A 557,847-nucleotide genomic window follows, 5' to 3' on the forward strand; every position below is an offset into this window, starting at 1 on the left:
AGAATCCCAGGGAGGGGGGAGCCTGGTGGACTGCCGTCTATGGGGTCACACAGAGTCGGACATGACTGATGCGACTTAGCAGCAGCAGCAGCAGCAACTTGCTAATATTTTGTTAAGGATTTTTCTATCTGTGTTCATGGGGGAAGTTGGTCTGTAATTTTCTTTTTGGTAACATCTTTTGTTAGTTTTTGTATCCAGGTTAATCTGGCCTCATAAAACAAGTTTGAAAGTATTCTTTTCTCCTCTATTTTCTAACAGAGAACACTTGACATAAATGTTTAATAGACTTAACCGCTAAAACTAGCCATGTCTAAAATTTCTTTTGTGAGGTTTTGCTAGCCAGTTCTATAGCCCCCTCAAAAGACAGGGTTCTTGAGGTGTGCCAGTATTGATATGTTGTATTTTTCAAGGAATTTGTCCATTTCATCAGTTTCAAAAATTTATTGATATGAAATCAGTCTTAATATTTTCTTATTATCCTTTGAATGTCTGTAGGATTCATAATGATAGCCCCTGTTTTATTTCTGATATTGGTCATTTGTGTCTTCTGTCTTTCTCTCTCAATTTTATCCTCTCAATCTCTATCATTCTAAATAGCTGTTTATCAATTTTATTAATCTTTCCAAAGAATCAACTTTTGGGTTCGCTAATTTTTCTATTTTTTGTTTCCTACTTCATTGATTTGAGGTCTTTATTATTTCCTTCTGCCTATTTACTTTGAGTTCACTTTGCACTTATCTAGCTTCCTAAGGTTGAACATGTGGCCACTGTTTTTATTCCATTCGTCTTTTATGATATAAACATTTAAAGCTATAAGTTTACCCCATTCAATGCTTTGGCTGCATCCCCCAGATTTTATATGTTCTATTTTTGTTATGATTTAGTAAAAAATGTTTTCTAATGTCCCCTGTAATTTCTTCAAGTTATGGGTAATTTACAAGTGAGATTTCCAGATATTTGGCTATTTTTTAAGATAGCTTGATGTTGCTGATTTCCAGTTTAGATCCATTATGGTCAGAAAGCAGATTCTGCTTGCAGATACACATATTATAAACATGTAGATGTTATCTATATGACAACTGTAGCATAAAGTAGGGCTTCCCTGGTGGCTCTGTGGTAAAGAATCTACCTGCCAATGCAGGAGACATGGGTTTGATCCCTGGGTCTGAGAGACCCCCCTGGAGAAGGAAATGGGAACCCACTCCAGTATTCTTGCCTGGAAAATCCCATGGACAGAGGAGCTTGGCAGGCTACAGTCCATGGGGTTGCAGAAGAGTCAGACATGACTTAGTGACTGAACAACACCAGCATAAAGTAAGGGGCTCAGGAGAGAGTAAATTGTTCTCAGTTCAGTTCAGTTGCTCAGTCATGTCTGACTCTTTGTGACCCCATGAACCGCAGCTCGCCAGGCCTCCCTGTCCATCACCAACTCCTGGAGTCCACACAAACCCATGTCCATTGAGTCGGTGACGCCATCCAACCATCTCATCCTCTGTCATCCCCTTTTCCTCCTGCCCTCAATCTTTCCCAGGGTCTTTTCAAATGAGTTAGCTCTTCCCATCAGGTAGCCAAAGTATTGGAGTTTCAGCTTCAACATCAGTCCTACCAGTGAACACCCAGGACTGATCTCCTTTAGGATGGACTCGTTGGATCTCCTTGCAGTCCAAGGGACTCTCAAGAGTCTTCTCCAACATCACAGTTCAAAAGCATCAATTCTTCTGCTCTCAGCTTTCTTTATAGTCCAACTCTCACATCTATACATGACCACTGGAAAAACCATAGCCTTGACTAGAGTGTCTAATTTCTTACATTTTATGAGAAGCATTAAAACATTAATTCTAAGTGGACTGTAAAAAATTAAGAATGCACAGTACATTTTCATCCCAAGAACAGCCACTAAAAGTTCATTTTAAAAAGTATGGCTAAATAGTCAATAAATAAATTAAAATGGAATTCTTACGTATAGCTAATAAATGTGAGTAGTCAGGAAGAGAGGATCAGAAGAGCAAAATACAGAAGGGACCAATAATAAATAAATAGTAAAATGGTGGAACTACATATTAATCACTATCTTAATATTAATGACATTAAATGTATATTAATATTATGTATAATAATTACATTAAATAATGTATTGGGTTGGCCAAAAAGTTTGTTCAATTTCTTCCATAAGATGGTATGGAAAAATCTGGAATGAACTTTTTGGCCAATCTGATTTTTTTTTTTCATCTTTGATTTTCAGCAGTTTGAGTATAATAAGCTCAGATGTGATTTTTCTCTGTATTATTCTGTATAAGGTCAGCTAAGCTTCCTGAGTCTGTAATTTTTTTTTTTTTAATGTTTATTTGGCTGCACTGAGTTTTAGATGTGGAATACGGGATCTAGTTCCCTCACCAGTGATTGAACCCAGGCCCCCTGCATTGGGAGTGTGAAGTTTTAGCCAATGGACCACCAGAGAAGCCCCCTCAACCCCAGTTTTCTTTAATATATATAGGTACAATTCACTTCCAGGCTACATAATCCAAGTTTTGTGACATTTGTAACAGCAAACCTCTTGTAGGGCAGCTGGGGGACATGAAAACTTCCTTCTGATTTTTTGTTAACCCTGTAGAGCTCCTTCACCCCTGCCAGATGTTCAGTGGTGTGTCAGGGAAGGTTGGAGAGGTAAATCCAGAGGGCGAGGCTGACATCATCAGTTTGTGCGATACACAGTGCTAACCACCTGTCAATGTCCTTCTCTACCACAAATCCAAAACTGAGATGCGTTCAACCAAATGACCACATGACCACATGACCAAATGACCACAGTTCTACCCTCGCTGCCACAGGAGGCTTCAAAAGCACTCTAATTAAATTGCTAATGGAGCTGCTCTGTCACTGGCCATCACTGGCCAGTTTCAACATCACCCAATTTGCAAAGTTTAAGACATGCTTATGATTATTTTTCAGTGTTCATCTCTCTTGGACACTTGATGGAGAAACTCAAACTGAGAGGTTTATAAGTACGCTCAATTTTGCCAGCTTAATAGACAATGACACCCTATTTTGAAATGTCTCCAAAGACCCAGATAATGATCAATTTTAACTGAAATTATGAATTTCAGTTAGCTGGGAAGTCCCTTCCCTGATGTGACCAGGAAGAACTAGGTGTGTTTTGTCAGATCTCATGACCAGTCTGGGCTGCTCACTGAGTCTGTAATTTTATGTGTCTTACCAAATATGGGGAAGCTTCAGACATTTTTTCTGCATCGTTTTTTTTTATTCATTTCTTCTCAGATTTCATTAACACATGTGTTAGACCTGTTAATATTATCCTATAGACACTTATGCTGGGAGGGATTAGGGGCAGGAGGAGAAGGGGACGACAGAGGATGAGATGGCTGGATGGCATCACTGACTCAATGGATGTGAGTCTCAGTGAACTCTGGGAGTTGGTGATGGACAGGGAGGCCTGGCGTGCTGCTTTTCATGGGGTCACAAAGAGTCGGACACGACTGATCTGATCTGATCTGATCTGACAGACACTTATGTCTCTGTTCATTTTTTTCTAGTCTTTTTTGCCTCTGTGTTCTTCATATTGAACAATTCCTATTAATCTGTAGTCAGTTCACTGATTCTTTCTGCTGTTGTCTCTAAAATGCTTTTAAGCCCGACCAATGGATTTTTCAGTTTTAGAATTTCCATTTGGTTCTTTATTAAAATTTCCATTTCTCTGCTGATAGTTTCTCTTTGTTCAATCACTCTGAATACATCTTTCTTTACATCCTTGAATATAGTTATAATAGTTCTTTGAAAACTCTTATCTGCTCATTGTAAGATGTAGTACATCTTGGGGTCAGTCTTCACTGATTGCCTTTTCTCTTGAGGTGAATCCCATTTTCCTATTTCTTCATGTACCTAGTAACACTGGATGGTGGCGTAGATATTGTAAGTGATATTTGGTGAGACTGATTTCTACTTTGGCTTTGAAAAGTATTCTTCTAGAGGAGGTAGTGATTCTGGCTCCAACTCTGTCTTCTCCACTGTGGTGAGCAACAGCAGATCTCTGTCCAGTTCTTTCAGCCTTAACTGGGGTGCACAGAGTCTGCCATATATAGTATAGTATAGTTCAAGGGTTAGCAGACCATATCATCCTTCCTGAAATACTCAAGGCTGCTAGGTGACCGAGAAGACTCATACCATGAATAGAAAGTGACTGAGCAATGCACCCAAATTTTGTGTTTTCTGGATAAGTACAATTTCTTAATTTCCAACTTTTTAATTTTGCTAAGCAAGGACATTAAAAAACAAAACAAAATCTATCCATATTATCACTATCATTTCACAAGAAAGGAAAGGGATTTTTAACACCAAAAAAAGTAGAAAAAGAAATATTTAAAAAAAAGAAATATATTTTAAACTGAATGTATTCTGTGTTAGTAAAAATTCACCACATTGCATTACTTTTCTCCCTTGATGACTTGATGAAAATTCCATCCCAGCTGGGTTCCCAACCTAGGAAGGGAAGCTGAGAATTTTTGTGATGAAAGTACTAAGGATCTCAATGTTTGCCAAAACCATTGCTTTAAAGGAAGTTTTAAAACAGAAAAATCAGGACAGTGTTTCCCAAACTTCAATCATGTGAAAATACCATCACAAATATTGCCATGGCTGCATTCACCTGCTTTATTTACTTTCAATGTGTCATTTGTTTACTTAAGTTTATTTTAAAATGAAAGTCTTACATGAACACCATAAATGGAAAGCCATATCCCTTGCCATAAAATCAAGAAAACACAAAATGCTGGAAGGCCCTCAGTCTGCCACCCCTCTGTTGAAAGGGGAGATTAGCAGAGATTAGGGGTTCAAGTCATACATGCACCAGAATGAAACTTTCTGTTTGATTTAAATTTAAGGACAAAAGAATTGAAAAGAAAAATTTCCTCTTTGTGTAATTAAATGTCGTTCAATGCCATGTCCACGTACCGTCTAAAATCACTTCCTGGTGAACTTATGGATGGGGGAAGGGATAGTTAGGGAGTTTGGGATCAGCATGTACACACTGCTATATTTAAAATGGATAACCAACAAGATTCTTCTATATAGCACAGAGAACCCTGTTCAATGTTATATGGCAGCCTGGATGGGGTTTGCCAGAGAATGGGTACATGTATATGTATGGTTAAGTCCCTTTGCTTAGTTCCACCTGAAACTATCACAGCATTGTTAATTGGCTATATTCCAATATAAAATAAAAAGCTAAAAAACAAGGAAGTGTATAAAGGGGAATGGAACTTCAATTATTTATTATATTATATAATTATGTTACATATATTGGACTTCCCTCATAGCTCAGTTGGTAAAGAATCCACCTGCAATGCCCAGAGACCCTGGTTCGATTCCTGGGTCGGGAAGATCTGCTGGCGAAGGGATAGGCTACTCACTCTAGTATTCTTGCCTTTTCCTTGTGGCTCAGTTGGTAAAGAATCTGCCTGCAATGCTGGAGACCTGGGTTCAATCTCTTGGTTGGGGAGATTCCCTGGAGAAGGGAAAGGCTACCCATTCCAGTATTCTGGCCTGGAGAATTCCATGGACTAGAGTCCATAGGGTCGCAAAGAGTTGGACACGACTGAGCAACTTTCACTTTTCACATTATATATATTATAATTATATATTATATATAAAAATATTATATATCATATCAAAGCCTTCTTTGAAAGAGATATTATAATGAGATGAGAGTTATTTCATAAAAAATTTAAAATACATATAGAAAAGTTGCAATAGTACAAGAAACTCCTTCCCCCAGTATTGAAAAATAAAATAAAATCATCTCTTATGCCAAATAATAATATCTTGGTAGATAGTCTATTGAATCAGAGGCATTATCACACTGTAATTAAGAGCATTGGCTAAATTAAAAAAAGAAAATTCAGCAGAGGTTTGGGCAGTTTGGAGCTCCCTTCTCCTGCTCTCTCCTTTTGAGATAACCCCTCTCATTGGCTTTCCTGGTGGCTCAGAGGATAAAGCATCTGCCTGCAATGCAGGAGACCTGGGTTCGACCCCTGGGTCAGGAAGATCCCCTGGAGAAGGAACTGGCAACCCACTCCAGTATTCTTGCCTGGAGAATCCCATGGACGGAGGAGCCTGATAGGCTACAATCCACCAGGTCACAAAGAGTCGGACAACTGGCAACCCACTCCAGTATTCTTGCCTGGAGAATCCCATGGATGGAGGAGCCTGATAGGCTACAATCCACCAGGTCGCAAAGAGTCGGACACGACTGAGCGACTTCACTTTCACTTTGTTTTCTCTCCTTTACAGCTGCTGTATCCTCTGAGTCTTCAAAACAGTTCAATTATACTTCTACTACCAAATATCAATGAGCCCTATTACATGGATGTTATTTATTAATAAGCAATTGAAACTGTTGGTATATATTGTAGTTACTTATGGAAAAATTTGAGCTTTTATTTAACAGCAATCTGCCTGTAGTTTAATCCATTTCACATACATGCATAATTTGTGACTCTATCCTTAAATATGAAAGCTCTATTTTAATACACTTTTTAAAATATTTAATATTCTATATAAAATTATATCATGACATTTCTGTTTCCTAATATTTGTATTCTTGATCAGTGGCAGAGAGCAAAATATTTGCCATCTCTTTGATTCTTCTAATAACAAAGTCCATAACTATTCATGACTCCTTTATAAACAGCTGCTTCTCATAGACAAACAACTGCTGCATAACAGGTAAATCAATGTATGCTTGCATCCACCAGAAAGAAGCTGATAGATGAAATAAAACTGTGGGTACAGAGCAAGAGTGCAAAGCTGCAAATATGGTAGCTGAGCTTGTTGATTTAGGAGAAAATTAAAGTCATTTATGCCTATTAAATTATGCTTCCTTGTAATTTTATCTATTATAATTGTTTCAACTTTATTTCACTTTTTAAGAAAACCAGCTTGACGCTGTATAGAAAGAAAAAAGAAGTGAAAGTCGCTCAGTTGTGTCCAACTCTTTGGGACCCCATGGACTATAGTCCATGGAATTCTCCAGGCCAGAATACTGGAGTGGGTAACTTTTCCCTCTCCAGGGGATCTTCCCAACCCAGGGATCAAACCCAGGTCTCCCACATTGCAGGCGGATTCTTTACCAGCTGAGCCACAAGGGAAGCCCAAGAATACTGGAGTGGGTAGCCTATCCCTTCTCCAGGGGATCTTCCTGACCCAGGAATTGAACCAGGATCTCCTGCATTGAAGGCGGATCCTGCATTGCAGACGGATTCTTAACCAACTGAACTATCAGGGAAGCACTTCAGGGAAACTTCCCTGTCAGGGAAGCATAACAGGGAAACTGTTAAGCAGCAGTTGGTTGTTTATAACGGTGTATGATCCACCTGAATTTTAACTGCCTCACAGGATGCAGACTGGAGCCAGACCTGTGGCAAAGAGCCATAAAACTGAGAAACCCAGTGCTATTCCCTTCTAAATATTGACTCAACTCAATGTCTGCCTTCTTCTTATTACTCTCTATAGCACTTAGGTACTGGTTGTTTCTGTTTTTTTGTCCAGAGTTTATCATGGGAAAATTGATCCAATCGAGTTATCCCCCTATTGTCAGATCTAAAATCACTAGCATTTTGGGCCCATTAAAGAGACAGATCAGCTGGACAGTCTCCTGAGGTGCTGCTCTCTAAGGAATGTTGAAGCATCACAGGAATAAATCAGAAATATGGTAGAAGAATGAAATAATGCCATGTGCAGCCATATGAATGGACCTGGAGATTATCATATTAAGTGAAATAAGCCAGGCAGAGAAAGACCAATATCACATATCACTTATGCGTGGAATCTTAAAAACTGATACAGGTGAACTTATTCACAAAACAGAAATAGGCTCACAGACATAGAAAACCAACTACGGTTACCAAAGAGAACAGTGGGGGTTGGAGGGGGAGAGATAAATTAGGAGTTTAGGATTAACATACATATACAACTATGTATAAAATAGGGCTTCCCAGGTGGTTCAGTGGTAAAGAATCTGCCTGCCAATACAGGAGATGTGATTTGATCCTTGGGTCAGGAAGATCCCCTAGAGAAAGAACTGGCAACCCACTCCAGTAATTCTAGCCTGGGAAATCCCATGGACAGAGGAGCCTAGTGGGCTGTAGTCCGTGGGGTCGTGAAAGAGTTGGATACGACTTAGCAACTAAACAACAATATATAAAATAGGTAATCATGGACCTACAGTATAGCCCAGGGAGCTATACTTAATATTTTGTAATAACCAATAATGGAAAAGAATCTAAAAAATATATATATATGTGTAACTAAATCATTTTTCTGTAGAAATTAGCACAATGTTATAAATTAACTATACTTCAATTTTTAAAAAAAACTGAAAAAAAAGAAATATGGTGACAATTTGCTCAAGTTTCCTCAGGTTACTCCTTCCATAATAGATGAAATACAAATTGTTTCTTCTGTTGCTTAAGTAAACACAGTTCTCAAATAGACACTGGAGAACTTAAAAAGTTCATTGATTCAGACATGACTCTAGGTCAATACATCTCTAAGTCATTCTTTTAAAAGTTGTATAATACTCCGTGGTCACCATAATATATCAATTCTTTTCTACTGATGAAATTCAAAGTAAGTTATTTTTCTTCATCTTTTGTCTGTTGATTTTGTTTATAGTTTCTTTTGATACATAAAAATGCGTTTACTTTTAAGAGGTAATGTATGACTGTTATTTTCAGGTATTCAATCACTCAGTCGTGTCTGACTCTGTGACCACATGGACTGAAGTCCTCCAGGCTCCTTTGTCCACGGGATTTCCCAGGCAAGAATACTGGAGTGAGTTGCCATTTCCTCCTCCAGGAGATCTTTTGGACGCAGAGATTGAACCCACATCTCCTGCATTGGCAGGCAGATTCTTTACCACAGAGCCATCTGGGAAGCCCATTATTTTCAGGTGGCTACTCTTAGTTTCGGCATTTTATCTTTTCCTTCAGAAACTCTTCTTTACGATCTTATAAATAATTCCTCACATTTGTATCTAATATTTTTATTTTTCACATTTAGATTTTTAATCCATCTGGAGTTTATTTTTGCATGTGATGTGGGGTAGAAGTGTAACCATGTTTTCTTCCAGATGGATCGTCAGTTCTGCCAGCACCATATATTAAGTAAACCATCTTTCCCCTCTAAACAAAATGTCATCTTTATTTATATTAAGTCCCCACTTGAATTTGTTTCTGGACTCTTTATTATGTTCCACTTGTCTTATTCATTCTTATGCTATGTATGGTTTTATTATAATAGTATTACAATAAATTTTATTATCTTGTATGTAACGTAGGAATTGTGTTTAGTTAGTAGCATAGATACAAATAACAGAAGCTTAACCAAGAAATAAGTTTATTTCTTTCATGTAGAAGAAGTCTGGTACCCTAGGCTAGGGTTGGCATGGTAGCACCATGTTCGTTAAGAATCCAATCTCCTTCTATTGCTCTGCTCAGCCATCCTTTAGCATCGACTTTCACGCTGAGGATTGCCTCATGTTCCAAGATGGCTACTGAAACTCCAGCTGCTGCTGCTGCTAAGTCACTTCAGTCGTGTCCGACTCTGTGCGACCCCATAGACGGCACCCCACCAGGCTCTCCCGTCCCTGGGATTCTCCAGGCAAGAACACTCGAGTGGGTTGCCATTTCCTTCTCCAGAAACTCCATCTATATATCCCTTATCCCAGTTATGAAGCAAGCAGAGCAGGGAAGGGCAAAAAAGTACATGCAGCTGTCCAACATCCCTTTTAGGAAGTTTCTGGAAGTCCCATCTAACAAGTTTATTTATATCCGTATCTGAAAGTGAAGCATTTTAGTCTTTTAGTAGCTGGATATTAATCCTAGCTAGTCTCAGCCCTCTCCCCTCCCATATCCTTTTCAATTTTTTAAAAATTGTTCTCAGACATTTATGTTTCTTAGTTAATACTTTATTTTTTAGAACAGTTTTAGATTTACAGAAAAATTAGGGATATGGTGCAGAGACTTTGCATCTACCCTCTTCCCATATACTCTCTCACCCTCCCACCACACACACTCACACACACACACACAGAATCTGTTATTAACATCATGCATTAATATGGTACATTTGGTAACAACTGACGAACCAGTATTGATAGTGCTACTATTAACTGAAGTACAGAGCTTGCATTAAGGTTCTCTGTTGCACATCTGTGAGTTTTGGTAAATGCATAGGGCCATGTGTCCACCATTACAATATCACATAGTTACCATACTAGAAATTTACTGTGCTCCATTTATTCATCCCACTCCCAATGCCTCTGAACTCATGCTAATCACTTGCCTTTTTACAGTCTCTATAGTTGCCTTTTTCCAAATGTCATGCAGTACATAGCCCTTTCAGCTTCTTTAACAATAATACACATTTAACTTTCCATCACGTCTCTTTGTGGTTGAGAACTATTTCTTTTTATCACTAAGTAATATTATATTGTATTATACGGATATATCACAGTTTATCCATTCACATATTAAAGGACGTCTTGGTTGCTTCCAGTCTTTAGCAATTATGATTTAAACTACTATAAATGTTTGTGTGTAGGTTTTTATCTGGACATAAGCTCAATTCATTTGGGGAAATATTAATACCTAAGAGCACAACTGTATGGCAAGATTATATTCGGCTTTGTGAGAAACTGCCCAACTGTCTCCTACGTACCAGTTTGCATTCCTATCAGCAGTGAATGAGAGTTCCTGTTGCCCCGCATCCTCTCTGATATTTAGTATTGTCAGTGCTTTGAATTCTAGCTATTCTCACAGTTTTGTAATTTCATTGTTGTTTTAATTTACAGCTCTCTAATGATATAGGTTGAAGATCATGGCATCTGGTCCTATCACTTCATGGGAAATAGATGGGGAAACAGTGGAAACAGTATCAGACTCTTTTTTTTTGCGGGGGGGAGCGCTCCAAAATCACTGCAGATGGTGACTGCAGCCATGAAACTAAAAGACGCTTACTCCTTGGAAGAAAAGTTATGACCAACTTAGATAGCATATTGAAAAGCAGAGACACTACTTTGCCAACAAAGGTCCATCTAGTCAAGGCTATGGTTTTTCCAGTGGCCATGTATGGATGTGAGAGTCGGACTGTGAAGAAAGCTGAGCGCCGAAGAATTGATGCTTTTGAACTGTGGTGTTGGAGAAGACTCTTGAGAGTCCCTTGGACTGCAAGGAGATCCGACCAGTCCATTCTGAAGGAGATCAGCCCTGGGATTTCTTTGGAAGGAATGATGCTAAAGCTGAAACTCCAGTACTTTGGCCACCTCATGTGAAGAGTTGACTCATTGGAAAAGACTCTGATGCTGGGAGGGATTGGGGGCAGGAGGAGAAGGGAACAACAGAGGACGAGATGGCTGGATGGCATCACCGACTCAGTGGACGTGAGTCTGAGTGATCTCCGGGAGTTGGTGATGGACAGGGAGGCCTGGCGTGCTGCGATTCATGGGGTCGCAGACAGTCGGACACGACTAAGTGACTGAACTGAACTGAATGATATAGGTATGATGTTCAGTATCACTTCATATGTTTGTCATCTGTGTGGAGTGTCTGTTCAGATCTTTTGCCCATTTTTTCAATCAGGTTGTTTTCTTATTGTTGAGTTTTAAGAGTTGTTTTTGTATTTTATATTTTGTATACAAGTCTTTTATCAGATACGTGTTTGAAAACATTTCCTCTCAACCTGTACCTTGTCTTTCTATTCTCTGAAATGTCTTTTGTAAATTTTTTTTATTTTAATAAAGACTGTTTAATCAATTTTTTCTTTTGTGTTTTATGCTTTTAGTGTTGTATTGAAAAAGTAATAGCTAATCCTGTGGGGACCTAGATTCTCCCCTATATTATTGCCTAGAAATTTTAGTTTTTTTGGTTTACAGCTATGTCTGTGATTCATTTTGAGTTAATTTCTGTGAAATGTGTTAGATCTGTGTCTAAATTCATTTTCTTGCGTATGAAGGTCCAATTTTCCATCACAATTTGTTGAAAAGACTGTCCTTTCTCCGTTGAATTGCCTGTTCCCCTTTGTCAAAGATCAATTGACTATATTTGTGTCAGTCTATGTTTGGACTATCAACTCTGTTCTATTGATCTATTTGTCTATTCTTTTGTCAATACCACCTCATCTTGATTCTTGTAACATTAAAGTAAGTCTTGTCAGTTCTCCAACTTTGGTCTTTTTTCAGCACTGAACTGCCTATTCTCAGTCTTGTGCTTTTCTACATAAACTTTAAAATAAATCTGTTGCTATCCACACACACACACACACACACACACAGACTTGCTGGGATTTTGACTGGGATTAAATTGAATCTATAAATCAGTTTAGGAAGAATTGATATCTTAACAGTATTGAGTCTTCCTATTCATGAACATGAAACATTTCTCCATTTTTTAAGCTCTTCTTTGATTTCTTTCCTGGTAGCTCAACTGGTAAAGAATCTGCCTGCAATGCAGGATACCCCAGTTCTATCCCTGGATCAGGAAAATCCCCTGGAGAAGGGATAGGCTACCCATTCCAGATACTCTTGGGCTTCCCAGGTGGCTCAGACAGTAAAGAATCCACCTGCATGTGGGAGACCTGTGTTCAATCCCTGGGTTGGGAAGATCTCCTGGAGGAGGGCATGGCAACCCATTCCAGTATTCTTGCCTGAAGAATTCTATGGACAGAGGAGTCTGGTGGGCTACAGTCCATGGAGTCACAAAGAGTCGGACACGACTGAGAGACTCACTTTCACTTGATTTCTTTCATCAAGTTTTGTAGTTTTCCTCATGTAGATTATGTATATTTTTGTTAGGTTTACATCTAAGAATTTCTCTTTCTTTCAGTGCTAAGGTAAATGATACTGTGTTTTTCATTTCAAATTCCAATTGTTCATTGCTATATATAGGAAAGCAATGGACCTTTTATCTTGGAATCTTGCTATTATTATAGCTTATTAGTTCTAGGAGTTTTTGTGTCAATTCTTTGGGACTTTCTACATAGACAAGCATGTCATCTGTGAGCAAAAGCAGTTTTATTTCTTCCTTACCAATCTGTATACCTTTTACTTCCTTTTATTATCTTTTTGTATTATCTAGGAGTTCCAGTAAAATATTTAATAAGAGTGGTAAGAGGGAACATCTTTGCTTTGTTCCTAGTCATAGGGGAAAAACATCTATTTTCTCATCATTAGAGTGATGCTAGCTTGAGAATTCCCTGGCAATTCAGTGGTTAGAACTCTGCACTCTAACTTCTGTGGTCCCAGATTCAATCCCTGGTCTGGGTACTGAGATCCTGCAAGCCACATAGCAGGGCCAAAAAAAGAGAAAATGCTGTAAATTTTTGTAGATGTTCTTTATTAACTTGAGAAAGTTCTCTTCTGGTCTTAGTTTTCTGAGGGTTTTTATAATGAATGAGAATTAGATTTTGTCAAATGCTGTTCCTTCACCTACTGACATAGTCATACGTTTTTTTCTTTTTAGCCTGTTGATGTGATGTGTTACATTAATTGATTTTTTTAATGTTGAGCCAGGCTGGTATGCTTGGAATAAATCCCACTGTGTTGTGATGTATAATTTTGTATACATTGTTGAGTTTGATTTGCTAATATCTTGTTGAGGACTTTTACATCTACATTAATAAGAGATATTGGTTCATAGTTTTCTTATATTTATCTGGCTTTGGCATTAGGGTTATGCTGGAATCTTACAATGAGTTAAGATGTGTCCCCTCTACTTCTATTTTCTGGAGGAGATTATATAGAATGGGTATCATTTATTTTTTAAATGTTTGGCAGAGTTCGCCAGAGAACCCACATGGGTCTGGTGTTTTCTGTTTTGGAAGGTTACTAGTTATCGATCCAATTTCTTTAATAGCTATAGGTCTGTTTATATTAGCTACTTCTCCTTGTATGAATTTTTGTAGTTTCTGTCTTTCAATGCATTTGTCTATTTCATCTAAGGTAGCAAATTTGTGGGTACCAAGTTTGTTCTTTTTTAATAATATCCTTTTATTCTTTCAATGTCTAGTAGAGATGACTCCTTTTCCATTTCTGATATTCATTTTTTGTGTCTTCTCTAGCTTTTTTTTTAAAACTTGACCTGGCAAGAGGTTTATCATTTTTATTGATTTTTTTCAAAAGACAGGATTTTTTTTTCCCATTAATTTTTCTCTATTGCTTTTCTGTCTTCAAGGGCATTAATGTTTGCTTTTACATTTTTTCTTTCTTTCTGGTTGCTTTAGGCTAACATTTCTTTACTTCCTCTAATTTTATAAGGTGGAATATCTTGCTTCTTTTCTAATATATACATATAATGCTATAATTTGCCTTTAAGCCCTCTTTTTGCTACAACTCACAAATTTTGGTAAGATGTATTTTTGTTTTCATTTAGTTCAGCATGTTTTTAAAATTTCTCTTGACATTTCTTTTTTAACCCAGGCATTACTTAGAAGTACATTATTTAATCTCCAAATATATTGGAATTTTCCAATCCAATTTTTTCCAATCCAAATTTTCCTGTCTCTCTGTACTGATTTCTAGCTTAAATCCACTGTGGACTGAGGGCATACTTCTATATGATTTCTATTTTTTTTTAATTTGTTAAAATGTATTTTATGGCCCAGAAATATAGTTTTATATGAACTTTCCAATCCCTTGGTCCTGTTTATTTATTTATTAGAGGAAACAAGATTGGCAAAATGTTAACATTTGTTAGGTCTGTGATTGTGAAAATCTCCATCATGGAAAGATTTCTAAAATTACTTTAAAAACATAACAAATTTTCTGATACATAGTCAGGGATAAAACATTGGGATAAGCCATCATCATCATCATCAAACAAGATGATTGTGGGTCTTTGTGTCTCCTCCATCTTCAGATTCTTCCTCTCAGACAGGCTGTCCTTTTTTCTTTTGACCATGCTGCATGACTTTCAGGATCTTAGTTCCCTGACCAGGGATTGAACCCTAACCCTTGGTAGTGAAAGTGTACTGAATTGCCAGGGAATTTCGGTTCTTTCCCATTATTATTTAAACATGTCTGTCTCCCTCTCTCTTCCCCTTCACAGTTTAGTCATATTTGACTTTCTTGATTGATAACTTTCAGTGTCTTTGACGTTTGTGCCATGACTTGCCTAATCAAAAGCTCCATTTCTGTTTAGATTTTCTGCAGGTGCTTTGCATCCCTCTCCTTCTGGGATTTCCATTGGCTTAGGGTCACTTCATTTTTCAAGGCTGCCCATCCTTCTGGCAAAAGTCCCTCTACAATCAGCAATCCAATCTTATAATATATATTATATAGAAATACAGCATATTATTTAAAATCTTATACATATATTTTTCACATTCCTAGTTTTTCACTCTAAGAAATTCTCAGCCACTAGAAAATTCTACATACACTCATTGAAATTTCCTCCTGATTTTGTAATTTCCGTCCTCAAATTGTTCAAGCGCCCAAGTAGCTGGGCAGGAAAGGGCCCCAGTTCTACTGTCTGTAGGACCCAGCAGGGCCTCCGCAGACCTTCTAACATGGACACTTCCCCTTGGGGCCCTGTCGTCTCCTCAGCTGCAAAGTCAGCCTCCAGCAGCAACCTCACCCCGCTTCGCTGGACCACAGCTTTGCTCAACTACCTACACCTCCTTCCTGGCTCTTGACACAGTTCACTCTTCTCTGCTTCTCACTCACTGTTCCTCTGCCTGCTTCCTTGCTCCACTGAAACCCCTCCTATCCCTTCCTCAGAAGGCAGGGAAGAGAACTCTGCCTCACCAGCTCCTTTTTCCTTTATTCCTTTGACACTGTCCACACAGACTTCCCTCTTCCCTCCCACATTCTCACGATTCTCTTCCAGTCTGTTGCTGTTGTTGTTTTACCTTTTAATATAAAACAAGTACATACTTAGCAGCAGACATTTGGTAAGCCCTGGTTAAATTAAGATTCCTGGGGGCTTGATCTTCCAGGATATTGACTGTTGGCTGGGATTGGCTTAAAGGCCCAAGAAAAGGATTTGAAAACTCCATTCCATCTACTTAAGTGTTCCACTTTCACCAGAAAAATATTTTCTTAAGGGCAAAAGTGAGAATTGTGAGCCTGGTATTGACTAAGATCCTTTTGAGGTCCATGCATTATTCCTCCTGTGTTATGTTTATCAAAATAGATTAAAATTTAGGAAACTATAGCAACATAATAAATTTTAATTTCAGAAAAATTTAAAACATGACTAAGTCAAAAGTGAAAATAAAAACGGTCTGTAATGCCATCAACCAGCAACAGCATTTGTTTTCCTGATGCCCATGTGGAACACAGGCTTACAACCCCTCATCTATGATTCAGAAGGTAAAACCTTTTTGCTTTTGTTCTTTACGTTTGCGGCAAATCTGGCTGTGCAGCCTAATCCAAACGGAAGTAGTGCTGTTTACAGTCTTTACTTATCCCAATTAGTATGAAGAGTCATGCTTCACTGCAGAAAGATTAACGGGTCTGGTTGCTGCCTCAAACAGACTGAATGTGTTCTATAATTGAGCACCTTTGTAAAATCTGAAAAACTCTAAATTCCAAAACACCCCCAGAGGTCAGAATTATGGACCTGAATACTAGAAAGAAATGATGCTAGTATAATAGTTGTCATGATGTATGGCGTCTACAAGTTCCAGGTACTCCTCAGCCCATTACATATATTAATTAAATTCTTATAGCACCCCCACAAGGCAGGTACTGTTATCTTCACATGAGAAGAGGATATATTGTACCTACTGTTTTATCGCTTGCTCTCTGCACTTAATATGCCTTGAACATCTTTCATTTGAGTGACTATTGATCAGAAGCCTTGTCTTTAGTGACTGCATTGTGTCCCATTGTGTGGCCATGCCGTCCCTTAGCTAGCCCTCTGGCGTTGGACATTTAGGTTGTTTTCACACCCTTTCTCTTTGATGCATTTCTCCATGAGATCTTTCTCTAGAGATCAGTCGGTTGCTCCTCTCACACCTTTGACTTTGAGGAAAGCACGTGACACTACTCATTGGCTCCTTGAAAGGAAACCCTTCGTGCTTCTTGAACATCTCCTATGATACATATATATTTTTTATCCTAGCAGGAACATGGTCACATCTCTATATGCCCTTATCGGATTTCCCAGTGTTTGGAGAATCCATTCTGCCATTATTGGGTCAGGATCTGAAATGATGTGACTCTCACTTCATGAAACACGGCCTCTTCTGTTTTCTGCCCTTAACTCCTTGCGGTTCCACCAGTCTACTTCCTTCTTCATCTGACTTAGTTTCAGAGGGTCAACATGTCATCTAGATGACATCTGATTCTTACTCCTTAACCCTAAATATTTAGTCAAATAGGTCCTTTTGGGGATGTCTTTTAACCTTGATTCTTTTCCCAGATTTGGCACTAAAAGCTTATTTTGCATTTGGATTTGTTTCCTGTGGCTGCTGTGATAAATTACCCCAATCTGAGGAGCTTAAAACAACAGAAATTCATCCTTACAGTTCAGGAGATCAAAAGTCCAAAATCAAGGTTTGAGCAGGGTCTGAAGTCTAGGTGTTCTCAGAGTCGAGACCCCTTGAAGGGCTGGAGGACAATCCTGCCTCTTCCGTCTCCTGGTGGTTCCAGGAGTTGCATGTAGGCTGCGTAACCCAGATCTCCATCTCCATCTTCACATGGATTTTTGTCCCTTTGTCTCTCTTCCACATCTCTCGTGAGGACACTTGAGATTGGATTTAGGGTCCACTGGGTAATTCAGGATGATCTCACCTTGACATCACATCTGCATACACCTTTTTGCCCAAGTAGGTCACACTCACAGGTTTCAGGGGCCATGACGTGGGCATACCTTTCAGGGGCACCATTGAATCCATGACAGCACCACTCTTCCCAAATCTAGGGATTGATTTTTCTCCCTTCACACTTTCTGAGTGGAATCTCTTGCCCTTCTTGTTCCCATCCAAGGTAGCCCATCCCCCTCAGAGATGTTTCACTCCTGGAGCTTATGATGGTTAAACAATGGTCAGGAGAAAAATGGTTCCTTTGTTCGGCTAATCTACAAAAGAATCCCAAACCAGTTCTCTCACATACATTAAATATATTTTCTTTGCCAAACTAAGTGTTGCTGTTTATGCTAAATCTATGGACAATTTTTTTTCTTTACTGTAAGGACCAAAGGTTACATTCCAAGGAGGAGAAAATTTTTTCTTGAGTGTCTGCAATATATTAAGTGCTGTTACCTTACCTTGTTTAACTCTCATAACAACCCTGAGACTTGCAGACCATTTTCTCTGCTTTAGAGAATCGAAAACTGAGGCTCAGAAAGGTTAAATAACTTGTTAAAAATCACACAGTAACTAGCAGGACTCAGCTCTGTCAAACCCAGTGGCCCTTAGATCTCTTCTCTACACCAAACTGCCTTTTGAGTTTTTATAGATAAGTGCAGCACCGAGACAGTAAATGCCTCAGAGGTCACTAATGATAGTGACAGGACCAGAAGCTTGACTCAACTGCCAGTTCGTTGTTCTTTCCATCACACCACACTGTCCCCGTAGAAGAGAGGTTACCATTTGAACTGGCAGAAGGACACGCACCCTGATTGAGCTCAGAAAGTGCCTGAACTTTGATAGGTGAGCCTGATTCTATTCTGTCTCCACTGCTGGGTGACAGATGCTCCTGGACCAGTCATTTGGCACCTTTGAAGTTCAGCTTCCTCCTCTGTAAAATGGCATGATAATGAAACTCACCTCCCCACATTGCTGAGAGGATTAGAGAATGCATCCTAATGTATAGGGAGTGAAGGTGTTCCCCAAATGGTAGCTGTGACAACTCTGAATATTGCAATCCAATGTCTCTTTAAAATTAAAGATTTTTTTAAATTATATAAGAAAAAGAAATTCATGCTTATAGTAAAGAGTATAAAGTAAAACCTCTCCACTCCCCAAAGATCCTAGCACTTGTCTGTGGAGGTAGGTATTGTTAACAGTATTTTCAGTATGATTCCACAAATTTTTTTGTGCATTTGTAAGTATATATTCACCGACTCAATGGACATGGGTTTGGGTAGACTCCAGCAGTTGGTGATGAACAGGGAGGCCAGGTGTGCTGTGGTGCATGGGGTCACAAAGAGTCAGACACAACTGAGCGACTGAACTGAACTGAACTGAAGTATATATTCATTCATTGCACAAATAGGTTCATACAAATTCACAGCTTGCTGCTACTGCTGCTGCTAAGTCGCTTCAGTCATGTCCAACTCTGTGTGACCCCATAGATGGCAGCCCAACAGGCTCCCCCGTCCCTGGGACTCTCCAGGCAAGAACACTGGAGTGGGTTGCCATTGCCTTCTCCAATGCCTGAAAGTGAAGTCGCTCAGTCGTGTCCGACTCTCAGCGACCCCATGGACTGCAGCCTACCAGGCTCCTCCATCCGTTGGATTCTCTAAGCAAGGGTACTGGAGTGGGTTGCCATTGTACTTTTTACTAAATCATTGCTCCAGGTGTGTTCTCAGGAAGCAGACTCTGAGACAGACTTTAGGGTGCCAAATGCTTACTAGGAAGTGCTCTTGGAAGTAACATCTGTGGAAAGGAAGGAAGGCAGGAGCAAGAGTGGACAGAAGAAGTCAAGATCTTGGACAGCCTTGGACTTCCCTCATGGTCCAGTGGTTAAGAATCCACCTCCCAGTGCAGGGGACAGAGATTTGATCCCTTCTCTGGGAAGATTCCACCTGCCGCAGGGTAACTAAGCCAATGTCCCACAACTACTGAGCCCCAGAGCTGCAGCTACTGAGCCCGCATGCTGCAACTACGGAAGCCCAAGCACCTTGAAGCCCCTGCTCTGCAACAAGAGAAGCCATCACAATAAGAAGCCCACGCACCACAACTAGAGAAAGCCCACATGTAGCAACAAAGACCCAGGCCAGTCAAAAAATAAAGTATTAAAGAAAAAAAAAAAAGATTTTGGATAGCCTCAGCCAACCAGTTAACTCAGTTAACTGGAGCTCCAGAGTTAACCAGACCATCAGAATTGCCCCATGCCTTGTTGGTCCCGAAGACCTGGGCTTCAGCAACCTCTGCACCCCCACTATCAGCGGGCCAGCCTGGGAAGGCACGCCCTGGGACAAGGCAACTCTCTGCAGCTGAGGCCATCTGCGCCGGAGTGACAGCTAAGCTGCTGCTGCAGTTGGACAAGTCCTTCTGATTGGGTGTCCATCAGTGCATTCCGTGCCCACTTAACATCTCAGTAACACTGAGATGACTTAGCAAGACACAGCCTGCAGCTGCCCAAAATGCCAGAAAAACTCGGATGAAATAATGGTACACAACCACCACGGCCTATTTGTCTAACGACTGGAAGACCTATGTCCTGCAGGCCTAGTGACTGAAGCTGCTTGGGGCTGTGTAAACTGAGAATTAGCTTTATGTGAGTTTTTACTGTCTGGGGACAGTCACTTTACCTTGTCTTCCCCTTTCGACAGCAGAACTTTTGGTTCCTCTTTGGCTGGGAATATGGTGAAGGGTTGGGGGAGGGGATGCAATTAAGCAAGCACATTTCTCTGACAGCGAAAAAAAGAAAGAGGCTGAGGATTCCCATTCTATAAAAAACAAGCACAAAGGGTCATTCACGTACATGACAGTGGGCCCTTTCTATTGACTTCCTCTTCCCCTGTAGTATTTATCTTTGTCCAGCACTTGCTGAATCAAGTCCCAAGGTGAGAATCTGGAGTCACTGCCACATTGTCTGAGAAGATAGATGCCCAGGCAGTGCCCACCAATGGGGCTACTGTGCAACTCAGCATACCCACACTGTGACCCCACACCTTCCCCGCCCTTCCCTCTTCTTTCCTCCATCAAATTTAGGCATCCGCTTATCCACAGAATGTCAAGGATTGGGAAAGGGTAGAGTAGACTCCATCCTGGGCATGGAGACCTGCTTGAAAGCAAGAATTAGGCTCTAATCAATATTGTGCGTGTGTGTGCTGTGTGCTTAGTAGCAGCCGACTCTTTGCTACTCCATGGACTATAACCCACCAGGCTCCTCTGTCCATGAAAATTTTCAGGCAAGAATACTGGAGTGGATTTCCATTTCTTTCTCCATTAATCAATATTACTGATGGGAATATAGCATTTCAAACCATTTTGAAAGCAGTTTGGCAGCTTCTTATAAAGTTAAACACCACAGGAGCCAGTCATTCCAGCCACAGATAAAGGAAAACCCACGTTCACATGCAGATTTGTACACGAATGCGTGCGTGTGTGCTCAGTTGTGTCTGCCTCTTTGTGACCTCACGGACTGTAGCCCTCCAGGCTCCTCTGTCCATGGGATTTCCCAGACAAGAATACTAAAGTGGATTGCCATTCCTAGTCCAGGGGTTCTTCCTGACCCAGGGATCAAACCTAAGTCTCCTGCATTGCAGGCAGATTTTTACTGCTGAGCCGCCGGGGAAACCTTCACATGAATGTTTATAGCAGCTTTATTTATAATAGCTCAAGCTGGAGACAATCCAAATGTTAATCAGATAAAATTATAGAATATTAATCATCAGTAAGAAGGAATAAACTATTCCTTTTTAAAAGGAGATACACAAAACTATAAAAGGATATACACAAAGCATGAATGAACCTCAGAAACATGCTGAATGAAAGAGGTCAGACATAGGGGTACATACTGTACGACTCCGTTTATGTGAAACTCTAAGAAATCAAGTTAATCTATATCGACAGAAAGCAATCCGTAGATGCCTGGGGTTAAAGGTAGAAGGAAACTGATGATAGGAGGACATAAGAAAAATGATGGCAATATTTTATATCTCAACTATGGTGGTGATTTCATGGGTATATAAATTTGTCAAAATCCATTAAACTGTGTACTTTAAATAAATGGATTTCATTGTATGCAAATTATTCCTCCAAAAGTTGATTGAAAAACAAAGTATGTAGGCAAATATTTTAAAGAAAAATATAAAAGCAAATGAAACCAAGAAGTTTTAATTTTCCAGCTATTTTAACATATTGTAATTTATATTAAAACTGTGAGACAGATAATAGAAAAGTTGTTAATATAAATCATTCTATTCATAAGGGAGTATAACTCCAAGACCACCTCAATAAGCACTAAATAAATATTTAATACGAGTTAAAACTCACATTCCAGATACAAAAACACAAGTAGAAACTAGTAATAGCAAACTTCCTTGACCGGATAAAGATTATTCATCTGACGAAGAAAATATTTCAATTACAAGTGCCATTGCATTGGAGGATCTTTCTAAAGGCATCACTGGGACTCATCCTAGGAGAACCATATACATATACATCCTAGGAAATGTGAGGGAAGAATGAGGAAGCATATTTGGTTAACATAATGATCGGGGTGGGGGGGGTATGATAATGTAAACATTGGGTAGGAACCCCAGATACTAGATATTTGCAATACAAGAACAGTTCTACAGATCAAAAAACTGCTCCACATTCCACACAACTTTCTCATGTCCTGCTACTTTGTTTCATACATCTGTATATATAAACACAAGGCATTTTTTTCAAGGACTTAACATATAATGAGGAGCTTCTCTGGTGGCTCAATGGTAAAGAATCTGCCTGCCAATGCAGGAGATGCAGGTTCGATCCTTGAGTTGGGAAGATCCCTTGGAGAAGGAAATGGCAACCTACTGCAGTATTCTTGCCTGGGAAATCCCACAGACAGAGGAGCCTGGTGGGCTACAGTCCATGGGGTTGCAAAGAGTTGGACACGACTTAGTGCCTAAACAACAACAACATGTAATGAAAATTTTCCAGGAATAAAACTATAACATAATTTGATGGAGTATTATACTTTCGTGTTTTTTTTTTTCAAGTTTTTCTGAGTTGTTGACTATTTAGAAAAACCTTGTCACCACTATACAGAACACACAGAGAAGTCGCTCAGTAGTGTCCAACTCTTTGCGACCCCATGGATTGTAGCCCACCAGGCTCCTTGGTCCATGGGATTTTCCAGGCATGAATACTGGAGTGGGTTGCTGTTTCCTGTCACCACTATAGGTATCTGAATATGCCATGTCTGTGTTTATACAAATGTGCAATTGTCACATTCCCAGTAATAAGGTTCATAGATAGAGGCATCTGCAACTTTGTTATGACTGTTGGTGTATTTGTGTGCCAAACTTTTACGTATTGAAATACTACTATCTTATTATAAACTAATTATCCTTTCTTTCTCCTTTACATTATGACATATATTGATGTTTAGAAATCATGAGATTAGTACCCATGAATTCAGATGTTTACTAATTTCAGATTAGTAAAGATGTTGTTGCATAATTTTTGTTACAAGTATGATGGAATAGAGAACCATCGTTCTGGTGTAACAAGCAGAGTGAGGGAAAATATAGGAAAAGAAAAATAGAAGCTGTTTGTCAGAGATATAATTGTATTCTTAGAAAACCCAAGAGTCAACTAAAATCTATTAGGATTGGTGAGAGATTACAGATAACTGTAAAGGGTCTTATTACTGCAATACAATGAATATGCAATGGTTTTGTTTTTCTTGATAAATATCAACTGTGCTTTGCAAGCCCCACTCCCCACCTTAACCTGACACTAGCAGGGACAGGACAGAGGGTGGTGATGAAGATTAAGAGTTGTCCATGAGTGTCTCTTCTGCTACATGCAATGATTTCACTCTGAGAAATGGTTATTTCCTATGGAGGTACAGAGAGGAACTGTTGAGTAGGGGGAGAGTGAGGCTCACATTCTCAATAATGGACAGCCTGCATGGAGGGCTTTGCCCCTGGTTATTCCTCTATTGAGTCCTTTCCCATTCTTGTTAAAGAGAGGGAGCAGGGAGGAAAAGGAAAGGATAAAGTAAAATTTTAAAAAGAAAGTAAAAGAAGAATATTAAAACAAGGAAGAAAAGGGGGTACATACACTTAGAAAAAAAGATATGATACCAAATGTTAAAGTACTTGGTTCATTTGGAGGGTGGAGGAGGTTGGAAGGGTATCAGATGACTTTCACTTCATGCAATTCTATATTATAAAAACTTTACAATATGAACCAGCAACTCTACTCTTGGGTGTCTTCTCAAGACAAATGAAGGCGAATGTCCGAACAAAAAAAATCCACACGTGTTCAGGCAGCATTGTTTATAATTCCCCAGAAGGAAGTCACACAGAGAAACACAAATATCATGTGATACTGCTAATATGTGGAAACTAAAAAAAAAAAATGGTGCAAATGGACTTATTTACAAAACGAATTGCAATGAACCTATTTATGAAACAATGAATCTTATTTCATTTCAATGACAATGAAAACAATTGTCATGGATATAGAAAACAAGCTTATAGTTACCAAGGAGGGAAGTAGGAAAGGGATAAATTGGGAGACTGGGATTGACATATACATATTCCTAATATAAAATAAATAACTAATAAGAACCTACTGTATAGCACAGGGAACTGTGCTACTCAGTACTCCATGATGACCTATATGGAATAGAATCTAAACAAGAGTGGATATATATAGGGCTTCCCAGATGGCATAGTGGTAAAAAACCCACCTGTCAATGCACGAGATGTAAGGATGTAAGAGATTCAACTTCAATCCCTGGGTGGGGAAGATCCCCTAGAGAAGCGCATGCCACACCACTCCAGTATTCTTGCCTGGAGAATCCCATGGATAGAGAAGCATGGTGGGCTATAATCCATAGCGTCACACAGAGTCAGACACAACTGAAGCAACTTAACACAGCACACACATATGTATACATACAACTGATTCACTTTGCTGCACAGCAGAATTTAGCACAAGCTTAAAAATCAACAGGACTTCAATAATAATTAATTTTTTAAAATATAATAGCCAAAAAGTAGAAAAAAACCAAATGTCCATCAACTGATGAGTAAATAAATAAAATGTATTATATCCTTTATAGTAGATTACTGTTAGTCAATAAAAATAAATGAAATATTGACATGTGTTGCAATACAAATGATCTCTGAAAGCCAGTCACATATTATATGATTCCATTTATATGGAAAGTTCAGAATATGACAGAAAGTAGATTGGTCTTGCCCAGGTTGGGGGAAATGGAGGGCAGGGTGGGAAGCGACAGCTAAGGGATATGAGGTTTCTTTGGGGGATAATAAAAATGTTCTAAAACTGATTGTGGAGCTAAAAGCCATTAAACAGGTCAACTGTATGACATCCAAATTATATCTCAATAAAATTTTAATAAAAACTTTACAAAGGATATGTACTATTTTATACTAATAAAAATTAGTGATTTTATCTGCTAAATGTACATATTATTAATATTATATAGATTTGTTATATATTAAATATTCACCCCCCAAATATCCAAAATTTTATAATAGGATTCTGTCTTGAGTCCCCTGGATAATTACTTTTATAAGTAGGAAGGTTATCTAACAAAAGCAAGAAGGAATATAATACATTACTGGCAAAAAGAAAAGAAAAAGAAAATCAACATACAGCAGTGAACAAAGATGAGAGTCTGGAAATAGACTCAGCTAAACATAAAGACATTATATGATACTGTAAGCTTTTTAAAATTCCTGGGTGAGGACTCTTTCTTTAATGAATTAATTCAGTTCAGTTCAGTCACTCAGTCATGTCCGACTCTTTGCGACCCCATGGACTGCAGCACACCAGGCCTCCCTGTCGATCACCAGCTCCCAGAGTTTACTCAAATTCATATCCATTGAGTCAGTGATGCCATCCAACCACCTCATCTTCTGTCGTCCCCTTCTCCTCCCATCTTCAATCTTTCCCAGCATCCAGGTTTTTTCAAATGAGTCAGCTCTTCACATCAGGTGGCCAAAGTATTGGAGTTTCAGCTTCAACATCAGTCCTTCCAGTGAATATTCAGGACTGATTTCCTTTAGGACTGACTGGTTGGATCTCCTTGCAGTCCAGGGACTCTCAAGAGTCTTCTCCAACACCACAGGTCAAAAGCGTCAATTCTTTGGTGTTCAGCTTTCTTTCTAGTCCAACTCTCACATCCATACATGACTACTGGAAAAACCATAGCCTTGATTAGACAGACCTTTGTTGGCAAAATAACGTCTCTGTGTTTTAATACGCTGTCAAGGTTGGTCATATCTTTTCTCCCAAGGAGTAAGCGTCTTTTAATTTCATGGCTGCAGTCACCATCTGCAGTCATTTTGGAGCCCCCCAAAATAAAGTGTGACACTGTTTCCACTGCTTCTCCATTTATTTGCCATGAAGTGATGGGACTGAATGCCATGATCTTAGTTTTATGAATGTTGAGCTTTAAGCCAATGTTTTCACTCTCTTCTTTCACTTTCATCAAGAGGCTCTTTAGTTCTTCTTCACTTTCTGCCATAAGGGTGGTGTCATCTGCATGTCTGGGGTTATTGATAGTTCTCCCAGCAATCTTGATTCCAGCTTGTGCTTCCCCCAGCCCAGGGTTTCTCATGATATACTCTGAATATAAGTTAAATCAGCAGGGTGACAATATACAGCCTTGACGTACTCCTTTTCCTATTTGGAACCAGTCTGTTGTTCCATGTCCAGTTCTAACTGTTGCTTCCTGACCTGCATACAGATTTCTCAAGAGGCAGGTCAGGTGGTCTGGCATTCCCATCTCTTTCAGAATTTTCCACAATTTCTTGTGATCCACACAGTCAAAGGCTTTGGCCTATTCTTTAATGAATAGTGCTAGAATAATCAGTAATTGAGGGATGAAATTAAGTCGGACCCATATCTTACAACACACTGCAAAAAGATACTCCAGATCAATTGAAGTGTTAAATTTAATAATCATATTAAACAAACCAAAAGAGAAATGAGAATGGAGTATTCATTAGCTCTTTGAAGGACTAGTAACTTTCTCAACTCAAAATGCAATTAGAAAAAAAGTATCACTAAACCCAGATATTCAAATGCCTAATTTTTTTCATTTTTAAGTCTTGACAAGTAAACAAAATTAAGATTAAAAAGCCATTACATTTATTTATATGCTTTTTTGTTGTTCAGTTGCTCAGTTGTGTTGGACTGTTTGTGACCCATGTACTGTAGCACGCCAGGCTTCCCTGTCCTTCACCATCTCCCAGAGATTGCTCAGATTTATGTCCATTGAGTCAGTAATGCCATCCAACCATCTTATCTCCTGTCTTGTATTCTTTCCAAGACCCCTGCTCAACATCACTGCATGAACCCTTTCTCCTTCCTTCAGCTATGCGCTTTTCACAGATTTGCTTCTCACAACACAAGCAGTGCCTCTCTGAAATGAACCTCTCCTCTGACTCACTGTGAATCCCCCCTCCCTTTTATTAATAAAACAACATATTCTTGTTTCATTTTTAAAATGACACAGTTAACTAAGAAGCAAAAATAAGTTAATTATAATATTTGATGCTAGCTCTCTGGTATAATGTCATATTTCTAATGGGGGTAGAAAATAATACACAGCCATAAAATTATGCATTATTTTTTATCCTGTGAACGTGCATGTCTGTGTGAAGATACACATGTGTGTATGTCTGAAGATATTCATTATTAGTAACATCTATAATGGCAAAAAAAATTGTACTTTTCAAATGTACAGTAACACAATAAGCATTACATTGTAAGCCTGACCCCTCTCAAAGACTGATTGGAGTAAGGACAGATGCCTGACACAATCCATCAACCAGCCAGTGACCTATCATTTGTGTGACATGGTTTAAAAAAAAAAAGATAAACTGAGCCTATTAAGAGTCTCTCTTTTTTACATCAAGCAACATCTATTGCCCACTGAGTTTAGGGCTTAGAGGTGAAACGTTATCTAGACCAGTGGTTCTCTAATTTTAATGTGCCTGACAATCACCCAAAGAGCTTGTTAAAATACAGACTGCAGAGCTTGCAATTGGCTAGGTCTGGATTGGGGCACAAGGATTGGTATTTCTAACAAGCTTCAAGAAATTCTGATGCTGGTGGACCAAGGACCACTGATGAAGACATTGCCAAAGTGGAACTATTTTTGGACAATGGACAAGCATGTGTGCAGAAGGGAGGAGGATGGAGAAGACCACAGAGAGAAGCGGAGACCAGACGTGGTTCCTGACTACTTTCCAATTCCCATGAGCGCAGCTGTACTTGAGTTCCTGGTTTTAGATTCTATTGGACCTTTCTGTAATCCTTATATTAAAGTTCCTTTCACTTCACTGGAGTCTCCTTGCAACCTGAAAGCTTCTCTAGAACACAGTTGAAAGAATTTTGTGTCCTTCCATAGAGACAAAGTGCATTATCCCTAACTATTCCAAACCACTTTCTATGTTACCAAGGTAAAAGGTTGGTATGCATCTTTTCATATCTTTCTCTAAGCTCCATATTTACATATATGCAAGGGCTTTACTATTTTTTTTCACAGAAATTAAATTATTTTGAGCTAGGATTCCAATTCTGCTCCTATAATATAGATCAACATATCTGTGGCTTAAACAAGATGGGAATTTGCTTCTCTTTTGAGTATCAGGCCCAAGGTGGGTAGTCCAAAACTGGTGAGGTGGTTCTGTTCTGGGAAGTCAACTTGGAATCCAAGCTTCTTACATCTTTCAACTCCACCATCCTTGGGGGTTGTTTCAACCATATTTTCCAAGGTGGTTCACACCATGTCTGTATTCCAGGCAACAGGAAGGGGAAAGGGTGGTGGTCCTTTCCTTTTAAGAACAGATTCTCAAAGAAGGAAAGATCACTTCTAATCATTCTCCTTTGGCCATAATTTAAAACCAACTAACTGCAAAGGAGGCTTAGAAAGACAGTATTTAGCTGATCAAGCATGCCTGGTTAAAATTTAGAGATTCTGTTACCAAAGGAAAAGAAGGGGGAAGAAGGGATCTTGGGCATTGGGGGGGACATTTAATCATCTCTACCACACAGACTGGTGGCTCAGATGGTAAAGAATCCACCTGCAATGCAGGAGACCCAAGTTCTATCCCTGGGTCAGGAAGATTCCCCTGGAGAAGGGAATGGCTATCCACTCGATATTCTTTCCTGGAGAAATCTGTGGACAGAGGAGCCTGGCGGGCTATAGTCCATGGGGTAACAAAGAGTCAGACATCACTGACAGAATAACACTTTCACTTTCCCCATGCAGACTATAGACAGTGCTCAACTGAAGCGACTTAGCATGCATGCACTGCAACATGTTTATTTCATGATGAACTTTCAAGTCAATAAATTTATATCCAATTTGCTTTAATAGCAGCCAACCTAATATCTCATTGTACAGTTATAATGTACTATCTTCAATACTCCTGTATTGGTGAGTCAAGTCCACCTTTCTATACCCAAAAAGTTTCTTTAGTGAACATGCTTGTTGATAGATTCCTGGCTTCCTACAACTTTTGTTTCTGAGGATGAATTGCCCAAAATGAGTCAAAGGATGTGTGAAATTTTATGGGTAGCCATTCCCTTCTCCAGGGATCATTCTGATCCAGGGATCAAACCCAGGTCTTTTGCATTGCAGGTAGATTCTTTACTGTCTTGAGCCACTAGGGAAGCCCTTTAATCTTAATGTATATTGACAAATTACTCCCCCCAAATGATGTAATGCTAAGTTGTACATTCATCAGCAATAAATGAGAGTCCTCATTCCGTCATGTTATCATTAATGATCTTATTTTTTGCCCTTGTCACTTAAATTTGAATTTCTCTGAGTATAAGTGAGGTTGAGGCTATTTAAATCATCCTCTTTATTGATGATTTTAATTTCCTCTTCTGTGTATTCCTGATTTACCTATGTATCTGTTAGGATCCCAGCAGGAAACCGAATTCATCTGGGATGGTTCAAATGAAGGAGTTGTAATGAAGGCCTTACTAACAGAGCTGAGGGCAGAACTAAGAGGGTAAATAAAAGATGAAGAGCTGGTGAGACACCCAGAAATGAAATGGAGGGGATCTGTTGCTTCCTCCCAAAGCCATAAGGACAAGACAAGGAACTAGTGTTACCCACTAAGCCCAGTGAGTACTTACCATGAAGGAAAAGATGTCCTGTAGGAGCTCCTGGGGTGGAAGCATTTCACTCATGCCAGAAACATATCACCAGAAAGGAGAAACATCCTGACTTTTTTCTCTTTCAGCCCTTAAATCTCTTACTGGTTTTGCCCATTGGTCAAACCTAATGAACTAGACAGCCAGCAAGGATCCCCAGTGATGCAGATCCACAGAGCATCCTCTCAGGGCGGAGAACAGATCTGAGGACCAGACAGCAAGGCCAGCACAGCATCCTTTTTCTACTGGGCGTGTGTTCACTCCCTATCAACTGATGTTGTTGTTGCTTAGTCGCTAAGTCGTGTCTGACTCTTTGCGACCCCAGGGACCGTAGCCTGCCAGGCTCCTCTGTCCACAGGATTTCCCAGGCAAGAATACTGGAGGGGGTTGCCATTTCCTTTTACAGGAGATCTTCCCAACCCAGGGATCGAACTCACATCTCAATTCTTTACCAAGAATGGTAAAGTGGCAGGCAGATTCTTTACCACTGAGCCACCCAGGAACTTGTCAAACACTAGGGATATTAATCCTTTGTCTATAATATGTGTGCAAATGATTTCCCCCATCCATCACCATCTATTAACTCTTGTCTATAGTTTATTTTTTCATAGAAACCATTTTTATAGGCTTGGATTCTATTTTGCTTAACAGAGTCTCTACCATCATCCACAAGGTTTGATAAATTGTCTTCTATGCTATTTTCAAAAGTTTTCTTTTTCTGACTCTTGCATCTTTACTTGCTTTGAATTTACTTTAGTATAGAGCATGAAGTAGAGAGTCTCTTTGTTTTCTCCAGATGAAGGGTCAATTATACTAGCCATAATCATACTTTCTCCACTGATATAAAATAACAACTTTGCTATATTAGCTTGGAATATACACTTTAAATTCGTTTCTGAGCTTCCTGTACGATTCCATTACTGGTTTGAGTCAGTGGTGTGCTGGGGTAGTAAGGAATGAAAGCAAATAAGAACATGTAAGAAAGAACCAAGGTCTGCAAAGTGAGAGAATGGCCAAGAAATTCATGAAAAAATCTTTTGAGTAGACTTGACATACTAAAAGCTAAAATTTTCTATAATGCTGTTCTTTTCATCAGAGTATGGTGTATTCCCAAATGAGTACATAAAAACAGTTAAAAGTGTAGTTGTATTCTAGTACTTTATCTTATCTTCCACATTTCATCTGTGTAACCCAAAGGTCCACCTCTTGATTATCTCAAATTTACCTGCTTTCTGCAGGTACTTTTCTTGTTTTTTGCCTCTCCCTAGCTGCCTCTTGCACTCCTGTTTCATGGTTCTTCCTAGAACAATTTTATGGGCCACTTTTTCTCATCCTTTTGTCTGTTTTTCTTTCTCTGATCTTAGTCTTCATCTCCACCAGCCTCTACCCACTCCTCCCCTTCCCCCTTCCCTTGTCCCAGGAAATTAAAAATTCATATTTATTTATTGTAAAGCACAACACTATATTACTTATCTCACTCTAATCCAGGCCACCATGAAGTTCTAGATGACTACAACCATGAGGGTCTACCAAAGTATTTGGCAAAGCAAGATATCTCACATTCTGAAGATTTCTGTCTCCAGCTTAAAAAATGTTTTTTTATTCTAATTTATTTTTCTTAATTTTTGGTTGTGCTGGGTCTTCATTGTAGCAAGCAGGTTCTTCATTTCAGTGCTCAGGCTTTCTCTAGTTGTGGCACTCTGGCTTACTTGCCCTTCATCACCTGGGGTCCTAGTTCCCCGACTAGGCATGGAACCCATGTCCCCTAGATTCTTAACCACTGGACCATCAAGGAAGTCTCAGTCTCCAGCTCTTTAGACGGACAGCTTTTCTTCCTGCTCCATATGCATGGTTCTCACAGAGCTGTAATCACAATTTTTGTGCGTAAGAATTTGTGTTCTACTTTCATTTGATGAAGTAACATCATTTGTATATGCATACAAATTTGTGTTCTACTTTTTAATTTGATTTTTCAAAAGTAGTCTTCTCATCATGAGTCTTATCTTTAAAATCTGTATCGTTCCATCATGTAGAAATGACATAATCGACACCCATTTCTCTAGTGTTGACATCGAAGATATTTCCTCTTTTTTGCTTGGTAAAATTTGTAATAAAACATTTTTAAACAATTGAACTCCTCTTCCTATCAAATTATTTTCTCAAAGCAAACCCCTGGGAATATGTGAAATGCGGAATGGGAAGTTTACATGTTTATTACCCTCAGTGTATACTGTTAAATTTTTACACCATACAAGCCTACCAATTTACAATGCCATGAGTTATGAAAATTTCTCCATAGCCTCATTTATGTCAGATTTTGTTTTCAAAAAAGTCAAGTTTATTGATGCAAGTTACACATAGTGATAATTTCCATTTTCATGTTCATGATTTCCAGCACTGTTGAAAAGTGTACCACTTATTTAAAACTTTTGCTCTCTCTTCTGTATGTTATCTATGTCCTTGTCCAGTTGTAACTGACTTCCTGATACTCTCATTCACACACAGTTGTTAATACTTCATATCTGCTGGAACTGTTTCCTCTGATCTTTTCTATTTTGTACTTAGATCTTCTTCACTTTTACTATGTCCTAATCATTCAACTTTTTCCACATTATTTATTCATTTATCTATGTTAGGAGGTAGAAAAGGATAGTTAAAAGTGTGTAAATTTAAATTCCACCATTCCTGTTCTTGCTCTGCCACTGTGAGTGACTGGACAGATTACTTAGTCTCTCAAATACCTCTTCCCATCTACAAGGACCAGATACCACTTGCAATGGCACTGAGCTCATAGAGTCTTATGAGCCTTAGAGGAGATAATGCAAAAAAAAAAATGTTTACTGCATAGCAATTAATTAAAGTAGTTCATCACTTTTACTATCATAATCTTTTTATTCCTTCAATAGCTCAAAAACTGGTTGTTCTCCCCTAGTTGTGATAAATGACCAACTCTTTTTTATTAGTTTTCTTTTTAATCTCAACAGTTTATATATAGCCTGTGTTCATGTGTATATGATGGGTGAATAAGAACCAGGAGAAGGAAGTGTAATCTAAGCACTTGGCCACATCCATCAGGGATTCTAACGGGGCAGTCACGAGGGTAATGGGGGCATTCCCATGGGAAAGTGGGGCTTACACATAAAGTCAAAGAGGTTAGTTAGTAAATAGGTTGTCCAGAGTAACACCTGCCAGTGAACAGGAGCCAGAATGGCAGGCAAGGAGCCACAGATGGTAATGTACTTATAAACCCAAATGGATAACGGCTCAGCATCTGACAAATGAAGAAGTGTAGCACCAACACGGTGTGAGCTGATGCCCACAGGCACAGTGAAGTTGGCCAATATTTAGCCAGTATGCATCACAGTGGTGTTCAGTGACACACTGGTATACATTCGTTCTGCTAGAATGCATACTTCTGGAAGGGTGCCAGCTCACTAACGGAGGAAAATTACAACCATCAGGAAAGCAGGAAGCCCCTGGCTCCATCGCTACAATGAACTCCATGAGCCTCTCAGCTGTTCTTTAGGAAAATTAAAACTGAGCCCCTTTCCCCAGCTCCAGGCCAGGTTGTGCTGCCTCCTGGATCCAGGTGAGCAGCACTCAGAGCCCAATGCCATCTGCACTGTTTCAGCAGCTGCTGGGCCAGCTCTAAGTACAGTATTGCCAGCATTTTCCCACTCTAACATATTGTGCATTAGAAATTATCCATTGTGACAGCCTCCAGCCACACCAAGATGCATGTCCGGGCATCCAGGTTATCTCCTTATATGCAAACTACTATTTTTATTAGCATTCCATTTAAACATTTGAAGTGATCTGCCTCTAACCTCATTTTGCCCATAAGCCCTATTATTCGTACAGTTCAGTTTTGCAGAAAACAAGATTTTTCAGAGGAATGCAAAAGTGTTGGGCCCCTGTGTACATGAATGTCCTCGTATTCTCCTGGTCTTGCCTTCAACCCCAGCTATTGTTCAGGGACACGATTCCACGTTGGCTTCAGCCTGCCTCCTTGGCCATGCCTCGGCCCAAGTATGCACTGCCCATCTCCCCTGACTCCCGAAGTGCTTCTCCAATGTGCTGGTATGGGATGCCTACATGAGCATACTTGATACTTGCTTGTGTACAACCCAGAGGTGCAAAGTGCATTATGACCCTTTGGGGCAACCAACCCTCTGCCAATGCTTAATGGGAGTCAATGGATGAAGATTTAAAAACACTTCTCCGTTGGCTGGTCAGTTGCAGGCACATTCAGAAGTTCCTGTTGAAATCAGGACACAGTTGCCCACAGCAGTGACCAGTGCAACTGGCTTGACTTTCCCTCCTTGCCCAGCCAGTCTCCCTAGTCCCTCACTCCTGCTCTCTGGAATCACCTTTCAGAGTAACCACCTGCATACATGTCCTTAGTCTCAGAATTTTCTTTCTAGGGAAACTAAGGCAGTACATGAAAGTGAAAACAGCTTTACTCAACAGTTCATCAATAATCACTGCCCAGTGCTTCCAAGGGCCTTTGCCATCCCTTCCTCAGGAACCCCTGGATCTTTCCGTGATGGTCCACCTACAGGAGTGATGTCTGGCAGAGCCAGGGGCTGCCAGCCTCCCACTCCAACACTGAAACAGCATCTATTCTGATGGTTGTACTTCTATCAAATCAGTGTTAAGTATTTTAGAATCACCCTGCCAGTGAGATATGGGTATAGATGAATGGCAATCAAGTCCCTATGTTCAACGAAGTGGGGACTGTTCATAAAAGCAAGGTTAGAACACTAGGTAATTTAGACTACATGTCCACTAAGGATGAACAGAAAAACCTGGGTACAATGTTAAAAGTAACAAACAGCTTAGTAAGAAAGTAAAAAATTATGAAGCCACTGAATTGGCTCACAAAAAAAGATCTTCACAAACCAGATAATCACAAGGATGTGATCACTCACACTCACCAAGAGCCAGACATCTTGGAATGTGAAATCAAGTGGGCCTTAGAAAGCATCACTACGAACAAAGCTGGTGGAGGTGATGGAATTCCAGTTGAGCTATTTCAAATCCTAAAAGATGATGCTGTGAAAGTGCTGCACTCAATATGCCAGCAAATTTGGAAAACTCAGCAGTGGCCACTGGACTGGAAAAGGTCAGTTTTCATTCCAATCCCAAAGAAAGGCAATCTCAAAGAATGCTCAAACTACCGCATGATTGCACTCATCTCACACGCTAGAAAAGTGATGCTCAAAATTCTCCAAGCCAGGCTTCAGCAATACGTGAACTGTGAACTTCCAGATCTTCAAGCTGGTTTTAGAAAAGGCAGAGGAACCAGAGATCAAATTGCCAACATCCACTGGATCATGGAAAAAGCAAGAGAGTTCCAGAAAAACATCTCTTTCTGCTTTATTGACTATGCCAAAGCCTTTGACTGTGTGGATCATAATAAATTGTGGAAAATTCTGAAAGAGATGGGAATACCAGACCACCTGACCTGCCTCTTGAGAAACCTGTATGCAGGTCAGGAAGCAACAGTCAGAACTGGACATGGAACAACAGACTGGTTCCAAATAGGAAAAGGAGTACGTCAAGGCTGTATATTGTCACCCTGCTTATTTAACTTCTATGCAGAGTACATCATGAGAAACGCTGGGCTGGAAGAAGCACAAGCTGGAATCAAGATTGCTGGGAGAAATATCAATAACCTCAGATATGCAGGTGACACCACCATTATGGCAGAAAGTGAAGAGGAACTAAAAAGCCTCTTGATGAAAGGGAAAGTGGAGAGCGAAAAAGATGGCTTAAAGCTCAACATTCAGAAAACGAAGATCATGGCATCTGGTCCTATCACTTCATGGCAAATAGATGGGGAAACAGTGGGAACAGTGGCTGACTTTATTTTTTGGGCTCCAAAATCACTGCAGATGGTGATTGCAGCCATGAAATTAAAAGACGCTTACTCCTTGGAAGGAAAGTTATGACCAACCTAGATATATATTGAAAAGCAGAGACATTGCCAACAAAGGTCCGTCTAATCAAGGCTATGGTTTTTCCAGTGGTCATGTATGGATGTGAGAGTTGGACTATAAAGAAAGCTGAGCGCCAAAGAATTGATGCTTTTGAACTGTGGTGTTGGAGAAGACTCTTGAGAGTCCCTTGGACTGCAAGGAGATCCAACCAGTCCATCCTAAAGGAGATCAGTCCTGGGTATTCATTGGAAGGACTGATGTTGAAGCTGAAACTCCAATACTTTGGCCACCTGATGGGAAGAGCTGACTCATTTGAAAAGACCCTGATGCTGGGAAAGATTGAGGGCAGGAGGAGAAGGGGACAATAGAGGATGAGATGGCTGAATGGCATCACTGACTCAATGGGCATGGGTTTGGGTGGACCCCGGGAGTTGATGATGGACAGGGAGGCCTGGAGTGCTGTGGTTCATGGGGTCGCAAAGAGTCGGACAAGACTGAGCGACTGAACTGGAACTGGAACTAGCTCACTCTCTATGCCTCTGTGTTCAGAGTTCAGAAGCTCAACGAATAGGGGCAGAAAAAGGAAAACAACACAATTCCCTTCCATGCCTCTTCTTCTTCCCTGACTTGTTTTGTTGTTAACAAGTTTAAAATTCAATATAATCTCACTGGATATAAAATAAATAAATAGACACCCTTTTATTTAGAAAAGAAAGAGATGAAGAAACAGTGACATTTCTGCCAAAGAAGTGAAGACTGAATAGGCTTCTTTGCCTTGTGAGCTAGTGCTGCTTAAAATTATACTCTATACGAAGTTTTGAAGCAAAAAGAAGAAATTAAAGAGACCATCTAATATAATAAATATTGCATATATAAACAGGTTTATGTAATCCTATTTGCATTTTCTCTGTAACACTTGAGTGCAAGAAATATCACATTTTTTTATTTTTTACAATCATATTAAAACTAACTTAATCCCTCAAACCCTCTCATGATTGGTCGAAATTCACCCTTCCCAATTTGGAAGACCTCCCCCAGTGGGCTTATCAGTACTACCAAAGACTTTTCCCTGTCTGTATCACAGATCACAGCCCAGACAACTGTGGTCTAATCAAGAATGACCCACTTCCACAGGTAATATCCATTATCTCCCAAATAAACTTAACTGTAGTCCCAAAAGTTGCCCAAGTAGCTACATTTATCTATTTATCTGTGTCATTTATCTATTGCTGTACCTATCACAGAACATCCCCAAAAGTAATGGCTTAGAACAACCATTGTATTGTTCGTGTTTCCTATCCTTTCACGGCTGAGTATGATGTTAGCTGTGAATTTTCCATATTTCGACTTTATTATGTCAAAGTACTTTCCTTCCATTCCCACACTCCTAGTTTGTTGAAAGTTTTTTTTTTTTTTTTTTTTTACCATGAAACGGTATTGAATTTTATCAAATGCTTTTTCTGTATCTATTGAGATGACCATGTGATTTTTATCCTTTATTATATTTAATGTAGTGTATCATATATTAATTTATTTTCATATGTTGAACCATTCTTGCATCTCATCCTTGCTTCCCACTTGGTCATGGTGTACGAGCTGTTAGATTCAGTGTGCTAATATTTTGTTGAGGATTTTTACATCTATAGTTATCAGAGCTATTGGCCTATAGTTTTCTAGTGGTATCTTTGTGTGGCTTTGGTATCAAAGTAAAACTGACCTTGTAAAATGAGTTTAGAAGTGTTCCCTCCCCATACCATCCCTCTGGGTCGTCCCAGTGCACCAGCCCCAAGCATCCCTTATGCATCGAACCTGGACTGGCGAGGGAGGGGAGGGAGGAGGGAGGAGGGTTCAGGATGGGGAACGCATGTATACCTGTGGAGGATTCATTTCGATATTTGGCAAAACCAGTACAATATTGTAAAGTTTAAAAATAAAATAAAATTTAAAAAAAAAGGAAAAAAAAAGAATATATAATTGGGTGATTAAAAAAAAAAAAAAGTGTTCCCTCTTCTAGTCTGTGGAAGGGATTGAGAACAACTGGTGTTAATTCTTCTTTAAGCACTTGGTAGGATTCATCGGAGAAGGCAATAGCAACCCACTCCAGTACTATTGCCTGGAAAATCCCACGGATGGAGGAGCCTGGTGGGCTGCAGTCCGTGGGGTCGCTGGGAGTCGGACGCAACTGAGCGACTTCACTTTCACTTTTCACTTTCATGCATTAGAGAAGGAAATGGCAACCCACTCCAGTGTTCTTGCCTGGAGAATCCCAGGGATGGCGGAACCTGGCGGGCTGCGGTCTCTAGGGTCGCACAGAGTCGGATATGACTGAAGCGACTTAGCAGCAGCAGCAGGATTCATCAGTGAAATCATCTGATATTGGACTTTTCTCTGTTGGGAGGATTTTAGCTACTAATGCAATCTCTATGCTTCTTATAGACCTATTCAGATTTCCTGTTTCTTCATGATTCAGTTTTGTATGTTTCTAGGAATGTATCCATTGCTACTAGGTTATCCACTTTGTTACAATTGTTCGTAGTAGTCTCTTATGATCTTTTCATTTCTGTGGCATCAGTTGTAACTTCTCCCCTTTCATTTCTTATTTTATTTATTTGAATCTTCCGTCTCTCCTTATTGGCCTAGCTAAGGGTTTGACAATTTTTACTTCCTTTTTTAAAAAACCAACTCTTGGTTTCACTGATTTTTTTTCTAAAATGGTATGTGCATTTTAAACTTAAGTAGTTTGGGTGAGCTTGTTTTCCAAGAGGATTAGGGCAATTTCTACTCTGTCTGGAAAAGGCAGGGGGTGATATGGTTCTCTATCTGGAAGAAATTTAAGTTGGAACCTTGCTTTGCACTATAACAATAAATTCCATAGAAATTAAAGATGCAAATTAAAAAAGAACAATTAAAATAGGAGAAAATAAAAGATAACATTCGTTTAACCTTACAATGGAGTTGGTCCTTTTAAGAAAGACTGAAAACTTAGACATCATAAAAAGAAAATTTATGGATTCAACCACATTAACATTTAAAACACCATAAACAAAGCCCAAAGATAATTGAAGAGACTGGGAAAGAAACTGGTAAGATACAAAAAAGTGTAAACTTTACTATGAATAATTCTTTCCAATTAATAAGAACAAAATATGTAAATAAGCAAACTGAAAAATGGACAAAGACTAGGAACAAAAATTTTAAAAAAGAGGACTATAAATAGTCAATTTATGAAATGTTCATCCTCAGAGGTAATACAAGAAAGACACACTCAGCCACCGCACTTGCCGTCTGAGATGGCCCACACTGTTTGTGGAGTGTGCTTCTCTCTGAATAAATGCACTTCTTACCCCCAAAAATAGCAAGACACACTCTTATACCTAGTCATCACTATAGCCTGTAAGATGGGGAAAATGGAAAATATTGCTAATGTCTAATGCTGTTGAGTAATAGACGCTCTTGGTCACTCTGACAAAGAAATCATTTTAAGTAATCAATTAGGCAATTGTACTTTCACACCTTACTTTTTTTTTTTTTGGTTCATTGACTGTATTTCCAAGCAAATGGTATTAATTATATCACCAGCTGCTGAATGAAGGCGTGAAACCACACAAATCAGAAGCAGTAGCACTAGAAGCCTGCTCATAGTAATAAGTGACAGAAGTGAAGCTCCTTCTTCCACTTTGCAAAATTTTAATGCAGTTTTCACAATTCAAGAAAAAAATAGCAAGAAAAAATTAATGTTCTCATATTCTTTGCTGATTCTGCTGCTTGTTTTGGAACCTAATTATGCAGTCTATATTGCATTTCACTTCTGCCAAATGAATCTTATAACTAAGCACTCTCTAATAACATGAACTCTCATTTCAAAATAAAGCCTTTCATTTTATTTCCTTCTTTATTTGCAAGTAAGAAAAGAGGAAGTATCACAGGAAACTTTAGGAGGAGATTTTGATTCACATAAAGAAAGAAGGCAACACAGTCCAGAAAGGAAACACAGATCCACCAGGTTGTCCTACGGTGCAGACCAGAACAGTGTCAGCTAAAGGAGGCAAGACCTCAAAAACCAGAAAGGATGTCCATGTGTGTCAGTCGCCACTGGACTTTGTTACAGATCATTCCTAAGAGGTTTTGCCCTTTTGTCCAGCTACTTCTCCGAGGTCACAGATCTCGCAGAAGAGCGGTCTGGTGGAGGCTGACCACTAGGTGGCACTGTGCACTGTTGGGTGAACCATCCCCTTCCCAGCTGAGACAGGGCTCCCATTCCTACAGATAAGATCTCAGGCCTGCTGGTACTGCTGCTAAGTCGCTTCAGTCGTGTCCGACTTTGTGCGACCCCATAGACGGCACCCACCAGGCTCCCTCATCCCTGGGATTCTCCAGGCAGGAACACTGGAGTGTGTTGCCATTTCCTTCTTAGGCCTACCAAATCACAACTCTCCTTCAAAATCCATAAACTCAGTTAACTTTAAGAACCATATCATTTTTATCAGAAAAGAAAGAATTTTGGTTTGTGGCATGGAAGGGACTTCCACTCTAAATACTTTTTGGAGTAAGTTTTGCAGCCATGAAATTAAAAGACGCTTACTCCTTGGAAGGAAAGTTATGTCCAACCTAGATAGCATATTCAAAAGCAGAGACATTACTTTGCCAACAAAGGTTCGTCTAGTCAAGGCTATGGTTTTTCTTGTGGTCATGTATGGATGTGAGAGTCGGACTGTGAAGAAAGCTGAGCGCCGAAGAATTGATGCTTTTGAACTGTGGTGTTGGAGAAGACTCTTGAGAGTCCCTTGGACTGCAAGGAGATCCAACCAGTCCATTCTGAAGGAGATTAGCCCTGGGATTTCTTTGGAAGGAATGATACTAAAGCTGAAACTCCAGTACTTTGGCCACCTCATGTGAAGAGCTGACTCATTGGAAAAGACTCTGATGCTGGGAGGGATTGGGGGCAAGAGGAGAAGGGGACGACAGAGGATGAGATGGCTGGATGGCATCACTGACTCGATGGACGTGAGTCTGAGTGAACTCCGGGAGTTGGTGATGGACAGGGAGGCCTGGCGTGCTGCGATTCATGGAGTAGCAAAGAGTCGGACACGACTGAGTGACTGATCTGATCTGATCTGATCTTCCCTAGTTAGTGAATGTAACTAATGAGCCTGCGCTCTGGATCCCAAGAGCCTCAACTACTGAGCCCACGTGCCATGACTACTGAAGCCTGTGCACCCTGGAGCCTGTACTCTGCAACAGGAGAAGCCACTGCAACGGAAAAGCCCACGCACTGCCGCGAGTAGCCCCCATCTTTGCAATTAGAGAAAGTCCAAGTACAGCAATGAACACCCAGCACAGACAAAAATAAATAAATATTAAAAAAAAAACTGAAAAAGAAATAAAAGGGGGACCTAAACCTACCAGACCTTAAAGCATGCAATAAAGCCACTATAATTAAAGCAATTGGTACAAATAGCTTGACAGCAGAGTTGAACAGAAATTCCAGAAAGAAATTCTAGTAGATATGAAAACTTTTTTGTATACAACAAAAGTGGCATCTGAAATCACTGGGATAAATAAATGATATGAGGAAATCCAGGAACCTTTTGGAAAAATAAAATTCCATACCTCATTGATGGATGAGAAAAAACTTCAACCCAATCAAATATCTAAATGAGAAAAAGAAACACTTTACCTACTAGAAAAAAAATATGGTTATATTTCTTTTTAACCTAAGTATGGGAGAAAGCTATCAAACTGATTTAAGATCCAAGAATAATAAAAGAAAAGATTGATAAATTCAACTACATAAAATAAACTTTTGAATGGGAAAAAAAAAAAAAAAAAGAACACCATAAACAAAGTAAAAGGATAATTGATTAACTGGGAGAAAATATTTGCAACATGCATTACAGATAAAGGACTCAACTCTTAAATTGAGGAATAAAGGACCAAAAACTTGATTAAAAAAAAAAACCAGAGGGAGAAAGATATGAACTGATACTTCACAAAAAGATCTACAAATGGTCTTTAAAGTATGCAAAGATGTTCAGGCTCACTTATAATTAGGGAAGTGCAAATTGAAGCTACAATGATATATCATTTGTCACCTATTAGATTGGGAAAATGTGGGGGGAAATGTGAAATGACAGCACATTCTGTTGATAAGGCTGTGGGGAAACTGGTACTCTCACACATCACGGATAGAAATCAAAATTGGTGCAATCCTTTTACAGGGGAACTTGCCAATATCTGACAAAATACATATGTACTTACCTTTTGTCCTAGCAATGCCACTCTAGGAATCTACCCTGAATTTACACCTCCATCAATATGAAAAGGTTGTTCATTGCAGTATTGTTTGCAATTGCAAGAGATTGGAAACAACCTAAATTCCCCCACATAAGCGAGTGTTTGAATAAATTATGGCATATTCACACAGTGAAGTACTTTGCTACTGTAAAAAGAATGAGGAAGAACTGATATAAAGTGATTTCCAGGATATTTCACTAAATGAAATAAGCAAAATGCAAAGGAGCATTTCCTGAGAAACATTTTTATCATGGTGACATGAAGACCTCTGAGGAACTTCCTATAAAACAATCATAACTTGTAAAAATTAGCCAAAACATACAAACGCATTTAAACCCTCTGAAAATCACCCTAAGGTCACCTTTATATATTCCACCTTCCTTGGGAAGGATTTGCCAAGCAAAAGCGCAATGAAAAGTCTCACCACTGAGGCACTGAATAGATCTGATTACATAAAAAATTTAAATCATATATGTCAAAAGGATATTAAAACCATAACATTATTTTAAAAATAAAGATAAACAACCAAATGTGAAAACAATTTGCTATGTAGAAATAAATGCAATGTGGAAATAAAAACCTATTCAAATGAGGACTCAGAGCTTTACTGAGCAAAGAAGTCATCACCACCACATGTTTTTGGCAGAGATTCAAAGTGTCTCGGGAGTGGGGAAAGCCTTATGGTGAAAAAATAAAAAGCTTAAGGTGTGCTTTGATGAGACTTTCGGCACAGAGAAGCTGGAGGCAGACTAACCAGAAGCAGGGTATCTTACGAGATTCGTTTGGGGAGTATATTTGGCTTTCTCTGGTTGGTCCTGAGTTGGAAATTGGGGAGAAGAAACAAACAGGAAAAAGGAAAACTAATAGTCCTTGTTCAACTCTTGATGGTCCTGGGTCACTTTCTACAGAAGTTCTGGTTTGGTGGCCTGGACTGGCCACTACAGAGGATGTAAAACAGAATTCTATTGTCATACCTGGCCTGGCTATTGTCTATTTTTTGTTTGTTTGTTTTATTGTCTATTTGTATACTCAGTCTCTCAGTAGTTATGGTGTATAATAGGAGAAGCTTATAAAATAGGAATAAGAAAAATTTAGAAGTCCTCAAAGATTAAATGGTCAAAATACACAAAAATACAATTTAATCTAAATTTGGAATTAGAATTAACAAATTCAGTAGGTTCAAATCATAGTTAAGTTTGAAATCTGATTGATTGTCAATGCTCAAGATAAAAGAGAGGCAGATGATTCAATTCTATTATTCCCTGTTATGAGTGTATGTCATGGGCAATGCAGACCCTTGTTCAGATGGTCTTATAAAGTGGGTTAGGATGACTTTGTCTTCAAGAAACAAATGGCGGAATAAATTATGACCCACAGAGAAACACTGATGAAGAGTCAGAGAAACTGATAGTATCAGCTACAGAAGATACTGTTAATATTTATGGATGAGTTAAGATGGTGTTTTCAAACTATGGGTTATGATCCATTAGTGGGTGTTAAGATCACTTTACAGGGTATCTGCATTTTTTAAAAAATTAATGGTAGAGAAAGAAATATTGGGTTTTTTTTGCATTAGCAGTTAACTTTTAGAACCCAAATTTTGGGTAAAATGTGACTTCAGTGTAAACATTAAAATAATTCAACCTCACAATAGAAGTAAATAGAGATAATTCAAGATACTGTTTGTCTAAATGCTACTACATCAAATTGAAAACTTCTGTGCATCAAAGGATACATTCAACAGAGTTACCTACAGATGGGGAGAAAATATTTGTAAATCATACTGCTGATAAGCTCTTAGTATCCAGAATATAAACAGAACTCCTATAACTCGACATCAGCAACACCAAAACAGAAAATCCAATATTAAAAATGGGAAAAGGACTTGAACAGACATTTCTCCAAAGATGATATACAAACTGTCAACAAGCATATAAAAAACACTCAACATCACTAATCATTAGAGAAATGCAACTCAAAATCACTCCCCCCACCAAAAAAAAAAAAAAAAAAGACCCCGAAATTAACAAGCATTGGCAGGAATGTGAAGAAACTGTTGTACTTTGTGTACCTTGTTATTAACCTCTCAAAACTTTTAAATGATAATGAAACAAGAGGAAACTGGGCAAGGCACAATCTTTAAAAGAATGACATAGCCCAAGGACATGATATAAACTGATTAGAACAGAGTCGGTCCACGATGGCGGACAAATCAACTTCCACTAGACCTGAGCCTTAGTAAACTGCTCATTGTAACACGTCAGCAAGCTAAATGACATACCCACAGGCACCATGGCGGTTTCAAGGCTGACCATAAAATTCAAAAAGTGGGCAGTACCACAATTCCTAGAAATCCCCACCCCTTCCCTGAAATAGCTGGAAAACGCTTCCCACTCATTCAGTTTAGTTCAGTTCAGTCGCTCAGTCCTGTCCTACTCTTTGCGACCCCATGAATCGCAGCACACCAGGCCTCCCTGTCCATCACCATCTTCCGGAGTTCACTGAAACTCATGTCCATTGAGTTGGTGATGCCATCCAGCCATCTCATCCTCTGTCGTCCCCTTCTCCTCCCCTCCTCCTGCCCCCAATCCCTCCCAGCATCAGACTCTTTTTTTTAAATTTCTTTCTTTTATTTTTTAACTTTACAATATTGTATTGGTTTTGCCACATACCAACATGAATCCACCACAGGTATACACATGCTCCCCATCCTGAACCCTCCTCCCTCCCCACACCATCCCTCTGGGTCGTCCCAGTGCACCAGCCCCAAGTATCCAGTATCGTTCATCGAACCTGGACTGGCGACTCATTTTATGTATGATATTATACATGTTTCAATGCCATTCTCCCAAATCATCCCACCCACAGAGTCCAAAAGACTGTTCTACACAACAGTGTCTCTTTTGCTGTCTTGTATACAGGGTTATTGTTGCCATCTTTCTAAATTCCATATATACCAGCATCAGACTCTTTTCCAATGAATCAACTCTTCTCATGAGGTGGCCAAAGTATTGGAGTTTCAGCTTTAGCATCAGTCCCTCCAGTGAACACCCAGGACTGATCTCCTTTAGGATGGACTGGCTGGATATCCTTGCAGTCCAAGGGACTCTCAAGAGTCTTCTCCAACACCACAGTTCAAAAGCATCAATTCTTCGGCGCTCAGCTTTCTTCACAGTCCGACTCTCACATCCATACATGACCACTGGAAATACCATAGCCTTGACTAGACGGACCTTTGTTGGCAAAGTAATGTCTCTGCTTTTGAATATGTATCTAGGTTGGTCATAACTTTCCTTCTAAGGAGTAAGCGTCTTTTAATTTCATGGCTACAATCACCATCTGCAGTGATTGTGGAGCCCCAAAAAATAAAGTCTAACACTGTTTCCACTGTTTCCCCATCTATTTGTCATGAAGTGATGGGACTGAATGCCATGATCTTAGTTTTCTGAATGTTGAGCTTTAAGCCAACTTTTTCACTCTCCTCTTTCACCTTCATCAAGAGGCTTTTTAGTTCTTCACTTTCTGCCATGGGGGTGGTGTCACCTGTATATCTGAGGTTATTGATATTTCTCCTGGCAATCTTGATTCCAGCTTGTGTTTCTTCCAGCCCAGCGTTTCTCATGATGTACTCTGAATATAAGTTAAATAAGCAGGGTGACAATATACAGCCTTGATGTATTCCTCTTCCTATTTGGAACCAGTCTGTTCCATGTCCAGTTCTAACTGTTGCTTCCTGACCTGCATACAGGTTTCTCAAGAGGCAGGTCAGGTGGTCTGGTATTCCCATCTCTTTCAGAATTTTCCACAGTTGTGATCCACACAGTCAAAGGCTTTGGCACAGTCAATAAAGCAGAAATAGATATTTTTCTGGAACTCTCTTGCTTTTGCCATGATCCAGTGGATGTTGGCAATTTGATCTCTGGTTCCTCTGCCTTTTCTAAAACCAGCTTGAACATCTGGTTCAAGCCCACTCATTAGCCTATGAGACTTTTTGTTGTTCAGTCACTGTCAAGTCCAGCTCTTTGTGACCCCAAGGACTGCAGAAGGCCAGGCTTCCCTGGTCTTCACTATCTCTCAGGGTCTTTTCCAATGAATAGGCTCTTCACATCAGGTGGCCAAAATAGTGGAGTTTCAGCTTTAGCATCAATCCTTCCAATGAATATTCAGGGTTGATTTCCTTTAGGATTGACTGATTTGATCTCTTTGCTGTCCAGGGGACTCTCAAGAGTCTCCTCCCACACCCCAAAACCTGACAATCCCTGTCCTGGGCCACTGTCACTTTTTGAGATGGCCCACAGTCCTTGTCTGTGGAGTTTGTTTCTCTCTAAATAAATCCACTCCTTACCTATCTCTTTGCCTCTCAGTGAATTTTTTCTGTGATGAGATATTAAGAACCTGAGCTTCATTAAGTCCTGAAGCCAAGTGTGTCCTTCTCAGTTAAAAGACCAGGTATTCAAGTCTCAGTCTGGGTTTTGGCTGGGTTCGAGTCATGGCACATGAGTTTAAATCCCAATCTGAGTTACACAGTTTCACTAATGTTAAATGTTGGTGAGAGTTTAATGAAGAGTAATCTCACCACCATTGCTGGTAGAAGCATCTCTTACCAGAAAGCAGCTTGGCAGCATCTTTCAAGAGACTTTAACACCCATCAGGAGTTTAACTCAACTTATTAATTAATGAGAAAACAGTAAGTTATAATCAGTTCCAAAGAGAATTCAAAGAATCCCGCAGGAATAGGTCAATCAGGAATACTTTAAAGAATTTACAAATAGATAACAAAGCTACTTGGGAATTTTGGAGTCCTTTGTCCCTCCACCCAACAGAAATCATTTGCATATCTATGGACCAGAGTCCTTTGTCTTGTTACTGGTTAGCAGAGACTTGGGACAAACAGGACATTAAGTCATCATTTTTTCTTTTCCCTTTCTCCCCCCATGTCAAAGTCTTATGACTTTTCCTGACAGTTGAACCAATCAGAATATAAAATTAAATATTTAGCATTGTCTCAAGGAGAAAAAAATTTTTTTAGTCAAGAAGGACAATTTATTGTTAAGTTTAAGAGAAATACTTCTAAAAGAACATACTAGAAATACTTCTAAGTACTAGAAATACTTACAAAAGAACATTCCTTTTCTTCTGTTAAAGTATAAAACATGGAAGCCAAACTTGAAAATTTCCTGAGCCATGTAAGAAAAACTAAATCATGAACATAAGTGAAATGTAGGTTATTTCTTGTAAATGTCTTGGATAATCATAATAGAAACTTAAGTCATCTTCCTCAAAGTGGTATAAAATAATTACTTTTAACCAATCCCCTACCATCTGGAAACTCCCTGATTGCAGTAACCAATCAAGGCAAAGCTTAAGGTACTTCCTCATTTTCACTTTATAAAGCATCCTGTAAGGTCATGCTTCTGAGCTTTTTTGTGTGTGTCAGCTTTCATTTATTTTATTTTTTAATTTTAATTGGAGGCTAATCATTTTACAGCTTCTGAGCTTCATATCAGTTTTGTATTTGAAAGCTCCTGGTTTGCAAACTGTTGTTATACGCACAATAAACTTATCAAATACTATCTTATTGATCTGGTGGTTTTAATTTTACTATTTATGGATTTTTGACAGTTCTTAATCTATCTTTTGGAGAAGGCAATGGCACCCCACTCCAGTACTCTTGCCTGGAAAATCCCATGGATGGAGGAGCCTGGTAGGCTACAGTCCATGGGGTCGCTAAGAGTCAGACACGACTAAGCGACTTCACTTTCACTTTTCACTTTCATGCATTGGAGAAGGAAATGGCAACCCACTCCAGTGTTCTTGCCTGGAGAATCCCAGGGACGGAGGAGCCTGGTGGGCTGCCATCTGTGGGGTCGCACAGGGTCGGACACGACTGAAGTGACTTAGCGTAGTGTAGCGTAATCTATCTTTACCTCTATGATTTGATCTCATGTAATCATATCCACTAGAATGATAAGACTTATACACTTGTAATCTCCTATTATAAATACCAGTGATGGACCCCAGGTATGTTGGTTGGTAGAGTCCACCTTAGAAATTCATCCTGAACTTGCAGTGTCTTTACAAAGAAGTTCAGTATCCTTGGCAGCACCTACAACAGTGAGATTCTGAAAAGTCAATGCTCAATTGTGCTAATTTCACATGTTAGCAAGGTAATGCTCAAAATCCTTCAGGCTAGGCTTCAACAGTACATGAACTGAGAACTTCTAGATGTACAAGCTGGATTTAGAAAAGGCAGAGGAATCAGAGATCAAATTGCCAACATCCGTTGGATCATAGAAAAAGCAAGAGAGTTCTAGAAAAACATCTACTTTTGTTTCATTGACTACACTAAAGCCTTTGACTGTGTGGATCACAACAAACTGTGGAAAATTCTTAAAGAGACTGGAATACCAGACCACCTTACCTGCCTCCTGAGAAACTTGTACGTAAGTCAAGAAAACAATAGTTAGAACTGGGCATGGAACAATGGAGTGGTTCAAAATTGGGAAAGGAGTATGTCAAGGCTGTGTATTGTCACCCTGCTTATTTAACTTATATGCAGAGTACATCATGTGAAATGCCAGGCTGAAGGAATCACAAGCTGGAATCAAGATTGCCGGGAGAAATATCAACAACCTCAGATATGCAGATGATACTACCTTAATGGCAGAAAAGGAAGAGGAACTAAAGAGCCTCTTGATTAAAGTGAAAGAGGAGAGTGAAAAAGCTGGCTTCAGACTCTACATTTAAAAAACTAAGATCATGGCATCTGGTCCCATGACTTAATAGTAAACAGATGGGGGAAAATGGAAACAGGGGAAGATTTTATTTTCTTGGCTCCAAAACCCCTGCAGATGGTGACTGCAGCCATGAAATTAAAAGATGCTTGCTCTTTGGAAGAAAAGATATGACCAACCTAGACAGTGTGTTAAAAAACAGAGACATCACTTTGCTGACAAAGGTCTGAATAGTCAAAGCTGTGGTTTTTTCCAGCAGTCATGTGTGGATGTGAGAGTTGGACTATAAAGAAGGCTGAGCACTGAAGAACTGATGTTTTTGAACTGTGGTGCTGAAGAAGACTCTTGGGAGTCCCTTGGACAGCAAGGAGATCACACTAGTAAATCCTGGAGGAAATCAACCCTGAATATTCACTGGAAGGATTGATGCTGAAGCAGAAGCTTCAATACTTTGGCCACCTGATGCGAAGAGCCGACTCACTGGAAAAGACCTTGATGCTGGGAAAGGTTGAGGGCAGGAGGAGAAGGGGGACAACAGAGGATGAGATGGTTGGATGGCATCATCGACTCAATGAACATGAGTTTGAGAAAAGCTCTGGAAGTCAGTGATGGACAGGGAAGCCTGGCGTGCTGCAGTCCATGGAAGTTGCAAAGAGTTGGACACAACTTAGCAACTGAACAAAAACAGTGTTCAGAAAACACCTAGAGATATAGGTGGTCCGGTATGGGAGAACCGCTTTCTCATTTATTGGCCTCAGGGTTCCTATCAGGTAGCCAAGCCTCCCTCAAGAGACAGCAATTCTTATCAGGAAAGAAAAACAAAGTAGCGATAAAAGATGAGAATTAGAGAATCACAGGCAGACATAAAGTTCTTAAGTCTTGGTGATCATTTTCATCTATGACTGGACTTTAATTGACCTACCATCAGACAAATAGCACTGTAAAATAGTTTCTTTTCTTGGATTTATGAGATTCTGCTGTTGTTTGCATTATTTACATAGTAAAGATTCTTCTTCAAAACACTCTCAGTTTGTCTCAGGGACAACCAAAGGAAACGAGTTTCTCTGACTGGCCCACCCTTCAACAATTTTGAATGTAAAGAAGGACAATGTGTTCCTCTGGCACAATAGTTGTCAGCTTCTATGACTTTAAGGATCTACTGTATTTATAAACCTTGTCCCCCCAAATATATATATGCTCAGAATAATTACATATACTCTTGGCAAGCATACCCCTAAAGTCCATTCATGAATCTCCTAGGGGTTCATAGATCCCAGGGTTAAGAACTCCTGATCTAATGACAGCTTTGGAAGTTGATCCAGGGGGATTTCCTGGTGAGAAGCAGGAGTGACCCAACTTCCTCTGGATTATTCCCTTCCTTCCCATTACCCGGTCCCGCTACATACCCTCTCCTCACCCTTGGTCCACTGTTTCCTGGTCTAGAGAGCACCGGGCCTCATTTACCTTTCTATTCCCCTCCCCTAAAACCTCTAAGGCTTTCTGCCTTCCTCCTTCGGACTTCCATTCTAGTCTGCACTTATGGCCAAGATTGGGAGGTATGGAATAAAAAGAGTTTATTTATTTTAAAAATATACAACATGGATGAACCTTGAAGACATCAAGTGAAATAAGCCAGACACAAAATGACAAATGTTGTACAGTTTCACTTGTATGGGGTACTTAGAATAGTCAAATTCATAGAGGCAGAAAATAGAATGGTAGTTATTCGGGACTGGGGAAGGGGAGAATAGGAAGTTATATTTTAACGTGTTTAGAGTTTCATTTTGGGATGATGTGAAATTTGTGGAGATGAATAGGGGTGATGAGTACTCAATAATGTGAATGTACTTAATGCCATTGAACAGTATACTTAAAAGTGGTTCAAATGGTAAATTTTATGTTATGTATATTTTACCATAATAAATAAAAACGGTGCACATTTACTAAAATAGTCTTCTTTAGTGTGATAGGTGTTTGATTAAAGAGGTAAATAGGGGAACAAGATAAGACACACAAGCTCAAAGAGCTCATAGTCTAGCTGGAAGATAATCCATATATCAGAAGATTGAAATAATACTTTGCTGCTCACTACAGATTGGAAGAACTGTCCCTGACACTTTCTTATTTCAGGTCTGTGAGATTGGCAAGGGCAGGACTATCACCATCCCTCCCACACCACATCTTTACCCTTCTTCTAGTCCAAGATCAATCATTGATAGGATGGCCAACTAAGTTCAACTTTATAAACGACTGCTGAAAATTTTTTTTCAGATATTTACATTTCTGAGCAAAAGTGAATGCATGAGCAACGATAACCTGAGATTTCCCACTGCTACCCCAGTTCCTTATTGAAAAGACCCTGATGCTGGGAAAGATTGAAGGTAGGAGGAGAAGGGGACAACAGAGGATGAGACGGTTGGATGGCATCACTGACTCAATTGAGCACGGTCTGGGAGATGCTGAAGGACAAGGAAGCCTGGCATGCTTCCTGGAAGTCCATGTGGTTGCAAAGAGTGGGACATGACTGACTGAGTGAACTTCGAGCCAAGCCTGTTGACTTTTACTGAGTCTGAAAGATGCTTTTCAATAACTTGTTTAACAAGTTGTTTGTGATTGTTTGGACTGCATCAGCTCTTGCAATTCCTTGGGATGTAAAATATATAAATATATATCTTTTCTAACTCAGTCTTTATTGACTCTTTCACCTTGGTATCACCAGTGCCTCAGGTGGAAGGGAAGTGTACCTTATGCATGTCATGAACCCTAGAGCACCCTTCTCAGAGAGAGGATAAATCCAGTTACAGAACCTATATGGCAGTTGGGAGGGGTGGAAAAGGAGCACAGTAAGTACAGAGACTGAGGAGGATGTTGGAGAAAGTTCTTCAGCAACAGGGCAAGGTGGTACTGAAGAGAGAAAACACAAAATTGTAGTCAGCTAATGTCCTAGAGCCAGTTGCTCAGCCACTCACAGAGTGAACTTTTTTATATCTAAAATGAGAGTCTTAACAATACCTACTCAATGATCTGTCAAGAGCATCAAATAAGAATCTGTATATGAAAGTTCTTTGTAAAGTCCAAAAAACTACTTTAAGATTAGCTTGGTGTTCATTTATATGTGCTTTTGTATGTACATATTTCATGAGAGTAATGGGATTTCAGATGATCTTTGTAGAATGGGTAGGAGTTAAATTGCCAGAGAAGAGATGAATTAGTATGTGGGGGGAAATGGTAATGCTATGATAAAGAGCAATTAACCCAAACAAAACACAATTAAAAGAGTAATATGAGAGGCACTCTTTCTAAAATAATGATACCTAGAAAGTGAAGAGGAACTAAAAAGCCTCTTGATGAAAGTGGAGAGTGAAAAAGTTGGCTTAAAGCTCAACATTCAGAAAACAAAGATCATGGCATCTGGCCCCATCACTTCATGGGAAATAGATGGGGAAACAGTGGAAACAGTGTCAGACTTTATTTTTGGGGGCTCCAAAATCACTGCAGATGGTGACTGCAGCCATGAAATTAAAAGATGCTTACTCCTTGGAAGGAAAGTTATGTCCAACCTAGATAGCATATTGAAAAGCAGAGACATTACTTTGCCAACAAAGGTCCGTCTAGTCAAGGCTATGGTTTTTCCTGTGGTCATGTATGGATGTGAGAGTTGGACTGTGAAGAAAGCTGAGCGCCGAAGAATTGATGCTTTTGAACTGTGGTGTTGGAGAAGACTCTTGAGAGTCCCTTGGACTGCAAGGAGGTCCAACCAGTCCATTCTGAAGGAGATCAGCCCTGGGATTTCTTTGGAAGGAATGATACTAAAGCTGAAACCCCAGTACTTTGGCCACCTCATGCAAAGAGTTGACTCATTGGAAAAGACTCTGATGCTGGGAGGGATTGGGGGCAGGAGGAGAAGGGGACGACAGAGGATGAGATGGCTGGATGGCATCACTGACTCAATGGACGTGAGTCTGAGTGAATTCCGGGAGTTGGTGATGGACAGGGAGGCCTGGCGTGCTGCGATTCATGGGGTCACTAAGAGTCGGACACGACTGAGCAACTGAACTGAACTGAACTGAGTATTAATATTATCATTACCTACTGCTTCAAAAATCCTTCCTAATGCAGTAAGATATGAAATAGAAATGAGAGGAATGAACAACAAAAGGAGGAAACCAAAATTATTTGTAGGAACTTCCCTAGTCGTCCAGTGGCTAAGACTCCACGCTCCCAATGCAAGGGGGGCCCAGGTTCAATCCCTGGTCAGGGAACTAGATCCCATGAGCCACAGCTAAGAGTTCTCATGCCAAAACAAAGAACTGGTGCAGCCAAATAAGTAAGTAAAAATAAATGTGTATTAGAAAAAAATGTATTTTTTAAAAATCATTATTTGTAAATCATGCAGTTTCAGTGCTAGAAAACTAAAAAGAATTGATCAAGAGTTTTGAAATTAATAAATGTGTTAGCTAAGATAACTAGAAAGAAATTAATATGTAAAGAAGCAATAGGGAATCCCCTGGCAGTGCAGTCTACTCTGCACTTTCACTTCCAAGGGTGTGGGTAGGGCACAGTTTCAGCCCCTAATCCAGAAACAAAGATCCTGTATCCTGCGGCCAAAAAATAAAAATAAAATTTTTTTAACATTTCTCTAACCAGCTGGAAAAGATTCGTGAAATTATTTTCCAAGCCAGGTCTTTTCACTGTCCTGCCCTTCCTTCCCACCCCATTGCCACTGCCCTGAGGACAGCCTCATGCATTACATATATTCATGTTAATTAGGATCAATGAAATTAAAAATTTATCCTAAAGATTCTGTGTTAACCATGTGGGTGGATCAGGATTCTCTAATAAGACAAGTGTTTATGAGAGGCCCTTCATGTAATGCTTTTGTTGTTTTTATTAAGGCTTATCTCCCTTTCAGTTTCTCTTGGGTCTTGCTTTCCTTTAGTCCCTCCAATAACTGTTTGCTGTGAAATATAATAACTTGTAGACTTTTGTGATAAGCTGGCAATAAATGCCAGTGTCTGTCTGTACATGGAAGAAATGGTTACTCCTTTCTTGTCTCCACCCATTTATCATCTAGACAAAGGCTGTGGGGAGGGTTAGCAGAATTATATACTCACAGCCTCCCTCAGCCAGAACATTCCTCTCCCAATCTATCTGCCTTGTCCACCAACACCTGCTGAGGATTTTATGGCCACAGTCTGACTGCCTGCAGCACTCTGCAGTTAGATGGGTAAGCACACTCAAGTCCTTGGTCTGAAGAAATTTACCCTCTCTGGCCCCAAGGGGACTTTGGCCCTGATTTTAGTTCGAAGTTGAAGAATGTTGAAGGGGCTAGGCTGTGACTGGAAGGGCTGAGTAGCTAGATCAGAATGTAGCTGCTAAGTCATTTCAGTCGTGTCTGACTCTGTGCGACCCCACAGACGGCAGCCCACCAGGCTCCCCCGTCCCTGGGATTCTCCAGGCAAGAACACTGGAGTGAGCTGCCATTGCCTTCTCCGAGATCAGAATGTAGAAGAGTGTGAAAAATGCCCATTTCTTCACTGCTACCTGGGTCTTCTTCCTGGGCTAAATTTGGTACCAGGAAAGGCACATGGATCTCACTGAGGGTTAGTGAGGAACGTGATTCCTCTTTCTTAGCTTAGACTTTGTACTTTGATGCTGAGCACTGTGAGACCAGGCAATGGAGTGAGTAGGGAATGTTACCAGACTTGGTGGTAAAACTATGTCACTAGTATTAACTAAAATCCCAGTTAGACTTCACTAGTCTTTTCCAACTAATGTCCTTTTTCTGCTTCAGCATCCAATCCAGGATAGCACATTGCACTTGGGGCTAACGTGCTTTTGACTACTGTATAAACCTTCTTAAATGACCATTTCTAGCTCTATTCCTGTACTTTCTTCTAAGACTTTCTATCAAATGTAGAGGACCCAAAATTCTAAAATGGTCAAGTTTAATAAAACTGTCTCAGAATTTCTCATAAACATTTGTTGAAGTGAAATTTCCAGAACATAAGTGTAACAAGAGGTTGTTATTTTAAAGAAAAGAAGGTTTCTACAGTCAAATGAGTTAAAGAAGTGCTAAATGCCAATTCCCTTCTTGAAGAGGCAAAATTTCTATCAACATGATAAAATCTCTGCAAAGTCCCGCAACAAATAAACCAATTTTATCTGATTTGACAGAACTTTAGTCAAATTTTAGTCATTTGTGTACCACCTTCACAGTCTTTGCCATACCTACAATTTATACTGTTATTGATTTAATCTTTTCCTTTAAATCCACTCACATTTTAAAAGGAACATTCTAAAGCACTTCTATATCATTATTACAAATGGAAAATTAGGATCATTTGCCAAAATTAATTAGAAAAAAAAATGTTAATTTCAACCAAGTGAAAGTGAAAGTAGCTCGGTTGCGTCCAACTCTTTGTGACCTCATGGAGTTCCAGAGGAGCCCTCCTGTCCACGGATATTCTGTCCAAGAATACTGGAGTGGGTTGCCATTCCCTCCTCCAGGGAATCTTCCTGACCCAGGGATGGAATCCGGGTCTATTGCATTGCAGGCAGGTTCTTTACCATCTGAGCCACCAGGGAAGCCTCCTGAAGTCAACTCATCTAACTCCAGTGGTTCACATGACAGTTTGGGAAATACTGGTTAACAGAACTGCTTTTTCTCTATCCCCTGTTAACATCCTAGGGAGATACTTTGGGAAATTATGATCTAGTTGTTCTATCTCCAAGACCCAGAAGATCAGAAAACATGCACAGGAAGCTAGTGGTAAAGCCCAGATTAAAACTCGAGTGGTCCCCTTACAACCCTTCTCAAGCTCTGAGTTTCAGATGTTTCCTGGGCATGGCCAAAAGAGGTTCCTTGGAGGGTCAATGTTTGTAACACAAGAAATCCTGATTCTACGTGATCAGGTTGTGATCACACATTTGGGGTTTTAAACAGATTTCCAAACCCAGGTCTAAAAGCTCCCTGTTTTACTCCACGTTTCCTACAGGGAGAGAACTTGGATCTGATTCTTTGTCAAAGTAAACAGGTACAAAGTGTTTTCTGATTCCCAACTACGCCCAACCAACTCTCATTCATAGACCAGGTACCTGCACTTTGAACAGTTCTTCCCAAAGTCATGTTATTTTAAAATTTAATTGTGTTTGAGCAGAAGGGTGTGGCAAGAGGGGAAGCTACTGTTAATCAGTAACAGAGAATGGCAGATAAACAAGGTGCTTTCGGCTGGGCCAGGCACTGTTTGGTCCTCAGTTCTCCCTAAAGTGGCCCCTGAAATGTGAGTACTCGATTCAACTCAGAGTGTTCTCGGCTGTCTTCTCATCCCAAGGGGCTAGACCACAGGCGCTCCTCTCTCTTTCTCCACTTGGCCAGTTGCTCAATGCTATGAGTGGATTTGACAACTAATGCTCACTAATCCTACCCCAGCTGGTTTCCAACATTCAGACCAGACATGAGTGCCATTGGACTTGATAGCCTTTTCTCATTCGTAATATTAGACACCTAAAATAATCCAGTCTGTGCTGTGTAATGAGTAATAATAGGTAAGTATTGCTCTTAGCCCTTACCCTTACAGAGCTCTTGTTTTTGTGTTAGTTACTCCTGGTACATTATCCCACTTTCCCAGCTGGTGCTAGTGGTACAGAACCCTTGCCAATGCAGGAAACATAAGCGACTTGGGTTTAATCCCTGGGTTGGGAAGATTCCCTGGAAAAGGATATGGCAACCCATTCCAATATTCTGGACTGGAGAATCCCATGGTCAGAGGAGGCTGGTGGGCTACAGTCCAAAGGATTGCAAAGAGTAAGACATGACTGAAGCAACTTAGCATGCCTGTACATTATTCCACTTAATCCTAGGATAATTCTGTAAGGAAGATATTCTTTTTCCCATTTTAAGATTAAGTAAACTAGGGCTTAGACAACTTAAATACCTTTCCAAATTTTCTGTAATTAACACATGTCAAATATGAGATTTGAACCCAGGCATATACTTAACAGCAAAGCATATACTCTTAGCCCCTACCCTCCCTTGCCTTGGGAGAAGGGATGGTTTTTACCCTCAAGGAGTTCACATATTTATGATAGCTATTTTGAAGTCTTTTAAAAATCTCTGCCATCTCTGGATATGTTTCTATTTTTTGTCTGTCTCTCTTAGGGGTTTATCATATTCTCCTCTTTCTCATAACATGCAGAGTTTATTGAATGTTGTACATTACAGATGTTACGTTGTAGAGCAGCTGAATATTGTTGTCTCCCTTTAAAAAATGTACACTATTTTTTTTCCTGAAAATAAGTTAATTTACTTGGGATTAGTTTGATTTGATCACAACTTTTTTTTTTAACCCTTTTAGAGACCCTTTATCCTACAGGTGAAAAAGCCCTGTGCCTAAGGCATGTGTTTAAGAAATCCAATCTTAAGGCCTGAGTTTACATTAAGGTAAGGTTCTCTGATCAGAACTCTAACTACTCTGCCAGCATGCTGCGACCCAAGGGTCTCTGTTCTCACAACCCACTGGTAGCTGCTTTCTTGCAGGCCTTCTGGATGCTTTCCTGTGTACACGCAGTTTGGCATTCAAACGAAGACTCGATTTCCAATAAGGGAATCCTTTTGCATATTTTTGAACTACCTTTTAAATGCAGATCTCTCCTGTCTTCTACTTGCCTCACAAATTATAGCCTCCACAATGGTCTGGAATTCTGATTCCTGCCTCCTCAGCTCTGCAAGATCTCTGTGGTCCGTTTTGGCTCTACTTCCCTGCACCACAATTTGGAAAGTGTGCCCAGACAGTTGGGTTGAATATGGCTCTCACCTCATATATTTCTATTTCCTTGAAAGTCACACATAAGCACTGCTTGTTGGTCAGTACCTAAAAACAGTTGTTTCAGGCATTTTGCCAATTTTATAGTTGTATATGATGGGAGAGTAAGTCTAATATCTGTTGCTCCATTATAGTCCGACCTGGAAAACTTGTACATTTCTTTTTTTTGTTCAATCTGACTATCTCTGAATTTTAACTGGAATTTTAGTCTGATTACATTTATTGCGCTTATTGATCCATCTATTTTTTTTCTGTTGTCTACCTTTTGGTTGAATATGTTTTATTTTTTCAATTATTTTCTTTCCTCAGTTTTTTCCTTTAAAAATCATGAAAGTAGTTTTGTTTGTATTTTTTTAATTTCAGTTCACTTCTCTACAAGTTTTTAAGGTCTACATTTTATTTCCATTCTTTTACTAGTTATTCTCGAAAAGTAGACCCAGGTTCAATCCCTGGGTCAGGAAGATCCGCTGGAGAAGGAAATGGCAATCCACTCCAGTACTATTGCCTGGAAAATCCCATGGACAGAGGAGCCTGGTAGGCTGCAGTCCATGGGGTCGCAAAGAGTCGGACACGACTGAGCGACTTCACTTACTTACTTACTTACTTATAGTTCATATCTGCTCCTCTGCTGAACAGTACAAAGTCTTTAGAAGACCTCTAAATGCTCCACTCTTAATTCATAATTGTTTTCCACTATTTTCACTGAGTCCTTTAAAAAACACACGAATTGTATAACAGCTTAACTTCATATAAATAATGTTTATTTAGGTTTACCTGGGCTTCCCTGGTGGCTCAGACAGTAAAGAATCTGCCTGCAATGCGGGAGACATGGGTTTGATCATTGAGTCGGGAAGATCCCCTGGAAAAGGGAATGGCAACCCACTCAGTTATTCTTGCCTGGGAAATCCCATAGACAGAGGAGCCTGGTGGGCTCCATGGGGTCGCAAGGAGTCGGACACGACTGAGCAACTAACACTTTCACTTTTCACTTGCTCATTGTTACCCTTTGGATCTCAGGTCTTTGTACTGAGACAATCTTTCTTCTTCCTGAAGTCATTTTTTAGAAGCTCTTTTGGTGAAGGTCCACTGGGGCAGATTCCCTCAGATAACAATCTCAACATAGTGTACTCTGCCCTCATACTGTTAAAGAACAGAAATTTGACTCAGTTTGAAGGCATAATTGGTTTCATTAGATGATTCATGAATTAAGCAGCATCCCATTCAGCATGTAGAAAAGCATTGTTAGGAGATGTACAAAATGGAAGGTTTTCAGAGACAGAAAGAGGTGGGACAAGGATTTAAAAGAGTGGATTACTTCAGACAAGGTTAGGGGGAGGCAGGAAATCTTAGGCAGATTACCTGCCTAGTGCTGACCAGGAAATTCCATACTGCTTGGTTTAAAAGGCTGCTCCTGGGAGAGGGTGAAACTACAATTAGAATAGGTTATAAGTCTTAATCTATACGCTGAGCACATCATGAGAAATTTGAGGCTGAATTGAGTTACAAGCTGGGATCAAGATAGGCAGGAGAAACATCAACAAACTTAGATATTCGGATGATACCACCACAATGGCAGGAAGCAAAGAGGAACTAAAGAGCCTCTTGATGAGGGTGAAGGAGAGTGAAAAAAGCCAGCTTAAAACTAAATATTTTAAAAAACCTCAGAATGGCTGCCATCCAAAAGTCTACAAATAATAAATGCTGGAGAGGGTGTGGAGAAAAGGGAACCCTCTTACACTGTTGGTGGGAATGCAAACTAGTACAGCCACTATGGAGAACAGTGTGGAGATTCCTTAAAAAACTGGAAATAGAACTGCCTTATGATCCAGCAATCCCACTGCTGGGCATACACACTGAGGAAACCAGAAGGGAAAGAGACACGTGTACCCCAATGTTCATCGCAGCACTGTTTATAATAGCCAGGACATGGAAGCAACCTAGATGTCCATCAGCAGATGAATGGATAAGAAAGCTGTGGTACATATACACAATGGAGTATTACTCAGCCATTAAAAAGAATACATTTGAATCAGTTCTAATGAGGTGGATGAAACTGGAGCCTATTATACAGAGTGAAGTAAGCCAGAAGGAAAAACATAAATACAGTATACTAATGCATATATATGGAATTTAGAAAGATGGTAACAATAACCCTTTGTACGAGACAGCAAAAGAGACACTGATGTATAGAACAGTCTTATGGACTCTGTGGGAGAGGGAGAGGGTGGGAAGATTTGGGAGAATGACATTGAAACATGTAAAATATCATGTAAGAAACGAGTTGCCAGTCCAGGTTCGATGCACGATACTGGATGCTTGGGGCTAGTGCACTGGAACAACCCAGAGGGATGGTATGGGGAGGGAGGAGGGAGGAGGGTTCAGGATGGGGAACACACGTATACCTGTGGTGGATTCATTTCGATATTTGGCAAAACTAATACAATTATGTAAAGTTTAAAAATAAAATAAAATTAAAAAAACAAAAAACCATAAACTAAGATCATGGCATCCAGCTCCATGGCAAATAGAGGGGAAAAGGTGGAAGTAGTGATAGGTTTCCTCTTTTGGGGCTCTAAAATCACTGCAGATGGTGACTGCAGCCATGAAATCAGAAGATGTTTGCTTCTTGGCAGGAAAGCTATGACAAACCTAGACAGTGTGTTTAAAAGCGGAGACATTACTCTGCCAACAAAGGTCCGTAAGTCAAGGCAATGATCTTCCTAGTGGTCACATAGGGTTGTGAGAGCTGGACTATAAAGAAGGTGGAGTGCAGAAGAATTGATGCCTTTGAACTGTTGTGCTGGACAAGACTCCTGAGAGTCCCTTGGACAGCAAGGAGATCAAACCAGTCAATCAAATCAACCCTGAACACTCATTAGAAGGACTGATACTGAAGTTGAAACTCCAGTATTTTGATTATCTGATGTGAACAGCGGACCTGTTGGAAAAGCCCCTGATGCTGGGAAAGATTGAGGGCAGAAGGAGAAGAGGGTGTCAGAGGATGAGATGGCTGGATGGCACCATTGAGGCAATGGATATGACCTTGGGCAAACTTCAAGAGATGGTGAGGGACAGAGAGGCCTGGCATACTGCAGTTCACAGGGTCACAGAGAGTCAGATATGACTGGGAAACTGAGCAGCATTAAGTCTTGAGGTTTAGCACAGGTGACTCCATTTTGGGCTTGTAGTTTCTTTTGTTGAACATAATTTGGAATGAACAGTTAATTCTAGGTTGACAATTATGTTCTTTTGGCACACTGAAGATATTATCAAAAAATGTTTTCTAACCGGAGTTGTGAAATCTGCAGTCAAATTATCATTTATAGATAATTTTTTTTCTCTTAAGCTGTTTTAAAATATTTTAACCTTTGTGTTCTAGAGTTTTAAATAAAGTGTCTAGGTCCAGATTTCTTTATATCAAGCTTGCTATAAATCATGTTTTGGATATTTATGGATTTACAGCCTTCATCAGAATTGAAAAATTATTATCCATTAACTCATCAAATATTTATTTCATTCTCATCAATTTATCTCCTAGAACTCCATAAACTAAGTTTATTATTTTCTTTGTCTCCCAATCACACTTTAATAATCCATCTCCTTGTTTTCCTGTATTACCTCTGGGTAATTTATTTAGCTCCAACTTTCACTGTATTTTTTTCATTCATGTCTAAGCTGCTATTTAATCCATGGCTTTCTGAAGTTTTAAAATGTCAACAATTATATTTTTTATTTTCAAATATATTATTTATTTTTATTTCATAAATTTCCAGTCTCTTGTTTCTTGATCAGTTTTGTAATTTCATTTTAAACTTTCTTCCAGTATTTTATACAAAGTTATTTTATATTTTGATTTTGTAATTCCAATATTTGAAGACCACAGAGGTCCAAATCTGTTTTGTTTTTTTTCTGGGTCATGATCATAGTAGCTTTTTTTCTCATGTTTATTAATCTCTGATTGTCCAATCATATGTATTTATCTTTGGGGATCCTACAGGCCTAAACTGGGGTTTTTTTGATGCTTCTACTACAAGCAAACAGGACTACTGAAACCATTTACCTCAGATTGAGACTTGAACCCATACACTGTGAATTGAACCCAGCCAGTACTCTTGCCTGGAAAATCCCATGGACGGAGGAGCCTGGTAGGCTACAGTCCATGGGGTCACTAAGAGTCGGACACGACTGAGCGACTTCACTTTCACTTTTCACTTTCATGCATTGGAGAAGGAAATGGAACCCACTTCAGTGTTCTTGCCTGGAGAATCCCAGGGACGGGGGAGCCTGGTGGGCTGCTGTCTATGGGGTCACGCAGAGTCGGACATGCCTGAAGTGACTTAGCAGCAGCAGCAGCAGCAGCAAAACCCTTGCTACCTGGCTTCAGGACCTAATGGAGTTCAGGTTCTTAATGTCTCATCGCATAAAGAATTCAGTGAGAGACAAAGTGATAGGTAAGAAATGGGTTTATTCAAATTCAGAGTGTGAGCCATTGCAGAGGGTGAATCTGGCGACCCTGAAATGTGGCATGGTTATAAACTAATGAGTGGGAGGATTATTTCAACTATTTTGAGGAAGGGATGGAGATTTCCAGGAATTGGGCCACCACCCACCCCTTGGTCTTTTGACAGTGCCTTGGAATTGTCATGGTGCCTCTGGTGTGTCATTTAGCTTGCTGATTGAGGATCAAGGTCTAGTTGAAGCTGACTTGTCTGCCATCTTGGACCCAGTTGATTCTAACTGGCTTATGTTGTGTCCTTGGGCTGTCATTCTTTCAAAAGTCGTGCCCTTCCCCCTTCCCTCCTGTTACACTACCATCTTGGGATAGTACTTAAGCTTTTTTTTTTTTCTTATTTAAGAATCTCAGTTTCAAGAAGTGTATTTGGAACTAGTCCAGGTTTGGTCTCTGATCAGTTGACATACTGATACACCATATATATGTGTGTGTGAAAGTGTGAAAGTGTTGTTTGTTCAGTCGTGTATGACTCTTTGCAACCCCATAGAGTATAGCCTGTTAGGCTCCTATGTCCATGGAATTCTCCAGGCAAGAATACTGGATTGGGTTGCCATTCCCTTCTCCAGGGGATCTTCCAGACTCAGGGATCAAACCCGGGTCTCCTGCATTACAGGCAGATTCTTTATCATCTGAGGCTCCAGGGAAGCCATATATGTGTGTATGGCTTATATTTATGACAACCCACTCCAGTATTCTTGCCTGGGGAATCCCATGAACAGAGGAGCCTGACAGGCTACAGTCCATACGGTTGCAAAAAGTTGGACATGACTGAAGCGACTTAGCACAGAACAGAACACACACACACACACACACACACACACACACACACACACATATATACACTTTACCAAGGATAAATGTAGATATATACAACACCAATCTCCTGGCACCTTGCTACTCACATTCCCATTCTGGTTTTGAAACCCTGTAACAGATTGGGACTTGAACCTGTGGTCTTTTAACTGAGATCACACACCTGGTCTCAGGACTTAATGAAGTCAGGTTCTTGATGTCTCATTGCAGAAGAATTTAGTGAGAGACAAAGTGATAATCACCTTTATTGTCAGCCTTGAAACTGTCATGGTGCAGTGGGTGTGCCATGAAGCTTGCTGATGTGTTACCATGAGCATATACTGAGACTCAAGGTCTAGAGGAAGTCCATGAAAAGCTTAGTTTTTAGAAGCACATTATTTAAAAAATGTCTTATTCTAACGTTTATATCCACTTGGACTTTGTGATAGAAATTTTGAAGTTAAGTGTTTATAGCTACATTGACAATTGCTTGATTTATTTTCCAGATAAAGTTATGAGGTTGGGAAAGACTTTTGATGAAAAAAAAAATCAAGTGATTAAAAAAAAAATTAAAAAGTCTACTGGAAGTCAACTAGTCTGCCATTTTAGACCTATTTGGTTCTAATCAATTTATGTCATGTCCTCAGGGTTTATCATTCTTTTGAAGGTTGTGCCCTGCCCCCTTCCCTCCTGTTACAGTTTCAGGATACATTTTACTAGGGGTTACTTGAAGAATTTCTTTATTTATTGAAAGTCCTGTAATACCTTAAAAAAAAATTAACCTCTTCCAGAATCTCCTTGCTTTGGAGTAACAGGTTTTTTATAGTATCTACCTTCCCATATTCACAGGGCTTCCCTGGTAGCTTGGTGGGTAAAGAATCCGCCTGCAATGCAGGAGACCTGGGTTTGATCCCTGGATTGGGAAGATACCCTGGAGATGGAATTGGCAGCCCACTCCAGTATTCTTGCCTGGAAAACTCTATGGACAGAGGAGCCTGGTGGGCTACAGTTCGTGAGGTTGCAAAGAGTCGGATACAACTGAGTGACAAACACTTTTCCATATTGACAGAAGTCAAAGTCCTGAAAACGGCTGCATGTTTTTGTTTTTTGTTTTTTGTTTTAATTATGTGCCTTTGGGGATAGTAACAGTGTTAGGTAGGTAGAATAGGGAAAAGGAGTCCAAAATGGCAGTGGCTAAAAGACAAGGAAGGGCAAAAGAAGGTCTGAGGACCAGAGTGAAGACTTCAGGCAGAACAAACAGCACTCCTGGCTAAGCCCAATTTGCACAGGGCAGGCCCAGGTGGAGGAAAAAACATATAAAAGGAGGAGCCAAAGCACCTTCTCACAGACTCTCCCGCATGTCTGCGCTCTTTCTCTCTCTCTCTCCCTCTCCCCCCCGCCCCCACACACTCCTCCACTCTCTTCTCTTTGAGTCTTGGATTCTCCTGCTATCTTCTAAATAAAATGGAGCTGTAACACTAATTTGCCTAAGAGCTGTAGCACGGTTTGTCCAAGACCCGAGAGATGTGATGCGCCGAGGGCTTTAATGTCCGTTGCTCCAAATCTTTGTTGTGATGAGACAAAGAACCGAGGAACATACACTCGCGTGACATCTATGGTGCCGTGACTCAGATTTAACCTGGCTGAAACAAGCTCTGCGTGGAAGAGGCCAAGCATAGCGGGAGACCAACTCAGCGAAGCTCCCGCGCTAAGTGGAAGGCGAAGAAACCCAGCGCAGGGGAAGGCCCATTGTGCTGGAAACCGGGACAGTGAAAAACAAACTCAGCAGAAAGCTCACGTGGCCCAGTCTCAGATTCCACAAGACCTCCGGTTAAGGTAAGAGGTCCTCGCTCCTATGGCTGGAGGGACCTTTACAATCACTCATTTCTTGTTTCCTCGAACCTCCCGCAAACAGGCGGGCGGCAGGGGCACAACTGAGGGACTCTGGAGAGGCTACTCCTCAGCATGTCCCAAAGGCACTATCTGCTGAGCCCCAGTAGCTGTTACCCAAGCTGGTGGGGGTTCTTCTGTCCTTTCTCTTCTCTGTGCCAAAGATCAGACCAATGAAACCGTGAGCACCGGTCAGATATTTAGCAAATTTTCCAGCGGGCTTTGAAGGGGATTCCTTGGCATGTTTTTCCCACTGCTTTTTCCTCCTGTCCTTCAGCTCTCTCCCAGGACTCAAGCCCGGCCAAAACTAATGAAACTCAGGCTGTGATGCAAGAATTCATTGAGAGACAAAGTATTAAGAGGTGGATTTGTTAGGATCCAGAGAGAAGCCACCCTTCAGGGTGTGAACCATTGCCAAGGGCAAGGGCTGGGGCCATGGTATTAGGCCGGGCTAGGTTTTGTGAGGGGATGGAATTCATATGCTAATGAGTGAGAGGATCATCCCAGCCATTGGGGAACCACCCACTCCTCCCTCTTTTGACCTTGTGCCTTGGAGCTGTCCTGCCACCTCTGGGTGTGTCTGTTGGCTTATAGATTGGGGATTAAGGTTTACTTGAATTTGACTTGTCATCTTGGACCCAATTGATTTTAATTGGTTTACATTACACCCTTATGCTATGTCATTCTTTCAAAGGTTGTGCTCTGCCCCCTTCCCTCCTGTTTCATGCTCTTTTCCTGAGCCCCATCCAGACCCACAAGGCTGCCTCTACAATCTTCTGGAGAGACAACCAGAAAATAGCTGGCCTTGGGAGGGAAATACTCTATAATATCCAACCCCTAATCCTACCCAATACTGGTCACACTGGAGATCTTGGGGACGCCCAAACTCCAGTCCAGGGGATCCCAGGAGGTCATCACGCCTTGACCTGCCTAGGGATCAGTCTTAGAAAGGTTGTCACGCCTCAACCTGTTCGGGGACCCTCTAGTCCCAGGGGTCCCAGGAGGTCGTCACGCCTCGACCTGCCCAGGGACCCAATTCTTGTGAGGCGGTCATGCCTCGAGCTGCCCGGGGATTCGATCTCTAGGAGGCTGTCACGCCTCAGCCTGCCTGGGGATGTGCATCCTGACCCAGGGATGCCTGGCTCTCAGGTTGCAACAGTTCTGGGTAGGATGAACTTACATCATATCTATTCCCGCCCACGGTGAGCAAACTAGCAATGAGTTACAAACCTCTTAATTCTACCCAGCATTGGTCACATTGGAGATCTTGGGGATGCCCAAACTCCAGTCCAGGGGGTCCCAGGAGATCATCACGCCTTGACCTGCCTAGGGATTGGTCTTCAAAAGGTTGTGAGGTGTAAAAAAACTGCTCCATGAAATCATTTCAAGATTTGGTCTGCCCAGGTCATTACAAAGTAACAGTGGGACATCATTTACTTCTAAGGTCACCCAAGGAGTCTCAAAAGCATTGGGCATTACTTATTATCTCCATTGTGCCTGGAGGCCTCAATCTTCAGGAAAAGTAGAAAGAGCCAATCAATTCTTAAAATCAGCCATAAAAAAGATAATCCAGGAGACCGCCCTGGGATGGAAGGAGGCTTTACCAATAGCTCTCCTCTGCACCCCCACTGCCCCTAAGGAACAGGTTGGTCTTAGTCCTTATGAGATGCTATATGGGAGACCTTTTGTTTATGTCAATGCCCTCTTCCTAGATCCAGAGGTTCAGACCCTCCAGTCTTATACCATGGCCACTGGGCAATTCCAACAGGATATATGCTTGTGGGGTATGAACCAGGACCCAAAAGATTCTAAAGAGTCACCACTATATGCTCCAGGGACTCAAGTCCTAATTAAAGTCTGGAAAGATGGGTCCCCAAAGGCTCAACTCCAGCCCACATGGAAGGGCCCCTACCCTGTAATACTTTCTACCCCCACAGCAGTCAAGGTACCAGGACATGACTCCTGGATTCACTACTCATGAGTCAAGCCATGGAAGAAAACAGGACACTCGATACACCTGTGAGCCCCTGGGAGATCTCAGATACCTATTCAGGACTACCAAATGTTAGGTAGGTAGAATAGGGAAAAGGAGTTCAAAATGGCGGTGGCTAAAAGACAAGGAAGGGCAAAGGAAGGTCTGAGGACCAGAGTGAAGACTTCAGGCAAAACAAACAGCACTCCTGGCTAAGCCCAATTTACATAGGGCAGGCCCAGGTGGAGGAAAAAACATATAAAAGGAGGAGCCAAAGCGCTTTCTCACGGACTCTGCGCCGAGGGCTTTAATGTCCGTTGCTCCAAATCTTTGTTGTGACGAGACAAAGAACCAAGGAACATACACTCGTGTGACAACAGTAAATAATGTAAAATATGCATCTGAACATTGATGATATATAATCAACAGTAAAATCACAATAAACAAGGTAAAGTATGCATCTGAGTAGTTTTTCTAGATATAAATTTGAAAAGAAAGCACAGCACGGTATCCACCAGTAACAGGGGAGTGAAACTACAATGTGTAGGAGTTGAGGGCCTTGGAGGGAGGGAGGAATGACACTGAGGATCTGTAGATATATTTACCCTGGAGATATTTACTGATTATAGCTGTAGGCTAAGCATCCAGGAATTGATGCTTTTGAACTGTGGTGTTGGAGAAGACTCTTGAGAATCCCCTGGACTTCAAGGAGATCAAACAAGAAAATCGTAAAGATCTAAAGAAAATCAGTCCTGAATATTCATTGGAAGGACTGATGCTGAAGCTGAAGCTCCAATAAATACTTTGGCCACCTGATGCAAAGACCTGACTCATTGGAAAAGACCCTGATTCTGGGAAAGACTGAAGGCAGGAGGAGAGGGGGATGACAGATGATGAGATAATTGGATGGCATCACCGACTCAATGGACATGAGTTTGAGCAAGCTCTGGGAGTTGGTGATGGATGGGAAAACCTGGTGTGCTGCAGTTCATGGGGTTGTAAAGAGTCAGACACGACTGAGTGACTGAACTGAACTGAAGCATCTAGGGTTGGCCCTGGGACAGGGGTCTTAGGGCAGGGAACAAGTAAATCAGCAGAGATGTTGGTATATATGTAGGGCCAAAGGAGACAACACTTCACAGGTCACTGCCTTCTCATGGCAAAGGGGCCTGCATAAGTCAATGAAGCTATGAGCCATGCCGTGCAGGGCCACTCAAGACAGATGGGTCATAGCAGAGAGTGCTGGAGGAAGGAATGGCAAACCACCCCAGTATACTTGCTGTGAGAATCTCATGAACTATATAAAAGGCCAAAAAGATATGACACCAAAAGATGAGTCCCCCAGGTCTGAAGGTCTTTCCAGTGGTCACACATGGTTGTGAGAGTTGGATCATAAAGGCAGAACACCAAAGAATTGATGCCCTCGAACTGTGGTGCTGGAAAAGACTCCTGAAAATCCCTTGGACAGCAAAGAAATCAAACCAGTCAATCTTAAGGGATATCAACCCTGAATATTCGCTGGAAGGACTAATGCTAAAGCTGAAACTCCACTCTTTTGGTCATTTGATGCCAACAGACAACTCACTGGAAAAGTCCCCGATGCTGAGAAAGATTGAGGGCAGAAGGAGAAGAGGGCATCAGAGGATGAGATGGCTGGATGGCATTACTGATGCAATGAACATGAAATTGGGCAAACTCCAGGAGATGGTGAGGGACAGGGAGGACTGGTGGCGCTGGAGTTCATAGGATCATAAAGAGTCGGACACGACTGGGCGACTGAACAAGAACATTTCAGGAGTCAAATGGAGATATCTAGTCTCCACATCCCCTTAAGATATGTGCCAAATTTTAAAGTTGCTTGGTGTAGGAGACTGAATACCAGAAGCTGAAAACCTTTTAGTGCTTAGTCGCTCAGTCATGTCTGACTCTTTGTGACTCCATGGACTGTAGTCTGCCAGGCTCCTCTGTCCATGGGGATTCTCCAGGCAAGAATCCTGGAGTGGGTTGCCATGCCCTCCTCAAAACCCTTTAAGTCAGAACTTAATCTGTAGAAAACCTCAGAGAAAACAAACTCTTGTTTCTCATTAAAGCTCTGGAAGGTCTTCCCTAGGAAAGAATAAATCAGAGATAGGCTGAGTCTAAGTAAAACTGTAATCTATTTTCACTGTACCCTCCCTACTGTCAACACTCAGTCCCAGACTGAAATGAGATGATTAGCCACCTCCTCTATCAGACCAACAAATGAAAGGATGAATCCTCTATGATGCAAGATAACGTCATTAGAGCACAATATGGTCATGGTCCTTTATACACAATATCTAGCAACAATTTCTGGTCATGTGAAACCAAAACCATAAGATAAGTGGACAAATCATATTTATAATTAATGACTTCGATGCTTTTTCAAGGTATCTCCTTCTTAATTCAATAACTTGTTGTTGTTCAGTGTTGTCTTGTTCAACTCTTTGAGACCCCATGGTGTCACTTTGCTACTACATGAAAGGAAAGTGAAAGTCACTCAGTCGTGTCTGACTCTTTGTGACCCCATGCACTGTAGCCCGCCAGGCTCCTCTGTCCGTGGAGTTTTGCAGGCAAGAATACTGAAGTGGCTTGCCATTCCCCTCTTGGGATCTTCCCAGCCCAGGGATCAAACCCAGGTCTCTTGCACTGCAGGCAGATTCTTTACCATCTTAGCCACCAGGGAAGCTTGCTACTATCTAATTTCATCAAGTAGACTCAATAATTAAGTAAACAGAAAATAAGCAAAAATAGAGCAGACTTCAGCAACACTATGAAACTATTTGACTCCATCCATCCCAGCTTCAGAATATACCTTCTTCTCAGGAGCACACTGAACATTTACTGAGACTAATCATATTCTGGGCCATAAAACATGTCTCAATAAATTTAAAGGGCTGAAATCATACAACATGTTCTTGGGCTACTATAGAATTAAGTTGGAAATCAACAGAAAGGTCTACAGAAAAACTAATTTTTGAAAACCAAATAACATGCTTCTAAATAACCCATGGTCAAAGAAATCAAAAGAGAATTTAGAAAACACTTTGAACTTAATCAAAATGAAAATACAACATAATAATCTTTGTGGGAAAACCTCCACAACTATAAGATAATAAATTTCTGTGGTTTAAGATACCTGCTGCTGCTGCTAAGTCGCTCAGTCGTGTCCGACTCTGTGCGACCCCACAGACGGCAGCCCACCAGGCTCCGCCATCCCTGGGATTCTCCAGGCAAGAACACTGGAGTGGGTTGCTATTTCCTTCTCCAATGCATGAAAGTGAAAAGTGAAAGGGAAGTTGCTCAGTCGTGTCCGACTCTTAGCGACCCCACCAGACTTCTCCATCCATGGGATTTTCCAGGCAAGAATACTGGAGTGGGGTGCCATTGCCTTCTCCGTAAGCTACCTAGTCTTATGGTATTTTGTTATGGCAAACCTAGCAAATTAATAACAAGCCCTAAACTGGAAATAACCCAAATGTCCATGCCATGCCATGCTGCTCAGTCATTTCTGACTCCTTATGACCCTATGGACTGTAGCCTGCCAGGCTCCTCTGTCCACAGAATTTTCCAGGGAAGAATAGTGGAGTGGGCTGCCAATTCCTGCTCCAGGGGATCTTCCTGACCCAGGGATCAAACCCATATGTCTCGCATCTTCTGCACTGGCAGGTAGATTCTTTACCACTGCACCACTTGGGAAGCCCCAACCCGAATGTTCATCAACAGATAAATGACTAAACAAATTTGGCAAATTTCGTCTTAATAAAGTGATTAGGGTTAGCATCACCCCATGATAAATCACGCCAGTCTCATTTGCGCCTGACATGATGCCTTGAGAAGAACACCCCATCTCTCTGGACGGCCTCTCTAAGTCCCAGAGTCCCCAGTCCCATAGTCCCTCATGAGAACACATCAGGTGAACCCAAACCAAAGGATATTCTACAAAATACCTGACCAGAACTCTTCAATTTCAAGGTCATGAAGAGCAAGTAAAGACTCAGTAACTGTCACAAACTAGAGACAATGATTAATTGCACTGTAACATCTTTGACTGGACCCTGAACAGAAAAAGGACATTAGTGGAAAAACAGTCTGTAGTTTAGTTAATACTATTACTTTAATGTTCATTTCTTAGCTTTGACAAATGTACCATGGTCATGCTAATGTTAAACTTTGTAAACTGGGTGAAGGGTATTTTCTTTGCAACTTTTATGTAAATCTAAAATTATTTCAAAACAAAAAGTTTAGATGTATGTAACTACATTTAACAGATTTCATTGTTTAACTGAAAATCAAATACTTTGGAATAAATCTAATGGAAGATATGTGAAACTTTCACTGAAAACTACACAGTATTATAGATAGCAATTTTTAAAGACTCAGACAAATAGGATATATCATGTTCATGGATTGGAAGATTCAATATTGTTAAAATATTAATGTCCTCAAATTGATCTGCTGATTCAATGCAATCCTAATCAGAACCCCAGCAGAGCTTGTGTGTGTGTGTGTGTGTGCAAATCAACAACAGATCCTAAAATTCAGATAGACCACAAAAGGGCTAAGAATACCCAAGGTGATCCTGAAGAACAAAAAATGGTACCAGGCAACTTATACTATCTGCCATCAAGACTATTACAAAGGTACAGCAACTAACACACTACAAGGAAAGACAAATTGATCAGTGGAATGTAACTGAAAGACCAGAAACCAATCCATACATGTATGGTCACCTGATTTACGACAAAGATAACACTACAGTGAGGAAAAGATAATATTTCAGTAAATAGTGTTTAGGCAATTGGGTAACAACACGGAAAAAAACATATCTTGATCACTACTTCATTCTACACACAAAAATCAATTCCAACCAGATTTCAGATCTACTTGTGAAAGATGAAACAAAATTCTTAGAAGAGGACATCTTCTTCTCCTTGAAGTAGGCAAAACTTTTAAAAACACTACACGAAAGCACTAACCAAAAATTTAAAAATTGATATATTGGACTATATGAAAATTAACAGCTCAAAATAAAATACCATTATGAAAATGAAAAAACAATGCACAGAATGGGGTAAAATATTCAAAATACATATATTCTACAAAAGACTCATATTCAGAATATATAAAGAACTATATGTAAAAAACAACTTTATAAGTAAAAGATACATAAAGAAATACAAAGACAACCTAACAGAAAAACAGCAAAAGATGAATAGGTATATTACCCCAAAATGGGCAGAAATGGCCACTAAATACTATGTGAAAAAGTGCTCAATGTTGTTAGTTATCTCCAGAATGGCTACAGTGAAAAAGTGAAAAATGCCAGATGTTGGAGCATCCAAAACACTTCTATACTAATGGTGAGAATGTGAATTAATGCAATTATTTTGGGGAAACTATTTGGCAATACCTACTAAAACTAAACATACTCTATAAACCAGCAATTCCACTCATATAGGTATATACCCAATAGAATTGGAGACAGATGTACACTAAAAGATATGTACCAGAATATTCACTGGAATGTGATTTGTAATAGTAAAATACTGGAAACTATCCAAAGGCCCCAAACGGTAAACACATAAAATTTAATACATTCACACAATGAACAGTACTTACCAATGAGAATGAATGGACCACAAATCCATGTAGAAATATAGATAAAGCTCACAATATTCAGCAAAAGACCCTTCATCCCAAAATACATACTGTATACTTACAACTTTTTAAATTTAAGAACAAGTAAAACTAGTCTTGGTGCTAGAAGTTGGGATAATCATTTTCTTTTTAAGAAAGGATATGTAGGGACTGGGCCCAAGCTAGTGTTCAGTTTGTGAAATCAACACACCATGGACTTCTACTGATGGAAGAAACAATCCCAGAATTTCAATATTTTGAGAACAACATTTGTTCACAGTATGTATTCATTGAAAGTTAGGAGAGTGGTTCAGCTCATTAGAATTACTCAGGGACCCAAGCTGACAGAGCTGCTACTTAGAATGTTTCTGGTTGTCATCCCACAAAGAAAAAAAGTGCCGGGAGGGTGTTGCATCAACACTCAAATGACCCAGCCTACAATCACATGTAACACTTCTGCTCACAATTAGCTCATTGACTAAAAGGAGTCCCACGGTCCCACTCAACCACAAGGGGACAGGACATGCAGTGCTACCGTGTCCAGAAGAGGAGAGAACCTGAAAAACGTAAACATACTGTGCCATGTTGTCAGCCAATATTCTTCTGGAACACAATTTCTGGTAGCTACATGGTACTAGCTACAGGCAATCTCATTACATACACGACCAATTCCTTTTGTTGAATATTAATTTGGTTCTATTTGTTTCCGCTAATATTGAATACATCAATTTTGCTCTTTTGTCCACTGTCTTGCTTAAGAGTCTTCAGATGGGCTCAAATTTCTGCCCTTTTGAGCACCTTGTGAGGATACAGTGTTTTGGTGGTACAGTTCAGTTCAGTCGCTCAGTTGTGTCTGACTCTTTGCGACCCATGGATTTGGTGGTGCAACACCTGCTAACTGGATATAGAAGGTTTGTTTCACAATTCCTTTGCTTTGAAATGTATTTTGTTAAGTTTTATTACTGTTAATTATTTTGGGTTTCCCTATTGGTGTTACTGATTTAGACGGTTTTTAGCCAAGAGGTAGCCATACATTTCTCATATATACCTCCTAGAACACTTCTAGTGCCTTAAACTTTGAATATGTTACACTGTCAAATGAAAACCAAATATTAATTACTATAATATTACATCATATTGAAATGAATAGGTTCAAACAAAACTGAGTTTATCTTACTTGATATCAGATCAGATCAGATCAGATCAGTTGCTCAGTTGTGTCCGACTCTTTGCGACCCCATGAATTGCAGCACACCAGGCCTCCCTGTCCATCACCAACTCCCAGAGTTCACTGAGACTCACGTCCATCGAGTCAGTGATGCCATCCAGCCATCTCATCCTCTGTCGTCCCCTTCTCCTCCTGCCCCCAATCCCTCCCAGCATCAGAGTCTTTTCCAATGAGTCCACTCTTCACATGAGGTGGCCAAAGTACTGGAGTTTCAGCTTTAGCATCATTCCTTCCAAAGAAATCCCAGGGCTGATTGATCTCCTTCAGAATGGACTGGTTGGATATCCTTGCAGTCCAAGGGACTCCCAAGAGTCTTCTCCAACACCACAGTTCAAAAGCATCAATTTTTCAGCGCTCAGCCTTCTTCACAGTCCAACTCTCACATCCATACATGACCACTGGAAAAACCATAGCCTTGACTAGACGGACCTGTGTTGGCAAAGTAATGTCTCTGCTTTTGAATATGCCATCTAGGTTGGTCATAACTTTCCTTCCAAGGAGTAAGCGTCTTTTAATTTCATGGCTGCAGTCACCATCTGCAGTGATTTTGGAGCCCAGAAAAATAAAGTCTGACACTGTTTCCACTGTTTCCCCATCTATTTCCCATGAAGTGGTGGGACTGGATGCCATGATCTTCGTTTTCTGAATGTTGAGCTTTAAGCCAACTTTTTCACTCTCCACTTTCACTTTCATCAAGAGGCTTTTGAGTTCCTCTTCACTTTCTGCCATAAGGGTGGTGTCATCTGCATATCTGAGGTTATTGATACTTCTCCCGGCAATCTTGATTCCAGCTTGTGTTTCTTCCGGTCCAGCGTTTCTCATGATGTACTCTGCGTATAAGTTAAATAAACAGGGTGACAATATACAGCCTTGACGTACTCCTTTTCCTATTTGGAACCAGTCTGTTGTTCCATGTCCAGTTCTAACTGTTGCTTCCTGATCTGCATACAGGTTTCTCAAGAGGCAGATCAGGTGGTCTGGTATTCCCATCTCTTTCAGAATTTTCCACAGTTTATTGTGACCCACACAGTCAAAGGCTTTGGCATAGTCAATAAAGCAGAAATAGATGCTTTTCTGGAACTCTCTTGCTTTTTCTATGATCCAGTGGATGTTGGCAATTTGATCTCTGGTTCCTCTGCCTTTTCTAAAACCAGCTTGAACATCAGGAAGTTCACGGTTCACGTATTGCTGAAGCCTGGCTTGGAGAATTTTGAGCATTACTTTACTAGCGTGTGAGATGAGTGCAGTTGTGCGGTAGTTTGAGCATTCTTTGGCATTGCCTTTCTTTGGGATTGGAATGAAAACTGACCTTTTCCAGTCCTGTGGCCACTGCTGAGTTTTCCAAATTTGCTGGCATATTGAGTGCAGCACTTTCACAGCATCATCTTTCAGGATTTGGAATAGCTCCACTGGAATTCCATCACCTCCACTAGCTTTGTTCGTAGTGATGCTTTCTAAGGCCCACTTGACTTCACATTCCAGGATGTCTGGCTCTAGGTCAGTGATCACACCATCGTGATTATCTGGGTCGTGAAGATCTTTTTTGTACAGTTCTTCTGTGTATTCTTGCCATCTCTTCTTAATGTACCATAGTCCATATTACTGCAATTTTGCAATTCTATTTTATATGCCTTGGTGTTTTGTTAAAATCAACAAATACAAAATTATTTGTTTGAAACTTTCAGGTATTTGACAGTGATGTAATCCTAATAAGTTAGACAACTTAAACTCTAAAGAAAACTTTGGAATACCTAATCCAACTTTCTTTTATCAATGCAGAAAACAAGGGCCAGAGAATTCAGTGACTGTTGAAGGTCATAAAGCAAATCAATGCCGAAAGAGATATTCAACAAATTTCAAAGGTATAATCACGTCTTTGATCCTCAAATTTCTGAAAGGATTATAGATCAAAGAACTGACCAGTAGAGTTTTCCAGAATTAATAGTGTCAGACAATATGAAAGAGCATTCGTGCAGCAACATCTTTTTCTGTTTAGAAGACCTAGAGTGTATTGGCATCGTTAATGCTGCTTCTAGGAGAGTATCTGTCAAGAAGAATCTGACTGAGAGAATAAAAGCTTCAGAGAGATGTACAGAGTAATTTCTGAGAAGAGCTGTAAGGGGGAAATTTTTTGTGCTAAGGTGACATCAACTGCAAGCAACTTGTGGAAATTGTTTTCTTTTTTAAAGAATAAATGTGAGAAAAAGATTGAGATGTCATTCATCAATTTAGTGTACTTATTCTCTTTCTTCTGAATATGAAATGTCATCCGTCCCATGAATAGATGAACTGTTCTTTGTTTTATGTTTCACTGCACCTACCCTACTTCAAGTCTTCCATACGGTGTGCCTGGGAATTTGTTACTTCTTTCAGTTGATCTGGGGAGAACTGTTATTGGATCAATAAGACAATGCTTGAGAAGAAATCATAGATCTGTGTTTCAGGCAAAATAATAAGAGTCATAGCATATGCAACCATAGAAGTCATTCAGCATAACACAGGTTTTAGTGATAAACATAAGTGCTCAAACTTTTGAAAAGGCATTTCAGGGAGGAATCCTAAATAAAAGAATAGTGATAGAAATTTATTTTTGAAAAAGAGTGGAAATTGGTTAGTAGAATTATTAGATATATTCTAATGCTTTTGTCATTTTTCAAAAATAACTGCTATTAGTCAGCTCAAGAACTTCAACGCTCTGATGACACAGAAATTCCATAAAATGATGTAAAGACTTCAAAGAGTTAGTGGATAAGTATTTGTTAAATGTCAATAGCACAATGTTTAATTTATAGCAACTAGGTAAAAGGGAAGTTTGACAACTCTCTTTTAATACATACAAAAAGCCAGGCTAGCATTTACCTTGATCTGTGATGTACCACAGTGGAAAAAATAAGGATGAAATTATTGAATCTCAAGTTTAAATTGCTTCATCTATCTGTTTTGTGTGAATTTTGAGTAAGGTTGTTATTGTTCAGTCACTAAGTCGCGTCCAGCTCTTTGTGACCCATGAATGCCAGGCTTCCCTGTCCTTCGCCATCTCCCGGAGTTTGCTCAAACTCATGTCCGTTGAGTTTGTGATGCCATCCAACCATTTCCTCCTGTCACCCCCTTCTCCTCTTGCCCTTAATCTTTCCCAGCATCAGAATCTTTTCCAATGAGTTGGCTCTTCACATCAGCGGCCAAAGTATTGGAGTTTCAGCTTAGTATCGGTCCTTCCAATGAATATTCAGGGTTGATTTCCTTTAGGATTGACTGGTTTGATCTTGCTGTCCAAGGACTCTGCAGAGTCTTCTCCAGCACCACATTTTGAAAGCATCAGTTCTTTGGTGTTTAGCTTTCTTTATGGCTCAGCTCTCACATCAGTGTTTTGTTTCCCCTGTTTCTAAATAAGACAAAAAAAAAAAAAATACAGGGAACTATAGTCAGTATCTTGTAAAAACCTGTAATGGAAAATAATTTTAAAAATAATACAAGTGTATATGTATAACTGAATCACCTTGCTGTACACCTGAATCATTGCAAGTCAACTATACTTCAATAAAATATATATATTTAAAAAATACTTAACTTGTAGAATTATTTTAAGTATTAAATGAAATAAGGCAGGTAAAGTGCTTAGCTCAGGACTTAGCTTAGAGTCCTCACTCAATAAATTTTGAGGACTATTAGTCTTCTATCATTATAATAACATAGCTCCCTTCATTATTCCACAAATTCATGTAAGTTACTCTGATTTTTTTTATCTTAAGTTGATAGGTACTTAAGATCTCTGAATTGTCTTTTTGCAGTAATAATTACTGTATTCCTACAAGGAACATAAGTAAGAGTCATCCACAATGAAGTACTCTTTTTTTGGCCCCACCGTACAGCATTTGGGATCTTAGTTTCCTGACCAGGGACAGAACCCGTGTCCCCTGCAGTGGAAGCACAGAGTCTTAACCACTAGACTGCCAGGGAAATCTTGAAACTACTCTTTTTGATAATCTAGTTTTATATCATATATATCAATCACATTATGAGGCTTCCCTGGTGGCTCAGTAGCAAAGAATCCACCTGCAATGCAGGAGACACAAGAGGTGTGGGTTTGGTCCCTGGGTTGGGAAGATCCCTGGAGAAGGAAACATCAATCCACGCCAGTTCTTCCTGGAAAATCCCATGGATAGAGGAGCCTGGTGGATTACAGTTCTTGCCTGAAGAATCCCATGGACAGAGGAGCCTGGTGAACTACATTCCATTGGGTCGCAAAGAGACACGACCGAAGCAACTAATCACGCACACAGTCTATTTCAGAGATGATTCCAAGAAACATCAATATGGAGTGGGGAAGTGAAACAAGAATAAGGAACCAATTAAGGATACATTCTTAAATTCCTACTGTGGGTAACTGAAATAAATCTCTCTGGGGAAGTCTAAGACAGTGCCTCAGATGAACCACCTGAAAGATGAGATAGGGAGCTGGAGTACTTATACATAAGCCCTTTAATCATTGGTTGAGAGCTGTTCAGAGTTCAGGGGAAGGATTAATTTCCCAGACTTCTGCTTGCACTGTCCATCGGCAGAGCAGGCTCCAGGAGCCAGAGAACGCCCTCAGATACAGAAATGCAGGTGCTGGTAAATGGAAGTCTTGAGCAGATTTATACCAAAATGATAAGGTTAAATGGAAATTTAAGTTTCTGAAGTATTTTCCCAAATGACAATAGAATTGACTAAGATATAAGCAGTTTCAAGAGGATGTAGGGATAAACCTTAAATATCTTCAGCATTGTTTTTTACTTATTTTAAGGAGTGAATGAACCCTTTTTCCCCCTTAAGCCCTTGGGATCACATCTTATGTGAGCAGATATAAATTCTATGCTCAGCTCTATCTATCTGTTCTGCCTTCCATCCTTGAAGTTGATTTAAATAAACCTCTAATGACTCTGGCATCTGCATCTTCAGACCCATGAAAATGACCTGGTCTGGGAGTTATTCGCATCACCTCTATTCACAGTTCATTGACCAAAACAAGTCATCCAATTGCTTGGGTAGCTGGTATATAGCAGGCTCTGAATAACCAATCTTTCAAAAAATTAAATGAAAACAAACTAGAATGGTTAAATGATTGTCATTTGGGAAAATACTTCAGAAACTTAAATTTCCATTTAACCTTAGTGGCTTCACCACGCATGCCCACATTCTGAGAGCCAGAATGGAGCAGCATTACCCGGTGTAGCAGGTAGTCCTTTAATGCCCCACTCCTATGCCCTTGAACCTTATCATTTTGGTATAAATCTGCTCAAGACTTCCATTTACCAGCACCTGCATTTCTGTATCTGAGGGCGTTCTCTGGCTCCTGGAGCCTGCTCTGCCGATGGACAGTGCAAGCAGAAGTCTGGGAAATTAATCCTTCCCCTGAACTCTGAACAGCTCTCAACCAATGATTAAAGGGCTTATGTATAAGTACTCCAGCTCCCTATCTCATCTTTCAGGTGGTTCATCTGAGGCACTGTCTTAGACTTCCCCAGAGAGATTTATTTCAGTTACCCACAGTAGGAATTTAAGAATGTATCCTTAATTGGTTCCTTATTCTTGTTTCACTTCCCCACTCCATATTGATGTTTCTTGGAATCATCTCTGAAATAGACTGTGTGCGTGATTAGTTGCTTCGGTCGTGTCTCTTTGCGACCCAATGGAATGTAGTTCACCAGGCTCCTCTGTCCATGGGATTCTTCAGGCAAGAACACTGGAGTGGGTTGCCATGTCCTCCTCCAGGGGATCTTCCCCGACCCAGGGATCGAATCTGCATCTCGTCTTTTGTGTTGGCAGCCAGGTTGTTTACTACTAGCACCATCTGGGAAGCCCCCTGAAATAGACTACTTGAATTTAAATTCTTGTCCCAGGCTTTAAGACCCTGGCTCATGGGATCTACACAGATCTACCGGTATGGCCAGATAACTCAGGGTAGCTGCACCCATTCACACTCTCACCTAAGGGCTCCTATTTCTCAACAACACCGACAACTTTTAGATTCATCCCATAGTTTCATAGTTTTATTTTGTGTTTCTGTGATTACTAGGGAAACCTGGTATTTCTTCATACACCTGTGGGCCATATGGTGTTCATACCTTTGGATTTCCCATTTAAGCTCTTTTCCATTTCCCATTGGGTTACCTATATTTGATTTGAAATATTTCCCTGTATATTTTAGACATCAATCCTTTAGATGTTGCAAACATCTTCTCCCAGTCTGTCAAGTATCTGTTAAATTCGTGGAATAAGCCTGTATATATGATGTCCTTTGTAGACTGTTAATTCTGATGTATTATAGATATATAATGTCTTTGGCAGGTCTGATTTACAAAGTTATCCCCACACCAAAGCCACACAGACGTTATTCTCCAAGATCTCCCTCTTCCTATGCTGCTGCTGCTAAGTCACTTCAGTTGTGTCCAACTCTATGTGACCCCATAGATGGCAGCCCACCAGGCTCCCCTGTCCCTGGGATTCTCCAGGCAAGAACACTGGAGTGGGTTGCCATTTCCTTCTCCAATGCATGAAAGTGAAAAGTGAAAGTGAAGTTGCTCAGTCCTGTCTGACCCTCAGCGAACCCATGGACTGCAGCCTTCCAGGCTCCTCTGTTCATGGGATTTTCCAGGCAGGAGTACTGGAGTGGGGTACCACAGTAGTGCTAGCACCACCCTAGCAGAGTGAATCTCTCCTTGTCACACCTCAGATAGTCTGGAAGCAGAAGGTAAGGTGGACTTTGGGACGCAAAAGTTTTATTAAAGATTAGCATCTGTGAAAGGGAAGGAAACAGAACTGGCCAGAGAAAGTAATTGCAGGTTGATAAAGCAAGTTGATAATCACAGGCTGATACAGGTTTATAATGCCACAGGCAATCCAGTGAAGCACTCTGGAACAAACACTATGAATCGACAGAGTGTCCTGCATCAGGCTGAAATGGCCAGTCTTTTAGAGTCCACTTGCCCTCAGTCACCATCCTGGCAGCCCTGGAAGGATGTGACCTTGGGCAAGACAGTTCCCAGCAGGTGAGGCTGACCCTGAAGCAGCTGAGAGCTGGAGGCTGTATAGTGGCTGCCCTCCCAGCAGCTGGGCAGTGAGTTCTTCTTCAAAGGAGGATCTATGCTCCACATCTCCACATCTAACAGACTTTAAAAAAAATCGACATCATAATTATACATAGATCTTCTTCATTCTTCTTTATAAATTTGGGAAGATTTCTTTGTGCTCCTTCTGGAATTTTGGTTGGAATGGTAAAGAATGTATGCCATTCAATGTGGGGAGAGTAGTGTACCAAGGACATGACATTTGGTTGGTAGCCAGATAGATGAAGCTCTGGATAAGGAGTGGCAGAGGCAGCAGGCCAGAAAGGCAGCCAGTATAGTCAGGGGATTGTTAAATACAGAGGGGATCAAGCAAATAATTATACATATATTGAAGTCGATATATATATTAAAAAAAATGGGAACCTAGTTTCACTGTCAAAGGGGGGATTTACAAATCTAGAGCAGGAAAACGCTTACAAGTACTCAGAGATGCTGGACTGGAATCTACTGCATCAGTACAAACTCACAATTTTAAAATATATTTAGTGATAGATGTAGAAATAGATATTTCTTAGCTCTTACAGCTTGAAAGAACCTAGATGCCAGGATACCTCTATAGCAGGAAACACACTGAGAACCCAGATCTTGATTTCTGATTCCAGAGTGGAGGCAGGGAAAATACAAAATGAACCTATAACAGCTGAGTTGAATCAGAAAGTAAGGAAGTTTTTATAGAATGATGGGGATATGCCATCAGGACAAAACGTCAGCCTAAGGGGACTCCCACTGGCCAAATATGGGGCCTTTGAGCAAGAAAACAAATAACTAGAGCAAAACATTACAACCCACTGAATGAGACAGGAATCTATGAATCCATTTGGAAATAAATAAGTAAATGAATGAATGAATAAATAGAAAGGAAAACTCTTCTTTACATTAGAATGTTAGCTAGCAAATACAGAAGAAATGGTGGAGTAAGAAAATCATCATTTGATCATCATTGTGATAAGTGATTCAGGCAGGAATTAATGGATGTTAAGACTGGTAGGTGAAGTGAGGAACAGAATATTAGCATAATCTCAGAATATCTCTTTGCAAAACATTTACCATGTATAAAGGGAATAATGTGGTTTTTATGGTAGAGAAGATCACTTGACCAGATGAGTAAAGCTCTTATCACAGTTGATATCATGACATCATGAGTCCCCAGAAAGGTGTAAAGAAAAGTGCTGCCTCATTTCTGTGGTTCTCTTGTCAAATGTATGGCCTGAGTCTAGTCATGAGAAACCACAAGGGATCTAGTTGAGGGTCATCCTATGGAATGAAAAGCCTGTTCTTTTTAAAACTGTCAAGGTCATGAAAAGTAAGGCAAGACTGAGAAATTGTTCCAGATTCAAGGAGACTAAAATACATGACAATTAAATTCAACATAATTTCCTGCATGGGATTTTGGATCAGAAAAGGAAAAAACATATTGTTGGCACAGAGAGTGACATTTTAATGGAGTTTGTGTTGTATCAATGTTGCTTTCCTGACTTGGAAGGTTATGCAATGGTTATGAAGGACAGCACCTTTGCTTCGTGGATATACACATTGGATGTTTAGGGCTGACAGGGTATCAAGCCTATAGATTTCTATAAGATTGTTCCGAAAAAGACTCAACCAAAACAAGACCATATATAAAGATACAGAGAGAAAGAGAGAGAAAGCAGATATGGCAAGATATCAACAATTAAGGAATCTAAATAAAAAGGATATGGGAGTTCTTACAACTTCTATTTAACTTCAGATTATTTCAAAATCAGTTCAGTTCAGTCGCTCAGTCGTGTCCGACTCTTTGCAACCCCATGGACTGCAGCACACCAGGCCTCCCTGTCCATCACCAATTCTTGGAGTTTACTCAAACTCATGTCATTGAGTCGGTGATGCCATCTAACCATCTCATCCTCTATTGTCCCCTTCTCCTCCTGCCTTCAGTCTTTCCCAGCATCAGGGTCTTTTCCAGTGAGTCAGGTCTTTGCATCAGGTGGCCGAAGTATTGGAATTTCAACATCAGTCCTTCCAATGAACATTGAGGACTAATTTCCTTTAGGATGGACTGGTTGGATCTCCTTGCAGTCCAAGAGACTCTCAAGAGTCTTCTTCAACACCACAGTTCAAAAACATCAATTCTTCAGCCCTCAGCGTTCTTTATAGTCCAACTCTTACATCCATACATGACTACTGGAAAAACCACAGCCTTGACTAGATGGACCTTTGTTGACAAAGTAATGTCTCTGCTTTTTAATATGCTGTCTAGGTTGGTCATAGTCAATAAAGCAGAAATACGTGTTTTTCTGGAACTCTCTTGCTTTTTCCATGATCCAGCAGATGTTGGCAATTTGATCTCTGGTTCCTCTGCCTTTTCTAAAACCAGCTTGAACATCTGGAGATTCATGGTTCACGTATTGTTGAAGCCTGGCTTGGAGAATTTTGAGCATTACTTTACTAGAGTGTGAGATGAGTGCAATTGTGCGGTAGTTTGAGCATTCATTGGCATTGCCTTTCTTTGGGATTGGAATGAAAACTGACCTTTTCCAGTCCTGTGGCCACTGTTGAGTTTTTCAAATTTGCTGGCATATGGACTGCAGCACTTTGACAGCATCATCTTTCAGGATTTGAAATAGCTCAACTGGAATTCCATCACCTCCACTAGCTTTGTTCGTAGTGATGCTTTCTAAGGCCCACTTGACTTCACATTCCAGGATGTCTGGCTCTAGGTCAGTGATCACACCATCGTGATTATCTGGGTCGTGAAGATCTTTTTTGTACAGTTCTTCTGTGTATTCTTGTCACCTCTTCTTAATATCTTCTGCTTCTTTTAGGTCCATACCATTTCTGTCCTTTGTCGAGCCCATCTTTGCATGAAATGTTCCCTTGGTATCTCTAATTTTCTTGAAGAGATCTCTAGTCTTTCCCATTCTGTTGTTTTCCTCTATTTCTTTGCATTGATCGCTGTGTGGATCACAATAAACTGTGGAAAATTCTGAAAGAGATGGGAATACCAGACCACCTGATCTGCCTCTTGAGAAATCTATATGCAGGTCAGGAAGCAACAGTTAGAACTGGACATGGAACAACAGACTGGTTCCAAATAGGAAAAGGAGTACATCAAGGCTGTATATTGTCACCCTGCTTATTTAACTTATATGCGGAGTACATCATGAGAAACGCTGGACTGGAAGAAGCACAAGCTGGAATCAAGATTGCCAGGAGAAATATCAATAGCCTCAGATATGCTGATGACACCACCCTTATGGCACAAAATGAAGAGGAACTAAAAAGCCTGTTGATGAAAGTGAAAGAGGAGAGTGAAAAAGTTGGCTTAAAACTCAACATTCAGAAAACTAAGATTATGGCATCTGGTCCCATTACTTCATGGGGAATATATGGGGAAACAGTGGAAACAGTGACTGACTTTACTTTTTGGGGGGCTCCAAAATCACTGCAGATGGTGATTACAGCCGTGAAATTAAAAGACGCTTACTCCTTAGAAGGAAAGTTATGACCAACCTAGATAGCATACTAAAAAGCAGAGACAGTACTTTGCCAACAAAGGTCTGTCTAGTCAAGGCTGTGGTTTTTCCAGTAGTCATGTATGGATGTGAGAACTGGACTGTGAAGAAAGCTGAGCGCCAAAGAATTGATGCTTTTGTACTGTGGTGTTGGAGAAGACTCTTGAGAGTCTCTTGGACTGCAAGGAGATCCAACCAGTCCATCCTAAAGGAAATTAGTCCTCAATGTTCATTGGAAGGACTGATGCTGAAGCTGAAACTCCAATACTTTGGCCACCTCATGTAAAGAGTTCATTGGAAAAGACCCTGATGCTGGGAGGGATTGGGGGCAGGAGGAAAAGGGGACGACAGAGATGAGATGGCTGGATGGCATCACCGACTCAATGGACATGAGTTTAGGTAAATTCTGGGAGTTGGTGATGGACAGGGAGGCCTGGCGTGCTGTGATTTATGGGGTCGCAAAGAGTCGGACACAACTGAGCAACTGAACTGAACAGAAGGCTGGTCATAACTTTTCTTCCAAGGAGTAAGCATCTTTTTATTTCATGGATGCAGTCACCATCTGCAGTGATTTTGGAGCCCAAGAAAATTAAGTCTGACACTGTTTCTCCATCTATTTGCCATAAAGTGATGGGACCAGATGCCATGATCTTCGTTTTCTGAATGCTGAGCTTTAAGCCAACTTTTTCACTCTCCTCTTTCGCTTTCATCAAGAGGCTCTTTAGTTCTTCACTTTCTGACATAACGGTGTGTCATCTGCATATCTGAGGTAATTGATATTTCTCCAAGCAAAATACATATTTTTATTTATTTATGGTCATGCTGTACAACTTGTGGGATCCTAGCTCCCTGACCAGGGATCGAACCCAGATTCAAGCAGTGAAAGCACCAAGCTCTAACAGCTGGACCACCAGGGAATTCCCATACATATTCATATATAAAATAAACATAAAAACATAAGTCTGTACGAAAGTTTGTGCACAAATATTCATAGGAGCATTATCTATAATACCTCCAAAGTGAAAACAATAAAAATATCCATCAACTGGAATGGATAGAAAAAAATAGTATAGCCATAGGATGAAATATTATTTGGCAATAAAAAGGAAATAGATACTGATAACTGTTCCATCATGAATGAACCTTGAAAATACTATGTTCAGTCAAAGCAACCAGTCACAGAATACCACAATTTGTATGAGTCCATTTATGTGAAATATCTACAGTAAGAAAATCCATAGAGACAGAAAGTAAATTAGTTGTTGCCAAGGGTTGGGGGGGGACTGAGGAGTAACTGTTACTCATTTGTGCTTCCAACTTCATACCTCAAATTACAGAATCTGTATCTCATATTTGAGTTGATCTCTGAAGTCTCTAGGATTCTCTTAAATTTGTACGTCAGGCTCTTAAAGAGATTGTGTTGTGAAAGTAATAGCCTTGACTTGATGATTTTTAAACAACTTATATGGGGTAACTGGAAAATATATTAATTATTAACTCATTTTAGAGTTGCATGTTGTTCATTTATTTGAAACTTTGAAACATACTTCCAGAAACCACAGAAACTTGGTTAAAAGCTACAGAAGACAAATCCACCACCTAGCGGTGAAGACAGGAAGTTTCAGGTGGGCGATACAAGGTGTCTTGCCACCACACGTTCTAGACGGCTGTCCACAGCTCTTTTATCTTGCATTTGTCTTGTCCCCTCATGACTCAGAATAGTTTCATGTACACAGAATACGTCCTGAGGTAATAGTTTGTTCATGTTCTGTTGACGTACTTTGAAGTCAATGAAGTATTCTGGACTTTCGAGAATTGTGGGAAAATCAATGGTTTTAAACTTGGGGGTGCTGAAAGTACCTTTCTACTCATACATTTCAAACCCCTCCTCCTCAAGAGGCCCGCCCAGTCCAGCTCTTTGGACACACCACTCCACAAGTGCCTGGTTCAGAGAATCAGGACCAAAGCCTTTGAAAAGGTAAAAATCAATACACCAATGGGATCCTTGAAGTCAAGTATTTAACGACTTTGTGTTACCTTCTACAGTAATTAAAATCAAGTCTTCAAACTTAAATTTAAATATCTAAAAGTAGGAATGCACCATCCTTAATCTTAAACTGCAAAGGTAGGGAAGAGGCCCGAATCCTAGGGTACTGGGCCTATTGGTAAAGGGGATCTTTACTGTTTTTCCTTTTGGTTTTGCATTCTGCTCCCCCTCCTCCTGCCCCTGCACTTTTCTTTCCCTTTTCATCTTTTTTCTCTTTCTCCCTAATTAACAGTTCAGCAATTAAGATCAGCACTGCCTTTAAGTGGCATAGGTTGTGCGCTCAACAGGGTGCTTTAATTATTCCAGGTTTTCACCTGAAAATCCCCTTTGCCATCGAAAATATTTCTCTTCGAGTCCTTTCCTTAAATATTAAGCCATTTCCCAACACTCTGCTTTAATTATCGTTAAGTCTTCTTTCGAAATAGTCTCACTTTAGCACAATTTTTAAAAATCCCTTCCATACAACACAGGAGAGATTCTGAATACGCCAACTTTAGAATTTTGCCTGTGATCTGCCTTGCTGATAGTTTTCAAAATTTAGGACGGTCGATTTCCATTTTTTTACTGGGTTTACGAATGCCGTCTGCTTTTCAATAACCTAATAAAATGCATGCTTCTCACCTTTGGAAACTTTTGGGCTCAGTGCCTCCACGGGCATCCGGGCATTTATTCTTAACTCAGCTTCTTAGGCTCCTCGGAGGGAACAGTTTCGACCTAGAAGTTCAGAGAAGCAGTTACACAGAACTTGCAACAGTTGGTGTCGGGCCACAGACAGGTTGAAAATGATAAACAGGGATGATTTAAGAAACAAAAAGCACCGGGAAGGGAAAAGCAGGGACAGCCGTGGCCTTGGGGGACAGCGCGGCTGCGGCGAGAGGCCCGTGGGGCCGAGCTCCGGACGTGGGAAGCCGGAGACGGCCGAGAAGCAAGCACCGCAGAAACTGCCGCGCGGCGCTGTGTGCGGGAAGGGCGCGCGCCCAAGCCGCCCCCGGGTCCACGTCGGGGCCACCGCGAGGTGAGGCCGGCCCTGCCCCCGCGCCGCCCCCGGCGGGAGGCGCGACGCCCGGGCCGCGGGTGCGTGCGCGGCCCCGGGCGACGCGGCTGGGCGTGCGCGGGGCCGCGGCGGAGGCAGGGCCGGGCGGGCGGCAGAAGATGGCGAGGGTGTGTAGGCGGCAGCAATGCTCCGTTGAGAGACGCGGCTTTCGGCAAGAACTGGACTCGTGGCGCCACAAGCTCATTCACTGTGTAGGTGAGACCCTCTCCCGGCAGCCTTCGGCCCTTGGGCCGCCCGGCTGCCGGCCGCCCCGGAGGAGGGAAGCAGGGAGGGAGCCGGGACAGAGCAATTGCTGCTCCGGCCCGCCCGCCCTCTTTGGCTTGGGCGTCCCCCTCCCCCACCCCCCGGAGTGCGGGCGCGCGCGACCTCCGGGCGGGCTCTCCCGGCTCGGGCCCGAGCGCGCGCTCCGGCCCCTCCCCTTCGCGCGCCCTTCCCGGGGCGGGCTCTCGGGCGGGAGCGCGTGCCCCTCCTATCCTCTCTCTCCCTCCCTCCCTCCATCCCTGCCCGGCGGCCCGGCGCCGCCGCCGGCTTATTGTGGAGACTCGCCCCGCGCCGCTGCCACTGGAGCGGGAGCGGCGCAGCCGCTGGTCCCGCAAAGCCGACCGCTGGAGCCGGGGGCGTGCTGGGCCGCGGCTCGGCCTCCTGCTCCGCTCTGGCCGGCGCCTTCCGCGTCCCACGCAGCCCCTCCCCCACGCGCGGCAGCGGCGCGCGCCCCTGTCCCCGCGTGCACGGGCGGCGGGCGGGCGGGCGCCCGGCGCTCGGGCGTGTGCGAAGCGTGAGGTGGAGATGGGGGCGGAGGGAACCGGAGCTGTCACAGGCCCCGGGTCCGCCTGACCGAGCCAAGTGGGGTGTCATGGCCGCGGGGGGCAGCGGCTGCACTTCCTCTGCGGGCGGCGGCGGCGGCAGCGGCCGGGGAGTTAATCCTCGACGCTCGGGTCGGTGTGTGTGTGTATTTCTGTTTGGTGTGTGCGCAGCGGGTGGAAGGGGGATGGAACCGGGTGCGACCGGGAAACCCGAGCAGTGGTCTTGTCCGCTCCTGGGAGATTTTCCGCAGCCGCCGCTTGGCCGAGCGCCTTGTCCGCCGCCCGCCTCCCGGACCTTGGGCCGCCTCGGGTGGCTTTTTCCCCGCGGGCAGAGGGAACGTGGACGGGGTCGCCCCGGGAGGGGCCGGGCGGCGGAGCAGCGCCTCTCACACTGTGTGTTTTGTCTGTTTTTCTCTCCCAAGGTCCCGTTTCCCTCTGTGCGGCGGCCGGCGGGACCATAAGGGCTTAACTCATATATTTAACCCCCCTCCAAAAAGTAAGTGGCCCGTGTGGTGTCTCCGCTCCGCCCGCCGCCCCCTAGCCCCAGTGCGTCCAGTGTCTGACTCTCCTGTCCCCCAGCATTGTTATTTCCCCATCTTTGCTTCGGTGCTGCTGATGTGTGGGGAAATGCTGTCTCGTCGTTCTCCGTCCCCCACGCCCAGTCCTCGGGGAGACCCAGAATTCGAACCCCCCACCCCTCCCCACCCCACCGTGAGGAATAATCTTGGTCTTCCCAACAGAATCTAGGAGATTCTATCCGTTCGCTTGGGCCCCTCATCCCCTCCTTCCCGACAGGGTTTCGTTGGAAGGAATTATGCAAATCCTGCTTTCTGGTGTCCATTCAGCGGCAATTTCATGCGGTGAGAAGTTCTCTTTGTTGTGCGAGGGGGAGAACAGACACTGATTTAATAGACATATCTGTTGGGGGGAAGGGTAGAGGGGGGTGTGGAGAAGCTCAGTTTGGAAGAATTACAGCACTTGGTTAGCTCAGTGTCTTTGTGTTTGAGCTTTCTGGCTTGACAGGAGGGTATGCCCTTTACAACGTCCCGCAAGGGATATTTTCTGTAATAGATTGAAAAACAAAACTGAAACTTTAAACAAGTGAAAAATAAGGTAACTTTTAGTTAGAGAACATAAACCTTTCCATATTTACGGCGTTTCATTATGAAAATGTATGTGAATTTTGTTTAGGATTTAGACTGTAATCAAAATTAATATAGGCAACAATGCTCTAAGGTATCTGGTATCACTTTGGTTGTCCACAGGTTAAAAGTGACATTTTAAAACATACTTTTGTGAGTAGTAACGGTATAAATCCATTTTTTGGCGTAATTTGTGTTGTGGCTATATTTTAAAATTTCCTTCCTACTAATCCAAGCTCTGTCCTTCAGGAATCAGCCTTTTGGTTATCAGTTATCATTTACTCTGCTCTGTCTCTGCTGGTTTTATTCTTTGAAGTCTGTCTTACATTTCCTAAAATGTAACATCAGCTTTAGCACTTTTAAAATAATGTATTATTTGTAACTGTCATATGAGAGACCTTATAAGGCATGTAGAGGTTTTGAGAAACATGAAATTAATGAGTTTTCAGAATTGTGAGTTAATACAGAATCCTTATATTATTTTGAAGAATTTTTAGTCCTTTTATTTCTTTCACTTTTTTAATGACTTTTTTTCAGAGGGACTTTTTAGTTTTTAAAAGATAATGAAATTGATAATTATAACCGTATAGATTTCTTCAATTACTGTTGCTTTGGTTTAGATGGTTGTTTATCTTATTGTTTGCTTAGAGTTCTTCCCTCTTGTTTCAGGGCCCCCCCCCACTTTTTTTATCAGTCATTGCTTAGTCTTAGTGGTGAGTTACTGCTGCTTGACAAAGTGTTTTTATTTTTCTCCCTAATAAAATCCTTGTGTAAATACCTGAGTTGAATATCAAATTTTAGATTCATTTTTTGAGGGAGGATTTTAATCTGGTTATCAGTTTCCTTAAAAGCATTTTTTTAACTCTAAATCTCCACTTTCAAGGTAGTAAAGTTCAGGAGATTATAGAGTCCAGAGTGCAGATCAGTATTTTAATCTGAGGAGTAATACATAGTTGATAGTATCCCAATTAAAATCAGTTGGGTCTCATATTTTCTCTTTTATTGTATGTAATTTTGTTCTTTAAGAAGACAGTTCTATGTAAACTGTAGCGTTAACTTTCTACATGCAAGAGAGGTGGCAGTGATCTTTATTTATATACAGTCCCAAAGGCAACTCTGTCACTAGCAAATGTAATAATTCCTCTTTTATTTTAATGGGATTGGTTCTGAACAGTTAATCCTCTATTTGATTCTCTTGACTGGTTATCTTAATACTTTAGGGTCATTGCTTTCTAAATGATATTTAATTTATAGCAGTCTTTGGATTACAAGTGAATTCTCACTCATTTCCAAAATTTAATACTCCCCCCCACCTTTTTTTTGGGAAAGAGGTGAGGGTCATGACTGTGGAGGTGGAAGTGGAGGTGTTGGTGTTTCCGTTATAAGTTTTAGTTGAATTGGAGTTAGCAGGTTCAGACAGTGATGATGATCAAGATGGATATTTGGTAGCCAGTTGATTATTGAGTCCTCAGGGACTAGAAAGAGCTTCCATTCTGGGAAGATCAAGGTTCTCTGTGCTGCGTGATATGATGTAACTTATTGCTTGGCTGTTCCTCATCCTTGCTATATTCTCAAAAAACTCTTCCCAATGTAGGGAAAGTTGTGATGATTTCAGCTGAGTTCTAGCTTGCTGGAAAAAGGATAGCTGGATGAGTCTCTGACTAACAGAGTTATTTTAAATTGCTCCGATTGCCTCAAATGTGCTTATAGCTGGAGCAGTTATAGGAAGCATCTGAATAATGCCATTTTTTTAGCCTCATGGAGTTACACAGAATGGCATGGAATCTCTTCTAGAGTGAAAATTAGGTATTTAATGTCTGTGAGGACTTGCCACTTCTGAGTACTTGCCTAATTGCTTAGCTGCTTGTACTAGTGCTGTTTTTAGGAGCAGAAGGCAGTTAGTTGAGTACAAACTTTATTTAAATATTTATTAAGCATATGTCTTGTATATCAGGCACTGTGAGGAAACAAAGATATTGGGGAAGTTGCCTTAACCTTGAACAACTATTTAAAATATAGTGTATACAGTGCAAGGCAAAATGTGCCGTAGGATAGATGCAAGCAAGTTCTGGGGGCATTTAGAAGTGAAAAAAAATGGCCTGAGATGATGAAGGAAGGCTTCATGAAGAAGGTGGTGGATTTTTGCTTCATTTTGATGAAAATGGAAAAGGCGTTCCTGTCATGTGAAACAAGCAGAAATATAAAAGGACAAGAATGAGTTACCTGTTTAAACTTCAGTCCATGTTTCATGTAGGGGGTGTATAGGTTATAGGTTTGCAGAGATAAATTGTTGAATTTTCTAGTACAGGTTAAAAAGTGGTCTCATTGTTAGGCTAGTTGGGGTGTGCAACACACCTCTCTGCTTAGCTCAGGGGAGGATTGTTTCCTTTAAGGATTCCATTGTAAAACTCTACAATAATATTAGTTGTTTTTTAACTCAGCTTGGCAGAGACAATATTGTCATTCACAGTCATTCTAAGTAAGCTCACTCATTTGGAAGCTGTACTTTGCACAAAACTCATTTTTGGCTTTCCCTAAAATCAGTGGCATATTCATTCTTAAAGTACACTTAGTATTGGCAAATTTTCATCTTTTAGAGGTTGTATTTGGTATTTGGAAACAATAAAAGAATATTTTCTGTAGCAAATAAAGGTATATATCAAATAATGAGATTTTTTTTTTCCTCTGCTTTGCAGACTGGCTCAGAACGCTCAGCAGAGAGGCTTTGGTGTGCTTCTGAACTTCTCTTTTGATTCTTATTTCCTTTGTGTCCACCCTTCTGCTGAATGGAATCTGGGTATTGGGTAGATGTGAATAAACATAGCTGTTACTTTTTGTAGTTTCAAGTTAAAGACTTGTTAGTCACTACCCTCCAAATTATCTTTACTTCATTTCCAAATACTTTAAAAAATCTTGTTCATGTTTCTTACACTTGGATATTGTTTTTGGAATAATCCCAGTGTGAACCGTTCGTTAACTTTATTGACTCTTGTTTGCAGGAAGTATCCCAAGTCCAGTGGTCCATACCCTGAGTTTAATTTTTTTGTTTTTAAAATTGAGATATGTACTTATGTACTGTAAAAATTCACTCTTAATGTATACAGATCAGTAGTTTCTAGTTTTTTGAGAAGGTTGTGCACATATCACTATCTAATTGTCTTAATACTTTCATATCCAAAAAAAGAAACTGAAACTCTATACTGGTTACAAGTCATTTCGCATTTCTACTATGATCCAGTCCTTGGCAATCTATTTGCCTGTTCTAGACAATTCATATAAATGTAGTATTATAACATGACCTTTTTGTGTCTGGCTTCTTGTTTTCAGAATGCATCCGTGTAGTAGCATCCATCAGCACTTCATCGCTTTTTACAGTTAAATATTATTGCATTGTATGAACATACTATATTTTGTATATCCATCAGTTGTGAGACAGTTGTTTCTACTTTTTGCCTCTTATGAATAAGCTGCTGTGAACGTTAGCAACATTATTTGTGTGGTCATTTGTTTTCACTTCTTTTCCGTATGTACTTCAGAGTGAACTTGCTGGGTCATATACGTAACTGTTGTAACTTTGAGGAAGTGCCAAACTGCTTTCTTAAGCAATTGAAGTATTTTACATTCCCATCAGTAATGGAGGATGATTTCAGTTTCTCCATAATCTTGCCAACATTTGTTACTGTCTTTTTGGTTACAGTCATCCTAGTGGGTGGGTATTCAGTGGTATCTCTTTGTGGTTTTGATTTGTGTTTCCCTAATGACAGTTGATGTTGAATGTCTTTTCATGTGCTTGTTGGCCATTTGTATATTTTCTTTGGAGAAATGTCTGTTCAGATCCTTGTTCAGTTGCTCAGTTGTGTCTGGCTCTTTGCTATCACATGGACTGTAGCCTGCCAGGCTCCTCGGTCTGTGGAGTTTTCCAGGCAAGAATACTGAAATGGCTTGCCATTCCCCTCTCTTCGGGATCTTCCCAGCTCAGGGATCAAACCCATGTCTCTTGCATTGCAGGCAGATTCTTTACCATCTTAGCCACCAGGGAAGCTTGCTAATGTCTAATTTCATATAATTAAGTAAACAGAAAATAAGCAAAAATTTAGCAGACTTCAGCAACACTATCAATCTGTTTGACTCCATCCATCCCAACTTCAGAATATACCTTCTTCTCAGGAGCACACTGAACATTTACTGAGACTAATCATATTCTGGGCCATAAAACATGTCTCAATAAATTTAAAGGGCTGAAATCATACAACATGTTCTTGGGCTACTATAGAATTAAGTTGGAAATCAACAACAGAAAGGTCTATAGAAAAGCTAATTTTTGAAAACCAAATAACGTGCTTCTAAATAACCCATGGTCAAAGAAATTGAAAGGGAATTTAGAAAACACTTTGAACTTAATCAAAATGAAAATATAGCATAATAATCTTTGTGGGCAAACCTCCACAACTATAAGATAATAAGTTTCTGTCGTTTAAGCCACCTAGTCTTGTGGTATTTTGTTATGGCAAACCTAGCAAACTAATAACAAGCCCCAAATTGGAAATAACCTGAATGTCCATGCCGTGCCATGCTACTCTCCAGGCAAGAACACTGGAGTGGGTTGCCAATTTCTGCTTCAGGGGATCTTCCCGGCCCAGGGATCAAACATGAGTCTCCTGCATTGGCAGGCAGATTCTTTTTACCACTGAGCCACCAAGTTGAGTTATTTGTCTTTATATTGTTGAGTTGTAAGGGTATATTCTGGATACGAGACCCATATCAGTATATGGTTTGCAAACTTTTTTTTCTCATCGGACCCTCAATTTGATAATTAGAAGATAATCTGCAGCATACCTTATGAGGCAAATAAAGAATATGGTAGCAATGATCAGAATGAACCAGAGTTTCTCAGGAAAATCTTCCTTAAACATCCTCTTCTAGGAACTATTAAAGTTGTTCTTTGATGTTTTGTATAATGCAGATATACTTTGCTATCCAGATCATCTATGTTTTTGCCTTTTTTAGTGAGGGTTCATATTTCAAGTTCAGATAATGTGGTAAACCATGTTATTTGAATCTGTTGCGTGCCTGAGTTTTGGATAGTACATAACCAAGCTTTGGGTGGAGAAGGCTATCTTTTCTCTGTATAGACATCTTGTCTGACTCTGTTCTATGTCTAGTGTTCATAGTGTTACTGTCTTATATCTGCCTCGCACATTTTATATACTTTTTTTTAGAAAACTTCTACTTTATATTATTATCTTAATTTAGAAACTTAAAGTGCTAAAGATGGGCATTAAAAAACTTGGTCAGTTGGGAAACTGAGTGATAACTTTCGAGTAATAAGGGGGATTTCCCTTAACGTAAATGCTTCCCTCTTATCCACAGAAATAATTTTATGATATTTTAATTTTTGAAATAGTTAACCTAACTTCCCAGGTAAAAGTAAAACACAGAACTGAACTTTTTCATAGGCAAAATTTTTAACTTAATTTGCTTCAATTGCTGTATGAAATTATATAGTAGTTTTCTACCTCTGTTAATGGTAATACACATCATGACTGACTTTTTGGGTTAGAAGATGTGAACACCAATATTATTTCCCATGAGAATTATTATTGGAAAGACTGCTGTATGATGAGCATTTTCAGTCTCAATATTAAGATAGTCTGTTGACTATTGTTTGGTTTTATGATTAGTGTATTTTATCATTATTAATAAATGATTATTATATACTTTTTATTAGTTGACTTTTTAGAGATTTCCAGAGGGTACAGTCATGTTTTTCCTCTCCTAAACTCCCCATGTAAAGGGGAAGAACAACTAATTTTAAAAGGGTCCACAGGTTGTGTCTTGCTTGGTAAAAGAAAACCCCACATCTGAAAATGTGAATTTACTGTAAAAAATGTTATTTCGTGTTACAGCGTAATTCATGTAGGCTCAGAAGAGGAAAGACAACAGAGGATAGCCAGGTGAGCCTTTCACATGGACCAGCTTAGTTCACAGGGCAATTTGAAGTTTGTAACAAAACCCTTATGTTAACAGGGTGTGGGTACCTGGCCTTTTCTTCTGTTGATATCTTTCCCACAGACCTCAGATGGGGACAGAGTGGTGAACAGGGTAAAGACGATTGAGGTCAAGATTCAGGATTCTTAGATTTTAGTCAAGTGCTTCTTCAGTTCTAACTTTTTGACTGTGGCTTAGACTTGGTACTTGTCAGTAAGTGTTTCAGAATGTGTGATGGAAGGGGAAGTTCCTGAGTAGTAGATAATTGCTGAGACGAGGAAGGAGCAATTTGACAGGTTATTAAATGTACACTATTTTGGTAATTCAAGCATCACCTGTCTTTAAGGTAAATGAGAGAAATTCCCATCAAAATAAAATGGAAAGCTCCTTGCCTTCACTAAGAATAAAAAGCAAGAGGAACTTAAATGTTTGTGAATATGTGCCCATGTTGAAATGCGGCTTTTTAATTGCATGATTAATGATACAAATACTTACTAATCTCGTCATATGTGTTAAGTGAATTTTCATTCAGCTAGTAAGGAAGACGACAAAGTTTATCTTGTATAAATGGGCATTGATTTAACTTATTTGATCCAATAAAATAACTGATTAGGGTGGGCTAAGAAGTCCATAAATCTTTGGGAGTAGTTATTGAAAAAACCTTTAAGCTGGTGATTTTTCCATGAGTGTTTAATGTAATTAACATATCTTTTAAAATGGTTTAGTTAATACATGCCCTGTGTTCAGTGACCAGTGTGTTAAAATTTTCCTTATCGTTTACCTATTGGAAACCTTACATTTATCTTCAGTGATATTTTTATAATACTGAATATGTTAGATACCCTATCTAGATCGTGTTTTTATTCTGGAAAGAGAATACATCAGGGTGAAAACAATGAGATAATATGGATTAGTTTTCTAACAATTTTTTTAGAGGTACTGAAATTTTGCTGTATACCTTTTTCAAAAGAAAAGCAGGTATGATTAAAGTGGGTAGGGCTGTGTTCCGTGTCAGACTTGTACAATCAATGTTTATGTATACATACGTATATTTTTTATGGATAGCTTTTTACTGTGCAGTATTTACTGAAATAGATTTTGGCATGTTAAAATAGAGATATATAGAGAGTCAGATCCATATAGCCTCTTGATAGCCGTTTTAAGACCCATGGCTTATGGCTACCAGTGTACATACATTCTTATCTAAAAGATAACAGTTCCCTTTGACCCCTTCTCCTTAGACAAAGAACTTCCGTTTAATTTTTATATAACATATACAAATCAAAGACTGTTATATTTTATTGGTGATAGACAAGGGTGAATTCATAAATAAAGATAAGAGCAACTAGAATTTTCCACATTAAGTGAGAATAAGTAGGAATTATCAGTAGCTGTAAACCTGTGTGGGATTTCATTTTTCTAAAAATACTTAGCCCACATAAATGACAGTCCAACTTGAACAAGATTGTTAAACTATTAAGAAGATTGAATTATCCATAGCTTTTGATTTTTTTTTAAAAGCAAGAGAATGTAAATTAATGGAGAATTCTGATATAATAACACTGATAAAAAGTAAGCTGATATTGTGGCAAAGACAAGGAACCAGAGATGTTCATGACCCAGACAATTTTTGCTATTTTTTTTTTCCTTTTCCTGAGGACTTAAACTTTATTTAGGAAAAAGTGAGAGGTTCATTTTTGTTAATTGATTAGTAAATTTTATGTATTTATGAAACTACTCGATAGGACTTATTTCTTAAAACTATATGGAAATGTCTGGGGCTTCCCAGATAACTCAGTGAGTAAAGAATCTGCCTGCAATGTAGGAGAGGCAGGAGATGTGGGTTCGATCCCTGGATCAGGAAGATCCCCTGGAGGAGGGCATGGCAACCCACTCCAGTATTCTTGCCTGGAGAATCCCATGGACAGAGGGTCCTGGTGGGCTATAGTTCATAGCATTGCAAACAGTTGAACACGACTGTAGTGACCGAGCATGCATGCATGCAAGTAATATCTAACATTTTGTTAGATATTCTTTAGATATGAGAAATCTGTATACAGGTCAAGAAGCAACAGTTAGAACTGGACATGGAACAGCAGACTGGTTCCAAATCTGGAAAGGAGTACGTCAAGGCTGTATATCGTCACCCTGCTTATTTAACTTGTATGCAGAGTACATCATGCAGAATGCTAGGCTGGATGAAGCATAAGCTGGAATCAAGATTGCCAGGAGAAATATCAATAACCTCAGATATGCAGATGACACCACCCGTATGGCAGAAAATGAAGAACTAAAGAGCCTCTCAATGAAAGTGAAAGAGGAGAGTGAAAAAGTTGGCTTAAAGCTCAACATTCAGAAAACAAAGATCATGGCATCTGGTCCCATCACTTCATGGGAAATAGAGGGGGAAACAGTGGAAACAGTGTCAGACTTTATTTTTCTGGGCTCCAAAATCACCGCAGATGGTGACTGCAGCCATGAAATTAAAAGACGCTTACTCCTTGGAAGGAAAGTTATGACCAACCAAGACAGCTGATTAAAAAGCAGAGACATTACTTTGCCAACAAAGGTCCATCTAGTCAAGGCTATGGTTTTTCCAGTAGTTATGTATGGATGTGAGAGTTGGACTCTAAAGAAAGCTGAGCGCCAAAGAATTGATGCTTTTGAACTGTGGTGTTGGGAAGACTCTTGAGAGTCCCTTGGACTGCGTGGAGTTCCATCCAGTCCATCCTAGAGGAAATCAGTCCTGAATATTCATTGGAAGGACTGATGCTGAGGCTGAAATTCCAATACTTTGGCCACCTGATGCAAAGAACTGACTCTTCCAATATTGATTGGAAAAGACCCTGATGGTGGGAAAGGTTGAAGGTGGGAGGAGAAGGGGACAACAGATTAGATGGTTGGATGGCATCACTGACTTGATGGACATGAGTTTGAGTAGGCTTTGGGAGTTGGTGATGGACAGGGAAGCCTGGCATGCTGCAGTCCATGGGGTCACAAAGAATCGGACACAACTGAGGGACTGAAATGAACTGAGATTTTTTATCGAGAGAAAATCAGCTGATTTGAAGAATATGAGTATGTATCCAGTTAGAAGCAGAAAAGATAAAAAGTAAAGGCTATATGAAGAAACAGAAGGATCTGTTGTTAAATCATGCTGCCACTGATGTCTAGTTTCTGTGACTTGAGAAGTATAAGCAGTGATAGTAATGATATTGTTGCTGTTATATATAATTGGATTATGAAATAAGCTGCATTCTATAAAACTTGATGTTAAAAGGATAGTTGCTCTCAGATGACAGAATAGGAATTTCAAGTGTTTGATACAATAATGTAGCCTAGGATTCTGCCAAGAACGTTCTTTTAGAAGTGAGTAACTTGCTTTTGCATGATGTAGCTTTTCATTCAGTTTTCTTCCCTACTCTATATATCTTCATTTTCTTACACACATTTTTTTCCTTTCTTTTTGTGCACATAACATAAATCTATTTATGTTTGGAATACATCAAATGAGAAGTAAACTGAACTAATTAAAAAAAAATATGTGTGTGTATTTTAGTCTCAGGAAACAGACATCTTCAGAAGCCCATGGAGATAAGAATGACTTTAGAAGTAGAAAAATGTTGGTCATAGTTAAGGGAATGAAATTAACTAGACAGAGATTAGTGATAAATATATTCATTGAGCTTTATTTTTTCAGTGACTTTTCTATTTGCATCATTGTTAATTAAGTTCATAAAAATTTTATTTAGAGGTACTGCAAGGAAATAGTTTTGTGTCTTCTCTGGCTTTTATCTATTTATGAATTTTAAAAGTCGAATGATTCTTTAAATTCTTTAGTGCTTTACAATTTTCAAAAGTTTCACATACATAATTTCATATAATCCCATGGTAGCTTTTTAAAATTCCCCTAGTCGTATATTCTCTCTCTGCTCTCTCCACTGAAAACTGCTAGTTTGTTCTCTTTATCTGTGAATCTGCTTCTACCTTGTTGTATTTCTTAGTTTGCTGTATTTTTAGATTCCGCATATAAGTGGTATCATATGATATTTGTATTTCTCTGTCTGACTTATTTCACTTAGCATAATGCTCTCCAAGTCCATCCGTGTTACTGCAAATGACGACATATCATTCTTTTTTATGGCTGAGTAATATTCTTTTGTAGATGTATACTGCATCTTCTTTATCCATTTATTTGGTGATGGACTGTTTTTTTACACCAGGTTACTTGGAGAAGGAAATGGCAACCCACTCCAGTGTTCTTGCCTGGAGAATCCCAGGGACGGGGGAGCGTGGTGGGCTGCCGTCTATGGGGTCGCACAGAGTCGGACACGACTGAAGCGACTTAGCAGCATATGAAGACTATTTGAACTTTTAATAGATAAGACACATAATGTTAAAAAAATAACTTTGGGGATAAATTTAAATGCATTTCAAATATTATCCATATCTAGTTAACCCTTTAAAGATTGTATCTTGATAAATAGAAGAGATAATTAAATGTGCTCTTCATTCAGAAGTTTAATTCCTCTCAGTTCTCCAACTGTTAACCACATTCACAGGCCCATTTTGAAAATACTTGGATATAATAAGAATAACAGGCCCATTTTGGAAACATATATTAAAGCAATACTAAAACATGGCTTTGAGTCAGAGTCAGGCAGACTTGGGTACAAATTTATCTTCACACTTTACCAGCCACGAGATGAGAGAAATTTCAGTTTATTTCTGTAGTAAATACTGTGTAGGAAGGTTGCGACGATTGAGAAGGAGGCAAAGAGCTTTGTCTTTGCTTAATAAATAATAGATGGCCTTAAAATAAACTTTCTGATCCATAAGATTTGTGCTTTGGATATATTCTGAAAATAATACAGTTTAATTTCTTTTAAATATTTTTTGCAATAGAGAGCAGTGATCTCTCTGGATTGATCTCTCTGGATTTTAAGTTGCACTGTGTTTGGTCTCTCCAAAACGTTTGCATATTTACAATTTCTCTGTAATGGTAGTAACGTGTGTTATTAACATTACATCTATTGGTATATCCTACAGGATAGAATAGCAAAAACATTTTCAGTTTTTGGTTTTTGCCAACTAAGAGAGCCTCTACATGTTTTCTTCCTAAGTTAAAAAAACACAAAATATTGTATTAGGTTAAACAGTAGTTGCATCTTGGTCAGTGGAATGGAGTGGGTAAAACCTCATGTCAAGAGCACTGGATTCTGGCATAAGTATGACTACGACTGTATGATTTTTAAGCAAATGCATCACTTAATCTCTCTGTATCTTGGTTTCCTTATTTGTAAAATGAGAAGGTCTTGGAGAACCTAATTATAGTATTTTAAGAAAAATTACTGTGTTGATTTTTACTGTTGAATAGTGTGGAGACAGTTGACATGAAATCCATTAGGAAATAGAATATTCACATTGTGTATAGCAGGGTAAGAGAGCTAAGCTAAATTATGTACTCAAACCTGTTTGTCTTATGAAATGGTAAATAATGTACTCAAAGATGTTTGTCTTTGTACTGTTTAAGGACAAAGCAAGATGTGTAAGGAATGGGCAATAGCTCCTAAAACTCATGCAAAATAATATTGGTAACTTTTCGTACTAAGAATATTAGCTAAACACAAGGTGAGAGAAACTTGGCTTCATTTAGCTAATAATAGCTATAATCTGCATTTCATATAAAATAATGTAAATGAATTTTCTTTTGTTTATTGTTTTATTTTTTTAAGACTTTGCCCGTTTCTCTCACCCACCACCCTACCCTCTACTCCACCTCCACTCTTCACAATCTCCAGTCTTTTCTCTCTGCGAGCTTGGTTAGTTGTCTGTTTGCTTGTTTGTTCAATTATTTCAAATCTAACAGAGCTTATAGGGTATTTTTCTTTCTTGACTTATTTCATGTAGCATGATGCCATGAGTCCATCCATGTTTTCACAAATGGCAAGATTTCATTCTTTTTTTTATTATTATAATTGATTTTTGGCTGCACCAAGTCTTGGTTGCACATGGCTTTCTCTAGCTGTGGAGCGCAGGGTCTGCTCTCTAGTTGAGGGCCATGGGCCTCTTCTTGCAGAGGCTTCCCTTACTGTGGAGCACAGGCTCTAGGGCATGCAGGCTTCAGTAGTTGCGGCTTGAGGGTTCAATGGTTGCAGCTCATGGGCATAATTTTTTTGCCTTTTTGTGTGGCTGTGGGATCTTAGTTCCCTGACCAGGGATCAAACCTGGGTCCTCAGCTGTGAAAGCACAGAGTCCTACTCATTGGACTACCAGGGAATTTCTGACATACATCTTTTTGAATTAGCATTTTTATTTTCTTTGAAAAATACCCAGAAGTGGAATTGCTGGATCATATGGTAATTCTCTTTTTAAATTTTTTGAGGAACCTTCATACTGTTTTCCACAGTGGCTGCACCAGTTTACTTTCTTAGCAGTGGTACAGAAGGGCTCCTTTTTTTTTTTTTTTTTAGCATCCTTACTGACGTCTGTTTTTTCTTGTCTTTTTGCTAGTAGCCCTTCTGACAGATGTGGGGGTGCTATCTTATTGTGATTTTGATTTGCCTTTCCCTGGTGCTTAATGGTATAGAACATCTTTTGATGTCCAGCTGGCCATCTGTAATGTCTCGTTTGGAAAGATGTCTATTCATATCTTCTGCCCATTCTTTAATCAAATTGTGGGGATTTGTTATTGGGTTTTTTTGCTTTTGAGTTGTATGCATTCCTTATAAATTTTGCTTGTTAGCTCTTATCAGATATATTATTTGAAAATATTTTCTCCCATCTGTTGATCTATGTTTCTACTCTTATACCAGTACCGTACTGTTTTAATTGCTCTAGCTTTGTACTATAACTAGAAATCAGGAAATGTGATGCCTCCAGCTTTGTTCTTCCTCAAGATTGCTATGGCTCTTCGGGGTCTTTTTTGATTCAAATTTAGGATTGTTTGTTTTATGCCTGTGAAAAATACTATTGGAACTTTTACAAGGGATTGCATTGAATCTGTATGTTGCTGATTTCTCTTCCATAGAGTTTATCATTAGTGTATATAAACAGCAGATTTTTGTGTATTGATTTTGTATCCTGCAACTTTACTGAATTTGTTTATTCTAACAGTCTTTTGATAGGAGTCTTTAGGGTTTTCAGTATCATGTCATCTGCAAATGGTGACAGTTTTACTTCCTCCTTTGCTATTTGGATGCCTTTTATTGCTTTTTCTTGCCTAATTTCTCTAGAACTTCTGTGTTGAATAAAAGTGATGAGAGTGGGCATCCTTGTCTTGTTTCTGATCTTAGAAGCTTTCACCTTTCCCTTGTTGAGTATGATATTACCTTTGGGCTTGTCGTATATGGTCTCTTTTATGTTGAAGTACATTTCAACTATACTTGTTTTTTTTTGTTTGTTTTTTTATTATAAATGGGTGTTAGATTTTGTCAGATGATATTTTCTGCATTTGTTGAGACGATCAGTTCAGTCAGTTCAGTTGCTCAGACGTGTCCAACTCTTTGCGACCCCATGCACGCTGGGCTTCCCTGTCCAACACCAACTCCCAGAGCTGGTGTTGGACAGTTGAAATGATCATATGATTTTTATCCTTCATTTTGCTAATACTGGTGTATCACATTAACTGATTGGTAGATGATGAACCATCTTTGTATCCCTGGAATAAATCCCACTTGATCATGGTGTGTATTTTTATATATTGTTGTATTTTAATGTATTGTTGAATTCATTCTGACATTTCATTGAGGATTTTTGCATCCTGTTCATCAGAAATATTGGCCTGTAATTTCTTTCCTTGTGGAGTTCTTGTTTGCTTTTCATATCAGAATACTAGTTTTACAAGATGAGTTTGGCAGAGTTCCCTCCTCTTCTGTTTTTGACATTTCAGAAGGACTGTTACTTATTCTTTGAATGTTTGGTAGAATTTGCTTGTGAAGGTATCTGGTCCTAAACTTTTGTTGTTGAAAGTTTTTTTTTTTTTTAATTACTGATTCAGTTACCTTGTAGTATCCAGTCTGTGCAGATTTTACTTTTCATTGCGGTTTCATTGTTGGTAGGTTACACTTTTCTTGGGATTTATCTGTCTTTTATAGGTTGTCCAATTTGTTGGTATATAGTAGTTCATAGTAGTCTCTTAGAATCCTTTGTATTTCTGTAGTATTAGTTGTAATATCTCCGCTTTGATTTCTAATTTTATTTATTTGAGTCCTCTCTTTCTTTTGGTGTGTCTAGCTAGAGGTTTGTCAATTTTGAAAGATTACCTTTTGATCCACCTGTTGGTTTTGTTGATCTTTTTTGTTGTCTTTTTAGTCTGTATTTAACTTACTTCTCCTGTAATCTTTCTTATTTCCTTTCTTCTGCTTGTTTTGAGCTTTGTTCTTTTTCTAGTTCTTGCATGTCAAGTTGGATGTCGTGAGAGTTTTGTTTTTTGACATTGTCATTTATTGCTATGAACTTCCCTCTTGAAACTGCTTTTATAGCCAGTCATTGTAATCTTAGTGTTTATTTTTTTGTTTGTTTTTCAGCCTTCTTGATAACTTTGTAAGTAATTAATCCACTATTTCTAATGTATATTTACCTTTTCAGTGAGGTTTATTCTTTCATGTGTGTTCTTGTTACTAATTAGCAGCCTTTCTTTTCAGCTTAAAAAAGTCCCTTTAACGTTTCTTCTAGAGCCAGTTTAGTGGTGATGAAGAATTTAACTGTTACTTGTCTGGAAAATTCTTTCTCTCTCCTTCAGTCTGAATAATAACTTTTCTGGGTAGAGTATTATTAATTGGAGGTTTTTTTCTTTTAGCACTTCGAATATATTGTTCCACTCCCTTCTGGCATGTAAAGTTTTTGCTGAAACATCTGCTGATAGGCTTATCGAGGTTTCCTTTTATGTAACAAGTTGTTTTTGTCTTGCTGCTTTTAATAGTCTCTCTCTTGGCATTTTAGTTATAATGTGTCTTGGTGTGGGTCTTTTTAGACTCCTTGCTTGGAAGTCTCTGGCCTTTCTAGATCTGGATGTTTGTTTCCTTCCCTGTTAAGGAAGTTTTCGGCCTTTATTTTTTTCAAATAAGGCTTTTACCCATCTCTGTTCTTTTTCTGGGGTCTGTATGATGTGAATATTAGTCCATTTAATGCTATCCCATAAATTCTTTAAGCTATTTTCACTTTTTTTCATTCTTTTCTCTTTTTGTTGCTCTGATTGGGTGAATTCCACTATCTTGTCTTTGAGTTAACTGATCTTTTATTCTGCTTCATTTAATGTGCTTTTGAACTCTTCTAGTATATTTTTCACTTCCGTTATTATGCTTTTCAGCTCCATGACTTCTATTTGTTATGCTTATATTTTTCATCTCTGTTGAAGTTCTCCCTGTGTTCATATATTCTTCCCAGTTCAGTGAACATCTTTATGACCATTAACTTAATTTTTTACCAGGTAAATTACTTATCTCTGATTCATTAAAGTTTTTTTTTTTAATACATATTTTAGCTTCTTTTTTCATATAATCAACTCTGGATTGTCTAGGTAGCTTGACTGAATTTGTTTCATGTCTGGGGATGAGTTGACCGATGTAGGTTGACATAAGTTAGGATGACAACAGTAACTAGACTGTTCACCTTTCTTATTAGTCTTTAGCAGGCCACTTTGGATCTGTTGTGGCATGGCAGAAGTACACAAAGCAGGCAGAAATAATGAAGCAATTTTAAAAGCCCCTGGTGATGTACTTTCTGCTAGTATATTCATGGGCTAAGACAGATCACGTGATTGAGCCTAGGGAGATAGGAGAAGAGAATTATAAATGTACATAGCATAGGGCCTAGATACATGAAGGGGTGAATAATTGGGTCCATTGGCAATCTACCTTAGGAAACATCAGTTTGACTTCTTCATGTAAGTGTTCATGATGGTAGATATTCATCAAGCACACAGTATATAGTTAACATGTTTCATTTAATCTGTATAGTCAACCTGCAAATAGTGTGATAGCTTTTTTTTTTTTTTTAACCTTGAAGAACAGAGAATTAGAATGGTTAAATAATAAATGTGATGAAACTGGTAATTTGAATCTGGGAGTATCTGACTTCAGAGCCTGTAGGCTTTTAGATAATTGTAATCATGAAAAGCCTCTTGATGAAAGTGAAAGTGGAGAGTGAAAAAGTTGGCTTAAAGCTCAACATTCAGAAAACGAAGATCATGGCATCTGGTCCCATCACTTCATGGGAAATAGATGGGGAAACAGTGGAAACAGTGTCAGACCTTATTTTTGGGGGCTCGAAAATCACTGCAGATGGTGACTGCAGCCATGAAATTAAAAGACGCTTACTCCTCGGAAGGAAAGTTATGACCAACCTAGATAGCATATTGAAAAGCAGAGACATTACTTTGCCAACAAAGGTCTGTCTAGTCGAGGCTCTGGTTTTTCGAGTGGTCATGTATGGATGTGAGAGTTGGACTGTGAAGAAGGCTGAGTGCCGAAGAATTGATGCTTTTGAACTGTGGTGTTGGAGAAGACTCTTGAGAGTCCCTTGGACTGCAAGGAGGTCCAACCAGTCCATTCTGAAGGAGATCAGCCCTGGGATTTCTTTGGAAGGAATGATGCTAAAGCTGAAACTCCAGTACTTTGGCCACCACCTCATGCGAAGAGTTGACTCACTGGAAAAGACTCTGATGCTGGGAGGGATTGGGGGCAGGAGGAGAAGGGGACGACAGAGGATGAGATGGCTGGATGGCATCACTGATTCGATGGACGTGAGTCTGAGTGAACTCCGGGAGTTGGTGATGGACAGGGAGGCCTGGCGTGCTGCGATTCACGGGGTCACAAAGAGTCAGACACGACTGAGTGACTGAACTGAATTGAACTGAACTGAATCATGTAAATTAGATTTTTAGTTTTTCCCCTCAGTTTTTTCTCCCTTATTTTGGTGAATAAGGATGTATTTGTTTTATCAAGTATTTTATATTGCATATCTTGTTTTTGTCCTCTCAGAATCTTTTCCTTTCTCTTTTGGCAGCAGTACCTTGGCTTACCTTTAGGGAGCCACTTCTAACAAATATTTTTGAGTTCAGTGAGGTTTGGATGAATCTGATTCACTCACTTCTGTGACTTATGCCTGGCTGTTGGTCACAGTGAGTGGGGGATCAGCCTTGAGACTGGCTGGTGGCATTCTTGGGAAAGATCTCTTTTTCTCTGGGGCAGCTAAGCTACTAGCTTATGAGCAGGAAGCAGCTACCATGAGGGGATATCCTGCCTGCAAGTGAAATGGTGTGCTTCTGTGCAAGACAGACACAGCGATGGATGGGGAGAGAAATACATATTTGCATTTGGATCCAACTGTTCATGAAGGGAGTTCTAAAAACCTTACTTGAGAGTTAATACCTATCTTTTTTTGCTCAGAGCTATTTAGTTTGGGTTTTTATCCAAAAAAGTCCTTACTAAAGTAACACTTTTTTTTTTAAGTTCTAGAAACACTATATTTTTCTAAGGGGAACAGATATTAGTAGCTTGCTATGGGTAAGCAAATTAAAAGCTAGATTCTCTGGCCCTATGGAAATGGGGAGAGATGACTTGACTGGGAAGATGCGGTACAGAAAGAAACATAACAAAATCTAGCATGGGGAGGATTTAGTGAGTTGAGAAAATAGACTCACTACTATAAGGCGTTCACTCCTTTCATTCTTTCTTAGTGAATCTTTTAGTAACCTTCTTGAGTACCAAGTACAGTATTAATATAGAGTGCCCATCTGGGTGTTAAAAAGTTCCTTTTATTTTGCATTTTTGGCTTTTTCTATTTTATATTTTTCACTAAGAAACAGCATTATAATTATTGGTTCATGATACCAGGTCAGCCCGCAAACATGATTGAAGTAGACTGAAGGACTTAAGTAATCTTGAAATAAAAAGAACAGACATCTGTTTCCAACACCATCTCCTATACCTTATTTGAAAATTTTGAGATCTTAAATTCCAATATACCATAATCCCTGCGTGTTTTTACATCTGTTATCACATGTAATTTAATCTTCATAATAACTTCAATAGGTGGGTATTATTTTAATTTTACAAGTGGAAAAACAACTGTGCAGGTTGATGCTACAACAGATTTACGCTGCCCAGCCTTAGCTGGACTCAGCACTGGGAATTGTTTTGTGTGTTCTCGGTCAGTTTCTGTAGTTGAATCACCATGGTTCTCTTTTAGCCCCTGTGCACTCTGGTTTCTCACTCAGCTAATGATAGTGTGACCTACAGAGCAATGAAGTTTGAGGCTGTGAATGTGAATGTTTCCCCAACATTCTCCTCACTCCTAGAACTACTCGGGAAACTCGAGAAAAATACCTATCTAAAGCTTTGTTTCAAAATATTGACTTTGAATGAGATAACTATAGCATTTGAAAATGTGGGGTCCTGCCTCAGATTTGCTGAATCATAGTCTTCTTAGATGGGGCATAGGAATCTATTTTTAACAGGTATCTCAAGTGAGTCTTCTTGTACTCACTGGAGTTGAAAAACCACGGGCATTTAGAATAAAGTTACTATAAGGAGCATGTAAGATCCTTATTAATTATCCCAGTCTGCTTAACCTTTCTGTGTATATGCTACCCAGTCCTTGCTCTCTGATTTCTCAAGTCCTCTGACCATAAAATACAGGCCACTGTTTTTCTAGTGTGCAAACACTGTACTACTTTATTTACCTTCTTATCTTTCTGTCTCTAATTCTGCTTCTTCTGGCTTGCAAAACTCTTGAAGTCAGCAACCATGTCACATTTCTCTTTGTATTTTAAGTACTTGGCAAGTGACTGGCACATAGTGGATGCCCAGTAAATATTTGTGGAAAGGTAGAAAACTACTTTGAATTAATACAATGAAATTGAGGAGGAGATAGTGTTCTTTTGAAGTGACTCGAATTATTTAAGGAAAAACAAAATTAGTTTGAGAAAGAAGGAGTGCAGACATTTTGAACACAATTTATGGTACCTTCAATAGCTTTAACACAGTGATTTCTAAGGGTAGTTGGATGGGTCAAGAACCACTTTATTACTAGCTGCTGCTGCTGCTGCTAAGTCACTTCAGTCATGTCTGACTCTGTGCGACCCCACAGACGGCAGCCCACGAGGCTCCCCCGTCCCTGGGATTCTCCAGGCAAGAACACTGGAGTGGGTTGCATTTCCTTCCCCAATGCATGAAAGTGAAAAGTGAAAGTGAAGTCGCTCAGTCGTGTCCGACCCTCAGCGACCCCATGGACTACAGCCCACCAGGCCCTCCGTCCATGGGATTTTCCAGGCAAGAGTACTGGAGTGGGGTGCCATTGCCTTCTCCTACTAGAGACTAATTTTCTGTGCATGTGAATTTTGTGGCAACACAAGTACGACCCAGCAGGTGAAACATTATTTCTGTATTTTGTCTTGTTTCACTTCAAAATGTAATCTTTTCCTTTGTATTCAGAATGTATGTATGTATTTGAATTTTCTGAAGTATCAGCAAAAGTAATAGGAAAGGGCTGGGCATTTTCCAGAGACAAATGGGTAAAAGTTGGAGGTGTCAAACAGGTAGACTAGAAGAGTATTTAGAGTAAAAAATACTTGTTTTCTTTTTTTTTTTTTTTTTTTCAAAAAGTCCAGAAACATTTTTTTTTTTTTTTAATAATGTGTGTGTTTGACACAGTTTGCTTGAGATAGAAACAAATGAATCATGAACAATGATAGCCATATTAAAAGGCAGGACTATCATGAATGTTCTCGAAGTGGTGATATGGCAAGAAAGAGATATTTCAGTATGACTTTGTTCCACTCTGGCCAGCATATAGTGATGGTGGACATGGGGAGTGTCTTTGGATAGGAAAAGATTTTGTGAATGCTTTATTTTTAAATATTGATACTTAGGTTTTTATAACTCTGAGAGTTCCTTAATATTGTTTATATTTTGCTGTGAGGAGTTCACAGAGTCATACTTTAACAAGCATGAATGAATTTGTTTATAACATTTAGATTTAAAAACCCTCATGGCAGATGGTATGATGGACAGAGAATGGACATGAATATAAGCTATTCTTTGTCTACTGGCTCTTCCAGTCTGTTTGACAAGTTTGAGAAAATGACTGAAAAAAGTGAGGCCTTGTTTTCAATTGTATGGCAGTATTTTGCCAGTAACTATCAGAGCTCGTTTCTGTTGCAAGTTCAGAAACCCAGTTCAAATTAATCAAAGTCAAAAAGGTCATTAAAAAAAAAAAGTCATTTTTTAGGATTATAAACAGGACATTAACAGAGCAAAGCTAAAGCTAGGTTCTGATATGACTGGATCCAGAAGTCTTAAATCATCAGAAATATCTCCTTGTCTCCATCTCTAAGCATTTCTTTCTTCTTTGGCTTCCTTTTTGGGCAGGTATGGTAAAGATAATCAATGGCAAGTTTAGAGTTAAATAGTTACAAAAATCCGCATCGTCTCTTTCTGTATGCTGCTGCTGCTAAGTCGCTTCAGTCGTGTCCGACTCTGTGTGACCCCATTGACTGCAGCCCACCAGGCTCCACCGTCCTTGGGATTTTCCAGGCAAGAACACTGGAGTGGGTTGCCATTTCCTTCTCCAATGCATGAAAGGGAAAAGTGAAAGGGAAGTTACTGAGTCCTGTCTGACTCTTTGCGACCCCATGGACTGCAGCCCACCAGGCTTCTCCGTCCATGGGAGTTTCCAGGCAAGAGTACTGGAGTGGGGTGCCATTGGCTTCTCCACTCTTTCTGTATAGCACTAGCCAAATTGGGAGGATGGAAGGATTTATGGCCAGGCTTGGGTTATGTGGCCTATCCCTGAACCAGTCACTGAGGCCCGTGCCGTGGAGTGTGATTCTCTGACCCAACCAGTGACAGATCCCTGACTTTGGAAAGAGGCTTTAATTTAGCCCTGCCTTACGGCTTGAAGGAGAAGACAGTGACAGCCCACTCTAGTACTCTTGCCTGGAAAGTCCCATGGATGGAGGAGCCTGGTAGGCTGCAGTCCATGGGGTCACGAAGAGTTGGATGTGACTGAGCGACTTCACTTTCACTTTTGACTTTCATACATTGGAGAAGGAAATGGCAACCCACTCCAGTGTTCTTGCCTGGAGAATCCCAGGGATTGCGGAGCCTGGTGGGCTGCCGTCTATGGGGTCGCACAGAGTCAGACACTATGGAAGTGACTTAGCAGCAGCAGCAGCAGCATGGCTTGAAGAAGGAGCAGATTGACTCTTAAAAGAAACTTGGATGCTATTATCTAAGAAAGGGAAATGGATACTGGTTATTAAGCAAAATCTGTAAATATTCCACACATAATTCTAGGTGGTCTACTTTTGAAGAAATTGACTTATTTGGACCATGTTATGAGTTGAATTGTATCTCCCAGAAAGATATAAGTCCTAACTCCTAGTGTCTGTGAATGTGCCTTTATTTGGAAATAACAGTGTTTGCAGTTGTAATCAAGTTAAGAAGAGCTCATTCTAGATTAGGGTGAGCCCTAATCCAGTAACTGGTGTTCTAGTAGGAAGAGGGAAATTTGGATACAGACAGGGAAGTTGACCACGTGAAGACAGAGGCACAGGTTGGAGTTACAAGCCAAGGAACACCATGGGATTTCTGGCAACCACCGGACTCTGCAGAGGCAAGGAAGAATTCATCCTTAGAGCTTTTGGAGGGAACTTAGACCTGCCAACACCTTCTAGTCTCCAGAACTATGAGGGAGTACATTTCAACTATTTTAAGCCACCTCAGATCAGATCAGTCGCTCAGTCGTGTCGGACTCTTTGGGACCCCATGAATCGCAGCACGCCAGGCCTCCCTGTCCGTCACCAACTCCCGGAGTTCACTCAGACTCACGTCCATCGAGTCAGTGATGCCATCCAGCCATCTCATCCTCTGTTGTCCCCTTCTCCTCCTGCCCCCAATCCCTCGCAGCATCAGGGTCTTTTCCAGTGAGTCAACTCTTCGCATGAGGTGGTGGCCAAAGTACTGGGGTTTCAGCTTTAGCATCATTCCTTCCAAAGAAATCCCAGGGCTGATCTCCTTCAGAATGGACTGGTTGGATCTCCTCGCAGTCCAAGGGACTCTCAAGAGTCTTCTCCAACACCACAGTTCAAAAGCATCAATTCCTCGGCGCTCAGCCTTCTTCACAGTCCAACTCTCACATCCATACATGACCACAGGAAAAACCATAGCCTTCACTAGACGAACCTTTGTTGGCAAAATAATGTCTCTGCTTTTGAATATGCTGTCTAGGTTGGTCATAACTTTCCTTCGGAGGAGTAAGCATCTTTTACTTTCATAGCTGCAGTCACCATCTGCACTGATTTTGGAGCCCAGAAAAATAAGGTCTGACACTGTTTCCACTGTTTCCCCATCTATTTCCCATGAAGTGATGGGACTGGACACCATGATCTTTATTTTCTGAATGTTGAGCTTTAAGCCAACTTTTTCACTCTCCTTTTTCACTTTCATCAAGAGGCTGTTTAGTTCCTCTTCACTTTCTGCCATAAGGGTGGTGTCATCTGCATATCTGAGGTTATTGATATTTCTCCCGGCAGTCTTGATTCCAGCTTGTGTTTCTTCCAGTCCAGCGTTTCTCATGATGTACTCTGCATATAAGTTAAATAAGCAGGGTGACAATATACAGCCTTGACAAACTCCTTTTCCTATTTGGAACCAGTCTGTTGTTCCATGTCCAATTCTAACTGTTGCTTCCTGACCTGCATATAGATTTCTCAAGAGGCAGGTCAGGTGGTCTGGTATTCCTATCTCTTTCAGAATTTTCCACAGTTTATTGTGAGCCACACAGTCAAAAGCTTTGGCATAGTCAGTAAAGCAGAAATAGATGTTTTTCTGGAACTCTCTTGCTTTTTCCATGATCCAGCGGGTGTTGGCAATTTGATCTCTGGTTCCTCTGCCTTTTCTAAAACCAGCTTGAACATCAGGAAGTTCACAGTTCACGTATTGCTGAAGCCTGGCTTGGAGAATTTTGAGCATTACTTTACTAGCGTGTGAGATGAGTGCAATTGTGCGGTAGTTTGAGCATGCTTTGGCATTGCCTTTCTTTGGGATTGGAATGAAAACTGACCTTTTGCAGTCCTGTGGCCACTGCTGAGTTTTCCAAATTTGCTGGCATATTGAGTGCAGCACTTTGACAGCATCATCTTTCAGGATTTGGAATAGCTCAACTGGAATTCCATCACTTCCACTAGCTTTGTTCGTAGTGATGCTTTCTAAGGCCCACTTGACTTCACATTCCAGGATGTCTGGCTCTAGGTCAGTGATCACACCATCGTGATTATCTTGGTCGTGAAGATCTTTTTTGTACAGTTCTTCTGTGTATTCTTGCCATCTCTTCTTAATATCTTCTGCTTCTGTTAGGTCCATACCATTTCTGTCCTTTACTGAGCCCATCTTTGCATGAAATGTTCCTTTCGTATCTCTGATTTTCTTGAAGAGATCCCTAGTCTTTCTCATTCTGTTGTTTTCCTCTATTTCTTTGCACTGATCGCTGAAGAAGGCTTTCTTATCTCTTCTTGCTATTCTTTGGAACTCTGCATTCAGATGTTTATATCTTTCCTTTCCTCCTTTGCTTTTCGCTTCTCTTCTTTTCACAGCTATTTGTAAGGCCTCCCCAGACAGCCATGTTGCTTTTTTGCATTTCTTTTCCATGGGGATGGTCTTGATCCCTGTCTCCTGTACAGTGTCACGAACCTCATTCCATAGTTCATCAGGCACTCTATCTATCAGATCTAGGCCCTTAAATCTATTTCTCACTTCCACTGTATAATCATAAGGGATTTGATTTAGGTCATACCTGAATGGTCTAGTGGTTTTCCCTGCTTTCTTCAATTTAAGTCTGAATTTGGCAATAAGGAGTTCATGGTCTGAGCCACAGTCAGCTCCTGGTCTTGTTTTTGCTGACTGTATAGAGCTTCTCCATCTTTGGCTGCAAAGAATATAATCAATCTGATTTCGGTGTTGACCATCTGGTGATGTCCATGTGTAGAGTCTTCTCTTGTGTTGTTGGAAGAGGGTGTTTGTTATGACCAGTGCATTTTCTTGGCAAAACTCTATTAGTCTTTGCCCTGCTTCATTCCGTATTCCAAGGCCAAATTTGCCTGTTACTCCAGGTGTTTCTTGACTTCTGCTTTTGCATTCCAGTCCCCTATAATGAAAAGGACATCTGTTTTGGGTGTTAGTTCTAAAAGGTCGTGTAGGTCTTCATAGAACCATTCAACTTCAGCTTCTTCCGCGTTACTGGTTGGGGCATAGACTTGGATTACTGTGATATTGAATGGTTTGCCTTGAAAACGAACAGAGATCATTCTGTCGTTTTGGAGATTGCATCCAAGTAGTGCATTTCGGACTCTTTTGTTGACCATGATGGCCACTCCATTTCTTCTGAGGGATTCCTGCCCGCAGTAGTAGATATAATGGTCATCTGAGTTAAATTCACCCATTCCAGTCCATTTCAGTTCGCTGATTCCTAGAATGTCAACATTCACTCGCGCCATCTCTTGTTTGACCACTTCCAATTTGCCTTGATTCATGGACCTGACATTCCAGGTTCCTATGCAAAATTGCTCTTTACAGCATCAGACCTTACTTCTATCACCAGTCACATCCACAGCTGGGTATTGTTTTTGCTTTGGCTCCATCCCTTCATTCTTTCTGGAGTTATTTCTCCACTGATCTCAGTAGCATATTGGGCACCTACTGACCTGGGGAGTTCCTCTTTCAGTATCCTATCATTTTGCCTTTTCATACTGTTCATGGGGTTCTCAAGGCAAGAATACTGAAGTGGTTTGCCATTCCCTTCTCCAGTGGACCACATTCTGTCAGATCTCTCCACCATGACCCGCCCGTCTTGGGTTGCCCCACAGGCATGGCTTAGTTTCATTGAGTTAGACAAGGCTGTGGTCCTAGTGTGATTAGATTGACTAGTTTTCTGTGAGTGTGGTTTCAGTGTGTTTGCCCTCTGATGCCCTCTTGCAACACCTACCATCTTACTTGGGTTTCTCTTACCTTGGGCGTGGGGTATCTCTTCACGGCTGCTCCAGCAAAGCGCAGCCGCTGCTCCTTACCTTGGACGAGGGGTATCTCCTCACCGCCACCCTTCCTGACCTTCAACGTGGGATAGCTCCTCTAGGCCCTCCTGTGCCCGGGCAGCCACGGCTCCTTGTTTTGTGGTCATTGGTTTAAGCCAATGGTTTAAAGCCTCACTTTAAAGCCACTTTAAAGTGGCTTGGTTTAAGCTACCTAGTTTGTGGTGATGTTATAGCAACTCTAGGAAAACTAATACAGACTGTATTTGCTACATATAAAATTTTTTATTTAGCTCATCCTCTTAAAATGCTGATCATAGTTTTCCCAGTAAATGTCTTTTACATTAAAATGGACTTTATGGTGATTTGGGATATCCCTGGAATTTATGGGATTGGCATTTTAAAGTATGTATTAATAATTTTATTGTGACATGATACTTTGTGATTGATTGTATTTATTGAACTCTGCATTTTTCAGAGTCTAGTTATAATATGGTTTAAGCCATGATCCTTGTTGATGAATAACTAAATGGTTATTTTGGTGCTTTTTGACTCCCAAATAGCCCAATGCCATGTGACAACCAGTAGCAGAAATAATTAAAGTGAAAAACCATGTTCCTGTGTCCATATGTTCCTGTGTCCATATGTTCCTGTGTCCATATGTTCCAGTAGCCTAAATAAGATAGAATATGTCTAGGGCAACTGCCTATTGAAGTGGTAACCTTAAGCAAACTTTAAGAGTATCTTTTGCAGTATTTCTGGGCTCTTATTCAATTTTTGCGGAGACAGTACCTTCAGGGTTTGGTTAAACTTTGAAAAAAATATGGCCTTATGAATATCCTCCTATCTTCTAATATAAGGAAGTTGGATATTCTCTTTGGGTACTGTAGTTCTTACTCAAAACCTTTGTGGTATGAAAATTCATTTTTAAGGAACATAAAGGAATTGATTGGAAAAATAGTTGGAGGAACCTGGTTAAACACTTCTAAATGTATATTCCTCCCTATATTCACTAAAATAAAATAGAAGTAATAAATAAATTGTACTATTTTACATTATATATAAGCACAGTACAGTTTTCATTATGAATATTTTTGAAGTGTTGTGTAAATTTTTAAGGTTAATAATTTCTCAAATAGAGTGTAACAATGAGAAGTTTTGCCTCCACTCATTTCCCGTGGTTTCTAGTTTTACTTTTTTCTGTAACCATTTTTATGGTGTGTTCTTTTAGTGTTTTTGTGTAAAAATGAAAACAGATGTTAGTATTTTTCTTTTTTCCCCTTGTCTTAGCTGTAATGATACATACAGAATACCTTCTTTGATACCTTGCTTTTTTCACGTAATGTGTCTCGGCTGTCTTTCCATATCAGTATTTAAAGAGCACTCTCATTCTTCTTCGCAGCTTCATTGTATTCCATTGTGTGGATGTGTACTATAATGTAGTAAACTAGGTGGTGGTTAAGCATTTGAATTTTCACTTTTCACTAACTATGCTGCAGTGAAGAATGTTGAATGTGTACTGTCACTGCGGAACTCTTCACAATGGCCAAGACATGGCTGGGTGAATGGATAAAGAATATGCGGTACATACATACAGTGGAATATTACTCAGCCATTTAAAAAACTGGCATGTACCTAACAGAAGCAGAAGATATTAAGACGAGATGGCAAGAATACACAGAAGAACTGTGTAGGATACACTCCCAGATATGGTATTACTGAGTTAAAGGTAAAATGTATTTGTAATTTTGCTAGATATTGCCAACTTGCCCTCTACACAGGTAATATAATTTTGTATTCTATCCATCATTGTAGGAGAGTGCTGTTAGGAGAATGTCTGTATCCCCACAACTGTACCAATATAGTATTGTATTTGACTTGTGGATTTTTGCAAATCTGATAGCTAAGAAATATTCTCAGTGTAGTTTTCATTAGCCTTGTCTGATCCTCTTATTTTTAAGGCATTTGCATTTATATTTGATCTTGAATCACCTCTTGCAGTGATGGTTGTGATACATTGCCATGGTGAAAGTAGTAATAATATTTTAACAGGAGAGGAAAAGGAGGTGATGATTGTTATTAGAAAAAAGACTTCTGGATCCTCTCCCTTCAACTCATGAATTTTTATATAATTGAAGATTGGTTCTGAAAGTTCAAATGCTTTGCTCTTCCCGCTTTAGGAAGCCTACAGTGTGTGATTGGCACATCAGAGCCATTCAGGTTTTTCTGAGCATTCCTTTTGTATGCTTTCAAGAAAACATAGATTGTTGTCATGCAGTCTCTTTAACCTACTTCACAGGATTGTAGAAAATTGTTCAAATCTTGCTGGAGGTCTGGACTTGTATTCACTCTGGGTGTTTGCAAAGCAGACTCTTATCTAGTTGGTGTAAGTTGCTTTCTCTAAATGTTTTTGCTTTCATTTAGTGAGTTCTACAGAATGCTAGATGCCTTCTTTTATGGTGCTGTTTGTCTCCAGCTTGCCTATTTTATCTGTTGTTTTTGGCACTTTCATTCTTTCAGAGTCAGCATTCTGTTTACTGAATGTCGGGAGAACAGTTTTGAGCTTTTTGGTAATCATGTCACTGATGAACTCTGAACTGAAACCCATTTCCCTAAGCAGTTATGTTTCTGTAGCTAATAAATACTGTCTTGGCATTCGTTTATGAATATTATTATTTAATTTCTTAAAATCTGATATCTAACAAATTATAGGAGAAGTATATAATAGAGCATACAACAGATTAAGGGTAATATGAATAAATGTGCTCAGTTATGAAGGGAACAACAGGCAGAATAAGGGTAGAAACTGATGACTCACAAAACAATCCTGTATTCTAAGAACCAAGTTGATAAGAAAGTAGATACTCAGTGATTCATAGATACTGATTCAAAATGTCGTCTGTCAAATAAAGGTATATTGACTTACAATGGACCTCTCAAGTAAGGACAACCTCTTTGCTTTGGGAGCAGTCTTTGTTTAGATGGTTGAATTGCATTTTTAATTTATTCATTGAGTTAAATGTTCTGTGAACATTTATGCTAACTACTAAGCACAATGCTAGATGGAGGGATACAGTGGTGTACATAGGAGACTGTTCTTGTTCACATGTAACTTAGAGTCTGTTGGCAGAAATAGAGCTGTTAATCAATAAGAAACCTGTAACTAACTGCCCAGTGAGAAAAGAGCTCTGCAAGGAGACACTGTTCTCACTGTATGTGTAATTGTGTTCGTGGAGGGGGACAGATTGAAGAAATAGAAATTCAGAAGAATTTCCAAGAAACTTTTATTTAAGAAGTGAAAAATGAATGAGTTAACTAATTGGGGGAAGGAAGAGGAGAAGAGTAGCAGGTTGAGAGAATTCTTTCAGACAGGGTATCAGAGGATGTTTTCAGAAGACAAAAAGAAAATAGACCATGGTTTCCATGTTAGGATTCTGATTTATATAAACATATTTCCTTTTCACCACTTGGTGACACTTAAACGTGCTTTGTGTGTATGTGGGCTTAATGGCTCAGTGATGTCTAACTCTTTGCAACCCCATGGACTATAGTCCACCAGACTGCTTTGTTCATGGGATTCTCTAGGCAAGAATACTGGAGTTGGGTAGCCATTCCCTTCTCCAGGAGATCTTCCTGACTCAGGAATTGAACCCCAACCCCATGCATGAACTAGGCTGAATTTTGGTTGTGGAGTATTCTTTGACTGTTTTTTTTTTAATTAGAGAAACTGGGGCCTTCCTTGGTGGTGCAGTGGTTAAGAATCCACTTGCAGTGCAGGGGACACAGGTTCCGTGCCTTTTGGGGAACTAAGATTCCACATGCTGAGGGGTAACTAAGCCTGCACGCCGCTACTACTGAGTCCGTGTGCCACAGCCCGAGAGCGTGTGTGCTGCAATGATGAGATCCCATTGGACGCAGGAAGATCCTGTGTGCTGCAACTGAGACCCACCCCCACCAAATAAATAATAAATAATTTTAGAGAAACTGGAAAGGGGGGTGGGCACTGGATGTGAGGAGGAAAATATGTTGTGTACTCAGGCACTGAATATTTCTGTAAATGGACAGTTGTACAGTCACTTCCCTTAGAGAAGCTTGAAGGCATTACTGACTTGGCACGTATTCTTGTCTTACCGTTTTCTCTTTCCAAGTTCAAATAGGAGTGATTTTTTTTTAAACCACCATTTTTATTGAGAGATAATTAAAATGCACAGTTCTAAGTTTTGACAGTTGTGTATACCCACTGTGACCTCCTCCAAAACAAGACCAAGAACTTCCTGAGAAGTTTACTTCTGTCCTTTTCTGGCCAGTTGTTCACCACCATAATAACTGATTCCTATCACATTAATTAGTTTGCCTACATCCTAGATTTCATATAAAAGAATCATATAGTATGTATTCTTTTGTGTCTGGCTTCTTTTGCTTAAGCAGATATTTGTGTGTGTGATAGTCATTCCTTTTTAAAGTGAATTTATTGAGATATAACTCATGTAGCAAATAATTCACCTGTTTACTGTGTACAAGTCAATGATTTTTAGTGTATTAATAGAGTTGTGTAACGATTATCACATTCAGATTTTAGAGCATTTTTGTCGCTGCAAGGGGTATCATTATATTCAGTTTACAGAATAGAACCCATACGCATTTAGCAGTCATTCCTTGTCTTGTCCCCTATCTTTTTAATCCTGCAGCCATAGACTGTTACTTATTTACTGTGTCTCTGTAGATTTGCGTATTCCAGACATTATTAGTTCATTTTTTATTGCTAAGTGGTATTCCATTGTATAGACTTACCAAATTTATCTGTTTCATTGCTGATGGACATTTGGGTTTTATTTCCAGTTTGGGGTTACTATAAATAAAGCTACTCCATAAGCACTTTTGTTTAAGTGTTTTTGTTTCTGTTGAGTGAATCTCTAAGGGGATTGTCATGATAGTTGGTTCATTGCTGGACTATGAAATGACTCCCTGCAGGCATAGGCAGGGAAGAATAACTGCTTTTAGGATATATAACTTAAAAAAACAACAGTAGCAGCAACCAAATTCAATAACTTTCAAAAGTCACAATACCTGCCATTTCATAGAGTTCAAGATAGAATCATGGTTCTCTCAAGTCACTTCCTCCCCCAAGATGGGGGTTTTATTGTCGCTTTTGATAGTCTTTAATGGACCCAAGAAAGCTGAGTGCCGAAGAATTGATGCTTTTGAACTGTGGTGCTGGAGAAGACACTTGAGAGTCCCTTGGACTGCAAGGAGATCCAACCAGTCAATCCTAAAGGAGACCAGTCCTGGGTGTTCATTGGAAGAACTGATGCTAAAGCTGAAACTCCAGTACTTTGGTCACCTCATGCGAAGAGTTGACTCATTGGAAAAGACCCTGATGCTGGGAGGGATTGGTGGCAGGAGGAGAAGGGGATGACAGAGGATGAGATGGCTGGATGGCATCACTGACTCGATGGACATGAGTTTGAGTAAACTCTGGGAGTTGGTGATGGACAGGGAGGCCTGGCATGCTGTGATTCATGGGGTCGCAAAGAGTCAGACATGACTGAGCGACTGAACTGAACTGAATGGACCCAAGTAGTCTATGCCACACAGAATCCGACCTTCTCACCAGTTCAGTTCAGTCGCTCAGTCGTGTCCAACTCTTTGCAACCCCATGAATCACAGCATGCCAGGCCTCCCTGTCCATCACCAACTTTCGGAGTTCACCCAAACTTACATTCATCGAGTCGATAATACCATCCAGCCATCTCATCCTCTGTCGTCCCCTTCTCCTCCTGCCCCCAATCCCTCCCAGCATCAGCGTCTTTTCCAATGAACTCTTCACATGAGGTGGCCAAAGTGTTGGAGTTTCAGCTTCAGCATCAGTCCTTCCAGTGAATACCCAGGACTGATCTCCTTTAGGATGGACCGGTTGGATCTCCTTGCAGTCCAGGGGACTCTCAAGTCTTCTCCAACACCACAATTCAAAAGCATCGATTCTTTGGCGCTCAGCTTTCTTCACAGTTCAACTCTCACATCCATACATGACTACTGGAAAAACCATAGCCTTGACTAGACGGACCTTTGTTGGCAAAGTACTGTCTCTGCTTTTTAATATGCTATCTAGGTTGGTTATAACTTTCCTTCCAAAGAGCAAGCATCTTTTAATTTCATGGCAGCAATCACCATCTGCAGTGATTTTGGAGCCTCCAAAAAAGTAAAGTCAGTCACTGTTTCCACTGTTTCCCCATATATTCCCCATGAAGTGATGGGACCAGATGCCATAATCTTAGTTTTCTGAATGTTTAGTTTTAAGCCAACTTTTTCACTCTCGTCTTTCACTTTCATCAAGAGGCTTTTTAGTTCCTCTTCACTTTCTGCCATAAGGGTGGTGTCATCTGCATATCTGAGGTTATTGATATTTCTCCTGGCAATCTTGATTCCAGCTTGTGCTTCTTCCAGCCCAGCATTTCTCATGATGTACTCTGCATATAAGTTAAATAAGCAGGGTGACAATATACAGCCTTGACATACTCCTTTTCCTATTTGGAACCAGTCTGTTATTCCTTGTCCAGTTCTAACTGTTGCTTCCTGACCTGCATATAGATTTCTCAAGAGGCAGATCAGGTGGTCTGGTATTCCCATCTCTCTCAGAATTTTCCACAGTTTATTATGATCCACACAGTCAAAGGCTTAGGCATAGTCAGTAAAGCAGAAATAGATGGTTTTTTTTGGAACTCTCTTCCTTTTTCTATGATCCAGCAGATGTTGGCACATGTGAAATAAGAACTTCCCCTAAACTTGTCCTGTCATTTGCCCTCCAAAAGTGGTCTCAGAGTCTGTAGCTAACTCACATTCTGCGTCTGAAAGTCCAGATAGCTGGAATTCAGTGTGAACGCTGTTGTTCAGACACATGTGGCTTACATCGTAACTTCAGTGTCAGTACACTGAACTTGTCTGAACAAGTTTTGTTAAACCTGCAGAAATTTAAAAAACAGTGGGACAGTGTACCATCAGCATCAGCAGCCATAATTTAGGTATTGTTACATCATGGAGTCTTTAGAAAACCAGCCTTTTGGTTGACTGGGAGACGTTCATGAGCTTTCGTGAACCTCTCTTGCTTGTGGAAAAGACAGCATGGGGCATTTCATGACCCTGAAGGAATTTTGTTGGAAATTTACTGAGTTGTGAGTCTTTACTAAAACGGAAAACTTTCCAGATAGAATATTTGTTGCTAAGCATATCTGTATTTCCCATGTGATAAAACTGTTAGGCAGTTGGTCCCTTTTAGTAGCGATTAGTATGCTGACATCTCAAATCTTGCAAGAGGCTTGCCAATTTTCCTCACTTTATAAAAGTTTTTATCACTTCTATATACTCCATCATTGAAGAATCTTTTTGATTCTTGCCTGTCTGTATTGCATCCAATCTTTGACTCACACTGCCAATGTAATTTTTCTGAAACATGCCATTATCCTGTCAGAAATCCTTCAGTGGGTCCCCATCTTCTTCAGGATAAAATCCAGACTTTTATAACGTGGCTTTCCAGGAGCATTTTAACCTACTGCTTACAATTTTACCTGATTTATCTCCATATCCCAATAATCAACATGGTAATAGCTAACATTTATATAGTACTTACTTTATATGCCAAGCTCTGGCCTAGGCCATCATAATAAACTATCTGTAATTCTGCAAATAGATCACATACTCCCATTTCATACCTTTTGCTCACTCTGTACCCTGGAGTACTATTTTCCAGTCTTCATCTGTATAATAATGCCTACTTGTTCTTTCACATTCCATTCAGACATCACTTCTTAGAAGCTCAATTCCAAAATTCATTTTCTTCATCCCACCTCCACTCCTCACCTCTTAAAATTGTTCTGAGATGCCTGGGCAATGCATGTATAGTATCTAGAATTGAGCAGAACACAGTTTTTCCTCCCTGTGCTACATCTTCTTTTTAGTGAGTATGGTTCGGTAAGAGTGACTTGCCCTAGTTTAAGGTCAGAGAGAACAAGATTTATGACTATTCATAATCAACATCACCTTCTCAAAATCTGTGTTTGAAAACACCTGGGTCCAGAGGCAAAATTCTTAGTCTGATAATATAGTAAGATAGTCCTTGCCTTTGAAGATCCCAGATTCTAGTGGGAATAGACAGACTTACAAATGGCTAATTATATGTAGCTAGATCAGAGATTTAAACATTAAAAGAAAAAAAGCCATAAAAGAATTAGAAGAAGCCTAGGCAACTTTTTTCTGTCATTGAATTTGGAAAGGCTGAAGGATCTAAGCTGTGAACTATAAAGGAAATGATTGCTTTATTTAAAAATGAAGTATTTTACATGATAAAAAAATTCCATAAAATAAAGCAAATAGAAGAGTAAGATTGTAGCTTTTGTTAATACATAACCTCTAACCTCTGCCATATATTAAAATGAACTTGTAGCATTCAGAAAGCAAAAAGGATTAACAACCCACTAGAAAAATGGATGAGAAAATGAATAGAGAAGAAAATGAAAATGATATCACAGAGAAGTCAGAGACATCAGTAAACATGAAAATTGTTCAAGATTAATTCTAATTGTGGAATTGCAAATTAATTTATTTAAAAAATAATTTTATTTATTTATTTATTTTTGGCTGTGCTGGGTCTTTGTTGCTGCACAGGCTTCTCTCCGGTTGTGGCACGCGGGCGCTCCTCTCTGGTTGGGGGCTTCTCGTTGCTGTAGCTTCCCTTGTGGCACATGGGCTCTAGGATGCATGGGCTTCAGTAGTTGTGGCTCTGGGGCTCTTGAGTACAAGCTCTATAGTTTGTGGCGCATAAACTTAATTCCTCTGTGACATATAGAATCTTTCTGGAACACGTCTCCTGCATTGGCAGGTGGATTCTTTACAACTGAGCCACCAGGGAAGCCCATGAATTGCAAATTAAAATCTTTTGACTATCATGTTGAGGTAAGTTGTGTCAAAAGTTCACAAAGCCATCTTAAAGCTCATACTGGACTAAGATGAAAAACTTGAATATAAGGAAAAAGTAAGGACTGCAATAGATTGAACCGTATTAAATAAGTAAAATTGCAGGAGTTCATAATGATATTTTTAAAATAAAAAAGCAAAAATAACTATTGATCACGTTTGGATATTTCAAAGGTGTCAACTCATTATTAAGAAAATTTATACATAGAAAGAAGCATGTATTTTGTTGCAAAGTGTATTTCAGAGTAACCAAAGAGTCAATAGCGAAAAGCTCTTTATAAGTTCAGTTAATAAATGAGGATGGTATGAAAGTGTTAGAAAAGTCACCATTTTGTGCCCATAATACAATAATAGGTCTGGACAGATTATTGGTGGATGCTAAAAGTATAGGTAAAGGTGTTAGGTAACTAATGGTGGGTGCAAGGTAATATTCTAAAGTCACTGATCAATCTTAGCATGACTAAAAGTAGGAAAGACGTTATATGTCTCTTGATTAGATAATATTGGAAAGGCACAGGACTTCTTGTGAAGTATTCTACCCTAAAAAAATTAACCTGAATCTAATCATACAAAGTAACAGAGAACAGATCATCTAAGGTTTATTAGGTTGTTGTGAGGACTTTGGCTTTCTCACGTGGGGTGAGATATGGTGCGAATAGCCAGTTTCCCCCATAGCTCACTTAGTACTTCGAGTAAAGTTTGGCTGCATTTTATACAGTCAAACCTGATTTTATTTTCTTTATTTTTTACAGCAGTTTAAGGTTCACAGTGAAATAGAGGGGAAGATAGAACTTTGGCTTTTACTATTAATAGTAAAGTCAGGTGCATTTCAGGCTTTTGAGCAGAATGATCTGGCTTAGTCTTAACAAACTACCTGACTGCTATGTTGAAAGTAGGCTGGGAGAAGGGGGAGCAGGAGTATTAGCACAGATGCCAAGTTGCGAGATTTTGTGTTAGTCCAGGTGAGATGTGAAGGTTGCCTGTACTGCATACTAGTAGAGGAAGGGAGAAGTGCTTATAACTGTAAATATATTAAGTTGGCAGAAGATTGGTTAGGATTAGTAGAGACGGCATGATTTCTGATTTAATGAGGGGCATGAGAGAAAGATAAGGAGGACCATAGAGGTTTTGGTTCAAGCAATTCAAAGTGCATTATTACCTTTAGAAGGGGATGACAGAGGATGAGATGGTTGGATGGCATCACAGACGCAATGGACATGAGTTTGAGCAAGCTCTGGGAGTTCGTGATAGACAGGGAAACCTGGTGTGCTGCAGCCCATGGGGTCGCAGAGAGTCAGACATGACTGAGTGACTGAACTGAACTGGACATTTAACCAGGGTGGGAAAGACTGTGAGAGCAGATTTGGAAGAGAAGATAAAGAATTCAGTTTTGAGTATCTTCCTCTTAATAACTATTCATTGTGAATATAGTACTGCCGAATATTAAGAACCAAGAATGTGAGACAGTTGCTGTGAGAAGGCCTTTCATTGTCAGTTTCACATTACTCCTTAACTGTGAGTTCTCACTCATAAGCTTGATATTGTTTCTGTATTTTTTTGTTTTGTTTTTCCATTTAAAATTTATGTATATAAAACCTACTTTGTGCCAGGTACTATTCTCTCAAATTCCTCAAGTACTAATTTTTTTTTTTTAATTCTCATAAAAACCTTGTGAGGTAACTGTATTGCTTGTTTTACAGATGAGGCACTGAAAAATTAAGGAACTTGCCAGAGGTCACACAACTAGAAAAGGTAGAGTTATATCTCATACTCTTAAGTCCTAGGTTTGGTTCCAGAGTAAATGTGAGTCAAATAAAGTGAGCCTGTGAGGCTGCAAAACAAGCATGCATGCTCAGTTGTGTCTGACTCTTCGTGACCCCGTGGACGCAGCCTGCCAGGGTCCTATGTCCATGGAATTTTTCCAGGCAAGAATACTGCAGCGTCTTGCCATTTCCTTCTCCAGGGATCATCCAGACCCAGGGATCAAACCTGCATTTCCTGCATTGGCAGGCAGATTCTTTACCACAGTGCCACCTGGGAAGCGACTTGAGGCTGCAAATGCTGGTACAAAAAGCCCTAGAAATTACGTCTCAAGGTGCTTTTAACCGAGGCAGGCTTTTACGTGAATCCTTTTAACATCAAAAAAATTTATTTATTTGGCTGCATCAGGTCTTAGTTGTGGCCCTAAGGACTTTTGTTGTATTATTCAGGATCTTTCGTTGTGGCATGTGGACTCTAGTTGCGGCTTGCAGGCTCAGTGGTTGTAGCATGAGGGCTTAGTTGCTCCATGATATATGGGATCTTAGTTCCTCAACCAGGGATCAAACCTGTGTCACCTGCATTGCAAGGTGGATTGTTTACCACGGGACCACCAGGGAAATTCCTATGTGAGACCTTCTCGAATGTAATGGTTATCTAAGTAGGAAAATATCAATACTGCATTCTTATCCATTCCTTAACATAATAAAGGCCGTATATGACAGTCTCACAGCTAACATCATACTCACGAAGGAAAAGCTGGAAGCATTTCTTTTAAGATCAGAAACAAGACAGGGATGCGCATTCTCACCACTTTTATTCCGTATGTATTGGAAGTTGTTGCCACAGCAGTTAGACGAGAAAAGGAAAAGAACTTCAAGTTGGAAAGAAGTAAAACTGTCACTGTTTGCAGATGGTATGGTACTATACATAGAAAATCCTAAAGATGCCACCAAAAAGGCACTAGAGCTCATCTATGAATTTGGAAAGTTGCAAGATACAAAATTAACATACAGAAATCTGTTGCATTCCTATACAATAACAATGAAATGTCAGAAAGAGAAATTAATGAAACAATCCTATTAACCAGTCACATCAAAAAGAATAAAATAAACCTCTCCCTAAAGAGGTGAAAGACAGGTGCTTGAAAAACAGTGACACTGTTGAAAGAAATTGAAGATGAGACAGATGGAAGGATACACCATATTAATGGGTTGGAAGAATTAGAGTTGTTAAAATGGCTGTACTACCCAAGGCAGTCTACAGTTTCAGTGCAATCTCCATCAAAATACCAAAGATATTTTTCACAGAAATGAAACAAAATAATTTAAAATTTTGTATGGAAACAGAAAAGATTGCAAATATAACAATCTTGAGAAAGAAGAGCAACACCGAAGGAATCATGCTCCCTGACTTCAGACTGTATTACAAAGCTGCAGTAATCAAACAGTATGATAAACAGTCCGACACAAAAACGGACACGTAGACCTATGGAACAAAATGGAGAGCCCAGAAATAAATCCACGCACCTTTAGTCAGTTAATCTATTGGCAGTGGAAGCAAGAATATGCAGTGTAAAAAGTCTCTTCAGTAAGTGGTGCTGGGAAAGCTGGACAGCTCCAGTGTAAAAAGAATGAAATTAGAATAGTCTCTAAACCATACATAGACCCCAAATGGATTAAAGACCTAAATGTAAGGCTGGAAACCATAGCATTCCTAGAAGAAAACACAGGCAGAACTTTCTTTGACATAATTCATAGCAGTATGTGTGTGTGTGTGTATAATTCTGATTTGTCTCCTAAGTCAAGGAAACAAAAGCAAAAATAAAAAATTTCCCTGGTGGCTCAGGTGGTAAAGAATCTGCCTGCACTCTTGGAGACCCAGTTTTGATTCCTGGGTTGAGAAGATCCCACGCAGAAGGGCTTGGTTACCCACACCAGTATTCTTGCCTGGAGAATTCCGTGGGCAGAGAAGCCTGGCAGGCTATACAGCCTATGGGGTCACAAAGTTGGACACAACTAACACTTTCAAATGAGACTTAATTAAACTTGAAAGCTCTTTTCCACGGCAAAAAGACCATTGACAAAACAAAAAGACAGCCTATTGAATGGGAGAAAATATTTGCAGATGATGAACCAATAAGGTTTATATCCAAAATATATAAACAGCTCATACAACTCAACATCAAAAAAATTGTGATTTAAAAATGGGCAGAAGACCAGAATAGACAGTTTTCCAAAGAAAACATACAGATTATTTCCAAAAGACAATGAAAAGATGTTCAACATTGTTAATCATTCAGTTCAGTTCAGTTCAGTCACTCAGTCATGTCCGACTCTCTGCGACCCCATGAATCACAGCATGCCAGGCCTCCCTGTCCATCACCATCTCCCGGAGTTCACTCAGAATCATGTCCATTGAATCAGTGATACCATCCAGCCATCTCATCCTCTTGTCCCCTTCTCCTCCTGCCCCCAATCCCTCCCAGCATCAGAGTCTTTTCCAATGAGTCAACTCTTCTCATGAGGTGGCCAAAGTACTGGAGTTTCAGCTTTAGCATCATTCCTCCCAAAGAAATCCCAGGGCTGATCTCCTTCAGAATGGACTGGTTGGATCTCCTTGCAGTCCAAGGGACTCTCAAGAGTCTTCTCCAGCACCACAGTTCAAAAGCATCAATTCTTCGGCGCTCAGCCTTCTTCACAGTCCAACTCTCACATCCATACATGACCACAAGAAAAACCATAGCCTTGACTAGACGGACCTTTGTTGGCAAAGTAATGTCTCTGCTTTTGAATATGCTATCTAGGTTGGTCATAACTTTCCTTCCAAGGAGTAAGCGTCTTTTAATTTCATGGCTGCAGTCACCATCTGCACTGATTTTGGAGCACCCAAAAATAAAGTCTGATACTGTTTCCACTGTTCCCCCATCTGTTTGCCATGAAGTGATGGGACTGAATGCCATGATCTTCGTTTTCTGAATGTTGAGCTTTAAGCCAACTTTTTCACTCTCCACTTTCACTTTCATCAAGAGGCTTTTTAGTTCCTCTTCACTTTCTGCCATAAGGGTGGTGTCATCTGCATATCTGAGATTATTGATACTTCTCCCGGCAGTCTTGATTCCAGCTTGTGCTTCTTCCAGTCCAGCGTTTCTCATGATTTACTCTGCATAAAAGTTAAATAAGCAGGGTGACAATATACAGCCTTGACGTACTCCTTTTCCTATTTGGAACCAGTCTGTTGTTCCATGTCCAGTTTTAACTGTTGCTTCCTGACCTATACACAGATTTCTCAAGAGGCAGGTCAGGTGGTCTGGTATTCCCATCTCTTTCAGAATTTTCCACAGTTTATTGTGATCCACACAGTCAAAGGCTTTGGCATAGTCAATAACGCAGAAATAGATGTTTTTCTGGAACTCTCTTGCTTTTTGCATGATCCAGTGGATGTTGGCAATTTGATCTTTGGTTCCTCTGCCTTTTCTAAAACCAGCTTGAACATCAGGAAGTTCACAGTTCACGTATTGCTGAAGCCTGGCTTGGAGAATTTTGAGCATCACTTTACTAGCATGTGAGATGAGTGCAATTATGCAGTTAATCATTAGAGAAATGTAAATCAAAGCCATAGTGAAATATTACCTCACAACTGTCAGAATGGCTGTCATCAAAAAGACCACAAATAAAAAATGTTGCTAAAGATTTGAAAAAAGGGAACCCTTATACACTATTGGTGGGAAGATAAATTGGTGTAGCCACTATGGAAAACAATATGGAGGTTTCTCAAAAAACTAAGACTGGAATTACTATGTGACCAAGCAGTTCCACTCCTGGGTGTATTAATCTGGAAAAAAAGAAAATGCTAATTCAAAAAGACACACTCACTCTGATGTTCATAGTAGCATTATTTACAGTTGCCAAGATATGGAAGCAACCTAAGTTGTGTTCGTCAACAAATGAATGAATAGAAAATATGTGTATGTGTGTACACACAATGGAATACTAATCAGCCATTAAAAAACAAGTTTTGCTATTTGCAACAATATGGATGGACTCAGAAGGTATGCTAAGTGAAGTAAGAGAAATACAAATACCATATGATGTCACTTATATCTGTTAATGTATTTAACAGAAAAGAAACACTCAAAAATAACTAATTGGTAGTTACAAGTGGGAAGAGAGAAGGGGGCAGGGGCAAGATAGGGGTAGGGAATTAAGAACAAACTAGTATGTATAAAAATAAAGCTACAAGGAGGTATAGTATGGCGCAAGGAATATAGTCAGAATTTTATAATAAATACAAATAGAATGTAACCTTTAAAAATTATGAATCACTATTTTATACACCTGAAACATATAGTATTATACATCAACTAACTACACCTCGGAGAAGGCAATGACACCCCGCTCCAGTACTCTTGCCTGGAAAATCCCATGGACGGAGGAGCCTGGTGGGCTGCAGTCCATGGGGTTGCTGAGGGTCAGACACGACTGAGCAACTTCCCTTTCACTTTTCACTTTCATGCATTGGAGAAGGAAATGGCAACCCACTCCAGTGTTCTTGCCTGGAGAATCCCAGGGACGGTAGAGCCTAGTGGGCTGCCGTCTATGGGGTCACACAGAGTCGGACACGACTGAAGCGACTTAGCAGCAGCAGCAGCTACACCTCAGTTTTTAAAAAAGAAAAATGTACTGCATCTTTGTGGTTTGTTTACGTGACACCTCTGGCATGTTGCAAGTTTGTTTCGGGATTTGTGAACTGATGTTATTCCGTGTGCTCCATATATTCTCCTATTTAATATTGCGTCAGTTGCTTGACTGATTAATGGTGAAAATCCTTAAGGAGTTGGCTGGCCTATTTGCACTGTTATTGGTTTTACCCCTTTTTTCTTTTTTGGCTGCATCATGAGGCTTGCAGGATCTAAGTTCCCTGACCAGGGGTTGAGCCTGGGCCCCTGAAGTGAAAGCTCCGAGTCCTAACCACTGGACCACCATGGAGTTCCTTTGTTTACTCCTTTTGGCTCAGACCTCCATTGCCCCAAAAGGCAGTGTAGCTTTTTAGTTCAGATTTCTTTTTAATAGTCACAGTGACCTTTACAGCTGTCAGTTTGAAATGATATAATTTTGCAAAGTGGTTTATATTATTTGTTTTTCCTTGAGGGTTCATCCGTTTCTACAAGGGGATGATGATGGTACTGGCCCTTTTAGGTTAATGCTCCTCTAAGGACCACATAATAAGTATAAAATAGTAATAATACCTGTTTCAGAATTGTTGGGAAGATTACATAAAATAATGAGTGTCAAGTTTTAGAATACAGCCTTACTGTTAGCTGGCATTATAATTTTGTAATATGTGATATAAAATGATAAAGATGTTTATATATTGCATTTATGAACATGGTATATAGCAAATATCAAGCCTGCTCCTCTTTTGGGATGTGAAGCAATAGTAATTTAAGAATATTAGCCAGTATTTTTGGTATTGTGATATTTTATAGATTTTTATAGTGGGACTATCCTCTTAAAAACGATTAAGTCTGTTGCCTGCTAAACTTAACCACATTTTGGTGTTTGTAATTCAGTATTTCTCAAGATATTTCTCTCTTCTTTGGAGAGCACTAATTTAGTTATTTTTTATTTGATAATAGCTTCCTTTTAAGGGAGTTTTAATACCCTAGAAACTGTTCTCAAACCTTTTTGGTCTTGAGACCCCTTAAAAATTATTGAGCTATTTGAAGAGCTATTCTGTTAATAATTTGTTTGAAAATAACAATCATCAACCTATTATATGTTAACACTTTAGTGAAAATTGTAGTTTTCCAAAACAAAATAGTTAAGTGGGAAGAGGGGCATTGTTTTTACATATTGCAAAATTCTTTGAAGTCTATGCTAATAGAAGATAACTGGATCCTTATCTACTTTTTCATTCAGTTACTGTGTTTGTTATTTTGGTTGAAGTTTTTGAAGAAAGTCTAGCCTCACACAGGAATATTATCAGAAAAGGGAGAAATATGTTAATAGTCTTTCAGATAACTGGATATTTTTCTTGGATACAGCACCAAAACTTCATGAGTAATGTTTCTTTTTTTCTTTTAATTAATAAACTATTTTTTAGAGCAGTTTTAGGTTCACAGCAAACTGTGAAAAGTATTGTGTTCTCATGTATGCATAAACTCCCCACTGTCAACATATGGAATCCCAGTGGTACATTTATCACAATTGATGAGCCTACATTGACCCATCACTACCGCCCAAAGTCCATAGTTTACATTAGTGTCCACTCTTGGTGGTGTACATTCTGTGGGTTTTGACACGTGTATCCACCATTGCAGTATCATGCAGAATAGTTTCACTGCCCTAAAAATCTCTTGTGTTCTGCATGTTAATCCTCCCCTGCCCCCATTTCATCCCAGTCTTTGCAGCCCCTGAGTACTCTCTTCCTGGCTTGTCGTGGCCTGGCTTCTCACTGTGGTCTTCTATGGCCCTTTCTCTATTCAAATGAAAGTGGGGAGCGCTCTCTGGTATCTGTTCTTCTTTATTTTTATTTTCTTTTGATTGAAGTATAGTTGAGTTAACACTGTTTCAGGTATACAGCAAAGTGATTCATTATGTGTGTGTGTATATGTATATGTATTTTTTTTCAGATCTTTTTCCATTTGGGTTATTACAAGATATGTAATACCCTGTGTTACATAATAGATCCTGGTTTGTTTATTTCTTTGGTTTATGTTTTTAGTTATTAAATATTATAATTGTATAATATTGAGAAATATAGAACAAAATACAATTATTGGAAGATAATTGCTCTACAATATTGTGTTGGCCTCTGCCACACATCAACACAAATCAGCCACAGGTATACATAGGTCCCCTCCCTCCTGAACCCCGCTCCCATCTCCCACCCCATCCCACCCTTCTGGGTTGTCACAGAACACTAGATTGAGCTCCCTGTATCGTAGTGTGTATCTGTTTTATTTGATTCATAGAAATCTTTTAACTTTGATGAAGTTTAGTATTTGAAAGTTTTGTTGCTTGTGCTGTTGGTGTGTAAGAATCCGTTGCTACATCTAAAGTCACAACATTTTACCCCTGTTTTTTTTTAAGAGTTTGTTTTTCCCTTATGTTTAGATCTTTGATACATTTTGGGTTAATTTTTTTATGTGGCGTGAGGTCAGAAATCCAACTTAACCTTTTGCGTGTGGCTATTCAGTTGTCCCAGCATCATTTTTTATTTATTTATTTTTTAATTGAAGGATAATTGCTTTGCAGAGTTTTGTTGCTTTCTGTCAAACAGTATCATTTGTTGAAAAGGCAGTTCTTTCCCCACTGAATAGTGTTGACAGTCTTGATAAAAATCAGTTGACCACTGATGTATGGGTTTACTTCTGGATTCTCAGTTCTGTTGGCCTGTATGCCTATCCTTGTGTCAGTGCCACACTCTTTTTAGAAATTCATTTATATATTCATTTATTTTTACCTGCGCTGGGTCTTCGTTGCGCAGGCTTCCCCTAGTTGCGGCAAGTGAAGGCCACTCTTTGTTGCGGTGCGTGGGCTTCTCATTGTGGCGGCTTCTCCTGTTGTGGAGCACAGACTTCTAGGGTGTGCAGGCCTCAGTAGTCACAGCACACAAGCTTCGTAATCGTTCTGACCGTATGAAATTTTCCCAGACAGGGACTGTACCCATGTCCTCTGCATGAGCAGGCAGAGTCTTAGCCACTGCATCACCAGGGAAGTCTAGTACTGCCCTCTGATTATTGTGGCTTGTAATAATTTTTGAAATCAGGGTATGGAACTCCTTCAGCTTCGTTCAGCTGTCTTCAAAACATGATTGTTCTGGCTGTTTGGGCTCCCTTGCAATTCCATATGAATTTTAGGGTTAGTCTTTTCATTTCTGCCAAAAAGAAATTTTGCTAGGGATTGCATTGAACATGTACTTCAATTGGGGGAGTATTGACATCTTAACAATATTAAGTATTCTGATCTAGGAACATAAGATGTTTTCCCATTTATTTAGGTCTTTAATTTCTTTCAGCATTGTTTTGCACTTTTTACTATGCAGGTCTGCCACCTCCTTAGTTAAATTTATTCCTAAGTATTTTACTCACTTTGTTACTATTGTAAATGGAATTGTTTCCTTCACTTCAGATTATCCATTGCTAGTGTATAGATGTGGAGAAGGCAATGGCACCCCACTCCAGTACCTTTGCCTAGAAAATCCCATGGATGGAGGAGCCTGGTAGGCTGCAGTCCATGGGGTCGCTAGAGTCGGACACGACTGAGCGACTTCACTTTCACTTTTCACTTTCATGCATTGGAGAAGGAAATGGCAACCCACTCCAGTGTTCTTGCCTGGAGAATCCCAGGGACAGGAAGCCTGGTTGGCTGCTATCTATGAGGTTGCACAGAGTCGGACACAACTGAAGAGACGCAGCAGCAGCAGTGTATAGATGTGCATTGCAAAAGTATAGAAATAGAAACAAATTTTGCATGGTTCTTATATCTGGCAACCTTGATGAATTTGTTTATTAGGTCTAATAGTTTTTCTTTAGGATTTCCTATGTATAAGATCATGATATCTCTGAGGAGAGGTAGTTCTTTCTTTTCAATCTGGATGCCTTTTATTTCTTTTTCTCTTACCAGTTGCCCTGGCTAGAACTTCCAGTGTCCAACAGAGTGAATATCCTTATCTTGTTCCTCTTCTTAGTGGGAAGCTTTAAATCTTTCACCACTGAGTATGTTAGTCCTGAATTTTTCATAGATGCTCACAGTCAGGTTGTAGAGGCTTCTTTCTGTTCCTAGATTCTTGAGTGTTTTTATCATGAAAGGGTGTTGGAAGGGGTCAAATGCCTTTTTTGTGTCAGTTGAGATGATTGTATTATTTTTTCCCATTTCACTCTATTAATATGTGTTTGATTTTTTTCAGTTGATTTGATTTTTTATGTTGAACCACCCTTGCATTTCTGGGGTAAATCCATGGTGCATAGTCCTCTTAATACACTCCTGAATTTGGTTTGCTAATTTTTTTTTGAGGATTCTTGCATCTATATTCATAAGGAGATTGATCTGTAGTTGTCTTGATGTTTTTGTCTTTGGCAGGGTAAAACCAGCCTCATGTAATGAGTCAGGGAAGTACTCATTCCTTTATTTTTTAGAAGAGTTCGAGAAGAACTGATGGTATTTTTATTTTTTCTTTAAATGTCTGGCAGAATTCATCAGTGGAACCATGTGACCCTTGACTTTTCTTTGTCAGAAGTTTTAAAAATCATTAAAAATCACTTTTTATATCCTTACTTTTATTAAGTCTTTTTTTTTTTTTTTGAGTAGTTTATTTCTAAGAATTTGTCCATTTCATCTGTGTTATCTACTTACTGGCATACTCTTGTTCATTTTATTTTTTTGTACTACTTTCTATTTCTGTAAAGTCAGTAGTGATGCTTTCATTTCTGGTTTTGGTAAATTGAGTCTTCTTTGACTTCTTGGTCAGTCTGTCTAAATGTTTGTCGTTATCGTTAATCTTTTCAAAGAGGTTTTAGTTTCTCTGATTTTTTCCTCTATTTTTCTGTTCTCTTGCTTCAAAAACTCTTTACCTACATCTTTATTTTTTCCTTTCTTCTGCTTCATTATCATTTTGGTTCTTCTTTTTCTAGTTCCTTAAGGGTAGTAGGTTAGGTTATTGATTAGTGATAATTCTTTTTTTAATGTAAGCTATGAAATTTCCTCTGAACACTGCTTTTGCTGCATCTTATATATTTTCGTATGTTGGGTTTATTTTCTTATTATTATTCTCAAAGTATTTTCTAATTTTCTTTCTTTCTTTTTATTTTGGCCACACTGTGTGAGTTGCAGGATCTTGGTTCCTTGACCAGGGATCAAACCTATGCCCCCTGCAAGGAAAGTGTGGGGTCCTAACCACTGGACCACCAGGGAATTCCTTACGGATGTCTAACTTACCTCTCTTAGTTGTTTCATCTATTACTGAAAGTAGTGTTGAAGTCTACAGCTATTACTTTTCTTCCCTTCCACTCTGTCAGTTTTACTTCATATTTTGGGGGACTCTGTTGTTAGGTGCTTATAAATTTTTAATCATTGAGTCTTTTTTTTTTTTTTTTTAATAGTGGTGTAGTTGATGTAGGGACTTCCTAGGTGATCCAGTGGTAAAGAACCACCCTCCCAATGTAGGAGACCATCCCTGAGTGGGAAATGCAGGTTCAATCCCTGAGTCAGGAAGATCCCTGGGAGGAGGAAATGGCAGCCCACTCCAGTATTCTTGTTGTTGTGGAGTGGCTAAGATGTGTCTGACTCTTTGCAACCCCATGGACTGCAGCATGCCAGGCTTGCCTGTCCTTCACTATCTCCCGGAGTTTGCTCGGACTCACGTCCATTGTGTTGATGATGCCATCCAACCATATCATTATCACCCTCTTCTCTTCCTGTCCTCAGTCTTTCCCAGCATCAGGGTCTTTTCCAGTGAGTCAGCTCTTTGCACCTAGTGGCCAGAGTATTGGAATTTTGAACAGTATTCTTACCTGGAAAATTCCACAGACAGGAGCCTGGTGCGCTGTAGTCCATAGCATCACAGAGAGTTGGACAGCTGAGTGGCTAAGCACCCACACAGTCGATACACTTTATTATATAATAGAGGTTAAGGTGTACAACATAGTAATTCATAGTTTTTAAAAGTTACATTTCATTTATAGTTACTGTTAAATCTTCTTGGTAGATTGACTTACAGTGTCCTTTGTCTACTGTAACAAGTTTTATCTTAACATCTATTTTGTCTGATGTTAGTACATTCACCCCATTTTTCTTTCATTTGCTGTTCTCATGGGCTTTTTCTTTCATTTTTAACTTCTTCATGTCTTTGAATCTAATGTTGAGTTTCTTATACATAGCATATAGTTGGATCATGGATTTTTTTTTTAATCCATTCTGCCTTTTATTGGAGAGTATAATCCATTTACATATGATGTAATGACTGATAAGTAAGGATCTTTGCCATTTTGCTATTTGTTTTCTCACATATCCCATGTTACGGAACTGTTAGGTCTTCCTTACTGCCTTTTTATATCATATAACTATTTTCTGGTGTACTATTTTGATTCCTTTTCCACTTTTACTATGCAATTTTTAGTTATTTTCTTAGTGTCTGTCTTGGGGATATGTAGTTAACATCTTAATAATGACTTAGTTTCAATAGTATTACAAAATACTTGGCTCATATGTAGCTGTGTCCCTCAACTTTAGATTGTTATTGTACTGTCAAAAATTTCATCTTTATACATTGTATGCTCATCAACATAAACTTACGATTATTTTTGTATGTAGCTATCTTTTAATCACATAAGGTTAAAAAGAAATTACAAACCAAAACGCAACCTTCTTCCTTCCTTCCTTTATCAAACATTTTATATGTGCTAAGTTGCTTCCATCATGTCCGACTCTTTGTGACCCTGTGGACTGTAGCCCACCAGGCTCCTCTGTCCATGGGATTCTCCAGCCCACTGGAGTGGGTTGCCGTGTCCTTCGCCAGGGGATCATCCCGACCCAGAGATCGAACACATATCTCTTAGGTCTGCTGCATTGGCAGGCAGTTTCTTTACCACTGGTGCCACCTGAGAAGTTCATTTTATGATAAAGTGCTTTGTTTATGCTTTCAGATACTGTTCTAAATAGTTTGCAGATATTATCTTAATTTTTTGAGGTAAAAACAATTTTATAGCCCAGGAAGATGAGGCATAAAGAAGACAAATTTCCCAAGGCCATAGAAGCGTTATAATACATAGTCAGAAATCTAAACCCAGGTAATCTGACTCCAGAATCCATGTTCTTAACTACCAGTCTCTCACTTCCTAGAGTACTAGTATTCCTTCTATTACATTACAGCATGGAGTGTAAAATTCAACTGGGTACATAAAACAGATGCACTCATGTTGAAAATTCAGGATAGATAAAGCAAAGAGTACTGGGAGTCAGTTGGGAGGAAGACCTATGTCGTTGAAAACCAAGCAGGATCACGACTTGAAATTTGAGAGAAGGACACTTTAGGCAAAGGAGCAGGATGAGGCAAGGGATCAGACAAGCAAAAGCAAGGTGAATTTGAGAAACAGAATACTTTTGGGTTGAGTGTGCTTGAAGAACATTGGGAAAGTATATTGAAAAGGTCCACTTTGGGAAGAATTTAAAAGCTAGACTTCAGAGTTTGAAATTTACTCTACATGCATTAGATAATCACTGAACACTTTTGAGCAGAGAGAAACTATTAAGAATTTACTTTACATGTACGTATATATGTGAATCTGAAGGCTAGCTCAAAATTTAGTGTCATTTTAAAATTTCTAAAATATGGTGAAGCTTATTTCAGTGGGGTCCAGAGTAAAGTTTGATCTTTTGTACTGCTGTACATTAAAGTGTGTTGGAGATGTGTTATAAAGTGATGATTTTTTAAATTTGCAAATTAGATATGTTTAAGTAAATGTGTTTGATTATATCAAAAGGGAGATGCTTCCTTTCAGAATCATCTCTTGTGTGAGAGGTGGGGTGGTGTAATGTGCATTTAATTACATGCCATGTACAGTCGTTCAGGTCAGCACTGTTTTTTGAGTCCTTCTGAAACCAGTGTGTTTGCCAAGTACTGAAAGTATAACCATAAATAAGACTTAATCATAATTTTTCAGTCTCTTTTTCTTCCTAACTGGTGAACATTGGAATGCTCTAGTACTCATTCTTCTTCCTTCCTTTCCTTTTTCTTTTGTTTATATTCTTTACCATTATAGTTTATTACAAGATATTGAATATAGTTCCCTTGCTGTACAGTAAGACCTTGTTTATTTTATATATATTAGTATGTATCTGCTAATCCCAAACTCCTAAGTTATCTCTCCCTCACCCCCTTTCCACTTTGGTAATCATGAGTTTGTTTTCAGTGTCTATGAGCCTATTTCTGTTCTGTAAATAAGTTCATTTGTTTTTCTTCTTTTAGATTTCACATATAAGCAATGTCATGTACTTGTCTTTGTCTTACTTAATATGATCTCTAGGTCCAACCATGTTGCTGCAAGTTTCATTGTTGTTTTTTTTTTCTAAAGCAAATAGAACTCGGTATTATTTATTGTTTGCAGCGTATGGGATTTTAGTTCCCTGACCAGGGATTAAACCTGTGCCCTCTGAAGTGGAAGTGCGAAGTCCTAACCACTGGACCACAAGGGAATTCCCCAAATTTCATTCTTTTTTGTGACTGAGTAGATCCATCTAGTCAGAGCTATGGTTCCCCAGTAGTCACGTACGGATGTGAGAGTTGGACTTTAAAGAAAGCAAACCAATGAAGAATTGATGCTTTTGAACTGTGGTGTTGGAGAAGACTCTTGAAAGTCCCTTGGACTGCAAGGAGATCCAACCAGTCCATCCTAAGGGAAATCAGTCCTGAATATTCATTGGAAGGACTGATGCTGAAGCTGAAACTCCAATACTTCGTCCACCTGATGTGAAGAGCTGACTCATTGGAAAAGACCCTGATGCTGGGAAAGATTGAAGGCGGGAGGAGAAAAGGACGACAGAGGATGAGATGGTTGGATGGCATCACCGACCCAGTGGATATGAGTTTGAGTAAACTCCGGGAGTTGATGATGGACAGGGAGGCCTGGCGTGCTGCAGTCCATGGGGTTGCAAAGGGCAGGCACCACTGAGCAACTGAACTGAACTGATAGATATATCTGATATGTATATCTTCTTTGTTCATTCATCTTTTAATGAACATTTAGGTTGCTCCCATGTCTTGGCTGTTGTAAATAGCGCTGCTGTGAACATTGGGGAGTGCATGTATCATCTTGAATTAGCATTTTATCCAGATGGATGTTAGGAGTCCGATTGCTTGATATATGGCAACTAGAGTTTTTACAGGAATCTCCATACTGTTTTCCTATCATAGTGGCTGCATCAATTTACACTCCCATCAACTACTGTAGGAGGATACTCTTTTCTCCACAACCTCATCAGCATTTATTACTTGTGAACTTTCTGATGATGGCCATTCTGATCAGGGTGAGGTGATGCTTCATTGTAGGTTTTATTTACATTTCTCTAATAAATAGTGATGGTAAGCATCATTTCATGTGCTTATTGGCCATCTGTATGTCTTTTCTGGAGAAATGTCTGTTTATGTCTTCTGCCCATTTTTTGATTGGGTTTCTTTTCCTTTTTAAATACCCTCATTGAGTGGATAAGATCTTGTTCGTGCATGCCAAGTCACTTTGCTCATGTCTGACTCTTCAGCGCTATGGACTGTAGCCCACCAGGCTCTGTCCATGGGATTCTCGAGGCAAGAATACTGGAGTGGGTTGCCATGCCCTTCTCCAGATCATTCCAACCCAGGGATCAAACCTATATCTCTTACGTCTCCTTAATTGGCAGGTGGGTTCTTTAGCACTTACACCACCTGGGAAGCCCAGATATGATCTCATGTATTTCTAAAGCTTTAAGTTCTGTCTGTACTTAGATGATTTCCAGTTTTATATCCTGATCCCATTGTCTCCTATTTCAAACTCACTCATCCAGTTGTTTCCTGCACACACCCACTTTGATTTCCAAGAGACAAGTTAGATTTAACGTGTCCAAAACTGAACTAAATTTCTCTATTCCACTTGTTTCTCCTCCAGTCTTCTCTTAGAAAGTTACATTACCATTTACCCAGTTCTCAGACCAAATAAAGCCTAAGTGTCCTCTCCCTCATTCTGCTAGTGCATCATCAAAGCAAGTTGGTTTAATCCTCAGGTTATACTCTGTATCCTTTCACTGATTTCTGCCTCCACCACTGCCACTCTGGTTGTCACCATTATTTCTTGCGAAGGCTGTTGTAATAGTCTCATTATAATACTTTACTCATTATCAGTTATCTGTGCAGCCACCTGGTGAACTTAAACAATATAAATCTGGTCATATTACTTCTGTCACTACCAGATATAAAATTAGTGAATTTCTGTTAAATTCAGATCCCAATCCTCTCACGTAGCCTCTGTGATCCTGCCTCTAGATATCTGTCTTGTCTCCTGCTTTCTTACTTTGCTCAGACCACACCAATTTTCTTGCTGTTTCTCAGATATACCATACTTCGTACCCTTCACTGCTTCAGTGCTGTTCCCCTTATCTAGAACGTTCCTTTGTCTTGAATATCTAGATGACTTGCTCACTCAGTTCATTCAGTGCTCAAAAATTCAGCCTCTTAAGAGTCTTTTCCGGACCTAAGAATTCTCCACCCTACTCAGTTTTTCCTCCGCATTTCTCAGTGTTACCAGTAATGGTTTTTCAGAGTTTAGTTATTGCCCACCCCCACCCCCACCACCAGTCTGCTATATCCTTCGACCAGTTCTTCTCTTACTTATCTTTACCTCATTATTATTCATTGTCATTGTCATCATTATTTATATATTTTTATCTCCTCTGCCAGAATTAGAGTTCCAGATAGGAACTTTTGTCTGTGGTGTTCACAGCTGCATCAGTAGTGACTGACTCATAGTATGTGCTCAATAAATATAAGTAAATAAATATCTATAGTTCAACAAGGACAAGAGCCTCAGAAACAACAGAACTTTAAAAAAAAAATTACTGAACTCTCAAACAATAGTTTTAGTATCTTTGAGAAAATATGTAATGCCAGGGCTATTATGAATTCAGTAATGCTTTTTAAAGAAATAATGCATTTTGTTCACAGCAAAAAATGCATTTAGAAAAGTAGCGGCTGTATGTGCAAGCACATTTTTATTTAATTTGCAGACAGTGCTCATGTGGATGTACTGACCTTCTAATGACTGAGTTCCTCTAAGGAATTGTGGCCCACAGATTGTGAACTCCTGATGTAATTGACTCATTCCTAATCAACTTCAGATTTGCATTTAAATGGCTTCTTTTTAGCATAATTACTGTACCCAAGACAGTTTGATATAACAGAAAAAATGAACCAAAACTGCCCTTGAATTTCCAAAGAACTAAATCCAACTGACCTAGTTACTTTCTACCTTTGCAATTTTGGCTACTTAACATCATGGAGTCTCATTTATGGCATAATATATGTAAATATAATTATATGGAATTATTTGGGTAATGTTCCAGCTTACTCGAGTTGTATTTTCCCTCCTTAATGTACTAATACCACTGTTTTTCAGGACTTCATCTCTCTCGATTTATTTCTGTCTTTGCTGTGATTACAGCTTTGCACACAAAAGTGTGCCTGTCATCTCTGTTCATGGGCTGGCAAAGCAAGCCTTAATTAATGTCTGGTTTTAGTTCATAGGTATAGGAACCTTTTTCCATTTGATATCGGTTGCTCTTCTGTTTCATTTATTTCTGTTTCTTTAGGTCTTCAACATGCTAGACTCACAAAATGAGTCATTTTAAAATATTAAACCCATGAGGTAAATAGAAGGGTATATTTGTATTTATCCAACTAACACTTACTGACTGCAGTTTGGGAACAGGCAGGCTGATGTTAAGAAAAAGAAGAATAGGTTCCTGATCTTTGCTCAAAAATCTAGTAGGTAAAATCCACCCTGCCCCCCAATTTTTTTTTTTTTTAACTGAAGTATAGTTTTCTAGCAGTGCGACTTCAGCACTGATGGATATGTTCCTAACTTTGCTTGAGATTTTGGACTGAAATAAAGGATGCCTTAAAACTAACTAGATTACGGGTTGCAGGGGAACATTCTGGGCAGAAGGCTTGCTGTGCTTTAAAGGCATGGAAGCACTGACATGTGTGTAATGACTGATAAATCAGTCTGGCCAGAGCATAGAATATGTAGAAAGAAAGTGGCAGGGCAGACAGAAAAGTGGTTTGGAACTAGACAGACCCTCAGTGATCTTGCATGCCAGCCAGGAATTTGAAGTCTTCAGTATTGTCAGTGGAAAGCTATCAGAGATTTTTAAAACTGAGAAAAGATGGGAGAGGTTTGATGGCAGTGTGAAGGATGGTTTTTGGTAGATTTGGTGATGTAGGGAATGTTTTAAGTAGTCAGATGAACTAAAAATTAAGAGATGTCATTAGTATGTTGGGTGAAGAAGTGAAAAGCCTGGACTTCATAGAGTCACTGGCTTGGTTTTAAACCGAGGGTCCGTGTCTTTGTAGTTAAATGAAAAAAAAAAAAAAATAGCTGCTTTGATTTTCTATTTTCTTACATATATTAGGTAATAGCAATAATACCTGTTTTACAGTGTTCCCCTGATGATGTTATCATTTTAAAATATCACATATATTGAGCTTGTACAGACAAAGTAGAACGGTGGCTGGCGAGACTGGGAGTAGAAGCAAGCAGTTGCTCTTCCACTACGTAGTACACAGCTCCAGTTCTCTTCTTCAGCAAAATGAAAGAAGTCCTGGAGATGGGTGATGGTGCCAACAGTGTAAGAGTTTATGCAATAGTAAATGTAAAAATGATTAAAATTATAAATTTTATATTATGTATATTTTGCCACTGCTTTCAAAATGATAAGGGGAAATACTATCAATCATATGCCAGTAATTTTTAAATTAAAGAAAAATATGACTTCCCAAAAACTGACTCAAGAAATAAAAAGCTTGAATAGTTCTATAACTATTAAATAAACTTAATAGTTAAAACAAAGAGAATAACCCCAGAATGCTTTACATGTGAGTTCCCCCCTACTTTTTTTAAGGAAGAAAGCTTCCAACTTTTCTGTCACCTCCTCCAGAAAGTAGGAAAAAAGGAAATATATCTCAGTTCTTTCTAGAAGGATATTTGTCAAACCAGGCATATAAGAAAGAAAATCATAGGTCAGTTTCACTCATGAAATAGATTAGCCCTTTAGTAATAGAAAAATTCTTCACTTTTTTGTTATATGCTTTTTTTTCTTTTTTTAAATTCTTCCTGGACTGTTGTGTTAGTTTCACGTGTACAGCAAAGTAGATCAGTTATACGTATCCATATATCCACTCTTTTTTAAAAATTATTTTTCCATGTAGGCCATTACCGAGTATTGAGTAGAGTTCCCTGTTGTACAGTAGGTTCTTACTAGTTATCTATGTTTTATTCTTTTATCCTTGAATAATTCTTTTCCTGATTGTTACTGCCATCTCTATTGCTTTCTTCTTATCTTCTTACACTTTTCTCACAGCTGAGCCTCCCTCTTTGGGGTAACATACCTGTGTCACTCTGAGTCTGTTACGAACTGCATGCTACCGGGCCCTGTTGTTCAGTCACTCAGTCATGTCCCACTCTTCAGCAGCCCCATGGTTCACCAGGCTCCTCTGTCTATGGGATTTCCCAGGCAAGAATACTGGAGGGGCTTGCCATTCGCTTCTCCAGATCTTCCCAACCCAGGGATCGAACTTGTGTCTGCTGCATTGGAAGGCAGATTCTTTACCAGAGACAGGGAAGCTCCTGCTATGCCTTGTCACTTTTTTCTCTTTTGCTTAGTTAATTTAATTGATTAATATTTATTGTAATATTTACGTTTGATATTTTTCCTGAAATTGTTTTTTTTGTTTCTTGTTTAGCATGCTTACTTTTTGTTTAGTTTTAAATTTTACTTCCTTTTGTAGTTGTTTTTTGTTGTTGTTTATTTCCTCCGGTGATTGGAAATTCTTCAGCCTTATCCATACATTCTAAAGTAAATTTATGTTAAACCTACATTTTCTTATTAACATCAAAGAGTAATGACTATTATAAATTATTCCCTCATCCTGCATGCACACTTCATCTAAGCATACTTTATTTACTCTTCTTCACCTAAGATTTTTTGAAATAGTTTGGGATGTTATTCCTAAATCATTAATTTTAAAAATTATATTGTGTTTATTTAAAGAATTCTTTATCTCTTGTATTAAACTGAATCGCCTCATATTAGTAACAAGTGTTTATACTTAACTGTTAGTTTTGCTGGTACATTGCTTGCCATTATTTGTTTTTAACTTTTTATTTTGTATTGGGATATAGCCGATTAACAAACAGTGTTGCGAGTTTCAGGTGAACAGCAAAGGAACTCAGCCATACACTGTTATTTTTTATATAAAGTGTTTGTCATTTTTAGGAGGTCTTTGTTCTGAATTTTTTTATTTTAGCTCAACTACTTTAACTGTTACTAGTACCCAAGTAAATGGATGTCTTACTTTTTAAATCAGAGCATATCTAGTATTTTTATTTTATCCATATCTGTGAATAATAGATTGGCTTTAAACATTTTTTTTTTAACCTTCAGAATTTTGTAAACATAGCTCCATTGGCTTTTAGCATTTACTTTTACTGATGAAATGACTGTCATTCTGAATCTCTTTCCTCTTATTTTGTGTAAATTAAGTAAAAATTTCCCCTAATTTTGGAGCTTTACTTTTATTTTTGAAATTCAGATATTCTGCTGGGAGAGTTACATGTATCAATATGCTTTTTTCCCCCTGAGTATTCTGCCCAGGACTTCTCAAAACACATTAACTATGGAGATGCATAACAGTATTCAACATCAGGAAGTTTTCTTTTTGTTCTTGTCTTCCCCCTTCATCCCACCCCATTTCTTAAATTTAATTTTTGAAAATTTTTAGTATTTGCTCTTTCTTGTTCTGGAAATCCTCTTTCACAGATACTGAATGTCCTGGCCTCCTCCTCATCTCTAATCTTTTTCACATGATTTCTTTGACTTCAGATTTACTATGCATTATGGGGAGCCTGGTGGGCTTCTGTCTATGGGGTCGCACAGAGTCGGACACGACTGAAGTGACTTAGCAGCAGCAGCAGCAGCATGAGGACATTTCTTGAATTTTTTAAAATCGCTAATTGGTTGTATATTTTTCTATTTAATACTTTATTTGATTATTTTGGCAGTTTGGGTTTTCTTTTTTTCTCTTCCCCAAATACATATTCTGCACTCCTTTTCTAGAGCAGCTTGCTTTTTGTTTTAAATGCCGTTTTTCCCTGGCTTCAATAGAAACACTATTTGTTAATTTTTTTCAACCTCTAGTATTTTTCTTCGTTAATTCTGTTTCAGTTTGGGCTGTTAGTCTTGACTAGGTTATTGTTTGTCTTTAGTGTGTGTCTTATCAGGTTCTTTCATCAGTTTTTGTGCTGGGTGATTCTCAGGATGGTGAGTGAGCCAGCAGATGTGCTCCTCACAGATGTGGGCTGGGAGCAGGTGCTCAGGGAAAGAGGAAGAAGTCTTAATGCGTGTAATTGTCCAGCAGGGGCGGATTGCCTAGAGTAATGAGAAGACAGCCTTGTTTTGGCTCTTTACCTGTAGAAGTTCATCCAGACTGCTTTGGTTGTATGATAGATACCTTAAAGTAGCTGAAACATTGATTAAAAAGGGTTTAATTACCTCTGTTCCTTTGGATTGAGTATAAAAGATTGTGTAATCTGGTGCTTTTTAATTATTCATTTTGGTGCTTACTTTTAAAGAAGGTAAGTGTGGTATTCCCAAGTTAAAACCCTGAGTTTTAAGCAAAAAACTCCAGATACTATCAGTCTCTTTTTTGTGTGTTTTAAGATACTCGCTGATGATTGTTACCAACAAGCACCTTTGAACTGATATTTTATAAAATAATGATACCATATTGAAGATTGAGCTCTTTTTTTTTTTTTTTTTTTTTTAATACCAGGCACCAAGCTTTGTAAGAGCTTGGAGACCTTGATGTGAAAATTGTCTCTCAGACTGATAATCACTGTACTGTTCTCTCAGGAAAGGTTCCCAAGACACGTGAACCATTTTTTCATTCCATCTATGATATTTTTCTTATTTCAGAACTACAGGCTGTTGCTTACTTCAGTTGTCTGTGTATTTGATACATTCCTCTCATTACTTTTCATAATCTGCTTTTCCCATTTTGGTTAGAAATAGAGTAGAGATATGATTTAGATTGAAGAGGGTAATATGTGAGAAATTTTAATCTTCTGTCTTTTGTTTTTGAGAGGTAGGTTATTAAAATCAAACTGAAAACCAGAGAGCCCTAGTATAAGAGGAACATTCTGGGAAACAGGAAGGCCTTCCTTCCTAGCCTTCTTGGCATATTAAATCTCCTTGAGGACCTAAACATATGGAAAGAAAAACAGAAGCTGGGTTTAGATAGCCTATGACAACTCTTATGTTACAGAATACTTTCATAGACAGTGCTTTGCATGTAATATTAATAGAAGAGAGAAAACATAGGGCAATTAACATTTATTTAAAAGACAGGGAGTGATAATGTGAATTCTGAGGATGAGAAAACTGGAAACCCAGTCTCCTTGAGGGCGGGTACCATGTCTGTTCATCATTGCCTACCTATTCAGTGCCTGTCACTGTCCCTGATAGGTGGTAGGCTTTTGGTTAATGTATGTTAGATAAGCAAATATCTATTTGTTGAATAAGCTGAAGAATGCCTTGACGGAGATAATATATTTGGGCAGAAGTGAAATGAAAAGGCTTCAGAAAATATGAGGACATAGAAATGGTAGATGATTGAACACGTTAGAATACCAGCCTGGTTGGAGCTGGGATAGTGAGCAGGGAAGTTTTGAGAAATAAGGCTGTCAGTGGTAGGTTAGGGTCAAATTATTAATTATAAATGGTTTTGATTGCTAGACTTAGGAATTTGGGATTTGTTTTTAAAAACAAAGTGTGGTTTTGCTGAACAGTTGGTCACATTGTTAGAGCAGTGTTTTAGGAAGACGATCTGAAGACACAGTGATTGTCTTGAGGTTGCAGTGAGAAGAGATTGGAGACCAGCTTTCATTCCAGTTGCAATGTTGGATGGGGATTCTTTGGCCAGTAGTCATGCTCAATAAAATTATTAATATTTCTTTACATGTAATATGTTACATACAGGTGAGTTTTAAGTCCTGGTGATTGAACATAATGACATAGCTGTCTTTTTCATTATGTATTTAATTTTCCTTGGCATTTTGTTGTTGATCTTCATGGCTTTTCTATGAGATCATGGTATAAATTTTGAATACATTTATTCTTTTCTTATTTGCCTTTTGTTAATGTCAAGCATAGCGCATGAGACATTCCTTGTTGCTATGCAACTGCTAAATTCAATATTTAATATTAATAAAACTGAGTGGCATTAAATTCAGTTAAGCAGAGTAGGCAAAATATGACTTAACGGTATCTGATCAGTATCTGTGTGGTTTAATGTATTGTTGCAGACAAGATCAAGACTTGTTTACAGTTGCTGTTTTGATCAAAATTAATTGTGGTTAAATCTTTGCTTTTATGACCAGATTTTTTTTCTTGTTTATTTTTGGTCTTTCCCTTTTCCTGTTCTTTGATAATGTGATTCAGTTTTTGTTAGTGTTTTTGTGTTATTGATGTTATTACTATTCTTTCTAATTCTGTTATCTTTTGTAATTTTTAAAATTTTACCTACCAAGGCTTTTATTTGATTTTTTTCTTTCTTAGTATTATTTTTTGCTATATTTACATTTTCCCTTTGAAGAATTTATGCTAAGCATACACATTTGGAATTTGTTATTATTTCATATAAATCCAGGTGAAAGCATATTAGATTTGCTCTTCAGAATAAGAGCCACCCATAATCCCCTTTAGTTATTTGCAGTGTGTACTTGGTACTTGCCAGATATTGAAACACTTTCATTAATATTTGTGAAGTTAGAAATCCATTTTGGGAGTAAGAGGGCTCTAGAGGCAGGCTACAGGATTTTTTTTTTTCTTTGTAAGCTAGTGTTGAAAATATCTAGTTTGCAGACCCAGGATAGGCAGTACTTAGCATTTCCTTCTCATTCCCTCACCACCACCTTCCCACCCTCAAAAACCTTAGCCCAACACTTTATCCTCCCTAGTGTAGAGAAAAGAGGACATAGTAATTTAGTGAACAGAGTTTTAATTATAGTAGGCAAATAATAAACCGGGTAGATATTTTCCATTTGTTTGAATGGGTAGTTTGGTTTTGTTAATGTCCTTGGAATAATTTTGATGGGAAGAACAAAAGAGAGTTGAAAAACAATTGATTGTTAATAATAAATGAAAAACCTAGAATCTAGAAATCATGAAAATAGTATAGGAAAGTCAAGTAACTACAGTGTAGATGGTACAAACTCTAGGGTTTACCCTATGGAATATGATGACTTAATATTAAGGACAGAGGAATCCTTTACAGTACAGTGTTACTCTTATAAGGAGATAAGATACTGTTTCTTGGGACCATCTTTCTTACCCGCTTACTTTCCAAACTCTTTCTGGTGATTGTATTTGTGGTTAGGAAACGTCCCTGTTTGTGGGCCTCATGTGCCCACCAGGCTATAGGATTTTAAATTAGTGGTTCCCTCACTTTTGAACATGGGGGTACTTTTTAACAATTAAAAAAAAATTGTAAACCCTTAGGTGATAATCAGATTATGTGACAAAATGCATAGTGGCCCAAACTACAAGGAATTCAGTCAAACTTACATATTTTTTTAATTACAGTAATATTTCTGTACATTTGAAATGTGGACATTGAATGCACAAGACCATTTCTTTCTTTCTTAAGGTCATGCTTAAAGGACATTTATTTATAGGCCTCTTGTTTTACTTAACTTGAGCTCCAAATGAGGTCATGATACATAGAGTTTGGAAACTGCTTTACTAACCCATTATTTGTTGTGTTGTATGAAGGTACAGTTGGCTTCTCTTTTGCATTTTCCTCCTTACTCTTAATATAGAAGACAGCAAGGTGACAAAGATATTTTTTAACTTGTTTTTCATTGAGTTAATCAGTGGTATTTGAGGTAATATATTAGAAAAGTTTATTTTTGTTTTCATTTTCTAAACATCTGTGTATAGGTATCTTTGAATTCTCTTTGTCTCTCTTTTTGTGTATAATCAGTGGTTCATAAATAGACCCAGTAGTTACTGTGGCAGTGTGAACTAATGACAAAAGTCTTTTTCTTTTTGTGATACAAATGTTGTTTTCAGTGAGGCTTTTCCTTCTTAAAAAACTGTTAGATTGAATAATCTATTAACTCAGTTCAGATTCAGAACGCTGTTTAGATTAACCCAGAACACTGAAAATTTTGAAGCAGTTTGACTCATTTGGAAAGGTGCCTCTTAAAATGAAGTTTGAAAGTTTATGTAAAGAGGTATTTGGAATTTTGTAAGATGGTAAGAGACCTCATGAATTTACATTCCTTCATTGGTTATTTCTACTGTTGTTTTGTATTGTCCTTGAATGGGTTGTGAATTTGTATTGAGTGTTAATCACTGACGAAAATGCAAATACTCCTTTTAGATTCGTCATTGACACTCTCCTCAGCATCCTTTCAATAATAATCTGGAGGTCCTGAGAATGGAAAGAAAGCACCATCATTTTTTCATGCAACTAGGTTAAAATTACTGTAGGGAATATTATTGTAATAATGAATTTTTTTCATCCTTTCAGGGTTTGAAAGTATTCTTGAAGGGCTGTTTGGACCTGCATTATTAAAAGATCTCAGTTTATTTAAAGGTATTCAAAATCTTTCTTTGGTATTTCAAATTCTTCCTGGTGACATAAATGATATCTTGGTGACTTAAGCCCCAGTCTCCTTCTCCTTTTTATTCACAGTTTTATGTGGGATGACGCTATACCCATGTAAGCATCTTTTTGTATGTAGTTATCTGTGATAATGCAAATATACTTATGAATAAAGTATATTAACTAGTGAACAATTATTGCAGATAAGGAGCCTGTATTTTTGGTGTAGTTAAACCAGATAATATTTTTGAAATTAGTTCTCATTTGTTTCCTGAAAAATCCTCTTTTGTGTCTATTAATTTGTTATTCCTACTGTTTTTGCAGACTGTGAACCTGAAAGCATTTCTGATTGGACTTTTGATGAAAATTGTCTGTTCTGTTGCTTGAGAAGAGATAAAGTAAAGGTAACCAAGAAACTTGTGAAACTTGTCTAGAGTGGTATTTTGTAGATTTTATTTTCCCAAAACTTGGTTACTTTGTTGGAGAATTTGTAGGAGTACAGGTTCCATGTTCATTTATAAAGGATTTGATAATAACTCGGTTTAGCGATTTAGACGGTTTCTATTCTGTTTAGTCTGTTGAGAAATCTATATCCCAACATGCAATGCCCTATTTATGTAGTTCACTAGACAGAATAATTAACTAGGTCTCAAACTGTTGTGTTATTTTAAATATGAAATGTAATTCATGTAGTGGGAGTCATTTATACAGTAACAAGCACCTAGATCAAGTAGTTATTAATTCATGTAGACTTAACGATGGACTGTGGTTTATGCCGTCTTATGTTTCTTTCATAATACTTGAGCATGGATGCTGTTTATATTCAGGTGTAGAAACTGGCTGTACCTTAGGGTTTCTCTTGTTTTATTGCTTTGTGTTAAACATAAAAAGAATTTTGGTTTAGACATTAAAGTTGTTGGAAATTATTTATAATTTTACAGTCTTATGTTTCTTTTCATGGTATTTCTGTTCCATGGAAATGTTTAAAACATTTTTAATTCCTTCCTTTTCCTTGTACACTTCTGACTTCAAATCATTGACGAAGTTGTATCAGTTCTTCTTTGTATTGAATATCATTCTTTTTCTCTTTTCACAGTCATCACCGTAGTTCAGACCATTAGCATTTTTCTGGGCTACTGAAATAATGATTCCTCTCTCTCAGTTTTTGTCAGTGTGTTAAACACTGGTACATGGTTAAACCCTTCTCCTCCCTGCCTTCCCGTAACCCTCACTCTTCGAGTAGTATGGAAATGTTAACCCACACTCAGTCTCTGGTGACTTTACAGTTGTCTTTGGGATTCATTAGCCTAATGCTCAGAGTCTCAGTGCCCTCCCAGTTTGGTCCACTTCTCTTACCAATACTACTAGTCTTCTACGCAAAATTGGTCTGATCATTTATAGTAAACGACGTACTTTTACCATTTGGACTAGGCCATTGCACTTGTTCTTTAAAGCTTGAAATTCTGCTTGCTCTTAGTCTTACCTTAACTCTCCTTTCTTACAAATGGTATACCTCTGCTCTTAGTGCTGTTTCAACACTTCACACTGTTGTAGTAAATATTACACCAATTATTTGTCAATTAATATTCTGCTTTCTGTTATTAATCCTTTTCTGTGTTTGAGTCTTGTGTTCCTGACTACATTGTCAACTTGTGAAGACCACGGACCATGACTTATGCTATTTTGTACCCTTGCATATAGCCATTCTACCATTATTTACTATTGTTGGCAGGTTGCTTTAAATCAAAGCTAATTTAAGAGCATTTTAATGTTCTTCTTTTATGGCATCTTTTTCTTGCTTAAGTACATGAAAAAATTATTGCTGTGACTATCCAGGATGGTCTGTTTTTATTGAGTTAATGAGTAAAGTGTTTTGAAATTTATTGCAGTTTGGAAAAGACCGGAAAATTAAGCAGCTACCAATGAAGTTTAAGTTCATCATTTTAAACTGTGTGTCTTTGTGTGTACATTCATATATGTTGTGACCAATTATTGAGCAAGTTATTTAATAGGCATTTTGGCAGTACAGAAGGAGCCAATGATTGATTACCTTTTTTTTCAGAAGAGGATGGGAGGAAAGCTCTTCTGTGGTCAATAATAGAGTACAGTATATTCTTGTAATATGATTGAGTTTCCCATTGCTATATGAGGATAAAATATTTCATGAATATTTTTAGAAGAAAATACAGAAATAGCAAGGCATGGAACCATGTAGCATTTAACCATGTAGCAGCTATTCTTACTGTTTGTAGTTCTATAATTTTTAGTTAGTATTCTAGTTAGAAAGAATATTTGTTTGAAAGGCCAGCTAGATCTGGGAAAGGTAGTCTTCTCCATTAGACTTTTCACTACCTGTCTTTGGCATTTGTTTTTATCAGAGACAGCCATAGTGTCTGTGTCTTTGAACATAGAGCCTAGAAAACATAACTTGTCAGATACATAGCTTTAGTTGTGTTAGATTGAAAGTGATTGTGTTGAAACTCTTCCAGACATTTGTGCATCTTATCTGAGAAGGAGTAGATCTGAAAGTTAATTATACCTACGTTGGGTTGAGACTTGGCTGAGTTTGGTGGTGGTGGTTTAGTCGCTAAGTCGTGTCCGACTCTTGTAACCCCATGGGCTGTAGCCTGCCAGGCTCCTCTGTCCATGGAATTTTCCATGCAAGAATACTGGAATGGATTGCCATTTCCTTCTCCAGGAGTATCTTCCCGACTCAGGAATCGAACCCAGGTCTCCTGCATTGAAGGCAGATTCTTTACCGACTGAGCTTTGAGGGAAGCCCGAAAGATTCCAAAAATGAAAGAAGTACGGGAGAGAGTGGTTAACAGCCAAGAGGTGGCAGCATAGAGCACAGTATTGGAATTTTGATTTGAGGTTGGCATGGTGAGATGCCAGGTAATATTTGAAAAAGCTGTTAGAAATACTAGTCTCATATTTAAGAATGAGATGCAGGTTATTCCTAATTGTTTTTAGTTAATTTGATTTTCATTGGATACTATTAGAATGGATAAAATAAATACATTATTTACATTTACTTTCAAAAACACCTGCCCTTTCTTGGTGACTCAGTTGGTCAAAGAATCTATCTGCCTGCAGTGCAAGAGATCTGGGTTTGATCCCTGGGTCTGTCAGGGAAATCCCCTGGAGAAGGGAAAGGCAACCCACTGTAGTGTTCTTGCCTGGAGAATTCCAGGGACAGAGGAACATGGTGGGGTACTGACTATGAGGTTGCAAAGAGTCGGACACAACTGAGCAACTAACACTTTAAAAATATCTAGTGAAAAATATGAAGTTGCCTTTTTGGAAAATATAACAGGAACTTACCTAGAAATTAGTAAAATGATTGTTCATCTACACTTCAGTAGTTAGAAAATATATTTTGTATGGGAAAGACAAGTAACTATTTTTGAGCACCTACTATGTGCCAGTTACTTTGATTTGCTCCCATTTAATTCTCACAGCAACATCCCTATAAAGTTAGTTATAAAGCTGGTTAAAGCCATCCCAGTTTTACAGATAAAGAAATGGCAAGGATCAGTCTGAGTTAGGGCAGAGTCGCATAGCTGGGATTGGATCCATGTTTTTAGAGTACGTGGATTTTGATTACAAAGCTAGAAACATGAATATGGAAAATGGTAGAGTAAGAATTAAGTGGTATTTGAAATTACTCAGTTTGGAAGAGGAAGAGAATAAGAGTGTAAAGGGGCATGAGTATATTTGAAATAGCCAGTCTCAGTTGTGCTAGGAGTCCATTAACAAGTGAGTGTCTACCTGCCTGCCTTACTTGGCTTCTCCCTTCTTTCCTTCCTTTCCTGTTTGTTGGGCATGTAGTATATACTCTAAAATGTGTACTAAATGAATAAGAAGTCAGTGTACATAATGAAGTTGGAGAATTATAATATTATAGCTAACTGTTTTGACTGCTTACATACACCAAGTATATACACGAAAAGCTTTCTGTGTACTATACACTTATGAGGCTTTTATACTTTTTCTTAGCTTCTTTTTGAAATAATTTTAGATATATAAAACACTTGCAAAAATAATAAATTCCTCTATACCTAGGTTTCCCAAATGATAATGTCTTATGTAACCACAATACAATGATAAAAATCAGGAGATAAACACTGATAAAGTACTGTAATCTGCATATCTTTCAGAATTCACCAGTTACCCCAGTAGAGTCATGTTTCTGGTCCAGGAGTCAATCTCGGACCACACTTTGTTATATGGCTGTCATGTCTGCTTTGTCTCCTTTAGTCTAATAGTTCTGTTTTTCTTTGCCTTTCATGATGTTGACACTTTTGAAGAATGCTAGCAAATTGATTTGTCTCATGGTTCCTCAGTTTGTCTGATGGTCCTTATAATTGAATTCAGGTTATGCAAGAATTGCACAGAATTGACGGGGTGTCATCCTTAGTGCACCATATCAGGAAACACTTGGTGATGTTTAATTTGATCACTTGGTTAAGACTGTGTCTGCCAAGTTTCCTATACTGTAGGGTTTCTGCTTTTTTCCCTTTTGTGCTTGATAGGTATCTTGTGGAGACATACTTTGAGATTTTGTAAATATTTTTTTCTCATCATAATTTTAGCATCAATTGATTAATCTTGTCTGAAAAAAAATACTAGCATGATGTTTACCAAATGATGCTTCCCTAGTTCTATTATTTCTTCAAACTCTGTTTGTTGAAATCTTACTGTAAGGAAGATGTTTCCCTTCTCTATTTATGTTTTTGTTGTTTACCTGTCAGTATTGACTCATGAATTCTTATTTTGTTCTTTGGATTATAATTTATTGCAATCATTATTTATTTTGTAGTTTGAGTTGTTTTACATTTGTCCATTGAAAGCCCATTCTGGTTGGCTTTTCATCTTTTTTTTTTTGTTTATCATGTTTCTATCAATCTTTACCTTTTTGCCCCGAAAACTGTTCCACACTTACCTTTGCTTTCTCTATCAGAACCTTGGATTTTGCCAAGGAATCCTCATTTCTTTTTTTTTTTCTCTTAAACACCAAAAACATTTTGCTTTGGGGTATAGCCAATTAACAGTGTTTTGACAGTTTCAGGTGACCAGTGAAGAGACTCAGCCATAAATATACATGTATCCTGATGCTGGGAAAGATTAGGGGCGGGAGGAGAAGGGGACAACAGAGGATGAGATGGTTGGATGGCATCACCGACTTGATGGACATGAGTTTGGGTAGACTTCAGGAGTTGGTAATGGACAGGGAGGCCTGGCGTGATGCGGTCCATGGGGTCGCAAAGAGTCGGACACGACTGAGCAACTGAACTGATCCATTCTTCCTTGTTTTTTTACTTTGGAAAATTGTATAAGATAGCAAAACACTAGGTATACTCATTGTACTAGAACATCATTGCTTCTAGACCTCCTTAGTTGTCTGAGCTACAAAATATGTGTGTTAATACTTAAATATATGTACACATACACCTGTATTTCTATGTCAGAAGCTATCTTGTGATGCTGTTATTAATTGTAGGATTGTGTTGATAGCATGAAGAGCTGATCCAATAGTAGTGAAGGAGTACTGGAGAGAGGGAAAGAATTAAAAATTACTTTCAGTATTTCATATCCTTAAAAATGGACTAATTTTAAGCGATGAATCAGTGTATGATAATGGATATTCTTGTACTTGGCTGAGATGGAGATAGCTGTTGTAAAGAGTTATGGATGTTTTAATAACTAAGGATAATGCAAGATGGGATTTTGTATACACATATGAATTGTTTATGCTCTTTAAGTTTATTATAAGGCTATTATTAGTAAGTTCAGTATTTGACAATCATGTTAGGAGAATGTTCTAAGAAGTTAGGACTTGTGGTACATTTTTGAAGAATATATAGGTCTGGATAGACAGACACAGGAGAGGCATAGAATTTATTTTTGTAAGTAACCAGCAATAAGATTGGAGTAAGTCAAGAAGATCCCCTGGAGAAGGAAATGGCACCCACTCCAGTATTCTTGCCTGGAAAATCCTATGGATGGAGGAAGCTGGCGGGCTACAGTCCATGGGGTCACAAAGAGGCGGACTAGACTGAGCGACTTCACGTTCACTTTTCACTTTCAAGATTCTCTCTCTTTCGGTGCCCGTCTGTTCTCAGGAATCATGTAACTAGATACTTTTCATGCCTATTATTAGCCTGTCATGTTGTGTTTACTTTGAACATTTCGTCATTTCCTCTTTTGTGAGTATGCACTAATTAGAAGTTTTAGAGATATCCTTCTTACATTTTAATTTTTATTTCAATTTTAGCACATTGAAATTTATAGTAAGAGCAGATGCTAAATCTAAGTTATTATTTTCTGATTGTATTCTACAGCATGTATTTATGCTGAATGTATCAGTTTGGGCATATTCAACACTGCTGATAAAGACTTGTCTGTCATCTTGTCCTAGAGAACCACAACTCAATAAGTATTCACAGTACCTATTATGTAAATGGAACTGTGGAAGAAAAATGTATGAATATAGTGCTTGTCTGTTAGGACTGAGAAAGAAGAAGCAAATCTGAGAAGTTTAAGAGTTATTTACGTAGGAGACTTAAATAAATACAGGATAAGTTGAATGAATACCAGACATTAGTACATGATTAATTACTTATGAAGTTAAGTGTACAAATCTAAATTGCAAGACCTAACCTTGTTGTATTTCCAGAGGCTTTTATATATATTATTTTAAAAGATTAAGGAAAACCACTTGACACGGTGAATCAATGCTCATCCAAGATTCAGTATCAAAGAGTTTTTTTTCTGGCGGGCAGGAGGGTGATTTGTGTGTATGCATGTGTGTGTGTGTGTTGTGTTTTCTTAATATATACTCCCAGTCTGTGGACTTTTTTCCCCTAAGACAAACATAGAGATTCAGAGAAATCATTAATTGGAGATCAGTTCTATCCAATATTATGTGGTTAGAATTAAGCAGATACACTAGTTATTTGGCAAATTTGATAAAAGTCTGATTCTTGGTAAACCAGAGTATACCAGAGAAGTAAAAAATGGATCCCTCCTTGCATATGGAATATTGGTGGCTAATGAAATTAAAGGAGATTTAAATCCTCCAACCTGCTTTGTTGCTGTTGCTTAGTCGCTTCAGTCATGTCCGACTCTGTGTGACCCTGTGGATTGTACCCAGCCAGGCTTCTCTGTCCATGGGATTTTCCAGGCAAGAATACTGGAGTGGGTTGCCATTTCCTCCTCCAGGGGATCTTCCCAACCCAGGGATCAAACCCTGGTCTCCTGCATTGCAGGCAGATTCTTTACCACTGAGACACCAGGGAATACTGACAACCTGCTTGCCCAGAACCAGAGCTCTGTCATTGAGAGTAAAGTTCCCTGCTTCATTCTCATGTAATGTTTAAAAGGTAGTAGTTAGCAAAAGAAAATAGTTTTAAAAACTATACATGTCTAACGGAAGAAAAACTAACAGCAAGTTCTGATTATAGATCCTGGTGAATTAAATAAAATAGTAGTAAAAGATGCTTACTCCTTGGAAGGAAAGTTATGACCAACCTAGATGGCATATTCAAAAGCAGAGACATTACTTTGCCAACAAAGGTCCGTCTAGTCAAGGCTGTGGTTTTTCCAGTGGTCATGTATGGATGTGAGAGTTGGACTGTGAAGAAAGCTGAGCGCCGAAGAATTGATGCTTTTGAACTGTGGTGTCAGAGAAGACTCTTGAGAGTCCCTTGGATTGCAAGGAGATCCAACCAGTCCATTCTAAAGGAGATCAGTCCTGGGTGTTCTTTGGAAGGAATGATGCTAAAGCTGAAACTCCAGTACTTTGGCCACCTCATGTGAAGAGTTGACTCATTGGAAAAGACTCTGATGCTGGGAGGGATTGGGGGCAGGAGGAGAAGGGGACGACAGAGGATGAGATGGCTGGATGGCATCACTGACTCTATGGACGTGAGTTTGAGTGAACTCCGGGAGTTGGTGATGGACAGGGAGGCCTGGAGTGCTTTGATTTATGGGGTCGCAGAGAGTCGGACATGACTGAGCGACTGAACTGAACTGAATAGTCATTTGCTACTACTTGCACTTTAGGCTTAATTTCCATGTACAATAATAACAATTAGATATACTGATAAGAATCATTTGTGGTACATTTATTGGACATTTTTAATACTGTATTTAACTCTTGATATGTAGGCAGGCTTCAAACTTCGTCATTTTCCTATTCTTTAACCTATTGGTCTGCTTAACAAAATTGAAAATAATGTTGAAAGTGAAAGTCACTCAGTTGTGTCCAACTCTTTGTGGCTCCATGCTCTATTCAGTCCATGAAATTCTCGTGGCCAGAATACTGAAGTGGGTAGCCATTCCCTTCTCCAGGGGATCTTCCCAACCCAGGTCTCCCACATTGTCGGTGGATTCTTAAGCAGCTGAGCCACCAGAGAAGCCCGAAGATAACATTGACATACAGTAAACATTGTATTAAGCCCAACAATTCATATTTAGTTAATGTAAAAAGCAGTAATTTACACAAAATAAGAAGCTTTCTTTTTAGATAACTGACCTTAAAAAATATAGGCATGTAAAATGGTGGAGTCCTTTTCCCTAAGACTTGATGGCATTTAAAATAATAAGCATAGGAGAGTGGCATTTGAATCAATGAGTTGCATCTTGTCAGCTCTTATTAGCTTATTGCTTGAAATGTCAGTAAGCCATTGGTAGTGGACATGGCTGTAGCTGTAGCTCCATGTTCTACTTGCATAGGTCTTTTAAAAATAATTATTACAAAACCTGCATGCATACATATGCTTTTAATTCATAGATTTACTATGTGGTATGGATTTTTTTTTAACACTATTTAAATTTGGAGAAAGTGAAGAGGAACTAAAAAGCCTCTTGATGAAAGTGAAAGAGGAGACTGAAAAAGTTGGCTTAAAGCTCAACATTCAGTAAACGAAGATCATGGCATCTGGCCCCATCACTTCATGGCAAATAGATGGGGAAGCAGTGGAAATAGTCTCAGACTTTTATTTTTTGGGGCTCCAGAATCACTGCAGATGGTGACTGCAGCCATGAAATTAAAAGATGCTTACTCCTTGGAAGAAAAGTTATGACCAACATAGATAGCATATTCAAAAGCAGAGACATTACTTTGCCAACAAAGGTCCGTCTAGTCAAGGCTATGGTTTTTCCTGTGGTCATGTATGGATGTGAGAGTTGGACTGTGAAGAAAGCTGAGCGCCGAAGTATAGATGCCTTTGAGCTGTGGTGTTGGAGAAGACTCTTGAGAGTCCCTTGGACTGCAAGGAGATCTAACCAGTCCATTCTGAAGATCAGTCCTGGGTGTTCTTTGGAAGGACTGATGCTAAAGCTGAAACTCCAATACTTTGGCCACCTCATGCGAAAAGTTGACTCATTAGAAAAGACTCTGATCCTAGGGGGATTGGGGGCAGGAGGAAAAGGGGACAACAGAGGATGAGATGGCTGGATGGCATCACCAACTCGATGGATGTGAGTTTGAGTGAACTCCGGAGTTGGTGATATACAGGGAGGCCTGGCGTGCTGCGATTCATGGGGTTGCAAAGAGTCGGACACGACTGAGCGACTGAACTGAACTGAAATTCCCACGCTGTAATGAACCCCATTACAGCATGGGAATGGTCTTGAATTTTGACAGGAACAGCTCTAAAATGTTACCCCATCAGTTTTGTATCACACTTCTTAAGTCTAGGCCTTCTTAACCTTTCCCAAGTGAAACTTGTTATTTTTTCTTTCATTACTTTTCCTAAGATGTTGTGTCTTGAAAATAAGCAGCTATGTAAGTGATCTCCCCCATTCTTACTCCCCCCAGGCAAACTCAAAGGTGACAAACTTTAGAGTTAGAAAAGAAACTTTAAGAAATGTTAAATCTTTATTTTTTGTTTAAAGTTTAACTTTATTAACTATTTATTGCCCTGACAACTAACTACCATGCTCATACAATTTTGTTGCTTCATTTATTCAGTAATGTCCTTGCTGTTTCAGGGATCAGTAGAGCTACTTTTATATAGTTCTTAGAGAACTTTAATATTCTGTCAGGGATCAGAAAATCCAGCCCACAGTCTGTTTTTGTAATGCCTACAAGCTTAAGGAAGTAGTTTTGGAGGGGGAAGAATGAGGTGTTACAGAGACTGTATGTGACTTGCAAAGCCTCAAGTATTTACTCTCTGGCCCTTGACAAAACATTTTATTCCATTTTGAGTATCTTCCATCAGGTTGTTGGAATTAAGAGAATGCTGAAATTTATTAATTTCCGTATCCTATTTACTGCTCTCTGTGTTTTTCTTCCTCTGTGTATCAGAGCAACAACACAAGCAAATATAATTTAATGGCAAGAGAGCTAGGATTATAGAGAAGAGAGTAGGAGAGAAACAAGGAAGACTTGGCTTGTGGAAGGAAAGTAGAGTTCAACATTTGTCCACCTGACTTTTTTAAACTTTTAACTTTCAATAATTGCACATTTATAAAAAAGGTAAAAGAATGGCACGAAAATTTTCATGTGCCCTTTACCTAGATTGCCACTTACTTTGCCATATTTGCCTTGTTAATTCATTGTTCATCTTTCTCTTTCACAAATATTGCATATCACACACACCCGCATCTTCCTGAACCATGTGAAAGTAAGTTGTAGACATCATATCCCTCATATCCCTTTCCTCCTAAGTATTTTCATGTTTATTTTTCTATTTCCTAAGACTAAGGATATCCACTTACTTAACTACACAGTACAGTTACCAAAAGTCAGGAAAGTTAGCTTAGATATATTGTCTAATCTATGAATCTCATTTAATTTTTCCCAGTTGTCCCAGTGACTTAATAGTTTTTTACCCACTCCTTTAACCCAAAATCCAATTTAAGATTATTCATTGAATTTGAGATTCATTACTCTTTAGTCTCTTTTGATCTAGAATGGTTCCTCAGCCTTTTATTTCTGTATTTTTAATGACATTTATGTTTTTGAAGAGTGTAGGTCATTCATTTTGTAGAATGTCTCTTAATTTAGGTTTTCGATAGTTCCTTCATTATTAAATTCAGGTCATGATCTTTTATCAGGAATATCCAGTGATATCCTTATGAGTCCATCACATCATGAAATACACACAGTGTCAGTTTAGTAAGTGATTTTAACTTTGACAAGGTTTATGCCCATTGGGTTTCTCCACTGAAATGTTAACTGTTTTCCCCCTTATAATTAATAAGTAATTTGTACATAGATACTTTGAGTGACTGTAATAGTTTTTCCTCACCAAACTTTCATCATTTCAGTTTTAGTATTGATGGTAGTTTTTTGCTGGATTAAGTTATTTTTCCAGTGATTTGAAAATAGTGATCTTTCTGACTCCATTATTTCTTCTATTAATAAATTGTTTAATTGGCTTTAAAAGCTGGCTTAAAACTCAACATTCAAAAAACTAAGATCGTGGCATCCAGTCCTGTCACCTCATGGCACATAGATGGAAAAAGTGGAAACAGTAACAAATTTTATTTTCTTGGGCTCCAAAATCACTACAGACGGTGACTGCAGCCACGAAATTAAGATGCTTACTCTTTAGAAGAGAAGCTATGACAAACCTAGACAGCATATTAAAAAAGCAGAAATGTCACTTTGCCAACAAAAGTCTCTATAGTCAAAGCTATGGTTTTTCTAGTACCAATGTGAGCGCCAAAAAATTGATGCTTTCAAACTGTGGTGCTGGAGAAGACTCTTGAGAGTCCCTTGGACTGCAAGATCAAACCAGTCAATCCTAAAGGAAATCAACCTTGAATATTCATTGGAAGGATTGATGCTGAAGCAGAAGCTCCAATACTTTGACCACTTGATGCAAAGAGCTAACTCATTGGTAAAAACACTGACGCTGGGAAAGATTGAGGACAGAAGGAAAAGATGGCAACAGAGGATAAAATGGTTGGATGGCATCACCAACTTAATGGACGAATTTGAGTAAACTCCAGGAGAGAGTGCTGGACAGGGAAGCCTGGTGTGCTGCAGTTCAAGGGTTGCAAAGAGTTGGACACTGCTTGGCGACTGAACGACAGCACTGAGGAAGAGTTTTCTCTTCCCTCTGCCAGTGTGGAGTCAAGATTCTCTCTCTATTGAGTAGGTTATCATGTAGTGTCCTAAATCTGGTTAGTCAGGGCCTCTTCAAGCTAACCTCCCATGTCTTTTTGACATGTCCCCGTCATTTTTTGATCTTTTTTATTTACTGTCTAGTACAGGATATTTGGTCTTTTCTGTGTTCCAAAACTGGTTTCTGTTTTTGTAGGGGAAATCTGGTTTCTTTGGTGAGGAATTGTTAATGCATATACCTACTTTTTAGTCCAAATAATATAGCTTTATTGGCAAAGACCAAATGTTGTGCAATAATCAGCCTTATCTTCATTTATATCTAAGGATATAGAAAAAAGTATCAAAATGCCACCATTTCGTGGCCGTTGACATACCCAGTCAGAATACTATGCAAAGAAGTGGATGGCAAGTAAAAGATACTGTTTTTTTTTAACCTCCAAATATGCTTGCTTGAAGAGAAAGATACGTGCGTGAGTTTTTGGAAATGTGTCACATTTCTTTATGACTCTGAAAATGTAAGTAAAGGTCATTTCTTTGATTTCATGTGGTAGTTCAGGAGTCACAATTCAGTGATACATTCAGTATCTAGCATTTTTAATACCCTGAATCTATTTGGAATGATTTTTATTGAGGTAATATTTATACATAATGAAATAAAAATTCATTTTAGAGTACAGATAATGCATTTCAATATGTGTATACAATTGATAACTGCCATCACAGTCAAGGTACAAGACAGTTTAGTTTCTTCACCTTAAAATGTTTCCTCCTGCCCTTTTGTAATCAATCACTTTATTGGACCCACAGACCCCAGCAATCTTTATAATTTTATCTTTTCTAGAATTTTATGTTTTAGGAATTATAGGTATATAGTCTTTTATTTTTTACTTCTTTCATTTAGCATAACTTTTAAATATTTATTCCTGATTTTGTATATGACGTTTCGTTTCTTTTTATTGCTAAGTAAGTCTCTGTGGGTGTGAATATGCTACTATTTATCCATTTTTTCTTTTTAAGTAGAATTTGAATTGTTTTCAGATGTTGGCTATTAGGCTTATTCACATGTAAGTCTTTGGGCATATATTTTCATTTCTCAGGGATTCAATACCTAGAATTGGAATTGCTGGGTAATATTGTAATTGCACATTTAACCTTATACTGTCATGTATTTCACCAAAGTGACTGTGTTTCTATCAGCAGTGTATGGGAATTCCACTGTTGCACATTTTGCCAACATTTTTATATAATTGGTCTTTTAAACTTTACCTATTCTGGTAGGTCTGTAGTGGTACCTCATTGTGATTTTCATTTTCATTTCCCTGGTGACTAGTGTGTTGAGCGTCTTTCTTTGTACATACCTCTGTGAAACACAGTATAAATTTCTTGCTTTTTAAAAATACTTGCTAAGCTGTAATAGTTCTTTATATATCCTGTGTAAAACCTCTCATCAGTTTTTTCTCTTAAAACTCAGGATTTTATGTCCTTTTCAAGAAATGTTTGCCTAATCCATTGTCAAGCACAAGGAAATTTCATGTTTTCTTCTGAAAGTTTAGTGATGTTAACTCTTACATTTGGATTTATTATTCATTTCTGGTTAATTTTTGTATATGTTGTATGAGGTAAGTATTGAGGTGTATTGTATTCTGTAAGGTAATCCAGTTCCAGCATCATTTGTTGAAAAGACTTCCTCCCCCGCTCCAGACGGAATTATTTTGGCGTCTTTAGGTCAGTTGATAATGCACCATGTAGGCGTGTTTTGAACTCTGTCCTGTGCCATTGAACTGTATGTGTGTGTCCTTACACCAGTACTACAGTATCGTTATTGCTCTATCTTTATATCTTGAAATCAAGTAGTACGAATCCCATTTATTTTCTTTTTCAAACTTGCTCTAGATCCTATATGTTTTTAACTTACCAATTCTTAAAAAAGACCTATTAAGATTTTATTAGGGTTGTGCCGAATCTGTGGATCAGTGTGGAGAGAATTAGCAGTATTAAACCTTTCAATTTATGATTATGGTTTATCTCATTTTTATGCACATCATGTGTTATTTCCCTTAGCAGTGTTTTGTAGTGTCAGTTTAGCATGAAGAAATTTATTTAGCGTTTCTAGTAGTACAGAAAGATAGTACTTTTTAGTTGTAGAGAAATGTTATAGAGTAAACCTATTTGGAAACATCTTTTAGATGTTTATTTCTTTGTCATTCCCCCAAATGTAATAAAGATAAAAATAAATTATATGGATTACATATTTTTAGATAACCAGAAGCTTAATACAGAATTTGAGGGCTTTTCTGTTGAAGAAGATCCCAGCCCATTCAGTGTATCTTTTTCCTGCTTTTGGTGATGAGTCATAAGACCACAACGTGCTGACAGCTCGCCACAGCTCCCTTAAAAGGAGTTTCCTTAAAAGGATGCTGGAAAAGTGACATAAACTGGTGAGGCTACCAGAGAACATAGCAACTGAAATTGATGACATAGTTTTCCCTGAAAGCTGTATACAAAATTAAGTTTTACATGCACATACACACACGTTGTTCATTTTCCCAACACTAGCACTTAGAAAATAAACATTTCATAATACTAAAATGTAAAATAATAAATATGTGGGAACTACATGAGTTAACAACAGAATTTTCAGTTCAGTTCAGTTGCTCAGTCGTGTCTGCTCTTTGCGACCCCATGGACTGCAGCATACCAGGCCTCCCTTTCCTTCACCATCTCCCAGAGCTTGCTCAAATTCATGTCCATCAAGTTGGTGATGCCATCCAACCATCTCATCCTCTGTCGTCCCCTTCTTTTCCTGCTTTCAATCTTCCCAGCATCAGGGTCTTTTCCAAGGAGTCAGTTCTTTGCATCAGGTGACCAAAGGATTGGAGCTTCAGTTTCAGCGTCAGTCCGTCCAGTGAATATTCAGGACTGATTTCCTTTAGGATTGACTGGTTTGATCTCCTGTAGTCCAGTAGAATTTTGAGATCCATTAAATTTTAAGATAAATGTAAAGCAGTTCCTGAGAAAGACGACTGGATATCTTTAAGGATGTTGCTTTTTCCTGAATTACTTTCTAAATATAGTGCTAATCAGATCAAAACGTCTTCTTTGGAGAACAAGTGGTAGTGGGAACAGAATTGACTGAGTAATTTTAAATGCAGTCTGATGGAATAAAGGTTGAATAGCCAGGACATTTCGGAAAATATAAGTGACAAATGGAATTTGCCTTCCCAAATACAAAGACTTACTATAAATATGTAATAGTTTTTAAAGTGTGAACTAATGATGCCTTTTTACAGGTCCTTATTAAGGAGAGAGCTTTTAAAAAACGTGACTACTCCCTACCCCAGAGTTACAGAATCGAAAGCTCTGGGAGTATGTTCTAGGCATGTATGCTTTCAAGAAGCTCGTAGTAGATTCTGGTAGGACAGAATTACCTCTGACTGTGAACCAACCAGTCTGCGTAGACTAATTCTTGAATTCTGAAGGAAGCAACTCATAGGTGATATAAATTCCAGTTCTGATGTCGTTTTATTCCTATTTAGTTCTGGGCCAAGAATTTGTTTGGTAAGGAATGATAATAAATGCAAAGAACACTGGTTTTTTTGTTTATAGTATGTCATATCATTTTATTGTTTTTGCCACACAATACATAATGTTTCCTTTTAGAATTCATGTATGAGGGAGGGGACATCACATGAATTAACTTCCTATCTCCTGACTATTGTATTAGCTTTTTCAGCTCTGTGTCATAGAAACATTTTTGTTCTCATTGGTTCATTTAATTTTGGTATGCTTAGCTACAATGAGGGAGGATGAACTACATTTTGTTTATACGTCGTTGCTGTAAATTTTTAACTTCATGGCCAGATGCACTTGAAAAAAATACATGATATTGTGCTGTATTTTTCATCTTTGGTTGTAATATGGTTAAGATTGTTTTAATTAAAACAACTATTTTGTGAAAATTATTTTAAAAGGACATATAAACTTGGAAAATAGTTATCTTAAGGGCATAAAGCAAATGGAGAATCATTTGTTCCAAAAAAAAATCTATTTAATCTTTGTAAGAACAAGAGTCTAAGACATTTGAGCTATGACCCACTCCTACTTACTTCCCTGACCTCAGTTTGAGAGAAGCTGTACTCTGAACAGGAGAGAAAAACTGTGGGCATTTTTTATTCATTCGGGATTCTTATTGCAGAAACTTTCATCCAGACAGATCAAGTAAAAGGGCCCAGGGCCCCCTTTCCTCACTCAGCCTTTATTGTGAGTGGAAGTCTACTGTAAACATAGCAGGCTAAGAATACTAGGCCTCAGTTGCTGGGCCAGGCCTCATCCAAGAAGGGCAAGTTATCTGGCACCCCCACTCACAGAGCACAGATGTCACTCTGAGAGAAGTGAGTCACTCTCCCAGCCCCCAGTTCCTGTGCAGAGTGTCAGAAAGGTTATTCCTAAGGGAGAGGGGGGCCTTAAGAATAGAGACCTCTGTAGCTCTCCTAAGAAGACTAACTTTATTTGAAACAGAGCTTGCAACAAGATGTTGAAAATTATGATCTTTGTGGCGAACAGTTAAAAGGAGGCTGGTAGTTCCTTGTGCTAATAGCAACAAGTGAAATGGCAAACAAGTTAGAAGTTTAAAGAGAGAACCAGAAAAACAGCAAGAAAGTGCCCTCCTGGGATTGGAACAGGCCTCAAAGACTGGCAACACCCTGCCCCTGCAACAAGGCTCCACTTTTCTTGGATCAGACTGAGGTGCAGTTATTCTGCAGGGTGTGGCAAAAATAGTAGGACAGTTAGTAAAGACTGTTATCTGGGTTGGGAAACCACTATAGGCAGACCAACCAGAAGCTTACAAAGGAGAGATTCAAGAAAAAAACTGCCAAAGGGAGCCAATCTAAACCCATAGTTATTCCTGGTGGACAGAGACTGCACGCTCAAGACAGCATCCTCTGAGAAGTGGTATCAGAGGCTACACACTGCTGGGGAATTAAAGATAAAGATGGACATTTTGAGAAAACAAGAAAAGGGTCAATCTATAACTATATTCTCTCCTAACAGTAGACCCCCAGAATGCATGAAGCAAAATGCTATGGAATTGAAGGGAGAAATAGACAATTCAACAGTAATAGATGGACACATTAGTAGTCCACTTTCAATAATGGATAGAGTAGGCAGAAGATCAACAAACATGGAGGACTTGAACAACACTATGAATCAACTAAATTTAGTAGATATCTACAGAACACTCCACCAAACAAGAGCAAAATACTCATTCTTCTCAAGTGCACACAAAACATTCTCTAGGAGAGACTATATGCTGGGCCATAAAAAAAAATTTTTTTTAAAGAATTGCAATTATACAAAGTATGTTTTCCAGTCACAGTGGAATGAAATTGGAAATCAGTTACAGAGTAATGTAAGGAATTCACAAATCTGTGGAAATTAAAGCACTTCTAAGTAACCAGTGGATCACAGAAGAAATCACAAAGGAGTAGAGAATAGTTTGAGATAAATAAAAGCAAAACCAAAACATACCAAAACTTATGAGATATAGCTGTCAGTACTTAGAAGGTAATTTATAGCTACGAATGCCTACGTTAAATGAAAAAGCTTTCAAATCATTATTCTAACTGTCCACTTTGGGACTAGAAAAAGAAGAGCAAATTAAACCGTAAGTAAGCAGAAATAAGGGCATGAGTAGAGCAGAAATAAATAGTAAAATAGAGAATATCGTCATAACTAAAAGTTGGTTCTATGAAAATGTCAATAGTTGAGAAAACCCTTATTTAATGCCAATCAGAGTAAAAAGAAGATTCAAATTACTAAATCACAAGTGATACAGGGGAAATCGCCACTGACCTTAGAGCAATAAAAAGGATTATAAGAGGAGTACAATTGATAATATGTATGCCAAAAGATTAGATAATTTAGATAAAATAGGTACATGCTTACAGAGACACAGACTACTAAAACTGGCACGAGAAGAAATAGAAAATCTGATCAGATATATGTTGCAGATTGAATTGTGTCCGCCTTCCTCCAAAAAAGATAATGTTGAAGTTCTAATCCCTGGTACCTGTGAGTGTTAGTTGCTCAGTCGTGTCCAACTCTTTGTGACTCCATGGAGTATATAGCCCACCAGGCTCCTCTATCCATGAAATTCTCCAGGCAGAAATACTGGAGTGGGAAGCTATTCCCTTCTCCAAGGCATCTTCCTGACCCATGGAGTGAACCTGGGTTTCCTGTATTGCAGGTGGATCCTTTACCATCTGAGCAACCAGGGAAGCCTTAACACATTTGGAAATGAGGTCTTTGCAGATGTAATGAAGTCAAGATGAAGTTTTAGTGGATTCAGTTGGGCCATAAATCCAATGACTGATACGCTTATAAAGAGAGTTGGAAAGACAGATGCACATAACATAGGGAAGAAGGCAATGTAAAGATGGAGGAAGAAATTGGAGTTATGCTGTCACAAGCCAGGAAACACCAAGGATTGCTAGAAACTAACAGAAGCTAGAAAGAGGCAAGAAAGGACTCTCTTCTTGAGCCTTCAGAAGGAGCAGGCCCTGGAGACACCTTGATTTTAGACTTCTAGACTCCAGAACTCTGAGACAAGTACTTTTCTACTGTTTTTAGGCCACCCAGTTTGTGATAGTAGTTACATTAATAATGTGTATAATTAATAATATGTGTGTTAGTCGCTCGGTCGTGTTTGAATCTTGGCAACCCCTAGCCCTCTAGGCTCTTTTGTCCGTGGGATTCTTCAGGTAAGAATACTGGAGTGGGTTGCCATTCCCTTCTCCAGGGGATCTTCCCAACCCAAGGATTGATTCCCGCATTGCAGGCAGATTCTTTACCATCTGAGCTACCAGGGAAGCCCATATTAATAGTAGCCCTAGAAAATTAGTATGACCCAGAACAAGTAGAGATTGAAATAGTGATTTTAAAATATTCAGGAAAAAAAAGCATATGGTTAGTTCACTGATAATTTCTACCAGATAGTTTTTTTAAAGAATACCAATTCTTGCAAACTTGTCTAAGATATAAAGAAGGAACATTTCTTTATTCTGTGAGGCCAGTATTATTTGAAAACCAAAACCAGGCAAAGACATCACACAAAAAGAAAACTGCAGACCAGTATCACTAGTGTGTAAAACTACACACTAGTATAATCACAAAAAATCCTTAACCAAATATTAGCAAACCAAACCTAACAATGTATAAAAACTGTTATACACCACCATTAAGTGAGATTTGTCTTAGGAATGCAAGGTTGGTATAACACCACGAAATCAATTAATTTGTAATACAGTGTGTTAATAAAATAAGTGACAGTAATCACATGGTCATCTCAGTAGATGCCTCCCAAATCCAATACCTATTCATCATAAAAATGCCCTGCAAACTGAAATAGCAGGGCACTTCATCAGCCTGACCTACAGAAATGTACAGCTAATCTTATCTGTGTTGTTGGTTAGTCACTAGGTCATATCTGACACTTTTGCAACCCTATGGACTGTAGCCTGCCAGGCTCCTCTATCCATGATTTCCCAGGCAAGAATACTGGAGTGGGTTGTTGCCATTTCCTTTCCAAGAGGATCTTCCTGATCTAGGGATTGAACCCACATCTCTTTCATTGGCAGACAAATTCTTTACAACCGAGCCACCAGGGAAGCACAGCTCACATGATACCTAATAGTAAAAGACTGAACAGTTTCCCCCTAAAATCAGGTAACCGCTTCTCTGTTCGGTGTTTTACAACAGGTTCTAGCTTTGGAAGTTAAGTGATAAAAAGAAACGAAAATTATCCCGATTATTAAAGAGGAAATAAAAGTGTGTTTGCAAATGACATGATATTATATGTAGAAAATCCTAAGGAATCTATAAAACACTATTAGACTTAATCAGAATCAGCAGAGTTGCAGAATACAGCATTTTTTTTTTAATAGCTGAATTTCTATATATTATCAGTGAACAATCTAAACATGAAATTAAGAAAATTCCATTTACAATAGCATTAAAAATAAAATATTAGAAATAAATTTTAACAAAAAGTGTAAGACTCATACACTCTAAATGATAAAATATTGTTGAAAGAAATTAAAGAAGATGATGTTCATGGATAGGAAGTCTCAATATTGTGAAGATGGCATTTCGCCCCAAATGATCTGCATGTTCCCTGTCAAGACCCTAGCTGGTTTCTTTGCAGGAATTGCCAAGTTAATGATAAATTCATATGAAGATCCAAGGCACTCTGAATAGCCAAAACGATCTTAGAACCAATTGACAGGTCTTGCACTTCCCAGTTTGAAAGCTTACTACAAAACTGTAATGATAAACATAGTGTGTACTGGCATAAGGACAGATATATAGAGATTGATGGTACAGAATTGAGATGCAGAAGTAAACTTTATTGCTGGTGATTTTTCACAAAGGAAGTTGGACCCCTTCCTTACACCATACAGAAAAATTTAGGCGAAATGGATTTTAGACCCAAAAGTAAGTCCTAAAATGGTAAAGCGACCCCATGGAGTAGCCCGCCAGGCCCCTCCATTCTATGGAGAACGTCCACGGAATTCTCCAGGCAAGAGTACTAGAGTGGGTAGCCATTCCCTTCTCCAAGGGATCTTCCCAACCCAGGGAATGAACCCGTGTCTCCCACGTTGCAGGCAGATTATTTACTGTCTGAGCCACCAGGGAAGCCCTTTTAGAAGAAAACATAGGAGTAAATCTTCACAGCCTTGGGTTAATCACTAGTTTTTTTTAGATACAATAGCAAAAGCACAAATAGCCAAAAAGAAAGAAGACAAATTGGGATTCATTAAAATTAAAAAAGTTTTGTACTGCTAAAATAGTATCAGTGAAGTGTCAGGAAGGTGCACGGATGGGAGAAAATATTTGCAAATTACGTATCTGATAATGAACTTGTATCCAGAATATCAAGAATTCTTACAGCTCAGCAATAAAAAGATAAATGTGGTGGTGGTTTAGTTGCTAAGTCACGTCCAACTCTTTGCAATCCCGTGGACTGTAACCCTCCAGGCTCCTCTGTCCATGGCATTTCCCAGGCAAGAATACTGGAGTGGGTTGCCATTTCCTTCTCCAGGGGATCTTCCTGATCCAAGGATCAAACCCACAGACCTGTGTCTTTTACATTGCAGGCAGATTCTTTACCCCTGAGCCACCAGAGAAACCCCAAAAGATAAACAGCCCAATTGAAAACCAAGCAAACTGTATGAGTATATATTTCTCTGAAGGAGATACTTGAATGGCCAGTGGGCTTCCCTGGTGCATCAGATAGTAAAGAGTCCACCTGCAGTGCCGGAGACCCAGGTTCCATCCCCGGATGGGGAACATCCCTCGGAGAGGGTGTGGCAATGCACTCCAGTATTCTTGCCTGGAGAATTCCATAGACTGAAGCCTGGTGGGAGGCTTCTGGGAGTCACATAGAGTCGGAGACGAGTAAGTGACTATCACTTTCATATTCAAGCAAACAAAAAGATGTTTAACACCGATAGTCATTAGGAAAATAAATGCAAGTCTAAATCATGAGATATCACTTGTTACGTATTAGGATGTGTGTAATCAAAAAATTACAAATATCCATGAGTATGTGGAGTGGAAACCCTCATTACTGTTAGAAATGTCAAGTGGTGCACAACTTCAGAACATGGTTTGACACTTCCTGATAGTTACCATGTGATCCAGAAATTCCACTCCTACCAAGAGAAATTAAAATATATATCCACACAAAATTTGTACACAGATATTAAAAGCAGCATTATTCATATCACAGTAGGCAAAAAGTAGAAACAACATAAAAGTTCATCAGCTGATGAATGGTTAAAATGTTTAACCTTACAGTGGAATGTTATTTGGCAGTAAAAGGAAGTAGATATTGATACCTGCTACAACTTGAATGAACCTTGAAAACATTATTCTAGGAAAAAGAAGTCAGTCACCAAAACCCAAATATTGTCTAATTGTGTGAAATTTCCAGAACAGATAAGTCTTATAGAAAATAATATAGTGGTTGACTAAGGTTGGGAAAATGGGGAGTGACTCTTACTGGATATAGGGATTCCTTTGGGGGTATAAAAATGTTCTAAAGTTAGATTATGGTGATGGTTCTGCATTTCTATGGATATACTAAAACATTGGATTTTACTTTAAATGAGTGAATTGTATGGTGTGTGAATTACAAACCATGAAACTATTTACAAAACAAAATGAATAGACATGACTGCAATTATTATGAACCAACTAAAAAGTATATTTCAGAGTACAAATTGATAAAATTTGTAAATGTTTGATTCAAGAAAGGACATGTAGCTGTTGCCTTACTGAATGCTAGATTAGTTGCTCTGTGTTGATTTAGGTAGAAAGTAGCCTGAATGCTACGTTAAACATAAAGTGTAGATAATTCTGTTCAAAGTCAACTTTACTGACTAAATATAGGGCTAAGGACACTTAAATAGTTATGCCATGTAATGTCTGATTTTTAAAAATCAATAAACAGTGAATGGCATTGAAGTGTAATAATGCAAATAAGGATTTTATCAAACTCTCTAATACCTGTTCTTGATACATTTTAAATGTTAAATTTGTATCAAAATTAGATTGTGATTCATTTCTAAAAGTTACTGTCTTAATAATTTCCTTCATCCATAGAAGAGAATGTTGGCAAAGAGAACTGTAATAAAGGTTTTTATAATGATTTGTAACACTTAAAATATTTTAAGAAATTTTAAACTAATATGGCAAACATACAGTGTCTTACGGAAAATGTTAAGGAATCATTGTTTTAGTTTGAGTGTGCAGGAGAGTTCTTCATAGTGAACTATTTGCTTACGATGTATAATGTCCTTCCAAAAAACATATTTTGAATTGGACTGTTGACACAGTTGAGTCACGGGGAAATCATGGAAAGTAGATGGCATATATCATTGGGTGTGTTTAAAATTTTTGAGGAAATCACTTGTGAATTGTAGTGTGCCTTGAACGTTTACTTCCTTTTCATTGTGCCAAGGTATGTCACATTTTCTTTTAGTATTTAGAGCACTTTAAAGTTTTTCATGATACAACTAAGTGCATGTGTTGATGCATTGCAGTGAAGTAAATTATAGGCACTTGAACTCAAAATATGTACTTTGTTTTTCTTTATACTGTTTTTCTGTCATCATAATTTACTATTTATTTATTAACTGCAAAGGTGGAAGTAAGTGCAAAGCACTGTCAGCCTAGACCAGTTCTGCCATCTGAGAGCATATTCTGAGAGTCATCTAGAATGGCATTTTGAAACTTTGATCAGGACCCACATTTTTATATTACAAACATATTCAAGCATATATATACATATATATAATGTTGAAATGTTTACCCTTAAGATAGCGAAGTATTTAACTCTTATAATACAATGCATTCAATTTTTTTTCCTAGTGCTAGTTTTGACCCATTAATTTCACAGCCCACTAACGATTTGAAAGCTACCATTTGTAAAATAGTACTCTAGGGACAGAATTATTAAGTCAAGTACTTTATTTTTGAGTTTCTGTCCTAATGGCCCTTAAAAAAATGTTTTGTGTCTGGAGAAAACCCGTTATACTGGTAGGGCGAACATGATTCTCAAATGAGATTTGGTGTTTAAGATACCTTTTCGTGTGAGTTGGGTTGTCTGTAAACTGTTGCTAAAATATAACAAGAACCGATGTATGTGAATGCTCAAAGAAATTTTCTCTTTTTTAATTATAGTTTAATTGGAGTTAACCTATAAATTTAAGCAAAATTCATACTCAAAAAACACCCCAAATAATCTTTTATATTCATTTTGCTTTTATACTTTTGTGGCGATAAATACTATCCTGACTTGAAGTTCTAAAATATTTTAATTGTATTAAACTGATTTATCTGTTATTAACATTTGTGTTTGATTTTGGATCTCTGCTTTTGATATTGAATGGGGAAGGATTTTTGTGCAAACATTTCATCAAATATTTTTGCAGGGACACTTAGTCGGTCTGGATGAGCCAGCTTCGGGAGCTGGGCAAGAAGCTCTGCTTAAACAAGAGCAAGCAAAAATCATTCGATTCGAGAGACAAGCAGAAGAGTTCCTCAATGCAGTCTTTTGTAGAAAAGGTTGGTTCCAGTGAAGAATGACATTTAGTATCTGCTTGTCTTATTTTAGTCTCCTTAATTTCAATGTCAGTTTTTAAAAGAGTTTAATTTAAACACATTTTTCTTTATTGATAGTATACTTTATAATTTTCTATATTCCTTTGGTCAAGGGTAAATTGGAATGGGTGATGCAGCCCTCTCCCTCCTTTTTGCTATGCAGTGATGGTACCGTGTAAGATTTAGTAGTTAAATAATTCTTAAAATTATTATGAATGTGTGAAAATTGTAAGGTCTTAGTAGTTCTGTATTTTGTTAGACAAATTTTCTTACCTAAGCAGTCACTGTTGGGAGTTCCTTGATAGTCTAGTGGTTAGGATTCCAGGCTTCCATTGCCGTGGCCCAGGTTCATTCCCTAGTCAGAGAACTAAGAATCCCACAAGCTCACAATATGGCCAAAAAAAAAAAAAATGAAGTCACTATTTTAGTCACTGATAACCATAAAACTGTATAGAATTTTAATAATTCCTCATTGAAATTTCATTTGGAGGAAAAAGTTTTATCTTAAAATTAGATCTGCAAACTTTTTTTTCTCCTTGATACAGCCTTGTTTTACTAAAAATTTTAAGTACTAAAATTAAAGAAAGAAATTCTTTCTAGATGAATTTGTTTTCCTTATTTATGCCATCTCTCTAGTTCCACAATGGTGATTACTATGATAGGCTTGAAAGTTTTTTTTATTTAATCTTCAGCAGACTCAATTATTCCATTTTCTTTAATATTTCTCCATGTGCTCTGGTTTACACCTCTCATTCCTTTAAAAGTGGCCTTCTCTCTTCCAGAATTTGAGGAGTAATGTTTGTCTATACACTGGTTATAAGTCTGATAAGTGCAGATTCCAACGGGTTGGTTACATACACTTGGAGACTAGCTGAGCTTCTGTTTAATGTGATTGATATTTTCAAAAGGGAGTATGAAGTAAAGCAACATACGAAATTAAGGAGTACAGAAGGGTTTTGTTTTTCAGAGGCACTTTTTTCCCTTCTTTTTCCATCAGATCTCCAGATAAAATTAAATCTTTTACTACATCCTCACTTCCTTTAATATCCTCTAGTACCCTCTGACCTCAAGCTCCCAACCAAAGGCCTCCGTGCTCACCATTTCATTTCCATAAAATACCCTGATTCCAAAGTTGTGTTCAAAACGTTAGTTTTATGAACATTTGAGTGTTTTATTAAAGTAACTCACATTTAAAGTATAAATGACTGATAGATCAGTTGTGAGTTTATTTAACTAAATAAAATATCTTTCCAGCTTCTCTGCTGTTCCTCTCCTTTAGGAAGTGCACTGGGTCATGGGTCTAATGCTTGTAGGAAATGTCATTAACTGAAAAGAGGAACTCCTCTTCCTAATTTACATGGAGGAACCAACCACTTTTAATCCACTCTGCTTAGGGGGAGTTAGTGAGGTTAATCACAAGCAGATTCTTGAAGAGATTTCTAGCCTGCTTCTCTACTAGTCCCATCTCTTTGTTGTATAGGAATAATGTAGGTTAAAGTTCTTGTAAGTGTTTTTATCCAAAAATTAAATTTAGGGGTACATACCCTTTAGAGGAGAAATTCTTACCTTGGAATAGGTCTTAAGAGATGAGAATCCTCTGAAATTGTAGAATTGTTTGTATATTTGTCTGTATACTGGCATATGATGCTTAGAAAAAAATACTGCTTTGCAGTTGGAAGTTTCCCCTTTATGTGCTAATATTGTTACTTTTAGATTTTTTATTAATCCTCTTGGGTGTGTCTAAAGATGGGCATTAGTAGGCTTCAAATTGATATCAAAAAATGTTCCAGAGATGTAACAGGCAATTTAATCTGAGAATATTTTGTTTTTAATAAATAAGATATTTGGATTTAGTCATTTGTTTCCAGAGTATTACAAATTGTTTGAATAATTGAGTATGAACAGGTTATCTGTAGCTAGGTAGGAACATTAGTTGCAAATAAAAGTAGGTTTTTGTGGTATGGACTCTATGTAATAAATTCCAATTTAAGGATGGTACAGCTGTCATAATCATTTCTTTTCATCTGGCTTTGTCACTTGTCTCTCAAAATTTGACACTTTCCTAAAAGTTAGATTTGCATTTTAAAAACATAACAGGTGGCTATGATGTAGCATTCAGTGTTTTCTGTAGTTTTAACTTTGACCTGATACGTTGTTTTTATTTGACTCAGTTGTGCATGTTTCCCTGAGGATGGCTAGGTTTATAGATGTTGTGTTTTAAGTAAATTAAAGAATGAAATGCTTCAAGAAATTTTCAAGAGACATAGCAGGAAATGATCTTTGATCATAAACACGAACTGTTTCATGAATATAGTAGTTCTTCAACAGAGGGGCAAAATATGCTGCAGACATTTAAAGATCAAAAGTAGCTATTTATGGTTTTTATCCTAAAATCTTTGACTCTTTGCAAGTCTCTTTAATATTTATTAATCTAGTTAAACGCAGAAATATCTCATAAATTCATTTTGCTTCCTGTTTGGAAGCTTTCTTTTATTTTCCAGCTTTTCAGATGATAAAAAGATACAGTAACATCTTAAAACTTAAAATTATATACATTCAGAGGATTTTATGATATGGAAAGAAAAAAAGTTAAATGACTCTCTACTTAATAAGAAATCCTAATAAGAAAACCCAGAGAAGAGAGGTTGAACAAAGCAATACATGGCTAAAATGTCATTAAACCATTTAAGGAACCCCTGTCAGTGATTGTAATAACTTCTGAACTTAATTACCTAGTTGAATACGTTTATTCTTTAACCATCTAGCATACCCATAGTCTCTTTTATAGAGAGGAAACTTAAGATTGAAAATACTTTATAGTAGAACAGAAATGTTATTATTGATAGAACAAACCTTATTAAACTCCAGAGAATTAAATATTCTGACTTTAGGATATGACTATCTTCTGATATTGAATATTGTCCTCCTTCAGGAAAAAAATTTGTTCTTGGGAGTCCTGTTTGATTTGAATGATGTGTTTGGTTTTTAGATTTTAGTGATAAATTAATAGCAATTAGTCAGTTTTTCTGACTAATCAAGGTTTCTTATAGCTCCAAAATAACTATGGGTAAAGTAACTGACCTTCTGTGGTTAATCTTTAAAAGAGTAAGGAAACTCAGGTTTTCTGAGACCCATCTTCTAAAGCCTAGGAAGTGTAGGAAGGAAGTATAAAATATGGGTGGAATGTTTTAATCAAGGGTCTATCACTAGCCATCTGTACAAAATTGAACATGCCATTTACTCTTTAGATCACATTTATCTCATTTGTTGCTTTTTTTTTTAAGAACTGTTTGTTGACTGATTTGATAGTGATCCATTCATTAGTCAACTAAATACAAATGCATACTTTATACCAAGATCAGGTGCTGAGAGTACAGGAGTAAACAAACATTATCTCTGCTTTTCTCAAACAACGTTTAATCTCCCTGATAGTGTGTTAATGACAGAGACGTGATGATAATATATTTATGCAAAATGTTTTCCCTTTTATTTTACTTTCAGGGTCCCTTCCAGTCCTGAGGGTTTTATAAGTTGGTGAATTCATATGGTCTTTATTTTAAAATTAACATTGATTAGAAATTGATAACTTAGATGTTTATTACTTCCTCTTCTACTGTGTTCAGTGGTTGGTAGAGCATAAAGAACTTATCGAAAGTAAGTTGGTCTTAAAATTTTGAGGTTTGGCATTTAAACTCCTAGCCTAGAGATTCTAGAAGTGTAGTCCCCAGGCCAGCAGCATCTAGAAACTTGTTAGAAACACCAATTCCTGAGCTTACTCTAGAACTGCTAAATCAGTAACTCTGGAGAAATGACCCAGCAATCTCTTTTTACAAACCCTCAAAGTGGTTGTGATGAGTATTAAAATGTGACATCTGTTGCCCTGGCCTATCATGAATCTTAAGTACCTCCTTTTATAATGTTGATATGCCTGCAGTCTTTAAGCAGAAAGTGTTCATTCTTCAGTAATATAGGAAGATAATGGTTGAAGGATCTAGGGGAAACCAGATGTGATCCATAGGTGGTAAAGAAGGGAGTAATTTCATTGAAAAGGGGTTTGGGGATTTCTATATCAGGTAAGTGATTCTTACCCATATGATATACTATTTGTTATCCCTTTATTTGACTTCATATTCGGGGGTGGGGGTGGTATGTAGAAATAATTTTATTAAAATTTTATTTTTAAAAATCAACTTTTATAAGCCTGCAGATTAAAAATATAGCTCTAAGAGGGAATACTATTTTTAGGATATTGCATTTTAAGAAAGAAAAATAAAATGAAATTTTGTTTGCTTGAAAGCTGTCTCTTTTTAGTACATTGTCCCACTTTAAAAGTAAATAAATCTTTGTTTACAGACAGTCCCTGGGTCTCCGACCCCAATATTCCCCTAGTGGCCCGTGAGATCATGCAGCGAATGATCCAACAATTTGCTGCTGAATATACCTCAAAAAATAGCTCTACTCAGGACCCCAGCCAGCCCAATAGCACAAAGAACCAAAGCCTGCCGAAAGCATCTCCAGTCACCACCTCTCCCACGGCTGCAACTGCTCAGAACCCTGTGCTCAGCAAACTTCTCATGGCTGACCAAGACTCACCTCTGGACCTTACTGTCAGAAAGTCTCAGTCAGAACCTAGCGAACAAGGTATGGTTTGATGTCAAGATCTCCTCTGTCCAATAGAATACTTTTAGTTTGGGGAGAAAAAATGGTATTGGCATGTAGGGCATCACTAATGTGATTTTTAAATTATTCTGGACTCTGCAGTGATAGAGAAGAAGTATAAATTGGCTACCTTACCCATCAGTAGTTCATAGTCATGATTGATGTACCACCTGGGAAAGTTAAGTGCTTATATTGTTACTTGATATTTATATGAGTATTGCATACTTTCCAAAGCATTGTCATATCCATTGTTTTTAAAATCCTTTTGAAAAATTAACTTCCCCCCCCTTCCCATCAATGTTTAGGATTAGCACCTACCTGAGAAATAAATACATCTTGTTAGGTAGGAGTTACATTCTGCATGTGAGATCATGAGGCAAAAATATATATTACTTGCATTTTTAAAAAACTCAGGGGATTAGAAATATTGAGAAGATAGTGGAAACACTTGGGTTGTTAAAATATATTCAGCATTTTATAAATACACATACATACACTGTATTATGAACTAGTTAGAATATTTTCAAAAGGTGTCTATTGGTGAGGGTGCTAATTAAGTTAAGAGATTGAGAGGGTATCAGTTTTGCAGAGCAGCTATTTCTTGAGTCTTTGAAAAGGTACTCTCTTAAGTATATTATATCTTTGTTGCTTTGTGATCTCATTTTACCTTTAATTTCACAAAGATGAAGTAATCATTTCAATTTGGCCACTATTTGAACCGCTACAAGTTATAGATTAGTGATATCTGTATTACTGAGATTTTATTGCCATAGAAGTCTCATAAAAGTGTGAATTTATTGGTGAGAAATAGATTTATTTTGAAAAGTAAGTTTAATTCATGTAGGAATCTCTTTGAAAGAACTTTATTTTGCTCATTTTAAGTAATTTATGAAGTAATGACATTTAATGGGCTGGCTTTAGTTGCTTCTTAAAGAATATTTTTTTGAATAGCTTTCCTTTGCCTTCTTTCTCTTTCTGTGAGTGAACAGCAGTCAAAATCTCTTAAGATTTCCCAGCAGGAGACCTTCTAGACCTCCTTTGGTTACCATGTTGTTTATAAAGTTATTCTTTTCCGTTTTATAGAGAATTGTTTTCTTTACCACAGATTGGTAGTTTTCATTAACAGTCTATTTGCTCTAAAGGTTGCATTTCAAACTTCGGGTTTATAATAGGAGAATGATGGCATAGAGGTTGTGTCTAAAATATTAATAATGGAGATTAACATGCAAAGATACACATTAGTCTAATTTAACTTCTTATGGCAAGTGTTATACTTGAAAGGTATGTTGTGTTGACAGCAAGAGAAATTCGAGCTAGATGATAGGATTATAGTATATCAACTTCAAATGAAACATTTCTAAAATTATTTTTCCTAACAAATTTTAATGTATTTTCAACTTAAATCACAATTTTTCAGTGATAGATTTGAAGTATGTTACCTATAATATGATTAGACTGTGAAAATAATACTGTCTTTGAAGCAGTGCATTTTCTTGTTAGGAATCTAATTGGATTAGATCTCTAATGGAATACTTGGTTCTACAAGATTTCAGTTATGTTTTTAGAAATATTAGTGGCTCTAAGAGACAACACAGTGTCCTTACTTTGTATGAGTTGAGGGCTTTTTTAGTTTATAAACTGAGTTGCATATTTATTTCTAACTACCTGAAATAGGGAGTTACAGTGTCCTCGGACAGAAGTCCCAAGAGGGTTCTGTATTGGCGTGGTCTTTAATATAACCAGATAGCAGGCCTCTCTGCCTACCAACTGAAAATCAGAGGCATTGAGTGTTCCAATTTCGAACAGAACAGCAGCTTTAAAAGTTATTCAGACTATGAGTTTTCTTTTCTAGACATGTCTACAGGGGGAAAAATGGCTTTTGGATAGAGTTAAAGTTTTCTATTTTATGTTCTAATAACATGAATTTGTGATTTTTATAGTAAAAGAAAGAAATGATTATTCCCCCAAGGCTCCCATCAGTATCAAGGCCGTGTCATTCTTCTTTCTTTCCTTAAACTTTGCCATCAATTTATAGTAGCTTATTAATTGAAAAACCTTGCCTTTGTAAATATGAGCAAGTAAATTTTGAATCTCTGCTGATTTTCCCTGAAAGTTTGAATCCAAATATACAGACTTTTGCAGATATGTCCAAATAGTAATTTGGATATATGCAAATTATAAACAGTTAACAACTGATTCATCTTACATATTATCTTATACAGTATATATGTTTACTATAACCATATAAATTTGTTTTTAAAATGAGTTTTGCATTTAAATTTTTTCTAAATCTAACTTTTATGTACCCCTGATACTTCAGGTAGCCTTAGCTCTTGAGAAATTTGGTTTTATAATTTGTATGACATTATCTCATTAATCTTATATACTTAGATCAAGGTAATTAAAAAAAATGACATCTCATAGTTCCATCACAGAGCCTCATATGATGTAAACTGCTGTTTCTAATATCTCACTGTATCTTAACATCTTTAGTGTTATGCTTTAACTTTTCTTTTGTCCTATTAATAAAATGTTTAACTCTTGGAGATGGTAGACACAACAGACTTTGATAAACTTATGTCTCTTTGGAAGAAAAAATATCCTGATTCTATTAATGAATTGGTTTTGTAACTGAAAACGTACGGCTAGTTTTATCTGTTTAGTTGAGTAAGCCTACTGCTTTGACACTTTTAGCCTATTCAGTTCACCTTGCTCCCAGTTTTTAATATTCTCAGGTGTTTCTTTGTGTCTCTGCAGACGGTGTACTTGATCTGTCCACTAAGAAAAGTCCGTGTGCTGGCAGCACTTCCCTGAGCCATTCTCCAGGCTGCTCCAGTACTCAAGGGAACGGGTAAGGGAAAATATTTGTGGCCTTCCACAGTTTTACAGGGGACAGTTTATCAAAGATTGATGCCAGTCTCCCTTGTATGTTTTAAAACAGTCCATTAGAGTAACACTCCTATGGTGGGTTACAGTCCATGGGGTCACAAAGAGTCGGACACAACTAAGCGACTAACACTTACAGGTGGACCGTTAGTAAAATTACTTTTAGTCTGTCAATCAAGTAAAGGCACAATCTATGAAATCTAGAATTGGCAAGTATAGTCAATTTTGCCCGTTTAGTACAAATAATAAATAATTAGGAATATGGCAAGAATGTCTTTGGGTTTTTTGTTGTTGAGTGTTGAGGAATATGAACCCAACCTAAATAATTCCAGAGTTCACATGTAAAGGCAGTGTTTTGTATGCTGAAGTTGTTGAATGAAAGTTGGGTTCCAGTCTTTAACTTGGTGTTGCTAACGGAGTATAGGGGCTATTCGTTTTTTCCTTGCTTGGTTTGGTTTGGTTTGGTTTATTGATTTGAACTGCAATTTTAACTCTTGTGTGGCAGTTCAGAAAATAATTGTGTGTATTTTTTGTTTTTGATTAGATAAGACTGGTTGTCGGTGTTGATAGATAACCATCTTAAGCTTCCAAGACATTATTACATGATCAGTTTTGAGAACTATTACCAGACTAAAGAGGATTTTCTAACCACCCAATTTTATAGTGTAAGAATTATCTAATTCTCTCTGTATGTGTACATAGTAGCCATTTTTAAAAGTCATATATTAAGATGCTTAGATGCCATATTGGGACGGCATTTCATAAAACTGTGTTGTGACCAAAAATGAGCTTCATCTAGATATGAAACATAGTTAATTATTTAGGTTTATTTAACTCTTAGAATGTCAACATGGGGAAGATACTTAGATATCAAAGGAGTAAGTAGGCACTAAATGGACTAACCTTCTCCAGCTTACTCTTAATTACCTTCAAATCGAAGGATTCCTTTACTGACTTCTAAAATGCTCCCTTTATTTTCTCTAAAATTCCATCATCTTCCTTTTTCTCTCCTCCTTTATTCAGTCTAAAAGTAACAGTAATTTAATTCATTTTGCATAGTTTACTAATCATTTTTTTTCTTAAGCCCTTTTTTCACTATAGTTCATACTATATATATAAGTCATCATGGTCCCAAATCATTTGGTTCCATTTATGTATCAAAAAGCTTGAGTTGTGTAAACAAGGACACGTGTAGAAGCCTAAGTGCTGTTTGCATAAATACATCCCTTGTATAAGATTTTCTTTAAACTTGGCCACCAGATCTGTGTACTGTATGGTTGAAATTGCTGTGTTTGTCCCTCTGAATGGAAAGCAAATGCACTCATTGTGGTAGAGTTTTCTGGAAGACGAAAGCACCAAACAGTACTACCCACCTTTTAGTTGAATTGTCATCCATATTATATTATTTACTGGTGACAGCAGAGTCCCTGTAGACTTTCGGAAAACATAGCTGATTTACCATTATTTCTGCAAAGTTCTGCTTTTGTGCCTAGTTAATGTAATTATTCCCCTTGGGCATGCTTTAGCAGTTACCAGTTTTATCACTGATAAATCCTTCTCTACTGTAAAAATGAAAACCTTATGAATTAACTTTATGTCAGTTGTTGATTTTTTTAAAGCATTATTTGAAAGTATCCCACTTAAAATTTCAAGATCAATGCTTGGTATTTTAAGAAGAAGGTTTCCTTCAACTAAAGAAAATGCTAAAAAATTGTTTCTATAACTCTGACAATAATTACTTTGAATAGAACTTAAGGAACAAAGTTTTTGGGAAAATAAAGGGCAATTTCTTTAAAGCTTGGATTATTTCAAATGGAAAACTGAGTGGTATTTGTGTATCTGCAACAAATAGTGTTTTAAATGAAGAAATGTGGTAAGTTATAATTTGATGGGTAAAAATTTCATTGCCTTGGTTTGGGGTTCCCCCCCTACCGTGGGGCTGGTAGCCATTTTTTTTTTCCCAAGCAAAATAAGAAATGTCATTTGGAGTTGCCTGATTTTTGATAAGAACATCAACTTGTTTGTGGGAATAAATGAGCAGTTATCTGTGGGTTCCACCAATGTAAATTGTTCATTTTATAGCTGATTGTCATGAATGTTGAATATGTTGCATTAAAATAAATAATTTGGCTTACTCTTTTATTACTGTACTTGTTTAGTGGTAACGTCACGTTGGTAACACAATTCTTTGTAGTATGGAGACTTGATGATTACTTTGTAATTAGTAATTAAGGTGCTATTTTCAGACAGTTGCGCGAAACTTTTTCTCCGAATATTTGTGAACCCAACCAGAGACTAGCTGACAGGTTTAATTTTTCTTTGCCCAAAAGCTCCTGGTTTTTTTTCTTTTTCTTTTTTTGTTTTTTGCTTTTGTTTTTGTTTTTTGTGAACAAGTTTAAAACTAACTGCTGAGACCATTTTTTTTTTTTAATTTTAGAGAAAATAAATAAATAACACAAAGTGATGTTACCCAAGCAAGGCGTTCTAATAAAGGAGTGGTCCCCTCACCCATCCCTCCCTACCTGTGCAAGTCCTGCTCACATCAGTTTCCTTCCATCCAATTAGGCGACCTGGGAGACCCAGCCAGTACCGCCCAGACGGACTTCGGAGTGGTGATGGGGTACCTCCAAGAAGCTTACAGGATGGAACCAGGGAAGGTTTTGGACACTCCACATCACTCAAAGTTCCACTGGCTCGATCCCTGCAGATTAGTGAAGAACTACTGAGCAGAAACCAATTGTCCACAGCTGCCAGCCTTGGGCCGTCTGGATTACAGAATCATGGACAGCACTTAATATTATCCAGGGAAGCCTCTTGGGCAAAACCACATTATGAGTTCAACCTCAGCCGTATGAAGTTCAGGGGAAATGGTGCACTCAACAACATCAGTGACCTTCCTTTTCTTGCAGAAAACTCTGCCTTTCCAAAAATGGCACTTCAAGCAAAACAAGATGGGAAAAAGGATGTGAGCCATTCATCTCCTGTAGATTTAAAGATACCACAAGTTCGAGGAATGGATCTTTCTTGGGAATCTCGCACTGGTGATCAGTACAGCTATAGCTCTTTGGTAATGGGTTCACAAACGGAGAGCGCGCTTAGTAAGAAATTAAGGGCTATTCTTCCAAAACAAAATAGAAAAAGCATGTTAGATGCTGGACCCGATTCTTGGGGCTCAGATGCTGAGCAGTCTACCTCTGGACAGCCATATCCCACATCGGATCAAGAAGGAGATCCTGGCTCCAAGCAGCCTCGGAAGAAAAGAGGGCGTTACAGACAGTACAACAGTGAGATACTGGAGGAAGCGATCTCAGTGGTTATGAGTGGAAAAATGAGTGTTTCCAAAGCTCAGAGTATTTATGGGATTCCCCACAGTACACTGGAGTACAAAGTAAAGGAGAGGCTGGGCACTTTGAAAAACCCTCCAAAGAAAAAGATGAAGTTAATGAGGTCGGAGGGGCCAGATGTTTCTGTAAAGATTGAATTAGATCCCCAGGGAGAGGCAGCACAAAGTGCAAATGAATCAAAAAATGAGTAGGAATACTGTAGAGTGCCAATTACTGTACACACTGGGTGAGCACTGCTGCGTGGTTCAGCTGTCGTGGCTGCGCCTAACTTCATTTCTGTGACACTTGTTTCTTTGCAGACTTTGCATTGACCTGTGTGTACAGAGATGAAGGGTGCATTCTGAATGTTGCATATTTTAAATTTTTCATGTGCAGTATGGCTCGAGATATTGTTTGGCCTTTTTGCATGTTTCTCTACAAAAGAGAATTGAGTTACCTCACAGAGAACAGATACATGGAAGTGGACTCCTTGCCTGTAGAGCCTGCATGCTTTTCTTTCTTTTTTTTCCTTAAGTTATATTTGCCTTTATTTAAAAAGAAAAGAAAAAAGCCCCCTTTTAGAAACCACCTGTCGTTTTGGGAGCTTTATCACTGCAAATTGGAAAGCCATCTTATAAAATTATTCACATTTTTTTCTTCAGAGATTCAACTAATGTAAGGGTTAAACTAAAGAAACTAAGGACAATGAACCTTTGAATTTAAGAAATTTGACTGTTCAATGATAAATAATTCTTTGGATCAATTAACATTTTTATGGTTTCCCTTCTCACTGTTAAGTTTACTTAACAAATTAGCAGTCTGTTTAGTGCTCACCCAGAGGGGAAGGAGGTGGAAAGTGTGCACACACTGCCTTCAGAAGCGCTTCGGTCAATTACGGTGTAACACTACCTTTGCTGTGATTTCAGTTGGGGTTTTCTAAGGGTAGGATTTGGTCTCACCCAACAAGTGAGGATATAGCCTTATCTCATGGAGGACGAGCTCCCTTCTTACTCAGGAGCAGTCAGGGTACAGTACATAAAACAATAGAGGATGCCTCATTTTAGCAAACTAAGTTTCTTTGTATTCTTAAATCTTTTTACAGATTTGATCATGTGCTAACTAACGACTGAATGTCAGTTGCAGCAACTATTTTAAAATTTTTAAGATCTGTTTGTTGGGGGGATGGGAGAAATAGGGGGGAAATGTGTGTGAGTAATTATAATAATGCAAAAGTGGTATCTAGATTTTACAGCCTCAGTAATCTGCTCAAATATCCACACAAGTGAAGAATCTGTGTTTGTGGTGAGAGAAAAAAAACACAAACCCAAGGTAACCTAATGTGATTTAGGTTGCTTTCACTTCTAACAATAATTCAATCAGAAATCAAGCTCCTTAGCAATTCTTTTTTAACTAATTCAAATACTAGTACAAGGTGGGCAGGGATTTTTAGTTTTTAATTTAATTTGTTGTTTTGAACTTTTTTTGGCATCCTACATACTATCCCTTTCTCAACTTTTCTGCTATTTAGCCAATTTTTATGGTTGTTTAGCACACCGTTAGCACAGGACCTTTCAGATTATGTTCTGTATAAGCACTCCTTAAAGAACGTCTAAGCTTTTTTTTTTGAGATGGGCTTTTAAAGTCACACTGATAAGGCTTGTGACATTTATTTTCTACAGTTTCTTCTGCAAGAATAACAGGTAAATAAAGCCCATGAAATTTAATTTTGCATCATGACCAAATTGAAATTACTCTTTCTTCAAAACAAAATCTACCATACATGACCCTATATTCTTACCTACTGAAAAAGGTGATCAGGCCCTTCTAAATGCTTAACCAAAAACAAACCCCAAAAAGTCATTGGATTTTTTTTGGTGAAATAAAATCAAACTGGGAGCGTTAAGTTGAGGTTAATGATTTCTGATGGATACTAACAGTTTGAGGAGTAGGTCCAGACATTCCCAAGGCGTAAATTCTTGCCTGGAAACTTTGGAGCAGTTAATTAGGTTAACGATAGTTTTTCCTTGGCACCCTTTGTGTTCAAAGGTTAGGCACACCATTGCTGTTACTAAAATACACACATTCTTGGCATAGCCTGGGCTTGGGTTCCTCTTTTGGTTTGGTTATTATGTGTAGCAGTTTGATCGGTGGATGACTGAGCCTGTTTCCTCTTAGTTTGCTAGTCTTCTCAGCAGAAAAAGCAGTTTGGGTTCAGAGCAGTGTATGACTCTGCAGTATTTTCTAGCCTAGCTAGAAGTTGCAATAAAAATACTTAATGAAATATATGGTTTTCATCTGCAGTTGAAGGAAGTAGTAGAAGTTTTGCTAAAAGCAAAGGACTAAGCTTATGAAGGAACGCCTCCTTTGTTCCACACTCGATTTGTCACACACAATTAATTGTAACCATGGTGCCTTTTTGCATGATGTTTAGGGGCATTCTATAGCCCAGCATTGCTGCAGAAAGGTCCTTTGAGCAATTAATTTGTGCTTCTTTTTAATCCCCTCAGAAAGGCATCAATAAGGCCCATTAAAAAATCTGGCCCTAAAAGTTCAACTTTTGTAGAGTTTTACTGTTCAGAGAGGTTTTAATCCCATGTGGTAGTCTCTAAAGTGACGTATGAGTTGAGTTATGTAAATTTTGTCATTGTAGTGTAATGGAGTGATCATTTTACTAACATAAATATTTTCTATGTGTGTTTCAGTGGATGACAATCGAGCAGCAGAAGAATGGTGTGCCTACCCTTTAATGCTGCAGTTTAAATAAGAGAACTTGTATTGTGTCATTTCAGATTGTAGGCTGAGAGTTGTAAATAGTGAAAATTTGAGTACTTCTATTATTTGTTTTGGTTAGAAAGTGAATTTAAAAAACAAACCAAACTCTAAACTTTCTCAGATTAAAAGTCCTGAGACCTGAAGATTGTAATATTCATGTCTGTGAAGCTTTTAAACATTACACTTGAGATCAGTCATGACTTGATATTCAGGTAAATTTTCTTTTCCAAGAAGCTTTTGAATAAGCATATTTCCTCCAAAGGTCGGTTGGTCTCTCTCTCTTTTTCCTTTTGAGTGTAGATTATTTTAAAGCACTAATTGCATTACATTGGTAACTGCAATATAAAATAGCCATTATTGTTTTGTGAAGCATGGTTGAAATTAGATAGTGGTCCCTTTTAAATTTCATGAGCCTCTCAAAAAAAAAAACTTTAAAAAAAATACAGAAAGCTGCTGAATATTTCAAAAGATATATATTTTACCTTATTGTAGGTTTTGTAAAGTTAGTTTGTAATATTCAGGTGCACTTTTAATGTTAAATTTTGTGTTCAGAGTTCCATTATACCACGTGTTCCTTGGATGTGGCTCGTCACATGGCTGGCTCTCAGTCTTGGTGCCGCAGTGATCCCGTAATATTTGATTTCCCTCTTGATTTGCCACTATTCTGTATTGGCACTTTCAGTGTAGATATTCTAGTTTGGGGACATCCTCATAAATGTGTAATAGCGATTGGTCCATTCGCATGCTTAATTTCTGCTAATCAGAGTTTTGCATGGCCCAAACAACAGTTGACCATTTTTATGGTATGGGAAGGTATAGTTCACAACTATCTTTGTCACAAAAGCCTTTTCTCCTTTCATTTTCCAGTAGGCAGATGATGGCATTACTTCAACTGTATATTATTCAGACTAATGTTAGAAAGAGAGAGTGTATTTAAAATCAATTCCTACATTTTTTATGAGAAAACATAGATATAGAGTAGATAAGCTATGGCACTATAAAGTCAAAAAACACTAATTCTGTGGAAGGATTTCTAGGTGGTATTTTTATCATTAGCATTCTCACTTCTGAAACAGAGTCATCAAGCTTGACAGTAATGTGTTTATCACTTGTTCAGAAGGCTTACAAGTGACTGAACTATGTTTGTGATGAGCTATACACTTTTTTTCTGTTCCCCAAATACCATGAAGGACAAGGTCTCTCTTTCAGGAAAAATAATTTATATTTGTGTATAATACTTTTTAATGTTAAGTTTGTTGTTATTCTGAAGTTTAGATGTTGCTTGACAAACCTTTGCTGCAGCAGATCATGGATATGAGTAAGGCTTTGTGTGATAATAGGGGTCCTTATGTGAAGTTAATTACTGTTCAGTTCTGGTGAGCAAGCTCAACAAGTGTAAAGTGTATATTAGCTTTATTTGGTACACTTTTACTTTACAATATTGAAGTGCTTTTAGAACTCTGGTTATCTTATATAAACCATTACCTCAATCAATTGGCATTTCCATTCCCCAGCATTTTACCTGAGCTATTTATAAGATGAGCTATATGGGATCAGATAGTAAAATAGTAAGGCACAATGAGAAGTTTAGTTCCGAATTTTCTGGAGAGAACTCTAAATTAGACTAAAAATGACTACCTGCAAAGGCTCATACCATAACTACCTTTTATCATTAGGCAGTACGTAGCAGCCTTGGAGCTGCTAGTGAGCTGCGTGTTCTCCCCCTGCCCCAAGTAAGCACATGGTGCGAGGCTTGGCTAAGCCTTTGTGACTCTTTATTATTTCATTGACCCATAATAGTGACGCTTGGATTCAGTCAGTTATTTTTATAAAACAAATTATTGAGTCAGCCCAGTGTCAGAACCTGAAATTATTTTGAGTAGTTACAGCTGATATGACAGCTCAGTGTCATTTTCTAAGAGCTGTTATCTCTGTAGGTTTAGTTTTGAAACGACACATCTTTCTTTTGTAATTATTCTTTGTTTAAATGCCAGAGTTTGTTTTTATGTGACCCACCCTTTTCTATGTATTCAGGTTGCTGTCGTTGGTGATGGAATATGGCAATAGACTGAATTGCTCTACTTAGTCTTTTATAGGAGACATTAAAAGTTATAGGTTAAATTTTGACCTTCATGAAGATAGCAAAGATTGTTTTCCTTGTTACTTTCCATTATAATTAGGTCTTCATTAATACTATGGTCAGGCCAGTGTTATCAAACTTAATGGCTTTAACCAAACAGCCCATTTGGAAACTTGATTAAGCTATATAAGGATTTTTTTTAATCTAATTGCTTTCAAGCACTACTGAAAAGGAAAAAAGTATAATCGTGGTACAAGGAATGCAGACCTCCAAAGTCGTCTTAGTTTTTTTCTGGATACATTCTGTCCTTGAGACTTGAGTAGGATTTGTGAACATGGTGACTGAAGGGAAAATAGAGGAAATTCTTTTCATATTCTCTGTCTCTCATTCCCAAATAAACTCGCAGTTGCTTTTTAAAGAAGCAGACATTGGCCCTGTAGCTGTGTGCCCTAAGTGTTATGAAGGAGATTGGAAGAGGGAGTTGGGAAGTAGGGTGGGGGGAAGTAAGTAAAGCTGAAGGAAGGATTCCGCCCTATAACTAAATAACTAACTAAAACTGAGTCGCAGGATAGGGCACATGGGACAGTTGGGCCGCCTTCATTTGATAGTCAGAAAAATCTTCTAGATTATTTGAAAAGTGAGAATCAAGACAAATAAATGTTGGCTTGACAGATAACAAAATTTGAGTTAATTCTGCAACTATTGGGGGGGTAATTTTAAGGTTTCCAGTTCACGTAGAGCTATATCAAAAGCCGAAAAGCAAGCACTTTTAGTTAATCGTAGATTTATCGGATGTAGCAAATATTATAATCATAATATTTAATCTTTACTGTTTGAATATGAAAATAAACTCTTTACCCCATCTTGAACTGTCACTGAGCAGGTTCAAGATGGTGTTTTCAACACTGGAAATGACCCTACACACATACCAAAAAAATCTAAAGCAGTTAAGACATATTTTAAGATCCATACCTCTTAGACTTTTTAGATTTGTCTTGGGAAAGAATTTATGAACCTGTAACCAGTATTAGTGCAGTCTTGGGTTCCTTGTTCTGCATAATTGCACCCTTTCTCAGGTATGTCCTGAAAACATAAATTTTAAAATAATCTCTTTAGAGATTAGATTCTCAGTGGATAGTGTGTAAGGGGACTGGGGTGGGGGGGCGGCGGGAGGGTTGGACACAGGACACTGACACAGTAGAGCAGGGATTTTTAACATACAATCGCCAAATAGAATTTCAATCCGGAATATTTTACCCCCTCAGAAGAAGTTGAATAACATTCTGTTATTTGGTGACTACTCGGTGCTACACTCCTAAAAGTCTTTTCTTTCAATCCAGGTGACTTTTCCCTGCTTGGTGGAAGGGTATATAGTTAACTTTACTGTCACTTAGGAAAGCACTTGTCTGAAATGTTTAAAGTACTAGAAAAGGGATAATTCAGCACTTTTTCTGTTACAACACTAAAGTCTTAATTTATCTTCAGAGTCTTAGGTACTGTAAGTTTTAGGGTGATTATTTAAAAATATAAAGCATATTACATACTATGGGATCAGATCACATTTACACAAATAATTCTTGTCTTAATTTTTAAAAAGACAATAACATTTTGTACCTTTCAAGCAATTCCAAGTGACTGCCTCATTTTCCCCATTTCATTAAGCATTTCAGGCTGAGAATTTGGAATTTGAGAGGAGGTGAGGGGGAAATTCCCCAAAATGAAAAATTGTGTCAGACAGTTTTAGAAAAATAAATCACTAGGAAAATGGGTAGGGATTCTCTCTCCCTTTAAGTCTTCAGGGAATGAGCAGTATTTAGAATCTTTGGCTGAAATTCAAGCCTTTTTACTGTGTAAATTTTTAATATTAATTCACTGACATGCTTTTTACATCAGAGGACTGAAAATGGATCTTAATGTTTTTAAGTTGTGGAAGGGTATATTTCTAAAATGAGGGGGGGATAATTAACTAGGTTAGTATACCAGCATTAGTAAGTTTAAGGAATTTTAGTATGTAATAGCAAAGTGTTTGATTAAAAGTCTAATCCTATATTGCTAGTCGAAATTAGTTACATTCTGATCTAGGAAAGATATAGTCATTGGATATTGATATGCTGTGCTGTCAGAAAACCAGACTAAGATAGAAACCTTTATCTGACTCCCACATGTTGCTTGTTCTGATGGGATGTATACTTTACAGCAGCTTATTGCTGCTTTGAGAAGAAATGTATAAACTATACATTTGGAGTGTTTGCATATAATTCTTTATAACCTCCACTTTAAACTGTCAGACATTGGTATTTTATCAGTCCACACTGGTAAATAAAGCTAATGTTCTTAGGAATCCAACTTGTACACACTGTTTAAAAACCCTCAGGGACAGTTTACACACTATTCTCACTCAATTCAGGTACTTTGATGCTATTCTTAAACCTAACAGTGACTTGTATTTTTCTGTTTTGCTTTTATTTTGACGTGCTGGTAGCACATCCTTGATGAATGTCAACTTAAAAAACTCAGTTCAGGTATCCAGGTATAACTCAGCCAAACAGATTTTAAAGCTGCATATAACTCTCCAGCACACGGTGCCTCACACTCTTATAGTGGCATTCTATATATTCAGTTATTACTACTGAGCAGATAATATGGGGGTTCCTGTTAACAGTGTATTTAAAAAAACAAAACGTGCATAAATGTATAGCCAGCACATGCAACACACATATACACAGTTCAACTATATATTTTTAAATGCCACTAATAGCCAGCACAATTAAAGGACATTCCTTGCTGCCTCTGTAAAATACGACAGATGCAGTTCTTCCTCAATGTGGCTCTTGCTTCTTCACCATACTACTACTAAATTCAAGCACTGGTCCTTGGGTGTCTGACCTCTACATTCTAGTTTATGCAATGTCTTTAGAGAATTCTGTGCACTGGCCACTGTGATGGAACCATTGGGCCAGGAGTGCTCTGAGTTTATTAGTAGTGATTCTGCCAAAGTTGGTGTTGTAACATGAGTATGTAAATGTCAAAAAATTAGCAGAGGTCTAGGACTATATATCAGCAGACAATTTTGTCAGTATATTTTGTAGCCTAGAAGCCCTCAATGACAAGTTTCTGATGTGAAGTTCTAATTTCAGCTTTAGCCTTTCCATCTTTTAATGTTAAGACTTGTCTGCTAGAGATCTTTATTCTTTAAAACTACTTTTGTTTTCTGCAGTACTATCTGTGGTTAACAAAACAGATTATTCCTCTGCTTTAATATTTGATATCTTACATCTAAAAGGCATTCTCCATATATAAAATCTAAAACCTTTGAAGATACAGAAAACGGCATCTTTCAGATTTCTAGAAGTTTGAGTGTCATGCAACAAAACAGGAACCCCCTTTACTCTTATGGACCTCATTTCAATATACTGTTTACAGTTTGACGGAATTGTATAATTTAATATTTCTCTTGTACTGTAGTTTATATTTATTTACAGATTTTTTTGTACGGTGTGATTTGAACTTTTTGTTCCTTGCTATGATCAATGTTTATGTAGTAGAGCACTTACGATCACAAATTAAGTTCTTTGGTTTGATTGCACTACATTAAATTTTTTTAATGCAGTTCTGATTTTTGACTGGACTAAAATAAGCTGTGTCTTAATGTATGTGATGAGTACTTAAAATTTTAATCCATGTGGTCCCCCCCTTTTTTTTTGCATTGTATGTCAGACGCGCTAGTTCTTCCGTGCATGTGTAAGAGTTAATGGTTCCATTGTATTATTTGACCATGACATTTTGGAGAAACATTCCCAGCTGTAATGTTGTGTATGGTAGTTCTCACTGGATGCTAGACTTTTCAAAACCACTATTCTTCTAATAAATTTTGTTGTGAAAACTGTTTTAAAAGCTTGGTTTCTACTTCTTAAGGGTATAATGCTCTTAAAAAAATCCACAAAGGGGGTAAGATTTCGAGGTGCACTATAAATGCACGTGGTAATCAAAGTTTGTATTTTTTTTTTTTCCTTGGTGATAATTTATTTCCATGAAATCTCTTAGATAACCAGAAATTGCTGCTTCAGTATTTGGATTTGGTACTGCCTTGGAACTGTCTTTACTAATTTGATACTCCCCTACCTCAGTTCTCTGAATTGGATTATTCACTGTTTTCAGCTCAACAAAGTATATTGATAATTTTCATAATACCTGCTTGCTGAACTTAATTTTTCATAATTTTATTATAGTAAAACTCTAATCTGGGATTACTTGCCAAGAATAATGATTGACGCATTTTTGTTTGCTCTGAAAGCACTGTCAGTCAATTAAGGTTATTTTAGCAGTTCTGATTCTTGGGAGAATGCTGGTATTTCCTTTTATCAGCATGTATGTTGTTCAGCATTAACTTTGTGGTTTTAGAAACTAGGGATATAAAAAAGTTTTTTATTACAGAATGATTTCCATTGTCAGATGGTTAAAGAACAGCTGAATTATAGTGATAAAGATAGAAATGATACACCAAATGTTTTAGAAAGCTGCTTTTTCAAGCTTGTGATACTCATGTAGTATAAGCTGGTTGAAGTGATTTTCAGTCACTTCTAATGGCATTTTATATTTTTTGTTACTGTTGGTCTAGGTTATCTTTTAGTTAAGATTTGTCTCATTTCTTTGGCTGCCTCGCTAGCACTTTTCTGCCTTCTGGCTTGATGTTTATAAAACTGGAAACTTTGCTGGCACTACAGGCTTGTTCGTTGGCTTCACGTGGCCCACTTACTCAGTTACGTCATGTGTCTGTAGAATGGTTTTCTGAAAACCTAAGTATTATTTCTTTGTACAAAACTGTGGCTACATGTTTCTTGTCATTATCCATTTTTAACTGGTGACCAGGTCAGTTGTGGTAGGATTTTAATCTGGCATCTCATCAGTGAACTTATCCTAGTGATCCTATCTTCGTGTTGATAGCTCTTCAATTATGACCTGATTTTTAAAAAGGACTTATTTCTTCTAACCCAAAATTTTCTCCTCTGATTTTGCTGATACTTTGGAATTAATTCAAGAACTCTTAGGAATCAGAAATCACATGAGGGAAATGATGTGCAAAATGGTCTCTGCTCTCTGACTTGTGGAGTTATTTTTTCCTCAAGGACTGTGAATTTCTCTCCCCAGACACTTGTATTCAAATGTAAAAACATAACCCAAGTCATAAGATGTTAGATTTTGTATCTGAAATGAGTGAAAATCCTTTTCTTGGCAATGTATAAAGTCACATAAGAGATAGCTGTTCTTATACTCGATTATCACTTTGTCATTATTTGCTTCTAAGTGGTAAGCATTTAATAGAGAATTTTATTCATCATATTCACCTTTTAAGTTGGATGTTTTGCTGTTTAGGGAGAAATGGTAGTGTTGGTATCAAACTGTGTTTGTAACTAGAGTAGACAGGCTTGTTTTCAGAGGTTAGTGGAAAAGAAGTGTTCTCAAAACATTTTTTATTTTGTTTATTGTTTTTTTCTCAAAAAATACTTTGTTTACTTATTTATTGGGCACATGGCACGTGGAATCTTAGTTCCACAACCAGGGATCGAACCCTTGCCCCCCTGCAGTGGGAGCTGAGTCTTAACCACTGGACCACCAGGGAAGTCCCCTGGAAACATTTTAAAAGATACATGAATATGTAATGAGTGCTTTAAGTCATAATTTGGTTAGAGTTCAGCTTGGAAAGTAAGCGAAAGTGTATTAAAATCTATAGGTATGAAATCTTTATAGGCATGTTGTTGACTGGTAGTTTTAAAATATTAATTGCACTGTTCGTGCCAGTTTTATTTGATCAGCAGTATGGAGTGATATGGAATTATTTGGTAATATAAATTCTTGCAATTTGGTATACTAGAAAGATCACTTGCTTTTTCATCTGCAAAGTGAGAATGCTGTCCTGAATGCCTTTTACGCCCTATTTAAAACTCTGTGCCCATTAAAACTGCAATTTTCTGTTGAATGTGAGGCAGATACACCAATTGTATCTGTTCAAATATTGAGTAATACAGTAGCAACCCTTTATTGAATACTAGGGTCTTATAAACCTTAGGTCTTATCTTTGCAATTGCAGCATTTTCAAAAAGGAAAAAAGAATAGGTCTGAATATCATTTTAGATGGCTTTTATTTAAAATAAGTCCATTTTGTTACATTTTTGTTATAAACTATGAATGTGATGATCTTTTTGCAAAAATTAACTTAAGCAGTTACTTTTTATTCTGATTAATTTTAAAGTATTGATATGTTCATAATTTTTGTTTCTATTGCGTGCAGGCTAGTTCTGCTTTGAATGTTAGAGTGCAAAGAGCTCTTTGGCTCATTGGATGCAATTTGTTTCAATCAAAATCAGTCTTTTAACAGTACAGATGCCTGAATCCGTTTATAAGAGTGAGACAAACATGTTATATATTTTCAAATTGTAACACAGGAGGTTTTTTTTGGGAGGTGTTGCATTTTTTAAGTTCATTTATTCAGCAAATCTTTTTTTTCCTAATTCTGTCAAAAGACATAAAATTAGTTTTAACCATTTTTAAGTGTATAATTTAGTAGTGTTGTGTATATTCACATTGCTGTGACCACAGGAGGTATTTTATTAACCCACTGATTAAACACTGTTGGTTCCACCCTAATCTTTTATTTTTAAAATGAAAAACATGGAACTTGGGGTCTTTTGGGGACTTGTCCACTCTCCTAACATATAGTGAGTTGCCCTTAACATGATTGCAAACCATTATACTTATCTTTATACCACTTTGGCACCCTTAACCTAGAATTAAAGTGAAGGATTTTATAATTTCCTTTTAGATTCACTTTTAACTAATTAAATCAGCTATTAATTTAGTTTCATTGTTGAATAAATAAATTACATTGCTTTTTATGAGGAGAATTTAATCTGTATTATGAAATTGCCAGTAAAGAAATGTGAGGTATTTAAAACTTCTTTGTTAAATAGAAATTAGCATTGTTGACTCTGTGATGGAAGAGGTGAATCTTGAAGAGTAGGTAGAGCATAGAAGAGTGGAGAATACTTCAAGTTTAAGAGAGAGAATTTGATGAGCCTGGCTTAAAATCCTAGCCTTTGTACTTTCTTAGAACATGGTCTTGAACAGTTACTGAGCCTTTCTGAACCTCAGTTTTCATTTGAGTAATAGGGGTTTATACCACCCACCTCAGAGATCTGCTTTGAGGCTTAAATAAAATTCTGTATGTACAATACTTAGCACTATGCCAGGCTTTTTGCAAGTGCTCAAAAAATGAGAGTTAGAGAAATCACCTCGTAGTTAATTTAGTGTGAGGGGTAAAAAGAGTGAGAAAATCAGTTTGAAAATTGTGGAGGAAGTTGTTTACATTAATTAAAACTTTGAATGTGAGGCAGGTGAGTTTGTATTAGACCAGGACGTTGTCTAGCCAATCTTGTTTTAACTCTTAACTTGTTTTAACTTTAATCAGAGACATAGAAATGGTAGAACTACAGTTGAAACACGAAATGCTGCTTTTCTGATTGCTTTGTCCTATTTCAGAGAAATGTTATCAAACTACCAATGATTTTTTGTTTGTTTTCAAAGATTAAATAGAATAAAAGTTGTTTGGAAAGTAGATGTTTAAAAAGTATAAAGTTACATAGAATTTATCTTCCTTTCCATTATATGTAGTTTTTTTTTTATTTTCAAGGTTGAAATTTGACATGCTTTGAATTTGCAGATTTTTCTTTTTTTGTGGTGGTAGTTTGAAAAACACAGTGTAAGAGCTAGGTGGGATGGTGAAGATGTGTGTGTGCTTGTGTGTTTAATCATCAGACCTTTAGTTTTCCTATAAAAGAATTTGGGGAGTATACTGCCTTTTTAATGAGATTCTAATTACACTCTTGCTGAATGGGAGTTCTGTGCATTTCAAACATATCCTAGCTAGCACAGTTTGGAAGTGTTCATTTCAGTGTCTGTTAAAATGACTTGAGACGTTTTCCCCAGGAGAAACCTAGTAGTGTAATTTTAGCTAGATAGAAATGGACTAAGAAGAAAATAATCAGGATAGCAGATTCTTGTGAGGTGCTAGGAATTGGTGAGTCTGTGTAAACCAGCTTTTCAAACTTTAATCAACTGGTTATAGCTTACTAGTAAATTATAAGATCAGGGAGTTCTAAACATTTTAAAAATACATTAAAAAGAAGAAAAGCCAATCAGAGAACATAGCATAATACACATTAAATACTGTTTTGTTGAATCTTATATGTTACCATACACATCCAAACTAGAACATATGTATTGAGTCATTTATTTCTTGTTCTTGGCTTCAGTCAGAAAGTCTGCTGCTAAGTCGCTTCACTCGTGTCTGACTCTGTGCGACCCCATAGATGTCAGCCCACCAGGCTCCGCCATCCCTGGGATTCTCCAGGCAAGAACACTGGAGTGGGTTGCCATTTCCTTCTCCATCAGAAAGTCTAATTCTTCTTAAAGCCATTATGTAAACCGTACCTTTCCATCCTTTTTTTTTCTCCTTTTGGTACTAGCAATCTCTGTGCCTCCAGGTAGGAGCCTATCCTCTTGCTGTCTGGCATTCAAAATTCCCTTCCATTCCCTGCCTTGTCAATTAGATTTGAACTCATTTTCTTTGAAAACTTTTTCTTTTCCTTCCTGATTGTCAAAATGTTTCCTCTTCCCTTTTTAGTTCCTTTGAAAAAGGAAGGAAGGAAAAAGGCCTTTGAAAAAGGTCTTAGGAAAACTATTTTCACTACATAGTAATTTATTCAGTTAGTTTATTCATCACTTACGCCTGAGATGAGCTAAGCCCCAGTTTGTAGGCAGTGAAACCACCATGTTAAAAGGCCAAAGTCCTGGACCTGTAGACAGATCCACAGTCTGCTGGAAGATGTGGCCATGTCAGCTGCCGTGCCACATGAATGCTGTTTATGAAAGACAAACTGTGAGAGTAGAGTTAGAAATAACACAGCACGGGGAGAAGGTGCTAAAGGAGAATGGACTGTGAGCAGTGGGAAGTTGACTGAAATTTTATGCAGAAAAGGTGACAGGATCAGATTTGGGCTTTAAGAAGACAGCAGTTCTGGGTGATGTACAGCAAACTCTAAAATGAGGAGATTTAGTTGCAGGGAGCTTACAGTGTAGAGTTTTCCAAAGGAGGTCGAATCAGTATAGATGAAGTGGATTGTATATTGGAAGCAAGAGAAGTAACAAAACTAGGGATAAACATTGGGATAGTGTTAAGTACCTAAGTTGAGTACACGTGTGTGCATGTGCATATATGTTTGCTTATATTTTGTCTCCCAGCCTTCCTAAACAAAACCTTGAATACACAGATGATTCTGCATAGTTCCCCTCACTCCAGTGTAGCTCCAACAGTAGCCTTGAGTGTTTCTGGAGAAACATGGGGTAAGGGATATTTATAAAGCACTATTTATTCCAAGAGCACACTCCAGAGAATGGTAGCTGAGAATAGTTTTCTTATTATACTTTAAATTCTAAAATGTATATACCTCCTCTAGCAGTCATGAAGTGAACAAATAAGAAATAACACTAAAGTTTGTATAAGATACCTTAGGAATCATTTTAAATCTTAAATCCTTTTACATTTTGCAAAGTTGTCTATATCCTTTACATAATTGGTTAATACTTAGGAGTGCCATCATTGTGTCAATTTTAAGTGATTTATTGTATGACACCAAAAGTAGAACTTGCCACTTTTAAGGATTATACCACAGGTTTATATGGTTTCAGGCATGGAGACAAAGAACTGCAAGAGAACATGAGAAAAGTTAAGATACAGACGATCCCATAAAAATCACAAAAATACTAGATACCTGCTTATTTGGATATTTATGTAATCTGCTACTTCCTCTCTTCCTTTCACTCAAAAAGAAACTGGGAATATATGTTGAAAACTTAGCACTTTATTTCTTCAGAGGGAAAAGCATTTGTGCGGCAGGACTCTGTCGTGTCCTTTTGCTTTCTGTGTGTGTCAGCTCCCCATGCCTCCTCTAGTCTTCCCTCTGCATACACGCTGCCCTGCGAGGTGATCGTTTGGGGATTTGTTAGAGGTTATTGGTGTTAAAAAGAAATACATTCCAACAGTACTGGAAATCTTGTCTAGACTGACTCCTCTCAGTTCCACTCCAGGGAAACCGTACAGGGTTCTCGGTCACTGTTGGGTCTTGACAGATGTATCTTTCCCCTCACCCGCCTTGAACAGAGCGTCGTGACACAGTGCCTTTTCTCTCACTCGGGGAGTGAGCATCTCTCTATTCTGCCTAAACAATGGTATTTTTTTAGTCTGTCATCGTCCTAGTCATTTTAAGGGAGTTGAAGAGCAATGTCCCCCACAGAACAACATAGATTGTAATCCCCTACCTGACAGATACAAAGACAAAAAAAAAGAGAGCAATAGGCCAGACTTGCTGACTTGTCATAAGCTCTCATGTATCCTGACCTAAAATGTCAAGTATGCCGTTCAGATCAGATCTCTCTTTAATCTGGTTTCAGTAACCCCGTGAGTCTAGGGACAGACACTTTCAGTTCAAATCAGCCCTGAGCAGAGATCTGTCTTCTTCGTCTGTAATTACTGTATTATTTTCTGAAGTCTATTTTAAAGTGTCTTCTAAGAATTTGTAGTTACAATACTCATTAATAATTTAGATTTGTGTTCTCATCAAATGAGTATTTAGATATATCATTTAGGGATATTTCTTCCCCTATGTCCAGAAACTATCATTTTTAAAATGCCATCTAGTCCAAAGTCCCCTGTCTTTCACTGCCACTGAACCCCTCCCTTCTTTTGTTTATATTAATTAACAAAAATTGGAGAAGGAAATGGCACCCCACTCCAGTATTCTTGCCTGGAGGATCCCATGGATGGAGGAGCCTGGTGGGCTACAGTCCACGGGGTCGCAAAGAGTCGGACACGACTGAGCAACTTCACTTCACTCACTAACAAAAGTAGTGTATTTAGTAATATATTTAGTCTTGCATGCAGAGCCTTAACTAGGACTATAGAAACAAAAATCAATATGGTGGAGGGGGATGGCGGATAAAAATTTTTCAGAAGTAAGTAATTTGGTAGAACTGTTTATTGTGTGAGCCTGTTACATTTCTAGAGAGGAGACGGAGGTATTGGACTGTTGCGGCTAATGACACCTTGTTCTGGCTTCTGACTCACCAGTGTAACTTTCTGATCATATTTTGGCTTCCCATGTACATTTGCCTCTAGGGTGAAATATGTTAAAGAGTGAACATGAGGATCTCCTTGATAATTATATTTTGTATTGTAATAAAGTTGACAGTCTAGCTGAATTTACAGGACATAAAAGATATATAAGCCTTAAACTGTTCCTATTAATATCATATATGTACCCCAAATAATAGCCTTTTATTAAACCCTGAGATACAGAAAAACTAGCAAACTATCCAGTAACCACTCTCTGAATCACTTCTTTTCCCTAGTTTACAGTATTCATAATGTTTTGAGCCTCTGTTCTGCCCTGTTTTTAGTAAACTTGGTTAAGAACACAGTAAACTTAGCTGTCAGAACGGGATTGCATGTTTTGTTTTAAATCAGTAGTTCTCAACTATTCGTCCACTCCACACCTGAGCAAGATGCCGTGTTGCCATCAGCAAGAGTGACTCTCTGAGTACTCCTACAGGGTGAAGAGACACAGATACATCTTGGATTTGACCCCTCACCCAACACACACACCATCCCCCACCATTCTGATCTCTCTTTAACACCAATTTTGAAATCATTTTCTGTCTAAATCCATCTAAATTCTAAGTCCAAATTTAGATAATTAGGATTTCAGTTCAGTCGCTCAGTTGTGTCCGACTCTGCAGGGCGCCAGGCCTCCCTGTCCATCACCAACTCCCAGAGTCCACTCAAACTCATGTCCATTGAGTCAGTGATGCCATCCAACCATCTCATCCTCTGTCGTCCCTGTCTCCTCCCGCCTTCAATCTTTGCCAGCATCAGGGTCTTTTCAAGTGAGTCAGCTCTTCTCATCAGGTGGCTAAAGTATTGGAGTTTCAGCGTCAACATCAGTCCTTCTAATGAATATTCAGGACTGATCTCCTTTAGGATGGACTGGTTGGATCTCCTTGCAGTCCAAGGGACTCTCAAGAGTCTTCTCCAACACCACAGGTCAAAAGCATCAATTCTTCGGTGCTCAGCTTTCTTCATAGTCCAACTCTCACATCCATAAGTGATTACTGGAAAAACCATAACCTTGACTAGACGGACCTTCGTTGGCTAAGTAATGTCTCTGCTTTTTAATATGCTGTCTAGGCTGGTCATAACTTTCCTTCCAAGGAGTAAATGTCTTTTACTTTCATAGGATTTCACCCACCTGGAAATCAGGTATTAAGCTGCCTCATTTTAAGAGGCCACTTTCTGTGACCTTAAGAACTTTATTTCTCACTTACCACTTTTACTGTTTCTTGCTTCAGTTCAGTCGCTTAGTCATGTCCGACTCTTTGCAACCCCAAGGACTGCAGCACACCAGGCTTATTAATTACCCTTTTACTTTTTCTCGTAGTTCAGTTCTGGGAAAGAAAATTTGATTGTTCAGTAGTTTATACATACAACTGTACATGGCCTTTTGAATAGTGAAAAACACCTCCGTACTCCATGCTTATCTTCACTACACACAGAAGCACACACAATTTTGTCATAAACCTTAGTGTATCCCCGTATCCAGGTATGGAAGATACACAGTGTGAAATAGCCAGAGGTAGATGCACTTCCCAGTAAAGGATGAATACTTGTAAGCAGACTTATCCAGGCCCTTGAACATCCTTATATTTTCAGTGCTTAAAGAACTAAAAGTAAAGAATTAGGAAACATAATTTCAGACTATGGTCTGGCAAAAATTACAACTCTTTAAGCAGGGCTAGCAGTGCATTTTGGTGTTCTCTTGTATTTAAAGAAAAATCGAGCCAACTTTATTTACAGCTCTTGACTGTTTGGTCACTCAGTCTAAACTGTTGTCTCAAGCTTTCTCTCCCCTTCTGGTTTCCTGGGATTATCTTTTTCTCCTTTTAAGATTAGTTCTCATCCAGACATCATTCATTCTCCCTTTTGGTCTTTTTTCAGTCAAAAAGGACATATTTTGGTCATCAATGATGTTGCCTTTGCCATTGGTAGTTCTAGAGCAGATACTGAGAGACTACCTGAATCCCTCAGTTCCACATTCTAGACTCTTAAAATTGTCATTTCAGCTCTCTGCCACATCTCTTGTTTATTTGACCTTTTACCCTAAGAGAACCTAGGCCTGGACCATCCACCATTTATATTAACCGCTGGAATGTTATCCTTTGTAAATTTAAGTGTGGTGGTATTGACAAAGTAGGCAAATTCAGCTCTGTCTAATCTCTGATCTAGAAAAATATCATTGAGTAAATCATTAAAGATAAGATTGTGAAACAACACATCATTCTTAAACTGTGCGTTTCAAGGTTTTTATGAATATTATCTTATCCTTCTGCCACGCCCTTAAGAATTAGGCATTGAATTGGGCATAAAAAGACAAAGTGTTCAAGGTCACACAGGCCATTTCTCAGTAAGTAGAGAAACTCAGTGCTAATCCCGGTAGTTGTGCTCTTCTATAGCCCTCCTTTCCATTTACCAGTCCCTAGGATCTCACTGCTCTTTCGTGGTAGTGGTGAAGTGTTTCTGACTGATGAAAAATTGATTTAACTATTAGTGTCCTGTTGTTGAACAGAAGAAATGTGAAGTCAAGCAAGTGATTTCAAAATCTGTGATGACTTACTGTTATTTTAAAACTCTAATATAATATAGTCAGATGTGATGGGCATAGTATGATGTCAGCTATAATCACTGAACTAATAATAAAACATAGTGCTTCTGCTTAGGTCGGGTTTGCATGAGTAGTCTGTAGGACAGAAACTCAGCCCTCTCTGATTTCCTTATTTACTCTTTAAAAAGTAATCAGGGCAGATGCTGTATTTAGGCTCTATTGAAGGCCTGAGACTATGGGAAGAATTGAATAGAAGCAAAGGTAGAGACCAGCTATTTAAAATTCAGGCAAAGCTGGCCAGCATACATTTCTTTAAAATATGAAAAAAGAATAATAGAATTAAACTTCAGAAAGTTGATGTTAGTTTTTAAAACAAAATAGTTGAGAGATATGAAAAGAAAACTAAACATAGATTTTATTGAAGAAGTTTCCAGAGAAAGTCAAATAAGGTAGGAAGCTGGGTAATTTAGCAGCACAGTCAAAAGTAATTTTATTACTATAGTTGTAAAGTTAGGTATTATAACAGGGCCCATTCAATGACACTTGGACAAAAGTTGGTATTAATGTGAAGGTTCTCAGATTCAGGTGAAGCTCCTGGTGGGCACATACCTGTGTGTCCCTGGTTGCCTACCAGACAGATTCAGAATCTTACAAACATTTCAGCTCAGTGCGTACAGAACAGAACTCTTCAGACACATAAAGCCTTACAGTCAGCAGTTGCCAGCTTTGTTGTCTGTGTTCCTATCTCAGTAAACGGTGCTGCTCACAATGAAAACCCAGGAAGCATCCTTGATGCTCCCTTTCCCTCCCCTTCTTTTTTTGCTAAGAGAAAACAGAAAAACATGAAATGTTACCCCTACCTACACGCAAGTACTTTACATCTTCTTGGAAAGCTAAGACAAAGACAAGACTAAGTCAGTAACAGATACAAATTGTGGGGTAAATGCACAAGACCCCTATCATTGCCAAAGAATTTTACAAACCACTGTAGCTTCAAATTTCAGGAAAGGATACAGTCACTCTAGGATGATAGTTTTGAGGTGGCCAAGGATCCCTCCTGCTTCCTCTGGTGACCTGTGGTTTACCAGTACATTGTCCCTGATCCTTTTTACCAGGAAGGCACACACAAAATGACCCTTTGTTGATGTCTCTTCCTCACAAGCAAGGTTGCCATTTACAGTTTTAATGTTTGCTCATCTCCTGAGCATCCCAAACCACTGTTGTAAATGCCTTTTAGGGTTGGGATGGTCTGTGTCCACCTCACTGATGCTGTTTTTCAGCCTCCACATGCTGTACTGCATTGTTCCAGGTTAGAGTTAAGTGGGTACTAACCATGTGTCTCCAGTATGCCTTCGTTGTGAAGACACCACTTCCACCTGCCATAGTGCTGAGACAGCTACCACCACCAGGTGGCTGGTTGTCTACTTTGTCCCTGAGGACTAGCCACATTGCCATGGTCATTGCTTCAGAGCTGATTTGGAAGATCTTACATCAGTCAGGGGTAAATAAAATATTAAATCACTGTTAAACTATTGAGACATGTGGGATAGCAGGAGATTCAAGTTTCACAACCATAAAGGAAGTTAAGTATCATCTGTAGATTAATCGTTATTCAGTTTTTTATTCTCTCTGAGCATCGCTTTAGAAGAAAGTGCCTCCTCAGTTTTTCTTGAGAGCACTCTGTTCTTTTATTGGGAACACACTCCTTGATTTTAAGAATCTCAAGGCATGTTGTTAACTCCGAACACAGATCCTGCTTCCAGAGCACTGCCACAGGCTTGAAACAGTTCCAGAAGATTTTCACAGACTTTACCATTTATCTCCTCATTCTTTTCTACAATAAGATGCCAAGATATTTCTTAATCCTTCTCATAGATCTTTGTCAACTTTTCCCCCCCTTTCTTGTATTGCTAAAATGTACTTAGGATATATTATTTGATGCATTGAAAAGGCTGTTAATATCCCACTTATTTGTAGCTACGTGTCTCAGAAATATCAGGAACACATCCAAGAGCCAAAAACAGAAATAAAGGATTCTGAGCAGTTGAAGTTGTCAAGAAATCTATGTGGTTTACTTACAAAACTCTTCCTCTAGCCTTCATTCAGAGCTTGTTTGTTTTCACGTAAGGTACCAGTCTAGCACTTGAGATTTGGATTCTCAGCTAGTGAGCAGAAGTATTCAACTAAAGGTAAAAACGAGACGCTAAACATAGCTGATCTTTGGAAGCCAGGCAGAAAAAAGATTTTTAATAAAATACAGACTGCCACCTGACTTTTTTTGTATTTAAGCAGTAGATTTACCTGCTTGAGTGGCTCCCAGAGCTATCAATATATTTCAGTTCAGCATAATAAAAATAATAGCCAAGCTTCAATATTAGTGTACATGGTAATGACCCTTGAGTCATTAAGAAAGAATAAATTATGTTCAGAGGAAGAGACCATTTTTTAAAGACTTCCACCAAAAATACTTAAAATTTTTAATGTTTTTTGCTTGAAGGATAAACTTTGATTGTCTAGAAAATCCACTTTGTGGGGTTGTAAGAAAGTATTAATGTACATTTCTGGTCTCTGAGTTATTTTCACTGAAGCATGTTTAATGTGATTGGCTAACAATAATGGTAACTGGTATTTGTATAAACTTTGTAGGTTTTCTTTTGCAACTGTCTTAAGTGGTCGATGGGGCAGGTGCTCTACTAAGATCTAAAATGGTTCAGCGTTTTGGCCAAAGTCACACAACTGGTAACGGGTAGACTGCTGTCCAGTGTCTCCCAGACTGTGTCCTATAACACGTAGTAACAGCAGTTAGTAGCACTAGGTGGACCTGGACACCAGGTACCTCCTGGGGAGTCCTTCAGCAGGGACCTCCTGACTTCCCCGTGAGCTGCAAAGTCTGCAGCTTGCAGGAGGAGTTTGTTAAGTCCTCGTGTATATCTCATTGAGTCTGAGAGTTGAAAATGATTTTGTAGTCACTTACCCAAGGGTGTCACAGGTGTCTCCCCTGCTCTAAAGGAAGAGAGGAGCTTATGTTTTCATTGAGTAGACGCTCCTACACTATTGAATAAAAAGCATATGGGCCCTGAGAAGCAGTTTTGAACAGAGAATAAAACATAAGTAACATTGATGAATTTCATAATGTAAAAATGGCTCTTTGGAGAATGATCATACTGATTTCTTCTTTCTCTTTGTCTGTCTAGTGAGAACTCAGCAGAGGCAATAGCAGTACATTCTAATCATCAGTCGAAGTCCCCACTGGAGAAGTTTATGGTCAAATTGTGCACACATCATCAGAAGCAGTTCATTCGTGTTCTGAACGATCTGTACACTGAGTCTCAGCCCAGCTCTGAGGACCTGCAGTCTTCTGATTCTGGAGCCATGGACGCTTCCACCTGCGATGCTGGCTGTGCCCAGCTAGGCACCAGACATGCAGAAAAGGATGCTCTGTGTCTCAACATGAAGTCTTCTACTTCTGTAGACTTGTCCATAGACTCTGGAGGCTCTCATAGCCCTCCACATTTGACAGAGCAGGCCCTAAAGGAGCCTCTGCCTGAGACAAATTCTGTAGATGGACGAGAGAAGACTCTGACTATTGTCCAAAAAGATTCCTCTGAACTTCCAACCACTAAACCTAATTCAATGGATAATTCCACTCTGGGATACCTCACTGCACCGAATTCTTCCTCATTAAACTTCCACCGCATCTCTAAGAACCTGGAGGGGCAGACCACTGAACAGGAGCAAGACACAGATGTGAAAATATGTGAAGATGGTAAAGACCATGTGCAGAGCGCAGCTTTAGTAGAAAATCTAATTGCAGTAAAAGCGGCAGCTGAAAATAATGAGGAGAGCAACAGCTGTATTGTTTCTCAAAGAAATTCATTCAAAGCTTTATCAGAAGAGGCTTGGGACTCAGGGTTTATGGGGAATTCACCTAGAACTGCTGACAAAGAGAATGCTTTACAGTGTAGCTCAAAAACACCTTTACGCCAGGACTTAGAGGCATGTGAACAAGATTCAAGGCCAAAGCAAGAGAACCATCTTCACTCCCTAGGAAGAAATAAAATGGGTTACCATTTACAGCCCAGTGATAAGAGCCAGTTTGATCATTCCAAAGATGGTTGGTTAGCCCCCAGCCCCATGCCACCTGTACACAAAGCATCGAATGGACACTCACGAACCAAGATGATACCCACCTCCATTAAGACAGCTCGGAAAAGTAAAAGAGCATCAGGGTTGAGGATAAATGATTATGATAACCAGTGTGATGTCGTTTATATCAGCCAGCCAATAACAGAATGCCACTTTGAGAATCAAAGATCGATATTATCTTCTCGGAAAACAGCCAGGAAGAGTACTCGAGGATACTTTTTCAATGGCGATTGTTGTGAGCTGCCAACCGTTCGCACGCTGGCCAAGAATTTACACTCCCAAGAAAAAGCAAGCTGCTCAACTGTGGCATCAGAGGCAGTGGTCACTCCCAAGCAGACCCTTGTCACGTCAGCACCTCAACCTACAGTAGAAGTAGAGCATCCCAGAGAAGACAAGCCTGAAGAACCTAGTAAAGAAACAACCCCTCTCACGGAAGGAGACAGAGATGCATCACCTGAAAAGGAATCTCAAGAGCCAGAGGTTTGCCTCGTGACGAATAATGCAAACCCAAGTGGCTCCCCCACATCAAAAGAAACAGCAGCCTCCAGCCCAGTGTGGCCCCTCCTTGCTCATCTTCCTGAAGAGGACCCACCAGAAGGCAGCTCCATGGTCTCAGCTCCCACAGGAAGTGAGATGTCTTCCCCTGAACGAGACCAGCAGCCAGCTGAAGTGCTGAGTACAGAGGAGATGAGTGTACCCCGAGACTGTCCCCTACTTCCCTCCGCAGACAGCATTTCTGAGGGAGGCAGTGACGATGTTGCCCCCAGACCTGTTTCCCCTCCTGAAACAGCAGAGAGAGAGGAAAGCCCTCTGTGTTCAGAAAGTCAAAGTGCCTCCGCGGGCTTGGATCCTCCCATGAGCCCAGGAAAGGCCGAGGAAGAGCCAAGTGTCGCTACTGAGGCTGAGACCGAAGACGCTCAAGAGCTAGATACCGACCCACTCTCAAAGGAAAGCAGCACTTTGACAAATGAAAACCCCAGTGAGATTGAGGAAAGTGAGGCAGCAGGTGGTACAGAAAAACTAGAGGGAGAGGACGGTGATGTAAAACATCCTTCAGAGAAAGATGCATGCGATCAAAACACCGAGTCACCTGAAGAAAATCTGGACAAGAAGAAAAAAGGTAGAAAATTCCCGGAGGCCTCTGATAGGTGTCTGCGAAGTCAACTTGCAGATTCTTCCTCTGCCGAGAGGTGCCTAAAAAATCAAAGTTCAGATTCTTCCTCTCCTAGTGCTGATGTCAAGGTTTCTAAAAGTTCTGGTACAAAACGCTCTAAAAAAGAAGGGTACCCTGTTGGGACAACACCCGAGAGCTTCCCTACTGAAGGCTGCCATACAAAAGCTCTAGAAGACACTGAAAACCCAGTTGTCAACGAAAAGACCCCTGAGAAAGACGCTGAGCAGGAGGTTGAAGTGGGTGGGGTGATCACCAGGCAGACTTTGAAAAACATGCTGGTGAAAGAAGTCAAGGGGGAAGAAGGAAGTATTTTCCCCAGCAGTGATCCCTTAGCCACAGTTGGCCAGACCCTGCCTGGAGAGAAACTGGAAATCTATGTTCAGTCTAAATTAGGTGAGAACAGTACTCAAGAGCCCTCTGAAAGCATTCCTTGTACTTTCCCAGAACAATCACAGGGGAAGCCAGGACCTGTTCCTGCAAAGGAGACGGAGGAGGCCGTGAATGAAACAGACAGTGCCGACAGCCAGCATAAAGATGGCGATAGTGATGACGTGCCGTCTAGCACGCTGGGATCATCAAGTAGTGGAAATGACGACACTGCAGTGCCCCCAAAATGGGCCCCACGGCTTACAAGACTGACCTCCTCCACCTACAACCTAAGACACACTCATTCTTTGGACTCTTTGGATACTATAAAAGTGACTTCCGAAAAGGAAGCAGCACAAGGAAGCCCAATCCCAAAGGAAAATGCAGCTTCCGAGAGTGGAGATCCCGTAGATGAGGGTGATGTGGACACCGTGATGGACGAGCAGCCCAAGTTTGTGGAATGGTGTGCTGAGGAGGAGAACCAAGAGCTCATTGCCAACTTCAACGCCCAGTACATGAAAGTTCAGAAGGGCTGGATCCAGCTGGAGAAAGAAGCCCAGCCAACGCCAAGGGCAAGGAACAAGTCTGATAAGCTGAAGGAGATTTGGAAAAGCAAGAAAAGGTCACGGAAATGTCGGGGTTCACTGGAGGTTCAGAAGTTTTCTCCTGTTCAGATGCTGTTTATGACAAACTTTAAATTGTCTAATGTTTGTAAGTGGTTCTTAGAGACAACTGAAACCCGGTCTCTCGTCATTGTGAAGAAGGTCAATACTCGTCTTCCAGGTGACATCCCACCCGTCAAGCACCCTCTTCAGAAGTACCCTCCTTCCAGCCTGTACCCCAGTTCACTACAGGCCGAACGCTTGAAAAAACACTTGAAGAAATTTCCCGGAGCTACTCCTGCCAAGAACAATTGGAAAACACAGAAGCTCTGGGCTAAATTTCGAGAGAATCCCGACCAGGTGGAGCCAGAGGATGGCAGTGACGTGAGCCTCAGCTCCAGTCCTGAAGAGAGTGTAGAGGAGGCCAAGGAAGGTAGAAGCAGCCATCCTCCCACCAGCTCACCGACCCCAGCCAGTACCCGCATCCTTAGGAAGTACTCCAACATTCGAGGAAAGCTCAGAGCCCAGCAGCGTTTGATCAGGAACGAGAAACTCGAAAGCCCAGTTGGTCCGGCTGTGGAAAGCAAACAGAGTTGCAAGAGTGTGTGCATCAACCCTCTGATGTCCCCCAAGCTCGCCCTGCAAGTCGGTGCAGATGGGTTTCCCATTAAACCCAAGAGCCCCGATGCAACGAAGGCAAGGAAAGGGAAGCAGGTGCCTGAGGTCTTGCCAAAAGCCGAGGTTCAGAATAAACGCAGGAGGACAGAAGGCGGCAGCACTCAGGACAGGAAGGACAAAGGGCCTGCGGTGAGGGCCAGCAGAGAAAGGCATGTTGATGGGTCCACCAGAATCTCCGCTGCCAAGAAGCCAGCCGCAAGGGACAGAAGCAGCCAGCTGCCCAAAAAGACATCTTCAAAAGAGAATAAAGTGAAGATCCCTAAAAAATCACCTGGGAAGAGCTGCCCGCCCTCCAGGAAAGAAAAAGAGAATGCAAACAAAAGACCTACCCAGTCCTCTGCCTCGGATCCCGTGACAAAATCTGCAAAGCAAAAAGGGGCAGGTGAGTCCTCTTCCAGGCCACAGAAAGCCACAAATAGAAAGCAGAGCAGTGGAAAGACTCGGGCCAGACCCTCAACAAAAACCCCAGAGAACAGTGCGGCCCAGAGAAAGCGAAAGCGGAAGGCAAAGCTGGACTCTTCGCACAGCAAACGAAGGCGGTTGGATGCAAAGTGATTCGCAGGGCAGGAGCCAGAGCTAAAACTGTTCTATTAGAAGCAACCTTTATTTTGCATTAACTAAATCTGCTTTTATAAGCTTATCAAGCCTTTCAAATCTGCAGTTAATGGAGAACACCACAATTTAAGATGTCAGAAAGTGCGTCTCAGATGGAGAAGGGAACTTGCAGAGTCTTTCTCTGAGGCTGAGTAAGGGAAGTTATATATTATATTCTGGTTGTTCCTTGGGTTTTAAACTTGGAACCAAGCAGTTTTAGTTTTTAAAAGTACAGTGCCTTATTTATCCTTTTTGTTTTTAAATTTACAAAAGCTAAAAAGCTGATCTATGTGATTAAAGGCTTGTATTTTATACTTGACGCACAAGCACTTGTACTGTAGCCAAGAAGACCACCATCACGCACATAAACGTAGCTTTTCAGCAGCCACCCTGCAGTGTCAGTACACGAACAGATGCTCCTCTTTGCAAACCCCCGCAGTGAGCTTCCCTCTGTCTTGTTTGTCTAAACGATATTTGAAAGCTGAACCAAATCACTTTTACAGTATGTGGAGAATGCAGAGGGAATTTATAATTATTATAAAAGATTAACACTTCTGTTACCCCTTTTTAAAAATTCGTATTCGTTGTTGGTCACTCATCTCTGATGTTTTGTCATTTGAGGGAATATATTCTAAATTCTGTGCCCATGGGACAAAAGGTTGTCACAAGGTGTTAATATTGATATATGAGGTCTGAAAATTACTCACATCCCCCAAACTGTTTGCATTACTGATTCTTCCCATCCTTTTCATTTTTGATCTTGCACGCTTGCTAGCACACTAATGAGGTTTTCATCCTACTTTGGGAGAAAAAAAAAAAAAAGCTAATGTCTTTTTGCTGTAATTTGACAATTGGGATAAGAGTGACCGTTCTAAGTATTTTTCTTGTCTTGAGTACTTCTGTATTCAAAGAAAGCCAAAATGTTGTTTTCAGTAATAGGAAAGTTTAAAAGAGTGTGTGTGTGTTTGGGGGTATTTGCATGTGGTTGTAAAGCCACAAATGTCTCCCATTCCCCCAGTTAAATTCTTCTCCATGCAGTGTGATAGGCTCTTCATGAGCTGAGTAATTAGCATAGGCCAGATGGCTTAAATGTAGCCTAGGGTCTCTATGAGCATCCCCCAAATTACTATGGCACCAGACTCAGAATTATAAAAAGGTCAGAGCAGCCTTTCAGTTGGAGAAAGTAGCACCAACATCTCATTGTGTGCCCACACACACCCCAGTACCCGGAGCTGATGCTCAACTGGTATTCCAGTGTGAAATGTACATGTTTAGAGTAGATGCCCTTTCTGATGGATTAACATCATACTAGTAGTTAATGCTTATAGAATCACAATGGCCTCTATCACGTCGGGCTCTGTTCCATGGCTCAGAAGCGAGAGCTGCAATATTTGTGACTGATGTTGTTTGAGACCTGAAATGAGTGTACTGGCTTTACCTTGGTGCCTATAGCATCGCTCCATTATAACACAGTGTGTACTCGGCGTCTCCATTGGGCCGCTCTGCCAATAAGTCTTGGTCGCTAAAGCTTCAGCCAGCTTCTCTGACATGCTCTGTCCCCAAAATAGGCTCGTATGGACAGCTGCTATTCCGTCCTTTTTATTAAAAGATTTTCCATCCCTATTGCTTGAAATCTGTTTGGATAAACCCAGATGTACCTGTTTTCATGCATTAGTTCATTCAGATCATGATAAAACAAGTTTTCTACCCATTCTGTTAAAGTTTTGCTGTATATAATGAAAACTTCTGGGATAGGATTAGGAAGCAGTGTTTGATTCATGGGAAACTGAGCATGGTGTTGATTTTTGCAGATAGTGAAGCTTACTATCTTCAAAGAAGCCTTCCGCGCCCCGCCCCCCCCCCCGCCCGCCCAGTATCTCCTCTATCCCATGAGTCTTTTTTTCTTTTTTGTATCTTTGACCTTGGCCATTCCAGAGCTACCTATATTAATGAAACTGCTGAGTGTGTGTGTGTTGGCAACCTTCCTCAGCATTAAGTTGCACAGAAGCATTAACGTGTTTTAAGTAGGTTCATTTAATCTATGTAAGTGGTTTTAAAGTTTTTTAGAAAATCTTTTCATAGAGCCGTCACTGGATATTGTTTTTGTGGTGACTTTAACAGTGGAGGTTTGCCCACATCAGGTGTGCTGACCCCTGTACGTACGTTCAGGGTGCCCCGTAGCTGCATACAGACTACCTTGTAAGGGTGCGTGGGTTAGGTTAGGGAGAGATGCCAGGCTGGAGGTAGGTGGCACTTTTCCAGTTGCAGGTTATAATCCATTCCATTCCTTTTCTTATTTCTTCTTCATTTTTAAAAGCTTATCACTTCAAGATCATAGCCTTCTCTCCCATTCTAGACAGCATTGGAGAAAAGATATCAATGTGCATCTATTTATTTTATATACCTACCAATGCAATGGCTCATCTTTAAAATCAACTTACACTTTATAACAGACTACATTTAAATAGACTGGGATTCTACATAAGTAAGACACTTAAAAGTTTAGAATAATATTTGTTGAATCTCACTTTTGCTGATTCAGTTAACTTTACTAATAGAAGAAAGGAAAAAAGTAGACTTGAGGTCCAACTCTGGAAGGCCCATTTACACTTGCAGCAGATGCTGGCAAGCCTGTCTCTCAGACATTTCCAAGCCTAGACTTGGTTCTGACTCAAGACTCCCCTTGATCTCCCCTCCTTGCCAGACCTCCTTCCTGTAGCCATCGTCCCAGTGTGGCTTGCACCGGATGCAAAGGCAGTCTGTCCCACCTTCTGGATTCCAAATTTAAAAGGAATTCAGCTCCTGGGCCTGTACTCAGAGAAGTGACTTTTGGAGCTGACGTTGATGATCAGAGAACATCAGTATTCGCTGTGAGCTTCTGGGGGAGCTGGAAGACGCCTGGAAAGCAGTCACTAAAGCTCCACCATAGCTCCCCAGAGCTGGCCCTCTTTAGGAGGCCCTTTTCCATCTCCCATTTTCTACCCTCTGAGGCTCCCCGAGTTTGGAGGAACCACCTGGAATCTGTGCCCTTGGTCAGGGTCCAGAACCTCACCCCTGGCACTGGCGCAGACATGTTAACGGTCTTGTAGCACAGCAGGAAGGCCATGGACCTTTGTTCTGCTTGTGAGGCTACGTATAGACAAATGTTAGTCACGTCTATTAACCTGAAGTTGCTAGTCCCTTGGCTCCCTTTGGTAGGCCAGTTCTGTTGTATCTGCATTTCATTAAAGACTTCTACACAAGCCTTATTTTAAAAATAATCTTGGGCCATGGGTTTCATGCCTCCTTGTTCCTGTGTAGTATAGATGGAAGAGGTGTAGTTGGTCATCACTTCATAAACGTGGTTCTTCTAATGGGGTCCTCTGTGCGTCATGAGACTGGGCAGGTAAATTCCTCACAGTTCAGATAGGTCATCAGTAAACATCACTTCATGACAGTCATTTTGAAGTTTGGACTCTTCTCCCTTGGGATGAATTCTGTAGTGAAGACTGGAGCTGTCACTGTCATTTGTGGGCAGCGTGCCTGTTGAGCAGTGGGCCTAAGAGCCAAGAAGGAAAGGCCAACGTGCCACGTGAGGCAAGCTGGAGATGCTGTAGTGTCACCATCGGTGAGTCTGGTATCTGGTCACTTTCCCTGGGACAGAACTGGAATTTCCCCAGGTGCTGGCAAAGGGTACCCCAGCCGCCTGCTCCTTATGGTTTCAGGTCAGCCCATGCAGGCTCTCATTTGGCCTATAGATGATCCTTCACTGCTCTGCAAACTGTGGGCTGGTCATGCTTTTGTAAATAAAAGTGTATTGGAACACAGCCCTACCCATTCATTTAGGTATTATCAATGGCTGTATATATTTACAGCAGAGTTGAGTGTCTGTAGCAGAGACCACATGGACCACAAAGCCTAAAATAGTTACTCCTTGGATCTTTGAGAAAAAGTTTGTTGACCCATGCTTGAGAGAAGAATCTTTTTTCAGGGGGCGGGAGGGGAGGGGAACTTCGCTGGTTTATCTTCTCCTTTCTCCTGCCTCTTCTTTCTGTCCTCTTCTCCTTCCTCCTTATCTTACCTCAATTTTGTTCCTTTTATATCTTTATTTTTTTTCTTGCTACGAAAGAGACATGTTGCCACTGCACATCAAGTACCATCTCCTGAAACCTGAACTGCCTTAGCCTCACATCCTGTTAGAATCTCCCATCACCTTTAGCCTCTAGAGTCAGAATCCGTGAGCAAATAGGAATTGGAGTTGTAAAAGCATGTGGCCTGGGCCTCTCCTTTCATTCCGCTTTTATCATAGACTTGACTCTGGCTTCACTTCTTGTTTATTACTAATCAAGTAAGCCAAGATTTTCTTTCTTTCAAAGTTAGTTCAGACTTCGTTAGGTGGATGTTCAGTTTTCTGAACCTTACGTTTAGGTATGAAAAGCCTTTTCACAAAGGGAAAAAAAAAGTCCAATCACAAACCCAAATTGTTGTTTATTATAGTTCTGGCCAGCTTCTAGGAAAATGTATTGACGTTGATATTTTTTTCAGTCACACACTCTTCTTTCAAAATAACTATATTAAAAGCAAGCCAACAACTGAAAAACAGAAGCTTGAAGTGCTTTAGAAAGAATAATAGAAAATTGGAGCATATTATAACCTGAATGTGACTGAGAAGTTATGGATGATATCTTTAGGTTAAATCCAGTTAACTTCCAAGGAGTTGTCTTCTCCCTCCCCAAAACTCAAGGATCCGTTTCTCTGCTTTTTATCAAAATGAAGGATTGATAAAATTTTGTCAGTGGCTCTGAAACAATGACTGTTTCGTATGTTTTGAAACAGATAATTATCATTTGAATTGTTTACTATGAGTTTTTATCTTCTTATGGCTTGATATCCACTGAAATACTGAAATTTTTCCAAGTATGAAGTCATGTCTGTGTCAGGCATCCACAAGGCAGTCCTCACATCCCAGCATTGTGTACTTTGCCCCAGGCTTGCTCCCAAGTCCTTTTCAGGGAAAAAAGAACAAAAAGATTACTGTAGTTAAAACTAGCAGGATTTTGGGAAGCCTGTTGAGACAGCCTTTGATATAGCTCATCCCTTGAAACATGAGAGCCAACTGCTGTCATCTACAGTGCATGGGCTGGAAGACAAAAAGGTCTGACCTCCTTCCCTTAAAGATGTTAAGTCATGCGGAGGCAAAACCCCAGAGCCCTCTGATGCTGCTCCCAGCTCAGGCCTCGCCATGCTGTACTGAGGACCCAGGGAATCACCTGGGGCACTTCGCAGGCATCCTTGCTCATGCTTTTTTGCCTCTGGTTTGAGCTAAAGCTGGCTCTTCCTTGCAATGCCTTCCCTTTGATCCTTTTCCCAGAGCCCCGGTGGTTTATGTCAGTGCTCAGAGGGGCCGGCAAGCTCGGTGACAGAGGCTCTTTCACCTGCGTGGGACCATTCCATTTAACACGAAGTGCTCTGTAGGCAAGCCACATGGAAGTAGCTTTTTTCTCATTAAAAAGCTACTCATTTTTGGCTCATTAAAAAAGATCCAACTTGCCCATGGTTGTATAATCCGCCAGAGATTGGAGGAATGCATTAAACAAGGTATAATGGGTTATGTTTTAAAGAAAAAGAGACCCATTTTTTTGTGTGGGTTGTAATGGGTTATGTTTTAAAGAAAAAAAGACCCATTTTTAGACCCACTACAAGTGGTCCACATAGCCTAAAATATAAACTACTTAATACCTGACCCTTTGCAGAAAAGGTTTACGGATCCTTGCCCAACCCTTGCAGTGCGTCATTCAGGATCAAATTGTGTGGTCAGTTAGGCACAAATACATGTTTTTCATGGCGTCCAGCACTGCAGCATTCCTTTCCTTTTAGATTTTACCGTTCCTGGCCCGTTGATCTTAGCACGCAGCTGCTATCCCACATTATTCCTAAATAATGTTCGTGTATTAAAGAACACATCTCCCTTTGTGGATTGAATATTTGTTGAATTGTGGACATTCAATCTGATCTACCAGAATACCAAGTTTAAAGTGAAAAGTACAAAGTCTTAAACTAAAAGTACTACGATTGTCCTCATGTTTATGAGTTAAGGTGAACTTGACTCTCATGGAACGACATTCCTCGACAGCAGTGCTCAGCACACACGGATTTACTTATGAACTCCAGAGCCTAGAACACACCCCTCCCCGCAGGTACGGGGCGTGCTGGTTCCACCCCAGAAACCATACAGTGCATTTGTGTACAGTATGTTGGCGAGTTCATCACTTCCCAAGCTTCGGTCGTCACTTGTGGACATACATGGCTGGTCTTTGCCTGTTTGAACCTCATTCCAGATTCCCCATTCTCAACTATCTTAAAAATACCAGCATGTCAATGGCACCTTGTCAGCACACCAGCAGCTTTAGACCGAAGTTCAGGGCTCTCCAGCCCGGCCAGCGAAACCCACTCCTGCCTGGTCAGGCCTAGCTCACCTCATTTTAAGGCCCCACCTTTGGCATCTTGCCTCTTCCCTCTCCTTCTGCCCCCAGCCCTCTTCCAGGAGGCACCTTCTCTAGGAAGCCACCTACCTTTCGAGTGCTTCGCTGAACATGTGTATGTCATATTAGAAGCATTTCATGACTATTTTTCTTCTCATGTTTAGCCATTGGGTCCAAATGCTATTCAGCTTATCAACTTTCTCACTCAAGTTGTTTTCTGTAATCTACACTTCATGTCATCTTATAGCAAACGCTGTAGAATCTGGGAGCTAGTTTGTGGAAGAGATGCTGTACAAACTAGATTTGCATAATTTTGTATATTTATACTACAGGTAGGGATGAGTTAGAGCCCTATAGCTTAAGGTTGTTAGTTTCACCAGTGATTTCTTCATTCTTAGCTCTAGGAGAGTGTGTGACTGATTTCAAATACATATATATAATACATATTTATACACACCACTGTGAAATTTATTTCACTGTGTAAATAGTGGTATTTTCCTGTTCAAATGCTTCTATAGAAAGTATTTATTTTAACAAACAAAAACTGTCAAAAGGGCTTTCCAAAAAAGTGTTCTTTCTAGAAAACCCATCCTCCCCAGCTCCCTTGCTCAGCCACTGAACCCCCAAACTACATCATGAAGGCAAAAGGGTGAAACCTTGAAGCCCTCACTGTATTGGGGCAGACACAACTGCATGGGGAACCTGAGCACATTCCCCACTGTCACCCCATCCCAGAACATAGTGGGTCTCCCACGATGGGGTCAGCTGTGCCAGCCGTGGCATCGGGACTTGTCTCAAGCCACCCACTCCTTATATACGGAGTTGGCCCATTCTACTGTACATTTCAACAGCCTGTGCAGGGAGACGAACCTTCGTTGTAACCCCAAGGAAATCCAAACCTATGCCTGTGGGATATGGAGAGACCACTGGTTGCCTAAAGAAAGCATTAAGATGTATTTTAGTCTTTGTCACCTTCAGGAAAGACACCTGTTCCCACTCTCTTAAACCAGGGGAGCTAAGCTTGTTTCCTCCCGCACCTTGACAGCGCTGAGCACCTTAGCTCACAGCCGTCGCCGCCTCCTCCCCCACCCCCTATCTGTCTCACAAGCCTCCGCACAGATGTGGGTCAGCCCCACCTATAACCGATGGTACAGGATGAGGCCGTCTGCTCTAAGATGTATGCAGCGTTACTTCTCAGGAGTCCTGATCTGCAATTCAGTCCCCGTAGATGTAACAGAACCGATGCTTTCCCATCGTGTTCCTCTTCCCTGTGCCCCATTCCTGGGCACCCCTGTCTGAGCCACAATTCTCTTTCTGTCCAGCTGGCTGGCTGGCCTGAGAACTGTAGCTCCATGCCTGCAGAGAGCTTGGGACTGGACACACAGGGATTCGTGTCATCCATTTGAACCATAATTTGCCTATTTCCTTATGGCCTCCCTTTGTCTTTTCTAAACAAATGAGGAAGACACTTGAACAGTAATGCTGGAGAATGTTTTTTCTAAGATACTGTTTGTAAGCAAATCTGATTTTAAGATGAAATGTGAATGGGTAACTAGGTGCCAGGGAATTTAGCACTGAACTAGACAGTTGAATCTTTTTTAACCTTTGCAGGAAAAAGTAAACTTTGCTCTCATCTAAATGTTCACAAGAAATAATGTTGTAAATAGTTTTTTAAAAGATATTTATTACATGTGCTGTATACAGATTCATGTTCTGAGTGATGTTGGTTTGCATTGTAGTATTGTAGAAGAATATATTTTGAGCAGTGGACTTCCTTTCATAACACAGTACACACGTGGAGAAAGAACGAAAATGAGCAGGTTGAGAGCTGTTTGGGGCGTTTGATCTGTAATGTGACATCAAATCCAAGCTTTAAGTGCCCCCTCTTCTCATCTGGTTATGGTATATATTATATATATATATACACACATGTATGTACGATAAACTGGTCAGTGGTCAGTCCCCAGAGCAGATTTCCAGGTGTTCTTTCTGATGTGTTGCCCGTAAGCAATAAGACTCTAGGTAATAACATTTATTCCGGGCTCTGCGTTAGCCCTTGTCTCAGAGGATAGGGTGGGGGGGTAGAACAGCTCTTGCTAAGACCTCTTGCCTTTGCTGGAGAGGTTGCTGTACTTGAATTTTTGCTTCTGTTTGTCTGCACGCTCCTTCACATTATACACTGCTAGCAATGGATGAGAAATCTGCCAGGACCAGACACCTCAAAAATTGGACGTAGAGACTGAAAAATTACCAATTTTACGTGAATTTTTAGGGTTTACAGAATCTAGTTGAGGCAAAGCTCGTTTGGTTATAGCATAAATGTAAGAACTTTTTGCATTAAAAATGTAAATGGTCAATACAAAGTCCCTTGACTGTATATCTGACCTACCTTTAAGAGCTAGCCCATTTCCTATATTCCTCTGTGCCTGGGTTTGAGATGTCCAAAGCCCCAGTGCATGTCTGGGGTTAAACCCATTTAGGTTCATGCAAAGAGGGCAGTTGCTTCTCCAAGTATCCCAGCGTGTCCAGTCCAACAGGTTTCTAAGCTGTTTAGCAACCTCTCCTTGTGACCGTCCTGAACTTTATGAAAAATACCCCACACCCAGATAACCATGAATAGAATAATGTAGTTTTTTAGGCTTTTTGGAATATGTCTTCTCTTTTGTATTTATGATGGTGTTTGGAATTTTTCACTAGTGTTTTTTTAGATCAAAGTGGGTGCATTAGGATAAAACTTTCCATTGCTGCGCCTGAAAGCAAGCAAGAGGAAAGAAATGGACCTATGTGTGTCATTGGGAAGGTGACTACTTCTTGTGGTGGGGGGAGGGGGGAGGGAGCATGGTAGATTATGTGGGGGTAAAATAGAATTCCGGCCTGAGGCTCCCCGAGTCTTATTACCTTGTAATAAATAATCCCTTTATTAGCCTCACTTAATCTCAATAGAAGCCTGCTGTTTACCCTCAGGGAACAAGTAGTTTTCAAAATTGAGCTCCTCCAAGGTCATTGGCCAATGCCTGCGTGCAGGCACGGGTCGTCTTTGTGAACTCATGGCATTATTTTCCCATATGCATTACGATAGTATGAAATTCAACCCCAACCTGTATGAAAAGCACAGCCCAGGGTCCTCCTTTCAGGCTAGAGTTAATGCCTTTGCGAGGCCAGAGCGTCTTAGGAGGCCCATGCAATTTAACTGAAGCTCAGGTGCCGTGTTGGGTTTTTTTTCTTTTTAGGCCACAACCTTCAGAATGAGTTTAGGGCAGGGCTGCTGATCCAGCTGTGGATCCAGGGAGCTCTCAGATGAATCTCTGCCGTTCCTGTAAAGGTCTTTCTGGTTCTTCCCAGTGTTGTCCTTGCCGAGGTCAGTCTCGTAGCTGTCCAGGTGTGCTGTCTCGTGAGTTGTAGCCAGCGATCCAGATGCCCAAGGACAGTCTCCAGAGGGCCTCGCTCCTTCCCGGTACCATGTGTGTGCTCCTGACCTGTGTGAAGATGGTCTTGTCAAAAGTAGTGACATGAGAAATCCTGCAAATGGTAACCCGGTGATCAGCATGTTTCCCTTGGGCCTGGATTTCCACTATGTTAGTGAGTGTAGGAAAATACTGTGTCTGTTATGGATGAAAATTCAATGTATGCTGTGAATTTGTTGGTTTGAAACATTGAAAATTTTTCATTAGACAATGTTTACATACCTCACCTGAAGAACCTTTGAGAGTGTATATATGAAATTTAAAATATATTAAGTTGCTTTAAAAACAATATGTATAGCTATAAAAGTTGGAGTTATTTTAACTTTGAATATGTACCAAGTCTCAAATATTGAAATCTTGTGGACTCTGTGCTTCTGTGTTCTGCTTTCCTTTTAGACTGTGTAGGAAACTGTGTTCTTGTTACTGGTAAAGGGGCCCTCAGTGAAATCCAAGCTTGGAAGAATTTCCTAGGTTGTTTCAGATTTTCTTGTTTGGTTTTGAGGGATGGGGTATGGAGCTGGAGGCTGTGTGGGAGGGATTTCTCTAACATTGACATCTATTCCATGAGCTTTTCCTAGGCGCTTATTTTATTGCAGTGTATTAAACTTCTTTGATATTAAAATGTGTTTGTGTAGTTCCTGGAGAGGGTGCAGAACACACGGAAACCCAGTGTTCAACTCGTAGTCTGTGGCAAATTTGTTAAGTTGCCAGAGGGAACTGAAAAGCAATACTTCCTGGGACATCTTTCATGGTCCAGTGGTTAAGACTTCTGCTTTCCAATGCAGGGAGTGCAGATTTGATCCCTGGTCGGGAAGCTGAGATCCCACATGCCTCACAAGCAAGAAACCAAAACATAGAGTAGAAACAATATTGTAACAAATTCAATAAAGATTATAAAAATGATCCACATTAAGAAAATCTTTAAACAAACAACTCCAGAATACTTAATATGACTTTGGCCTGATATTGGGCCACCGATATTGGGACTTAAATCTGTTTGCTAGATCTGTGGCCATTTTGTGAGTTTTGCCCAACTTCAAGGAATAGGAAACCCAATGAAGGGCCCTTGGGAATTCCCACGGCAGAACTGGGAAGGCACTAGTGGTTCATCTTGAGGTCCAGGGAGCACCTGACCTCGTTGCTGAATCTAAGGGGTGAAGTACACAGCATCCCAGTTCCCTAGCCCATGCTGGGTTGTGGCAGAAAGGTGGCAGGAAATCCTTCCATCTACTCGCCTCATGACCTGTTCCATTATGTTCTTTCAACTCTCCTGCGTGCATGCTAAGTTGCTTCAGTCTTGTCCATCCCTGTGCGACCCTATGAACCATGGCCTGCCAGGTTCCTCTGTCTGTGGGATTCTCCAGGCAAGAACACTGGAGTGGGTTGTGATGCCATCCTGCAGGGGATCTTCCCAACCCAGAGACTGAACCCACATCTCTTACCATCTCCTGCATTGGTAGGTGGGTTATTTACCACTAGGGCCACCTGGGAAGTCCTTCAACTCTCCTGGAGATGGGCATATTGATGGATCCAGTAGGCCAGTGATTCATGGAATCAACCATGATTTTATTAACAGGTTCATCTGACAGTGGCCATTGACATGCAGAACCCAGCAGAAATAATCCGGCAGCTGGCAGTCAGCCTGGAGACTTACCTTGTTCAAGATTAGAACTTTCTGTTGTTAAAATAGTTCTCTTTTCCTCCAGTATTCATCCTGTGGTAGAAGAACTGAAGTCTGACCTGAGAGGTGCAGACTGGCTTGGGATAAGGGGTCATCTCTAACTCTGAGGGCTCAGGACATAGGGAGATTCATTATCACCAACAGCAGGGAAACTCAGCAACTCTGGGGCTTCCCTAGTGGCTCAGTTGGTAAAGAATCTGCCTGCAATGCAGGAGACCCAGGTTCAGTCCCTGGGTTGGGAAGATCCCCTGGAGAAGGGAATGGCAACCCACTCCAGTATTCTTGCCCGGTGAATTCCATGGACAGAGGAGCCTGGTGGGCTACTGTCCATGGGGTTGCAAAGAGTCAGACTTGAAAGCCTGGGCATTCCTTTGACTGCCTCCACGCTCCAACCAAGCACTATTGTGCCCATTCCTCTAGCTGGGCTGTGAAATCTGCCACTGGAACTCAGAGGTTGTGGACTGGTGACTGACAGTTGTGTTTTACTTAGCCCAGTGTTTAAAAAACAACATCTAAAAACTTAGTGTTTACATAAAAGTTGATTCCTGGCTTCTCTTTTTTAAAAAAAGATCATGAAGACATGACAATGAGCGCATGGTAGGATCCGCTGAAGCTGGGTAGCTTGGAAAGCGTGCCTTTCAGGTCATTACAATCTCCGTCAGTTACCGTTTGCCCCTTGCTCTTTATAGGAGGGAACCAGGTCCCTGTCCTGCTGCTGTAGCAGAAGTGGCAGTACAGTTGATGGGCCGGGGGCTCAGGTAACCTGCCGGCCTCTCCAAACTCTGGAGCTGGCAATGCTATTTGAACACACTTTATCCCCTGAACCTGGTTCATTTCCTTCGAAATCCTTGATTACTTTGAAGGTACTGCAGCTACCATCACCACCCACTTCCAGGGTGACAGTGTGCTGTTTCTGTGTGCCTTATATGAACATCACCATGAATAGGAGATTGGTTTATGCATCAGGGGAGGGCCAGCCGGAGGGAGGGAGGGGCCCTGGACAAGGGAGGGGCCTTGTCCAGCCTGACTGCCTGACTCTGCAGGCCCAGTTGGCAGGGCCTATCTTCCCCTAGACACGCAGGTCACACATCCTACATAGTGCAATTCTGTGGTCTGAAATCATAGTAGAACCACTGTGGAAGAACATTTGCCTCCTTTATCCACCGATGCCTAAGAACCACTGTTCTGGCGCCTGGCAGGTCAGCCTTATGGGACAGTTTGAGAGGTCACACTGCTCGAATCTGTTGCCCTGATGCTCTGAAACCTTCAGAGCCAGGTTAAATATGGGTGTGACTCAGTACACAATCTTAACAGAATGTGGGTGTGACACTTGAAGAGAAGATAGGATGGATAGTGTCCCCAGATTCACGCGTGCTGTGTCGTGTTGGGCCCTGTTCTCCAGGGAGCTGTGACCAAGCCACCCCCCAGACCTCCCCTTCCTTCTTCATGACAGACCTTCTCTGCCACTTCAGGCAGACCAGAGTTACAAGGGCAGATGCCCCACGTGTGCTGCCTCTGGGCTCCATCCCTCCATTGTGGCTGGTGGGTGGGCAGCCCAGAAACTTGCCTGTGTGAGAGTGTGTGTCAGCAGCCCCGGCCTCACCCGTGATGCAGAAAAAGACATCAACAAGGCAGAACCCGTGTGAATCCATGTCATGTTCACATGAAGACAACAGACAATATCCAACATGTTCTAAAACAGCTTCTCAGGAAAGGGCAGGTGGCTCCCCATGGGCTTGTTCTAAACCAGTCTCCTTAAAAGAGTGATCAAAACAAGACTACAGAAACACCCCCCACCCCAAAACAGAACATCACAACTACATAGCATCTGAGAATCAAAACAAGACACTGGATGTTGACTTTAACATATAAAAATACTGTAACAAAATGAAATACAAATATATATTAGAATCTGTTAAGTATTCTGTATAAAGAGATACTTTCATGGTTAGGCTAACAGCAGGCAAAGAGGAGATAAAGTCCAGCCTTTTCCGTTTCTGACACCTGCAGGGGGAGCCCAGGCCACTGCCGCCTACATCACTGACCAAAAGCAGCAACACCCATGGGACTGGTCCTGCTTGTGTCTCTTCAGTGGAATCAGCCGATGGCAACATCAGAGTGAATTGGAGATCTTTACCAAAAGGGTGACAAGGCTTGGAAACAATTTCTCAGGTGATTTCGCAGGAGCTTTCTCCCAGGACTCAGTGGGCCCAAATGCAAATAGGCAAGATGCGTGGTGGTCCAGCTTCTTAGCAACTTTTGAGTTGGTGGTTCAGTTGATAAAAAGTTGATCCTGGGGCACACAGGTCTCTTGGGCCCCCTTGCTGTACTCACTCTGTGATGGATCCCAATCTTCCAGCTCAACAGAGGGTGAGAGTGGAGCTGGGCTGGGGTGTGGGGTGTGGTGGAGGGTTGGATGGGGACAGTGGCCAGCTCACAGAGTGCTCCCTAACACTCCATCCTCTGCTCTCCCAACCCCAGGACTGCAGGACTCCTGGCAGCCAGCACCTATCTGCAGATGTCCTTTCTACCTTCTGCAGAGTGAAGAGGTCCTGCCTGTCAGTGCCCCTCAAGCCCAGGGAGTGGCTTCTGCAAGTCAGCAGGCAATGGTGGTGGCTAGGGGAAGGTATGTGTCTCAGGGTTGGTGGGTTCCAAGGAAAGGGGCAAGTTAGCTACTCTTGAGCTTTCATGCTGACCCAGCCTGGTGCTGGCTGCTGTCCAGGGTCCCACAGTGGCGCAGAAAGTCTAGGTAAGACAGGGATACTATGCAATCTTAGGAGAGGCCCAGGCTGCTGCCTATGGGTGTGAAGGGCACTGTGGCCTTGTTCAGCATTTCGAGAAAATAGAGCCTGGCCCCTTTTGAGGGGCAGATCCAGCCATGAGGACACCTCCCCAGGTAGGCAGTGTGGGCAGGGTTCTTTTCCCATTGCAGGGCTCCCAGGACACAAACTCACTGGCCTGAGTCCCAGGGGAGTGGAATGTGCCAAGTTCAGTCAGTTGTAGGAGGCCCTGGAATACCCAATATCAAGGACTTTGCCCACTGCCCATGGGCACAAGGTCCACCTCAACACAACCCCCTAACCCTGCATTCTGTTTGCAGATAGAAGGAGCCAGGAAAGGGACATGCTCCCCCTCCTTGCCCATCAGGGGCCCCCAGGGGCACACACTCTTGGAGAGACACTGGGATGGGAGAGCATGACCTATCCTCCTTCCAGCCAGCTTGCTGTTGAGGTGAAAAGACCATCTTTCCTCATCTTCATTATGCACGGAAGAGAAACATTTGTAGTCACACGGCCATTTATTCGATGGCTCTTCAGATACTGAGTCCTTCCGTGCAAACACCTAGAGTGAGCAGCTCTGGCCGGGGCCGGGGTCTGTGGGTTGGAGCCCTCACTCTGCTCAGCTCTCTTCCCAGGCATCCTGGTCACTCCTATGAGGCTCAGTTCACGTCCGTCTGTGAGGGCAGAACACCCACGGTCCCCAGCCCCGGGTAGGCACATAAATACTTGGCTGATGTGATTAATGAAAATAGATCTTCCAACTCCTCCAGTTTCTCTCCTGGAGCCACAGTGGAAGGGTCTACCTTGTCGCTCAGTCATCCCACCTTCCCATCAGCTGAGCAGACTGAGGCCCATGGGGAAGAAGTTTGCCTGGAGTGACAGAGCCCACAGAGGTTTCCTGATGTCTGAGCCACTGCTCCCAACAGGTCAGCAGCACAAGGAGCTCTGAGCCCAGTTTACACGGGAGGAGACCTCTCCCTGGACCTGCAGCCTGGCCCAATACCCCTATGCCCCCAGGGACCCCTGCCAAGGGCTAGCCAGCAGCTGGTGGCTGGGGAAGCCCAGGACCAATGCCTCCTTGGTGGCTAATGTCTGGAGGTGGTGATGTTTATTCAGCTGGAACCAAGAACCCCTCTGTCCTCTTTGGTGGGGTCCCCACCCTAAGCAATCCCAGCGGTCATTTTCCTCCACACGAGCACCCTCCTTGAAATTGTTAAGTCATTCCATAACTTTAGGATTCAGAGGTCTGGTCCTAAGATCTACCGCCACCCCCAGGCCCGTTCCCAAGCAAGCTGTGGCTTCCATTCAGCCCCGGGGGGCAGGGGTTGGTCCCATCCTGGCCAGCAGGAGGGCGCTCTTCCCCTCCGCACCCCGGCCTACCACCGGCAGACGCGCAGCAAAAGCTAAGAGCTAGGCCGGCTGCCCCAGGGGAGGTTGGGAGTACTTCAGGGTTATCTGCAGTGGGCAAGAGGGCTTCTGGGGCCTGCCCGGGCCACAGGCGAGAGGGGACGTCTGGTTTGGGAAGGGGCAGTCCCTTCCTGAGACCCAGGAAGCAGGCAAAGAGGAGGTGTCACCATTCTGCACTTCTTGGCCTGACCTCACGCACACATTCATTCAACAAATATTTATTAAGCGCCTATTTGTGCAAGGCACTTCCGGAGAGGGCGGACTGAAGCCCCGGCCACGCCCACCCGCCCCGCCCCGCCCCGCCCTGCCCTGCCAGTTGCGGCGCCCTCTGCTTTAGAAAGGTGGTTCTGGCCCGACCCGCCACCAGAAGGCGGGGTGCCTAGGCGTCTCCGTGGTGATGGCCAGCACCCCGGCCCAGATACAGGCCACTCAGTCTCTGCTGCGGCCGCGCCCCCTCTCCCGCCCTCTCCCCTCCCCGTGCACTCCAGGCGCTACGCGCAGAGGGCACAGCCACACTTGGTGGGCTTCTCCACCTCCTCGGCAAAAGAGGTCCCGTCGCTGCACTCAAAGGTGAACTTCCTCCGCTTCAGCCGCAGGCCCTGGCAGCAGCCCTGGCCCGGACATGAGCCCCGGCACTCTACCCACGACAGCGGGCGCGTGGTCCGGCAGATGGCATAGCCCCTCTGGACCTGGTGAAAGTCCCGGACAGGGTCCCCCCGGCATTCGGACTCTGGATGGGACAGACACCAAGAGAAAGCCTCAGGGCACACCCGAGGGCCGGCTCTGCCCTGGGGAGGCAGAAGGAAGATGAGGAGGAAAAACGAGCAGGAGTTGGGGACAGCATCCTTGGACACAGCCCTCCAGCTCTCAGACCCCACCTCCATCCCCACATCCTCCCTGCCCGGCATGCACATGCACATGCCTCCTCCTGGGCCCACAGTGAGGTCAGCGGAAAGGAAGAATATTCTAGCTGCCAAGAGCCTCCAGGACAGATTGGGCTGCGCCAGTAAGGTGGGCTCAAGAAGGGGCTAGAAGCCTGGGAGGCAATGATGTCAGAGACGGAATTGGAGCCAGAGGGTCTGGCATAGGGGACCTAAAGGGGCCTGAGTTCTGGATTTCTCAGGCTCCTCCCTACCCACTTCAGTGGAAGCCCCTTGGCCATCTTGGTCATGTGGGCCAGAAAGGCCTGGGAAGGAGTCCCCAACTCTCAGACCTCCTGCTGCTCTCTAGGTCCCAAGGTGATGGGCTAAGATGCTATTACCCTGGTGGTCTCTTCGGTAAGGAGAGACCCCAGCCAGAAGGGGCACCGAACCCAGATAAAGGGGCTGCAATGCAAGCTGGGCCAGGGAGAGATAGAGCATTGGTCTGGGAGTAGGGCTCAGAGCCCAGAAGGTTGGGGGCAAAGATGCTATTACCCTGATGGTCTCTTCGGTAAGGAGAGACCCCAGCCAGAAGGGGCACTGAGCCCAGATAAAGGGGCTGCAACGCAAGTTGGGCCAGGGAGAGATAGAGCACTGGTCTGGGAGTGGGGCTCAGAGCCCAGAAGGTTGGGGGCACTACTGCCCACAAGGAGGGGAGAGGGGCACAGAGGGGCCACTGAGGTTGGGAAAAAGAAAAGTCAAGTCGCTAAAGCCAGCTGTGGGGAGGGACCCTGGAGAGGGCATGTCAGGAGGGGGGCCCCTGACCTTGCTCACACAGCTCGCCCGAAAAGCCGGGGTCACACACACAGTGTGTCCCCTTGGTGGCTGAGGCCTGGCAGTGGCCATGCAGGCACCGCAGGCCCTCACAGGGGTCTGCAGGTGCCCCGGCCTGGTTGCACAGGGCCCCCGAGTACCCATCCTGGCACTGGCAGCTGTAGGAAAGAGCATCCAGAGGCACGCACTTCCCGTGGACACACCTAGGGGGACAGAGAAGAGGCGCTGTGAGGATAGGCCGCAGCCAGTCCAAGCCCGCCCCAGGGGAGCCCTCCCCACGCCCCACCAGCCCTGCAGCCCTGGGCTTCATGGGATGTTATTCTGTTCCCAAAACTGAAACAAAGGGAGCAAAATATCCTTCTGTGTTTGTCCCTAGGGTCCTTTGCCTGTTAATAAAAACTGAAAACCAAGAAATATTAATAAAACCCTGTGTTAGGCTACATGTTCCAATCTGGGGGTTTAAATGTATAGTCCTTCCTTACCATGGGGGCTTCCCTGGTGGCTCAGACAGTAAAGAATCTGCCTGCAATGCAGGAGACCTGGGTTCGATCCCTGGGGTCAGGAAGATCCCCTGGAGAAGGGAATGGCAACCCACTCCAGTGTTCTTGCCTGGAGAATTCCATGGACAGAGGAGCCTGGTGGGCCCCAGTCCATGGGGTCGCAAAGAGTCGGACACAAGTGAGTAACTAACACTTCCTCACCATGGGGAAGTGGAACTTTCGGGGGAGGGAAGGGAACCCACAGGTGGGTAGGGCTCACTTGTGGCCATGGCAGGGGCCGTCGGCTGGCTGGTCACAGTGCAGGCCCCCCCAGCCGGCCTCGCAGTGGCACACGGGCCCCGGGGTGGCATTGGGCTGACAGATGCCGTGCAGGCAGTAGAGTTTCCGGCAGGGCTCGCAGCCTGGCACCACGCCTGGCTTCATCCGTGTCTTGGTGAAGTCCTGCAACTCATTGTTGATGTACAGGTTTCGGATGCAGCCATGGAAGCTGGTGCCATTCAGGATCTGCCACAGGCGGAAGGCAGCCGAATTCACATCCACCGGCATCCCTGGGATGGAGGGGAGGGGTCAGAGCTGGGCCGCGCTGGGCTCAGACCATGCCCAGCACCCCACCCTGAGGTCTGCTAGGCATCTCTACAGTGTTCCCTAGTGCCCTCAGCATCTGTCCCCCAGTCTCTGCAACCCAGAGCCAATGTTTCTTTTGCCACCTTAGAGGGGCCAGACTCCCTTCCCAGGAGAAATGGAAAAGCTCTTTTCCTTATGATCAGCTGACAAGAGATGCTCTGGGTGCCTGAGCCTGGCCACCCTCATCCAAGGCTCCTGCCCAGAAGCTCAGCGTTTACCTCCCAGCAGCGAAGGACTTGGGCCTCGAACTCATGTGTACAGCACTTTGTCACCCACTTTCGTGGTCATCACTGCACAGCAACCCTCTGACTTCAGAGCTGCTGAAACCCCTTTGATTTCCATGCTCAGTGAAATTGCACCACTAGTAAACAGCAGAGCTGGGATTAGCATCCAAGACCCCATCCCTCATACCTGTCCAGAGTCTCAGCAAGGCCCTGCACAGCACTGAGATGGCCCCGCTGCAGCTAGAAACCTGTCTCGTCTAGACCTAGAAACGTTCTCAGGTGCTGGGTGGGGTCATCTACCTGCGAAGCCTGTAAGCCCCTTTGGGAGGTCCCCAGCTGATGCAAGGAGTCTACGCGTGGAACTCCCAAGGGCCCTGAGAATGGACCCTGAATGACCAACAAGCCCCCTTCTGGCCTAAAAGCAAGAGGAAAGGTGGCTGCCATGCAAAAGGTGGCTGGGAAAGGCCAAGCCCCCTCCCAGGCCAGGCTTCAGGTCCAACCCACACTTCCATCCTTCTGGTCAGTCTGGGTGGGCAGCGAGCAGAGTGGGCTCCAGGCAAGGAGGACAATCCACCTGCAGCTTGGCCATTCACTAGGATCTCCCCACCCCCACTGCCACCTTGGAATGTCCTCCACAGGACAGTCCTGATCCTGGCAAGCCTCAGGCCAGAGGGCAAGAGAGGCCCCACCTGGAATAACCACCACACAATGGGGAGGCCCAGGGAAGGCCGGCTGCAGCTCCAGCCAGGCCTGCAGGTCCTCACCTCCCACATAGAGGGGGGCGTCGCTGTTCAGGGTGTAGTGTTTGCCGAAGTTGTCCATGGTCATGGGGCTGCCGCCATCGATGGAGAGATTAACCATCTGGTCAAAGGTGACCAGCTCAACTGTGTGGAACTGCCCATCGTTGATCGTCTCAGTGCTGGAAGAAGATGAGGTGTCCCCACCCAACGGAATGGCCTTCAGTTTGACCCATCCCTCCCCAGTCACTTCCCTAGAAAGGCCACTGGTCCAGCACCTGCTTCCCAAGAAACCAAATCTCTGAGAGGAAGGACTGTGGAAACTCAGTGGCCTCTGACCTGGTCCCTTATGTTCCCCTTCGGGGGACTCTCTTGGGAAAGCTGAGGAGTTTGGGGCAGGGGTTTCCAATTAATCAGCCTTCCCTCCCCACTATGGAGCCCCCGGTGAGGTGGTGGTGAGATGGGGAAGCTTGGGACCACAGCTCAGGCCCCAGATCCTCAGACCCAGTGTGGGACTGGACCCAGTGGTTTGAATGCCATTTCCACTTGAGCAGCCCAGATCTCTGGGGATCCTGATAAGCACCTGCTCTTGGCCCAGAAGACCTCTCTGTGGCAGCAACACCCCCGCCTCCCCAGCCCTTGAGGACAGCTGGTGGGCAGGAGGAAGCACTACCTGTAGATGGCGGAGCTGGGGTAGCTGCCCGGGTCATAACTGACACGCACGTGGCCCTGGTAGAGCTCCACCGCAATGTGGTCGTTGTCCCCATTGTACAGCAGGATTCCATTGTCTTCTGCCGTGGAGACCTATGGCAATGGCACTTTCTCTCCCACCCCACCCCACACAGCAGCAGCACAGGCTGGCGGGTGGGGCAGAAGGAGGACCCACCATTAAAAGAGAAATGCGGGCGGAACTGTCCTCCCCTGCCTGAGTGACATAGCCTTCAGCGGGTGCTGACCCAGGCTGGGGTCCTCTCTCCCACTCCCCGTTCCCCCAACCCCACTAGAACCCCATCCACTGCCAGTCGGCCATGGCCAGGCAGGGGAGGACAGATGGGCCAGCTGAGGCCTGGAAACTCTGCGCTGGGGGTATATAAGAGCTTGGGACCACCTGCCCAGAGAGAACAGTTAGGGTATCCTGTTCTGTGTGCCTCAGGAAGCTGCCTTGGGACCCGGATGGAACCTATAGAAAGGACAAATTCAGAAAGACTCTCAAATAGCTAGAACAACCGTGGAAGCAAGCACTCATCACTGGAGCCATGCAAGCAAAAGCTGGAGTTGTGCCTTGGGAGAGAGATTCTGCTGTGATGATGCTGTAGGAGCCACGATGGTTTTTTCCTGCTCTGTCCCTCTTCTTGGAAAGATGCTGTCCCCCTGGTTTGTAGAGCTGACACATGGGCCAGTCTGGTCCAATCATAGTACCCTGTCCCCGCTGGACTCAGTGATTGGTCCAGGGATGGGCAAGTAGCCTGAGACAGGCCAATCAGCGATCTTCCCTGAGGTTGCTGACTGTGGTCCAACTCGAGTTGGCAGAGGAGAGCCAGCAGCGGGACAGCAGGCTAAACCAAGCCTCTCCAAGGATGTGCCCGAGGCAATGGCTGGGCCGGGTTTCCATGAGCTTTATTTTGTTGAGCAGTTAAGTTAGCTGTGGTCTTGCTAGTGGACGATGCGAGTGGACAGGATTTTGCAGAGGAGATCATGGGATGGAGAGCAGAGTGAGCATGTTTGAGAGGCTAAAAGGTTATGAGAAAAAGGAAAGCGAAGAGGACAAATGAAAGAGAGAAGAAAGACATGGAGGTTGGGATGTGTGTGTATGTTTAGTCGCTCAGTCGTGTCCAACTCTGCGACACCATGGACTGTAGCATGGCAGTAGGGACAGGGAATGGAATCTGGGGGAAAGAGATGACTAAAGAGGGCTTTAATTTTTTTATCATGTGATATGCAATACTCTCCCTGCCCCAAGAAATGTTTAGCAAACAACGCTGTGGAAGTGGGACTTGCTTTTCTTTCCCTCAACATAATGATGTTCTGAGTGGAATTTAAGACATGGAATGGCAAAATAAGGGAACACAGGGCTAGCTGTGGCCAGATTCCAGCCACATGGAGAAAGCCTGTCTGCAGCCTTGGAGGCTGAAGCTGAGGAGTCATTGAAACAAGAGATGGTGGGAGGGGATCCGCCTAAGTTTGATTTTCTGGATCCAGTCACCCATGAGACTACCCCCACCCCTGCCCTTCTCTAAGACTGGTTTTGTGACCCAATAACCTTTCCAACTGTGCTTAAACTAGTTCAAGCTGAGATCTTGGTACCCACATCCATAGAATTTTGGCTAACAGAGTCCTCCCCACTGTCTTGATGATGCTCTGACCTGAGACCAGGGTCCCCTGTTGTTCTCTGACCACCCTCTATGACCGGGTGCCCTGGGCACGCACCTGCAGCGTGATGTTGGCCCGTGGCCAGTTCTGCAGGTCTGTGAACTGCAGGTAGGTGTCCCGATCCACGAAGTTAACACTCAGCAGCTTCTCACATTCAGGGCCGCCAAAGCCTGGGAGGCACTGGCACACGGGCCCGTTGCCCTGGTCCACACAGTTGGCCCCATTCTGGCACTCAGTCCCTTCACAGGGGCTCCTGGGGCCAGGTGGTCTGGGAGGGGTCTCACAGAGCTGACCACTGAGAGGGAAAGGACTCGGGTCAGAGAGGGCAGGAGCAAGGAGGCATCTTCCTTTCCCACAGTGCTGGAGAGAAACTCACTAAACATCTTGGGACACTTGCTTTAAAGCGATGGAAGATGCTCCTAATTGAACACCCCCTGTGAGAACTAAGAGCCAAGAGGATGCTGAGAAATGAGGGGAGAAACAAGTGTGGCCCCTGGACCAGCAGCATCAACATCACCTGAGCACTTGTCAGGGATGGAAAGCCTATTGCATCTGGCTTTCAACAAGATCCCAGGTGACTTGTGTGCATATTGGCTTGAAGAAGCACTCAGTGCTCACATTAGCAAACTCTGGTAGCAGGTTTTACTATACCCACTTTGCAGAAAAGAAAACTGAGACTTAAGACACAAACAAAAGAGAGAAGACTCTGTAGCATCAAATATGCACAATAGCAAAAAAATAAAAGTAGAAACAACTCAAATGTCTATCAACAATGAATGGATAAACGAATGTGGTATATCCATACAGTGGAATAGTATTCAGCCATAAAAAGGAATGACATTCTGATACATGATTCCATATGGAGAACCTCGAAAACATGATGCTAAGTGAAAGTCAATCACAAAGGACCACAGATTGTTGATTCCATTTATATGAAATATTCGGAATAAACAAATCTATGCACACAGACATTAGTAGGTTGGTGGTTGCCTAAAGGTGAGATGGAAGAGGGCTGTGGTAACAGATAAGTGTGGAGTTTCTTCGGGGTAATGAAAATCTCCTAAAATTGATTGTGGCAATGGATGCCTAACTCGGAGATTACACAAAAAAGCCACTGAATTCTACACTTTAACTGGGTGAATTATATGGTATATAAGTTATATCTCAATAAAACTGTTTTTTAAAAGAAGATACAAGCAGAACATGGGAGGTGGGTGACCAGAAGAAAGGCAGGTGCCCTTCCCTCCCAACCTCTCAGAGAGGCCAAGATGCAAAAGTAAGTGATCTTTAATGGCCTTTAATGTCTTCAGGGATTCACTGGGCAGGTAAGTGATGGAGCGCTGCCCAGTCATCTGTGCCCACCTCCTGCTCCCTCCGTCAGTCAGGGCAGGCACCCTCTGCCTGTGCTCTGAGCCACTCAGTAACTCTCCCCAGGCCACACAGATGGTGACTGGCACAGTGACAGTTAACTCTCCCAGGCTCTGCCGTTACTCTTGCCTGGGGGCTCCTGCCAGCGCCCGAGCTGACGGCTAGGAGACGTCAGTCACTCTTGGCCTCCAGAGGCCGCTCACCTGTAGCCCTGAGTACAGAGGCAGGAGTAGCCGTTGGCTTCGTCCACGCACTGGGCCCCGTTCTGGCAGCGGTGGTCCCTGCAGTCATCCTGCTTCTCGGTGCAGTTGCCACCTGCGTAGCCTGGCGCACACTCGCACCTGGGTGGGCACAGGTGACGGGCATCAGCCCACACGCAGCCCGGACCTCAGCCGGGAGTCTGGGGCCCCAGGGCTGTACACATGACAGAGAGCCTCACGGTCCTGTGGGCCTGTGGAGTCCCCCAGCAGGCCACACAGAGCCCTAGATGTCAAGATGCCACCATCCATCACGGGACCCTTTACTAGTACAGGATAAGAGCCTGAGGGGGCTGCAGGCAGGATGGGGGTGCTCTGGGCTGGGAGAGTGGACACCCCATGGCTGGAGGAGATAGACACGTGTGGAGCACCCACCCTCAGCACCAACAGCACATCCAAGGTCAACCTTCAGCCCCTCCTCAACCTGCCCAGCAGCCTGTCTCCTGCCCCCCAGTGCACGGCTCTGAGTCACATACGGCTCATCCATCCCCCTCCCCCAGCCTCCCAGCTGCACAGGCCCAGCCTCCTGGGCCTCAGTCGGGCTAGTGCTCTCCTCCCCATGACCTTCTGGCTCCAGGCCAGTTCCCAGCTTCCCAGCTCACACTGTGGCTCACTCCTCTCCTGAGTCAGTTCACATGTGCCAACTATTTGCCTATCAAATAGAGAGTGTGCCCTCCACCCTCTTCAAACACGACCTTGCCTGATGCTCCCCATCCTGCTTCCCCCATAACAAGTCGCTCCATGGTCATACCTGTCTCCACGGGCAGCAATCTGCACCCTGCTACACTTCTCTGCCTTCACGCCTGTTGACTCTGGAATACCCTCCCCTCTCTCCCTGCCTCGATCCAGCCAGGCCAATAGCTCATCTCCTCCAGGAACCACCAGTAAGCAACCCTTGCCAGAAACCCTTCCAAACTACAGACTCCACAGCTCAACTGCACAACCTGGCAAGTAAGTGCGCCTGTGTGATTTTTAAAAATCTCATTTCCAGTGTTTTTCAAGCAGTAAGAAATACCTTTTACCCAGTAAACACACACACACTCCTCTGAAACCAGTTTTATGCCACAATACACTCCTTACTATATAAAAGGGTATGATGTCTGATATTTTCTATTTTTTTTTAGGTTAATCTTGGTCCACCCAACTGATTATAGTCTATTACTGAGTGGGTCTTGAGCCGCAGTCTGAAAAGTGTGACGGTAGCTATGTACACAACCAATTCGATGAATGAATGCATACTGAATACTTGGTAGGTTCCAGGTACAACGCCAGGCATAGCTGAGTGCCTGGCAGTTCCCACCTTCCTCCAAGACAGGAGGTTGAGTAAATATGCACTGTATACCAACTGAGTGCTCCGTCTCTGTGTTGTGAAGGACTGTCTCAGCAGTATCTGACTGACAGTGTGCAGTCCTGCTTCAGTCCACCCTCTGAGGTCCAGTCTCTCTGAGGAGCAGGCATGCCACTTGCTCTGCCATTGCTTCTTGGTCTGCTCTGCCAAGCCCACCTGCTGGCTCCACCAGGAGTGCAGCATCTGTCCACTATCTGGATAGAGGCTCCTGTGCAGCCCCTTGATCTAATATCTGGGCCTCAGTGTCCCCCAGCTCTCACTTCCTGCCCATGAGGCTCTGGCAGCTCCTACTTGGCTAAGTCCCTGGGGGACTCCACCCCCTACCCTGGCCCGAGTGGCTGGGGTTTGGTCCCTCAGCCACAGACCTGAAGAAGCCCTACCACCATGCTGCCCTGACAGGTGGAACAGGGTCCCAGAATTGAGACCTGTTGCAAAACTGCAGATGGGAGCAACATCTGAAAAACCCATGATCCTCACATTGCAGTCTGCCGGTGACAAGTACTTCTACATAGGCCAGTAACGATGATGGTGACAACAGGCAAGGACCCCTATCCAACCCTCCTGAGGCCAGACAGGTTTTGAAATTTGGGACTTTTTGGATTTGGGAATGGTAATACAATGTTTCATTAGTGTCAGTCGCTCAGTCGTGTCTGACTCTTTGTGACCCCATGGACTGTAGCCCACCAGGCTCCTCTGTCTGTGGAATTCTCCAGGCAAGAACACTAGAGTGGGTTGCCATTCCCTTCTCCAGGGGATCTTCCTGACCCAGGAATTGAACTCCGGTCTCCTGCATTGCAGACGGGTTTTTTTTTTCTTTTTACCATCTGAGCCACCAGGGAAGCCCCAGTACAGTGTCTATAACTGTGTATTATGAAACATGCCAGTTGAATCTGGGGTGGCCCCTTAATTAAACATGCTCACATTCTACTGCAAATGCTACACATATTCCCTCTACATGGGATGAATGGTGACTGTAAGCAGCCTCCTATCAGTGCAGGTTTTAAAGCAAATACATTGATTGGATCAATTTTGCTATCAAACGGACATTTGGTTTTCAGAGTTTTGTGCATTTTGCAATTGGCAATGAGAAATTGTGGATCTTGTCTAGTTCTTTATTGAGTACTTTTCAAATGTCAGACATGGAGGTAAGTGCTTTCCATGCACTTGCTTATGTAATCCTTCCAACCACCCCAGGAGGAAGCTACTGGTGCACCCAGTTTGCAGATGAGAAAACTGAGACTCCGAGTGGTCAAGCCACCCATTCCAGGCCGTGATGTAAACTCAGGTCTGTCGGATCATAAATACCAGCACCCTGCCCCTGGCTCTGACTGTACAGCTGAAACCAACCCACCTGACAGGTAAGGAAACAGGCTGGGGAGGGCAGAGGGGAGGTGACGTGGTGGCCCATGCCCTTCCCTGGCCCCAGAAATGGGCAACACTGACCTGGGCCCATCGGGGGTGCCCACACACTGGGCCTCATGCTGACATGGGTTCAAATCTGGAGCGCAGAAGTCCACCAGCAGCTCACAGGCCCTTCCTGGGGAAAAGATGGGGGGAGCAGGAGAGAAGCTGCCCCCTGAGTTCCACCAGGTGGCCAGCCCAGCAGAAAGCTCCTGCAGGCACTGAGGCAGGGCCCCAGCCTTCTGCCCATAGGACCAGGCCTCAGGGCACTGGGCCTCCGCTCCCCTTGACCCCTGAGCCCTGCCACGCTTACCCGAGTACTGCAGGGGGCACTGGCAGGTGTAGCTGCCCACGCCGTCCACACAGGTGCCCCCATTGGCACAGGAGTGCTCCACACAGTCGTCCGTGTCTACCCCGCAGGTCGGCCCTTCAAAGCCGGTGGGGCAGGAGCACCTGTGGGGAGCAGGGAGAGGTGGGTGGGCCCACAGCCAGGGTGACAGCCTTCCTGAGGCACTGGTGTAAGCCTGTGGCCAGTAGTCAAGAGTATCAACCCAGAGTTTCGGTCCCTACTCTGGATCAGGCCCTTGTTAGGTGCTGAGGGTCAGAGGTGACCAAGACCAGCCCTGTGCTCATGAGATCACTCAGTCTAGTGGGGGTGATGACAGGGAGACTGGCGACCAAAGGAGAGACTGAGGACCAGGATGGTGCAAAACTGATGCTGGAGAAGGTGGACAAAGGGGCAGAGGTCACCTAGCTCCTCCCTGGGGGGAGTGGTCAGGGCAGGCTTCCTGGAGGAGGTGGTGAGTTAGCTAAGGACTCTGACAGGGGAGAACAGGAAGGAGAGGGAAGGCAGTGGGGGTAAAAGCCTTGGGGAGAGAGAGCCTTACAGTCCACCCCCAGTTTATATAGTTCAGGACTTGAGGAGCACATTTTTCAGGGATGGGGTAAGAAGAGGGCTGGGGGGTAAGCAGGAGTCCTGGATATCAGTCATCTTCAAACTGGGGTACACTCCCCCCCTGGGGCAACTGTGATTTTCCAAAGGATTTGCGGGTCACAGAGGGCTGAGCAATTAATTTCCACAGCTTCAAGTTCTGCACGAACTCCTCCCTTAACTGACCTGCCCCAGAGCTCCTGAAAGGTGCACAGGTACCTATCCCGGCCTGAGTCAAGGTGGGCCATGCCTGGGGCCTAAGATCCTCTGGTGCCAAATAAAGGGACAGTTAGGGATACTGATGTTTCCAAAATGAAGGAACAAATGCTTTTGCAAGTCAAGAGGTTTCCAGTTCTGTGCATTAAAAAGTAATTGAAGGAAGACCTCATGGAACTATGAGCAGATAGAGCATTAAAAATAATTTTTGATGACCGATCACTCTGGGTTTTTGATGTATTAACTTGGAAGGGTTTCAAGTAACTGAGAGACATGACTATAATAAAACTCTTAATCCCACTGGTTTATTTATGTGAACGAACATTCTCAGCATTTATAGCCATATATATATAGAGAGAGAGAGAGCGGGGGCTGCTATATATGTATTTTAAAAAGGAGTAGATTGGCTGCTAAGCCCTCTGATATTCCATAATATTCATGTCTGGACATAGGAACCAATTAGGAGGAGAAAAGGAAGCCCATCCATACACAAAGCTCCATCTATCTCATTAAGAGATATAGTCTAATAAAATGTTACTTTTATGTGTAATAATTATCAATCAAATTTTGGAAAACAGTTATGTTGTTCTAATCAACTGTATATTATTGATCATTATAATGATAATGCAAAAGAAACTTTCATCAGAGGTTTATGGGGACAAGAAAGAAGTGAAAAAATTTTCCATTTAAACTTATATACCCATGTTGGGGCAGGAAGGTATGACAGGGTGCTGAAGAAAAGCCTCTCTAACATGAAAACATATTACAGTAGAAGAAAAAGTCAGGGAGGGTGGCGGTGAGGGGAATAAAATAGAAATACTAGTTTGAGAAGAAACACAAATGACATGAGACGTTGCAGCTTGCTCAAGAGGAGCTCCTTCGTGTGATTTTAAAGTCACATGTATGCCTGTGGCGGATTCATTTTCATATTTGGCAAAACTAATACAATTATGTAAAGTTTAAAAATAAAATAAAATTTAAAAGAAAAAAAAAGAGATGGGCAGTCACAGAATATAAAAAAAATAAATAAATAAAGTGATTTTTCACTGAAGAATGAGAAAAGAGTGATTTAAAGGATGATAGCTTTATTTTTAAGTGTTAATAATGTGTGCAGTATCCTGGAAATGACCTTCTTTGCAATGAAAAATTAAATTTACCATGAAAAATTTTAGCTGTCACTTAAGAATGCGTGAAGCAGTTTGTAATTTAAAAAAAATCTGTTTGGGGGAGCAGGTATGTGAACAAAAAGGTGTGAAGCCTGTTTCAGGGTGTGTCCTGGAATTTCATTCCCCCTGCAAGATTGCACGGGACACCAGAGAGGTCTGAAGCGGGTTAAGGGGATCTCAGCTAAGTCCCCTCCAGTAGGGCTGGGGATGGATAACAGAGGAGACCCTTGTAAGTCTCAGGGTTGCGAGGTAACTCAGGGAGGCACCCCCTTTCTACCAAAAGAACCCTTCCCACAGCTCCCCACAGTCTGTAGGAATGCCAAGTGTGAGGGGCTACCCTCACAGCTGCACCCCTCCTCCATAGACATGCCCCCAGTAGCCTAGCCAATGAGGTGGGGGCTTTGATGGAGCTTCTGCCAAGCCCAGAGGAGGTCAGAGCCTATTGTAAGGATGCTGTTTCCAAGGCGACACCTGCCACGAGGTCATTTAGTGTTTTCATTTTTACATCTGGTAATTTGGGTTTGCAGAGACAGGCTGACCATTCCTGCCAGTGGACTTGACATCATTTTCTGAAGAGTCAGTTTGCTCAGCTGGCAAATTACTTTCAGCAACTAAATTCTGTGTGCTTCTTAGAAAAACTCTGGGTACAGGAGAACTCTGGGAAGATGGGGGGCTCGAGAGACTCTGGAGGAGCAGGGTGAGTGGGGGGCTCGCGTGGCGATGTCAGCACTGGGAGGACTTGCAGGATGAGCTGTGGAGGATCTGGGTGAGGTCCAGCCCTTCACTGAGCAGTGGGGAACCTGTGCCCATGGTGCGCGCAGAGTGACCCACGAGCTGGTGGGGGAGACCCCGGAGGGTGGGACCAGGACTTGCTCCCACCTGTGGGCAGGCTTCCCCAGCCCTTCCGGGGGGCTCAGGTGGAGGTATGGTCCTGAGGAGCTGGCTCAGGGCCCTCCCTTCAGACACCGTTGGCCCAACAAGCAGGTGTTTGGCTTCAGCTGGAGGTTAATAGAAATGATAGGAGTTTAAAATGTCCCCAACTGCCTCTTGGCACTGCCAGTGCATATGCCCTAGGTAACAGTTCCCAGTGCCATTGGAGGACTTGCCTGGCACCTGGCAAGAGCAGGGAGAAGCCTGGAGCAGGAGCTCTAAGCCCAACCCCGACCCAGCCTGCTGGGTGACCTGGTCATCCCCCAGAGTCTCTGTGCTTCCACTGTCTGTGAGCGTCGGGGGCTTGGCCTGTGGGGGCGAGGGGATGGTGTGTGGAGAGGCCTCTGGCTGTGATCTGGAGTGAATGACTGCTCCCCCTGAGCCTGTCCCCCCATCTCCCAGACTGCAAGGGCCCTGGGCCATCCCATTCAGAGGAAGAAGGCTCCGAGGTCGGACCCATCAACACCCTGCCCACCAGGGTCTAGCCCCGGACAAGTAACTCACGTGAAGCCAGCATCCTCGCCCTCCTGTGAGCGGCAGGTCCCACCATTTCCACAGGGGCTGCTGGAACAGCTGTCCAGGGACACCTCACAGTCTCGGCCCTGGGGAGGAAGACAGTGATTGAGGGGGGGCACCCCAGGGAGACCCAGGGGCCAATGAGTCAGCAGAGCCAGCCAGCCCCCTCAGCAACTCAGCCTTCCTGTCCCGGGAGTTACTTGTGTACTCATGCACGTGTCAGGTCATGATGACACACTCACTTGGGCTCCTGCTCTGAGCCAGGAGCCGCCCTGGCCCCTGTGGGCTGACCAACAGGACAGCCCCAAGCCTGCCATACCGCGCCCTCGAGCAGACCCCCAGCCTCCGACTTCAGCCCGCACGCACCTTGTAGCCGCTGGGGCAGGCACACCTGTACCCCACAAGGGGGTCATTGCGGCAGGTACCCTGGTTCTGGCATGGGCTGGACAAGCAGGGGTCACACTTGGCCTGGACAGTCAGGGTGGGGGTACCTAAGGCAAAGGGGAGCGTTAGTGCAGTGGGGAGGCAGGGGAACAGGGCTGGGCAGAACCCCACGCCCCGGCCCCGGCATCCTGGCATGCAGGGACGCATGGTGGGAGCCCTCTCCCCAAGGTTCTTGCCTCTCCCTGTATTTCCTCTGGATCACGCTCACCCTCCCTCACATCCACCTCTCCAGACTCCGGACCCTCCTCTGTAAAAACAGAGTTAAAAACCCCCCTCATGGGGCTGGAAGGACTAAATGAGATAATCCCAAAAAAGTGTTTCGCAGGCGGGTGTTGGATAGTAAGGAGCTCCCACGTGGCGGGCAGAGCAGGGGCATCGGTGTGAGAATGTCATGGTCACGATCATAGAAATCAGCTGAGGTTTTCTCCATCCCCTCATACCCTTCCACAGCAACCACCTCAGCCCAGTCACTTGCTGGCCTGGACAGCAAAGGTGGCCACTCCAGCAGAGAAGAGATCTGGCTCTGAGAGGAGGCCACGCTTAGGAGGAAAAATGTCCATCGCCTAGAACTTGTTTCTCTCCAAGGCTGAACAGGGAAAGACCCTTTCCTGTCTCCTCTCTGGCCGCAGGCATGACCTTCTCCAGCCCCTTCAGGACTCACTGGTGGTGAAGGGCTTGAAGGTGGGTGAGGAGCCAGCAGCCAGAGCTGGGCCCCTATGAAGAGCATGAGGACCTCACAAGAATAAATAGTAAGACCAGCCAGTTAAGTTAGGTTTCCACTTCAGAGGGGCTTCCCTCATAGCTCCATTGGTAAAGAATCTGCCTGCAGTGCAGGAGACCCTGGTTTGATCCCTGGGTCGGGAAGATCCCCTGGAGAAGGGATAGGCTACCTACACCAGTATTGTTGGGCTTCCCTTGTGGCTCAGCTGGTAAAGAATCCACCTGCAATGCAGGAGACCTGGGTTCGATCCCTGGGTTGGGAAGATCCCCTGGAGAAGGGAAAAGCTACCCACTCCAGTATCCTGGCCTGGAGAATTCCATGGACTGTATACTCAAAGGGGTCGCAAAGAGTTGGACACGACTGAGCAACTTTCATTCACTCACTCACTCTATTTCAGACTCTTTCTAGAAGTAGAGAAACATTAGTTCCACTGAAAATGCATGAGTTTGACTAGAAGGAGAAACACTTTCTGGTAATAACTGCAGGGGAATCCTCATGGGTTACAGGTGGGGCTCTGTTTCTTGATCCAGGTGCTAGATACCTCAGACAGTCAGTTTAGTCGCTCAATCGTGTCTGACTCTTTGTGACCCCATGGACTGCAGCACACCAGGCTTCCTTGTCAATCACCAGTTCCCAGAGCCTACTCAAACTCATGTCCATCATGTCGGTGATGCCATCCAACCATCTTATCCTCTGTCGTCCCCTTCTCCTCCTGCCTTCAATCTTTCCCAGAATCAGGGTCTTTTCCAATGAGTTGGTTCTTTGCATCAGGTGGCCAAAGTATTGGAGTTTCAGCTTTGGCATCAATCCTTCCAATGAATATTCAGGACTGATTTCCTTTAGGATGGACTGGTTGGATCTCCTTGCAGTCCAAGGGACTCTGAAGAGTCTTCTCCAACACCACAGTTCAAAAGCATCAATTCTTTGGCGCTCAGCTTTCTTTATAGTCCAACTCTCACATCCATATGTGACTACTGGAAAAACCATAGCTTTGACTATACGGATCTTTGTTGGTAAAGTAATGTCTCTGCTTTTTAATATACCGTCTAGATTGGTCATAGCTTTTCTTCCAAGGAGCAAGCATCTTTTAATTTCATGGCGGCAGTCACCATCTGCAGTGGTTCTGGAGCCCAAAAAATAAAGTCTGTCACTGTTTCCATTGTTTCCCCATCTATTTGCCATGAAGTGATGGGACTGGATGCCATGATCTTAGTTTTCTGAATGTTGAGTTTTAAGCCAACTTTTTCACTCTCCTCTTTCACTTTCATCAAGAGGCTCTTTAGTTCTTCTTTGCTTTCTGCCATAAGGGTGGTATCATCTGTGTATCTGAGGTTGTTGGTATTTCTCTCAGCAATCTTGATTCCAGCCTGTGCTTCATCCAGCCCAGCATTTCGCATGATGTACTCTGCATATAAGTTAAATAAGCAGGGTGACAATATACAGCCTTGACATACTCCTTTTCCGATTTGGAACCAGTCTGTTGTTCCATGTCCAGTTCTAACTCTTACTTCTTGACCTGGATGGGTTCAATTTGTGAAAATTCACTGAGCCTTTCATTAACTATCTGTGTAATTTTCTGTTATGCATGTTGTATTCCAATAAAAAATTTTTTAAAGGAGATTTCTTTTTATATATTATTTATTTACTTTTGGCTCTGTTTTGTCTTCATTGCTACACGGGTTTTTCTCTTATTGCGGCAAGTGAGGGCTACTCTTCCTTGCTGTGTTCAGGCTTCTCGCTGCAGTGGCTTCTCTTGCTGTGGCGCAGGCTCCCGGGCATGCAGGCTTCAGGAGCTGCGGCACGTGGGCTCCGTGCTTGTGGCCCCAGGGCACAGGCTCAGTGGTTGTGGTGCGCGGGCTTAGCTGCTTCGTGCCACGTGGGATCTTCCCAGATCAAGGATCAAACCTGTGTCTCCTACATTCGCAGCTGGATTATTTACTGCTGAGCCACCAGGGAAGCCCCCAGTTAAATTTAAACACACACACACACACACAAACCTCTCATCAGTACCAGTCCCAGACCATTAAATAAATACTGAGCAAATATTTCAACATAAATTGGCCTGCTCCCCACAGCTGCCAGCCAAGCCGCAGACCGGACCCTTCTGAAGTGTTGCTGCTGTGATAGCATCCTGCATGCAGGGTGGCCTGGGGCTTCCTTATTAACCTCTGGCTGTCAGTTTCATTTCTACTGGTGGTCTGTGAGCTTGTGGAGGGCAGGAGCCGTGCCCCACGGCCTCCAGTGCCCTTCTGCAGCTGTACCCCTGCATACAAGCCAAGCCTGGGGCAGCCACTCAGCCACTGCCTTCTGCTCGGCAGGGTTCCCTTGGCCTTCAGTCAATCAGTCAATCAATCCCCGAGCCCGTGTTTACAAATGCCCAGGGTGAGGTGCCTCCAATCACACCAGGCCCTGGATTTCTAGAGATGTCAGGAGGGTAGCAGCTGGGTTCAGTGCCCAGGGGTTTAAGCTAATTGCTGAGCACAATTCCTACCAAAGGGAGGCCTGAGTGCCTGTACTGCTGGGAGGCTTGGAGCTTCCAGAAACACTGCTGCTATTTTTATTTTCCTTACATAACCCAAGGGAGGGATTAGAGCCCTTACGGCCTGAGATCTTCCGCCTGGCTTTTTTTATTTTTTTGCTTGTTGTATGTCAGGACAAGAGGGCAGTCATGCTAATAAGCAGCAGGGGCCACATTCCTGCCATCTGTCCCCCACCCAGCCAGTCACCACAGGGACACAGAAGTGACGGGAAGGTCCTGCCAGGTTGATGGGGAAGCAGGAAGTGGGGGGATGCAACCCCGTACCCGCCATCCCTTCTTGCACTCCTGGGCTCACCTTGGCATTCAAACTTCTTGGCAGGCGTGGTGAGGAGCAGTTTGCCTTCCATGTCCGGGGGCCCGGCACAGCGGGCAATGCCCGGTTCCTTGTAGCCTGTCTTCACCCAGCTGGACAACCAGCGCAGGTGGCAGTCACAGTACAGGGGGTTGGCACCGATGGCCCTGGGTTAGAGAGGAGAGAGGAGCAGACATTACAGCTTCATGGAGTCCTTCACCCATTGGGTACCAGGTATCAGACATTATGCCCGGAGCTGGCAAAACCCTAAAAATCCCCATTCAGTGAGCACTAACCATGTAGCCAGGACAGATTTAAGTACTTTGCACCTGTTATCTCGCTTAGTCCTCATCACACCTTACTAACCCCGTTTTACATGTTGAAACTGAAACTCAGAAGGTGAAGACACTTGCCCAAGATGCACAGAGAAAGGGGGGAGGTAGGATCTGAACTCAGGCTGTTGAGGCCGGAGCCTCTGTCGGCACCGCCTCCAGGGTGTACCAGGGAGAGAGGAACCAGCATTTGCTGCTGTGATGAACCAGCTTCTCCCACGTTAGCGCATCTAGTCCTCTCATCAGCCCCACAGTATAAGCTTTCTCTTCTCCATCTCAAAGATGTGGGAACTGAGCCTCACGTGGAATAAGTCATTTTCCTGCAGTCACACAATCAGTGAAGCACAGCCCCCTGATCCAGACCTAGAGCTGTCTGACTTGAGAGCCTATGTTATTTTTAAAAATATTAATTAAATAATTATTTGACTGCGTGAGGTCTTAGTTGCAGCACTTGGAATCTAGATCCCTGACAAGGGATGGAACCCCGGCCCCCGGCATGGAGAGCAGAGTGTTAGTCACTGGACCACCAGGGAAGCCCCCTCTTTTTTTTATAAGCCTATCCTCTTTAATTTTTCTCTTCATTTTCAATTAAACAAGAAGTGCATAAGCATATTCTCATTGTAAATCATTTTCAGACATGGCGCACAACAGTCTCACTTTAAACGGCATTGTGAATGTCCTCAATACCACTAAATTGTATTCATTAAAATGGTTAATTTTATATTCCTTGAATTTCACCTTGATTTTTTTAAAAGGCACATTCCTGTGTGACTGATGGGAATGCAAGATGGTAGAATTCCAACAGAGGGGTATTGCCTGATACCTAGCTAGCTAGCAATACAGTTGCCTTTTGACCCAGTAACTCTGTTTCTGGCACATCTCACAGATCTGTGCCTGCATAAGTGTGTAAAGGCATCTGTGCAACAGTATTGATCTCAGCATTGTTTGTAATAGACGGGAAGCCTCCCGTGTTCGTCAGTGGGGGAGTGGTTACATAAACTACAATACATCCTCATTACAAAAAAGTCCACTGTCCCTGCCAACCACAGGACCCATGGTCACAAGGTCATCATACTCCATGGGTAGCCTTCCAATCCTTTCCCATATTTACACATACGGTCGGTTCTTCATGAGAGAGAGATTATATCCATCCAGCACACACAGTCACTGAGCAGCCTGCTTCTTGTCACTAAACAGCATGCCTTGGAGACCTCTTCAGGTCAGCTATATGGATCCACCTCATTTTATCAAACTGCTTAAGAGCATCCCAAAGAACGGACACTTCATAGCTTTCACTGCCAGACACTCCAGTTGTTTCCAGCAGCAGTGAACACTTTGTCCATGCCTCTCTGCAAGGAGAGGCCATTTCTCTAGAACAGATGCCTAGAAGGGGGTTCATGTCGCAGAGGAAGGGCACGTAAAATGGTCACAGTGAAGTGAAAGTGAAAGTCGCTCAGTGGTGTCCCACTCCTCGGGACCCCATGGACTACACAGTCCATGGAATTCTCCAGGCCAGAATACTGGAGTGGGTGGCCTTTTCCTTCTCCAGGGCATCTTCCCAACCCAGGAATCAAATCCAGGTCTCCTGCATTGCAGGCAGATTTTTTACCAGCTGAGCCATAAGGGAAGCCCAAGAATACTGGAGTGGGTAGCTTATCCCTTCTCCAGGGGATCCTCCCACCCCAGGAATTGAACCAGGGTCTCCTGCATTGCAGGCAGATTCTTTACCAACTGAGCTAACAGGGAAGCCCAAAATGTTCACAGCCAGCCTCCAAAAAAGGTTGTAACGACTTACACTTGCCGGCAGGGTGAGGGGTGTGCCCGCTCCCTCGCATCCCCACACTGATACTGACACGGGGCACTGCCAACTTCTTAGGCTTTGGCCAGGCTGGTGGGCAAGCTCATAACCCTCTGACTAAACCACAGTGAGAGATTCAGAGATGAACAAGACATGGATTTGGGGGAACAAAGGTTGCCAGTGGTCTTTGAGCCAGCAAACAGAAAAACCAGAGCCTCGTATCTGAAGCTCATTTATATCGACATTATTGTGAAAACATAAGGCTATATACTGTTCAGGAGAATGAGCACATCTATTAAGCACCAAATGGATGCATTGTCGTTTTCCACCCGTGTCTGGGCAACACAGAGGAAGCGGCTCCCCTGGCGATGCGTGGGGTCTGATAAAAGCAGCAGTGACTCTGAGCAGGAATTCCCCCAAATAGCACAGCTGATGACGGCCCTTCCTATAAAGCAGGCTCAACAGTCTTGGACTCTGGCCCCTGGCGCAGCTGCTCACTGCCCGGGTGACCTTGAGCGGCTCACTTAACATCTCTGGGGCTCACTTTATGATTCGATAAAGAGCCTGCAATCTGGAAGGGGGAGAAAGACAAGCACATCGAGCCTGAAATGGGTGCCGAGGGAATAATGCAGCTTGGAAAAAGAAAGCCAGTTCAGCTTTGACGTGTATTTCACTTTTTCTGTTCTGATTTGCTGACAGCATCCATCCTGGCTAATAGGACAAGGCAACACCTTCCTCTTTTCCCTGAACACTGCCAGGGCTTCTCAGAGGTAGAGGAAGTTCAGACACTTCGATTTTCTGAAGCTCCATTGCGTTAAGAAAATAATAATAAAGACTTAGAAAAATAACAGGACTACAAAACAGTGGTATATTTAAAACATCTATATTCACCAGACTGATATTTTTAATATAGTATGAGGTAATGTAATTATGCTATTCAAAAGATAAATATAGAATTTATTGAAAGTATTTTTGCACCACACTGCAGGAGTGTGTTCTGCTAATGAGCCATGAGGAAGTAGAGAGTTTATTCTGAAGGGCTTCTTCTCTCAGTCTTGTAACTCATTTAGAGAAAAAGTCCAAAAGACTAAATCTAAAGCTGTTGTGAATGTGGAGGCCGTTGACACATCTTAGGATGTCACAATTCCCAATTCCTGCATAAATCCTCCCCATAAATGGCAACAAAGTCATGCCCTTTTCAATTCTTCATATATATTATATAATATATATGTATATTATTCTCAATTTTTATATATATTATTCTCTATATTTATATATATTATTCTCTATTTTATATATATATACACAATATAGAGATAATAAAAGCTACCAAAGTCACATACAAAGCTATTGAAAATTAGGCATTCTGGCTTGACCAACACGTTTTACTTGTTGCTATACAGAGCAGATGGTGAGCGACTCCTGATTTCAACATTTCAAGCTTTTATTTCTCCAAACACTATTTTTTTTTTTTTCTGACTACTTTATTAGTTCGAGTAGTTCACTTTCACCTGGAGTCCATTTTTCCCAATAAAATGACTGTGAACTCCCAGGGCGTGGACAGCCACAGGCCCTGCTGAGACCAGTGGGGGGAACAGCCAGGCCACTCATCAATCCAAAAGGACTGTGGAGTCAAGTCCATCCCCCGACAAAAGCATAAACAACCCTGTGCTGTTGATCTTTGGTTTAACTTGGAAATAGTTGAAATAGTAGCTATTTCATCTGTTTGTGCCAAGGCCCGCTGGGCTTCTTCTATTAACATAACCAAGACAGAAATAGACCTCCTATGACAGAGGTGCCAACCATAGAGTTTAGCATAGACTAAACTTTCAAAATCTCTTCACCTGAGCTAGTCCTCCTCCCAGGAAATTTCTTCATGTGCATCCCTGCCTCCTTCTACTGGGATGAAGCTCCATGAGAGCAGCTGTCACCAACCCCACATGGCACCTGAACCAGCAGAACCCCCCCCCCCGTTTGCCGGATGAACCCCTGCCTACAAGCGGGAGAAAAGCACAAACCTCAGTATGAAAGCAAAAGAAACTAAAAAATAAAGGAATCATCTACCACTCCATAAATGTAACTAATTTAATTTTCATCTATTCCTTATATATATATATATATATACACACACACATCACTGAAATCAGAGTATACCATCTTCTTTATTCTGTGTTTTCATTAAATAATAAAGTACAGTATCATAAATACTATAACTAACTACTTGTTATTTTGTCATATGGGCATCCCATGATTTACCTAATCATTTCATATTCACTTTCCACAATGAATTTTTAATGAACTCAGAAGTCTAGTGTTCCCGCAGGTATCAGATTAGGGGCAACAAAATGCCAGATTATAGACATGAAGGATGACATTGGGGAGCCTTGCCACAGGATTTGGCACATAGCGAATATTGGCTGATGGACGGATGGATGGATAGACAAATGCAGGAAAGATGAGTTAACTGTAAATATCCAAGTGGACAGCAGCAGAGATGTGCGGGCAGTGACGAGCGCTCGTAACCATGACAGCCTGATTATGGTATGTAGTTAGAACGCTCGTGGACATGAGAAATAACCTGTGTACAGGCAAGGAAAGAACCCGAAGAGCTGAATGAACTGAGATCCTGCTGCAAGCTGATGGCAAGACAAACACCTAACACCACATCCTGGTTCCTACTCTAAGTTCAAGGGGGTTAACTATGGTGGACCTCACCCCCACACACCCTCAGCCCACCCACCCGCCTTGTGTGTTGCCAGTGAAGAGGAGAGGCCCAGGTCAGAGTCACACTAAGAACAGAGGGCACCTCTGGGAGCCAGGAACACTGGATGCTAACTCTTGGGCAAACCCTGACTTGGGACAGACCCATGGGCACCTCCTTCCCTTCACACGGCCTGTGGTCTTTGTGAAGCCCAGAAAGAATGCAGTGAGTCTGTGCTATCCGTTTCCCATTCCTTGACCCCTTGTACTTGCTCACTTGCAGCTTCTCATGCAGAAGAAATAACAGCTACATGTGTGCACATGCACACATATTCCACTAGCATTAGATGGGCACACGCCTGAACACAAACATACGTACACTTCTCAGGCTGCTGCCGACTCCCATTTGAAACCCTGGGTATAGAGGGAAGAATGTACTGACAAGGTTGCTTCATAATAATGGAAAATTTCTTCCACATAGATGCTATTTTAGGGAGAAATAGGGCAACCAATAAACATATCTAATTGGTAGTGCTAACACCCTGTTCTGCAATTACCACTTCCACTGAGCTCTACCAATTCCACTGAGCTCTACTTACTGTTTTGTGTTTTTTTTCTAACAAGTTAGATCTGGATCTGGCTTCTAGCCTGATATCACTGTTTTCCTAACGTCTGAATTTATAGATAGGCATGGGCTCAAATCTGGCTTTGCAGCTTCAGGTTTTTGTTCACACAAAACATATGTTGTCTTCCTCTTGAATCCCCCTTCCACCTCCCTCCTCACCCCATCCCTCCAGTTGTCACAAAGCACTGGCATTGGGTGTCTTGCATCATATATCAAACTCCCACTGGCTATCTATTTTACATATGGTCATGTGTATGTATTACAAAGCAGAGACATTACTTTGCCAATAAAGAAAGGTCCATCTAGTCAAGGCTATGGTTTTTCCAGAGGTCATGTATGGATGTGAGAGTTGAACTCTAAAGAAAGCCGAGCACTGAAGAATTGATGCTTTTGAACTGTGGTGTTGGAGAAGAGTTTTGAGAGTCCCTTGGACTGCAAGGAGATCCAACCAGTCCATCCTAAAGGAAATCAGTCCCAGGTGTTCATTGGAAGGACTGATGCTGAAGCTGAAACTCCAATACTTTGGCCACCTCATGTGAAGAGCTGACTCATCTGAAAAGACCCTGATGCTGGGAAAGATTGAAGGTGGGAGGAGGAGGGGATGACAAAGGATGAGATGGTTGGATGGCATCACCGATTCAATGGACAGGAGTTTGGGTAAACTCCTGGAGTCAATGATGGATAGGGAGGCCTGGTGTGCTGCAATCCATGGGGTTGCAAAGAATCGGACACGACTGAGCGAATGAACTGAACTGAACTGATGTTTCAATGCTATTCTCTCAAAGATTGTTTGAATCAGTAAATTTCAGTTGAAAATGGAATTGAGAATTTGATATATCATTGCAAAATACATATTTTGTTCTTTCTCTACCCACAAATATGTTACAATGTCTGAATGTTCTTTTTCAACAGGAGAGAGGGGACGTATGTACACCTACAGCCGATTCATATTGATGAATGCAAAACCCATCACAGTATTGTAAAGTAATTACCCTCCAATTAAAATAAATAACCTTTAAAGAGGGAAAAAAATGTTGTTTATTTCCCTTTGGAAAAGCAAAGCCTCTAGATTTTGAGCTGAGGGCAAGATCAGAACATCCTTGGGCATGATTCAGTTTTCACAGCGAAGGAGGAGAGGTAAAGCCCAAGCAAAAGAGATGGGCTTCCCAGGTGATGCTAGCAGTAAAGAACCAGCCTGCCAAAGCAGGAGACAAGAGATACAGTTTGATCCCTGGGTCGGAAGATCCCTTGGAGGACAGCATGGCAACCCGCTCCACTATTCTTGCCTGGAAAATCCCATGGACAGAGGAGCTCGGCAGGTTACAGTCCATAGAGTCACACAGAGTCGGACTTGACTAAAGCGACTTAGCACGCACACACGCAAGCAGACAACACACACGAAGGCGGAAGAGGTGGGCCAGATGCTTGAAAAGGCCTTTCCTGGCCAGGGGGAGAGCTGGAGCAGACGGTCAGCACAGCCCAGGGGTAAGCAAGGGAGAGGACAGCAGCAGGGGCCCAGAGCAGCAGCAGGCCTGGCCCATCAAAGACACACACGTGAACTCTCTAGAGAGAAGCATTACCTATGTAGGCCCTCAGAATTCCTAACATCAGCAAACAATGAGCTCACAACCAAAAATTGCTAAACTTAGATACAATCAAGGCCCTGTGAGTGGCAGTCATCAAGAAGAATGAACAACACGACCCCTGCCTGGTCTTCGTCCAGAGCCACTGTCTCCAGCCAGGCTCCCTCCTGACTCTTCCCATCCCATCCAGCTTCCATATGTCACCATGGCTTTCCAGGAGTTTTCACAACTTAATTCTTCCTTGATTCGCTTCTATCTACAGAACAAAACTCAAACTCCTCAGCATAGAGACCTTTTACAACAGAATGGCAGTGTCCGTTTCTACACTCCTGTCTTCCTACCCCAAATTTCTTACCTAACACAACTCCCTATATCCACATATTACACACACAGTAAGCGTGTGTGTGTGTGTTCATTCAGTCATGTCTGATTCTTGGTGATTCTATGGACTGTAGCTCACCAGGCTCCTCTGTCCATGGGATTCTCCAGGCAACAATACTGGAGTGGGTTGCCATGCCCTCCTCCAGGGGATCTTCCCAACCCAATAACTGAACCTGCATCTCCTACACTGCAGGTGGATTCTTCACCCCCACTGAGCCACCTGGGAAGCACACTGGACAGTATAGCCTCCCTGAATATTTCATTCACTTTCTTGCCTCCATGCCTTTGCACAAGCTATTCCCTCTTCCTAGAATGTCCTTCCCTATCTTCTCCAAATTTGCCTCCAAAAGGCAAATTCCTAGTGTCTTTTCAAAGGCAGTAAAGGTAGCACCTCCTCTCTGAAGGTCATCTGACTTGCCCAGAGTTAGTCACTGCTTTCTTTGAATTTGTTTTGTAATATCCCAGATGGTCACAGAAGGCAGCAACCTTTGTTAGTAAATTCTTCAGCATTTGACTCACTGTAGTTCCTCGGGACATATTTATTGAGGCAATAAAGAATAAATAAAGAGCTTTGGAATCAGACACACCTACGTTCAATTCCTGTCTCTGTCATTCCCTAGCTTTATGACCTAGGGAATCTGTTTGACTGAACCTGGGACTATAAAATGGATATAATAAACCCTGCCACAGAGGACAGAACCTCTTACCCATTCCACTCCCATGGCAGACATCACTAATTAATCACTGCACTCTGCCCACCAAGTCCTAGAATCTTCAGTGTGGATTCAAGGCAGCCCCTGTCTTATTTATGAAGCTGGCTCATGGCACAAGAGCTACTTCCCATGTGGAAGTAAAGTCTTGTCCCAACCAAACTCACAATGTGTGGCACTTATTACTATTTTATTTCCTCGAGTCTAAGATTGTTAGATGCCTGCTATGGGAAAAGTAGAGAAATGTTACCATATTCAGTTCAGTTCAGTTTGGTCACTCAGTCGTGTCCGACTCTTTGAGACCCCATGAATCACAGCACGCCAGGCCTCCCTGTCCATCACCAACTCCCGGAGTTCACTCAAACTCATGTCCATCAAGTCGGTGATGCCATCCAGCTATCCCATCCTCTGTTGTCCTCTTCTCCTCCTGTCCCCAATCCCTCCCAGCATCAGGGTCTTTTCCAGTGAGTCAACTCTTCACATGAGGTGGCCAAAGTATTGGAGTTTCAGCTTCAGCATCAGTCCTTCCAATGAACACCCAGGAGTAACAGGCAAATTTGGCTTTGGAGGACAGAATGAAGCAGGGCAAAGACTAATAGAGTTTTGCCAAGAGAACACACTGGTCATAGCAAACACCCTCTTCCAACAACACAAGAGAAGACTCTACACATGGACATCACCAGATGGTCAACACTGAAATCAGATTGATTATATTCTTTGCAGCCAAAGATGGAGAAGCTCTACACAGTCAGCAAAAACAAGACCGGGAGCTGACTGTGGCTCAGATCATGAACTTCTTATTGCCAAATTCAGACTTAAATTGAAGAAAGTAGGGAAAACCACTAGACCATTCAGGTATGACCTAAATCAATCCCTTATGATTATACAGTGGAAGTGAGAAATAGATTCAAGGGACTAGATCTGATAGACAGAGTGCCTGATGAACTATGGGCGGAGGTTCATGACATTGTACAGGAGACAGGGATCAAGACCATCCCCATGGAAAAAGAAATGCAAAAAAGCAAAATGGCTGTCTGGGGAGGGCTTACAAATAGCTGTGAAAAGAAGAAAAGCAAAGGAGAAAAGGAAGGATATAAGCATCTGAATGCAGAGTTCCAAAGAATAGCAAGGAGAGATAAGAAAGCCTTCCTCAGGAATCAATGCAAAGAAATAGAGGAAAACAACAGAATGGGAAAGACCAGAGATCTCTTCAAGAAAAGTAGAGATACCACGGGAACATTTCATGCAAAGATGGGCTCGATAAAGGACAGAAATGGTATGGACCTAACAGAAGCAGAAGATATTAAGAAGAAGTGGCAAGAATACACAGAACTGTACAAAAAAGATCTTCATGACCCAGATAATCATGATGGTGTGATCACTCACCTAGAGCCAGACATCCTGGAATGTGAAGTCAAGTGGGCCTTAGAAAGCATCACTACCAACAAAGCTAGTGGAGGTGATGGAATTACAGTGGAGCTATTTCAAATCCTAAAAGATGATGCTGTGAAAGTGCTGCACTCAATATGCCAGCAAATTTGGAAAACTCAGCAGTGGCCACAGGACTGGAAAAGGTCAGTTTTCATTCCAGTCCCAAAGAAAGGCAGTCTCAAAGAATGCTCAAACTACTGCACAATTGCATTCATCTCACACGCTAGTAAAGTAATGCCCCAAATTCTCCCAGCCAGGCTTCAGCAGTACGTGAACCGTGAACTTCCAGATGTTCAAGCTGGTTTTAGAAAAGGCAGAGGAACCAGAGATCAAATTGCCAACATCCGCTGGATCACGCAAAAAGCAAGAGAGTTCCAGAAAAACATCTATTTCTGCTTTATTGACTATGCCAAAGCCTTTGACTGTATGGATCCCAATAAATTGTGGAAAATTCTGAAAGAGCTGGGAGTACCAGACCACCTGACCTGCCTCTTGAGAAACCTATATGCAGGTCAGGAAGCAACAGTTAGAACTGGACATGGAACAACAGACTGGTTCCAAATAGGAAAAGGAGTACGTCAAGGCTGTATATTGTCACCCTGCTTATTTGACTTATATGCAGAGTACATCATGAGAAACACTGGGCTGGAAGAAGCACAAGCTGGAATCAAGATTGCCAGGAGGAAAATCAATAACCTCAGATATGCAGATGACACCACCCTTACGGCAGAAAGTGAAGAGGAACTAAACAGCCTCTTGATGAAAGTGAAAGAGGAGAATGAAAAAGTTGGCTTAAAGCTCGACATTCAGAAAACTAAGATCATGGCATCTGGTGCCATCACTTCATGGGAAATAGATGGGGAAACAGTGGAAACAGTGTCAGACTATTTCTGGGGGCTCCAAAATCACCACAGATGGTGATTGCAGCCATGAAATTAAAAGACGCTTACTCCTTGGCAGGAAAGTTATGACCAACCTAGACAGTATATTCAAAAGCAGAGATATTACTTTCCCAACAAAGGTCTGTCTAGTCAAGGCTATGGTTTTTCCAGTGGTCATGTATGGATGTGAGAGTTGGACTGTGAAGAAAGCTGAGTGCCGAAGAATTGATGCTTTTGAACTGTGGTATTGGAGAAGACTCTTGAGAGTCCCTTGGACTGCAAGGAGATCCAACCAGTCCATCCTAAAGGAGATCAGTTCTGGGTGTTCACTAAGTACCCACAGATCATCTGTAAGATACACTCTGATCTCAGAGACTGAAATGCGGAAATGATGAGTCTTAGAGCTGAGAAAATCCAGGGAGGTTGTTGAGTGAATGAACTTCAAGCAGAGATGCTGGGGACCCCAAAAAGCTCTCTGATCTGGATTTGCCTGCCTACTTGGGCCCTGGCTGCTTGGCTGTGAGGCAGAGAGCATGAGCATGTGGTGATGCCCAGGGTCCCAGCTGCAACCGTCTGGCCGAACATGATCTCGACCTATAGATGAGAGGATAGGAAAGGACGCATTTGCTCTGTGCCTGGCCCCACCTTCAGAATTAGGATGACCCTAATTAATCGTAATTCATGGCCCACTGCTTTTATACGCCCTCATTTTTAAATTATAGTAAAATACCTATCACATAAAATTTGCCATTTTGACCATTTTAAGTGTACATCTCAGTGGCATCAATTACACTCACAATATTGTGTAACCATCACCACTATCTGGAGAAGGAAATGGCAACCCACTCCAGTATTTCATGGACAGGGGGATTTCATGAACAGGGACGATTTCATGGACAGGGGGAATTTCATGGACAGGGGGGATTTCATGGACAGGGAAGATTTCATGGACAGGGGGGATTTCATGGACAGGGGGGATTTCATGGACAGGGGGATTTCATGGACAGGGAAGATTTCATGGACAGGGAGGAATTCATGGACAGGGGAGCCCGGTGGGCTACGGTCCGTGGGATCGCAAAGAGTCGGACACGACTGAGTACACAGCACCACTATCTGGTTCCAAAACCTTTTTATCACCTTGAACAGAAACTCTTTACCCATTAAACACAAATTGCCTTTTCCTCTTCCTCCTGGCTCCTGGCAACCACCATTCTTCATTCTGTAGCTACAAATTTAACTAGTCTGGGTCCCTCATTTCAGTGGAATCACACAATATTTGTCCTTTTATGTCTTAGCTATTTCACATATTTTAAAGGTCTGCTCACGTGTCAGAACTTCATTCCTTTTTATGGCTGAATAATATCCCACTGTACCATATTTTTTTATCCATTCATCTGTCTGTGGATACTTGGGTTGTTTCTGCTGTATAGTTATTGTGTGAATAATACTAAACAGGGTGTACAGGTATCTGTTTGAGTCTTTGCTTTCAGTTCTTTGGGATTCATACTTAGGAGTAGAATTGCTGGGTTATATGGTACTACATTCAGCCTTCTGAGGAACTGAGCATACTGCTTTTTAAGAATGCTCTTGGTGTTGCCAGCTAAATGGTTTTAGAAGCCCTTCTGCATCCAATGAAAGTGAAAGTTGCTCAGTTGGATCCGCCTGCAATGCGGGAGACCTGGGTTCGATCCCTCAGTTGGGAAGATCCCTGGAGTAGAGAACAGCTACCCACTCCAGTATTCTGGGCTGGAGAATTCCGTGGACTGTATAGTCCATGGGGTCACAAAGAGTCGGACACGACTGAGCGACTTTCACTTTCATTTACATTTCATTTCAGCATCCAGTTATACCAATTACACTCCTTGGGGGTACTAAATTTCCAGAGCTTCTCACCTACCATGTGAAGTCAGAGGCACAATACTGGCATTGTGCTTCAGAGAACAGGCTTTGAGACTGAAGACTCAGCCCCTACTGTTGCCCTACGCAACGTTGGGTGAGCGTGTCAAATTTCTGGACCTGCCTCCTCATGTGGAAGATGGGAATAATGGTAGCTGTGTTGTAGGAGTGCTGGGGGGTTGCATTAGCTGATGGAGGTGCCGTGCTCGGCAGTCAACACAAGGTCATGACTACTTTTATTATTGCTCATGAGGAACTGTTCTCAATCCCATCTGAATGTGTAAGAGTCTGAAACAGGAAGCATTTGAAGCTCACGAGCTAAATTAAAAGTAATAATCTCAAGAGGCGACATCTTTCTTGGAATCCAAGTTCCATTTAAATACAAAGAGGTGCTGAGGAGACTGGGTCAGAGTTACTTACAGGTGAGACAGGGAAGTCACGTCTGCAAAGATGCCCTCTTGGAGGGTGGAGATGTCATTGCCATGCAGGGACCTGAAGAGAGAAGAGGCCGTCAGGACTCAGACTGAGGCAGACTCAGGAACTGATGGAGATACTCTCTCTGCTGAGAGGGGCGTGTTTGAGGGAGAGGGTCCCTGAGTGAGAGATCCTGCTAGGATGGCCACAGGCAAGGAGAGGCTAGCACAGACTCTGTGACTATCACAGACCCCACTTGTGCTATCACAACTAACCCACGCACCATGCCTGTTCACAGGACAAATGGACACGCACCCTCCCTAACTCAGCCAGGGAGCCTGAGGGGTACAGGCTTCTTCCCGATAGGGAAGCTACTGGTGAGACCCTAGTTGAGGGTATAGAATGCCCCCCTGCCCCAGGTGGCTGCCAGAGGACTTAGGGCAAGGATACTCCAGAGGTGTGCTGTGAGCACAGGCCACACCTCGCAGTGGGAATTCTTTAGAGCAGGTTCAACATTCACCGTTTGACAGGAAACTCACATGCCAGCGAGGGGCTACCTTATCTTGAATGCCTAGGAACTTGCCCCTACACGTATATGCCAAACACAACTTGGGGCCGGCAGTAGCCCCTGGTTGCTGGATTCTCTGAGACAGAAGACTAAGCCCCTACTGTCTCTGCAACTTTGGATGAGCATTCCCCAAAGTTTCCCATGTATTCCTGGGCCTCCGCTAGGGACCCAAATGAGAGAAGACTGGCCTTCCACTTTGGGCACAGTTGGTCCTGCTGGGGCCCTGGACACGGGGACCTTCCTGCCCAGCAGCGGGGTGAAGAGGGACGTGGGGACATTCCTGTCCACCAGGGGATGAGGAGGCCCCTCGTGGGGCAGAGTTCCCCGGAGGAATGGAGAACGGGAAGACTCACAGCAGGCGCAGGGAGCGAAGCCCCTGGAAGGCCAGAGGAGGGATACACTGCAGGGAGTTGTAGCTGAGGATCCTGGGGGAAGGAAAAGAGAGGAGGGTGGGGCAAAGGGAGGGAGGAAGGGGGAAGAGTTATTAAGGGGTGCACTTCCGGTGCTGACGCAGATGGTCACCATCTTGACTGTGGTGATGATTCCATGGGCATGAACATAAATCAAAATGTGTCAACTTTTACACTTTAAGGATATACTATTAGATATTAATAATACTTCACTAGAGCTATTTTTAAAATAATAACAAGAGAAATGAGACATTTTTATCACAGGAAAGGGTTATTCCTCCTTACAGCTGCCAGGATCGCCTAGCCCAGGATTTCTCAGCCTCAGCACTGTTGACCATTCCTTGTTGGGTGGGAGGGGGGCTGCCCTGTGTGTGCTGTAGGGGTGCTGAGCAGCATCTCTGGCCTCTGACGATGAAATGCCAGGGGTTCCCCCTGCCCTCCGCCAGCTGTGACAGCCAGAAGTTCTCAACTATTCCCAAGTGCTCCCTGGTGGGCAGAGCCGCCCCTGGTTGAGAGTCACTGCCACAGGCCATGGCAGCTTCACACACAGGCTCATAAAGAAAAAAAATTGCCTGCTAATCCAGTTCCACAAGGATCAAGCCATTACTGACGGTGCACCCTGCGGGGAATTCAGAAAGGAGAAAGAAAATATTCTGTGCATTGAATATACTGGCCTTTAGAGAGTTAACATGCAAATCTAAGGAAAAAAATTCAAATGACCCCAGACTCTTGCATCCTCGCATAGGCAGAAAAGCACTAAAGTCATTCACCTGAGATATTTTCTTTGTGATTAGCAGTAACCTTTTGATGTGTGACTACATGTTTTTCTCATAAAAATGTTCCTCTGTATCCTGGCTCCTCCCTTACCTCTTCAGAGCAGTTCCTCAGACCTATCTGAGAGGCTGTCTCCAGGCTTAACTCAACTTTTATGTTATGTATTTTTCTTTCAGTCAATAGGCTCATGAAGACTTTGAAGTGGGAACCCAGGGCAGGAAAGTGCAGTGTTCCATGGCCTCAGGCCCACATTTTGTTCCTGGGGGCCTGCCTGGGTCAGGAACCTGTCTTTTGGGATACTGGCTCTGCTATTTGACCACAGTAGGACCTAAGGGAAAGTTCTTAAGTTCTTGGCACATCATCTGTAAAATGAGGTGTTGGGAAGGTGAACAAAATACAATTCTTAAGCAGGCAAATATAAGCGATGCTTATTACTACTTTCCAACCAATTGCTTGGAATATAAGTAAAGCAATCATTAAAATATCTTAGAACATAGGCACAAAAATGTTCAGAGTCACCATTCACAACAGTCCAAACTGGAAACAATCCAAATATCCATCAATAGTAGAATGGATGAGCAAAATGTGGCATATTCCTACAAAGGAATACTGTATAGCAACGAAAATGAAGAGACCACAGCTTCACACAGACACAATGGAAAATAAAAGAAGACAGACATAAAAGACTATATATCCTATATGATTCAATTTATATAAGGCTCAAAAATGGGCAAAATTAAACTTCACTGTGTAGAAATACATATGTAGATGGCACTATAAAGACCAAGGAAGAGATCATTGTACAAGTCTGAGTAGGGACTGCCTCAGGAAGGCACAGGGGAATTCTTGGGGTGCTAGCTGTGTTCTAGTTTTTGCCTTAGGTATTTATACATGTGCTAGTTTTATGACTATTTGTTAAACTATATGTTTATGTTTTTCGCAGTTTTCCATATATATGCTGCATTTCACAATAAAAAGAATGTTTCTGAAAAGTCTTTTTGGCTGGCAGGCCCTGGCACCCTCCCTGGAGGCTGAGGAAGCTATGTGGGGACACCTGCTCATGACCGAGGCTTGGGGAGAATCCCAGTAACCATGAGCCCTCCCTCCTCCCGGCGGGACTCACAGAGTGGTCAGCTGGCTCATGTTGGTAAAGGACGAATTGCTTAAAGAACTGATCTTGTTGTTACTCAGGTCCCTGGAAAAGACAGAAGAAAAAAAAAAGTATCATCATTTAGAAAGAAAGGATTCCTCCCCTTCCCCACTCTGGCCACAGCCATCCCCCAGCCAGGTGGGCAAGTGGCTCTGACCACTGGCAGGTGGGAGCTGATGGAAGAGGCATTTGGTTCACAACCAGTTACAGCTCCCCAGATCTGATCCCTGAACTCCCTCTCTGTCCCCAGGGTTCCAGGTTTCTATTTCCTCATCCTGCACCCTGGCATCGCCCCTGCCCACCATGGAAATACTCCCACCAAGGGCATCCGGGTCTCTCAACTGCCAGGTGTGAGGGGCTCTCTTCCTTTCTCTCTCACTGGCATCTTACGTGGGTTCGTTCACTCCCCTTCCCTATAATCCTGCAGGAGAGGTAGTGAACCCATTCTACAAAAGAAGGGGCAGGGTCTCGGGGTGATGAGGTGACCCACCCAGGGTCACACAGCTGGGAGGAGGTTCAGCCAGACTCTCGTCCATTGGCCCCTAAGGCCCTGGTCACTAAATGCACTCTCAGAGTGACCCTGCAGTGCTGACCCTCTTCTCAAATCTCTCCTCCGACTCCAGTCTTCACGCACTCCCCCTTACCACTCAGCTGCACTTCTTTCTCACCCACCCCTAAGGGATGGTCATCACTAAGCCCTGTTCTTGCTCTTTCTCTTCCTTTAGTCCTTCAGCCCTCCCGGATGCTCCTGGATTCCCACCCGCCCCGCATCCGGCGCAGACGGTGTCCTCCTCTGTGGTCCCAGCCAGACCTCTCTTTCCCCGTGATAAGGAGGGGCTGGTATTTCAGACCTGACAGGCAGTTTCATAGTACTAACTGCCTTGACATCAGTCCCCTCTCACTCCCTTCCTCTTCAAGCATATCCACATCACTAGTGAAGCTGCCTCAAATTAGACCAAAAAGTGCTCTCTCTCTCTTTGTCAGCCACTGCTGCTGCTGTGCTGCTAAGTCACTTCAGTCGTGTCCGACTCTGTGTGACCCCATAGACGGAAGCCCACCAGGCTCCCCCATCCCTGGGATTCTCCAGGCAAGAACACTGGAGTGGGTTGCCATTTCCTTCTCCAATACATGAAAGTGAAAAGTGAAAGTGAAGTCGCTTAGTTGTGTCCGACTCTTAGCGACCCCATGGACAGCAGCCCACCAGGATCCTCCGTCCGTGGGATTTTCCAGGCAAGAGCACTGGAGTGGGGTGCCACTGCCTTCTCCGTTGTCAGCCACAAAGCACTCTACCTACCATCTTCACCTGGCCAATGGAACAATCACTCAAAACACAATGGCTAGGTCATTAGCAAAGACAGAAAAACGGGAGTGTCAAAATTCTGTTAAGCCAGTGCTACTCAATGTGAACTTGAACTGAATGTCCCCAAACAAGGGACCTGTGCCAAAATGCAATCACCTATGGGCTTCCCTGGTGGCTCACATGGTAAAGAATTGACTTGCGATGTGGGAGACCTGGGTTCGACCTCTGGGTTGGGAAGATTCCCTGGAGGAGGGCATGGCAATCCACTCCAGTATTCTTGCCTGGAGAATCACCAAGGACAGAGAAGCCTGGTGGGCCACAGTTCATGGGGTCATAAAGAGTTGGACGCGACTAAGAACAACATGATGTTAAACATGCAACTTAGATTAGCTAACATTTTTTCCACAGCAATACTTTCCCAATGAAGGAAGGAACTGTGTTGATAAAAATTCCAATGCAAGTCCTTTATCTAGTTGCAGCACATTACAAATAGTTCTTAAGCTGCCATTGACCCACAGACCACACTTTGAGTAGCAGTGTTCCAAGGCACTTAAGATGAAACAGTCTCTGGGCTCCTTTTTGACAGAATCTGGCCAATGGGCAGACAAAGAAAATTGAAGTGAGCTGTTAATTAAGCTGGAAGGCTAAGAGGAGCTAACCTTATTCTGAGGCTTACTTTGTACATTTTCATGAAATAGAAAGGTCAAAGGTGAAAATAACAGAATACTAGATGTTAGCCTAAAGAAAAAGTTAGTTACAGATGCGTATTTGAGGCTGCCGTATCTCATATTTGGTTTGGAAGCCAAGGTTGGATCAAGAAGTTTTCCATAACTCTCTACTTCTGCTCTGGCTCCTACCTTTGCAAGGATAACCCTCATTAATAGTAATTATCAGCCTCCAGGGGCACTTCGGGGATGGTGTGGGCAGAAGCAGACCCAGTCCAACCCCAGCCAGGAACAATGCAATTCCCAAGAATGGCCACTAGGTGGCAAAACAGTTCTATGCACAGATGTTCCCAACAGGATGCAGTGAAATTAAAAAACGGATCAGTACCAGACAGGGAACATAGCCAATATTTATAATAACTATAAATAGAGTATATCCTTTAAAAATTGTGAATCACTATATTGTACACCTGTAACATATACTATTACTACTACTAAGTCACTTCAGTCGTGTCCGACTCTGTGTGACCCCATAGGCGGCAGCCCACCAGGCTCCCCCGTCCCTGGGATTCTCCAGGCAAGAACACTGGAGTGGGTTGCCATTTCCTTCTCCAATGCAAGAAAGTGAAAAGTGAAAGGGAAGTCTCTCAGTCGTGTCCGACTCTTCGCGACCCCATGGACTGCAGCCTTCCAGGCTCCTCCATCCATGGGATTTTCCAGGCAAGAGTACTGGAGTGGGGTGCCATTGCCTTCTCCGGTAACATTTACTATTGTACATAAACTATGTGAAGTGAAGTGAAAGTCACTCAGTGGTGTTCGACTCTTTGCAACCCCACGGGCTATAGAGTCCCTGGAATTCTCCAGGCCAGAATACTGGAGTGGGTAGGCTTTCCCTTCTCCAGGGGATCTTCCCAACCCAGGTTTGGGAGATCAAACCCAGGTCTCCCACATTGCAGGCGGGTTCTTTACCAGCTGAGCCACAAGGAAAGTCAAGAATACATAAACTATACTTCAACTAAAAAAAAAAGAAAAAGAAAAAATGGGTGAACCAGAGTGGGGTCTGTAGGGAATTCCAGGAAAGATGGAGCAATAACAGCTAGATTGCAACGGCCCTCCTGTCCTCTGAGATGGGCCAGGATACTCACACAAGCTGCAGGTACTTGAAGGTGGACAGCTGTGCTGGAACCAGCGTGAACTGGTTCCCATCCAGGTAGCTACAGGAGAGAAGACCGCAGTTAGTGCAGCCACCTCAGCCTCAAGCAGAGTCCAGCACTGCAAGAACCTTCCGCTGAAGCCAGGGCCTTCTTACCCATGTCCTTTCCTACCTATGGACTACACGATTGGCCCTGAATCATTAACTGGAGGAGAAAATACAGACATTAGGCCATTTGGGAAGGTGCCACCAAAAAACCTGGTAAAAGCCACAGACACGTGAAGCCTCCTATGGCTTCCTTCCTGAGCCCCTGCCCGGCCCCTCAGCATCCTCCCTGTCAGTGGGCACCACAGGCTCAATCCAGGACCCTCTGCCCTTCTTTCCGGCCAAATAGGTCTGATTGGCATGTTAATACCCACCTGCCAGCCCTCAGCAGCACGCAGGTCCCTCCCTCTGTCTGCTGGTGAGGTGCCTGAGGCTGATCCCAGACCCCAACACTCCCAGACCTGAGTTCTGTGTTTTCACAACCGCATGGGCTTCCCCTGACTCCATCAGCCCACACTGCATGTTGCTAAACCATCCAGGCGCAGGACGCTGACAGGAATCTCCACCTCCCTCTGCAGCCGGTTCTGTGACTGACCGAGCTTCTCCCACCCCCTGGTCTCTCATCATTTCCTTTTGTTCCATTTTCATATCCCCCTCCCCGACTGCACCAGCCCCCAGGCCTGGGCTCCTGCAGCAGCTTTGTTCTGTTCTCCGCACCTGGGCCTCCATTCTGCTTCTTACTACATACACCACCACCCAATCACTGTCCTTAAAGCCCGCTGCTAAACTCCTTGTCAAGTTTCCCAGGGCTCCCCTTGTCTACAGGGCAGAGCTTGGGATTCAAGATGCTGTGACCTGCCCTCCCACCCCCACGACCACCAGCCATCAAAAAGCTGACCTGAGCTCCTGGAGCTGCAGCCCCACCAAGAGCAGCCCTTAGGATGCCTTGTCTACCCTGCAGAGGTCCTGGTCACCCTCTCCTCCTGCTAGTAGGCGGGGGCTACTCACAGCTCTGTGACATTCTTGGGGATGCCCTTGGGCAGGGTCTGGAGGTGCTTGTTGCTGCATCGAACCACGGTGTCCAGGCAGGCGCACTCCTGGGGGCACTGCGGGCGGGGCAGGCAGCCCCCCTCCTCCTGGCCTGGGGAGGAAGGTGAGAAGCCACGTCAGTGAGGGGACAGGCCTCCTCAGGGCCTCATGCAGCCAGCACCCCGCTTCAGGGTGCCTCAGAACAGAGGCCTCTTGCTGATGCTACGTTGTATACCAGTCAGTCCTCTCTTGGCTGCAGCCCTCCTCCACCACAGCCAAAGCCCCTTGGATCTGTTTTGAGGTTAGAATCAGTCTTGGGTTCACCTCTTCCACCTCAGACCTGAGATGGACCCGGGTACAGCAGCGAAGGAGGATGGTGGCCACATCATTTCTTGAGCACCTACTGTGTGCCAGACACTGTACCAAATGTAGTTTATTCAATGATGCGGTAAACGGGGACCACCATTGCTCCTAGAATGTGAGCATCACGGGGACAGAGACCTGTGTCCCTTTCTTCTTCTCTGTTCACTGAAGGGGCCTAGCACTGACAGCAGGGCCCGGCCCATACCAGCCTCCAAACAGGTCAGCTGAGTGAAGGAATGAAGGACTTTCTATCTTACTGAGATTGGGAGAGGTTAAATAGCTAGCTCAGGTCCGGAGGTTGATCAGAGGCAACATGGAGTCTGTACCCAGGTCTGGCTGGCCCAGAATCTGAGCGCCTTCTATCCCAACATCCTTCACAGATTCATTCATGCATTCAATAAATAGTACTGAGCACCCTCTGTGTTCCTTCCTTCCTTCTGCTTGAGTGTAAGAGGGACGATAAGGACACCAGGGTCCCAGGAAGCAGACTGGAAAGAGGATAGGAGGTGCTGAGGAAGGTGGGGAGAAGCCAGGAGGCTGAAGCTGAAGGCAGGCGGAGAAATCCCCAGTGCCGGGGCTCCTGAACACAGACAGCTGGGCCAAGACAAGACCCTGTCACTTTTGGTAAAAATCTGCTTCCTACAGTTGCCTGTGTGTGTGATGCTCTGGAGGGGGGAGGCGGGGGATGGAGGGATAGGCTAGATTCTGTGAGTGCAGGGAAAGAAGGACATGACCCCAGGAGAGAGATGGAGGATTCAGGGAAAAGAGAACACTGACCCAAGAAGTGACCCAAGTATGGAGGATGGGGCCCCCTAAGAGAGTCCGGTGTGTGTTGCAGACAAGCTGAATCCATGGCCTGGAGCCCTTAGGAACAGCTAGGAGGTAGGTCTCTGGGTTAAACATACTTAAAGACATCACACTAAGATGTTAACTATGGTTTTCTCTGAGTGATGAGCTAATAGGTAACATTTATGCCCTTCCTTTGTCTGTATTTCCCCATTTTTTAAAACAGCAAGCCCACCGGAGACCCCACCAGGCTGAGGCAGGGGCAGGACTGACTGAGTGTCCATGCTCCTCACTTCTCCCCTCCCCAGGGAACCCCTCCTCTCTGGGGCGCGACCACGCCGTATCCCCCCATCCCCCGGAGGGTGCCCACGCATTACCTTCTTCACACCTGAAGTCGGGGGAGGCCACGTCCTGCAGGGGAATCTGCCGCAAGAAGTCTGGGTTCTGGCACCGCGGGTTCCCCGTCACGATCTTCCTCTTGCGCAGCCAGTCGCCCAGCCACGCCAGCTGGCAGTTGCAGTTGAAAGGGTTGGCCAGAAGGTTTCTGGAAGAGGCGGGTGGTGTGACCAGGAAAACCGCCCCCAGCCAGACGCAGTTGTCCCCGCAAAGCCGGCTCCCGCCCGCCACTTGCTGGCCACACAGTCGCCCACCACTCCCGGACCGCCAGCAGCTTCTAGGAGGTGGCATGTTAACGCGCAAGGACCCAAACGCCGGAGTCCTTCACAGTAACCGCAGAAGACCGGCCGCGTCCTGCAGGGCGATGAGCGGGCGGGGCTCCGGGGGTTCAGCCCCGCCCGCGCCGGCCCTGCGCCCTCGGAGCCCCACTTACAGCGTGGAGAGGGCCTGCAGCGTGTCGAAGGCTCCCGGGGAGATGGTGGCGATCTGGTTGTCGTAGAGCGAGAGGAGGCGCACGTTGCGCAGGCCCGTGAAGCTGTCGTTGTGGATGCAGCTGATACGGTTGTTCCTCAGCATCCTGGGGCCGGGAGAGGAGGGGGAGCCGGGGCTGTGCCGCACGGCCATCCGCCTGCCCTGTGCTTTGGCCACCAGCGGCCAGTTCACAGGTTCTCCTCCTGGGACGCTGAGCCACAGAGAGGGGAGCCCGGCACCCACCAGCGCTCCTCTCCTGCCCTGCCTGCCTCTGAGATGCCTGCCTCTCCACCCTGCCCACACAGGCCGCCCATGCTGACAACCATCACCTTCATCCCCGGGTGCCCACAGCCTCCCCAACCTCCAGGCCACGCACCACGGTCAGCACCTGAGACTTGCCTAAAACTTAAACCTGGCCACGTCACTCTCCAGCCTAAAGCCCACAGCAGCCTTTAAACTGTGCACAGAATCCTGTTTAAACTCTTTACTACCCAGCCCCAGACCAGCACCTACCCACCTTCCCAGGGATGATCACACTCTCCCCCTCTCTGTCCTTCAGGCTTGCTGCCCAGGCCGGCATCCCCACACCTTTCCCCAGCTATGATCTCCTTCCAGAACGACCTTCTTCCTCACTTATAGCTGCAAAAGTCTCTGTTTGTCCTTGAACATCTGCCTCTATTCTCTTTCCCACACAAAAACTAAAATCAAGCCTGACATAAAATAGGCAATTCACAAAAGGAGTTGAATGGTTTAAATTAAAATGGATGTACTAGGTGAGGGAGATTAAAAGGCACAAACTTCTGCTATAAAATAAATGAGTCATGAGCATGAATGGACAGAAATAAAGTTTATGAACATCCATTGAAAAATGTTCAAACTTACTAGTAATCAAGGACATTTAACTGATATTGCATCTGTGCCTGCCAAATTACAAAATCATTAAAAACATAATAATAATAACAATAAGGCTCAGGGTTGGCAAGAGGGTAAGAGGATGGGCACCTTCATGACAGCTGGCAGGAGAACTACTGGGGACCTCCTGGAAGTGTGCCTGGTGAGATGTACCAGGAACCCTAACCCGGCCCTCTGTGCTTTCACCCAGCAGGTCTACCTTTAGGGATTTATCTTTAAGGTAATAATTCCTAATGGGCATAGAATTTCATGATGAAGACATTAATCACAGCATTGCTTGTAATAAAATTAGAATTAGCCTTAATCTCTAATAATTATGTAGCTCCTTTGTCCATGGGGATTCTCCAGGAAAGAATACTGGAGTGGGTTGCCATGTCTTTCTCCAGGGGATCTTCCAGACCCAGGGACTGAACCCAGGTCTCCCGCATTATAGGCAGAGTCTTTACCGTCTGAGCCACCAGGGAAGCCCTATGTAATATATATAATCATTCAAAAGAAATCATAAAGATGCTCACGTTATGTTTAAGGAAAAAAGATTACTAAATAAAATGTATTCAAGGATTTCATTAAGATATGTCTGTATGTTTGCATGCATGTATGTGGGTGTATGTGTGTAAGCATGTAGGTACACACGTGTGTGTGTGTGTCAATAATTAACCGTGACCAGCGGAGGGGTTGTGGGCACTCCTTTTCCTGTGCCTGCACCACTCCTGCAGGCTCTGTCCCAGCACCAGCCCCTCCTCTTTCCTGTCTACTCCAAGTCTTCCTTGGAAAGAACTCAAGTGAGTGGTTGAATGCCCACGGCACCCTCTCTCAAGGAATACTGCATGCGTGTTCAGTTGTTCAGTCGTGTCCAACTCTTTGCGACCCCATGGACTGTAGCCCATCAGGCTCCTCTGTCCACAGGATTTCCCAGGCAAGAGTACTGGAGTGGTTGCCATTTCCTACTCCAGGGGATATTCCTGACCCATGTATTGAACCTGTGTCTCCTGCATCTCCTGCATTAGCAGGCAGATTCTTTACCACTGAGCCATGTGGGCCCTTCAAGAATTTGTAGGCACATATAAAAAAGAACGAGGCAGCCCTCTATGAAGAACCTGCCACACCAGTGGGAAAAAAAAAGCTGCAAAACAGTGCAGAATAAAACCTTTTGTAAAACAGACAAAAGTCCACAGGGAATCCTCTCGTGTATATGTTTACCTTACCTAAATTCCATGACACGTGCTCAGAAAACAAATCTATAGCCTTACTGCCGTCTGAGATTTAAATCCAGGCAGGTGGCTTCTAGAGGTGTTGTCCACATGGTAGACACTACCCACGTGCGGCCATTTAGATTTAAATTAATTAAAATGAAATGAAATTCAAAAGTCAGTGCCTCCATAGCCGTGTCCACATGTCAAGTGCTCCCCTACACACGTGGCTACCAGGCTGGACAGCGCAGATATAGCACATGTCTGGCCCTGTGGCAAGTCTGACAAGACAGCACTGCCTCTTGGACGCTCTAAAGGTCTACACGGTCACCTGAAGAGCTGGTGCTGCCTGGACCGAGAGAGGAGCTCCCTGCAGATTCACGGAGGAGTGGCTGGTTCCCGACGTCTGGAGAGCTCTGCCTGGGCTCTGAGTTGTGGGGTCCCAGACTCCCACCTACACCCACTTGAGTCACCCCTGTGCCATGTCCCTGCCACTGTCGCACCGGCCACTCCTGAACTAAACACATGTGCTGTGATGTCGCAGCCTGACCGCAGGGCAATGACAGGAGACCTCAAGAAGGGCCCATGTCCCCATTCCCTCACCTGCCATGAACCCCACACCCCAGGGAACAAGAAGACAGGTCTCGTGCCACAGTGACCAGCATCTGATGACTTGGTACGCTTCAGCCAGGGTCCTTGGCCACAGCCCCTCAACTGCTGCAAGCGGGGGCTAGGGTAGAGACACCCCCTCGCTCTCCTGCCCTTTAACGCAGGTGCCCACGCTGTGACTTGGCCTCTGCCCCTGCCCCCCTGCCCCCTGGCTGCACACTCACAGCGTCCTCAGGCCTTCCAGGCCCCGGAACATGCCGCTCCGGATGGACTCCAGTTGGTTGGCGGTCAGGTGCAGCTCGCTCACTGAGGCTGCGCCCTCGAAGGCCCCGTCTTCAATCTCCGACACCTTGTTGTTGCTCAGGTTTCTGGGGGAGGACTGTGGAGTTCAGGACGCCCTCCCTGCACCCAGCCCCACGCACAGAGCCCTGACCCCCACGAGGTCTAAGGATTTCCCTTCCCCATCCTGCCCAGCCTCCTGACTGCACCTTCCCGCCAATGAGTAACTCACATTTTCTTCAGATGGGTGAGTTTTTTAAACATCCCGGTGGCCTCCAGGATGGAAATCTCATTGTTGTTTAATCGTCTGTAAGAGGCAACGAAGGGAACTTATACATCCATAAAGGACAGACATTAAAGTATCTTCCAAACTGAGATTATTTGGGACTCAAACAAAGGGGACTCCTGGAAGAATTTCTCTGGCCGAGCGAATTGATCCTATTTCAAAGGAAGGTTGGGCCAAGTGCTAGGGGGGTAAAAGGGGGATAATTTTAACATGAAAAATGCCATGAAATGTACCTATGTAAATAATAGGTGTGTATAGGTATCCACACACATGTATATACATGTGCACAGATTTATATTTTTAGAGAAATAACAATAAAAGAATGGCTTAGGCTACAACTTGAGCTAATGGAACCAGGTCCCCACAAAGAAAGCAAAAGCATGATTGAGAGAAACTGCCCTGGTTCAGGCTGGTGACCTGCTCTGGGGCCCAGAGACTGCCCTGGGGCGGGGTGGGGAGTGTGTAGGACTGGGAGTCAGGGCACAGGGGCCACTCCCTGCCGGAGCCAGCAGCTGGCATGCTTCTGGGGTGGGGTCTCCAGTGGTCCCCAAAGAAAGCTGCAGCAGAGGAAAACCCAAAGAAGGCCCAGGAGGGTCAGTGGGAGCTGGGGGGCAGGTGAGGGTGTGGGGCGGCTGAAGACCCTCACAGCTCAGCCGTGGCCTGGGGCATGCGCTCAGGGATCTTGGTGAGCTTCAGGCTGGAGCATTCCACCATGCTGGCCTCACAGCGGCACTTGTGAGGACAGACCACGTCGCTGTTGCACTCGCTGTTCAGCTGGTAGTCCTCAGCGCCTGTGGTGAGAGGGCAGAGGCCGGGGGCAGAGGGGCTGCCAGCAGCCCTGCCCTGCGCCCCTGGCCTGCCCGCCCCAGCCCCCTGCCCACCCACTGGCACCATCCCAGCCAGGCTGGCCTTGGTTCCCCCTCCTACCTGGAATGAAGTACTGCTCTTTGGCTGAGGAGAGAAGGAGAAACACTACCATGTTGGGATTGTCCAGGACATGCAGGAACAGCCCAGGCCCCCACCCTGCTGCCCAGCAGAAGCCAGCCCAGGAACCAGGCTAGGGTCGCGAGTCAAAGCCCTGGAGCCCACCCACCCAGCTCCTGTGTGCAGGTCTTGCTGCTGAGCACAGATGTTCCTTGCCCAGACTGATGGGAGTGGGGGTGGTACCGCCCCAAGTAAACCGCCCCCAGGGAGCACCAAAACCACGGCAATGTTCACAGGTGTAAATGGATAATATTTGGGCTTCGAGGCTGACCCCCTGCCACCCCAGAGCCTGGAGGAGGCAACCATCTCTCTGAGGAGAGTTCCCAGGCCTCCTGGGTGTCTCCTAAGTCTTGAAAGAGCACCGTCCTGGGAGTAGAGCAACCTAGGTTCTTGCCAGTCCTCCCTGGGGGATCTGCAGCCAGTCCTCCCGCAGCCTCAGTAAGATCCAAGTCTACAGTGTGGGTCCTACACCCTCCAGCACGGGTCCAGAGAGGTCCAGCCACCCTTGTTGGAACCACCCAGGAAACACCTCAGGGTCCCTGAGCAGACTGAAGGCGGGTGGGTGGCTACCTGAGCACCGGAACTTCTTGCTTTTGATCTGGCCGATGCGCTTGTTGGCAAGGCGTCGGGGGCTGGCACAGCGGGCCCCACTGGTCTCGATGGGGTTGGAGCGCAGGAAGTCTGCCAGCCACTTGAGGTTACAGTCACAGATGAAGGGGTTCTGGGCCAGATGCCTGTCCAGACGGGGCAGATTGGGGATGAAAGACAAAGCTGCTCACTTGTGTTGGTGGCCACCTGAATGGGGCCTTGCTGGCCCCGACGGAGAAGTGCACCTCCTGAGGACACCACCTGGGGGCGCCCACCCTCTACCAGAGCCTCACAGTGGGGCCAGACCTCCATCCCCCTGGACCTTCCAGCTGTCCCTTCAAGCCTCACTCTGTCCCTTCTCCTTCTACTCACGTGTTTCTCCCTCTGTCCTGTGACAGACAGGAGTGGAAGCAGGAGTAACCTAGAGACCAGCCAGGGTACCCCTGTCCTTCCAAGATCGAGATGATGGAATGGGCATTAGAACCCAAGACGGTCAGCATCCAGGGGCCTTTGGGCCCCCGGCGCTATAAGTCCTGGACCGTCTCCTCCCTGTGGCCCCAGGCAGCAACAGCGTCTGCCCCACAGCCTCGGTCAGGAGGGGGTGGTGGCTGGGGTGGCAAGGCTGCGCCTGCAGCTGGGTTGGGAGGTCTCCAAGTACCTGCTGCAGGTCCCTCAGCTTTCAGAGAAATCTCCGTTCCCACCCCAGGCCATGGGGCTGCCTCCCCTTCAGTGTTTTACAGGACGTCTCTTGACATAGGAACCTCAGAAAGCATTGTCGAGTAGCTACTTACTGGGGAGCCACTCACATCTTCTCACCAGCTCCCTGCTTTACCAGCAGGCTACATGTGGGGAGGGGGCAGCTGACAGGTGACACCAGCTAAGGGCACACAGATCACTGTAAGTGACCACAGGGGAGCCTTTCCCTTTGGCCCTAACCACTCTGCAGGGCTTCCCTGCAGAGAAGGGAAGCCACTCTGGTGGCTCAGAGGGTAAAGAACCCACCTGCAATGCAGGAGACCTGGGTTCAATCCCTGCGTGGGAAGATCCCCTGGAGGAGGACACGGCAATTCTCTCCAGTATTTTCGCTTGGAGAATCACCATGGACAGAGGAGCCTGGTTGGCGACAGCCCATGGTATTACAAAGAATTGGACATGACTGAGCTACTAAGCACGCATCCTGCAGGCTCAGATCAGCCACTTCTGAACCTCCCAGCAGCCGGCTTGCCCACCTGTGTCGGGGCCAGTGCATGCCCTCCTATCTACACCAAGACAGCCAGGGGGAAAGAACCCAGCACTTGTCCTGGCTCCTGTACCCAAGAGCCAATGCCTCTGCAGTGACCAGCTCAGAGGACGCGCCATGCTGCGGCCACTCTCCCTCCATGTATTGCTATCAGTTCCAGTCGTCTGTGTATTGGTCCCTGCTGGGGTGCAGAGCTTTCCAAGCAGAGAGACGAGCCCTTGCCTAGAGTCTGCACTCAGCTCAGCTCAGACCTTGGCGACTCTGTCTCCATCCATCCCTTCCCAGACTCTACCCTCTGGTCACTGGTCAGGATGCCTGGTGACAGCCTTTCCTGCCAGGTTGTCCCTCCACTCCTCTTTGCAGTGCCAGCCCCCCTTTCCTGCCTGAGTCTTGGCTCCTGTCAGCTCCACCAGGTGCACCAGACCCCTCCCACGCCTTCTGCCTTCTGCTGGATAGTTTGTTTCCCGATTTGAACTGCCCATTTACGCAGAGAAGATGTGCTTGCTGCCTCCCCGGGGCAGAATTTGTAGTTAATCTGAAATACACTAGGATTCCGGGGTTACTCTGGGATTGCTCCTGCTGCCCGTCACATCTGTCTGTGCCTTAGTACCCAGCCTCTGCCTGAAAGAATTGCTTGCCTCTATCACAATCTTGGCAGAAAACTCTGTTTAAAATCAACTCAATTATGTTATTCAGGCATGTATTAAAAATGTCCAAGGGGTGCAGAGTAGAATACAGAGTTTTTTAAAGACAGGCTATTTGTGTCAAAGGCAGCCTATAAAAATGCAACCACCCACCAAGGCAAGTGACTTCTGTATAAAGCTAAGTATCTGACATAAAGTCGAATTTTTAGCAGGTGTAAAGAGAGGGCAACTGGGGAAAGAAAATGCTCAAGAGGATAAAAGCACGTTTGGGAAAAAACAATCATCTTGTTAAAGGCACACCCAGAAATAGGTTGCACAAGCTGCCTAACCGTTCTTTTCATGGACATTTCTGAAAGTAGAAGATAGAGGGGAAAACTGATTCCCAGTCTCTTTCTTGGATTATGCATTAAGATGTCGCAACTAAAAATCTTTGGGGCAGACACTCAATATCACTAGTCAAATTAAACCCACAATGAACTACCATTTCACACCTACTAGGATGGCTATAATCATAAAGAAAAGCAATACCAAGTGTGGGCAAGGAGGTAGAGAAATGGGAACCTTCATAACGTTGCTGGTGGAAATGTAAAATATGTATAGCCACTTTGGAAAACAGTGGCAGTTTCTTCAAAAGTTAAACATAAATTTCCCATGTCATCCAGAAATTCCAAGGGAAATGAAACCCTCTGTCCTCACAAAGATGTGTGAGCAAATATTCACAGCAGCATTATTCATAATGGCCCCAAAGTGGAAATGACCCAGATGTCCATCAACTGGGAAGGAAAAACAGAATGTGCATAAATGGAAAATTATTTGTCAATAAAAAGGAACAAATACTCATACATGCTTAGAATATGAAGGAACCTCAAAAGCATTATGCTAAGCAAAAGAATTCAATCACAAAAAATGGTATATCATATAAGTCCATTTTTGTGAACTATCCAGAAAAGGCAAATCTACGAGACAGAAATTAGATTAGTGATTGGGTTAGTGGATGGGCTGGAAATAGGAATCGATTGCAAATGGGCACAAGGGATTTTGGGAGGGTAATGGAAATGTTCTAAAATTGAATTGTAATGATAGTTGAACAACTGTAAATTTACTAAAAAATCATTGGACTGTACACCCAGAACAGGTCAATTATATGGTATATAAGTTATACCTCATTCAAGCTTTAAAAAAAAATTTTTTTAATCTCTTGGGGCAAGTAAAATTACAAAATCAATACTGTGACACAGGGCCCTCAGCCACAGATATCAAAGCTATGGACAAATCAAGCAAGATTTGGTGAGTTTAAATCTGCTTGGTTCTGACATAAGACTCTGCCAAGGGTTTAACTACCCAAGGCTATAATAAGACTATCTGATTGTACCTTGGGTTTGCATTTCTTTTACTCTTGTTCTGAACTGTACTTGGGTTATGTATTAGTTGTTCATGGAAGTTCAGTTTTGTTTTACAGCCTTTAATAATGAGACAGTAAAGAATCTGCCTACAATGCAGGAGATGCGGGTTGGATCTCTGGGTTGGGAAGATCCTCTGGAGAAGAGAATGGCTACCCACTCCAGTATTCTTGCCTAGAGAACTCCATGGTTCTCAGAGGAGCCTGGGGGGCTACAGTCCATGGGGTCACAAAGAGTCAGACATGATGGAGTGACTAACACACACATTCTTAGGGAAAAAGCACAATTTGGGGGCAAGCTACCTAATTTCTCAGTGCTGGTGAAGAGATACCCCAAGACAAATGCCTGCTCTACTAGATGTTAGGTGACCTTGGGTCGGTCTATCTCTGCCTCAGTTTCTTAGAAGTAAGGCAGGGATGACAGCACCTACTCCACAGGTTATTGTGTTAAGATAATACACACAAAGAAGAGTGGCCTGGGGTGGCCAGGGGTGATTAATTATCAGTCATGCGATGAATATTAATACTACTATCACCTCTACCTATGGGAAACCTTCCTCTTCTAACACCCTGCTCCAGCTCTGTGCCTTCGTGGCAGTGGCCAAGATCTCAGAAGGTACAGCGTCCAGGAGGGCAGAGGCACTCTTGAAATCCAGCCAGGTAAATGGACACAGACAGAATCCATTCCCCGTGAGCACAATCTATTTGATGAAACCCTTCCACCTTGAAAGCGAGGCAGCACTTCCCAGGAGATCCTCAGCCCTGTTCCCTATCTGCAAGCCTTTCCTGTGTGTGTCCCTAGCCCTGAAATCTCCTTACTGCACTGCTCTCGGATGTTTTGCCAGCTTTGTAAAATAACCCATCTTGCCCGTGTCTCTCCATGACCTCTAATTTCACATGCTTGGCAAGATTTCCTCATGGTGTTCCTTCCCTCTCTCCCTGGCTATACATAAGTTAATTAGCAGGAGTGGGCTACAGGCGGGTGCCTGGCTCTAATGAGTTTGTCTTTGTGGCCGACATCCCTGCTGACAGGCAGGGTTCCCAGGGATCAGGAGCTGTGTCTTCTACTTGATCTATTTCCCAGCCTCCATGCAGATCTTAGCTGATGGAGAGCATTGCCCAGCGGGTAAACAGTGGTGGGGGTGAGAAAGACAACAATGGCCATGGTAATATTAATAAATGCCCATCAGGCACACATCAAGGACCCATGGGTCATCACGTCAAGTCAAGCTGCAGGCTCACAGCTAAAGATGCGGAATGTAGTGCCTGAATCTAACCAAATAGTAGAAGTTTCCCTGTACAGAACCATTCCACCTAAAAGATAAGGACTTTTTGTAAAGGCATAACTGCACCAGCATTATCAAATGGAGAAGCAATGTTAAAATTATCATATCACCACTTCAGGACCCCTAATAAAGGAGTGGGTCTAGGCACTGAAATCCGTGACGGTATTTATTAAAAAAGAAAGAAAATCAGATATCGTGAGCCTCCTGATGAAAGTACACAATACTATGAGGTCATCTTGCCAGAAAAAGAAAAAATACCTGAGCCTGATGCAAGCTCCTAGATGAAAATTTCTATTTGCAGGACATAGAACAGAGGAACATGTGAAACTATACCATAGGGGATGAAGTCAGCATATCCAGACTGTGGGGAACTCCACAAATCCAGAAAAGCAGTGTCTTCAAAAAACCAAGTGCAAGGGAAAAGGAGATGGAGAGGATACCTATGGGTTAAAAACAATTTAAGTGACACACCAACAAATATCAGTCAGTTATATCGCATAGACCTCATTTATTTATTTATGAGGGAGGGGATTTTAAAATGCTCTTTATTTTAAATTTTATTTTTGTACAGTTCTTAAATGTTACTTTCCATAGTGACTACAAAATATTGGCTATCTTCCCCGTGTTGGCATCTTTAGTCTGTACCGCCCTCTCCCCCGGCCCTGCGCTTCCCCTCCCCTCTTCCCGCAGTGGTAACCATTAGTTTGCTCTCTGTATCTATGAGCCTGCTTCTTGTTCATTATAACCACTAATTGGTTGTATTCTTTAGTTTCCACATGTAAGTGATATCATAGAATATTTGTCTTTCTCTATCTGACTTATTTCACTTAGCATAATGCTCTTTAAATCCACCTATGTTGCTGCAAAGGGTAAATTTTCATTCCTTTTTGTGGCTGAGTATTCCATTGTATGTTTACAGCATATCTTCTTTAGCCATTCATGTCCTCTTGGACACTTAGGTTGCTTCCATATCTTGGGTATTATAAATAGTGCTGCTATGAACATCGGGGTGTAACATATTGCATTAGTGTTTTGGGTTCTTTCGGATATATATCCAGAGTCGAACTGCTGAGTGATATGGTAGTTCTATTTTTAGCTTTTTGAGAAACCTCCATACTCTTCTCCACCATGGACATACCAATTTACCTTTCCACCAACAGGGCGTGCATAGGCCTTATTTACATCCTGACTCAAATTATTTTTAAAATTGTATAATATGTAGGAGACATTTGGAAATTTGAACATTAATTAGATCGTTGATGATTTTAAAGAATTGTTGTATTTTCAGATATAACAAGAGTGTTGTGTGTTTTCAGAGTTCTTGCCTTTTATAAATATGTATGAATTCTGTGTTGATGATAAATGATGTCTAGGAGGCATGAAAGGAGGGACATAGAGATGAAGCAAGGCTGACTGGTTGTGAGTTGAAGCTGGGAGACAAGCTCTGGGAGGTCTGCTGTGCTACTTTTAAATGCTTATAATTTTGTATAATAAAAGATTAAAGCAAACTCCTAGAATTACTGCTCTCTAATTTTAATTTATAATTATCACTGCTGCCACTGTCTTTCACTTAAGACATTATCAATTGCAAGATGCACTAATATTAATATTTTACGTATCATCAAGAAAGAACAAAATGCTGCCAATTAAATAAGCCATCAAATATAATATGCAATCCAATTCCATAGCTGTTACTGTGGAGACAACGCATGTCTTAAAATCAATGGGTAGTAATAATAATAAAAACTGTAGCCAACATTTAAGAAGCATTTGCAATGAGCTAAGCTCTGTACAAACATCCCTTTTAATCTCATAACAACCCTGTGAAGATGATGCTTGCATTTTATGAATGAGTAAACTGAGCCCCAGAGAAGCTAACTAACTTGCTTAGGGCCACACAGGCAATAAGAACTGCAGCCTACCAGGCTCCTCCGCCCATGGGATTTTCCAGGCAAGAGTACTGGAGTGGGGTGCCATTGCCTTCTCCTAAGAGGCATAGCTGGAATTTGAACACCTGCCTGTACCTAGAGGCTGTTATCTCCCTGAGGTCCACCTGCTGGGGTGCAGGAGGGGCAAGAGGGCACTCACAGGGTCTGGATGGCCCGCAGGGAGGTGAAGGTGCCCTTAGCAAGACTCTGGATCTTGTTGTCATACAGGGAGAGCAGTGAGAGATTCTGCAGATCCTGGAAGGCATCAAGCCGGATGCAGTTGATCTTGTTGGCATTCAGGAGCCTGTGGGCAGAGCCAGGCAGGTGGTGAGGGGAGAGCCACAGAAGTGGACACATCATTTCTTGGGCTTCTTCCTAGGCAACGACCATGCGTTATGTCAGGAAGGAGTCCACGGGAGCAGGAGCAGGGGATCTGGCCCTCTGGATGTGCACTCCATGCAGAGGAGCTGAGAACCAGAGGAGCTGAGAACTCCGGCCGCCTTCTCTATGCACAGGGACCATTTAGTCCCACGTGTCTCTCTTTCAAGGAACTGCAAGAGGTGCCTGCCCCATGGGATTCTGGGACACCCGCGAGCATAGTGGCCAGGCCACCTCCCAAAGGCATTTGGGGGATCCTCCGCTTCCCCTTCTGCTGGGTTTCCCAAGCAGCTGAGAGGGAGTGTCTGGCTTCTGTGCGTCTCGGGCCCTGGGAGAGAACCTTGGCTGAACGCTCATGGCTCAAAGAGCCTGGCCTGGGCCTGGGTGTCCCTCACAGGAGACAACTCCATCCCTAGCAACAGTGAGCATTCAGGAACGCAGGCTGCATCTCAGGGACCTCTCCACTGAGGCATCCTGCGATCAGCTCTGAATCCACTTCTCTGGCCCCTCACAGCCCTGCCAGGTCTGCCATCCCCCAGCTCCTTGCCTCCAGTGAGTCCCACATCCCAAAGAGGCCGAAAGGGCCAGGCTGAGAGGCCGGAGGAACACTGCCCCCCTCTATAGGCCCCACCCAAGGTCACTCGCGTTTAGGTCCTTACAGGAGCTGTAGGGTGAACAGGCCTCCAAACACGCCCTGGGGGAGGTCTGTGATCTTGTTCCCATAGAGGACCCTGGAAAGAAGGCAGTGGAAAGGGAGAGTTAGAGGACTGCCCCACACAGCTCTCCAAGCCCTGCCCACACGACGGTACCATCCCTAAGCCTTTCACACTACTGGGCCCACGGGTGTAGGCTTGTTCTAAGAGCGGCCAGTAGATGGCAGTAAAGTGCACTGGGAAGGGGTCATGGTCCCTAATCAGCACAAAGGTGACCTATAGGCTAGAGGCAGCCGTGACCCCCACTGTTTTGAGAGCACCCCCTCACTCACTCTCTGCCCTCAAGCACAGATCCCATGGAAGCCTGCAAAAGGGCCCTTCCAGGGAAGCTCATGGGAAATTAACCTGGTTAGGGATCCGAAAGGAGATTTTTCAGAGAGAAGAAAATCCCAAGGGCAGGAAAAATCATCTTTTCAGAGAATTACAGGCAAAAATGGGATCGATACAGCACATGTGGTATGAGCTCCAGCATGTCAAGTGACACTTTCCAGCACTGATAAAATATTATCACAAGAAGGAAACAGACCAAAGTGTTAGCTGGGCTTTGATCTGGTGGCAGGATTACAAGTGGGTTGTTTTATGCTTTAGAATTTACAGTTTCCTTCATGGAACATGAATTACACACATAATCAGAAAAAAATGCAAATGTTCAAAAAAGACATGCAGGCAGGAATGGGGTCAGACAGAGGGTGGAAGTGTCATGGAAACCTGGAGTGGGGGGGTGTATTCCACTCCAGTTTCACAAGCTGCACCCTCCCACCCCTCCAGCCACTCCTGGAAACACTCCATCTGAGTAAAAACAGCGTGCTATCTCTTTGAGATCTCTCTTGGAGGAGGGCACAGCGGGAGCTAAGTAGGTTCCAGGCTGGCCCGAGTGGACAGCTTCAGTATGTTTTGGGTAGAGGAAACAAAGTGGACAGTAGCTTGAATCTCAGCCAGCCAGCACCAGGAGGTCTCTGCGACATGATCTGATTTGGAAAGATCCCTCCATGTGCTGTGTGGGGAATGGAATGGGTGGGAATTGAGGTAGGGAGACCAGGTCAGGGCCTGCAAGGTGGGCATTATCTTTTTGCATGACCTCAGCATGAAAGTTCCTATATGGTGAGGAGGCATGACAGGAACCCACTTAGATGGGTTAGATGTCATGTTCCAATTTAGGAGGAGATTTATTCACTTTTCTGAAGAAGACCCTGCATTTTAGCAGCCATCTTCAGGATCTGATCTCCTCAGCCAGTGATAAGTGACCCATCACCAGGCTGTCAAGTACAGCTGTGCAGGTTGCACATTGCACAACTTTGTGCGACTCACAATGGCCCCACCCACTACCTTGGATTCTATTCCAAGAGAAGAGGGTGCACAGGGAAGGCACTGAGCCGACAGCCTCCTGTAGCACCCTGGAGGGAGTTCCATTCTATTCCACTTCCCAGGCCCCAAATCAATGCCAAGCATGTGTCCAGTGCTGCTAAGGAACAGGTTAAAATACTCATTTCCAAGAGTGATGAACAGCCCCCATCAACAGGGAGCTTGCTTCACTACAGGGCACCCTGAGTTCACTCTGGAGACAATGCACCATGGGACCTCAGGGAGTGAGAGGCTCGGTGAACGGGGGAGTGCAAGCAAGGGTTCTTGGAAAAAGAGACACGGCAACATCTCCTAGACTAATTTTCGATGCCACACAGTGCTTTGTAGATCGATGGGTCCCCAATAAACTGTTGAGGGAAGGGAAATACTGGACAGGGTTAGGGAGCAGGTAGGCAGGAAACACGGTCTTCACCATCACCCACCACAGCCTGAGATCAGAGCACGTCTGGGACAAAAGTTATAAGCTGTAGCAGATTTCACAACTAGAGCTGGTGGTTGCTGCCATTCCCTAACCCAGGGAATGCTTAGGAGAACAGAGTGCTGGGCTTCTGTGTGGAGGCAGGGTCAACATGAAGGCTGGACTAAGCCAGATGACTGCCACAAGGAATGCTGGGAAAATCCCCACTGCAAAAGGAAGAGCGTCACTGTTGCCAGGGGCAACAGCTCTGCCTAGCTTTTCCATGCACTCAGCCCTTGATTCCTTCCTCCCCCTCCCAGCTGCAGAGGGTCCACCAAGAGGAAGAGAAATCTGAGCACAACAACCCTGGGCACTGCATCCAGAGAGAGACCCACTGAGGCTGGGTAGGTGGCGACATGTTCCTTCTCTCACACCCACCAGAGGTGCCCTGGGGCGATGCCCTGGACCACTGCAGAGCCTTGGCACTGCTACTCACAGTGAGTTCAGGGACCGGAGGCCCTGGAAGGCATCAGGCGCGATCTCCGAGATCTGGTTGTTGCTCAAGTCTCTGCAAGGTGAGCAGAGGAGAGAAGGTGGCTGAATTCCTCAATGGCCACCGAGCCCTGCCTGCCCCCTGCCTCCCAGATACTATGGGAGGGCAGATATTTCTTTGAAATTAGGAAAGAGAAGGGCCAGTTCTCCTATCTATCCAAGGACCATGCACAGGGGGCAACCCAGCTATCCCCTACACACACCCCTCACAGCCTCAACTGCTCCTATTGGTGCCCAAGCTGAAATGGGAGGATGACAGTCAGTTCTGGTCACGTGCCAGACTCAGACTCAGCATCCCCTTTGGGCCTCATGACTACCCTTCAAGCAGGTGGCACCACCACCATCCCTACATCACAGATGAGCCTGGGAAGAAGGCCGGTGATGACCTGGCCCTAGGCACAGCCATGGAGGCAGAGTCAGCACCTGCCCCGGGGCAGTGGCATGCTTGGGCCGGGCTCTGCCCTATGCTGACCCCCAGGAAACAGCAGAAGACACTCACATCCTCCGCAGCTTTCTGTAGGGAGAGAAGGCCCCCGGGGGGATGGACTTGATCCCGTTGAGCTCCAGCCGGCTGCAGAGAGAAAACAGAAGGACAAGGGCAGGTCGCCCCACCCAAGTTGTTGTTGAAACCAGGCCCTTTACCCATCAGTCCCTGCTCCCATCCTCGTCTGGAGTAAGGGGGCTGCAGCAGAGAAAAGGAGCTGGTTTTGAGTGCCATTATCCCAAGCTGGTGTGGCTGAAAGGGGCTCATGTACAATGTTAATACTAAGAAACCAATTCTAGCAGACTGGCCCAGCTGGGCTGGACAGATGAACCACAGAGGGACACCCTGCCCCAACCTTCCAGAGTGCCAGCCTTGGGCAGAGAGCTCAGCCCAACTGAGGCAAAGTGTAGAGGGGCCTCGGGGTAGTGCCCGCTCTGGCTCCTCCCTGGACCACCAGAGCCTGGCCGGCCCTGCCTGTACTCACATCTCTGTCATGGCCTCGGGCAGGTTGGCAGGGATGGCGGTCAGGCCTTTGCCACGACAATCCACGATGCCGTTGCTGCAGGCGCACATGGCCGGACAGGAGCCGGAGGAGAGGGTGCAGGAGGGCGTGCGCCCCGCCTCCCCCTGGCCTGCGGAAACAGAGCCCGATGTTTGCTGAACTTGAATCTGAACCTAACTCTGCTGCATGAGAGTGTGAATTGCACACTAAGAAATCCTAGCCTCAGTTCTGAAGCTCTGGGTTCTAGTCCAAGTCACTGGACACTTCTGGCTTGAATACAAGGACCGTATTTACCAGTGCACACTCTGCGCCACATGTTGTGGTAAGGGTTGTGTGTGTAACATCTCAGTGACTCCTAATGCACAACCCTGCAAAGAGCATGATATCATCGTGGCCACTTTCCAGGTGAGAAAATGGAGTCCTCGATACTAATCTGTGGAAGTGACACCGCTAATGAGCGGTGCATTCAGGGTGAAGCCCAGTGTCTGATGTAAGGACCCATGTCTTTTAATACTGATGTATCACTTATACCGAGTGTACCGTCTTAGGTGTAGAGCTGATCCAATTCCCACATATGGATACAGTCACAGAACCACCCCCTCAACAGGGAATATTTCTATCACTCAAGAAGTTTCCATCATGCTCCTTCCCCGAAGTAGCCAGTGTTCTGAGATCTCTCACCAAAGATTTGTTCTGCTTGTCTGTGGACCTGAGCAAAACCAGACCGCAGGCTCTCTTACATCTGGTTTCTTTTCACTCAAGGTAAAATTTTTGAGATTCGCCCATTGTACTGTATGAGTACACAGTTTTTTCTTTTTCATTGCCGAGTTATAGTCTATTGTATGGCTCTGTCATCATTGGCTAATCCATTCTCTTGCTGGTAGACATGCGGGTGATCTCCAACTTTGGGATATCATGAAAGAAACTGCTTGGCTATTCTCAGCCCTGTGTTTTGCATAACACACGCACACCCCCAGCCCGGAGCTGCAGGGTCGTGTCTCACACACACAGCAGTCCTGAGCACAGGGGCACCGGCGCTGAGGAGGAGGAGACAGCCACCCCACCCCATCCCCAGCTCCATGCTGAGGAGAGGACGCCGACCTCTGTGTGACTGGTGGGCTCGGGTCCACAGGCTCGGTAGAAATGGGCAGCATCTGATCCTCTGTCATGAATCTGTGAGCTGGTCACTTACTCAGCGAACATTCCCTGAGCATCTATCTCTGTGTCGAGTGTGAGCAAAGTGCTAAGAAATGACCAGAGAATATGTCACATGTGCCCATGTGCTCATGGACCTTGCAACCAGTCCCTGGGAAGTCCCATCTGGGTCTCTGCAGGGTGAGGACCAGGCGGGGCAGCAAGGCGGGGAGGGTGTACCCAGCAGGGGAGCAGCCTGCCAGGAGGCCAAGGTGGGAGGCACCTGCTCCTGGGAAGGGCAGAGAAGAGCCCACTGGGACGGAAGACTGAGGGGGCCACTAGGTGGAGGAGGCAGAGATGACCTGGCCCAGCCTCGAGGAGCCCAAGGCCAATTTGGACTCTACCAGGAGCACCGGGAGGCCTGGTGAGGATTAAGCAACAGTAACCAGTCCAGATTTGTCTGTCCCTTTACGTTTTTCTGGCTGCAGAGTGGAGACTGGAAGGACCAGACAGGAGGTGGGGTGGCCGGAGAGGAGGCCCTTGCAGGACCCCCGGTGGAAGATGGAGGTACAGGCTCTGGAGTCTGTCTCGCCTCAAACCAAGGCTTTAGGCCCAATTCAATGACTTTTCAAAGTAGCACAATGAGGGAAGGGAGAGGCGGGAATAGGAGGGGGCAAGGAATGGAGGAAGTGAGGGGTGGGAGTTGACGGGCTGGAGGGGAGGGGAGGGAGGAAAGGGCTGGCAGCACTGGGTAGAAGCAAAAGCGAGGCATTGAGTAGAAGGGATGGGGGCAGAGGGACAAGGGGCAGGCAACAGGAAAGGACTGATGGTGGGGACCGGAGGGGAAATGCAGTGGAGGCAGGAGGCGATGCGTAGACAAAGGCAATGCCTGAGAGCAGGAGGTAGTGGCTGAAGCAGGAGAAGGAGGTGACTGAGGACAGGAGGCAGTGAGTCTGGACAGGAGAGAGTGAGTGAGCGTAGTAGATGGTGTGTGGTCCAAGAAGCGTCCACGGATGAGGACAGGGGGTCTTGGGTGACCCCGATGTGAATGCGTAATGACAGGAGGCCCTGGGCGGGAACAGGAGGCGGGCAGGAGGCAGGCGATGGAGATCTGAGAGCCCCAGCAGGGCCGGCACCCACCTGAGCAGCTGAACTCACTCTTCTGGACCTCAGCCACGTTGAGGCCGCGCAGGCCAGCGGGGCCCGAGCACTGGGTGAAGAGCCCGATGGTTGGCCGTTGCCTCAGCCACTGGGAGAGCCAGGCCAGGTGGCAGTCACAGAACAGGTGGTTGGAGTGCAGGCGGCTGCAGGGGATGGGCGAGGACAGGGAGGCTCACAACCAACCTGGGTCCCCAGCCCCTGGAAACACTGGGGCAGAGCCCCTCCGCTCAGCAGGGGTAGGGGGTCGAGCCCCTGGCACTCCACTCGGTCGGTCGGGGCACAGCCTACACCCAGTCAGCTTCGCAGCTCAGGCCCCAAGAGCTGGAGATTATTTGAGCAGGGGGAAGCCTCCCTCCTCTCCCAGCACTGGGGGCAGCCCTTTGGCTGGAGTGTGCCCCTTGAAGACACACTCACTGAGCCCACAGACACCCTCCCCTCAAATCACTTAACTCACCTTCCAACCCAAAAACAAATTATCTGCTGTCCAAGGGAAACATCCAACATAAAAGACATTCAACGTCCTTCCCTTTTAGATCACTCCCCCTCCCCCAGCTCGACTCAGCCCCCTCCCTGGGGTGACCTCTGGGGTCTCAGAGGAGGCCGAGCTCTCCCCACCCCCACTCCGAGCCCCAGTACCCTCCCAGCTGGGCGCTGTGCTCTCAGGCACCCCAGGCTGACTCACAAGGTCCGCAGCTTGGGCATGTGGTTGAAGCTGGACACGGGGATGGTGGTGATGTTGTTGTTGTTCAGGGTCCTAAGTGGGGTGGGGGGGAACCAAGGTCACTTAGCATTGGCCCAGCAGGAAGCTGCGCGGGAAGGGGGGGACCTGGCTTCCCTCTCACACTGCGCTCCCAGCAGGAAGCTGCACGGGAAGGGGGGGACCTGACTTCTCTCTCACATTGCGCTCACGGTTCACCCTCAAGGGACCAGCGCTGGGCTGGACCCCGGGGGTTATGCCAGAGAGCCACCTGAGGTTTTCCCAGAGGAAAACCCTGAGCTGGGACAGTGACGAAGAGCCAACTGTGCCATAAACTCTGAGGCTAGTAGGACAGGGGACGGGGAGCCAGGAGGGGAGGATGGGTGCAGACTCTGGCTGGCTTGGAAGAAAGCATGGGGCTCACACAGACAGAGGGAGGAAGAGGAGGCATTCAGGCCTCGTGTGTTAGAAACTCTGGAGAGACACAGCCACTCACGCTGGGGCTTCATCACAAGCAGTTTAAGCCTGGGTCATGCTGCCACAGGCAGGATCCCACAAGCACGAGCCCTTCTATCCTCGGGCAGCAAGTCCTGGCCTAGAGCCCACCTCCCAGGTACGCCCGCCTTTCGCGCGGCTGCTGGGTCCCTGATGCCTGTATCAGCTTGGCTCTCCTGCCTTTGCCACCCTTCCTAGGCTTTACTTACAGCACCTCTAACCCCCGCAGAGCCCGGAAAGCTCCTTCCTCAATGCAGCCAATCTGGTTCTTGTCTAGCTGTCTGTGAAGCAAAGGAACGTGGTAGAGAGGACAGCACGTTACCTATGGCAGGGATGACCCAGCATTCCACCCAGCGCTCCACTAGTTCCAAACACAGAGGCCTGACCCCAATCATTTGCTCAGTATACACACAGCGATCCAATCGGTAATCGTTAACAAAAGCTTAAAGTCTTTCTTATTTTTAAAACAGTAAGTATAAGCAAGAGTTATATTATTTTCCTCTACCCAACCTTCCACATCTCCTGGGGAGCAGGTACCACCTCCACTTTAGAGACCACCTAGAGGGTGCTGGCAGCTGTAAAATGAGAGTCTATCATAGGAGCCGTGGCAGCCAGAGCTGGTAAACAGATTTCAGCCTGAGGGCTAAGAGAGACCGACTCAAGGCAGCTACCTGGACTGCTGCTTCCAGAATAAACTGAAGCTGTGATTGGGCTCCTTGGGGAAGAATGCAGTGATCGATTACCAATGTCTACTACAGGCACCAGGAGTAGGAGGAGGGTGACAAGCATGCCAGGCATTTGCCATCACTACGGCAGTCAGACCTGGGGTGGGTTGGAGTTATAAGCTTGGACTAGAATAAATATGAATAATAGAAATAAACCATTACATTTACACAGCTTTCAACAGAGTGTATTCATTTCCAGGTCTCATTTCAAACTCAGAGCAAGCTTGTGACATAAATATGATGCCCCCGTTTTGCAGAACAATATATAGAGGCTCATTGAAATTAACTGACTTGCAACAGCTTATACAATTTGGACCTGCCAAAAAAAAAAAGGGGGAACAGTCAAACCCAACTCTCCCCACCCACTGAAGGGCAAGGGTACAGAGACTGTTCATTTCAATGGAACAAGAATCCCACTGTTGATGACACTCCTTTCAACCCAGTCCCACAAGGCTGATGAAGTGCTTTCTCCCACCCCAGATTGTTCCAGAAGACCATGCTGGCATGAGCCGTCTCACAGCCCAGACCTGCTCCCTGGCTGCCTGGACCACAGGGCTCAGGAAGACCCATCAGGATGCTGCCAGGGGTGCCCTGCAGCCCGAAGCCCCCTTCCTTCTCAGGCTTATACTCACAAATTTTTGAGATCTGTAGCTCCACGGAAAGCCTTTCTGGGGATGGCCTGGATGGTGTTCTCACTTAGGTCCCTGTGAAGACAAAGCCAGAGGGAGAAAAAAATAATCAGAAACATTTCTCCAGAGCACCCTGAAGAGCCAGGGAGGTCAAGCGAGCCAGACAGTACCCTGACCAGACAGAGCTGTGTCCTGGCACCTGGGACAGTGCTCAGCACACAAAGATCACTGGCAAACATTTATCGAATGAATGAGTGAACAAGTCAGAGCTCAGGCCCCCACCACTGCCCCTTCTCTGGGCAGAGGGTTTGCAGCTAGAGGGTGCAGCCTGGGGCAGTGGTCAGATATTGGCTCTGCCAGCCCCCAACCCTTTACGCCAGATCCGTGGGGGTCAGCTCGGCCCCGAGGCATCCTCCAGGGCTGCAAAGGAAAGAGCAGGGGCTTCTCAACAGAGCCCCCAGCTGCCCCACACCTGTAGAGACTCTTCTGATAGCTCACTCTGTGTTCTACTGAGCAGGAACAGAAGCGCCAGAAGAAGGCACAGCTGGATCCCAGGTAACGCAGCAGTAGGGAGCCCACCTAGGTCATGAACTCCAGGCTGGAGCTGACTCCAGGTGCTGTGGTCTTGGGGTCTGCGGGGACCAGGGCTGCTACGAAGCCTGGGCCCACCTGGGGACTAAGCATGCCCACCTAGGAACACAGGACTGCATCCTAGCCCCGAGGCGTGGAAGGCAGGGACCACCCGGGACTTGGTCACCTCCCCCTTATTAACATCCTGAAGTGAGGGAGAAGGCACTGCACGGCCTTAGCAAACCAGCCTCCCCTCCCTGGCAGGACTGGGCCTCGGGCTCCTGTCCACTTGCCTCTCCTCCCTCTCTCAATCCTCACTGCAGACTTCATAAATGCCCCTTTGCTTCCCACAGTGGGGATAGCAACCTCCCCAACCCCTGCCCCGCCCAGCACGTCACAGTGTGGGGCAAATACTATCACCATCCCCACTGCAGGAAGTGGGAAAGGGAGGCTCAGAGAAGTGAGGCGGCTTCTTTAAGGGAAAAAAGCTGGTGGAGGTGGGGGTGGGGGTAGGGGGAGTGCTCCAGAGGCTAAGCCTAGCAGTCAGGTCCCAGAGCCTCCCCATACACTGCAGCGGATCTCTGACAATCTCTGATGGCCTGGGCTGCTGGTCCCGACTCAGGAACCTATGTCGGACAGTTCGGCAGACCTCGGACCCTCCTCCTGGGCTAGATCCTTGGGGCTTTCACCATTTCCTTCCTCTCAGCCATTCACCCCATGAGCCTCAGGGTTTACTTTGAGCCCCAAGAACACAGCCCACGGGGCTCCCCACTGGGAATTCCCTAAGCTGTGGGAACTACCCGCCATGGCCTGAGTTTTTCTGGTTGAGACAATGAAACAGAAGTGCCGAAGCAGAGTGCACAGGGCCCTGACCTCAGAAAGGCTGGTTCGAATCCCCTCTCCCCACTTCCTGGCTTTGCATTTGTGGGTTTACCCTTTTTCCTCCTGAGCCCTAGTTTCCTTGTGTGCAAAGTGGGGGAACAGCTGCGCCTAAAACCCTGCCCCTCAAACAGAGTGTGAGCCGACATCTCTGAGCTCCCTTCTCTCCAAACCCCAGCCCCTCCTGTCCCCCAGCCACCTAACCCGCCCCAAGCACCTGTGGTCTCAAGGGGCTTTGTCACCATCACACCCCATGTTCCCTGCTCGCTCTCTCCTTGAAAGAAGGCATCTCAAGCCTGCGACATAGACTCTCCTCTCTCTCCTCCATAACTACATTTCAGCTGTGTCTGGCTCCATCTAACCAGCCTGTCTCTGTCCCAGCTAAGCAGTTCGCCCTTCAGCCAAGCCTGGCAGGGAACTCTGGGCTGAACTCCCCACCGTTATTCCATTTAATCCTCACTACAGCCCTGCAAGGAAGGTTTTTTATTTGTATTGATCAGTGTATTGATTTAGGCCAACCTTGTTCCAGAAAGGCTTGCAGGTGGCTTATAGGGATTTATAAAACAGCAAGAGTGCAGAAGTAAAAAGTAGGGCAAAGAGAAGACAAATCAATGGTGGACACCGAGCATGCAATATCACATGACCCATATAGCTGCCGGGTCCAGGATTGAGGGTGGGTGTCAAGCTTTCTGAGAGCCCATGCGTAAAGGGAAAACTGGTCAGTTAATTGCATCCTCGATACATGTATAAACTCAAAAGAACCTATTTCTCAGGAGTATAGCTGTTTTGGGCACTAAGATGCGACAAGAATTTCTCCAGGGGTCTTTGTAAAAAATGACTGAGTGTCCTAATCAATAACATTAGATCCATATAATAAATGGGTTTCATGTGTCTGTTTCTTAGAGTAGCATCGCATCAAAGTATGATTCGGGCAGAGCAATTCTGTAAGGATGCACACCAGGAGCTAAGTGGGGAGAGGAGGGGCAAGAATGGTCTGTCAGAGGCAGGAGGCATGAGCCTGGCTTGATCCAGGAACAGCTGGGAGCAGGAGGGGGGTGGGTGGAGGGTGTTGAAAGGAAAAAGCCTTGCCAAGCAGAGGAGGTGACAGTTACACCAGAGAGGGGTGTGATCTGATGGCCTTTTAGACATGGCTCTGGGGCACCAAAGCTTATAGAGAAAAGATTCTGCCCCCAATGGAAACCAAGTGCCACTTAATGAGGTGAGAGTCCAAGGCTGGGTATAGGTATGGTGCCCTTGCTGTTAAAAAGAGTAAAGGAAACTGAATTTGAGACCCTGGAAGAGGCCAACGTCTAGACCACAGGGAAACAGCTGAGCTTTGGAAAGTCCAGAACATGCAGAGTGCTAGCAGAAAGGGCGGTGCAGAGACCCCAGACTCTGCAATGGAAGGATCTAAACGCAGCTCCTGCTTCTGCCGTTTACAGCCGTGGGCCCTGGAAGCTACGCAGTTGAGAACTTCAGTTTCCCTATTTGTAGTATGAGAGTTAAACTATCTAGTCTACAGGGCTTTGAAGAAGATTAATGTATTTACGGTTCTGTTCGAGTCCCTCCATTTGGCAGTTTTTAAGAAATGCTGGCTTTGTCCCAACTGAAGCAAGGTCCCCCGATCCCTTTGCTAAGGTTCTGGTGTTTCCAATTTTCTCACTAGTCACTAGGGGGCGCCAGAAGCCGTCCCTGGACCTGGATGCCTGCTCAGCCATTTGGCAAACCCAAAACTATTCTTCACTTTTTTGCCCCAGCTGATCTCCTACCTGGTCAACAACTATCTTGTCTTTTCCAAGCCTCTGTGAAATAAAGTTCCTCATCTCCATTTTCACCACGTTGGCACGCAACCTCCAAAGGTCCCACCTACGACTTTCCTCATCATATTTCCCCAGGTCCAGAGCCTCCGGCTAAGTCGCTTTAGTCGTGTCCGACTCTGTATGACCCCATGGATGGCAGCCCACCAGGCTCCCCTGTCCCTGGGATTCTCCAGGCAAGAACATTGGAGTGGGTTGCCATTTCCTTATCCAATGCATGAAAGTGAAAAGTGAAAGCGAAGTCGCTCAGTCTGACTCTTAAGTCTGACTCAAGAGTACTGGAGTGGGGTGCCATTGCCTTCTCCAGAGCCTCCTAGGTCTCCCCTAAACTTGGTGGTTGTTGCTCCCATGCTCCTCTCTCGTGACCTTATCAGAGACCCTGAAGTGAGGTGAAGTGAAGTGAGGTGCATGCGTGGCCCCGGGTGTGTCAGAGCAGGATGCGATATACTGAGAGGGGCCATCCTGGAAGAGGGGTGCTCTGGAGCTGGAAGGACAAACCAAAACCCGGAGCAGCTGGTGACCTGATCCTGGCCAAAGGAGGCCCAGGGCACACAGCCACAGGGCAGACAGCAGCTCAGAGGCAGCCTCAGGCCGGACAGCAAGAATCAGGTTACCAGAGCAAGGATGCAGCAGCCAGACCAGGGACTGGCCTACAGGTAAGAATGAGGTCCTAGATTTCTGACAGGCTCACAGAGATACGGATGCTGCTGGTCCAGGAAGCACACACTGAGAGGCCAAGGAGTAGAGGCCGCTGGCTGAGAGCCACAACCGAGTGTCACCATGGTGACTTGGGGTCAAGGAGCCCTGTCTCACTCACTTAAATCATGTTGTCTTGGGTGAGTCACCTAACCTCTCTGGCCTCGGTTTTCTCATCTGCAAAATGGGGTTAAGAAGCGGCACCTACCTTGTAGGATCTGATACGACAGGCACTGGGTGCTCGCCACATAGGCTGCCGTCCCCTCAAATCCCTTCTGCCACAGGACCTTTGCCCTTCCGTTTCCTCTGCCAAAACTATTCTCCCTCCACTCTTCCCCTGGTAACTCCTGCTCATCCTTCATATCTCAGTCTATAGACATCTCCCTTCACAGCTCCCTCTGCTACAGGTTCCCAAGGCCCCTGTGATTTTCCTTCTCAGCACAAATCCAGGCTTATAATGAAATATTTGTGTAATGAATGTAATAAAATATTGATTTTTGGTTTTTTTGATTTAGCCTCCAATCTATGGCTCCAGACCGTTGTATCCCTCCCTAGATGGAGTGCACTGCAGGGGCTCAGTAACATTTAGCTGAATAAAGTGGTTACCTTCATGAGTCTCTTGCAGCAATCCCTCTGCATTTTCCTGACTAAACAAGGAGTTAGGACAGGCCTTGGGGTTGAGAGGGGAAAGCAGGGACCTGGGGCAGGATGGCTGGTTCTGTGTCAACTTTGTGGAACAAACCTCTTCCCGGACACAGGGTACGGTTGTTCCTTCTCTGCCTGACATCCAGCTACAGAGAGGTCTGAAGAGTGGGTGGGGGGCATTGCGCTAGAGAAGCATTTGTGGCCACTGGGGTTAGAATCAACTTGCCCTTCCCACATCCTGACATAACTCCGGTCACCACCCTCCATGGCTCTGAGGTGGTCCCAGCTGCATGAGCAAAGGGGATGAGGAGCCTCTGACAAAGATGACTGAGTGACTCTCGTGGGACCCAGAAGAAGAGAGGGAACTGGACCCCTGGAGTCCATGGAGGGGGTCTCGAACTCAGGGTGCAAATAATCCCCTGCCTGAACCCCACCCCCAAAGATGAGGGGCCCTGAGAGGCAGGCTGCGGCTAATAGCACCCTCCTGGAGTCTGGGACACCCCAGTGAGCCCAGAGACCCAGCTGGGTCCCTTCTCTTCAGGGAGGCCTACACCCTGGCTCAGGCACCCTCCCAGAAGCCCTCGCTCCTGCTGCCCTCCTCCCGCCAATCCCTCCAGCCTCCGCCAGGGCTGGGGAGGTGGGGGCTGGGAAGCCGAGGTTGAGACCCCATGTTCTCACTGCTAATCCCCCTTCACGCTCTAAGTAGATTGGGTCCTGCCGGCAGCCTGGCCTCTGAGAGAATCAGTGGGGGGCCCAGACAAAGCCAGACTTGGCCTGGGTTCCTGCCCCCACCCGACAGCCCCATTGCAGAGCTCGGGGCCTGCTCAGTCTGCCTCTCAAGACATGTGGAGTCTCTGGGCAAACTGTCCTGTCCTCTCGTCTGACTGGTTACCATGAGCTCACCCAATATGGAGCCTGGAGGAAACCAGGGCAGCCTGACTACTCCAAGCCACCTAGCACAGGGCTCTTTTATCAGATTAAGGATCTAAGCCTTGGAGCAGACAAAGGCAGCTGAGCACCTACCCACTGAGGGACCTCATGCCAGTTTCCAAACCCCTAGAGCCTCTGTCTCCTCCTCTATAAAGTGGGAATAATCATGGGGCCATGGAGCTTAACTGAGGCTGTGTGTGTATGGTACTTTTGACTGGGGTGGGCAGTCGATTGCCACTGCGAATTGTCTTTACGAGCCTTGGGGCTGGGGGTGTGGGGAGAGTCAGGGTTGAAAATTCTAGGACTTGGAATCGGGGACGGGAGTGAGGCTGGAGGCTCGCTCTGCCACCAGCCTGCCGCGTGACCTTGGGCACGACCTGCAGTTAGTTCCCAGCACCTTGGTCTCCACTTCCAAAAGTACCAGCCTCCCCGAGAGGTCAGGAGGGCGGAATGACACATGGGTGGGCCCAGCTCAGAGCAGCTTCCCTCACGCTGCTGCTGCTGTAAGTGCCACCCAAGACCCCTTGGCGGGTGACAGCACCCACATCTCTGGCACCTGGACCAGCAGCAGCTGAGCCACCTGGGAGATTCAGAAAGATGGACCTTCTGGCCCCACCTACTGAATCTGAATCTGCATGTTAGCCAGACCCCCAGTGATTCACATGAATATGAAAGTTTGAAACGTGCTGCCTCTGATGAGGGAAAAGTTTAAAGCTGTCCCTGTACTGTGCGTGCATGCTCAATTGTGTCCAACTCTGTGCGACCCCAGAACCTGCCAGGCTCCTCTGTCCATGGAATTTTCCAGGCGGGAATACTGGAGTGGGTAGCCGTGCCCTTCTCCAGGAGATCTTCCCAACCCAGGGATTGAACCCAGGTCTCCTGCATTGCAGGCAGATTCTTTACTGTCTGAGCCACCAGAGGTTCCTATCCCAGCTGAGGCTAAAGGCTAGGGATCATAGCCCCTGTGCCTGCCAGCATTTCATAGCCAGGAACAGAGGTGACAACTCCTATTTTGGGGGTGCCGGGTTGGGAGAGGCTTGGAACAAACACCTCCACTGGGTAGAAAGAGGGAAGAGCAGCCTCTGGCCTGTCACCTGTGGCATGCCACTGCCCACCTTCGCAGGGAGCAGAGGAGACGCTCACCAGAGGTAAGGTAGTGACAGCCACGACATCAGCACCACTGTCCTCCCTGCATCCCTGCCGAAGTCGGGACAGGGCAACACTTGCTAAGAGGGCGTGGGCATGGAGGAAGTAATCCGCTCCTTTGAGAAGGTCAAGAGCCACTGCTCCAGGTCAGGGCTCAGGCAAGGGGCTGGAGACAGAGTCCCAGGGGTCTGCTCAGCACCCCAGGTCCCTGCTGCAGGAGGACCCCGGGGAAAGGTTCATGGTGCCCCTGTGGGATGCAGGTACACAACCACATCTAAGGCATGCCTGGGACCTGGCAGGACCATCCCTCCTTTGTCTCTGCCTGTCCTTCAAGTCTCCCCTCAAATCCTGCCCTTCTTACCCAGAAGGGAAATTAATTCTGCAATTATCCCTCCCTCCCCAGTCTCCCCAGCCTAGGGACAACATTCAGGTGCCCCAGAGTTACCCCTGGTGGGTATGTGGTATGTGTGCACACCTGTCTCCAGGTGACATTCAAAGCAGGTTCTTGAGAGACATTTGCTGATACAGACAGGTAGAGAGACATTTGCCTGACTCCAGGCTCAAGGCAGGGACTGGAGCTTTATCATTCATAAATCTCAGGTGCTCCTAGAAAAGCAAACTGCAAGCTTATCAGGGCCTGATTCTCAACATGGATGAATTTGTTTTGTCTCCAGAAGTCAAGTTTGGATTGAGGGAGGGGGGAGAATGCAGAAGAGACCAGGGAGTAGGATCAAAGGGCACACTGCTGCTGCTGGTAGCCTGAAGGTGGAACCGGCCTGCCAACCACTTCTAGTTTCCTTTGATCTTGGGCCCCACCCTCTCTGCTGTTGTCAAAACAAAGGAAGACACCCCACCCCACCTGGGAGCTACCTGGGCCTCCTCCTAAGGGTCCCGGCTGCACTAAGTGGCCAGTTCCTCTAGCTAATCCCTGTGCTCCCCAGATCCCCTCTCCTCTGCTCCCCTGAGGGCCTGAGTCAGGCCAGCTGGAATAAATGGCTGGGCCATTAGCTGAACTCATATCCCCCCAGAAAGCCTCACTGGGAGGAGGATGAAGTGCTGGCCAGGCAGTAGCTGGTCTGGGAGGAGAGTCAGGCAAACTGGATTCAAAAGCAAGCTCAGAATCAATTGACTGCCCCTTTGCACCTGTTTCCTCATCTGTAACTAAGCTTATAAGATAAATAGTCAAAGGCATATGAGCATATCCTGAAGACTATCTGGCACACAGTAAAAGACAATCATGTTGCCAATAAGGCTTCAAAATGACCCCTACTACTTGCTGGGTGGTCCAGCTCTGACCCCCTCTCATTCTCCACCCCTCCTCCTCCTCAGATGCTGATAACATACCTGGAATTAAAGCTCACACATGCTCTGTGAAGCCTTAAGATATGTTAAAGCATCGAGCACCCAATATTTTCCCAGGGAACTCCTGATGTCCAAACTCCTGTAGGTGGATTTGGAGGCTGACACCATGGATTGTGGGGCTGGACCTTTGCAGAAGAAATGGGCAGCTCTGAGTGACCAGTGCGTGCCAGGCACTGTTGGCAGGAGAGAGACTTTCCCTCTCATGCCCACAACACCACCCCGAAGTCACACATCCTCCTGTGGCCAGCTGCCCCCTCCCTCTAGCCCCGCTGAGTTAATGTTGCAGAAAACTCATTAAGAAGAGACATTAAACAGCCCTGGATCATGACGCTGTAAAACCAGCCTGGGTAACAATTCTGTGAACTGGGCTGTTTGTTATGCAGCTACCAAGCATCATTGCAATCAATTCCCACAACAGAGATATCAGAGGAGAGGCACACACCCCCACAAAGCAACCACAGAGCCCTGACAAGGAAAACTGCTCAGAAGCTAGAGTCCCATTCAGGAGTGAGCAGCTCCAGGACAAGTAGGAAACAGACCAGTGGGCATAGGTCCCAGCCACCATGGCAAAGACACAGTAATGGCAATCAGGCAAATGAAGACGGCCGGCATAATGTAAGCCCGCGTTAATTCTTCCCCGTACTCAACCATTACGCACCAAGCCCCCAGGAAGCCCCAGGCATGCTGCTGAGTCCTAAGCAGGGATGCACTGGGGAAGATAAGACTCCTGTTCCAGACATCTTTGAGTAGTTAGGACCAATGACTTCACAGATTCCCAGTCCGGGCACAGGGGACAGTGAGGCGGAAGGAGGAAAGAGACAGGGTGGGGCTTCAACAGGAGAAAGATTTAAGACATAGGGGAAAGAATACAGACTTTGGAGCCAGATTCCAAAACTGGGTTTGATTCCAAGTTTCACAATTTACTATCTGTGGGACCTTTGGAAAGTTACTCAACCTCTCTGAATCTGGTTGTTGGTGTGTAAAGGAGAGTTCATCACAGCTCCCTCTTGTCGGGTTATAGCGAGGATTAGATACCACATGTGCCTTTCATATAAAGCACAAAAATAGGCAAAATGAGTCTATGCTGTGGGAGCAGGATCATGGTTACCCCATGCGGGGGGATTAATGACTGGAAGGAGGTACAAGAGGCTTCTGGGTGCTCGTGATATTTTCCTTCTTGATCTGTGTGCTGTTGGTTATGTGAGTGTGTTCAATTTGTGGAATGTGAAAGTGAAGTTGCTCAGTTGTGTCCGACTCTTTGCGACCTCATGGACTGTAGTCTACCACACTCCTCCATCCATGGGATTTTCCAGGCAAGGGTACTGGAGTGGGTTGCCATTGCCTTCTCCATCAATTTGTGGAAACTCGGGAGCAAATCAGCTCATGCGCCACAATTATTGAGCCTGCCCTCTAGAGCCCAGGAGCCGCAACTACTGAAACCCGTGTGCCCGAGAGCCTGTGCCCCACAGCAAGAGAAGCCACGCAATGAGATGCCCATGCACAACTGAAGAGTGACCCCCGCTCTCGCAACTAAAGAGACACCTGTGCAGCAACGAAGACCCGGCACAGCCAAAAAGATAAATAAAGTTATTTTAAAAAATGAGTAAACATGTCAAATGAGAGGGAGAAGCACACCCTATAAAAGCCTTTGCATGTGTTATACATGGGCCTGGACTTTCTCCAGACTCTGAGGACACGGAGATTGCTATGCATACAGTTTGCCAAGTCCAGAGATGAAAGTGAGCTTGGGAGAGGTGTGGCCTTTCCTGGTTCTAAAACCAAGCATAAAGGCCTCGTACGGGTCCCCTAAAGAAGCAGCCGAATATTAAAAAAAAAACTGGGACACTTACAACATCCCCAAAGGAGGCTCGAGGACATTAAGTTGCTCCCTTCTGAGTCACTTGCCTAGAAGCCAAGTCACAGATCAGCCAGTTCTCCGAAAGGCAGTTTGCTAAATTTCTTTGTTTCCTTTACCAATTTCATGGGAAATAGTTGGGTTGTTTCCCATTTGTCTTCACAAAAGCCTTTCAGGGGCTATTGGGTTTTCCCTGCCCCAGCTCCCTGCAGTCAAAGGAAGAGACTCAGGAGGCGTTCACCATAGTTCAAACACCTGGAGTGTGGCCAGGGACAAATGGATCAGTCCTTAAAGTACCATCATAAATGCAAAACACAAGCCAGTCAACTCACACCAAGTAGTTAAAGAAAGTAAGTCATTTTGATGAATTGGTCATTTGACAAATTGGCCATTCAGTGAATTGGCTTTGGGCAAATTGGCTTTTAGCAAAATGACATTTGGTAAATTGGTCGGCTTCTGACACAGCAATGTGTTTCACAGGGCAATTAGTTATGGACTGCCAGTCCAGGCTCACAGCCTGAAACCAGACCTCAGGAGAAGTCATTCTGCAGACAGGTCAGCCCCATGGCATGCACTGCCCTCCACTGGCCTGCCTTGAGCCAGGGTGGGTTTTAGAATATTTTGAGGGATGCATGCGTGTAGGCCATCCTTCATTCATATCATTTTTCTCAGTTAAGTTTATCTAGACTCTGACGGCATATTCTTTGGGTTGTTCCCTCATAAGGACCTGGGATAGGTATAGGCAGGACTCAATGCGGTCTGGGGAAAGAGAACCAAGCACAGGGACCACAGAACTGGGCAAGCAGAATCTAAGCTGTGCTCAAGGAGGGGCCTCCACTCAGGACAAGTGATCAAGTTGCTAGTCTGAGCTTCCCCAGGGAGAACTTTGGGGCCCAGCCAATGCGGCAGGGTAGCTAATGCCAGAACAGATGTTTGATTGAAGCCCATGGCAGCAGTGGCCCACCAAGGAGGCCAACAGGGAATCACCGAGGCCCTGGGACATTTCCAGTCTTCTCTCCCCTGGTCCATAAGGAGAAAACGGGGCCCATTTCTTTTACCCAAGACCTCACCCACTATCTCTCTATCCCCTTCACAGAAGCCCAGGCTCTGTCTGAGTCTTGGCCTTAGGAGTTTCTCAGAAGAAAAGGGGAGCTTGGGGGACTGGAATGGCACAAGGTCAGCCTCCCCAGAATATTTGCAGCCCCTCACTTCCTCTCCACATATATACTCCAATACACTACCCTCCACATGCCCCAAGGGCAGGAGACCCTTAACTACCTCCAAGACAGGCAAAAAGACAGAGCTTTGCCATGTTGCTGGGCAAGGAAGAGGTCTAATTGGCTGAGTGTGTTCTGCAAGTGGCAAGAGGGAGAAAGCTCAGAAAAACCAGGATCTGCGGCCGATTGGGGAGCTGTCCATGGTGCTGAACCCTCTCAGCAGCCCGCCCTTTGATCAAGATTAAAGACATATCTTGGTTTCTAGGCACCTTCTACCTAGCCCACACACCAAACCTTGTATAGGAAAGTTTTTTTTCATAAGCCCACAGAGAGTCTGGTTCGTAGCATATACACAGAGGGTCGGGAGAGCACTGTTATGAGGATCAAGGGACCCATTCTTAGACTCAGGAGAGGCATGTGCTGAGCACAGTCCACATCGCTAAGCAACTTCTAGATAGAAGTAAAGCTTCTACCCCCACTTCTCCAGAAGTACAGATCCTGCCCCACTTCTCCAGAAGTAAGACCTCTCGCTTCCTGGACATACAGCGAAGCACAGAGAAGGGCTGAGAAATTGTCTGGTCATGCTGCAAATACCTTCCCCCAGATCCTCTCACAAAAGCCACTCATTTTAATCCCTAGAACCTTAATGATCATCACTGGTTCTTGTGGTTAACACACATTTACTATTATTGATGATGATAGCTACATATACTAAGCATTAAGCCTGGCACTGCATTAGGTATTTTATATGTTTTATATATATTATCTCAGTCCTTAAAACAGCTTTCTGAAATCAATACTCTCACCACTCTGGTGTGGATATTAATGGTGGGAGAGGTTAGGGCATGGGATAGGGGAGTGTGGGTAGAGACGATATGTGAACACTCCATGCTTTCTACTCAATTTTTATCTGGACCTAAAATTGCTCTAAAATATAGTCTATTAAAAAAAAAAAAAAAACAACCTCTCACCATATCTGTTTTCCAGGCAGCATAATTGAGGTGTTGTAACTTTCCCAGGCTGTCTGACTGCAGAGCCCACAAGCTAACCCACTATACTACACTGGCTCAGCACATTAGAATCATCAAAGTGACAGACAGGTGGGTGGGAAAGTATCTAGGAGCATACACATGTCAGCAGTGACATTTGATACATGAACTTGGAGGGAAGAGGTGAAAGCCTAGAAAGCAGAGTATGATAATGAACATTCATAATGTTGACAATGAGCAATCAAGAAAAGGTTAAATTATGTTCAGGACCCTCTGTTTTAGAACTTAGATAATCATATAATAAATTTCAGATACAAGTCATCAAAAATGACACGAGGTTAGCATATCTTCCCAGAGAAGCCAGGCCCTGGGGAGAGCAGGATGCCAGCCCCCGCTGGGATGAGCATTGCCCAGGGACCTCTCTTTGTACCTAGATCCCTACAAGTATCCTAGAATCTGTCATTTCTTTCAAACCCCCGAAGGCTTGAAAGACAAAGAGGCGAGCTTAGGAATCCTCTGGTGAGGGGCTTCAATCACAAGTCAGTACAGACAGGCAGCATTCCCTGGGCCTCTGAGAAGGAAAGAGATCTGGAGCAGGGAAGCCTGGAGGGAGGATCCAAGGCCACCAGCCACTGGCTTCTCACAGAGTCTCTGGCACACTCCCTGGCAGAATAAATGATGACCAGGGCTCCTGCCCACCCCCATCTTCACCTAGGTGTGGGAAATTAGGTTAACTGCAAAACCTGGAACTCAGAGGTTCATCAAGACCTTCTGATGCAGTGGCTGTGGCCGGCTTCCAGGAGAGACAGACAGAGGGTGGCCGGCTCTGACCACTAGTATGAACACCAGAAACTGACATCTAGGCTCAGAAACTATCATCTCAGCATCCCAGTTTACACAATTCCCTGTTCTCTAGGAGGGATGAAAATACCCTCCAACTTTTAGGAGGCTCCTGCAGTCCTGCCCTCCCCCAGGGAATGGCTGGGGTGGCCAGGTACCCTACTGTCCTGCCTCATCCACTCCACACCCCAGACCAGGAGTCCCCACGTGTGGGGCTACAGAGCCTCAAGGGCCCTACATTTGCTGCAGCATCTGGGCATCCTCACTTACCCCAGCACCACCTGCAGACTGAATGAGAGTTACGTAGGACCCTGCGTTCCACCTCTCTGAGCCTTATTTTTCACAACTGTAAAATGGAGAGAGTAAGAGTCCTTATCTCAGAGAAGTGCCACGAGGATTTGGTAGGTCAGTTTGCAGCTTAAAACTCAATAAATGGGAGCTATGGTTATTGCTCTTCTTATTTCTCTCACATAGGTTGTGATAAATAAGATAGATATCCAGTTAAAAGAACTGATGGATTCATAAGATCCTCTTCAAAGACACGATGTGTTTTCTCAGTCACCTCTTAACCGTATCCATGTTTTTCTTGTTAGCACTTAGCATAGTTTTAATCAATTGATTGTTCATAGAATTATTTAATGTTTATCTCAATTAAATCATGCATTCCATGAGGCAAGGGCCATGTCTGTTTACTGCCTGTCTAGCAGAAAGGTGGGATTCAATAAATATTTGATGATGATTGTGGCTACTCAAAAGATCAGACTAGCATTTGAGAGGTCCATGACATCGTGACATTAAAAACAGGTCCCCTCCAGGATGAGGTCTGAGGCCCGCCGCTGTGATCCCACACATGGCCATTGTTCCTTTGTGGACCCTGTTGTCCAGCAAAGGGCAAAGGCTCTGAGGTGGATTCACACCTCCTTTGCGACAGCTTCAGGTGGGAAGGGCCACAGCCCCTAGGGAGGACAGCTGAACAGCCTCTGCAGCCCCGACTCCGACCATGGTCCACTCTCTCGGTCCACCTCGCCGTTCTGTCATCCCCCACCACTTACCCACTCCTCCACCTCTCACAACACCCTCTGCTCTTTCCATCACTGCACTTGTCACATTGCATGTCTGCGAGTCTCTCGCCTCCGGATAATAATAATGACAGCACAGATGTCTAGAAGGATACATCTGCCCTCTGCCTGCCTCCTGGAGAAAGGCTCGCCAAGGCGAGGGGACAGGCTATCACTTGGGCCACATCAACAAGGGGCACAACCACAGCACGACAGAGCAGGTACACAGACACCCCCTCCTCACTCCCCACACACCTGCCTGAGTTCACCTTTCGTGGCTTTCACCTCCTGCACATCCAGCGGCAGAAGCATTCCAGGTCTGATTTCGGCTTGGGGAGCCCAAGGTCTGCGGTCTAACTCTGTACTCCAACTCAAGATGACCAGAGCTCTGTACCGGGCTGGGGGTGGGGAGTCAACCTGGCCAATATTTCCCATTTTTCATCTTTTATTGTTTGAGAACAAAGCCAGTTTGGAGAAAGAGCAATGGAAATGAGAGCCTTGCTTTTCAAAGTGGGATCAGAGAGGTGTAGGGTTGGTATTGATAGAAATACAGAATCTCAGGTCCCACACCGGACCTGCAGAAAAAGATCCTACATTTAACAAGGTGATTTATTCACACATTCAAACTGCAAAGCACTGGATAGAGCCGTGGTTCTCAAATTTGGCTGCCTACTGGAACCATCTGGGGAGGTTTAAAAAAACCCTAATACCTGGGCCCCACCCCTCAGAGATTCTGATTTCATTAGTTGTGGGTGGAGCATGGGCACTAGAATATTCCAAAGCTCCCCAGGAGATTCTTACATGCAGCCAGTTGCAGAATCCTTTCTACACAGGTGGCCTCCAACACTGTCATCTCCGCCCGTCAAGCCCCTCACCTGGCCTCCCCGACCCAGGACACCCCTCCCTTACAATGCCACCTCTTTCTCCAATCCTTTCTCCCCCAGTATTTCCAGTCCCACTGGATGACTGGTGCTAATCGATACTGAGGAAAGTGAGCCTGAAAGAGCAGTTTATACTGGATGGTAATGACTGACAGCCTCAATCCCCGAAGTGCGCGCATTTTAAGAAGGTTCCTGACTCAGCCTTCATCAGCGAAAAGAAGGTTCCTGACTCAGCCTTCATCAGCGAAAAGAAGGTTCCTGACTCAGCCTTCATCAGTGGTGGCACGCTTTGTGCTTGAGGAACATAAAGGAAACACTTTGAACAAAGACAACCTTCCTGGTCACCCTAAAATCATTAGCCTTTTCTAGTCAGCCAAACTTACTACTCAGGAAAAGAGCTATTTATAGCATGGGTGAAAGTTTTTTGCTAAATTCAGCTGGTTGAGCAAAGTTACCTGTGTATGTATTTATCTGTGTGTATGTATCCAATTTTCTATCTCCTTCTGATGCTGGGCTGTTCAGGACGTTTTTGGTTGGAAGGAGAAAGAACAAAAGGGAAAAGGAGGGTTATGGAGAGAAGAGAGTTGAGCAGTGTGGGACTGACATGTACCTTGCTATATTTTAAACGAATAATCAACAAGGATCTACTGTATAGCACAGGGAACTCTGCTCAATATTCTGTAATAACCTACATGAGAAAAGAACCTGAAAAAGAATAGATATATGTAAAACTGAATTGCTTTGCTCTACACCTGAAGCTATACATTGTTAATAAACTGTACTCTGATATAAAATAGACACTTTTTTTTTTTTTTTTTTTTGAGGGAGAGAGGAAGAGGGCATCTCAGAAGCCAGGAGCAGGTACTGGGGGCAACGCTGGGGGTGAGCATCCGAAGGTGAGCACCTCCACGAGAGGAAAGAAGTACCATACCTCACGCTTCAAGGTGGCTCTAGTATTTGTCCCTGCACAAATACACTCCCGTCATCTCATGAGAGGCCGCGGGAAAGGTTTAGACACCCAGGGAGGGAGGGGCTGCACCAAGTTTATTTATCAGATGAGCGGAAGAAGCCAGACCAGAAGCTGGAATCCCACAGGCTCCCAGCCTGCCAGTGCACCTTGGGCTGTATCCTGGAGGGAGAAAGTGCAGGAAAGCCATGGGTAGCAATTCTGGGAGAGCAGTGACCAACTCCCAGGCTCAGGTTCCATGCGAAGCCATCTGTGGAAAAGCAAGGGCACCAGACACAGAGAGAAAGAGACGAGAGTTTAATAAAGAAAAATGGGCAAGAAGAGAGAGAAGCGAAAGAAGCTAGATGAGAGAAAAAGACAAGGAAAGAGAGAGGCCAAGACCCCCAGGCTGGGGACGAGGCTCTGAAGTGGAGACGGAGCCAGTGCTCGGCTTTGCAGAACAGCGAGAAGTGGCATTGAGTCTGCGTTGCGCCTGACAACCAGCTAAGGTGCAAATGAAAAGAGCTCAGTATGAGAGCCTGCTGGGGCTCCTTGCGCGTGCTGGGCTCTGCCACCCGGCCTCTCTCAGGCAGACCTGCAGCCCGGGGATAATTTGCCCATGGCTGGAGGTGTCAGGCTTGGATGATGAGTGTGAAGCCTGCAGGTGACCTGCCCATGGAGACACATCCCACGTGACTAATCGCCAGGCAGAGGTGGGAATGGAGTCCTGGCCACTGCAGCCCTTTCCTGGCAGAATCAGATCTTGAGTGGAGGGCTGAAGGGAAGGGCTGTCCTCACTCATGGCTGGGAAGGGAAGGGTTTTGGAGCGAGACGGACCTGCAACTTGGATGGCTGCAGGCTAGGGGACAAGACATTTGTAGGTACAGGCTGCCACCATGGAGGGACAGGGGCACAGGGAATGGTGGTGTACAGGGTGCATAGTTCAAATGGTGGTGTAGAGAGTGCATTTGTGGTGTGCACACACACCACAAACCCAGCAAACTCCACATGTGACTTAAGAGTAGAAACTCTGCAGCCAGACCGTTTGGCTTTGAAACCTGGCTCTGCCTCTTACCAACTGGGTGACTCTGAGCTTGCTACCCAAGCTCTCTATGCCTTGCTTTCTTCTTCTGTACAGTGAGAATCATAAATAACTGTTCTATGTAGCTCACAGGCTGTCGTGAAGGCTCGATGAGTAAATACGTGTAGAGAGTTCTGATCAGTCCCTCTGGAACATGGTTAAGTGCGGGGTATGTGAGCTGGCATCACCCTTGCCACTGATGTTCAGGCAGCTGCTGCGGATGCTGGGCTCTGGGCTGGGGGCTCAGGCCACAGTGACTGAGACAAAAGAAGTTCATGGTTCTGTGGGTTTCCATTCTGCTGGGGGAGAGAGAGGAAATATGTAGTACATCCCCAAACCCACCAAGCTGACTTCAGAGTTGGATGAGGGTTTTTAAGGGAACAGAGCAAGGTCCCACACTGGTGAGTGACAGAAAGAAGGAGCAGTCTGTGGTCAGGGTGGTCCAGGTCGGGGTGGGGGGCTGCTCTGTCTGTCCAAGGAGAAGTCAAATGGTGAGTAGGAGGGAGCCAGGCAGAGTGTTGGGGAAGAGCACTCCAAGCAGAGGAAGCAGTAGAGGGAAGACCGTGAGGTGGGAAGGAGTGTGAAATGTCCAGGAACACAAGGAAGGGCAGCGCAGCCGGCATGCCAAGCAGGAGCAAGGAGACGTGCTGGGAATGCAGGCAGGGACCAGCGATGAGGGTGTTGAGGGCGTGGCCGGGGGATGGGCTGGGCTCTGCATGAGGTAAGAGGGTCAGACAGGAGAGGGGTAAGATCTGATTAGCATTTTTCAAAGAGAGCTAGCTGCCAGGTGACTGAATTATGGAGGAGCTGGGTAGAGGCAGTGAAAGCAGGCACTGGGCCCTCTTGACAACTGGGAAATAGATTCTTCATGGTGAGGAAACTGAGGCTCAAACAGCTGCTGCAAGGTGAAAGGGGTACAAAGAGGGACCAAAGCGGCTACCGTTTATTGAGTACTTATATCTGGCAGGCTCTGTGCCTAGGTGCTTGCCCTGTTGCCATTTACAGAAGAGGTTCAATTGGGAGTCTGAGACCACACAAATGGTATTTGGAGCATGGTTAGGCCCTCAGATCAGGCTGACTCCAAAGCCCATGCCCTTGACCCCTGAAGTTGCCCTCTGCTGTTGCTGGGGCTTGGGAGAAGACCCTCGAGGGGGCCTCAGGTTCTGAACACACCCTCAGGGCTCTGTCCTGCTCCAACCCTAGGATGCCTGTCTACTTCACAGTTGGAAACTCCCCACTGTGTTGAGAGGAGGGTCATCCAATGTCAGAGGTGGGGCCGGAGGCAGCAAACCTTTATAGTGTGTTTAGATCATTTACCTAAGTCGAGAAGATTGTGCTCCTATCAGAAGTTCACTCTGGCTTGATATAATTCTACCACGTAGCCCCAGAACTCAGAATCTGTCTCTTGCAGAAGGCAAGCACTATAGATTCAAAGCACAACTTTGAGTTTTTTTTTCTACCTAACATTAACTTTGCAGCTGTGTGAGAAAACCCATCACTGTAGGCCTGTTCAGACATGTTCCCTGAATCGTTTCCACCGTCTTCTCCCTGGAAGGGAGCCTTTCCTGATGTCTCTCCATGAAGTTGGCTAGGCCCCCCAGAGACTTTACCTTGGTTTGTGTCGTTACCACTGATTAGGGCCTATGCGCTGTGAAGCAGCTCGGGAACCTGTGGATTTTTGTGCGGTAGAGTAGCAAATTACTGCTGTCTGGTAGAAAAGATAACGTCAGGGGTTAGTTACCGCCTGTGAGATGTTAATCAATTTTCTATCTAACTTTGTCATTGTATTCCAATGCTCTCTGTCTTTCACTGATTATAAGCTCTCAGCGCCTTAAATGTTCCTTGGAGCAACTTTACCGTCCTGCTGGTTTTCTCATTAATGAGTTAAATAATCACAATCACTTTTTATTTGTATGAGAGGCATGTTTCTAACTTTTTTACAGTCATGCTTTGGCAGCAGTTTTATCTTCATCTTGCAGATGAGATCCCTGGGGCTGAGAGGAGCCGGTGAACGAGCTCAGTGCACGGAGCCAGCAGGTGTGGAGGCAGGATTTAGATGCCCCTTGGTCTGACGCCAAAGCCCCTGCAGGTCTCATAGGGCATCTGAGCTGACAAGTGCCTTCTTAGAATGATCTGATAAAACCCCTGCATTTTACAGGAGACTCTGAAACCAAGGGGAGAGAGAAGACTTGCTCACAATCAGGCACTGCTAAGGAGAAAGGGCACCTTCAGCTGAAAAGATGTTTCTCCTTTAATTGCTGCCTCATCTTCTTTTGTGTGCTCCATCCTGGCCACCCACAGGGAGCAAGAAAAACTGCCTGCCCCACGATGGACCCGGCTGCAGGACCAGTGAGGCATCTCCAGCACAGAGTCAGCCCTCAGAGTGTCAGGCAGGGCTCTGACCCGAGTCCATAAAGGCCCTGAGGACCAGAGAGGGGCTGCCAAGGTCTGTGCACCCTTGGAATTGAGAGCAAGTTTCGCCTATGTGCGCAGTGCGTCAGATTCTTGAAGGGATAGGGCTCCAAACAGATTACGAATCCTGCTTTAAGACTATCTGTAGAAGGTCCCTGTTGGAGAAGGCAATTGCACCCCACTCCAGTACTCTTGCCTGGAAAATCCCATGGACGGAGGAGCCTGGTAGGCTGCAGTCCATGGGGTCTCGAAGAGTCAGACACGACTGAGAGACTTCCCTTTCACTTTTCACTTTCATGCATTGGAGAAGGAAATGGCAACCCACTCCAGCATTCTTGCCTGGAGAATCCCAGGGATGGGGCAGCCTGGTGGGCTGCCGTCTATGGGGTCACACAGAGTCAGACACGACTGAAGTGACTTAGCAGCAGCAGCAGAAGGTTCCTGTTAGAAGCAACAGAGCTACCCGAAGAAAAACACATTAACATCTATGCATGTGTTAGCCTGCTGAAATGGACCTAGTGGCCATAAGAACAATGCAATTCAAAAGTTATTTTTGAATTGGGGCATTTCATAGGTCAAGCACCTGAAAGGCTCAGAATCTCTACAATTGCATGTGAGAGTCTCAGGCCTAGAGACACATGGATGCCACTCTGGTGGCTCAAGAGCAGCCAAGGCCCAGAGGGTCTCACCCAGCACAACGGGACATCAGCTCCCTGAGGTGGGGATTCTAGTCTGTTTGTTGATCAGTTACCCTGGCATCTAGAAGAGAGCTGGTATATTGTCACCAAATACGTATTGTTCAATACGTATTTGAACAGGCCTAGCGCAAGGCCCCAAAATTACAAGATTAAGCCAAGCCAAGTGCAAGACACCAAAATAGCAAGATTAAGAGCAACTAACACTTAGTGAGCCCTCTGCTATCTTTCAGGCTTTACCTACCCTCTCTCATTCCCACAATGACTCCCCAAGGTTGCTGTTCTATGGGGAGCTCTATTTCACACATGAGGGAAGTAAGGTTCAAAGAGGTTTGGTGATTTGCCCAAGGTTACGTAGTTGGGGAGCCCAACCCACAACCGGGATCAGATGTATCTTAATCCAGATCTTAACCAACACACAAACACCACTGCCCTTCCTGGATTCATGGGAGAACTGGCGGAGGAAAGAACCAAAGCAGAGAGAAAGAAAACCATTAATTGGAAGCTTCCCTGGGGTGGTCCAGTGGCCAAGACTCTGAGATCCTAATTCAGGGGGTCTAGGTTCGATCCCTAGTCAGGGAACTGGCCCCTGTATGCTGCAACCAAAGGTCCCACATGCCACAACTAAGACCCAAAGCAGCCATATAAATAACATAAATATTTTTGAAGAACAATATGAACCATAAGATCCCAATTAAACAGAGAAAACTGTTAAGTGGAGTGAGGAGAGGGCGGTACAGTGGTCAGGAGACATGATCTGTTTTGCAAAGCTCCGCTGGGACACAGTTTACAAGACCCCGGAAGGGTAGTAGTAGAAAGGGAAGGGGGGACTAGCAGCAAGATGTGGCAGAGGCTGCTGTGGTCCTCAGCCAAAATCCCTTCTCCCCCTTTTCCTTCTGTTAAAGCTGATTTTTTTTGGCATCAATGTGCCAAGAAAAAAACACACATTTCCTTCTTCCCCTGCAAGCAGGGATGGCCAAAAAGAGGTAAGCAGAAGTTGTTTAATGAAAAAGCTTCCAGAAAATCTCTGTAAAGAAGGCTGACTCATTTGGTAAAGGTTGCCTTTGTATCCTCGCTTCCCCTCTTTTCTCCTTTTCTCTGCCTAGAACCCACATGAGACGAATAGAGCTTCAGCAGCCATACTGAACAATGAGGTGACCTTAAGGATGGAGGACGAAGCCCAAGAATGTTGGAGCAGAAGGTAGAAGGATCCTTGGACCTTGACTCCTAGCTGACTCTGTGCCGCCATACTTTTATGTGAGAATCCCCTATATCTAATTTAATCCATTTTTTCCTTTTCTTTCTTTTTCTAAAAAAATTTTTCTGTTCTGATGAGACAAACCCAATCCTTCCAACTGGTACAGAAATCCACTTTGAGGAGGTCAGGAGAGGTGTGAAGCACTCGGCATTACATCTGCAGAAAACATCAGATGGAGAGTCTGCAGAGCTGACCCCAGCAAAGAAGCCAAGTCCTGAGATGAGGGGAACATGCCTCCTTCCCACCCCAGACTCTCTCAGGGTGGGGAACAAGGGAGGGTGGGAACATACGGACAAAAAGTGATGTTGAAACCAGAGTGATGCCAGAGACTCGGAGACGAAGATTTTCAGGTGACAAAAACCACCCGGGGCAGATTGTTCCAGCACCGAGACAGTCAGTCACTGTGCTTCCACAGAAGTGGCAGCTGGGTGGGGCGCAATGCCCCAGAGGGTCCTCTTCTTCCTAGCTGAAAGAAAGGCCAAGGTCCCAAGGCACGTTGACCTGTGGGACTATTTCCAAGCAGCAAAGTTCTAGGGCTAGTGCTGGAGTCAGAATCTCCAGGACTACAGCCAGGCCAGAATTAGAAAAAGATGCTCCTTCTTCAAGACACTTGCATTTACTTGGAAATTGTCAAGATAAATATACTAATTTACATCTATGATGTGAATGTGTCCCTTAGAGATGGCACCCTTGAACAGTGTACAGCCTGTATAACTGTACACAATGATTTTACATACATATCTATCTGGTCCCACTACACCTGTATCGACCTGCTGAATGTTATGCTCCTAAAGATGTCCCAGGCTTATTGAGTGATGATTGCATGAGACCCTGTGGAGCCCAGTTAAGAAAGCAGGAGAGATTCCCACTCCAAAAAAAGGCATAATGCCAAATTCAGGTGCCTTTGTTAAATGTCATTCATAAGGAAAACAGCTGTGTGGAGCTGGAAACAGCTACACTAAGAACCAGAAATCATCATATTTCTTGTCCACGACTATGATAAAGACCAAGCACAGGCCCTAGGCAGAAATCATAGTCTAATAAGAATTTGTGGGCTGAGTCAATGTATAACAAGATAAATGGGGGTGTGACTACCTCAGAATTGTATTATAATTAATTAAAGCTACTTCGTGTCATTTTATTGGCTTATTTTTTCCCATGGAGGGAAGGAAGAACTTTTACAATTTATAGAACTACTACAAATAAACAAATAAATATATTTCCATAAATAAATTATTCGAACCTTAATTCCCTGCCCCAACTGCCAAAAAATAAAACTCCAAATTAAACTGCAACTGGGCTTTCCAGCCAGGGTCCAGCTTATCACACTTGAACGCTGTTCTCACGCCAACCACTGTTCCCCACAGAAGGTCCCTCTGCTCAAGTCCCTTGCTCTCCATACCCCGTTGCCCTCACCTTCAGATGCCAACTCTGGGACCAGAGAGGAGAGGTTAGCATGTCCGGGATGGAGGAGAGGCGGGACCGAATCAAGTGCCACTGAGATTCGTAACAAGCAGCAGGGTGTCCCCAGACAGTACTAAGTGGCTCCTGACAGCAGCACCCAGGACAGAGGCAAGACACTGTCCTGTGGCAGGAAGAGAAGCCACAGCGGTACTTGTCAAACTTGCGTTTGTTCCAGGCACAACATTGGACATGAAGCTGAAATGACCCTGATTCAGAGGCCTTTTTTACTACAGAGACCACATTAGCTGTGTGACCTGGGGTGAGTCCCTCTGCCGCTCTGGGTCTCAGTGTCCCCACTGGCAAAGTGAGGATCCTGACTGACATCTGTGGGTAGTGCTTCTCTGGCTGCACAGTACACACAGTTCCCTGGGGTCTTGTTCACAGGCAGCCCCCGTGGGTCTGGGGTGGGCATGAGAGTCTGCATTGCTGACAAGCTCAGACATCTTTCCTGGACCTGGCCTGGAGCTTCTGCCTCATACCTGGGAGCCAAGCACAGAAAGAACCCCTCACCCTGAGTGAAGCTGGCCGCTGACCCCTCTCCAGTCACTACCCCGGTGCCCATTAGATTTCAGCCAGCAGACAGAACAGCCAGCTGTGGACAAAACCTAGGGACCCAGCCAGCTGCCTTCTGCTTCTCCTTTTCCAAACAAAATTTGATCCGTCAGTATTTTTTAAAGTCACAGAACAGAAAAGAAAGAAAAGAAGTATTTCCTTCATATCCATCTCTGCTTCCCACTCACCACTTGCCAGAAACTAGCCTTGAAGTCTTCCTGTCGTTTTCCCCTAGCCCCCGCACCTGTCACGAGAGGCTGACAGAGTCCCTCCAGCTCCCCGTGCCCTCCCCACTGCTCTCCAGCTCACCTCTGGCGGAGCCAGCTTGCCAGGCTTATTTTTAACAGCTCTGATTGAAGCTGGGATCCCGCTGACATTTACACTCCCTCATCATTATCAGCTCCAAGCTTCCAGCAGCCAAAGCTAAAAAGGCTTCGCAGAGCGCGGAGCGGGAGGGGCTGGGAATGAAATGTCAGCGGCTCTGCACTGGCACCACAACCTCTTGGGGAGCTGTCCCCCACCTGCCCACTGCACGGCCCACTCTCCCCAGTTTGACCGTGATGGGGGGCGGTGGGGTGGAGAGACGGAGAGCCTCTGCCTCACACCAGCCCAGCGCAAGGCACCAGAGATCTCTTGTTCTGGTGACCACATTTTCTCTTCCAAGAATCAGACCACGTGGTGTGACTTAGAAATGCACAGAGATGAAAAGATGCACAGAGGCAGAAAAATTAAATCCCATTTAGTTGCGTGTTTAATGAGAGCCACCAACAAGCTGGGTGGTTTTATCCTCATTCAGACAAAAGCTGAACTTACAGCCTCTCTGCTTCTCTCTTGAGTCCTGGAATACTCGAGCTCTATTTCCTCATCTCCAAAAGGGGATAATCCTTCCCGCTCATAGGGTTCCTGGGAGGATTAAATGAGAACAGGCAGCAGTGGCCGCAGCCAGGCTCCACCCCAGCATCCCACCTCCCACAGCCGGTCCTCTCCCGGAGGAGTCGCCCTCACCCTACATATCAGACATCAAACACTACAACCACAACTTATCCTTCAAGCTACTGAACTGTTGAGCCTCAGAAAGAAGAGATGTCAGAGCGTGGAGTGCCTTGATTCTCCCTTGTCTCTGAAGAAATTCATGGTTGTGTTTTATGTCTGCTCAGCAGGGTCAGAGTTCATGGAAACGTGTCTGACTCACCACTAAATAATTTACTCCTGGGTCATAGCGGCAATAATTTTTACAGAGAAAGCCTTTCCAACTCAATGCACTAAAATGCCAGTTGATTAAGATGGTGGGGGTGGGGAGGGGTTAGGAGGTGAGAACCAGGATCATGCCGATGCTTTCACTGGGAGGAGAAATTAACTGTTAAAAGCACTGGAAGGACACAAACCACTTAGATTTCTTTTCAGTTAGTTTTTTTGTCAATAATGTCTTGCCCCTATGGATACTAATAAAAAAGCAAACCTGGAAGATTTTGATACTGGATATCTTAAAATACAAAAAAATTTCTGTCCATCTCAAGGAGCTGCCTCCAGGAAGTCTTCCTGGATTTACCTCACTCTGAGCATTCAAGATAACTTTGCAATCTTGAAGTACTTTGCTGTATGTATGATCTGGCCTGGAATCCACTGCCTCTCAAGCCAAACACTAAACTTCTCATTGTTTCTAGCATTTGAGGAGGGCCTTTGCCAGACACCATCCATGGGCAGCCACTGGCCTTGTCCTTCTCTGTCATTCCCTTGAAGAGAGCTGGCAGGCTGTACTTGGCTTGTTCAGAGCACTGCCTTCCATCCACTTCCAGACACAGCTGCGATCACCAGCCTAACAATTTTGTTAAATTGTCATTTTAATATTACCATTTCAAGCGAATCAGGCAGCCCAGTTTATAGTTCAATTTGCAAAGCTCTGTTCACACTGCCAGCTATCAAGTCTCTGGCAAAGCCAAGAGCCCTGAACTGTCATAGCTAGAACAACTATTCCCAGAGTGCCTTCCACAAGAAAACAGTGATGTTCCCAATACCTAGGAATGCCAGATTGCTCCCCGGGTGCCGTACATCACCATGTCACATCCTCAGGAGAGCCCTACAATCAATTCAATGCCACGACTGTCCCATGGAGCTGGTGTGTGATGAGGAGCAAGCCTGGTACCCAGGGGCCCTCTTGAACGCCAGTGCGGGGAAGGTGGACTCGAGCCAACAGCAACAAGGAAAACTGGGGAGTTCTAAAAACGAGTGACTGGATGGGAATGATGCCTTTGGAAGGTGATACCTTGAAAGGATGGCTGTGGGTAGCAGAGGACCCAAGGTGGAGGGACCACTTGGGAAGCCACAGTAGTCCTTAAAGCACAAGGATGGGGATCCCAGCTTGGAGGACCTGATTTCTCCTGGATGTGAAAACTATCTGGGCAGCAGATCAACACAGCCATGAGCTCTGGAACTGGCTTCTCTGAGTGGCCCTGGGCAAGCAGTTCACGTCCCTGGTTTCCTGAGCACTGAGACAAGGGCTCATGCTACAACCCCATGAAGGGGCTGCCAAGGGACTGAATAAGCTCCTGTGTGTGCAGCACGGAGCCCAGCGCCTAGCTCGCAGTACCACTGGCTCATCGCACATTACCAGAAACAGGCTGGCAGGCGGTCCTGGCAGCGCAGTGACTGCCCCTCCACCAGGCAGCAGGGTATAAGCAACGAGGCTAAGGAGAGGAGTCTGGGTGAGCAGGCTTGATCTGGGGGTGACCGGGGGAAAGGAAAGGCAAACGTCAGGGGAGGCCATGAGATCTCCCAGTAGGACTCATGGAGGGAAGCAGAGTGCAGGCATTGCCACATAAGTTAGGTATTTGCAGTGGGCACTTCAGCCTCGTCTTTAACGTCTCCTTTTCAAGCAAATTTGAACAGTCCTTGGGCTGCTGCCCTGATCCCAGAGTGGGGAAGGCAAGTTCAGAAGGCAAGGGGAACTCTGGCAACCCCTTGCCTGGAGGAAGCAAGACCTCGGGTGGTGGCCCTGCAGCCTCTGGTTGCCAGGAAATGGAATTTATACATGAAAATCAGGAGAGGAGCAGCCCCGGGCACCCCAGTCAGGGCCCTGACAGAACTGACAGCTAATTTGAAAGCTCTATTGGAGTCTTGCGTTGAAAAGCCATTTAATAATTAAATGCCTTATCTGTATTTAAACTCTTCTGACAATGTATACTTAGAGTATGGCCAGAGAACCAATTTTCTCACTTCCATCATCCTATAAGACACAATATTTGAATCCAGGCATCTCCCCCATTGACGATAAGTGAGATTATGTCACTCGATTTGTATTGGGAGTGTTCCAGCATCAGGGGGACTCTTCATCCAGGTTCTTGGATTGGATGCATCACAGAGACCCCGACTCAAGAATAAGATGATGTGACCACAGCCCTTCACAAGTCACTGATCTGGGGCAGGGTGGGCAGGGAGTTGGGGGAGGAAGCCCTCAGCCTAGTGGGGTGGTCTGGGGAGGGGCAGTGGGATCTGCTCCCCTGAATGGAGCCAGAAGGTGTACAAGGTCTGCAGAGCAAGAATAAAATTCTATAAATAATAAAGTATGTATTTAAATAATAAGAGAAAGTGAAAGTGAAGTGAATGTTGCTCAGTCGTGTCCGACTCTTTGTGACCCAATGGGCTATACAGTCCATGGAATTCTCCATGCCAAAATACTGGAGTAGGTAGCCTTTCCCTTCTCCAGGGGATCTTCCCAAACCAGGGATCGAACTCAGGTCTCCCGCATGGCAGGCAGATTTCTTTATCAGCTGAGCTGAAGCCCAAGAATACTGGAGTAGGTAGCCTCTTCCTTCTCCAGCAGATCTTCCTGACCCAGAAATCAACCTGGGGTCTCAGGCGGATTCTTTACCAACTGAGCTATCAGGGAAGCCCAATAATAAGAGAAATCATAATGAAAGATGGTCTGCTTTTCATTTCTGCAATTCTAAAGAATTGCAGTTCTAAAGAATGTCAGTGATAACAGACCTCTACCCACCAAGGAAGCTCCTGCCGCCACCCCCTCTGCACGTGCTGACTTGGCCTTAGGGACCATGAGCCCACGTGGCCTGGAAGCCACAGGGCCCCCGGGCTGCTCAGGGAGGGGAGAGGGGACCACTGGTTTCGAGGGAAGAAAGGACTGTGCTGCTGCGTGTTTAGAGGATGGACAGACATGAGCTGGGCTTGGCCCTGTGAGTGTGTTCTGCCCGCCCTGCAGGAGCAGGGGACTGTAAAGGAGGTGACCTCGGGGCTCCCCTGGTGGCTCAGATGATAAAGACAGCCCCCAAAACTCTCCCCAGCAGCAGCTTCCCAGGAGGTCCCACCAGGTAACCAAAGAAGGAAGACACCATGGGTGTCCTTAGGAACCACTTCCAAGGCCCCCCACTAATCATTCTAACAAGCTTCCAACTCTCCCCTGCAAACTGCTTCATTTTTACAATAATTATGCTCTTCTTTTCTCCTCTAAACCTTCATTTTAGTGCATCTGACCAGAAGAGTGTGATCTCCAAACCAAGTCAGACAGCAATTTTCTCACAAAGTGCAACCAACGCCCTAGGTTAATGAACCCTCTGGGAATGAAGTTCCTCCTAACAAAGACACCATTAAAAACAAAGCTGAAAAAAATCTCACACGGCCCCTAAGAGTTTGTCACGCACTCATAACCAGTTAAGGGGTGTGCACAGTGGGGGTGACATGGGCATCTCAGAGAGGGGCAGGCTCTAGCCACTCCTGGCTGCTGAAGGAAGGAAAGGAGCAAGCTGTGGGTGAATCTGGGAGAGTAAGTATTCCAGGCAGAGGGAACAGCTGGTGCAAGGGCCCTGAGGCAGCAGCACCCTTGCTGTGCAAGGGAAAGCAAGGAGGTGAGGGTGGCAGAAGTGGGAAAGGGGCAGGGTGGTCGGAGGGTAAAGACTTTGGCTATCAGGCTAAAGGAAGTAGGAAGCCCTCAGGGGGTTCTCGACCAAAGAGCAACTTTGATTTAGAAGGTGATGCACTTAAGGTACTAACAGTGCCCTGCACAGAGTTCAGTAAGCATCACCCTCTAAATTTCTACCTGGTCACCCAACATCTACAAACATATATACCACTTAAAGCCCTTCAGCATCACCCCTCTGGCTACTGATGTGCCCCAGATCCTCCTGTCTGGGACTCCAGTCTTCAATAAGGCCCAGTGCGCATACCACCCACCACCCCAACACACCTGCCCAGCTGCAAGCTCACTCCCCCTAAACCTGCACACCTTTCTCTGTCTTTGTTTTCACCTTTCTATGCCATTTCCTTCCTCCAGGAGGCCCTCTCCTCTCGGCATCTCCTAACACCCTCCCCAATGTCACATCCATCTCAAAGGACACCTCCTCCATGAAGGCTTCCCAGACGAATGTCATGTTCCCAGCATCAGCCAAGCACACCAAGCCACTCATGGACCTTCTCATCTTTGGTTCTGCTCTCATCCTCCCACTGAACCCCACCTCCAGCCCCTGCCACCACTCATGAGAAAGTTACCTACTAAGTTCTCTGCAGGGTTCAACCAAGGCCCTGAATATACCATTACAGAAGTCATTGGGTAATACATCAAAAGCCCAGCCCCTATTTGCCCTCCCCCTGACAGAGACATGTCCAAAACTCAGCCAGGCTGTGCGGGGAGCAGAGTTGGCCTCTCCTGGCCTGTCCAAGGGGCTCGTGTAATTTCAAATGGAAATGGGGCAGGTGGGGGCATTCCTCTTTCTTAACACGCAAACGCTCAATAGACAAATCTAACAACTGCTCAGCTCTGTTTGCCAGTCAAGCCCGAAGGCTTTGGCCCCTCTGTGACCACAGATGCAGGTATGTCACAAGATAAAAACACCCACAGTAAAGAGGAGGAGATCAAACACCCTGCCCAACACCACGCACACACAGAAGTCGAGCATAGCTACGTGGCCACATTCAAGCTCTTGTGTCTGGAGAAAGGGCCTCCTTCACATCCAGGGGTCTAGGAGCAGGTCAGAACCCGCTGCTGTCCTTGCAAGGTCAGCAGTGGGAGCCCTTTGGCCACCAGCAGAGGCCTCCAGTGACTGAGGGGTGTGAAGGAGGGGGACATGGCTTGCCTCCCCCGCCTTTATCAAAGACTTACTAAAGAGCCTTGAACTCCTACGGGGTTTGCTGAAGCAGGCAGGAGAGATGTCAGATTAAACAGGGGTCAGAGTCTTCTAGATGACTGCTTACCCAGAGGCAGATAAATCACAGGCCATACAGCAGCCTCCGGAGGATCTGAACTAAGGGACTCAAGGTGAGAACAGGATCAGGACTGCTGAAGTGTCGTCACCCAGGCCTCTCAGGGAGGCTCCCACTCCTCTCTCTCAAGCCATTTCACCAGCTTAGTTCCTGCGGGGGGCCAAGAACACAACAGACAACCAGCCAGGGAGGCAACAAGCACCCAAAATCTGATCCAAGACAAGGGCACACTCAGATGGCTCCCAGGTCCCGTAATTGGCACCTATAATGGACACCCAATGGGTTTTCTTCTGCTCTGGCTTTGTCCACAGCATCAGCTCACCCTGCTTCCCAGTGATAACCCCAATTCTTTTGCCTGGGGATCCACCTTTCACGGTCAGCCAGAGATGAACCCACTCCCAGCTCCAGGGTTTCCCTGTTACTTCTCTGTCCAAGGTGGCTAGTTTGAGATGACTGTAGAACACTTCACAGCCAATATGATAGATTCTATGAGACTTCTGGGACAGAGACTATCATTCTTTCTTGGTGGACCTGGAACTAAAGGCAGGAGCTTCTGCAGCCATCTCGGAACATGATGAGAATGTTCATGAATGAATGAGAATGAGAAAGTGCTGAGAATGGGGTTAATGTGGAAGAGATTAGGCGAGGGAGGGAGAAAGACAAAGAGTGAAGGAAGGGATGAACGGAAGAATGCACTTGGGCCCCCGATTCAAACTTAAGTCTTTTGACTCCAAAGGAGGCAAAGAAGTTAAAAGGTATTGAGTGGGACTCCCTGGGGGTCCGGTTGTTAAGAATCTGCCTGCTAATGCAGGGTTCCATCCTTAGTCCAGGAAGATTCCACATGCCAAGGGGCAACGAAGCCTGTGCGCCACAGCTACTGAAACCTGCATGCTCTAGAGACTGCTCCACAATAAGAGAAGCCCCGACAACGAGAACCCCATGCACCGCAACCAGAGAGTAGATCCCACGCGTCACAACCAGAGAAAGCCCTCGTGACGCAACAAAGATCCACAGCAGTCAAGTAAATAAACAAACTTTTCAAAAGAAAACTTACCACTTAAAAAAAAAAAAGGCATTGAGTGTTTATTGCTGGGCACAGTGCAAATTTTATTGCATTTAATATCCATAATAACTCTGTGAGGTAAGCCTTATTTCCCTCTTTATTTGTAAACAAGTAAACTTGTAAAGAGATTTTTAAACTGGCCAAGGTCAGCCAATTCACAAGAAGCAAAACCGGAGGGCACCCCCTCAAGCTTTGTGCTTTGGGCTCCGCCTCAGGGCAAACAGGCCAGAGCTCAGAAGCGGCTGCAGTCCCTCAGGAGTTCACATCTTGATAACGGAGCCAGAATAAGGCTGCCAATGAAATGTCTGCTCCAGGGGCTAACAACAGGCAGACAAACGCTCCGGGAGAGAAATGCCAGGTTTGCTGGGATATGCCTCAGAAAGATCTCTCGGGGCTGTGGAAACCTGCAGAAGAGCAGCTGATAAATGTCAGCGCACGCAGCCATCCTGGGGAACCGTGCAGAGTGGCAGGAATCTAAACTTTCCAAGCAGCAGCGACTCTGAGCCATCAGTTACCACGCAAGGGGGAGCCCTGAGAGTCCTCCAGAGTGACTGCCAAGGACACAGGTCTAAAGCCAGAAAAGGCTCAATGCAGTGACATCACCGGGAAGGTGTCAGAAACAAAAGGCATGGCAGGTTACAGAGGGGAGAAAGCATCCCCCTGCTCCAGGGGCACGTGTACCGTCCCCCAGCTGGCACTGAGCTCTGAGGCTGCACAAGGTCCAGCAAGAACAAGGTGTCCTAAAACAGCGTGTTAGCTCCATGCCTACTTTGTGAAGACTCGCTCTCCTTTGTTACATGAAGCCCTGGGCTTTCCCCAGAGAGGGCAGGGCAGCTTGTCAAGGATACCAGCTCCACTCCCTGGCCCTCTTCTTTTGGGCACCTGTATCCTGACTGTACCACGCATGCCCTCAAAGGTCTGATGATTGCTCCAGACTGTTTGGCCACGAACCAGCTCCTGTCCTCCAAGACGTCACTCTTCACTGCCCAAAGAAGAATATCTGAAGAGGGCAGGAAATGCTAAAGAAGAAATTTGTTTTCTTCTTTGGAAATAACCAGGAAACACACCAAGGTCTGGTTAGAAAAGCTCAGTGCCCCCCACTCCCCACCCTGCTGCTGCTGCTGCTACTGCTGCTGCTGCTAAGTCGCTTCAGTCGCGTCCGACTCTGTGCGACCCCATAGACGGCAGCCCACCAGGCTCCCCTGTCCCTGGGATTCTCCAGGCAAGAACGCTGGAGTGGGTTGCCATTTCCTTCTCCAATTCATGAAAGTGAAAAGTGAAAGTGAAGTCGCTCAGTCGTGCCCAACTCTTAGCAACCCCATGACTCCAGCCTACCAGGCTCCTCCATCCATGGGATTTTCCAGGCAAGAGTACTGGAGTGGGGTGCCACTGCCTTCTCCACCCACCCTGCTGAGACCCTGCCAAAGGCTGGAAGACCCTGCCCCGCCCCAGGGGCAGACATCTCAGCTAAGAGCAGGGTGAGATGATGGAGGACACGGGGCCCACTGGGGACGGGGAGGTGGCAGGGCACTGCAGAGGGGGCCTGTGCCCCAGCTTGGCCCCTTTCACCCAGGAAAGAGGAGGAGGGTCAGTAGCATGAGGGGAAGGCCAGAGGCCACGATGTGAAGAGAGATCAAAGAGTGAGACTGCGGTCTGGGTGAAAACAAAAGTCCTTATTGAGCTATATACACGTGTACCTGGGTCTTTCCAGGCTGGGGCACTGCCATCCCCTCATCTGCCCAGGAGACTCCTCCTCAGGAAGTCCTTGTGACTCCTCCCCTCCTCCTCTCTCCACCTACTGTGCCCCTTCACAGACCAACCTGGGCACACCCTCCCCTGGGACTACTCGGCACCTTTAGGTACCTGTGTGAAGCAGGTACCTACTTCCTTCCAGTGGAGGAAGTGAAGTTAAGAGGGTGGGTCTCCATATCTATGTAAACCCATAGCTGCCTGGGTTTACATCCTGGCTCTGGCACTTTGTCACTTTAAGCAAGTCACTTAACCTCCATTTCCTCATCTGTAAAATGGGAAGAAAATTACTGTTGAGGGTTAAATAATTCTTGGAAAGTAGCTGGCCTGGCCAGCACCTTACTCGTGCAAAAATATGAATTTTCATCTCTCTAACTTGTCCTTTTTGTCCACAGAATCAAAAGCTTCTCAGGGGCCCAGGCTCTGTTCACCCCTGTTTGTGTCCCCAGCATCTCCTCAGTGGCAGCAGGAACAGTCATTCCTCGGGGTCATCACCGAGGGTTTGAAATGGAGTGAGGGATGCAGGTGAAGGCTGGCAGCTGTGCTCTGGAGCCAGCAGTCCTGGGTTCAAGGGTGGGGCCAGGGTCAGGGTGCAGTGACAAAGATTAGTTCAGTTCAGTCGCTCAGTCATGTCCAACTCTTTGCGACCCCATGGACTGCAGCAGGCCAGGCTTCCCTGTCCATCACCAACTCCCGGAGCGTGCTCAAACTTATGTCCATGGAGCTGGAGATGCCATCCAACCATCTCACCCTCCGTTGTCAAAGGATAGGCCACTTAACTTATCTGAGCCTCTGTTTCCCCATCTGTAAACCCAAGATACAAATGACTCCTTATTATAAAGAGGAAATGAGAAGATATATTTAAGGAGCTTAGCACAGTCCCTGGCCCATGATAAGCCTTAATAAATGTAATGGTTCTATTGTTTTTCATAATAACAGTTCTGGCCTCACTATCAACAGTGCACAGTGGGTACCCTGAGGCTGTTTACAGCCACAGCCGCTCTCTCAAGAGATGCTTCAAGGAAGAAAGCAGAACAGAGGGACTGCTTCTGAGATGCTGGGGGAGGAGAAGTGCCTTCCCACTCATAGGTCTGATCAGAAGAAGGTTCTGGAAACCTCCGGGCAGGGACCCTTCCCAGTGAGAAGCTGCATGCCCCTGCTACTCTCCACATCTCTCCTCTCTCCAGCTCTGCTGGTTCCCTCCTCACTCAGCCGAGTCACACAGAGAGAGGACACCATGAAAGGATGGAGTCTGCAAATTAACATTTCAAAGTCAGTGTTGGACGAGGGCCGCCCTGAGCTCCCTGAGTGGTCGCACTGGAGACGCCCCCGCCCCACCCTGCACAGAGGAGGGCGGGCAGCAGTCGGGTGCTGTGATCCCCGCCTGATTAGTCATCTTGAATTTTCCTTCTGTGGCACAGGAGAAAGAAACGACAGCAACCAACCTGCCCCAGCCACACTGAGCCCGCGTTCAAACACAGCCCTGCGTTCTCTGCTCTGGCAGAAAAAGCCGTTTGCCTCCCCTCCTCCATCAGAACCCATCAGGCTGGGCATCTGAGATTCAGAAAGGGCATGCTGGATTCAGCCCGGTTTACTCAGACACCCATTTAAGCAGTGATTAGGCCAGACAGCTACTCACTTCCCAGACGAAGCACAGAAAGGCACCAGTCACTTATCATCGATCCACTGCTGAAATTAGATTTTACTTGTGAAGTGTTTTCTGGCTCTTTCTCTGCCTGTCAGGGAATCACCCCTGGGGGTGGGGTAGGAGAGGGGGGTAGACACAGAGACAGCCTCATGGCCCAGAAACACACAAAGGTACCAGCAGCCCCTCGCTCAGCACACAGTCCAAACAGCCACGGTGACAGAGATTATCCAGAGAGCCTCGAGAATGACACCCAGGAAAGCGGTACAACCGTTTTGTAAAACAATTTGCTAACTGTTTTACACGTGGCAGTGCACATATGTCAATCCCAAATTCCCAGTTCATCCCACCACTTGAGGGATGGGATAGGGGAGGGAGCGGATATATGTATACATATCAGCTGATTCAATTTGTTGTACAGCAGAAACTAACATTGTAAAGCAACTACACCCCAACACAAACAGCAATTTGCTAAGAGCCAGTAAAGCTGACAACACAAACATCCATGACCTAGCCGCCGTATCCCCTAAGAATTCACCTACAAAACACTCCCAAACGTGGAGTTTGCATAAGGATGTTCTCAGCAGAACTGTCTGCAGCGGAAACATCTAAAAAAACAAAATCCAAAACAAGAAAATGGAGACATTGAGGGAATTCCACACAATAGTGAAAATGCATGAGCCACAGCCACCCACGTCATCATGGGCAAATTTCAGAAACACAACGCTGAATTTAACATTTTTTTTGCAGAAGGATATATATATAGTTTGGTTCCTTTTATAAAAAGTTAAAGAGTAAGCAAAACTTTACTGCTTATATACACATACATATGTAGCAATACAATGAGAAAATCAAGGAAATTAAAAACAAAAAGCAGCACAGCGGCTCCCTCAGGGGCTGGGGGCTGGGCGTGTGGAAGCAGGGGCGCTTCCGGTAGCACTGCAAGGCTTTTGGCTTAAATTAAAACTAGTGACTCTGTGGATACTCCTTTTATTATTTTGCTTTGCCACTAACATATACATTATTCAGAATATATTGTAAATATGCTTTTGTATTGTCAAAAATTCACTTTAAAATATTTTCGAAAAGAGGGCTGGCAAAAACATTGGTAGGGATATCTGAAGGCAAATAGTGGCTGGAACTCTGAGGAATGCTGAAGGTGAACCAGACAACCACCAACGTACTGCCTGCTATGAACTGGGGTTATTAAAAACCACAGAGACAAATGAAGAAGAATAAAAGCTGCTTTGACTGGGTGCCCATCGTGCCATCGGCACGTGCAATGCTCTAGACATAGATTATCCTAAATCTCATCTGTGCAAGATGGGGGTCACAATGGCCACAGTAAGCGCGGCTCTGAGTGGGGAAGGGACAAGGCCAGGGTCTCCTCACGAGTCCTGCAGCCGAGTGCAAAAACAAACGCAGCCCGTCTGTCCGCGCTCGCAAAGACTGCGTCTTTCCACGATGCCAAGCAGCCTCTCAAATATTTATAGACATAAATGGTGAATGAACCAAAGCGCAATTCAATCCAACACATATTTATAAATATTTATAACCAAATGTTTTGCTTTGATAAGGCCTATTCTCTGAAGTGCCTGGCGTCAGACAAACAGGGCTTTTTCCGTGGGAGCAGTCTGCAGCTCACCTGGGAACATTCGCGTGTTTCCATGAACACACACTTCCGTCTGTGCTCACATCCGCACCCAGATGGCCCACCATCCCATTACTCATTGTCATCAATTTAACACACCGTGAAAATAAGCCTCGGTGCTCAGGGACCACAGGGTACTATGTTTGTGAGGGAATTCATGCCTTTCTGATGCCCAAAATCTGCCAGAGGCTCCCCACTGCTTTCGGGATGAAATCCAAACCCCTCGGCAGAATGGCACGTCCTGGCTGAACCCTCCCAGCTCACATCTGCCCTCCACACCCTGATCAGCAGGTTGGGCTCCAGGGCCAGTTCTCAAAGACATCGTGCTCCCATGGCTGCCTGCCCTGCACAGGCTCACAGACTCTCCCCATCTCCCCTCTGCCTCTTCACCTCCCTCCTGGCCTGGCTAATGCCCACTGGCCACTCAGAGCCCAGCGGTGGTGCCTCCTCCTCCAGGGAGATGGGCTGAGCCTCCCTGCTAGCTCTCATCACTCCCACACAAACGCGCTCTGTTTACTTTTCTGGTCTGTCCTCCCCAGGACGCTGAGTTCCTCTTTCTGCATCTGTAACCTGTAGGCTGGGGAGACACGAATTCAGAGCTCACTCTACGTAAATGCATGTTGTCACCTGCATTTCCTGCCCACATAAAACAACAGTGGGTGGCGAGGGACTGATAGATGGTCCATGTTGATGTGTGTGTGCCAGCTTTGCTGAGTCTTACCCAATTTAATCCTCATAACCACACCATGAGGCACTCCTATACCCATTTCACAGTGACCGGAACAAAATCATGCAGCCAGTCACCTGTACCTATTAGACCCCAAAGCCCATGATCTTTAATTTTTTGAATAAGCAATTGAATGCCCTCAGAATCTAAAAATCAGAAGACAGTAGGCCTGAAAAGCATCTTGGGAAGCAGTAACAACTTTTAGTGGTCATTTGTCTGCCCCGAGAGATTTTTAATCATCTGCAAAGACGCATTAGTGACAGCGCCTTAGATTTTTGTAATGCCCGTTGTAATGTCAGAGGATTTTCCATGAATCAGCTTTTCTGAAAATTTCCTTTGAGGACTTTAAAGGTGGGTTTAATGGGTGGTCCCAAGGGTATCATGACCTGATATAAAGACCCTACCAGCAGGGAGGCCCTCAGCACTGCCATCTCTCGCTGGAACCTTCTTGGCAAGGTACCAGGTGAAGAGGAGTGACCCCCAAAGGAGCACCGTCTGCCCGGTTCCTGACCACTTCTCCACATGGCAGCAGCATTATAAGCCAGGGGACCCATGGCACAGGCAAGAACAATTTACTCTAACCCTCAGGGCTAACACGGGGGCAACCAAGAGGCTTCAAGTCCCCCACAGAATGAATGAGACTGGGCACAGAGTGCATTAGGGCCAAGGAGGTGATGGGGTATTCTGGGATCTGCCCAAGGAGGGCCACCCAGTCTAAAGAGGGGCCCAAGTGAGCCCAGAAACAGAAAGAGAGTCACAATGTATACTCTGAATTCTTTGCAATAAGGATGTAGAAGGCCCTCAGAGTACTATTCCTGGACACCGGGAGTCAGGCTGCAGCTCAGACAGAGGCCAGGAGGCTCGTCTCCCCAGCCTCCTCCGAGCTCTCATCAGCTATGGGTTTTATATCAACCCTGGCTACTCTGAGCCTCAGTTTTCTCCTCTATAAAATGGAGATGCTGATAATGTCAACCTCATAAGGCTGCTGAGAGGATTAAACAAACGCTTCAGCACATAGAGGCACCTGACATACACATCTCTTGCCACTCGGTGTGCAATACTCAGCCTCGTGTTACACGGCAGCCGGAACCGTGTCTGTCTTGTCTCCATCAGAGCCTAGTCACAAAGCAAGTGCGCAGCCAACAGCAGCTCACTGAGTGAACCATGAACCATCCAGGCATCAGAGGCCATTCTGGCTGGGCAGAAAGAGATGGATGACAGAGTGTGGTGCTGCCCAGCTCAGGAGCCCCTTTCCACCTTCCCTGACCACCCAGGCTCTGCTTGAATACTCCCAGGGCCAGAGCACTCACCATTGCTGGAGGCCAGCATCAGCTCCCAGTCCTTCTTCAGAAGTGACCTAAACCCGCCTGGCCACACTGATCCTACTCCTGGAGACCCGCTCCTGCACACGCTCTCAGGGGCTCTGGCAACACCATCGCCTCAGCCTTCTCTTCACTGACTGAAGCCTCTCCAGTTCCTTCACTGACCCTCACAGGTCAATGCTGGGTACTCATGGGTTTGGCAAACTTGCTGTCAAGGTGAACAGTGTGGAACCTGGCACCACATTCCAGGGAAGGTTTCCGCAGCAGCCCTCAGCCCTGCTGCTGGCCCCCTGAATTCCCAGTCACAGGCCGGGAAGACCCTGGGAATCCTGACCCCTGAGTCTCCCCCATCCTTCTGTGATGCGGAGGTCATTGCTGAGGCAAGGGTCAAGAAACAAGCCTGGGCGTGATATGCTTCTCCCCTAGAAATCCAGTCCCTATTACTCAGGGCACTGTAGAAACCAAGTGCCCTTCCTAAGGAACCAAGGCTCAGAAAGTAGCCTGTGTCGGATTCCAAGTCTTCTGAAAACTAAGAAAACATACATTCCTTCCACAAGGACTGGGGAAAAGGGTGCTTTCCGACAAGGTCAGAGGTCTCTGTCCTTGTCAGGCAGAGTACAGGAGGCATTGGCTGTGTCAACTCACCTGCTGTGTGACCTTGGGAAAATTGCCTGACCTCTCTGAGCTTTAATGTGAAAGGAGAATCAATATGACATATCTCACAGGACTGTCGTAAGAATACAATGAAATAATGCATGGAGAATCCCTGGCTGGCCAGGGTCAGGGCAGGTACTGAATAATAGTCTTCAGTGATGATGCTGATGATGAACTAAAAGGATTGGGAGAGGAGAAGAAATACTAATTCATCACCACCCCACCCCACCTCGTCCTCCCCTCCTCCACCAGAGAGGGGGACTGTTTCCTGAACTGTTGAAAACCCACTGCAAGCTTCCTGGTTCCTCCTTCCTATGAGGGGTCCTGAGGCCTGGGGTCAACAACCCTGTCCCACTTTACAGACCCGGGGAGAGTGGAAACCATCAACAGTGGAGCACCCCCAGTCCACAGGACTGGCCTGGGCTCCTCACCCTCCCCAGTGCTGATGACCAGGAGCCTGTCCTTGCTGCCTTATGTAAGTGGGAGCAGTGAAGTCTCCCTGTCCTGGCTTGTTTCTGGAGACAGTGCAGCTGGGGGGTGGGCGTCTACTCAATTAACACTCAAGAATGCCAGTGGAGCAGCTGTGGTGGCAGCCAGACTCCCCAGGGAGAGGGGCCCAGGTGTTCCTGCCTTCTCTTTGGTGCAGGCTTGGGGAGAGGGGAGGCCCAGGAGCTGCAAAGAGTCAGGGAGGCAGGTGCCTGCCTGCCAAGGGCCTGTCACCAGGCCCAAGCCCCGCCCCACAGCATCTGGGCTTTCTCTGCAGCAGAGGGGTAGGGGGAAGCAGCTGGCAGCCCATGGCCGCTCTGTGACCTCTGCCAAGAGGAGGGTGGCCTCTGGAACCAGAGATCCGGGGCTCACTGGTCACCCCAGCTTATTACCTGTCTGGAAAATGACAACACGCTCTGCCCCACACTGTCGCAAGGTAGCATGACAGCATGTGGCCTGGAACTGGATCCACAGTCGGAACCCAATAACATGCTGGTTTTCTCTCTTGCCCTCCCACTCCTATTTAGCTGCTGCTGCTAAGTCGTTTCAGTCGTGTCCAACTCTGTGCGACCCCATAGACGGCAGCCCACCAGGCTCCCCCATCCCTGGGATTCTCCAGGCAAGAACACTTGAATGGGTTGCCATTTCCTTCTCCAATGCATGAAAGTGAAAAGTGAAAGTGAAGTTGCTCAGTCATGTCCAACTCTTAGCGACTGCATGGACTGCAGCCCACCAGGCTCCTCCGTCCATGGGATTTTCCAGGCAAGAGTACTGGAGTGGGGTGCCATTGCCTTCTCCGTACTCCTATTTAGAGTGGATAGCAAAAAACATGCCAATACCTTGCTTTACAAACAGAGAAGATGGAATCAGAAACACACACATAAAAGCAATTTTATTTGCGTGCTTCTGAGAGACAATCTTGGAAGAAAGATGCCTGAAGCGAAAAAAAGAAAAAAATTAAAAGAGGCTCCGACATCGAGGAACTGTACCCTGGTGATCTGAGAATAAAACACATGAATGATGTGTACAAAAAATCAAGTAGAAAAAAAGAACTAAATATTGGGAATAAAGAACTTAGGGATAGTATCTACTTAAAAATCATAAGGAAAGATAGCTTCTTGCCTCTAATAATTTATTTGCTTATAAAACTTGCTCCAAACATATTATTCACTTCAATTTTGATTGATGTTTGCTTGCATTTAGCTAGTTTGATAAAGCTATTTACCTTTGTGCTTTAAAAAAAAAAAAAAAGATGTGACTATTCAAGGTGTAAGTCCATGAAGCTGTGGATTTCTAGTAACTTAACCCTTAAGGGTCCCTGACACCCCCCTGCCACTTCATTATAGGGTACTTAAATCGGAGGGATATTCATCTCTTTGGTTGCTGAAAAGGGCCATGCGTCTTTGGCCATATCACCCACACGCAGTTGACTCCTCAGTCACCAGCCACTGTTTTTAAAACTCAGAGAACAGAGATCCCTTCTCAGCCCTCCTTGAAGGCAGTTCATTTCCAAGTTGCAACCTAACCTTTCCCTTCTCTTTAAAATGAAAGTAGGGAGCCTAAAAGTGCTCTGAAGTCACCGCTGACACTGACATTTGAGAATTCTATGAACACATTTCAGAACCCCAGGATGTCTGTCGAGGTGCAGATTTCTGGTTCCAGCCTCAGATTCTAAATCAGAGTTCTGGGGAAGGGCTCTGAAATCCACATTTAAAAAAATTAATTAATTTATTTCCTGGCTGAGCAGCATGTGGGATCTTAGTTCCTCAACTAGGGATGGAACCTGTGCCCCCAGCAGTGGAAACATGGAGCCTTAACCAGTGGATCACCAGCGAAGCTCAAAATCCACATTTTGAACAAACAGAATTCCATCTCTAGTTTGAGCATGGCTATCTCAGTCCTTGTATGCAATATTTAAGATGTTGCTTTATTACATCTAGAAGTTTTGAGGTGTCTGGGCCCATGTGGTACCCTAACATTAACTGAAGGCCTGAATATCACATAATACCCAAGGCAGCTTCACAAGGTCCTCGTGGTGCAAGAAGCTTTAAGGCCCATTTTGCTGATGGGGAAATGGAGGCTCAAAGAGATGACACAAACAGCCCCCGATCACAGGATGTGTGAGATGGGTCTGAACCTTCCGTTTTGCAATGTCCATCAGCATCTCAAAGACCCTGGAGTGTTCCTAACTCTTAGCAATGGTGCTCTCAAGGGCTTTGTTCAGCCTTGTGGGATACACTTCAAACTCCAGCTCAAGCTAACAGAAGATCAGCATCCGTGGCATCCATCACCGTGCTCCTGTAGCTCCAAGGTGGTCATTGTGGGTTCTGACAGTCAACCAAGAAAAACAAGGTGTAGCCACAACATGTGCTCATCTTGTCTGCCCAGGAGAACACACATTTCTTAAAGAGAAAAAGCTGGCTAGTCTTTCCTACAGCTTTAATAAACAAGAAGCAATGATTCAAACCCCAGCTCTGTCACACACCTGCTGTGTAACCTTGACAAACTACTTATCCTCTCTGAGCCCATTTCCTCATCTGAATAATGGGGATTAAAAAAATTCTTACCTCATAGGGTTGCTGTGAGGATCTGTCGTTGTTTGGTCACTCATTCGTGTCTAACTCTTTGTGACCCCATGGACTGTAGCCCCCCAGGCTCCTCTGCTCATGGAATTTTCTAGGCAAGAATACTGGAGTGGGTTGCCATTTCCTACTCCAGGGGATCTTCCCGACCCAGGGATTGAACCTGAGTCTCCTGCTTGGCAGGTGGATTCTTTACCACTGAGCCACCTGGGAAGGCCGAATGAAATAATACATATAAGGTGTTACCATGGTGACTGGGATATAGTAAGTCCTCCATAAATGATAGTTTAGAAAAAGGTATTTAGATACACTGACAACATATGACTTAGAAAGAAAAATAACTCTCTTCTCTGACCTGCCTGTTTCTCACTGACAGACACAGGCCTGCCCAGAGGCTGGAGGGGTGGCATTCATCAAGGACTTTAGGGTCCTTGAGCTAGACCCCATCTGCCGTCCTAGAGGGCCAGTCTCCTCCACCGGGAAAGTGTTTCTGGCTAAGTTAAGATTAAAAAGAGTTCCCCTTCCTCACTGCCTCTCCCACCTTGTTGTAAGCCTGTAGGAAATTTCTCCGGGGATCCCCACCTTCAATGTGAAGGTCAGGGTGTCAGCTCATCACATTACTACACAGACGGCAGGCAAATCCCATTTCCGTGATCCTTGAAGGCAGGGGACGGGGGTGTCTATCTTTTAATGGAAGAGGGAGAAGGAAAGTGAGCCTTCCTGGCCAACCTAACCACTGCTTCTGTGTTCTTCAATTACTGGTACAAAATGATTTGATGAGAGGAACCAAGCCGACATCTGGGTTTCAGTTAGCATCTGACATGGGGCCTCGCTAATTAATGTGGAAACATGAATTGACAAAGGCTCAGATCCGAGCGCAGTCAGGGAGAAAGCTGGCTGACGGGCCGTGAACAGAAGGTGGTGCGTGGCGGGCGGCACCGAGGTCATCGGGAGTGTCCAGGAGGACTCAGAGATGGCGCCTGGTGTTCACCCCTCCTTCCCGGCTTTGTCATCTGACCCCCAGAGGACAGGCAGGAGGTGGCCCAGTGGCAGCTGGGAGGGGCACAGCTGACGCCGTCTCTGTGCTGGCAGCCAACTAGAAAGACAAAGGGACCCAAACATTTCAGCCCCAGCAGCCAGAGCAGTCGTGCGTTGGCCCTGCCCAGAACTGGCACACTGTTACAGCTTCTCAGCTTCAAACCTTCCCCATACAGTCTTAAGAGTAAAAAAACAAACAAGATATATATATATACACACACACACATATATGTATACATATGTAAATGTATATATATAGAGAGAGAACACATAGAAATACATACATAATCATTTATCAACTGATCACACACTAGGCACCATGCATGAAGCTAAGAGCTTTACACTTTATGACATTTAGTCCCTACACCAAACTGGTAAAGCTTTATCTCCACTTTACAATTGAGCCGAGTGAGGCCCAGAGAAGTTAAGCTAGTTGCCAAGGATTGCACAGCAAGCAAGTACAAAGCCAGACTCCAGCCTAGGTTTGGGCAGAGGAGGACCGTGTGCCAGGCCCCCTGTTGGCACAGGTCGCTCTCCACACCCTCCTCTTTCCCCTCCCCATCCCTACAATTGTCAATGTGACTTTTTTGCAGGGAGGGAGTGTTGGAGACACAGAATCTCTGAAAATTAAGGCTGAGGAAGCCCCCAGCTCATTGGTGGAGGTCCATGTGAATCCACATGGCTTTGGAGGCAGGCCTGAGCCCAAGGGCCAGTGAGCAAGTGGACGGGACCCCCCCCCCCACAAGATCTTTTCTGTATCACAGAGTTTTCTGTGAGATTTGGCTTTAATTTTTTAAAAAAATCTGTCACCTGTAAATTTTGTGGCCTGCTGATTCAAATCCACCACCTACATCCTATAGTTAAAGCAACAAAGACCCAGGCAGGTATTGTGACTGGAGCCAAAACGCAGGTTTCCAGACCCCAGCACTTCCTGCTTCACACTGTCCAGCGGGCAGCTCTGAATGGAGGTACAGTCCCTCCCTGGCACTGTGCTTTCTCGGGCTCTGCATCCTGCCAAGAGCACAGGCAAGTGCCTCCTGCCTGGGTGCTTGCGACTGGAAAGCAGCAGCACCTAGAGAGTGCTTGGCGCACAGCAAGTGCTCCATCAATGTGAACTATTATCACCGTTTTGCTTCACTGCTCCACGATGCTCAGATCAAGGCTCCCATCAGCCACTGGATGCTGGTCCTCCCTCCCCACCTCCCATCCCCACCCAGTGGGGGCAGTTGCCCATCTGAAATGAGAGCTGATTCAGACAAAATGCTTCGTTCATACAGTCCCTGGCCTGTAGAAGAACTCCATCAAGGTTGGTTAGTATTGTGGTGACCATTATTGTATTACCTATGAGTCTTCTCCCTCCCCTCCCTCCCTCCATGACTTATGAGACATCAAGACCCGTTTCACTGCCCTGAAAGTGCCAGCATCTCACACCTTTCTCCCGGCTGACAGTTGGCACTACTCTGCATTCTCTCCTTCTGTAGACCTCTTCATCGCTCCCCTGTTTCCTTTGGCTTTTGAAAATTAATTATCAGTGATTTGTTAAGTTCATTAGCTCTGCCTCTCAACAGCATGGAAGGCCTGCCATCTGGACCCGCATATTCATTTTTTATGCACGTTGTTCCGTAATTACACATAAGCGGTGTCACCCTGCGAAGCCATGCTGAACACGCTCAGCTCACCCCTCCTCTCTCCAGACTTACACAGTCTCTCCCCAGGACAAGCAGATCTGCCCGCCCTGCTCTTGGGGCCACCTTCCCTTCAAACGCAGGGCCCCCTCCATCTTCCTCTTCTTAAACATTTACTGAGCCCACATGAGGCCCAGATCTAGTGGAGGTGCTGTTTGAGGTTGCCATCATTAACCCATTAGCAGACGAGGAAATAGAGTCTCAGACAGATGAAGCAACTTGCTCACAGTAAAGCATAATTTTCAAGTAGTTGAGCCAAGACCTGATTTTTGCTTTTGCTAAGTCACTTCAGTCGTGTCCGACTCTGTGTGACCCCATAGACGGCAGCCCACCAGGCTTCCCTGTCCCTGGGATTCTCCAGGCAAGAACACTGGAGTGGGTTGCCATTTCCTTCTCCAATGCATGAAAGTGAAAAGTGAAAGTGAAGTCACTCAGTCGTGTCCGACCCTCAGCGACCCCATGGACTGCAGCCTTCCAGGCTCCTCCATCCATGGGATTTTCCAGGCAAGAGTACTGGAGTGGGGTGCCATTGCCAAGACCTGAACCCAAGTCCTAAATAAACACCAGAAAAACCATGACTGTAGCATGATCCTGCAAGCTCATCCCCTGCCTTTTGCCAAATCCAGTTTCCCTCCTGCTTTCCACTATGCTGCTGCTACTGCTGCTAAATCGCTTCAGTCGTGTCCGACTCTGTGCGACCCCATAGACGGCAACCCACCAGGCTCCCCCGTCCCTGGGATTCTCCAGGCAAGAATGTGCAGCCCTTCCTGACTTCCATTTCGTCCACCCGTTCCTGCCTGATCAGCTATGGCCCAGCTCAGTTCCACTGCTTTATAGATGCCAGATTCTTGACAGGATGGACGCATGTGAAACCACACCAAGAACGGATTCTACTTATTGAGCACTCACTACATGAAAATATTAAATGCCTGGATTATCTCATTTAACCCACTCAAGAATCTTACAGGCAAATAACTACAGGAGTTATCATACCCATTTTACAGAAGATAAACTTAGATCTAGAGAGATAAAGCCAGTGCCCTTGGTTGCCCAGTTAATAATCTGCAGAACCAAGATGTGAACCGAGGCAGTCCGACCTCAGAGTCTATCACACCAATCTCCCTCCCAAGGAAAGAGTCAATTACATGTCTGAGAGGCTGCTACACACAGAAGGATGCTGACCATAGGGAAGACGGATGTAGCGTGTCACAGGCGAGTGCAGGCGACTCCCACAACTCCATCTTAGGCAAATTAAAGCCCATTTTCATGTAAACAATCAGTAGAGAAGACGATTCTTAGAACACTCATTCAACGTTTACTAAACACCCACTAGACAGCAAGGGCCACGTCAGGTGTTGGGGACGCTGAGAACACCATAAATGTGTACCCAGTCCTCCCAAGATCCTGCACAGATCATTACAACATCCAAGGGCCAGATGCATGTTACAAAGAGGTAAAGTCAAAGGCATCAAGGGAGCATGTGACAGAGGAACCCCATCCAGTCCACAAGGTGAGGAGGGAAGGCTTTGCCAGGGAAGCAGTGTCCCAGCTGAGACCCAGAGGATGGCAGAAATTGTCCCAGTGATGTATACATGAGCACGAGTGTGAGTATGCCCGCACACCTGTGTATACACGTTCGCACACCTCTCCAGGGAGGGGCGTGTTCCAGGTAAAGAGGACAGAATAAGTGCCAGTCCAGAGTCAAGCATGAGGATGGCACGTCCGAGGAATGCTCAGAGGCTGGTACCACCTGGAAAGCAGCAGGTGATTCATTCCTTCCACGGACATTTACTGCCCGCCAGCCACGCTCCCTGGGATTCCCTTGTCTGGCAGTTGCTTTGCCAGCAAACTTGGGCCAGCTTTGGAAGTCAGCCCTTCTAAAATGAGCTGCCTTGTTTTCTCAGTTTCTTGAACAGTCTTTTAGCCTGTGCTTCACCAACTCTCCTGAAAATCTCCCTAAAGTCAAGCAGGTTCTCCCTAAAATCCTGGCATCTTTTACCAGCATGCCACATTTCAGCAAAACAAATAGATTCCTTCAAAAGTTCCATGGACTATAAGAGAGTGAGCCAGAGTGAGCCACCAGCACAAGGGAAGGGGAATGACTGCCTTTCACTTGGCAAAGAATGTAACCCAGGGAGAGGCTGGACAATTAGATTTCTCAGGAACATCTGGACTGTGCCCGGATAATCCAGAAAAGGCACCCACCATGTGCCAGGCCCAGTGGCAGGCATGTGTGGAGACAGAACAGAAATCCAGTGCAGGTCCCTGGAGTGAACCAGGTCATGAGGAGTGAAGAGCTTGCATTGGAAATGTAAGGCACACTTCAGTGCCAAAGCAGAGCCCTAAAGCTGGGTTCCCAGCCAGAGCCTTACCTACCTTTGGGCAGCACAGGGTGTATTTTTCCAAGGAGTCCTGAGAATCCACCATCAGATACTGTCACCTGAATAAACAGTATGTCTCTCACATGTCTATAGACTCAGGGGGATGAGTGAAAAACAAATGCTCTTAAAAGCAGGACTGCAGTGGAAGCCTCAGGGCTGAGGCCACACGTGATTTCACTTTGTATGTGATACGGTTCCAGGATATTTGAATCTGTATAACTAATATGCGTAACCTTTATAAAACTTAAATAATCTAAGTAAAAACAGCACTGTATTCATGATAGCTATGTCCCTGTATATTTTCTGAAATGATAACTGTTCCAAAGTCCAGTAATGACCCGGCAGGGCAGTGGAGGGAGGCTAGGGCGTCTTTTGACATTCAGAAGCGACCACTGGCCTTGGGAAGGTTAGGCCCCAGGGATGGGGGCCTTTCAGCCCTGAGCTCCCCTCACATGGTGCTGCCCTCCCTCGAGCCCTGCTGTTCCAAGGCTGAGGCCACTTCATGCCTTATCAATAATTTACACATACAAACAATAGTGCCAGCTGGGTAGCCTTGGTGGGTGGAAGAGGGGCCTCTGAGGAGGCTGGTGGGAAACAGCTCTAACCCTCTAGAAGCAAACAGCTTTGGAAACACTCTCAAAGCCCCCCACCCCAACATTCTTCTCGAAGTCAGTGGGATTCCCAGGAATACCCAGCATGATGCCCGTTTACCCCGCCTAGGAACACTAGGCATGGCCAGTCCAGCCCTCAGGCAGGGAGGCAGCATGGGCACTAGAAGGACCATTAGACCAGGAATCAGAAGGGTAGATTCTAGTCCTAGCTCTGCTATGTGCCTGCTGTGTGACCTTAGGTAAATGGCTTAACCTCTCTGAGCTTCAACATGCTCCTGAACAAAACAGAGCTGGAATAGAAAAATGGGCAAAGGACTCTAACAGGTAGTTTAACAACAACAACAAAACAAACACACCCTTATAAACTTTAAAAAGGGGTGCTCAAGCACGCTCGTAATTAAAGAAATATTAAGTCTGACCCATTATACTTGTTCAAAAGCCAAAACACTCAAAGAAAAAGAGGTCAATCTGTGTACCAGAATCAAGTGGTAGGGGAGTGGGAGCGGGACCTGGATGAAGGTAGACAATCACTTCATGGCAGATAGAAGGGGAAAAAGTGGAAACAGTGACAGATTTTACTTTCTTGGGTTTCAAAAATCACTGTGGACAGTGACTGCAGCCATGAAATTAAAAGATACTTGCTCCTTGGAAGGAAAGCTATGACAAACCTAGATAGCATATTAAGAAGCAGAGAAATCACTTTGCCCACAAAGGTTCGTATTGTCAAAGCTATGCTATTTCCAGTAGTCATGTATGGATATGAGAGTTGGACCACAAAGAAGTCTGAGCACCGAGGAATTGATGCTTTTGAAGTGTGGTGTTGGAGAAGACTCTTCAGAGTCCCTTGGACTGCAAAGAGATAAAGCCAGCCAATCCTAAAGGAAATCAACCCTGAATATTCACTGGAAGGACTGATGCTGAAGCTCCAATACTTTAGCCACCTAAAGCAAAGAGACAACTCATTGGAAAAGACCCCGAGGCTGGGAAAGATTGAAGGCAGGAGGAGAAGAGGGCAGCAAAAGATGAGAGGGTTAGATAGCATCACTGACTCCATGGACATGAATTTGAGCAAACTCTGAGAGATGATGGATGACATGTGAGCCTGACATGCTGCAGTTCACGGGGTCACAAAGAGTCGGACATAACTTAGCAACTGAACAACAACAAAAGGTACAAACTTCCGGTTAAGTAAATACTAAGGACGTAATGATAATGCATCTGTTGTTGTTCAGTCATTCAGTTATGTCCAGTTCTTTGCGACCCCATGGACCGCAGCATGCCAGGCTTCCCTGTCCTGCTTTCCACAACTAGAGAAAAGCCCAACCAGCAACGAAGACCCAGCACAGCCAAAACAAATAAAGAAAACTATTTTTAAAAACTAAAATGGAAAAAGAAGAAAAATGAATTTGAAAGAAGCAAAAAAAAAGTTAAAACCAGATGCTTTTTTTACCCCATTAAATTGGCAAAAATTAAAAACATTAATATTGCCCAATACTGACAAAGGTGTAAAAACAGATTTTTATATATTGTAAAGCGGGTATAACCTTTTTGAACAGCAATTTGGCAAAAGCCATCAGAAAAGAAAAAGCATCTCAACTCAGCATTTCCAGTTCTAGAAGTTTCTCCTACAGGCCTAAGGGCTGAAACAGAAGATACACCTGCGATTCATGTGCAGAAAATATTTCTGTAAGTCCGGATCACACGAAACTGTATCAGTAGCTGCATCTGGCAAGGGGGCCAGGAGACTTGGAATGGGACATAGATTTCCTTTCACTTTATATGCTTTTGTCCTAATTTTTTCAAATAAGGTCTAAAATTTTCAATAACTTTAAGACATTAGGGTTTTGTTTTGCTTAGATGGAGAACACCAGCATTTTGTAAACTGTAGGAGATCACACACATGCAAACTGCTATTAGTTTGCACACATGTACAAATTTCCACAGGCAACGTGAGCATTTCTTTAAAAAGTAAATCACTTTTAGGTCTAGGGGAGCAATGAATTGGGATGGAGTGCTCACTGCTTACTTGGGGTCACATCACATTCATCCCCAGGTTTTAACAGGGTCTGAAATGGCCTTTACCTAGCAGGTTCAGGGTAGGGTAAGGGTGAGGACAAATACCTCTTCGTGGGCCTATTTCATCTGATGAACCCACTTCAAGGCCAGAGGCTGGCTCTCAAAGACCAGGGCTAAGGGATGCCTGAGGGCTTCGTCTTGTATAGTCACTCAGTTGTACCTGACTTTTTGCAACCCTATGGACTGTAGCTCGCCAGACTCCTCTGTCCACGGGATTTTCCAGACCAGAATATTAGAGTGGATTGCCATTTCCTTCTTCAGGGGATCTTTCCGACTCAGGGATCAAACTCGTGTCTCCTATGTTGGCAGGCAGATTCTTTACTACTGAACCAGCCACCAGGGAAGCCCATGAGCGCTTCATTTTACCATTTGACAAATGCCAACACCAGGCTGCCTGTGAGTGCCACCTGACAGCTGGAACCAGCCTGATACCCAGTCTCCCTAACAGCTCGTTTGGTGCCAGGCACTCAGGACCCACTCAGAGAACATGTGTGGAGTGGGGTGGATGAATGCACGTCCATGAACAGGCAACCTGCCAGGAGCTCACACACTGTTGGGCATGGAAGGACTTTCTGGAAGCCCACGAGCCCCCCTCCTGCACAGATGGAGCTTGCCCAAGACCCACAGCAAGGAGAGATGGGGGTAGACTCAAACCCAACACCTGTGAGCTTACTTGGCGCTTCCTGCCCTGCCCTGAGTGTGCGTGGAAGCCACACTGCTCTGGGCCCAACAGGCTGCCACATACTCCTTCCACTGGCACCATGCTCAGGCTTTAAAGGTTTTTTAAGTTGGTCTACAGCCTGACAGTTTTGTAAAGTATTCAGACCAGAGCCATCAAGTCAGCCGTATAATTCAAAACAGGAAAGGAAATGCCTGTCCCTACCACATGCTGCATAGTCTATACTGTCCCTACAAGATGCCATGAGGGCGCAGCTCACTGCCCCCTTAGAACAGGGACTCAAGGGCTCTCCCCAGTGGGGTCAGAGCATTCCAGATGTATAGAAGCAACTCTGCAAGGGCCTCCTCAGCAACCATGGCCTCTGGGTATGAAGACAAGCTCCATGGGCTCCACCAGCTCACTCATCTGTATTCAAGCTCCACTCTACAAAGAACCATGCACTGAAGGGGGGCCTGTCACCAAAGGGGACCTGCTCCCCCCTGCCCCCGGCCGGGCAGTGAACTGCCGCCACCTCTCTGGGCCTCAGTTTCCTCATCTATTAAGTCAGGAAGTGCCTTAGCCCCTCTCTCACCTTCTTTCCAGTTCATATGAGGCTAAAGCAATGATTCCTTGGGGATGAGAGGTGGAAAGACCCCAAAGACAATGGTTTTCAACGAACTGACAAGCAAAAGCCCCGGACTGATCAGCTCCCACACCAACCTCCTAGACAAGCTGAACAAAGACGCCCTGGGAAGCCACAACACCGTGTCAGAAAGAGCCGTGTGCTCAGGACCCCCTGCCCCTCCGCTCCACCACCTCACTCGAGAAAAGCCAGCCTCAGATTCCGCCGTTCTTTCAATCCTCCCCTTCTCTCAGAAGATCTCTAGTCTCGGGACTCCATCCTTTCCCTTCCACGCAAAGCCTGAGCCAGAGTCCCCATGGGCTCTTCACTGCGTTTGAGGTGCAAACCTTTTGAATAAACATGTGTAACCGCAAAGATGAGCCCAGCAGGATAAGCAAGAGTGTTCATCTCTCACCTGGCACAATGCCTGCCTCAGGCAGCCCAGGCCCACTGTGACTACACACACACACACACACACACACACACAGCCCAACCCTGCTCCCCTTCAGCAGCTCACCTCACCTAAAGCTCTTCCCTCAAACTCACCAGAGCTGGCCCTCCCTCCTCCCCCTGACTCAGGGAGCTGGGGAGCCGGAGGTTAACACAACCCCTCCTCCCCAAAGCCCACAACCTGCATTGTGTGTGTAGGAGCCACAGAAAGTATTGCAGCAAAGAAAGGCACGCCTGGAGCCAGGAGCCCAGAGCCTGGGGCTGATGGCGGTTGCTAAGAGACAGAGGATGCCCAGCTGGAATCGTGACTGAGGTTTCTTGTTTATGCGAGAGCAACATGAAAAGGGAAGGAGAGGACGTGTTTGCTGTGATGAATTTCAGCCTCTATCAGATCCTGCCAGACGGAAAAAAAGATCTCACTTAGGATTATACCCAATGACATTCTGTCTCTCCAGGCTTCTGGCAGCAGAAAATGCTATAAGCCCCATTCCTTAAATATATGCCCTGAAAAACTAAGCCTATATATATATATATATATATATATACACACACACACATCCTAGGAGAGGGTAAAAGTGAGGCATTCTATTTTGTAAGATACAGTGCTGAAAAAGAGTAGTTCAGCCTCAATCTGTAGACTCAGCCAGTCTCCATTCAATCCTGGCTTCCCTGCTGTGTGTCTTTGGACAAATCGCTTAACCCATCTGTGCCTCAGTTTTCACAAAGATAGAATGGAGTTAATAGAAGTCCCTCATAATGTATTGTGAGGACTAACTCCAGGAACCCATGTAAAGCCCATGGCACAATTCCTGTTCTCAGGCCCCGAAGATGTTCAGAGTTTACTAAACGTGGATTGCCAGAGCAACAGCATCCATGGCTCCTTATTCCAAGATGAGGAATTTGAGGTGCAGAATGGTCAAACCAGGAGTCCTGTGACTGCCTCAAATCCGTGAGGGAAGAGAGGGTCATTTCACTGCCACTCCACCATCCCTCTCTTCCCTCCCCTGGGAGAGGTGGCAGCCCATCCCTCCAGTCTCCCAAGAAGGTGACCCTGAGCCCCGGTCACTACAGCCCACTCCTCTGTCTTCTTTCCTTCATTCAACACACAGGTCCTGAGTGCCTCCACCTGCAGAACCCAGTCGGGCCCTGAGCATCGCCTGAAAGAACATGATACACCCTGCTCCCCAACAGATGCGGACTCAGCCCCTTCCAGGCACCCCTCCGAGTCCCTGACTAGGACTAAGGCCCTTCTCTCCTCAAAACCCCAGAACCTCTTCTCCTTACCAGGACCCTGTGGCCGATCCCCATGCCTTGCCTGGCCCTGGCATGGCCTCTGGATCCCAAAGAGGGTGAGGGCAACAAGAAGAGGGAAAGCAAACTCTCCCAGAAGGGCAGGAGGCAGGTCCAGGGAAAGGGGACTTGGGGAAAAAGACAGAGGTTTTGGAAATCATCCCCAGAGGGTAGATGAGCAAAGTTTCTAAATCCTAAGCCAGGTGTGTGCTCTGATGCATGGATTTATTTGTGTAAAAATATGATGTTTCCTCAGAAAAAAAAAATTAAACAGAATTACCATTTGATCCAACAACCCCACGTCTGGATATGTTCTTAGCAGCTTTCTTCACAATGGCCGAAAGGCAGAAACAACCCAGGTGTCCATTGACAGATGAATGGGTAAGCAAAATGTGCCATATCCATGCAAGGAAATATTATTCAGTCTTAAAAAGGAAGGAAATCCTATTACGTACTACAACACAGAATCTTGAGGACGTTATGCTAAGTGAAATAAGTCAAATACAAAAAGATAAATACTGTATCATTCCCTTTATATGAGGTGGTAAATTTTGGAGACAGACAAGAGACCAGTGATTGCCAGAAGCTAGGGGTCTGGGGGAAATAGGGAGTTGTTCTTTAATGGGTACAGAATTTCTATTTGGAAAAAAGAAAAAGCTCTGGTGATGGATGGTGGTGACAGTTATACAACAATGTGAAAGCATTTAATGCACCAAACCATACGCTTAAATGATTAAAATGGTAAGTTTTATATTATATGTATTTACCTGATACACACAGACGCACAGGTGTCCGACATAATCACATTTAGTTGCACACTTAGCACAGTGCGTGCGTGTGTGCTACGTCACTTCAGTCTGGTCCAACTGTGTGCAACCCTATTGACTGTAGCCCACCAGGCTCCTCTGTCCAGGGAATTCTCCAGGCAAGAATACTGGAGTGGGTTGCCATTTCCTCCTCCAGGGGATCTTCCAGATCCAGGGGTCAAACCCGAGTCTCTTGCGTCTCCTGCGTTGGCAGGCGGGTTCTTTGCCACTAGCGCCATCTAGGAAGCTCACTTAGCACAGACCCTCCTTGAAAAAAACTGAACTAACAGGACATTTGGGAGCAACACAGAAAATCTGAGGGTGAGTTGTCACCTGTGAGACGGAAACTTGCAGAAAACAGCGTTTGAATAAAGCTCACAGAGCGCCTGGAGAAGGCAATGGCACCCCACTCCAGTACTCTTGCCTGGAAGATCCCATGGACGGAGGAGCCCGGTAGGCTGCAGTCCATGGGGTAACTAGAGTCGGACACGACTGAGCGACTTCACTTTCCCTTTATCACTTTCATGCATTGGAGAAGGAAATGGCAACCCACTCCAGTGTTCTTGCCTGGTGAATCCCAGGGACGGGGGAGCCTGGTGGGCTGCCATCTATGGGGTCACACAGAGTCGGACACGACTGAAGTGACTTAGCAGCACAGAGCGCCAGTCCCAAGACCCACATGCCCCAGAGCAGCTGAGTCCAGGGAACCTGCAACCGTGGCTATCGGCGAGTGTGAGATGTGGAAGCAGACTTACTGGGCTCCGGGGCACAGGTGGCACCATCAGGTCTAATGCAGACGGAGCCCCAAGTGCCCTGTAGAAGGAGTCGGTGCTGAGGTTCACCTTCCACCCGGTCGATGACTGCACACATCAACTACCCCGTGGGTTCAGTGTTCCCATTAGAAAAACTCGGGCTAACGCTCTCAACTCCACAGAAGTGTTAAAAAGATTAAAGAAATAAGGAGAGAAAACACACAATGTAATGGAGAAGAGCATGAACTCTGGAGCCAGACTGCCTGGGTTCAGATCCTGGCTCCTTTAGTTTCTAGCTGTATGACCTTGGGCAAGTTACTTAACGTCTCTGTACGACAGGTTCCCCACTTATGAAATAAGTGTAACTGCACTGACTTTGGATGGTGCTTGGGAGGATTAAATGAGTTGATATAAGTCAGGCGGCTCAGACGATAAAGAATTTGCCTGCAGTGTGGGAGATCCCAGTTCGATCCCTGGGTCGTGAAGATGCCCTGGAGAAGGGAACAGCAACCCGCTCCAGTGTTTTTGCCTGGAGAATCCCATGGACAGAGGAGCCTGGCGGGCTAAGTCCATGGAGTTGAAAAGAGTTGGACACGACTGAGCACCTGACACTTTGGCTCATTTTCAAGCATTCGGAACAACGCGCAGCACGTGGAAACAGCACTTCAGCACTGCTGCTACGACTGGGGGTGACGGTACCATGGTGGCCATTCTGTCCTGAGCTGAGGTGTCTGCCTTCCTTTCCTCTTACTCGGATTTGCTCAAGAAACACACCCTATGGTCTGGACCCCCAAGAAGCCCAAGTTCCCTGAGTGGGTGGGACCTGGGCCATGTGAACAAACCTTGTGCTCAAATCATGGTTAGCTGGGACGTTGAGCAGAGTCTGTGGGGCCCAGGCAGACCCGAGGAGAGAGGAGGCAGCGTGCAGCAGGCTCAGCGAGGCATGGCAGACAATCGTGACCTTCGCCAGCAGTCGGCACCCGCGCCGGGCACTCCCTCCTGCCCAAGGGACACCCAGCCAGAAACAGCCTTTCAGTCTCTGTGCAGCTGTCCATCCAGGGCCCAGGAGGAGCCTCCAAATGCCCTTTTCAAATCCTGCCAACCTCTCTCACCACACACGCTCTCGTCACAAACAGACCCACTCAAGCAGCTAATTCAAACAAATTCCGTCTGGGCGCTGGCTGCACGCAAGGCCTCCCTTTCGGGCCGTGCCCACCAGCCCCAGGCTGGCTGGAGGGGTGGGTGGTGGCTCTGGGCACACAGGCCCAGGCCAGCCTGCCGGTCATGGGCCAATGATACCATCACCACATTCCTCGCTACCCCAAGAGGTGCCAGGCCCTGCAGAACCCCGCCAGCAACACAGGCTAGTCCTGTGCTCTGGAGCCTGTGCCATGCCCCAAAGGGTTCCACCCAAGTGCCCTAAAAGCAGAGTGCAGCTGCCATGTACTGAACTAGGAGGTCTCCTGTTTTATCTGACACATTCTGGTACATTTTGCATTCTCCTTAACGTCCCAGTTTTGGTTTGACCAACACTCATGATGACGGCCACTATGTTCAGAACTGCACTGTTCCGAGCTCTTTATATTCATTGCTTCATTTGTTGTAACAGGCCTCTGCGGCATCAATAGGTCCGATTAGTACCTAAACTAGGGCAAGGAGAGGTCAAGCAACATTCCCAAGGTTACACATCCTATAAATGCAGGACTGAGATCAGAAATCCCGACTGCTCTCCACTAACACCATCTAAATGCAACATGCAAAACTGTTTTCAAACAGTTAACTGTCCATTTCCCCCCAAACTTCAAGTGAATCTGAAGCTCCAGGACAAGTGCCCCATGTAGCCCTGCGACTATAGGCCCAGACTGGCTCACTGACTTGGCCCCTGAGGCAACCAAACTCTTCAAAGTTCAGGTTCCAGGTGCTGAAAACTGAAGTACCCCTCTGCCAACCACATCCGCTGCCTCTGGCTCCCCGGACGCTGCCCTCTACAGGCTCAGGTGATCCCAGTTCCCAGACTAAGCTGACCCGAGATGCCCCAGCAGTATCAGCCCCCTCTTCCTCCTCACGGTGAAAGAATTTACAGTGATAGCATGCCTTGGTTTGCTGCCCTCTGAGGAGTCCCAGAACTGACCCCTACATTTCCTAGCCCAGACCAGACCCCTGGGAGTCCCCGTGGTTCCCTGAGCCTCAGGCCATATAATAGGCACCCGTGCCACAGATCCATAGCCAAAACCTTGGACCCAAATTCTGTCCATCAGAACTCCACCTTGGGCCTTCTTTGTGGCTCAGCTGGTGAAGAATCCCCCTGCAATGTGGGAGACCTGGGTTCAATCCCTGGGTTGGGAAGATCCCGTGCAGAAGAGAAAGACTACCCACTCCACCTTGGCTCCCACCCCTGGCTACAAACCCCAGGCTACAAATCCAGGCCACAACCCCTCTCCCCTGTCCCAGTTCCGGGTACTCTCTTTAAACTCCAAACCACAACTGGACAGAACCTAAAATGACAAACGCCCACTCATTGTATTTCCAAGGGCCACACACCCCAACTTTTCACTGTGCACTCCCCTACTTAATGGGAGTCCAGCTACCACTGGGCTCTCCAGAACCCACCAGAATATGCTGGAGAGGCCCGTGCCTCTGAGATGCTGTACCTTGTCAATCCAACTACATCCCCAGCATCGACTGGGCCAGTACTCCCAGCTCCCAGCCCACCCCTTCCCTGCCCGAATTAAGATCTTCCTCGTGAGGGAGAAAGGCCACATTGTTAAGCAGCAGGAAAGATGAGCACCACAATGGGCATGAAATAAGTCACTGACAGTCCCACTTCCGGAAGGCCTTGAGCGTTTGGATGAGGAGCAAGACAAACAGTCCCCAGTTGACGTCTGCAGGTCACACAGGAAATTGGAATGGGGACAGGCACGTTCATAGCAGCATTACTCACAATAGTCAAAAGGTGGAAGCAACCCATCCAAGGATGAATGGATAAACAGAAGGGGGTACAGACACACAATAGGGTATTATTCTGCTTAAAAAGGAAGGAAATTCTGACACAAGCTACAACATGGATGAACCTTGAGGACATTCTACCAAGTGAAATAAGCCAGTCACAAAAGAACAAATACTGCGTGATTCCACTTATAGGTACTCAGGGTAGTCAATTTCATAAAGATAGACAATAGAGTGGTAGTTGCTAGGGAGTGGGGCAGAAGAGAATGGGGAGTTGCTTAAGGGGTACAGAGTTTCTGTCTTGTGAAATGAAAAAATTCTGGAGATGCGCTGCAAAATAATGTGACTATACTTAATATTAGTGAACTGTTCGCTTAAAAATGGTTCAGATGGTAAGTTGCGTCTTATATAGATTGTACCACAATTAAAAATCTAAAAAATACAATCAACTGAAAGTGGGGGAGGACGATTTTGAAGTAGATTACACACACTCTATTTCATCTCTATTCAGTAAATTGCGTTTATGAGAAGCTGTGCTTCAAGGTTTGGGGAAGGAAAGATCTGGATACATCACAAAGCTACTACACGGTGACACCCCCACTCTGTCCTCAAGCTTCCTGGCTGCTGGGTCCCCTGGGTCACTCTGACTTGCCATCACTTTGAACAGCTTTGTGTCCTCGCTGTGCTCAATGTGGACAGTCTCTTTGCTCTGACCATGCCCTTGGGCTGTCTGGTCTGGAAGCGAAGCAGACGTCCCTCCAAGTTCGTTGAGTACTTCCTGGAACATCATAGCTCCATCAAGCCTGGGAGGCCCCCAGCTCCCAGAAGGCAGCCCTGAACCTTGGTCAGGCCCATCACAGGCCTTCTGACATCCCCAAGAGGCTGTGGCAGTCTCACTTCCTCTCCCCAAAGGGGTGTGTTGCCTCTGCTCTGGTGGGGCGACCATTAGCCGGCACCATCGAATGCCCCTTGCCCTGTCCTGTCCACCCAACTCCTCCCTCCAAGGCCCTGCGTCTCCACTGTCATTGGGAGCCACAGTTGCGTGACAAACGACTGAGGAGGTCCTGGGGCTGCCATTTCATTCTGCAGGCGTCATTGTGCCTGACCTAAACCCGAATACCCAGGCCCCAGTCTCCCGGGTGACACCTGAAGGCTTCAGTTTCCTGGCAACCAGGAACAATGGCCCCTGGGAAAAGCACACACAGTTTGGGAAAGGGGAGCCTTTCTTCTCTGCGCCCCTGGGTGTGATGGGGAACTCTCCTCCACCACAGGCAGCGTCTGGAGGGAAATTCAAGCCGTGAGGGCGTCGGGAGCCTACTGTGCCCAGCTCCCCACGATACCCTAGGCTGCAGGAAGTCTCCCAGTGCCTGGAGCTCCCCAACCTGGGGCTTTATGAGCCGCCTCTTAATAGAACAAAAACCCCCTTTAAGCAGACCCGCTGCCCCTCCTTCCCCTCGGCAGCCCTTCACTCTATGTCCCCTATGCTGACTTACAGCGTTCAGACTTCTGTTCTGATGGCCCCCAGTGTCACTTCTGCCTGAAGAAGTGACATTCACTTTCCCCTTTGAGCACCCTCAAAGGACACTGGGAGGATTAGCTAGAGCTCATGTGATGTACACAGCAGGTGCTCAATACACAGCAGCTGTTATCAAGGCCACGTTCTGGGGTACAGAGTGTTACCTATTTCCCAGTGGAAGCAGAGAAGCTCAGGGACCAGAAAGAGACTAGGCAGGTCCCTGGGCTGACCTGTGCCCTTCATCATACACCCTGAAACCACAGACATTCAGGAGGCCTGAACTTCCTGAGTGCAGAATCACTGCCTCTGGCTCCCCACAGACACAGCAGGCTCCCAGGAGGATCTCAAAAACCTCTCAAAACCAGGAACTCTACAGTGAATTCTCCTGTTGTAAGGTTGCTTCTCTGAGATAACTCTTGTCTACATGCTAGGGAAAGGGGATGGCTCTTTTATAATTCACTCAGGTCCTGCTCATCTAAAAAATTCCTTCTGGCTAAAACCACAAGGCATCTCCCGCAACATCAAGCAAGTGGATTTTGAAGAAAGGTGAAGAAATGGCTCTTCTTCTCCAGCCTTTTTGCTTTAGCTCTGGGGACTCCGTGTTGTCTCCCATCCCCAGGAGGAGAGGAAGGGAGGAAACGAGTGACTCCGATTTGAAAGATGGGATACCGGAGTCAGGAGAGTCAAGGTCACACCATCACCAAGGGGTAATGTCTCCTCTGGAACCCAGAGGCAGCCAGGAACACAGAGCTCAACCATCACGTTGCCCACCATGTCCCAGGAGCAGAGGCAGGAGCCCAGAGCACAGGTTAGCGGGACAGAGGGCGCCTGGTCCAGAGAAGCGAGCCCCTCTCCAAATCACGGTCACAGGCAGAAGGGAGCAACAGAAATGCTCTGGGCTGAAGCCTCCACAACCCAGACTGTCGCAGAGCAGGAGGGTTGCGGGCTACCTGCAGTGCTGGTGAAGTTGGACAAGACCTCAGGTGTCACAGCTGTGACCTTCTGAGCCTGGACGGGCACCGAGTCAGGCAGAGCCACTCCGGCAAGCCGGAGGGCAGAGAGCTGGGCTCCAGCATCCCGGCACTGGTGGCTTCCTGACCTTCCCTCCAGCCTTGCCCCACCGGGCGCCAGGGCCTGTGCTGGACTCCCGGAGCCGCGTCCTTCCCTTCCTGCTTTGACTGCCCTTCATGACACAGGGCAATGCACCGTCGGTGCCTGAAGTTTTGAATAAAACTCTAACTCGTGGTGACTCCCACCCTCAACCATGACCTACCAGCAATGGAAGTTGAGACCACGTCGTTTTCTTCTCACCCACAAACTGGACTGAGGTAGGCATAGAAATTTGGTGTTAGTGTTAAGTCCCTTCAGTCATGTCCGCCTCTTTATGACCCTATGGATTGTAGCCCACCAGGCTCCTCTGTTCATGGGATTTCCCAGGCAAGAATACTGGAGTGGGTTGCCATTTCCTATGTCAGGGAATCTTCCCGATCCAGGGATCGAACTCAGGTTTCTTTTGTTTTCTGCACTGGCAGACAGGTTCTTTACCACTAGGGCCACCTGGGAAGCCCAGGCTGAAACATGGGCTTCCCTTAGGAGGTGGAGACAGAGAAGCTGAGAACCCATGGCAACCTGGAATCAGCAAGGGGATGGGGTGAGGTTTATGCCCCGGGAACGGGAGCAAGTGAGGATGCCCAGGTGGCAGTGGTTTCTTGCTAGGCAGCAGTAAGGCCTTGGGAGGCAGAGGCCGCAAACCTGAAACCTGAGGAAGAGTTCAGTCCAGGTGGGATGCAATTAGTACCTTAGCTCAGGAGGGTCTCCAGCCTCTTGGCAGCTCTCGCTGGATGCTGTGCTCCAGGTCTCACATTGACAGGCTCTCTCCCCAGAGCAGCTGATCGTCCAAGCAAAGGGAAGACTGCAGAAGGTGTTTAAATACCACTGATGCGCCCTGCCTCCTGTTTCCAAACATAGCAATGGTGTGGGGACCATTTTTTCAGCTCAAAATGTTTCCCTTGGGCATTATAAGATAGAATCCTATTTTGCCTGCCCTTAAGAAAAACAACCATGAGCTGACATGCCATGCCCTGGAAGAGGCAAGAAGCGATGATGGCTGGCGAGGCCCCTCCAGACCCAAGTAAGGTCCTGAATTTCTGGGGTTCTTTGGGTGACTATGGAATTTAATATTGGACTGCAATGCTAGGGCTGGCTATCCTAATGTGTCAGCTTCTGCACTTGGCAATGGTGGTAAAGAATGTAGACACACCAATAAAACCATATTTTGAATAAACAACCCTTCTAGTTAAATGAAAATGAGAACCATTTCTGCCAGGCTTTTTACAGAGTGCTGGCGGGCATGATTTGCTTACCCTGAAGGGCTGCTAAAACTTCGAAAAGAGCATAAGGAAAGAAGTGATGCTCCCATGTGAATGAAGCCCTAATCTGAGAGCTTGGAAGATCTAGGGGCCCTATTCTTGGTGTGTAAGAGGCAACATGACCTCCTCAGGGCATGGTGTGACACGCCTGGGGGCAGCAGCTACATCACAGGGAGGCATCTCATCCCCCTCCTTTCTGAGTGTGAGCCGATACTAATAATGGGGAACGGGCACAGATTGAACAGGGCCAAGTCCTCCCTGTTAGAGTCAAAACAGATGACTATCAATGCCTACACTTCAACAAAGCCGGATGCTCTTGGAGTTAAATGAACTGTGAAGGCCAGCATCCTTCTAACCTGAACCAAGTGGATGCCCGGCAAAGTCAAATAAGAGACAAAGGAATCCTTCTGCCAATTTAGCGCCAGCCCCTTGGTCAGCACTTAAAAAAAATTGCATTTTTATTTCTTGAAAAATAATGTTTTTCTCTTCCTGAATAATCGAGGAAATTCTCCACAGAGCCTGTCCATCAGAAAACAGTAGGTGTTAATGGATGCACTTTGAAAAGAGGCGTCATCTTCATGACCCATTTCTTTCTTGCTCGAGAGAGAATTTCCAGAATCTAGACATAATCTTCAGAATCTCAACCACATTTGGTTGAGAATCTCAATCAATTATCTTTGTTCAAAACAAATGAAAAAAACTAGAAATCATCAAAAAACACCTTTGGAAAATTTTGCTCTCATACATTCTAAGCAGAGAAATGAGGATAAGATGCTGGTTGATAACAATGGAAATGTAACCGTTTTCTTATGTCCTTCATTTCCTACTGTTAGGAAGACTAGGATTTACCTATCAAGAAAAACACAGGCTTAGCATTCCTTGCTGATTTACCACATGCAGAATGTGGGCTGGAATCCCAGACCCTGTCACTGGCATCACTTTATTTTATCCCTGCTCAACAGTCTTGGCTAGGTCTTTATTATGTTCTTTTTCCAGATGAGAAAACAGTCTAAGCAAGATGAAGCAACTTGCCTGGGTCAACCAGGTAATAAGCAGCAAAGCTGTTGAATTCCTGAGTCCAAACTCTTAACTTCCGTGTTATGCCTAATCCTCAACTCTGGTTATTTTGGCAGCAGCAGATTATATGTAGAAAGTTCAAACGGAAAGTGCCCCATGGCTTCCCCAAGTCACGATCTCTGGGACTCCCGCACCTGCTTGTACCTCCACCACCAACAGATGGCGCTTATCAGCAAGCGACGCACTCCTGCTGGGAGCCCAGGGAACAGAGCCATTTTCAGTCTGTGGTCAATGTTCAAATGACCAGTTGTCCACAGCTTTCCCTTAGGGACAAGTGAGGTCTCATGCCATCTCCAGCTGGCTGTGAAAGATGCTATTAAAAATCATGTGCTCCAGCCTTTGCTCACACAGTTTACTGTAAGGACCTGTCAAAAGTGATTTTTGGTCCTCTCTTTCCTACCAATGGAGCTGATGACTTATAGGAAACGGGTTTGTTTTTTCCAGTTGCCTCAGAAGAATAAGATATTTGGATGCCCAGGTGTGACAACCACATTTCCATATATCTGACACAGAAGCATGGAAGTTTCTTGTTTGAACACTGTAATTGACACATGTGTGTTTATCCCTGTGAAGCTTTTTTTTCTCATTTCACTGTGAGGGGCTCTATGAGGGGAAAAGCCAGGCTACCCACCATCCATCAAATTCTTATGGCTTATACCCGCCACGTACTTATAAAATCAGCAACCACAAGAACACCAGTCAACAGTCCTGCCAAGCCCGAGACCATAATCTAATTCATCCGATATTCCCCACACCCCAAATCACGGTAGGCTTGTAATAAGTTGGTTAGGTGAATGAATCTATCCATCCATTCATCCAGAGGGGGAAGCCAAACCCAAGCTGGGAAAGTGAAAGTCGCTCAGTCGTGTCTGACTCTTTGCGATCCCATGGACGATACAGTCCATGAAATTCTCCAGGCCAGGATGCTGGGGTGGGTTGCCTTTCCCTTCTCCAGGGGATCTTCCCAACCCAGGGATTGAACCCAGGTCTCCTGCATTGCAGGTGGATTCTTTACCAACTGAGCTATCAGGGAAGCTGGGAAAGGGGGCTGCCTATCAGCAAGGCAGCAAGGTGAGGGGCCATCTCCAGAATCACCATGTCCTTCAGGAGGGACACTCACCACGGAACTGTGTGTCCTGCAAGTCCTCGGGAGCCTGAGACCAGCTGCTGCTTTCCAAACATCAACCAGGAATCACACTAAGGATTCTCACCCACAGCCTGGGTGCAGAGCCTCTCACAGGTGAGGGCCCCATAGTACAGACCCTGGAGATGCTCTCACTGTGTCCCCACCTGACGAGGCGCCCTTTAGTAACGCTCCAGACCTCCCACTGTGGACAGATGTGCCCCCTTCCTCTTCTTCCCTAAATGGTCCCTAAAGATTATGAAGAGGAGAGCTGGCCACACACACACAGATAAAAAGTCACTTGGCTGTTCTGTTTTCTAAGGCAAGAGTACTGACATGATCAAAAACAGTTGGTCTGTGACAGAAAACTAAAATCTCTACCCACAAACCACTGTTCTGGACTCTGGGGTACCCCTGGTTGTTTGGGGGAACCTTGTAGAAGTCATGAAAGTCCAAATACCAACTGCTAAGTGGCTTCCTCCAAAAGACTCCAGGTGATAAACACTGTCTCCTTTGAGAGCTGACATGTTCAAGGATTCTCTGAGAAAAGGTGGGCAGAGTTCCCATTGGAATGGTGAGTCGGTATCTGTGTACTTATGGGGCATGAGGCCTTTGGCTCCCACTGGTCAGCTGAGGACTCCCGGGAATCAGCCTGGGTGCCAAGTCTCTCAGAGGTGAGGGCCCCAGGGTACCAACCCCGGGTCTCAGCGTCCTCCACTATGTGGCAGTGATGGGAACCTTCTCTACCCTCGTTCCTGGCACTCAGCCTCAGGCTCTGGCTTCTGCAGAGAAATGCTCTCCTCTTCCTCTCCACCCTTTCCGGGGCCCTGCAGGGCAACGGAACCCCAGCGTGGCTTTTACCCTTCCAGCCATCCCTCACCCCGGCCTCATTTCTTGAGAGTGGGAACATCTCTGGCGCTGGCTTTGGGGAGGTGATGGAGTGGCCGCTGTCCCCCTGCCAAGGGGGATGTCATGCCACTGGAATTTATGTGCCAGCTTTCCTTGCACCAGCTTTTCCCAGGTTACCTCCCCAGCCATTACTATCCCATTGGTTGCCATGTGCTTTCCCCTAACTGTCACCAGCCCACACTGCCTCTTTGTTACCCCGCAGCGCTGAGGCAGCCCCTTCCCAAGCAAGGGGCTGAGCTTAAACTCCACATTGTGAAATAGTTCCTCCCTCTCTCCTGTCCCCCCTCGCTGGCCTCCCCTAGGCCCCAGAGCCTTTAGTAAAACAAACCCGCCAAAAGGCATTCTCTGCTCTGTTTGCACAGCACGAGTGGGCCCCTGAGTTGCCTGGCGCCCCTCATCTTCCACGAACACACTTCCCCTCCTTATTGGTATTCAGTCAATACTTTCCTTTCCTGACCCTTCCCTGCTTGGCCTCTGAAATCTGCCGACAGAAGGGCCTTTGTTGAAGGAGCAGAGGGGTGCAAACACCAGGGTTCCAGAGACGTCGTGTGGACTCCAAAGGGGAAATGAGTCGTTGCTCGAGGGATCCAGGGGGCACCCAGGATAGCGGTTCCTCTGAGCATCTCCGGAAGCAGACTCTTCCTGAAGACAAACCTTTTGTGTCTTCTTATAGACCCGACACCATCTCCATAGCTAACTCATTGATTTTTATTGTTCCAAATTTGATTCCAAAACATGGGCCAGAATCTGGGGTCTGGTAAACATTTCGTTACACAATTCGCTGGAAGCACTTAGCTATAACGCATGGCTTCCAACACTGAGGTTCAGGTGAGGGGCCTCTCAGGCTCCCACCATCTGCCAATTCCATGCGTCTGCAAGCAAACGCCATCAGAACCAGGCCTCTCTCCTGCTCGCGAGTCATTCAGGTGTCCCTGGTTAGACTGCTCTGCGTCTAAAAGCAGCCCAAGGCCTTCACAGCCGGGCGCCCCAGAGTCTCAGGCATGCTGTCCTGTCCTGGCAGGCGTGGACTCAGCCCCTTCTGGAACTCTCAGGGAAGGAGGCAACAGGCCGAGCAGCCCACCTCCTGGCAGCCCACTCTTTAGGAAGGCTGCCCGATACAGAACAAAACCCACTTCTTCCTACTAGGTGACCACTTCTGAAAGTCATGCTTCTGGAACAAATCGGTCCCTTGTCCTCATGACAGTCTGTCATGTCGATTTTTAAATGACTCTCAGGATTCATCTATATTTGTCTTCATCACACCAAACAGCCCCGGTCCCTAGACTCTATCTCATGTGTAACAGTTTCCGGATGACCCTTGATGACAGCCCCCTCCTCCAGAATATATCTCGTGTTCTCCCTGCAGCCTCCCACAATAAAACACAAATAAATAAATAAATACACAATTTTACACAAAATCCAAATCTTAGTTATAAACGCTGTTCTCTGGATGCACTTAAATCAGCATAGATTAAAACAGGCCTATCCCCTCCCCTGAAGAGGGTGTTTTGCCTCTATTAGTTCAACCTAAGACTGCATTCACTCTTTTAGCCACCTTACCGCACTCCTGACTGATGCTCAGCTTGAAATCACAGCCCCTTTTCATAACAAGGGCTGCTTAGTCAGGTCCCCTCACCCCTCTTCAATGCTTTAACAGTCATCTTCATGTTTATCAGCATTTCATTTCACCTCATTGATTCCCACCTAGTTCACGGAGCTCTTTTTCAGTCTTACTTCTATCATCTTGGGTATAACGGCCATCCCTTGCAGCTCTGAGCCACTTGTGAATCTATTGAGCATCTTTTTTGTATGCTCACCCAATCCACTAATAAGAATGATAGAGCAGGGTCCAGAGATACTAATGACTTGTCTAAGGTGTCAGAGCCAGATAAGGACGGGACAGAGCCAGATCTAGAACACAAGCCTCCTGGCTCCCAGTTCAGTGCTCATTTCTATCACACTCTGCCAAAAAGTCCCCAGCTGAGACCCCTCAGACAGCTCTCACCCTGGCTATCCACCATACCTACATCCTTACTGCTCCATCCTGCTTATAGACAGGAAAGTCTGGTAAAGGCTGGGTTCCTAGAAAGAAGATGGAAAACTGTCCCCTGGCTGAAGGATCCTACTTAGTCAAACCATGCAGCTTCCTCCAGGGAGCCTCAGGAGTAGGCTCCCCTCTCCCCCACCAACAGACCTGAAAAGGCAAGGAGCTCTCAGGGAACTCCTTCACAAAGATGCCCATAAATGAAACAGAACAAGGGAGACCACAGAGTTTCTGGGGATAGTTCCAAACTTTGGAAAGAATCTGTACAATGACAGTCACTTACAGAAAGCTTCAGCCCTCTTACAAACAATTCTCATTGATCTGTCCTAGAAACATGACTGTTCCCTTGAAAAATCTGCCAAGATAATGGCCAATTAAAGAGCTGACCCTTGGCTCGCATTTTTGCTCTGAGTATAACTCTAGAGAGCACAGAAAGATCACTGGGCAAACGTGCCAGGAAAACAGGTCAAGGTGAGCACAAGGATTCCTAATGATTCACCAAGACTAGCTGTCTTGTGAAATAGAGCACTCCCCTTCACCAATGTGTTTAAGTAAAGGCTGGAGTAGATTACTTTTACCCTGCTGCTGCTGCTGCTAAGTCGCGTCAGTCGTGTCCGACTCTGTGCAACCACATAGACGGCAGCCCACCAGGCTCCCCCGTCCCTGGGATTCTCCAGGCAAGAACACTGGAGTGGGTTGCCATTTCCTTCTCCAATGCATGAAAGTGAAAAGTGAAAGTGAAGTCGATCAGTCGTGCCTGACTCTTCGTGACCCCGTGGACTGCAGCCCACCAGGCTCCTCCATCCATGGGATTTTCCAGGCAAGAGTACTGAAGTGGGGTGCCACTGCCTTCTCCCTACCTGGATCTAAAGCTCGAAGCTCCCATACCCTCTCTGTGACAAGTTCCTTGTGATTCCAAGCAAGCCATCACTGGGCCCAAATAGCCAAAACAATTTGGAAAAAGAAGAGCAAAGTTAGAGGACTTACATGCCTTGATTTCAAAACATATTTAAAAGATAAAGTAACCACTTCCAGTGATCAAGAGTCCAGTGAGTACACTGAAGTCCACTGATCAAGACACCACCCTTTCACTGTAGGGGATGTGGGTTCGATCCCTAGTTGGGGAACTAGGATCCCACATGCCACAAGGCACAGTCAAAAATTAGAAGAAAAAAAAAAGATACAGTAATCAAAAGAGTGTGGTACTAAGATAAAGACAGACAAAAGGACCAAGAGAATAGAACAGAAAGGTCAAGAATAAACCCTTACGTGGTCAAAAGATCTTTGACAAAGGTGCCAAGACCATCTAATGTTATTAATAAAAGGACAGTCTCTTCAACAACTGAGGTCCAGAACACGGGACATCCACACGCAAAAGAATGATATTGAACCCTCATCTCACACCATATTTTAAAATTAGCTCAAAATAGATCAAAGACCTAACATAAGACCAAAACTATAAAAGTCCTGGAAGAAAACATATGGAGAAAGCTTCATGAAATTGGGCTTGGCAATGATTTCTTGGGTATGACATAGGCAAGAAAAGCAAAAATAGACAAATGGGAGTATACCAAACTTTTAAACGTCTGAGCATCAAAAGACACATCAGGGACTTCCCTGGTGGTCCAGTGGTTAAGACTCTGCACTTCCACTGCAGGGGGCACGGGTCTGATCCCTGACTGGGGAACTAAGATCCTGCATGCCAGAGTAAGGCAGCAAAAAAAAAAAAAAGACAGTCAATAGAATGAAAAGGCAAACTGTGGAATGGGAGAAAATATTCAAGATAATATATTTGATAAACAGTTAATACTTAGAATGTTTAAAGAACTCCTACAACTCAATAACAGCAACAACCAAAAAAAAAAAAAAGGCAAAAAAACCCTAATTTAAAAATGGACAAAAGAAATTGCCCAAAAGCTTTGGGCATTTTTCCAAAGACGATATATAAATGGCCAAAAAGCATATGAAAAGATGCCTGACATCACTAATCATCAGAAAATGCAATCAAAGTCACAGTGCCATGTCACCTCACACCCATTAGGATGGCTGTCATCAAAAACAACAGAAAATAGCAAGAGTTGGTGAGATGGTGCAACCACCATGGAAGAGTATGCTGAGTCCTCAAAAATTTAAAACTAGAACTACTATATGATCCAACAATCCCACTTCTGGTCATATAGCCTAAAGAACTGAAAGCAGGCTCTTAAGGAGATATTTGCACACCCATATTCATAGTGGCTGAAAGAGATGGGAATACCAGACCACCTGACCTGCCTCTTGAGAAATCTGTATGCAGGTCAGGAAGCAACAGTTAGAACTGGACATGGAACAACAGACTGGTTCCAAATAGGAAAAGGAGTACGTCAAGGCTGTATATTGTCACCCTGCTTATTTAACTTATATGCAGAGTACATCATGAGAAACGCTGGACTGGAAGAAGCACAAGCTGGAATCAAGATTGCTGGGAGAAATATCAATAACCTCAGATATGCAGATGACACCACCCTTACGGCAGAAAGTGAAGAGGAACTAAACAGCCTCTTGATGAAAGTGAAAGTAGAGAGTGAAAAAGTTGGCTTAAAGCTCAACATTCAGAAAACGAAGATCATGGCATCTGGTCCCATCACTTCATGGCAAATAGATGGGAAAACAACGGAAACAGTGTCAGACTTTATTTTTTGGGGCTCCAAAATCACTGCAGATGGTAACTGAAGCCATGAAATTAAAAGATGCTTACTCCTTGGAAGTTAAGTTATGAGCAACCTAGATAGCATATTCAAAAGCAGAGACATTACTTTGCCATCAAAGTTCTGTCTAGTCAAGGCTATGGTTTTTCCTGTGGTCATGTATGGATATGAGAGATGGACTGTGAAGAAAGCTGAGTGCCAAAGAATTGATGCTTTTGAACTGTGGTGTTGGAGAAGACTCTTGAGAGTCCCTTGGACTGCAAGGAGGTCCAACCAGTCCATCCTAAAGGAGATCAGTCCTAGGTGTTCATTGGAAGGACTGACGCTAAAGCTGAAACTCCAATACTTTGGCCACCTCATGCAAAGAGTTGACTCATTGGAAAAGACTCTGATGCTGGGAGAGATTGAGGGCAGGAGGAGAAGGGGACGACAGAGGATGAGATGGCTGGATGGCATCACCGACTCAATGGACATGAGTTTGAGTAGACTCTGGGAGTTGGTGACGGACAGGGAGGTCTGGCATGCTGCGGTCCATGGGGTCGCAAAGAGTTGGACACGATTGAGGAACTGAACTGAACTGAAGTGAAATAAGCCAGTCACAATGGCAAATACTGTATGATTCCACTTCAGTTCAGTTCAGTCGCTCAGTCGTGTCCGACTCTTTGTGACCCCATGGACAGCAGCATGCCAGACCTCCCTGTCCATCATCAACTCCCAGAGTTGACTCAAACTCATGTCCATTGAGTCAGTGATGCCATCCAACCTTCTCATCCTCTGTCGTCCCCTTCTCCTCCCGCCTTCAATCATTTCCAGCATCAGAGTCTTTTCAGATGAGTCAGTTCTTCGCATCAGGTGGCCAAAGTATTGGAGTTTCTGCTTCAGCATCAGTCCTTCCAATGAATATTCAGGACTGATCTCCTTTAGGATGGACTGGTTGGATCTCCTTGCACTCCAAGTGACTCTCAGGAGTCTTCTCCAACACCACAGTTCAAAAACATCAATTCTTCAGCACTCAGCTTTCTTTATTGTCCAACTCTCACATCCATACATGACTACTGGAAAAACCAAACCTTTGATTAGATGCACCTTTGTTGGCAAAGTAATATCTTCACTTACATGAGGCAAATTAGAATAGGCAAATTCAACGAGACAGAAGGTAGACTAGAGGTTACCAGGACTATGGGGAGAGGGAGAAAAGGGGAGCTACTATTTAATAGGTACAGAGTTTCTATTGGGGATGGTGAGAAGCTTTGGGTATAGATAGTGGTAGTTACCCAGCATTGTGAATGTAGTTAGTGTCACTAAACTGTACACTTGCAAATGGTTAAAATTGTAGGTACTATATGTATGCGTGAGTGTGCTCAGTCTTGTCCAATTCTCTGCAACCCTGTGGACCATAGCCTGCCAGGTTCCTCTGCCCATGGGATTTCCTAGGCAAGAATACTGGAGTGGATTGCCATTTCCTTCTCCAGGGGATCTTCCCAACTCAGGGATTGAACCCGAGTCTCTCACGTCTGGTGTGTTGACAGGCAGATTCTTTACCACTGGCACCGCCTGAGAAGTACCAAAATGGTAAGTATTAAGTTGTATATATTTCACTGCAAAAAACCAAAAATGTTATAAAGGGGGAAAAAGGGGGCATTAAGAGGCAACAGTCAATTTTGCCTGGGGAGGGAAGCACTGTGACAGGGAGGTAGCATTTCAGACAAACTAAGGGAGCAATGTGGGCCCATCTGTCCCTTGTGCTCCGGTGCAGACAGTAGAGGAGGAGAGGAGAGCCTCTGTGGTCCTCTGGCTCTCACTCATTCCAGACTCCTCATTCTAAAAGACACAGCGCATCTGCAACCTCCTCCCAGGCCGACATCCACAAAACACACTACAATTGCGGGGTCCCTGCTGGGGGGCAACTGCACCCCCTCCACCCACCTATGTCTGCCACAGCCTTCAACACCTGACTTTAAACCTACTTCCCCAAAAGACTCCTGAGTGATCTCTCTTTTCTTTCTGTTCCTCTGTTTTCTAAAATTTTCTATTACAAAAGGCAGTACAGCATAGTGGGTAACAACTAGCTATGTGACCGATTTACTTAACTCAACCATGCCTCAATTCTCAACTGTAAAATGGGGATAATCATCGCTTAGGACTGCAACAATGAAAAAGAGAAAATGCCCAGAAATAATTTGGCACATAAGTGCTTAACCAATGGTATTCAACTCTCTTTAAAAAAAATATTGGAATGATGGCTCAAGCATTTTTAAATGCCTTGTTTAACTGGAAAAAAAAATAAATCTCTTATCTCTTATCTTTCTTTGCTTTTCTCTATTTTCCAAATGATCAATATCACAGAATTATTTATATAATGTTTGAGATGGTTTTTTAAAAATCCCCACACCCCTAGAAGTTATTCATAAGAGCCCCCTCCTGTGTGCACTCCCCTCTTCTCAGTGCTTATGAATTGTTTATTCCTTACCGATTTTATCAAGCTATAGGAGAGAACTGGCTGCTTTTTATTCCTTTGAGCCCCTCTAAAAGGTCCCCAGCAGGATGTAATCCCTAAGGACGACCTATCCACAGCTCTTGCCTCCAGCTCTGCCCCAGGCCCTGCATTCCCTGACTATCCTTATTTGTGAAGGCTCACAGAAGTATGGCTGTGAGGCAGTTGGGGGTAGGGGGTGGGTGGGGCCGTGAGGGGAGCTGGGGGCCGAGGCCGAGGCTGTGCTGAGGACATCCATGCTGGGCCGTGTCAGCCACTCTGGTGTGCTGGTCGCCAATCTCGTGCTGGCCGCCCTCTTCGATAGAGGCTCCGGGGCCGGCCCAGTGGGATGTGTGCATTTTCACTTGAGCCTTGACAGCAGGCAGAGATTTAATGATTGGAAAGCACTTTGAGAGCCCAGAGTGCTCCCTAATTGCCAACTCATAATCCCCAAATCGCTCTCTGCATGGCAGCAAGAGGTGAAGCATCTGCCCTTGGGAGGGTCTTTGTTCATGGGGCTCTCACTCCAGAACCAACCCGTGCAGAGGCAGACAGGGGCTCTGCCCAAAAAGGGGTCCCCACCTAAGACTCAGCAAGCATGCTGGGGAACAAGGCTTCTCAAAGTGTGGACGAGACCAGACTTACCAATAATGCAGATCCTTGGGCCCTTCCACACCCATTAACTTGGGGTCTTTGATGGCAGTGCTGATTCCCACACTATTTTAAGTGCTGATGCTTTAGAGATAAGAATGTGGGTCTGGGATCAGGGGGACCTGTTTTCAAACATCAGCTCTGTCTTTTACAATTATGGTTTTCTCAGGATATATGCCCAGTGGTGGGTTGCTGGGTCATATGGTAGTTTTATTCCTAGTTTTTAAAGGAATCTCCATACTGTTCTCCATCATGGCTGAATCAATTTACATTCCCACCAACAGTGCAAGAGGTTTCCATTTTCTCCACACCATCTCCAGCATTTATTGTTTGTAGATTTTTTGATGATGGTATGAGGCAATATCTCATTGTACGTCAATGTTCATTGTAACACTGTTTACAATAGCTAGGACATGGAAGCAACCTAGATGTCCACACACACATGAATGCATAAAGCTGTGGTACATACAATGGAATATTACTCAGCCATAAAAAGGAACACATTTGAGTCAGTTCTAGTGAGGTGGATGAACCTAGAGCCTGTTATACAGAATGAAGTAAATCAGAAAGAGGAAAACAAAAATCATATATTAACATATATATATATATATGGAATCTAGAAAAATAGTACTGATGACCCTATTTGCAGGGCAGGAATGGAGATGCAGACCTAGAGAACAAACTTTGGATACAGCAGGGAAAGGAGAAGAGGGAGATGAATTGAGAAAGTAGCACTGAAACATAAACATTACCATATGTAAAATAGATAGGTCTTGGGAAGCTGTTGTGTAACACAGGGAGTTCAACTGAGGTGCTCTGTGACAGCCGGGAGGGGTGGGAGTTGAAGGGAGGTTCAAGACGGAGGGGACATAAGTACACTTATGGCTGATTCACACTGTTGTAGGGAAGAAGCCGACACAATATTGTGCAACAATTATCCTCCAATTAAAAATTTAAAAAAAATCTCAGCTCTGATCCTTACTGACTGTGGCCTCAGCAAGTTATCTGACACTAGACTCACAGATCTAGGTTTTCCCTAAAAATAAAACTTTGAAGAGTTTTGCAATCAGATCAGTTCAGCAACACCCTACATGTCCCCTATGAGTGGACTAAAGGGGCTGAAAGCAATTCCCAGAGAACCTTATTTGACCTCAAACTTCCCCAAACATTTTTGATGACCCAACGGATGTTGGCAATTTGATCTCTGGTTCCTCTGCCTTTTCCAAATCCAGCTTGAACATCTGGAAGTTCACGGTTCACATACTGTTGAAGCCTGGCTTGGAGAATTTTGAGCATTACTTTGATAGTGTGTGAGATGAGTGCAATTGTATGGTAGTTTGAGCATTCTTTGGCATTGTCTTTCATTGGGATTGGAATGAAAACTGACCTTTTCCAGTCATGTGGCCACTGCTGAGTTTTCCAAATTTGCTGGCATATTGAGTGCAGCACTTTCAACAAAGGTCCATCTAGTTAAAGCTATGTTTTTTCCAGTAGTCATGTATGGATGTGAGAGTTGGGCTATAAAGAAAGCTGACCACCGAAGAATTGATGCTTTTGAACTGTGGTGTTGGAGAAGACTCTTGAGAGTCCCTTGGACTGCAAGGAGATCCAACCAGTCCATCCTAAAGGAGATCAGTCCTGAATATTTATTGGAAGGACTGATGCTGAAGCTGAAACTCCAATACTTTGGCCACCTGATGCAAAGAACTGACTCATTTGAAAAGACCCTGATGCTAGGAATGATTGAAGGCGGGAGGAGAAGGGGACAACAGAGGATGAGAAGGTTGGATGGCATCACCTACTCAATGGACATGAGTTTGAGTCAACTCTGGGAGTTGGTGATGGATAGGGAGGCCTGGCGTGGGGTCACAAAGAGTTGGACACGACTGAGCGACTGAACTGAACTGAACTTCCCCAAACCTTCCTACCTGTGCCAGAAACACCTCACTGACTTAACATCTCACAGACAAAGTTCACGAAATTCCTTTCTGGGAAAGGGAGAGTCTAGGGGTGAGGGATGGTGTGTTAAGGCAGCTCTGACAGGAGGGAGCCCTGTTCCTCACGCTCAGGGTCCGAGGCCGGTTCAGTCCTGTAGATCTGCTGCCTGGAGTGGGCGTGTCACTAAAGCGAGGTCACCTTCCTGCTTCGGGTAATTTCTCTCGGAGGCAAGACAGATCCATTTTTAACAGTTCTTCATTTCAGCAGAGAATACCCCCTGCCTCTGATGGGGGCTGGCGACCAGGACGGGGAGGGAGGCTTTGTTCTTCTGACCAGTGCTGACAGTTTAATTAAACCTAGCTCGAGACGGGGTCAGCGGGGTCAGGCATTCTTCAACAGGGCTCCGGCAGGACATCACAGAGGCGCCTCACCAGCCACCACGGCCCTGGTAATGAGTTATCCTGGCCCTCACGGCGGGGATATAAATAAGGGGAAATAAATACCCAAGGCTGCCCTTAATCACCCACCCTCACCCCCTCCGGGCCCAGCAGAGACACAAAAGGTCAATCTTGTCAAGGCTAAAAAGAAGCCCAGAGGAGCTGGGTTTCCAGAGCGGCCTCTGAATGAGGATGGGGATGAAACCCGCAAGAGGAGGGATGGCAAGGCAGCGGGAGCAACTCCTCTCCAAATCCCAAATCTGGGAGTTCACAGGCAGTTGACACACACGGTGCTCCCCCATCCAAAGTGGGTGAAGACTCGGTTTTGCTGCTCTAAGAGGTTATTGTTGTTTAGTCGCTAAGTCCTGTCCAACTCTTTGCAACCCCATGGACTGTAGCCCACGGGGCTCCTCTGTCTATGAGATTTCCCAGGCAAGAATACTGGAGGGGATTGCCATCTCCTTCTCCAGGGGATCTTCCTGACCCAGGGATCGAACCTGAGTCTCCTGTATTGGCAGGCTTTACTACTGAGACACCAGGGAAGCCCCATAAGAGAAGGAGGAAGGTTCAAATCTCTCTCTAACCCTAACCTTAACCCCTATGTGTATCTGTGAAACAACATCGCCACATACTCGCATGGTGGCTGTCAGGTGAGGAAGCTGATCTTAAATCTAGTTAACCTGCCACCAGGGTATAACCACTCCTGGCAGGAGACACAGGTCCAGCCAGTTAAGCATCTGCTCCCTCCACCACACAATGACACACCAAACTGCTGTCAGGTCAGAGGATGCAGCCCACTTTCAAAGAGCACTAGTGAGGAATCCTCACCGCTGGAGGCACAGAGCCTCCCCCACCCCAGCTGTCTCACACAGCCGTCAAGTGTTCTCAGCACTGACCACAGTGCCTGGCCCATAAGAGGTCCTCTGTAAATGTTGGGTGGGTGGGTCGGGGGTGGATGGGCCAGTAGATGGAAGGTGAGAGGGAAGTTGGATGTGGTGAGGAGAGGAGAAGGGAGGGTGGGTGAGGCATGGGGGGAATAGATGGGTGTGTGGTAGGTTTATGGCTATGTTGGTAGATGGGTAGGTGCAGAGCGAATGGGTGGGTTTGGTGGGTAAATGAGTGAAAGACTGGATGGGCAGGCAGATGGATAGGTGAGTGGGAGGGTGTTAGATGTGAGGACCAGTGGGAGGAGATAGAGGATGCAGAGATGGTCGAATTGAAGATGGGTTGGTAGATGGGTAAATGGGAGCACAGAGAGGAAGGCTGGAAGGGTTGTGGTAGATGATCAGATGAGAGGTGGGTGGGGTATCAGCAGGTGGATGGGTGGATGAGCAGGTGGGTGAGTATAGCAGGCGGTAGAGAGGGTGTAGGTGGATAAGGAGAAAGGATGAGCTTAGACATCAGACACAGCAGGGTTCAAACTTGACTCAACTCCTTGAACAAGTCATAAACCCTCTGAGCTTGCACTGCTTCATCGATAAAAGGGAAATTCACCGATTTTCTGAGCACCTACAATGTGCTACAAGCCTACACCTGATATGAGAGGAAGTTACACCCCTCTTTAATCTCCACAACAGCCTGTGAGGCAGACATTATCTGGTAGAAGAACCTCAGGCTCAACGGGGTTCAAGGAAGTGCCCCAACATTATTTATCTAGTGTTGACTTTAATTCAGACAACAGAGGTTTTCCACTGCATACAAAAATGGGAAAATCTCCTGTCATAAAATAATGTACTCTGGGACTTCCCTGGGCATCCAGTGGCTAGGACTTGGTGCTCACGATGCAGGGGGCCAGATTCCACCCCTGGTCGGGAAACTGCCTCAACTAAAGGATCCCATACACCACAGCTAGGACCCAGTGCAGCCAAATAAATAAACATTTTTTTAAAATATGTACTCTTTTTATTGAACACCTGGGAAATATAAAGAAGAAAGTCACCCAGAGGTAACGCCTGTTGGCATTTTGTAGTCATTTTCCTGTGCACCCTTTGGAGTGATTTATTTAGTGATCTTAGTCAAAACAAGTTTGCATGCTGGCTTTGGTATCACAAACATTTATCTGCATCACTCTACGTCTTTCATAAAGGCCATTTCTGACAAGGATATAAATATTCCACCAAGTAGATATACCAAAGTTTACTTAATCGTTCCCCCAAGGTTGCACATTTTGGTTGTTGTATTCTTTTCAATATTCTATATTTCAACATTCTAAATTATGCTGCAGTGAACATGTTTGTAATCATATTTTATTGACCTTAGGGTCAATCCCCAAACGCTAGATTTCTACATCAAGGTTTAAGCCCATTTTCAGACTTTTCATGGTCCCTTCAAGGCCTGGTGTCTATTTCCAACCCGATTACCAAACTGCTCTTGGTCCAAACCAATCATCTCTCTTATCCTGAACGTGGAAAGAAATGGGCTGACTAATCCACCAACTGGAGAAATGTTAGTGAGGAATAACCAGCCACAGGATTTTAACTGCTGGAAGCTTCACAGACAAAATCAGTTGACATGTGGGCCACACTCCACCTGACAGGCTTTGTGTCAGCTCCTTACCCTGCACACCTGGTCTCTCATTGTCATGCTGATATAGCATAATGACCCCAGTGGGGGGAAAAAAATCTGTGACTTGTTCCAGTTGAAAAGGATTAGTAACGGATCTCTCAAAGGAGAAGAAACGTCACCAGATGAGAGACCAGAAACACCAAGCCCTGCCTCCCCTCTTACCCTCCTCCTATGGGGGGGTCCAGAGTGTGACTGCGCCAGACAGTCCCACTGCCCACAACTCATCCCCTTGGCCCAGGGGTGAATGCCTGGCCGAAGATGGGCCAATCGGATTCTTTCCCTAGAAATCTGGGCTGGGACCACAGACACAAGGGGATCTGAGCTCCAAAGTCACAGGAAGTAAGAGAGGAGTGACCATGGCGTCAACCAAAGTCACAGTGGAACTGAGATGCTGCTGGTAAACCTAAGACACTGGTCTGCCGGGAGAAGTGGGACAATAAAGCAGATGGTCAGAAAGAACTAGAAATACCCCTCACACCTCTGGTCCCCACTGTGCCTCGTTTCCTGTCAAGAGGAGCCCATGAGTCTGCTGCTGATGCCCTTACCATACCCCAGCCCAGCCCACCCCACCCCACCAACCTGCAAGTCCTGTTTCTGGAAGCAGGAATGCCCAAATGCTCCTCAGCCAGACCACTGGGAGAGTAAACAGAGATGTTTGGAATGCCAGATGCTGAAGTCAGTGGATTGGGGATGAGAAGGATAGAAAAGAATATTAGCAAGTAAGTCTTTAGGCACTTGCTCCTGCATCCTTCCCTATAACCATCACCAGGGGTAAAAATACAGGGTCCTGACACCAGGGATAAACATCCAGATCAATAAAAAGTCTTGTTTAATCATTTCTGCTCAGCATGTACCCGTTTTGAGATGACCTGAACTGGAGAGGCATCAGGAAGTACTGTCCCTGGTCATGAATTTAAGCTCTAGGCTGATCTACATGGGGAGTGCTGCACAGCAGTCCTCCCCAAAGTCACATCAGCCTGAACACCTGTACTCACAGGTGGGCTTAAGAAATATCAAGAGGAAACAAAATGACAGTCTACAGACTGGGAGAAAATATTTGCAAATGATGCTACTGAAAGAGATTAATTTCCAAGGTATACAAACAGTTCATCCAGCTTAATATAAAAAAAAAAGTCCAATCAAAAAATGAGCAGAAGCCCTAAATAGACTTTTTTCCAAAGAAGATATCCAGATGGCCAACAGGCACATGAAAAGATGTTCAATATTGCTAATTATCAGAGAAATGCAAATCAAAACTACAGTGCGGTATCACTTCACACAGTTAGAATGGCCATCATTAAAGAGTCTATAAATAATAAATGCTGGAGAGGACGTGGAGAAAAAGGAACCCTCCTCCTACCCTGTTGGTGGGAATGTAAATTGGTATAGTCACTATGGAGAAGAGTATGGAGGTTCCTTAAAAAAACATACTAAAAATAGTGTTACCATATGATCCAGCAATCCCTGGGCATATATCCAGAGCAAACTCTAATTCAAAAAGATACGTATACCCCAATGTTCATAGCAGCAGTATATACAATAGCCAAGACATGGAAGCAACCTAAAATGCCCATGAGTAGATGAATGGATAAAGATGTGTATATATAGTTAGTTAGTGTTAGTCGCTCAGTCTGATTCTTTGTGACCCCATGGACTGTAGCCTGCCAGGCTTCTCTGTCCACGGGATTTTCTAGGCAAGAACACTGGAGTGGGTTGCCATTTCCTTCTCCAGGGAATCTTCCTGACCCAGGAAGAACTCAGGTCTCCTGTACTGCAGGCAGATTCTTTACCATCTGAGCCACCAGGATATACAACAGAATACTACTCACTTATTAAAAAAAGAAATGAAATAATGCCTTTTGCAGCAACATGGATGGACCCAGAGATTATCATATTAGGTGAAGTAAGTCAGAAAGAGAAAGACAAATATGCTATAATATCATTTATATGTGAAATCCAAAGAAAATTATATAAATGAACTTATTTACAAAACAGACTCACAGACATAGAAAACAAACTTATGGTTAATTACTAAAGAGGATAGCAGGGGGCAGGAGGAGATATAAATTAGGGGTTTGGAATTAACATATACACACTACTATATAAAAATAAACAACAAGGACCTTCTATATTAAATATCCTATGATAAACCATTATGAAAAAGAATGTATATATATACATATATATATGGGTATAACTTGGCTATACAGTAGAAAGTAACATTGTAAATTGACTATACTTCAATTTTTCAATGGTTAAAAAGAAGAGGAGAGCTAGAGAAAATAGTCTCCCTTCATCCAGGCCAACAGTGCTCTGCATAAGGACTGGCTTAGTTAGGGACTAGATAGATAGATGGATCAACATATACAGTAACCACATATACAGTAGAATATAATTCAGCCATGAGAAAGAAGGAAACCCTTCCATTTGTGACAGCATGGGTGGCCCCCAGGGGATTATGCTAAGTGAAATAAGCCAAAGACAAATACTGCATGGTATCACTTATGTGTGTGTGTATAAGTTGCTCAGTCGTGTCTGAGTCTTTGCGACCCCACAGACTGTAGCCCACCAGGCTTCTATGTTCATGGGATTTCTCAGGCAAGAATACTGGAGTGCCATTTCCTTCTCCAGGGGATCTTCCCGACCTAGGGATTGAACCTGGGTCTCCTAGGCAGATTCTCTGCCATCTGAGCCACCAGGGAAGCCTGCTATCACTTACATGAGGAATCTAAAAAAAAAGTCAAATTCATAGAAGCAGAGTAGAAAAGTGGTTGCCAGAGGCTGTGGGATGGACAAATAGAGAGAGGCTGGTAACAGAGTACAATCTAATGTATGACATGATGACTATTGTTGAAACACAGTCCTAACATAATTGGAATTTACCAAAAAAGTAAAACTTGAATCCCTTCAATAATATGTGAGATAATGGATACATTAAAGAACTAGATGGAAGCAGGGGACCCTTTCATCATGCATGTGTATATCAAATTATCACAGGACACACTTTAAGTAATTTCAATTTTGTTAATTATACCTTAGCAAAGCTGAAATTTAAAAATAAATTTAAAAGTTTTTAAAAATAAAGTAAATGACGGAGAATCAAAGCAGTGTCCAGAACTTAACAGCAACAAGGGACTTGCTCCAAACCCTAGATGGTGAAGGGCATCCACGTGACCGAAGGGAAGAAAGTCAAAGCAGGTGAATAATGCTGGGAGTGTAGGGGCCAATGTGCAAAGGGCTAAGAGGGCTTAAGAGAAGGGAAAAGAAAAGCACAGAAGGAGACCAGGAGAAAAGATGTTCAGGATGAATTTTTGCAGAGTTAACAGAAGCAGAAGATATTAAGAAGAGGTGGCAAGAATACACAGAAGAACTGTACAAAAAAGATCTTCATGACCCAGATAATCACGATGGTGTGATTACTCACCTAGAGCCAGACATCTTGGAATGTGAAGTCAAGTGGGCCTTAGGAAGCATCACTACGAACAAAGCTAGTGGAGGTGACGGAATTCCAGTTGAGCTATTTCAAATCCTAAAAGATGATTCTGTGAAAGCGCTACACTCAATATGCCAGCAAATTTGGAAAACTCAGCAGTGGCCACAGGACTGGAAAAGGTCAGTTTTTATTCCAATCCCAAAGAAAGGCAATGCCAAAGAATGCTCAAACTATCGCACAATTGCACTCATCTCACACGCTAGTAAAGTAATGCTCAAAATTCTCCAAGCCAGGCTTCAGCAATACGTGAACCATGAACTTCCAGATGTTCAAGCTGGTTTTACAAAAGGCAGAGGAACCAGAGATCAAATTGCCAACATCCACTGGATCATCGAAAAAGCAAGAGAGTTCCAGGAAAACATCTATTTCTGCTTTATTGACTATGCCAAAGCCTTTGACTATGTGGATCACAATAAACTGGAAAATTCTGAAAGAGATGGGAATACCAGACTACCTGACCTGCCTCTTGAGAAACCTGTATGCAGGTCAGGAAGCAACAGTTAGAACTGGACACGGAACAACAGACTGGTTCCAAACAGGAAAAGGAGTACATCAAGGCTGTATATTGTCACCCTGCTTATTTAACTTAATATGCAGAGTACATCATGAGAAACGCTGGGCTGGAAGAAGCACAAGCTGGAATCAAGATTGCCGGGAGAAATATCAATAACCTCAGATATGCAGATGACATCACCTTTATGGCAGAAAGTTAAGAGGAACTAAAAATCCTCTTGATGAAAGTTAAAGAGGAGAGTGAAAAAGTTGGCTTAAAGCTCAACATTCAGAAAACGAAGATCATGGCATCTGGTCCCATCACTTCATGGCAAATAGATGGGGAAACAGTGGCTGACTTTATTTCTCTGGGCTCCAAAATCACTGCAGATGGTGATTGCAGCCATGAAATTAAAAGACGCTTACTCCTTGGAAGGAAAGTTATGAGCAACCTAGATAGCATATTGAAAAGCAGAGACATTACTTTGCCAACAAAGGTCCATCTAGTCAAGGCTATGGTTTTTCCAGTGGTCATGTGTGGATGTGAGAGTTGGACTGTGAAGAAAGCTGAGTGCCGAAGAATTGATGCTTTTGAACTGTGGTGTTGGAGAAGACTCTTGAGAGTCCCTTGGACTGCAAGGAGGTCCAACCAGTCCATCCTAAAGGAGATCAGTCCTGGGTGTTCATTGGAACAACTGATGTTGAAGCTGAAACTCCAATACTTTGGCCACCTCATGCAAAGAGTTGACTCATTGGAAAAGACTCTGATGCTGGGAGGGATTGGGGTAGGAGGAGAAGGGGACGATAGAAGATGAGATGGCTGGATGGCATCACCAACTCGATGGACATGAGTTTGGGTAAACTCCGGGAGTTTGGTGATGACAGGGAGGTCTAGCGTGCTGCAATTCATGGGGTCGCAAAGAGTCGGACTCGACTGAGCGACTGAATTAAACTGAAAGTTGTGATAACTCCCATAAGAGGCAGCTTGGAGAAAGGACAGAACAAGAGAAAACGAGAGCTGCTGGGGCTCAGTCAGGACAAGGCCAGCTGCCCACCAGGGACCAGTAGCAGCATGGACCTTGTGTGCAAGAGCTGGCCCCCAGGCTAAGGGGTTGCCTAGGCTGCTGGGAAGGATCTTGTGCCTTCAGCCATCAAGGAAACAAAAGTCAAACCACCCTGGATGTGCCTGGCACCAAAGGGCCAGCCTACCAGTTATAGGGGGGCTGACAGAGAAGGCCTAGCTCAAGCCCAAGGTTGGCAAAGGCCAGCAGAAGAGATCCTCACTGAGAGATCGTCTCCACCTCTGTGGAGAGACCTCCAGGTCAGAAGAAGGAAACAGGAAGTGACCAGAGAGACAGAACTGAAAGGGACAGAACTGAAAGTTAGAGCTCCACCCTAAAACAAAACCTCGAAAGCAGGATCCATGAGAAATTCTGTGGCTGCCTTCAGACCACCGGGCTTACCAAGGAGCGGCAATCAGGACAGAGGTGGAAAGAACTAGCCATATTTAATCAGAGAAGAGAGATCAAGCTCCAGGCTCCACAGGCACACCTCTCAGCACTCTGCAGCCCCATGGTGCCGACCCCACCCAGCCTCCACCCCTTGTCTTACCCATTGCATCTCCAGACTTACATGCACCACCACCTACATGGGGTCCTATAAGCTTCTTCAGGGAAGAACCAGCAGCCCAGTATCTCACACAGTGCTCTGCTGGGCACACAGAAGGTCCAAACCAATGGTTTTTCAGGTTTGTTAATGATAACTAAACCTCCCAACTCAAAATTAAAAAACCTGAAAACTCCTCAAAATTGAACAAAAGTACTGTCCTTGATTGTTCTAGGTACTTACAGAAAGCAAAGCTAGAAAAATCAAAAATTATTAAAAGCCTATTTAGGGTTCAAAGTTAAGAAAATGTTTCTAATACACAGATGTGTCCAACAGTGGAATTGGCTGCCCAAGGAGGTGGTGAACTCCCCACTGGAGGCAGCCGAGCAAGGATTCAAAGACTGTACATACACTAAGAGGCTGCAGAAGAGATTCCTTAGGCAATCTCTAAGGTCCTGTCCAACCCAAGATCCCACAGTTGTACAGGAGAACAATTACAGACATATCTGGTAAGTCATGGAGCCACAGAATTGGCCACTACATTTTAAACTTGAAAGAAACACATTTACAACAAATCAAAGCATGACTTCATGCTTTTAACAAGCTGGCAGACCTCATTACTCTGAGTTGAAAATAGATCCAAGAAGGGCTTATTTGAATGAATAAACCTTCCACCCAAGGCAGGTTATCAAAGGCAGCAAGAGATGCATGAGAACTGTCCTCTCTATAAAGTCTGGCATCACAACTGGCAAGTGTGCCCACCCCGAGAACATCACCACACCACACTGCCAGGGGCAGCACACAGAACTGGACAGACTACCAATTCTATCTAGTGCTTGCCACAGAGAAATGTCCCTAAAAGCACTGCAGAAAGATTGCCTTAGATCACCCGGATGATGCCTGCCAGGTGAGGAGTGTGGGGGTCACGGTCATGGGAATGTCCAGGCTCCACTGACCACACACTGCTCCCCCACCCCCAACAGGGCACGGGATAAGACCACAGAGAGAGCTTTCATCCATGGAGCGTCACTCACAGCCTCGACAGAGCCTGGTTATTCTGGAACAGCAGCTCTGGTAACGTGTGCAACAGGTTCCGGTTGAGTCGTCTAAAAAAAGAGAAGAGAGGAGAGGTTGGAAGTGGCCAAGCTGTCCAGGAAACCCAAACGACTTTTCAAAAAGCACAGGATTCAGAGTCAGAGGGCCCAGCGTTCAGATCCTAATGTGTCACTGTGTAACCCCAGGGAGTCACCTTCTCTGAGCCTCAGTTTCTTCATCTGTAAAGTGGGAATTCACCATCCAACATTGGGGCGGATAAGAAGAGAACATCTGAAAGCCCCTCAGTGGAGGACCTGCCATGTCCTGTGCAGTCAGTAAGAAGAGCGTCTTTCCTTCCATTATTCCATCCATGCCCATCATTATCTGCACTTTAGATTCCTAAGTCCCTGTATCAGGGACTGACTCAAATGTTATCCGTTTGTGAACTGCATACCTGACTACTCTTGAAATGTGAGATATACCCTAATGGGATAGGACTGACCACAGGGTTCTGATTCTTTATTGCTTTCATTCACATTTGGCCCAAGGATGATTCAACAGTTTTATTGCTTTAGGTATTTTTTTCAAATTGAAAATATCATTATAGATTTTTAAATTATTTATGAAAATGCATGCTTAATATTTTTGTAAAGCCTCAAATAGTAGAAGAGAAAGCATTAAGCCACCTGAATTTTTCTTACTCAACAATTTGCAGATGTCTTTCCATGCCAGACAGGCTTCCCTGGTGGCTCAGACTGTAAAGAATCTGCCTGCACAAGAGTATACAATGGAGAAAAGACAACTCTTTAACAAGTGGTACTGGGAAAATTGGTCAACCACTTGTAAAAGAATGAAACTAGAACACTTTCTAACACCATACACAAAAATAAACTCAAAATGGATTAAAGATCTAAACGTAAGATCAGAAACTATAAAACTCCTAGAGGAAAACATAGGCAAAACACTCTCTGACATAAATCACAGCAGGATCCTCTATGACCCACCTTCTAGAGTAATGGAAATAAGAAAAAAAAAAAATATGGGACCTAATTAAATTTAAAAGCTTTTGCACAACAAAGGAAACTATAAGCAAGGTGAAAAAACAGCCTTCAGAATGGGAGAAAATAATAGCAAATGAAGCAACTGACAAAGAATTAACCTCAAAAATATACAAGCAACTCCTGCAGCTCAATTCCAGAAAATTAAACGACCCAATCAAAAAATGGTCCAAAGAACTAAACAGACATTTCTCCAAAGAAGACATACAGATGGCTAACAAACATATGAAAAGATACTCAACATCACTCATTATCAGAAAAACGCAAATCAAAACCACAATGAGGTACCATTTCATGCCAGTCAGAATGGCTGGTATCCAAAAGTCTACAAGCAATAAATGCTGGAGAGGGTGTGGAGAAAAGGGAACCCTCTTACACTGTTGGTGGGAATGCAAACTAGTACAGCCACTATGGAGAACAGTGTGGAGATTCCTTTAAAAACTGGAAATAGAACTGCCATACGATGCAGCAATCCCACTCCTGGGCATACACACTGAGGAAACCAGAATTGAAAGAGACACGCGTACCCCAATGTTCATCACAGCACTGTTTATAATATCCAGGACATGAAAGCAACCTAGATATCCATCGGCAAACAAATGGATAAGAAATCTGTGGTACATATATACAATGGAGTATTACTCAGCCATTAAAAAGAATGCATTTGAATCAGTTCTAATGAAGTGGATGAAACTGAAGCCTATTATACAGAGTGAAGTAAGTCAGAAAGAAAAACACCAATACAGTATATTAATGCATATATATGGAATTTAGAAAGATGGTAACAATGACCCTATATGAGAGACAGCAAAAGAGACACAGATGTATAGAACAGTCTTTTGGACTCTGTGGGAGAAGGCAAGGGTGGGATGATTTGAGAGAATAGGATTGAAACATGTTTATTATCATATGTGAAAAAGATCACCAGTCCAGGTTCAATACATGAGACAGGGTGCTCAGGGCTGGTGCACTGGGATGACCCTGAGGGGTAGGAGGTGGAAGGGGGGGTTCAGGATGGGGAACATATATAAACCCATGGCTGATTCATGTGAAAAAGATCACCAGTCCAGGTTCAATACATGAGACAGGGTGCTCAGGGCTGGTGCACTGGGATGACCCTGAGGGATAGGATAGGGAGGGAGGTGGGAGGGGGGGTTCAGGATGGGGAACACATATAAACCCATGGCTGATTCATGTCAATGTATGGCAAAAACCACTACAGTATTGTAAAGTAATTAGTCTCCAATTAAAATAAATTAATTAATTAAAAAAAAAAAAGAATCTGCCTGCAAAACAGGAGACCCGGGTTCGATTCCTTGGTCAGGAAGATCCCTTGGAGAATGAAGCAGCTACCCACTCAAGTATTCCTGGAGAACTCCATGGACAGAGGAGCCTGGCTGGCTATAGTCCATGGGGTCGCAAAGAGACGAGTTAGACACAACTGAGTGACTAACACTTTCACACTTTCGCTTTCTTTTCCATGCCAGACAATAGAGAATGACAAATCTATTTTTAATTATGTTACTTTTAGTATGTCCATCATTTCTAATTCTTCTATAGCTGGAAGATTATTTAGTACTATAGACATAGGCAGGAGTAAGAAGTTTGGTTCTGGAATGTGGCCTTACAGACAATGCAGAAAAAATTCAGACTTGTCTGAGGAAGGCAGTGAAGTTTAACCTGACTCATCTTGACACCTTCGGTAACCAATTCTCTGACACTGGAGTGCAGGATTCCTACCCAACAGCAGGGCCTGTGGGAGGTGGGGGGAATGACACTTACAAAGTACAAAACCTTGGCACTCACACCATGTCTGTGGACCACCTTGCAGGAGCATCACCTAGGAAGCTGGTGAGAGAGGCGTGTCCCAGGCTACCCCAGACCTGTTGATTCGGGCTCTGCATCTCAACCAGATCCCCAAGGGCTCTGAGTGCACATCAAGGCTGAGAAGCACTGCAGTCTACTGTGTGTGGGTGCTCAGTCATGTCTGACTCTTCAACCCCACGGACTGTAGCCCACCAGGGTCCTCTGTCCATGGGATTTTCCAGGCAAGAATACTGGAATGGGTTGACATTCCCTCTTCCAGGGGATCTTCCTGACCCAGGGATCAAACCAGAGTCTCCTGCATCTCCTGCATTGGCAGGTGGATTCTTTAGCACTGAGCCACCAGGGAGCCCCTAGTCTACCATATATTTTGAATTTCCCACAACCATCTCCTTTAACAGCTCTAGAGGATGATAAAGTAACTGGGCAAAAGCTTTCTTCTGCTGGGAGGGAGGAGGAAATATAATTTGACGAGCTGAGTCTCGTTGGTCTGTGGTTACCTCCTAGGAGGTCACCTTTCATCTGACATGTGAGAAAGGTACCATTTTCCAACACAGGACAGTTAGAGTTACAATCTTAGACCAGCTGGAAGAAGTTTACTTTAAAGGTCAGGCTCCTCGGGAAACACATCATTGCCTTGGGGGGAATAAAGGACCACCAATGTAATCCTTAAAGCAACAGGAGTAGATACCAGATCGCTCCAATTTCCTTAAGCTCATCCAATAAATTAATCCTATATTTACACTGCATGGTAATCACTGGGTTTTGTTTTGTTTTCCCCTAAGACTTTCTCACTTCCCTGGCTTCAGTTTCTGAAAAACACTTAAAAGGAAAAGACATTCAACTGCTAAAGTGGAAAATCAAAGGACACCAAAGGAGAGACCCAGCATGTGGAGTGACCTGCAGAAAGCTAAGAAAAATGGCAGGGGTAGTAAGGCCCCGACTGGCCTCATTCGTGCCTGGCACTGGGATAAATGCACTGTAGGCAGTACCTCAGCATCGGAGGGGAGGCAGAAGGGAAAGCTGACTTTCTCTCTTTTGAGTACAAAGCATGCACATAACCTCCCATCTCCTCCCCGAAATGACCCCGGAGAAAGTTTGACCATCGTCATCTCACCACGTGGCTGAGCTCTCAGGTTCTGAAGATATGTTTGTAGGCCTGGCTGAGCTGTCTCTTTGATAGCTGAGGGGAGTGGGATGTGAATGACTCCCCCAAGTCACCACCGAGTGGGAGAAGTTTCCGTGGCTCCCACTCCACATTACACGTGCTCCTCCCCCTCAGCCCACTCGGAGTGACTGAGTGCTCTGCCCCCTTCAACATCAAACAACCAAGCCCAGTGACCCACCATCCTCACGGCCGGCAGTACCACCTGCGTCTGCTTCTGGGCTCAAGTCTGTAACTACTTAAAAGAACCAATCATGTCTGTTCCCAAACCTGCTTATGCCAGAGATACTTATAATTATATAAATGAATAATGATTACATTGATGAATGAAACACTAGTGTGAAAAGAGAGTCATCTCTAGAAAAGCTGGTTGGCTGCCTTGGAAAGAATCACTATAACGAAAGATGCTAATTAAAGAGTTGTTGGGTAAAAGACTGGGGGGTGGCAGGGGGAGGTCATAAAAGAAATGCACAATTTCCCAGCCAGATTGCTTCCAAGGGCCCTCTAAAAATCTCACTCTGCCTTAAAGAACCTAAAAAGTAAGACATTGGCAAAAATTGAAAGAAAGAAAAAAAACACGGAGCCAGGTCAGCAAATGCACATAAGTTTTCACATCAAATGGATAGTTTCTATGACTCCCTACTTTATCCAGCTTTTATGATTAACTGATCCACCACTGGTCTCCAACAAGTCAGAGGAGAGGGTGTGGGCCATCCACAGCCGGCACTGGACTCCCCGGGGACAGAGCTGTCACATACCACAGGAACAGTCTGCCATGCAGCTGCTGGTGACTCACCCAGGAAAAAAGAATAGGAAAAGGAGAGAAGGGACAAAAGTCTCCAGCTACATGTCATGACTCAAAAAAGAGGATCCCGCCCACGCTTGGGTGTCAGCAGCAGGTGTGGCGAGGGCCACCAGTCCTGGCTACATTCCTGCCCACCTCTTCTCTTCCCGCAGGCCATGGCAGCCCCGGAGCCAGAGCTGAAATGCGTAAGGACCAAATCACCCCACAGAGAGGTCGTGAGCATGTCTTTTGCTCTGAGCCTTGGAAAGAAAATAAACATGGGACGAAATATCTGTTGTAGCTCTGGGTTCCTTATGGCTCAGTTTTAGACCTGGATAAGAAAAAGTTCAGCTTGGTTTTTCTCCAGGCTACAGGAAAGCAATGAGACAATCATCTTCTTTCCATTTACTTAATACCTAATTTTCTTTGAAGTAAAAGAGGAAAGTGAGGTGTTAGATTACAGCCATTAAGCGCCCAGGCTTTGGCGGCAAAATGATCTGGATTCTAATCCCCTCTTCTGCATTTAATCACTTAATAATCATTTAATAAGGCAAGTGCCTTAACTTTTGTGCACCTCCGCTTCTCATCTGAATGACACCGCTGACCACAGTGTTGTTTTAAGGATTAAATGAAATATTGGAGGACAAAGTATTTATCTTGGTGCCTGGCATAGAGTAAGGCAATCGATAAAAGCTATAATTATCATCATAAACTCACTGGGGGAAAAAAATCCACAAAAAAAGAAAGCACAAAGAATAAAATTAAAGTTAGCTGTTATTCCACCACTCAAAGTAATGAGAGCTAACAATCTCAATTGTTTTCTTCCTCTTGTATTCTGCACACATACAAGTTGATTTCATTTAAACAAAAGTCACTTCCTCCCTTTCCCACTTAACATTATATTAAGTGTGGACACATTCCTATGGCCTTAACAGTTCTTCAAAAATGTGGTTTTATACCTTACATCTCCACCAGAATGGCTGTTTCCAACTTTTATTATATTTAACTAATGTGCAGTGAATACCCTGATATACATATTTTCAGTTCTGTTTCTGATTATTTCCTTAAAATAAAATGGACTTTCTGATTCAAAAGGCATGAACTCTTGACACCTGCAGCCAAACCAAAGCAGAAAAACGAGGCCAGTGGCCAACCCCACCTCACCCATACCACATTCCTTTTTTTTCTCATTATTGCCAATCTGAAATGCAAAAATTGATCAAGAACTATTTTCAAACTCAAAAGTCCCCAAAGGAACAAAGGATGCAAATCAGAGAATACCACCTTCAATTCTGTGCTGTAGCCCCAAGCACCCCAGACACTGCTCCTGGGACATCCCTGCAGTTGGTCCCTTGGGCACCAGTCCTTCCTTTAAAGCCACACAAATCAATGACTGGTTACGTCTTGGGTATAAGATTATAGGAAGGAATTTCGCTTCCTCTGCACTGTGTGGATTTTTTGCCATAATGTATTTTCAGGGAAAAACAGCAGAGATTGCTGTGCTTAGAATGTGGGGTGGGGACCTCTCCAGCTTGTCTTTGCCATCATCTCATGATGACGCTGCAACCCCTTCCACACTGCCGCTGCCCCTAGCCCCCTGCAGGCAGGAAGCAGGCTGGGTGTGCAGCAGTGGCTCCTCCCAGAAGGCTCAACTTGCTTCAGTCCCCTCTGCCAGCCCCCACCGCCTTCCTGAGCCAGTACCCATGGATACTCACAGCCGCTCCAGCTCCTTCATGTCATCAAAAGCCCCCCGTTCCACCACTCCAATCTGGTTCTCCATCAGCTGCCTGGGGAAGCAAAGAGACAAGGACAGCTCCAGGATAGTGGACAAGGACTCCTAGAAACAGCTGGCACGAGGGAGTGAAACAGGAGCAGTGCCCGAGACTACACACTCCCGAGCCCTGACCTGAGTTAACACTTCTTCCCAGCTTCGCAAATTTCCAACACTGGGTCCTCAGCACACTCAGCCCCGACAGCAATTTGTGCTTCCAGCCCTGACCAGTACTGACCCTCTGAAGCTGTTAGCATGGCAGAAGGCCATGGGGAACAGAGCATTAGGCCATTGCTCCAAAGGCAAGCTCGGGGAAGCCGGCGTCCAGACAGCAGGGGCTAGCTCTGCACTCCTGGTGCACACGCCCTTCTCCGGCCCAGAGGGCACACATCCATGGGGCAGAGCAGGGGAACCAACCAGTAGTGGGGGGAAGGGAGCTTGTGCCAACTGGGCACAGCCCACACATGCAACAAACACACTCTGCAGTTGGCAGACGACACCCCCTCTGCCAGCGCCCCCACTCTGCCTGGCCACATCTGCTGCCAACTGAACCACCTGGCTCGGGGGAACTCTGCCCCTCCTCACCGCCAACGCTCCCTGAAACCCAGAGCATCTGGCTGACAGGGCAGCATTTTTCACCAGCAGATCACTTGCTGCACAGTAATTTCTGAGCTCATTGAGTATGTCTTTCTCCCATGTTTTCCCCTCCTTCCCCTCAAGCAGGTGGCTTATGGGGTCCCACAAGGGCCTCAGATGAGGTTTGGGGCAGGGCAGGGGGCAGAAACTGCTACTGAACTCTTATCTTCCTCTGCTTTGTGTCCAAACACCTGGGCTGTTGAGGAGGTTACGCTGGAGTCTGGGGATCGGGTGGGGGGGGTGGGGTAACACCAAGATGGAAAGGGGGCTTCCCCAGACTCAGAGGAGTTTCCTGGAACCTGGGAAGGGGTCAGAGTCAGGGGTTCTGGAGAATCAGAAACCCCTTCCACAGTGATGGACAGCTATGATCCCAGAGAGGATCAACCACAGGCTCATCAGCTCCTCCAAGGATCTTCCGAGCCACAAAGTCAATCGCTCTGAAAGAGCTAGGGCCCAGGACCCCTGAATTACCCAGGGAGTAAGGAATGAGGGACCCTAGGACCATAATGAATTTCCTTGCCAGCCAGGTGGGGTGTTGAAACTGGCTCAAAGTAGAAACTGAGTTGAAGTAGAGAAAATAGAGAACTGCAGTTCTTCCCTGCACACCTGAGTTTGTAGGCTGAGACATTCAGAGGAGGAGACATGAAGGGATCCACCCCTTCCCCTCACTCCTCACCCCTGCCCAGCCTGACAAGGCAGGTGCCATGGGTAACTCCTTTGCTGGCTGGTGGCCAAGCCCAACAAAGCCATACCTGCCACCTCCAATGTCTGCCACTGCCAGGCACCTGAAGGGGTAACCTCTGTCCTCAACTGCCCCCCATAACTTCCTCCTCAAATCAAGGGGTCTGTGGCCTCGCTGGGAAGTCTTTCTGGGGCACAAGTTCAAAAGAGCTGTGGAGACTGTTATAGACTGCATCAGGCTATTCTCCTCCCCAGAATTCATACACGAAAGTTCTTGGGATTCTGTTTAGAGGTAAGGCCTTCAGGTACAGAATTAAGGCTAAATGAGGTCTTAAGGGTGGGGCCCTAGTCTGACAGGACTGGTATCTTCATAAGAAGAGACACAGGGATATCCCTGTGCACACACATAGGAAAGGCCACTTGAGGACACAGCAAGAAGGTGGCCAGGAGCAGAGGCCTCCCCAAACCAACCCCGATGGCATCCTGGCCTTAGACTTCTAGCCACCAGAACTGTGAGAAAATTAATTTTTGTTGTTTAACCACCAGTCTGTGGCCTTTTGCTATGGCAGCTTGAGCAGACCTGGTCTTCCCTCACCCCAGCAGCCAGCCAATGGACAAGGCAGACCCATCTGCCCAGGCTCTGCCAGGCAGGGGCCACTGGTACCCGCTCCACACCCAGTTTTCTCAGTTATGTGTGAGGCAGTGGCCACTGTGGGTCAGGACTTAGCAGCACCTCGACCTACTGCTCACGTCACCCCAAGACTGACTACGCAGGGTAGGGGCCCCGCTGGCCTACAGCCCTAGGATCCACAGTCATGGCTCTACCATGAGACCACTACTGAGCGGGGAGGGCAGGAGGAAGGTTACAAGGGGCGGCATCTCATACTCACAGCACCCGCAGCTGCTTGAGTCCCGCGAAGTCGTTCTTGTGGATCCGAGTGATGTTGTTGCCATTGAGTTCCCTGGTGGAGGAGAGGAGAGAGGGAGATGGTGAGCTGCCCGTGGTGGGCCTCAGGCCGGCGCTTAGCTCCAGGCTGCCTCTCCACGTGGCTCAGTCATCTCACCAGTGAGACTGGGTGCTTCCAGCCAAGCTCCAGGATCCCAAGTCTATGTTGTCCTAGCAAGCTGGGGGCTCCCCTGGTGGTCTAGTGGCTAGGAGTCTGCATTTCCACTGCTGGGGGCATGGGTTCAATCCCTGGTCAGGGAACTAAGGTCCCTCATGCTGAGTAGTGCAGCCAAAAAATAAAAAATAAATAAAAAATTTTTTAAAATAAACTAAGACCTCTTTGCAGCAGATGTTCAACCAAGAGGAACACTTAGGGGCCAGGCTCACTACTGGGAGTGCTCCAGAACACCAAATCATGGCTTTTGCCTTGAAATAGCTCAGTCTCATTGAAAAGACAAGACATTCACACAGGAAAGAACTTGGAAATTAGTTAGAGAGGCTCTTCAGGCAGAATCACCACTGAGCCTCAGTTTCCTCATCTGTAAACCGGGGATAATAACTGTTTATCTCACAGGATTAAAATAAGGCATAAACAAGTAAAAAGCGTGGCCCACACGTGGAAAGCGCCCCTTTGGGGGTACCACTGCCATCACCTGGCCGCCCTGGCTCCCATGAGTCATCCATAGTCAGAGCGGGAGACAGCAGAGGGGGCCGTGACACTAAAGGAGCTGAGAAAGTGGGACTCAAGCTGAGGCCCCAAAGACAAGGCAGAGCCACCGCAAGAGAGATGGAGCGAACGTTCCAGGGAAGGAGAAAATCCGGAACGTGTGGCTATCAGGGGAGGAGACGCTGAAGGTTGGGAGCCATGGGAAGCAGGATTGGGGGAAGGTGGGTTCTGATTGAAGCGGGCCTGAGAAAGCAAGCAGAGGACAGACAGGGAGCCAGCGTGACTCCGGACAGGAGCTGCTTGAGACCAGTCCTGCAGAGGGGACAGGAGGACAAGGCCCAGGCAGGGAGCCCCGATCCCACGACTTCAGTGGCTCCTCCCCTCATGCTGTCCTGGCCTCCAGCTCTTCCTCCCTCCCAAGGCCATGCTCCTCCCTCGGCCCTCCCAGTCACGCCCGGGGCACCCTGGACATGGACCCCACCCCAGAGGCCGACTGGCCTCACCTCCTTCCCCCTTTCACCCAGCCTCCCAGGAAAGCTCACTCAGCCTCTGCAGGCCATTCCTCTTCATGGGAACCCGGTCCAGCCTGGGAAAGGGAGGCCACTCCAGGGATCAGGCACTCCACTCCTAAGAGAGTTTGTCCATGGAGCCACACACAGTGGACTCTCACTCAGGCCCAGCTCCAAACCCAGCTGTCACCTTCACACCTGACCTGTCTTCCTGTGCAGCCCCGTGCTCCCAGTCACATGGCCTCCTCCTCTTTCTCACCATCATCATGGTCCCCAACACACTTAACAACAACCCAACAGCACCCACCCCAACACACGCAAACACACACACACACACACACACACACACACACACACACACACACACACACACACACACAGAGTTCCCTGCAGCCCAGTCTCCTCATTTACCAACTTTGGTCAAAGGTTCCAGCTGTAGCCACTGTCTCAAGCCAAGTCCAAGCTACTTTGAAAAACACCAAGTTCCCTTTCCTAAAAGTGTTTTGGAAGTGTGATGTTCTAGAGTTGCTTCCACCAAAAACAAGGTGATATTGGTTTCCACACACTCTAGGAGCTGGGCTTTGTGTGCACCCTCACAAGACGCTGAAAGGCAGTTACTGTGTCTTACAGATGAGAAGAGAGTCTCAGGTGCAGCACCTTCACGAGGTCACATCCGGTGATGAAAGAGCAGGGATCCCAACCCGTGGTCATCGGATCCTGGAACCCAGCCTTCTTCCTCCCACCAGGCCAGGGTCTCTCCCCAGGTTGACAAGCTGGTAATTCATTCAACCCATCACTGTCTCTGCCCTTCCCCTGAGCCTGGCTCCTGATCCTTCAGAGCAGCTGGAAAAACTTGTTCCCTGCTCCTTACCTCTTTTCTAACAGGATCTCTCTAAGGGGCTTGAGGCCTGTCCAAGGTAACAGAGCCCTTCCTGCTGTAAATGCTAGGGATGCCTTCTCCACTCAAGACAGGTTCTTTTGAAAGTAAAGGACTCTTTTTGTTGAACTAAACACTCTCCCCTGAAACAGCCACCTCTGAGCCTCTCTTTGCTGCTCCTTCTGTAACATGACCCTGCTTCAAACAATGAGAATGTCTTCTTGAAGTCCTGAAACCTGGTCCCCTCCTTTGGGCTGTCCTGTTGAAACTTTCATCCCTGAACCCCAAACCTCAAGGTTGTTGATTATAAAGTTACGTTAGCGTTGATTATAAGCACAAAAATATGAAATTTAAGTGGAGGGCGACAGAGCAGCACTTCGTTAAGTTTCAGTGCCTCTGTGAAACTGAATGCCATGCAGCCATTGAAAATGGTAGAGATTCCTTTGTGTTGACCAGGGAAGACTCCTTGATGCAGCACTTGGGAAAAGGGTTTCAATACAGCTTGCATGCCCTGAGCCCCCTTATGTAAAAACTCACAGGCTATAAGTAGAGGTCGATGCACAGAATGAGTTTGCTGGGGGTGATTTGCCACATTTCTTTTTTCTATTTTGTTTGAATTTTTAAGAGATCTATATTTTTTTAAGCCAACAAAATAGGCAAGTTATGGCACTGAAAAATAAGAGCAATATGTGTACTTTATTGAATTTTTCCAATTTCCTGAAGAATAAAGAAAAAATTCAAATCATACATAAGCTCATCACCCAGAAAGAACCCCCTGTTAATATTCTGGAATATTTTCTCTCAAGCCTTTGGATACAAGTTTTATATTGTGGAGATAATTTGACAAATATTTTTTGAAGACTTGCTATTCGCAAAGCATTTTGCAAGGTTCTAAAGATACAACAGTGAGACGTAAATGGTATACACATCTTCTACAATGTCATCCCCTGCTCAATCTTCACTTATGATTTTGATCGAAATGAAGGATCCCCTTCATTGGATATATCAAGTAAAGGGGCATGCCCTGATTCCTTGTTACTGGAACACATGGACTGTTTTGATATTGTTCAATAATAAATGATACCACATAAAGTTCAGTGGGCATTTGGGAGGAATATGTTCCTGGAAACGGAATTACTCAGCCAAAGGTCATGAGAAATCTGTTGAATTTTACAATCATTCACTCATTCCTTCTCATGGCAACCATGGTTCATCAAGCAATTGACTACAATAATTATTCAATTCACAGACAGCAAAATGAAGCAAAGACAGATGTTAAGACGTGTCTGAACAAGGCAGAACCCAAATGGAGCTTAGAATCCCTGAGGATGGAACTCCCATATGCAGGCAGACTGCGGAGGAGGGTCGAAGGGGACTGGTGATGATGCTCTTATTTATCTGCCTCTCTCCTCGCCTTTGCCACCAGGCTCCACTGAGCAGACTCTGGGGTGCGTTCCTCAGCCATCAATGGACTCCAACCTCTCCTCCTCACTTCCTGCACCCCTTCTCCACTCCAGAAAAGACCTGGGACAGGCAGACAGAGGAGGACAATGGTGCAGACAGCAGAGCAAACGCAGCCCTTCTCTCTGGAGGCCCTGCTGGCGGCTTCCAGGCAAGAATGTCGACAGAGGTCCGCCCACCCGCTCCTGGCCTCCCCCATCAGCCTTGCTCTCTAACCCAGAGTTAAACCAAGAGCCTCTTCTCAAGGGAGAGCCCTCAAGAAGACAGCCTGTGAGGCAGGCGCAGCTCTCATTGGGCTCCAGGTCCCGGGCTGCAGCTTAAGAAGTTATAACGGCCACTTAGCCTGACAGAATGGCCTCCACTGTCCCCATTCTCTCCCCACAACCAGGCGGCCCACCAGGATCGAGTTTTCAACCTGGCAAGGCCACTTCCCCTGGAACCCTCCGCACAGGCTGCTGGAATGAGGCAAGGAGGTCATTTTTCGCCAGTGCCTGATTCCTATAACAGGTGGTCTTGAGTGTTGCCATGGAGACCCCTCCCCGGCAAGCCGCCTGGGAAAAAACGGAGTAACTACTGTGACCTTCAGACCTTTGCATCCAGAGTAGCCAAATGGGGTGGGCCCTCTCCGAGGGCAATTCCCAGCCTCGCTTCTCAGGAAGAAGTTAGGACGCAGAGCTACCCTGGGCTCCCCAAGGTTCCTGCCACCAGAGCCCACATCCAGCACTTCTCTCTACTGGGCACCTCTGTGTGCAGGCTCTGAGCCACCTCTAAGCATACTTCATTTCATCTCACCACACAGAGTAGCCTACGAGATGAATCATGTTGATAAGGAAACTGAGGCAGAAATTGGTGACGAAATTTCCCCCGTGCCACGCAACTCATAAGCAGTGGGGTTGGGACCAAACCACACCCAGGCCACTGCACGTCCAGCTCTTTCCCCTTTATCACAAGGTCTTGCGTTGCTGGATTTTGTGTATCCCACCCCTCACCTTGAGCAACCGTGCCTTGGACAGAGCTGAGAACAGCTTAGATAGGACATCCTGGAGCCCTGTGATAAGGCCGTGGGCTCTACCCAAGCCACACTGTCAGGTGGCTAAGAGCTCGGGCTTCAAAGCCAGATTATCCAGCTTCAAATTCCTGCTCTACCATCTCTAGCTGTGTGACCCTGGGCAGAAAGTTCAACTTCTCTGTGCCTCAGGTTCCCCATTTGTAAAATGAAGACAATGATAACACCCACCTCTTAGAGATGTGGTGAGGTTTAAATGAATGACTTGACTACGTCTAAAGCACCAAGAGCAGTGCCTGGCAAACATAAATGCTCTCTACATCAATATTGCCTGATGTGATTACTCTTACTACTACTGTTGGTGCTGTTTTGTTTCCCACAAGGACCATAGCCCCACTAGAAGGCTGGTGCTGGCCTAGCTGGACCACGCTGAGCAGGGAAGAGCCAGCTGCTCCTGCCCTGCAGACCCTCAGATGCTGCAGATGCCGAGACGGTCTTCCCTCTTCCAAAAGTTGAGTCTGCATCCATCCTCCTCCCCGATCCTTCTCACCAGGAGGAAAGACACTCCAGTGGCAAATGGCCCTGATTCCCATCTGTTCCTGTGTGGTCTCAACCTGAAAGGAAAACCTCGGTGGTAAAAGATTTTGGAGAAAATCCTCTAAAGCAAAATTACCAAGGAAAAAACAAAAACACACCAGGATTTCTTGAATCCTCTCAGGAAACAAGAATCTGATCCCCAGCGTCTGGGTGTTTGTGATAAACCAAAAGAAACCCTTGGATTTCCTAAAGCTGCACGAGTAAACACCCTGGGCCCCTGTTGGGGTATTCTGGGGGCTCCTCGAACTTCACAAGCATTTCTCACGGCGCCGGGGATGGGGGGTGGAGGTGAGGACCGCCACTCCTGGCGCTGGTTACCCCATCAAGGGCCAAAATCTACAGTGGTGATGAGGAGGCTCAGCGCCCTCTAAGTTCCCTTCCTGCCAGGTCTCCAAAAACTGAACACACACACTCTGTGAATGAGACAAGCCTCGAGGCTGGGGGACTGTATTCCTTAGTTACTTTGAAATCCTACCCTGGCCAAATCCATAGCCCTGAGTGTCTGTATAGTCAAATGGGAGAACCCAGGGAAGGAAGAACTTCCCTGCCCAGCTGCTGCCCCCACAGCAGCGGAGGGGCCCCCCACCCCCACCTGCGGGTGGATGGGCTGCAAGGAGCGCCCAGGGTCACACAAGCAGGCTCCCCTCATTCCCTCTGGCTCCCTTCCAATCTGTTCTCCAGGCCACAGCCAGAGTGACCTTTTCAAGATGCAAATCTGATCATGTCACTCCCCACTTAAGCCCTTCAATGAACCCCCATTGCTCTTGGAATCAAGACAAAATCTCCTTAACATGGACTTCAAACTCCCATGTGGCTGCCCCCATGTTCCGTATTCCGATTGGTGCCCTTGGATGGCAGGGCCTTTGAATTTGCCATTCCCTCTGCCTACACACTCCCTCCTTCCTCATTGACTAACTAAATCCTCCCAATTGGTCCAGGCTCCCCACACATGCCCACAGGGCACTCCCTCTGCTCTGCAGCCCCCATCAGGGGCAATTTTACATGGATCTGGGGGGTTCCTTGACTGATGTCTCTACCCCCCTGCCATGAGGGTATAAGCTCCCTGAGGACACAGGAGGTCAGTTTTTCCTCCTTATTGTATCTCCAGGGCCTAACACAGTACATGCACCCAATACCTGAGAGATGTCTCAGTAAGTATTTCTTGAATCCAAGAATAAATTTGCATTAAAACTGACATATTCCAAATAGCATTGGGTTGGGTGGGTTTTCCACGTTTCTCAACTCCTTGACTCAAAAAAAAAAAAAAAGAAAAAGAAAACTGACACTAATTATGAAATACTCTCCCCAAATGGGCATCCACCAAGGAAAGCTTTACACACAGAGAACACTGCTGTTTCACCAACAACCATTCCATAGCCCACAGGTTAAAAGGCTGATTTTTCCTCAGTCCACTTGTTAGAAACATACCAGCCCCCTGGCTTCAGCCGCCCTGCTCCTCCACTTTCAACAACCAGCTCTTCTGTCTCAGGGCCTTTGCTCTCCTTCTCCCCACCAACACCCACAGCTAGCTCAGCCCTCATGTCCTACAGGCCTCAACTCAAATGTCAAAGACACTCACTTAGCTCCTCCTCCAGATCTAGACGTGTGTTTAATACGAGGTCTTTTGGTAACGGCCAGCCTCCCCTGACAGGCTATGAGAGGCAGAGGCCACATCTGTAAGCCGTCACCTGTGAGGGTGCCTGGCACACAGTAGGTGTTCACTAAGTAGAAGCCGGAAGAACAATCCTGCCCAAGGAGCCTGGCTGCTGCCCACACATCGCAGCTAAGCCCTGGCATGTACTCCCATCAGCTCCCAGCCTTCCCCATAGTCCTCAAGCCTCAGTGGATCATGACCCAGAGGCTCCTCCACCCCCTCAGTGGAGCCCACGGGCCTGGCGCTAACTCCAGGACTGAGGCCGCTCTCCACCATGTAACGAATCAAGAAACCCCAAAGATGAGAAGTCAGGGGCCCTGCACCGGAGCTGATCTGCTACACATCCTGGTCTGCCCAGACTCCTGGACTCCCATCTTGTTTCCTTGGCTTGAGGACTAGCGATATCTATGCTGTCACAAGCATGGGGCTCATTTAAGCCTCATAATAGCACTTGGCTGTGACATAAAGCATTTAAGTAACGGCTCAAGATCAGCCAGCTGGTAAGTAGGTTGAGAACATAAGACTTTGAACCCTAGAATGTCTGACTCCAGGGTCCGGGTTTTGGGGTTTTTTTTTTAAACTTTAATTGCTATAAAATACATATAACAAGATTTGTCATTTAACCATTTTTAAGTGCACAGTTCAGTAATGTTAAGTACATTTGCACTGTTGTACGACAGACCTCCAGAACTTTTTCATTCAGTGAAACTGAAACTGTACACCTGTTAAACACGAACTCCCTGCTCCTGACAACCACTTTTGTCTGAGAATTTGACTACTCTGGGTATCTCAGATAAGAAGACCTGGCTTATTTCACAATGTCCTCAGGGTTCATCCATGGCATAGCATATGTCAGAATTTCCTTCCTTTTTAAGGCTGAATAATATTCCATTGCATGTCTACAGGTTTTGTTTATCTATTCATCCATCAGTGGATACTTGGGTTGCTTCCACCCTATTGTGAATAATCCAGCTATGAACAAGGGTGTACAAATATCTTTGAGACCCTGCTCTCAATTCTTTTGGGTATATACCCAGACATGAACTTGCTGGATTGTATGGTAATTCTTTGTTTAACTTCTTAGGAATCATCATACTGTTATCCACAGCAATTGCCCTGTTTTACATTCCGAAAAACAACTCAAAAGGGCTCCAATTTCTCCACATCCTCGCTGCCACTTGTCATTTCCTGGTTTTTTATAGTAGCTGCCCTAATGGGTGGGAGGTGATCAGGGCTCAGCAACTAATCCCAACTCCATGGTGTATTCTGTTCTGAGGCCCAAAGTGCACCCCAGTCCCTTCACTATTGAGGTCCAATTTTCTTCTTGCCAATGCCATTCTCAGGTCTGTGGCCTGCCCCGAAACCACAACCCTAGAGCCAGGCCCCACTTCCAGCCACCAAGCCTCCATGTCCAGCACCTGCAAGCCCCCTCTCCACTCATTGCCCACCCCAGGCCCCTGAGAGGGTACCCACCAGCTAATTCCCTGACCCTGACCTTCACCTGCAACACCAACTGCCAGCATTCCCCAGCCCCTCAGCTGGACACCCCTCCCCATGCCAGCTTGCAACTTGGCTCCAGCCAGTAAACACGTGCAAGCAAAAATCAATCTTGGCCCCTTTACGCCCTAGGGCTGAGCCCTGACAGAGGTTTTGTAGGTGCTAAATGAATGTCTGATGAATGAATGAATAAAGCCAGGCTTTATCAAGATGAATTGTCAAATTTAAAAATTAAATACAGGATTTCCCTTATGGCACAGTGGATAAGAATCCGACGCCAGTGCAAGAGACACAGGTTCAAAGTCTGATCCAGAAAGATTCCACATGCAGTGGAATAACTAAGCCTGTGTGCCACAACCACTGAGCCCAAGAGCTGCAACAGCTGAAGCCCGTGGACCTAGAGCCAGTGCTCCGCAACAAGAGAAGCTCACACACCACAATGAAGAGGGATCCCCACTCGCCACAGCTAGAGAAAGCCTGCACCCAGCAATGAAGACCCAACACAACCAAAAAAATAAATAAGTTCAAAACAAAAACGAACACATCTCAGAGCCTCGAGTCTCAGAGCACCTCTTATCAGCTGGCTGTTTGACCGAGGACAGATGGCTCCACCTCTCTGAACCTTCACATCTACGAAGCTGTGGTTAAGTACAGCTGGCTTTTCTACCCCTTTTCTTGGGGTTCCAACTCCACAAAATCAACCAACCACAGATTAAAAATATTCAAAAAAAAATTACAGAAAGTTCCAAAAAGCAATGTTATTTACATTGTATTTACAATTGGGGCTTCCCTGGTGGCTCAGATGGTAAAACGTCTGCCTGCAATGCAGGAGACCCGGGTTCGATTCCTGGGTTGGGAAGATCCCCTGGAGAAGGAAATGGCAATCCCCTCTAGCACTCTTGCCTGAAAAATCCCATGGACGGAGGAACCTGATAGGCTACAGTTCATGGGGTCGCAAAGAGTTGGACACGACTGAGCGACTTCACTATATAGTATTTATCTCATATTAGGAATGATAAGTAATCTAGAGATGATTTAAACTACAGGAGAGGATGTGAATAGGTGATATGCAGATGGTATACCATTTTACACAAGGGACTTGAGTGTGGGGGATTTTGGTACCTTGGTGGTGGTGGGTGGGTGTATGTACTGGAACTAGTCCCTCGGGATACTGAGGGAAGGTTGTAATGCCTTCCTCCCAGGACGACTATGAGGAGAAAGTGGACGCTGAGTAAAGCATCTGGGTCGGAGCCTCCGCACAAAATAAGGGCTGTGGATGGTGACCACCAACACCACCACAACTCCCTCCCTGATGCTCTCCACCTCTGCTCTTTGACCTGGCATAGGTCCATCCCGCCCCCTCGCCCCAGGGCTCGGCCTCCTTTCCACAGTCGCCTCCTGCTCCCTCTCCCTGCAACGGGACTCCCATCCACCAGCCTCTCTGCAAACATCTCTGAGCGGCTTCCCGCAGAGCTCCTGAGCTTGTTCTCTCCTCCTGCAGCCTGCCTCACCACCTACTCGCTCCCCACCATCTGCTTCCGCCTTCCACTTCTCCCGGGAAACCGTTCTGCCCATCTTTGCCAGTGACCCCCAGTCACAGCCCCAGAGCGTTCCTTGGCCCTCGTCCTCAGACAGACTGGCTGCTCTCCACACGGTTAACCCTCTCCCCCGCCCCATCTCCAAACGCCTTCTTCAGCTTTGGCAGTAACTGCGCCGCCCAGGTGGGAATCACAAACGTTGAGTCAGGACCCCTGAATTAAATCCAGATGAAAGCGCTTCTTGCTCCTCCCCAGCTCCTCCCTGGTGGCTCTCCCTTCCAGCTGCCCTTTGGGCAGTCTTCCTGCCTTCAACGGATGCACTTTCTTTACCAGGAAACCCCAGCACCAATTAGTGTTTCACAGCTCCTCCCACAGCCAAATCATCAAAATGGCCTTTCCCTTTAAGACCTGCTGACTCAACAACTCTGGGACAGGCCTGGGAATCTGCATTTACACCAGCTTCCCAGGAGATTCTTTTTTCCCACTGCCCTCATGGATTCCTCCACTTCCCCAGGAGACCCTCCCAACTGTCTCTTCAGTCTGAACACTCAACAGAGGCACCTTCCCCTGTTCCTACCTCTAGGGTTATTTTTTTCACGTAGTTTTTATTGGCAATTCAAACGAAAGAAGAGAAGCCAATTTCACTGCTTCTCCTCAAGGATCAGTCACCCTCGCCAACTGTACTCTGCAAGATCATTCTCCCAGGCTTGGGCCATGGGGTCACTCATGATGGTCGCATCTGCTCTTTCTGCACTCTCAGCCTCAATCCAGGTCTGCCTCCTCTCATTCCCTGGCCTCTACGGTACCCTCCAAACCCTTTGAGGACTACAGTAGATGCCTGCTGCTGCTATAACAAAGTGAAGTGAGGTCGCTCAGTCGTGTCCGACTCTTTGAGACCCCACGGATTGTAGCCTACCAGGCTTCTCCATCTGTGGGATTTTCCAGGCAAGAATACTGGAGTGGGTTGCCATTTCCTTCTCCAGGGGATCTTCCCAACCCAGGGATTGAACCTGGGTCTCCCATATTGTAGGCAGACGCTTTACCGTCTGAGCCACCAGGGACGTCCACTTAAACACAAGACCAATGTATTATCTTACAGTTCTGGGGATTAGAAGTCCAAAATCAATCTCGCTGGGTTAAAGTCAAGATGCTCCCAGGGCTGTTATCCTTTCTGGAGGCTTTAGGGGAAAATCTACCCCCTTTCCTTTTTCATCTAGAAGCCGCCTGTATTCTTAGGCTCGCGGCCCCTTCTTCATATCAGTCCAATCACTAGCTTCCATCGTTATATTTCTCCCACTACTGACTCTGACCCTCCTGCCTCTCTTTAGGAACACTTACGATTTTGCTGCATGCATGCTCAGTTGCTCAGTCATGTCTGACCCTTTGTGACCCTATGTACTGTAGCGCTCCAAGCTCCTCTGTCCATAGGATTCTCCAGGTAAGAATACTGGGGTGGGTTGCCATTTCCTCTTCCATGGGATCTTCCCAACCCAGGGATCAAATGCACATCTCTTTTGTCTCCAGCATGGGCAGGCAGATTCTTAACCACTGTGCCATCTGGGAAGTCCATGATTTTGTTGAGCCCTCCCAAATAATCTAAAATCATCTCTTATCTCAAGATCTTCAACTTAATCACATCTGCCCAGTTCCTTTGGCCCAGTAAGGTAACATATTCATAGGTTCCAGTGATTAGAATGTGGACATCTTAGAGGATCATTATTCAGCCTACCACAATGATCATATTTCCTAAAACAAAGATCAGGATCATGAAATATCCTACCACAGGTTTTAAAAAAATTAAACACATCTTTTTTAAACAACTATGATGCACCAGGAGATGGAAATACAAAGATACACGAGACACAGTCCCTGCCCTCAGGAAACTCAAAACCCAAGGCACCCATCAAGAAAACCACCTTCTTAAAAAGAAATAAGATTTTTCTTCCCTACAGAAGAATTACAATTAATAAACGTAGAAGGAATGAGGGAAATAGAAAAGCAAAATTGGATAGTAATGGTTGCAGGCAACATCCATTAATGGATGCTAAAATTAGTAGGTGAGAATTTGAGGACAAAAAGGGTATTTCATACTCTCAAAGTATCTCCTTCCAAGTATTTAATAATTGAAAATGTAAAAATAATGTTATAGTGGTTAAACCCAGCAGACACCATCTTAACCAAGAGATCCAGATTAACATCACCAGCAATGACACAGATCGATGTCACCCACCTCTGATAGGATGCTCCGGGAAGAATAGATCACCTTGGTAGCATTCTTGACAAAACAGAAAACACCAAACACAAACTGAAGAGCAGTCTACAAAATAAATAACTAGTTATTTTTATAAATGTCAAGATCATAAAGAACAATGAAAGACTTAGAAATTATCACAGATTGAAGGAGACTAAGGAGAAACGACAGTTAAATGCAATGTGGGATCCTGGATTGATCCTGTAATAGAAAAAGACATTGGTGGGAAAACTAACGGAATGCAAATAAAGTCTGAGCTAACGTAGTGTACCAATGTTAATTTCTTGGTTTTGATCAGGGAATTATGATTAAGAAAGATGTTAACACGGGAAGCTGGATAAAGGGTGTATGGGAATTCTCTCTACTATTTTTGCAAATTTTCTAACAGTCTAAAATTGTTTTGTTTTCTTCTTTTGTTTTCTTTTATTATTTGGATGTGCCAGGTCTTAGCTGTGGCAGGCAGGCTCTTTAGCTGCAGTGCTCAGGTCTAGTTCCCTGACCAGGGATCGAAGCCAGGCTCCCTGCATTGAGAGCACAGACTCTTAAGCACTGGACCACAAGGAAAGTCCCTAAGATTGTTTTAAAAATAGAAGTGTTTTTTAAAAGAATTAAAAACACAGCAGTGATAGAATATCCACTGTCAGAAATCGCAGTCACCATAACCAACTGGTGGGCTGCTGTCTACAGAGTCGCACAGAGTCAGACATGACTGAAGTGACTTAGCAGCAGCAGCTGAACATCTAACATTATTACAAATTATAACCCAATGAATAAAATAATAATCTGCAGTCCACACTATTACAAATAAATAACAAACAGATGGAGAAGTTGAAGTTATTCCTTACAGTAGAATGCCAGGTAATACATAGAGAAAAAATGACAGAGTCAGAAATTTCTCATCAGTGGTACTAAAACTAGTGAATGAAAGTTTGATGAGCAGGAAATTTACATGTATAAGTATCTGCTGGCAAATTAATTATTAATAACAAGAGAGAAATAGTAACTTTTGAGCAGAGAAGCCAAGAAGACACCAAATTACCAAGTAATCTGAAGCTAAAATCACCAATATTGGGACAAATTGACATCATGTATCTTCTGACATCACCCACTGAGAAGGGCACAACATTGCTTGTTTAGCATTCCGGCAAAAATGTGTAACCTGAATGCAATCATGAGAAAAGAGCAGATGAAGCCAAACTGAGGGGCATTCTACAAAATAACTGGCTAGTATTCTTCCAAAATGTTAAGGTCAAAAAAAAGAAAGGCTAAGGAACTGGTCCAAATTAAAAGAGACTAAAGAACCATGACAAGCAGATGCCCTGTGTGATCCTGATCAGGATTCTGAACCTAGACTGAAAAAAAAAAAAGCTACAAAAGACATTATTAGTACAATTGATGAAATTCTAACATGAACCATGGAGTAGATTATAATATTGTACCAATGTTAAATTTTCTGATTTCCATAGCCTTACTGTCCTTAGAAAAATACACACTGAAATATTTAGAGGAAAAAAGTTATGCCTCCAATCTACTCTTAAATGGTTCAGGGAAAACAAAGTGTGTGTGTGTGTCTGTGTGTGTAACATATGATAAAGCAAAGTGGGCAAAATACAAACAACTGAGTCTGGATAAGGGATATTCTTTTGTTGCAACTCTTTGGTGTTTGAAATTATAACAAAATTAAAAATTACAATGAACCAAGGAATCTTTTTGGGTGATGGAAATATTTTAAAATTGGGCCATGGTGATATCTGCACACCTCTGTAGATTTATTAAACATCACTAAATAGTAAATAATAATAATAATATAAAATTTTACACACATACAACCTCCAATGGCTCCCCATTCCCGTGGCCTGTGCCCACCTGTTACTTCAGTCTCCCCTCTCAGAACTCACCAACTCAAACATTCACCCCATCAGCTGGGTCTGCTCCTCACTCTCCTTCCCAAACATACGGCACTCATCTCTGGATGCCCCCAGACACCCTTGCCCTGGCTTCACCACTCGCCCACCTAATTCCTGCCCAACCTTCAAGGCCCGGTTCAAATCCCACCTCCCGCAGGGCTTCATCTCCTCCTCTATGTCTCACTCCCCTCATCTCTAACATCCATGGAGTACTTTCCACATGCCAACATTATTCTAACCATCTTACTTGCACTATTTCATCTGAAGTCACAGCCCTACAAGGTAAATGCTCCCATTTTACGGATGAGGAAATTGAGTCACTCGTGAACCGGCTGCATTTTCTCAAGTGGTAGCTGATGAAGCCAAAATTCAAACCAGACCATTCTCACACCCAAGGCTGCCCTGGTCGCCCGCTGTGCTCTGCATCCCTGTGAGCATCCTTACACATCTGTTCTTTCACAGACAGACCTTTCTCCAGTCTCCAGGCTGCAAGCTCCCAGAGGAGTGAGTCTGTACCCTGGACCTCTCCAGACACTCTACACACGGCAGGTGCCCAACAGCTGTTTGTCCGCCGCAGGCTGGGATCCAGAAAGAAGAGGAGGGGGGTCTCGAGCTCAAAAAGAGGAGCCAATTCTCCACCCCGAGCACATCCCAGCTCCCTGGCTACTGCCCAAAGCCCGGCCGTCATCTGCTCTGGGTAATAAGTATTTGTATGGCGATAATTACAGCATTTGGGAAGAAAATCCCATTAAGCAAGAGCCCTGCCGAGCTGCTAATGCCTGCACAGAACTGGAGGCGGCAACTCCGCCAGGCTCCCGTCTGCTCCCAATAAGGTGGGGGCTGCCTGTCCCCGCCTGCCGCCCGTCAGCCAGCCCCCGAAGAGCATGGCCACCCCTGCTGGCAGCCTCGGGCAGCCTGGGGCACCACAGCCAGCCTCCTGCCTCAGGGAGGGGACACCACAGAAGGGGCAGCCCCGTCTCCATGTCCATCAGTGTTCCCTGGGGATCCAGAGCCCCCGGAGGATGCCTGATGAGAGAGTAGGGCTGTGCTGGGATCCAGCATCGAGTGGTGCTCAAGTTCCTTTCACAGCCCTGCAATTCTCTGTCACCCTAATAACAATAATACTACTACCATTTATTGGGCACTTGCTATCTGCCAGGCCCAGTGCAAAGTGCTTCTCCCAGCATCACCACATTCAACCCTCAGGACCACCTTCAGAAGTAGGTCCTGTCATCACCCTCATCTTATGGGCGAGGAAATGGGAGTCTCAGAAGTCACACTTATCCCAGTTTGTGATTACGTGATTCTTCTCATATTGTGTCATTCATCTCCATCTCCCCTGCTGGACTAAATTCAGAGAGAGAGGGGTGGTTTCAATTTCCAGCCGGGACTATTCATTCGGCACCATGCAGACACTCAAGAGACAGCTATCTGTTGAGTGAGTGAATTAAACCCCATAACCTGCCCACAGTCCCCACAGCTGCTGAATGGCAGAGAGGGGCTAAACAGCTAAGCAAGCTGGCCTCAGAGCTGTCCACCCTGCAGAGAGGCCCTGCCGGACACTGACCTGCACCCCAAATCCTAAGGGGCGTGGGGTGGCCCAGAGAAGGAGCACTCAGAGCCAGAATCCAGCATGCAGCCTGGCCAACACTCAAATGTTTGTCTCCTCCTACACTCCCTCCTGCCCCATCTGAACCCTCAAGCCTTCAGCCTGAGCTTCTCCAGTAATAACAATCAGCTCGCCTAATGTTTGAATTACAGAGCACTTTCACACACATAGAGTAAGCGAAGTCTGGTAAAAACCCAGAGCTAGCAGGTGTCACTTTCCCCAGAGGCAGAAGGACCGTAAGACACCCAACATGTGCCAAGGGAGCCTGCAGGTCCTCTACACGCATGCTCTCACTTAATCCTCACCATCAACCCACAGCCGTCACCCCCTTCTACAGATGGGGAAACTGAGTCTCGGGTCTGATGGAGTGGCAACACCGGGCAGCACCACCAGTCCCTCGGAGCCCAGCAATAAGCCCAGCACGCCTGCTACTAGAGACACGAGCCTCACCAGGAGCCGACATCCTCTGCACACCGCGGCTCTCCAGTGCAGGAGACCAGAGTCCTGCCAGATAGCCCAAGCCCCGGAGGCAGACATGGCTCCTGCCTGGCCCTCTGAGCCCTCTCACTGCAGCCACCACCCAATCACTATTTGGAATTCCAAACAGGCTCCCAGACAATAAGTCTGAGGGTGCCCTAGGCAGTCTTCCTTGGTCACAACCACCCACCCCCAGTGAAGGAGGCTCCAGACACAGGCGGCTAAACTGGGAGAAGGCAAGGGCCTCCCAGGCCTTGGCAACTGGCAGGGAGCTAGGGCAGAGGATGGACTGGCTAGGAGGCAAGGGAACTCATCGAGGAAGGCAGGAACGTAGATCCCCAGGGCCCAAAGTGCTGGACCTGGAGGAAAACGGAAGTCGGCAGGCCTTCCCAGGGCCCTCTCTCCATCCTCAAGCGTCTCTCCTCTCTGCTTCCTACACCCACAAGGAGCATCAGTGGCAAGCCTGGAGTACAAGTGTCCAGGGTCGAGGGGAGAAGTGGGGTCCACGCGCACTGCACACTGTCTGAAACACTCTAGTCCAAAAGATTTTTTTAATAAAAAATGAAAGCCAAGGTCCTTGAGTGGAAGAGAAAACAATAGTGGCCGTGACGGGGTCCCTCTGAGTCTGGGCCCTACAAAGAGACAAGCTCCCAGGCCTCCTCCACCACACCCCCAGCCTTGCCCTGGATTTCAATTGGTTCCTCTGCAGTAAATTATTCAGCATCCCTTCCCCACCAGCCCAACCAGCCCACAGACCCTCTGGCTGAACCCATTTCCTCAACAGCTCTGGAGCCTGCTCAGCTTCTTCCCAGAAGTCCCTGCAGCAAACCAATGACAATTTCTTCCCACGTGAGGAGACAGGCTGGACCCTGAGGTATGGAATACATGATCATAAAGTTGCTGGGCTGCACAGGCTGCGAGAGAAACTGCCCGGAGGACAAAAGACAAACGAATGCACAGCTGCGGTCTATAAAAATTTCACAGCCTCGGAAGAAGCCGCTGTTTCGGGCTCTGATACTGCATGACACCCATATTGATTAGACAGAGCATTTGCCACAGTTATTTTGAGTCTGCCCAAGGCCTCTTTTCAGGACGTGCTTTTCCTCTTCAAATGGCTCTCTCGCGGCCTGTGTGTTGAAAACACAGACTCCCTCAGCTTTCACAGCCTTTCCCACTCTGAGAAGTCACGCACATAGCAAGGTTCAGACCTGACAACTCACTCCTGGGTCCCAACCCTGAAGTTTCTAAAGGAAAAATCCAGATAGAGATAGGCCTTCCTGACCCTTCCCAACCTCAAGTCCCATCACATCCCCCTGGACGCGGCATGTTTCAGCCCCAGAGCAAAACTGGTTTGTTTGCCCAGCAGGCCAGGCACACTCACATTTGTAGGCCTTTTGCTCATGCATTCCCTGTCTGGGCCACCTGCCCCTCCCCTTGGCAAAATCTGACCCAATCACTGTTGGGTCCCAAGGTACCCTCATAAAACAGTCTATGCTCTGAGAACCTCCTTCACCTGAGAAAAGGCCTTCTAATCCCAAAACTCCCCCATGACCCCACTCTGCTGCCAGAGCTTACAGTTCCGTGTCCCCTGCCCCATCCTCTCTATGGTACATCCCTTGAGAGCAGGGGCTTGCTCACTCCCAGCTGGAGCCTCTACACCCAGGGCAGCTACTGGCTCCCTAAATGTTTGCTGACTTTAGTAACAAGACTCTTCTCCTGATCCTATCATAATGAAGATGCCGCTCATTTAGCAGACCTCACAATGTACCAAGCACTTCCCACACATTATCTTCAGTCCTCACAAGAACCAGAGATCTTATGTATCAACAGCCTCCTTTTCCTGATAGAAAACAACAAAGGCTCAGAGAAGTTAAGTAATTTGCCCAAGGTCACACAGCAAATGACTGACTTTACACCAGGAAATTTCACTTACATCTCATTCTGATTTGCAAGAATTCAAGAGTTCATAAAAGTTAGAACAGACCTTGTCCTCAAAACTAAAGGTGGAGAGAGAGCAAGAAAGGAGACGACTTCAAGAGTCAGACCCAAAGGCAAAGGAGAGGGGCTAAAATTCTCAGACCTAGGCTGCTACCAGGGTAACAGCTACAAGAGAAATGCTCAAAGGACAAGGCAAAGGAACAGAGAGGAGGTCCAGAGGGAATGGGTGTGGAGGTGACCTTGCAGCCTTGGGGATCCTCTAGACAGACTTCGGACCTTCTGTTCCTCTCCAGGACCACACAGAATCCCCAAGGATTATCCGTCAGTTTGTTCTAGCCTCTCCTGATGCAGCATCTTTCCCCAGCATCACAACACACACACATACACACACACACACACACACACACTCTTGCATCGATTCCCATCTAGATTGCATCTAGATTGCAAATTCTCTGAACCCTCCACGGGAATTTTTCAGTCTCAGCCAATGTGCTCATTGTTGACCTTGGTACAGGGTTTGATCCAGGAGACTGTTCTCCCCAGGGTCAGATTTCTGCCTCTGACCAGCTGAGAGTCATGAAAATACACTCCAAGTTCTCAAGAGCCACTGCAGGGGCCCAGGAGTGTGAGAAGAAGGCGGGTTTCAAAGGGGCTGGCAGCCTCCTCCCAAGGCCAGTTCAAAAATCTCCCAAGGCAGCCACCTCTACAAGCAGCACAAAGGCCCCGCATGAGGCCAAAAATCTACACACACTGCCCATGGACATGGAGATTCTCCCAGCTTCGTGCGAATGACTGGGGTGACCCCACAGATCCCAGGAGTTCACACACACACATTCTGCAAGATAACTGGGGAAAACAAATTAGATAGGTCTATAAACACACATGCAAGCTAACCACATACACACATGCTAACCACTCACACACTACAAAGCTTAGCCAGTCTAGAACGGGCTGAGTTTTCTCAAGAATTTAGAAGTGGGAGACAACAGGCTAAGAGAAATTATGTTTTTTTATGACTTGTCACGGTCAATGTCTTTAACCTCGTGTCTCCCACTCCTAGTTCCTGACCTCTCAGCATTATTCACGGACTCCTGGTCCAGGTCACATCTTCCCCTCTCTGGGTGCTGAATATAAATATCCCAAGCCTCAAACCCCAATTCCTCAAGTCCATTGTCTGTCTGGGTTGGGGATGGCTGGATGTGTGGTGGGGGACCATGCCTCCCATCTGCAAGGGAAAAATTCTAAAGGCTCTGGGGCAAACAATGGGGAGCAACGCAGGTGCGGGGGGGGGGGGGGTGGGGGGGAGGAGGACTAGAAACTTCAACTCCATCCCCTCCTGCTGCCCATCAGCAACCTGCAAGCCCTCAGAGCCCAAAGGCACACCTTCCACTCAGAACACAGACCGAGCCCCATGTGTCCAGAAGGAGGCACGGTGCATGGTGAGCAGGAGGCACGTCCCTCCGGAGGCCAGCGAGGCTTTCTGGCACCAATTCACAGGCACCCTGGAGAAACCAAGTGCTGGCGCAGTGGGAAGGCCTGCGATACTGAGCTCAGGGTGCAGGTGTGAGGATGGGAGCTGACAGCCCCACAAGCGCCTTTCGAATCCCAAGAAAGGGAAACGGCAGCGCTCCTGGCTCCTGGCCCCTGGCCGGCACTGACTCCTTTATTCGCTGCAGAGCCCAGGCCCCGACGGTCCTGCCCCCATCTTTGGCCCTGAATTGCGTCGAGGTGGGAAGGCAACCTCCGCGCTCCCCGCGGGCTAAGGATGGGGGCCATACTCACAGGCGCTCCGTGTTCCGCGGGATGTTCTTGGGAACGGCCCGCAGCCCGGTGCCGTGGCAATCCACCGTGGTGCCAGCGCAGGTGCAGAGGGCGGGGCACCCGGTGGCACCCAGGCGCCACGCGGCTGCCCACAGCAGCAGCCAGAGCGCGGGCCGGACGAGCAACGCCGAGGGCCCCCTCGGGGGTGTCAGCGCCATGGTGCCCTCACCGCGTCCCGCTTCCGTGCCAGACGGCGGCAGCCGCTCACCATCCCCGTCCGGGGTGGCCTCCAGGTGCAGTCCCGTGGCAGAGCCACTGAGGAGACCGTGAGCTTGTACGCTGCGCCCTTGCGGGCTGGGTGGCACCTTGCTCCTCCAAGCGCCGGCGCCTGTGCGCGGACAGAGGGAGCGCGCCTTGGGCGGAGGGCGCTCGGCTGCTCTCCGTTTCTCGCTGCCTGCGTCTCCCTCCCGCCCTCCAGCTCCCAACTGACTGCTGCGAGGAGGAAAATGGGCAGGCCCCGCGCGCGCACGCACCCCGCGCACACACACATACACACACACACTCACACCCGCACGCTCGCTCCCACCCAGCAGTCATCCATCAATCGAAAAGCACATAACCAGAGCCAGACTCCTCCCCGCCCTCCCCCCACGCCCCCTCCCCGCCCCCGCCTCCGCCTCCCGACGACCACTCGCCCGCCGCTGCGGCTGCGAGCGGGCTTACAGTTTCAAAGGTGGAACATCCGAGAGCGGGCACGGACTGCGGGGGAGTGAGGGGCCCACAGTTCGACCTGTCACGTCCCGACCTTCGCCAGCTTTACACACACAGACACACACAAACACATACACACACACGCGCCGAGGATGCACACACTTGGGCTCAGGCACCCGGCACGGCACCAACAACCGCAGCTGCTGGTCCAGAGTGGGGGGAGGGGATCTTCTTTTGCAGCCTGGACCCCCTTCCCCAGGCGACAGCCGAGCTTTCCCCGACGGCAGAAACGGCTCTAGGGCCCCACCAGACTTGCTTTTTCAGTTCTTGGTGACAGGACGCTCCCGAGCCCCCGGTGACCTCTCTGAGTCACCTACATCACTTAGCCTGGGACCTTAAGGGTGGAAAAGGAGAACCAGGCTCTGTGTGTGTGTGTGGGGGGGGGAGGGGGGGTGGAAATGGGGGCGGTCAGTGCACAAACGCCAAAGGCCAAGCAAGTTTCCTCCCCTCCCTCAACACATTCTCTGACAAGATGGCAGCAACCCCACTTCTCCAAGGGGAGTGCAGAAGTTAACTCCCCCCAGAATGAGAGTGACCCTGATTTGGACAGTGGCACTGCCACTGCCACTGGGAGATGTTATTTCTGCCCACTAGGCAATGCTGGCTTCCCAGAATATCAATAGGGGTTGGAAATCCTGCAAATATCATAGTGGGTTCACACCAGGTTCCTCCATTGTAAAGACAGATGAAAATGATCCCGTCACGGAAGGATCGCTGTTAAGACCAGTGTGGACCCAGGATGAACAGGAAATCCAAGTGGAGAAAGAATTCACCTCAACTCAGAAAAGATAAGGACCTCCCCCAAATCAAGGAGAGCTGTTGGTACTCCCTAGAAAACCCAGAAGTTGTTTGTCTGTGAGCTGGGGGCCCTGATTCAAGGTTGCCTGGAGCCCAAGAAGAAGCAGCAGCTGAGAAGCAGGTCAAGAATCACCTCCCTTCATTGGAGTTGGCTACCCACGTCTCTGCTTGAGAGAAAGAAAAGGTGACTGATCCAAGAGGTGCCAGGGGTAGGTACAGCAGGATACAGTTTATCAGAGTGTATTGATAGACTCCACAAGATTAAACCGCATCACTCACTGTGTACCAAGGCTCAAGAAAAGTTTTTCTTTTCTATCTTGATGAGAAATGTCCAGTATCTCTACTATCATAGACAGAACTGGGACCAGTGTGTCACAGCTACTGTGACCGATTTTATGGGCTGTCGACAGTTCTTTTGAGTTTTCACACAGTCCTGCCCGTGACCTCTAACTTGGGCCATGGGTCCTGGAGCACCAATTCGGTGACAGTTCAGGGGGAAGGAATTTTCTGCGGGTCCCTGTGTGGTCTGATCTTAGAGAAAGTAGTGAAAGTGTTAGTTGCTCAGTTGTGTCCAACTCTTCGTGACCCCACGAGCTGTAGCCCGCCAGGCTCCTCTGTCCATGGAATTCTCCAGGCAAGGATACTGGAGTGGGTTGCCATTACTTTCTCCAGGGGATCGTCCCAATCCAGGGATTGAACCTGGGTCTCCTGCATTACAAGTAGATTCTTTACCTTCTGAGCCACCAGGAAAGCCTTCTTTCTCGAGGGTCCCTGTGTGGTATGATCTTAGAGAACCTTCCCACAAGTCAGGCCAGAGCTTGCTATCTGCAAGGGCCTTTTCTCCCTTCTCCTTCACAAATTCCTTCTCCTTCTCCACAGGCCCTCAGCCCCTTTCCTCTCCTCAGACCTCCCCCGCTGCCTCAGGCAGAGAGAAATCCTCATTCCTCCGTTTTATCCCCTCAGCTGGATCTCTGTTTACACATGTGGCTCCTTCTCTGACACCCGTCCTGGGACAGAGGCACCCTCCCTCTTCCCCTGCCCCCTTGCAGCTTCCTCATTTCCTCGCTTTGGCACTTAACCCAGCACCTGGCACTTAGTAGGCCTTTCACAGACATCTAGTCTCCAACCTTCTGCTCCAGCGGTGCCTCCCTGGGCCTCTGACTTCAGAAGGCTCCTCAGAAGCCAGGACCCATGTGAGGAGGATGAGAGTGTTGATTAATGGGCAACATGCCCTGGGGGCTTCAGAGTGGCAAGGGGGAGAAGCAGGCAGAGGGGTGGGAGCAGGCAGGAGGCTGCAGCATTAGCCCTGCCAGTGGCTCCTGAGAGTCAGCCACAGCCTTAGAAGCTTTCAGACCAGCCTGGACAGTGAATCCCAAGCAGGCCGTAAGCCAAATTGTCACTGCCTGGCAAGGCCTGGTCTTTCCTTTAAAGGGGAGAAGGAAAGAGGGCCCCTCAGACCCAGGACAAAGACTCCCCCTGCCAGTCCATCATGGGAGGCCCTGCCCCAGTGGCAAGGCAGCTCCCCAACTTGGCTCCCATCCCCAGTTCCTCCACCCCAGAACCTGGCTGGCTCCCCGATTCTGGAAGCAGCTCACCATGAATGAACGCAGCTCATTAATGTTCCCAGCACATTTACTCGTTAAACAACCGCCTGGCCAGCCTCGCACACCCCCTGCCCCACCCGTTTGCTTTTTCAGCTTCCTCTCCCATGCTCCTCCCTCTGTTGGATCTCCCTACCCCCTCCCTACAGTCGGGCCACCTGCTCCCTCTGCACGGCTGGGGAGGAGGCAGGCCTGTCACATTGCTCCTGCCAGGAAGGCTCCTCCAAGCCCCTCTCTGTCCACTGGCCACCAGCAGGGCAAGCCCCCAGGGGATGCTTGGGGCTGGGTCTTCGTAATCCAGCGGTGTGAGCCTCCTGGGCATCCCTCAGCCTCACGTGCTCTGGACTTGAGGGCCACCTCCTGCCTGTAACTCCAGAAGAAAGTGCCGTCTTCTGGCTTTCTGCACCACCAGCCCCTCTGAAGCACAAGAAGGCGGGGAGCCTGGAGGAGGCTCACTGTGGTTTGGATTTCCAAATGCAAAAGGCAAGAATGAGACGGAAAGCCTGCTACTTAGGCATTGATTAGACACCATTTATTGACTACGTGTGTACTACATGCATTGTACTGGAAGTCAGCAATTCAACAAGGAATACGAATAGCCCTGGCCCTCAGGGAGGAGAATAGAAAGAAAATAGAAGGAAAAACCCACTCAGCGTGATAGGTGGCATACTCAGGGAATGTGGAATTGCAGAGAAGCTAGAGTGTGGGACCTGGGGTAAGGCTGGAAGACTTCCTCGAAGAGGAGGCAATTGAGCCGAATCTTGAAGGATAAATAGGCATTAACTATATATATGTGGATCTTAAGAATTGTTGTACTATGCTTAGTCCCTCAGTCGTGTCCAACTCTTTGCAACCCCGTGGACTGTAGCCCACCAGGCTCCTCTGTCCACGGGATTCTCTAGGCAAGCATATTGGAGCGGGTTGTCATTTCCATCTCCAGGGTATCTTCCCAACCCAGGGATCGAACCCAGGTCTCCCACATTGCAGGCAGATTCTTTACCACCTGAGCCACCAGGGAAGCCCAAGAATACTGGAGTGGGTAGCCTATCCCTTCTGCAGAGGAACTTCCTGACCCAGGAATCAAAAAAGGATCTCCTGCCTTGCAGGCAGATTCTTTATGAGCTGAGCTACATTGGTGAACAGCAGAAGAGGAAGGAAGACTTTCTGCCCAAAGAGAACTGCATGAGGTAAGGCACACAGAGAGCAGCAGCATCCTCAGTGGCTGAGCTGTGGCAAGTTCCATTAGGCTGGTACCTGCCATGGGGTTCAGGTGGGGAGTACTGGCAGAGGTCTGGGCTTTCAGAATCTCATGGCCTGTCCCTGTGCCCAAGACATGCTTATATGAATGTATGCTTGGAATGTCCCTTGAACCAGTGACGGTGGCCTCCAGGGAGGGGACTCAGTGTTGGCAGGGGCAACTTGAGCACATGTTGTTGTCGTTTTCCACTGTTTGGATTTGTTTACCTGTGTAGTATGACATCATCCTCTATTACCACCTAAACATTTTTTTTAAATTCCCAGGCCCAGGGATGCTTATCACAAATGCCTACCCCTAGGACCCACCCAAGACTTTAATCAGAACCTTCACTGTTAGTAAACTGGAGCATGAAGAAGTGCAATTCTGACGCAGGTGGTTCCAGAGACAGTGATCTAAGAATCAAGGCCGAGTGTGCTGAGTTAATGAGTTTGAACTTGGCCCTGAAAACTCTGGGGAGTCATTGAAGGAAGGGGGCCTGGCAGGAACAAAGGGTCTGAGGCCTGCCTGCCTCCCTCCTCTCCAGTTTCCACACGCTTTTAGCCAGGGTGAGACACATCAAAGAGAAAGATAGTCACGGGGGAGTGGAAGGGGAGGGGAGGGGCAGGAGCCTTGTGACACTGGTCAGAGTAGCTCGATCATAAGATATCAGAGCTGGAAAGGGATTCATAAATGATTAGATCCAAACAGCACTGACCAGTTGGCGGCCCAGAGAAGAGAAGTAGCTGAACCTCACAAAGGAGTTGCAGAGGTGAGCCATGACGAGGCTGCATCTTGCTGCACTAGATGGGTAGAACTCTCCACACCTGGGTAGAACTCAGCATCAATACACCATCCCAGACTCTCCTCCTGACCCCGTCACCCTCACTGGGACTGAGGAAGCAGGAGTCCCTGGAAGGTTGTGGAGGCAGAACCCAGGATATTTTAGCTTTAATCTCTAACCCCGTTGGTATACTCAAGTTTGAAGGAGGCTGGTCCATTTGAGGCTGTCAATGACAAAGCCTGGAACACACTCCTAAGATTACTAGCCTTTATAGAAGCCACCATTGCATCCAGAACAATTCTGGCAGATGAAGTTGATGTGAACACCAACTATTCCCAACTCTGTGGGTGCTTCAGTGATGATTCTGCACTGGCAGTGGGATGAGGCACCACAGGGAAGAACTATTTGGAAATCCCTGGCCACTCTCTGTGTGCAGCAATTTTTTCTCCTCTCTCCCCTGAGACCACTAGCCCCCTTAGCCTCCCAAACTCTCACCTTTAACTCTGAAACTCAGCTTCACACCAGATTCTGCCTGGGTGCCCCTTTTGCTCTGTGGCCTGGGAACTCTCTCAGGGCTACAAGCTGGAGGCAATTACAGCTCTCACCATCTTTGTTTTCCCTCTTAAAGGAATCATCGTCCCATATGACCAGTTGTCCAATGTCCAAAAATGATCATTTCATATCTTTTTTTTTTCTGGCTTTTTAGTTGTTTAAGACACGATGGTAAAGTTGGCCCATTGCTCCCTCCTGGCCAGAAACAGAAGTTTGTGAGAGATTTTTTAGCAATCCTCTGTACCCTAAAAATACTCGCAGTGTGCTACGGAGAAAGAAGCAAACAGAACTACATAATTCCGACAAGTATCCTGAACTTGCCAGAGAGGAAGTGCCTCAGCCTTGCTGGGGGCGGAGGGGAGGGTGGGGGGGATATCCGCCCCCCCCCACCGCTTTTCTCAGTTGAAGAAGCTCCTCCCACTCTCTGTGCGTGACAGTCCTCACGCCAGATCCCCTTCCATCATCCTCATCCTAAATAGCATCTTCTCAGGGCAGCCTTCTCTGACCCACTTAGGGGTTAAGTCAGCCTCCTGGCCTGTGGTGTGATCTCCTGGCTCACCATGCCTCCCCAAGAGCATGAAATTGTCATTTGTTATTACTTGTTTATCCATCTCTCTTCCCCTCTAAGCTGAAGCGACAGGTTTGCTGCTCTCTTGTTCCCTTTTGCCTGTTCAGGGCCCAGCACTTGGGAGATGTGGAGGAATACGTATATTTTACTGAATTGCAGGGAAGTCATTCTGGAGAGAAGGGACCCTGAGAATAATGGCACCGAAAAGGCAGGCCTCCAGTCAGAGTGGAAGCAATGAAGAGGCACATTTGGCTAGAGAGAGAATTCCTTGGGGAACAATGAGATTGAATCGGGGTGAGAGAGAGCAGGCTGCTGAGGGACTGGCGGGCAGGGTGAAACCCTGTATGGGAGCCAGGCTGCAGGCCTCCAAGTCCAAGAAAGTGACAAAAACTGGCATCTGGGAGCTCGTTAATTCCCTTGTATCTTGAAGTTTTCATCTGTAAAGAATAATCCTGACAGCTAACATTTCCATCGTGCCTGTAAATTCTAAGGGCTTATACTATTTCAAGAGTTTTGCACAAATCACTTAATTCTCCCGATAAGCTTATGAGATGGATGTTATTTTTACAAACGAGAAGGTTCAAAGCACAGAGAGGTTCAGTAACTTCCCCAAGGTCACACAACACAAAGGTAGCAGAGGTGTGGTGTAAAATAGGGATAAGATCGACCTCCTAAAGAGGGTGTGAGATTGAATGGAAAGTACATATGAAAGTGCCTTATGCTGTCCTGGCATGTGGAAAATGTGTTCATTTCAAAAACACCCAAAACTGGTAAGAGTTTTAGATTAGGGGAAAGGTTTGTCTAGAGATAATTTCTTCTGACAAACACTGTATTATTAATTTTGCAGCACTTTCTTCTGTCCTTTTTCTTCAGCTCCTTCTGCAAATGATGCTTTCTGTGTCTGCCTAGCAGTGTAACTGACAGAGTCCAGATATTCTTCAAGCTTTCCTTGTCTTCATGGACCATACACTGGGTCTTCCAACCTCAAAGGTAGAAATCATTCTCAAACCGAACAAAAACCTAAGTTCAGCAGCTCATAGCCTAAAAACATTGAATGTATTTCATTGTAAATCTAATTTATTTTTTAAAAAGCATCAAAATGATAACATCATTGAAATTGTGGGTGATTTTTAGCCTCTTATTTTATACTCTTCTCTATTTCCCATATTTTCTATAATAAACAGGCTATAACCAAAAATTTAAACATTATTATAGAAATAAAAATGTAGTTACTAAATCTGTAATTCTTGCCTGAATACAATTACCATTAAATTTAATATACCAAATCTAATGATTTTATGAGCAAATAAATGTGCTAAGTAACACGGTTTACATTCCTGCACTGTCAGGGCTGCTATAGATCTGCAAAGGGGGCTTAAAAAAGTGATGACTTGTATGAAAAATCTAGAACATACAAATTCACAGAAACAGAGAGCAGACTAGAGGTTATCAGGGGCCAGAGGGAGAGGGGAGGGGAAGCTACTACCTACTGGGCAAAGCTTCCATTTGGAGTGATAGGAGTTTTGGAAATAGTGGTGACAGTTGTGTAACACTGTAAATGTATTTAATGCCACTGCATCATATGTTTTAAACAATGGTTAAGGGACTTCCCTGGTGGTCCAGTGGTTAAGACACCACACTTCCACTGCAAGGGGCATAGGCTCGATCCCTGGTCAGAGAACTAAGATCCCACATGGTATGGCAAAAAAAAGAAAAAAATAATTATAAAATAAAATTTTAAATGTTTTGAATGGCATTTGTAAATATATGTATAATTGAAAGTGAAATTCGCTCAGTTGTGTCTGACTCTTTGCGACCCCATGGAATTCTCCAGGCCAAAATAGTGGAGTGGGTAGCCTTTTCCTTCTCCAGGGGATCCTCCCAACCCAGGGATTGAACCCAGGTCTCCTGCGTTGCAGGCAGATTCTTTACCAGCTGAGCCACAAGGGAAGCCCATATGTATAATTACCACGACAAAAAATAAGTGATGGCTCAGTTAAGGGAGTAGATATGGCTTAAAAAACCTTCTCCTCCCACAGGTCCTTGTCTCCTGCTGCCCAGGAAGGGCTCGATCAGTGGTGAAAACGATAGTGATCACAAACGAGGACCACTGCCTGGAGAATAACTTGCTCACCACGGACCACCAACAGGGACAGGGGACTTGGACGGGAATGCACGCGGTCTGACTCCAGATGTCACAGCTGTAACCACTTCACTGCACGCCACCGTGACAGCGCTGTCGCTATAGATTTTCTACAAGACATGAATCATCTGCAGGTAACCTGCAGGGAGGTGCTGTTATCCCTAGGCACAGACAGACTCTGAGAATGAGCTGGCTGCCGGTGCATCCAGCCAGGTGGGGAATCCAGGAAAGCTTTATTCTCAGACCCAGGCTGAAAGGTGGGCTGGTGTCTGCAAAGCCCAGTCAACGATAGCGATTGGAAACAATCTGCACAGTATTGAAAATGAGTCGAAGGACCGGGGAGGAGTTTTCAGGGAGGGCAGGAAGAATTTTTTTAAAGCAATTGTTAGGCTGCTTTGGGCTTCTGCCAAGCCAGTTTGATTCCTTGGAGGGTCTCTCAGCATCTTCAGTGAACATTCATCAACTGGCCTGGGCTAGCTGGGGCAACGGCCTGGAACCTAGCGTTCTGGGATAGTGTCTGTTCACAGACACTTGCCCCCTTCTGACTTCCCCTTGGCTGGTCGCAGATGGGGCACCTGGGGGTTCCCAGGAGAAAGAGCAGGGCAAGGGTGCCCGGAGGGCAGGGTGGAGCCATTTGGACCTGCCGTCTGCGTCTGCTAAGAGGGGCTTGGAGTTTTTGTTGGATCCTCAGAACAACGTCTGTGGACAATTAGGGGTGGGGGCCGGCGGGACAGAGCCCCTCTGGGAGGATTCAGGCACCATCTGCATGGGGCTGAGGTCAGATTTACACCCAGGCGAGCAGGTCCAGCTCTGTGAATAAGTCTAGAAGCCCAGCCACTCTGTCCTCATCTTCCCTCGGTGGGGACAGATACATAGTGCTCCAGCAAAGCACAGTATAAGGCTCTTGCTTCTCCAGAAACAAGTACTGCAATGCCCAGATTTTACAGATAAGGAGATAGAGCCCCTAGAGGAGACGTAAGACACCCAGGGTCAGGAGCTCATGGGGACAGAGCAGAATGCTCTCTGTGTACCTCATCACCATGATGTGTACGTTGAGACTATGTGTCTGCCTGCCTGCCTATCACATCAGCTTCCACACCATTCATGTTTACAGGCTAACACTCACTCCAGTACCTGGAACTTAGCAAATAACTCAATGAATGTTTGTGAAACAGAGATGAACTGGGATAGGAAGCCCAGGTCCTCAATCTTCGAGGAAAGACAAAATTTAGAAATCCAGGAATAGTAAGCTGTTCCCCACCAGAGTGGCTACAGTGTGGATAAACAGAGCCAACCCAGCCATCTGGGGAGGGGCACCGAGGCAGCTCTACTCCTTTCTGCAGTCAAAGTCGGTTCTGCTGATCCCCTGGAGAAGGAATTGGCAACCCACTCCAGTGTTCTTGCCTGGAAAATCCCATGGACTGAGGAGCCTAGAGAGCTACCGTCCATGGGGTCGCAAAGAGTCAGACACGACTGAGCATGCACACACGCAAACATTCAGTCCATAACAGTACCTAGCAGAGCTGAGGGGTTTAGCCCACCAAACAACATGTACAAGAATATTTATAGCAGCCTCATTCATAAAAGCCCAAGTTTGGAAATGACTCAAGCAACAGAAATGGATAAATATATTGTGGTGGATCATTATAACTGAATAATGAGCAGGAACAAACCACAAGCAACATGAATGAATCACACAGGCATTATGCTGAGTGAATGAAGCTAGATATGAAAATACATAGCATTTAATTCAACTTATATGAAGTACAACATAAGCAAAAGTAATCTACGGTGATAGAAATCAAAATAATGGTTGCATTTGAGAGAACAGTGATGAAAAGGAGCATAATGGAGACCCTGAGCTTCCAGAAATATTCTGTATTTTTATCTAGGTTATAGTTGCGTGTGTGTGTGTGTGTAAAATATACCAAGTTGTACACTTAAAATTGTGCTCTTTATGAAGGTAATATCCTAATGAAAAAAGAAAAAAATAATTTTTATCAGGGATGACACGTATGTGGTGGGCTTGCTACCAAGGCCCCCTCCCTTGCCCATTAATTGCCCATTAATATTAATTAACCACCACTGCTTCTTGTTGAGTTCAGCATCAGAACCATTCTCAATTCGGCACTCCAACCAGTCTGCTTTGAGAAGAAAACAATTGATGTTCCTTCATGTATACACAACTATCTTAATTAAGAGAGAAACTCTGATGCTATCATCTTCAATTTGTTTCTCTATGCTTTGGGAAAGCCTGGTGGCAGGCTCCCTGAATAGTATGTTCATTTCCCAGGAGAAAGTGGCTTGGGAAGAGTGTACTTGGAAGCTGGAGAATGAGGGCATGAGGGGCACACACTGGGAGGGAGCCCCCTGACCAAGGGCTGGGGAAGTAACTCAATATCACAGAAAACAGGGTGTGCTGAGTCGTTCAGTTGTGTCTGATTCTTGTGGCCCCATGGACTGTAGGCTGCCAGGCTCCTCCATCCATGGGATTTCACAGGTACGAATACTGGAGTGGGTTTCCATTCCCTCCTCCAGAGTATCTTCCCCACCCAAGGACTGAACCCACGTCTCCTGCATTGGCAGGCAGATTCTTTACCACTGAGCCACCTACGAAGCCCCACAGATAACAGTGAGGCCCAGCATAGGCTAGATTTGACAGCACCGTGCAAAACAAACTGATCTTTCTCTACTAGCAGAGAATGGGGAAGGAAGAGGAGGGAGGGAAAGGCTGGACTGCAGGAAATGACACCTCTTGATTTGCCCAAGGTCCTCTGGCAGCTGGAAACAGCCACCCTGTGAGCAGTCACCCCAGCTCCTGGTGTATTATCAGGGGTGCTAACTCTCCCTGTTCGTTCTTCACAACTTACAAAACCTTCTAATGAATACCTTCTCTGTCATACAACCACTTGATCTGAACAAAGTGGAAATACCTTTCCTCCATTTGAAATTTTAAAACTGAAGTTTAAAATGCTGGAAAAGGTGTGGAGAAAAAGGAAGCCTCTTACACTATTGGTGGGAATGTAAATTGGTCTAGCCACTATGATGAACAGTGTGGAAGTTCTTAAAAAAAACTAAACAATGCCTGTCATGCACAGCACATGTGTGGGGCACCTGGATTCTTAGAAGAACCTGCTTCTGAGTCCAGGTTTCATAACTAGCAGAGCAGTTCCCTCACTGTGATCTATTGAAAGTCAGCCCTTGACCCAAGGGTTTGTAAAATTTTTAAAAAGGGGGGAGGGGATTTTTTTAAATTAAAAAATAGAGTTTGGATCCAGCAATCTCACTTTTGTACATACATTCAGAGGAAAACTGTAACTTGAAAAGACATGGGCACCCCAATATTCATAGCAGCACTATTTACAATAGCCAAGACATGGAAATAACTTAAATGTCCATCAACAGATAAATGGAGGAAGAAGATGTGGTACACGTGTACAGTGGAATATTACTCAGCCATAAAAAAGAATGAAATAAAGCTATTTGCCGCAATAAGGATATACCTAGAGATTATCAAATGAAGTGAAGTAAGTCAGAAGGAGAAAGGTAAACATCAAATGATATTCCTCATGTGTGGAATAAAATATTTATGAAAATTCTAATATTTATGTAACAGAAACAGACTCACAGACATAGAAAACAAACATATAGTTACCAAAAAGGAAGGGTAGGGGAGGGATAAATTAGGAGTTTGGGATTAGCAGATACAAACTGCTATATATAAAATAGATAAACAACAAAATCCTACAGTACAGCACAGGGAACTATATTTAATATCCTGTAATAAATCATAACAGAAAAGAAAATATTATATATATATATGTATATATATATATAAAAAATATATATATCAGTTCAGTTCAGTCGCTCAGTCGTGTCCGACTCTTTTCGACCCCATGAATCGCAGCACGCCAGGCCTCCCTGTCCATCACCAACTCTCGGAGTTCACTCAGACTCACGTCCATCGAGTCAGTGATGCCATCCAGCCATCTCATCCCCTGTTGTCCCCTTCTCCTCCTGCCCCCCATCCCTCCCAGCATCAGAGTCTTTTCCAGTGAGTCAACTCTTTGCATTAGGTGGCCAAAGTACTGGAGTTTCAGCTTTAGCATCACTCCTTCCAAAGAAATCCCAGGGCTGATCTCCTTCACAATGGACTGGTTGGATCTCCTTGCAGTCCAAGGGACTCTCAAGAGTCTTCTCCAACACCACAGTTCAAAAGCATCAATTCTTCAGCGCTCAGCTTTCTTCACAGTCCAACTCTCACATCCGTACATGACCACTGGAAAAACCATAGCCTTGACTAGACGGACCTTTGTTGGCAAAGTAATGTCTCTGCTTTTGAATATGCTATCAAGGTTGGTCATAACTTTCCTTCCAAGGAGTAAGCGTCTTCTACTTTCATGGCTGCAGTCACCATCTGCAGTGATTTTGGAGCCCCAAAAAATAAAGTCTGACACTGTTTCCACTGTTTCCCCATCTATTTCCCATGAAGTGATGGGACCAGATGCCATGATCTTTGTTTTCTGAATGTTGAGCTTTAAGCCAATTTTTTCACTCTCCACTTTCACTTTCATCATACATATATCCAAATCACTTTGCTGTACACCAGAAGCTAACACAACATTGTAAATCAACTATTCTTCAATTTTTTAATTAATTAATTAACTAAAAGAACAATGGTAAAGACAAAAAAAAAAAAAACAAAACCCTGAAACTTAGAGATATCATGTAATTCATGGATACTTTGTTAACTAAGTTAACAATTCAAGATTCAAGCCCAAACTTGCTTTACTCCCAACACAGCCTCCTTCTTTGTCTTTTCCTTTAGTTTGAGTTTTTATGTTTACATCAAAGCTATACATGCAGAAAAATGGCCAAATCGTTCTATAAGATTTGTTATAAAAATAACAGGGCCCCCAACCCCCAGCCCATTTGCTTTCCTCAGAGTCAACAACTTTGACCTCTTTAAACTGATTAATTTATAATTTATCTCCACCATATATAGAAAATAGACCCACACCAAGTTGAATCACTGTGGGGTTTCAGCATACTAAGAGCACAAAGAAGATGCTACAAAGTGGGGGGGCATAATTTTGGAGAATGGCATTAAAACATGTATAATATCATGTAAGAAATGAATCTCCAGTCCAGGTTCGATGCAGGATACAGGAAGCTTGGGGCTGGTGCACTGGGATGACCCAGAGGGATAGTATGGGGAGGGAGGTGGGAGGAGGGGGGTTCAGGATGGGGAACATGTGTACACCCGTGGCAGATGCATGTTGATGTACAGCAAAACGAATACAATATTGTAAAGTAAAAAAAAATAATAATAATAATAAATTAATTTAAAAAAAGAAACTCCAAAAATAAATAAATAAGTAAAAAAAAAAAAAAAAGATGCTACAAGCTTCCAGAAAGAGTAGAAATAATGTCACCTACAAAGAGTTGGAAATTCTAATGGCCTTGATCAACAGCAACACTGGAACACAGAAAGCAGTGAAATAATACCTTCAAAATTCTAAATGAAAATGATCCTCAACTTAGAATTCTATACACAGCCAAAATATCAATCAACTGTGAGGGTAAAATAAAGACATTTTCAGATATTCAAGGTCTCAAAATATGACTTCTCCCATCCCTTTTCCCAAGAAGTTCATAGAGGACGCTCAATCCTTCCCAACTCACCCAGCACTTTGTTACCATCAGCCCTTTTCTGTTATCCCTATTCTTGTAGGTCTTACACCTTTTAAAAAAATCCTTTTTCTGTCAGTTTAATAGGACTCTAAGGGAGAAAAAGCAGACCAACTCAATCAGTTATCATTACCCAGAAGTTATCTGATTTTATTCATTTTCATAAGCCATGGACATTTTCTTCAAACAAAATCTTATGCAAAAGACAAATACCGAAGACACACGAAGGTCATACATATTGCACTTCTTGCAGCATAGTTTCTCCCCATTGGCTAACAGTTAAGAAAGGTGCTGCAGCTATTTAATGGGAAAGGAATGATCAGATTAGAACAACACCATTTTGTGCCCATAAATTAATTAATGGATCTAGGCACTGAGTATCCGCTGCTGTTACATCCCCTACAGCACACACACAAAATGAGAATGGGACATTATATGTACTTTTTGACGAGACAACATGCTACCACCTGGAGGTGCCAAAGAATCAAAACCTGAAATGTCTGGATCCAGCTATCAATTTACTGGAAGGACAGAAAGACATGCTGAACTGCGTCAACAGTGCACAGTCTGCAAAACCCAGACTGGGCAAACTCCACTGTTCCTCCACATATAAATTAAAAGAGGAGGAAAGAGGGATAGAGGGAGAATCTTTGGAATAAAAGAGATTTAAAAGATACACCAAATCAGAAAGAGGGTAAATGCACACCCATGTTCATAGCAGCAGTATTCACCAATTAAGGGATGAATGGATAAATAAAATGTGGTGTAGAAGTACAATAGAATGTTATTCAGCCTTAAAAAGGAAGGAAGTTCTAACACATGCTACAACATGGATGAACCCTGAGGACTTTCAGTTCAATTCAGTTCAGTTGCTCAGTCGTGTCTGTCTAGTCAAGGCTATGGTTTTTCCAGTGGTCATGTGTGAATGTGAGACTGTGAAGACTGGACTGTGAAGAAAGCTGAGCCAGTGCTTTTGAACTGTGGTGTTGGAGAAGACTTGAGAGTCCCTTGGACTGCAAGGAGATCCAACCAGTCCATTGTGAAGGAGATCAGCCCTGGGATTTCTTTGGAAGGAATGATGCTAAAGCTGAAACTCCAGTACTTTGGCCACCTGATGCGAAGAGTTGACTCATTGGAAAAGACTGATGCTGGGAGGCATTGGGGGCAGGAGGAGAAGGGAATGACAGAGGATGAGATGGCTGGATGGCATCACCGACTTGATGGACATGAGTTTGAGTGAACTCCGGGAGTTGGTGATGGACAGGGAGGCCTGGCATGCTGCGATTCACGGGGTTGCAACTTTATACTACATGAAATAGGACAGTCACAAAAGGACAAACACAGTATGGTTCCTCTTATATGAGGTGTCCAGAATAGTCAGATTCAGAGAATTCAGAGAATTGGAGGTTACCAAGGGAAAGTGGAATAGGAGCTTATTGTCTAGTGGGTACAGAGTTTCAGTTTTGCAAGATGAAATATTCTAGAGACTTGTTGCTGAACAATGTGACTACACTTAACAAAAGTGAACTGTATACCTAAAGACAGTTAAGATAGTGAATTTTATGTTATGCTTTTTACCAATGTTAAATTTTTAAATTTAACTTTCAAAAGTGGGTAAGACTAAATGGCAGATTGAAGAAGGTGCCCACGGTTGATCACATTATGTAGAAATGGAGGGAAGTGATCATCATAAAGGCTGGGATGGAATGAAGGAGGTGATCATCATAAAGGCTGGGATGGAATGAAGGAGGTGATCATCATAAAGGCCGGGATGGAGCCACTGGGAGAGGGGAAAGGAGTGGCATGTGGGGACAGGGCATGAAGAGGCTCCTGGAGCTCCTGACCTAGGTGCTAACTGACTAAAATGGTCACCCAATAATCATCATCATGTTATGTATAACATGCGTTTCCTGCAGTTTTCTGTATCTGTTTTGAATGTAATTAAAAAGCAAGACAAAAATACTGAAGAAAAAAAAGAAAAGAAAGAAAGTTGCTGCCATCCTGTCAGCATATTCTGGCCAAATAACTCTTTCATCTGAAAGAGGAGAGTTTGGGAGCGAGGTGACTGGAAACTGGGTCTACCTCACCTCCCCATCACTGAGTACTTTTGCAAAGCCCTGTGTCTCCCCGCTGCCTTTGAAGCCCAGGTCCTGCACACACACAGCCCCCGTCCACCCACAAGGGACATTCTCACAGAGTTACAACAGCTGAGCTCTGCCTGGGGTCACAGAGGGAAACAGGACTGGGCAGCGTGACAAGCCAGGGTCTCACCCACATGAATGCAGAAAATAAGACTCGGACGCTTTTGTTGTCAGCTGTCAAATTTCATTTTCTGGTTCCCGAATTCTCTAATGTGAATTCTGCTGAAATCCTTGTGCCACCATAATGTGCCGTCACAGGGTCACGACTGCACCAGCTTTCTGTCAGTCTACACCATGAGTGTCCCAGCACGGAGTCCTTGACGCTTACACAGCCTGCAGCATGCACGGGAGGCTGCGGGGGGTTGTAGCTGAGAGTACAGCTCTGGCTCAGGCTGCCCAGCTTTAAATCTGGCTTAGGTGACAGCTGCTTATGGTCTCAGGGCCTCTGTCTCCCCACACATTAAGTGGGGCTTGTAAGTATTTCATAAGGTTGTTATGGGGCCTCAATAAGCTAAAACACATCAAGTCTTCAAAAAGAGAGCCCAGCTCAGGGTAAGGAATCGGTACTTAGTAGTAGAGGTAGTAGTTATTATTCCATTTAAAGGATGCAACCCTACAGAAGACCTAAATAGACATTTCTCCAAAGAAGACACAAATGACCAATAGGCACATGAAAAGATCTCCTCATTGCTGATTATTAGAGAAATACAAATCAAAACTATAATAAGGGACTTCCCTGGTGGCCCAGTAGTTAAGAATCTGCCTTGCCACACAGGGGACACAGGTTCAATCCCTGGTCGGGGAACTAAGATCCCACATGCGACGGGGCAACTGAGCCCACACACCACAACCACTGAGCCCACATGCCACAGCTAGAGAGGAACTACATTCAATATTGTGTGATAAACTATAATGGAAAAGAAAGTGAAAAAGAATGTTTATGTATATAACTGAGTCACTTTGCTGAATAGCAGAAATTAACAACATTATAAATCAACTTCAGTTCAGTTCAGTCTCTCAGTCGTGTCTGACTCTTTGCAACCCCATGGACTGCAGCACTCCAGGCTTCCCTGTCCATCACCAACTCGCGGAGCTTGCTCAAATTCATGCCCATCAAGTCGGTGATGCCATCCAACCATCTCATTCTCTGTCGTCCCCTTCTCCTGTAGCCTTCAATCTTCCCCAGCATCAGGGTCTTGTCAAATGAGTCAGTTCTTCACATCAGGTGGCCAAAGTATTGGAGTTTCAGCTTCAGCATCAGTCAATGAATATCATGAATATTCCTTCCTTCCAATGAATATTCAGGACTGATTTCCTTTAGGATTGACTGGTTGGATCTCCTTAGAGTCCAAGGGACTCTCAAGAGTCTTCTCCAACACCACAGTTCAACTACACATTAATAAAAAATTTTTTTAAGTTAATAATAATAATAATGCTGAAAGGTACATGGGTATATTTATCTTTTTAAGTTAGTGTTTTCATTTCCTCCAGATAAATGTTCAGAATCATACAGTAGTTCTATTTTAATTTTTTTGAGGAAACTCCGTACTGTTTTACACTGCTTAAGCTGACCCTGGACGAGTCTTCTGTTACATTAAAAGCCACCTACAAAGACTAGACAAGCAGCTGACACTTGCAAGCAAATGCTGATACCAGGCACCAAATCCCAAGCCTTAAATCTCTTTCAGCACCACCACCTTCACCCTAAGATTTGGGAATGATTGTGCTCATTTTACAGTGGAGGGAGCTGAGAGCCAGAGATGGAAAGGAACTTGCTCTGTCACCCGCTAAGAGCCTGGTAGACTTAGAACTGAAACCCAAGTCTTTAGCCCTCTTTCTTCTACACCTACAGAGTGGAAGAGTCTGGCCATCGTGTTCATGGGAACTCTCCATCACAAGAACAGGAGATGTAAACAGGGCCAGCCTCAACTTCAGACAGCCTGTACTGGTTCTCCTCTCTCTCTTCTTTGCTTCTTTGTGACATCTTGCCCTCAGACCAGCTGCCCCTCTGGGCTAGACTCACCAGCAGCCTTAGTCTCACATCCCAGTAGCCAAAGGCCAAAAAGGACAAAGGTCTCATTTTCCCCAGCCTGAGTTTTATTGGCCAAATAAAACTTGGGCCACAATTCACCCTTGGGTTGGTCCTCGTATGAGTCTGAATCCTGGTTCTGTGGCTTGGGTAACCCAACCGCTCTATGCCTCAGTTTGCCCATTCTGAAATGAAGAAAATAATTGTACTTGCTTCACTGGGCTGCTGTGAGACTGAATCATCCATTAAGAACAAAAACACATTTCAACTACATGCTAGGCAATGTTTAGGTGCTGGAGCCACTGCAGAGGAGAAAGAGACCCCTCTCTGCCCTCATGGGGTGTATAGTCTAGCAGTAAAGACAGACGTGAAATAGACAAATGCATGGACAAATGTCTCTAGTACAAGTCTTGTACAGGACCAGAACAGAGCTCTGTGGGAGAGAAAGCAAGGGGACCCAGCTCCGATTAAACAAGCCTGGCGCTGGGCGTGGTGTGGAATAAACAGTCTCTGGTAGCGGTAACGCAGGTTCTTGTTCAGAATCCTCCCAACCATCTGGCCTCCCCACAGCGACGTCCCACAAGGAGAAGAGCTGGTGATTTGGCTGCCCTGCTCTCCATCTCTGCGACCAATTACGAGTCTCCTAGGGAATGGAGAGAAAGCGTGACGCTTGTGCTGGGACAGCAGAAGTGCGGCGGGTCCCAGGCGGCCGTTCCTGGTGGGTGGCACTCACCCACTTCATCTGCAGCGGCAGCCCCTTCTGGCTCCAGTGGAGGCCCCGACCAGGAGGTCTGCAGAGGCCCCAGTGGCGTCTCAGGCTCCAGGGTCTCCCCAGCTCCTTCCCCTGGCCCCGAATCAAGCCCTAAATGAAGGCATGCTGGAGAGAGATTTTCTGCGTAACAAGCCAACTTTCCACTCAGCAGTGCCAAGCTCTGCTGTCATTGCAGCTCCTGGCCAGAGGGACGAGGGCCCTGCCTGGCCCCAAGCCGGGGGCTGTCTCATTGTTTCCTGGTGACTGCCTCTGGAGGGACCATTTGCAAAACTCTTCATGATCCAAGATGTGTCTGTGGACATGCTGTGCCCCGACCAGGCTCCTCTGGGGCTGTCTTCCCATCCCTCTTGTGCAGACATGCTGTTTCTTCAGGGAAGAAGGGCCAAGATTCCCTGGGTTGGATTAATTGTCTCAGACTCTGACTCTGAGTCTGTTCCTGCACCACTGTCACCACCGCCCTGATCTCGGCTCAAGGCCCCAGGACCCTAATCAGGACCCCAGGGGCAGCCCATCCAGTCTGGCCTCCTCTCCTTGTCCACCACAGATGGCCAAAGGGGCTGCCTGGAGCACACGTCACTCCTTCATTTGCCACACTTTGATGGTGTCTGGATCCGAATAATCTGAACCAGTCCCCTTGATGGAGCCAGCAGGGAGTTCTCAGCAAGTCAAGCGTATCATGCAGGGTTTGCCTAGAATGTCATACACTCTTTTCATCCAAGATTTTCCCCAAATGTGCCCTCCTCGTGCATAAACTTATCCATCATGCATTAATTTATCCATTAAATAATGAAAGCCTTCTACATGCAGGCTCCTTTGCTGGGCCCAGGGATGTGATAGTGAGCCACACAGCCACTCCCCAGGAGTTCATGACCCAGTGAGGGAGGCAGACATCACTGAAAACTCGAGAATCACCAGTTTATAGTAATCACCCAGTGTAGTGAGAGCTGAAGGAACCGTGTGGATGCTGAGAGATCAACAGAAAAGCGTGACTCTGTCGGGAGTCAGAAATGAAGCTCACCCTGACATGGGATAAAGGGTAGGCACCACGCAAGGGAGGACCAGAGGGAGGGGGAGAGCTTACAGACAAAAGCCCTGAGGCCAGAGGCCACCTGCAGCCTCTGGGCTCTGAGGACCTGGGTGGCGGGTGGGCAGAAAGCGCAGTGGTAGGCTGGAGAAGGAAGTGGTTACAGCCAGATAGGTATGGCAGGAGATTGCTCTTGACCCAGCGAGCCCAGGGAGCCCTGAGAGCTTAGAGGAGCTCAAACAAGGCTTGAGCCCTCTTGAGCAGGAGAAATTTGAGCAGGAGAAAACAGAAAAATTTGGTGAGATATGACACAGGCTAGACTGATATTGCCACAACACAAATGCTGGTTCAAGAGGACTTTTTTTTTAAGTTTTGTATTATGGGAAAAAATTTAAATATATCAATGTAGATATAACAGTATAATGAACCGCCCTGAAGCCCTCATCCAGCCGCTTCAGCAATAATCAACCCAAGCTTGCTTCAGCTACACCCCACACACATTCCTCATCCCCACTGGATTGTATTGAAGCAAATCCCAGATGCTGTATATTTCACCATAAATATTTCAGTATGTACCTCTAAAAAAAAGGACATTTTTGGTGGGGAGATCTTTTTTTTTAGTTGAGGCATGAGGAATCTTTATTGTCACCCTGCTTATTTAATTTATATGCTGAGTACATAGTGCGAAGTGCTGATGAAGCACAAGCTGGAATCAAGATTGCTGGGAGAAACATCAGTAACCTCAGATAGGAGATGACACCACCCTTATGGCAGAAAGCAAAGAGGAACTAAAGAGCCTTTTGATGAAAGTGAAAGAGCAGATTGAAAAAGCGGGCTTGAAACTCAACATTCAAAAAAACAAAGATCATGGCATCCAGTCCCATCACGTCATGGCAAATAGATGGGAAAACAATGGAAACAGTGAGAGAATTTATTTTCTTGGGCTCCAAAATCACTGCAGATGGTGACTGCAGCCATGATATTAAAAGACACTCGCTCCTTAGAAGAAAAGCTATGACCAACCTAGACAACATATTAAAAAGCAGAGACATTACTTTGCGAACAAAGGTCCGTCTAGTCAAAACTATGGTGTTTCCAGTAGTCATGTATGGATGTGAGAGTCGGACTATAAAGAAAGCTGAGCACCGAAGAATTGATGCTTTTGAACTGTGGTGTTGGAGAAGACTCTTGAGAGTTCCTTGGACAGCAAGGAGATCCAACCAGTCTATCCTAAGGAAAATCAATTCTGAATATTCATTGGAAGGACTGATGATGAAGCTGAAGCTCCAATCCTTTGGCCACTTGATGCAAAGAACTGAGTCACTGGAAAAAACCGTGATGCTGGGAAAGATTGAAGGCGGGAGAGGGGGATGACAGAGGATGAGATGGTTGGATGGCATCACCGACTTGATGGACATGGTTTGAGCAAGCTCCAGGAGCTGGTGATGGACAGGGAACCCTGGCATGCTGCTGTCCATGGGGTTGCAAAGAGTCAGACACGACTGAGCAACTGAACTGAACTGACTGAACTGAGGGATCTTTAGTTGCAGCATGTGTACTCTTAGCTTCAGCTTATGGGATCTAGTTCCCTGACTAGGATCAAATCTGGGCTCCCAGCTTTGGGAGCTCAGAGTCTTACCCACAAGACCACTAGTGAAGTTCCATCTAAAAACAATTAATGAAAATACAAAGGGAAATTTTTAAGGCTTGATGTGGTGTGGGTTTAGTTCCTCAGTCATATCCAACTCTTGCGACCTGTAGCCCGCCAGGCTCCTCTGTCCATGGGATTCTCCAGGCAAGAATACTGGAGTGGGTCGTCCTTTCCTTCTCCAGGGGATCTTCCCAACCCAGGGATCGAACTTGGGTCTCTGCTGTGCAGGCAAATTCTTTACTAACTGAACTGCAAGGGATGCCCTACTTATAGTCAAACTACCACTCAAAAAAAGTCATCCCTCTCACTATTTCCTTGCACCGATGCCAGCACTTTCTTAGAAGAAAGAGATTTCTACAAGTGCCTCATCCTAAAACATTAAAGAGAGCTAAACCTTAAATGCAGGTTCATTTCATGAAAGGAGGCAGCTACATTATGCTGCTGCTGCTGCTGCTGCTGCTAAGTCGCTTCAGTTGTGTCTGACTCTGTGCGACCCCATAGACGGCAGCCCACCAGGCTCCCCCGTCCCTGGGATTCTCCAGGCAAGAATGCTGGAGTGGGTTGCCATTTCCTTCTCCAATGCATGAAAGTGAAAAGTGAAAATGAAGTCGCTCAGTAGTGTCCAACTCCTAGCAACCCCATGGACTGCAGCCCACCAGGCCCCTCCATCCATGGGATTTTCCAGGCAAGAGTACTGGAGTGGGCTGCCATTGCCTTCTCTGAGCTACATTACTAAGTCTGTGGAAATCTAATGGACACCCCCAGGTGATACCATGTGCCCAGCAAGCAGGGTGCTCAGGACAGGAGGAGGTGGGCCCCCACACTCCCTGCTGGCTTCCCGGGCAGGCCCTGGGTCAATGGGGCAGATGGAGAAAGGGCTTCCATGGAAGTGAGAGGCTCCAGAAACAACCCAAAGGAAACTGAGAGGGAAGGATGGTCAGGTGCTTCCTTCCATGGTCAGGTCTACCCGCCAAAACCTTCCCCCTTAGGCCTGTAAGTGTTTCCTGTTTGAGCTAAAACCTGGGGACTCCCTGTCTTGCCGGTCCTCAGGTGTGTTCTCCTGCCTCACAGGGAATCACTGGCCTCCAGGTCACACAAATATACAACCTGCACCCTCAGGTTTCCAGGTTCAGAGAGCGGTTCCTGTCTTTTGCAGTGAGAGGACAGCATCCGCAGTTCCAGAATCCTCTAGTTCCCCGAGCAGGCGTGAGCCCTGGCATTACCCAGTTAGGATGGACCTCCTAATACAGCCGTCTATTCTCAGCCCTCGAAAGAGGCAGCTTCCCTTCTTCCACGCCCTCCATCATTTGCAGAGCCTACTGTGCTCCGTGCGTTACGCCAAGCCTGGGAGACACAAAGGTGAATTAGACTCGAGCCCTTCACAGAAGGAGCTCACTATCTCCGAGAGAGACAGGCATATGAACACGGTGCAATTGGACCAGAGAGAGAGAGAGAATGTAGTCAAGAATCTGCAGGAATTCAGCCCATGGAACAAGGAGCTCTACCCGTGAAAGCAAGGAGTCTTGGGGGACATATCTTTTAAGCTGGGTCTTTTTTGGGGGGATCCACACCTCACAGCATGTGGGACCTTAGTTCCCCTGCCAGGGATCGAACCCATAACCCCTGCATTGGAAGATGAAGTCTTGACCACTGGACCACCAGGGAAGTCCCTGAGCTGGGTCTTGAATGACACTGGGGAAAGTCGGGGAGGGGGACTTGCCCCATGGATCCAAAGTGAATCCATGCTCTTTGGACACGAGCAACAGAACCGAATTACACAAAGAACATTATGTTTCTTTGGTCCTGCAATTGCACCTCTACAATTTATCTGATAGATTTACTCACTCACATGTGAAATGACATATGTTCCAGGAAACTTACTACAGCAGGATTTGCAAAGCAAAAGATTAGAAATAATCTGAATATCCATCTGTGTGAAGATTTTCTTCCTGTAGCTGCTGTAACAAAAAATACAAACTTGGTGGCTTATCTCAACAGAAATGGATTCTCCCGTAGTTCTGGAGGCCAGAGCTCTGAAACTAGTATCGCTGGGCTGAGATCAACATAATGACAGGGTTGCGATCCCTCCAGAGGCTCTAAGAATTCTTTCCTCCTGTTCTAGTTTTTGGTGGGGTGGCTGCTGGTATTCCTTGGCTTGTGGCCATATCACTCTGATCTTTGCCTCAGTGATCACACTGCTTTCTCCTCTTCTCTGTGTCAAGTCTTCAACCTCTCCATTAACGAGGACACATGTGATTGTATTTAGGGCCCATGCAGATAATCCAGGACAATCCCCCCATCTCAAGAGCCTTAATTTAATCACATCTGCAAAGCCCTTTTTTTCCATAAAGGTAACATTCACAGGTTCCAGGGGTTAGATGTGGCTATCTTCTCAGAAGCTATTATTCAGCCAACCACAGGATGCATCCACTCGGGGGAATATTGTGCAGACATTAAAAAGAATGAGGTATCTGTACTGATATGAAATGGACCCCAAGGTATATTCAAAGCTTTAACATTTATATAATTTAAATTATATAAAATTTAAATAATTTTTTAAATTAAGTGAGAAAAGCAATGAATTCAAGGGATTGTGAGCAGCTCATAGAATGGGGAAAAGAAAAGCAAATAAAGAAACAGTTTGTATCCTGTGCTACCAACCTATGTAAAAACTATACTATATATGTGTGTGTTTACGTATCATCTCCAGAAGCACACACAATAAACTGATAATAATGGATACTGCTGGGGAAGGGAATGTGGAAGTGGGGGACCAAGAAGCAGCTTTATTGAGATATAATTTACATCCCATACATGACACCCATTCAGAGTACAATTCCATGGCTTTTAGCGTATTTGCAGAATTGTGCAACCATAAGCACAGTCAATTTTAGAATATTTTCATCAGCCCCAAAGAAACCTTCAGGCCAACTGGTAACATAACCAAAACTTCAGTAGACCATAGTTCTATCAGGCCAACTGCTTCCAGGTTACATGACAAGTGCTGGGACTAGTGAATTCCTAAGAGAACAAATCTGTTGCTGTACTCATATTGCTCTGAAATGAGTTCCCTGGCCAGAAGCAATATTATGTAGAAAGAATCCCGGGACAGTAATGAGGTTTTCTGTGAGCACACAGATGGTTGGGCTGGCAGAAGAATTTCTGGAAGGGATAGCAAATTCATATCCAGAATAAGTATCTATTCCAGTGAGGACCAAATCAATGCCCCGCCTGGATGGAAGAGGTCCGGTGTAATCAATCTGCCCCCCAACGGCAGACTGACTGGTCCCCCCACCTCCAGCAGTGTAAGCTTCTAAACTGTCTGGAGGGCACTTATTTTCTTCTGTTCTTCATTCACTAAATAATTTTCTGAGGCCCCCTGGGCCCAGCCTTTATGTGGCATTGCAGGGGCTGGGCTCTCGGCCACTGTATCTAGCTCGGGGCTTTTATACACAGGGACATGAGAAACGGTAAGGCTGCAGCTGCCACCGTGTCTCACACAGAGCGGCATGCTGAAACGAGCAGTGAACTGGGAGTCCAGAGCATCTGATTCCTAGCTCTAGGTTGGCCCTCAACACCCATGGGATGCAAATGGAAGCAAGTTGCCTAACCAGCCCCCATGCTTGAAACAGAATGGAAGCCCCAGGATAGCACGTACCAACTGGTGGAGCAAGGGTGGATGCACAGGGAGTCAGCTGTCCATGGAGGATTTTTATAATCAACGAATAGTTGATCTGCTTTTTATTATCACCATATACCTTCAGTTCTAAAGAACGTCAATGAGAGAAAATGCCTCACCAAAAAAGTCTTTTAAGTTCTAAACCATTGCTACTGTTACTATTGTTTTACTAACATAAGCAAGCTTTAAATTGACATGCTTTTACTACTTATCCTTTAATAAACATTAAATTTTATATGGATATTAACTTGAAGAACTCCCAGTTATTCAATTGGCCCAGACACACATGAACCCAGCTACAGTGTTTACTTCTAGAGTAGGTTTATCATGGAATCTTTTAAGCTTGCACGCGTGCTAAGTCACTTCAGTCATGTCCAACTCTTTGTGGCCCCGTGAACTGTAGCCTTCCATGTTCCTCTGTCCGTGGGATTCTCCAGGCAAGGATACTGGAATGGGTTGCCACGCCCTCCTCCATGGGACCTTCCGGACCCAAGGATTGAATCCGCGTCTCCTGCAGCTTCTGCATTGCAGGCAGATTCTTACCGCTGAGCCACCAGGAAAGCCCTCTTATAAGCTTGAGTGAGTGAGTGATAGCAGCTCAGTCGTGTCTGTCTCTGCGACCCCATGGACTGGAGCCCACCAGGCTCCTCTGTCCATGGAATTCTCCAGGCAAGAATACTGGAGTGGGTTGCCATTTCCTTCTCCATCTTCTGAGCTTACTTCTAGATAAATTTAAAGAGAGATTGAAGAGAGATCCCCATCCACCCAATCGCTAACTCTTAATGCTTTAAGTAGGGTGGTGGGGGTAGGTCGCCTGCGCCATCTAGTGGCCGAGATGGTGTTATCAGCACTTGTAGCTGGACTTTCTCGTCCCGGAAGGCTGCTCAATGGAATAGGGTAGTGAGATGTGGAGGCTATTGAGTTCTTGAAATGTGGTTTATCTGAATTGAGATCTGCCGTAGTGTTCTTGCCTGGAGAATCCCAGCGACGGGGGAGCCTGGTGGGCTGCCGTCTATGGGGTCGCACAGAGTCGGACACGACTGAAGCGACTTAGCAGCAGCAGCAGCAGTAGGTGTAAACTACACCTTGAAGACTTAATGCAAAAAAAAAAAAAAAGTAAAAGAACTTCCCTAGGGGTCCAGTGGTTAAGACTCTACACTTGCACTGCAGGGGGCATAGGTTCTACCCCTGGTCCCGGAACTAAGATCCCAGATGACCTGCAGCAAGGTAAAAAAAAAAAGGTAAAATATTTCACAATTGTGCATAATGATTAAATATTGGTTTTATATTTATTGCATGTTAAAATGGTAGTACTGGAGCAGGGGGAGCAGCAAAGGAGCTTAATTAGACAAAGCCAGCTCCAGGGCTGACTGCCTCCGCTGTCTGTCTAGACAGCAGTGTGCACATATGTTCCTGCACTTCTCAGGGCCTTAGTTTCCTCCTTCTTAAAATGGATTAATGATACCACTATCATGGGATTTTGATGATTAAATGTGATAGGGCATATAAAAAACTCCTCAGACAGAGTGGGTGTTCAATGGAATCTGGTTTCCTTCCTCTCAGAGCTGATAAAAATGCCAGGAACACTAGAGGAGGTGGCCTCCCCCAGGCACCGTCAGAGGCACCTGATTAGCTTCTCTTCTCCCACATTATTGCTAAGTTGCAGGTGCCTTAGCTGAGTCATCGGGTTCCCTCATTGTGGAGGATCAGCTCCAGCTGTGGCCCTCCTGGATGCCCCCCACCACCATCAGCACCAACTGTGCACCCAGCACCAGGCACCAGCTCGCTCTGCACCCTGCCAGGCAAGGCTGAATCTGCCGTTCTGCCTGGGTGTCTCCCAGTCCACACACCTGCTCCTCCCCTTCCGCAGTGAGCCACGCCTCCCCCCGCGGCCCCTGCATCCACACCCACGACTGGGCACACACTGCTCACCCACTGCCACCTCTACAGCAGCAGTTCTCAGTGTTGCCCCTGGTCCAGCAACAGCAGTATCGCCTGGGAACTTGTTAGAAAGGCAGATTCCTGGGCCCCGGACCACTGGAATCAGAAACCGCAGGGGGCAGAGCTCCACAAGGCTGCAGCATGTCCCCCAGGGGATTCTAATGGTCAAGTCAGAGCCACGGCTCCGCAAAACCTCGCTCAGCCACCAGGCCTGTTCTTCTCAGCTCCTATAGCCAGGTCTCACCTTCTCCCCGCCACCTCCTCTGTCCTGTGACCCCCGGTACCTGACACCATCCTGTTCTCTCCCCCTTGCCCATACCGCCCACAGTGATGCTGACCACACCTCAGTCATAGCAAACCTCTGCATTTTCTGTCACACAGGCCAGCCACTTTTCTATTTCTTACTCAACAGTTTTAAGTCTGTCACTAGTTCAAATATGCATGCTAGCCTGGCCCTAAAGAACCTATAAATTCAGACAACATACAAGTTATATATTTCCATTGCACATTAAAATAAACCCTATTAAAATGTGGAGTTCATCCAAAGAACCACCTAAAAGTCATTTGGGGGAAACAGAGCCTTAAGTGTGGCCTGGCTCTCCCAGAGCACACGCCACCCCCTGCCCATCCCCCAAAGCCTCAATTTCTCCTTCGTCTCTCATCTCACTTCGCGCTTCTATCAGTACACCCTTCCTGGACCACTGAGTTAACTACCCTTTCATTCACCCACCCGTGACTCTGATATCCCTGAGGACTCCCCATGAAATGTCACCAGCCCAATAAGTACATATGGGATGACTGAACTCTGGGCCACCAAGATGTGGCCACAGTACCCCAGACTCCCTCCTTACACCCTCTGCTCTCCGCAGTATCTCCAGAAAGTGTCCCTGGGCCTCCCTACCCCAATCTTTGCACTTTCTCTCCAAGAGCTAAACCCTTAAATCGTTATTACCCAGTTAAAAATAAGCTCCTTCATGCCCCTCAAAATCTAGTCCAGGCTGATCCAGACTAGACACACACATACACACACAGACTTTCTGTTGGGGTATAATATCTATTGAGAAAAGTACACATATAAGTTCTCAGTTCAATCACTTTTCAAACACTGAACACACCTCTTTAAGCAGCACCTCAGAGCTTCCTCTTGCTCACTTACTCACCATTAATTACTGCCCACTGTGCACCCCTGCCCAAGAGGAAGCACTCTCTTTTCTAACAGCAAAGATTCGTTTTGCCCATTTTTGTACTTGAATGAGATCAAACGGTATGCAGGTTTATGTCTGATGTTCAGCCATATTCTTACATGCAATATAGATCACATGTTCTCATGGCTGCGTACTATTCAAAAGTCCACTGTATTACTTTCCTATTCCTGCTGTGACAAATTACCACAAATTCAGTGGCTTAAAACAACAGCATTATTATCTTACGGTTCTGGTGGTCAGAGGTCAGAAATAGATCTCCTTGGGCTAAAATCAAGGTGTTGTCAAGGCTACGTTTTTTTCTGAAGGCTCGAGGGAAGAACTACTTCCTTGTCTTCTCCCATTTCTAGAGGCCCCCATACTCCTTGGCTTCTGGCCCCTCCATCCTCAAAGCCAGCAATGGCTGGTTGACATTCATGTCACATACTCCACTCTGACACTTCTGCCTCCCTCTTCCACACTTACAGAACCTTATGACATTTGCACACCCTGGTAACCCAATATAATCTCTTTAAGATGATTAAACTCTTAATCCATCTGCAACTTTATTCCACCTTGCTATGGAAGATAACATACTCACATGATGTGAACATCTGAGTGTTTGCCCTACTCTGCCTACCACACCCACCACACCTGTCTACTGTACTGCTGATGAGCCTTTAGGTTGTTCCAGGACAAGAGTGCTGGGGAGCATATTTCTGTTGGGTATAGACGCATCAGGGGACTCCTCACATGGCTCAGTGGTCAAGAATCCACCTGCCAATGCAGGAGATGTAGGTTCAATCCTTGGGTTGGGAAGATCCTCTGCAGAAGGAAATGGCAACCCACTCCATTATTCTTGCCTGGGAAGTCCCATGGACAAGGAGGCTGGCAGGCTACAGTCCATGGGGTTGCAAAAGATTTAGACACAACTTGGCAAACCACTCCAATATCCTTGCCTGGAAAATCCCGTGGACTGAGGAGCCTGGTGGGCTGTAAGTCCATAGGGTCACAAAGAGTCAAGCACGACTGAGCCACTAGGAGACAGACTACAAACTAAACAACAATAATCAGGAACAACCGACCTACAGGTTAGGTGGTCAGCTTCTGCAAAGTCTGCTGATTCTTCCTAAAACGGCTGAGCAAATATAACACTCCCACCAGCCACATGATGGCTCAGTTGGTAAAGAACCCACCTGCAATGCAAGAGATGACCTGCAGTGCCAGAGACCCGGGTTCAATCCCTGGGTCAGGAAGATGCCCTGGAGAAGGAAATGGCAACCCACTCCAGTATTCTTGCCTAGGAAATCCCATAGACAGAGGAGCCTGGTGGGCTACACCCCATGGTGTCACAAGAGTCAGACACCGTGTTCAGCGACAGCGCTAAACCAGCACACCAGCAGCACCTCCGCTCCCCTTGTGTTCTGTGTTGCAACGCTTGGAGTTTTCCGTGGCTCTCACGGACACCAGATGCTTCCTTGCGCCTATGCCTCCCTTCATGTCTGCAGGGCCCAAAATGTTTCACCCAGCCACCCACTCATTTCCACTGCTGTTCCCAAAAAGCAAAACACAGTTGGACAAAATCAGGCCATTTTCTGACCCAAATCACGAATTTGTGTGGCTATCCTAGGACACTTTCAGTTCAGTTCAGTTCAGTTCACTCGCTCAGTCGTGTCCGACTCTTTGCAACCCCATGGACCACAGCACGCCAGGCCTCCCTGTCCATCAACAACTCCCAGAGTTTACTCAAACTCATGTCCATTGAGTCGGTGATGCCATCCAACCATCTCATCCTCTGTTGACCCCTTCTCCTCCTGCCTTCAATCTTTACCAGTATCAGAGTCTTTTCAAATGACTCAGTTCTTCGCATCAAGTGGCCAAAGGATTGGAGTTTCTGCCTCAGCATCAGTCCTTCCAATGAATATTCAGGACTGATTTCCTTTAGGATGGACTGGTTGGATCTCCTTGCAGTCCAAGGGACTTTCAAGAGTCTTCTTCAACACCACAGTTCAAAAGCATCAATTCTTCGGTGCTCAGCTTTCTTTATAGTCCAACTCTCACATTCATACACGACTACTGGAAAAACCATAGCTTTGACTAGACGGGCCTTTGTTCGTAAAGTAACATCTCTGTTTTTTAATATGCTGTCTAGGTTGACCATAACTTTTCTTCCAAGGAGCAAGCGTCTTTTAATTTCATGGCTGCAGTCACCATCTGCAGTGATTTTGGAGCCCAAAAAGATAAAGTCTGTCACTGTTTCCACTGTTTCCCCATCTATCTGCCATGAAGTGATAGGACCAGATGCCATGATCTTAATTTTCTGAATGTTGAGCTTTAAGCCAACTTTTTCACTCTCCTCTTTCACTATCATCAAGAAGCTCTTTAGTTCTTCGCTTTCTGCCATAAGGGTGGTGTCATCTGCATATCAACAAACCTATTACTTACAGAATCTTATGATAACAGCAACTTCAGGGGCCACGTGAACTCCCTCCTCCCACTCAGAGCCATTAAGTCACAGGCACAGTTGGTCTAGCATGTGCCCTCCAGAAAAGCTTCCCCAGATCTCTCAGTTAGACTCTGTGCCCCCGTCTCTGCTTCGGCAGCACTCAGCTCTACGTTGCTACTTCCTGGGTCACATTAGAATCCACTGTCTCTCCCACTGCACTGCATCACAGGGACAGAACCAGAAGACTGGATATTGCTCCAGCCATGGCACCTATCCCTCAGTGCCAGAAAGCCCAAGTCCTCCTCAGTGACAGACACCAGCACCCTCAGCACATTTCCATCCAGCAAGGAACCAGCTTCCCCGACAGATGATCCTTCTGTTACTGGACAGGTCTGATCCAGTTCAGTACATTTACTAAGAGCCTTCTCTGTGCCAGGCACTATATGAAGCATCGTGGAAACAGAACGTGAAGAGCTCCTGCCTTCAAGGAACTCAGGTCTCCAAAAGCCCAGAATCAGTCCTCTCCTTTCCTGCCATGGGTTCCAGAAATACAGAAACAAGGGTCCTCCCTCCTCCACCTCGAAACAGGTACAGTCAGCCAGGGAGTGAAAGGAGATACTGTCAACACACTCACTACAAATTAGGAGATGGGATTCGTGACATAAATAATCTCCAGTGACAGAAATGAGATGGCAGCCTGGGGCAGGCATGTGGGGGATTGACTCTTGAGTGGCAGGAGAGAACTTTCTGGAGTGATAGGGATGTCATACATCTTAATTGGGGTGTGAGCTTCAGGGATGGAGAAATCTGTCAAAGCCTATCAAACGGTACACTTGGTAGAGTTGATTTGAAGAGAGACACAAACCCAAGTGTCCGCACTGCCTCTCACTGCCACTCACGTGCTGGCTCATCTCAGCCCCAACTCACCATCTTTCCAAATCTCTGTTTCTGCCAGTAAGAGTAAAAATCTTACTCTAAGCCAGAGACAGGGGAGCTCCCTGGCTGAAGCAGGCATGGGAAAGCTGGTGTCCTCAGAGCCCCTCCCCTGTTCACAAGGACCCCAAGGTGCCACCACTCCTGCTGAGTCCCAGACAGCTCTGACTGGCTCTGACTCTACATCTATCTCTACTTGAGACTAAATATATCCTCCCTTCCCTCCAAACCAGATGGTTTCTAGACTCGTCTGGAAAGAGGAGGCTGGGGAAAGCGAAGCAGAGACCAGGAGGAGGGCCATGTCTCTCCTCTTCGCCCTAGTTCATTCAATGCAGCACACACAGCGAGTGTTCAAGGCTGCCATCCAAGACCCCTCATCAATGGTCAATTTCAGCTACATTCAAGTGCTTAATAAAGGCTGGATTATTGGGGCATGAGGTTTCCACTAAGTCCCAAGGGCTTTTCACCAGCAAGAGGCAGAAGGCCCTGGCCCTAGACTGCCAAGCTGTACAGTATGCCTAATGGGTCTTTATGCCCAGGACAATGGGGAATGGGGGAGGGAGGTTACATTTTTAATGTTTCCTCTCCTCTGATCAGCACAGCTTCCATCTCGCTTTCAGTAGTTGTCTGCATCTAGGAATAGGAAGAGCCTTCTTAATACACACACATTTCAGTCTCCACAGTTTATAGCAGCATTTTTATCCACATGGAAAATACAGGACACACGCCACCTACTGTGAGTTCATTAACTTAAAAATATCTTGATGGATCACAACACAGACAAACCCTAAAGGGCAGCGCCCCCTCTGGGAGAGACAGGCAGCGCTTGACACACACCGAGCAAAGTCCTCTTGGAGGAACCTTACCGCCCCAGGGCTGCAGCCCACAGGTATTGGTGAGCTGGACCACGCTGAGGATTCCCAGAGCCCACCATGAATGGCAGGAGCCAAGCCCAGAGAAGCCAAAGGATAAACCTGTCACTGCTTTTTTCTGCCCTCCCCTCCACTCCCCATGGTGGTCTCAGGACTAAACGAAAAGAGGTGATGTGACCACAGGAACTGATGGAGTTGAGGAATAGGTTCTGGGGAAGAAAGAATAGTCTCGGATTAGAGCCCCAGGAGTTGTGGGGGGAAAAGCAACATAAGTCATATAGGTAATTTAATATTTTCTAGCAATCACGTTAAAAAGATAAAAATAAACAGGTAAGATTAATTTTAATAATTAATACAATATACTAAAATATCAAGGAATCAATATAAAATTAGAGACATTTTTATATTCTTTTTCTTATTCTTTGAATTCTGGGGTGTATTTCATACTTAACAGAACATCTTAATTTAGACTGGCCACATTTCAAGTGCTCAGTACCCACATGTGGCCAGAGGCTACCATACTGGGGCAATGCATGTGGGAGAGCAACAAATGAGGATAGACTTTGCGGTGGGGGCATGGTGTGTTTCAGTGGGCACCAACCCTCCTGGGTCTGAACACCGTTCCTGGAGGGCACACCACGCTATCACCCCAGAGCCAGCACTGGGCATCGTTGGAGAAAGTCCTGTGCAGACCTGGGTCCCAGCTAGGAGCAGCGCAGCACTGTGCAGAAGATGCCACATGGGGCTTGAGGGCCAAAGCCAGACTGTGGAGGGCTTGTGTTTGGCTCCCATGATTTTTGGGTTTTTTTTTTAAGTGTCATCGTATTTTTATTTTCCTTTATACTTGGCCCTGTTCTTCCCAATTCACCCCTCCCCGTTTTGTGGACTTATTAGGAGTTTTTCCATCATGTGATAGCTCCCCTTTATTCTCATCTGTTTGGCTGTTCATTTGAAGACAGCCAGTGGGAGGAACTTGTATTACAATTTGTTTTTAATATTTATGTATTTGGTTACAGGTCTTAGTTGAAGCATACAGGGTCTTCAATTCTCGTTGCAACATGCTGGATCTTTAGTTGCAGCACGTCGGATCTAGTTTCCTGACCAGGGATTGAATCCAGGCCCCCTGCACTAGGAGCTCAGAGTTTTTGCCACTAAACCACCAGGGAAGTCCCTCCCATGGTGTTTTTCAATCTCTCAAAGCAGTTGTTGTTTTCATGACTTTACACTTCCTTCCTGGCTCCTACAGACATTGGGTGTGTGACCCTGCTTCAGACCACAGTTCTTAAAGCCCTGGATGTTAACCTTGACTCTACTGCTTTTTAGTTGACAATGGATACATTAAACTCTTCATATGTCTTTTACTATAAAACTGGAGTTAAGAATACTTCACAGAGATGTATGACTTTAACGAGAGAAGGAATTAATTGGCCAGCACAAAGCTGAGTACATAAGCACTCAAAAAATTGTGGTATTAATTTTTCATTCAGACGTGAATTCCTTAGAGGCCCTATTATATTCCTCTTCCAATACTGGAAAACTGGCGAGTACACGGGCAGGAGAAGCTCTTAAAAGCATCCCCGACTTTGGTGCCAAGGAATGGCTTCCGCAATTACAATTTTAAGACAATCTGTTTCCCTTCTTTGTTGCCCACGGATATGGCTCTACTGAATTAAGCATTCCTTGGGGCCAAGGCATCAAAAATTTTAAAAGACTGACTTCTAGTGATAAAAGGAGAAAGCTAACAATGACACCAAGGGCCCTCCTACTAATCTGCATACTGGTTCCAAGGCCGAAGACTGGGATCTGGGCACTGGGTGCTTCCAATAAAGGGTAAGATATTAATGATCAACTAGGATCAAGACCCAGCCACTACTCAACCCCGATTTTTGGTTTTGCTTTTTATAGGGAATTTATGAGGCTAGGACATAAAAGAAGCACCAAACAAACCTGATGGTCCCACCACAACCCTGTAGCCTAGGTCTCAGGCTTCTCACCATTCCCACTCTCTGTGCTTCTAATTTAGAATCAAGGCGGGGCAAAAATGGGCCACCTGCCATGGGGCACAAAGGCCCTGGAGGGGGAGAGAGCCGGAAGACTCTTCCCAGTTCTCTCTTTCCCACCTCCTCTCCCCGTTGTGTAATGCATGTCTGCTTCTTCACTCCATTCTGTAACTCAATGATTAATGGTCATGTGCTCAGCACTGGACTAGACATTTGAGCCTCTTCCTATTTTTCAGAGCAACTCCCTGTCCCTCTACCCCTTTTCCTTTTGCATTACTGAGTTTCCCATGTGCTGTTAAGAGTCCCTCCACACTTTAAAGAAACAGAACTAGCTCCTTTTTCTATTGCAAATAATATGAACTGGTCCTTGGGGGATGAGGAGAGAGTGACAGACGGTCTGAGTGGCACCTTAGGGAGCTAACACAGCTCAAGAGGAACACACAGGCAGGTAATGGAGCAAAAACAAGAGTTTTTTATTTCTATTCTGGATGTAACTCTTTTGTTATCAAAAATAACCATGTCGGCATCAGTAAGCAGCTGATTATAAAATGTGTCCTTGGCAGAGACAGAGAAAGTTAGCATTGAATGAATACCTGCCATCTGCCAGGCACAATGTAAGGCTAGTGGTGCTCAGTATTTGGTGGCCAAGGACTCCTCTGGGAGTCATGGAGGCTCTGAAATCTCTGCCTTAGAAAAATTCAAACACACACAAAATTTTACATAGAATTACAGGAGCAAAAAATTCCTGAAATCACAAACTCCAGATTAAAACCTTTGTGCTAAGCCCCTACATGTGCCTCTTGAGCATGGCATCATTGAGATGGTATCGTTACCCACTCCCTTACAGAGTGGGGAACATGCCCAAGCCCACATATGTAAGTGACAGAAACAACATCTCAAGCAGAGTTGTCTAAACACTGCAGCTTGCTGGCCTAGATGAAAATGTCACTTGGTTTTTACTGTTACTATAACCATCACTCCTTATTTTAAATGAGGAAATAAAGATTATGTGAGAAACCGAAATCTGGGCAAAGCATTCTAGACTCAGCCAAGGGAAATCAGGGAACTCAAAATTCCCAGAGGTTCCAATCCCATTTCCAATCAGCCAAAAAAGCCCTACTCCCCCTGAACCCACCCCCCAGCTGGAGAGCAAGCCAAAGACACGCCAGTTCTTAGTGTCACAGTCCTCAGAACAAGAGGCCACCTCTGTCATAGCAACTCAGTCAAACTTGAAACAATGTTTTTAAGAGGCAACCTCTCTTTAATCCATCAGTCAAATGTAAATGAAGAGACTGATCAAAGCCTATAGATATGAAACAAAAGAAATTTAATTTCAGAATATTACATGAATATAAAAGAAAAACAATACATGTTTCTTTACAGTTACATATATATATATACAGGATATAGTTGAATAAGAATGAAAAAATTAAAAATGGTTAGACAGTTAAGAAACCTTGCTTCTCTTGTTGAGCGAGCTTGGGGGTAGTGAAAAGGCAAGCCTTGCTATGTAGTAAAGGACCCTGGGGCAGGGGTGCTTTTCCCAACCAGTTCTGCTGGCCCCCAAACATGTCTGGGGGAGTGCTCAATGGCTCTTTAGCATCTGCTGTGGCCTCGCACACTCCAGTTTCCATGGTAACCCAAGCACTCAGGCTAGTAAGTCTTAACTCCACCTCCTCGTCAGCCCTCCCATCCACTCTCCACCTGTGGAAACAGCTCAGCATGACCTGCGGAGGAAAGCCAGCTTTCCCACAGTGAGTTTTAGATCAGATTAATTACCACTGGTCTGAAAAGCTTGTGCATCTTATAAACCTGAATCTTCCCCAGTTTCTACAGCAGTCCTGCCAACTGCTGGTATCTAGCTTTGGATCCAGGTCCTGTCTTCGGTACCAAGGCTTCCAGATGGATACAGCTCTCTCCTGGGGAAAGGAATTCTACTCAGAAAAGACTTCAGAATGAGAGCCAGTTTCAGGCATCTGTGTGAGGCTCTGCAGGAAGTAAGGAAGCAGATGAACTCGAGAGACCATTCTGCAACCACAGGATCTCCCGGAAGGCGGTGTTTTAAACCGTATCCTAACAGAGGTTTCTATGAGGAAAGCTGAACAGAAACACTGCTGTTCCAGAGGAGAGAATGGCTCTGCTCTGACACTCTGGAACCACTGGCTTTCTTACAAGCCAACAAAACAGCCACCGCTGGACACCCAGTGATCACCGCAGTTAACCCCAAATTGCTCTGTTTCCCAAGGCAGCCCACTGTCATTCCTGACTACGGAAGATTCGTTCGGGGTAATGAGCTGGTGGAGGGCCAACTAGAGTTTCAGTTTCGATTCATGAGGTACCACCTCCTTGACTGTGTTTTGGCACTCAGGTACAGTCAGTACCATCTAATTCTCTTTCATTGCTGCAGTGGAGTCTTTCAAAGCAGGAACACTGCACCACTGTACCAAGTTAGAAAGTTAGGAGTCCAGTGCCCAAGGTTTTCACTGATTCAACCAGGATAGCTCACCCAGTGCCAACTGATCTGAATTAAGGAAGTGGTCTGCATTTTTTATGCTTGAGCCCACACAAGATATACTGCCCCCCATTAATATTACATCAAAATCCACCGCAACTGACCCCAGAAAGAAAGGAAAATTTAAAAACAAGAGGCATTTCCAAAGAAATTGTTTCAACATGAAAAACAAACATAAAACAGAATTTTTAAATATTACATATTTTTTAAATTGTTGAATACTGGCTCAAAAATGCCTGCCCACCAAGTCAGAAGGGCAATAGTATCCTCCTGTAGCAAATGCTTAAAAGGTCTTTGTTTTTTCATTCTCTGTAAGATTCCACAGGATTAGAACAGTTACATATTATAAGGCAGAAGAGGTTATGCTGTTTATTTCTCAAATCTGGATTCCAACTACATCACAGCTTCTGTTAAAAAACAAACAAGAAAAGACCTATCATACCCTTACAGCAAGGGAAATCATATTTAATAAATACTTTAATGGAACACACATACCCAAATACCCACATAAACTGCCCAAAGGGGCAAGCTATATAAAAACACGTGACAGGATCTCTCACCACCCCAGCCCCAGAGCACCAGCCTGGATTACTAACTGCACTCAACCAACTAAACCTCAAATAGAGCCTCCCTCAAACAGAACCACAGAAGCACCTCGATGACAAGGAGGTATGAGGCCACTGCTCCGCTCCCTCCACCTGTGCCAGACCGTGCCACTCCAGAACGAGATGCTTAGACAAACTAAGAGAGCAAGTACCGAGTTACGGGAGGACACCACTCTCACCCGGCCGTACCAGAAGGGGTCTGTTTGAACTCACTGATAGCTGGTGCAAGAAATTTTATAAGGAAAAAAGTCAAATAGAACCCTACATGTATGAACTTGCTAATAAGTATTTTTTAAGAATGACATAAAACTACTGTAGAGAAAGGGACTTTTGAGCAGCTTTGTACTCCTAACCATCTATTATTCACAATCTATCAAGTTGGATGGCCAAATTTCCCATTTTTCTCCACTACTTTGTTACAGCGGCAGAAGAAACAGAAAATACAGCAGACAAGACTGACTTCCAGATACAAAAGCAAACTGTGCTCCCCAGAATCATGTTTTGTTTCAGCAATAACACACCATTTCAACAGTTTAAAAATAGGGCAGAAGTCACAGTTTGCTGGGCAACTGCCTCTCCCCCGAGGCCTGACTCAGCTCCGGCACACGGGGTAAGAGTGGTTACGCGTCTAACAGAGCAGGCAGAAGCTCCCTCCTGCCCTGCTCTCCCTGGACAGGGACGTCTCACCTGGGTCAGAGCCTTGCCACTCCTCTCAAACACATGTGAACATCCCCAACCCAGTCAAAGCGCCAGCCCATCTCCCAACTACCCCCGGTGCCCACTGTGACAAGGAAGGGGCGGGCCAGCACATCCCCAACCCAGTCAAAGTGCCAGCCCATCTCCCAACTACCCCCGGTGCCTACTGTGACAAGGAAGGGGCGGGCCAGCACATCCCCAACCCAGTCAAAGCTCCAGCCCATCTCCCAACTACCCCCGGTGCCCACTGTGACAAGCAAAGGGCGGGCCAGCAGCCACTCTTCAACACAGGTGATAAACCACAACTGCTTGCAAACAAGAACATTCTTCCCTTTAAATCTCTCAGTCCTGCAGAGAAACATGCTCGCTTCCGTCCTCCGACTCCAGCTTGCTCTCAGGAGACGGTCCAGCCTGCACACCTGATCCCTTAGAAAGATGCAGTATAATCTCATCCATAAGAGTCGTCCTGGCCATAAAGCCAGCTCCAGCCTAATCCTACGCCGGAGCTTCCCCTACATACAGGTATTTCAGCAAACCTCAAGTAAACTGTTGGTGACATGCCTTGAGTCACAGCGACTGGGCAGAGAAGGCACCACATTGGCACCAGAGATGTTTTAGGTGAGAAGAATCTGAATGGAGGAAGGAGTTCAGCAACCATATGACTATTCTGACATCACTGAGGAAAGAGGAAGACAGGGAGGGAGACAGAAAGGAAGGAGGGAGGAAAGGACACAGTTTAATATCATTTGTTAAGATACTGCATCATTCTGAATTATTCAGTCCTACAGGCCAAACACCTATAATCTCAGGCCCAAGAAATCATAAAAAAAAAAATTCTCAGGAAAGCAATAAATTCTTTGGACACAAATAGGTACTGAGGAGTACAGCCTCATAAGACAAAGAGCTTAAGGTGAAAAGAGAAAAGACATCTGGCTTAGAGCCCATTTCAACTACCTATCCAAAATATGGCTTTTTAAAAAATAAGAAAAAACAAATAAACAAAAACAATACCCAACATATCCCCAATACTATCAAAACAGAGAAAAGTCCAAACTATCAGTTAAGAATAACATCGATCCACTAGGATTGTCTGCACTTTTTAAAAAAAATCACTGCAGCTGAGCACAAACTTCAAATTTTCAAAAAACAGAACCTGCCTAAACAAACACATGGACTAGGCAGAGGAGTCTGCCTGGTTCTGCTCATTGACTGTGCTGTGTGTAAGCTGGTGTGGCTGTTTAGTGGTTTCCCCAGAACATTTTTTTTAAAGAGAGACTCGCTAGCACCAGTTTAGTAGGCAGAATCTGCAGACATCTCCGCTGAGTGAGGTTAGAGGTATCAGTTGAGTCACAGGATTAGTTGGCTTTCACAATTCAACACGCAGCAAGCGCGCTGCAAGTCCCAGCTTCTCTGTGGGTGGTCACGGCCACTGGGCCACAGAAGGAAGAATTCTGGGTGGACAACAGGAAAACTCTGGATCCTTCAGAAGAATCCTAGGCTGAAACAGAAAAAGGAACATTAAACACATTTGTAAGTATTTATTTCTGCAAATATCCCACCTAAAAGCTAGAGAAATCTATACTTAGTATTTTCTACAACCTGAGGGTTAGAGATCCGTTGGATCATCGAAAAAGCAAGAGAAACAGAGAAAAACATCTACTTCTGTTTTATTGACTATGCCAAAGCCTTTGACTGTGTGGATCACAACTGTGGAAAATTAAAGAGATGGGAAAACCTGCTTCTTGAGAAATCTATATGCAGATCAGGAAGCAACAGTTACAACTGGACGTGGAACAACAGACTGGTTCCAAATAGGGAAAGGAGTATGTCAAGGCTGTATATTGTCACCCTGCTTATTTAACTTACCTGCAGAGTACATCATGAGAAATGCTGAGCTGGATGAAGCACAAGCTGGAATCAATATTGCTGGGAGATATATCAATAACCTCAGATATGCAGATGACACCACCCTTATGGCAGAAAGCAAAGAAGAACTAAAGAGCCTCTTGATGAAAGTGAAAGAGGAGAGTGAAAAAGTTGGCTTAAAACTCAGCATTCAGAAAACTAAGATCATGGCATCTGGTCCCATCACTTCATGTGATGGGATACCAATGTATCCTTCAAAAATAACTTATGCTTGGGAAATAGATGGGGAAACAGTGGAAACAGTGACAGATTTTATTTTGGGGGGCTCCAAAATCACTGCAAATGATGATTGCAGCCATGAAATTAGAAGACACTTACTCCTCGGAAGAAAAGTTATGACCAACCTGCTGCTGCTGCTGCTAAGTCACTTCAGTCGTGTCCAACTCTGTGCGACCCCATAGACGGCAGCCCACCAGGCTCCCCCGTCCCTGGGATTCTCCAGGCAAGAATACTGGAGTGGGTTGCCATTTCCTTCTCCAATGCAAGAAAGTGAAAAGTGAAAGTGAAGTCGCTCAGTCGTGTCCGACTCTTAGCGATCCCATGAACTACAGCCTACCAGGCTCCTCCGTCCATGGGATTTTCCAGGCAAGAGTACTGGAGTGGGGTGCCATCGTATTCTCCGATGACCAACCTAGACAGCATATTAAAAAGCAGAGACATTACTTTGCCAACAAAGGTCCATCTAGTCAAGGCTATGGTTTTTCAGTGGTCATGTATGGATGTGAAAGTTGGACTATAAAGAAAGCTGAATGCCGAAGAATTGATGCTTTTGAACTGTGGTGTTGGAGAAGACTCTTGAGAGTCCCTTGGACTGCAAGGAGATCCAACCAGTCCATCCTAAAGGAGATCAGTCCTGGATGTTCATTGGTAGGACTGATGTTGAAGCTGAAACTCCAATATTTTGGCCACCTGATGTGAAGAGCTGACTCATTTGAAAAGACCCTGATGCTGGGAAAGATTGAAGGTGGGAGGAGAAGGGCATGACAGAAGATGAGATGGTTGGATGGCATCACTGACTCAATGGATGTGAGTTTGAGTAAACTCCGGGAGTTGGTGATGGACAGGGAGGCCTGGCGTGCTGCAGTCCATGGGGTCGCAAAGAGTCAGACACGACTGAGCGACTGAACTGAACGGAACTGTTGGTTAGAGAGTCTAATTGAGAATTGTTTAGTCTCTACCAAGTAAGTATCATTTTGTTCTCTTGCCCTAATCTCACTTTATTAAATCATCTTAATGGCAATAACACTAGCTTTACTGAGTGCATATTTTGTGCCAGGCGTTGCTGAATTCTTTATGTACATTGTCTCATTTACTCTCACAAAAAACTGCATGAAGTAATGTTCTTGCCATATTATAGGTAAAGAATCTGAAGCCTATACAAATGAACTTGCCCCAAGATATATAGCTATTAAGGCTGCAGACTAAAACCTAGTTTAACTGAACTCAAAGCTCATATTCTTACCACCACTACACCTCTCGCCAGCAAATGTTTACTAAATACCTACTGGATGCAAGGTAGTCATTACTGTGCAGAAGAGAAGGGCGGGGGGTCACAAATACATTAAGTTTGGCCTTTGTCTTCCAAAAGAGAAACTAGCTAAAGAAGTAAGACAAAACATATGAAGTAAATAACTAAGATAAATCACATTAAATGTCAACATTTTAGCAATGTCAATAAGAGTTCAAAGGAAAAAGTACATTTGTCTGAGTTAGCCAAAGAAGATTTCGCACAGGAGGTAGGGTTTAGGCTGGGCTTTGAACAATGGCTAGAATTCTGACTGCTGAAAATAATACCCATTAATACAAAGGTGCTAAATCAGCAGTTCTCATCCGGGAGTGATTCTGCCTCCTCCCTTGAAAGGGATATTTGGCAATGTCAAGGGGCAGACACTGGTTACAACGGGAAGAAGGGTACTGGCATCCAGCGAGTAGAGACCAGGAATGCTACGAACTCTCTCACGCAGTGCACAGGACAGCTCCCCACAGCAAAGAATTATCTGATTTAAAATGTCAATAGTGCCACCTGAGAAACTCCAGGCTAAATGCATGTCTTTGGGTATACACTATGATGATGATAATAAAATTGCAATATCTTCTTCAAAAAAAAATTTGTTCCTTTAATAAAATCAACATCAAAAAAAAAAAAAAATCTAGTACTGTATTCATTGTGTAAAAGAAAGGGATGGCAGGCACTTGGATCTGTGGACCTGGAGACTAGACAGAGTTCAGATCTGGAGCCGCAGGCTGGGGAAAGGGTATCAGAGAACAGAACTGAGCTGCAGAAGTAGACCAAACTGCTAAGAGGACAGGCATGGCGGGGAGGGGAGGGACAGGCAGAGCCTTAAGACAGAGCACTGAAAAAACATGGAGAGAGGGAAGGGGAAGCAGACGACAGTAAAGCACTGCAGAGATGGAAAAAAATTAGAGGAAGGAAGAGAAGGAGAATAGCGTGAAGTCATGACACCCACAGGTGTTCCCAGACAGAGCAAGTGAACAGGGAGAAGGTAAAGTGAAAATACCACTGCCTAAGCCAGTGGGAGGTCATTCATTATCTGTGGGCCTCCACTTTTCTGAATCATTAACATTTTTGAGAATCTTATAAAAACTATATATTCTCTCTTCCAGAAAGATGTTCATATGCACCTACACATAAAACTCCAACAATAATACCAGGAACTTTATCAGAGCCCTTAGAAAGTCCACAGTAAACAGGAAGAATCCCTGCTCTAAAACTTCTTGGTAAAATATTAAACTAGCTTATTTTTTTAATGCATTTCTTTCTTCTAAAAGTACAGCTGTCGACATAGACAGTATTTCTTGATTATCTTCAAAAATGAAAGCAATAAAAGGTGTAACTACTACAAACAAATGTATCCTTCAAAAATAACTTATGCTTGGTTTGGACTTAGATGATACAAGTAGAAATCTTTAGACACACATACTCCAAACCCTGAACTTGCCTCAGTCAGTCAACTGAGCCTACAAGTCAGAGGCAGCATGGAAGGAAGAGAGAGTTCACATCGTTCATTCAAGGATAAGCAAGAAGACCACACTGAAATCTAATTTCCTAGAAAAGAATAAAGATTCATCTGTAAGGACTGGGCTTTTGTTCTTATTCTATTGCTTATGTCTCAAACAGTAAGTATGCTTGTATTTCAATGGTAAAATGAGCATATCAAACCAGAAATTACTTCATCTGCCATGCAAACCTTATAGAACCAGACCAAGTCTTGCCCAGTTTTCGTTAGTAACAATTACTGCTGCTGCTGCTGCTGCTAAGTCACTTCAGTCGTGTCCGACTCTGTGCGACCCCATAAACAGCAGCCCACAAGGCTCCCCCGTCCTAGGATTCTCCAGGCAAGAACACTGGAGTGGGTTGCCATTTCCTTCTCCAGTACATGAAAGTGAAAAGTGAAAGTGAAGTCGCTCAGTCATGTCCGACTCTTCGCGATCCCATGGACTGCAGCCTACCAGGCTCCTCCGTCCATGGGATTTTCCAGGCAAGAGTACTGGAGTGGGGTGCCATTGCCTTCTCCAAGTAACAATTACTTCTGCCTGTTAATGCTTTAACAATCACAATGTGCTTTCAAAACATTGTTTTAATTGAGACTCATTAGCAATCTAAGAAGTAGATACAACTGTTAATATTATCTCCATTTTCGGAGGAGAAAGTGGGCTGAGAAGGAGTGGCTGGTCCTAACCACAGACCCCCTGGGCTTTCCAGTGAGCCATGGGGCTTCCTCAGAGAAAAGCGCAGCAGATGGTGCCCTCCATCGGCTGAGCCTTGGGCAATCAGCAGTCTCAGCACTAAATTATCCTTTTTACCCTAAACATCCTTAAAAACATGTTGTATGATCTGATTTCCAGAGTCCTTTAGCATGAGCTCTTTATTTGGAAAGCCTAATTGAATAAACAAAGCTAAAGTCTACACAGAAAAATAACACAATTGTTCCATGTTTGCTGAGCACCTTCTCAGCACTCCTGTACTTGGTTTCACAAGTTAGTTTATACTTGCTTTTAATTTGCTTAACAAGTACTCTTAAAACATCCTTCCCACGTGTCCTGTCTGTCTGAGGATTCAGCGACCCTGTGGGTCTGTGTTCACAGCTCTGCCCTCAGCACCTGGGACAGTTCTGAGTTGATGTTCAGTAACCATCTGCCACATGAACTCCAGGGTAAGGACCCAGCCCTGTCATTTTTACATCACTTCCAAATACCACCATACCGCACTAGGAATTCAAAACCTGCTGCTGACTGACTAGATGCAGAAAGGAACGACATTCACTAAGACATACGGGATATGTGCAATTAGTACCTTTTTTCCCCTCTTTCTTCCCCTCAGGCCATTTCAGTCTTGTTGGTGTCATCATGACAGCTGGAGAGCCAGAAAATAACTGCAACAAGAAAATTTTAGAGTGGCTTAAATGTCCTAATGTCATTCGTATAAACAGATTTTGCTAACAGAGGAATTATTTACTTGTTCAATTTCAATATAGAGAGTTTTAACAACATATTCATATCTCACTAATCTTAACTGTTTTATTGCTGGCCTAATGAAGTAACCATTCCTGGAAGGATGATTCCGTGGCTAATGCAGTGTCAGGCAGGCCTGGCTCAAATGTTACCCAGCCTGTGGAGTCTCCCAGTCAGAACTGCTGCCTCCAGCACTTTGTGTGTGGGTATTTCACTGCGTTTGTCACTTCTGCCTACGTCTGGCTACGTCCTCCCTGAACTTGAAATGTGTTTGTTGAATGAATCAGCGAAAGCCTACAGAAAGAAGACAATCAGCATAAATGAAAAGATAGAGAAAAAAGGCTGAATGGCCCAAAGAAACAGAGTAAAACAAATGATGGCATGTTAATTTTCTTCTTTTCTACAGATGAACACCCACAAAGAAAAAGTACAAAGAACAGTATCTTACCAAGTTCATATTTTCTTTGCTGGCTCTCTTCAATTCACCAATGGCTACCGAATCCGGAGTAGGGTATTTGTTTTTCTTTTCTGACATCATCTGATTTCCCAGGACCTTCCGCTGATTTAGGAAAAGAAAATATGTGATTTATAAACAGCTACTATATCTGTATTATATATATCTATACTGGCCTTCAAAACTACAGTTTCTTAAGTTAAAAAATCTCAGCTCTCTGATAAAGAGTCCCACAGGCATCTTACATGAGAGGTCAAAGCACGTTACTAAAAAACCTAAGATCATTGCCTTCTTTAGATGATCACTATTCTTCTTTAAACTATCTAAGGACTGAAACATTAAAAGAAACTTTATAGTTGATTTAAACCAACTAATATGGGCCAATTACAATGTTTCTGAGGCCATAAAAGAAATGCCAGTTACCTACCAGTATAATTTTTTCCCTAAAGACATGTCTCTGGCAGCTTTTAAGAGTCCCTCCTCCCCTCCCTACTAAGAGACACTTAACACAAGGTCCACTCTAAGATTTTGCTTCCCTGTCATGTCTTCCTCCCACAGGATTGGAAAATTTGGAAAAATTCTCTAAGAGCTCCTATTATAACCACAAGAGGATACGGGCCTTCTTAAAAAGGTCATGTGATTATACTGACATTCACTGCAAGACTAAAAGCCCTTTCATCTCTGAACAGCTTAGAAGCTGATGTAACCTACTGTAACAGCTGACAGTGACAATTCTACCATCTTTGAAGAAATCCTCTCTTTCTTCTCCTTAGAGAATAAATTTGAATTCCAAAAAAAGAACATATCAAAACTAGAACATTAAACTTTACAATATAAACATCAGTAGGAATATTCTGATGCAATAAATCATTTACATAAGAGGAATTTTGGAGGAAAAAAATCTAACCAAAAAAAGGTATCAAAGCAGGAAAGAAATCAAATAGCTAAAACACAGAAATGCTGGAAAAATAAGGCCAGTCCATCTTCCTTTCAGAAATCAGATATCACCACATAGTAAGCTGAATAGGGCATGCCAGGAGTCATAGGACTAGCTATAAAGCTTCCACTGAGTTTTTTAACAGACCTTTCACGATTCCTTTGCTGTCAAGCAGAAACCTACATCTATTATTAGCTTGAAAGTCTCCTTATTTACAACGAAAACACTTAATCCTTCTGTCCTATGAAACTCGCTAACACTGTGTTTAAATTATTGTTCTGAAATGTTTTCTCCTGATAGAATTATAAGATCTTTTATAATTCTAAAGTTTTAAATTCTCTCTCAGTAAAGAAGAGGGCAGATGCCAAGAGAATATTATATTCTTACCTTTCAAGCAACGTTTAGCAATACTTCTAGAACCAACAGCAGAAGAGCTCACTATGAAGAAAAAACTACAGCCATCTAACTTCAGTTAAAGGAACATTTCTTTGACTAACACAGAGAAACATTTATTTAACTATTACTTTCCTTATCACCAATCATCTCTATGACCAAGAAGAGCGACAGACTCTCCTTGGTTTCTTTATGCCTGGAAATTTGATCCCCATCATCAGCTATCTACTGCCACCTGCTGGCAATATGCCTTAGTTACAAGTTCAGATCTTCCAGAAGACCGGGGTAAACTGAATATACAAACAATGATGGCAGCAACAGCACAGAAGTATATGCTGCATTTGCTTTAAAAACAAGATTTTTAATGAAGTTTTAGACGAAGAAAAGAAAACAACTGATCAAAATTTGGGGTTTACCTAAAAGTCACTAGGCTATTGGAAAATCTATTTCTAGTGTCTGTCAACTTTTTCACTTCTCCGTAACTTCAGTAACCTGCACAGTAAATCAGGAATGAGGACTCTGTCCTTAGCCCCAGACGACAGCAAAGGACCTTTATTTCTCTTACCCCTTACTTTTCCAATCACAGAGTCCCTTTCTCCGATTTGAAACACAGCAGAATGCTTTGAAAATTAAAAGCATTTCCAAATTCTATCCTTTTCTCTTTATAAGCGAACCCTTTATAGAACCCCAAAGAATGGAACAAAACTGTTTATGCCTAAGAAGAGCCAGATTGTTAAGTTTTCTCACAATCAACACTGAAAATGACAGCACAGCACGCCTACCTTAATGAGGCCACTGAAGGACCGTGAGCGAGCCCTTTTCCGCACCGGGGGAGTAGAAGGCTCACGTCCCGGTGTCTGGGTCCCAGAATGCTTATTAAACTAGAAGCAAACATACAGAACATTTTGTTACAGTCTCCCATCAAGAGACAGCATTCTGTGACAATTAATAGCTAAATGTAAATACCCAGAGACGTCCAGGAATAAGTCAATGTGTACATACATGGATTAGTAGGTTGGCAAGCAAATCACAAAGGCAGAAATTATGCCACCAAGAACTCAAATTTTATTAAATTAGCCTGAGGATAAGTTAAATACTACATACCCCAAAGCAATAAAATTGGAATCAGATCAAGCTTCTAGAATTAGATCTAACCACCAGTTTACAGCAAATACAGAGGACTAAGGAACATCTTAAATAATACCACAGGAATGCAATCAGCAAAATCCTGACTGTAGGAGACAAACAATCTGCCTGCTTTCACAAATCAAGTGCAAAGAGAGCAGGAGGATGAGTATGTGTGTGTTTAAACGCAATGTGGTATCTGGACTGGCCCCTAGAACAGAAAAAGGATACTAGTGTTAAAACTGGTAAAATCCAAATAAAGTCTGCAATGTTAATAGTAATTACTAATGTTAACTTCTTAGTTTTGACAACTAAGGAGGAACACTAGTTAACATTAGAAGGAACTAGGTGAAAGGTATGTGGGAATTCTGTACTATCTTTGCAATTTTTCTCCAAATCTAAATCATTTCAAATTTAAAAGTTTAGTCAAACAAACAAGCTTCAGCAATTTTTAGGGAGAAAAAAACAGGAAGGGGAGAGAAGGGACCTATGTATTAAAAGAAACCTAGTAGCTGTACCAGCTTCCCCCAGAGAATGCATACCCTTTGGTCATGCCACTTCTAGGAAATAATCTGCAAAGAGAATACTTATGAACAAAAATGTATAAAGTAAAAAAATGCCTAATTTCCCCAATATGTGCAGCAGAGGACAAACTATATATATCAGGTTATATACAATAAAATATACAAGCATTAAAAATGCTTATAGACTTTTAATGACATGGAAAATATTCTGCTATAATGTTATATGAAAAGGGTAGGGTATTTTAAAAATGGAATATATATTTTTACCTCAATTAAGCAAAAAAAATATGAAATATATATTCATGGAAAGAAATACAAGAAGGAAATACTTCAAAATGTGACCAGTAGATTATAGATGATTTTTAACTTCGTCTTGACACTCTTCTGGAGACTCCAATGTTTCTGCAGTGAGTATTCGTTATTTTTATAATGATGGAGAATAGTAAAGTTATAGCTTTTTTTCAAAAATGAATGGCCACATTTTAAATGTAGGCAAGGAGTTTACAAGCATGCATGAGAAAACACTTATGCTGTAATGGTTAATGAAAAAGGGAGAAATGAAAGTATATGATACGATCACAACTATGTCAAAATATATCCATAGGAAACAGACTGAAAGAATATCCAATATGTAAACCCTGGTAGGATGAGTGATTTATTTTCTTTTAATCCTTCTCTATAATTTTCCAGTTTTCTAAGAAGAGCAAAACTAAAGCTAGTTTTTTCCTTTGTATTATCTTTGACCTCAGTCTTCTTGATGAGATAAGTCATTTACACTTGTCCTACCTGAATTACTGGCTTAGTTTCTACCAAGAATTAAACCATAAAACTGCTTTAAATCTGTAGTATTACTCAGCCATAAAATTCCAGTCACAGCACAATTTGCTAGATCTCAAAGTAACTTCAAAGAGAGTGAAAGAAAAATTTCTCTTAAAGGACTTTGTCAACTGTTAAGAACAGTTCAGTTCAACATTTTCGGAGCACTTGTTTTTGTCTGGCCCCATGCTTGAGATAAACTATAAAAAATAAAAATAAAGACACAGACTCATCCCCCAAGAAGGTCCCAGTTGAATAAGAAGTCAAGAGGCTGACCTTGCCTGTTTAGCTAAAATTCAAGAAGGGTTGAGACAAAATAAATTTCCTGAGAAAGAAACTAACCATGTCATCAGTATTTACACTCTGAGTCTCAAGATGGCAAATAAGAGACCCAATTTTGCTCCCACAGCTCCAAAATAAACAAACTTAGCCACTAGAATAAGCATCAGACTAGGCTCTTGATTTCGTGTTTTCTGACTGCAAACAACTTCCTGGTGAGAGCTACCACTTCTGTCCTGCTATGCCAGCCACTTTACATAGATTCTCTCTAATCTTTACGACCATGGAACATGGGCATTACAATTACCAACAAGAAGACTGAGATTCAGAAAGACTGGGTTATTTGCCAGACTTAAATGTCGTACATGATCAACTTAGAAAAACTAACCACACTGGATCCTTCTGTTTACTCAAGAAATCCAAGAGCCTCCACCTCTTTCCCTAGTCGGGCAGCAGACAGAAGTCACCACTGAGGGTCCATAGACAAGTCTGTTTTCTTGACTAAACCAAAGCTTGGCCAGTAAAAGACAAAAACTAAATGAAATTGTTCATACTATTCCCTAGTGATTCCACAGGCAAAAATCACACCCTAACGCCCGTCACCCTCCCTGCCTTCCGCACCTGTCTGATGAGCTGTTTCTTCTTCGCCGACTCTGGCATATTATGAACGTGTTGGAACAATTCTCTTAGTGCCTCTTCCGTACGCTGCTGGGTCTCCTCCTGATGAGAGCAGGAATCAACCCGGTTCCATTTTTGAGATTTTGCCAGTTGGAAGGACCTGGTTTGACATGAAGCTATCAGATCAAGATCATCCTATGGAAAATTTAAAAGAAAAGTGAATTAATACGTCTTGCCAGCTTTGTTTCCAGATTCCCCCAACCCTGGAAGAAAAAAAAAAGGGAGGGTGGGATGTGGGGTACATCTCAGAAGTAGGAACAAGTAAAACCTAAACTATCATCAGATAAAGAGAAGCCTACAATTAAAGACTGTATCAATAGCCTACTCCCATGACCTGCCCAGAAAACCTATATTCATTTAGAATACTGCCATCAAAAAATATATTTATATAATAGTCCACTATTCAGAGCATCTTTTAATCTCATATTTCTCACTGTTATCCTATGGGTTAAGCAGGGAAAGTATCATTATTACCATTTCACTGAAGTAAAAACTGAAGTTAAGTTGTATCTAGATACTAAAGTGACAGACCCATCTTGGAGACCGGATTCACTGGTTCTTGGCTGGTGCTCTTCCCCACACATGACAATATGTGATAACTACACAGCAGTAGTAGAGAAATAAAAACAACTTTCTAAGAAAAACCACACTCCAGTTAAACTAGTTAAAATAAAATACTGTTTTCCTGGTCACACCAAATATTTGCTGAATGAGAGGTAAAAACCAACAGGAGTAGGAAAAAAAGCATAAGATGACAGCTTAAAGTTTCTAATCAAGACAGACTAAACAGAAATCATCAAAAAGTGCTTGTGACATTTTTTTAACTTCTCACTTTTAAAGCTCAATAACCATATGTAATCTTGTTAATAGGAGAAGGCAATGGCACCCACTCCAGTACTCTTGCCTGGAAAATCCCATGGATGGAGGAGCCTGGTGGGCTGCAGCTCATGGGGTCGTGAAGAGTCGGAAACGACTGAGCGACTTCACTTTTCACTTTCATGCATTGGAGAAGGAAATGGCAACCCACTCCAGTGTTCTTGCCTGGAGAATCTCAGGGACAGCGGAGCCTGGTGGGCTGCCGTCTATGGGGTCACACAGAGTTGGACACAACCGAAGCGACTTAGCAGCAGCAGCAGCAGCAATTGCTTTCTAAGCTCATACAGTCTTAGGTCTTTTAGACATTTCAGTGTTACCTTACCAAGGAACTTCAAAGAATGTCTTATATAAAAATGTACTTTCGTAGCTAAAAATATTTAGATCAGTCCCTCAGTCATGTCCGACTCTTTGCGACCCCATGAATCGCAGCACGCCAGGCCTCCCTGTCCATCACCAACTCCCGGAGTTCACTCAGACTCACGTCCATCGAGTCAGTGATGCCATCCAGCCATCTCATCCTCTGGCGTCCCCTTCTCCTCCTGCCCCCAATCCCTCCCAGCATTAGAGTCTTTTACAATGAGTCAACTCTTCGCATGAGGTGGCCACAGTACTGGAGTTTCAGCTTTAGCATCATTCCTTCCAAAGAAATCCCAGGGCTGAGCTCCTTCAGAATGGACTGGTTGGATCTCCTTGCAGTCCAAAGGACTCTCAAGAGTCTTCTCCAACACCACAGTTCAAAAGCATCAATTCTTCACCGCTCAGCCTTCTTCACAGTCCAACTCTCACATCCATACATGACCACTGGAAAAACCATAGCCTTGACTAGATGAACCTTTGTTGGCAAAGTAATGTCTCTGCTTTTCAATATGCTATCTAGGTCATAACTTTCCTTCCAAGGAGTAAGCGTCTTTTAATTTCATGGCTGCAGTCACCATCTGTAGTGATTTTGGAGCCCAGAAAAATAAAGTCTGACACTGTTTCCACTGTTTCCCCATCTATTTCCCATGAAGTGATGGGACCAGATGCCATGATCTTCATTTTCTGAATGTTGAGCTTTAAGCCAACTTTTTCACTCTCCACTTTCACTTTCATCAAGAGGCTTTTTAGTTCCTCTTCACTTTCTGCCATAAGGGTGGTGTCATCTGCATATCTGAGGTTATTGATATTTCTCCCAGCAATCTTGATTCCAGCTTGTGCTTTTTCCAGCCCAGCGTTTCTCATGATGTACTCTGCATAGAAGTTAAATAACAGGGTGACAATATACAGTCTTGACGTACTCCTTTTCCTATTTGGAACCAGTCTGTTGTTCCATGTCCACTTCAAACTGTTGCTTCCTGACCTGCATACAAATTTCTCAAGAGGCAGGTCAGGTGGTCTGGTATTCCCATCTCTTTCAGAATTTTCCACAGTTTATTGTGATCCACACAGTCAAAGGCTTTGACATAGTCAATAAAGCAGAAATAGATATTTTTCTCTAACTCTCTTGCTTTTTCCATGATCCAGCGGATGCTGGCAATTTGATCTCTGGTTCCTCTGCCTTTTCTAAAACCAGCTTGAACATCAGGAAGTTCATGGTTCACATATTGCTGAAGCCTGGCTTGGAGAATTTTGAGCATTACTTTACTAGCGTGTGAGATGAGTGCAATTGTGCAGTAGTTTGAGCATTCTTTGGCATTGCCTTTCTTTGGGATTGGAATGAAAACTGACCTTTTCCAGTGCTGTGGCCACTGCTGAGTTTTCCAAATTTGCTGGCATATTGAGTGTAGCACTTTCACAGCATCATCTTTCAGGATTTAGAATAGCTCAACTGGAACTCCATCACCTCCACTAGCTTTGTTCGTAGTGATGCTTTCTAAGGCCCACTTGACTTCACATTCCAGGATGTCTGGCTCTAGGTCAGTGATCACACCATTGTGATTATCTTGGTCGTGAAGATCTTTTTTGTACAGTTCTTCTGTGTATTCTTGCCATCTCTTCTTAATATCTTCTGCTTCTGTTAGGTTCATACCATTTCTGTCCTTTATCGAGCCCATCTTTGCATGAAATATTCCTTTGGTATCTCTGATTTTCTTGAAGAGCTCTCTAGTCTTTCCTATTCTGTTGTTTTCCTCTATTTCTTTGCACTGATTGCTGAAGAAGGCTTTCTTATCTCTTCTTGCTATTCTTTGGGACTCTGTATTCAGATGCTTATATCTTTCCTTTTCTCCTTTGCTTTTTGCTTCTCTTCTTTTCACAGCTATTTGTAAGGCCTCCCCAGACAGCCATTTTGCTTTTTTGCATTTCTTTTCCATGGGGATGGTCTTGATCCCTGTCTCCTGTACAGTGTCATGAACCTCATTCCATAGTTCATCAGGCACTCTATCTATCAGATCTAGGCCCTTAAATCTATTTCTCACTTCCACTGTACAATCATAAGGGATTTGATTTAGGTCATACCTGAATGGTCTAGTGGTTTTCCCTACTTTCTTCAATTTCAGTCTGAATTTGGCAACAAGCAGTTCATGGTCTGAGCCACAGTCAGCTCCTGGTCTTATTTTTGCTGACTGTATAGAGCTTCTCCATCTTTGGCTGCAAAGAATATAATCAATCTGATTTCAGTGTTGACCATCTGGTGATGTCCATGTATAGAGTCTTCTCTTTATGTTGTTGGAAGAGGGTGTTTGCTATGACCAATTTTCTTGGCAAAACTCTATTAGTCTTTGCCCTGCTTCATTCCGTATTCCAAGGCCAAATTTGCCTGTTACTCCAGGTGTTTCTTGACTTCCTACTTTTGCATTCCAGTCCCCTATAATAAGAAGGACATCTTTTTTGGGTGTTAGTTCTAAAAGGTCTTGTAGGTCTTCACAGAACCGTTCAACTTCAGCTTCTTCAGCGTTACTGGTTGGGGCATAGACTTGGATTACTGTGATACTGAATGGTTTACCTTGGAAACGAACAGAGATCATTCTGTTGTTTTTGAGAATGCATCCAAGTACTGCATTTCAGACTCTCTTGTTAACCATGATGGCTACTCCATTTCTTCTAAGGAATTCCTGCCCGCAATAGTAGATATAATGGTCATCTGAGTAAAATTCACCCATTCCAGTCCATTTCAGTTCGCTGATTCCTAGAATGTCGACATTCACTCTTTCCATTTCTTGTTTGACCACTTCCAATTTGCCTTGATTCATGGACCTGACATTCCAGGTTGCTATTTACAGACTTTTCTTATACATTTTATTTTCCTATGTCTCACTTTGATTCTATGCTTTGTTTTAAATCTCCACTAATCTAAATTAGCTCTCTCCTTGTTTGGGCCAAGAGCAATTTTCTATTCTTACCTTTGATGCTTGAGTTCTGGAACCCAAATAGTGCAATCTGGCACATTCCCGAATATAAGCAGGAGCCTGGGCAAGACATAAAAGAAAATCAAGAACAAACGGTTAGCAGTATCTAAAATTCTTGCAGATCATGAGGACAGTGGTTCTTAAAATGATCTGACTGGCAGATTATTCTAGAAAAACCAAAGATCCTCAAAATGCCTTATTTCACAGTGTCACTTCTCTTGCACCAAAAAGATAGCTCAAGAAATCTAACAGGAACATTGTGAGAAGACACGACCATAGTTTTAAAAATCACACGTGGCACCTATGTGTGTGTATATATAATTTTTTTCAAATGAACCAAAACATACATCTCTAGTAATGTTTATACTCACAAAAACTACCCCCAAATCCTTACAAATTTCAAGTGGTCCCTAAATCACATTTTAGAAACACCGTATAGAAAATACCATTTTGAATTACTGTGGAGTAACAACAGAAAAGGAATAATTTAGCTTACTGATATACTACTGAGAATCCTCTGATAAGTACCCTGAAACAATACTAGTAGAAGAATAAATAATATAACCACGATGGAAGAGAATCTGGCACTATCTTAAAAAATTACGTTTTCATTTATCCTTTAAACCAGAAATTTCACTTCTGAAAACCTATCCTGAAGATATAACTCCAAAAATACAAAACATACTTGGATAAAACTAATAGATACAACCAGGTGTCTATTAATAGGAAGTTGGTTGAATAAGCTTTTAGTAATATAATCCATACAATGAAGTGCTATGCAGTAGTTAAAAAGGAGAGAAGGGAAACACTTTATGAATTGATATGAGTCTTTCCAGGACCTGCTGTTGAGTGGAAAAGTTACACAGCAGTGTATAAAGTACTTGAGTGAGAAAGAAGAGGAAACAAAGAGTATACACACATATATACAGTAGAGTCAGACACCACTGAGCGACTGAACTGAACTGATACAGTACTTATGTTTTTACAAAACAAAACACTAAGAAAATAATGAAAATGGTTTGGAAAAGAACTCAAATTTCTCTAAGTATACTTTTCTAAGAAATTTTGACTTTTGAACGATGTAAACATACCACAGTTTCAAAAAAATAAATCCAAAAGAAAAAAAAGCAAACCCTAAACTGAGTAACAACAACAAAATAAGCATATCTGTATATCAAATTGACAATGTAAACATAGAGAAAGGAATTATTCCACCAACTTTTAAAAACTGTATTCTGACTATACAGTATACAGCCTAGTGAGATATATTCAAGGGAAAAGGAACTGTAAGGAAATATTAAACTTCCATCAGCAGATATACACAAGTTTATTATTAGTAGTAATAGTTACATTATTTTGAAACTAATTTGTTATATTGCAGGATAAAACAAATAACATATATAAATGCTATTAAAATCTAAAATTTGCAATGTAAAAATTTATGTAAGTATAAAGCAAAAGAAGTCAAGGAAAAGAAAGCTCTGTAGTGTTAAATCTGAATTGGAAATACTACTATGATCTAGGGATTCCCTGGTGGGTCAGAGGTTAAAGCGTCTGCCTGCAATGCGAGAGACCCGAGTTCGATCCCTGGGTTGGGAAGATTCCCTGGAGAAGGAAATGGCACCCCAGTCCAGTATTCTTGCCTGGAGAATCCCATGGAGAGAGGAGCCTGGTGGGCTGCAGTCCACGGGATCTCAAAGAGACATACACAACTGAGCTTCTTCACTTTCACTATGAAATGATGATTTCCTTTTAAAAAATTTTTTTATCTACTTCCTTGCCTTCAAAGAGCCTAGGAGCAATATCACTCAAGAAACAATAAGTAGGTACACCCAGTGTCAGTGGAATAATCTAGGACTCCCTGAAGAAAATAATTGATTCCAGGTCCAGGGCAGAGCAAGTACAAAGTAAGCTGGGGACATTTATGCCAGAATGGAAACACTCAAAGACTAATGGAGTCCTGTCAAAAGACACAGCAGGAAACAGCTTGCAAGGGCTATTATGGTCCAGATTCAGTACAATTTGAATATCAAAATTAACAACAGAAATTGACTAACACTTTGAATAACTAAAAATCCATGAGTCTACAGGGACTCATAAAAAAAGAAAGTAAGAGGGGACTTCCCTGGAGGTCCAGTGGTTAAGACTCTGCGCTTCCAGTGCAGGGGACACAGGTTCAATCCCTAGTTGGGGAACTAAGACCCCACATGCCACATGCTGTGGCCAAAAAATAAAAATTTTTTTTTAAATAAGAGAGAAAGAAGAAAAGCTCTTGTCCAAGGACTAAAGTCAGCTAATAAAGATTAAATAATAGAATTAGAAAATCACTATTTTGTAATACCCAATATAGTTACAGATGCCAGCAGGATTATCAGTGGATGCTAAAGCCATTACACTCAGTGATCACCCTGCAGGTGACCTACTAACTGCCAAGGGGAAATGCACCTTGATAATTGAGAGATGAGGCAGCAATTAGCAAAAGCAGCATCACTATGGCAATCTGACATTCTGTGCCTCCTAATGTGATGCAATATGATGCAATACGTTGTACACAAATATCACCTATGAATCTTTGCCCAAAATGCTTAATCTGAATCTAATCAAGCCTCTAGACCCAACTTGTGGTTTATAGGAGCCACGGAGAAAGGGATAAAGGATAAAGGAACAAGCTAAACAACCCTGAGAAAACAGTAAGACAAATTTAGAAAATGGAATATTCTGAACACAATAGGCCTGAATACTTTAACAAATCAATGACATAAAGAAAAAGGGCAGTAATTATTCTAGATTAAAAGTGACATAATAAAGCAAAACATGAGCCTTGATCAGTTTATGTTTTTAAAAAAAGAAACTATGAAATACATTCAATGGACAGCTGGTGAAATTTGAATATGAATTGAACATTAGCTGATATGAAATTGTTATAAATTCTCTTAGATGTGATAATGATACTGTGAATATTAGGAGAATATTCGTATTCTTAGGAGATGCATGCCTTTTCTTAATTGGTACTTCTGTATTACTATTTGACTTCTTTTTTCTTTGTTTTTTTATTTTTTGAATTATGAAAAAATGATAATACATTTACATACTTGGAAAACAGAGCAAAGTTATATATAGTTCTACTATATATTACAATTATTTGGGGGGGGTTAGATAAGTTAAGATTCTCAGTTGGAGTTTCAATATCAAATGCTCAAAAATTAATACAATGAATAGACAGAAGAGTAGACGGATATAGTCATGCTTCAGTTTTAAAGGACAAAATACCATGTCAGTGGTTCAGCCAAAAAAAGTAAATAAAAAGCATGAACGTAGAGAGATAAAGCAAATATGCCAAATGGTGACATTCATTGAATCTGAGAGTTTTATTTCAATCTTTCAACTTTTCTCCATATTTGAAAAACTTCATAATGAAGTTTTCCAAAAATGAGTCTCATGACAAAGACATTACGTTATCTAAAGTTTAATTTTTCCCTTGGTAAACTACAGAAGAGAGCCAAAGGAAATGTCCTCCAAACAAGAATATGACAGCCCACATCATCTATTTTAAAACTTCATTAAAAAAAAAAAAAAACAGGACTTCCCTGATGGCCTGGTGGTTAAGAATCCAACTGCCAACACAGGGGACGGCCGTTTGAACCCTGCCCCCAGGAAGAGTCTGCATGCCATGGAACACCTAAGCCTGAGTGCCAGAGCTATTGAACCTGAACTCTAGGGCCTGGAAGCTGCAACTACTGAGCCTGTGTGCCACCACTACTGAAGCCCGAGCGCCCTTGACCCTGTGCTCTGCAACGAGAGAAGCCAGCACCATGAGAAGCCTGTGTACCTCAACAAAAAGTAATCCCTGATCACCACAACCAGAGAAAAACCCACACAAAGCAACCAAGATACAGCACGGCCAAAAATAAACAGATAATTTAAAAATTTTAAGAAGCATAAAAACCATTGCCCCAAAAAGATACTATGAGCTGAAGGGATACTCAGAAAGCAAATCAAAAGTAATCAAAAGTAGATGGGTTTAAATGAAAATCTGAGGGTCTGAGGTATTTTACAGTTCACAGGAAAACAACAAAGGGCCGGTTCACATAAAATGAGGATTGGCCTTAACTATATATATGTGTGTGTGTGTGTGTGTGTGTGTGTGTGTGTGTATATATATCATAATTTCCAAGAAAAGATGTGGTGACTCCTACTGAGAAGAGAGAAAACCAGATTGGGTCAGATGGACTTATAATAGTAGAAGACAGAACTTCAAGTAGTTAGGAATAATTTTAGGGGAAAAAATACAAAGTACACAGAATGAAACAACATAGAATCTGAGGATAAGAGATAAACGATCCACCCAAGGAATCTGAGAACAAAAAGACAGAAAAGCACAAGACGAACAATCGGGGGTAAAGCAGGACCTCTCAGAATACAGAGCGCACAGAACAATCAACCACTTTTCATCCAGGGAGAAGCTTAGGGAAGAACCTACTGAGCCAAGGCAGTGAAGCAGGTGCCCACAAGGACAACAGTTCTGACTCAAATCCAAAGATAAAAGTTCTAAGACCAAAACAAACCCCCAAAAAAAAGAAAGAAAGAAAAGACAGTCTCTGTCTCCTTTAGAGATGAAAAGAGGCTCAAAGAGTGCTCACACTAGCCTGGAAACAAAGATAAATAGCAAATAAGAATCAAAATCCCAAGAATGAGGAGCTAAATGAGAGATCTACAGAACGGAAGAGCAAAACTAGACAATGTTTGAAAGAATGAAATAATTAGAACTTGTACCAAGCCGAAGAATCCGAAATGCAGTACTTGGATGCAACCTCAAAAATGACAGAATGATCTCTGTTCATTTCTAAGGCAAACCATTCAATATCACGGCAATCCAAGTCTATGCACCAACCAGTAACGCTGAAGAAGCTGAAGTTGAACGGTTCTATGAAGACCTACAAGACCTTTTAGAACTAACACCCAAAAAAGATGTCCTTTTCATTATAGGAGACTGGAATGCAAAAGTAGGAAGTCAAGAAACACCTGGAGTAAAAGGCAAACTTGGCCTTGGAGTACAGAATGAAGTGGGGCAAAAACTAACAGAGTTTTGCCAAGAGAATGCACTGGTCATAGCAAACACCCTCTTCCAACAACACAAGAGAAGACTCTACACATGGACATCACCAGATGGTCAACACTGAAATTAGACTGATCATATTCTTTGCAGCCAAAGATGGAGAAGCTCTATAGAGTTAGCAAAAACAAGACCGGGAGCTGACTGTGGCTCAGATCATGAACTCCTTATTGCCAAATTCAGACTTAAATTGAAGAAAGTAGGAAAAACCACTAGACCATTCAGGTATGACCTAATCAAATCCCTTATAGAGTAGAAGTGAGAAATAGATTTAAGGGACTAGATCTGATAGACAGAGTACCTGATGAACTATGGACAGAGGTTCGTGACATTGTACAGGAGACAGGGATCAAGACGACCCCAAGAAAAAGAAATGCAAAAACACAAAATGTCTGTCTGGGGAGGCCTTACAAATAGCTGTGAAAAGAAGAGAAGAGAAAAGCAAAGGAGAAAAGGAAAGATATAAACATCTGAATGCAGAGTTCCAAAGAATAGCAAGGTGAGAATAAGAAAGCCTTTCTCAGTGATCAGTGCAAAGAAATAGAGGAAAACAATAGAATGGGAAAGATTAGAGATCTCTTCAAGAAAATTAGAGATACCAAGGGAACATGTCATGCAAAGATGGGCTCAATAAAGGACAGAAATGGTATGGACTTAACAGAAGCAGAAGATATTAAGAAGAGGCGGCAAGGATACACAGAAGAACTATACAAAATCACAATTGTGTGATCACTCACCTAGAGCCAGACATCCTGGAATGTGAAGTCAAGTGGGCCTTAGGAAGCATCACTACGAAAAAAGCTAATGGAAGTGATGGAATTCCAGTTGAGCTATTTCAAATCCTAAAAGATGAGGCTGTGAAAGTGCTATACTCAATATGTCAACAAATTTGGGAAACTCAGCAGTGGCCACAGGACTGGAGAAGGTCGGTTTTCATTCCAATCCGAAAGAAAGGCAATGCCAAAGAATGCTCAAACTACCGCCCAATTGCACTCATCTCACACGCTAGTAAAGTAATGCTCAAAATTCTCCAAGCCAGGCTTCAGCAATATGTGAACTGTGAACTTCCAGATGTTCAAGCTGGTTTTAGAAAAGGCAGAGGAACTAGAGATCAAATTGCCAACATCCGCTGGATCATGGAAAAAGCAAGAGAGTTCCAGAAAAACATCTATTTCTGCTTTATTGACTATGTCAAAGCCTTTGACTGTGTGAATCACAATAAACTGTGGAAAAATCTGAAAGAGATGGGAATACCAGACCACCTGACCTGCCTCTTGAGAAATCTGTATGCAGGTCAGGAAGCAACAGTTAGAACTGGATATGGAACAACAGACTGGTTCCAAATCGGAAAAGGAGTACGTCAAGGCTGTATATTGTCACCCTGTTATTTAACTTATATTCAGAGTACATCATGAGAAATGCTGGGCTGGAAGAAACACAAACTGGAATCAAGATTGCTGGGAGAAATATCAGTAATCTCAGATATGCAGACAACACCACCCTTATGGCAGAAAGAGCCTCTTGATGAAAGTGAAAGAGGAGAGTGAAAAAGTTGGCTTAAAGCTCAACATTCAGAAAACTAAGATCATGGGCATCAGGCCCCATCACTTCATGGCAAATAGATGGGGAAACCGTGGAAACAGTGACAGACTTTATTTTGGGGGGCTCCAAAATCACTGCAGATGGTGACTGCAGCCATGAAATTAAAAGATGCTTACTCCTTGGCAGGAAAGTTATGACCGACCAATATACCATATTAAAAAGCAGAGACATTACTTTGCCAACAAAGGTCTGTCTAGTCAAAGCTATGGTTTTTCCAGTAGTCACGTATGAATGTGAGAGTTGGACTATAATGAAAGCTAAGCACAGAAGAATTTATGTTTTTGAACTGTAGTGTTAGAGAAGACTCTTAAGGGTCCCTTGGACTGCAAGAACAATCCTAAAGGAAATCAGTCCTGAATATTCACTGGAAGGACGGATGCTGAAGCTGAAACTCCAATCCTTTGGCCACCTGATGCGAAGAACTGAGTCATTTGAAAAGTCTCTGATACTGGTAAAGACTGAAGGTGAGAGGAGAAGGGGACGACAGAGGATTAGATGGATGGATGGCATCACCGACTCAATGGACATGAGTTTGGGTAAACTCTGGGAGCTGGTGATGGACAGGGAGGCCTGGCGTGCTGCAGTCCATAGGGTCGCAAAGAGTCGGACACGACTGAGCGACTGAACTAAACTGAACTGAACTAAGCCAAATACATCTAGGAGACTGTACTCATGTTTTATCTCTAAGGTTTGTATAATCTGTATTCTTATGATCCTCCACAGTGATATGTTACCTGACACAGTAAAGTAAAAGAGACTTTGCTGGTGTGATTAAGTTAAAGACCTTGCAATGGGAGAGTATCCCAGGTTATCTAAGCAGGTTCACTTATAATCATAATCACAAGGGTTCTCAGAAGCAGAGAACTTTTCCCAGCTGTGGTTAGAAGGAAACATGACTATAGTAGAAGGATCAGAGAGACACAACATTGCTAGCCTTGAAGATGGAGAAAGGGGACTACAAGCCAAGGAATAGGGGCACTCTCTAGGAGCTGGAAAAGACAAGTAAACAGATTCTCTGCTAGAAAATCCAGAAAGGAGTGCATCCCTGCCAGCACCTTAGTTTTAGCCCAGTGAGACTCCTGCCAGACTTCTGACCTATAGAAATGTAAGATAACAAATCTGTGTTGTTTTAAGTCACTTTAAAAAAATCCTTCACAGTGAAGTGCAACTTCATCGTATACTTGAATTGTGTATGCTGGACCAAGGGCAAGAGAATGGGCCCAACAGATAACAGATCAGAAGGTGGGAAAGCTAAACTATGAGATGCAATGAGATCTCTGTGATCCCATCTCTCTTGCAACTTATGAGTGGTGGGCCACAAAAAGTTAACCCCATGGCAATGGTAGCAAGAGAAAAGAGTTCTGTTAGGAAGTGCACCTAGAAATTCCCCATTTTGATTCACAACTACTGCCTTACTCTTCATATTCACAACTCCTCCCAACTTATTCCCATAAAATCATGCTTTGGAACTAGTTCTTCCTCTAAATGAGGAGTATAAGAACTGATTTGAGAGATCTTTGCTCACCATTAAAAACTATTCTTTCTCCAGTTGTCCTGTGACTACTGCTCTAATTCACTTATCTAAATCTTGACTTCTAATTGATCATAATCTTTGACTTGGGCACCTAAGCCTCCAATACAGCCCTGACCCTTTGTTTTCCAGGCTACTAAGCCAAAGATTCTGACCTGTGTTTCCTAATCTCCGAACTTTGGATCACACCACCCTGAATGGGTAAATTCTAGGGTGGCCTCCATGTTTACATTCTGCATAACTCCCTCTTCCTAGTGTGAATGGACTTGTGACTTGTTGCTAACCAATAAAATATTGGTGACTTGAGTGTTACTCCTGTGATGATTGGGTTACATGATATAGCTAAACAATTGTGATAAAATTATGAGATTATATTTATAATACATGATATATGTAATATATTTTATATATATGCATAAAATACATCTCAATCTCCATCTTGTTAGCACACTCTAGAGAGACTCTCCTGTTGGCCTTGCAGACTATAAAGTAAGAAGAGAGACAAACTGAAGGAAAAACTGTTAAATAAAAAGGAACTAAAACTAGCCAGAGCATCTAGGCAAGAAAAAGAAATCAAAGACAGCCAAATTTGAAAGGAGTAAAATTATCTCTATTCATAGATGATATGACCTCATATGTAGAAAACCCTAAATATTTCATAGAAAAATTGTTAGAACTGATAAATTCAGCAAAGTAGCAGGATACAAAGTCAACACACAAAAATGAGTTGTACTTCCATACACCAACTATGAACAATCCACAAAGGAAATTAAGAAGACAACTTCATTTACATATAGCATCAAAAAGAATAAAGTACTTAGAAATTAACCAAGGAGGTAAAAGATTGGTACAATAAAAACTACAAAAATTCGCTGAAAAAAATTAAAGTCAACATAACTAATGGAAAGACATCCCAGATTCATGGATTGGAAGACTTATTACTGTTAAAATGTCAATACTACCCAAAATAATCTACTGCACTCCCTATCAAGATTCCAATGATAGTTTTTATAGAAATAGAAAAATCCATCCTAAAATTCATACGGAGTCAAAGGGACCCCAAATAGCTAAAACAATATTGAGAAAGAAGAACAATGCTAGAGGACTCACATTTCCTTATTTCAAAACTTACTACAAAGCTACAGTCATCAAAACAGTATGATATTGGCATAAAGACAAACATACAGACCAACTGAACAGAAGAGGCTCCAGAAATAAACCCTCAGATGTACGGATTTTCAGTAAGAGTGACAAACAAGACTATTCAATGGGGAAAGGCAGTTTTTTTTTAACAAATGATGCTGGGAAAACTGGATATCCACACGCAAAAGGATGAAACTGGACCACTACCTAATACCATATACAAAAATTACCAAAAATAGATAAACACAAGACATAAAACAATAAAACTATTAAAGCATAGGGCAAAAGCTTCAGAGCATTGGATCTGGCAAGGATTTCTTGCATATGTCACTAAAGGCATAGGCAACAAGAGAAAAAATGGACAAATGGGACTTCATAAAAATTTTTTTTAATTTTGTGCAGCAAGACACTATTAACAAAGTAAAAGCAATCCACCCAGTGGGAAGAAATATTTTCACATCATATGTCTGATAAGTGATTAACATCTAGAATATATAAAGAATACCTACAACTCAGTAACAAAAAATAACAACCAATTCAAAAATGGGCAGGAATTCTCCAGTAGTCCAATGGTTAGGAACTGATGCTTTCACTCCTGTGGCATGGGTTCAATTCCTGGTCAGGGTAATAATCCCACAAGCCTTGCAGCATGGCCAAAAAAGAAAAAAAGAAATGGGCAAAGGACTTGAATAGACATTTCCCCAAAGAAGATATGCAAATTAGCAATAAAGACATGATAAGGTGTTCAACATCACTAATCATTAGGAAAATGCAAATCGAAACTACAATGAGTTGCCATCTCACACCCAATAACACAGTTACAATAAAAAAAATCCCCAAAACAAAATAACAAGTGTTGTTGAGGAAGCAAAGAAATGGGAATTCTTGTGTACTGTTGGTAAGAAGGTAAAATGGTGCATCAACTATGGAAAACAGTACAGGAGTTCTGTTAAAGCATACGATCCAACAATTCCATTTCTGGGTACGGAGTCGTACCTCAGAATCCAAAGAATATTGGTTCTAGGATTTCCCCATAGATACCAAAATCCATAGATACTCAAGTCCCTTATATAAAATGGTGTATTAACAGTATTTGCATATAAGCTAAATAATCTTCCTGTATACTTTAAGTCATCTGTAGATTACTTATAATCAAATCAGATCAGATCAGTCGCTCAGTCGTGTCCAACTCTTTGCGACCCCATGAATCTCAGCACTCCAGGCCTCCCTGTCCATCACCAACTCCCGGAGTTCACTCAGACTCACGTCCATTGAGTCAGCGATGCCATCCAGCCATCTCATCCTCGTCGTCCCCTTCTCCTCCTGCCCCCAATCCCTCCCAGCATCAGGGTCTTTTCCAATGAGTCAACTCTTCGCATGAGGTGGCCACAGTACTGGAGTTTCAGCTTTAGCATCATTCCTTCCAAAGAAATCCCAGGGCTGATCTCCTTCAGAATGGACTGGTTGGATCTCCTTGCAGTCCAAAGGACTCTCAAGAGTCTTCTCCAACACCACAGTTCAAAAGCATCAATTCCTCGGCGCTCAGCCTTCTTCACAGTCCAACCCTCACATCCATACATGACCACAGGAAAAACCATAGCCTTGACTAGATGAACCTTTGTTGGCAAAGTAACGTCTCTGCTTTTGAATATGCTATCTAGGTCATAACTTTCCTTCCAAGGAGTAAGCGTCTTTTAATTTCATGGCTGCGGTCACCATCTGCAGTGATTTTGGAGCCCAAAAAAATAAAGTCTGACACTGTTTCCACTGTTTCCCCATCTATTTCCCATGAAGTGGTAGGACTGGATGCCATGATCTTCGTTTTCTGAATGTTGAGCTTTAAGCCAACTTTTTCACTCTCCACTTTCACTTTCATCAAGAGGCTTTTGAGTTCCTCTTCACTTTCTGCCATAAGGGTGGTATCATCTGCATATCTGAGGTTATTGATATTTCTCCCAGCAATCTTGATTCCAGTTTGTGTTTCTTCCAGTCCAGCGTTTCTCATGATGTACTCTGCATATAAGTTAAATAAACAGGGTAACAATATACAGCCTTGACGTACTCCTTTTCCGATTTGGAACCAGTCTGTTGTTCCATGTCCACTTCAAACTGTTGCTTCCTGACCTGCATACAGATTTCGCAAGAGGCAGATCAGGTGGTCTGGTATTCCCATCTCTTTCAGAATTTTCCACAGTTTATTGTGATCCACACAGTCAAAGGCTTTGGCATAGTCAATAAAGCAGAAATAGATGTTTTTCTGGAACTCTCTTGCTTTTTCTATGATCCAGCGGATGTTGGCAATTTGATCTCTGGTTCCTCTGCCTTTTCTAAAACCAGCTTGAACATCTGGAAGTTCATGGTTCACGTATTGCTGAAGCCTGGCTTGGAGAATTTTGAGCATTACTTTACTAGCGTGTGAGATGAGTGCAATTGTGCAGTAGTTTGAGCATTCTTTGGCATTGCCTTTCTTTGGGATTGGAATGAAAACTGACCTTTTCCAGTGCTGTGGCCACTGCTGAGTTTCCCAAATTTGCTGGCATATTGAGTGCAGCACTTTCACAGCATCATCTTTCAGGATTTGGAATAGTTCAACTGGAATTCCATCACCTCATTAGCTTTGTTCGTAGTGATGCTTTCTAAGGCCCACTTGACTTCACATTCCAGGATGTCTGGCTCTAGGTCAGTGATCACACCATCGTGATTATCTGGGTCGTGAAGATCTTTTTTGTATAGTTCTTCTGTGTATTCTTGCCATCTCTTCTTAATATCTTCTGCTTCTGTTAGGTCCATACCATTTCTGTCCTTTTCGAGCTCATCTTTGCATGAAATGTTCCTTTGGTATCTCTGATTTTCTTGAAGAGATCCCTAGTCTTTCCCATTCTGTTGTTTTCCTCTATTTCTTTGCATTGATCGCTGAAGAAGGCTTTCTTATCTCTTCTTGCTATTCTTTGGAACTCTGCATTCAGATGTTTATATCTTTACTTTTCTCCTTTGCTTTTCGCTTCTCTTCTTTTCACAGCTATTTGTAAGGCCTCCCCAGACAGCCATTTTGTTTTTTTGCATTTCTTTTCCATGGGGATGGTCTTGATCCCTGTCTCCTGTACAATGTCACGAACCTCATTCCATAGTTCATCAGGCACTCAATCAGATCTAGGCCCTTAAATCTATTTCTCACTTCCACTGTATAATCATAAAGGATTTGATTTAGGTCATACCTGAATGGTCTAGTGGTTTTTCCTACTTTCTTCAATTTCAGTCTGAATTTCGCAATAAGGAGTTCATGGTCTGAGCCACAGTCAGCTCCTGGTCTTATTTTTGCTGACTGTGTAGAGCTTCTCCATCTTTGGCTGCAAAGAATATAATCAATCTGATTTCGGTGTTGACCATCTGGTGATGTCCATGTATAGAGTCTTCTCTTGTGTTGTTGGAAGAGGGTGTTTGTTATGACCAGTGCATTTTCTTGGCAAAACTCTATTAGTCTTTGCCCTGCTTCATTCCGTATTCCAAGGCCAAATTTGCCTGTTACTCCAGGTGTTTCTTGACTTCCTACTTTTGCATTCCAGTCCCCTATAATGAAAAGGACATCTTTTTTGGGTGTTAGTTCTAAAAGGTCTTGTAGGTCTTCATAGAACCATTCAACTTCAGCTTCTTCAGCGTTACTGGTTGGGGCATAGACTTGGATTACTGTGATATTGAATGGTTTGCCTTGGAAACGAACAGAGATCATTCTGTTGTTTTTGAGATTGCATCCAAGTACAGCATTTCAGATTCTTTTGTTGACCATGATGGCCACTCCATTTCTTCTGAGGGATTCCTGCCCGCAGTAGTAGATATAATGGTCATCTGAGTTAAATTCACCCATTCCAGAATACCTAATACAATATAAATGCTATGTAGTTGTAAACACAATGTAAATCATATGCCCAGGTTCAGAGAAGCATTATTCACAACAGTTAAACATGAAGGCAACCCAAGTGCCCTCAACAGATAAGCAAAATGTGGTATATGCAATGAATGAAACGTCAGCCTTAAAAAGGAAGGAAATTCTGACACATGTTACAACACTGGTGAACCTTGAAGACACGCCAAAGGAAGTAAGCCAGTCACTAACAGACAAATATTGTATGGTTGATTCCACTTTCATGACGTACTTAAAGTGGTCAAAATTAGAGACAGAAAGCAGAATGGTGGTGGCCTGGGCCAAGGGGAAGGGGTGAATGGGGGAGTAATGGTTTAATGAGTTTTAGTCTTTTAACTAAACTAACTTTATTGTTTAATGGCATTTTAGTTTAGGAAGATGAAAGGAGTTCAAGAGATGGATGGTGGTGATGGTTTGCACAACAGTATGAATGTAATTAATACCACTGGCCTGTACACATATAGTAAATGTTGTCATATGTATTTTACCAATTTTTTTTTTTTAAGAAAGGCAAAAAAAGGAACCAGAACAGAGTGGTCTTAAAAATTCTCAGCTTTTCCAGATGGCAAAAGACATTAAAATTAAGAAATTCACCATCAGGAAAGTACACTCTAAAGAAAAGACCAAGGATGTGACTGTAAAACCTTTTGCTAAAACACTGGAAACATCAAAAGGTCAAAAATATTCAGTTACACAAAGAGCCCTTTCAAAAGGATAAAGGCGTGCCTCCCAGAGCCTCTCAATACAACCAGAGGGCCTCCCGGAAGCTGAAAGGTACTGTCCCTCAGCCTTCTCAGCAGGAGTCCATGGAAGAGAAGGGTTTATCTTCAAATTTATCTTCTGAGTGAATCTCACTAAAATCCACAGAGACCCACAAAGCTATTAAGAAAATTACATTGGCAGAAACACTGCTAGTTTGTACTAAAAACGACTATGAATACAAGATGAAAGGAGGCTGTCAAATCTCAACTGGCAGGAAGCAGGCAGGATAAAACTACTGCTCTGCTTCCAGCATCTGCTGTTTTTCATGAAAAAGGAAGGATGACTCAAAGGGTAGAGCCCACAGGCCAGGAGGTAGAGCCCTGCTCAGCTCTCAGGCACCTTCACATTCTTCCCTACCCAGGTCGTTCCCTCTCAGTTTTACCACTGTCTGTTTGGTTCCCAGTTCCAGTCAGGGCCTTTCTTATTTAGCCATCTTTACAGCCCTCTCAGGATCCCACCTTGCTCCATCTCTTTATCTTCTCACTATCCAAATCCCATTTATTACCTACCTTAAAAAGTTTCTGAGAGTGTTTAATCATAAAAGCCATCCCATCATTTAATTTTGTGATATTCTCTTGAAGGTCATTTGCAGTGGCCTATTTAGAGCAAAAGAAAGCAAAAAAAAGAGATGAAGAACTGGGAAGTGGAAGGCAGATACTCCCATTTACTTATTAATAAGCTAATTTTTTCAAATGTATGATAGCATCTATCACCAAGAAAGCTGACTCTACTACAGTGTTTAATTCTGGAAAGACTTTTTGGCTCAGCAGGTTTCCACTTGAAACGATACAACCTAGGAAGAACCATGTGTCCCTGAAGTGACCAGGAAATCCAAGAGAACCAATTTTCCTTTTCTAATTCTGCCTGAGAATTAGACATGTATGCTGAAGATCATCTTTCCTGGGAAAAGGGACAAGAAGAATAGAATCCATACCAGTCACCGAGAACATTGCTCTTCAGAGAAACTAGTTTCTCCAAAGACAAAAGAGAACTGTCACTACGAATTGATGTTAAAGGTGACATCCGTTTCTTAAAAATAGTCAAATGGTCACTGAGTCCCTTCTCTTGTTTCCCCTGCCTCTTTTTAAGCACTTCAGCGTCTCTACTATCCCAAAGCCTGCATTCTCAACATGTATCTTTGTTACTTAATGTTTGTGTGTTCTAAGACCTCTTAACTTTATAGTCATATCACTTGTTTATTTTCAGTCTCATTGAGCTGGTTCTAAAACTCTTTTAGGTATGAGGTGTTATGCCCTTAACATGGACAAATCTTGGTATGTCTTTTTCCTCTCATATCCCTCCCCACAGCAACCTTCCTCTGGGCAGAAGCTCTGTTTTATGAATGGACAGGAATATGAAACTAACGGCTTCCAGGTCAAGAATTAGTTCAGTCTTTCCGCCATCTTTCCGTGCCGCCAGAATGGTGCGCATGAATGTCCTGGCTGACACGCTCAAGAGTATCAACAACGCCGAGAAGAGAGGCAAACGCCAGGTCCTTATTACGCCGTGCTCCAAAGTCATCGTCAGGTTTCTAACAGTGATGAAGCATGGTTACACTGGCGAATTTGAAATCACTGATGACCACAGGGCTGGGAAAACTGTTGTGAACCTCACAGGCAGGCTAAATAAGTGTGGAGTGATCAGCCCCAGATTTGATGTGCAACTCAAAGATCTAGAAAAATGGTGGAAGAACCTGCTCCCATCCCGTCCGTTTGGTTTCATTGTACTGACAACCTCAGCTGGCCTCATGGAACATGAAGAAGCAAGACAAAAACATACAGGAGGGAAAATCCTTGGATTCTTTTTCTAGGGATGTAGTACATACAAGTAAAATGCCTCAGAGGAAAAAAAAAAAAAATTAGTTCAAAAGACTATACAATTTACTTCTCATGTAAGTCACTAGGAAGGCCGTGGTCTCAGTTAAAGAAGCACATTCAGGATATATACATATCTACGGCTGAGTCCCTTCACTGTTCGCCTGAAACTACCAGAACATTGTTAATCGGCTATATCTCAATACAAAATAAAAAGCTGAAAGTTAAAAAAAGAAAAAGAAGGACATTCAGCTTTCTCTAAGGAGAGTACGTCTACAGGACATAGGAAAGTTAGGACGAGGCAGTATCGCTCTATCTAAAAGCTCAGGGACGCCACCCTGTGAGATCATACAGCTCTGGTTTAAATTCACACCATTTGATCTTCAGAAATCAATTTGATTTCCCAAGAAGGCTTTCATGTTACGAAGGAGTTTACATTGACCACCCAACATGAGTATTCTGGTATATTTAGTAGCTATAATCTTCCACTAAGAGTTTCCACTGAAATTGTAATTCAGGTTTATCAGATTGATTTATAAGCGAGATTAACAGGAATTGGTGGTTTGATAACTCTTAAATGATCTAACAAAGTAAGTTCCTAACCTAATAAAGCTGAAGACCAGAACCTGAACCCTTGATAACCACACGAAGTACAGCTATAGGATGAGGCCCAGCTCAAGAAAACCAAGGAGTCTTTCTGTTCCCCCGACACTTACATTTTTGGGCCATAAGACATGAGGTGCAAACATAAGGGCAAGGTTATAGGCGGACATCTTATTCTTGTCTTGTTTCTTTGCTGTCTGGTACAGGAGATCAAGCAGTAACTTCAGCAAGTTACGATTGGGTGGAGGGAGAATGAGGAAGAGCAACTGAAGAGCCTCGATTTGCCGTTCCTTATCTGGTACACTGGTCTTGTTTCCTTTATCATCAAACTGCATCAAATCTTGAGGATAAAAGAGACGATTGTAAGGGATGGAAAATATACAAGAAAAAAAAAAATCAATGTTCCTACTATGTATCATCCTCCAATAAGAGAAAGGAAAAAAAGAATCAAGTATAAACAGAGATTATAGCAAAATATAATAACAAAATCATATCAATATAATTTAATAATAAAAAGACAAAAACCCAGTTAAAAATAGGCAAAAGACTTAAACATTCCTTCAAAGAAGATATATAAGCGGCCAATAAGCATTTGTATACTCGGTATCATTAGCTATCAGAGAAATGTAAATTAAAACCCCAATGAGATACTACTTCATAATCAGTGGTGTGAGTGAAGTCACTCAGTCGTGTCCAACTCTTTGCAACCCCGTGGACTGTAGCCCACCAGGCTCCTTCGTCCATGGGATTCTCCAGGCAAGAACACTGGAGTGGGTTGCCATTTCCTTCTCCAGGGGATCTTCCGGACCCAGGGATTGAACCCAGTTCTCCCATATTGCAGGCAGACGCCTTAACCTCTGAGCCACCAGGGCAGACCCCAATCACTGGTGTGGCTATAGTCAAAAAGACTGACAATAACAAGTGCTGGCAAGAATGCTGAGAAAATTAAACTCTTCTACAGGGACTTCCCTGGCAGTCCAGTGGTTAAGCCTCTGCGCTTTCACTGTAGGGGGCGCAGGTTTGATCACTGGTTGGGGAACTAAGATTCCACATGCCATACAGTGGAGCCAAAAAAAACCCCACCACTCTCCTACATTGCTGGTGGGAATGTAAAAAATGGTATGGCTACTGTGGAAAACAACTTGGCAGTTCCTCAAAAAGTTAAACATAGAGTTATCACATGACGTAGTAATTCCATTCCCAGTTATATACTCAAGAGAAATGAAAACAGTCCACACATATCTCTGATAATGCCACCCCCTTCACACTTCCTCAACAAGATATTTTACTGCTAAAAAACTATGAGAGTGAATCATGACCTGATACCAGGATGATCCAGGTATCAGAGTCAGAATCATGGCTCCTTACAGAGTCAGAATCATGGCTTCTTCTCTCACAGGCTATACAGGTTATCAATTAAAAACTGTCCCTGTTGCTGCTGCTGCTAAGTCGCTTCAGTCGTGTCCGACTCTGTGCGACTCCATAGATGGCAGCCCGCCAGGCTCCCCCGTCCCTGGGATTCTCCAGGCAAGAACACTGGAGTGGGTTGCCATTTCCTTCACCAATGCATGAAAGTGAAAAGTGAAAGTGAAGTCGCTCAGTCGTGTCCGACTCTTAGCGACCCCATGGACTGCAGCCTACCAGGCTCCTCCATCCATGGGATTTTCCAGGCAAGAGTACTGGAGTGGGGTGCCGTCGCCTTCTCCCTAGATCATCAGAATTTCAAAAGACACTGAAAAACATTTGGGTATAATTCATGTAGACCTGAAAATGATTACAGTGTGTTATTGAAGCTGTTTAACTTCAATTATAATTCCAGGTTTAGGAAAGGCAAATAATATCTCTAGACTGTTTCCTGTTAATACGAAATTGAAAACAAAAATCCCTGCCTGTTATCAGTAAGGCATGTCAAATGCTACACCTGTGCCACACCTTAGCGTGATCTCAAAGACCAGTGAATCATGGGGTGGTGGAGGGGAAGTTTCAGATACTGTACTAAATTAACTCAACAGGAAAGCAAACAGAACAGGCATTATTCATGTTAACCCTTATAAAAAGAACTTATCAATATTTTCTATATCTTTTTCAAAGATCCAAAAACTTTTATTTCTCCCCCCAAAAAACTGTGATGATATCGAGTGTTAGTTGCTCCGGCGTGCCCAACTCTTTGCAACCCCATGGACCACAGCCCACCAGGCTCCTCTGTCCATGGGATTTTCCAGGCAAGAATACTGGAATGGGTTGCCATTTCCTTCTCCAGGGGATCTTCCCGACCCAGGGATGGAATCCGGATCTCCTGCACTGCAGGCAGATTCTTTACCGACTGAGCTACGAGGGAAGCCAAAACAACTATAAAGCTGTATAATATTCTAGAAATATTTTCTCATTTGTATCATCTAAATTGTTCCTGGAAGTGCTAACAAAATCTAATCTTACTTTAGAAATTCAAAACCTATTTTTTTCTAAGCGGTAAAAATTATTCAAAAGAAAAAAACCTATTTCTTTTCCTTAAGATTAGAAGCGAGAGAGAAAGGCTCAAGGGTAGAAAACTAGGTAAATACAGTATGGACGTTGATGCTGTGTGCACTTAGAGTCTATAGTAGCACAACTGCTGTGCAATTTAAGAATGAATTCCTTACCACACAGGCATAAAAGGAAAAGAGGAAACTGTTTATGAGCTGAAAATGGAACATTCTGCAAGACACAGTAAATTAAAAAAGCAAACCACAGAACCATGTGTATAACACCCTACCATTACATAAAAAGAGAGAAAAGAAATATATGCAGGTATTTGTAAGTGTCTAAAATCTCTCTGTAAGGATACATTAGAAATCAATAGTACTGGTTCTCTCTTGGAAGAAAAACTGAGTACCAGGGAACAGAGATGGAAAAGAGGCTTTTCACTGGATGCTCTTGGAACCTTTTGAATTTTAATTCATAAGAATGTATTGCCTATTTAGAAAACAAGCAAAATTATTTTTTAAAGAGCAAATTTTCAACAGTAGAGATGATCTCAACTGAGGCATATTAATACTTAGCAAAAGTTCCAAACCAAGGCAAATACATCAAAACTGTGACCATTGACTTGGGTGTGTCAATCAATCCAGTGAAAAGCATACATTAATTAAACAACTAAAATGTTCAAAGCACAATGCTAGGATCCATCAGGAACACAAAAATAAACAAAACCCAGACTGTATCTTCAAAGAAGTTTATTTGACAAAAAAATTTGACTAAATCAAACGTAACTAGCCAATGCTTATGAGTATTCAGAAAGCCCAGAACTATCATGAAGTCTTAACCAATATTAGCAGAAGTTACAAACAACACAATATTATTGTTTACAAACAACAGAATATTCTGTGGGTTACAAAAATATTCCAGATGACTTTACTAAATTGAAATAAATGTACCTACAGCCCCTTCTCACCTCCAATACTCACCAGCAATTTTGAGGTGTGCGTGAAAATGTTTATGTGTCAGCAGGGGCTCAGGTAACTCTCCTAGAAACATCTTCAGCAAGGTAGCAACATCATTTGAGTGAAACTCCCCTGATTCCAAGTCAATATCAGTTCCATTATTGAGAGCATCTCTTAAAATCTGCTGTCGGACACTATTCCCTGGTACTCTAAACAAACCCTCTACTCGTAAGTCTGTTCAGCATGGAAGAAGAACAGAGGACAGGAAAAAAGAAACAGAGAATTATGATTAAAATAAGTCATCTAAAAGACCACTTTATATTTGAAAGACCCTTACAAAACCCTGAAGGAGGTTTTGCCTTTCTTCTCAGAGGAGCTGAGACCTACTGACCCCTGGGGAAACTTATCTGAACATCCCTGAGCACCCAGAGATCTTCCAGGCTGAGAGATGGTCCACCCAGGAGTCACTGAACCTCCTGAGGCACATCTGGAGACTGAATTTTATCCGGTTTTTTTTAACTCCTATTGAAATATAGTTGATTTAAAATGTTGTGTTAGCTTCAGGTATACAGCAAAGTGAGATATATATATATGTGAACGTTGCTCAGTCGTGTCCGACTCTTTGCGACCCCATGGACTACACAGTCCATGGAATTCTCCAGGCCAGGATACTGGAGTGGGTAGCCTTTCCCTTCTCCAAGGGATCTTCCCAACCCAGGGATCAAACCCAGGTCTCCCACATTGCAGGCAGATTCTTTACCAGCTGACCACAAGGGAAACCCATATATATATACATATATATATATGTATGTATGTATTAGATTATTTTGCATTATAGGTTATTACAAAATATTAAGTATAGTTCCCTGTGCTATGCAGTAGGTCCTTGTTGGTTATCTATTTTATATATAATAGAGCTTGAAAAATAAGTTGGAAGGAAAGCCACGTCTTCCTGAAGTCCCCTTCCCATGAGCCATCCCAGACTTTGTTGGAGGGGCTGAGTTTATCTGTGGAGGTACATTGCTCCTATAAACAGTTTCCCAGCCTAAAATGAATCGAGGGTCTCTGCACTACCCCAGGAATTAGAACTCTAATCTGTCAGATCACCTTTCCATCTAAGAGACTGCCAGAAGCTCAGTCATTCCAACTTAAGGATGCTTCCCTTCAACCTAGATTCTAAACTAATCTAAGGGTTAAAAAAGATGAGACACATTGTTTCAGTTTGATCTGGTAGAAGCATGAGAGGTCCTGTTTTCAGCTTAAGTATGTATTTTTCTGAATAGCTCCTTAATTCAGGTTTCCAAGTTGAAATGCCTACCAGCCACTCTGGCAACAGTAAATGAATGAACAGGAACCCTAACAAACTGATAAGCACCCACCTGTGCTCCAGATGACTGTGTCCCAAGAGGCCACAGGGCTCAAGTATGCTAGATCTTCCTGTTATCCAAAGAAAGCTGAAAACCTGGACTTTTCCCATTTTAAAAGACTGGAAACTAGTTTTATTTTTAACTTAATCAGCCAAACAAAACATGAAAATAGATAACTTAAGCCCTTAGGCTGTCAGTTTGTAACCTCTGCTCTAGCTCCCAGCACAGTGTCCCAGGTAGAGCAAGCCAAAAATAACCATTAGTGTTGAATTCATCATGGCATCACATAAAGCCACACATTTTATATACACTCAGCTGTGCCAAGTACTTAAAGCAATGACATATCCAGTATGACTACTAAAAAAGTGAAAAGGGAATTAAGTTGAGTGTGTTTTAATCAGAGAATTCTAGAGTTCAAAGGTATCTTTGGTGATAAATTATTATCCCTGGAATAAATGTTGAGACTCTTTAGAAGCAATGTATTTTTTCCAGAAGATGCGCCTCTCTCAATCCAGGGCAAAATGTGATTTCATAGACACTATCTAATGTGTGTGTGTATATGTGTGAGTGTGTGTGTGTGTGTTTGAGAGTATAAAGCAAATCAATACATGAGATGAAATTTATAAGGAAATATATTGAGAAACATGCCACCTGAAATTATCATTGATTAATTAGCGTCTTTGCTAATGGTTAACTGACACCTACTAACTCAAGGATATTAAGCTCCCAACAGAAAACTGACAACTGTTCATTAACAAAGAATTAAAAAATTTCAAGTAGTCTTACTCTTGTGTAGATATTCAATCAGTTGGTATATCTGGGCAATGCCTTCCTCTGTCAGTGGGGATCCAAAGACTACTCCTTTTTCTGAAAAAAGCCATACAATAGAACAAGGCTATATTTTCCATAAACAGTACAAAATCAGCATATTTAAAATCAGCATACCCCTCAAGCATCCTGTGTCACAGTTGAGCAAGTATGTTCACATGGTCAGTACAAAAAAACTTTAGAGTTGGAAGTACATCAGAAAATGTAATCAGGGAGAGGGAGAGGGTGGGATAATTTGGGAGAATGGCATTGAAATACGTATAATATCATATAGGAAACGAGTCACCAGTCCAGGTTCGATGCATGATACTGGATGCTTGGGGCTGGTACACCGGGACGACCCAGAGGGATGGTATGGGGAGGGAGGAGGGAGGAGGGTTCGGGATGGGCAATACGTGTATACCTGTGGTGGATTCACTTAGATATTTGGCAAAACCAATACAATATTGTAAAGTTTAAAAATAAAATAAAATTAAAAAAAGAAAAAAGAAAATGCAATCAGAACATCTTTCAATCAACTCTCTGCAAGTTTAATCTTACATAGTAGGTTCCCTGAAGGCAAAGACCATCTTCTTCTTTAATTAACAATACTTGGAATATTGATATTTAATTTAAAAACAAACAAAAAATAGAACTTATACCCATGATTATTAGAACATGATAGATTATCCACTAGAGTTGGTATAGGGTCTAACCTGTTATGTTTAAACTTTTTTGCTGCCCTTGGGATTTCCTTATATTTAATAAAACAAAATGGAATCTCTTTCACATCTTATCAAAAACAGTGTTAATAATCATAATTTATAGTATATAAAACTAATAACTTATTTCTGAGAAGGCTTTTTGATTCATAAGTATTAATATTTACCTTATCAAAGCATTCTATGGAATGAAAACATTAGAGAACTACTGCAATAAAACTACTGCAATAAAAAAATGGTCAAACTTTCTTTACTGTAGTCACCAGCTGTATAACTTTGTTCTTTTAATATTTTTAGTATAGTATTAATAGAGCATGAAAATCAAGGTGCTCCTGATAACTATGTAAACGAATCATGCTATTTTCTGGAGACTGATATATATGCTTTAATTAATCTAGGTAATTTTTATAATTTTTATCAATGTTACTTAAAGTTTTACTATTCATGTAATGAAAAAAATGACTAAAAAAATGCTTTACAATAATAGTAACTCCTCCACGAATGTGCAAATGTTTGGAGTAGAGCCCAGGAAGCAACTGAGACCTGCCCCCTTCACAGACACAATTCCTACCCTTTCGCTTGAGAGACATTAGAGACCGGAAGAATCCTGATGCCGGGCCTGCCCCACCAGGCAACTTAAGGTCCTCTTCTCCCATTAGCTGAGCCAACTCAGTTCCAGGTAGATCAATAAGTCTTGTAATATTGCTGACCACCAACTCAGTGAACACCTCAGGTTTCTCATGTCGGAGTTTCTCCACAAAAAAGTCAGGATTGAAGATAATGGGCTGACTTTGAAGGGAAGAGTCATTGCAGATGACAAAGTTGCAGATAGCTTCACTGAAAACAATGAAACAGAAGAATCTTTGAGGGGATCATTTTTGTATGCGTTTTTCATTCCCTCTCAACAACACAATTATTCATTCTTTCTGTGGGCTCATCTACATATACCAGTCTTTTGAAAACCTAATATTTAATCTGTTGACTGCACAAAGGAGACAAGCTGGACTCGCTGCTGTTTAGGTTATACCCACATAGATACTCAGAAATTTAGTTTAAAGAAAAGACATCAGATAGCCTCTATGGTATGACCTGAATTTGCCTCTTAATTTTACACATTCAGTCTACAAGAAGATAAGACCCTTACAGCCTCCTGAGTCTAACAGTAGTTTAGAATTGGCAGCCACAGAGACCACATTTCCTTATTAAAAGTTAAACCCTAAACCATCATCATTGTTAAATACTTTTAAAACGTTAGACCTGCAACTGTTCCCCCTAACATGGCAATGGGCAATCATTAAATTAAGGCCTTCTTGAGTGCACATGTTCAGTCACCTCAGTCACGTCTGACTCTGTGTGACCCTAGGGACTGTAGCCTGCCAGGCTCCTCTCTCCATGGGATTCTCCAGGCAAGAATAATGGAGTGGGTTGTCAAGCCCTCCTCCAGATCTTCCCAACCCAGGTATTGCAACTGTGTCTCCTGGGTCTCCAGCATTGCCTCTCCTGCGTCTCCTGCATTGCAGGCAGATTCTTTACCACTGAGCCACCAGGGAAGCCCCCTCTCAGGAGTACAGCCAGCATATGGTATTTCCCATCTGGTGATCAACTGCTGATAGTACCACAGTCAGGCTACTCGCAAATGCCACAGAAACCACAGGACAGTAAGCATGAGGCTACTGAAGAGACAAAACTATATCTAGTATAATAGACATTTCGAAGACATTTACTCTACACTCAAGGTCTTTTGGTTCCTAGGTCCCTACACAGACAGGTGTTTCCTTATAATCAGTCCCTTTCAGTTGAGCCAAGTATCCCTGGATTCTGTTCCTCATAACCAAAAAGCCTTAACTAGAATGGAAGGCACTTACAGGTACACAAAATAGATATTAATTCAGCCTTGCCCAGGTTCAGAAATAGGTTTTATTTTAAAATCCTTTGTTCTGGATGTCTCTGGCCCATCGTCTAAGTCCAAACTTTGCTCAAGGTCCTTCCTCTCTAAGGCACTTGGAAAAAAATTCATATTTTGCTTCTTCTATCTCTTCCATCACTGAGTAATACTCAGCAGATATGTTCTGTTGGCCCCTGATCTTACCTGGTTTTCCACTCCTACATTATCTGGGCTATACTGGAAAAGCTCCTTTGACTCTCAGAAATACTTTCTTCCTTATTGTTTTCTAATACGTAATTACTAAATTCTTTTTACTTTTAACATGTACATATAAGAACTGTATTATTCCATCTCTTGTAGCAGACACATCACCGCCTGTTTGTATCTATTATCAATTATCTCTAATGGCTTGTTCTAATTCTTATTATATAAACAGTCATCTATTATGCAACCAATGAGTAGATGTAACACAAACCAGAAAGAACAACTGACTCACATCTGTCAGGCAAAGCTGAAATTTACCTGACTCGATCAAACAGTCCCACAATAAAACAATCACAACTTACAAGTTTCCACAACACCCTAGCTACCAAACCTCTGTTCCAGGAAAAATTATACCTCTACATATTAAACATAACTAATCTCTAACACACTTTACCACTACTACCTGGATCTCTTTTTTTTTTTGCCCACAGCCTGTGGGATCCTAGTTTCCCTGCAGTGGAAGCACAGTCTTAACCGCGGGACGGCTGGGGAAGTTTTACAAAGATCATCTTTAATTTGGTATAATGAAAACAAGGTGTGGGTAAACTTGAGCGTTCATCTCTATGTCCTTGAAAAGTTATTACCTAATTTTAATCAACAGCCCAAGTGTTCAGTTGGTGACTACCAAATTTCTTTCTTTTCTCTAAAATGATAATATAAGAATTCACATAAAACTTAAAAATTATAAATATGTGTTCTCAAGCCAAAGTCTTAAGAAAGAGAACTAAAAATGCTCTTTCCTCAACCTTTTTACATACTAAGGCTAAAGATGTCAATGATTTAAAGATGCCAATGATTATGATATGAGCCAATTAAAATCAAAAAGAATCTTCATCCTAAGTCATTGACAAAGCCTCTTTTTATTTTAAATGTTGCCTTATTTCAGTCAAGATATGAGTCAATAGATTATTATTTATAATCACTGCCAATGAGAAATTACTACTGTACTGAGAGAGCCAGAAAATCATGAAATGGATTAGCAGCAAAAGAGTCTTATAATTTATCAAATCTAAGCTTTTATGACTGTCACATCTCTTTTAATTCTGAAAAGCAATTCAGGTCAAATTAATTCTAACATATAAATGTACATGAACAGCATCCATTATATTCCTAAAGTAGAAATACATACATACATATAACCTCCAGATCTTCAGTTTATTAATATCCAGAGTAAGACTCAGTTGAGATTCCAAAACTTACATAAGAGTTGACCTTCAGGCACTAAACTGGATCAAATACACATGCAGAAAGGAGCTAGAAGCACAAAACCCTACCTACATTGTTTCTCAACAGGATCCTTTCTGACTCTGTTCCCTCATAGTTAGAACAGGCAGGAGAATAAGTAAGTTCAAGGCTGCCCCCACCTATTTACAAGGAATACAAGAAAAAGATACCTAAGGAGTCCTAATACAGAAGTAACCAGTAAGCAAACACAGTTTCTTTTCCCCTTCCACTTTCTCTCCCTTTCCTTCCCATAATCATTCACTTTTGTTTTGTCTCACTTTAATTTCTTAAACCTAATTCTTTTTTGTCCTCTTCCTTATTTTTTCTGAGTGGAGCATGTGGTAAGACAAAAATGGAGAGAAATGGTTAAAAAGAAGTAAAACGGAAGATAAGAGAAGGAAAAGACAGATACAGTAGGTAATGCTTTTAAATTATCCGCATATCACAAAGTCCAATAATCTCTTTCCATGGAATACATAGTACCACAATGTAAAGCTAAGAATATCAAGGAACATGGTGAAGAACTTAAAAGAAGAGCTAAAGAAAAAAAATACTATTATTAAGCAAAACCACCTTCTCCCTCTACAGTAACTAATTTTAAAATGAGCTGTAAGTTTGTTCAAGTTTAAGAAAAAAAATTAATTTCTTACATAAGTGCTGAAAGCTTCTGATGAGGCATTGGTAAATCGAAGAGACAGGAAAAAAACTTTCTCCTTGTTTGTTGTAACAATGAAACCCTCCTTTCCCTGCCCTATCACAGCCTACACAAATTCCAGATATGTTAGAGGACACAAGGCACATTATGTGGCCTGAAAGGCAGTACTTATTAGGACTCTTAAGCATTTATCTGCAAGTAGGAACAAAACAGAAATTTAAAACTGGACCAGTTAATTATATTTGCCAACACGCAGATGAAGCTCAACAGTCTCCCATCACATTGAACACTGCATTAGACAAAACAATCACACAATATAAGAGTATAAGGACAAGCATATAAAGGCAAGAGCAATCCCTACACAAAAAATAAATTCCAGACAGAATAAAGGTCTAAATATAAAAAGTCAAACTTGGAAAAAAAATAAATTAATGGGGCAGAGGAAAGCATTCTTAAACACAATATAAAATGTACAATCCACAAAGAGAAGACTGAAACATTTAACTACATCAAAATTTTAAATGTCTGTTCAACAAATGACATTATAAACAAAGTTCTTAAAAAATGAAGTCACAGTACCTCTGGAGAGGGGAACTGGATGAAAGAACAGGAGTGGGAGAGAAACTTTTCACTGTATGTTTTGTATTTTCTGGATTTTCGATTCAAGTGAACATATTAACACTACTCATTCATAATAAATAAATGAATTTAAAATTTTTAAGTATTAATAAAAGATAAGCTATAAGCTGAAAAAAAACTTTTATTCATACAAAAGGATTAGTATTCAGAATTTATCAATATGACTAAAATTTATAAGAAAAACACTCAAAGAAAATTAGTCAAAAGATATGACCAATTCATAGAAGAGAGGTTAAATAACTAATAAATATGAAAATAATCCTAACTTTAGAAGTTAAAAAGGTAAAGCAAATTCAAAAATGGTATCTTCCGCCATCTATCATTTTGGCATAAACTATCAGATTTAGTGAAAGTCGCTCACTCATGTCCGACTCTTTGCAACCCCCTGGACTGAACAGTCCATGGAATTCTCCAGGCCAGAATACTGGACTGGGTAGCCATTCCCCTCTCCTAGAGATCTTCCCAACCTAGGGATCGAACCCAGGTCTCCCACTTTACAGGCAGATTCTTTACCAGCTGAGTTACCAGGGAAGCCTATCAGATTCAGGTGATACCAGATTAGGGTGATATCTTCTTATTCTTAGTTTGCTAAGGGTTATTTATTTATTATACTGAGTCTGTGCTTCAGTTCAGTCGCTCTGTCATGTCCAACTCTTTGCGACCCCATGGACTGCAGCACATCAGGCTTCCCTGTCCATCACCAACTCCCGGAGTTTACTCAAAACTCATGTCCATCGAGTCAGTGACACTACCCAATCATCTCATCCCCTGTTGTCCCCTTCTCCTGCCTTGAATCTTTCCCAGCATCACAGTCTTTTCCAGTGAGTCTGTTCTTTGCATCAGGTGGCCAAAGAATTGGAGTTGTAGCTTCAGCATCGGTCCTTCCAATGAACATTCAGGACTGATTTCCTTTAGGATTGACTGGCTGGATCTCCTTGCAGGCCAAGGGACTCTCAAGGGTCTTCTCCAACTCCACAGTCCAAAAGCATCAATTCTTCAGTGCTCAGCTTTCTTTATACTCCAACTCTCACATCCGTACATGACTACTGGAAAAACCATAGCTTTGACTAGATGGACCTTTGTTGGCTAAGTAATATCTCTGCTTTTTAATATGCTGTCTAGGTTGGTCATAGCTTTCCTGCCAGGGAGTAAGCGTCTTTTAATTTCATGGCTGCAATCACCATCTGCAGTGATTTTGGAGCCCCAAAAAATAAAGTTTGTCAGTTTCCATTGTTTCCCCATCTATTTGCCATGAAGTGATGGGACCAGATGCCATGATCTTAGTTTTCTCAATGTTGAGTTTTAAGCCAACTTTTTCACTCTCATCTTTCGCTTTCATCAAGAGGCTCTTTAGTTCTTCACTTTCTGCTATGAGGGTGGTGTCATCTGCATATCTGAGGTTATTGATATTTCTCCCCACAATCTTGATTCCAGCTTGTGCTTCATCCAGCCCAGCATTTCACATGAGTATCTGCTTAGTATTATCAAAAATTTTTGATAATCATGTAATTTTTCTCCTTTGTTTATGTAGTGAATGGTACTGACTAATGTTAAACCAACTGGGTATTTCTAGAATAAACCAAATATTGTAGTGATGTTTTATCATTTTTATATGCTGCTGAGTTTGGTTTACTAATTGTTTGTTTAGGTTTCTCCATATATGTCCCAAGTGAGATTATCATAGAATTGTCCTTTCTTATATTTTTCTTCATTAGGTTTTATATCAAGGTTGTGCTGGCCTGTCAAAGTGAGTTGGGGAGTGTGTCCTATTTTTCTATTTTCTGAAAAAGTTTAAGTGCTACTGTCATTTCTTCCTTAAGTGATGGAATTGGCTGATGAAGTCATCTGAACCTAGAGTTTTCTTTGTAAGGTTTTTAATTATATATATTCAATTTATTTTGTGTTACAGAACTATTCAAATTTTCTATTTCTTCTTGTATTAATTTTGATAAGTTGTATATTTCTTTATTGGCATAAACTTGTTCGTAATATCCTCTGAGGAACTTATTAACGTGTCCAGGTTCCATAGTGATCTGCTCGTCCTTGTTCCTGATACTGGTAATTTTTTTCTTTAATTTATGAATCTTATTAGAGATTTATCGATTTTTATTAGCATTGTCAAGGTTCCAGTTTTTGGGTTTGCTGAATTCCTCTATTACATGTTTGGTATTTATTTCACTAACATCTGTTCTGATCTTTATTACTTCCTTTCTTCTTTACTGGACTCAGGATAAGGTGCTACAAATCAATGGGGAATGAATGACCTTTTCACTGAATGGTGCTGAGACATGTGGACAACTATAGGGGGAAAAAGTGAAAACTGACACCTATGTCACTATGCTGCTGCTGCTAAGTCGCTTCAGTCGTGTCCGACTCTGTGCGACCCCAGAGACGGCAGCCCACCAGGCTCCCCCGTCCCTGGGATTCTCCAGGCAAGAGCACTGGAGTGGGTTGCCATTTCCTTCTCCAGTGCATGAAAATGAAAAGTGAAAGTGAAGTTGCTCAGTCGTGTCCGACTCTTAGCGACCCCATAGACTGCAGCCCACCAGGCTCCTCCATCCATGGGATTTTCCAGGCAAGAGTACTCGAGTGGGGTGCCATTGCCTTCTCCAATGTCACTATACACAAGGTCAATTTTGGGTGAATTATTGATTTAACGGTGAAAAACAAAACAGTAACCCTACTAGAAGGTTAATATAGAAGAATATATTATTGAACTCAGAGTGGGGAAATAATTTTTAAATTACACATTAAAAATAGCAACCACAAAGAAAAAGCTCAATACTTTTGAGTTCATTAAAATAAGAACTATGTTATCAAAAGACACCATTAAGAAAGTAAAAAATATATCTACAATATATATGGTGGGGAAATATATCTACAATATATATGGTTAAAAAAGGCTCATACCCTGAATATATACAGATGTCGTACAATCAATATGAAAAAATAAATAACCAACAGAAAAACAAGCATGAGATTTCAAGAAACTCTCATTTTAAAAACTACTCAATACCTCTAGACATCAAAGAACTGCAAATTAAAAATCAATGACATACTATCATCCAACAGAATGGCTAAAATTGACAATACCAAGGATTAGAGAAAATAATTCTAACTTTATAAAGTAACTATTTTATACAGATAGTGGGGCTATAACTGCTTCATCTTATCTACAATATGAATGAACAAGTATACCCTATGAGCAACAATTCTAAAAACATGTCTAGCATGTGCATGCAGCAACATGGGCACCAAAAATCCCAAGCAAGAATGTTCACTGATACATTAATTTCTAAGCAGCCAAAACTGGAAGCAAAATGTCCAGCAGAATGGTTTTTAAAATGTGGCATATATAATAGCAATTTTCTTTAATGCTACTTATGTATTGATTTATTTTTGGCTGTCCTGGGTGGGTCCTCCGTGTACTGGGCTTTTCTCTAGTTGTCGCGAGCAAGGGCTGCTCTTCACTGCAGTGCACAGGCTTCTCACTGCCATTTCCTCTCTTGTTCCGGAGCACAGGCTCACCGGCTTCAGTAGTTGCAGCGCGAGGGCTCAGTAGTTGCCGCTCCCGGTCTCTAGAGCACAGGCTCAATAGTTGGGCCCATGAGCTTAGTTACTCCGCAGCATGTGAAATCCTCCTGGATCAGGGATCAAACCCGTGTCTCCTGCGCTGGCAGGCAGATTCTTTAATAATGGGAGATTTTATAGCAATGAAAAAGGACAAAGTCCAGTTACATACACAATCATGAATGAATCTCACAGATAACTGAGCAAAAGATGTCCTTCTCTCTCTCTCATACACACATACACACACACAAACTACTTACTATATAATGCTATTTTCATATCAAATTTTAAAAACAGACAAAAAATATAGTGTTTAGAGATAAGTCTCCAATTTACAATGGTTCAACTTACAATTGTTCAACTCTATGATGGTGTGAAAACAATATGCATTCACTAGAAACTCTACTTCAAATTTTTGAATTTTGATCTTTTCCTGGGCTAGCAATATGTAGTACAATACTGTTTGGTGATGCTGGGCAGCAGCAACGAGCCACAACTCCCAGGTAGCCACGAGGTCATGAGGGTAAACCAAAACATTTACAACCATTCTGGTTTTTGACTTTTAATACAGTATTCAATATAGTACATGAGATATTCAATACTTTATTATAAAATAGGCTTTGTTTTAAATGATTCTGACCAACTACAGGCTAATGTGAGTGGTCTGAGCATGTTTAAGTTAGGCTAGGCTAAGCTATCATGTTCAATAGGTTGGGTGTATTAAATGAATTTTCAACTCTATTGTAAAGCAAGGAAGAATTGTACTTGCTTAAGTAGCAAATTGTAGAGAAAAGCAAAGATGTATTTACCATTCAGGATAATGGTTACGTTTGGGGGTTAGTGATTATGAGAAGACAAGAGGGCATAAGGAGAGTTTCTAGGGTGCTAGCACTGTTTTGGGAAAAAGTATTAGGCTGTGGCAGAGAAGGTAATGGCACCCCACTCCAGTACTCTTGCCTGGAAAATCCATGGACAGAGGAGCCTGGTAGGCTGCAGTCCATGGGGTCGCTAAGAGTCGGACCAGACTGAGCGACTTCACTTTCACTTTTCTCTTTCATGCATTGGAGAAGGAAATGGCAACCCACTCCAGTATTCTTGTCTGGAGAATCCCAGGGATGGCGGAGCCTGGTGGGCTGCTGTCTATGGGGTCGCACAGAGTCCGACATGACCGAAGCGACTTAGCATTAGCATTAGCATTAGGCTGTGGGGAAACGGAGTGATTCATTTGAAGTAAATATGGAAAATGCTGAGATTTGTTGAAGCTGGGTATTAGAAAGAGTATTGATTATTACTTGTATGTATAATCAGTATCTTTCATGACAATTTTTTTTAAAAAACCAAGTATAGATTTGACCTAAATCTTGGTACAATTTGATGTAAATATCACAGAAAATCAAAATACAGTATATACTAAAGATTAATTTCCTCATCATAAAAGTTTTTGCATAGATGGCTAGTACCAGGAGAATTAGTAGTTAGGTATAAAGGCAAACAGAGATAGCAAAGACTTCAGTATTTAAGAGCATATACCAGGGCATTCAAAGCCGGTGCTCTGGGACAACCCAGAGGGATGGGGTGGGGAGGAAGGTGGGAGGGGGGTTTAGCACGGGGGTACACATGTACACCTGTGGCTGATCCATGTCGATGTATGGCAAAAACCACCACAATATTGTAAAGAATCAGCCTCCAATTAAAATAAATAAATTTGTTAAAAATTAAAATAAAGGACTATAAGAATAGAAGAAAAAAAAAGCATATACTAAGCAACCATCCCAAAGAGTAACAGAGGCAAGACTTATCCCTTAAAAAGGGTATTTTTTAATACCAATAGTCTGCAGTGATTACTTTTACCACTAGATGGAACTCTACATGTAAGGTGATATGCTTAGTGAAGGACTGGAAACAAAATCCACAGCTGAAAAATCAATTACATAAAAATGAAATGCAAGTGCTTTTAAAGCATTTTGAACCCATGAATCTGTAAAATTCAAGGCAGTGGGAAAAAAAAAAAAACAACCCTGTATCCTACAGATGTATCTTTTGGCTGACTACTCCCAAAAATGCATGCCCACAAAACTAAATGTTTCCTCCCTAGTGAACTACTTAACCTGATTTGTTCTCCAAGAACCACAATCTTGGCAACATCTTTCAAAATAGGAGCTATATTTAAAGTTGTCTAAACCTGACTTACCACCCTGAGAGAAGTATGTACTCTCTTACTATGTTTTCAACCTTAGCTGTGAAACATGGCTTTAAATGTGTCACTTTATTGAAGAGCTGTTAGATATGAATACATACAAGTATTAAACAAGAGGCTATTATTTCTCCCTTTTTCTACCTATACCAGCCAAAGTTAAACTGGTATGAAAGTTGTACATAAACAAAAAGGATAAAGTGGGCTCCAGGTGTTCAAGCTGGCAGGTTTTTTATAACACAGGTTAAGGCTGATAAGTAGTACCACAGTTTTTCAGGAAATAATATCCAATTCCTTAAACAAAAATTTTGAAACACATCCCAAGATCTGCCCTTAAGAGTAGCTGCCCAAGGTTTAGTAATATGGACCTCTTATCACTAATTTAGACTTCAGGCAATGGCACCCCACTCCAGTACTCTTGCCTGGAAAATCCCATGGACGGAGGAGCCTGGTAGGCTGCAGTCCATGGGGTCGCTAAGAGTCGGACACGACTGAGCGACTTCACTTTCACTTTTCACTTTCTTGCATTGGAGAAGGAAATGGCAACCCACTCCAGTGTTCTTGCCTGGAGAATCCCAGGGATGGGGGAGCCTGGTGGGCTGCCGTCTATGGGGTCGCACAGAGTTGGACATGACTGAAGCGACTTAGCAGCAGCAGTCTACAAAAATTTATTTGGCCCCTTTATTTGATCCCAACTTGAACTAATTTCAGACTACTAGAGCAACTTTATCGGAATTAAAGTGGCAGATGAAGGAATTCCTCATTGTTTACCCTCTTAACCTAAGCATTCTGCAAATGTGGTCAAGATTTTAACCCTATGAAATGACAATGGAAAGTTCTCAGTCTAAAGGACTAATTTGTCTTCCTCTGAGTACCAATAATGCAAGTTAATTAACATATATTTAATTTGTCAATTTTTATCCCTTTGGGTGTCACAAGAATTGGTATTAATTGTTTCTGCCACTTCGCTTACTTTTTCTCACCAAGGCTGGTGAACAATTGGAAGAAAGTTTACTTGTATTGGAAAAGTAACATGAAAATTCCCTATTTATTTGGAGAAAGTTCTATAGGATGCTTCACTGACAAAAGATTGTCTCTCTTATTACATAAAAACTGTTTACCCCTCAAAAAAGTACAGTCAAAGCTTTAGGAGACTCTTTTCCTATAGACTTTAAATGCCATGAGTCTCAGGCAATTAAAACCAATAGATTTCTACCTATGATCAGATTACATTTCAAAAGACTACTTCTAAATCCACTTGTTCCAAAGTCCAGAATGATACTATCCAAGAGACTGCTAATGCTTTTGCTCTGGCACATGACTGTTCGTATCTATACAACTTCACATATTGAAAATTCTTAAGAGTTTTAATATCTTAGTCAGTACTCAATGAACCTAATAGTAAGTCTCTTCATCAGCTAGCATAAGAAAGTGAGTTGCTTTTCTGAGGCACATATTAGCCAAACAAGAAATCAAGTTACTCACATGTCATTTAAATTCAAACTAATTGTGATCTACCTAGTACTTTGTAATTTTAAGAAGCTGTAAGGTACAGGAACAAACTAAAACAAACTAAACTAAGTCTGTGGTGCCCAAAAGTTTAAATTTCACCGAATACTATAAGATGCTATTTTGTTTTCCACTATCTCTATTTTCAAAAATACAAATGCTCAGCTATAAGTGCAATTAGCACATAGGCACCCAGAAGCTCCTGTGAAAGGTCTTTGAAAATTAGGTTGCAAATAATTTTTCTTTTACTGCATTTGCACATACATGCTAGTCTTTTAAGTGTTATTATTTTAAAGAGATCTTTGGGTATTTGCTAAAACTCCTTTGAAATTGGAAGTAATTATGACGCTTTTTCCACTATGGTAAACCTTAAGCAACCACCACTTTGGGGAAACATCATACACTTTCTCACTCAACACTTTCTGAATGACACCAACTGTTGAGATACGTGATATTGAAAAGATGGATTCTAATATATGAAATTTTATGCTGCATGAAATTTTTTTAATTTAAATATCCCAATTTCTTTTCAACACTTTAAAAAAATTATTTTATTTTTTTTGACCATATCTCGGGGCTTATGAGATCTTAGTTCCCCAACCAGGGATTGAACCTGGGACCTTGGCAGTGAAAGCAGAGATCTACCTGCTGGACCACTTTTTATTTCTTAACTCCTAAAAAGAAACTATTGTGTCAGTTAAAATAGTTATGCTTTGAAAAATGTAGGCTTTATCCTCCGTACACACCTTAATACCCATACTCTCAATTTAAATTTTAATGAAAATTTAACACAATGATGTAAGTGTATGCTTCATACTGGTGTACTTATTTTTAATATTTAAAAGCCATATTGGATGAAAAATCCAGATTGAAAAATGACTGATCTCTTGCTTAGGGTCATCCTAACAAAAGCAGCAGATTGAATAGCAGATCTAATTAAGGAGAGCTTGGTCATAAGGACAGCTACTACAAAATGACCTGATCAAAAGGAAAAAAATAAAGTAGACCTTGTTATCTGAGTGAAAAAAAAACTATTATTGCAACCAATGACAGATTGTAGGGATTCCAAAAATCAGAAAACTTTAAAATGATAAATAGACTTAACCATACAAAAGCTGCTGCTGCTGCTGCTAAGTTGCTTCAGTCGTGTCCGACTCTGTGCGACCCCATAGATGGCAGCCCACCAGGCTCTCCCGTCCCTGGGATTCTCCAGGCAAGAACACTGGAGTGGGTTGCCATTTCCTTCTCCAATGCATGAAAGTGAAAAGTGAAAAGTGAAAGTGAAGTCGCTCAGTCGTTTCCGACTCTTTGAGACCCCATGGGCAAGAGTACTGGAGTGGGGTGCCATTGCCTTCTCCAATAAAAAAGCTAGTCAGATTTAAAAAAAAAAACCAAACCTAGTCAGATTTCAAAGGGCTTACTACAGTGCATGTAGCTTTCTCTGATTAAAGTTTGACTTTCTTAGAGAGCAGGAAGTGTTTGAAGATAATGTCAAGAATGTTACTAAATACTATTGCTGTACACTTTCTTGGTTTCTCATCTTCTCCTAATTGTTAGTTTCCTGTTATTTGGTGAGTTATTTGGTGAGTTTTTTTAAATTTCATTTTTAATTTCATTACAGCTTCATTTAATTTCATTAATTTTCATTAATTTCATTTTTTAATTTCATTTTCAAAAAACATTCTTGGTTTTATCCTTGTAATTGTGTTCACCATAAAAATAAAACAAGTGAAGAACTCCTACATTATGTAATCCCAATGTCATTCTTTATAGTTCCTAAATTAATGAAGTTCGCCACTTCCCAAATGTATTGATATAATTAAGACACATACATACAGCAATTGTTCAATCTCATAGTTCAGCTTAACAAATCACCTGTATTTAATTTCATAACTGATATTGTTATTTTTTCATCTGATTATCTTAGAAGCTATGGCTTTATACAGTTTTATAGTTTGATACTAACACATTTCCCATTATAAAATGTACTGTCATTAACTCACTCTATACTTTTAAAATTATTTATAAAGTAGATCACAAAACTTGTGAACTTCTGACAAAACTGTTCCTTTTTTATCTATCACTATATTTTAAAATTACAGAAAAGAACAACAGTTTTCCTACAGTTCAGTTCAGTTCAGTCACTCAGTCTTGTCCAACTCTTTGCGACCCCATGAAATCACAGCACGCCAGGCCTCCCTGTCCATCACCAACTCCCGGAGTTCACTCAGACTCACATCCATCGAGTCAGTGATGCCATCCAGCTATCTCATCCTCTGTCGTCCCCTCCTCCTCCTGCCCCCAATCCTTCCCAGCACCAGAGTTTTTTCCAGTGAGTCAACTCTTCACATAAGGTGGCCAAAGTACTGGAGTTTCAGCTTCAGCATCATTCCTTCCAAAGAAATCCCAGGGCTCACCTCTTTCAGAATGGACTGCTTGGATCTCCTTGCAGTCCAAGGGACTCTCAAGAGTCTCCTCCAGCACCACAGTTCAAAAGCATCAATTCTTTGGCACTCAGCTTTCTTCACAGTCCAACTCTCACATCCATACATGACTACTGGAAAAACCATAGCCTTGACTAGATGGACCTTTGTTGGCAACGTAATGTCTCTGCTTTTCAATATGCTATCTAGGTTGGTCATAACTTTCCTGCCAAGTAGTAAGCATCTTTTAATTTCATGGCTGCAGTCACCATCTGCAGTGATTCTGGAGCCCCCAAAAATAAAGTCTGACACTGTTTCCACGGTTTCCCCATCTATTTCCCATGAAGTGATGGGACCAGATGCCATGATCTTCATCTTCTGAATGTTGAGCTTTAAGCCAATTTTTTCACTCTCCACTTTCACTTTCATCAAGAGGCTTTTTAGTTCCTCTTCACTTTCTGCCATAAGGGTGGTGTCATCTGCATATCTGAGGTTATTGATATTTCTCCCGGCAATCTTGACTCCAGCTCGTGCTTCTTCCAGCCCAGCGTTTCTCATGATGTACTCTGCATATAAGTTAAATAAGCAGGGTGACAATATACAGCCTTGACATACTCCTTTTCCTATTTGGGACCAGTCTGTTGTTTAATGTCCAGTTCTAACTGTTGCTTCCTGACTTGCATACAGATTTCTCAAGAGGCAGATCAGGTGGTCTGGTATTCCCATCTCTTTCAGAATTTTCCACAGTTTATTGTGATCCACATAGTCAAAGGCTTTGGCATAGTCAATAAAGCAGAAATAGATGTTTTTCTGGAACTCTCTTGCTTTTTCAATGATCCAGCAGATGTTGGCAATTTGATCTCTGGTTCTTCTGCCTTTTCTAAAACCAACTTGAACATCTGGAAGTTCATGGTTCACGTATTGCTGAAGCCTGGCTTGGAGAATTTTGAGCATTACTTTACCAGCGCGTGAGATGAGTGCAATTGTGCGGAAGTCTGAGCATTCTTTGAGCATAATATTTTAAAATTACAGAAAAGGACAACAGTTTTCCTACAGTAGGCACTAAAGACTGTAACACAAAAGACAATAACAAGATCATTAACTGCTGGATGCACGGTACAGACAATGGAAGCTCTAAGAATTCAGAGGCAGGAGAGACTCTTTCACTCTTATACAAGGAGAGTTGAGATTTGCAGTAGGTCTTAAAGATGAGAAGGGTTTGACAGAGTTTGACAGTACTCACCTTGAGCACTCTGACTCCCATCCTCCTCCTTCAGACAGTTTCCATTCTCCAAGACCCCGTCCTACAGGGCTCATCAGCGCTGCCTCCAAAGCCTGCCCCTGTGGCTGTGGCTGGCAGCCTCTACAGTAAGTCACCCTCTTGTTCCCATATTTTCGTTTTTTCATTTTCATCTACTCTCTTGCTCTGCTCCCTTCCATACCATTTTTCCAGTGCTTCCTAGATTTTCACAAGCCACAACTATTGAGCCTGTTCTCTGGAGTCCATGTGCAGCAACTGCTGAAGCCTGTGAACCCTACAGTCCATGCTCTGCAAAAAGAGAAGCCACCACAATGAGATGCCCACGAACCACACCTAGAGAGTAACTCCCCCCTCGCCACGACTAAAGGAAAGCCCACGAAGCAACAAAGACTCAGCACAACCATAAGCTCAGCAGTAAAGAATCTGCCTGCAATGCAGACGCCGCAGGAGATGTGGGTTTGATCCCTGAATCGGGAAGATTCCCTGTAGGAGGAAATGGCAACCCACTCCAGTATTCTTGTCTGGAGAATCCCACAGAGAAGCCTAGCAGGCTACAGTCCACGGGGTCGTAGAGAGTTGGACACAACTGAAGAGACTTGGCAAGCATGCATGCTCACTGTGCATAGGCTTAAATAAATAAAATTATTTTTTTAATTACACATATTTCAGATCATTATAAACATCAGTTTTTAAAACTTCATATAACTATATACCAGTAACCCCAAACAAAAAGACAAGAAATGTTAAAGTAGCTTGCTCAAAGACACATACTGTTTTAACTGAGGGAAAAGTTATCAGTAAACAACATATCTGCTGGGATCTTCCCAAGTTTGAAACTGCAAAGATCCATGCTGTTGTTGCTGTTCTGTCAATGTATCGTGTCCGACTCTTTGCAACCCCATGGACTGCAGCACATCAAGCTTCCCTGTTCTTCACTATCTCCCAGAGTTTGCTCAAACTCATGTACATGGAACACTGATGCTATCTATCTCATCCTCTGCCACACCCTTCTCCTCCTGCCTTCTTTCCCAGCACCAGGGCCTTTTCCAGAGAGCCAGCTCTACACATCAGGTTGCCAAAGTATTAGAGCTTCAGCATCAGTCCTTCCAATGAATATTCAGGACCGCTTTCCTTTAGGATTGACTGGTTAGATCTCCTTGCAATCCAAGGGACTCCCAAGAGTCTTCTCCAACACCACAGTTCAAAAGCATCAATTCTTCAGCACTCAAGTTTCTTTATAGTCGAACTCTCACATCCATACATGAGTACTAGAAAAACCATAGCTTTGACTAGATGGACCTTTGTTGGCAAAGTAATGTCTCTGCTTTTTAATATGCTGTCTAGGTTGGTCATGGCTTTTCTTCCAATGAGTGTCTTTTAATTTCATGACTGCAGTCACCATCTACAGTGATTCTGGAGCCCCAAAAAATAGTCTCTCACTTTTTCCATTGTTTTCTCATATATATGGGAATTGGTTATATATATTATATAGATTTTTATATAGATTTTATATATTTATATTAATATTATTATATTATATAATATTATATTTTATTGGAGAAGGCAATGGCACCCCACTCCAGTACTCTTGCCTGGAAAATCCCATGGACAGAGGAGCCTAGTGGGCTGCAGTCCATGGGGTCTCGAAGAGTCTCGACTGAGCGACTTCACTTTCACTTTGCACTTTCATGCATTGGAGAAGGAAATGGCAACCCACTCCAGTGTTCTTGCCTGGAGAATCCCAGGGACAGGGGAGCCTGGTGGGCTGCCGTCTATGGGGTCGCACAGAGTCCGACACCACTGAAGTGACTTAGCAGCAGCAGCTTTCACTTTCATTTCACTATCACTTTCAGCTCTTTAGTACTTCTTCACTTTCTGCCATAAGGGTGGTGTCATCTGCATATCTGAGGTTATTGACATTTCTCCTGGCAATCTTCATTGCAGCCTGTGCTTCATCCAGCCCAGCATTTTGCATGATGTACTCTGCATATAAGTTAAATAAGCAGGGTGACAATATACAACCTTGACTTACTCCTTTCCGGATTTGGAACAAGTCTGTTGATCCATGTCCAGTTCCAACTGTTTCTTCTTGGCCTGCATAGGTAGGCCAAGATTTCTCAGGAGGCAGGTAAGGTGGTCTGGTATTCCCATCTCTTTCAGAGTTTTCCACAGTTTGTTGTGATCCACATAGTCAAAGGCTTTGGCACAGTCAATAAAGCAGAAGTTTTTCTGAACTCTCTTGCTTTTGCAATGATCCAACGGATATTGGCAATTTGATCTCTAGTTCCTCTGCCTTTTCTAAATCCAGCTTGAGTATCTGGAAGTTCACAGTTCATGGTTCACGTACTGTTGAAGCCTGGCTTAGAGAATTTTGAGCATTAGTTTACTAGCACGTGAGATGAGTGCAACTGTGCAGTAGTTTGAGCATTCTTTGGCATTGCCTTTGTTTGGGATTGGAATGAAAACCGACCTTCTCCAGTCCTGTGGCCACTGCTGAGTTTTCCAAATTTGCTGACATACTGAGTGCAGCACTTTCACAGCATCATCTTTTAGAATTTGAAATAGCTCAAATGGAATTCCATCACCTCCACTAGCTCTGTTCGTAGTGATGCTTCCTAAGGCCCACTTGACTTCACATTCCAGGATGTCTGGCTCTAGGTGAGTGATCACACCATCATGATTATCTGGGTCATGAAGATCTTTTTTGTATAGTTCTTCTGTGTATTCTTGCCCCCTCTTTTTAATATCTTCTGCTTTTGTTAGGTCCATACCCTTTCTGTCCTTTATTGTGCCCATCTTTGCATGAAACGTTCCCTTGGTAGCTCTAATTTTCTTGAAGAGATCTCTAGTCTTTCCCATTCTATTGTTTTCCTCTATTTTTTTGCACTAATCACTGAGGAAGGCTTTCTTATCTCTCCTTGCTATTCTTTGGAACTCTGCATTCAAATGGGTATATCTTTCCTTTTCTCCTTTGCTTTTCGCTTCTCTTCTCTTCTCAGCTATTTGTAAGTCCTCCTCAGACAGCCATTTTGCCTTTCTTTTTCTTGAGGATGGTCTTGATCATTGCCTCCTGTACAGTGTCATGAACCTCCATTCATAGTTTTCAGGCACTCTGTCTCTCAGATCTAATCCCTTGAATCTGTTTGTCACTTCCACTGTATAATCCTAAGAGATTTGATTTAGATCATACCTGAATGGTCTAGTGATTTTCCATATTTTCTTCCATTTAAGTCTAAATTTGGCAATAAGGAGTTCATGATCTGAGCCACACTCAGCTCCCGGTCTTGTTTTTGCTGACTGCATAGGGCTTCTCCATCTTTGGCTGCAAAGAATATAATCAATCTGATTTCGGTGTTGACCATCTTGGTCAACACTGTCCATATGTAGAGTCTTCGCTTGTGTTGTTGGAAGAGGGTGTTTGCTATGACCAGTGCATTCTCTTGGCAAAACTCTATTAGCCTTTGCCCTTCTTCATTCTGTACTCCAAGGCCACATTTGCCTGTTATTCCAGGTATCTCTTGACTTCCTCCTTTTGCATTCCAGTCCCCTATAATAAAAAGGACATCTTTTTTGGCTGTTAGTTCTAGAAGGTCTTGTAGGTCTTCATAGAACCATTCAACTTCAGCTTCTTCAGCATTACTGGTTGGGGCATAGACTTGGATTACCGTGATATTGAATGATTTGCCTTGGAAACGAACAGAGATCATTCTGTCGTTTTTGAGATTGCATCCAAGTACTGCATTTTGGACTCTTTTGTTGACTATGATAGCTACTCCATTTCTTCTAAGAGATTCCTGCCCACAGTAGTAGATATAATGTTCATCTGAGTTAAATTCACCCATTCCTGTCCATTTTAGTTCACTGATTCCTAAAATGTCGACGTTCACTCTTGCCATGTCCTGTTTGACAACTTTCAATTTGCTTTGATTCATGGACCTAACATTCCAGGTTCCTATGCAATATTGCTCTTTACAGCATAGGACTTTACTTTCATCACCAGTACATCCACAACTGAGTGTTGCTTTTGCTTTGGCTCCGTCTCTTCATTCTTTCTGGAGTTATTTTTCCACTGTTCTCCAGTAGCATATTGGGCACCTACTGACCTGGGGAATTCATCTTTCAGTGTCCTATCTTTTTGCCTTTTCATACTGTTCATGGGGTTCTCAAGGCAAGAATACTGAAGTGATTTGCCATCCCCTTCTCTAGTGGACCACATTTTATCAGAACTCTCCAGCATGACCCATCCATCTTGGATGGCCCTACATGGCATGGCTCATAGTCTCACTGAGTTAGACAAGGTTGTGGTCCATGTGATCAGTTTGATTAGTTTTCTGTGATTGTGGTTTTCATTCCATCTGCCCTCTGATGGATAAGGATAAGAGGCTTATGGAAGCTTCCACCTCATAATTCTCTATAGAATAGACCTAGGCAGTGTTGCAGCAAGGGAAACCAGGAACTTGGAGATAAGATGATTTTCCATGTGCAAGTCACCAACTTATTGCCTCTCATCCATCACTGCCTACTCTGCAAAAATGGAGCCAGAGCCTCTAAGTATACTTCCTTTTCTAGCTGGTACAATGTTCAGCATTACTGATAAAGAACACTGCAGAGATAGAGGAGGAGGCAGGGCCTTTCCCTTTAGGCTTTCAGGCTGCTCCTCTAGGGAAGCTCCTGCAGGTTGCACAGCTTCTCCATTGATAGGCTCCATGTTATAGCAGTCAGCAGCACCCATAAGCCAGCTGCTTTCCACCCACACACCCCGTCATCCCTGAGACATCTCCCTATGCACAGCTTTCCCAAGTATCCTAAAGGGGTGGGTTTCAGGAAGGTTCCTGAAGGTGAATTTCCAACAAGTTCTACCACATTATTTCTCTGCCATTCTGTGGCTCCAACGTGGGATATCTGCCCTAGGGTATCTATCTCTTCTTAGCACATTCTATCTCAGCCCTAAGAATTATAGTGGATTCTTTTTATCCAGCTTTATCAAGGTATAATTAGCAGACAAAATGATAAGATATAGTATTTATAAAGTGTACAGCATGATGACTTGATATACATATGCAGGGCATAGTTGATGCTGGTTTCTATCTGTAATTCTTTAGCGATCTCTTTATTTATTAGCCAATCCCCTGTTACTCCAATTCCCTGTTAGAATCAATAACTCTTTATACTAAACTTTCTTTGTTCAAATTACTATATAGTTTCTGTGTCCTAGTTGAACCCTGATCAGGTAAAACTAGCAAAACATCAGCACAAAATAGATGGACTCTGGCATTTCTAGAAACATGGTTAATAAAATGTAATCAATAGGGTTTACTCAAGGTAGCCAGAAGGTATCTTCAGGAAGAAAGTACTGATAAGTGCTGATTAAAAAACAAAAGGAAGTAATAATCTAATCAATCAACTGTAGTAAGTCTCTTTCAAACATAAAATGGGACAATCTGACAAACAGATCAGGTATATTCTTTTTTCATTTTTTACTGAAGCATAGTTGATTTACAATGTTTCAGACAAAGTGATTCAGTTATATATGTGTGTATGCATATTCTTTTTTCAGATTCTTTTCCACTACAGATTATTAGAAGATATTGAAGATAGTTCCCTGTGCTACTGACAGATAGGTCCTTGTTGTTTATTTTACATATAGTATGTGTTCTTTCTCCTTTGGTAAACATAAGCTTGTTTTCTATATCTATGAATCTACTTCTGGTTTGTTCAGTTCAGCTCAGTTTAGTTGCTCAGTTGTGTCCAACTCTGCGACCCCATGAATTGCAGCACGCCAGGCCTCCCTGTCCATCACCAACTCCTGGAGTTCACTCAGACTCATGTCCATTGAGTCAGTGATGCCATCCAGCCATCTCATCCTCTGTCATCCCCTTCTCCTCCTGCCCCCAATCCTTCCCAGCATCAGAGTCTTTTCCAATGAGTCAACTCTTCAAATGAGGTGGCCAAAGTACTTGAGTTTCAGCTTTAGCATCATTCCTTCCAAAGAAATCCCAGGGCTGATCTCTTTCAGAATGGACTGGTTGGATCTCCTTGCAGTCCAAGGGACTCTCAAGAGTCTTCTCCAACACCACAGTTCAAAAGCATCAATTCTTCGCCGCTCAGCCTTCTTCACAGTCCAACCCTCACATCCATACATGACCACAGGAAAAACCATAGCCTTGACTAGACGGACCTTTGTTGGCAAAGTAATGTCTCTGCTTTTCAATATGCTATCTAGGTTGGTCATAACTTTCCTGCCAAGGAGTAAGTGTCTTTTAATTTCATGCTGCAGTCACCATCTGCAGTGATTCTGGAGCCCAAAAAAATAAACACTGTTTCCATTGTTTCCCCATCTATTTCCCATGAAGTGATGGGACCAGATGTCATGATCTTCGTTTTCTGAATGTTGAGCTTTAAGTCAACTTTTTCACTCTCCTCTTTCACCTTCATCAAGAGGCTTTTTAGTTCTTCTTCACTTTCTGCCATAAGGGTGGTATCATCTGCATATCTGAGGTTATTGATATTTCTCCCGGCAATCTTGATTCCAGCTTGTGTTTCTTCCAGTCCAGCATTTCTCATGATGTACTCTGCATATAAGTTAAATAAGCAGGGTGACAATATACAGCCTTGACATACTCCTTTTCCTATTTGGGACCAGTCTGTTGTTTCATGTCCAGTTCTAACTGTTGCTTCCTGATCTGCATATAGGTTTCTCAAGAGGCAGGTCAGGTGGTCTGGTATTCCCATCTCTTTTAGAATTTTCCACAGTTTATTGTGATCCACACAGTCAAAGGCTTTGGCATAGTCAATAAAGCAGAAATAGATGTTTTTCTGGAACTCTCTTCCTTTTTCCATGATCCAGCGGATGTTGGCAATTTGGTCTCTGGTTCCTCCGCCTTTTCTAAAATCAGCTTAAACATCTGGAAGTTCACAGTTCATGTATTGCTGAAGCCTGGCTTGGAGAATTTTGAGCATTACTTTACTACCGTATGCTGCTGCTGCTGCTGCTAAGCCACTTCAGTCGTGTCCGACTCCGTGCGACCCCATAGACGGCAGCCCACCAGGCTCCTCCGTCCCTGGGATTCTCCAGGCAAGAACACTGGAGTAGGTTACCATTTCCTTCTCCAGTGCATGAAAGTGAAAAGTAAAAGTGAAGTTGCTCAGTCGTGTCCGACTCTTAGCGACCCCATGGACTGCGCAGCCTACCAGGCTCCTCCATCCATGGGATTTTCCAGGCAAGAGCACTGGAGTGGGGTGCCATTGCCTTCTCCTACTAGCGTGTGAGATGAGTGCAAATAAGTTCATTTATATACTTTATGCAAATTACCTAAATTGCCTTATCAATTGGCTTATGAACCTGAATGGAATCAGTCCTTAAGTCCATTTAACAAATAGAACAGTTTTTTGAACTTGCATTAATAAAAAGACTGCTGCTCTCTGAGGACCTTCTCCACAACCACCCAGAAACCTCCTTCTTCAACACTGTTTAACCTTACAAACTCTACAGCTAAAGGTTAGAGGCAAAGAAAGGTAGCCCATTGACCAGTTTATAAAGATTAACTTTAAAATTCTATTTTCTTTTTCCCCTCTCCTTCCATCAAGAGTGCCCTTGCCTGTAAATAAACTCTCTAAGCCAGATAAACTGATAAAAATGCAAAATAAAAAGATTCTGATTCAAGAAAGACCCCTAAAGAATCTATTCCTCATTTCAGTTCACAGAATTTGACAGTACAAATAAAAAATTAGATTCAGGGAGTTCTCTGGTGGTCAAGTGGTTAGGACTCGGTGCTCTTGCTGCTATGGGCCCATTAATCCCTGTTCGGGAAACTAAGATCTCCAACGCCTCACAGCTCAGCAGCCAAAAAAACTGGATTCAGACATTTAAACCATGTTTTCTACTTTTTTTACAAGTGAGAACAGAAAATTCTTCCTAAGATCAACAGGTTCTGTCTATCACTTTTCTTGAAGGGCCACACTGCTGTCTTCTAAGAGAAAAGAACAATGTAATTTTAAAAAGGGACTTTACTAAGTCTATACTGTAGTGATTCAGCAGGATACAGGGCACTTTCCCCATCTTCAGACACCTTCCTTATCCTCCAAAAACATTTCCAAACTGGGATGTAACTATCCCAAAGTCTGTTCCAAAGCTTCCTGCTATTCCTAAGTCCCATGGGCAGGGCTCCAAAACTTAGACACTGCTGGTATATTAACTGTCTCCAACTTTTCACAAATGCTATCACTTCCAGGACTTGTTCTGCCTCTCTCCACTCCTGTATGTTCTTGTTTGCTTTTCTGGTTCACAGTGGGTTTCTTTTTTTCAGGGAATATTGAGGTTAAAAAGCCTGTGACTCTGTTATCAATTTCCCCTCTTCATCTAATAATAGTTAGGACTTTCTTTTTATGCCTCTTTTCAACTCAAAAAATACTGAGCCATATTTCCCTACTGCCAATTATGTGGGTAGGTGGCTATAATTCTTTTCCTGCTTTTGTTTTTTCTCTCTTTGGCCCTTGAGAGTCTCTACTTTTTTTTCTATTATTTTTATACTACTACTGGTAGAGTAGATAGCTTCAATTTGTGGATTTCCCTTATTAGATGCAGGCTTAAAATAATAATGAAGAAACAGAACTAGAAAGCAAAACAGTTCTAAACAGATGATCATATATTCTCCATTCAACATGCAAATATATATTGCTTTGTGCAAATAGACAATTCTTTCCTCTTCTTTATGGACTACAAGCGACCATATCAGCAACAGAAGATTAGAAAGGTTAATATCTGCAGAGCATAAAGTAATTTGCATGGCATTTATCACAAGGTAATATTTTTGTCTTAAAAATACCAAAAACTATTATTCATTCATTACTGACCACCTTGTTATTGTTGTTCAGTCAGTAAGTCGTGTCCGACTCTTTGCGAACCCATGGACTGCAGGACACCAGGCCTCCCTGTCCCTCACTATCTCCTGTAGTTTGCTCAAGTTCATGTCCACTGAGTTGGTGATGCTATCCAACCATCTCATTCTCTGCTCCCCTCCTTTCCTTTTGTCCTCAATCTTTCAAAACCATCAGGGTCTTTTCCAGTGAGTCAGCTGTTTGCATCAAGTGGCCAAAGTATTGGCCAGTAAACTGCAGACCACCTACACAAACCTAATTGTTGGGAATACATAATAAAAATATACATGACCTGCCCTCAAAAAGCCCTTAGAAAACTCAACTTCTCTATGAACTACTTCAGGTTCAGATAACAGTCTGTGAATATCAACTGATTATGTAACTAATACTATTGCCCCAAATTTAAATTCAAATAGCAATATCCTTTAAAGAAATTCAAACTATTCCTGCTGTCGAACGGTATTTTGTCTTCAGATTTTCATCACAATTCAAGATTTTAGAGCAGGCTAAAGGATGATCTAATCAAACTCATCAATTCCCTCTACGGTTTCTGGGGAGGGAAATGATCCAACCATTTACAGGCAGCTTCAAGAGGGGAAAATTCTTCCCTATAAAATATGAAATAACATACTACCACTCCCATCTCTGCTAAGTAAGGAGTCCAAGTCCTAGCCACAAACCCAGCTTTCAGAGATGTGCATTCTCCTATTCAATACAAACAGCACCAACAGATACCAACCAAAAGTTTTACTCATTTACACTGGGGCAATGTATACAACACAGGCCTGGCAGGCTAAAGCCCAGAGGGTTGCAAAAAGGTCAGACTCCCATATGTAAAATAGATAGCCAACAAGAATTTGCTGTGTATGGCTCAGGAAACTCAAACAAGGGCTCTATATCAACCTAGAGGGGTGGGATGGGGAGGGAGATGGGAAGGAGGTTCAGAAGGGAGGGGATATATGTATACCTATACTACTGCACAATTGCACTTATTTCACATGCTAGTAAAGTAATGCTCAAAATTCTCCAAGCCAGGCTTCAGCAATACGTGAACCATGAACTTCCAGATGTACAAGCTGGTTTCAGAAAAAGCAGAGGAACCAGAGATCAAATTGCCAACATCCGCTGGATCATGGAAAAAGCAAGAGAGTTCCAGAAAAACATCTATTTCTGCTTTATTGACTATGCCAAAGCCTTTGACTGTGTGGATCACAATAAACTGTGGAAAATTCTAAAAGAGATGGGAATACCAGACCACCTGACCTGCCTCTTGAGAAATCTGTATGCAGGTCAGGAAGCAACAGTTAGAATTGGACATGAAACAACAGACTGGTCCCAAATAGGAAAAGGAGTACGTCAAGGCTGTATACTGTCACCCTGCTTATTTAACTTATATGCAGAGTACATCATGAGAAACGCTGGACTGGAAGAAACACAAGCTGGAATCAAGATTGCCGGGAGAAATATCAATAACCTCAGATATGCAGATGACACCACCCTTATGGCAGAAAGTGAAGAAGAACTAAAAAGCCTCTTGATGAAGGTGAAAGAGGAGAGTGAAAAAGTTGGCTTAAAACTCAGCATTCAGAAAACAAAGATCATGGCATCTGGTCCCATCACTTCATGGGAAATAGATGGGGAAACAATGGAAACAGTGTCAGACTTTATTTTTGGGGGCTCCAAAATCACTGCAGATGGTGACTGCAGCATGAAATTAAAAGACACTTACTCCTTGGCAGGAAAGTTATGACCAACCTAGATAGCATATTGAAAAGCAGAGACATTACTTTGCCAACAAAGGTCCGTCTAGTCAAGGCTATGGTTTTTCCTGTGGTCATGTATGGATGTGAGGGTTGGACTGTGAAGAAGGCTGAGCGGCGAAGAATTGATGCTTTTGAACTGTGGTGTTGGAGAAGACTCTTGAGAGTCCCTTGGACTGCAAGGAGATCCAACCAGTCCATTCTGAAAGAGATCAGCCCTGGGATTTCTTTGGAAGGAATGATGCTAAAGCTGAAACTCCAATACTTTGGCCACCTCATTTGAAGAGTTGACCCATTGGAAAAGACTCTGGTGCTGGGAGGGATTGGGGGCAGGAGGAAAAGGGGACAACAGAGGATGAGATGGCTGGATGGCATCACTGACTCGATGGACGTGAGTCTGAGTGAACTCCAGGAGTTGGTGATGGACAGGGAGGCCTGGCATGCTGGGATTCATGGGGTCGCAAAGAGTCAGACACGACTGAGCGACTGAACTGAACTGATGGCTGATTCACGTTGAGGTTTGACAGAAAACAACAAAATTTTGTAAAGCAATTATCCTTCAATAAAAAAATAATTTTTTTTAAAAAAGGAGTCAGACTTGACTTAGAGACTCAACAAACAACACTGTAAATAGGCTCACTCTACTGAATTCCAGACTGAATTAATACTTCCCTGGTGGCTCAGACAGTAAAGCGTCTGCCTACACTGTGGGATACCCAGGTTAGATGCCTTGGCTGGGAAGATCCTCTGGAGAAGGAAATGACAACCCACTCCAGTACTCACAACATTCCATGGATGGAGGGGTGTGGTAGTCTACAGCCCATGGGGTTGCAGAGTCGAACACGACTGAACGACCTCACTTTCTTTTTTCTTTCGCTGAATTCCAATATGCATTTTCTCAATTAAGACAACTAAGTTCTTAAAGCTGGGGTAAAACCACCTAGAAATTCTTTCTAGGAAAAGCTATCTTGGGAGTGTGCTAACTTGGGAGAAAACACTCTGTAGAAATAAAGCAATGATTTCCTAAACTGATTCCTCTGATCTGTTCTTTAGTTCTTCTACTAGAAGAACAAAAAACTATTAAGTATGGAGTGGTTATTAACTACTAGGTTCAGCACTGATAGCTTTAAAAGGATTGTCTGGTTTAATCCTGACATTCTCTGGAGTAGACATCATTATGTCCGTTTACAAATGAAGAAACTGAAGCTGAGAGAAGTTTAAAAATTGGCCCAAGTATTTTATTGTTTTTAGTGCTCCTATAATTATGATTCTTTTCCTAATTTCCTTTTCAGATAGTTCATTCTTAGCGTATAGAATCATAACTGATTTCTGTATGTTAATTTTGTATCCTGCAACTTGAACCTGTTTATAAATTCGAATAGTTTTTTTTTTGTTAGCATCTTAAGGATTTCCTACATACAAAATCATGTCTTCAAAGAGGGATAACTTTACTTCTTCCTTTTCTTATTTCAATCCCTCCTTGTTTTTTTTTCTTGCCTAATTGCTCTGGCTAGGACTTCCAATACTATGTTGAGCAGAAGTGGCAAGAGTGGGCAGCCTTGCCTTGTTCCTCACCACAGTCGGTATCATCGCACATCTGTCAGGATGGCTATGATTAAAAAAAAAAAAGTGTTGGTGAGGACCTGGAGAATCTGGAACCTTTGTACACTGCTGGGAGGAAAACAAAATAGGGCAGTGCATAGCTCAGTGGTAAAGAACTCACCTACCAATGCAGAAGACACCAGTTTGATCCCTAGATCTCCTGGCAACCCACTCCAGTATCCCTGCCTGGGAAATTCCATGGACAGAGGAGCCTGGCAGGCTATAGTACATAGGGTTGCAAAAGAGTCAGACACAACTTAGAGACTAAACAACAGCAGCGAGTAGCCTAGAAGTTCACAAAAAAAATTTTAAATAGAGCTACCCTAGGACCCAGCAATCTCCTTCTTTGTATTTATCCAAAAGTATGAAATTAGGATCTCAAAGAATTATTAGCAGTCTCATGTTCACTGAGGCATAATTAACAATAGCCAAGATGTGGCAACAACCTAAATGTCCATGGACATATGAATAGATACAGGCGAACTATGGTATATACATAGAGCGGAATATTACTCGCCTTTACAAAAGAGAATTCTGCAGTATGTGACAGTATGGATGAAACTTGAGGACATTATGCTAACTGAAATAAGCCAGTTGCAGAAAGACAAATGATTCCACTTATATGAGATATACGCTTACACGAGATGTCTAAAATAGTCAAAGTCACAGAATTAAAGAATGGAATGGGGCTTGCTAGCAGCTGGGAGAAGAGCAATGGGAAGTTACTATTTACTTAAAGTTTCAGTTAAGCAAAATGAATAAGCTTTTGAGATTTACTGTACAACACTACCTACAGTCGACAACACTCACTGTGCTCTTAAAATTTTACCAACAGGGTAGATCTCATGCTAAATGTTTTCATTACATTAAAAAATTTCAAATGTTTAACTGATCCAAGGACTCAAATCCATATCTAAACGACATTCAAATCTGTGCTCCGAATTAACCATATAAACTGCCTCGGAAGAGATTAAAAAGTACTGACAGCGTTCTCCCCCTACTTCCCTGGTGGCTCAGACGGTAAACCGTCTGTCTACAATGCGGGAGACCAGGGGTCGCCAAGAGTCGGAGACGACTGAGCGACTGATCTGATCTGATCTGATCTGACAGCGTTCTCTCCCAGCGCTGTGCGACGTTGGGGAATTCGCTTAACAGCTCTGGGCTTGTTTCCTCACCATTGAGATGAGTCTCAGCGCAAAGGCACGCAGCGTTGCCACCACAAACAGGTCGGTTTGCAGCCAACCCTGCTAGTGGACCTCCCAATAGCATCAGCAGGATCAACCAGGGTCCTGGCTGTGCCCAGCGCCGGCGCCAGACCACCGAGCCTCAGTCCCTGCAGGCGCAAAGATGAGAAACGCCGCAGAAAAAAGGAACAAAGCCTGGCCCCCTGGGTCACCGTGACCCAAGAGAAAGGCGTCAGTACGACCAGCCCACGGCCTCGTTTCCTAGGCAGCTGGACCAAGAACTGGGCTCACCTCCGGCCAGGCTCCGGGGCTGGCACCTCCCCTTCACTCTGCGCCTCAGTCGCCATCTTAGTCAGCAAACTTCTTTCACCGCCCCCAACTCTGGCCCCGCCCTCATGCCTTTCGATTGGCTAAAGTCTTACCTTCCTTTTTTATACGATTGGCTAACTTGCCCGCCCCTCCTCAACCCGAATAACTTCATGACATTATTGGTCTGTTCAAATAACTAACCGTCATTAGTGGCCCCCTGTCGTGGCGGAAAAGAAAGGGGTGAGGGGCCACGCAGGGGGCGGTGGGAAACCCAGCCCCTTGGCCTGCGGGTAGTTGTAGTTTCTTATTTTGATTAACTCTTCGGATTCCACCGACTTTTAGCTTCAAGTCAGAAATATACAGCTTACGCTCAAATTCTGTCCTGATGTGTAAGTCTCAGAATTACAGAATTGTCGGACTTGAAAGTGACTTCAAGAGTCACTCTCTAAAATGGCAAAATTAGTTTTCTGTCCTGATACAGAGGTACAGAGCAGCAGACAAGAAGTACTTACTAAATTTGTTTCACAGCCTGCTTTCTTCAGACAGCATACCAGTGGGTCACTTCTTCATTCCACCCGCTCCCTTCTGGCTTCCCAGAGAAGCCACAGTTTACCTCTCTGATCTGAATCATGGAGCCAAAACCTGCATAATTTTGTCCCTGGCTGAGCTTTAATCCTCAAAGAGAGAAAGAATCATAATTATGCTTTCCCTCCCTACCTCACAGGCTTCTGGTGAGGATTAACTGAGGCAATAGATGCTAGAACACTGTAAACTTAAAGTATTAATTTCTTTCTCTGTGTTAGTTTCCTCTGCTGGGTTTTTCTATGGATATTTTTCCTGTTGTTCTCTCTGACAACCTTTCACGTGAGGATCATCCAGCACTCTCCTTTTCTTTCCCTAAGTTCTATCCACATACATTTCAGTTTCTCAGAAGCCTTTGCTCTGTTGCTTTTCCTGGGTGGCCTGCCTTATTATTTTTCACATATCAGTTTAAAAGTCACTGGTTCAGGGAATTCCCTGGCAGTCTAGTGGTTAGGACTCTGCATATCCACTGTGGGGGGCCTGGTTTGATCTCTGGTTAGGGAACTAAGATCCCCACAAGCTGAGTGGTGCAGCCAAAATAAACAAATAAATAAAAGTCACTGATTCAGATGCCTTCCATGGCCCCCTCTGAATAAATCAGTTCCCCTACCAAACTTCCACATAGCACTTGAACTCTTCCTTCATAGCTCTCACCACAACTTATATAGTTGATGTCACCGTTCATTTCATGTGAGGGTTCCCAACTAGACTTCCCGCCACACATGAGTAGAGACTACATCTATTTTGCTCCCCGTGGCATCTGGCACATAGTGGCCTTTTGATAAATATTTTTTGGACAAATGCATAAGCAAATACTCAGACTCTGTTATCCAAACCAAAAATTGAATCATGTGTTCTAATTATTTCAATTGATGAATTTTGGGTAAAATGTCTAAATAAAATTGCATTTAGTTTTATGTTGAACAAATTGTCCTTATTGTGCAAATGCATGAAAAGAAAGGCAAAATTCAACAAACAGTGAAAATTTTCACTGAACCCCAGGCAGCCTTGGAAAATCCAGGTTGTATAATTTCTGCATATACAAAGAAGGGAACCCAAGGCTCAAATCCTGCCATTTCCCTGAAGTGTGAACAAGTTTTTTAGGTTTTTTCCTGGTCTCATGACACCCAGGACATCAATTAATTGACTGAATTAAATTGATGCTTTCACACAAATGAAATGTTCAAAACTTTAAACTATTACCACTACAACTAGAAGAAGACCATACAACTGTATCTCTGGTTCATCTGTTTTGATGATATTTTTTTCATGCAATGTCATTAATATTTGGGGAACTACAGCACTATAATTAAGAGTTAAGCTGTAAAGTTAGTGAGCCGACTTTCAATTTTTGGCTCCATCACTTCGAGCTGTGTGACCCCAGACAAGTTACTTGATTTTCTGATTCTGTTTCCTTTTCTGTAAAGTGAGGACAATAATAATTCTCAGAGGGGTATTGTGAAGATTAAATGAGATCACCTCTGAAGAGCTGCTTCACAGCAGAGTGCCTAGCACACACTAGGTCTAGATAAATGTTCAAGGTGAGACAGTAAGTATTAAGAATGCTAAACTCCACAGGAATTCCCTGGTGATCCAGTAGTTAAGTCTCTATGCTTCCACTTCAGGGGGCATGGGTTCAATTCCTGGTCAGGGGACTAAGATCTGGCATGCTGCATCATGCAGCCAAAAAAAAAATAGCTGAACTCCCTTCTCAGATAGCCCTTCTATCTCCATTACTGTGTGATAAGGACCATACATTGCACTTGTAGTTACAGTTTAATCGGTTACCCTGAAAAAGGGAGGGTTCCTCCTCAAAACCAACTGTTATTCTGTGACTTCTGATTAAAAGCAAGTATCATTGCTGACTGAGTGCTGTAAAAGTAGCCCGCAGCTGACAAGCCTGCACACCCTGTTTCTGCAAGGATGTCACGGCTTTCCTGAAATCATCCTTACCCTGTTGAGTTATTGATTGTCAGCGTGATGATAAGCACAGCTGTACAGCAGGCATTCATGAAAGTTCAGAAAGTCATCTTGTTTCCAACTGCTTGGCTGAACAAAAGGTCACAGAAAAGTGGCCCCAGCCCTCAAGGAGATTACAGTAAACTCAGGGAGACAAATGAACACATGAGTCACAAACAACAGAACACAGTTTAGAATTATGAAGGTCTAAATATCCAAGTAGAGAACAGATTGGCAGGAATTCAGAAATGTGGAGAAGGGAAGAAGGCCAGGGATCTAAAAGATGGTTGAAGAGCAGAGGCGTGGACTGGAGTCCACGGCAAATGTGATTGCAAATCCATCTACCTATCCCAACAGATCTGGAGTTTGAAGGCAGAGGGGGTATTTGAATCATCTTTGTGTTTCCAGGCCCTCGCCTCAAGGGAAGGGGGAGAAAAAGGGGGAGGAAATACAAGGAGAAATAAAAGAAGGAACAAGGTGGAAGAGAAAGAAGAGGAGGATCTGCCCGTGCCAGCAGTTCCAACATCGTCCTCTCCACTCCCACCCTCCAGCAAAGCAAATGACTTGGAATTCCCAGATGCAGCTTTCTGTTTTCCACTTTTGCTCCTACTGTTCATTCTCCTTAAAGTGGGACATTTTGATGCCTAGGTCAAAATATAAAAATATCATGTGTACAATAAGCTTTTCTGAGTCTTGCATCAATATTGAGCCTGGTTAGGGATGGGATGAGGCTGCTTATTGAACATTTGGGAAAAAAAAAAAAGGGAAAAGGCTTAAAAAATGTAATGATTAGTTCTCTTGTCAAACAGACCAGCAACTTCACCAAAATATCATGTACTCATCTGGAATACCCATTCTCTCCCCCTTTCCTTGCCAACTAACTTGTGTTTGTTATGATAGTCTTTGAAATCAACATTTTAATGGCTTTTTAATCACCTGTTTATATTTAGTTCATTTTTATATTGTTTAATAATACAAGTAATACATGAAGACACAGTCCTTGTTTAAAAAAATACAAATAATTCTTGTCCCTCCTTTAAGAAACCCCTATTTTCTGTTTGATGTGTGTTCATTCAGATCTTTTTCTATGCAATACGTTTATTCAACAAATATTTATTGAGTGCCTACAACGTGCCAGTCACTGTTCTAGGCCTGAAAATACAGCATAACAAAAGAACGTCACTCATGATTTCTCATTCTACTGGTAACACATACATACACAGAGAAATACATAATTTTAAGTTTTAGATAATGCTGTACATATTGTACTTAGACTTGCATCTTAGAGATTTTTCCATGTCAGAACACCTAGATCTGCTATAACTCTTTCAACTTTTTCTTATGGTTGAGCCTCGAAGCTTGTGGGATCCTAGTTCCTGGACCAGGAATCAAACCCACACCCTCTAAAGTAAAAGCCTGGAGTCCTAACCTCTGGACTGCCAGGGAATTCCCTGCCATTAATCTTTTGAACTGCTATGTAGTATTCCATCTTATAGACGTTCCCTGGTTTATTTAAACCATCCCCTGCAGATGTACATTCAGATTTATGTCAATCTGGATCGCAAGCTCTGGAAACTAACTTTGGCTAACATAACAGAAACTGGATTCATTGGAATTAAACTAGGTTGAAGAGCTGGCAAGAAGGAAGGGGGCTAAGGAACAGTAAACCCAGCCAAGGTCAGTCCATTTAGTGCCACTTGACTCTCAGCAGTCACCCCTCTGCTGAAGGGTCTCCAAGTCACCCCCCTGGAGAGGCAGAGTCATCAGAAGAACATCCGATTGACCTGGCCGAGGTCATTTGCCTCTACCCTTCTTCCTGGGGGAGGGCTCTGTCTCCCAGCAAAGCTCACCCAGTGGGGGATCACCGGCAAAAATGGGGAAAAATTAAAGGACAAATGTGTGCTACAAATCATTCCCAATAGTTTACTTCCTGGGGCACTAGGTTACTCTGGGCTGGGGCAAAGCTTAACCCTTCAGTCTCCTTCAGACACACTAAAGACTAACATCTACATATTTCACATGTTGGGGGAAAAAAAAAAAAACTGTCCAGCTTTGCTATGGAATCCTCTTCAAAAATTGGCCACAGGGCCAGAAATCTGGGGAGGGAACTCAGTGAGGGGAATGAGAGGAACCGGTTCTACACAGCTAAAAACAAACTAGATCGGGGCTGGAACCCCAGAGTGAAAGTTCTGGCTAGGTCATTTTCCCTAGCCAGGACCACAAGGTCAGAGTTAAGAAGCTGGCAGAGCAGAAGACTGGAAGCTCACGCAGTCCTGAAGCATTACTCATTGGGAGTCACCATCTGGGGCTACAGTATTGAATAAGCCATGGATCCTACACTTCAAAAACTCAGACTGTAGCTGGAGGGCAAGGGGGCCAGGCTGTCTGGGCCACAGCAAAGGCAAAGACCAAACTCTCTGAAAGCCTGAAAGTACCACAAGCAGCCAGGCTTGGTGTGGGGCAGAGTTGAGGGAGGTGGCAGTGGTCCTCAGTCTTGCAGGGTGAGTTGGAAAACCTGCAAACCGAATGAATCGTTTTGAATTGGAATCTCTCTGGTGCTCTAATCAAAAACACCCCAGACCTCACGTAAGGAGGCCCCAGGTGCTGATGGTAAGTTTCAAAGGAGTAACATATGTGATGTTCAGAAATGGGCCAGTACATTATGAACTCTCCGTGCTGGGTGTTATCTCCACTGTCATGTGAGCTGAAGCTGGGAGGGATCCTTTTTTCCTGCCATTATAACCTATTCTTGTGCAGGTTGTTTTGGTACACAGATAAATTTTGCACATGATGCTTCTATAGCTACTAAGAAGAGTGAAGGTCAGCAAAGGCCTTATGACTTCCACACCTCTCTTGTCCTCTAGACAGGATCCTTCAGAGCCAGCTTCCAAGCGTCCCCCAGTCAAAATCAGAAAGTGAAGGAAACTGTTCTTTAGCCTCCTTAGGCCTCTGCAGTCATCTTCAACCACAGGATCTATCTTCTTTCAAGGATTTAGGAAGAGAGGGCTGCCTTGCTCATTCACACTTCAGCGTGAATTAAATCCAAAGGTACCTCTTCTGGAACATGTAAAGGACCAGTTTAATTGTGAAATAAAAGGCTCGTCACCCAGTTAAAATAATTTACAGGATCGTGTGAATTAGAAAACCTGAAAACCTTCTCAAGATTCAATCACTATGTCTCAGGTCACCATTCTGCAGCATTTCTAGGTTTGTTTTTATTATTGATTAGTTTTGGCTTCTCCCACTAGACTGTAAGTTCTATGAGTTAAGGACTATATTTGGTTTTTGCTTATGTAGCTATTTTTGAATGAATAAAGGAATACGTGAACCAAATATATCAAAGAGGTATTAAGTAAAATAGTGAGGTTATACAGGTCTTATGGAAAAGCTGCTGCTGCTGCTAAGTCACTTCAGTCGTGTCCGACTCTGTGCGACCCCATAGACGGCAGCCCACCAGGCTCCTCCATCCATGGGATTTTCTAGGCAGGAATACTGGAGTGGGGTGCCATTGCCTTCTCCACATGGAAAAGCTACATCCCACCTATACTTGGACATAGGTCTTTGTTTCAAAGCACCAAGGATCTCTTTAGGGGTTCTCTGCTCCCCTATCCTCTGTTTTGGGTGGCACTGATGCTGTCTCTAAAGAGAGTGGACAAATTATTCTGGTCGGGCAATCAAAGGACTCTCTGGATTTTACAGTCCGGACCAACCCAAGTTAATACAGAAAGTATGTAGTAAGAGCCCCACTGGGTGAGCTGAATGGGGCGGGAAGGCAGAGGGCAGGAGGAACCATTCCCTGTTGGAGGAGGTTTGTAGCTGGACCAAGTAAGATTTAGACGGATAGAAATTTGGGGGAATGGTACTATCTGCAGAAAGAATAGGACCAAATACGGGGAGACAGGATCATGTTAGATACATGTGGAAGCTGGCAAGGGCCCAGAGTGAGAGGAGCAAAGGGCTTCAAAAGAAGGTTGGAAGAGTGGACCAGGACCAAGCCTTTGAGTTCTGGATACTATGTTAAGAAGCTAAGGGTTTTATTCAGGAGGTACTGTGGACCTATTCAGAGTTGGGGTGATGGGTAACCTGAGCAAGACTGGGCATTAGGAAGTTGATCTGCCAGAAAAGTGGATTAAAGGGAAAGAGGGTAGGGCCCAGAAGCAACTTGCAGGAACCCTGATCTGAGTACATCTCATAGGCCTTGCCTGACTGGAATTGCCCGCCAAAGCACCCTTGCAGATTTTATTTAAATTTTATTTATTTACTTATATTCGGCTGTGCTGGGTCTTCGTTGCTGTGCAGGCTTTCCTCTAGTTGTGGTGAGTCGGGCCTGCTCTTTGTTGCAGTGCACAGGCTTCTCATGGCGGTGGCTTCTCCTGCTGGGAAGCACGGGCTGCAGGGCACGTGGGCTCCGGTAGTTGCTGTAAGCAGGCTCTAGAGCACAGACTTAGCAGTTGTGGTGCACGGACTTAGTTGTTCCACCACACGTGGAAGCCTCCCAGACCAGGAATTGAACCCTTCATTGGCAGGCAGTTTCTTAACCACTGGACCAGCAGAGAAGTCCTAACGTCTTTTTTTGAAATACCGAACTATGCTACCCTGTGTCTCCTGATTTTCAATGTTGTTGACACCCAGGCATCCAGACACACACACACACACACACACAAAGCCTCTGCAGGTCTTGAGACTGCCTTCCTCTGATACCTGCAGCCAGTCATTCTGCAAGTTCGAGCATCTACTTTTCTATTCTCACTGCCATGGTTTGCCAAGGGCAGTACTGCCCTTTCTGCAGTCCCAGAAACAGGAGCACTAACTGCATCAGCCTATGTAGGATCACCCTAATAGTCCCTGTAGAGATGTGTTCCTACATGGCCACTTTTTACCTATGATCAAAATACAATGAGAGTGTAATGGCTCCTTGTCTTTTCATCTCTTCATTCTTTCTATTTTTTAAAATGTATTTAGATTGCACAACTCACGTCATGTAGGATCTTAGCTCTCCGATGAGGGGTCAAACCCATGCGCCCTGCATTGGAAGTACAGAGTCAACCACTGGACTGCCAGAGAAGTCCCCCACCCCTGACTTTTTTTTTAACTGTCCCCTCACAGCAGCCCTATTCTTAGGACAGCCCTCCTAAACTACTGAGAGGGAGACTGCTGTGTATCCTGACAGCCTCCCCTGTTAAAACTGAGCACAGGGAAGCAGAGAAAGCATAAGCCAGGACCACATCTCTCCATTCTTTATTCCTGTTCTGATGGCAGATCCGACTGGGCCAAGCATAACCCAAAATCCATCAGAGACACTCACAGTCCTTCAGTTTTTTCCACTGAGTCTCAGAACTACCCCCAGCAATCTTCGGTAAACTTCTCCATAGCTTATACATTCTAAACAATTCCTCGAAACTATATGCGTTCGTTTCCTAGGGCTGTTGTGATAAATTATCACAAACTTGGTGACTTAAGACAACAGAAACTTGTTTTCTCACAGGTTTGGAGGCCAAAAGTCTGATATAAATAAGGTGTCCGTTGGCAGGGTCAGTTCCTTCTTGGGGACTCGGGGAGAAGCTTTCTCTTGGCTTCTGTAGTTGCTGGCAGTCCTTGGTGTTCCTTCGCCTGTGGTAGCATCACTCTAACCTCTGCCTCTGTCCATACATGGCATCCTCCTGTGTGTCTCTGTGTCCAGATTTCCCTCTTTTTAAAATATTTATTTATTTGTTTTTGGTTGTGCTGGATCTTCATTGCTGCGGGAAGGCTTTCTCTAGTTGCAGTGAGTGGGGGCTAGTCTCTAGTTGCGGTGTTCAAGTTTCTCATTGCTATGGCTTCTCTTGCTGTGGACGGAGCACAGGCTCTAGGTGCTCGGGCTTCAGTAGCTGCAGCTCACTGGCTCTAGAGCAAGGGCTCCGTAGATATGGTGTGTGGGCTTAGGTGCTCCGCAGCATGTGGCATCTTCCCAGACCTGGGATCGAACCCATGTCCCCTGCATTGGCAGGCGGATTCCTAGCCACTGTACCATCAAGGAAGTCCCCAAACTTCCCTTTTTTAAAAGGACACTAGTCACTAGTTGAGGGCCCACCCTAATCCAATTTGACCTCATCTTAAATTGATTACATCTTCAAGGACCCTGTTTCCAAGTAAAGTCACATTTACAGATTGTCATTGGACACAAATTTGGTGGTGGCTGTTGTTTAGTCACTAAGTCACATCCTACTCTTTTTCGACCTCCATCAACTGTACCCATTAGACTTCTGTTCATGGAATTTTCCAGGCAAGAATACTGGAGTGGGTTGCCATTTGTTACTCTAGGGGATCTTCCTGACCCAGGTCAGACCCATATCTTTTGTGTCTCGTGCATTGGCAGGCAAATTCTTTAACACAGCACCACCTGGGAAGCCCCATGAATTTGGAGGGGATCCTATTCAACTCAGTACACTACTCAAGTCTCCACGCCCGGGGCCGCATCCCTCAAAACTTTTCCAATCTTGAGTCCTTTCTACTTTTATAAATGGCAAAATAGTCCACATTACTGCATCACTGTTAGCCCAATCCTTTAATCCATTTTAACTACTGAGTTACAGACCTAACTGTTCCTAGCACCCTGTTTAGCCTGTGGGCAGTTATCTTTCCCAGCCTATAAGCAGCCTCTAAGACATTTTCAAATTTTGCCTTCCCTTTGTTTCCAGCTTTCTCAGCTGCTACTCTACAGAGAGGTGTTTAATAACTCATTAGCACCTTTTTGCATCTCAATGTGAATCCCCTAAATCTCTTAAATTTTCTCTGTACAAATTCCTCCTCCCTGACCAACCCAGCTTCTAGAGCCTCTGGTCTGGGGGGCAATGAAAGGAGGGGTATAGGAGCAAGCCTGTGTCTGCTTTCCTGTTTCCGAGGCCCATTGCTCAAGGATGCTGTTGACCTCAAAAACAGTCGCAAGTCTTACTCCTCCCATATAGTTTGAAATCCTCCACAGTGGGCAAGAATGTAGTCAACCCGCAGCAGGCTGTCTACATCTTTTTAACACTGGATTGTGAATCTACACCACTGCCCTGTCAGGCATTAGACAACATTAGACAACATTAGACAATACTTCCTCCTGCCTTCCTTCGCAACAGTCAGCCCAGAGCCCCCTGTGCCCTGGCCAATTCTAAAAGAAGTCACAAAAGTAGTTGCTCCCTTTCTGTGGCTTATTTTTTTTTCCTCTAACATTTTACTCTAAAATGTTCCAAACTGTCAATAAATTGGAAGGAATTTAATAGTGAACAACCCTATTACTCAGCACCTAGATACTACCATTAACATTTCTTAGCATTTAAAAAATTGAGCTATACTTCACATAACAGAAAACTCACTTTAAAGTGGCTTTTGAAGTGTACACTGTGGGGCATTCTCTGGTAGTCCAGTGGTTAGGACTCCATGCTTCCACTGCAAGGTCTGAGGTTCGATCCCTGGTCGGGAAACTAAGATCCCACAGTTGCACAGCAAAATAAGTAAATAAATAAAGTAAAGTGTAAACTTTTGAAGTGTGTGCTTTAGTGGTTTTAAGTGTATTCACTATGTAGTACAAACATCACCACTAATTCCAGAACATTTTTGTCACCTCAAAAGAAATCTCATGCCCATTATTAGTCTTAATTCCCCTCTCTTCCCAACCTCTGACAGCTACTAATCCACTTTCTGTCTGTACAGATTTGTTTATTCTGGAAATTTCATATAAATGGAATCATACAATAGGTGGCCTTTTGTGTCTAGTTTCTTTAGCTTTTGTCTTCAAGGCTGACCCATCAGTCAGTTCAGTCGCTCAGTCATGTCCAACTCTTTCACCCATGCTGTATATAGGTCACCATACGGTAGCACATTCAGTATTTCATACCTTGTATGATCAATTACATTCCATTGTATGAATAGATAACATTTTATTCATCCACTCATTAGCTACTTAGCATTTAGGTGGTTCTACTTTGAGGCTATTATGAACAATGCTGCTGTAAACACTTGGGTACAACTTTTGGAATGACTATGTTTTCAAATTTCCCACGTATATACCTAGGAGTGGAATTGCTCGATTACACAGTGACATTAGCATGTCACTATACACGCTTTATCGTATACCTGCCTGTCCTAACCATCCTTCTATCTATGTATCAATCCATCTCGCGGTTTTGGGCACTTGAGAATAAACTGCAAACATCAGTATACCTCACTCAAGTGTGTCTATTAACTAGAAATCAATATTTGTGAACAGTTTTTTCTTTTCACGTAAAATTTACATACAATAAATTCTAACTGTAGGATTCAATGAATTTCCTGGGAAACCTGGAATCAAGATATCAAGATACAGAACATTCCCACCATGCCCTGAATCTCCTTCAGGACTCTTCCAAGTCAGCCCCTGCTACTGCCCCAACCTCTCCAAAGGCAATCAGTTTTCATAAATTAATTTTACTTGTTCTGGAACTTCATATAAGGAGGATTAAGCCATATATGGTCTTTTTTGTCTGGCTTCTTTCAGTTAACATACTGTTTTTGTTTTTTAAACATTTATTTATTTGGCTGCACCAGATCTTGGTTGCAGCACTCAGGATCTTCAGTCTTCACTGTGGCTTGCAGAATCTTTAGTTGTGGTATGTGGAATCTAGTTCCCTAACCAAAGATCAAACCCAGGACCCCCTGCATTGGGAGCATGGCATCTTAGCCACTGGACCACCAGGGAAGTCCAACTACCATACTGTTTTTGAGGTTCATTCATGTTACTGCCTGTAGCGATACTCCAGCCCTCTTTGTTACTGAAGACTATTTTGTCACCATCATCATGTGAATGTGCTATGGTTTATCCATTTGCCTGTTGATAAATCACTTATGCACTTTCCAATTTATGGCTTTTATGAATAAAGCTGCTATATTCATCTGGCTATAGGCCTTGACATGGACCTATGATTTCATTTCTCTTAGGTAAATATCTAGCTTTAGAGTTATATCATAGGGCAGGGGTATGTTTAGTTTTGTAAGAAACTGCCAGACCTTTTCTCAAAGTGGTTGTACCATTTTCACATACAGAACGATGCATGAGACTCACAATATTTTGAACCAAAAAAATCAAAACAAAAATTCTAAACTGCTGCTAATTATTTTCATTTTAAAATTTTAATTAAGTTCAGAATATTATAGCTAATAACTGGCTGCGCTGACCACTCTCAAATGACTAATGATTATAAATGAGGTAATGTCTTCAATTTACATAAGGTATACGTCAATTATAACTCAAGTAAAGAGAAATGACCCATTCATAATAAAAAACGCTCAACAAATGAGAAAAAGAAGGGAACATCCCCAACCTGACAAAAGGCCATTTATGAAAACCTAGAGCCAACATCCAGAGAAGGCGATGGCACCCCACTCTAGAACTCTTGCCTGGAAAATCCCATGGACGGAGGAGCCTGGTAGGCTGCAGTCCATGGGGTCTCGAAGAGTCGGAGACGACTAAGCGACTTCACTTTCACTTTTCACTTTCATGCATTGGAGAAGGAAATGGCAACCCACTCCAGTGTTCTTGCCTGGAGAATCCCAGGGACGGGGGAGCCTGATGGGCTGCCGTCTATGGGGTCGCACAGAGTCGGACACGACTGAAGTGACTTAGCAGTAGCAGCAAAGCCAACATCATATTTAATAGTAAAAGACTGAATACTTTCCTTTAAGATCAGGGACAAGACAAGGATGTCTGCCCTCACCACTTCTCTTCAACCTTGTTCTAGAGGTTTCAGCCAGAGAATTAGGCAGGAAAAACAAAAGCCATCCAGATTAGAAAGAAATAAACCTTCATCTGTCTGCAGATGATATGATCTTGTATACAGAAAATCCTAAGGAATCCACTAAAATAAGGTGATGATTTTTAAGACGTCCTGTAGAAGTCCAGAATTCCAAGATTTAAAAATTCATTTGCTTTCTTCATACTGCCTCTTCCTTTATTCTCACATTCTTCCCTCCAAACTTGACAAAAATAAGCCCAACTCTTTTTTAACAACTTCCCACCTCTTCCCTCCATCCCACTCCTCCTTAAAGGTTTGCTCCTTTTATTATCATCTTGGAACTGCCCACAAAGACCCTTGTTTCTACTTACCTGGATTCCCAGGCTCCAGTTTTTTTCCAAATAATGCTAGTCTCCTGCTCCATATTTTAAAGTAGTTCTCTACTGCCTGGCTTCTGTGTTTGTATGTGTGTACTTTGTGGCTAATTGTTAAAACAGCTTTATTGACATGTAATTTACATGCAAAAAACTCTCTCATTTAAATGAGTTTTTACCCTCAGAATGGGAGAAAATAATAGCAAAGGAAACAATTGACAAAGGATTAATCTCCAAAATATACAAGCAGCTCATGCAACTCAATGCCAGAAAAACAAACAACCTATTCAAAAAGTGGGCAGAAGACCTAAACAGACATTTCTCCAAAGACACACAGATGGCTAATAAACACATGAAAAGATGCTCAGCATCACTCATTATTAGAGAAATGCAAATCAAAACCACAATGAGGTATCACCTCACGCCGGTCAGAATGGCCATCATTTAAAAGTCTACAAACCATAAAAGCTGAAGAGGGTGTGGAGAAAACAGAAACCTCTTGCACTTTTGGTGGGAGTGAAAATTGATACAGCCACTAATAGAACAGTACGGAGATTCCTTAAAAGACTAGGAATAAAACTACCAGATGACCCAGCAATCCCACTACTGGGTATATATCCTGAGGAAACCATAACTGAAAAACATACATGTACCCCAACATTCATTGCAGCACTATTAACAATAGCTAGGACATAGAAGCAACATAGAAGCAATCTAGATGTCCACTGACAGACGAATGAAGTTGTGGCACATACACACAATGGAATATTACTCACCTATAAAAAGGAATGCATTTGAGTCCATTCTAATGAGGTGCACGAACCTAAAGCCTATTATAAAAAGTAAAGTAAGTCAGAAAGAGAAAAATAAATATTGTATATTAACACATACATATGGAATCTAGAAAAATAGTACTGATGAATCTATTTGTAGGGCAGCAATGGAAACGCATACATAGAGAACAGACTTTGGACACATGGAGGAAGGAGAGAGTGGGACGAATGGAGAGAGTAGCATGAAAACATATACATTACCATATATAAAACAGCCATTGGGAATTCGCTGTAGGACTCAGGGAACTCAAATCACTCTGTGATAATCTAGAGCAGTGAGATAGGGTGGGAAGTGGGAGGGAGGTTCAAGAGGGAAGGGACATATGTATATCTATGGATGACTCATGTTGATGTGTAGTAGAAACCAACACAATATTGTAGAGCAATTATTCTTCAATAAGATATTGTTCAGTCGCTAAGTTACGTCCAACTCGTTGCAACCCCATGAACTCCAGAACACTCCATGAACTCCAGGACAGGGTTCCCTGTCCTTCACTATCTCCTGGAATTTGCTCAAACTCATGTCCATTGAGTCAATGATTAAATTAAAAATAAAATTTTTAAAAATAAATGATTTTTAGAAAATTTACCGAATTGTGTAACCATTACCATAATCCCTTTTTGGAATATTTCAATCACCCTGTTACTATCCCTCCCCAATGTTCAGAAGTTAGGCCTGAGGGGTTTTGGGATTTTTACAGGTTTTAAAACTCCAAACAATACGATGATAAAGAATCGTTTTCTATCTCTCTTTTAAAAAATGAAGTCTTGGTTAATCATTAAACCAACCAGGATATCTTGGAGGGTTACCATGGCCCTGTCTCCATTTCCATCCAAATAGCTGACTATTTTCCTCTCCTGCTACCCACCTCAGAAAGGATACTCCCCTACTGGGTTGAGTCACTCTTAAAAGAACTTTCTAGCTCGCCGCTCCTCCCAAGACGAGCAACCTCCTCTACAGTCTCTGTCCAGGTCCCCACATACCCACGCTCCCGATCAAAACAACATTAATCAGTGGCTTTTCTTTGCCAATTTCCAATCCGCCACCCCCATCGCACCACAGGGTCCCCTTCTTCCTTTTCATCTGTCAGCCTCGTTTCCCTAATCTCCAGACAGATCCCTAGCCTGACGCCTTCTCTCCATTACTTGCCTCACTCACGCTGCCATCACTTCCCAAATGCCGGCATCCCTAACCTCAAAAGCATAAATGCCAAAACCAGACAAGTTGACGCGCCTAGAGAAGTGTGTGGGTGTGTGGGTGTAAGTGTCTGTGCTTGTGTGTGGAAGAAACCAACAGAGGCCACGCCGGTGTCCATCTTCTGGAAATGTCAATCATGCCAGGCTCAGAGAGCGAAGATCGGCTCCCCAGTTCCCACCGCAGACAGCATTCAGAGATGTAAAGCTCAGAGGCAGCAAGGCTTCACCCAGGACTCTTGCCCAGAGGTTGCCCCGGCCCCCAAATGTACGGAGCACCCCTCCCCGGCGCAGTGGTAGGGCCCGGCGGCGACGTCACCCATTGTTTACAAATCAACCCGAGCCGGTAGGATTCCGGCTCCCGCGGCTGCAGGCGCGCGGCGCGAGTGCCTGGCGGGCTCCGGCTTCCGCGTCCGCCCGGGCTCCGGCTTCGGCCTCGGCACCGCGCCCGGTTCCGCCGCGGCCCACCGAGCCCCCGGGACAGCCGAGCCGCCAGCGACTCCCGCACAGCTCCGGGTGCCGGCGCGGGGGGCCATGCCGTGCCGGAGAGAGGAGGAAGAGGAAGCCGGCGAGGAAGAGGAGGAGGAGGACAGCTTCCTACTGCTGGAACAGTCGGTGACTGTGGGCGGCTCGGTTGAGGTGGACCGGCTGGTGGCCCAGATCGGCGAGACGCTGCAGCTGGACGCGGCGCAGGACCGCCCTGCCTCCGCGTGTGCGCCCCCGGGGCCGCCACTGCAGCCCCCGCGGTCCCCGGCGGCGGTGAGAGCGGACAAGGCCCGCGCCCCAGCGCAGCCGCTGCTTCTACCGGCCGCGTCGATCGAGGCTGGGGGCCCGGCGCCCCTGGGGGCCTTGCGCTGCGCCCTTGGAGACCGCGGCCGCGTGCGGGGCCGGGCTGCGCCCTACTTTGTGGCGGAGCTCGCCGCAGGCCCCACCGCGCTGTCCCCATTGCCCCCTCAGCCCAGCCTTGATGGGCCTTTGGGAGCAGACAAACGGGGTTCCCCGCAGCCCCTGTCGGGCCCTTGCCGGCGAGGTTGGCTGCGGGACGCCGCTGCCTCCCGCCGCCTCCAGCACCGACGCGGGCTACAGCCTCCAGCCCGCAACGGCGACGACGACCCGCACCGGCTCCTGCAGCAGCTCGTGCTCTCGGGGAACCTCATCAAGGAGGCCGTGCGGAGGCTCCATTCGCGACGGCTGCAATTGCACGCAAAGCTCCCCCAGCGCCAGCTCCTGGGCCCTCTGTCGGCCCCAGTGCATGAACCCCCTTCGCCCCGCAGCCCTCGCGCGGCCTGCAGCGACCCCGGCGCGTCCGGGAGGAGGGCGCAGCTCAGAACAGGCGACAGCGTTCTAGTCCCCGGCAGCTAACACCTCGAGAGTGGCCACTGCGCGAGCCTCTCTCTGCCTGAAGGGCAAGGGGTTCCCCTGAGGGCTATATCTCTACTCAAACTGGTGAAGTCGCACTTCTGGAAACGGGAAAATACCTTATATGAAGATTAGGAATCGAAAAATTGAGAATGTGTTCGCGGGAACTGAGGTCTAGGGCCCCGACGTGGTTGACTTCGTTGGTCCCACTGAAGGAAGATTACAAAGTGTACCCCAAGCTCGCAGTCAGTAGGACTCCTCATTGGTGTGACCAGCCCTGGTGGCGCAGCGTGCAGTTCCACGCAGCCTCTGGGGTCCTCCAACCTGGCAACCATGTGGCCGGAGTCCAAGCTTCTCAGGATCGCGGAGCGCCCAAAGGACAAGGATGATCCCAGTTACTTGCTTTACCTTTCCAAGGCTGGTTCCTGATTCACTTTAAGAGAGGGGAACATTTGTAGATCATTTAAGGGAGTACCTCAAACTGCCAGACTTGAAATTTTACGACACTTTAAAAAAAAAACAAACGTATCTCGTGTGTTTTGAGGTGCTTGTTCTTAGTATAAAACACGCGGCACCGTGAAAGGACATTTTGGAGAACTGAACAGAAGTAACCTTTTCTCTGCACACCCCCACCCCCACCAGCTTTGCAACTGTCTGCGTTTCTCAGAGCAGCGGGGGAAGGCGGAGCGCCCGGGATGCTAATTGGACGTGGGGGTGAGAGGTCCTGGGGAAAGATGAGGGCGCGGAGTGAACCCGCGGTCCTCTTAAATGTGTATTTTCACAGTCTGTCCGCCCCTCCTCGGGTTCAAGGTCACCATTTCCTGGGCGCAAACGAGATTGCGGGGCTCTAGCAGGGCAGAGTCACCCGGTTCTGCCTGTACTGGGAGTAGTACGCGGTGTTTTGCAAGTGCTGGAGTCTCCTGAGGACACGGGCACCGCTGCCACCGCGGGTTGAGGGAGGTGGCGACGTGCTAGGCGCCGGTGCCTCCTGCGGGCGGCCGCGCCCCGGGCTTTGACGGAAACTGCCCGGAGAAGTGGCCTCGAGTCCCTCCTCTTCCCCTCCGCTCTGCTGTCCAACTCTAGCTGGTGGCGCTGCCGCTCCTGGGGGCGCAGGCTGGGGGCTGGGAGACACCACGTGATGGGGCACTCCAGGGACACACAGCCTAGCGCAGCAGCTTATAATGGGCTCTCCGGGGCCATTTGCAATAACAGCTGCAATTCCCTGGATAGATGGAGTTGATTTCCTCCCTCTGCCCCTCCCCCAAGCCATGCCAGCTTGCCTTTGTAAGTGAAGGAAACCGAGTAAAAAAATGTGACCCTCCGAATGGAGAAGCTGCAGAATTTGCCATTGTGAACCTGGTGAAGTGCTCGTAACATAATGTTAACGCAGTCTAAAGGCTCTAAGACGGTATTGTTGATGTTTTAGTTTTATAAGATTCAATGGCATGTTCGTCATCCAGATGTGGCTATTGACATACCTACACTTCGCACCGGAGTGTCTGGAATTGTGGCTATCCTGATTATAGGATGTTAACTTAACTGAAATATCTGTTTTTAATAAATGTGTTGGGTTTTTTGTTTGGTTTTATTTTATACTTGGCGGCGGTGGGAAAGATGCACAGAACACATTTCTCTGATCTCCATAAACATGAAAACACTTGAAATCCTTGTCAGGCCTGGCTTGTGGATGGTAATTAGAGTGCCTTTGTGTCTGAGCAGCTCCCTAGTTAGGGTCTGCGCCGGCTGGGTGTGTATTGGTGCTGGCATGAAATTAAATGAAAGTGAGGTCAGGATTTGGACCAGTCCCATTCACTAAAACCTTAGAGCTTCTGGATTACTAGTCAGTGCTGGAGAAGCTGCCCCTGACTGTATTAGCAAAGGACATCAGATCAGTCAGTCACTGCAGATTGGAAAGCTTATCGCTTTTTTCTTTCTACTGTGGTCATTAAGTGGACTTGTTCCACAAGGTGGCCCTTTAAGAGCTGGGGTCAGCTCTTGGTTAGGGGGTACTCAGGGTGCAAAGGTGTAGTGGGAAAGCTGCCTGGGGGAGCGGGGGGGGGGGGGGGTGGGGGGGGTGGGGCGGGGAGGGGTATGAAGGGACTCCTCTCTTTGCCCTTGGCACATTTACTCACAGTTTCTCCCCAGCAGCCCATCTCTATCCCTCCCGTTCTCAGTTACTTCAGTCTGTTTCCTCCGGGAAGAAGCCATGCTGGACAACAGGGCATCCAGAGTTCAAGTCCCCTTATTAAATGGGGACCTTGGACAAGTTGCTTAACCTCTATGGACTTCAGTTGCCCCATTTGTATAACAGATGAAAAATGAGATGATAAGAAAATGAGTTCCTTGTGACTGGCACATCCTGGAGATAAAATAGTCTAGTCCCTACCCCTTCCTTCCCAGGACTGTCCCTTGGTAGCCAATCGACTGCGTCCTTGGTTTGTCATGAAACAAGGGCACGCTGTGATCCGAAGAGTGCTTTCTGGATAGAATGCTACATGATTTAGAACCCTGATTTCCTAACTCCCTTTTGGACTCAATGCCTATTGTTTATACCTCCTCATTCTCTCCCTCCAAATGCACACACAGACCCTAATGGTAACTGCAGAGTACACCAAGGCAGCCATCTCCCTCAACCTCCCCAGGAAGGGCTGTGGGGGAGTCAGTCCTGTGCTACCCAGCAAGAGAATGGTGACTCTGGAGGCTCTAATACAAACTGAAGAGGGATGGGGGGCGGGCTCCAATAATGCAGTGGGCTATCACCTCCAGGCACTGAGCAAGAGGAAACTGATCATCGGTCAACTTCCCCTGGCATTGGAGAAGCCCTAAGGTCCTTGCTTCTTAACATGGGTGGTATTCTTGGAGGTCAGAGTTAGGAGCAATCCAGGGTCAAGTTGGCCATGATTCAATACCACTGCCCAAACCATGCTGGCTTCTTGTAAAGATGGTTAAGGCTAGATTCAACTATAGGGTTCATGTAATACAATCCCCTTCTTCAAAAAGGAGTACTGGAGAAAACTAATGCCTACCATGAGGTACTTTAACTGCACTGTGCTTAGTGGCTCAGTCTATCTGTCTCTGTGACCCCATGGGCTGTAGCCTGCCTGCCTCCTCGGTCCATGGGGATTCTCTAGGCAAGAATACTGGAGTGGGTTGCCATGCCCTCCTCCAGGGGATCTTCCCAACCCAGGGATTGAACCCAGGTCTCCTGCATTGCAGGCAGATTCTTTACTGTCTGAACCACCAGAGAAGCCCAAGGATACTGGAGTGGGTAGCCCTATCCCTTCTCCAGGGGATCTTCCCAACCCAGGAATTGAACTGGGGTCTCTTACTTTGTAGGCGAATTCTTTACCAGCTGAGCTACTGGGGAAGCCTTAACTGCACTACAACCCTATAACTGTCACTGTCCATTTTTTAAAATGCTGCAAGGTCTTACTAGTCACCCCCAAGACCTTTCTGGGGATAAGTCAGGGTTTACATAATTTTAAAAAATTAGACCATTTTATACGTAGAAAGGGGCTTCCCAGGTGGCACAGCGGTAAAGAATCCGCCTGCCAATACAGGAGATGCAAGAGACTCGGGTTCAATCTCTGGGTCAGGAAGATCCGCTGGAGAAGGAAATTGGCAACTCACTCCAGTATTCTTCTTGCCTAGGAAATCCCATGGACAGAGGAGCCTGACAGGTTACAGTCCATGGGGTCACAAAGAGTCAGACACGACTGAGTGGCATAGGTGGAAAAATAGTTGGAAGGGGGCAAGGCAGAATGACCTAGAAAGTCATTTACAAAGTCCAATATCTGACAGAATCTAGAAACCAGGTCTTTGGGTTCCCAGTTCAGTCCTCTTTCCAATAGCCTGATGCTATCACACACAGTCCGATACTGTTCACTGCGCAACTACTTACATATACAATAATGTGATGACACCCCTGCAGCTGTCCAACGTGATGATCCTGCCATTGGAATCATGGAAAACCATGCCCCAGATACCTAGGCTGAGCTAGGGAAAGCTAGGTATGCGGTAACCATTTTCTCACGTTCAGCATCCTATGAAGACGGCTGTCCACAGAAAACAGCCTGGGTAAGATAAAAGACCAAAGCTATAAACTCAATGAAAAAAAAAATACTAAATAAACTAAAACACAGAAATTGACAAATAAGTGACTTGGAGAAAAGAAAGCCATACTTCACAAATAACTCCAAAGTCTGCCACCCCAAGATTTCATTCTAAATTAGGTATAAATGCTACAATATTTGAATTCAATTTTACCATTTTTTTGCTCTTTCCTTTTCCAGCTCAGAAGCAGAAACATGGAGAGTACATCAGACACCACTTTCCTATCCAGCAAAGTCTGTGTCAAACCCTGTGATCCCTTCCTTCCAATCAGGAAAGAGTTACCCTGGCAACCAAATTACTAACTCACTCAATTAGCTCCCCACCACACACACCCTTCCACAATGCTCAGTAATCACAGAATGTCAGCCCCGGCAGAGCTCAGCGTTCAGTGTTCTAGTGCTACAGCCTCATTTAGAGATGGAAGCACAGAGAGGTTTCCCCTCTGAGGTACACTCCATTTGAACACTGAGGACACTGGTGCAGGCAAAGCAGCAAAACTCTCCCATGCAGCGCTTCCTCCTGGTTTTCCGACCATAACTGAAGACAGAACAAATGACCTGCCCATAACAGTGTTTCCCAGGAGGTGTAATAGATAAGAGCGTGGGCTGTGCAGGCAGCTCTGCATTGCTAGGGTGTGATTTCAGACAGGATCCTTAACCTCAGTCATCTCCATTAACTCATATGCATAATGGGGTAAGAAGAGCACCTACACTGGGATGTCCCTGATGGTCCAGTGGCTAAGACTCCACACTCCCAATGCAGGGAGCCTGAGTTCGATCCCTGGTCAGGGAACTAGATCCCATGTGCTGCAACTAAAAGATCTGGTGTGCTGCAACTAAGACCCAGTGCAGCCAAATAAATAAAAGTAAAAAAAAAAAAAAAAAAGCCCCTGCCTTGAAGAACTGAGTGAAGGTGAAATTAGATCTCTAATTTCACTCTAATAGCAAAACATCATTCCTGGAAGCTACTCCATTAAGATTACTACTTTAAGTCTTTTGTGGAAAAATCTTGCCTCTCAGTGACTTCTTCAATCTGTTTCTTCAAAGGCATTGATCTAATCCGAGGATAAGACGTTTCTTAAACATGCACTCCTGTTGCATAAAGTGCTAAAGGAAGTGTAGGTAGGTAGGTGGGTAGGTTTAGTCATTCAGTTGTGTCTGACTCTGCGTCCCTGCGGACAGTAGCTTGCCAAGCTCCTCTGTCCATGGGATTTCCCAGCCAAGAAGACTGGAGTGGGTTGCCATTTCTTTCTCCAGGGGATCTTCCCAATCCAGGGATTGAAACTGGGGCAGGGTAAGGAAGGGAATACTTGTCTGCTGCTGCTGCTGCTGCTAAGTCACTTCAGTCATGTCCGACTCTGTGCAACCCCATAGATGGCAGCCCACCAGGCTCCCCCGTCCCTGGGATTCTCCAGGCAAGAACACTGGAGTGGATTGCCATTTCCTACTCAATGCATGAAAGGAAAAGTGAAAGTGAAGTCACTCAGTCGTGTCTGACTCTTAGCGACCCCATGGACTGCAGCCTACCAGGCTCTTCCGTCCATGGGATTTTCCAGGCGAGAGTACTGGAGTGGGTTGCCATTGCCTAGAAGAGATTTAATCGGAAGAGGGTGGAGGTCTTCTTCAAATGGAAACTTGAAAACAGCTCAGGACTGAGACCTGTACAGTAGGGGCAGTAGGGAATGTTAACAAAGGAAAGGGTTTGTGGGCAGAGCATCTGGAGGACACAGATGCTTAAATCCTCCATTCCCATCAGTGAAAGTGTGAGTCGCTCCGCTGTGCCCAAATCTTTGTGATCCCATGGACTGTAGCCTGCCAGGCTCCTCTGTCCATGGGACTCTCCATGGCAAGACTACTGGAGTGGATAACCCTTCCCTTCTTCAGAGGATCTTCCCAACCATTCCTATCAGAAACCCTTCTAATTCAAATTCAGCGCTCAGCTGAAGGTCTTCGTGCCTGCCCTGTCCACTCCCACCTACAATTTGTACTGAGAAAAAGGCAATGTCTTCAACAGGGGGTGATCTTCAAGTTCATCTTGTTCTCACTCTTCATTTTATTTACTGTCATTATAGGGTTATCTCAGGGGCTCATATGTGAATGTCTTCTTTTTCCAAAGAGATTATTTTATTCTTTGACAGCAGGACTGACAATTTTCAGGCAGATTATCAGGCGACACAATGTGGGGGAAGGACTGGGGTGGAGAGGGAGCCTTTACTGTCGGTTGGATGCCTATATAGCATCCAGGCAACAAGAGATAAGGGTCTGGGCTCAGAGAGAAAGGAAAAGACAAGAAGGGACACATTTCAGAAAGAAAACGCATAGCCTTCAGCACAGTAGCAGGTAGCTGTTAAAATGAAGTCTCTGCCTGGGTCACAATCCTAGTTTTGTTTTTTTTAAAGCTCCTTCTTGTGATCATGGGCAGATTACTTCACCTCTCTCACCTCCAAGTCTGATAATAATAAAGTCCCTGCCTCATTGGGGTGGGAGGATTCATTGAGTTAATGATAGTAAAAATGTTTAGGCCACTGCCTGAAACATAGCTGCATTTAGTAACAACACCTGGGTATTGGCATTCAGTAAATATTTGCAAAGCAAACAAATGGGCAATTTCAACAGACTTGTGGAGGCTAAGAGAGTGCTTGGAGCACAGACGACGAATTGTGGTGTCTGGAGTTTGGAGAGGATGAAGTAAGACAGACAGCAACTAAAAAGGGAAATGAGAATCAAGGGAAGGTTTGCTAAAGCAGGGAAGACCTGCACTCGTCCAAATGCAGATAGAGGACATGGAAAGGAAGGAACTAAAGGGAAGACGCTATAAAGGATGAGGCTTCTAAAGGAGATAGGAAGGGATGGGGTGCTCAGTCTGCATAGGTTTGAAGAGCAGGGCTTAGGGGACCTTAGAGGAGGATGTCCCCTGTGATAGCACTCTAAGTCACACACTATCCTACCACAGAGAGGCTGGGGACCAGTTGGCTGTTGAAACTGGATATGTTTTTGTGTGAACGAGTCTTTCTTCTCTGTACCATACTCTACAGCAGAATGAAATCTAAATCTGATATCAAGGAGCTTATTAACTACTCCCCCTCCTCAACTGACTCACAGGAGGTAAAATTCACCACCCCCCATTGATAGGCTGTTCAGGGAGTTTGTTTGACTTATTGATTTGGGTGGGTTAAAAAAGAATGACAAGCTGGTTATCACCTTGTTACCTTTGCCCTACCTTTTGCCCATTTCTGTTTTACTGTCTGAATTAGATTCGGTTTCCAAGGTTTTCCTGAAAATCTTCCCCTGACACCAGAGACATCACCACCTTTCTCCAAATTCACCATAAATAGGACTTCTCTTCAGCAGGGTTAAGCAGGGCAAGGATTCACAGTGTAGATGTTCAAAACACACTGCTTAATGGTGCTGATAAGGAGAAGTGGAATAACTTCAGGATTAAAGAAAGATAGTGAAGGCCACTGAGCAAGATCTGATTCCACATACTCTGGACCTGACCATGGAAGGTATATAGAGATCACGTACCTATAGCTCTGCATGTGTTTCTGTGTGTGCACCTGTGCATGTATGCAGATAACACACACCCAACTATCCCTTACAGTTCACCCTTTAGCCTCCCTTGGCCTCTAGGTTCTACTCTTCACCTTTGTAAAGTGCTTAGAACAGAGTCTGGCACTTGGTAAGTGCTATGTATACTGGTTGGTGTTCTTCCTTCCCAACCGACAGTGTCTCCCAGGCTCCATCCACCCATCCTAGCACTAAGCACCTAGTTTTTATCTTCAGCCCTGATCGCTCTTCCAACTCCTAATCATAGATGAGGCAGCGGGCTGCTGTTGCTGTAACTTCCCACATGAAACACCTAATCAACCCCAACCCCCCACCACACACTCACACAACCAGCTTCTTACAACTTCCCTATTGCCCTTGTCCTTCTGGACTCAAGATTTGCAGAATGTTACCAGGGAAACCTAGGCCTCGGCTCCTTGAGCAGATAGAATTGTCTCAGTTCTGCCCCATGTCCATGTCCTTAGTTCTACCTATTCCTAGGGACTGGGAATATGCCAGCCACAATCACCCCTGGGCCAAGTACTAGGAATGGGCTAGCCCAAGCTGCAACACGTGAAACGGCCATTGCCTCCTTTGCACAGAGACCCTTTCCCAGGCCCAGAGCCAGGACTCAGCTCTCTACAGCCTTTGCAAATGGTTGATCAGTAGCTGGGGCTGAGGTTCAGGAGGAAAAGTGTGGGTAGGCTCAGAAAGGAGGTTAAGAGATTTGACTTAAGAGCCATGAGTTCAGATTCTGTTCTACCACCCCCGATTCCTACCTCTCCCCAGTGTCAACAGTGAAGGGCCATCTTGTTAAAGGTCCCTGGCAGAGTTCTGCATGAATGGGGCGGTTTCCTTCTCTACCTTGCTTTGTCAGGGCCTGCAGATGTTCAGGTCCTTTGGTCCAGTCACCAGTCTAACTTCATTCCAGGCCATGCTGCAGATGCAGAAGACAGTTGCATCGGGTGAGACCTCACCATCTTGGCCTTATGCCCTCATCTTACAGAAGACAGAAGGTTCTAAAAAGAGCAGCCATTTACCATTGGTTATCTGTGCCTCTCTTAACGCAATTCCTATTAACTTATGTGAAGGTCTCAGCCCCAAACCTGTTTGCAGGCTCTTCCAGGATGTCTGAAACCTTGCATCATCCCAGATCCCTAGCGCCTTGCGTGTATGTGGCTGGCCTGCAAGAAAACTCTGTGAGAATGGTGATGCTGCAGGGTTGAGGTATTTATTGGGTCAAGGTTCTTAAGGCTTAAATTCTCAAGGCTCTTAAGAATTTAATAAATCCAACATGGGAGAAAATGCCGTCAAAAACATCTTGTGGAGGTAGTACACCGCATGACTGGACGCCCTGATTAAGGACAGCAGGAGAACCTAGAGCCAGAGTGCCTAGGTTCAAACCCCAGCTCCTTATTAAAAGGTGGTGACTTCAGCAAATCACTTAATCTCCTGGACCTCAGTGTCTTCATTTATAAAATGGAGAAAATAGTGCCTACATCATAACGAATAATAAAGCCGTGACGTAACGAACAGTACCTGGCACATGTGTCAAGTCCCAACCCCCGTAATGATAATAGCAGAGACAGATCATTTGGAAGGTGTGTGGAGGTGGCCTTCTAGAAGGCGTTCAGGAAAAGGGACTTAAAAAATACGGAAGCAAAAGAGGTGGCAATGATCACAGTGGAGATCAAGGGGTGTCTTTTTTTTTTTTTTAAGGGGTGTCTTAAGTGTTAGGACATGTGGAGGACATTGAAGAGACAAACAGGGGCCTGCTGAAAGAAGAAGGTGCAGTGGTGATAAGAATCAACAGTTATCATTTTTTCAGCCCTTAAGTGTTCCAGACATCTCAGGTCCTCATTACACTTAGCAGTACTGTTTTATAAATGAGAGAAGAAAAATGCAGAGCTGTCACTTACCTGGTATGACACACATGGCGAGCAGCAGGGCTGAGTCAAACTGAGTCACTGAGCACTAGCCTTCCCCTGCAGCCCATGTGGGAAATGCTGGGCAGGACAGGTGCCCCTGGGGCGAGTCAGCAGAGCTGGGCTGTACCAAGTAAGGCTTTCTTGGGGGAAGGGGGCCCATGCCAGGGGAAGATGGGATGGAGAGCAGGGGATCCAGGAGGGCCACTTTCATGAATTGAACTCTGCCTGCTCAAACCACACCAACTACCAAGGACATTGCTATAAAACCCTATTGTCAGAATTCTCTAGGTCACAGCTCAAGACTGAGTCAAGTCTCAAAGATGAAAATAGTGAGGCTCTGTCTATACCCTCCCCATTCTTCAAACACAAAAAATTCAGAAAACTCACCTTCCTCCACCCTCTTTCAGGTACAGCAAATCACTTGGCCTCTGTCCTCCCTCCAGCCTAGAAAGTTTCTGGACTATGTTTTGATTCCACAAAAGGAGTTGAAAGCCCACCTAGCATGTTTTCTAAAACCTGGACTGAATTTTTGTGTCTTGTGAATTATCGACCCAGAAGCACTCTTGGACTGCAGCTCCACCAGTCTCCACCTCCCACCTCGACCCCCCCAAGGGCCCTCTCCATTATAACTTCATTAGGAAAGGTGTCACCTATGTGCTTTTCTTTCCCCCCACCTTCCACCAAAAAGCCAAACCATGCTCCAAAACAAAAACCCAATTTATTCAGCAGACATTTTAATTAAGAAATCCTAGAAATCAGGACCACCACAATTTCAGACACTCCGGTGCGAAGTGTACGTCAACAGCTACATCTGAAGGATGAGCAAGCCATTGAATCTTTTTTAAAAAAGTTAGTTTAGCTCCCTTAAAGTTTGGAGGTGGCACCTTATTTAAAGCGCCCTCAAGTTTCCTAAGTTTCATATGGGTAAAGCCAGCAGTTTCTCCTCTTGGAGAGTCACATTTAAAACACGGTTTCTGTCACTCACAAAAAGCTGGTGCCTAGAGGAAACAGAGAGGCGAGGACCCTCAGAGACTCAGGCTCATGGCTCCACGGAGGGCCAAAATAGAGCAGACAAACAGCCAGGGTCTCATCCATGCAGTGCACATCAGAAAGGGTGGAAGAAGAAAGGCCAAGCAGGAGGACAGGAGAGACTCAAGGATTGTTTATGACTGTCTCTGAGAAAACTCAGGGCATGGCTAAGAGTGGCCTCGCAGGAGGAGTTCTGGATAGAAAGAAAGCACGGAAAAAAACAAGTAATTCTCCTTACATCTGTATGTCCGCTCCAAGAGGTAGCAAAGCATAAACAGGACTCTTCTTGGAACAAAAGAAAAGACAGACACAGGGATGAGTTAGCTTTCCCAGGAACCCCACAGTCTTCCACCTACAGCACACCATGACCTTGAATCACAGGTGGCAAGGTCAAGGCATTTAAAAGTCCACATCCAAGTCGACCCACCTTCAAAATTCTCCACCTCCCTGCCCCAGACAACTGGAGTTCCCATCTCCCACGTCAGTCAGTCACCGGATGAGGATGGGAGAGTAAGGGGGCTGGCATCCCAACCCACCCACCCACCACCAAGCTTTTACATTCTTTTCTCTGGAATTTCTTTGCACAGCGATTGTAGCACCATTTTCACTAAGCTCCTCCACCGGAAAATAAAGAAAATGTATTCGAGTCATCAGTTTTCAAGTATTGTTATAAAGCCCTCATGATTCTCGCCCCTTGAAGCCGAATCTTTAAACAATCCTAGCACACGACATCCCCAAGGGTTAAGTCAGGTACAAGTTGATGCAAATAGCTGCCATAGTCTCCCAGTTTTGTCCCAGGTCCCTGGGGCCGAGGTTAATTCTCACGCGACACGAACGCGCCCAGGCCCGCGTATTTCTCCACGCTCAAGTTTTCTCCGACAGCCTCGCCGGGGCCACTAACTTCTCGGCTTGAGGTCTCTCCCCACGCGCCTCCTTGCAGTCTAGGCGATCGCTCCAAGAACGGCAACGGCGGCTTCAGCTCAAGGTTGGGGTAAGTAGGACGCCGTAGGGTCCGCGCAGCAGCTTCTTTTCCTTCCTCCAGGGGCCCTGGGTCAGTGCAAAGCGCCGGAGGGTTGAAGGGAGACAGGATCTGGTCGGCTGCGGCTGGCCCCCGGTCCGGCGGGACCCGCGGGGCCTGTGGCTGCCACCGCGGCGACTGCTCGCTGGAGCCTCCGCACGGCCTCCTTGATGAGGTTCCCCGAGAGCACCAACTGCTGCAGAAGCCGGTGCGGGTCGTCGTCGTTGGCGCGCGCCCCAGCTGGGGGCCACCGTCGCTGTGGCAAGCGGCGGGAGGTGACAGCGCCCCGCAGCCATCCTCGCCGGCACGGCCCGGGTAATGTACTGGCTCCAGTGGCGAGCTCCGCCACAAAGTAGGGCGCAGCCCGGCCCCGCACGCGGCCGCGGTCCCCGAGGGCGCAGCGCAAGGCCCCCGAGGGCGCCGGGCCCCCAGCCTCGACCGACACGGCCGGTAGAAGCAGCGGCTGCGCTGGGGCGCGGGCCTTGTCCGCTCTCACCGCCGCCGGGGGCCGCGGGGGCTGCAGTGGCGGCCCCGGGGGCGCACACGCGGAGGCAGGGCGGTCCTGCGCCGCGTCCAACTGCAGCGTCTCGCCGATCTGGGCCACCAGCCGGTCTACCTCAACCGAGCCGCCCACAGTCACCGACTGTTCCAGCAGTAGGATGCTGTCCTCCTCCTCCTCCTCTTCCTCTCCGGCTTCCTCTTCCTCCTCCCTCCGGCACGGCATGGCCCCCCGCGCCGGCACCCGGAGCTGTGCGGGAGTCGCTGGCGGCTCGGCTGTCCCGGGGGCTCGGTGTGCCGTGGCGGAGCCGGGCGCGGTGCTGAGGCCAAAGCCGAGGCCGAGGAGGTAACCGGAGCCCGCCAGGCACTCGCGCCGCGCGCCTGCAGCCGCGCGAGCCGGAATCCTACTGGCTCAGGTTGATTTGTAAACAATGGGTGACGTCGCCGCCGGGCCCTACCACCGCGCCGGGGAGGGGGGGAAACGCGAGGAGGCGGCCCGGCGCGAGCAGTCGCGGGAAGGGCAGGGACGCAGCCGGAGCCTTCTTGTGTCTGCGCTCGGTGTCTGCCTAGGAGGGGATTCCGGGAGTGGGGAGAACTTCGTACTTCCCTGGCCCGATCAGCAGCACAAGAAAATGAAGACTCTTGAGGCGGCCTGTATTGGATTCTCCCACTCACGGACACACCTACACACACACCCAAGCCCTCCTCCTCGGACGCTTCCTCCCTCCCCACGTGTCAGCACGGCTAGGGCCGGCCCTGCTCCACCCCCGCGCTCCCGCAGTCACCCGAACCCGGAGTGGTGGGGGAGGGGCGGGCCCTGCGGTCAGCCGGCTCGGAAAGGGTGGGGCTGGGGAAATTGGGGCTAGGGAGGGCGACGTCGCATTGGCGGGCCTAATCGAACTGAGGTGGGGTCTATGAGCTTACCCCCTCCGCCCAGGCTTCCGGCCCTCAGGCACAGCGCTAGAGAAAGACGCACCACCGTATGGCTAAAGAAGAACTGACTTTGTTCATTAAAAAAAAAAAAAAAGATTTAAATAGAAATATAGGGCAATAGAAAAAAAAAAACTCTAATCATAGAACTCAAACATGGTTTACATATTAGAATTTTTCTTTTCCAGCCTTTTTCTATTAAAAGTGTTATGCAAACAGCCATTCGTATACGTTATTCACTTTCCCACTAGCATTACACCATAAATGGTGTTCGTGTTATTGCTTGCGCTTTGAGAACATTTAATGATTACGTAAGTTTCTATTAAATGACTGTGCCATGAATTATTAAACAACTCTTTTAACGTTTGCTGTTTACCTTCTTTCACTGTTGTAAATAAGTATGTGATTAACATTTTTGTGCGCAGAAATTTTTTGTGTGTTGGTTCTCTCCTAAGAACATATTGCCAGGAATGGAAATTCAGGTCAAAGGATATGGATATTTTAAGGTTTCTGATAAATGTACCAAATTGCTTTCCTTCCAACAGTTGGGTAAATTTATTCTCCCGTCATTCATGTTGTAAGCATATGGTATTCACCGTGCCTTCACGAGTATTATAGTTACTTTTTTTCTGGTTTTGTAAGTGATATGGATAACTCATTTCTGTATTTGATCTTACTTAGGTAGAGGAGTTTTCTAAATGTTAACCAACGTACTTCTTTTTGGGGGGAATAGTTGTCTCATAAGTTTTTCCTATTGAGTTTTTTTTTTTTTTGTATTTGCATAACTCCTCTACGTACCAGAAACTAACTCTTCTCTTTCATATTTTGCTGTGACTCTTTCTTCCGTTTTTGTTGGCCCTGTGCAGTTTTTTACTTTTCACTAAAACTTAAACTTTTAAAATAGTCATATCTATATAAAGTCCCTTCCTTTGAAACTTTTACTACAATGCTAAATTTAGAGTCTGGCCTCCAGAAAGTTATTAAATATTCAGTTCTATTTTCCTGAGATTTTCCTAGTGTCTTGATTTTTTTCAAATCCATCTGGATTAATTTTGGTTACTAGTGTGGGGAGATAATATGATGCCACACCCTCCCACCCTGAGGCTGCAGGCACAGCTGAATACAGGCAGGGCTATATTTCTTCACTGGGCCAGAGGTGTTTGGGTACTATAGATACAAGCTCTTCCCTGATAAGCTCCCAGCTGCTGGGTAAGCTGAAGGCTGCAAGGTCTGGGTGTGACTGGGAATACTATGATCAGTTGAAAAAAAGACCTGAAATTCCTGCCACCTCTGGGTGTGTGGCTTCTGGCAAATCAGTTTACAAGTGAAAACACTTGTAAAATGGAAAAAAATAATCCTGGCCCTGCCTCCCCCTGAGGATTGCTTTCAGGATCAAATGAGATAATGGGAACAGGCTTTGTCAGGCATTACCAAAGTAATGTGGGATTAGGTCCAGTGGTTTACTAACAGAGGTCTGGCTTAACTCCAGCCATTCCCTCAGGGTAACAGCTAATACATTCACGTAAAATTTCCCCCCTTGCAGCCCACTAAGTAAAATGTACCCCCAAGGCATTACTTCCTTGAACTTGACTGGTCCCTGAATTCTGCCTCCTGCTTATGGGACCTAGGATTGCTTGAAGTCAGTCCAAAGCCTCCCAGATCCCAAGCTGTGACCCCACAACTAGTTCTGCAGGTTTTGGTGACAGATCCTTTCCCAACGTGCAGACTTCCTCCTGCATCTCTGTGGAGGGCTCTTCATATACTTTATGGATGCAAACTGAAAGCCGTTGCCCCCAGAGAGAGAGGAGTCTCATTTTCATTCTGATGACACTTACTAGAGAGAATTTCAAGGGGAATGAAAATTAGGGGAGGTCTTATGGATTTCAGCAGAGTTAAATGGTAAATTTTTTTCCTTCCTCTCTGTAAGATGATGCCTGCCTGTAAGTAGAGAAAAGCAGCTTTATGCTCCATTGACTTTAAACATTAATGGGGCTGGTGTAGCTATTGTCTCTAACCCAGCATCCCTGGAAGTCGGTTTTTGTCTTCTTGTCAGGGTAATTCCCACAGTGCTCTTAGTACTATAGGAAATAGAGCTGAGATGGCATTCTTTTAAAAATCTTCCCTTTGTAATGTTGCTTTTGTGTGGAGATTGCTATGTAAATATGCCGGGACTCGGATATTATACTATTCATTATAGAGAGGAATTCATTACTGGAGACCAACTCCATTTTCCTGGGGGCACTTCTCTGGAGAGCTCTGAGAGAGGAAAGTGCGGCGCTGGATCAGTGGGAGGCAGAGAAATGCCCTGGATTAGGAATCAAAATACAAGATGCTAGAGAGACTCAGATGCAATTAAAAGTAATGAGAGGGTATCAGAAAGGGAAACGATGAGAGCTGTGTGCCTGGCACGCTGGCCGTCTGCCTGGAAAGAGACATGGAGGGTATTCAGCATCACCCGTGGAAGGACACAGAATTCAAGGATTTTCTGCATTTGTTTAGACTGCATTGAAATTCTTCACAAGGAGTTTGCTTTCCACATGGACTTTGTTTTCAGTCGTCTGCACTCAGAGACGCCAGCAGGGATGAAGAGAGAGGGACTATAGGCTTGGAATCCCACCTGCATCCAGCCACTTCATCCTTCTGTGCCTCAGATTGTGAATCTGTAAAACGGAGGGTGATCCCTTCTTTACAAAATTGTTATATTACATAAGAATGTGTATGGGAAAATTCATCGCATGACCCTGGGGGTGATATTGGAATGAAGCTCTGAGAAGCAGAAATAGTTTTAGAGATGTTTAAGCCTAAAAAAAGCAAGTTCTGTGCTGTGGTCCATTAATGGATGACTAGTTAAACAGTGTAGCCACACAATGGAATATTACTCAGCCGTAAGAAGAAAGGAAGTGATGATGTGCTACATTATGCTCAAAAACATTACGCGAAGTGAGAGAAGCCAGAAACACAAGGTGGTGTATTGGGATTCCACTTACAGGAAATATCCAGAAGAGGTAAACCCACAGAGGCAGAAAGCAGGTTGGTGGCTGCTTAGGCCTGGGCCAAGACTGCTAAAGGGTGCGAGGTTACCTTTTGGAGTGCTGAAAAGATTTTGGAACTTGATAGTAGAGGTTGCACAACTCTGTGGGTATATTCAACTGTCACTGAATTGTATACTTCGAAATAGCTAATTTTATGTTATGTGCACATCACCTCAATAAGACAAAGTCTGTGTTGTATCTGGTACTTGATCTAGTTCTTTCTCTGTAATTGTAACCGCAGCCTACTAGCGGATGTGAAGTTATCGCGTCTTCACCATCCTTCCAGTGCAGGCCACAGATCTTTTTCAACTTTGAAGTCCATTGAAAATGCCAAATCAGCTGATTCCCTCACTCCTGCTGTGTGATTTTCTGACGGAGGTAAACAGGGTCATTGACTTCCTTTGGCAAGCAAGCAGAAACTAGTCCAGCGGCAGCCAGGGGACCCCGCTAGTCCTGATGAATATCTTCAGTCATCTTTTCCATCCTGTCTTCTCTGTGCTAAGGGCATAGGTTGGTGTAGGTTGCAATTATTTTTAATAAAATGTCTACCTAGGTAATCATGATTAGAAATTGCCTTGGGCAAAACCATCGGCTCAGATAGCAGATCAGTGATTGCCAAAGGTTAAGTTGGTAGAGGGAAGGCTGTGACTACAAAAGCGAGCACGGGGGAATTTTGGGGGCCGATGGAACTGCTCAATGTCCTAATTGCAGTAATGGTTACACACATCTGCACAGATCTTAGAACTGTACACCAAAATAGCAAAACAAACTGTAAACACACATACCATATATTAATTATGGTGGTGGTTGCATGGGTATATATATACTTGTCAAAATTCAATGGACAGGGACTTCCCTGGTGATCCAGTTATTAAGACTCTGAGTTTCCACTGCAAGGGCCACAGGTTCAATCCTGGTAGGGGAACTAAGATTCCCACATGCCGTGGTGTGGGGAAAAAAAAGAAACCCAGTGGACTTTTTAAATGAGTGAATTAATTATATTATAGGGCTTCACTGATGGCTCAGCAGTAAAGAATCCACCTACAATGCAGGGGACACAGGAGGCCAAGGTTTGATCCCTGGGTTGGGAAAATCCCCTGGAGAAGGAAATGGTAACCCATTCCAGTATTCTTGCCTGGAAAATCCCATAGACAGAGGAGCCCGGCTGGATACAGTCCTTAGGATTACAAAGAGTTGGACACAACTGAGCGACAGCATGTACGCACACACAATTATACCACAATAAAATTGATTTTCAAAAATTTGCCTTGGGACATGAAAGACATGCCCTGTACATTCTCTGTAAATCACATATGGGGAAGTAGGAAAGATGATGGCTGGGCTGCTGGTTGCGTGACAGACCAGCAGGGAGTGGGGTGAGGGAGATCCTGGCAGGGTCACCACAGCCTGGAGCTCAGCAGGCTGTGACTTCCCTTCATTCCATCACCCAGCACATCGAAGGGTACCTGCATAGTGTCCTTACAGAGCCTAACACCCTGTGGTGGGAAAAATAATGGCCCTTCAAAAATGTCCACGGTCTGAGCTCTGGAGCTCGTGAATATGTTATCTTACATGGCAAAAGGGACTCTGCAGATGGGATTAAGGGACTCTTGAATTGGGCAGTTTATCCTGGATTGTCCAGATGGGCCCAATGTAATCACAAGAGGATGACGGGACTTCCCTGGTGGTCCAGTGGTTAGACCAAGAATCTGCCTGCCAATGCAGGGCACATGGGTTTGATCTTTGGTCCAGGAAGATTCTACATGTCATGGGGCAACTAAGCCCATGAGCCAAAACTACTGAACTCAAGTGCCCTAGAGCTTGTGCTCCATAACAGGAGAAGCCGCTGTCGTGTGACGCCTGAGCACTTCAACTAGAGAGTAGCCCCTGCTCACTGCAACTAGAGAATGTCCATGCCCAGCTACCATCAATGAAAAAGAATTTTTTTAAAAGAAGAGGGAAGCAGGTGGGTCAGAGAAGATGTGATGGTAGAATTAAAGGTAGAATGTTGTGATTGCTTTGAAGATGGAAGGGGCCATGGGCCAAGGAATGTAGGCAGCCCCTAGAAGCTGGAAAAGGAGAGGAGACAGTTCCTCCCCTACAACCTCCGGAAAAGAACACAGCCCTGCTGACACCTTGACTTTAACCCAGTAAGACCCACTTCAGGCTCCTGACCTCTGCTGCTGCTGCTAAGTTGCTTCAGTCGTGTCCGACTCTGTGTGACCCCATAGACGGCAGCCCACCAGGCTCCCCCGTCCGTGGGATTCTCCAGGCAAGAACACTGGAGTGGGTTGCCATTTCCTTCTCCAATGCATGAAAGTGAAAAGTGAAAGTGAAGTCGCTCAGTCATGTCTGACTCTTCGAGACTCCATGGACTGCAGGCTACCAGGCTCCTCCATCCATGGGATTTTCGACAGTAAGATAATAAGTGTGTGTTGTTTTAAGCTTCTAAATTTATGGTAATTTGTTAAGAAACAATAGGAAACCAATGCACAGTCTAATGCAGAAAAATGTATAAATAAACAATTATTGTATCCTACCTTAAACATGGGTCATAAAAAAAAAAAAAGACAAAAAAAAAAAACAAACAAAAAAACATGGGTCATAAAAGGATTGAGTACCAAGTGTGATGGTTCAATCAAGGAGCCACTCAACCCACTCAATGAGTTAGGAATTACTTTCTACAAAAGTGACCCAGACTGATGCCTCAAGGATGCTGTTGCAGCATGTTCACAAAAACCCATTCCTTCTTCCCTGGGAATACAGCTAGAATATGTTTTCCAGACTCGCTTGCAGCTAACTGTGGCCACGTGGCTGAGTTCTAGTCAGTGAAACCTGAGCAGAAACAATGCGTGCTGATCCATAAAAACCTCTTCAGGTGCTCATCCAATGCTCTTTCCCACTGTACTCACAGCGGTGTCAATGCCCAGGGCAATCTTGGAAGCCACACGTGGAAAATGGCAACCCCGCCCCCAACCTGATCACCCAACATATAGGAACACCAAATGTTTAGCTTTTCATGAGAATTTGAAAACCACTTTTTGTGTTAAGTGCTGAAAAGTTTGAGATTTGTGACAGCATCCAGCATAACACTAAGTAACAGGGATGGGGAAGGGTTAACAGGGAAGAGAGAAGAGAAGAGAGTAGCACCTCTAAGCAACTTGAAAAAGCTCAAATATGGCTGGGCCAGTGTCTAGAGGAGGCACAAAATGGGGTATGTGAAGGATGGGGTGCAGTTTGAGCTGCAGAGGTAAGCACTGGGTGGGTTGTGAGCACAGGTGGGCCACGAGACCTGATTTGCATTTTAAAAAGAGCAATCTGGTAAATTCCCTGGTAGTTCAGAGATTAGCACTCGGCACTGCTGCGGCCCTGGTGGTGGAACCATGCCATGCAGCACAACTAAAATAAATAAATGCATACACATATACAAAAAATAAAAATAAGAAATAAAAGGAGCAATCTGCCTATAGGTGCCAGGGCCCAGAGGAAGTAAACCCCAAAGAAGTAAATATAAAAGCCAGATGCCAGTTTGGGATGATGGTGAAATGGAGGCCTCCCTGCTCAAGGAAGCACTCTGTGATCTGATCGTGCACAGCCCAGATGAGCTTCCAACAAGCCACAACCAGGCTGGGTTCCCATCCCTGTCCTGCAGGCCAGGCCAAACATTTCACCATCTTACAGAATTTGTCCTATAGAGGGAAATTCACTTCTAGTAGGCCATTCTGGATTCTTCTGCCGGAGCAGCTTTACATCTAGCATCTTGAGGTGAGGGAAGAGACTGGTGAGTTCAGCATCTGGACTCACCTGTAGACCTTGACACACAGGTGCGCTGAAGCCTTCTCTTTCCTGTTTCAGACTCCTGCAGGCAGACAGCAGACCGCCTCGGAGTCAGTGCTGGTCTCCGCAGAAAAACCGCACAACTTCGTGTGGGAAAACAAGCCCATTTGGAAATGCAGACTTGAGGATGTTGTCTAAATTCATTCTTGCCCATTGCAGGCCTGTGTCCCTAGGTCTAGTGAGCTGTCCAGGGACCACGGTCTGTCTGGTCCTGACCAACGTTAGAGGGGGCACCTAGCTGGGAGTGGGGTGTCTTGGGTTCTTCTTCAGTAGCTGGATGCTGGGGACAGCAGTTCCAGCTCCGGGCCTCATGGTTCCATTTGTAAAGCCAGGGGTTGGACTCAATTCCTAAAAGCTCCCTTGGTTCTGGGATGCTGGGCAAGCAGCTGGGCTATGATATCCAAGCTTGTAATTTCTAACCCCTCCTCATGGTCCTCTAGCAAAATTAGGATGGCTAGCAGCTAGTGCCGGAAAAGCTGACAAGGGCGCTGGGAGACTTCGTGCTTTTTACTCTGTTTCCAGTTGTGTAAAATGAACTTAATAAAATCATCTAATTTAGGAGCTACTCTAAACAGGGAAGGAGGAGCCATCTGCACCCAGTGCTCAGCTTGCCAGCTCCAAGTAAACCCCGGCCCCACCCTCTTAACCCAGGCCCCAGGAATGCACACTTTTAGAAATCTATTGGCCTTGATTTGAAGGGGCTCATTTTTTTCTCTCTTCTACTATGTGGTTTTAATATTTTCTTTTCTAGCAGTCTCACTGTATCTTTGGCTTTTATTATATAAATTTGTGAATGCAAATGGACTCTACATTTAAACAAATAAAAATTGCTCCCCAAAACAACAAACAAACCTTACAAGATTAAATTAGATAAGAATTTAGGAGTGGAAGGGAGGCTTCAGAGGGAGGGGATATATGTGCACAAATTGCTGATTCACATTGTTGTATAGCAGAAACAAATACAATGTTGTAAAGCAGTTATGCTCCAATTAAAAATAAAGCTATTGGATCTTTCAGCAGCAAAAAAAAAAAAAGAATTTAGGTAATAATTCCTAACATGTATTTGTAAGTATTACTGTGCCATATACTGGGCTTAATGCTTTATGCATAGACTTTATTTTATCCTCAGAACTAATGTGTGAGTTAGATATGATTATCTCTGAGGGTATTATCTCTAGGGAAACAGGCCAGAGAAGTAAAGGAAACAGCCCAGGGCTGCACAACTAGGAAGTGGGGGCCTAGCCTTTGGGTGAACCACCACCCCAGTTTGCCTGAGACTCTCTGTTTTAGCACTGAAAATCTGCTGTCCTAGGAAACCACCTTCATCTCATGCCAACCAGGACAGCTGGTCGCGGTAACTCAGTGGTCCTCATGGTGGGCAACACTGCTCCTCACAGACATTCTGCAGTGGCTGTTATGTTAATAGTAATTAGTATTATTTGTATCACTATTACTACCACATATAATTTTTTAACTTCTCACCCTTCCTCTCCTTACCACCACAATATCCTGACAAAAGTACAGTATTATCCACTCCACCAAACCCCTTCCCATACTTGCAGAAAGAGGAAGGCATTGATTGGGAGTACCCAAGGTAAAAGGCACGTACTTTTAATTTTTGTTTTTTTTTTTACTCTTTTTACAGCTTTTAACCAGAGCCCACTTTTCTGGCTCAGCCAGAACTTGGATGAGAGCTCTGAGTCTGCCCCATCCTATGCAGCCTTCGATCAGGAGAAAAAGCTTGGCTGAAGAGAAGAGCAAAGTCAGCCGAATGCATTGGTGAGTAACCCCCCCTCCCCCCGTCCCCCCTCCCCCCCTCCTCCCCTTCCCTCCCCCCTCCCTCTGAGCTGTTGCTGCTATTCGGTGCATCCCTCCATTAATCCTTGTGAATCCTTAAAGGAGACTTTCTTATTTTCTTTTCTGAACAATGAAAGTACATTGTAAATAAAATCGCTTCAAAACATGGTTGAGTCATGGTTTCCACACAAAGGGAAAACCCTCTAAAAGGTAAACGGACCAATCAAACGTAAGGCAGGAACTTCAAGGGCCAGGGGTCCTTAAGTAGTGGCCCCTGTCCTATAGAAGTGGCTCTAAGCCTCAAAAAGTTAAACAGAAATACCATATGATCCAGCAATTCCATTTCTGGGTATATACCCTAAATTGAAAGAATTGAAAGCACCACATTCATAACAGCAGTATTCTCAACAGCCAAAAAATGGAAGCAACCCAAATGTCCATCCAGATTTATGAATAGATAAACAAAAGTGATACAGCTATACAATGTATCATTCCTCCTTAAAAAGGAAGGGAATTCTGACACATACGACAATGTGGATGAAACTTGAGGACATTATGCTAAGTGAAACAAGTCACAAAAGAATAAATATTTCATGATTCCAGTCATATGAACTATCTAAAGAAGCCAAATTCATAGGGACAAAAAGTATAACGGTGGCTTCCAGAGACTGGGGAGAGAAGGGAAATGGGAGTTAACAGATATGGAGTTCCAGATTGAGATGATGAAAAATTTCTGGAGATGAATGGTGCTGATAAATGTTGCATAACAATGTGAATGTGAATGTACTTTATGCTACTGAACTATACACTTAAAATTGCTAAAATGGTAAATTTTGTCATGTTATTATTTTATCACAATGAAAAAAGAAGTACCAGTTGCCTGTAAAAAGGAAAAAAGACAGATGTTAACAAGTCTGGGCAAAGATATGGAGAAATTGGAGCCCCAATACATTGTTGATGGGAATGTGAAACAGTGCAACATTTTCGCAGTTCCTCAAAAAGTTAAACATGGGCTTAGCATGAAAAAAGTGAAAGTGTTAGTTGCTCAGTTGTGTCCCACTCTTTGTGACCCTATGAACTGTAGCCCGCCAGGCTTCTCTGTCCATGAATTCTCCAAGCAAAAATACTGGAGTGGGTAGCCATTCGCTTCTCCAGAGTATCTTCCCTACCCATTCTGGTCTCCTACATTGAAGGCAGATTCTTTACCATCTGACCCACCAGGGAAGCCTATAACCCAGCAGTTTCACTCCTGGGCATATACCTGAGAGAACTAAAAGCATATGTCCATGCAAACACTTGTACAAAAATATTCATAGCAACATTATTCATAGTGGCTAAAAAGTAGAAAGGACCCAAATGTCCATCAACTAATGGATGAATCAATGAAATGTGGTATACCAACTCAATGCACATGAATCTGAGCAAACTCCTGGAGACAGTGAAGGACAGGGATGCCTGGAGTGCTGCAGTCCATGGGGCCACAAAGACTCAGACACAACTTAGTGACTGAACAACAACCTCTACACAGGGGGTGTTATTTAGTCTTCTAAATAACAGTGGATAAGGAATGAAGTGGCTTGGCTTCTCCAGGAGCTCCTGGTAAAGAATCCACCTGCGATGCAGGAGACTTGCAGGAGACGTGAGTTTGATTTTTGTTTCAGGAAGATCCCCTTGAGGAGGAAATGGCTACCTACTCTGGTATTCTTGCCTGGGAAATCCCATGGACAGAAGAGCGTGGTGGCCTACAGTCCATGGGATTGCAAAGAGTCAGACACAACTGAGCCACTAAACAACAAGAAACAAAAGGAATGAAGTACTAATACATGCTAAACATGGATAAAACTTGAAAATGTTACATTCAATGGAAGAAGCCAGATGCAAAATGCCACGTTACATAATTCCATTTATATAAAATGTCCAGAATAGGCAAATCCATAAAGACAGAAAGTGGACTTCCAAGGAGTTGGGGAAAGGAAGTAAGGCATGAGGAATGACCACTTAACGGGTGTAGATTTTCTTTTTAGAGTGGTGGAAATGCTCTGGAATTAGTGGTGATAGTTGTAAGACATTGAATTCTGTGCGTTGAAAGGGTGAGTTTTGGGAATTCCGTGGTGGTGCAGTAGTTAGGACTCCATACTCTTAATGCTGAGGGCCCTGGTTCCATCCCTGGTCGGGGAAATAAGACCCTGGGGTAAGCTACCAGGCAAGGCCAGAAAGAAAGAAGTCTGGCAGTTTCTTAAGAGGTTAAATATAAACATAGCATATGACCCAGGAATTCCACTCCTAAGACTCTATCAAGAGAAACGGAAATACATCCATAAAAAGATTTGGATGAGAATGTTCCTAGCTGCTTTAGTCATAATCACCCACAGGTGGAAACATTCCAAATGTCCATCAACTGGTGAATGGATAAACACAATGGGTGTCCATACATTAAAATATTATTGAGCAATAGAAATGTACTGAATTATGCTAATACATGGAGGAACCTCAAAAACACGAACTACATTAAGTTAAAGAAGCCAGAGGCAAAATCCTACATATTACTTGATTCCCTTTATATGAAATTCCAGAAAAGGCAAATGTACAGAAAGAGAGTAGAGCAGCCTGGGGCTGTGGATGGGAGTAGAGAGTGACAACAAAGGGGCACAAGGGAAATTTTGTGGTGGATGGCAATGTTCTAAAACTGGAGGTTGGTGGTGGTTGCACAACTTTTGTTCTATTAAAAAGCCTAGAACCGTACATTTACAGTGGGTGAATTTAATGGTATATAAATTATACATCAGTAAAGCAGTTAAGGGCTTCCCAAGTGGTTCTAGCGGTAAAGAACCCGCCTGCCAATGCAGGAGACATAAAAGACATGGGTTTAATCTGTGAGTTGAACCCATGGAAGAGGGAAGATCCCCTGGAGGAGGGCATGACTACCCACTCCAGTATTCTTGCTTGGAGAGTCCCATGGACAGAGGAGCGTGGCAGGCTACAGTCCAAGGGTCACAGAGTTGGATTACTGAAGAGACTTTAGCAAGCATGCATGCACAAAGCAGTTAAACCTTGCTCTAAGGATATATATTGACTCAATAAAGGAAAATTTTAGAGCTCTTTGATGGTCCCCAGCTACAAGACTATTCAGCACTTGAAATATACCTAGTCTGAACTGAGATGTGCTGTTTAGTGTAATACACACTAGATTTCATGGATTTAGCATGAATAACAAAATGTAAGCTAGTCATTAGTAATTATTTACATTATTACATATGTTAATATGTAACATAATTATTACATATGTTAAATGATAGTATTTGGATATATTAAGTTAAATAAAATATATTACTAAAATGAATTTCACCTTTTTTTTTGGCAGTGCCATGTGGCTTGTAGGATTTTAGTTCCCCAACCAGGCATCAAACTGGGACCCCCTGCATTGAGAGCATAGAGTCTTAACCACTAGAGCACCAGGGAAGTCTTCTTACTTTTTAAATGTGGCCACTAGAAAATTTTCACAGCTGACTTGCATTATATTTCTGTTGGTCAATGCTGCTCTAGAAGCAGGTCTAGCTACAGGTGAACCTTGATCTAGTAGCTTCACAATGTTACTCAAGATCTGATTTCTTTCTAGTTTGATCTTCCACAGCATTGATTTCAACCTGGAGCTAGCTACTCTCAGTGTTGCAGCCAGCAGCTCTTAGAGGGACATGCTTCTCTATTCAAGAGTAGAGAGTCTGTATATCAGCATTCTCTCCCAGACAGGCTGGGATTCACCCACTGGACTGTCTTAGTTCATATGCTCACCCCTGAGTCAATCCTGTGGACAGCAAGAGAGATTCCATGGTTAGTTCATATGCCCTACTCCTACAGCTGGTGAAAGGGTCAACCTCTCCAGTATCACATTATAATCAGAACTGAAATCAAGAGTGTAGGGAAGGGAAAAGAATGGAATAATTGCTGGGGAAGAAACCAGGAAATATCCCCATTGAGAAAGAAAGATAAATAATAACAACACAGTGTGATGGGTGAAGATTGCCTGTGGTCTGTTCTTGCTGTTGTTTCTGCTTTCTCTTACTCATATTTTTCTCCTTGTATGCCGGGTTATTGTTGATAGAATCTTGGACATTGCATTTGAAAAATTTTTTGTACAATAGAAATAATTTGGGAGCTAAGATGATGTTGTCATCCTCCACATAAGATTTTTGCTTCTTTCTATCAAATTCATGAGGACACTAGCAGTCTGAAACCGCCTTAATCCAAGTCCTAGCCTCAAGATTCCCTGGGCCACCCAGACTACTTGATGGTAATTTTCAAGTGTATGTGATACACCATAGATTTACCCTTACACCAAGATTGTAATCCATTAAGGTCCCAGCTGAAGATGTGTGTGTAATTTATTTGGGTCTCCATTCTTAGAGATTCCTGAACGCAAACTTTTGTCCCCTTAACTTCACAAGACCCCTAAAAGTGCATGTCAGCCACACAGTTTGTACCCCACTCATCCACTCACACAAAAGGTTGCCTTTTGCTGGACTCTCTGAGTCCTATTTGCTCCTGAGGCTTGGTCAGGTAATTCCTTGCTATGCTGTTAGCTCTTTGTTGCTTTTAAAAAGTTATGTTTGTCTTTTTAAAGGGTTCATCCTACTTCCTTTTTTATTTTTAGCAATAAAGTACTTTAAATTAAGGTATAGACATTTTTTTTAACTTAAAAAATTCATTTATTTATTTGGCTGTGCCAGATCTTAGTTGTATCACGCAGGATCTTCACTGTGGCATGCAGAATCTAGCTGTGGTGTGAGAACTCTTAGTTGTGGCATCAGTTCAGTTCAGTCACTCAGTTGTGTCTGACTCTTTGCAACCCCATGGACCACAGCATGCCAGGCCTCCCTGTCCGTCACCAATTCCCAGAATTTACTCAAATTCACATCCATTCAGTCGGTGATGCCATCTAACCATCTCATCCTCTGTTGTCCCCTTCCCCTCCCGCATTCAATCTTTCCCAGCATCAGGGTCTTTTCAAATGAGTCAGCTCTTCGCATCAGGTGGCCAAAGTACTGAAGTTTCAGCTTCAGCATCAGTCCTTCCAATGAATATTCAGGACTGATCTCCTTTAGGATGAACTGGTTGGATCTCCTTGCAGTCCGAGGGACTCTCAAGAGTCTTCTCCAACACCACATTCAAAAGCATCAATTCTTCGGTGCTCAGCTTTCTTTATAGTCCAACTCTCACATCCATACATGACCACTGGAAAAACCATAGCTTTGACTAGACAGACCTTTGTTGGCAAAGTAATGTCTCTGCTTTTTAATATGCTGTCTAGGTTGGTCATAACTTTTCTTCCAAGTTTGGCAGCATGTGGGATCTAATTCCCTGATCAGGGATTGAACCTGGGCCCCCTGCATTGGGAACATGGAGTTTTTAACCACTGGACCACCAAGGAAATGCCTCGACATTGGTGTTTTTTTTAGATATGACAGTAATGCACACTTAGCATAAACATAGCATAACTTAAACATAACTCTTATGTGTGTGGAAACCAAAACATTCATGTTACTCCCCTGCCACCCCGTTTGTTTTTTGGCCGCACCCACAGTTTGTGGGATCTTAGTTCCCTGACCAGGGATTGAACTTGGACCCTCAGCATTGAGAGTGTGGAGTCCTAACCTCTGGACTGCCAGGGAATTCCTTTTATTGTAATAGTATTTGCTTTATTGTGGTGGTCTGAAACCAAACTTGCAATATCTCCAAGGTATGCCTATAATGTCTGACAGATTTTGAAATCAGAGTCGTGCTAGCCTCCTAAAATGGGTAGGAATGTTCCCTTTTATCTACAATATGAAGGAATTTGTGCAAGATTGATGCGGTTTTATTCTTAAACATGTGCTGGTGAAACTATTTGGGCCAGGAGTTTTCTTTCTGAAGTTCAACTTTTTAAATAGTTATAGGGTTACTCAGAAATTTTTTTTTTTACAATTCAAAAATTTTATAGATGATACTCCATTTTAAGTTTTTATGAAATATGGACTATGTTCCCTGTGCTGCACAAGATGTCCTTGTAGCTCTTTTTTTTTTTTTAATGTTGGATGTTTCTGAATATTTAAGTATTTTATTGTTTAAAGTTTTTCTTTTTTTTTTAATTTTTGGCTCTGCTGGGTCTTTGTTGCTACACTCGGGCTTTCTCTAGTTGTGGCAAGTTGGGGCTACTTTCCGCTGTGGTGCACAGGCCTCTTATCGCAGCGGCTTCTTTGTTGTGGACCAGGGCTCTAGAGCGAATGGCCTTTAATAGTTGTGGTACACAGGCTTAGCTGCCCCAGGGCATGTGCAATCTTCCCAGCCCAGGGCTCGAACTTGTGTCCCCTCTGTTGGCAGGCAGATTCTTAACCACTGGACCACCAGGGATACCCTAGCTCATTCATTTTACAAGGCATTCTAACTTTTTTTTTAGCTGAATCGCCACAGAACTCCTCACCAATGACCTTCATATTACTAAATTCGATAATCCTCAGCTTACTTGAACTTTAAGCAGATTTGATGCAGCAGATAACCTCTATTTTCTTGAAATATTACCTTTACTTAGTTTCCAGGATACCATGTTCTCCTGTTCTGTGTTTTATCAATTTTTTTTCTTCCTCACTGGCTGTTCTTATCTGCCTTTAATGTTGGAGTGCCCCAGGCTTAGTCTTAGATGTGTTTTCTCTATCTACACTCACGTACTTGTTGATATCTGAGTCTATTTACTTGAAACGCACACACACATAGGCTCCCAAATAAATACACCTACCCTGGAAGCTCTCCTCTGAGTTCCAGATTCATAGATCCAGTTGCTCTAGGTGCTCAATCTTCATTTGGATGTCTAACGGTCATCTCAAACGCAATATGTCTAAAACCGAACTCCAGACTCTCCAGCTCCCAAATGCATCATCTGCAGTGTTTTCCCATCCTGACTGATGGTCACTGTGCATCAGGTGACCCCTAGATTCACAGTCTTCCAACGGCCCCCCTTTCCACTGGGAGGAAAAAGTCGAAGTCCTTCTAGTGGCCTATAACCCTACGCCAACTCATCTCCCTCTTACTTTCTCAGCTCCAGCTACTTTCCTTTGACTAACTTGAGCACGTGCCCCTCCCAGGGCCTTTGCACTTGCTGCTTCGTCCAGCTACAGGAATTATTAAGGGCTCAGTTCCTCAAATCTTTAGCCAATTTAAAGTTGAAACCACCCCTCCCTCCCATCCAGTACTCCCTGTCCCTTTTTCTGCTTTACAATCCTCTGTAACACTTATCTTTTGCTAATGTATTGAATTCCATATTTATTTTGTTTTATTACCCCATGGAGGCTGGGTGTTTTGTTTGCTTTGTTCTTGATGTATCCCTAGTGCCTAGGGCAGTGCCAGACATGCGGGGAGCAAGGATAAAAAAAAATCCTATCTAGCCTTCATAGTCGAAAAACCAAGGGGCCCACCTTCTCTCTACTGAAGCTAAAGATCCCTCCATGAACAGCACTGGACTTCAAGTTGCAGTTTCCGAACCACTTCCAGCCACTTCTCAACATCTCCACCACTGAAGGTACCGCTTCCCATCCCAGCCTAATGTGCCATCACCCTCTTGTCTGGATTGTTAAGAGCAGGTTCCCAGCAGGTCTGCTCATTTCCTCCAGCCTGTTCTAATCTATGACTCACACAACAGCCAGTAATCCTTTTTTTCTTTTTTTTAATGCAAGTCAAATCAGGTCGCCCCTGTGTATCCTCCACCCGCACCCTATTTTTGTTGGGCTAATCCAAGGCCCTGTAAAACACCCCCATCCAGCAGCTTCTCTAGTCTTCAGCTGCCCCACTCTCCACGTTGCCCCCCTGGCCCAGCAACCTTGGCCTCTTGTCCATTCTTAGAAGGGGCCATTCGTGCGTGTGTGAGTGTTTGCTAAGTCGCTTCAGTCATGTCTGACTCTTTGACACCCCATGGACTGTAGCCCGCCAGGTTCCTCTGTCCATGGGGATTCTCCAGGCAAGAATACTGCAGTGGGTTGTCATGGCCTTCTGCAGAGGAGCTTCCCAACCCAGCGATCGAACCTATGTCTCTTAGGTCTTCTGTATTGGCAAGCAGGTTCTTTACCACTAGCGCCACCCGGGAAGCCTGAAGAGGCCATACTCCTGATTCCAGGGCCTCTGCACATGCCATGCTTAGTTTGGAGCATGGCCCAAAAGTGGGTGACAAGGGCTGCTGCAGCTCTGCCCCGAAACCCCAACCACACACACACACGCAAACATATAACCTAAGCAAAAAAAAGGCCTTGTCTGCTACAGCGCTTCATACGAAAACAATCTAACCTAAAGCCTGCTCCACCCCAGGTCTTAGATAAACGTTGTTCACTTCAAGGGGCATCCCCCACCAAATCAAGTCCAACTCCCCACCTTGTCCAAATCACATCCCTTCATGGCCACACTTAGACTTCATGGCTAGTCCAATCATGTCTTTGTTGACTTATTTTTAATTTATTTTGTCTGTCTCCGCCTTAAAAATTTCATGAAGGCAAAGTTCCTGTCTGCCTTGCACACTGCTGAATCTCCCATGCCTCCTAAAATCTTTTTGTGGAAGGAAGTCCTTTTTTCAGAATAAATGCACAATGCCAGTGTGTGAAGAAAATGTTGAAAAAAGAAAAGACTTGCAGGCCAACTTCATCCCCCTCCTTGAAAGGGGAGGAGGAAGAAGAAAGAATACGCGCCCCCACCCCACCCCTCCTGGCCCTCTCAGTCCTCAAGAAAGTCGGTCCTGGTCCAGCTCCACCCTTCTCTCACCAAGTACAGAAACCTGTTCAGTAATTAGTTTTAGTCTGAGTCGCTGGGCTTTGGGGGTGAAGAGCCTTCAAGATGATGAACGGGAACAGACTCTGATGAGACTCTGGTGTCCCAGCCACACATGGCATTTTGAAATTCACAGCCAAGCCTCTTTGCAACCCCGTGTCCCCCCAGGAGCTAAGTTACTTCTGTGGCAGGCAGCATGGGCTAGAACTCCGGAGGCCTGGGTCGTCCCTAATGCCACCTGCTTAAGTTGCCTGTGGGGTCTCAGCTATAAAGTGGGATGATCACGAAAGTGAAAGTTGCTGAGTCGTGTCTGACTCTTTGCGACCCCCTGGACTATACAGTCCACGGAATTCTCCAGGCCAGAATATTGGAGTGGGTAGCCGTTCCCTTCTCCAGGGGATCTTCCCAACCCGGGGATCGAACCCAGGTCTCCTGCACTTCAGGCGGATTCTTTACCAGCTGAGCCACCAGGGATGATCATGAAGGTGAGCCTCTTACCACAATGAGGCTCTGTATAGCTCGAGTTGTAGTTGCCTCTGTACACCTGTGCAGGTAACTGGATCAGGTGTGACTGTGCCCCGTGTGGCGTCCTAAGGAAGGGATTCACATAACCCCTGTGATTATTTCTGCAGAATAAATACTAGATGTCAGCTTTGCTAGCTGATTATTATTTGTCTTGGAGGTATACTCTACCTACTCGGAAGGAGTTGAACTACCCGCCAGAATGATTAAGGAAGGCCATTTTTAGATAAGTATTATCACACAGCGACCCAATCAATACATGCATACAGGCAGCCGTGTAAAACTCTGCTGGGGTAACACTGCGCCTCGTCATGTTTATGAGTGTTTTATAACAGAGGGTTATTGGCCATGGATGACTTCAGGTTCAATTGCCTCAGGTCCGAGATCTATGACAGAGCAACCATTCTAGGGCAAAGCAAGACTTTTCAAGGTTTTGCAAGACCTACAGAGGAGCCACTGGACCGAGTGAGCTGTTTCTAGCATGGTTCACAAATCCATCTGCCTATAAACAGTGCCTCAGACCCTCTCTGAACGTCTGGATAAAAATTGTGTCAGCTCTGTAATTGGAACCTGCGGGTCTGCAGGGTGACATCCCTGGAACCTGGAAATCAGGCTGCCCTCTAGAATTCAAACCCTTCAGTCTGCACTGAAGTGAAAAAGGCAGGAGTCAAATTAAATTTCAGAAAAGCTTCTGGACAGAAGGTAAGTGGGTCCAAAGAGCCTAGAAGATACCAGAGAGGAAGGATTGGGCCTGTTGTGCAGCGGTACACAGAACCAAGAGGCACCCAATGGGCAGTATTTATATCCCATACACCAAGGACAGTGGTCTGACAGCAATGACCTTAGTGACATATCACTCACATGATTCCTTTTGCCTGCTTCATGCTCACTGAAGCCTCCGATTTTGACTCCTTTTTCAGGGGACAGTATGTCCAGAGCAGTCACCATGACACCAAGTCTCCGGTAGCAGTTATCGTTCTCATTATGAGTTAATAAATGGCAATTCTGACTAGGACTCTTGTGAGTCTGTTTTTACTTCACTGAACTTATCAACTCTGATTTTACTTCCTTTATTTTTTCTTTTGATCAACGCTGATTTTAAATTTATTTATTTTTATAAATAAACATTCGGATCTTCCCTTGTGATTCAGTTGGTAGAGAATCTACCTGCAATACAAGAGACTGCCTGCAATGCAGGAGTTGCGGTTTCAATCCCTGGGTCAGGAAGATCCCCTGCAGAAGGAAATGGCAACCCATTTCCAGTACTCTTGCCTGGGAGATCCCATGGACAGAGGAGCTTGGCGGGCTACAGTCCATGGAGTCACAGAGAGTCAGACACAACTTAGTGACGAAACCACGTTTTCACTTTTGGCTGCGCTGGGTCTTTGTTGCTGTGTGCGGGCTCTCCCTAGTCGTGGCGAGCAGGGAGCTCCTCTTCCTTGTGGTGCTCGGGCGTCTCACTGCCGTGGCTTCTCTCGTTGTAGAGCACAGGCTCTGGGGCTCTCGGGCTTCAGCAGTTGTGACTCGAGGGCTGTAGAACACAGGCTCAATAGTCATGGCACATGGACTTCGTTGCTCTGCGGCATGTGGGATCTTCCCAGAGCAAGGATCTAACTGGTGTGCCCTGAATACGCAGGCAGATTCCCAACCACTGGACCACGAGGGAAGTCCCAAGGCTGATTTTAGATTGCAAAGCTGATATCCAGAACTCAACGGGGATGAACATGCAGCCTGTGTATGCAGTGGCAAGCCACTACACCCTCACCCACTTTCTTAATCAGTATTTACTCATCACTGACAACAGCTATAAATGGGATAAAACCTTCCAGCACTGCTGGACATGGATGACTTGGCCAGGCTCTAACACCCTGGTGAATATTTCTAATGGCAGCAGCGACATTAAGCCTGATTTCAGGAAATGGCAAGCCAGCTCAAATCAGGGTAATTTTCTGGAGTACAGTCATCTATCCATTCATAATAATGTCTAGCAAAAAATAGAACAAGGAGCAGTCATCGTGTCATTTTCTAAATATTGCTTTGCACGTGATCCAGCATCTGGTGATGGCCTTGTGCTGTGTGCTTAGCTGCTCAGTCTGTCCAGCTCTTTGCAACCCTATGGGCTGTAGGCGATCAGGCTCCTCTGTCCACGGGGTTTCTCTAGGCAAGAATACTGAGTGGTTTGCCATGCCCTTCCCCAGGGGATCTTCCCAAACTAGGGATCGAACCCAGGTCTCTGACATTGCAGTTGGATTCTTTACCATCTGAGCCACCAGAGAAGCCCAAGAATACTGGAGTGGGTAGCCTATCCCTTCTCCAGGGGAACTTCCCAACCCAGGGATTGAACCAGGGTCTCCTAACATTGCAAGCAGACTCTTTACCAGCTGGGCTACCCAGGAAGTCCAGTGAGGGCATCAAGGGACAACATACTTATGGACTCAAAGACCATTTCTATGTAAACTGAGCTACATCTACCAGGCAGATATTTAAGGACACTGAAAACATGCTTATGAAATGTTTATACATCCGTAGGGTAAAAAATTTGTGATAGCCAAGTGCAAGCTTAGAATATAAACTTGTAATTTAAAACTCTATTTTTGTCAAAAAAGCTCTGTGTATAGAAACAAATGAAATATACTAGGATTAACAGTGAGAACTTGGTGGAAGGATTCTAGCCCATTTTTCACCTTTCTGTTTTTTCCATACTGTTTCCATAACTTCTGTGACTCTTTACTTTTTTTTTTGGCTGTGCTGTAAAACTTGGAGGATCTTTGTTCCTCAACTATGAGCCCTCAACATTGAAAGTGAGGAGTCCTAACCACTGGACTGCTGGGGAATTCCCAAATCTTTATTAATACTTCTAAGTGAAATACAGAACACATTCCAACTTTCTAAGTTACCTTTTGAAGAAACATATGCAACGAAGATAAATAAAAACAGGGACTACTTTAATTTCTTAAGTAATTTTCTCACTTGTAAGCAACAGAGAAAACACAGGCTCAAGCATGTGGACAGATGTGGGCTTGCAAAAGCGCCAAAGACCTAATAAGATAGCCTATGCCAGGGATGAACTGTGGGCACAGCCACTACCACAGCTGCTGAGGCCGTCTTGAGATACATCATCTCCCAAGAAGGGGGATGGTTGCTTTAACCGGACCCACCTGTGTCCAGAGCGTTGTGTTAATAGGGCGTACGAGCAGACTGCTTTTGCGAATCGCCAGAATGATGCCAAATTCACAGCCAGCACAAGCATCACTGTTTTGGTGCAGTCAGGCTGGGTATGTTTTGTCTTCCATTCCTTATTTTTGTATGTCTCATACCTTAATTTAAATTGGAGTATAATTGCTTTACTACGTTGTGATAGTTTCTTCTGTACAACAAAGCCAATGAGCTACTTGTATACATAGATCTTTTCAGCCTTGAGCCTCCCTCCCAACCCCCCATCCCCATTTTACCCTCCAGGTCATCACAAAGCAGAGATGAGCTCCCTGTGCTAAACAGAAGCTTCCTGCTAGCTATCTATTTCACTCATGGTAGTGTATATACAACAATGTTTCACTCCCAATTTGTCCCACCCTCCCCTTCCCCACTAGTCCAGATGTCTGTTCTCTGAATCTGCTTTTCTATCCTGCCCTGCAAATAGGTTCATCTGTACCATCTTTCTAGATTCCATATATATGCATAAATAAATATGCAGTACTTGCACTTCCCAGGTGGCACTAGTGGTAAAGAACTTGCCTGCCATCACAGGAGACAAAAGAGATGCGGGTTCTATCCCTGGGTCAGGAAGATCCCCTGGATAAGGGCATGGTAACCCACTCCAGTATTCTTGTCTGGAGAGTCCCATGGACAGAGGAGCCTGGTAGGCTACAGTCCACAGGATCACAAACAGATGGACATGACTGAATCAACTTAACACGCATACCATATTTATTTTTCTGATTTATTTCAGTCTGTATGACAGACTCTAGGTCCATCCACATCACTGCAAATGAGCTAATTTTGTTTAAGGCTGAATAAGATTCCATTGTATTTACACATATCACAGCTTTATCCATTCATCTGTCAATAGACATGTAGGTAGGTTGCTTCCATGTCCTGGCTAGTGCTGCAGTGAACACTGGGGTGCATGTATCTCTTTGAATTATGGTTTTCTCAGAGTATATGCCCAGTGGTGGGATTGCTGGGCCATATGGGAGTTCTATTTTTATTTTTTCAGGAACCTCCATACTGTTCTCCATCGTGGCTGTATCAAGTTACATTCCCACCAACAGAGCAAGAGGGTTCCCTCTTCTTCAGTCTCTCCAGCACTTGTTTGTAGATTTTTTTTTTTTTAACTTTTTGTGTTGGGAGATAGCTGATGTTTGTAGATTTTTTTGATGATGGCCATTCTAACTGGCGTGCGGTGATGCTTCATTGTAGTTTTGATTTGCATTTCTCTAATGATTATTGAACATCTTTTCATGTGTTTGTTGAGCATCTTTTCATCTGTTATGTTTTCTTTGGATAAATGTCTACTCAGATCTTCCACCCATTTTTTTTGATTGGACTGTTTTGTTTTATACTGAACTGCATGAGCTGCTTATATAGAGATTAATCTTTTGTCAGTTACTTCACTTGCAAATATTCTCTCCCATTCCGAGGGTTGTCTTTTCATTTTATGGTTTCCTTTGCTGTGCCAAAGCTTTTAAGTTACTAGGTCTCATTTATTTTTATTACTCTAGGAGGTGGGTCAAAAAGGGTCTTGCTGTGATTTATGTCAGAGTATTCTGCCTGTTTTCTTCTAAGAGTTTTAGAGCGACTAGCCTTATATTTAGTTCTTTAATTCATTTTAGTGTATGGTGTTAGGGAATGTTCTAATTTCATTCTCTTACACATAGCTGTCCAGTTTTTCCAGCACCACTTATTGAAGAAGCTGTCTTTTCTCCACTGTGCATTCTTGTCTCCCTTGCCAAAGAGGAGATGCCAAAGGTAGG

General features: G+C 43.7%; 5 protein-coding genes, 2 long non-coding RNA genes, 1 other non-coding gene and 1 pseudogene across 50 annotated transcripts; 4 read left to right on the plus strand and 5 right to left on the minus strand.

Annotated features, from left to right (window-relative positions):
* The first annotated feature begins 87,676 nt into the window (after positions 1 to 87,676).
* LCOR (ligand dependent nuclear receptor corepressor) lies at positions 87,677 to 212,618 on the plus strand. 35 transcript variants are annotated; one of them, XM_086379335.1, is made up of 9 exons: positions 87,677 to 87,795; positions 88,826 to 88,899; positions 89,144 to 89,263; positions 149,625 to 149,690; positions 150,024 to 150,103; positions 173,778 to 173,910; positions 178,300 to 178,587; positions 181,363 to 181,456; positions 206,630 to 212,618. In XM_086379335.1, the coding sequence occupies exons 3-9, from the start codon at positions 89,218 to 89,220 to the stop codon at positions 210,954 to 210,956; spliced, it is 5,034 nt and encodes a 1,677-aa protein (XP_086235461.1). In that variant the 5' UTR covers positions 87,677 to 87,795; positions 88,826 to 88,899; positions 89,144 to 89,217; the 3' UTR covers positions 210,957 to 212,618. The 35 variants fall into 35 exon arrangements, with proteins under 35 accessions (XP_086235461.1, XP_086235460.1, XP_086235469.1 ...); XM_086379334.1 differs by having other exon boundaries at positions 89,199 to 89,263; XM_086379343.1 differs by lacking the exon at positions 89,144 to 89,263 and adding an exon at positions 125,228 to 125,279.
* Positions 212,619 to 223,653: 11,035 nt separating this feature from the next.
* LOC147344115 (uncharacterized) lies at positions 223,654 to 228,922 on the plus strand. Of its 2 annotated transcripts, XR_015155870.1 has the most exons (4): positions 223,654 to 224,773; positions 225,083 to 225,227; positions 226,152 to 226,307; positions 227,379 to 227,498. It is a non-coding gene; the product is annotated as an uncharacterized LOC147344115 (long non-coding RNA). The 2 variants fall into 2 exon arrangements; XR_015155871.1 differs by lacking the exon at positions 226,152 to 226,307 and having other exon boundaries at positions 224,612 to 224,773; positions 227,379 to 228,922.
* Positions 226,994 to 399,796, minus strand: SLIT1 (slit guidance ligand 1). Its single transcript, XM_086379367.1, has 37 exons — positions 399,245 to 399,796; positions 379,419 to 379,490; positions 377,156 to 377,227; positions 370,609 to 370,680; positions 287,505 to 287,576; positions 286,357 to 286,428; positions 285,638 to 285,709; positions 284,935 to 285,098; positions 282,643 to 282,790; positions 282,174 to 282,245; positions 281,619 to 281,690; positions 279,310 to 279,381; positions 278,433 to 278,576; positions 271,758 to 271,921; positions 271,131 to 271,154; positions 270,850 to 270,994; positions 270,150 to 270,224; positions 269,863 to 270,006; positions 266,890 to 267,033; positions 266,438 to 266,604; positions 264,891 to 265,023; positions 263,830 to 263,898; positions 260,693 to 260,764; positions 258,739 to 258,810; positions 257,824 to 257,895; positions 245,070 to 245,233; positions 241,437 to 241,561; positions 241,059 to 241,156; positions 237,625 to 237,764; positions 237,354 to 237,447; positions 234,509 to 234,646; positions 232,995 to 233,232; positions 231,241 to 231,371; positions 230,595 to 230,749; positions 229,242 to 229,530; positions 228,474 to 228,685; positions 226,994 to 227,518 (listed from the first exon to the last, which is right to left on the minus strand). Exons 1-37 carry the CDS (start codon positions 399,439 to 399,441, stop codon positions 227,280 to 227,282), a joined length of 4,605 nt encoding a protein of 1,534 aa, XP_086235493.1. The 5' UTR covers positions 399,442 to 399,796; the 3' UTR covers positions 226,994 to 227,279.
* A 35,544-nt stretch (positions 399,797 to 435,340) lies between these two features.
* On the minus strand, positions 435,341 to 505,860 carry ARHGAP19 (Rho GTPase activating protein 19). Of its 7 annotated transcripts, none has more exons than XM_086379370.1 (12): positions 505,795 to 505,860; positions 477,028 to 477,293; positions 475,714 to 475,794; positions 473,585 to 473,794; positions 470,255 to 470,481; positions 468,234 to 468,320; positions 453,649 to 453,714; positions 449,396 to 449,587; positions 446,813 to 446,911; positions 444,695 to 444,805; positions 444,089 to 444,167; positions 435,341 to 439,345 (listed from the first exon to the last, which is right to left on the minus strand). In XM_086379370.1, exons 1-12 carry the CDS (start codon positions 505,848 to 505,850, stop codon positions 439,341 to 439,343), a joined length of 1,479 nt encoding a protein of 492 aa, XP_086235496.1. In that variant the 5' UTR covers positions 505,851 to 505,860; the 3' UTR covers positions 435,341 to 439,340. The 7 variants fall into 7 exon arrangements, with proteins under 7 accessions (XP_086235496.1, XP_086235499.1, XP_086235494.1 ...); XM_086379373.1 differs by having other exon boundaries at positions 505,495 to 505,860; XM_086379368.1 differs by lacking the exon at positions 505,795 to 505,860 and adding an exon at positions 492,063 to 492,368.
* Positions 469,067 to 469,582, plus strand: LOC147344118 (small ribosomal subunit protein uS8 pseudogene; annotated as a pseudogene). Its single transcript, XR_015155872.1, has one exon. The product of XR_015155872.1 is annotated as a small ribosomal subunit protein uS8 pseudogene (transcript).
* A 7,584-nt stretch (positions 505,861 to 513,444) lies between the features above and the next one.
* On the minus strand, positions 513,445 to 513,577 carry LOC147344119 (small Cajal body-specific RNA 11). The gene has a single exon (XR_015155920.1).
* A 3,889-nt stretch (positions 513,578 to 517,466) lies between these two features.
* Positions 517,467 to 519,629, minus strand: LOC147344120 (uncharacterized). Its single transcript, XR_015155873.1, has 2 exons — positions 519,496 to 519,629; positions 517,467 to 519,291 (listed from the first exon to the last, which is right to left on the minus strand). It is a non-coding gene; the product is annotated as an uncharacterized LOC147344120 (long non-coding RNA).
* Positions 519,630 to 520,844: 1,215 nt separating this feature from the next.
* Positions 520,845 to 523,423, plus strand: FRAT1 (FRAT regulator of Wnt signaling pathway 1). Its single transcript, XM_086379376.1, has one exon. It carries the CDS (start codon positions 521,023 to 521,025, stop codon positions 521,848 to 521,850), a length of 828 nt encoding a protein of 275 aa, XP_086235502.1. The 5' UTR covers positions 520,845 to 521,022; the 3' UTR covers positions 521,851 to 523,423.
* Positions 523,424 to 532,132: 8,709 nt separating this feature from the next.
* On the minus strand, positions 532,133 to 535,270 carry FRAT2 (FRAT regulator of Wnt signaling pathway 2). Its single transcript, XM_086379377.1, has one exon. It carries the CDS (start codon positions 534,202 to 534,204, stop codon positions 533,515 to 533,517), a length of 690 nt encoding a protein of 229 aa, XP_086235503.1. The 5' UTR covers positions 534,205 to 535,270; the 3' UTR covers positions 532,133 to 533,514.
* Positions 535,271 to 557,847: the final 22,577 nt, after the last annotated feature.

Source organism: Bos grunniens, chromosome 26, assembly GCF_055505025.1.
Source record: "Bos grunniens cultivar Pamir isolate PY7600 chromosome 26, Bosgru_T2T1.0, whole genome shotgun sequence".
NCBI classification, from domain to species: domain Eukaryota; kingdom Metazoa; phylum Chordata; class Mammalia; order Artiodactyla; family Bovidae; genus Bos; species Bos grunniens.

Coding starts and splice junctions, on each gene's coding strand:
- LCOR (XM_086379332.1), top strand. CDS start 88,454: ATGGCCGCGGGGGGCAGCGGCTGCACTTCCTCTGCGGGCGGCGGCGGC. Junction 89,264..149,624: donor TTCAGCGGCAATTTCATGCG/GTGAGAAGTTCT, acceptor TCATCCTTTCAG/GGTTTGAAAGTATTCTTGAA. Junction 150,104..173,777: donor TGAGAAGAGATAAAGTAAAG/GTAACCAAGAAA, acceptor ATATTTTTGCAG/GGACACTTAGTCGGTCTGGA.
- SLIT1 (XM_086379367.1), bottom strand. CDS start 399,441: ATGGCGCTGACACCCCCGAGGGGGCCCTCGGCGTTGCTCGTCCGGCCC. Junction 245,234..257,823: donor GTGACTTCCCTGTCTCACCT/GTAAGTAACTCT, acceptor TCTCTAACCCAG/GGCCATCGGTGCCAACCCCC. Junction 230,750..231,240: donor CCCAGCTCCGCCATCTACAG/GTAGTGCTTCCT, acceptor ATCTTCTTCCAG/CACTGAGACGATCAACGATG.
- ARHGAP19 (XM_086379368.1), bottom strand. CDS start 492,232: ATGAAAATGAAAAAACGAAAATATGGGAACAAGAGGGTGACTTACTGT. Junction 468,321..470,254: donor ATGTCTTATGGCCCAAAAAT/GTAAGTGTCGGG, acceptor TGCTCTAAATAG/GCCACTGCAAATGACCTTCA. Junction 453,715..468,233: donor ACTCTCAGAAACTTTTTAAG/GTAGGTAATAAA, acceptor TGTCTTGCCCAG/GCTCCTGCTTATATTCGGGA.
- FRAT1 (XM_086379376.1), top strand. CDS start 521,023: ATGCCGTGCCGGAGAGAGGAGGAAGAGGAAGCCGGCGAGGAAGAGGAG.
- FRAT2 (XM_086379377.1), bottom strand. CDS start 534,204: ATGCCGTGCCGGAGGGAGGAGGAAGAGGAAGCCGGAGAGGAAGAGGAG.